We start from the raw sequence: 416,271 nt of genomic DNA on the forward strand, positions 1-416,271 counted from the left end.
AGGGGTAGGGATGTGGTTCAGTGGTTTAGCACCATTGGGTTCAATTCCCAGTACCAAAAAAACCCCAAAACAGTAAGGTCCTCTTCTCATGGGGCTTTTGACCTAGTTGGGGGGACACAGACATCAATTTTAAAACTCCATTAGTGAAGGGATGATTATTTATGTAGAGTGATACTTCAAAAATAATCAGATTATTTTTATAAGATAAAATTAAGAATTTATAAAGGAAACTAACCTTAGTTAGAGGGTCGACAAAGACTCCCCTCAAGAGAATTCTTTGTGCAGTAGCCTATGGCCAGTGTAATGTTTTTTTAGACATGAAGTGTCCCCCAAAAGCTCATGTGTGAGACAATGCAAGAATTGTCTGAGATGATTAAATTATGAGAGCCTTAACTTAATTAGTGGATTAATACACTGATAGGGATTACCCGGATAATAATCGTAGGCAGGTAAGGTATGGCTGGAGGAAGCAGGTGACTAGGGGCATGCCTTCGGGGTTTATATTTTACCCCTAGTGAGTGAAACTCTCTCTGCTACCTTTTGCCATGTCCTGAGCTGTGTTCCTCCTTCATGTCCTTTCATCATGATGTTCTGCCTCACTTTGGGTCCTGAACTATAGAGTCAGCTGTCTATGGATGGAGACCTCTGAAAAAAAAAAAAAGTTACACTAAAACAGCCAGTGTCACTGGAGAAGGGAGAAGAGAGCACACAGGGTGAGACACACAAAAAGGGGAGGGAAATGGTGTGGGAGGACAGGCCATGCCAGACCATGCCAGGCTTTGTAGGCTGTTTAGGATTTGAGTTCCTATCTTAACCCTCAGTACACCATTGTAGACCACTACATCTTATTTTAATTTCTTAGTTTCTTTACAGAGAAGTTCTAAATATTTGAAAAGATCGATATTTCAATGACTTTTAGACTGTATTAGAGACCTTACATTAAAAAAACAACAAAAAAAAGAAAACTTTTTTTTTTTGGTACCAGGAGCACTTAACCACTGAGCCACATCCTCAGCTATTTTTTATATTTTATTTAGAAACAGGGTCTCTCCAAGTTATTTAGGGCCTCACTAAGATGGCTAAGGCTGACTTTGAACTTGCGATCCTCCTGCCTCAGCCTCTCAAGCCACTGGGATTACATGTGTGCACTACCATGCCCAGCCCAAGAGAAATTTTTCTTTAAAAACAATAAAACTTATTTTATCCAGAAATTGCCATATTGGTCCATACATGCCCACTTGCCACTCTCAAACTCACAGAAACTATGAACATAATAATATGTTTGTTTTACTCTTTTAAATGTGAGGGTGGTTTGTTACATACCAATAGTAACTAAATTCAATGTGGAACCAAAAAATGAGGCAAAATAAGAACAGTCATTGGTCCTAAGTAGATAATTCATGGATGTTCATTGTATTATTATTTCAATTTTTCTTTGTTATTTTCATAATGAGTTGTGGGGTAAGAGAACTTCGAATTCTGGCAAAGATACAGAACACACAAATTTTTCAGGACAACAAGAAAATTCTGGATAAAATTAAGATTTTACTTTTAAAGGGACTTTTGAGAAATAATGGATACAGATGCCAGACTTGATAACCAAATTTTTAGAGAGAAGAGAGTCTTTTGCAGGTGAATAGAGAGCAATAGTGCTTCCAAAACTTATAAGGACACCTCACATAGTTCTGAGTGGATGGAGAGGTGGGCTGCCATTGGCAGAACTTGTAGGGATAACAGAAACCAATTGAGCCCACAGGTATCTTTCAAAATGAAGGTTAAGTGCAGGGCACAGTGATACACATCTGTAATCCCAGCAACTTGGAAGGCTGAGGCAGGAGGATTCAAGGCCAGCCTCAGCAAATTAGTGAGTCCCTAAGCCACTTAGCAAGGCCTTGTCTCAAAATAAAAATATTAAAGAAGGGCTGGAGATGTGGCTCAGTGGTAAAGCACCTCTGGGTTCAATCCCTGGCACCAAAAGAAAAAATGAAGGTTAAGACTTTTACAAACATACAAAAGTTGAAAGAATTTATCACCAATGGATCTCTACTGGGAGAAAAAATAAAAGAAATGCTTTAGGGAAATGAGAGTAGATGAAAATAAAGAGCTACTCAAAGGAATGAGGAATACCAAAAATAATAACCATGTACGCAAATATGTAAGATTTCGTTGTTTTCATTGTAACCTGGTCCATTAAATGCTTTGAACACAAGCCTTTCTGATTTGCTGCCCCAGCTTATTTTATTTTTTAAATTTTTAATCATTTATTTATTTAATTAGGTATATATGATGGCAGAATGCATTTTGATTCATTGTACACAATTGCAGCACAACTTTTCATTTCTCTGGTTGTACGGGATGCAGCGTCACATCATATGTGCAGTCTATACATGTACCTAGGGTAATGATGCCCATCTCATTCCACCATCTCTCCTGCCCCCATACCCCCTTCCCACCCCTCCCTCCCCTTTGCCCAACCAAAGTTCTTCCATTTTTCCCCTGCCCCTCCAACCCATTATGGATCAGCATCCACTTATCAGAGAGAACATTTGGCCTTTGGCAAAGCACTTAAAATCAGTATACTATAGTAAGGCAGCCACATCAAGGTTTATAGCAGCTCAATTCACAATAGCTAAATTGTGGAAGCAACCCAGATGCCCTTCAATAGATGCATGGATAAAGAAACTGTGGTATATATACACAATGGAATATTACTCAGCATCAAAAGAGAATAAAATTATGGCATTTGGAGGTAAATGGATGGAGTTGGAGAATATCATGCTAATCGAAGTAAGCTCCAGCTTATTTTAAAACTGACATTTTTTCCCCTTGTCTCTTCTCCATCTCCCCCTCCCTAACTGTGGGGGGAGCAAGATTACCTTTCTTCCCATTCTAGGCCAAATGATCTGTCCTTGAGCAAACACACACCACAGGAATGAAGTAATTCAGACTCCAAGGATGGCGCCAGGAGACCTAAGAGATCACTCTCTTTTAGAGCTACAAATGAATTATGACCCTGACAGGACACACTTGGAATGTAGCTTTTACATCACCTCTTTAAAAGCTCTCTACCCCTGACTTTCAGAATCACAGCCTCTGGGACAGGAGTTCTTTGTGTTTCTCCTTTGCTTGCAAAGCAATAAAATTTCTTTTTCCTTTTTCTCAAAACCGTGTCCTCATTATTGGGTTGGCATCAGGAACAAGGACTGAGCTTTCAGTAACATCATCATCATCATCATCATTATTACTGCTATAGATTTGCTCTTTGAGGATAAAAAAATCATGAGTTCTGTTTTAGCCATTTTTTTTTTTTTTTGATACCAGGGATTGAACCCAGGGGTGCTTAACCATGGATCCACATTCCCTAGCCCTTTTTAAAAATATTTTATTTAGAGACAGGGACTCACTGAGTTGCTTAGGGCCTCCCTAAGTTGCTGAGGCTGGCTTTGAACTCACCATCCTCCTGCCTCAGCCTCCAAACTGCTGGTATTGAAGGTGTGTGGCACTTCTCCCAGCTTTGGCCATTTCATTTGAAACATGCAAAACAGCCACTGTATAGATGCAGTTAGTGGTGTGAGGCTGGACCTCAGGAAAAGAGACCAGACTGTAGGAAACCTATTCTGGCTATTCCAAAGACAACAGGTGTTTGAGCCATTGTCAGTGTTTACATGGCCAGAGCTGGTCATTGCACCTTCTTTACACACATGTCACAAAAAATGCCCCCATATGCTCAGGGTATCTCCCCTGCATAGTTCTCATGGTTTTGGGATCTTGGGAGCCTTGCTTGTTAAAGCAACAAAATTAAGAATGACCTCATCTGACTTCACTTGGATAAAGGGCCCAACTAGGCTCATTTGACCCAATGCGCCAACCTCCTACTCCTAGGAAGTCTTTGGGGGAAGGGTGTTTCTTTCCCTTGTTCTCTAGTGACTGAGAAATGCTATCTGACTCCCTGGCAGTGGGAGGAGAGAGGATGAGTTTGGGTTTCAGGACCTTTCATTCAAGGGGTGATTCTGGCATCTTTGCAGATTTCCTTTGTTTTTGTTACAAGAATGGTCCAGAAGCCAGAATCTTCCTGTGGGCCGGAGGATCATAACTGTTCTGCCCTCTAATGAATCCAGCGTAGACAATTTGAAGAATGGAAGCAGAGGTGTCAACTCATTGCCAGCCGTCCTTGCAAAGCTCCCAAATGAACCACCTTCCCACTGTTGGCTGCTTGCACTGCCTTATATACATGTGTTCGTCAGAGCCACAGTCTCTGTATTTAATGTTAATTTATTTCTGGATGCTTTAATATTATTTTTCTGTTTAATACTGGTTCTGGATTTGTTCGATTTATTTATTTATTTGTTTGTTTGTTTGTTTGTTTGTTTGTAGTTGTAGATGGACAGAATGCCTTTATTTTGTTTGCTTATTTTTATGCAGTGCTAAGGATAGAACCCAGTGCCTCACACGTGCTAGGCAAGCACTCTGCCACTGAGCTACTGCCCCAGGCCCCTGGTTCTGGTTTTGACTCGTTTCATTCTGGATGTTCCTTGGCTTGGTGTGATTTTCTTATTCTTGTGGGGGGTTTTTTGTTTGTTTGTTTGTTTTGTTTTGTTTTGTTTTATGCTGGAGGTTTGTTGAGCCTCTTAGGTTTTGAGTTTTTGTAGTTTTCAGAAGACAGACCTTCAACCTTCATCTTCCCTGAAGAATAAGTGATTGAAGTCTCTGCGAGAGCAGGGAAATGACATAGGATAAGTAGAAAGGAGATATAAAGGACAAAACAAAAATGGCCATGATTTTAAAACCCACTTCTACAGCCAGTGGCTCAGGAGGCTGAGGCAGAAGGCTCACGAGTTCAAAGCCTGACTTAGCAACTTAGCGAGGCCCTAAGCAACTCAATGAGACCCTGTCTCTAAATAAAAAATAAAAAAGAGCTGGGGATGTGTCTCAGTGGTTAAGCACTCCTGGGTTCAATCCCAGGTACAAAAAAAAAATTCACTTCTACATACTTTGGTAACAACACTAGTAAATCAATTATCAGACCTTATCTACAGATCCATAAACCTTTCTCCTGACTAAACTAAAATAGACCAAAGAATCCTTTTGCTCAATAAATAGATTGTTTGTAATGTTTATTTTAGGACCTGATTACTTCATCCATAAGTCACACTCCAGATAAAACCCTCAATGTTACACAAAGGTAATACTGTGTAAATTCACTCAGCAGAACAATGAACCACCTCCCCAGGTAGGGAAATTATTAGAGGTTTTTCACCAAAAACAAAGAAAACAACCCCTAGTAAGTAATGATTAACAAGTCAAGTCACCAACACAAAGGAGAACTAAAAATACCTCTTAGATCATGTCTCCATTCTATAGATTTTAGATATATAAATAGGCCTTGCAAGGTGAAGCCAGCATGTTCCTTTATAAGCTCTGTGCTCTAGCCTGTCTCTCAAGAGTGTATACTCCTTGCTTTCTTTTAATAAAACCAACTTGTGTCTCACTTTGGTCCATCCTTAAATTTCTTTCTGCAATGACATCAAGGACCCTCACAGCCTGAGTTAAGATCTGTCTCCTTTTGGGGACCTCCTCTGGTAATGACTGTCCCACCATAGGCTGATGTTGCTGTAGCAACCCAAATGGGCACAGCAGCTTTGTAGACAGCTGTACTCAGAGTGAAAAGAGCTAGTCAGATACAGGGGCACAGGTCCTCTCCACAGGCAGAGGGGGTCCACAGCCTAACCCTAGGCCCAAGGAGGAGACAGACTGCACTACCAGGGCATCGGGGTCCCTTCAAAGAGCTGTAGCCACCATTACCTCCAATTGCCCTCGTGCGTCTGCTTTCCTCCGAAATGGTCCCTGAGTAACTATGGAAATGCTGACAAGAAAAACAAATGAGCCATGCACAGTGGCATACACCTGTAATCCCAGGGCTTGGGAGGCAGGGGATTTCTTGCTCAAAGCCAGCCATACCAACTTAGTGAGGCCCTAAGCAACTCAAAAACACCCCGTCTCTAAATAAAATGAAAAAAAAAAAAGAGGTGGGGATGTGGCTCAGTGGTTAAGCACCCCTGGATTCAATCCCTGGTATGGAAAAAAAGAAAGAAAAAAAAAAAGAAACCATGGTTTGGGCTCGGGAAAGTTTGCATCAACATCTGGTCTTACCGGGTGTGGTGGTCATTACCTGTAATCCTGGCTACTCTGGAGGCTGAGGCAGGAGGACTGCAAGTTTGAGGCCAGCCTGAGCAATATAGCAAGAACCTTTCTCAAAATTAAATAAAAAGCCATGTAGCTCAGTGCTAGAATGCTTACCTAGCATGCATTAGGCCCTGAGTTCAAGTTTAAGTACAAAAAAGAAAAAAAAATTCTGATTCCTATGAGTGAATAGGAGTTGGTGGAGTGAGAGATGCTGAAAAGGAAGAAGAATCCTGGGAAAAGGCCAGATCCCTGACTCCAGGCACAGTTTACAAACTACCTCTAGCTTCTTTCTAGCCTACTCTCTGACTCTTCCACTCACCAGATATTTTATGGTCAGGATAGGATCAGTTCAACTCTGGACCCCTAGTGCTCAGCACCAAGCCAGCACTACCAACATGTTGAATAAAATTACACATTTGCATAATGAGCATCAGGTTCTGCTACCTGCCCCAACACTAAACTATCTCACTGATTCTCGGCTTCCCCACCTATGATAAGGGGCCAATTCTGAGAAGGCTCTGGGCAGGAACTCTCAGGTTGAGGTGGGATGATTTTTTTTTTCTTTTGGTTTATAACTCACTGCTTTCCTACACACACACAAAAAAAAAAAAATGCAAAGACTAGAAGAGTGAACATCTATAACCTTCAGAGTTCCTAATTGTTAACACTGGGCCAGTTTTTCTTCCTCTCCTCTTTATATTTGTCTATATATAATTTTCACTCAACTATTTGAAAGGAAATCACAGAAGATATTCTGATGTTTCTCTTGCCACACTAAGGTAAGCACACTCTCCTATATAACATCAAAGATAACTAACAATAATTCAATATTTAGGACAGCAGAAAGATGAAAACCTGAGCCTAGGGGTTGGGGTGATGGCTCAGTAGTAGAGCTCTTGCCTAGCATGTATGAGGCACTGGATTCAATTTTCAGCACTGCATCTAAATAAATGAATAAAATAAAGGTCCATCAACATCTAAAAAATTTAAAAAACAAAAACCTGAGCCCATTCAAGGTCCCTGGAGCTAATGAGGGCACTGGGATGGGATGAGATCGGGGGAGAGATGCCTGAGACCAGGGAAAGCAGGACTAGGAGGGAGACAGGAGTGGCTGTAGGATGGGTGGGTAGGTATGGGGTGTGTGTTAAGACTTTGGAAAGCAGAAACTGACCCTTTTTGCACACAGTATCCTCACCGTCTGTCTTGTCCACAGCCAATTGTGCCAGGGAGGTTGCTTTTGGAGAGGCCAAAGCAAGTGACCGAAGATGTCAAGTGAGATGTGATTTATCGGGTAAAGCTTACAAGAGATCAACGACTGCTCCAAGAACAGTTCAGTGGCAACAGGCCAACAAAAAGTACTTCTGTCCCTCTTGGTGCTTTACCAAGAAGTACCTCCTTTCCTACCATGTGTTTTGTCCAGTGGTGGCCAGCTGGATGAGGGACATGTATCCTTTCCACAATATCCTCAATTCCACACTGTTTCTCTCTCTCTCTCTCTCTCTCTCTCTCTCTCTCTCTCTCTCTCTCTCTCTCATTTGTTTTAATTAGTTATACCTGACAGTAGAATGCACTTTGACACATCACATATAAATGGAGTATAACGTCTTATTCTTCTGGTTGCACATGATGTAGAATCACACCTGTCCTATAGTCATATATGCATATAGGGTGATAATGTCCAATTCATTCACTCCCCTCTACCTAACCCAAAATATCTCTATCCACCCCCACTGCCCTCTCCACCCCATTGTGAGTTAGCATCCGCATATCAGAGAAAACATTCAGCCTTTGTTTTTTGGAGATTGGCTTCTTTCACTTAGCATGATATTCTCCAGCTCCATCCATACACTGGCAAATGCCATAATTTCATTTTTCTTTAATACATATCACATTTTCTTTATCCATTCATCTGTTGAAGGGCACCTAGGTTCCATAGTTTAGCTATTGTGAGTTGAGCTGCTATAAACATTGATGTGGCTGCCAAGCTGTTACTTAACTTTTTTTTTTTTTTTGAGAGAGAGAATTGATGCGGCTGCCAAGCTGTTACTTCTTTACTACTTCTTCTTCTTCTTCTTCTTCTTCTTCTTTTTTTTTTTGAGAAAGAGAGAGAGAGAGAGAGAGAGAAAATTTTACTTATTTTTTAGTTTTTCAGCAGACACAACAACTTTGTTTGTATGTGGTGCTGAGGATCGAACCCAGGCCACACGCCTGCAAGCACGCTATCGCTTGAGCCACATCCCCAGCCCCAAGCTGTTACTTCTTGGAGTAGGTTTTATATGTTGGATGTAGAAACAGTAACATCAGCATTAACTTATTCAAGTTGCTTACATGATCAGCATCCCAAGGAGCAACTGTTCTGGTGTACATGCAAGAAAGTGGCTTTCTACAGATAGCCCTAATTTGCTCTAGTTCTTAGTGTGCCTAAGAGAGGGCTGGTGTCCTTCAAGATAATATGTATCTGGACTTTCTGACCCAGGCTTGCTCTCCTTATTCCCTTAACTTGGCTAGGTTTTTTGGGAACAGAAAGGGGAGCATTCAGGGACATAGTGTTTTACTGCCTCCGCTTTTCTTTAGGGATCATACACTATCTGTCTGCATCTGTGGCTTAAACACAAATTTCCAATTCATAATTTTCCTCAATTCTTCCTCCCCCCAACTCCCCAGTTATTTGCACTGCCTTAAAAAAATTCAATCAAAGTTCTCAGGTTGCATTTAGTTGTTTGGTTTCTTCCTCTAGAAGGGTCTGGGAGGGGAGAATCTGCAGGGATGACTGACCCTAACCCCGCCATCCTGGGAGGGTGTACCAGGAGCAACCAGCCCAGGTCAGAGTAGGGGAAAGCCTGAGAAACTAGGACCCTAGTCGGGGAGAGTGTAGATGGGAGGTTCACGAGGACGGAAGCTCCCGCCCAGCGGTGCCGAGGGTCCCGCCCCCTCGCAACCGTCCCGCGTCCCTCCCTAGAGACCCGCGGACTGACCGCAGCGCAGATCCGTGGAGAGGTAGGTCTGTAAGGTAGACGGATTGCAGGGGCAGGGAGACCTAGGTAAGGCGCAGAGGGCGAGTGGACATGGAAGAGGCTCTTTCCTGACCAGGATCCCCATTCCTGCCCATGACTTTGGATGCCCGACAGACCCTTGACCAGGGGGACAGAGGTGAGGGCGGAGGGCGCACTTCATTTAACCTTGCTTACCAGAACGGTTTTTGGGATCCCACCTCGGTGCATAGGATGTGGCCCCCTCCTCCTCTGGCAGGTTCCTCATCAGCCACCCAACCTCAGGGGGACCAGAGTTGTTACAGAGATCAACTTCCTTTCTTCCTTTACCTAACCCCATTCATTAATTCCTTGACTCACACAGCCTTCAGCAAATGCTTTCTGGACCTACTGTGTGCCAAGTCCATGCCAATCCCCTGCTAGGCACCCAGTTCCCAGAGAGCAGTGTTACTTGAAAATCCCTGCCAGTTGGCAGGGGAAACATATATGCATATGTAATTCTGGGCATCCTTGTTTGTAAACTGGGGCAAGGAGATTCAGTAGCCTGGGAATGCAGACCCAGATTGCATCAAGCGAAGGAAGTGCTTGACCCAACAAAGGCTGAGGCTTCCATAATTCCTTAGAGTCTGTTTGTCAAATGAGAGCTCACACAGAACACTATGGTGTGAAACATAAAGGTACAGCGTCCTTTTTGAATCAGGAGTGGGTGGCTTAGAAGCCCTCCTGCTTAGCTCCTGCTCCCCACAGGCACCCACTTTGCACAATCTCAGGGCTCCTTGGTATGCAATTTGAGAACCACTGCCATGGAGCTAGGAACATGAGCCTTTGGGCCAACCAAAGGTAAAGCCCTCAATCTCCATTCTAGTTCTGTCAGTTCTTTGAAGTTTCTTCTGGACTTCTCTGGACCTGAACATCTTTGTTTGTAAATTATAGATAATGTCAAATACCTTTGCTCATCTGTGTGCATCAGCTGATTGACAGGTGGTTGAATCACATAGTATTGAATGTTAGTGAATCCAACCTGAAGCCCTGTCTACCTCAAGACAGTAGGATTCCTGGGTCATCTGAGTAAGGAACAAGAAGAATCTGTGCCTCTTCTTGCTGGCTCTGTGACTTTGGGCAGATCACTTAACTCTTTTTTTTAAGGGCAGTTCTCACTAAGTTGCTGAGGCTGGCCTTAAACTTGTGATCTTCCTGCCTCAGCCTGCTGAGTTGCTGGGATTACAGGCATGAGCCACCATACTGGCTCATTTCCCCTTTTCCCTTCGTTCTGAGAAATGAGGATATTTCATTTTGAAATATTGACCTCAGAAGTTTAAATAAGATGATGTGTTAAATAATTCCAGGTCCTTAATAATATTAACCATTCCCAGGGCTGTACCTGTATGGGACACACTTGCCATCTCACAGGTTAGTTCCCTCACACAAATGGGGAGAACGTATCCAGAGTGACAAGCAGCAGAGGCCTTGGTAGGAACCATGTCCCTCTTCCTCCCACCAGCCATACTCATTCCCAGGCAGATGCTGTCACCCTTGAGACTATAACAGGAGGCACAGGTCTGTCTGTCTATTGCAGCTAGCTCCTGCACACTGACCAGGTCCAGGTGCCCAGAGTTGAAATAGGTTAGAAGGAAGCCATTGTGAAGGCGGATTGGGGTGCTGAGTCTGCAGCTCATTCTTCCCTACCCCCATTCCTTCTTGGAACATACCTCAATGCATGCCCCCACTGCCACCCTCACTCAGTGGGAAACTGCAGTTTGAGGGTGGCAAATCCACCCATCATGGACTCCTTTTTTCCCAGGTAACACTGCAGTTTCCTGGACATTTGTGCTCCTATTATCTCTAGGCACCAGCAAAGCAAGCCAAGCATGTTGAAGCAAGCTGGCAAGACCAGAAATGGAATGTTTCCTATGGAACCGGACTCTGGCCTCTCCTAGCTCTGCTCTGTCCGTTCAATGATTTTGTTCAAAGATGAAACAGACACCTGTGGGTTTATAACACAATTGAACTGAGCCTCAGGGGAGTCCTCTGCCCTTTAGGGTGTTCTGGATAGGGATGGTGACTCTCAGAAAGGTGGACCAGAATCAGCATTGTCTTTAGCACATGCCCTGGAAGATAGCTGGCTGCCAGAAAGTGGTTTCATGGAGCAGAGTTCCAGTGGGGAAGACCTGGCAAAGCTGGCTAGAGGCTGGTGGGCCTTCTGGCTGAGTGCCTGGAACTCTCTGCCTGAGCTTTATCTGTCCTTCTCCATCCTTCAAATGGTCTGCCAACTCACCATCCTCTTCTTGGAAATGGGCTCAGCTGATGCAGGCTGCTTTGGTGCTACTGGCTAGCTTTGTTCCACACAGGCCCAGCCACCCTCCATTCCTCAGGCCAGTGTAGATAAGAACCTCTGCCAGAGCACATCCCTCTGGGTGGCTAAGTCAGAGAATGGCAGAGCACAAAGCACTCAGCCAAAAAGTGGCTTTGCCAGGAATGGTGGAGCACACCTGTAATCTCAGCTACTCAGGAGGCTGAGGCAGGAGAATTGCAAGTTTGAGGCCAGCCTCATCAACTCAGCAAGTCCCAAAATAAAAAATAAAAAGGGATGGGGATAGGGATGGGGATGGGCCTGGGGTTGTGGCTCAGAGGAAGAGCGCTTTCCTAGCATGCATGGGGCACTGGGTTCAATCCTCAGCACCACATAAAAATAAAATAAAGGTATTGTGTCCATCTACAACTAGTAAATAAATATGAAAAAAGGGGGGCTGGGGATATAGCTTAGTGGTAAAGCATCCTTGAGTTCAATCCCTAGTACCACACACAAAAAAAAAAAAGGAAAAGAAAAGAAAGAAAGAAAAAGAAAAAAGAATAATCTGTTCTGCAAGCTCCTCACTGTCCTATCCCCGAGTACAGAGGGGTAGGAAAATGTGATGGGGTCCAGAAAGGAGGGCTTGTGGGTTAGGCCCCTATTTCCTTTTGTTAAGATGTTTTTGTTTCCTTTTATTAATTGACATTTTTATTGAACTAATTGAAGACTTCTTTTTGTGTTTGCTTGTTTCCACACCAGCCTTAGGTGAAAATCTCTTCCCTATACCCTTACCCCATTTCTTGTAATGTTCTCCTGCCCAAGGATTTCCCCTGGTGATGTAGACTGAGATAGCCAAAAGCAATAGCGGCTTGGCAAGGGCTTGCTAATAAAGCCCCACAAACCCTTGTCCACGAGGTGGTGGATGTGCGTGCAAGTTGGAGACATCTATTTCTCCCTCCATGAAGACAGAAGGGTATACATTCCCTGAGCTGGGCTGACCCCCAGAGCCTGGGTGAGTGAATGCTGTTTTGTTGCTGATACAGGGATCTGTGGGCCAACCGTCAGCATCAGGATCCTCCTGGGGACGCCATTTAGTCCTTTGGCTCCTGGGGGATGCTGGGAGGTAGGGTGAGCCTGGATGGGATGGACTGCAGAGTTTGGCCTGGGTCTTTCAAATGCTAGTGAGACCTTGTGCCCACTTGGGGAGAGGCAGGCTGGTTCCACAGGGTTGGGGGATGGGGGGCCTGGGGCTACTTGTGGCTGAAAGTCATTTGGGAAAATTCACTGAGTAAGCAAGTCTTGGCACTTCCCACCCCGCATCTCTCCCTGCTGAGAAGTGAAGCCTTCTCAAAAATGAAGGAGACATGGACAGATGCAGAGGCACCTGCAGATCTTCCCCTAGCTCAGCCCTTAATTCTGGGTGGGTGGGGGCTCATTTCTCACATGCAGTATCCAGAATGGGCCCAGGGTCTCCTGGTGAGACTCTCCTGGTGCTGTGTTTCTGTCCAAATTAGGAGGAGACCATTCCTTTTCTCCTCCCTCTTCTGCTGTCCGTGGATCAAGGGCTGGGGCTTGGTGAGAGGAGGCATGGTGTATCATGGTGCCTCTGGGGGCTGAGACAGAGGCTGTCAAGGACTGAGTGACACTGTATCTTCTCCTAGAAGCTCTGACTGGGCATCTCCCTGAGAAGCACCATGGAGCATCGGAACAGAGAAGCACCCAATCCAGGAAGGGCCCCTCAGGAACCAGGACCCAGCAGTATTCCTACGAACCAAGAGTGCAACCTGGGAGGGACTCTTGGAGGCCTAGAGTGTAACATGGAGAGGGCTCTTCAGGGACCAAGTACTGATGTGGGGATTCCTCCTCCAGGCCCTGAGCCCGAGCCCCCACCTGTAGTGGTACCCCTGGTCCCACCCCTGCCCTCAGACGTGGGGCTGCCCGGGAAGTTACCACTGGCCAGAACTGACAAGAAGTACCCAGTGATGAAGCAGCGTGGGTTCTACTCTGAAATCCTCAGCCCTGGAAGCTTGGATCAACTTGGGGTAAATATAGCAGCTATCCTCTACCATGCCTGAGCTTTCCCTGTAGCCTCCATTCCCTCATTCTTCTTCTCTTCATCAGTTCATCTGTTCATTTAGCCACCTGTCAACCCAAAAATCCATCCACCCATCCCCAGCCAGTTAGCCAGCCGTCTTTTTGGCCATCCATCTAGCTGTCCATTCATCCATCCATTCATCTGTCTATTCATTCACAACTCATTACTGAGCTCCCGCTGTGTCCAGGCCCTGGAAGGAGCTACAACATTGGTGGGGCAGTTGCCTTCCCCCTAACCCTGGTTAGAAAAGCATCCCTGGATGAGATGGCATGCTGCTGACATCTAAGAGATGGGTGTTTTAGAACAATTGTAGAGAAGGAAAATTTTATTTAAGGGCTCACGTCCATAAATAGCCAACTCCATCATGGCGGAAGAGTATGACAGAGGAAAGCAGCTCACATGATGATCAGGAAGCAAAGAGAGAGACTCCACTCTCTAGATAAATATATACCACTAAGCCATATTACCAATGTCCACCTCCTCCAGTCGCAGCATACATGCCTTCAGCCACCACTCAGTTAATCCCATCAGGGGATTAACTCACGGATTGGGTTAAGGCTCTTGTAACACAATCGTTTCTTCTCTGAACCTTCTTGCATTGTCTCACATGTGAACTTTTGGGGGACACCTCACATCCAAATCACAACAATGGGCATGCTTTTTTAGGTACTTGGGGTGTTCCAGGTACAGGGAACAGCAGGTACAAAGTTCTGAGGTCCCTGAGAGAGGGCATGGCCCATATGAAGTAGAAGGGAAGAGGTCAGGGATGAGGCTACAGCCAGAGGAAGATGGGAAGGGGATGACTAGGACAGAAACACAGAGTCCTGTGTATCCCAGGAAGCCTTAGGAAAGTTTGAGACAGAGGAGAGGCCAAGAGAGATAGGGCAAGGACCCACTGATACCCAGTCCACCAGTCATGCCAGAGTGATCCTTGGGAGAGGAGATGCACACAGAGACACTGGCTGGCCTTACAGTACCTGTCTCATGGCTCAGCCTCTTGATGCATGCTGGGAGTTCTCAGTAACGAGGGAAGCTATGTTGGACTAGAACAGAGTAGGCCCCGGATGTCCTAGCTTGTCACCCACTGTGACTTTTTGTTTTTTTAGTTGTATATGGACACAACACCTTTATTTTACTTATTTATTCTTATGTAGTGCTAAGGATCAAACCCAGTGCCTCACACGTGCTAGGCAAGCGCTCTACCACTGAGCCACAACCCCAGCCCTCCCCACTGTGACCTTTGAACAAAGTTTATGGAACTCATCAGTTCTGCCTTACCCCTGTGCTCCTGGAGTGCTCCCTGGTGGTCCTCAGGAAAGGCCCTGGCCTTGGAATCCTTCCCATGTCCCTGGGATGTGTAAGTACACTCAGGCCTCTGGGGTTTGGTTTCAGAACGTGTGCCGTGGGCCCTGCGTGAACCAGAACTTCCTACATCAAGCCGACCTCAGCGAGTTCACCCCAAAAGGTCAGTGCCCAGGGGAACAGGGTGGGTGGGTCCTGGTGTGCATTTAAAGGCAGGGTTTCTGGCCTCAGAAGGTAAAATGAGACCAGTAAGAGATAAAGTGTTTTGCGAGGGCCAGACTTACAGAGAGTGCTTCATCCTTATCCTCCCCAGAACTGCCATAAGGGCCTGGAGCTGCTAAGGGCAGGGCTGTAATTCTGTCTGCCTGGCTAGGGTCAATAGGGCATCTACCTCGGCTGGAACATGGGCTCAGAGGAAGCCAGGAGTATGTCTGAGTTGTGCTCTGCTGGAGCCCCAGCGTCTGGAAGAGCACATGGCACAGTTAGATACCCAGGAGATCTTTGCTGGAGAAAAGAAGGAGGAACATCCTCTCAGTCTCCAGGGCAAGTCTCGGAACACAACTGGGAGTAAAGACTAGGACAGGTCTGCAGTGTGTAGTGCTGCAACCAGCAGGGCTGTTAATTCAGAAACCAGCGAGGGGTGATGGGGGATTAGAAAAGAAAAACAGACACACACAGAGAGAAAGCTGAGCCCAGGTAGGACATTACAGACGCAGAATAATGACCCACTGCTAGCTTAGCACGTTTATTATATAGGATTTATCATCAAAAGGGTTTTTTGGTGTGAAAGTTTCTTCAAAGCATGCAGGATTGAAGGTCAAAGACTAGTGACCAATTATAATGATCAGTTTGCACTCATAATTCTCTATCCCTGGCAGCTGGTGTCTGGATTAAGGGTCAAGACTGATAGTCCTATGCCTAGCACAGAACCCCCTTTAAGCAGGGCATCACCATGGCAACTGGGCAGTCTTGACCTAAACCTTTGCACAGGAAGTGTTCAGCACAGGTGCAGTTCCTGCAGTAGGACAGGGAACATGGTTCAAATCACAGCTCCCTACATTGTGAGGCAGACATGTAGCAGAGAGAATAAGGTGGCTCTAGGATAGGCACCAGGTGGTGGTGAGGGAGTGGGGCAGAGACCCTCCCATCTGGGTGCATTTTCTTTCCTTCTCCATCAGACAGGACTCCACTTCCACTAGGCCCAGAGTCCCCATAGTCCCAGCTGTCTGCCTTCATGTCCACCCAAGGAAAGGCCTGGCTCCTTATTGGCACTGCCTACATTAGTGCCATCAGAGCCCATGAGCCTTATGGGGTCTGTGAACTCCTAAACTGGCCCTGAAAATGGCATCAATACGGACATTTTTGTACTTATCTGAGGATCTGGTTTGATGTTCTCAACAGTCTCACAAGCAACTGTGACCTGGAAAATGGCTATAAACCACAGATCTCAGGCCTTCAGGGCATTGGAATGATACTCCCACCATCTATGGCAGGGTTCAGCAGCTCAGCAGTCCCATCCACATGAGGAAAAGCAGCCCCAACAGTGTGGGACCAGTTGGCTCTTGGAAGCCTGTGACAGAAGTTCCCCCTTTGTTGCCTGAGAACTAAACAGAAGGCTTGAGCAGCCTGTCAGGGGCTCGGGGATGAAGCAGAGGCTAGAGGCCACCTCTTCACCCTGGCTCCTTCTTGGTTCCTTCCCGGAGTGGGTTCCAGGAGCAGAATGGTGTTGTGAATCCATAGGCACTAGAGCAGGAGATTAGGGGTTTGAAACTGCCCCCCCCCTTTTTTCCCCTGGTACCAAGGATTGAACCCAGGGGTGCTTAACCACTGAGCCACATCCCCAGCCCTTTTTTATATTTTATGTAGAGACAGGGTCTCGCTAAGTTTCCTAGGGCCTTGCTAAGTTGCTGAGGCCGGCTTTGAACTTGTGATCCGCCTGTCTCAGCCTCTGAACCACTGGGATTATAGGCGTGCACCACCACAAGCAGCTGAAGATTGTCCTTGTGTCTGAGCTGTTTGGTGCTGGCAGCTCTGCTAAGAGAATGGACTTCAGCTGAAGGCAGGAGGCCTCTGCCAAACCTCAGACAACATCCCAGGCCCAGAATCTGGAAGCTTCTGTGAGGCTCCAGAAGTTACCCCAAGATCTCTGTGTAATGTGACTACCTCTTGACCCCAAAGAAGTCATGAGTCTCAAGAAGGGGGGTCACTAAGGCTTCCCAGGACCCTTGGGACTCCTTGGAACCTTCCTCTGCCAGGAGAATACATGGGGGGCACCCACACCCCCTAGCCCCACCTATAGTGGTCTCCATTCCCCTGGGACTTTCCTCTCCACTGAGCACCCTATGTTCCAAGAAACCCTCAGTCTGGGCAACCTGGGATGATAGGATAACCCTATCTGTGATCTCATTCCACCAACTCCCTTCCCCCCATACCTAGAATAGAAGGCTCAGTCTGCCATTGTCCAAGTAGGGGCAGCCATTTGGTGGCTTCAGGGTCCCACAGGGACCATCCACCCCTACTCAGGGTGCCTCCAGTCTGGAAAGGGCCCCAGGCAGTGAATGGCATTCAAACTCTCATATGCCCACTTTACTTTCCTGTCCAGTCGTCACCCTCACCAGTACTTTAATTCAGCACCTGGCTTGAGCAATGGCTCCAGTGCTGGGGTCCTGGGTGTTTCATAAGGGAACAGCCCAGCATGCTGGCCCTGGACATGTATGGTAGGACTAAAACAGACGTTCCGGAGGCCCTGTTTCCTTCTGTTCTGCACCCGATTGGGCACCTGGTATGTTATCTATCTTCCTTCTGACACCAACTGGTCGCAGGCAAGCTCCAAGCTTCCCACACATCAGAGTGTGCCCACATGGTTCCTGCCTGGCGATTTGTCTTATTGGATGATCGGGGGAACTGGTGTCATGGGGCCCCAGCCTGATTCCCACAGTGCCTGCCTCTGCCTCTGCCTGCAGTCGAAACTTTCAAGGTTCCTGATGACTTTGAGGAGTGCATAGAGCAGCAGAGCATCGGGTCCACGACCAAGCTGCTCACCCAGACTGACTTCCCGCCGCAAGCCTATGAGCCCAAGGTGCAGGTGCCCTTCCAGGTGCTGCCCGGCCAGTGCCCCCGAAAGATTGAGATTGAGAGGTACGACTGGGTGGACTGTAGAGAGGACCTGTCCTCTGGGAGGTGGTATCTGCCTAATGAAAAGTTGAGGGTCTAAAGACCACTAAGTGACCATCTCCATCTCCATGGCAGATTCTATGAAAAAATATTTAAATTTTCTAGTTCTTTGGTTCTTTCAGAAGAACAAATGGATTTTCCTTGCTGTGGAATCAGAGAGGGTGGCATTTAGGTCAATGAAGTGGGCCTGCCAGGGCAGGATACAGGGGTAATTGGAGCCCAGGGACTCAAAGGGGTCCACACCACTATCATCACAAACCCTGGGCCTTCTCACAGTAGCCAGAATGTCACAGGAAAGCAGGGAGCTAAAACTCCAAACCTTGGTTCTAGTGTTCCGATGAAAGAAAATTTAAAGTCAGACACCAGACGTCATGCAAGAGAACTTTATTGTAAGTGAAAGTAAGGTGAAAATAAAGTAAAAGCAAAGTGAGGCTCAAGCAGAGAGCACGAGAGTGGAGAGAGAGGAGAGAGAGAGAGAGAGAGAGAGAGACGTCTCTGAGCAGAGAACAACAAAAGGAGACAATGCTATCTCCAAATTTATTAGTTTTATGGTTGACTTGAAAACTGGGGTCCTCCTTTGACAACCTTCACCAATCAGGTGTTCAACTCCTCCTTCTCTTCAGGTGATGGAGTTTTTGACCTTAGTTGGTCCTCTCCAGAACTGTCATGGTGGCCATCCTATTTAGGGGGGCTTCATCTATAAGTCAATCCCATGTTAATGTGGGCACTGGGGTCAGTAGCTGGTCAGAAGTTATCATAGTATGCCTGCGCTACTAAAGGAATCCTCCTTCCCAGACAACTGGAGACACTTATAGCCATAATTCCCAACTTCACATCAACCTCAGTGGACCCTTTCAAGAGTTAGTCCCATTCATCCTTTTCTCTTGACATGTTTTACAAATAGCCCTTTACTTTATTTTGTTTTCTACAGATGAACTGCCACCATTGATTTCGTAAGATAGTTTAAAGAAGGACCCTAAAGTAATTTAAGTAATTGTGACCTTACCATGTATTTCACTGCTCATTGCTAGCTACTACCTAACAAGAGCCCTGGGGCTCACTAGTGGAGCTCCTACACGAGCCCAGCCGTCCTGAGAATCCTACCTGCCCTTCCAGGAGAAAGCGGCAGTACCTGAGCCTGGACATCGAGCAATTGCTGGCTAATGAGGGCATCGACTCCAATGAGCTCATGCCAAGGCACCCAGACCCCCAAAACCCCCAAACCATTGAACAGGGCCATGACCCACTCTTCCCCATCTATCTCCCACTGAAGGTAAGCCAGGCTTCTGTGGATTGCCAATGGAGATGGGATGGGAGTGCGGGACCCTGGCTGAAGCTCAGGAGTCAGACCCCAAAGGAGAGCCCCACTCCAACCACAGATACTTACATGTCCAATCATAGCAACTGAATAACCATAACCCACCCCAGGTGCCTTAGTCATCCTAGGTTGGAGTAGGAAGGGCTCCCGTGATCCCTGGGAGGCAGATTCTCTGCTTCTTCCCAGGGAGCCTGGGCAGCCTGTGTGTCCCCCCACCCTGTGGAGACCAGAGATGGAGGAGGGTGTCAGTACTGCCCCTTGGGATACAAATGGGAAAACAGAGTCAGAGGAGGAAAAAGAGATTGCACAACCTGGCCCTGGCTTTGGCTCCTTCCCCTTCCTCTCTGTGTCCTGAGTGTCTCTGGAGACTCTGGATCTAGATGCACATGATCCTTCCAGTGATGGACAACCGCCTTCCTGTGGGGTGCTCAAGAAACCCAAGAGCTCTCTGTTCTCTTGGGCCTGAGCTGGATGTTCCAGGGGAGTGGGGGAGAGCGTCGACATCTTGCCCTGAGTCCCCAGAAGCCCTCTGCTTGAGCCTTAGGTGGCTTTTCTGGATAAGGATCCAGGGTTTCCCTCTCCTTCAGACCCTGTGTGCCCCTGGGAGAAGTAGAGGAAGGGCTCTGCCCTCCCAGACACCTGCAGCTCCTTCATCTGGGGAGCAGGCTACTGAGGCAGCCCTGTTCTCTGGCATGCTCAGTTCGCCCCGGCCTCTAGGGGAGCCACTTCCTCCCGACCTTTGCCTGCTTTCTCCCAGGTGTTTGACAATGAGGAATTTGACTGTCACACTCCCCAAGAGTGGATCAATATGGGCTTGGAGCCACGGTCAAACACCAGGAAACCAGTTCCTGGGAAAGCCCTCCTGCCCACTGACGACTTCCTGGGACATGGTGAGCAGGCCAGCCGGGGTGGGGTACCATCTTGTCCCAGCAGCAGTCCTGTCAAGAACTCCTGGGCTCCCCTGGCAGCCATGGGGGCTAAGGGGTCATCTGAGGCTGAGATACAGGCCAAGGAGCTGGCCACACCAAGGCAAGAAATGCAGGGATCAGGGTGGACATGGTCAGGAGGACTGGGAACAGGACAGTTTGGATATGTCTAGTGCTAAACAAATAAAGACGTTTTGATATGTTGGTAATAAAAATATACATGCTCATTGGAAATGTTAAAGGTAAATGCATAAGGTCCCCGGCTGGACCCTTCCATCCCACCATCCAGAAATCACCATCATTCCGCTCATAACAATGGCCTCTCAACTTTTACCTCTGTAAAAGCCTTCTCACAGTAGCCAGAGTGTCACAGGAAAGCAGGGAGCTGAAACTCTGAGCTGTAGCACACTTCACCACTACATTTATGATCACACTTGGACATATTCCACACCCTCATACACACACACTATGACACTCATATATACACTGGTAGTCACCCATTTATAACCACTATCACACCTACTCATTGGATGCGACACAGATTTGCGGTGCCTCGGCCTCACCTGTGTCTGCCCAGAGTGCCTCTGGCTCCTCCTTTGGCCTCAGTCTGTCCTGGTGGCCATGGAGGCTCTTCCTAGTTGCCTGCTGTCAGGAACAGGGTGAGTAGCCATGGCCGCCATCTAGGCCTGTAAGGCTGGGTCTCTGTGCAGGCTTCCTAGCAAGTCTGGTGTCCTAAATTTGGAGGTTGGAAGTGACCATTTCTCCATGCAGGGTAGAAGGTGGCTCTGCACCCTGCCTCTTGTAAGGACATGATTCCATGGAGTGGGAAGTGGGCTCAGGCAGGCAGGCTCTAGGTCAGGGGCAGGACTAAGAGCGTTAATTGGTTTTTTAAGACTGCACAGCCTCCAGGAGGCCTGCAGTGAGTCCACTGAGCAGGCTGCAAATTTGTTTCATTCAAAAACACTTCAATGCTGGAATCAATTTCTCTGAACCAGATAAGAGGCCCAGAGTATTCCCTTCACTTTGAACTTAATTACAAAAATATTTGAACTCAATGGTTCCCAGATCTCCAATTCCCGGTGATAAAACCAAGGCTGCATTAACCTCAAGGGCATGGAGTGCCAGCCTCCCCTCTTCTCAAGGTAGCCAGAGCATGGGGGCAAGGAGGGGCTGGCAGAGAACAGAACAGTTTTCTGTCAGAGCCTTCTCATTTTCCTCGGGGGGGCTGCTTGTGACATTTTTTCCTTTAAGTTGAGCCAAGACAAGGTCAGCATTTTCAAAAAGAAAACTTACTAGGAAGGGAGGGGAAAAGCAAAACCAAAGCAAAGCCAAGGAGGTATACAACAACGGCCTCCCGCACCCCTCTGGCATCAACAGGTGAGAACCACTTTCCTTGGAATTCCAGCCCCTCCTTCCTCAACAGTAGTCTGTAGAATGCATCAGTTTGTTTTATGCCACTATATGATAAAGCATCCTCTACTAAGTAGCAAGTGTGTGTGCATCTTCCTTCTTTCACAGTTTATTGAGCACCTACTATGCACCAGTTTCCATTCTAGATCCGGGTCCACTTCTGCCCTTAGGGAGCTGAAACTAGAGTGAGGAGGCTGACCACCATCCAGGACAGTGCTTGGGGCAGAGGTGTTATTTTAGGCAGAGATGCCTCTCCAAGGAGAAGCCAATGGGAACAAACCAGTAATGAGGCCACCAGGCAGATGACACAGTCAATGCAAAGGCCCTGAAGAAAGAACAAGCTGTAAAATCACAGGGACAGGCAGACATCAAGTGTGGCTAGAGTGAAGCGGGGGGTGGGCAGTGGCAGGAGGTGAGCTGGAGAAGAGGGCAAAGGAGCTTAGCCTGAGGAGTAGGTAGGAGGCCCCTCCTGACTAAACAGGCCCCAAGGACCACTTACAGCCCATTGCAGGGCAGTGGTCTCTTATCCTGTGGCTCAATAGCAAGGGCAGCCTCCGGGGAGGGCTTCACACTGGCCTTGGTCACTTTGAAGAGGTCCAGCTCATTTACGATGGCCTCCACAACAGGCCCTCAACAAGTTTCTTGTGTGCCTGGGGCTTTCCTGCCTCGTGGCCAGGCCCTTCGTCCTGTGTCTGTCTCTGCCCCGGTGGGGGTCATGCAGAGAGGCTTCATCCTTTCAGATCCTCCTGTGGCCCAGGGGTTCCAAAGAGGCCAACTCAGATGGAAGGAAGAGGGATCATAACTCTGCTGCAGCTAGACAGGATGTTCTGGTGGGAGAGAGGCCAGTCTAGTGACCTCTGAGACCCATTCCCCGCATTCCTGGCAGGAATCACTGGTGGGGTGTCCCTTCCTGTTTCAGAGGACCCCAAGAGTCTGGAACTGGTCTACAAATGGTGTGAGGTTGGTGTTCTGGACTATGACGAGGAGACGAAGCTGTACCTGGTGCACAAGACGGATCAGAGAGGCCTCGTGCGGGACGAGATGGGGAAGCCCATAGTGAATGGAGGGGTCACTTCCAGAGGTATGAGCTCAGCCTCTGCCCCAGGCTGACCCCCAGCTCAGGCCAAGCCCACGCTGTGACTGAGGCCAATCCTTCCAAGGGTACCACCAGCTCAGATCTGAATTCTGCCTTGCTCGATTTGATCTATGGCTGTCTGGACCCTGATCAGTAAGAACCAGCAGACCCGTGTCTCAGAGACTCCAGGAAGGCAAATGGCCATTATTTGGTATGTCAACTCTGAGCAGCTGACAATGCTTCATGTAGCACAATGTTGAAAGCCTGAGGCCATCAAATGAGTGATATTGGCCCTGGGTGTGGTGTTCAGCCCCAAATGGCCACCCTTGTACAACTCCTTGTCTGAGCATAGCTCTTTTTTCGGGAGGATGGGTACCAGGGTTGAACTCAGGGGCACTCAACCACTGAGCCCCTTCTCCAGCCCTATTTTGTATATTATTCAGAGACAGGGTCTCACTGAGTTGCTTAGCACCTGCCTATTGCTGAGGCTGGCTTTGAACTCACGATCCTCCTGCCTCAGCCTCCCAAGCCGCTGGGATTATGAGCACAGATCTTTGTAGTCTTCAAAGCACTTTCACGTTCATCCATGACACCATGTAGAATAGGCAGGGCAAGGAGTGTTATCATACTCATTTTGCATATTCAACAGGAGATCAGAGAAGGGAAACACTGTACTCAGGGCCACTGCAGGTCAGTGACACAGCTGTCTAGAACCCTGTGCCTGACCCAGAGGGCCTGACTATATGCCCCCTTCTCCCTCCTACCTAACCCCCCAGGCAGGCCACCCCTTCTGATCTGTCAATACTGGGTGCCACGGATCCAGCTTCTCTTCTGTGCTGAGGACCCTCACGTGTTCACGCAGCGTGTGGTCCAGGCCAATGCTCTGCGCAAGAACACAGAGGCGCTGCTGCTGTACAACCTGTATGTGGACTGCATGCCCACCGAGGGCGAGCGGCTCATCAATGAGCAGAGCCTGAATAAGATCAAGCAGTGGGCCATGAGCACACCCCGGATGCGCAAAGGTTCCGTGTGAGTCCCTGCACCGTCACCTCCTGGGGGTCTTTCCATGGGGAAGTAGCACTACCAGGCAGGTAGAGCTCCCTTGGGGTTCATCTGTGTGGGGCTGTCTTGCCCATTGTACTGTGGACTTGTTGGGCCCCCAGATGTTCATCTCCACATCCCTCATTATCAGGATGAACTCACCGAGCCAGGCATGATGGTGAACGCCTATAATCCCAGTGGCTCAGGCAGGAGGATAGCAATTTAGTGGGGCCCTAAGAAACTTAGTGAGATTCTGTCTCAAAATAAAAATAAAAAAAGGGCTGGGGATGTGGCTCCGTGGTTAAGCACTCTTGGGTTCAATCCCTGGTACCCACCCACCCCCCAAAAAAGAAGAGTCATGGATTCTTACTTTAGTGAAAAGGGTATGAAGCATTACTATCATTTTTTAAATTTCAGTGCTCAAAGTTGGCCAGGAGGAGCTTCTTCAAGTTACCTCTGTGTTTTTGACATCTTTCCATCATAATGTGTGCATGTCTTTACTTTCTGGTACATTGAGAAGTTCCAGGCTTATACTTTCCCAGATCCAGCCGTCAAATAAAATTTTTCTCCAAGGACTCTGATTCCTTTTAGTGGGGAATTTAGAGGCCAAGATTTGGGCATTAGATGTATTTGTTCCTTCTGGGAAATCATTGCTTCAAGGTTCTTAGAGCAGACAGATTTGGGAAATAATAGAGATATAAAATATTACTTCATTGCATTATATATAACCTCCACACATACCTTTTTCTGTATATATTGATCTATCTGTTAAATACCCACGAGTTCCTGCTGATACCTTCAAACTGACTCTAACACCACAGGGCTCATTCTCGCTTTTATGTATTTGTTAATTCCATCCTCTAGAAGAAAACTGGCTCCCATTACTTAATGTACATTGACCTATTTGTTTAGTCCTAGAATGCCACAGGCCGGCTGCAGCAAAATAGCCGGGGGGTGACGAATAACTTGTGTATGTTGATACAGCAGGAGTGGGAGCCATTTATTGCAGGACAGGAGCAGTATTTATACATTCCACACAGCTTATCTAATTAACATAAACTAGATACAGCAGTCAACCAATCAGGAATCTCCACACTTAATGGCTCGCTTTTGTTACTTCTCAAACCACTCCCTCTGGCATTTTGCCAGGCACCATCCAGACTTGTTTACGAACTCTAACATTCCCCTGGCAAAATGCCAGGTGTTATTTTGACTTGTTTACAGACTCTAACACTAGAATACACAGAATGTAGTGTCAAATCGCTAATCCATACCTTTTAGTAGACTTTTTGGTGTCTTTAGTTAGCATCCTTTTTCTCTTTAGTCTGGGGCTTATAGTCCAAATACTACATTTGGAAGTTACTTGATTTCTTTCTTCCTACATCTTTCAGTGAGGTGCCCACTTTATTTTTTGAACTGCATCTTGGTTCATTTATTACATATACACACATTTATAAACATATTAAATATATAATATGTGTTAAATATGTATACATATTTTATATGTACATTATATATATACACACTACTCTGTAATATTCTCTTTCTGTATATGTATACTACTCACAATATTTATTACTCAAAAAGACTTACTCAGCAATGGTGCATCCCTGTAATACCAGTGGCTCAGGAGGCTGAGACAGGAGGATCTCAAGTTCAAAGCCAGCCTCAACAACTTAGCGAGACCCTGAGCAACTCAGCAAGACACTGTCTCAAAATAAAATATCATAAAAAAAGGGCTGGGGATGTGGCTCAGTGGTTAAGTACCCCCATGTTCAATTCCCATTACCAAAAAAAAAAAAAAAAAAAGACTTATTCAGAGATCTGTCATTCTCCCATCATGCCTGTAGGTATACAGTATCACCAATTTCTGGTTTATCTTATTACATAAATAAAGTATCCTAGGTATATATACATGTAACACACTTTAGAAAGCTTTTGCATTTTGCTTTTTTCACTTACAGTGTACCTGAAATCAATCCATATCAGTTCATTGAGATTTTTTGCATCCCTTTTTATAACTGCATAGTAATCCATTGTGAGGATGTACCATAATATATTCAGCCATTCTCCCAGATATGGTATTATCTTGTAATTCCAAAAACTTGTACATTTTTATTTCAAAATGATGGAGGTATAGCTTTGGGGTAAATTTTTAGAAGTAGAATTGCTAGATAAGTACATATATCAGTTTTGTTCATTTATTGATTGGTGCCAGGGATTGAACCCAGGGGTGCTTAGCCACTGAGCCACATTTTATTTTTTATTTTATTTTGCTAAGTTGCTTAGGGCCTTGCTAAGTTGCTGAGGCTGCTTTGAACTTGAGATTTTCCTGCCTCAGCCTCCAGAGCTGTTGAGATTACAAGTGTGCACCACTGCACCCAGCCATATGTAGTTTTTTTAGGTATTCCAAATTTTCCTTTTACCATTTTGAACGTCCACCAGCAATGTATGAGCATGCCTGCTTCTCTGAAACCTTTCCCAGAGTATATTTAATACTATCTAATTTTTGGCCACTCTGGAAGGTAAGGAAGAAATGGTATCTCGGTCTGGCTTTTATTTTGTCTTATTATAAGTGAAACTGAATATCTTCTCCATCTTTTCATAATATTAAAGATAATCTTTTTGTGACTTACCTATTTATCTTTGCTTTTTGTTTGTTTGTTTGTTTTGTTTCTCAGTTTAGGATTTTTCTTTCCAGTTTTAAGAGTTGTTTGTATATTAGGGATATTGGCTCTTTATCTGTGATATATGTCATCAATATCTCCTGGTATTTCAGTTGTATTTTGACCTTTCTATGGTGATTTTTGCCACATAATAAAATAGTAAGGCAATTTTATTAATCTTATCTTTAACTTCATCTGAAATTTGAGTCAAGTCGGAAAGTCTTGCCTTATAGTAAGGTTTTCTTCTCGTACATGTATGGTTTCAGTTTTTTGCATAGATTTTCTTGATTCATCCTTATATATAATGTGGATCTAAGTTTTTATTTTTCCAAATGATTGACCAGTTGTCCCAGCAGCATTTTTAAAAATTTATTTATTTATTTATTTTGGGGTACCAGGTATTGAACCCAGAGGCACTGGATGATTACTGAGCCACATCCCCAGTCCTTTTAATTTTTTGAGACAGGGTCTAACCAAGTTGCTCAGGCCCTCACTAAGTTGCTGAGGCTGGTTTTGAACTCAAGACCCTCCTACCTCAGCCTCCCAAGCCACTGGGATCACAGGCATGCGCCACCACACCCAGCTTCATTCCTTTAATTCTTTGTATGTGTGTTCAACGTCTGTGTTCTGGGCGCCCTGTAAATAAATGCCAGGCCTTCTGCACAGCACAGCAGAAATGACCATGAGCTGGACCCTAGCCTCCCTGCACTGTCCCTCCCTACCTGGTACTCACTGGTCCAGAGGGGCACAGCCACTGAACATAGTGTGAGGAGTATTGGGATGATGGGGATGGGGAGCACTTTGGGATCATACCTAGGGCCTGCCTTCTTCCTCAGGAAATGAGATTGGCCCGGGACAGAAATCCCAGGCTAGTCAGGCTTAAGTAGGGGCTGAGTGGACAAGAGTGTGGCCACCAGCTGAAACAGTATATGCAAAGGCTCTGAGGTGAGCAAGGGCCTGGAGTCTCCACAGACTCAGAGGGGCTTCCTGTGGTGGGAACGGGATGAGATTGGGGAGCCTGGTCTAGGAGAGTAGAAAGGGGCCAATAGAAGGACCTCTTAGATCTTCATAAAGAGATTGGTCTGTACCTTAGGAGCTAAGAAAAGCATAGATGGGTTTTAAGCAGAAAGATGAGATCAGATTTGAGTTTTTCAGGGAGTGGATTGGAGTGGGTGGAGGTGGGAACAGGGGACCTGGCCCTGGGACAACATCGAGAAGCTGGAAGCCAAATGCACAGACTCAGGGACTGATATGAGGGGGGTTATAAAAGCAGCAGGGAACAAGGGGCAAGGAGGTTACTGGCTCAGGGACAGGTGGCAGTATGCCCATGTATCCGGAGAGGAAGCTTCAAGCTGATGTCCCAAGTCTATGCCAGAACAGAGCCCGCATGGCAGCTGGCCCACAGCGCGGGGTTGACTGGATGTGTGGAGGCCCTGATAACCCTCAACTCCCTCACTGTGGACAGGGTCCTCGAGCACCTCAGCAATCTCACCCGAGAAGTGAGCCTGGACTATGAACGCAGCATGAACAAGATCAACTTTGACCAAATTGTCTCCTCCAAACCTGACACGTTCTCCTATGTGACTCTGCCTGAGAAGGAGGAGGAGACGGTGCCAGAGCAAGGTGAGGGTTGTTAGACCCTGAGGCCATCCAGCTGGTCAGGGCCCCCTTCCGTCACTCCCTCTAGGATCACTTGTCCTGCTGCTGTGAGCCCCATGAGCCTGACCCTCCCTTGCACCACCTTGTCCCCAGCATTCATACCCTTGTGTCGGCTGTCTGAAGAGCTCTGGTCAGGGGAGAGGGAGGAGGACTCTTTTTTAAAATATATATGTCTGAGTAATGCAGAAGCCACAGGGTAAATGTGTACCAGGAAAGCCATCATTCAGAAGTCGATGCCCAGGGCTCTGATGGTCAGGCCTCGAGGTCACCAAGCCCTTTCTTCCTCCAGTAGCAAGGGTAAGCCTGGCATCACTGCAGCCCCATGAATGCATGGCACACTGAGTCTCAGAGAAAGATGTCAGGTCCCCTAAGAAATCTCTGCTTTGAGTGCCCTGCTAACTCCATTTCCTGGACCTGGCTTTCCTACACCCTGGGCCCAGGACGCAGGCTGGGGTGTAGACAGCAGGGTAGGCTCTGAGGGGCCCTGGTGCCCACATCATCCTTCCTTGGGGTTCTAGGGCAAGCTCTAGGCAGGCCTCAGGTTGTGTGTAGCATGGGTGGGAGAAGATAGGGAGAGAGACCACAGTTGCCGCCCAATTCTTAAAAGGGACTATGACTAGGGAGGCCTGGAGTTTATCTTTTTCCCAGCGCAGGCAACTCACTGAGGGTGTTGGGGCCACTCCAGCAAGCTCTGGGAAAAGAGGGGCTCTAGGAATGTGGCTCTCTGTTTTGGGGGAGGAGATAAGAGCCCTGTCTCTCCACCAAGCACCCCGTGGATGTGTCCTTATCCCTGGTATGTCCTAGGCAGGTCTAATGCTGACCTCAGGCTCCCACCCCTGCAGGCCTGGTGAGTGTCCCCAAGTACCCCTTCCGGGAGCAGAAGGAGGACTTCACCTTTGTGTCCCTGCTCACACGGTCCGAAGTCATCACAGCCCTGAGCAAGGTGCGGGCTGAGTGTAACAAGGTGACCGCCATGTCGCTGTTCCACTCCAACCTCTCCAAGTACAGCCGCCTGGAGGAGTTCGAGCAGATCCAGTCTCAGACTGTCTCCCAGGTGCCTGGGTAGCTGGGCATGGTGGGCGGGCACAGTCAGGCCCTGGGAGCCAACACATCAGAATCCCTGGGAAGCTCAGGCTTAGTAAGTCACTTGAGATAAGGCCATGGCCTCTTCCAAGGTCTTTTGGGGGCCTGCAGTGGGGCCAGGTGTGTGACTTGTCTTGAAAAGAAAAGGAGAGTCTGGCTCCCTTCCTAATCACTTTATGCCAGGCCTGGTTGCCATGGGGCAGGTCCCTTGTCTTGGAAAACCCCACTTCTGGGTCCACCTGAGGATCAGATGTGAGGGAGGCAGAAGGCAGCCTCCCTCCACTCCATTAAGGTCACTCTGCGTGTATGTAGGTATATATACCTACGTGTGTGCAAGATGCACTCCTCCCTTGTCTCTGTCTTCATGGCTGGAGGGAAAGCCCTGATCTGTATCTTTCCCTCTCTCCCTCCTTCCCCACTGAGCAGCCCTGGGCCCTGGGGGGCATGTGAAGAGATGGGTTGGCAGGGTTTGTGTTTTAGTCACTTTGGCAGTAAGTTGGGGGTGGGAGACATCCCTCAGATGAATCCTGAGGCCACCTCAAAATCCAAGTGTGTAAAGTCCTGTAGCACGGCAGCTGTGGACGGTGGGTCCCTGGGGTGGGCTTTGTAATGACTTCCGTGACCACTCCAGGTGCAGATGTTCCTCAAGGACAGCTGGGTCAGCACGCTGAAGGTAGCCATGCGCAGCAGCCTACGTGATATGAGCAAGGGCTGGTACAACCTCTATGAGACCAACTGGGAGGTGTACCTCATATCGAAGCTGCGCAAGCTGATGGAGTTGATCAAGTACATGCTTCAGGACACGCTGCGCTTCCTGGTGCAAGACTCACTGACCAGCTTCTCACAGTTCATCAGCGATGCCTGCTGCAGTGTGCTTGACTGCACCGATGACATGGTCTGGGGGGAGGACCTCATAAACAGCCCCTACAGGTGGGGCCCTGCTGGGCAGAGGCAGCTATTCCTTGCCAGGCCCTAGTGGCTTGGTCCATGCAGCCAGGACCAAGATGCTAAGCAGCATCCTGTGGATGGTGGGTCTCTGAGGAGGGCTGTGTCCCCTAAGCTACCAGGCAATGCCCCACAAGCCCTGGATTGCATTTGGGTGACCCTCATTCACTCCATCTTTGAGTTACTCAGTTGAGAAGTGTTCTTTGAGTGCTTTCCATGAAACCAGAGATACAGTTTCTATGGAAACCAGAGATACAGTTTCTTTTCTCTCTGGAAGACAAACAACAAAACCCTTAAATAGAAAATACAATGGGTGATTTTCTTAGGGGTTAGGATAGATAATTGGGGGTGGGCCTTTGCCAAGGGCTCCAGAGAGAAGATGGCATCTGAGCGTGAGAAGAACCAGGTTATGTTGGGGCTTACTAGGTGGAGGGACCAACCTGTGCAGAGGCACCCAGGGGATAGAGGACTTGGGACAGTGGAGGAAGGGTATGCCAATGCAGGCCTCAGAAGTGTGACTGGAGTGGGGAGGTGCAGAGAAGCCTGGTTCAGGATGAAGTGGGAGAGATTGTAGAGACCATTCCAGATCATGAAGGGTTCCCTGGGGTCACAATCAGGGGCTGGATTTCATTTAAGTGAGACAGAAGCTGTCAGAGGGGCTCCGGCTGGGATCCAGACGTGGGGCTTTCGGTGGGTCGTGGACATCTGAAGCCAAGAATGTGGGCTTCCAGGGAGAGCTTAGGCCAATCTTCCCTGAGGACCTCAGGACAGGGAGATGACTCTTCCTCTCTGTGGTGCCTGGGAATCTCTGGACACGAGGTAACTACAGAGGAACTTGACTGGCCGGGATCTTTCTCTCTGGTAACTTGGACGTTTCTGGAAGGAAAGAGAAAGCCAGTCACATGCATGGAGAATCTCGAGAGTCATAGAACTGGGTGGAGGGACCAAGGAAGGGCAAGGAGTGCTCCTCAGACCCTTGTGCATAATCAGCCTGACCATTGCCTCTCAGGCCCCGGAAGAATCCCCTGTTCATTGTGGACCTGGTGCTGGACAGCTCAGGGGTGCACTACAGCACAGCGCTGGAGCAGTTTGAGACATCTCTGCTCAATCTCTTTGACAAGGGAATCCTGGCCACCCACTCTGTGCCCCAGTTGGAGAAGGTACACATTGCAGCTTGGGCAGGTCCTGGGTACCTGCTTCCCTATCTGTTAGTGGCTCTCCAAGCTGCAGGGTGCTGCCACCAATATCAGAGCTGTTAAAGTTCTACAACAGGTCTCCCAATTGGCGGGCAGTATGCTTGGCCCTGAAGTTCTCAAATATCTTCTTTAATCCTCACCATAAACTGAATTGTGAGCTCTTCACATCTCCACTTTGTAAACCTGGAGAAGTTCCGTTTTTAGCCTCTGTCCCAGAGCTGCTAAGAGTGAAAACTGCAATTTGAATCCTGGACTTGCAGGACTAATACTGCCACAGCCCTGAGTCCTACTCCTTTGATCCCACCCAGCTTCTGGCCTCTCTCTCTCTCTCTCTCTCTTTTTGTACCTGAGGTGTGAAAAGAAACAGGTTATGTTGGGGCTACTTGGTGGAGGGACCAATCTTTGCAGAGGCACCCAGAGACAGAGGACTTGGACAGTGGGCACTTAACCACTGAGCCACATCCCCAGTCCTTTTTAAATGTTTATTTAGAGACAGGGTCTTGTCAAGTTGCTTAGGACCTCACTAAGTTGCTGAGGCTGGCTTTGAACTCATGAACTTCCTGCCTCAGCCTCCAGAGCCACTAGGACTGGCCTCTCTCTTCATCCTGAGAGTGAACAAGGGCCAACATCCACACAGGGGACTAGTGTACCCAGCTACACGTAGCCCACTCCCTAGACCCCCAAAACCCTGCAACTCAAGTCCCCTCTCATCTCCCCTGCCAGTCAGTCAGCAACATGGTCGCCCCTTCTGCTCTTTTCCTTGGAACTGGGCTAAGTGAGGCCAGGCAGAGGAGGATATTGTCCCTCAGTGGGCCTCATGGTGGCTTCTGGCCTCGAATTGGTCTTCAGCCCCCTGTAGGACTTGCCACTCCATGCTTTGAGCACTGTCACCCACTCAGTTTTGAGATCACACCCTGCCCCTGCTTGCCTAGCTCCCTGGGAGCACAGCTGAATTTCCAGTCCCTCTGCCCACCTACCCCACAGCTCATCCAGTTCTGCCCCTTCTGGCCCCTTTTCTCCTAGATGGTGATGGAGGACATCTTTATCAGCGGCGACCCTCTGCTAGAGTCCGTGGGGCTTCATGAGCCACTTGTGGAGGAACTCAGGTCCACCATCACCAATGCTCTGCACAAGGCCATGATCCCCCTGCAGGCCTACGCCAAGGAGTACAGAAAGTACCTGGAGCTGAACAACAACGACATCAGTGTCTTCCTCAAGTGCGTGCGTGCTTCTGCGTGTATGTGTTCAAGCCTGAGTGTGTCCGTGTGTATCCCCCCCCACCTTGCTCACTCTGCTCTGCCCCTCACCTGTGCACCCTGTCCTAAGGGCCTACCAGACCCAGTGTCCATCGGCAAATGAGGTGCGGGAGGTGGTGAAGACCCACCTGAAGGAGAAAGAGATCCTGGACAACTCGCTGCCCAGCAGCATCATCATCGGGCCCTTCTACATCAACGTGGACAATGTCAAGCAGAGCCTGTCCAAGAAGCGCAAAGCCCTGGCCACTTCCATGCTAGACATCCTGGCCAAGAACCTGCACAAGGAGGTGGACAGTGTAGGTGCCCACCGGCCTTGCCCCAGTGACCACAGCTTCAATACAAGCATCCTTGTGTAGCTGATATACTCCTGCTAGCAATATGTCCCCAAGCAGGGTCAGGGGTATCTGCAGAGGCCTAGGCCAAGAGAAGGAAATGGAAGTCCCCCTGTCTTGATCTTGAGCTGTCCGGTGTAGGAGGTAGCTTTCTCCTTTCCTGGACTCACAGAGACCTGGGAAGCCCTGACTTAGCATACCCTGGAATCGATGGTTCTGCAGAGCTAAGGATATGCCAATGCAGGCCTCAGAAGTCCTGAGTGTGTTGGTGGGACCAGAAAAATCTGGGAGGATAAAGCCTACTGAGAGATACCCTTGCCTCTCGAGAGACCTCAGCAACCCAGGGAGTGTCTTTCATAGAAAGCACTGTAGAGTGATGGGGGTGGAAGGGTTACCTGTTGGGAGCCACAAGGGGCCATAGAAGGAGAAGCAGGCCCCAAAGAAGGCAAACAAGGGTCACATAGTCTTCCCCGGCCTTCTTCCCACTGTCAGATCTGCGAGGAATTCCGCGCTATTAGCCGCAAGATCTACGAGAAGCCCAACAGCATTGAGGAGCTGGCCGAGCTGCGAGAGTGGATGAAGGGCATCCCCGAGAAACAAGTGGGGCTGGAGGTAAGGTGGGCACATGGGACTGGGGACCGGTGTTCAGGAGGAGCCTGGTAGGACTGGAAGTCTAGTGGGCACTTGGGGAACTCGATGCTGGAGGTACTGGGCTTAATATTCAGGGACTGGGGACAGGGGCAGGGCTGGGAGATTGGGAGTTGAGAGGCTGGAGGTGAGGTAGATACCAGGAGGACATGTGGACTTCAGGAGGTTGTGGGGGCATTGGCAGATACGAGGAGCTATACAGTGTGGGAGGTCACAAGGACTGAAGGCATGGGTCAGGGGCCTGGAAACTACAAATGAGGTGGTCATGGTTCTTGGAGCCCTGGCCCTGCTGCTGGTCTCTCCACCCTGTCCATCTCCTTCTACCCAGGCCTCTCCTCTCTGGAAGGGAACAGTCCCTCCCTAGTCCCCAGTCACTTCAGATAGCCCCGTCCCAATAGACCCTTTCCCTAGCACAGTTCTTATCACCCCCATTCATGTAGGAGCGGATTATCAAAGTCATGAGTGACTACGAGGTCATGGACGAATTCTTTTACAACCTCAGCACAGAGGACTTCAATGACAAGTGAGTGGGAACATTGTCTCCCACACTCGCAGGGAATGGGGAAGGAGGTGCTACAGGGTTTCTCATGTGTCCCAGCTGCTACAGGTTGTGAAATCATATCAAAATGCCTTGCCAAGCTGGGTGCAGTGGCCTGGAATAGCAGCCACTTGGGAGGCTGAGGGAGGAAGATCACAAGTTGAAGGCCAGTCTCCGCAGTTTAAGGAAACCTTGTCTCAAAATTAAAATTAAAAAGGGATGGGGACATAGCTCAGCGGTTAAATCCCCAGTCCGAAAGAAAGAAAGAAAGAGAGAGAGAGAGAGAGAGAAAGAAAGAAAGAAAGAAAGAAATGTCTTGCCAAGATGAAAGAGGTCATGGCTCCACACAGGGGCCAGGACCAGGCAGGGCCAGGTAATCAATGGAGCAGAAAGAAATCATTTGGGGCACAATCCTCTTGGTGGAGGGGCCCACCTGCTTCTTCAGTCTAGTCTCTGTCCCGTCAACAATGTGATACACATGGTTACCTGGACCTAGACCCCTGCTTTGTGGTTGAGGGGCACTGAGAGAAGGCAAGGCCCCACCTGGTGGGCAGTCTTTGGGCCACTAGAAACCCCTGCCCCAGCCCTGCCTCCCAGACAAGTTGGGGAGCTTCAAGAGCATCAGGGCCCTGCTCAGGAACTCCAAGACACCAGCCTGGCAGGTGCTCAAGAGGGGCCTCCCCTCAGGGTTGCCATCCATATGGCTATGGCAGGTGGAATTCCCAAGTTCCATGGATGGCCTACATTAGCTAAGCAGAGGGAATTGGTCTGATAGGAAGGAAGCTGGCCTGGTGGCCTTGGTTTGTCACCAATGTTGCTTTGCCTCATGTGAGGTGAGGCCCTACCGTCCCTGGGGCTTCAGAGGGAACTTAGCATTTCTCTTCTCATTTCTGCTTCCTCCTGGGCACATTGGGTATGCACCTCACTGCAAGCCGACCGCAGCTCCCAAAGGTTAGGGCAGAGGTGGCCTCCCTGTTGATGGAAGGTGGTATCTCTCCGCTCAGTTGGACTTCCCAGTTTCCCAGTCCCAGCTGACTCTAACTGCTACCTAGGTTCCCCCAATCCTGCTCTTACCGAGGCTCCAGGTTCCTGGAGGAGTATCCTTGTCTGGCCTCTCCACCCCATCATTTCAGCTGTGGCATTTCTCCCCATCCCAACTCCCATCCCGGCCAGGTGGGCTGCCAGCAACTGGCCCTCTAAGATCCTCGGGCAGTTAGAGATGGTGCGGCAGCAGCATATCGAGGAAGAAGAAAAGTTCCACAAAATCCAGGTCATGGATCAGAACAACTTCCAGGAGAAGCTGGAAGGGCTGCAGGTGGGGCTTGGTGGAGGGCTCTGTACTAAGATCCTCTACACACACACATACACACACACACACACACTGTGCTGCAGGCCTGGCCTCATTTCTTGCATTTAAGACATGTTTTGTCAATGCATGATGGATGCGTGGATAAGTGAATGGATACACGGCTGAAAAAATGAACAGAGAGGCCAAAGAGAAGCCTGAGCAGCAAGCTTCAGAAGAATTCAGAGGAGTGGGCCCTAAGTCTTCTCTTGTGTCCGTGCTGCCCCAGTGGGCAGTGGGCACAAGTGGTTAGGGCACTGAGTCTCCCCCTCCTTTCCCCGAGCATTGCCAGGTCACCATAGGGCAGTCAGCCTGCCTGTAATGGGCTACCAACCTGTCACTCCAAAGTCCCCTCAGAGCTGGGAGGAGTCAAAGCCCCAGGAACTCAGGTTTCTTGGGGTGGGAGTAGGCAGACACATGGGCATGGTGGTGCTTCAGGGGCATGTGACCCTTGCTTCTTGGCTTGCAGCTTGTGGTAGCTGGCTTCTCCATCCACGTGGAGATTGCAAGAGCACACGAAATTGCCAACGAGGTGCGGCGGGTCAAGAAGCAGCTGAAGGACTGCCAGCAGTTGGCTATGCTCTACAACAACCGCGAGCGCATCTTTGGCTTGCCCGTCACCAATGTAGGCCTCCCGCAGGCACTGTCCCCTCTTGATCCCCCGGGCTTCAGGAAGCAGCTTGCAGCTATAGTCACAAGCAGAATCCAGCTGCTGTGCCCAGGGCTCTGACATGTTGGGGCAGGACTCTGAGCATGCTGCAGAGGGGAGATAATCTGACCTTGACTTTCAGGAGGCTACTGGAAAGACGCAGGAGACCATAGCCTGGGAGGGACAGAAAGAAGGGAGGCCATGCCTGGGTCTCTGGCACAGGAACAGGGATAGCACTCAGGAACAAGGAGGGAGCAGAGTAGCTGGCCCAAGTAGGAGCAGGGTGGAGAGAGCCTGGGGAGCATCCCAACCCTGCCCTTGGTCCCTGCAGTACGACAAGCTTTCCAGGATGGTGAAGGACTTCCAGCCTTACCTGGACCTCTGGACCACAGCCTCCGACTGGCTGCGCTGGTCTGAAAGCTGGATAAATGACCCCCTGATAGCCATTGATGCCGAGCAGCTGGAGAAGAACGTAGTTGAGTCCTTCAAGACCATGCATAAGTGCGTAAAGCAGTTCAAGGACATCCAAGGTAGGTGGCCAAGCCAGCCTGTCCCCACCTTCCCCCTGCCGATGTTGGCTGCCTCTTATGCCTGCCTCCCTACCCAACAGCCTGCCAGGATGTGGCCTTAGATATTCGAGCCCGCATTGAGGAGTTCAAGCCATACATCCCGCTGATCCAGGGCCTGCGCAACCCTGGCATGCGGAACCGGCACTGGGATATACTGTCCAATGAGATCAACATCAATGTCAGGCCCAAGGCCAACCTGACCTTTTCCCGCTGCCTCGAGATGAACCTGCAGGACCATATTGAAAGTATCAGCAAGGTGGCTGAGGTGGCTGGCAAGGAGTATGCCATCGAGCAGGTAAGCAGCCAGCAGCAGACCCACCCCACCCCACCGGATTGGCCCTGTCAAACCTTAGCACTTGGCCTCCGGCCTTTGCAATGACAGCCACTTGGGAGACTGATAGTAATTGGCCCCATTCCTGGGGCCATCATGCCCAGTGGGTAAGGTGCATTCTATTAAGTGAGTTAATCATGTATGTAAAGTGATTGGCTATTATTCCTCAGTTACTCCTCTCAAGATTCCAGGAAAAAGTTGATAGCATTATCCTTATTTAGCAGATGAGTACATGAGCTCAGTGGTAGAGTACTTGCCTAGGGTGCACAAGGCCCTAGGTCTGATCCCCAGCACCACTAACTAAATAAACAATAGATGAGTACCTTAAGGCTCAGGGTGGTTCAGCAACTGGCCAAGGTGACACAGTCAGAACCAGGACCAGCACCCACACTGGTAACTTTGCTGCCTCCCAACACATGCGTGTAAGTGTGTCATATACATGTAGCACATGTAGGAGAGTGAGTCAGAAAAGGGCCCACTGAGGACTTGTGGACCAGGTAACCTAGTGTATCTTCCAGAGGGCCCTACGCAGAAGTCATTCACTAGGTCTGTTCTTCCCTGACCAGTGCTGGTCAGAGAGCATGATGGCCAGCCCCTTCCTGGGACCCAGCCTTGATTCATCCCCTACCCCAGGCACTGGACAAGATGGAGAAGGAGTGGTCAACCATCCTGTTCAACGTGCTGCCCTACAAGGAGACAGACACCTACATTCTCAAGAGCCCAGATGAGGCCTCACAGCTGCTGGACGACCACATCGTCATGACCCAGAGCATGTCCTTCTCACCCTACAAGAAGCCCTTCGAGCAACGCATCAACTCCTGGGAGAGCAAACTAAAGCTGACCCAGGTAGGCCCCCTTTCCCCTGTCTTTTCTCTCCCTCCCCACCCCCAGAGAACCCTGTCTCATAAGGGGATGGGGGCTTGAAGCAGTGGAGGGTCTTGCCCATATTCTCTGAGCTCCTGGCTCTCTGATAGGCCCTCCATTCAGAAGAGGGTGACCAGGATGGGTGGGCTGTCCATCTATGACATATGGCCACTGAAAAAAAGCAGTAGGGATGTGAAGAGGACAGGATTAGTCCAAAAAATATGGTTACTAACAGACCTTCAAAGGGCAAAACCATTGTAACAGTTGAAATTTGTGTGCTGGACACCATGAGGCCCCAAAGCTCTCATTATCCTTTCCCACACTGCCCTCAACCATATCTCATTTGGATCTACCTTGGGGAGAGGGAGCCAGGGCATTGGGACTGTTCTTGTCTCTGGCTTTCAAAACCAGAGGCAGAGGCAGCCCATAGAGCCCTGAAAAACAGGCCTGAAGGTATGTCTGACAGTCCCTTCTTGGGGCCTTTCTGAGAGGCCTCCAGTGAAGGCCAGAAACTGGATGAGAAGGGCTTATCTCTACGCCCCAGGACCACCTAGAGATTCCTGAGCTGATCAGCACTGCCCCTAGGTGTTCTTCCTTTGTTTATAATGTCTTGTTTGTTTTTGTTTTGGGTACTGGGGATTGAACCCAAGGTGCTTCACCACTGAGCCACATACCCAACCCTTTTTTATATTTTATTTTGAGATAGGGTCTCGCTGAGGTGCTTAGGGCCTTGCTAAGTTGCTGAGGCTGGCTTTGAACTCATGTTCCTCCTATCTCGGCCTCCCAAGTTGCTGGGATTACAGGCCTGCACTACTCAGCTCCACTGCAGTTTTATCCCCACTTTCCATTTTCTCTAAGGCTCAGTAAAAGCATTTTGCCAACTCTCCCAACATGTACCTGCAAAGTAATCTCACTGAGTCCCTTGGTCAGTGCCTCATATAGAGGCTATCATCATGCTGGGCCCTTGGTGATCCAGGGGCAGAACTGGCCCCTTAGTGGACTGAGGGCTTCCCAAAGGCAGTAGCCAGGCCCTGTTCCCCTACTCCTCCTGGTGCCCACATGGACCTGGCATGGCCCTGGCCAAAACTGACTGTGGCACACAGTTCACGAGGAGGAGATAAATGAATGAATTTGCAATGATGAGAGAAGATGAGAGGTGGTTCCTAAATGGGGAGTTGGGAGGCAGAAGGGGGAAATAGCTTTTTTTAAAGATGTCTCACCCTTGAACTGAGGTTTCAAAGACCATTTTAGGTATCTCAAGATCCCGAAAATGAACCTCAGAGAATGCTAGGGTCATGCACTCCAGAGAACTACCAGGACACTTTCTTCTGTCACCTTGAGGTTTGCTGGCTTGGGCATGGTCCCTCATAGGAAGAGCAGAAACCTTGGCTCTTCCAAGAGAAGAGGGCATGGACTTCCTATGGGTAATGGGATTTCTCTGGAGGGCAGGCATCCCTCTTCCTGGTTTTCTCATGGAGTTCCATGCTTACAGCACCATCTAGAAATTTCCCTGTGGACACTGGCTCTGGTGCCCAGCACTCTGATGAAACAAAATGACTTGATCATGAGGAACAGAACCCAACTCAGACCTCAGGCCCTGGCAGTTCATATCCTCACCTTACCCTGTCCCACTTGCCTAGGAGGTACTGGAGGAATGGCTGAACTGTCAGCGGGCCTGGCTCTACTTGGAGCCCATCTTCAGCTCTGAGGACATCACCCGGCAGCTGCCTGTAGAGAGTAAGCGCTATCAGACCATGGAGCGGATCTGGAGGAAGATCATGAAGAATGTCTACGAGAACCGCGAGGCAAGTGTGGCAGAGCTGGCGAGCAGTTAAGACCCCCAAGGGGCCTGGTCACATTGTTGGGAGTCTCCCAGTCTCTTCCCTCCTAAAACAAGGACTGGAGAACACATCTAAGGCTTTGATTGTAGCCCATGTCCTGGGTTCCCTAGTCCCAGAGGTGCTCCTCAGAAGCACCACAGTTGATGGTTTGGAGATTTGCCAACTACACTATCATTTTAGAGGCCCTGTCAAGTCCTGCAGCAAAGCAAACTTCTTACCTTCGTTTAACCCTCATTTTTTTTTTTTAATCATAGACTTTTTTTCTGTGGAGTTGGCAGGGCTGATGGAGGCAGCCCCTGACTCAGGGACAATTTTCCTGCCTCTTCCTTCCTTCTGGAGGTCTCTAGGTGGTGTGGGCGAACCTGCCTTGCAACCTCCCAGTTGGAGCATGCTCACATTCACTTGTTCTCATGCCTCCCTAACCCCTGCAGGTAATCAATGTGTGCGCTGACCAGAGATTGCTGGACAGCCTTCGGGACTGCAACAAGCTGCTGGACCTGGTGCAGAAGGGCCTCAGCGAGTACCTGGAAACCAAGCGGAGTGCCTTCCCCAGGTAGGCATCATGGCCCTTGTCCACTGTCAGTGTCAGCCCTTGAGGATGAACATCAAGGGCCCTGCCAGGCTAGGGGGCAAGAATGTTAAGTGGTGCCAAGGCTGCCAGGGCCCAGAAAGCCTGCCTGACCCATTCTTTCATCCCTGTTCCCATGGCAGATTCTACTTCCTATCTGATGACGAACTACTGGAGATCTTGTCCCAGACAAAGGACCCCACAGCCGTGCAACCCCACCTGCGCAAGTGCTTCGAGAACATTGCCCGGGTATGTAGCTGGGCTTGGGACTCAGGGCCAGGACCCCTGGGGCACATTCCAGGAAGAACATCCCTTGTGTCAAGCTCTCTTAGTGGGGATAAGGTGGAAATTTAGAGTCTGGTCTTCAGAGACACACCTGGGGCTAGAGGGAGGAAGGTCAGCTACAGAACTGTCCCCTGTCTTCTCAGGGTTGGGGGATCTTGGCTCCCAATTCATCTAAGGGCTCTCTGTCCCCCAGCACACTGAGGTGTTGGCTAGATCAAGACACCCATGAGGTCTGGGACTATAGCCTAATAGTAGAACATTTGCCTTGCACATGGGAGGCACTGGGTTCCATCCTCAGCACCACGTAAAATAAATAAAATAGAGGTATTGTCCACCTACAACTAAAAAAAAAAAAAAAAAGTTGTCTAGTTTAATGGTTGTAAAGTTGCATCCAGAGAGAGAGAGAGAGAGAGAGAGAGAGAGAGAGAGAGAGAGAGACCATGAGGCCAAAAGGCTCACAACCTTCCTCATCTCCTCCTGTTCCTCAAAGAAGATTATACAGACCTGAACAGAACACAGACACACAGGACAGACTGAGCCTCCTTCCCCAAGGGTCTGCATCAGGCCAGGGCTGGGGCACAGCTCGGGACCTGCAGTCAGAGAAGTCCCAGCCAAGAGAGACATTCAGGTTCCCTTCCAAAGCAGGAGGGCACCAGTGGGAGGGGTCAGCTTCTAGTTTACTCAGAGTAACCCTGTTCTCGCCCCCACCACCACCACCACCATGGCTGCAGCTGCTGTTCCAGGAGGACCTGGAGATCACACACATGTACTCTGCGGAGGGTGAAGAGGTGAAGCTGACCTTCTCCATCTACCCAACCAGCAACGTGGAGGACTGGTTGCGGGAGGTGGAGCAGAGCATGAAGGCCAGCGTGCGCAACTTCATTGAGAGGGCCATCCTGGCCTATCCCACAGTGAGCACGCCCTGCCATGGAGCCTTCCTGCCACCCTCCATGTTGCTCCCTTCCCAGGCCCTCTCTGTGCTCCCACCTGCTTCCTCCTTAGGCCACAGCCCTAATGCCAGTTGTTCTCATCTTTATGGGATCTCTGGGGACTCAGGCGGGAATCAGAAACCTTCCTTTCTACACACACTCCAGAAAGTGAAATTCCTCCTAATAATAATCATAATCACACTCACCCCAAGCCCTGGGCTGGAATAACACCTGCAGACTTCTCTAGGCCCTCCCATCAGCCACTGGGCTACAGGGCAAGGCACCTCACAGAGGAGGTTCAGAGGTGTTTTCTATTCTATTGTGATTTGCAAGAGCAGAGCCAGAATTTGAATCCGGGACTGTGTTCCCTGATCTGGGGCTCCCACCTGTCTGCTCCAAGGTCTCATCTGCTTAGGAAAAATGATTCTGCCTACCCAGGGCATAATGGCATCTCTCTTTAAGGGAAAGGTGCAATTGATCTCTCTCTCTTTTTTTTTTGGTACCAGGGATTAAACCCAGGGGCACTTAACCACTGAGCCATATCTGCAGCCCATTTTATATTTTATTTAGAGACAGGATCTCACTGAATTGCTTAGGACCTCTCTAAGCTGCTGAGGCTGGCTTTGAACTTGAGATCTTTTTGCCTCAGCCTCCAGAGCTACTTGGATTATCTGCGTGCACCATTGTGCCCGGCCTTCATGTCCACAATTGACCCTTTGAGCCCAGAGATTTTAAAGGCCAAAGCACAAACAACATTTAAAGGAAGAAGAGGGGAAGGGTCAGAGCTGGAAAGTGCCTAGATCAACCTGCCCCTGTTGTCTTTTCAGATGCCCAGGACCCAGTGGGTTCTGAATTGGCCTGGCCAGGTGACCATTGCTGGCTGCCAGACCTACTGGACCATGGAGGTGGCACAGGCTCTGGAGGTCAACAACCTCAGCACTGATCTGTTCCCCAAGCTCTCCGAGCAGGTGGGAATGAAGAGGATCACTACTCCTTGCACCCTTGATGCCCCCCGGAGAGCCCAGACCTCCAGGAACTTTTTCCTATATTGATCTGGAAGAGGCCTAGGGTTGGGTTCAAAAAGCAGGTCAGGAACCCCTGAAATGTGTCTCACAACAGCAACCAGCAGAAGGGACTGGGGGCCTGAGGAGGCTCTGAGGCCAGGCAGGTGCCCCTCTTCCAATGGTCAGTGAGGGAAGCACATGCCCATGTCTCTCCTGCACTGTCCCTTGGGCCTTTCTGGCTCCATACCAACACTCCAGCCTCCAGCCCCTCAGCAGGCTCCACCAGGCCCTGAAGGTTCAGATGCCATGCATATGTCTCCATTTTTATTTACTTCCCTCCCCCTGCCTGGTCCCTGCTCCCCTGCTCTCCTAGACTATCAGTCCTTGGAGAGAGGAACTCTGTGTGGCAGAACCCACCCTCGGTACCAGGGAGAAGTCTCCCTGCAGATAGCAGACAGCTGACAGTGTCCCCATTCCTGCAGCTCAGTGACCTGGTAGCCCTGGTACGAGGGAAACTGTCCCGTATGCAGCGGGCGGTGCTGTCAGCACTGATCGTCATCGAGGTCCATGCCAAGGACGTGGTGAAAAAGCTGATCGAGGAGCACGTGGTCAGTGTGAATGATTTTGAGTGGATCTCACAGCTCAGGTGAGGGCCAGAGTGGCTGTCAGGATGGGGCCCAGAGAGGGATGAACAGTCACTTAACAAGGAGCTGATCCTGGCCCTTGAGGCTCTGGGACAAGCTGGGCAGGGGGGTTTTAAAACCCTCATTCCTCAAAAGAACCCCCTCTGCTCAGCTACATGCCTGCCTGTGGCCTGTGGTCCCATGACCAGGTACCCATCTCCCTGTACTGCCAGGTACTACTGGACCAATAATGATCTGTACATCCGGGCTGTGAATGCTGAGTTCATCTATGGCTACGAGTACCTAGGCAACAGTGGGAGGCTGGTGATCACACCCCTCACTGACAGGTGCCGGTCCCCTCCCCAGTTGGGTTGGTTTTTTGTTTTGTTTTGTTTTTGGTATTAGGGAGTGAATCCAGGGGTGCTTAACTACTGAGCCATGTCCCCAGCCCTTTTTTGTATTCTATTTAGAGACAGGGTCTCACTGAGTTATGTAGGGCCCCACTAAGTTGCTGAGGTTGGCTTTGAATCCGCGATCCTCCTCCTCAGCCTCCTGAGCCGCTGGGATTACAGGCGTGTTCCACCATGCCAGGCCCCAGTTGGGACTGGAGTAAGGGAAGAGAATTGGCCACACGTCAGCCAGCTCTGTGGGTCCCTGAGCAAAGCTCTCCAGGCCTATGACGTGGGACAGGGAGAACACTGAGCAGGTAGTCATAGGCTCCAATCCTGACCCCAACAGCCAGGCTGGGCACATCTGGGACCCAAGAGGAGAGAGGACCCAAAAGAAAGAGCTGTGGAAAGCCCCAGGAAGGGGAAGTGCCCAGGACATAGGTGGCCTTCCTCTGTCCTACAGGTGCTATCTGACTCTGACTGGGGCCCTGCACCTCAAGTTTGGTGGTGCTCCAGCTGGTCCAGCTGGCACAGGGAAGACAGAGACCACCAAAGATCTGGGCAAGGCCTTGGCCATACAGACGGTTGTGTTCAACTGCTCTGACCAGCTCGACTTCATGGCCATGGGCAAGTTCTTCAAGGGCCTGGCCAGGTGAGGCTGGGGTGTGAGGTGGCACCAGAGAGGGCATAAAGACTGAGCCCTCTTCCTGGGGAGGGCCAGGTGAGGAGCATCATAGGACAGTGGGGGCCAGGAGGGCTCTGAATGCACCTCCTCCACTCTCACAGTGCTGGGGCCTGGGCCTGCTTTGACGAGTTCAATCGGATCGACATTGAGGTGCTGTCTGTGGTGGCACAGCAGATCACCACCATCCAGAAGGCACAGCAACAGCGGGTGAGCCACCCCCCACCATTGCCATCAGCTCTGTCACCAGGGGTTCCCATGCCGCAGGTGGAAAGCCAGGCCATCAGGCCTGCCTAGTGCCAGCCTCTCATCTCACAGGGGCATGGCACTGTCCACGAGCCACCACCATTGCAGAACTGTGTCTTGAGGGGCTTTGTAGCTTATCAGGAAGCCCCACATTTTTATCCTGGTCTGGTGGCAGATCCCAGGCCAAGCTGGGACAGATAAAGGGGTCCCTGCCTGTGTCCTGATGCTAATGCAAAGCCCTGGATATTGGTTCTCTCTCTAGCCTTGTTCAAGGTCCCCAGGGATCTTGTCCTGGAGATGAGAGATGAGAGCTGAGAGGCTGGTGGTTACTCCCTGCAAGGGAGAGCCCTGGCGCCTAGTCAGGGCTGAGTTTGTCTAAGTCTGGGAAGATCAGTATCAGGAATTGGAAGTAGAGAGAGTGGAAAGCAAAAAAGTATGTGGGACCTCAAAAGGACCAGAGCTGGGGCTAGGGTTGTAGCTCAGTGGTAGAGCACTTGCCTAGCATAGTCTGAGACCCACATACCATTGCCTGGGCTCGATCCTCAGCACCACATAAAGATAAATAAATAAAGGTATTGTATCCATCTACAACTACAAAAAAATGTTTTTTTAAAAAAGGACCAGAGCCAGGACCTGGGAGGCCATGGGTGCTCACTGGGACCTGAGGTCTTAAGCCAGATCCTGAAAGAAAGTCCATCCATGACCAGGGGTCCAGTACTAGCTGACACGCTGCCATCAGGACAGGGGAATGAGTAGCAGAAAGGAAGGCACATCCAGAGGAAGGGATAGGGCTGGGCAACCCCTGCCCCAAGTAAGTTCACCCCCTGACCCCTACCCAACACAGGTGGAGCGCTTCGTATTTGAGGGTGTCGAGATCCCACTTGTACCATCCTGCGCAGTGTTTATCACCATGAATCCAGGATACGCAGGCCGCACTGAACTGCCTGACAATCTGAAGGCAAGTTCAGGCCCCGGGTGCTCCGGGTGGACTCAACTTTGTCTGTGCCATGGGATCCCCGGGTGGAAGGCCTGGGTTTCAAGATAATAAATCATTTATTTAAGGACACACAGCTGCCTGGATAAAAGGAGCCGTGGTTCTCTATGATAGATCTCCTGCCCAAGGGTCCTGAGGCCCAGCCACAGAGGGATGCCCCACACTTGTCCTCGGGGCATGGGAGAAGTCAGGGATGCTCATGCATGTGAAGGCCATCTGATAGGAGCCATTAGGCTAGGCCTACAGAAGAAATGGGAAGCCAAGAGAGGCCACCTGTTTCAGACAAACACAGAGGACCTGTTGTTTCTAATGGCCAAAACTGTCCAGCCACAGAGCAAATGGAAGGCTCAGTCATGGCAGGCATGATGCAGAAAGGAATCCCAGCATTAGCCAGGGAGGAAGGTCAGGTGAAGCTGCCTTCTGAGGAGCAGATAGTTCAGAGAGTGGGTGGGTACCCTGTGGCTGGGTGAAGTCTGAGACCCACATACCATTGCCCAGGCACTCTTTCGGCCTGTCGCCATGATGGTCCCGGATTATGCCATGATTGCTGAGATCTCCCTCTACTCCTTTGGATTCAATGAGGCTAATGTGCTCGCTAAGAAGATCACAACCACCTTCAAGCTGTCCTCTGAGCAGCTCAGCTCCCAGGTGAGGCCTCAGCCAGTTTCCAAAGGCCCTCAGACTGCTCCCCCCACCCCAGCCTCTAGAGATGCTCCAAGTTCACTTTCTATGGAGCACCAGCCAAGGGCCAGGTTCTGTGCTATCTGCTTCACAGACATTACTTTAGACTCTTCCAAGCAACCCTGTGAGATAGGGGTTACATCCCTGTTTCTCAGGTGAGTATGCTGAGGTCCCGAGCAGCTAAGAGCCTGGCCAGGTTCATGCAGTGCACCGTGGAACAGCAGCAGGAGTCAGGGACTGCCTTCTAATCATCCTCTTTGAACAGTGCCCCTCCCCACCCCCTGTTGAAGCAAACTATCCTACATGGTTCTGGAAATGCCCTCAGCCCTTCCCAAGCCCAGTCTCTACGTGCAGCTTTGAGACCAAGATTTCTGGGATGGGTGCTGGTCTGTGGTCAGGTCTGAGGTAGCTCTCATGGGCTGGCACCATGGGGCAAAGTGAATCACTTAACTATTTTTAACACATCTGCTATATAATGTGGGAGAGACAGGACCAATGGGAAAAGCCACAGTGTTGCAGCCGAAAGGTTAAGCTGGGAAAGATGTTGCAAAGAATGTTAGAAGGAAACTCAAAAGCCATCGAGGCCAACCTATTTGTTGCACAGATGAATCCAAAAAAAAAAAAAAAATTGTTTCCTGTTTCACTCACTTTTTCAAAACAACTTGAGTATATCCCTGCCCTCGGCACTGTGCTGGGACTAGGTATTTAGCATTGACCAAGGCAGTGCAGAGCAGGGGATGTAGAATAGGCAGCCAAATAAAGTGAGATGGCTATTGGGATGGTGAAATGGGTGTGTGGGGGGGTGTCAGAAGAGCCCAAAGGAGGGGCACCCAGACCAGATTGGGGCATGCAGGGGAGTGGTCTCCAAAGAGCTGCAGGGGAACTGACATTTTGAGGGTGAGCTGGGTGAGGTGGCATGGCCAGGTACCAAGTGGGCAGCAGAGTGGCCCACCCATGCCTCCTCCTGAATGGTGACCACAGGATCACTATGACTTTGGGATGAGAGCTGTGAAGACTGTGATCTCAGCTGCTGGGAACCTCAAGCGAGAAAACCCCGATATGAATGAGGTGAGCTCCAGCCATCAGGGCTCCTGGGGCAGGAAATCAGGGCAGCTGGAGAGGAGCCTGACCCTGAAGCTGGTGCCCACACCTGCTTCAGGAGCTGATCTGCCTCCGGGCCATTCGGGACGTGAACGTGCCCAAGTTCCTACAGGAGGACCTCAAACTCTTCTCGGGGATTGTATCTGACCTGTTCCCCACTATCAGGGAAGAGGAGACTGATTACGGCATCCTGGACAAGGCCATCCGCAAGGCCTGTGAGAAGAGCAACCTCAAGGATGTGGAGGGTGAGCCACTGGCCCCTGCCTCCTGCAGTCCCATGCATGTCTGATCTGTGAGCTCATGCTGGCTCAGGCCGGCTTCAGCCATCTTGGAGCCCAGATGGGAGACAGAGGCAAGGCAAACCAAACCTCAGGGTCCCTTATACCTGGCCAAGTGTGCATGGGCAGGGTCTCTCAGTTTGGCATTTGGGGGCAGGGCAGATGTCTCTGACCCTTTCTCTACCCACTAGGTGATAGGAAGCAAGTACTGTTCCCTTCCTGGGACCTCATGATTCAGGCCCGCCTGTCCATGTGGTCCCTTCTTGGGATTTGCTCCATGGGATGCCAGCTGCTTGCTGACAGATTTTCCCTTCTCTGCTTGGATGCTGGTAGTGGGGGAGGGTCACAGCCTAGCCACTGCGAGTCCATCCTGACACAGCTGCTCCCTCCTCTCCTCTCAGTCTATTCCAGCTGGTCTTTTTGGGGGATAGGGGTGCTTCTCCAGGGAGGTGTGCCTGACCACCCTGGCCACACAGACCCCTCCTGTAGGACCTGAGCAATCGGTGAGCTCATGCTCAGCCCTTTAAGGCCTCTCTCCGCATTCTCCACTGCTCTTCAGTTCCATGTGTGGCTCTCATGCCTCTACCTCTAGCCCCCTCCTGCACCGGCCCCAGCAACCTTGTTGAATAAAGCCTTAGACTTTTTTTTTCCCCTCATAGCCTTAGATCATCTTTGCCATCTCTGGTTAATTGGATCCTCTCCCTTTGGCAGGGACCACCAGGCATGCAGTGCCAGAGCCACCACTACCCTTGTGTCAAAATAATACACTCCTTTCCTATCCACATGGGCCTGACCTTCTGCCTGCATCTGTCCTGATAGCTCCTCACTGTCCCTAGGATTCTGTTGCCAAGATTTTGCCTCATATTGTCCAGTACCTTAAGAGGTCTCAGCTTTGTGTAGAAGTTGATTGTGGGGCCTGTGACAGCCAACACTGAGCACGCCTGGGACAACGGACCACCCAAAGGATGTTAGGGAATGACCGTCCCAGTGGGAATACTGGTTGGCATCTAGAAGGTTCCTGAGCAATGCCAGGCTCTGTGCTTAGGGTTTTAGCTGCTTCATAGGCTGCTATGAGGTAGGTACTGCCTCCATTTTCATTTTCCAGATGAGGAAACTGAGGCTCAAGGAATGAAGTAATTAACTCCAGACCACACAAGCTAGGGGCAGAGTCATGGCCCAAGCCTATGCTCTGACCCCTAGGTTCCTCTGCCATGTCCCCGCAGGCTTCCTGACCAAGTGTATCCAGCTCTATGAGACCACGGTGGTGCGGCACGGCCTCATGCTTGTTGGGCCCACAGGCTCTGGCAAAAGTAACGTAAGTGGAGCCCAGCAGGGCAGCCCAGGGCCTGGTCAGAAGGCCTGAGGGGTGTTGCAACTTGGATAGGAGCGTGGGCCTCCTTTGTACCCCCTTGACCTCGAGACTGCTCCTCCCACTTCCTGTGGTCCTCCGTCCCCTCCAGCCCTGCTGTCTGAGGCAACAGGAGGTTCACTCTCAGGTGGCCATCTCCCCAGTGTTACAGAGTCCTAGCAGCCGCCATGACATCGCTGAAGGGGCAGCCGTCCATCAGTGGCGGCGTGTATGAGGCCGTCAATTACTATGTGCTCAACCCCAAGTCTATCACCATGGGCCAGCTGTATGGGGAGTTTGACCTGCTCACCCACGAGTGGTGAGTGCCCCCACCCCCGTTCCCTCTGGTGACTGCTGTACTCCCAGGCCTCTGGAGGCTGTGCGTGGGCCCACTTAGAACAGTGGCAGGTTAGGAGTCCAGGCTCTGCAGCCCGAAGCCTGGAATTCTGTCCACCATTCCACTCCCTCCCTATATGACTTGCCATTCCCCACCTGTGTCCCTGCATCAACACAATGAGGACAATGATGCCATTATTATGGTAAGGTGCGAATGAACTTAACACACGGAAAGTGCCTGGAATCATGTCTGACACACAGTAAATGCTCAGTAAATGGCCCTTGTCCTTGCCCCAAGAGAGTCTGGTGGTCCCTCTCGGGGCCTCTGCTCCCAGGTTAGGACATGCATTTTAGGAGAAGTGCATTGAGCTGGGAGAAGAGCAACTGGATGGAGACCCCTTGAAGATCAGCACCTGAGGATCTTTCATCTGGAGCTATGCTGTTTCTCCAAAGAGTCTCCCTTTTAGCCTGGCACAGTGGCACATGTCTGTGATCTTAGCATTGGGGAGCCTGAGGCAGGAGGATCAAAGTCAGCCTCAGCAACTTAGCAAGGCCCTAAGCAACTCAGCAAGACCCTGTCTCAAAATAAAATATAAAACAGGCTGGAGATGTGGCTTAGTGGTTAAGTGCCCCTGGATTCACTCCCTAGTACCAAAAAAAAAAAAAAAAAAAAAAAACCCTCCCTTTTCTTGGTGAGGCTGTCTGCATGGCTCCAGTATTCTACAACCTAATGGGGGTTGGGTATCAAGAAGGGAGAGTCAACTATTTTTCCCAATGTGAGTCTGTCCTGATTTCCCCATTTCTAGTGAAGGGTTTCACCCATACCTACTAGAGGGAGGCACTCTGCAGGGCAGAGAAAAATATCGCATTAAAGAAACAATTATTCGATACTATCTTTGGAAGCACGGTAAGGAAGACTACTCAGGATACACCATAAGTGTAGGGACAACTGCAACAGGGTCTGCCATGGAGCTCAGTTCTGAATGCAATAGGGACAAGTGGGAATTTATAGCCAAGAGGACACATTGAGGGGAAGAGGCGTTCTGGCTAAGCCAACTAACAGGATTCTGGGTGAAGACAGGTCAGGTGATCAGATCTTACCTGGGAGAGGTGAAAGAGGAGGGTCCTGATTAGATATCAAGGTTGATCAAGTATCCAGGGTGACCAGATATTCAGGGCGACAGTTTCTGGCTGAACTGACTTTGAAGCCTTCTTTGCTAAAACTGGATTCTACAAGGAACTGCACAGATGGGCTCAGGAGAAGCCTCAGGAGCCTGACTAAAATTTGGCCAAGCAGAGAATCTTTGTCACCCCTTCTAGCCTATTTCCTGGCCTGCAGAGCCTCTGAAGTGTGAGCCTCCCTGGGTTCTGTGGCAGGATCTGGCCCTTCTTCAGCTCTTCCCACTTTCCAGAACTGTGTGTGCCTCCATCTCTGTCTTTGCCTCCTCCCCTATTCCCTGGTTCCTGTCAGGATGCCACTGTTTATCTTCTTTCAATGTGACTTCTGTGGAGATTCAGCGGGGAGGGGATAGAGCAAGTTCTCATTACACCATGTTGCACCCAAAGGTCCCGTTTCTCCTAGTATAATTTTTAAATAAATGAAGGTACTGAAGGGAGGTGGGAAGCATATTGGGGCCATTCAGGCAGCCAGGTTTCCCAGGGAGCCAGTCACACCCACCGCCCTGCCTTCCTGGCACTTACAACCCTCTCCTTCCTGGTGACTGCAGGACAGATGGGATTTTCTCCTCTCTCATTCGGGTGGGGGCCATTGCCTCGGACACCAACAAGAAGTGGTACATGTTCGATGGGCCAGTGGATGCTGTCTGGATCGAGAACATGAACACGGTGCTGGATGATAACAAGAAGCTATGCCTCAGCTCCGGGGAGATCATCAAGCTCACAGAGGTGCACCTGCCCACTCCTCCACAGCTGGGTGGGCCTGGAGGCTGAACCACACAGGTCAGGCCTTATCCCCTCCATCCCTGCCTCTCAGGGCCACAGCTGTGTCTCAGACTATCACCGTGACCCACCCAGGAGCCTTCCAGCCAGTGGCGCTCAGGCTCAGCTCCCAGCCCTGCACACCATCACCTTGCCGTGTCTTATACAGCTAGCTGCTCTGGGCTACCATTTCAGTAGACCTACTTCCTGTGATTCCCCAAGCCCAGGGCCAGGAGGACTGTCCCGCCATTCCTTGGCTGATGTGGCCCAGTACCTCCTTGACCCACTTTTAGCCATATTGGCCCAGTCTGGGTTTAGTGTCCAGCCCATCCTAGAAACATACCCAGGGTCTGGTGGGCAGTTCCCAAGAAAGAGGGCTATGCTCTGGGCATAGAAGCATTTCAGTTTGCATGCTGATCTGAGCTCTTGAGTCATTCTGAGAACACCTGGCAGTCTGTGTGGACCTGTGTCCATGGCAGGGGATTCTTGAGCAGAGCACATAGTTCTTATCAGACTTTCTAGGCCTTCAGGGACCTCAGGCTGGCCAGAGAATCCCAGGAATCTCCCAATTTTGGCTTCTCCTCAGGGATCCCAGGAAGGCCACATTCTTGATCCCCACCACAGCCCTGTCCCACCCCATGGCCGGCCCACAGATCCTTCTAGCAGGATGGGTAGCCCCCCACCCCTGCCATGACCCTGCAGCCTCCTCTGGCTCTGGGGTCCGGCAGCTGGCACACTCACATGGATTATCTTGGCACCAGGCAATGACCATGATGTTCGAGGTGCAGGACCTGGCGGTGGCCTCACCAGCTACCGTGTCCCGCTGTGGTATGGTGTACCTGGAGCCCAGCATCCTGGGGCTCATGCCCTTCGTTGAGTGCTGGCTAAGCAAGCTCCCTGCATTGCTGAAGCCCCACGAGGAGCAATTCAAAAGTCTATTTGTCAGATTCCTGGAGGTTAGTGAGGGTATGGGTATACCCAGCTAAGTGGGGTGGCAGGGCATTGTGGCCACCAGCCGTGAGAGCTGGGTGCTCACTCCCTCCAGGAGTCCATCGACTTTGTTCGTTCCTCGGTGAAGGAGGTGATCGCCTCAACCAATAGCAACCTGACCATGAGCCTCCTCAAGTTGCTCGATTGCTTCTTCAAGCCCTTTTTACCTAGAGAGGTACAATCCTGAACAGCAGTGTTGAAAGCATGATCCTTCTTGCCCCCTGCTCTTCCTGCCCAGGGTTACCTGAGGGCCCTGAATCCCAAGTCCAGTTTCCTGGAAGAGAAACCAGATTGGCTCAGCATAGGTCATGGGACCTCCCCCTCACCCCCAACCCTCATCCAATGGGCTGTAGAGAGGCAAAACTATGACACATCCCTACCCGACTTCCTCAAGCTGCCCGGTACTATTCCTGTCTTAGCCTAACACTGTTCCTTCCATTCCCAGGGCCTCAAAAAAATTCCTCCTGAGAAACTGAGTCGCATCCAAGAACTGATCGAACCCTGGTTCATTTTCTCCCTGGTCTGGACTGTGGGTGCCACTGGAGACAGCAATAGCCGTGACAAGTTTAGCCAATGGCTAAAGACCAAGATGTCCGTAGAGAATGTGAGCGGTGGCAAGCCCCCAGGCCCCGCCCCCAGGGGCCAGCAGCTGGCAAACCTCCTGAGGCTCAAACCTGCTTTCTTCCTGGTCCTCGGCAGCTGACTCTGCTCTTCCCTGAGGAGGGGCTGGTGTACGACTACAGGCTGGAGGACGCTGGGATCAGCAGCACAGAGGATGATTACGAGGAAGACGAGGACAGCAAGCAGGTGCCGCAGGCCTGCCCAGGAGCCGGGGTGGGGAGGGCCGCACTGGGAAGTGACCATTCTCCCTGAGGAATAATAGCCACAGAGAGGAAGCCACAGGGACAGGCACCAGGTCTCAGGCTGGGGGTTATTTTCATCATCTCATGGGTCCTTACAGCCCCACTGGGTGGGTCATTATGTGCCCACTTTCCAGACCAGGACATTGACTCCTGGGCAGAGCTGGGCTTGAACCTGGAGCTGGGAGACCTCAGTGGGTCTCCCTTCCCAACCGTGTACATTTCCTGGTTTCAATTCTGAGCCCAAGGACTGGCTGCCCCAGTTCTACTTAAAAGTCCCATTTTGAAGTTACAGCTCAGCAGTAGAGCGCTTGCCTAACACGTGTGAGGCACTGGGTTCAATCCTCACATGTGCGCTTTCTCTCTCTCTCTCTCTCTCTCTCTCTCTCTCTCTCTCTCTCTCTCTATATATATATATATATATATATATATATATATATATATATAACTATTTTTTTAAAAACGTCCCATTTTCCAGGTTGAGGATGTGGCACAGTGGTTAAGTGCCCCTGAGTTCAATCCCTGAGACCAAAAAAAAAAAAAAGAAAGAAAAAGGAAAAAAATCCATTTTCCCAAGAACCAAACTCCCTAAAAGGCTCAAGGGAAAACTCTGTGGCCTGCCTCAGTGTCAGTAAGGTCTCCATGAGCCCACCCACATTCCAGAACCAGGACCCTAGTTCAAGACAAGCGGGATAGAGAGTCACTGTGCAGGGTTCTGCTGGGGGGTGGGGTACAGGGCATATTTGGGTCAGAATGGTCAGAACCTTTCCCAGTGGGACACGTTGGTTTGTCCACATTGAGACTCCCCATGGAGGGAGGTCGGCAAGCTAGGTCAAGGGCTGTGGGTGAAAGGATTCATGTAGGTGTGGTTGGTGGAGAGACTAGGCCAAGAGGCCTCTGACCATCCAGCTGATACCAGTGCCCTTGGTTCTGACCCCTACATTCCTTGGTTAGCCTAAAACTAAACAGTAAGCCCTTTTGCATTCTGGGTTGTCCAATTCCCAGAGCTTCTCCTTCTTGCAGAGACCTGGGGACTCGAAATCACTAGGGTGCCTCATGATCAGGGGCAGCTGTGTGTAGGGAAGCCCCCACCTAGACAGATGCATGCAAGGAGCCTCCACCTGCATAGCTATGTGCAGAGAGCCCCCATTCTGGTGGTTTTTGCTGGGAGTCCTCCGCCTTATACAGAAAGCAGGGCAGGGGAATTCCTGTTTCTTCTGTCAAAAGCGGCCCCTCTCCTGGACCCTCTTGCCAAGTCCAGCAGTGCCATTCTTTTCCTTAACCACAGCCAAAGGTGGGGTGGGAGGGGATCTGGGTCCAGCCTAAGCCAGATGTGGTTCCAGGTGGCCTGGGTGAAGTGGATGAACTCCTCAGCTCCATTTACCATGACACCAGACACCAACTACTGCAACATCATCGTGCCCACCACAGACACTATGCAGATGTCCTTCCTGCTGGACAAGCTGCTCACCAATCACAAGCCTGTGAGCACCCCCACCCTACCCTGCCTCAGCCTACCCCAAGTCCCAGTGTAGGCTAGCCCCCTACACTGATAAGGTAGCAGCTCCCCCTGTGTGCCCACCCTGTGTGTGCTCTGCCTGCCCCATCCCCGCTCTCCCAGGTGCTGTGTATTGGGCCAACGGGCACAGGGAAGACGCTTACCATCTCCGATAAGCTCCTCAAAAATCTGCCGTTGGAGTACATCAGCCACTTCCTCACCTTCTCAGCCCGCACTTCAGCCAACCAGACCCAGGACCTCATCGACAGCAAGCTGGACAAGAGGCAGGGCACCCACCACTTGTTCCTTCCTTGGCCCTAGTGTCCCTCAGCCTGGATGAACCATGTTCCTGGGTTTTCCAGAACCCTCCCAGGGGAAGCTGGAATATCCCCCACAAGAGGCGCTGGGTTCTTTTGCAGACTGCTCTAGAGATTTCTCTCCATCAAGATTCCTCTGGAGCCTTTTGGGGTGCTCATCCTGGGCTGGGCATCTAGGCAAGGCTATGGGTCTGTCTTAGAGATGCCTGTCATCCACCTGCCTAGGAGATAAGATTCCCTTAAAAGAGCTCACACAGAAGTCAGTCCTAGGACACTCAGAACAAAATAGGGCTGGTCATGAGGTCTAGCAATTTAGAGGAGGCTCAGATTTAGTGAGGTACCATCCTCTGCCCCTGGATACTCAGAGGACCTGGTGCCCATGAGTGTTGGGCTCACACAGTCCCTCCTGCAGGCGGAAGGGTGTGTTTGGGCCACCCCTTGGGCACAACTTCATCTTCTTCATTGACGACCTGAACATGCCAGCCCTGGAGACATATGGTGCACAGCCGCCCATTGAGCTATTGCGCCAGTGGATGGACCATGGAGGCTGGTATGACCGCAAGATCATCGGTATGTGCCAACCCAGGCCTGCAGGGCATAGGCTACATTCACTGGTCAGGATTATTGTAGGCATCAGGGCCCATGAAAATATTCTAAGTTCTCTAAAAATCAGGGGAAATGAACTTTTAGGTTCAAAGAAAAATTCTGATGGCCATTAATGCATCTATCCTTTATACCAATACAGTTGCAAATTCTAATTTTAATATATGTGCTTTTCACGGGAAAGCAGCCCCACAAAAATCATAATGCAGTTCTGGGCGGGGCCCCCTCCTGACTTCCTGCCCCCACTCAGGAGCCTTCAAGAACCTGGTGGACATCAATTTTGTCTGTGCCATGGGCCCACCCGGAGGAGGCAGGAATGCCATCACCCCAAGGCTTACACGTCACTTCAACTACCTGTCCTTTGTCGAGATGGATGAGACCAGCAAGAAATGCATCTTCTCTACCATTCTGGGCTGTTGGATCAGTGAGTATTAGGTGGGGACAGGAGAGGCTATGGACAAAGACAGAAGCCCAGCCCAGGTAAGCCACTCCAAGGACAGCTGGGCAGCCACTGAAAAGGACCAAGTGGCTGAGTCACTTAACTACAATCCCAGCTTTACTCCTTACCCAGCTGTTACCTTTGTTTAACAAGCTCATGGACCTCTCTGAACCTCAGTTTCTTCATCTTAAAATGGGTAATGATGATATTAGGACCTGTCACTCCAAGTCATGAATGTTAGTGAATCTGGCATGAAAACTGGCTCATGGTGATTGCTGAATATATAACAGATACATGAATACCTATATGTATCCACCCACATAAATACACATGTCCATATTAGCATTTGCCCAGAAACTCAGATGAAACGATGTTACTTTTGTAATTAAGAAAAGTCCCCAGGACATGAAGGAAGGAGGATCCTCCCTGGAGCTTGGGGAAAAGTCCCCGCAAGATGCTGTTTCCCTCCCACCCAGCACACACTCTGATGATTGAACTCCATTTGGCATGGCACCAGGTGGTTGACAATGGAAATCTGTCCTGGACTCCTGTGTCCCCAGGGGCAATGAGCTAGGACTTAACTGCATGTCCAGTTGGGGAATTGGGAATGGTCAGCAGCTACTTTAGGAGCTTCTCAGCTGGACACAGCTGGCTACAGTGGCTACACAGCAAGAAACCCACCTAACTCCAAGGCCTGTGTCTTTCCCTCAATCCTTTAGATGGGCTCCTTGGAGAAAGAAGTTACCGAGAGCCTGTGCGTAAGTGTGGGCTGGGTAGGAGCCTGGGAGGGCATGGATGGAATGGGGCTACTGGTTCCAGGATGATCCCGGGGTTCTGGTTAGGTGTGCTGAGGCCAGAGGCCACAATAGACCATCCTTAGGCTCAGATGGGGTCCAGAGTGAAGGTCAGCACCAGCAAAGGTCAACTGCCTTCATGGGTCATTCATCCCTTTTTATGACCAATCAATCCTTTAGGGCCTGGGTTAGTGTCCAACTGATAGTAGATATAAAGTAAATGCAAGATGAATGAATAAATAAAGAAACCCAACAACCTCCCTACACACTATGTTATCAGCCAGAGCACAAAAGAGAGAAGGCCTTCTCCAGGGAGCAGGCAGGAGCAGGAGAACTGGGAGTGTTTTGAACGGGGGGCAGGCATCCTTCAACCAGCAGCCTCGCACAACTCAGATCTGTTGGTCATCACTGCAGGGCAACTGGCCACTTCAGACTCTGTCTTCTCTGCATTTCCACCTCTTCTGTCCCCTCCTCTCAGCTGAAAGAGGTCATCAAGTTCTCTCTTTGGGCGTCCATACTTGCCTGCTTACCTGCATCCAGCCTCCCTCATGGTCCATCTTCTCCCTTTTAGGATGGACTTCCTGCTTTCATGCAAGCAAGCCCTTCTCTTGGGCTTGCTGGGGGATGGGATCCATCCCTCACCCAGCACCAGTGTGCCCTGCTCCCCTGGGCATTCCCTCAGCATGCAAACATGACCCAGTTCTCTCATCTGAACCAAACACAAAACGCCCTCTTTTGGCCAGCTACCTTTCTACCCACCTTGGTCCCTCGCCCCCACTTCTCTGCTCACCTTGATAGCAAAACTCTTCAACAACTTCTTCCCGCTGACACCAGCTGTCCACCCCCACATTCCACAAGCCACTGCTACTCCCCCAGAGAGTGTTCTTGTCACCAGTGCCCTGTGTTACCATACCAATGGTCAGCTATATGTCCTCATCTGCCCTGGGTGTCAGCAGTGTTGCCCCATTAGACAGACCCTCCTTCCTGCAGCTTCCCCCAGCCCTCCACCCTCTCTGGATTTCCCTTCTTGATGACCGGACTTTGCTGTCTAGTCTCTTCTCCCTCTATCTATGCTATCCTCAGACAGTCTCGTCCTGCCTCTAGTGATAAAAGCCAGCTTTGAGTTGATGACATCCAAGTTCAGGTCCTCAGCCCAGACCTCTCCTCTGAACGCCTGACTCCACATCTCTTGTCTATCCACTGGGCATTTCAGTGTGAACCTGTCCAAACCCAAACTCCTGGATGCCCCACTTCCCAGCCCCTTTCCCATCTCACCTTCCAGGTGTTTAAGACAAGAGCCATGACATCACCTCCAACCACTGTCTTCCCCTCTTCCTCTTTGCACCTCATCTCATGTATCGGGAAACCCTGCAGAATCTGCCCCATATCAGCCACCACTCATCACTCTGTCCTCGCTCACCCCATGAGTGCCACAGCCCCTCCCCTGGTCTCCTTGCTTCTGTCTTCACCTACCTACATTCTATCCCCAACTTACAGCCAGAGGGATGCATTCCTCATTTGCTCAACATCCATGCAAGAACCCAAGTTCCAACAGCAGCTGGAAAAGCTGTCTCCAGTCTGATCTCATCTCCTTCCACTAGGTCCCTCCTGGCTGGTCCTTAACACCCCAGGAATGCTCCTACCGCCAGTCTCTTGCCCTTGCTGTTGAGATAAACATATTCTTGCCTCTCGCATCTTTGGTCTCAGCTTGAATGTCCCCTTCAGTAAATCCTCCCCCAGCACTTCTGGAATGGGCCCTAAAGCCAAGCCCTGGCATGCCCCAAACCTCACTCCTGCAATAAATCTGTCCTTAGTACTTATCATGAGGTCACTGTGACCTGCTCATTGTCCATCTCCCTGATAAGAATGTCAGCTTGGTGAAGGAAAAGAGTACCCAGCACCTAGAATGGTGCCTTGCCGCAGTCTGGCTGGGCACACAATCACGAGTGAGCCCCTCTCCTGCCCCTTCCCTCCTTTTTTCCACTTCTGGGAACCTCCTCTACCCCAAGGTCTCACTGACAGAATTTTGATTCCCAGCAAAGAATTGGACAATTTTCAAAAAAACAGCAAAAGGATCTATTAGTGGTGACCTGCAGGTATAAGGAGCTCTGAGGGGGGCTGGTGAGACCTGAAGATCAGGATGGAGCTCCAGGTCTCTCCAAACTTACCATGCAGCATGCCTGAAATCTGTGTAGACCAAATGACCCCTTCCCATATGTCACCCAGGGCTGGTATGTCTATGTCCGGGCACAAGCTCATAAGGCAAGGCTGTAGGGCCCCAACCAGCATTGACCCCAGTAGGGCCAGCAATTGTGTGCATACACCTGAGTTCCAGGATGCACAGAGGGCTATGTCAGTAATGAGGGAAGCACAGAGCAAGAGATTTCTCACTCTGAGGTGGGGGCTGCAGGAAGTCCTTGCAGAGGAGGAAGCATCAAAGATGAGGCCGAGGGGTGAATGGAAACCAAACCTGCAGGCCAGGAGAGGGGCAGCTGAGGGGTGAACTCAGCATAAGCAAAGGCAGAGGGGTGAGGATCTGCAAAGGCTGCATGGGGAGCTTTCATCCATGTGACCCAGGCCAATCTCCATCCCCACAGCCGGGGCCCCCCACCTTGCTACCTTCAAGGATCCCCTGGTGGAAGCCACCATCTTGGTATATGCTACCATCACCTCGCAGCTGCTGCCCACTCCAGCCAAGTCCCACTATACCTTCAATCTAAGGGATCTCTCCAAGGTCTTCCAGGGCATGCTCATGGCTGACCCAGCCAAGGTTGAGGTAAGAATCTGGCAGGCTGTCTCCCCAGCACCCACAGCCCTTTCCACCCTCCTGGGCCCCCATACTGCCCAAAGGCTCCCGTGTTATGATCCAGCTTGGCCCACAGTGGGGCTGTGACATGCAGGTGCCAGGACCCCACTAGCCTGGCCTTTGTGCAGCTGAGCATATCCTATAGGTCGAACTCATACCTGGAATGGCCTGATGGAGGTCACACAGAAGAGGGAGCCAGAGCAAGTAGGAGAGGCCAGATGTGTGAGACTATCTGGGAGGACTACCAAGAACCAAAGACCCCCAGGTAGAAGGAGCAGGAAGTGCAGCAGTCAGTGGGGTGTCAGATGCTCTGGGCCAGACTCAAGGCTGTGGGGCTCCAGCGTAGAGCTCATATTTCACCCTGAGGGTGATGAGGAATCATGTGGAGCCACGGACTGGACAGCTAGTGTGTGTGGCCGGGAGGCTAGGGTGAACAGGACAGAAGCCAACCCGGGCCTTGCTGAGCATATAGTCAAAGGAGTCTCGAGAGGAGCCTGGGGACTTCCTGAGGGTGGTCCAGTTGTCCCGGGAGAGTCAGGGATGCTGGGATGGAGATGGCAGAAGAACCAGAGATGGAAAGAGGAAAAGATTCAAAGGAGATTTTTAGGGTTTGTTGAGTGGTGAGGTGTGGGGTGTCAGGAAGGTGAACCAGGCCTCTTTCCTGGGCTTGGGGTCTCGAAAGCTAAAAGAGGGGAAGTGATAATCTTGAGGCTGGCGGAGCTGGGTGCCCATCAGGAGCTTGGCCAACTGGGCCTGGAGCTGAGGGTGGAGAGGCCTGGGCAGCACTGTGTAGTTCCTCTGTCCTCCGTCGGTCCGCAGATAACACCTTCCAGCAGCCCCTGAGTGTGGCTCTGCTTGGGTTGTGGTAGGAGCTGGCCCCAGATCAGGGGCCTAGGAGCTGTGGCTCCTACTCCTCCCATTCCTGGTGCTTCAAGATGGCTAAGACCCCCTGGGGCCAAAGGCTGGCAACTGATGCTGGGGTGCCCACAGGACAAGGTGCAACTGCTGCGACTGTGGTACCACGAGAACTGTCGTGTGTTCCGCGACCGACTGGTGAACGAGGAGGATCGCAGCTGGTTTGACAAGCTTCTAAAAGGCCATATGGAGAAGTGGGAGGTGACCTTTGAAAAGGTCTGCCCCTTCCAGCCCATTCTTTACGGGGACTTCATGACACCAGGCTCAGATGTGAAATCCTATGAACTCATCACCAGCGAGCAAAAGGTGAGGGAGTCCAGGCTGGTACCTTACCCTTGGTGAATGCTCTTTAGTCTGCTCCCTGGGACCCAGGCCCTCTATGGTCACCACCAGGGAAGTCAGGCAGGCTCTTGGCTCCTCTGAGGCCATGTTTCCCAGCCCATCTCTGAGAATGAGCCTATGGTTCAACTGAGACAGGACTTGGGGGACAAGTCCTGTAATGGGGACATGCCAGGCCAACCTGAGTGTTATCATTCCCACCCCTAAAGGGGGAAGCAGGGGCTCTGGAGCCATAGTGTTTAGCTAGGACCCTAGGTAGACAGAGTTGGGGCCTCTATCAGTGGCCTGCATGGTTAGAGAGGGCCTCCTAAGGACTCTCTTCCACCTACATCTTCTCCTAGTTCCTATAGCTCCCACCAGGGTCCCAGGGCCAGTACCACCTGGTGACCCCCAGAGGAAGCAGGCAGGACTCTGATCCTCACCCTCAGTGCTGGATGATGCATCTTTTGGGTCTGGTCTCTTTCAGGACAGCATCCCTCCATGCACAGAAAGATCAGGGCCAGCTGCAAGAGCTGGTGAGCTCCTTGTTAGGGGAACACTTGGTGCACAGGGTTCTAACCAGTTGAACCCATGGCTGGAGTCACTGCCAAAGCAGTGGCAAAGGGATTCCCACAAGGAACTTCCTCAAACCATCCCAAGGCGGAGCTACCTGGGATTCCAAAAAAAAAAAAAAAAGATGGCACTGTATGCCAGGGCAATCCATCTGAAGCTTTTCTCAGGGGATCTTACATATAGAGGGGGCTGCTGCTTCCCCATAATTCACTGTGTGACAAGAAATGTTCTAGTATGTTCACAAGGGGGTGGGTAATGGAGTTTATATGGGGTTTAGGGAACTTGGCTGGAGGTGGAGCTAACTTCTACATGGAGCGACATGGAAGATCATTCAGCGTTTCAAGTAATGACCTAAATCAGTTTATCAGTGACTGGAAACATTCAAAGCATCAGTTTGGGTTCACGCCTGTAGAGGAATAGCTTTAGCTGGCCAGATCACAGAGTGGTTGGGATACTCTGTATTTCTTGGTTGAGACAGAGCAAAGTGGGAGGTGCCAAGGAAACTCTCCAATGGAGGAGAGCCAGCACCCCCATCTTTACCTCCATTGCCCCCAGATGATGCAGGTCATCGAGGAGTACATGGAGGACTACAATCAGATTAACACAGCCAAGCTGAAGCTGGTCCTCTTCATGGACGCCATGAGCCACATCTGCCGCATCAGCCGTACTCTGCGTCAGGCACTGGGCAACGCACTCCTGCTGGGCGTGGGTGGCAGTGGACGCAGTTCCCTCACGAGACTTGCCTCGCACATGTGAGGGCCCCTGGGCTTGGTGGGCAGTGGGCAACCAGTGGCAGACTCAGTTTGATTGGTGTTTTTTCATGATGGTGGAAGTTTGGGGTAGCCCCAAGATTGTCTTTCCATGGGCTCTGGAAGGACTGGGAATGGGACCTAAACCCCAACAAGAGGCAAAAGCAGTGCCCTGTAGAGCTGTGGGGAGGGAGGCATAGCTGCAGGCATCCTGGAGGGCTTCAAAGGGGAGACGTCCATGGGCCTTTTCTCAATATGAGAGTGGGGAGGGTATCAGAGATGGAAGGGTATTTCAGGCTGAGAACAACTTGAAGAAAAGTCTAGAGGCAAGAGAGCAGGTTCAGGGTCTGGAGAGTCTGCAAGTTCTCCCAGAATAGAAGCAAGACTCCAGATAGCTGGGCAGGGTGTGGGTGTCTACCACAAGTCCATGCCTGGTCCCAGGCCCCTGGCACATCTTGACCCAAACTCCTGCCTCTAGGGCTGAGTACGAGTGCTTCCAGATTGAGCTATCCAAGAACTATGGCATGTCTGAGTGGCGTGAAGATGTCAAGAAGGTCCTGCTCAAAGCCGGCCTGCAAAACCAGCCCATCACCTTCCTGTTCTCAGACACTCAGGTGCTACCAGCATGGCAGTGGGCAGGGTTCAGGGTGGGCTGGACACAATGCCATCCCAGTGTGGCATCCTGGGCCTAGCTCACTGTCAGTCGGGGCAGATGTGGGGAGGAACTGGCAGGACCAGATGGACTGGGCAGGAGTATAGGGCCAAACTAACCTTTTGGAACTAAGGGGAACATAGATCATTACTCATTCTCCAAGGGTGCCACGGCCAATGGCTTCCCACTTTAAGGACTTGTGCTGGAGACCAATGGCTTCCTTCTGAGGGGCTGCTCCCTCTGGAGCTCCTCGGGCGTGAGGCCTCTCCCAGGACTGAGGAGAGGTTGTTGCTCTGAAGCCACAAGACAAACTGGGCAGCACTTAAGCCTGGCTGGCAATTAAGATTGGACCTGGGACCTAAGCTGAATCTCCAGAATGTACCCCATTCTGGACAAGGGTCCCTATGCTCCCAACCCTGCCTCAGTCCCAGGGATCCTTTTAGTCAGTCACTGAATCAGTAAAGTGAAGATGCCTCTGACACAGACCAGGTGTCTCTGCCCAAAGATTCTGTGAGCAAACTGGGGTGTGGAGGCTGGGAAGTGAACAGGAAGATACCACCCACCCCCAGGACCCAGGGTCCTGTCAAAGCCCAGCAGTTCTGCTCAGAGCCTCTGCAGCAGGTCAGGGTGGGTGCAGGTCCATTGCTATGACTTACAAGACCACTGAGTGACCCCGGGCTTCCGAGAACCATAGTGGCACAGTCTATAGAAGGGGCTGTTGTAAAGGTCCAGCGAGACTGTGGTCATGGAGCTCACCACACAGCAGCCATCATAAAGACTTAGTACCCCGCCCCTCATCCTTCCACAGATCAAGAACGAGTCCTTTCTGGAGGACATCAACAATGTCCTGAACTCAGGCGACATTCCCAACATCTACAGCCTTGATGAGCAGGACCAGATTGTCAACACCATGAGGCCCTATATCCAGGAGCAGGGCCTGCAGCCCACCAAGGCTAATCTCATGGCTGCCTATACGGGGCGCGTACAAAGCAACATCCACTTGGTGCTGTGCATGAGGTAGAGGCAGCCATTGTCAGGCCACACTGGGGCCCCAAGTCTGGGGAGACAGGGATGCTGAAGGCCTGGGTGTGTAGGTCTGAGATAAAATGTGGCCCCAGGCCCGGCCATCATGCTGTTGGGACCAGGCCGCTATGTTAGTATGCCCTGGCTGCCATGCCACAGGGCTGTCCTGGGCTCCTGGGGGTGTAAGTCAGTGTCTCTGGGCCTCATTTTGATCCTGGGCCTGCAGCCCCATTGGAGAGATCTTCCGAGCTCGCCTGAGGCAGTTCCCCTCCCTCGTCAACTGCTGTACCATTGACTGGTTTAACGAGTGGCCAACAGAGGCCCTGGAATCTGTGGCCACCAAGTTCCTGCAAGAGATCCCAGAACTGGAATCTTCTGCCGAAATCATTGAAGGACTGGTAGGTGTCTTGGTGAGGAGCAAGCTCTCGGGGAGAACTGTTTCATTTTGGGAATGGACTTAGAGAGTCCCTGAGGCTTGGGTGAGAGGCCCATGCCCACTATCAACAGTAAGCCTTTGGTCGGACAGTTTTGCCTAAGTCTCAATTTCCTCATCTGTACTAGGGAGTGGCATGGGTCTAGGGTAATATAGGATGCTTGGCATATGGGTACGTGGTTCCTGTTTCCTTTCTTCCCTGAGGGTTTCATGGTAGGTTTTTTCTTCAAGAACCCCCCTAACAAGACTCCAGAGACCACAGATGGAGGTGGGCTGGTGTGTTCATCAGCTTTGCATTACTGTGACCAAATACCTGACAAGAGCAAATTAAAGGACAAAATATTAATTTGGGGCTTACATTTGTAGAGGTTCCGTCCATGGTCAATTGATTCCATTGCAGAACATCATGGCGGAAGGTCGTAGTGGAAGGAAGCTGTCAGCTCAGGGCAGCCAGGAAGCAGAGAGAAAGCTAGGCACCAGGGACAAAATGTAAACACACCTGCAGTGACCTACTTCCTGTAGCCATACCCTGCCATCTGTGGTTATTACCCAGTACAGTATTCTTTCAAATGATTGATCCATCAAATGGATTAATCCACCGATCAGATCATAGCTCTCATAATCTAATCATTTTACCTCTGAACATTCCTGCATTATCTAACATGAATTTTTTGGCAGGGGGTGTGTGTACCAGAGACTGAACCCTTAGGAGTGCTTAACCACTGAGCAACATCCCCATCCCTTTTTATTTTTTGTTTTGAGACAGGGTCTTTCTAAATTGCTTAGGGCCTTGCTAAGTTGCTGAAGCCGATCTCAATGTTGTGATCCTCCTGTTTCAGTCTCCCAAATCACTGGAATTATAGACATATGCCACCACACCTGGCTAATATGAGATTTTTTTTTTTTGAGGGACACCTCACATCCAAACCATAACAACCAAATCTGTTGGATAGAACCTCATAGAGTAATGGCCTCTGGCGATCAAGATTTAAGTCAAACACCACATTTTCCCCACCCAGCTATGGTCGGGCCTTGCACCTTCTTTTCCCATAGTTCCAGCCTTGGAGAGGACACACCATAGGTCTCTCAGTGAGAGGCAAGTCATGGGAGCTGTGGCAAGAGCACTGGGCCACAGTTAGGAGACACCTAGGTCCATATTAAAAGCCAACTCTGGGCCTAGGGGTTTCATCAGCATAAGATGTGACTTGAACTGGAGGTTGTAAGGATCTTGGGAAAGACTGAGGTATGGGGATGCCATGGCCCCCTCCTTGGGACCAGGCTGTAGTAACTTTGTGGGTACCCAGTGTACTGTCTTTGCAGGGGGACCATAAAACCTGCATCCGTTGTCTCCCCTATGCAGACTCAGGTTTGCGTGTATATCCACCAATCAGTGGCCAAGAAGTGCATCGAGTACCTGGCAGAGCTGGCCCGCCACAATTATGTGACCCCCAAGAGCTATTTGGAGTTGCTCCATATTTTCTCCATCCTCATTGGGCAGAAGAAGCTGGAGCTTAAAACTGCCAAAAACCGCATGAATAGTGGACTTGATAAGGTGGGTTTGGGGGAGGCTGGTGGACAGTAGCTGTAGTTCTGCCTGCTCGGTGTTTGCCAGGGTGACCCAGCATTTGAAACTGCAGCCCACAGTGTTTAAACAGGTGACTCCCTCCCTCCATGGAAGAATAAAAGTTATCAGCCAAAGATGAGGCTAAAGCAGGCTATCCCGCAAATTCTTGGGAGACTGGGCACCTTACTTTGGGGTCCACTGAGCAACGTGGGAGTCACTGAAATTGTTATGGCCCCCCTCTCAGGAGTGGGGGTGGCCCAACAGGGCCCTTTCCCCCAGGATTCTCCAGACCTGGCTCTCTCTCTCTCTCTCTCTCTCTCTCTCTCCCCTGCCACACCTGTTTTACTCTCTGTTTCCCCCACCCTCCAGTTACTGCGGACTTCTGAAGATGTAGCCAAGATGCAGGAAGAGCTGGAGGTTATGCGTCCCCTGCTGGAAGAGGCTGCCAGGGACACTGTGCTCACTATGGAGCAGATCAAGGTTAGGAGTGCTCCAGGACCCTCCCCCCGCAACCCCTGAGATGCCTGGCTCTGTCTGAAGATGCTCAGCATCTCCAAACAATCACCTGATCACTAGCTACCTGACTTTCTCAAGTTATTTAGTCTTCGTATGCTTCCATTTCCCTATCGGCAGTTACCCGTTTATTTGGCAAGTGGTTGGTCAGAACTTATCCTATGGTAGGCGCTCCCTGGGCTAGGGATAAAGAGTGGCCTTGACAAGGTGGGTTTGGGGGAGGCCTATGGACAGTAACTGCAGTTCTGCCTGCTGGGCAGAACAGAGCAAGGCAGATGAACCCAAACAACACCAATAACCCAACACAGACTGAGTGGCAGGGTTGCCACTGACAGACATGTAGATTCTGCACAACAGGAGGGCCTGCCTTTGAGGGCCCCAACTTCCCTCTAAACCTCATCAAACTTGTACATTCATTATGAAAGTTTTCAGGCAGTAGTCCAGAGCCCTGCTCTACCAAGTCAGGATATTGCAAAATTTTTCCTAGAAGAAAGGTAGGAGGAGTGCCTTTCTTTGTTGTACATGAAGGGACCCTGTCAGGGGTGGGTATGCTCAAAGCTGGACTGGAGCCCCAACCAGGCACATGGTGAGGATTCAGGATGCGGAAGGGGCAGCTGGCCTTCCCAGATCTCTATGACCTGTCACAACTGGGAGGGCCCTTGGAGAATAGGACATCCCAATTTTCATTTCCTTCCCCCTGGGAAGACCAAGATACAAAGGGGAGAAAAGGAAGGAGAGCACGCTCTGTCCCTGTCACTGGCCACCAGCTGAGTTCCCCGTCTCCCATTCCCAGGCGGATACAACCATTGCCGAGGAGACCCAGAAATCAGTGCAGGCGGAGGAGATAAAGGCCAACGAGAAGGCCAGAAAGGCACAAGCTATTGCTGATGATGCTCAGAAGGATCTGAATGAGGCACTCCCAGCCCTGGATGCGGCCCTGGCCAGCCTGCGCAACCTCAACAAGAGTGATGTGACTGAGGTGAGCAGCTGGGTGCCACCTGGCATGCACTCTTTTTTTTTGGGGGGGGGGGGGAACGGGTACCGGGAACTGAACTCAGGGGCACTCAACCACTGAGCCACATCCCCAGCCTTATTTTATATTTTTTTAAGAGACAGGGTCTCACTGAGTTGCTTAGTGCCTCACTTTTGATGAGGCTGGCTTTGAACTCAGGATCCTCCTGTCTCAGCCTCCTGAGCCACTGGGATTACAGGCGTAGGACACTGCGCCTGGCTGGTACTCACTCTTGTGTTCTTCTCTGGTATCCTCTTGGGTCCGGTGGTGTTTCTGAGCCCTCCCTCTGCACATCTCTTGGAGGCCATGGTCAGGAAGTGGGCAGAATGAAGGCTAGACCCCAGCTGCCTGGGCCTTCCCACCTTTTGCTAACCCCCAGGGAGCCACCAGCTTGAATCTGACCTCAGAGAATCTTTGGGCATGCATTTGGCCCTGTGACAATAAGGACTTGTTTGGCAGGGCCCATTCTGTCTGACAGAGTTCCTGTCTGGGGTAACCACTCAATAATGGACCTCCTCCTTCACCACCTCATGCTTTGGCCCACAGGTACGTGCCATGCAGCGGCCACCCCCAGGCGTGAAGTTGGTCATAGAAGCTATGTGCATCATGAAGGGTATCAAGCCCAAGAAGGTACCTGGAGAGAAGCCGGGCACCAAAGTGGATGACTACTGGGAGCCAGGCAAGGGGCTTCTGCAGGACCCGGGTCGCTTCCTAGAGAGTCTCTTCAAGTTTGACAAGGTGAACATGTCAGGCACCTGGGCCAGCCATGGGGTGAGGACAGGACCCAACAGAGCAGGAAAGCATGTGGGGAGCTGCATCTCTCTGCCTACTCCCTGTCCCCACCAGTAGCACCCTGTGGGCCACATGATGAGTGGGACCATGGGGCATGGAGCCTGCCCTGAGGAGCTCTCTGTCTGGTAGAGTGGCAGCAAATCCACCAACAGATGGACATTGAGGAAACAGGGACCAGGGTAGGCTCCTGGGGCCCATAGGATGTCACCCACAGTCACTCCAAGGCTCTACAGTCTAAAGATTCCCTTTCATGCTCTTTCCTTCCTGGATCCTCATGGCCTTGGCCAAGACCTTCACTGTGTGCTCTACAATCAGCTCTCTTCCTCAGCTTCAGCATCTGAGCTTCAACTTCCCTTATGTGTCTCTGGATTTCTCTGTCTGTCCATGCGGGGCTCTCAGTACCCAGGTGTAAGTGCTCTCTCAAGGATTATGCCATGGTTAGATCTGACTGGAGCCTGCAGCCCCCTTTAGAGGAACTCTCTCCAGCCCAGGAACTGGTCAAGGGCAGCTGCCTGTTGACCACCAGGTGCCAGGATCAAGGACTGGACATCCCTCACACTGAGCTCAGAGAATGGAGACAGTGGGCCATCTCAGCAGCCACTGGACCCCCTTTTGGCTACACCATTCCTCCTCCTCCTCCTCTTCCATCAGATGGAAAATCAGAGAGACCCAGAGGCCTATTTAAGCCTCTCTGAAAGAAGCATCCAGCCAGGAGTGCTCAGGGCCAGGGCTCAGGCTCACCTGGACCCGCCCCAAGCTCAAACCTGTGGGAGTTCCTTAGCAATGCAGTTTCCTAGGTGCATTGTGAACTACCAGGGTTCACCTCTCCCCAGGTGGGACAAGAGCCACAGGGTGTGGGAAGCTCTTGGGACCTGGTTGGGCATCAGAACCCCTCCCTCTTCTCCACACCTCCTGGTGCTCTTGTCCTCAAGAAAGAATGCTTGACTTTCATTTTGTTTTTAAATGGGGACTTGTATATGATCAGACCTTGAGGCTTCTGAAGAATTCATGTGAAATTCTGGGAACACTGACATTTCCTTTTCGCTCAGCCTTTCTGGGCTGTTTTCTCTTTAAGGAGAAGGGCACTGTACTGCACAGGGCATAGGAAATAGAAACAGGATCTGCGTGTCCCCGCAGAGCCCCTCCCCTGCCACCAAGCTGCTTTCTGAGGTCTTGATTCCCATCCCAGGACAACATTGGGGATGTGGTGATCAAGGCCATTCAGCCATATATTGACAATGAGGAGTTCCAGCCAGCTGCCATTGCCAAGGTGTCCAAGGCCTGTACCTCTATCTGCCAGTGGGTGCGCGCCATGCACAAGTACCACTTTGTGGCCAAGGCTGTGGAGCCCAAGCGGGTGAGAAGCAAGTACAGCGGGTGCGGAACTGGCTCCCCCTCACCCACCGCCCCAGGTGCTTGCTGGCAAATTGACCCCCCGCATCCTCTGCCTGCAGCAAGCCCTGCGGGAGGCCCAGGATGACCTGGAGGTGACACAGAAGATCCTGGAAGAGGCCAAGCAGCGCCTGCAGGAGGTGGAGGAGGGCATCGCCACCATGCAGGCAAAGTACCGAGAATGCATCGCCAAGAAGGAGGAGCTGGAAGTGAAGTGTGATCAGTGTGAGCAGCGGCTGAATCGGGCTGACAAGGTGTGTGCCTCCAGACAGGGGCCAGGGGGTTTTGGGTTGTCTTAGCAACCTCAGGAGCTGCAGTGGGCACAGCCAGTCCCAACCCCCATCCTAGCATCCCAGAGCCTCCCCGTGGTGCTACCTCTGCAGCTCATCAATGGACTGTCGGATGAGAGGGTGCGCTGGCAGGAGACGGTGGAGAACCTGGAGAACATGCTTGACAACATCTCTGGTGATGTGATAGCGGCTGCCGGCTTTGTGGCCTACCTGGGCCCCTTTACAGTAAGGAGCCTCCAGCTCTGCCTCTGACCAGCCTCACCTCCCAAAGAGACCCTCCTTTAAGGTCTCACCTCCCAGAGGGCAGCCTGCAGGGCTAGACCTCTGAGCCAAGTTCTGGAGACACAGCACTGCACAGAATAACCACCGTGTGGGGCTGGCCCTCGTGGGAACATGAGAGCTCACATAGGCGCAACTGTATGTGCCAGGCTCTGCCCTAAATGCTTCTTCCTGGATCCCATTTAGTCCACCCAGCTGCCTGTACAGGTGGGTGGTGTTAGTGTTACCCCTGTTTCAGAGATGAAGGATGAGGTTTGTGGAATCCCCAAGTTGCCTGAAGCAAGTCCCTGGCTCCCCAGACCTGGGTGCAGAACTGTGGTGTAGCAGGAGGTGAAGAGGGTACCAGGGCTGTCTAGTGCAGCGGTTCTGAGTCAGGCATCTTCCAGGGCCAGTACCGCACAGCGCTCTATGACCAGTGGATCCAGCAGCTCACAAAACATAAAGTCCCGCACTCCTCCGAGCCCTCGTTGATTGGAACACTGGGGAACCCTGTGAAGATCCGCTCATGGCAGGTACTGGCCCCAGGAGGCAGGAGTGACCTGACGGGGCTGCAGGGCAGGAACCTCCTGTCTCACTCGTTCAAACTCTCTTTTCTGGCATCTGGTTCAGAGGTGTCTCCCCAGATCCTTGCCAGGTCTGGCAAGAGGGTGGAGGACAGGAGAAGAGGAGAAAACTAGGCGATGCAACACAGATGCTAGCTAAATGGGAGGAGAGGGCTTAAGGGGGACTTTTAAGAGTAGAAGAGTGGTCAGACACAGTGGCACACACCTGTAATCCCAGCAACTCGGGAGGCTAAGGCAGGAGGATCATGAGTTCAAAACCAGCTTCAGCAACTTACAGAGGCTCTAAGCAACTTAGCAAGAGCCTATCTCTAATAAAACATTTTAGAAAAGGGCTGGGGATGTGGCTCAGTGGTTGAGTACCCTGGGTTCAATCCCAGGTGCAAAAAAAAAAAAAAAAGTTGAGATAGGGTGGAGGAGCAGTGTCCAGGGGGAGGTTTAAGAAAGTTTTCTAGAAAGAAGTCATGTCTCAATAGAATATTACTCAGCCTTAAACAAGAATGAAATTATGGTATTTGCTGGTAAATGAATGCAACTGGAGAATATTATGCTAAGCGAAATAAGCTGATCCCAAAGAACCAAAAGCCAAATGTTTTCTCTGATATGCTGATGCTAATTCACAAGGAGGTGGGGACAATAGAGGTATTTTGGACTAGACAGAGGGAAGTGAAGAGAGGGGAGGGGGTATGGGGATAGGAAGGATAGTGGAATGAATGGGACACTCTATGTGCATATATGATTACATGACCTGTGTAACTCTACATTATGTATAACCAGACGAATGAAAAGTTATATTCCATTTATGTCTGATGTATCAAAATGCATTCTACTGTTGTTTATAACTAATTAGAACAAATAGAAAAAAAATATGTAAAAAAAAGAAGAAGTCATGTCTAAAGTAAACCCTGAAGGGGAAGTTTAGTTGGCAAAAGGAGAGAACAGAAAGGCTATTGACAGAGGCAATCGCCAGGATGGCCAACGGGTGGGCTTTGTGAAGGTGGTATCAAGGACTCCGTAGACATGAGGACAGAGAGGCCCAGTGGAAGAAGGCATCAGGAGCCAGCCCAGGAGCAGGGGAGAGGCAGGCGCCCTGGAGACTGAGACCTTGCCCACGCTTCCCCTGCCCCACACATCTGAGGGCTGTAATAAGGAGAAAGAAGTCTACAGCCAAAGCATGAGTTAGGGAGCAGCAATGCCCCCAGGTGACCCTGCTTGTAAGACAGCCCTGGCTCAGTCTGGTACCCGGTCTCCCACAGATTGCCGGCCTCCCAAACGACACTTTATCAGTGGAGAATGGGGTCATCAACCAGTTCTCCCAGCGCTGGACCCACTTCATTGACCCCCAGAGCCAGGCCAACAAATGGATCAAGAACATGGTAAGCCCGCCAACCAAGACTGCCATCCCACCCCGGCTGGGCTGAGCACATGGAGGGGCAGCTGAGTCTCAAACTCAGTCCCAATCTGCCCCCTCCCCCTCCAGGAGAAAGACAGTGGGCTGGATGTGTTCAAGCTGAGTGACCGCGACTTCTTGCGCAGCATGGAGAATGCCATCCGCTTTGGCAAGCCGTGCCTTCTGGAGAACGTGGGCGAGGAACTAGACCCAGCCCTAGAGCCTGTGCTGCTCAAGCAGGTAGGCCAGTGTGGGGAGGATGCCCACGGGCTATAGGCCTGGACAAGGAGCTGACCGTGCCATGCTGGTGAACTCAGGCCCTATGCACCTGCCTGTCCACAGACGTACAAGCAACAGGGGAACACAGTGATGAAGCTGGGGGACACAGTGATCCCCTACCATGAGGACTTCAGGATGTATATCACCACCAAGCTGCCCAACCCACACTACACACCCGAGATCTCCACTAAACTCACCCTCATCAACTTCACCCTGTCACCCAGGTAAGCCCCCACTGGGGATCTCCAAGCATCAGCTCTGCCTCCTCCTACCCAGCTATTCCTTGGCTACCCCCAGGCTGGGACTTGGCCAGCAGGGGTGAGGGGAGTCTTTTCCCATTTTAGAGCCCCACCAGCTTCTTCCCAGTCCCTCTGGCATTCCAAGGTTTTTGGCCCTCGTACCTGTCAAAGTTTCTACCTATGAAGCATCTGTGCTAAGGCCTCCGTTTGGTGGCCACTGTGAACCTCTCCTCAAGCCAGTCTGACCATATGGGTCACCCACAGCCCCCTCCTGCTGAGGAAGAATTGTTCAGAGACCCCAACATGAACTGGTCAGCTCCTGCTGTGATTCCAGGCTGCCATCTGAGGTCTCACTGAGAACCATTTGCTCTAAAGGCAGGTTCTGCACCATCCTACAGCCTGAGATGGAGGCCAGGCCTCCCAGGCTGACACTGACAAGGACACTGGGCTCTTGGAGTCCTGGGAGCACAAGTCGATAAGTGAGCAGGCTCAAAGCTAGCTGTCTGGGGCTCACCAGGTATTACAAACAAGGTTTATCCTGCCCCTGGCAGTGGCCTAGAGGACCAGCTACTGGGACAAGTAGTGGCTGAGGAGCGACCCGACTTAGAGGACGCCAAGAACCAGCTGATTATTAGTAATGCCAAGATGCGTCAGGAGCTCAAGGACATTGAAGACCAGATCCTGTACCGGCTCAGCTCCTCTGAGGGCAACCCTGTGGATGACATGGAGCTCATCAAAGTGCTAGAGGCTTCCAAGATGAAGGCTGCTGAGATCCAGGTGGGCGAGTGCCTGCCCACCCACCTGCCCCTCCCCACCTGCCCCAGGCCTGGGGCCTACTCCCCATCCACCTCCGTTTTTGTTCTTTGCCAGCCTACCTGGGCTTGACACCCCTCCCACTGTACCCCCAGGCCAAGGTCAGGATTGCAGAGCAGACAGAGAAGGACATTGACCTCACGCGCATGGAATACATACCCGTGGCAGTCCGCACCCAGATCCTCTTCTTCTGTGTGTCCGACCTGGCCAATGTGGACCCCATGTACCAGTATTCCCTCGAGTGGTTCCTCAATATCTTCCTCTCAGGCATTGCCAACTCAGAGAGGGCAGGTAACCCTGGGACCACAAGCACAATGGGCCCCCCCATTCCCGACACAGACAGGACACATGTGCCATACATTTCCATTGTGGGGCACATACATACATAAACTCACACCTAGGTTCACGGACACATGTTTCCCATCAGCCTCACAGTACCTACGTACATACTCACTACTCCCTACCCTTTATTGCAAACACCAGCTGCCCAAGGAGATGCCCAGACAGTCCCTGTGGCTGCTGGGAGACTGGCTAGACTGAGTTGGACCCTGGGATCTTCCTTCCTCTCCCTTCTCCCTATACTCTGCCATCACCTCTCTGCCCTGCAGAAAACCTGAAGAAGCGCATCAGCAACATCAACCGCTACCTGACCTATAGCCTCTACAGCAACGTCTGCCGCAGCCTCTTTGAGAAGCACAAGCTGATGTTCGCTTTCCTCCTGTGCGTCCGCATCATGATGAACGAGGGCAAGATCAACCAGGTGCAGAAGCGGGGAGATGGCCTGGTGGGCTGATTGCCTGAGGGGCTGCCCTGTTGTGGGCTTGAGAGAACCCGGTTGATGGAAAGAGAAAGTCGGGTGCAGGAGCACAGAAAGAGCTGAGGGATAGAGGCCTAAGAAAACACAGTTCCTTGGTTAAAACAACAGGAGACCCTGGGTAAATTGTGGCCCAACCAACGTTGTGAACACAGGCCTTCTTAGAGCCAGTGAGCATAGAAACCATCCCCAGGGACAGACAGTCCTGAGCCTCCCACAACTGTTTGACCAAGAGGTCCCACAGAATACATAACCAGGAAAACAGCAGAGCAGGGACACTAACTTGGACCTGTTTGACTGAACATCCTGAAGGTTGACTCAGTTTTTCTAGGTTGGGGACCCAGAGGCAGGAAGGAGCCATCCACAGAGCCTAGGCATCAACATGCCCTGTCCCCTGCCAGGCTGAATGGCGCTACCTCCTGTCTGGGGGCTCTATCCAGAGCATGACTGAGAACCCTGCACCAGACTGGCTGTCAGACCGGGCCTGGCGAGATATCTTGGCACTCTCGAACCTGCCCACATTTTCTTCCTTCCCCTTCGATTTCACAAAGCACCTCTCAGAATTCCGAGTCATCTTTGACAGCCTTGAGCCCCACAGGTGAGCTGGGTTCCAGAGCATGGCAGGATGGGAACAGGGAGGAGGTGAGGCCTCTGGAAGCTGCCCAGGAAGCTTCTCCAAGGGACCAATCAGGGTGCTATGCAGCTGTGACCACATCTCTCCTGTGCCCCTCAACCCTGTGCTCTTGGGACACCATACTCTCCCCTGCTGTCCAGCTGGGAGAATCCTGGGGTCAGAGGCTTCCCACAGGCTGGTTTTCAGGAAGATGTGGGCACTATTGCAGACAGCCCTTGCCTGGCATCTGGGACCAATTCCTGAACCAGTTCCAGAAGCTGCTGGTCCTCCGCTGCCTGCGTGGGGACAAGGTTACCAATGCCATGCAGGACTTTGTGGCCACCAACCTGGAACCACGCTTCATTGAACCCCAGGCAAGTCTGGTACCCAGGCAGAGCTGGCACCCTGGGTCTCAAGGGCCTCATTGCACCTGGGTACACTACCTTGCAGACTTGGCCAGGTCAGGACTCCTATCCATCCCCAAAGAATCTGGAAGGTTCCAGGTCCCACCAGGAAGCCTGTCTGGGACCTCTCCAAGAACCCCAGGAACCCCCTTTCCTTGTCCTGGTCCCTGTCTCTCATCAGCCCCAGGTGGTCCAAGGATCTCTCCCTGTCATTGCAGACGGCCAACCTGTCATTGGTGTTCAAAGAGTCCAACTCCACCACACCTCTCATCTTTGTACTGTCACCTGGCACGGACCCTGCTGCTGACCTCTACAAGTTTGCTGAAGAGATGAAGTTCTCTAAGAAGCTTTCTGCCATCTCCTTGGGCCAGGGGCAGGTGAGGGCTAGGCAGAGAGAAGGAGAGTGGGCGGGGGGGCAGCTTTGCCCCACCACTCAGTGCTTCTGCCCCCCACAGGGCCCTCGGGCAGAAGCCATGATGCGCAGCTCCATAGAGAGGGGCAAGTGGGTCTTCTTCCAGAACTGCCACCTGGCGCCAAGCTGGATGCCAGCTTTGGAGCGCCTCATCGAGCACATCAACCCTGACAAGGTATGCCATGCTGCCTGTTACAGACTTGCTGAAGGGACTAATAATCTGTCCATCAAGTACTGATAAGGCTTAAATGAGATTATCCTGCACACTCAGTCCAGCCCAGGACACATAGCAAATGCTCAATAACTGTCATAGGCACCATGCACTGACTAAATTAACCAATTTATTGGGTCTCATAGCCTGGCGACTTACCCAGGGCTACCCATCACAGATAGGGTGACCCTAGGACTTGAAAAAGCTCATATTCTTAACTAGCTGTCAATGCAACCTTTCCTGGCCTGCTCCACAGATGGAATCAGGTGAAGGGTAAGCTCAGAGCCCCTTGGGTAGAAGGGAGCTTGGTGTTGGGTCTCAGTGTTCACGAGGAGCCATGCCCCCCAGGTGCACCGGGACTTCCGCCTATGGCTCACCAGCCTGCCCAGCAACAAGTTCCCAGTGTCCATCCTGCAGAATGGCTCCAAAATGACTATTGAGCCACCACGTGGTGTCAAGGCCAACCTGCTGAAGTCCTACAGCAGCCTCACCGATGACTTCCTCAATTCCTGTCGCAAGGTGAGACATGCTCTATGCGTGTCTGTCTGCCAGCCCTACCCCCATCTCTTTGCCTCATGCACCCCACCCCACCCCCACCTAACTCCCACAGGTGATGGAGTTCAAGTCCCTGCTGCTGTCTCTGTGCCTATTCCATGGGAATGCACTGGAGCGTCGTAAGTTTGGGCCTCTGGGTTTCAACATCCCCTACGAGTTCACAGATGGAGACCTGCGCATCTGCATCAGTCAGCTCAAGATGTTCCTAGATGAGTATGAGGACATCCCCTACAAGGTGGGCCAGGAACAGGTTGGGATCAGGAGCCAGGCACTTGTGTGGGGTCCTCACCAACCCACCCCACAGGTCCTCAAGTACACGGCAGGGGAGATCAATTATGGGGGTCGCGTCACAGACGACTGGGATCGCCGCTGTGTCATGAACATCCTGGAGGACTACTACAAGCCTGCCGTACTCTCCCCCGATCACGTCTACAGTAACTCGGGCATCTACCACCAGATCCAACCCACCTATGACCTCAATGTGAGGCCACCTGCAAGGATTGAGCAGGAGGGGGCTTGCCAGGCTGGGTTTCTGGGGTATCATGAACACCTCAGTGCTGGGTGAAAGGAGGCAGGGCCATCCAGGGGCTCGTTTTCACTGTTGAAACCATCTCAGGGTAAGGGAGGCAGAGTCAGTCCCCACCCACTGAAAAGCAGGTTCTGGGGAGAGATGGACCCCACTTGAGCCACTCTGTGTGTGATTACTCAGAGCAAGTTGGGGCAGCTCCTCCAAGATGGTAACCGAGTCATGCTATGCAGTCAGGAAAGGCTCCCTGAGGACATGATACCTCTACTGAGATGAGTGGACAGAAGTCATGAGCCAAGGCTGGGTTGCATGGGCACCAATGCACAAGGGAGCATTTGGGTTTGAGCAGCTGAATGAAGATCAGGAAGCTCTACGGCAGTGAGGCAGGCTGGGAGAAAAGCAAGGGTCACACCACACAAGGGCCATGCAGTCCCAAGAATAACAGGGAAATGCATATAGTTGCTACCAGGGGTGATAAGTGAGAGACAATTAGGATGTGCTCCTAAGGAGGATGACTCTGAAAGCTGGGATAGAGCAAGGCAGGGCCTTCAGTTCAGCCCTCCTGCCTCCTAGGGCTACCTGAACTACATCAAGAGCCTCCCACTCAACGATATGCCTGAGATTTTTGGCCTGCATGACAATGCCAATATCACCTTTGCCCAGAATGAGACTTTTGCCCTGCTGGGCTCCATCATCCAGCTACAGCCCAAATCATCCTCTGTGGGCGGCCAGGGCCGGGAAGAGGTGGGTGTTGGCTTTGGGGAGGGCCAACATTGGGCTCCACCATCCTTCCTGTCCCCTGTAAGGACGACTCTGCATGTGGAATCTTGCAGGAGTTAAAGGAGGCCAGCCCTGTCCCTCAGTGTCTCTTTGCCCTTGCAGATAGTAGAAGATACGGCCAAGAACATTCTGCTCCAGGTGCCTGATCCAATCAACTTGCAATCAGTGGTAGCCAAATATCCTGTGCTATATGAAGAATCAATGAATACAGTGCTAGTACAAGAGGTCATTAGGTAATTCTTCCCGCCCCACCCTCAGCCCTGAGTCAGTGGCTACTGGGTTATAGAGAAATGACAACAGGAGTCCTTATGGGCTCAGTGCCACACCAGTGCTATACATCTATCCTCTAACTCAGCCAATTGTTTATTATTCCCATGTTATAGATGAGTAAACTTGCCGCAGTCTGGCTGGGCACAAATAACCGAGCCGCCAAAAAGCCTTGTAGGTTCAAACAGCAACTCTTTATTCCCGAACTCTCACCGGCACTCTACACACACTTCCCGGGAACACACTCCCTCCACCGGGCTCTGTGCACCAATTCTCTCAGAACCCCGCGGGAACTCCAAAGTAGAGGGCGCCTGAGGCAGCAGGATCCGCCCTAATCCCAGAGCCAGGCGTCATTCCGACTAAACTGTGGCTCTCAGCATAAACTGAGGCTCTGAAAGGGTTAAGTGACAAGTGACTATCCCAGTCATACTTTGCTAAGGGCCAGAGCTAGGATTTGTTCCTAGGCCATCTGATCCAGCTCTGTACTCTTGTCTCTATGTACTGCCATTACTTTTCTGTGTCTGGCCCTGAATTAGGGAGCATAGATACTGCCATATGACCCTAGTCCACAGCCTGCTTCCTTGCTTCTGGCCCCATAGGTACAACCGGCTGCTGCAGGTGATCACACAGACACTACAAGACCTACTCAAGGCACTCAAAGGACTGGTGGTAATGTCCTCACAACTGGAGCTGATGGCTGCCAGCCTGTACAACAACAGTGTGCCTGAGTTCTGGAATGCCAAAGCCTATCCATCACTCAAGCCACTGGCCTCATGGGTCATGGACCTGTTACAGCGCCTGGACTTCCTGAAGTCCTGGATCCAAGGTGGCATCCCAGCTGTCTTCTGGATCAGTGGCTTCTTCTTTCCCCAGGCCTTCCTTACAGGAACTCTGCAGAACTTTGCCCGCAAGTTCGTCATCTCCATTGACACTATTTCCTTCGATTTCAAGGTCAGGGGACAGTCAGAGCCAGGTCAGGTAACAGGCTGGGGTACAGCTTAGGTAGGAGGGTCACTGAGGCCATAGTTGCTTGGCAGTTGGGGCAACCCTGAGCAGGAAAGTGGGAAGACCCAGGCCAGGAGAGACCATGCACCCTAAGAAAATTCACAGGGGCAGGGTGCAGAATGCAGACCACTGGCTACAACAGCAAGGACAGGCAGGCAGGTAGAGCTCTCAGAAAGGAGTTTGCGCCTCCTGATCAAAACCCTAAACCTAATTCTGTTGATAAGTTGTGGATATCTGTGTGTGCCCATCACAGGTGATGGACCTGTCACCATCAGAGCTCAAGGAAAGGCCCCAAGTGGGGTGTTATATCCATGGATTGTTCCTGGAAGGGGCCCGCTGGGACCCACTGGATTTCCAGCTAACTGAGTCTCGGCCCAAGGAGCTATACACAGAGATGGCTGTAATCTGGCTCTTGCCAACACCCAACCGCAAGGTCCAGAACCAGGACTTTTACCTGTGCCCAATCTACAAGACGCTGACTCGTGCTGGTATGAGGCCCAGGGAATGAATCCTACACTACAAGTAGGACTGTCCCAGCCCAAGGCAGTTAAACTGACCTAAGTTACCTGAACAGAAAGGCTGGCCAAGGTTTGGGCCAGTGCAGAGCCAGGCCAGCAACAGGTAAGGGGCTTAACTCATTGCCTGTTCACCTCCCTTGCAGATCCCTTTTGGGACCTGGAGCCTACAAGCTCTAGAACACCACAGAGTTCACAGGAATAATCAAGGCCCAGGACAGGAATGAGCCTGGGCTAGGTCTATCAGGGGATGAGCAATAAAGCATCAACTCTCCTCTATCTCCATCTTCAATCCTCAGTGCAGGCCTGATCCTTAGCCAGACCCATTCCTCAGGCAGGCTTCCTCTTGGGCCAGGACCCCTCCTCCCTCTCCCCAACTCAAAATGCCAAACATTGCCCTTGCTCTTGCCTTATCCCTGCTCTAGCAGTGACAAGGCATGACCTAACCCTCCCCCTCTCTTGCCTGCTCCAGGAACACTATCAACCACAGGCCACTCCACCAACTATGTCATTGCTGTGGAGATCCCCAGTGACCAACCTCAGCGACACTGGATAAAGCGTGGTGTGGCTCTCCTTTGTGCCCTGGACTACTAAACTTGGCCAAAAGAGCCAGAGCCATTAAAGTCACATTTTTCAGTCAGTCCAGCTTGTCTTGGCTGCTTGAATGAGGCTCCCTCTGTAGGCTCCACTGCTAGTGTTGGGGTGAGGGACTGCAGCAGCCTCAGCAGAGAATGGCAAAGGCAGTTTTGGCCTGCTGTACCTGTCCAGATGCCACAAAGAGAGATATATACCCTTCCAGGTCCCAGGGCCCTTCCAGGGAGAATCACATCAGGCAGAACTAGAGGCAGCGCTGCCTCCTCAACCCAGAATCCCCTACATCCCCAGGTCAGGTGACAGTCAAGTCCTCTGTCCTCAGTACAGCTTGTCTCAGAGACCATCTGAAGTCCCCCTCAGCTCAGGTCCTACATCCCAGGCCTAGCATCCCAAAGATCTCCGAACCAGAGCTTCCAATGCATACTTCACTTTACCCCTCTGGTCACAAGGCCTTGGGCCCAGAAAGTCCAGTAGTTCACTCATGCCTACCAGGGCCCAGCCTATAGACATACCTCAGGCCAGCAACCACAAGAGGAATAATTTCGTAGCAGTTTTATTCATTCACTGATCCAGTATTTACAGGAGCCAGAAGGGACAGGCCATGCTCAGCCCAGAGAGGCAGCTGCCACACTTGCCAGCCCCCCCAGTCATTATGTACAGATAAGGGACCTGTTTGGATCACCTTCAAAGCCATGTGGTGGAGGCCACATGGCTGTTTGGGGCCTGAGCTCCAGAGGCAGTGCTGAGCCCATTACCCCCTGGCATCAAGCCCTCTGGGAACACAGGGACTCCAACTGATTTGTCTTGATCCTGCCATCCCCCACCCTGAGTGCCTGGCAGAGGCCGAGGAAGCGGGTGCAGCAGTGAGAGCTGAGAGGCACCAGCTCCTGCAAGCAGCCCAATCTCTGCTGTCCCTAAGAGGAGGGAGATATGGTAATACTGAGGGGCTGGGCAGAGGCTCCTCTGAGCCCCAGGCTCCAGGGACAGAGACCAGGAATCCAAGGTAGGCCCATAGCCAGGGCCACAACACTGAAGGCAAAGAGCCCCAGAGCCTTGCTGTGGACAATAATCTTAACAAGCCCAGCTAGAACTAGGACAGTTTATAGGACACCAAACAGTTCAAACACTTCTCTCTCTGCTCAAGTCACTGGACCCCAGCAACTGCCCATTTCATCAATAGCCGCATCCCTGAGTTTGGCATTCTCCCAGGAGGAATGTAGAGAGTGGGCCTGGCTTCCTCACCACAGGGACAGGCTGGCAGCTGGGGCAGCAGGATCCAATGCCAGCTGGTACCCTACAGTTGTGACCCTGGTGTGATGCAGGGACTTGGGCCTACAAGGATGACAGCTGCTAAGAGAGAAAGCAGAGTCATGAAGGTGGCTATGTTAATACAGTGGCAAGATGGGTTGGGGCCCAGAAAAATAGACGTCTCTGATAGGTAAAATATATATTCTGCTGCCCAGGCAGAAGGGCCAGGTCCTGCTGCTCCACAGCCAGCTGTGGAGGAAGCCACAGCACCCTACTGTGACCCAACTCCAGCTACTGCTTCCTGAGCATTATGGGGCTGACTGCCCACTGCCAGGCCCTAGGATGTGATACAGGTAACACGGACTGGCTCCCACTCCCAAGGCCTGGGCTCTCTGGCTGGAACTATTCAGTAATACTGGGAAACGGGGAGTGAGGCAGGGAGGGGCCCTGGTGAGGGCCTCACGGCAAGAGCAGGCTGCAGAGTCAGAGCCGCAGTCCTCACTGGCGCTTGGCTTTATAGGGGCGAGAGCGTTTCCGCCTATCAGGCTTCCGCTGCTTGTGAAGCCGGCCAATGCTGACCCCTTGGCGCCGCCGTACTGAGATGTTCTGCTCCACCAGATTGGCCAGCATGCCTGTGGAAGGCAGAGACTCTTGAGCGGGTGGCTGGTTGTCCAGCAGCCACCAGCTCAACTGGCCACAGCATCAGGTACATCTCTGTGCCTCACAGTCTACTCAAGAGTTCTAAGGGAGGAGGATCTGAGAGACATGGCTCTCAGCAGGGTGTGCCAATTAAGACATAGAAGTAAGCCCCCTCACCTTCCTGAGCCAGCATGGAGATGAAGGTACAAATGAATTCATCATAGTTGTGCGTCCTTCTCTGGTCATCAATCTGCAGAAAAAAAGGGTCAGGGCATCACAAATCATCTCCTCAGAGCAGCTGCCCTCAGGAGGGGGCAGAGGACCAGACAGTAGAGACATTACCCACCTTGAACTTCTTTCTCTTCTCTACCTCCTCCTTGAGACAAGCCTCGTAGTTTGCGATCTCAGCCTCCACACATTTGAGCAGTGCTAGGAGCTCCTGCCAAAACCCAGGAGAGCACCTAAGGGGGACTGGCTAGCATCAAAGCTCACTGGGAGGCAGCTAAAGGCTGGGGTGAGCAAGCAGAATACATGGGACCTGACTCCCCAACCCAGTAAGGCTTCCCAGCACCTGGCTCCAGACCCCAACCTTCACACCAAAACTCCAATCAAGAACCCCCACCCAGGCCTATTGCAAAGGGAGGCTCACCTTGGGTGAGTACTTCTCCCCACTTAAGGGCTCGCCGGGTCTGACCAGCCCAGTCTTCTCCCTGCTGTCCGTGGCTTCCACCACCTCCTTCTCCTCTGGGCTGCTGGACCCCCGGTTGCCTTGGCTCGGTCTGATAGAGGGTGAGGAACCCTTCCCACTCTCTGGGAAGAAGGCATAAGATGTGTCAGAGTACAGGATACTTCATGGTCACCTGGCTACCTCCTACTTCCCTCCTGGCTGCACCAAGTAGCAGTGAGTCAGCCCAAGGCCCACCTGTCAGTGCCAAGGGACTCAGCACACCATCCTCAGCAAGGTGCAGCAGGCCCGTGCTGATGACAGGACCCAGGTCACGGACAGCTCGGTTGTAGCGTATGCAGTCAACACGCAGCAAACTGTCATCCTCCCCAAAAAGCACCTTGGAGATGTGGGAAGTGACAGGGCTAGAGGGCCGTGTCGGGTTGGCTGAGCGAATGGGCGAGCGCAGAGGTGAGTTGAAAGCACTACCGATCTCAGAGGCTGTGTCCGTGCTCTCATTGCTGGGTGTAGGTGAGGGCTGCGAGTGTGTGGGCACTGCCACGGCTGGACTCCCAGCCCCGCTGCTAGTCTTGATGGACAGAGGAATTGAGAGGTCTTTCTGGGACTCTTTGAGCTTCTCAGCTAAGACATTGATGGTGTTGGGCTGCAGCACCGATAGCTGCCCATCGGCAGAATTGCTCAATGACCCTGGCTTCCCTGTCCCTTTCCGCTTGTATCTGTGGACCCAAAGAAGAGGTGAGCAAAGGGAGTGGGCCAATGACTAAACCCAACATGGCTTGAACACACCCTGTCTCCCAAGGGCCAACCCTGAAGTGACTCACATTTGTTCCAAACAGCCTGACCCTGCCCCCAAGCATGGCACTCTAGGCTCTGTGAGCTGCAGCTAGATGTCCTCAATGGACACCTCCTCTATTCTTGTTACCTCACTTCTAGCCTTTTGCTATGCCATATCTTCCCCTCCCCATTTCCTATATCCCTCCCAACCTCTTCTCCTGCCTTAACCAATCCTTCAAGGCCCAGCAGAAAGACCATGCCGACAGGACCTGCTTTGATATATGCCTGTGTTCAGCTCTCCCTCAAGCCCACCAAAAACTTCTTGGAACCTAGTCAGCCCCTTCAGACCAGCTTCTCCCACAGCCCTGCATTCTGTAGGTGCTCAATGTTATATGCTGAATCAAGGCGTTCCCAGACATGGGTTGGAATATTCAGAATAGGCTCCAAGGCGCCTAGAGTCGGTGAACTTTAGAGAGCTAGGGCTGACCTGATGGCAGAGTTGGTGTTCTGCACATCCTCCTCCTCATCATCCTCATAGTCATCCTCATCATCAGAGTACTGCTGGGGAGGGCGAACTGGAACTCGACTGCGGCCCACACCTGCTGCCAGGTCCTCTTCCTCCTGGAGCAGAGACCAGGGCACTCATGAGCAAGGGCTGTTCACCTAAGGTGGGCATAGTACTCACAGGGGAGAAAAGCAACATAGCTCTGCAGGCCAAGTCCACTGAGCCCCTCCAGGTGCACCCCTTGGCTGCCATCCACTGACTGCACAGAGGCCTACAGAGGCTTCTAAAAAGAAGCAGAGTGCCCTTACATGCTTTTATTCTACCAGGAGAACCCAACCCACACAGATGTACCAAGGAGCATGCCCTAAATGTTTAGTGCCACAGCCATATAACTAGATTTAAAGATTAAAGGAGCTCTCCCTGTCTCCCTAAGCCCCACTGTGGGGCTTCTTAATATCCAAGGAACCTGGCAATCCAGGCCCAGGAGAGGGCAAACACCAAGAAACCACCATGGCCTCTCAGAGATTCCTGGATGAAATCCTCCAAGGGTGTACCCAGCTTACCTGCATGGGGGACTTGGCATAGTTGTGATTGTCTAGAAAGGCTGGCAGCCGCTGGACAATGGGGGTGGGGTTGGGGGGAACCCCATTGAGGCTGCTCCCTGGAGGCTTCACCACCAGCTTGGGTTTGCTGGGAGGACTGTGGGTCGGAGCTTGTGGGCATGAACCAGCCACCTCCTCTGCACCGTCTGAGACAGGGCAAGGAGTATAGGCAGGACCTTCAGTCAGATCCTCAAGAAAAGCCCACAGTGTCCCCAATCTTGTAACATAGCACTGCTCTCCTCCCTTCCCAGAGGAGAAGAGCTGAGCCAACTGGCAGAATAGGAGTCAGCAAGCTCTAAATCATGGTCCCACAGCAAGACTGAGAGAAGGAGGAGATGGAAAAAAAGAGGGAGTCAGGAAGAAGAGGCCTCTAGAGAAAAGAAGAAAGGAAGGGTACATTATAGAGGGTACAGGGGCCTGGGGTAATGGCAGCTCTTTACAGATAACTGTTAGGGAAGGACTACTCTCCTTCTATGTTCTGAGTGAAAAGAGCTTCAGGCATTGGGCCTTCAGGCCTCTGGTAGAAGACTCTGCATTGCCAATTGCCCAAGTGCTTCTACAGAGAAAGACTTGGTATGTATGGGCCTCCCAGGTCAAGTTATGAGGGATGACTCTTCTTCTCAGGAAAGAAGCCCCCAAACACTCCCCACCCAGTACCTGTGTGGATGCCCTCAGAGACTGCTGGGGCCCTGCCTGCCTCCAGCACGAGGGGGGACTTGCTGCTGGCTGGCTTGGATTCTTCAGGAAGCTGTGACTCTTGAGACTTGTGGGTCTGAATCAACTCTGGCTGTGTTACTCTAATCAACTGAAAACAGAATCCAAGGCTCAGAGGAGGGCAGAGCCAAGCCTCTACCCTAGTCAGCTAAAAGCTGAGAGAGCACAATGGCTTTGGTTCTACCCATTCACAGGAAAATAAAAGCCAAACCACAACCTCCTATAAGAAGCCATTCTCCCTTCCCTCCCAAGTTCCACAAAGAAAGCAAAGGAAAGGAGTGGTTAGCTCAAGCCCAGATTCACAATAGAGTGTGATTTGGGAATCAGAGACAGATCCTGCACTGCACCAAAGGCAAGGAGAATTAAGTTGGGCTGGGTCAGGGCCAGAGAAGAGGGGCATCTACCTGCTGCAGGGCCTCCAGTACTGTCTGACGGTTCACCTTCAGCACATGCAACCTGGCCTCATACTTGATCCTGCGGTCGGGCACCACTGCCATCAGGTTGAAGCGGATGTCGTGGTAGGGCTCCCTGCAGTCACAGCCGTAGCTGTGAGAGCAGCTCCCACCCCAGCTCCACCATCAGGTTGAGGCAGATATCCTGGCAGGGCTCCCTGCAGTCACACCTGCAGCCATAGGTATAGGCCCAACCCCAACAGGTGGGCAGTGGCTGACCATGCACCCCAGACACCTGAGTTGGTATCCTCCAATGACTTATCATCTGGACCAAATAGGGCTCTGCCAAGGCCTGCTTCTCCCCCAGCCCATCCTAGAGCGAGCCACAGGCAAGAAACAAGACTAGAAATTGGAATCCCAGAATCTAAAGTTGTTCTTGCCAGATTACTACATGACCTTGAGATTTACAATCTCAAAGAGGGCACAGTTCCAGAAGTATATAGCACATCAGGCTCCGGATCCTTACCCTGCAGTGGCGAGGCCAATACGCTCCATGATGACCCTCCGGGCCTTGTCTGTCCACTCCTCATCCTCTCCCCAGGGCCCTAGGGAGACCAAGACGAGGAATCAGCAGGTGGGAAATCCTGAGTTTGGGCAGGTCAAGGATGGAAAGGAAGATAGAGAAGTGTGATTGAGTCAGGGAGTCATGAGCTGGTCAGGCAATGCAGTGCAGGGTGAAATCTTGGCTAGAATTAGATATTCTCAGTATCTACCCCACCCCCTGCCACTTGACCCCAAGCACCTGAGGGTCCTAAGCCCCAGATACCCAGGAAATAAACAGAGATTCAACAGGCCCCTAGATGAGGGTGCCTACCATGGTCAATGGGGTAGACCTTCAGCCCATCCAGCTCAAAGAGCCGGCCTGTGATAGGCACATAGCTGACAAAGTGGAACGCCTCCATGGTACGCACTGCACTAAGGCCATTCTGCTTCTCAGGGAGGTGACGTGGCTCAGGCCTGGAGAAGGACAAAGTGTCAGGGCCCTAACAGATGACACTCTCTCCCACCCTCACCCTACATCAGCTACCACAGCTCCCACATACCTGGCATGGCTATTATGTGCTTTGGCCAATTCTGGGGCATTGCCAATTGCATATCCTTTGCTCTAGGAGGGATAAAATAAGGCCACATCAGAATAGCTTTTCAAATGGAGTCCTGGGTAGGGGCAATGCTCCAGAGACAGTCCAGAATCTGAAGCAACATAGATGAGCTTTCCTAAAGGGATAGTGGAGAGTTCTGGGTTCCCCAAAGAAATGGGTGTACTGGCCTTGCACAGTAATCAGAAGATACTGGAGAACAAAAGTACCAAAAGAGAAGGTTTTGGCATGGTGTCACTTATATTAAAAAAAAAAAAAAAAATCGGGCTGGAAATATAACTCAGTGGTAGGATGAAAAGGAAGATAGAGAAGTGTGATTGAGTCAGGGAGTCATGAGTTGGTCAGGCAATGCAGTGCAGGGTGAAATCCTGGCTAGAGTTAGATATTCTCAGTATCTATCCCACCCCCTGTCACTAGGCCCCAAGCACCTGAAGGTCCTAAGGGTTTGGGTTCAAATCCTAGTACTACAAAAAAAAACAAACCAACTGCCTTACACAATTAGTTGCAAGTCAAATATAATATTAACAACCATCTGAAAAAGAAATAGCTAAATAGTACCACATATACCAAGTGGTAGCAATATTAATGGCCCTGATGATCAAATCTGCCTAGCCAGCAATGGGCCAGATACAAGGCACTGCAGCCTACCTCAGGGCTGAAGCCTTTGGTGAAATCCTTCATGCGACTCAGGGTGGGCCCGAGGTCCACGTTGCTGCAGTTGAGGAGCACACTCAGCAAGGCATGAGTGGCACAAGAGTTGGGGATCAGCTGTGAAACCAAGAATATTCATACATAGCACCCTTCACCCCAAGCTCCCCCAAACCATATTCATTGGGAAGAGGGGGTAAGACAGGGAGTCATATCTGAACTACAATGCTTATCAATTCCCCTCATCTTTACCCAACACTTGTTCATTTAACATGCACTAACTCAATACCCCCCAAGTGTCTGGAAACATGGAGAATGGACTGAGATACTATCCTACTCTAAAAATATTCCCTTTAATGAATAAAAGCCAGATTCTTTTGCCAAGGGGGTTCTATAGCCACCACCCTTGGAATCTGACTATCTCCTCCTCCTGCCTTTCCTACTTCCCTTTTCCAAGTTAAAAAAAAAAAAAAAAATGTCAGCATCCCACCCTCCAAACAAGCACAGTCCAGCAGACCTGATGGGCAAAGAACATGTTATTCACAATTTCGTCATCAATCACGGACGTATCATCCACCAAGGTGGAGACCTTGCGACGGGACCTGCGCTCTTCGATCCATTTGAATAGGAAGATGAATCCATATACAGGGCTGGGGGAATAAAGAGCAGAAGGAAATCAGCATTCCCCTCTTTCTTCCCCTATTCTTTGCACCGTGTCAAACTTGAGTGCTCCTGTCATGAACCCACCTCTCCCTTGGCTTCTTCCCGATACTATATCTAACATGGCCCTGAGCTCTCACACTCCAAAGGCCTGCCACAAGTACAGTCAAACATAAGCTCTGACTGTGATGCTCCAAGAATCCTCCCAGTCTCCTTATGAAATCTATGGTTTTGAGTAGAAAAGCTGGAACCAAGAGGCCAGAAACAAGGTCAGAACACAAAGTAAGTCAAGAACAAATACTATGCCTGATGATGAATTTAAGCACTAATTTTTAAATGTGGACCCCAAGGCAAAGCCCCAATAAAGCCACCCACACTAGTATCTTCTTTTCCAGAAAATGATTCAGTCCCTATAGTAGTCTCTCTATTTACCTCTATTCTGTAGCATCAACAGGACAAGACCCTGAGTTTGGGCACCTAGGAAGGGCCTTGTTACATCAATCAATCAATACAGGAAGATCTTTGTGTAGAAATTACAGCCACAGTACAAATAAGAACATATTAATGAATTACACAGTTGCACAAAAGGCACTGTATGACCTGGGGATTCCTGCTGCAAGGGACTTCCTGTTGCAAGAACAGAAAAGGCAGCTGAACGTTACCCCAAGGATGGTTAAGGATGGGGGGAGGGCTACTACCTAAAGGGAAGCACTGAGGGAAGACAGAAAACAAATAGCTTGATTAGGGGAGCATCCAAGTATAAGGGAGTTTCCGTAGATTATATTTTACAATTTGAATTTCCTGATACTGCCTCTCTTGAGGCAAACTGTTCCCGCCTGTCCCCAGCCCTTTGGGTGCAAGGACCGGCCCAGCCACTCACCCCTGACATTTGCTTTGAAGGTCATAGATTTCCTCCACTTGCACCCCTTTGACTCCTGCAATCAGGAAAAGGAAAACGGTAGGAAAGGGCAGCCCCTGGCCCTGCGGCGAGGGCTCAGGGATGGGCCCCCACATCACGGGTAGCGCGGGCGGGGGAGGCACTTACCGAAATCTTCCACCAGGAGGGTGAAGAGGCCTGGGTAGGGCGACAAGAGGATGGGGTGGTGGTCAGGCAGCCGTGTCCAGACCCCCTCCGACCTCCCCAACCCCAGAGGCCCGCCCTGCCCTCTCCTCACCCGGGTCGCTCTCCAGCTCCAGCCAGCCCTTATTCATCTTCCCGCGGGGCGGCCCCTCAACTCCATGTCCAGGCCCTTCCGACCCACCGCCGCCCCCGCTGGGAGCCCCCACCGCCCCCGGGGCCCCTCAGCCCCACACACACACAACGGGCCCCGCCGCGTCACCAGCCCGCGCCGGCAACACAACGTCACCACTGCGCGACGGCCCCGCCTCTAGGCTCGACTTCCGCTGGCCCGACTGCCGGTGCGGGTGCGGGCGCGCGCTCGGAGACGGACGCGCACGCATGGAGGGGCGGGGCAGGCGCGTGGCCGTTAGCGCGCGGCCGTTAGCGGTCGCGCTCTGGCAACGGTCGGCGTTACGGCCTTCTGGGTGGGCTACAGTCCGCGTGACCCAACCCCTGTTTGCACGTTCGCCTCCTTCGCGGGGTGCAGTCACCGCGCGGGGCGGCCGCCCGTGAGGTAGCTATCACGGCTTGTGACAACGAATAAAGCTCCCGGACAGCGGCGCCCTCAGCGATAGCTGGGTGGGCAGCCCCGGCCGGGAGCAGCGGCCCTTGAGTTATCGTGAGGAGCGAGCAGCGGAGCCCACCTCCGGCCCGACCCCGCATCAGCCGCCCGGCAGGCGCGACATGAGCCTGGTCTGGCACCCGCGGGATGGTCTTTGAGCCTCTTCTCCGGCAGTTACCTCCGGGGACGGTTGTGGCCACACCGACACGTATTTTCCAAATAAATCAGTGCTTATCTTGCGACGGCGGCGGGGCCGAACACGTTAATTTATTTTTTCATTTTCTCAACAAGCATTTGCCCAGCATTTTTACAGTGAAACAACTTGGTAAGCGTTTGGAGGGAGCAACCGCCGGGTTAGGAAATCACGGACTGAGCAGCTTGTGGAAGCCCGCATTGGCCACGCCCCTCCTCTAATATTTTGAAGATTGTTGCGTCTTGTAACTACCGGTGTGCACAGAATCCTACCCAAGGAACGTCGTGGTCCAGCGATGCAAACAACTGAAGTTTCAAGGTTTATTTCTATTGCTAGATGATCGGGATAACCCCAGCAACTGAGAACCACTCAGTCATGTCAGCTACAGTGGGTCCCTTATGGGAACAGCAAATTTTAGCGCGTGCGCCCTTTTCTCTCCTCTTCCAGCCTGTCCAAGCGCTTTTGATGAGTAAGAAGGCGACAAATGTCAGCTTTTGCAACTGCAACTCATGGGTTAGAAGAGGAGATGGAGCAAGCACAAGGCGGGCAGGCTAGCCTTGGTCTTCTGAGCAGCTACTGTCTTAGAGTGGTATTCATGCAGAATAGTTGAAAGTCCCCGGAGGGATTCATGATCCCCTGCCTTGATCCGAGGCCATGACCTATTGGAGTGACTGGAGTGTGTCTCTGGAGTGACCTAATTCACCCTGCTCTACTTCTAAGAAATATTATCCTCCGACTAGACACAGTCCTTCCTTCATAGGGGTGAATTTGATTTCTTTTTGTCCCCCTTCACTTTCAGGGATTTACCCACCACCAATGAAAACCTCGAAACTTTCTAATCTGCTGACATTGGTGGCTAGAGGAGTGGCAAGGTGTCATCCACTTTAGGGTATTTTACACTGCTCATATCTAGACATAGGTTAGGAACAGGCCAAACCTCAGTGGCCATTTGATCCTGGTGAAAAGGAGTAATAGGAGCTAAGGGGCTGATTTTTCAGTGTTTTTTGTTTTATTTTGTTTTGTTTTGTACCAGGGGTTGAACCCAGGGGCGCTTATCCACTGAGCCACATCCAGAGCACTTTGTCCATATTTTATTTTGAGACAGGGTCTCACCAAGTTGCTTAGGGCCTCACTAAATAGCTGAGACTGACTTTGAACTCACGATCCTTCTCCCTCAGACTCCTGAGTCACTGTCAGTGTTATTTTTTGAGGGAATTGTTGCCTTTATGCAGCCAAAACCTTACATGCTCCTTTTTCTAGGAGAGAGCTACCTCACCTGGCTTTTACTGGGCAAATTGCACACTTGGGTGCAAAAGGTGACTTTTTTACTCATGCATTTGGTAGACACAAAGAAAACAATCACTTTTCTAGGTTAAGCGATGATTCCAAATTCTTACATTGCTATGTGATAGCAGTTCAACATGTTGGCCTCTGGAATCTGGCTATTTGGGTTGAAATCCCACCTCTATTTCTCACTAACTCTGACCTTGGACAAGATAATTACTTCTTCATGTCTTAGTCTTCTCATCTTGAAAGTGGTCATAATAATAGTAACTAATGCATGTGTGTGTGTGTGTGTGTGTGTGTGTTAACATATATGAAGTACCTAGAACAATTCTTGACACAGTTTTAATAATTATTAGCTATTATTATTGTTGATACTGGGTACATCCCTTTTATTCCATCACATGGGTTGAGAGGTGAAATGCACTATTGCTTTGATCCTGTGGAACTTGATAACCAAATGTAGGATTAAATTGCTGACCAAGCCCTATTTATATTTATAGCTGGAAGAGCCTGTATTGTCTTCATAATACTATAGAAGAATTCAAGATAGGAGAGAGAGGCAGCAACCAATGAAGACTATAAAAGAAAAGAAGAAGGAACGCCTAAGATTGAGGTAGAGTAGGTGATATAGGCGAGTTGTCCATTGACTTGTAGAGTTGCACTTTTTTGTTCCCTTTGGCCTGGCCTGGTCCCAAGGAGTAGGATTGGACAATGTGAAAGCACATATCAATGTCCCAGGAAGCTGCCCTTCTACCTAAATCATTCCCTAGTTGCAAAGTTCTGGCTCTAGAACTTTACTACCTAAATTAATGTCCTGGCCCTACCACTTGTTACTATATTACCTGAGACAAATCATTTCTTTTTTTTTAATTTTTTAAAATTTATTCTGATTTGTTATACATGATGGCAGAATGCAATTCATTTCATATTACACATATAGAGCACAATTTTTCAAGACATTGATTGTACACAAAGTATTTCACACTATTCGTGTCTTATACTTAGGGTAATGATGACTAATTCATTCCACCATCGTTATTACCCCCTTGCCCCCCTCCTTTTCCCCTCCCTCCCTTTTGCCCTATGTAAAGTTCCTCCATTCCTCCCATGCTTCCCCGCCAATCGTCATTATGAGCTAGCATCCTCATATCAAAGAAAACTTTTTGACCTTTTGTTTTTTGGGATTGGCTCGCTTCACTTAGCATTATATTCTCCAGCTTCATCCATTTACCTGTAAATGCCATGATTTTATTCTCTTTTAATGCTGAGTAATGTTCCATTTTGTGTATATACCAAAGTTTCCCTATCCATTTATCTCCTGAAGGGCATCTAGGTTGGTTCATAATTTCGCTATTGTGAATTGTGCTGCTATAAACATTGATATGGCTATGTCCCTGTAGTATGCTGTTTTTAAGTCCTTTGGTATAAACCGAGGACTGGGATAGTTGGGTCAAATGGTGATTTCATTCCAAGTTTTCCAAGGAATTTCCATACTGCTTCCAGATTGGCTGCACTAATTTGCAGTCCCACCAGCAATGTATGAGTTCACATCCTCGCCAACATTTATTGTTATTTGTATTCTTGATAGCTGCCATTCTGACTGGAGTGAGATGAGATCTTAGTGTAGTTTTGATTTGCATTTTTCTAATTGCTAGAGATGTTGAACATTTTTTCATATGTTTATTGATGGATTGTATATCCTCTTCCGAGAAGTGTCTGTTCAGTTCCTTAGACCATTTATTGATTGGGTTATTTGTTTTTGGTGTTTTGTTTGTTTGTTTGTTTGTTTGTTTGTTTTGGTGTTAAGTTTTTGAGTGCTTTGTATATTCTAGAGATTAGTGCTCTATCTGATGTGCTTGTGGTAAAGATTTGCTCCTATTCTGTAGGCTCTCTATTCACTTCACTGATTATTTCTTTTGCTGAAAAGAAGCTTTTTAGTTTGAATCCATCCCATTTATTGATTCTTGGTTTTAATTCTTGCACTACAGGAGTTTTATTAAGAAAGTTGGGACCTAATCCAACATGATGGAGATTTGGGCCTACTTTTTCTTCCATTAGGTGCAAAGTCTCTGGTTTAATTCCTAGGTCCTTGATCCACTTTGAGTTGAGTTTTGTGCATGGTGAGAGATAGAGGTTTAATTTCATTTTGTTACATGTGGATTTCCAGTTTTCCCAGCACCATTTGTTGAAGAGGCTATCTTTTCTCCAAAGTACGTTTTTAGCACCTGACGAATCATTTCTTTATGCCTCATCTATAAGATGTGCAAAATAATAGCAGCTACCTTCCCCACCCACCCACGCTGGGGATCAGACCCTAAGGTCTTGCACATGCTAGCAAGTGATGTACCACTGAGCACTTGAACCCCAACTCAAACCCACTTTTTAGAATGTTCTGTTCTGTAGTAAAGGGCAAGGTTAGTATCTAGCAATGGGTAATGCTTAGTTAACTTTGATATCACTTTAGTGTGCTTTGTGAAGGTGATACCCTTACAATTCAGTTTAGTATTGGCACAGTAAGCAATAAAAGAGTAAAAGGGGTTTTATCACCCTCAGATAATTTAGTGGGTATTTTATGCTTTTAAGAATTATCAAAATAAGGGGCTGGGGAGATAGCTCAGTTGGTAGAGTGCTTGCCTCGCATGTACAAGGCCCTGGGTTCAATCCCCAGCACCACAAAAAAAAAAAAAAAAAATTACGAAAATAAGTTGATACTTTAGTCTTTAAATATTTTGGTTCTTTATCAGACATGAATGGCATTTAAGGGAAATGTTATAAGGGTTATCAATCCTCAAAGGGCCTCTTGCACTTCTTTCTCTTGTATAGGAAATCTGCCAGGACTAGGAAGGTAACCCAGAGGAAGCCATCTTCAGGGCCTGGTAAGAAAGATGAGGCTGTGTTCAGCTGCTGCCTGCAGACCTCAGCAAAGAAGGCCACCTGTATAGGGCAGTAAACTTGGTTCTCTCACTATCAACCCTACTTCCTTCCCAGATTCTCTAAGGGCCTGAATAACTCACGCTCTGTAAATTTCATGTACAAAGTTGAAGAAACAAGTAAAGCCACTTAAAACCAAAAATTGTGGAGTAGTTGCAGCCAACTTTTTCAGTGTGACCAAAATTATATCAAATCCTAAATGATACTGAATAAGACCTCATTCTAACCTTCCTCCTTGCCAAAATGTCTGTCTTCCCAAAACAGATGATTCCTGACTTAACATGGTATCACTTACAATGTTTTGACTTCACAGTGGTGCAAAACTGATATGCATTCACAATAGAAACTGTACTTAAAATTTGAATTTTGATCGTTTCTCAAGCTAGGTATATATGGTATGATACTAAACACTGGACAGTGGCAGTGAGCCACTGTCAGCCACACACCATGATGGGCAACCACCAACACTCTACAGCATGCTTTGTTGTTAGGCTGAGATGTTTGGTAGGTTAGATGTATTAAATATATTTTTGATCAATGATATTTTCACCTTATGAAGGGTTTGTCTGTACATAAGCCCTTCATAAGTCAAAAAGCATCTGTATTCCTTCCTGTACTTATATGGTTAGCTCCCACTTCTCTTCCATTCTTGTGGATAAACTTGAGCCAAGCCTGTATAGTTAATTCTTAACATTCACTCTTCTAGTTTGCCGGCTATGCTTTCAAGAACCTGGGGATCCCGAAAAGTTAGGAGAATTCCTTCAGAAAGACAATCTCAGCGTGCATTATTTCTGTCTTGTGAGTACAAGCCTCCTTTACTTTGAATGTCATGGCATTTCCCACACAGACTATTTTGGCATCCAGTCTCAAATTTATAGTATTGTTTGTTTTCCTTAATAGGCTTTTTTTTTTAATCCAAAAAATATATGTACCTGGTATAAAATCCTGACACTGTAAAGTATGTGCAGTTAAAAGCTTCTTCCCAAAACAATATCCTCAATCTTTCTTGCCCTCCCCAAAGACAAATACTTCCCTTACTTTGGGATATCCTTCAAGTTATTTTTTTCCCAGTATTCTTTTTTGTTAGGTAAAATTTGCATACTATAAAATGCAACCAATTTTAAGTGTACAATTTGGTGAATATTGACAAAAGTATATCCTTGTATAACCACCACCCTAATCAAACAGCATTTCCATCATCCTGACCTTTTCTAGATAGTTCCACCAGAGATAATCACAGTTGTGATCTATAGATTATTTCTGCATAATCTGACTTTATATAAATGTTTTTAATACTTCTTAGTTGTAGATGGACACAATGCCTTTATTTTATTTTTATGTGGTGCTCAGACTCGAACCCAGTGCCCTCCACATGCAAGGTGAACACTCCACTGAGCTACAACCCCAGCGCAGACTTCATATAATTTGAACCATGATGTTTATACTTTTTCATATATGGCTTTTTTTCCTAACACAATGTTTTGGAGATCCATCCATGTTGTTGCCTAGTAGTATTCTGTCATATGAATGTGTTACAGTGTACACCTGCTAGTGTACATTTGAATTGTTTCCATTTGGGAACTATTGTGAATAAAGCTGCTATGAACATTCATGTCCAACTTTTTTTGTGAACATGTGTTTTCACTTCTCTTAGGCAGATGTCTAGGAGTGGAATTACCGGTTGTATGCTAAATAGATGTTTAACTTCATGTGAAGTTGCCAAGTCATTTTCCAAAGTGATTGTACCAGTTTGCACTCCCACAAGCAATTTATGAGAGTTCCAGTTGCATGATATCTTGCCAAAACTTGGTATTGTCAGTCTTTTTCATTTTAACCATTCTACTGGATATATATTGCTATCTCCTTATGGTTTTAATTTGCACTTCTCTGGTAACTAAAGATGTTGAGCTTCTTGATCATTCTCATATTTTCTGTGAAGAATCCATACCAATATTTTTGTCCATTTTTAAAATTCAGTTGTTTGATCCTATAATTGAGTTGTAAGAATTGTTTATCTATTCTGGATACAAATTGTTTTTCAGATATCTGTATTGTATTTTCTTCTGTGGCTTGCCTTTTCATTTTCTTAATGGCATGTTTTGAAGAACAAGTTTTTAATTTTGATGAATTCTTCTTTATTACTTTTTTCTTCTGTGATTAGTACTTTTTGTGTGTCCTAAGAAATCTTTGCCTACCCATTGAATTACCTAGGTGACTTTATAAAAGTCAATTGTGAATTTGGATGATGTTTATGTCATTTGATCTATGTGTGTCTATACTTAAACCCTACCCCACTGTCTTAATTATTATTGCTTTGTCTTGAAAGTAAGTATTATAAATGTTGTAGTCTTTTCCAATATTGTTTTGGTTATCAGGTCCTTTCCTTTTCTTTATGAAATTTTTATTAAGCTTATTAGTTTTCTTTTCCAAGAAACTTCTGGGATTGTAATTAGGGTTACTCCAAACTTTGATTATTTTGGGGAGAATTAACAAATTCTTCCATGGACACAGTATATTTCTCCATTTATTTGGGTCTTTTAAATTTTTATATCGGCAAAGTTTTATAGTTCTTTATTTTTTAGACTTTTTTCCCACCCAATGGCTGGGATTGAACCCAAGGCTTAAACAATGTAGGCAAACATTCTACCAATGAGCTACATCCCCAACATTTTATAGTTGTAGTGAAAAAGTCTTGCACATCTTTTGTTAAATGTATTCCTAAATATTTTATGGTTATTCTATTGTAAGTGACATTTTAAAATTTCATTTAAAGTTTGTGGCTTAATATAGAAATGCAGTCTATTTTTATATGTTGATTTTTGTATCCTGAAATCTTGTTAAATTCACTTAGTTCAGTAATTATTTTTCTTTATTTTGTTGTAAAATGCCTTAGAATTTACTGTGTACATAGTCATGTTTTGTGAATAAAGACAGTTCTGTATCTTCTTTTCAATCTTTGTCTTTTATTTATTCTTCTTATTATACTGGCTAGGACCTTCAACCTGATGTTCAATAGAGGTGCTGTGAATGGTTTTCCATGTCTTGTTCTCAACATTATGGAATAGCATCTAGTTTTTCATTATTAAAATATGTTCACTGTAGGTTTTTCGTAGGTGGTTTTTATCAACTTGAAGTTCCCGTTTATTCCTTGTTTTCAGAGAATATCATGAATATGTATTGAATTTTGTCAAATGCTTTTTCCGCATCTGTTAAGATGATCTTGATTTTTTTCTCATTTGTTAATGTGGTTTGTTACATCAACTGGATTCTTTAACATTTAATGTTGAACTAATTTTGCATTGCTGGTCTAAACTCTACTTGATCATGATATAGTCTTTATATAGTGCTGAACTCAATTTGCTAATATTTTGTTTGATTTTTACATTTATGCTCATGAGAAAGATAGATCTTATTTTCCTTTCTTATAAGTCCTGCCCAGGTATCAGGGCTTGGTTAATTTTTGTGCATTACAAGTATATACATTTTAACTTGTATCTTTTTTTTAATCTCAACACATAATGCTACCTAAGATGTCATTAAATAAATTGCCCTATAAATACATATATAATCCAACAAGTTCTATTCCTTAGAACATATAGAACACATAGACCTAATTTTTTCTTTATAGCTCTTTGGCGTTTCATGGTATGGGTGTGCCAAAATGTAATAAAACAAACCCCTGTTATTAAAGGATGTTTAGATTATGATATTTATTGATTTTTCTGTTTATAGCAATAACATGATGATTGTATAAAATGTGAATACTTTATAAATAAAACAGAAATCTCTCTTATTATTTTAAAACCCTGAGATAATAATACTCATAATATATAATATCATATATGTTTTAAGCATAATTGGGAACATGCAGCTGAAATCAAGTGACCTAGAGTCATCTAACATGGCAGGGTAAACTTTTCTATAATGCAGAAATAAGATAACCTGAACTCCCATTACACATTTCCTAAATACTTCAAGTCCAGCCCCCTCCCCAATACTTTTGGTAGATTCTTGGTGTGGAGGTGAGGTGCTGACATTCTCCCAATGCATGTAATAGATCAGTTTAGCTTCTTTTGCTTTGATTTCCTATTCCAGACACTGCTTTAGAAGTTTTTCAGAAACAAATGGCCCTTTGAAGGGTGTTTGTAAAAGAAAATACAATTCCTTTCCCTTCCCCTATAATGCAGAATGACTGTAGTCAAAAAAATTTTTAAATCCTGTTTATCTTCTTGTAATACTCGAAGAAGGGTATTTATTCTGTACTGAAGGGACAATACAGCAGGAGGGGTAAGAGTGTGGGCCCAGGTGTAAATGACATCTCTGTTCCTCCTTACCATGTGACTCCAGCCTGATCACTACACTGCACCACATTGACCTCCTCTGTAAGATAAGGGTCACAGAAACTATGGTGAACATAAAATGGGAGTGTTTCTCCAAAGTCCTCAGCACAAAATAGGAAAGATAAAAAGCAGTGTAGCATAAAGATACAAAGAGTACAGGTTCTAGACTGCTAGGGCTTTGAACAAGTCACTTATTCCTTATAGAAAAGAGGGCTTTTAGGGTACCCAATGGGTTAATATTTGAAAAGTGCTCAGAGTACCCAAACATAATGCTACCTAAGATGTCATTAAATAAATTGCAGTATAAATACATATATAATCCAACAAATTCTTTTCCTTAGCTCTCTTACCCTGGCATTCTAGCTCCATTGCACTATGTTATTCATCATCAATGTTGACAGCCTTGTTTTGCTGCTTCCCCAGATTCTATCTAGCAAGCTGCCTCAGAGGGGCCAATCCAACAGAGGTTTCCATGGATTCCTGCCTGAAGACATCAAAAAGGAGGCAGCCCGGGCTTCTAGGAAGGTTAGAACCCCCTGCAATAGGGACCTCGTGGTAGGCCTTTTCTCAGACCTCTCTCAGAATCCCTGTTTCTGTTCTTTCCCTAATTGCTAGGTCAGAAGTCAAAGGACTTTTGGATTTCCCAACTGATCTTTTTGTTTTTGCAGTGCTAGGGATCAAACCCAGGGCCTTGTACATGCTAAGGAAGTGCTCTGCCACTGAACTATCTCACCTCTCTCCCCAGCCCTAGTCCTTGAGCCCCATTTTCCTCTGGGATGTAGTATTCTAAGTGAAAAGAGGGAACAGCATCCTGAAGACAAACAAACAAAACAAAAAAGTGCCCCTTGAAACTCAGCTTTAGGGGCCCTGGACCTTTCACAACCACTAACGAAAGGAATGGTTATTCACAGATGTGCCACAGCATGTCTGTTGTCTTGGGGTACTGAGCACTGTCTGGGATCTCATTTGCAGATCTGCTTTGTGTGCAAGAAAAAGGGAGCCGCTATCAACTGCCAGAAGGATCACTGCATCCGAAACTTCCATCTGCCTTGTGGCCAAGAAAGGGGTTGCCTTTCACAATTTTTTGGAGAGTACAAGTGAGTGAGGAATTGGAAAACTCAGGCTGCTCTTTTGCAACTTGCTATTTAGGCACTAATGAAATCACAATCTGATTCTCATAGGCCTGTTTTGATTCACCAGTGAATCTGTTCCTCCTTTCAATAATGGGAAACAGAGTATTGACTTGAAGATTTCACAGGGGTTTCTTCTTGCTTCTCATCCCCTCCTTAAATTACAAACAGCTGGGGTTCTTAGACAGCTGCTCTGAAGTAAGGGGGGATTTCAGGAATGAGAAGCTGTGGAGACAATCCCGGGAGCTTTGCTCAGTGGGAAAGCAGCCATGAGAAGGCATGTGGCTGTTCTTCACCCTGCTCCTCCTCCTCCCTGTGAGTGTGGAGATTCACCAGGCACCAGGCGGGATGACTGATTGTCCTCCTAGGCCAGGCGGCTGGAATCTGCATCAGTGACAAGCCAGAAACCAAATCTATTTACCCTGCCACAGATCATTTTGTGGAAAACATCGGCCAACACAGAACATCCAACAGGTGAATGTGGAAGAGGAAAGCTGTGTCTTGTGTTGTGAAAACTTATCCCAAGCCATTGCTGAGAACATCCAGAGCCCGTGTTGTAGTCAAGCTATCTACCACCGCAAGTGCATCCAGGTGGGGCTTTCTCTGCCCTGGGGGAACCTTCCATAGTTGCCTTAGTTCTCTACATGGAACCAGAACACCCTGGGAATGCTCAGTCACATCTTAGCTTCAGTACACCATGCTGAAGGCCTCTGTGCAAAGTTGTTAGTAGTCAGAGAGCAGAAACTTAGCCCAGTCTCTGGTCATCCTTGGCCTATGGGACCTCATTCATGAAAAGATTTAGACTGAGCAAAATCCTTGGGATTGCTAGAGCAAATGGAGTCATCCCAGAACAATTCAAAGAACCTCAAAAATCACATTGGGATAAAAGAAAAGGAAATGTATCCCCTACCTAGTCGGCATGCCAAACTCTATAACCAGAGATGACAGCTGAGGCATGCATGCCTGGAAACTTTCTTGAAAGCATTTTGATCCCGGGCCTGGCACCTGGATTTGCAGCCCTCATCCTAACCTACCCAAACTCCTTTCCCATACCCCCATTGGGTGAGGGTGAGAGTGGAAAAGAAGGTGGTGAGTGTTTTTACCAACACAAAGCCCTTCTGTTTCTCTTATAGAAATATGCTCACACATCAGCAAAACATTTCTTCAAATGTCCTCAGTGTAACAATCGAGAAGAGTTTCCTCAAGAAATGCTAAGAATGGGAATTCATATACCAGACAGGTAGAGAAAACTATAAAGCAGGAATTGAGCCAGGGAATGGGTTGCCTGGATTTCTAGAGAAATCACACTAGGTGAATGTGAGGATAGTTCAGAGAATGAAAGCAGCTGGACACTGACATACAGTGAATACCAGAGGTGGGAGGAGCGCTTTTCAGTTATCAGAAGAAAAGGCAAGGAAAAAATGGATGGGAAGATGTTTCTGAAAAAAAAAAAAAAAAAGGGCATTTTGGGGATCAGGAGTCCCTGTGAGGTTGGTTCTTGAATTCCTGGGCAAAACTAAGGAACCCTCATGTTCCAGTCACCCTGCGTCAGCCCCCTCTCACAGCCAGGCCACTCACTTGTTGAAGGTGTTCAGGTAGCCTGTTGGACTCCTTTGCTGTGCCTCAAAATCACACTGGGATAAAAGAAATGAGAAGTTTGGGCTTCTTCTTAGTTCCTCTTTGATGGACAAAGGCTTCACCAGCTGATTTTGTGTCCCTTATTCACTATTTCTTCTCCCACTGCAGAGATGCTGCCTGGGAACTCGAGCCAGGGGCTTTCTCAGAACTGTATCAGCGCTATCAGCATTGTGATGCCCCCATCTGTCTGTACGAACAAGGCAGAGACAGCTTTCAGGACGAAGGGTAGGGAAAAGGCCCTGACTAGAAAGAGCTCTTGTCAGTGTCATCTTAGATCTTGGCACAGTTATTAGGAGCAAGAAGTTGTCGTTTATCTGCAGACCTCAGGTGAATGCAATTGCTAACCCCATTTTGACCAGCTCTGACTCATTTATGTGCAAGTGGTCCAGTCTCTCTGCATGGTCTGCTTCTTCCTGTGCCCAGTAGAGAGACACTCAGAGCCAATTCCTTTCCAAATCCACCTTATGAGTGGTTGTGCCTGCCTACAGGGTCCTGGGATCAGCACATGGTCTAATTCACACATCTGAGATGAGTAAAATGGATAGTGAAAGCCGTCAACATAACCAAGGCTGGTCCATAGCAAACATCCCCCAGAGAAGCAGTTAATGTCTGTTTGTCCCGACATCCCCCCTTGGCTCTCCCCATAGGAAGTGGAGCCTCATTCTGTGTGCTACGTGTGGATCCCACGGAACCCATAGGGACTGCTCCTCTCTTAGATCCAACAGCAAGAAATGGGAGTGTGATGAGTGTTCACCTTCTGCTTCAGCCATAGGTGGGCTGGAGGGATGGTCTGGTCTAAGAACTGGGTTGGGGCTGGGGAACTTGTGGTGCCTGGGGATGGAGGAAAGCAGGCCACCAGAGGGGGTTTTGGGAGCCTTAAGATTTGAAGGAGAGGCCAGGTGTTGTGGCACATGCCTGTAATCCCAGCAGCTCGGGAGGCTGAGGTAGGAGGATCATGAGTTCAAAACCAGCCTCAGCAACTGAGTGAGGCCCTAGGCAACTCAGCAAGACTCTGTCTCTAAATAAAATACACAGAAGGGCTAGGGTTGTGGCTCAATGGTTAATTGCTCCTGAATTCAATTCCTGGTACAAAAAAAAAAAAAGGATTTGGAAGGAAAGTGGCTAGGGAGGGGCCTAAGGACCTACTTGCACCTGGGAGAAACAAAGGGTTGCATTTTCCTTCCCTTCCTTTCTTTCACCACAGACTACAGACCTGAAAACTCAAATGATATTCCCTGCTGCAGCAGCACCTTCCACCCTCAGGAGCATTTCTGCAGACACCAGCCTGGAAGAGAATCCAGGCCCTTCTTGGACTGATTGGCCAGGACCTTCCTTAGTAGAAATTCCAGAGTCCTCTGGTGGCAGGAAGAACCACTCCTGGCAGTCCAAGGGTGTCAGAATCACTAAGAGGTGCAAAAAGTCCAAGTAAAAACTTCTGAGTAGTTGCTGCCAAGCACAATTGGGTATGAAGAAGCACTCCTCCATTGGATTTGGGGGAGGGAGCACTTTGGGACTGTGAGCCAAGGAAAGGGGGCCAGCCGTGAGACTAGAGCCAAGGAAAGAAGTCCCAAAGGAGCATAAGGAGCGCTCGGAGTCCAGATGCCAACAGTCAAGCGTATTTGTGGCTATGAGAATGCCTCTGCTCTTTTTTCCCCAATTCTCTTTCTTCTCTTCTTCCACCAAGATTCTTCCACCTTTATATGGTTTTCGTATGCCTCTTCTTACTTCACTCAAATTTGTTATTATGCAAATAAAGGTTTTTCTCTCCATTGACGTCTCCTTGTAAATTCACTCATGAATTTTTCCAGCATTTTTAAGGAATCTGGAGCGGGGCGTGGGGGGAAGTAAGGGAATAAGGAAAGTCACCCTTCTACTCCATAAAATTTAGTAAATTAATGTAGAACTTTTACCTTAGAACCTAGGTATGTTTCTTTGAGAAAGAATCAGTTTGCAGGGAATTTGACATCCTAGGGCAAGTGTTTTAGTCACATTTCTGCTTCTGTGACTAAAAGAAGAATAGTAGAGGAGGAAAAGTTTATTCAGAGACTCATGGTTTCAGAGGTCTGAGTCCATAGACAGTTGGCTGTATTCCTCCACTAGAAGTGAGGCAGAATATGATGGAAGGAAGCCACTTCCATGATGATCAGAAAGCAGAAACTCCACTTATCAGATACAAAATACATACCCCAAAGACATACCCCCAAAGCCCACCTCCTCCAGCTACACCCTACCCACCTTCAGTTACTACTCCATTAATCCCCAACAGGGAATTAATTCACTGATTGGGTTAAGGCTCTCATAACCCAATCATTTCTCCTCTAAACCTTCTTGTATTGCCTTACAGCTTTTGGGCGATACCACATCTAAACCATAACAGGCAAATAAGTACACAGGTTCTCATCAGAAAGGTCAGCCAGTATGAGTTCACAATGGACTGAATAGGTCCTTGTGCAAGGCTTGGGACCCCAGACTCAAAAAACATGCTAGGGACTCTTGTGCCCAGTGAGGCCAGAGACTGTACTCATTACTGGCCAGTGTGTTCTCTACAGCATGTGTGAACCACTCAATAAACTCTTGGTGCCTGGTGGTTTGAGCTTTAAAATCCCAACTGTAACTACAAATTTGCATGCCAGGACATTCACATTAGGCAAGGCAGCTAGGATGGGAATCTGGCAAAAGGCCTAGAGAGAAACTAAATAGAGCCTATCTTACATTTGTATGTTTTTATAATTTCATGGGATTTGGATGATTCGGGGAAAACTCAGAACCATTGCCAGATACCGAATTCTCAGGGTTTCACTGAGTCATTGTCACTGATGGTGGAGTGTTCTCATTACAAATGCTGCTGAGCCCTACAGACTTATATCCAAGGTGTGTGTAGACAGTGATTGCCTTCAGATTTGATCAGATTCACTTGGAATAGGATGGAAGATATGTTTTAGTCAGCTTTTTCCGCTGCTGTGATTAGAAGACTTGACCAGCACAATTGTAGAGGAGGAACAATATACTTGGGGGCTGGCTCACAGTTTCAGGGGTCTCAGTACATAGACAGCAGGCTCCATTCCCTTGGGCTTGAGGTGAGGCAGAACAACATGGTGAAAGATGTGGTGGAAGAATTGGCTCACATGAAGATCAGAAGCAGAGAGAGACTCTCCAGATACAAAATATATAACCCAAAGTTACACCCCCAATTACCCACCTCCTCCAGCCACACCTCACCTGCCTTCAGTCACCACTCAGTTAATCCCATCAATGGATTAATTCACTGATCAGGTGAAGGCTCTCATAACCCAATCATGTATTTTTCTCTTCTGAACCTTCTTGCATTGTCTCACACATGAACTTTTGGGAGACACCTCAAATCCAAACCATAACAAAGTATTATTATCTTTTGGCTATTATCAACGTATGTAGGCAATATAATATAAACTTGAAAAAGTCTAAATGGCTAGGGGTGTAGCTCAATGGTAGGACATATTCTTAACATGTGCAAGGCCCTGGATTCAATCCCCAGGACCCAGAAAAAAATAGTCTTAATAGCACTGAAGGATTATAATGAAAAACATTCTCAATTTACCCTTCTCTATTTTCAGTCCTATTCCCCAAAGGCAATATTTTCCTCTTTTTTTAGCTATTTCTTGATTTATTAATTTTAGACATTATTAGCTTTCTGTTAAGTTACATAAAGGTGTATCACCTTTAGAATCTTCCCATTTTATTTATATATATATATATATATATATATATACATATGAACATATGTATGTGTATTTTTTTTTCAGTTGTCAATGGACCTTTATTTTCTTTACTTATAGGTGGTGCTAAGAATCAAACCCAGTGTCTCACATGCTAGGCAAGTGCTCTACCACTGAGCCTCAACCCCAGCCCCTAGAATCTTCCCATTTTTACTCTCCCCATCTTAAAATAGTTGCATTACAATTTTTGTTAAATTAATTTTTAGTGTTTACATTATTATGACTATGTAAATATTGTTTACTACTGAGCCAGACAGTACATCATGATTACCTTTGTTTGCTCTTCTGTACAGTGTTTTGCTTTTTTTCTGAAATTAACAACTGCCTCTCTTTCTTTTGCTGTGAACCTATTACTGATTCCTCACAGGCCAGGCAACAGATCACTCTCAATTACACTTCTTTCCTGGAAGACCTGTCTCCTAAAGCCTCCTTCTTCTAAGGTGGCTGTCCTGGGCCTCCTGCATAGCTGTCATTCCTAGGGCTTCCCACAACTGTGCCCTTTCATTTTCTCTCTCATTGATTTGACAACCAATGTTATGCTTTCTAACCTGAGCATCCAAGGAGATTTTTGTCAAAGCTTTGCAAATGATAAGAGAACTTTTAAATTATGAATTTTCATTTCAAAAGCAATATCTTTCCTACCCCTATAAACTCAACTCCTGTAGTGATCATTTACAACTGAAAAATACTTCCTAGATTAAGACAGGCTTTAGTTTCTTAACCTATAGTTACTATAACTGAGCTCACCAGGAATATTCTTAGAGAAATATGGTAGTATCTGTCCCTTTATAGGAGATCATTTGTATACTGCTCATGTGAGGAGCACCATCTTAACAGAAGGTAATGGCCCCCTAACTGTGCCCTCTGGCCTCCAGCTTCAGTGGATGGAAGGCAAAGCTTGTTGCAGGAATGGAGGAGGGTTTTGTCACCCAGACATTTAGCTGCCCTACCTCTACGTGCAGCTGGCCTTAATAGGTACTGCTAGCTAGCATGCAGTACAGGTACATGCACACACACATACACGTACCTATTAACCATTTCTTTCTCTTTATACCTTTACCCTTCATTGAAATTAATAGCTACTCCCATTCTTGTAGGCTGGAAAGTCCAACTTTGAAGTGTTCTGTCCTTCCTGTGGGCCTAATCAATTGTTATCCATCAAACAAAAAAAAAAAAATTTTATTGGTACTAGGGATTGAACCCAGAGGTGCTTAACCACTGAGCCACATCCCCAGCCCTTTTATTTTTTTTAAATAATTTTTATTTTAGTTGTAGTTGGACACAATACATGTATTTTATTTATTTATTTTTATGTGGTGCTGAGGATTGAACCCAAGGCTTCGCCCATGCTAGGGGAGCATTTCTACCATTGAACCACAACCCCAGTCCCCTTTTTATTTTTTATTTTGAGGCAGGGTCTCACTAAGTTGCTTTGGGCCTCACTAAATTGCTGAAGCTGGCTTTGGAACTTGCAATCTTCTTGCCTCAGCTCCCAAGTTGCTGGAATCACAGGTGTGCACCACCAAGCCCAGCAAACAATTGGCATTTTTCTTAAACGTTTAATTTTAGAATAGCTTTACAGAAAAATTATGAAGATAGTTTAGCAAAGCCCCATATATTCCAAACCTAGTTTCCCCTATTATTAGTGTTTTCCATTACCATGGTAAATTTGTCACAACTAATGATCCAATATTGATACATAATTATTCATTAAAGCCCACACTCAGTTATTATCAAAACTTCAGATATTTTGTTTTTACCATTTTTTTTCTGTTCCAGGATCCAGTCTGGGTTATCCAATCATACTTTGAGTCATCCAATACTGTAGGTTCCTCTTGGCTGTGACAGTTTGTCAGACTTCCTTGTTTGTGATGACTTTTGACAATCTTGCAAGTGTACTGATCCAGTATTTTGGGGAGTGATCTTCAATTGGGATCCATCTGATGTTTTTGTCCTGATTAGACTGGGGTTCTGGGCTTGGGGAGGAGACCACAGCTGTGGGAGACCAGCCTTGCACATGACTGAATCACACTTCCTGGCTGGGTGCTGAGGCGCTCAGTCCCAGAAATGTGGCAGAGCTTTCCCCACCCTTCTTGGGTTCCAGGGACTGGTGTCTCATGCATGGGTGTGTCTTGCTACAGCCCCATGGGTGGAGCTACGCTCATCTGTTTCTTTGTAATATAACCCCTTGCCCTGTTTAGAATAGAATGTTCCATGGAAGTGCCTTGTGTGTGTCCCCTTCTCAGTGCCTTTGCGTGTGGTCTACCCAGGTGTCAGTGAACCTGCTGACAGTGGACATCATGAAGATAGACCCAGCCCCCTGACCCCTTGTGTGTGTGTGTGTGTGTGCTGTCTCTTGCTCTCTCTCTTTCTGCGGACCCTTAAAGTCAGAGGAGCCGTCACAGCGACCCCAAAGAAAAAGGTATTTGTGTCTCTTGTGTGGTTATTTTGTGCAGCCCAGTCAGCCCAGTTTCCCTGGAGTGACCCCTGAGCCTTTTAGTCACGAAAACGAAACCCGGCACACGGCTCCATTTTTATCACACCTTATCAGAGTTACACACTATCAACATGACCTGTCACTGTTGATGTTAACTTTGGTCACCTGGCTACAGCAGTGTTTGTCCACTTTGTAGTTCCTCTTTTGTACCTCTTTCCTTATTTTACCCTTTGGGAAAAAGTGTGTGCAGCCCACAATTAAGGAGTGAGGATTTATGTACCCTCTGCTTTGAAGATGGATTAGCTACATAAATTATTTTCAATTCTTCTGCTTGGGAGATTGATTTATTCTCTCAGTCATTTACTTATTCAGTCATTTGCTTATATCAGTATGGACTCAGTGGGTATATATTATATGTTGGGTTTCCATCCAATACTACTTTGTTTATTTTGTTGTTCAAATTGTTCTAGCTTTGGCCATTGGCTGCATTGGTCCTGTATCCTTTTCACATCCCATAGTGGTATGTTTGCTTTGTTTTTGAGCACTTCCTGACTTTCTGGCACTATGAGATGTTCCAAGCTCATCTTGTATTCTTTACATACCTGATTTTATAATTATTTTTTTCAAATTAATTACCATTTCATAACTTAGAACCCAGAAATAAATGTTAATCAAAAATTCTCCAAAGTATCTGCTCCCCCTTTTCTAACACCTTGCCTTTGTTGAAATATAAACCACTGCCAGAACCTCAAGAATTTCCTTCTGTTTCCCTCACTTCTCATCCACCTTGTTCCTTGTCAATTTGACTGGTTTTTGAATGTTTGCCTCTTTCTCCCTCCTATTACCATGCTCAGCTCAGACACTTGCGCCTCACAGGATTGCTATAAAATCCTTCTGTCTGCATGGCTTCCTATGTCCCCTTCACTGATACATCCACCCTTTTCCCTTCTGCCATTTGCCATAAAATATGTAGTAGCTTTTTTGCCATAAAACATGTGGTAGCTTTTTGGCCCTGCTCAGATTGGCATCTGTGGTCTTTTCAAATAGGGCCCTACACAGCTGTATTTCTAAGGATAGCCCCACCATGGGCGTTCTGCCCTGGCCACTCTGAAATCCTGGGACCTGGGCCTAGGATTCTTAGCCTGGAGAACTCTAACTTCTATCCTCAGCCTGTTGAAGGCAGCATAGGGCCACATCTTCAACCCTGCATGCTCTCTGGCCTCTACTTAAACCCCTGTATAGCCCTACAGTTGTGGATCTGTCTGTCCTGTTAGATGGGAAGCCTCTTACAGGCAGAGACCTATCTGTCTTATTAGCCTTTCTTCCCCTAGTGGTGCCAGGCCCAGAATCTTACATTCAGAGGCAGTTTCAAGACTGCTAATCTAATGGAAGTACTCATACCCTGTACTAATATGCCTGTTGTTCTGCTGCCAAACACCAGAGGGCACTGTTAACATGTTGACCAAGAAGATTCTAACCCTTTAGACCTGAAAAGATAAAAGCCTTATGAAAAGTTTGCTTCTGTTTTTGGAATTGCATGGCACTTATTGCTCCTCATTTTTTTTTTTTAGTTTTTTTGTAAACTATACTTCTGTTGGGTTTAGATATTAGTATAAATGTACTACTGATAAGGCAAAAGGATCACAGCCTCAGCAACTTAGTGAGACCCTGTTATAAAGTAAAAAATAAAAAGGGATGAGTGGGCTGGGGTTGTGACTCAGTGGTAAAGCGCTTGCCTCAAATATGTGAGGCATTGGGTTCAATTCTCAATACCGCATACAAATAAAAAATAGAGATCTGTCAACAAAAAAAGTGGGGAGGATGAGGATGTAGCTCAGTAGTAAAGTGCCTCTGAGTTCAATCTTCAGTAGCAGGGAAAAGAAAAAAAAAAAGGCTACTAATGATACTTCCACCACAGGTCAAATCCTCAAATAAGACTGCCCATGGGGCTGGAGTTGTGGCTCAGTGAAAGAGTGCTTGCCTCCTAAGGGTGAGGCACTGGGTTTGATTCTCAGCACCACATATAAATAAATAAAATAAAGGTCCAACAACTAAAAAATATTTAAAAAAAAAAAAAAAGACTGCCCTTATTGTTTCTCCAGACCCAAAGTAGACTTCCTAACCCCAGGAGCCCTCCCACACTAAAAATGGTGACTGCTAGTCTCAAGGGAAATATGTTTCTATGTTTCTATTCCTCTTCTGCCCTACCCTCTTACCACAGTCACACACACATACACAAAAGCACATGCACACAGAAACACATGCTCACTCACATCAGGACATCTGGGTAGGGGTTCAAAAGCCCAATCCACGTGGGCAGAGCAACAGGTTGCTATGAAAAAGAGTGCCTCCACTGGCCCTGACCCCAGGGGCACGTCAGTTCCCTGTATGCTCCCAGGCAGGCTGGAAGTGAATCACAGCATCATGGGGCCCCAGATGTGAGAAGGCTGCCTTGTGACCAAGCAAGTGAGCCCCATTCCAAAGGATCTAACTATTTTTCAAAGGTTTCAAGCTTTGTACATGTTTTTAAAAAATCAACATGCAATTGGAGGCCATAAAATAAAGAGTTGATGTTTACAAACACACACATACACACAAATATCATACTCATCACACACACACACACACAAAAAAAAAAACTTGCCCTTTTGTTTGTTGTTATTGCTGGGAATCGAACCCTTGATAAGCAAGTGCATTACCCACTACTGCTGAGCCACGTCCCCAGTCCTAATACCCTTGCCCTTTAATCTTCCTAGCAAACCCCCTCTAATTCTGGGGCCCTGAGCAGTGAGCCAGCATGAGGCCCGGATAGAAGGGGTGAGGCCCAGGAGCGCCGCACTTGTCTTTGGTGTAACTGGCTCCTTGACCCTGCTCTGCATGCTCATGATAAACAGGAAGGCATCTGCAGCCATCAGTGTCCATCCCTCTCAGAGCATCTGAGACCTGTCTGAGCCATCAAAGCCAGACAGGAGCATACTGAAGGGGACACCAACCTCTCCACAACAATTCCCCATTGTGTTCCAACCCTTGAAAATCATGGATTTGTAAACAGGCCCTTACATTTAGACAGATCCTGCCCTGGCTTTGTGCTGGGGTGTTGTTTTTTCTTCCCTGAACAATGTGCTTTCCAGTAGGTCTAGCCGTTCACACCATTGTCTGAGACCCTTGGACTACAGGAAACAGCTCCAGATTTTTATCAGCTGGGGCTGGTGGGTGAGATCATGTCCATAAAGCAAGCTGCTGGTTTGACACGTCATTCTTCTATACCTTTATCTGTGAGAGCAGAGCCTGCCTTGCCCTCCCAACAGGCCATTCTGGGCTTCAAGTGTCCCTCCATTTGATGTCAGACAGAGTCTGCTCTAGCCCCCTGTCCATTCACTTTGGTGTCCTATCAATAAGCCCTCAGCAATCTGCCTGCCCTGATTGTCCCTCTTTGCCTAGTGGAAGTGAAATATTCATGGCAGTGAAATAAGCACCATTGGTTGTATTAGGATGCACTTTGCAGGGCACACACCTGTAATCCCGGTGGAATGGAGGCTGAGACAGGAGGATCATGAGTTCAAAGCCAGCCTCAGCAACTTAGTGAGACCCCGTCTCAAAATAAAACATAAAAAGGGCTGGGGATGTGGTTCAGTGGTTAAGTGCCCCTGGATTCAATCGTTGAAACCAAAAAAGAAGGATACACTCTGGGCATCTTCCTCCATGGGATAAAGTTCAATATTGGTCACTTGAATCTCCACATCAGCATACTATTATCTGGAGGCCTGGTCAGAGGAGAGGAGAGCTCCACATCCCTTACAAGTTTCCCCTGGAGACTACAACAGTTCCTATCCCAAGTGGAGAACAAAAAAAAAATTTTTTAACTGCATTGAGGAACTGAAATTTCCTTAATGAAACTCCAGCAGGGAAAGTGAAAGGCTTCATTAGAATACCACCCCTAAGGGAGAGGGACCCAGCATAACAAATGTAGGTGGGGGCTGAGCAGTGAGAAGTGGGCACAGGACCAGAGCTGCCTTGCCTCACCCCACCCCATATACCAGAGGGGTGGGTAAGTCCGGAAGAGGAGCCAGGGTGGGGTCCCAACAATCCCCAAGTTCCTTATCAGATATTGTGTTCAAATCCAGCCCTGCCCAGTCCTTTCTCTCCAAGTTTGTAGTCTTGGAAAACCCTGGGGATTTGTTCTCGGTGTGTGTTAAACTTTCTCCTCATGGAATCCTCTGCAGCCCGGGACCTGGGTGAGGCTGGGGTGGGCCCTTAATCCAGATGGAAAGTGGACTATTTCTGGGCAATTTTCTCCTAGCACTGAGAATATGATGTGGCTGGCCAGAGAAGCCTCAGTTTGCTGACTGGGAGAGGTATATGAGCCCCTCCAGGCCTAGAGGGCAGCCTGGTGAGAGACAATTCAGGATCCTAGTGGCCTCTATGTGCCCCCCTTTCCAATTTTAGGAGTATCTAAGACTTGACCTCAAGCTTAGCTAAATGAAAGGGAAGCAAGACACCATTTGAGAAAACAAAAAGGATGTTTTTCTCCCTTATTCTGACCCTTCCCTTCCCCCAACTTTCCTGAGAAATTTCTCTGTTGAATTGCAGGACAACCACAGGCTTGGGATGAATCTTGGCCATGCCCTCAAAGGACCATGCCAAACACAGGAGGGGCTGGAAGTTAGGTTGGGAATGCAGGCTGGGTGTGGGAGGATGGGTGTAGGAGACAGAATCAATTATAAGTGTTGGCAGACTGGTAGCTTGGCAGCACTGTCCCTGAGGTGGCAGGTTCTACTCTGATGAAAACCATAGGAAACAAAAACATGATTGAAATCTGGGAGGTCTGCGCCTCTAGAGTTTACAGGCTTGGGGGGCAGAGATTAACAAATTAATCTCACATGTAAAGGGAAGGAATTAACTAATCAGCACTTTTCCAAAGTATGCTCTTCAGAACATTAGAAGTATGAGATGTTAGCTGCGAAAGAAAGAAAGAAAGAAAGAAAGAAAGAAAGAATCAAGTTTTGGAGAATCATAGAACATATAGTAGGTACACAATAATTGCAGACCGGCACAGGATTTCTCGGTGCTTTCATGAGGCAGGCAGTATACAGCTTTGTGGAGGCCAAGGAGGCAGAATTCCCTAATTTGACCTTGAAGACCATGAGATCATAGAGAATCTCCTGGGGTTACCCTTTCATAGGACACCATTTGGGAAATGTTTAACTAGTCTTTTTGTCTAAGTCTCTTCCCAGCTCTAAACCTGTTTGGGAAATCATGAAACAGAGGCCCACCAACCAGGGGAAGTACCAGACTTAGAGGAAAAATGTGCAAGAGGAAGATAGAGAGAGGGTAAAATTGCTGAAGCAGGAAATAAGAGTCAAGACAGAGGCAGAAGGGGGACTGAGAACCAGGGAGAAGTCTGGGCCGAGGGGTCTTCAGAGAATAGGTGGTAATGATGCCTGGGAGGAGAGGTACTCGGCTGCCCCAGGAAGAGCAGCGCTTGATGAGAGATGGGGCAGTGGGGGTCTCGTTTGCACATCCTTCCAGGCCAGCACCAAGTGGGTACTCTGATGATGCCTCTCAGTGTGTGGGCGATAGCTCAGGAGGGGAAACAAGACTTCAGGTCCTGTCAGGCCTCAGTATTTTGGAGGGATAGGAGGCCAGGCTCCAGGGCCCAACTGCAAGTTGGGACCCATGACTGAGTCTTCTGTTGAGCCTCCTAGACTATAGCAAAAATAGAGGGGCCCAGGGCCATCTCCCTAGCAAGATAGGGTGATATCTCTCTTATCTTTGAAGTGCTTCCGTGGTTTTTCACCTATTCCCAGCACTAGTGGAGTCGGATAAGGGGCATAATGTCACTGGGGGAACAGGGACCATGGTCAGAGAGTCTTCTGCAGTGTGCCCAATAGGTCAGACTCTTAGGGCCTCTCCTCCTCCCCAGGAGCTATGGCCCCCACAGCCCAGCCCAGCCCAGCCCAGGCATGAATTTGGTGGCCTTAATATACATTGGTATGTGACTTGGGATGAAGGCGGCACCAGGCCAAGTATAGCTATTACAAATGTCAAGTGTTGTGAAAAAGTAGCAGAACTGCCTACGTGCCTGGCTGACCTTTGCCAGCCTTTCTCCCCCCTCTCCCCCCCCAAGATCCTCCTGAAGTTCCAAGAAGGTCAAATTTTACAAGACCTCAGGTCAGGACTTTTCCTAATTTAATGAGCAATCCCAGCTTTATAGACAAAGTCCTCTGGCTCCTTCCTTCCCCTACTACCCATCTCCCTCTCTGCCAGAAAATACCACCCAAGGTTATGGGGACCTTTTCCCTAGAGGAAGAGGTAGAGTGGCAGATGCATCAATCAATTTAGTACAGAAATATACAGATATAATAACAATATAATTATGTGATATAAATATTAACTTCATCCCTTTCCTGGGAGGCTCTTGCTTTCCTCACTAGAACTCAGGGCTGCCACAACAATAAAAATAACAATACAAGAAGTATGCTCCAAAGACAGAGAAACCACAAGGCCCATCTCAACATAGGAACACAAAAATAGATTTCATACATAGAGGGCATTTCCAGGTATTAACAACACAGTACCATGGAAGGGGGGCAATTGGTAGAAGCTGTCCATATTTTCCCAAATACAGATATACAATGCTCCCTCCGTTTTCCAGAGTCACTTCCCCAGAGGACCTGGCTTGGAGCTTACCAAGCCTAAGCCCAGCCACTGAGAGCCTGTTTGTCTCTTTCTGGCTTCCCAGGGATAGAGGGCAGAGCCGGCTGCAGCTCTGACCCCCCTCCCCCCACCTCCCCGAGATCTGCACTCTCTCCTCCACCTCTTTCATCTCTGTCTCCTCTTCCTTCTTTCTTCCACCATCCCCTCCTCTGTTTTTACCTGCTCATATAGCAAGACAGCACCCCAGGCAGAAAGGATTCTCAAGGTGTTGTTAGATTAACCTCAGTGCTTCTAGTACACTTGCCATATAATCAAAGGGAAGGGGTGGGGGCTGTTTCAGATTCCCATACTCTGGTGGTGTGAGGGTGAGGGAGAGAAAACCCAATGCCCTTCAGGATTGAGTTGCAGTGGGGCAGGAAGCCTAATTTGCTGTTTCTTTTTCCTCCTTTGTTTCTTCATCTTGGTTTTTGGAAGGAAGGAATCTCAGAGTTGATGCCCTTGTCTCTTGTTAGTTTTGTGCGTCACTAACTTGTTCATGTGCAGGCTGGGAACAACTTTTCATTTAGTTATCCTCCTCCTCCTCCTTTGTGCTCCCCAGACTAAGAAACTGCTGATGGCAAAAACAACTCCCCTACATGCCCAAGCAAAATGTAACCTTGCCATCTGAGCCTCATCCCCAAGAACCAGCAGGACGTACAGTTCTTAGCAGCTATTCTCTCTTCTTAAAGGAAAAAAAAGAGGGCTGGGGATGTAGCTCAGTGGTAGAGCACTTGCCTAGCTCACTCACAAAGCCCTGTGTTCATCCCTAGCACCAAAAATAATTTTAAAAAAGACTTGTAAAATAACCCTTACTTAGCAGAAAATAGAGATTTTTAGGGAACATCTGACCTTCCCAATATGGCTCCTGAATTAATTGATGCCATCTTGAGTCCTTGAGGACACCTGGGCCTGGGTCCATAGCCCATCCTATGGTCTTTCTCTCTCCATCTTGATAACCTGTCAATTTTCTGTGGCTCTGGCCAAAGCCCTGACCCCAATCCTGACTTCAGGCTGTAGCTTGCAAAGACTCTACATTCCTACCCTTCTGTATTGCCCTGGGAAAGACAGCCCACTCCTCCCATCCCCAACTCCTCTTTCTCATCTCTAATCCAGAGATGAGGACTAACATTTCCTTCTCCCTGATCCTCATCATGGGACCCTGATGGCGAGGAAGGGGAATCCCATCAGGAGATGTGGCCATTCCAGCCAGAAACCTGGCATAACACTTCCGGGCCTGAAGAAAGAAGGTCATGCTGTGAGAACCCTCTCCCCAATTTATAAAGTGAGGCCTAAGACCTTGACCACCCCTAGGTCTCAGAAATCCACACCTCTATAATTCTGAGATACAGGAGAGGTCGTGGGCAGTGGCAGGGAAATACCAAGACATCAGGGCATGAAGAGGGTAAGGTACTGCTGCTCCAACTCCTCAACACCTCCACTTGCCCTCCCCAACCTGGTCAGGGTAGGCTCTTCCTAACAGATGCTAGGTCAAGCAAAGAAGAGGCCACTTCTATTCTCTTCTAGATGCCTGAGGGCCTCTGCCCAGATATCTCCTAGAGCCACCCACTTTGAGGGTCACTCAGAATAGCCATTGTTCTGAAGGCTGGGAAAGAACCACCCAACCCTCTTGCCTCTGGGCATACCCGGAAATGTATTCCGGAAGCCAGGCCATCTCTGAGAACAAATGGCAGGCCCCTTGGGGCTGCCAGGGGCCAAAGGGTGCCAGCTCCAGCCTGAGAATGAGCGCATAAAGAAGGGCAGGGAACAGGCCTCAGGCACGGGGCCCCTCCCTCAGGCCCCCAGTCCTTCCTATGGGTAGCAGAGATTCTCATCTCTAAGAGGCAGTCAGGCATCCTGGCGCCCCTTGCCCTAGCTGGGTAGGTAGGAGATTCTGGGGGTTGCTGCTGGGTTCCCTGGCCTAACCTGACCACCCCTTCCATGTCTACGTGGCTTCCACCTCCCGTGGCGTTCGGTTGCGCTCAACCTGCATCCGGCTCTTCACTTTCTTGCCCAACTCCAGACCTGCCCAGCTCTTGCCTTTGGCCTGCTTCCCCCGGCTCCGGAAGGAGCCTGAGCGCTCCCCAGTGCCTGGACACCACACACGCTCACAGTACTCATCCACCCGGGGCAGGTTAGCAAAGCCAGTGAGCTGCAGAATGTCCTTATACCAAGCCTTGGGTAGGGTAGAGGCCAGGCCTCCCCTGGCAGGGGGCTCCTCCAGTGTTGGCTTCCGAGGGAACAGACTGTCCAGCTGAGTAGCGGCAATCACCTCCAGAGTCAGACGGACCACAGTCTGGGAGAAGCCATGCTCTAGCGTTGTGCAGGTGTAGGTACCGGCATCGAGGCGACTGAGCCTGCGGAACAGCAGCCCCTGCTCCATTTGCAGGACCCGCTCATCTGTCTTTACCTGCCAGGCAAGTGGGAAGGCACAGGGGACATGAGCACAGTGTGGGGCAGGATGGGTACTGTCAGCTTCTTCGCCCCCTACTTCTCCATCTTGAGGGCCCAGTGTGTATGTCCTTCCCCTTGCCCATTATCTTCCCTGTCCAGAAGGGGACCGGCAGGTTGGCAGGTTGGCCTCTAGACTACAAGTTAATTGAGGGCAGGGCCTTACCTTCCTATGGTCCAGGAAAGAGCCTGCAAAGGGTTTTGTTTGTTTGTTTCAATAATATGAATGGCTGGTGTCTCCCCAAATCAGAGACCCAGGTATCAAACTTGGCCTTGAAGAGCCCTTGCACACATACACAGGAAGCAGACAGGCTAGAGAGATATTTTTCTTTTAAAAAAAATTTATTTATTTATTTATTTATTTATTTTGGTACCGGGAATTGAACCCAGGTGCACTTAACAACTAAGCCACATCCCCAGCCCTTTTTTGTATTTTATTTAGAGACAGGGTCTTACGGAGTTGCTTAGGACTTTACTAAGTTGCTGAGGCTGGCTTTGAACACACAATCCTCCTGCCTCAGCCTCCTGAGCTGCTGGGATTATAGGCATGGCCACTGTGCCAGCTTACAAGCGTACTTCTGAGCTTTTACTCTGGGGCAAGGAAAACTTCTTCCTCTCCACATGTACATACACACACACACACACACACACACACACAGAGCACACTGGGCCTTCCCTGTCTTAATTTTTCCTGTTTTCTCCTGCCACAGCACTAAGCTGACAGCCCCAGCCTGGGGTGCCCACTTCAGTGTAAGAGGTGGGAATGCAGCTCCGGTCCCAAACCATCTCTCTGAATCCTGTTCGGGCTTTAGTCTGTACATCTGGGCTGAGGATGCACTGCCTGGGTGGTTAGTGTTGTGTAACTTCATCTTGTTGACCCGCCCCCAACCCCAGGGAGTCTCCTCAGTGCCCAACCCAACAGCTGGCCCAAGGCTGGCCTCCCCCAGTTCCCAAGCTGGAGGGACAGTCCCTCCTATAACCAACCCCCTCTCCCCTCCTCTTTCCTGTGGGAGAATGGTTGGTTCCTCACCCTGCCCACCCCACTCAGCCTTAGGCCCCAGACTGAAGCCATCTCCAGGAGTTGACAGAGACCTTTCCCATGGGGGAGGAAAGGGCCTGGCCATATAGCTGGTCTCCCAGGAGGAAGTGTAGGACCAGAAATGGAGGGAGGTGGCAAGGTCCAGTAGTCAGGGAGGTACCCAAGCCTAAGGCAAAGGAGGACTGAGAACCCCTGGGGAAGAGATTTCTTCAAAGCTGAGCCATATGTGCAAACACAGGGGACTTCCAGACCACACCAGACCCCTCTTCCCTCTCTGCTACCCACCTCTTAGACTGGGGGAGTTCCAGCTATATATGTCCTAGATTCCCAGAGACAGAAATAGGGGTACTTCCTCCTAGGTACTGTAGGGGCCTAACAAACTTTTCTTAGTTGATCTTAGCAGATTACCACCAAAAACCCTTCCTAGGGCTCAGGGCTTGGGATTCAGGTAGGGAGGTAGGGTTTGGAGGCAGGGTCTTCACTCACCTGGTCAGGTCCCTCATCCTCTGGCCTCTGCAAGAACCAGCGCACAGCAGCCTGGGGAGACTTGGGCAGGCACTCCAGGAAGGTGCTATTGTGCTCTGTGCCATAGACCCTGGTGGTCACCAGTCCTGAAGCTTCCTCTGCATGGAGGACCAAGCTGGCTTAACATGGGAACTATGGAACCCAGGCCCCCAGGGCCACCAACTGATTCCTGCATCCCACCAGTATGATAAAGACCTAGGCATCCATTGAACCCCAAGCCAGTCACTGTACCCCGCACCCATGAGCTGACTAGAGCTGCATAAATAGGAAACTGAGGACTGTCACAACAGGACCAGTCTGAGGTCACACTTCACAGGAATAGAGCCCAGACCACAGGATGGGTAGGAGCCCTGTTAGGGCGCCCATACCCACTGCCGCTCACCATTCTGGCCGTGACCCAAGCATTGTAGGGCAGGGTTCCCGTGCCGGATGTCCTGTCGGCGGAACCGACGCTTGCCAGGGCTGGGGCGGTAGCGGGTACAGGAGGTACCATCCCAGGCACAGTATGGGTCTCGGGCCAGGCAGCACTCAGCACAAGCACTTCCATAGGTCTCACACTGGTGCAGTCGCAGCTGAGCCACGCCCAGCTGAGAGCCCACATACAGCATTTGCTGGGGAGAGACACAGGCAGAGCCCATGGTGAGCCTGGGCTTAACTAAGGAGCATCCAGACTCTCATTTCCCTTGGGTTTCCTGAGACCCCTACCATTTTCAGGAAGTCTTCCAGAACCTCTTGGATTTATTCACAGAAATAAAGATGTTTGTCATCTACCTGCTCTATATAGAGTGGATGGGGCAGGTCTGGGGTCTTTTCTCTAAGGGACTTCTCCAGGCCATCCCTGCTACTGACCTTTATCCTGTACCCCACTGGCCTTTTCTTACTGACCTCTGATTTCAGAGGTGCACCTTGCTGTAAGCAATCCCAGTATAAAAGTTGGGATTTAAGGCTCAGTGGTAGAGCATGCACAAGGCCCTGGGTACAATCCCCAGTACCACACACACAAAAGACAGTTGGGATTCACCAAGAGGTAAACTGGGGCATACATGGTATTTGCCACTTGCAAAAGGACATATATCAGGCCTCTAAAATATGGTTCCCTTGCCAGGTGTGGTGGTGTATGCCTGTAATCCCAGCAAGTCGGGTGGCTGAGGCCAGCCTGGGCAATTTAGCAAGACCTTATCTCAAAATAAAATTTTTAAAAAGGGGCCAAGCACAATGGCACATGCCTGTAATCCCAGCGATTGGAAGGCTAAGGCAGGAGTATCACAAGTCCAAAGACAACCTCAGCAACTTAGGTCTTAAGCAATTTAGCGAGACTCTGTCTCAAAAAAATAAAAAGGGCTGAGGGTAGGGCTCCGTGGTTGAATGCCTCTGGGTTTAATCTCCAGTACCAAAAAACTAAAAAATTTTAAAAATGAAAACAGGCCAGACATGGTGGTAAACACCTGTAATTTCAGTGACTCTGGAGGCTGAGGCAAAAGGATCACAAGTTTGAGGCCAATCTCAACAATTTAGCAAGACCCTAAGCAGCTTAGTGAGACCCTATCTCAAAATTTTTAAAAAAATAATAAAAAGGGCTGGGGATTTAGTCAGTGGTAAAGTACCCCTGGATTCAATCCCCAGTACCTAATAATAATAATAATAATGTAAAAAATAAAAAGGGGGTAGGGTGAGGGTGTAGCTCAGTGGTTAAAGAACTTTCCTAAGTGTGTGCAGGGCCCTGGGTTCAATCCCCAGATTGCAATAAATAAATATAAATAAATAAAATGGTCATTAGCCCCACCCACACTTTAAAAATAAATAAATAAATAAATAAATAAGGATAGGGTATAGCTCAGTGGTAAAGTGTTCAACCCCCACTACCAAAAAGAAAAAAAAATTCCAGATTTTGTTTCCGAGCAAGTATCAACTCCCTTAAGAACTGGCCTTTGTAGATCTCTCCCTATCTGAACATGACCTTGGCACCTGTCATTGTCCACAGCTTCATGCATGTGAAACCCAGCACCCAACTGGACACAGCCCTTGTTGCAGAGCCTAATCAGGCTTGCCTGGCACCATTCTCCAGCAGACTAGGGTAGTTCTCAAGGAGGCTGCAGCCAGGGCAGGGGACAGGGAACACATGAGGAGTCAGGCAGCTGCCCTTACCCTTTTGACAGAGATCTCCATTTCAGTGATGGGTGTTGGCACCTGGGGAAGGAATAGGCTGTCAGCATGGGCATAGCGTAACGAGAACTTCCCCCGCATTCCACATTTTAGTCTCCAACGCCAGCCCAATCGGTGCACCCCTTAGCAACTGAAGCTGGACAGTCTTTTCTAGACATTGGGTTACAAAAAGGCCCCTTATCCCAGCTGGCCTCCAAGTGGGAGGGTTGGCTAAAAGCTCAGAGTTCCAGTGTCCACTCCCATGGCCCTGTTACCCAGCAATAAGGCAGCTGTTACAAATCACACATCTCATGTCAGCAGGCACAATAGTTCCCCAAACACAGACGGTGCCCTGTCTGAATCTACAGAGGGGTTAACAGAACCCTTGGGGACTTGGAATCTCAGCCACTTCCTCACTGTGACTTGAGCCCAGTAGGGCTTTATCAAGGGTGCTCACTGTGGCCAAACCTCCCTGGGGAACCCTAGGTACTTTCAGTCCACAGACTGCAGCGGCAGGTCCCCCAGTCATTCTGAAGCATCAACCAGGCCTCTGTAGCAGTGTGCCAGTATGTTCTGCTCCTCCCCCAGGCTCCCTCTGGCTTCCCTATAGCCAGTCCCAGACCCAGGGATGGGAAATGCCCTCTGCTCACCTTAAACACCTGGAGCTCCTCCAGAACCACTTCCTCGGGCTCCTCTGAACCTCCTGTCTGGAGGACGATGAGTTTGAGCACAGAGCCTGAGTCTGGGGCAGCAGAAGAGTCATCAATAGGCAAGGAAAGAGCAGCTGGGCTGTCACACACCTCCCCAGCCTGGCCACCTGGATTCAGCCCTCCTACCCGTCCCTAGGAAGATGACATCATAGGTCCCATCTTCTGCCTCCACACGGTCCACCACGATCTGGCTCAGCCGCTGGGCCAGATTAGTCTTGATGAGGACAGGGCGGCCACGCCGAGGCCGTACAGGCCAGAACATGAGTGGGTGGGCACGGGCAAACTGCAGCACCTCATCTGGGTAGTCCTTGGTGCTGCCAAAGGGTCGTCCTGGCTGTGCAGTCATCTTGCTGGGGCACTGCAGGCAACAGCAAAAGGAGCCCTGAAGTACCCTGAGATGCACACCTCTCTTCCCAGCCTGCTCCCCCAACACCTAGGGGCTGCTCTTGGGTTGGAGAGGTTCTCCTATCCCACCACACCTTGCCCCTTCAGCCCAGGCCCTCTGGAGTGCCACCCCAGCCCTGCCATGGGATGCACGTGGCCTCAGCGCTGTTCCAAGAAGAGTCCCTCCTGGCAGCTGCTCAGGCCTCTTTTGCCAGTAGATACTCACCACACCAGGGCGGGGGAAGGGCACCTTTCCCCCATAGGGCCCCCATTGGTGCTGAGGACCATCACGGTGGGCAAAAGGCCCATTGAAGACCTCCCATATATCTGCCATGTGATACACACAGACGGCAAAGCCCTGGAACACGGCGCTGCCAAGGAGAGACAGGGACAGTCAGGCCAAGGTAGCTGTCATGGGTAGGAAGATAGGCTTGCTCCAACGGAAGGACAGAGGGCAACAGAGTTTGCTGAAAGTAGAAACTGAAACACAAGGACACTAAGGCAAAAGCAAAAAGAGGGAGACAGAATACAGAGTCACAGAATCAGGGACAAAGACAGGAACCCATAGCAAGACTGGGGTATGAAAGCAGAGATTCAGCAGAGGGGCTGAAGGGCAGGGGCCAGGGATGATGGGGTCCGGGGAGGCTGCCCACCTGACGGTGCTGAAGAGCGCGTACACCTCCAGGCTTTTCCCTGCCTTGGGCCACAGCAGGAACACGTCCTCTGGAACACAGAAGGGCACACAGGCATCATGGCCATTGCCAATGCCCTCACTCACCAGCTCTGAGCCCTCCCCGCTCCCAGAATAAAGGCCTGCCAGGCCACGCCCTTACCTAGCTGGTCAAAGTGGGTCTCAGCACCGCCAGGGCCGGGCACAGAGCAGACCAGCCTGGCTTTGAGGAAGGTGCTCCACTTGTTCACCAGCACCCTCTGGCCACCAGCATCATTCTGAGGGATGGGAGGCCAGAGTCAATCTTGTGTCCCATAAGGATGGGCCCCACCTCCTCCTGCTCTACCCTCATCTACTGGGAGAAGGTATGGATATCAGCTTTATGCTTGCCTCAGTTTCCCCATCTGTGGCAGGGGCAGGTCTGGGAAGGGGGGTGCAGCAGGAGTCTTGAACCTCACCACCCCGTCACAGCTCTTACCACACAGACCCGGCCCACACGGCTGACGGTGACACGCCCTGGGCCACCATCGGGTGAAGGGAGAGTCTCCGAAAAGAAGAAGTACACCTTATCATTATCCTGGTCAGAGTTGTCAGGGATCCGTGTGGCCATCACAAACCGGGGCTCTGAGAGGGTGACAGGGTAATGCTGGTGTGTGTGGGGGTGGCTCACAGGGTAGGATGGGGGAATGAACCCAAAGGACAAGAAGCCGCATGGGGACCCCCACTGGAGACTGGAGTTCCAGGGAATTCAGTGGCCTCTCCTCCCAGCTCCAGAGCCTCCTCTCCTCCCTGTTCCAGGAGCGGGTCCCGGTAGGCCTCACCGTGCAGAAGGTTCTGGTCAGAGTCAGAACGCAGTGCTGGCCGGGGACCCCCACTTCGGAAGATCATGGCCTCGCGTCCCAGGAAGTCAGCAGTGAGGCCTGTGTACAGCTCCCCACCTGGAGAGGGGGTGGGAACAGAATTAGGGGTGAAAGGCCAAGCCCAACAGCCAGGCCCCATCCCTTCCTGCTCCCACCATCCCTAACCCCACCCTGACCTGGGATCACCCACCTACAAAGGTGCTGGCAAAGGGGCGGCTGGGCTCATGTGGGCATCTCCCCCGTCCACTTTCCACACTGCTGGGCTCCAGGTGGAGCACATGCTATGGGTAGGGAAAATGGAGGGAAGGTTGTCATCTGGGAAAGAAGCATTGGTCTCCCACTCTGGCCATGGCCCTTGAGTGCGTGTGGCTGAAGAGTGGGGGGTGGGCAGAAGGCGCCTTCATTCAGGGCCTCTTGAATGGGGTCATCACCCGAGGACAAAGGCGCCTTTCAAGGGCCTACCCCCTCTGTCTCTACCCAGGCTCAATGGGAAGGGTTCAGGCAGCAAAAAGGAAATGTCACCACTTTCCAGTCTCTCATGGGGCCCGACACAGACTCACCTCCCCACGATGCCCAACTGTGATGAGGGCACAAGTGGGCTGGAAGGCCCCGGTGCCACATGCCAACAGGTGGGTCCGGTTGTGGGGCTGCAGCACCCGCACAAAGTTGGCACACTCCATCTAGCAGGGAGAAGAAAGGGTGAGGCAAAAGGGTCACCCTCTGTTTGGGCCCTGTGGCTCAGCCCTGCTGGGCTGAGCAGCTCTAAGGGAAATGGGGAGGGGTAACATTCTTCACAAACCTCGCAAAGCCCTCAGGATCTGCTCCTAAAACCACCCCCTTCCCAAGTAGAGGCACCCAGTATGACTGCAGGTTATCCTGGGGGTCAGGGTCTGGGACCAACGGGGTTAGGGAACAATCCCTTCCAATAGCACTCACCAGAGGATCTCTTCCCTTTCGAACACATTCCTCCCTCTGGCCTGGCTGGGGCGGCCACAGGACCTGAAACATAGCCTGGTGACCTCAGGTACTCCCCTAACTTCACAGCTTCAGTTCCCCCATCTGACCTTCTACCTGCAGATGCCCAGCTTCCCCCAACGCCCACATTAGTCCATCTCACCTCCCGAGGATCTGGCCATGCCTGGTCTAGGCGCAGAGAGTAAAGGGCATCACGTCCCCCCAGAAAGAGGCGGTCCCGGTACTCATCCAGGTACATGGACTGGAGGTCCAGAGAGCCTCGGGGGCCCAGAAAGATGGCAGAGCGGTTGGCAGACAGGAGGTCTAGGAGGGAACAGAGGGAGGGGAGTCAGGACCTGCTTCTCAGCCTACTGTTCCAGTCAAGGAATGGAGATGGAGGGTCCAGCTGTGCATTCAGCCACAAAAGCACTCATATCTGGAATATGCTCCCATCCACAGGGCTGCTGGAAGGTTTTGGGGACGTGGCTCCTGGGGGCAAGTGGGACAGGAGGCTCTGAGCCCCCATCCAGCCCAGCCCAGCTTTATAGTCCCTTGATCTTTCGGCTGACGCCTTCCCTCTATAACATGTGCACCCTGCCCAGTCCCCAGGGAAGATGGCCTCACTGGCAGAAATTAAAGCAGCAATCTGGGCAAAGTGCAAGAAGAGCTTGCAGGAAGGGCGGGTGAGTGTGAGCAGTGAGCGAGGCTGGCTGTTGGAGAGGTGGACAGACAGAGGGAACACCTGGCAAGGGCCTAGGTGCAGGCCAGGCCAGGCACGGCCAGGTGGAGTTCCAGCCGCCAGATCAGGGATGTGACCAAAGAGAATTTTCTCCCCTGTAGACTCTGCCCATCCAGGCTCTAGAGATGGAGTGGGGGCATCTGGAGACAGTGGTCCTAGGAATTTAGAATCCTGGTACAGATCCCTGGGGTCTGGAGGTGATGGGCTGTCAAGGGACTAGCAGAAGGATGGGGTAAGAAGGGGACATGGGCCACCCTGGGGAAGGCCCGGAACACGCAGGTTTTTCCTATAGGAGCTTCCTCAGCCCTGCCTCCATCCATCCCCAAACTCAACAGGCTCCTTCACAAAGCCCTCCTCAGCTGAGAGTACCTTGGGGAACTCTCCCTGTTGGGGCTTTTTCTGGTAGCCTGATCTCTCAAAACTACAGCCTCTAGAACAGGATCATTTCCACCCTCAGACTCTCCACGACAAACAATGTCTCCCCCTCAGTCTCCACAGCAGGCCTGTGTCTCCCCGACTCTGACTGGGATTCCCAGTGGAAGGTGATCATCCCCCTTTTTCCCAAGAAGAATCTGCCATGATCCTGGATCTTGGTGACGTTTCCCCCACAGGTCATCAGAGGAGGCTGTGCCAGCTAGGCTGGGATAGAAGAATGCACCCCAGGATGGCAGAGGGGAGGCTGAAATGTCCTCTGGGCTCCTGGATGGAGGGGTGATGATGAAGCCAACTTGTGAAATGGGCTGCTAGAGGCCAGGGAAGCCTGTAATCCCCAGTGGCTTGGGGAGACTGAGGCAGGAGGCTCACAAGTTCAAAGCCAGCCTCAGCAACTTAATGAGGCGCTAAGCAACTCAGCAAGACCCTGTAACTAGATAAAAAACAAAACAAACAAAAAAAAAGGGCTGTCATGTGGCTCAGTGGTTAAGTGCCCCCCCCCCCCCGCCCCCTTCAATCCCTGGTACAAAAACAAACAAACAAAAGAAAAGAGGTGGGGGAAGTTCTTCCCCTCCTGTGGCTTGAGGACCAAAGGGACAGGATGCTGCCCACTCCCCTACTGTCTGCTCAGACCCTCCAGACCTGCCCTGTGTCCCCTCTCCCCTGCCCAGTCCCTCTCTCCGCTTCCCCACCTGCCAGTATCCCTGTTGAGGAGTGTCAGGGTCTCCATACATCTGTTTCCCTTCTCAGCAGCCCTCACCTCCAAGGTTATGCCCATGCGTCTTTCTCCCACCTCCTCTCTGGTCATGGACCTCAGGACATGTCTCCCTCCTCTGCCCTGGGTCATCCCCAGGAAGCCTTTCCCAAAGGTTGTGGAGGGCCTGGGGCTCCATCCCCTCCATCCCCCCACCCCCTAGCTGGTGGAGGGAGAGGTATCCTGGAGCAGGGAGCACCCGCAGACATGCACAGGAACAGGGGAGCACTAGCCAGTACCTCGGTAGGAGAGTCGCAGGCGGGGCACACTGGGGCTGCCCCCACTGATCAGGAGGCCCCCCAGGAAGCAGCAGATAGCCCACGCCAAGGGGGCCATGCTGGGGAAACGGGGAAACGGGAGCCGCCCTCCGGTCCCGCTGCTGCTGGCTGTAGTTTGCTCTGTTGCCACCAGACCAGCCACTTATAAGGCAGCAGCTCCACCCAGTCATGGGCGGGAAGAGGGGCAAGGCAGAAGGGGAGGAGGCGGAGCCTGGCCATCCACCTGCAGCTTCTTCCTCCACCTCAGCTGGCCTGCTCCATGCCTTTATGTCAGATTGACCAGTTCCATGCCGGGAACACTCTTTCCCAGCTAAGGTATAGATAGTTTGTACAGAGAGATAGACGTTCACAAAATCAGGTCCCCAGGCTCCAGCAAAGTGACAAGGAGGGAGATATCCTGGAAGAGGTCAGGGATGAGAGACAGAGGTTGAGGGGCTGGGTGGGGGTCTAGCTGGGCTTTGCTTTGTTCCCTGCCTCCCCAGTGCCATAGCAGAGACTCCCACAAGCTGGCCCTAGTCCCAGGTCCCAAGTGTTATAATGGCCCAACCCCTGAAGCCTTGGCTAGGTACCCATTTCCCCTGGCAGGGCCCAAGTTGCCTGGGGTGGGGTCATTTCCGGTCCAAGGGGCTCCATGTCCTGGACAGGCAGTTGAGGTCTGGCCACACTTCACTGATCTAGGACTGGCAAGAGAAGAATGCTCAGGATCTCCTATCTAGGCCTGTCCCTATTTGGCCTCCAGGCCCCATACCTCCTCCCCATATCCACCAGGCCCCATCTCAACTCATTGGGCTTGCTTTGAGGTAGGAGCCAGGGAGAACCTCCATTGCCCTACTTCCCTCTGGCCTCCAGTCCTTTAGAGACCCAGGGCCCAGAGCCCAACGAATCAGCAGTGGTTCGTCCCAGATCCCCATAGGCCCCACATAATATGATCCTGCCAGAGTTCACTTGCTCTACCCTTCACTCTGATGAAGGGGGGCCATGGAAGAGGGCCAAGGGTAGATAAGACCAACAGGCTGAATCTGAGGCAAGTGAGGGAACTTCCCCATGTCCCCTGTTTCAGAGAAACTCCTGTCCCTGGCCCCCTCAGCTGCCACCTCAACCCCACTCCAGATCTCTAGGCCCCAGAATCCTAGACCCTGAGCACTAAGATTTCATCTTGAGTCATAGTTAGAGGATTCTAGAAATTCCTGCGGGTTGGGCCTCCCAATGGGCTGACCTGAGCCCTCAGGTGGTGGTCAGAAAACCTGGTGGTGGGTATAGGGGAGATGTATACTCAGAAGAGGGAAGGACCTGACCCAGGCCACACCGCAGGCTGAGAAATCCCTGCTCCTTCCTGGGACACTCTTGCTTCTGGAGTTACTAGGGATACTGCGACCCCCATCTTTCTTCCCACCACATCCCTGGGAAGGAAATAGGTTGGTCCTCAGGTCCACATGATAAGGACCCAGGAGTCTTCAACCCTGTCTTCCTGTCCCATTTTCCCCCAACATATATGTGCCTCCTCCCAGGATGGGGGATCTTATTTGGAAATGGGCCAGAGGCTGCTCAGAGAGACCAGTGACTGGACTCAGCCCACTCCTTCTCTGGCTTTGCTGGGGAACCTTAACCAAAGCACTCACTCTCTGGGTCTGCCTTTTCCTCCCAGAGCTGGGGCCCAGCCACCTTGGATGAAACAGGGCTACATAAATCCATGAGCATTTCTTGTGCAAGGGCTGCTGTGGTGGTGATTAGATCCTGGAACTTCTGTGAAAAGCCCTCTGCCTCTATTTCCCTGTGGAGACATTTTGGCATATATCCCAGGCTGGGGGCCAACATCTAGCTGGGGAACCATCCGGACAGCCCTCCAGCCAGCACGTGGCCGCCAGCTGGAAGCCCAATCACTCCTCAGTCTGCCAGCCCACCCTGGGGGTCTCTGCTCAGCCAGGCCCCCAGCTGGGGCTGCAGGGAAGCCTGTGTCTACTGGGGCAGGGTACAGGGGACAACCCACTCCATGCAGTAAGAACACATGGCAGGGGCTTAAAGACCAAACTCTGTTGACTTGTGAGGCCTTGCTCAGTTCCTCTCTCGCTATGGACCTCAGTTTCCCTAACTAGAAAGGGGTTAATAATCTCCTCTAAAAGTCCCCTGCTTGCTGCCTGCAGGTAGGAAACAGACCCCCAACAGCTCCAAAGTCTCATACCAGTGGGCCCAAACACATGCATTGTTTGCCATCTAGTGGGAAAACGGGAAACTGCTCGAGGCCCAAAAGCAGCTTGTTGATTCTGCCAAGCAGATTGTGCTGGGCAGCAGGGCCTCACCACCAGTAAAACATAGCTTCTTGGGGAGGCAGGCAGTAACCATGTAAGCACAGTACAAAGAGGCAGGGGCAGTGGGAGATGCTCCAGTAATTGCTTCTGATGTGAGAAATCAAGGGAGGCTTTATGGAAGAAGCACTATCCTTGGCTCAGAAGTGGACAGGACTAAACCCAGCAAAAATAAATAAATAAATAGATAGATAGATAAAAACCAGATGATGTTTATAGGAGGCAGTGTACCATGAGCTGGTGGGAGCTCAGGAGCTCTTGGCCACATATGTATGATGTGCACATTTATGCAGCAGGTGGTGAAGGGTTGCAGCCCAGCCACTCCCTGGTAGAATTTCTGGTGGGCCTGACTGGAAGGAATGGATGCTGCCAGACCCTTCCCTCATTGGTGGAAAAAAGAGATTAAGACAACCTCCATGGGGTACCCTCCCTCCCAATGGGTGAGTCCCCCATTTGGCCTTCCATACAACTCCAGCCCCCTCCCCAATCTCCCAGTGTCCTTTGGAACTTGGGAATGTCATCTCCTTCCCTCTCCCAGCACCTGTCTCCCTCTGTGACAGCTGATGAAGAGAGAGGCAATAAATGATGAGGGACCCTCCTTCCTGCTCCTGGCCCTTCCTGACAGTTCTGCAGTTGGCCTACCCATCCTCTTCTTTCCACCACAGGGGGCTTGACTCTTCCCCTCCCCAATCCCATCAGCATCCCATACCCCCTGGCCACCCCAGCCTCTTGAGTCCTTGTTCTACTCACAGCCAATTACCTCAGTCATTCACCCTTCAAGTGGCCACCAAGAAGGACACAGCCATCCAGGCATGGTGGAGCATGCCTGTAATCTCAGCAGCTTGGGAAGCTGACGCAGGAGAATTGCAAGTTCAAAGCCAGCCTCAGCAATTTAGCAAGGCCCTAAGCAACGTAGCAAGACCCTGTCTCTAAATAAAATATTAAAATTGTTGAAGATGTGGCTTAGTGGTTAAGTGCCCCTGGGTTCAATCTCCAATACCAAAAAAAAAAAGAGAGAGAGAGACATAGCCTTCCACATGTCCCTTGGTCCATCTCTTCCTCTGGACACCATGGTCTATACCTTAGTATACCCATTGCTATGGTCCTTCACTAAAGGAGACTGGTTGCCCTCATTGCCTCAAGCACCCCCATCTCCTTGCCCAGCACTGAACTGACTCTGACAAACAGCACCCAGAGTCCCCGCACTGCTGGCTTGTGGCAGCTTTGTTCTGTATCTGCACCACCCCTTTCCTGACTTTGCTGGGTTGTTCCTATCAGCATAGTAGCCATTCCCCAGCCCACCCCTTCCTTAAACATGCTTCCCTGGACCCGACACTTACCCTCAGCCCAGCCCATTCCTGTTTCCTGGGAGTTGTCCACACTGCCATCTTTCCTAGTCCTGGCTCACTCCCCTTTGTCTTCTCCAGCTGGGCTTTCGGCCTACTGCATGTGGCCAAAGTCTGGAGCCTCCAACTTCCCACCCCCGCCAGGGTCATCAGCTGAAGCCCGTGCCTTCTTCCATCCCTCCTGGTTCTTGAGCCTCTCATTCACTAAGGGTCTCTCTCACTCCACTGGCAATGTGTCCTCCCCATTTGACTCTGGGGTGCCAGGCACCCAATCCTCTACCACCTCTTTCTATGAACTCTCCCTGGGGTCCTCATTCATGACCAACTCTAGGAAAGGGCTTGCTACTTGGATGTCACCTGTAATCACAGCTCTTGCTCTACTCTCCCCCCCCCTCAACTCCCACCTGGCACTGGCCTTCCCATCAATTTGTTTTCGAGGCATCTCAACTCTGACTGAACAAACTCTCTACCTTTCCTGTGTCGAACCCACTAGAAATACCTCACCTGAACCTAACCCTGAGGAAACAGCAGATAAACTCAAAATGAGTAACATTCCACAAAATAACTGGCCTGGATCTTTCAAAAGTGTCAAGGTCTTAAGGGTGAGGAGGCAGAAAAGGCTGCAGGTTGGTGGAGAGTAAAGAGATAGAATGGCTGGGTCACACATCAATGTGATCTCTGAATGGTTGGTCCAGGAAAAGGACTTTGGTAAGTCAACTGACAAAATTTCAGTAAGATCCATAGGTGAATTAGTAGTGTTGGGTCCATGTTAATTCCTGGGTTTGATCATTATCCTGTGGTTATTGAAAATGTTAAAGTTTAGGGAAGCTGGCTGAAGTGTAAATGGGAGTTTTGTGTGCTATTTTTGCAATCAGTCTGGAATTTCAAAATGAAATATATTTTAAAAAGCCTAATGTAAATCTGGGCACAGTGGAGCCTGCCTGTAATCCCATCCAGCAGCTTGGGAGGTTGAGGCAGGAGGATCACGAGTTCAAAGCCAGCCTCAGCAACTTAGTGAGGCCCTAAGCAACTCAGTGAGACCCTGTCTCTAAATAAAATATATAAATTAAAAAAAAGGGTTGGGGATATGGCTCAGTAGTTGAGCACCCCTGGGTTCAATCCCCAGTATTTAAAAAAAAAACTAACACAAAGTAACCTCCATTTCCCGATATCCCTGAGCTGAACCTGTTCCCCCTTCTAGACACCCGTGTCAGGAAATGGCAATTAGACCCAAAATCTAAGGGTCACTATTGACTCTCTAGTTTCTCACTTATCACTTTCATTCCTTCAGTAAGTTCTGTCCATTCTAGTTCCAAAATGTGCCCTGAATCTACAAACCAACCTCCAATCTTCCATCCCAGCGTCCCACTGTACCAAGAGCCACCAGGCCTTCTCACCCAGAACTGCCCCAGCCTCAGGTTGGCCTCCTGGTTCCTTCTGCAGCCCGAAGAGCACCTCACTCCTCACATGGGCTGAGTTTCTCAGAGGACCTGGCACTGTCCACCTCTCCCAGAGGCTTCTGACACTTGGCTTCCAGCTCAACATGCGTTTCTGTTCCTCAGACTCTTGAGTCTTTCCATATGTTCTCCCATGGCTGGTTCTTCAGGCCTTGCTCAGTGTCACCTGCTCTAGAAAGCTTGCCTGCTGGCTCAATGTCACAGCCCACTGTGCCAGGCCAGCCTTGGTCTGGTTTCCTCGTTGCACTTGTCTCCTTTTGTTATCCGGGCTGACTAGAAATTCCGTGAGATAAGGGACTATGCCTTGCTCTGATGTGTCCCAGCATCCAGACTCGTGGCACACACAATGGTGTGTGAATAAACCATTAGATGATACACTGGCTGGCTGGTCCATCCACTGTGTCATCCCTCTCAACAACAGGCCTAAGGAGACCTCTCTTCATTCTTCCCAGGTCTCCCCAGGGACCAGCGGCTCCTGCCAGCTCTAGCCTCTCAGAGGCATCTCTAGAATTCCAAGACTGCCTCTGGAATGCCCAGCTTGTCTGGAAAATGCCTAGACTAGGGCACAGGTGCAGAGGCCACGGGGTAGCTGGGTGGAGCAAGGACAGCTGCTAGCATTCTGGCTGAAGCCTGGGTGCCGATGGCAGCTGTCCCTCCTGTAAGCACCACTGTGGACACCTCTACTTCCTTGCAACCCCCAACTCCCCTCCCTAAGGCCAGTGTCACTGTTCTGCTGCAGCTCTGGCCTGGGTGCCTCCACTAAGCTGAGAGCCATCAGGCTTCAGGCCTCCATTTCCTGTCAGAGAGGGAGATGGGAGCCTCTGAGGTTCATCAAAACTGGAATTAGGCCCAGTTGGACCTGGATAATCTGACAGAGGCCTGTTCTAGAAGTCATGTGGCTGGGTTCTCCTGCAGACTCACTAGATGACCTTGGCTCTCTGAGCCTTAGGGTCCTCACCTGTAAAATGGGTGAGAGGATAGAAAGCAGACAATATGTCCCTGAAGGCTGAGAGGTCACTGGGGTTGCTGTACCAAGGGACATCTAGGGCCTAATGCAGCTAACTGCTCTCTCCACATGGAGGACTTGTAGGCTGCTGAACTGGCTGATCAGGCAACACTCCATGAGCTTGTTAAAATTCAGACTCCAGGCTTGCCACAGCCTGCAGAGGCTGGATTGCTGCCCATGGGACCTGGGCACTAGCAACTACAGAAAGCAGTCAGTAAGACACAGAGCCTGGGTGGCTCTGATCTGCAGAAGGCAGATGGCACAGCAGTCAGAGCACAGGTTCTGCATCCACCCCGAATGCCTTGTGAGATAGGAAGGGACCCTGGGAAGAGTCCACAGCTCCAGTGAACATCAGAGCCAGACACCAGGCCCCCAGGCAGCAAGGCTTTATTTGCATTCCCCAGGACAGGGTGGAGGAGGGAGTCAGGGAGGGCCAGGGGTCAAGGACACACCCAGGTTCAGGGAATGGGGTCCCTATCCCCTGCCTCCACCCCAGGCCCCAGCTGCGGTGGGAAGGTGGGCACGGGCAGCTCCAGGTGAAGGTCAATGTCTACTCCACACCCTTCATGAACTCCAAGAATTCTGTGGAGAGAGAGGAAGGTGTGGGTTACAGGTAGGGGCCTGACAGGGCATGGACAGCAGGGGGATCTGGCCTACCCATCCAGCCACTCACCATCATAGTCTATGCGACCATCATTGTTCTTGTCGCCATCCTTCATGAGCTCCTCGATATCGTCCTCCGTGATAGTCTCACCTGTAGCTTGCAGCATCATCTTCAATTCCTCCAGGTCAATGTAGCCATCAGCATTTCTGTAGGGAGGATGAGGGGGACCTCAGAGCCCAGGGCAAGGCTAGACACAGCAGTGAGCCAGTCCCACCTCCAAACCCAGGAGGCAGGGCAAAGGGAACTAGCATACGGGGCATCCCTGTGCCCTATCACACAGAACGGGAGATGGAAGCCACTGAGTTCCCAGGCTTGGAATCTGAGACTGTCCCTCTTTCCCAGCTCTGTTTGGGTCAGGGCGAGAAGTCAAGTGCCAGTGCTCACTTGTCAAACATGCGGAAGAGGTCAGAAAGCTCCTCCTCAGACTTCCCTTTGCTGTCGTCCTTCATGCATCGAACCATCATGACCAAAAACTCATCGAAGTCCACTGTGCCGCTGCCTGGAGGTTGGCAGTGTGGCTGTTAGAGAGGCCTCAGTCGGCCTGCCCTCCACACAAACCCAGGCTTCTCTCCAACTCTGTGAGGCTCGAGTGGTTATTATGCCCACTTTATAGATGAGATGACTGAGGCTCAGAGAGGCAAAACAGCTCTTGTATTTAAACTCTCAAGTGAGCCAGAGAATTATGGGTCTGGAGGGCACAGGGGCTTACCATCCTCATCCACTTCATCAATCATCTCCTGCAGCTCCTCAGGTGTGGGGTTCTGGCCCAGCATCCTCATCACCTTGCCCAGCTCCTTGGTGCTGATACAGCCATCCTCAGCACCCAGCACAAAGATGTCAAAGGCAGCCTTGAACTCTGCATCCAATGGCAGGGGTTGGGGGAATAGAGCAATCAGGGCTCAATAGCCAGGACCCCAGAAAGCCAGATCCCTGGGGCCACCTGCCAATCTCCTTTCTGAGACTTTTCTGAGGTCACAGTGAAAAGGACCCCCAGCTTTTCATTTCCAATCTAGGGATCTCTCCTGATTCCCCCAGCCTGGCCTCGCTGTACCCCAATATGCAACACAGGGGTCACTTACCATTTTTCTGCTCTTCTGTCAGCTGCTCTACCTATAGAGGGAAAGGAGTCTCAGGACTCAGACTCAGTCCTTAGCTGCTGCCAAGGAAACCAACCCATTCCATAGGCAGGAAGACTGAAGCCAGAGGAGGCCACAGTCCTCCCTTCCTGCCCCCAAGGTCCTAAGGTGACCCAGCTGGCCTCAAAGGGGCTAGGCTCAGGGCCAGGGTGACAGGTGGACACCCCTTCCAGGACCAAGGTGACCCCTGAGTAACAATACCCAATGACCACTCCCCTGCCCTTTCAGCCACCCTAATGAAATCCAAGCTGCATGGCCTGAGGGACAGCTGTCCCTCAGGTTGAGACAATAAAACCAATGTGGGGTTGAGCAAAGCCACCCACTGTAACCTGACCAGGGTGGCCACTGGGCTATTTTTACCAGGGGACAAAGTTAAACCTGGTGATTGTTCTGGGACTTTGGCATGCAGGGGGTGGGGCAGCGTTATCTGGCCCCCTGGCCTGCTGGTGCTGCCTCGGGAGCCAAAATTAGTCCCCAGCCCCGCCAAGCCTTGTATGGGCACTGAGTGGAGGGCTGCTCCCTTCCCCAGCTCCATGGACTCCCAAGGATACGCAGGGGCACCCCTGGAGCCAGCTGTAACCCTTCCTTGTCTAGAAGTCAGACCATATTTTCGGGGGTGAGGGGGATCTCCTGGAAACAGCTATCTCTTGAATGTCCTTGTCTCTGGGGAAGGGGGAGGCTACCACCCACCCAGCATTTGAAGCCCCTCAATGAACCCTAGAAGGTTGCAGGGACTTGGGGTGTCCACTCACCAGCCCTTTCTCTCTCACCCAGTAAAGCCACTGAGCCCTTGGCCTTCCAGACCCTAAGACAGCTATGGACTTAGTTCTCTCTTCCTTCTTCCCTCACCTTCCCCAGGCCCAATCCTTCCCTATCTGGAACTTCAAAACCTCTTCTCCAGCCCAGGATTCAGATTACACAGCACCTCCTCACAATCCCCCTCCCACCCTCCAAAGCATCTTCAGTCAGCTAAGGGGCTGGAGGTGGGTGGCAGATTGTGAATGACTGAGAAGCAGAGTGTGAGGGGTAAAAATGGGGAGTGGGGACAGGGTGGCAGCAACAGGAACTCAGAGAAACAGCTCAAGAGAAACAAAGAAATGAAAAGAGACTGAGAAAGATGAAAAAAGATTCAGAGAACAGAGACAAATGTAGAGATGTGGCTGAAACAGAGTGACACAGACACTTGGAATCAGAGCAGGAGACTGGATGCTAACAGATGAGACCTCCTCATCTGCCCACCCTGACATCTCCTCTCCAGACCCTGAACCTCTCACCTCCTTTGCACACAGGAACACCGGCCTCCCCATCCCCTTGAGAGCCTAGGCTAAAGATCTGTGGGCTCTCTCAGGACCCCATCACTTCCCTGGGAAGACCCTGCCCTCCATTCTAAGCTAAATGAGCTCCCAGTGGGTCTCAGCCCTGCCCAAACCTGTCTCTCACCGCAGCCTTGTAGATGTCATCCATGCTGGCAACTCACAGGACAGGCTCCTGGGTTCCCAGCCAGCCCTCCAGCATCGGCTTAAATAGCCCTGCCCCGTTGCATTCCCAGCCCAGCCCACCACTGAGTATTCTCCACCCCCTCCCCTGGTCCTGGTGATCTCAGGCTGGCTTGAGTCCCTGTATCCTCTGCCCAGGGCAGGGAGGGATGAAGGGTTACAAGGACCAAGAAGGGGGTACAAGGACCAAATTTCTTGCCCTCTGTCCACCATACCCCACAGGAGGTTCTCAGGAAATGTTTCTTGAATGAATGAAAACCTGAGCCCAGACTCAGGCAAGAACTGCCGAGTAGTGGGCCCCAGGCCAGGCCCTTAAGCACAGAATTGCAACTTTCTATCCATCAGGGAGGTGGATGCTATCACCCTCACTTTCCAGATAAGGAAACAGGCTCCTGGAGCAGTGGCGATTTACCCAAGATCTGGTTGACTTGGCACCCTGCCCCCTTATGCTATACCTCTGGTGGAACGGTGGGAGGGGGGTCAACGTGCAAAGAGTTGCAGTGACTATAAGGCCTTACCAAGAGAAGCTTTTCAAATGCCAAGTTCAGCGCATGGTGATACGGATCTAATGACAAAGAAGTTGACGACCCACCTTAGTACAGGGTGGTCTGGAGCCCTTTAATCAGAGGTGCCCTGCTCCAGACATTTCATCTCCTGGAGGATAGCAGTGCTCACTTTGGGCTTGAATCAGCTACATTCAGTCACTCAACAAATACCCCTACAGAGCCCATCTACGCCCAGTTGTCTCCCTCCTCATCCTCCAGTTGGGTTACCACCTCCTTCTTCAAGGTCTTCCCCTGGAGGGCTGCTTCCTGACTGGAGCACTATCGTTCCTGGGCCCAGGGCCATCATCTGTGGGACATATGCCCAATGGCGAGCACACACCCCTTCACTCCACCTACACCCCTGCTTCATACAGATCCCACCTTGATACGAGCTTCCTGCTTGTGAGCACTGCATGAATTAACCCACTCAATTCTCCGCAAGCTGTATGTGACGGAGGAGATCTCCGAGTGTCAGAGGTTAAGAACTGGCGCAGTCACTTTGGCCCTCCCCGGGGGCCCTCAGCACAGCTCCTTCAACACTCTCCTGCCCCACGGGGAATGAACCCAACAGCCAGGCGAGGCGCAATGACTGCCCTCCTCTTCCAGGGGTAAAACTGAGACCAGGCGGAGCAGGGACTTGCTTCGAGTAGCTCGGGAAGCCCAGAACCTTCTTGAGGACCAAGGAACGACCATCACAGCGGCCTGAGCACAGGGTCTCAAGCTTATTGCTAGCGGAGCGCCGCAGGGAGCGACCACACAAGCGAGCCGGCCCGCAAGAGCTGCGCACGCGCGCCGTTGGAGGTCCTGTCAATTACGTGCGAGAGGAGGGACGAGGGCGCGAGAAAGCAGTGGAGCCAAGATGGCGGCGCGGCGTGCGGCGCGGGCGGGGGGCGGCGGGGGCCGGGGGGCGGTGGGACGCTGACCCCGCCCCCTGCTGCTGCCAGTCTGCGCCGAGCGGCTGCTGTGGTGGCGGAGCCCGGAACATGGCGGCGACGGCAGCGCGTAGCTTCGGGCCGGAGCGCGAGGCCGAGCCGGCCAAAGAGGCGCGCGTCGTGGGTTCCGAGCTCGTGGACACTTACACGGTGTGGTGGGGACGCGGGTACCTAAAGAGGGGATGGCGATGGGAACCTGGAATCCGAGTCCATGGGTTTGGGGAGGGGTCTGTGATTCTGACTACGGGACCTGTGGTAGGGGAGTCGAGGGAAAGCGCTGGGTCCCCGCAGGGCCAGGAGGGTTCTAGGGCGGGCCCGGGGAGGGGGTTTGGAAGGGTACGCGGTCAGAAAACGAGACTTGGGTTGGAGGGGATCTGGGGATAAAGGAGGCCTGGGGAGGAGGGATGTGTAGATGAGGCGGAGCCCATCGAGATCCTCCTGGTCTGGAGGTGTGCTCGCTGCGAGGCCTTGACAGGGGGTCTGGGAGGAAGGGATTGGGGAAGGGGGTCCTGATGGATGGAATCCGGGGAAGGGGTCAAGGCCCAGGGGGAGCGTGGTGAAGGAGAGGGGGCGGGGTCCCGATCTGAGGGCGCGGGTCGGGATCTGCTGGGTGAAGTGAGGGAAAGAGCTGGGGCCCCCCGACCCTATGGGTCGGGCGGAGACCAGATCCTGGGAGGAGTGGAACCCAGCCAAGGGAAATGGGGGGAGGGGGGAGGATCTCTGAGCTGAAGTGCAAGACCTACAAATCCTTAGGGGCCTTCTTGGCTTTGGGCTGTGGAGGCGAGATGAGGCAGCAAGCCGCCTCCCCACACACTTCTAGGGATGAGGGAGAGGGTACAGAAGGCGGGCGTAGTTTCCGACTGCAGTGGGGCTGAAGACTCTCAACGAATCTGGGTGGAGTTGGATGCCAGGCCTTTGAGCCTAATGGGCTGCCTGGCAAAAATTTGCTCTGGGGTGGGGGCTCTTTGAGCATCTCCCAAACTCCTGTCCTTTGTTCCCTGGATGTTGGGGAGGGGGCCCCTCCCTTGGCCCTCATCCTAACCCCCCACCCTAGGGTCTTCCCTCTGGCTCTTTTTCTTTTCCTGGGAGTAAGGGTAGGAAGCTGCCAGAATGGAATACAGGTTGGGGGTGGATCTGTAGCAACAGGCTGGTCCTGGAGAAATGGCTGCTGCTCAGGGCTAGAGGTTTCAGCAGAGTTGACTCTTTCCTCCTCCTCCTCCTTGCGGTAAAGAGGGTCTGAAAACTAGTAGGGGTGGGAGATGGGGTTTGAGGGATGAGGTCTCTGAGCTGATGGCTGGCTATCACCCATTGGCTACAATCAGCTGGATCTTCAAAAAGCTCTCCATATTCAGGGCTTTGCCCCTCTGACTCTGAAAGGGGAGGTCTGTAATCCAGTCTTACCCTACCATCATCTGTCCCTGAGTGTGCCCAGTTGGATGTTATTAACACCCATCTTTTGTTAGGTGTCAAACCCTGCACAAAGCATTTTATATGTATTGCTTTACTTGAACCTTAATCCTAGCAGATTTTAAGATGGAGGAACTGAGGCTCTGAAAGAGCTTTGGCTCCAATCACTTACATAAGTGATGTATAAGGCACAGCCCAGAAATGGCAGAAACAGGTTTTGAATCCAGGTTTTTTTGTTTGTTTGCTTTGTTTTTTGGTATTGGGGATTGAACTCAGGGGCGCTTTACCTCTGAGTTGTTATATCCTTAGTCCTTTTTATTTTTTGAGACAGTGTTTTACAAATTAGTTGAAGGTCTTGCTGAGTTGCTGAGGCTGGTCTTGAACTTGAATCTTCTTTTTTTTTTTTTTTTAAATGGATGATAATATTTCCAAGCTGTTTCCTGATGAAAGAGTATGAAGTTGGGAGAAGTAACCCAAAGTTCTTGTTTAATATTTATTTTTTAATATTTATTTTTTAGTTGTAGTTGGACACAGTATCTTTAATTTATTTATTTTTATGAACCCAGGGCCTTGCACATGCTAGACGAGTGCTCTACCGCTGAGCCACAACCCCAAAGCATCTTGAATCTTCTTGCAAGCCTCCCAAGGCACTGGGATTACAGGCATGAACCACAGCCCCAACTTAAACCCAGGCCTTTTTCAAACGGTTAAACTGTATTGCCTGCCTCCTGTTTGGGCTAATTGTCCACCACTGCTTCCGATAGTAGCTTCATGGTGTCTAAACTCCTGGTGGAGCAACAGAAGTCATAGCTATGATCAAATTGAAAGGGTTGGAAAAGGATTTGCTTCCAGGATACAGCCAGGGCCCCTGGAAAAGAGATACAGCAGAGAAGCTGGTCCTGTTAGACCTGCCCCTACTCTGCCTCCCTTGAAAAGGTAATTCAAGTTGGGTTTTGAATTACCTGGAAACAAGAAGAAAAGACCTAAAGAGGTGCCTTGTAGTGGTAGAGTCACCTTTTTCTTTCTGATGATTGAAGCCGGAGACTTGTCCCATATGCTTCCCAGACCTAATGCTAGGGCTGTGGAGGAGGCCAAGAGGGATTCCTGCTGCTCAACAAAGGTCAGAGCAGAGACTGGTGGGTGAAGACAGTCATTTGGAGAGGGCCTACAGCTATTGCTGTGGGGACAGGGGACTCCTTGTTGTTGGTTGGCTTCTCTTGCCACAAGGACAATGATCTTCTCTCTTTAGGTTTATATCATACAGGTCACCGATGGCAACCATGAGTGGACAGTCAAGCACCGCTACAGTGACTTCCATGACCTGCATGAAAAGGTAACCCTTATGAAGTAGGAGCCTGTGTCTCAGGGCTTGGGGGTTTGGAGGCCAAGTTCCCATTGTGTCACATGTAAGTTTCAGGGCAAAACCAGCTCTTCTAAAAAATCAGTTTATTAATGTAACTGACAAAAGAGCTTGTGGATCCTAGGAGTTTGGCTCCAATATGAGATAATCTATAAGGAGATATTTGAATTTTGATTTTAAAATTGCCAGTCCTAGCTCGGATATGAGACAATTTCCTGGAAAGGGGACAAGTTTGAACTTTTTCCACCTAATATAGCTATTCCAGAGCCTTTACTTTAATATCAGGCTGTGATTCCATTTTTTGCTTTTAGAGAGAGCTGCTTTTCCCTGGGTCATTTGCAGTGAGAATGTTTTAAAAACACATCACTGCCTCAATTGGTTTTCATCTTGGTTTGAAAAAGATGGCAATTTTAGGGGCCCGGAAGTGTTGCTTTTCTGAATATCTGCAAAGTCTCCAGATGGAATTCCTCATCTGGAATTGTATTGATATCTCTAATACTAAATTCCAAGTGCATTAGTTGGGTCACCAACCCTGGTACTGCTGCCAGGAGGGGCTGTGGAAGTTAACGACAAGTGCCTGCCCTCTGCTCCTCACCTTGGTCTTTTATAGGCACAGAGCTACTTGGTATGTGGTTGATATGCTTGTCTTTTCTTACAGCTTGTTGCAGAGAGAAAGATTGATAAGAATCTACTTCCTCCCAAAAAGATAATTGGGAAAAATTCCAGAAGCTTGGTGGAAAAAAGGGAGAAGGATCTGGAGGTGTACCTCCAGACTCTGCTGGCTGCCTTCCCTGGCGTGGCCCCTAGAGTGCTGGCCCACTTCTTACATTTTCACTTCTATGTAAGTTCCTCTTAGGGTTCTCGCCTTTGCCTGCAAACCCACACCCATCAAAACTCAAGGCAACAAACCAATGTAGACCTAGACTTTGAGAAGAGGGTAGTCTAGGGTCTGACCCTGAGATTAGGATGGAGAACATCACTCTGCTTAGGGATGGATTGTAAGCAGAAACACACTCATTGGCTGATTTGCCTAAGCTTGAATGACTGTGGTCACAGAGGTTTTCCTCTACAAGATTTTGTGTGTGCATAGTACTAGGGATTAAATCCAGGGCCTCATATATGCTGGGCAAATGCTCTACTATGAGCTATATCTCCTTTTCTTTTTTTACTTTATTTTGAGACAGGTTCTCACCAAGTTTCCCAGGCTGGCCTTGAACTTGTGAACCTCCTGCCTCAACTTCCTGAGTAGTTGGCATTGTTGGGCCACCACACCCAGCTACCACAAGACATTTCATTTTACAAAAATGGCCTGTAGGTATTTAAGCCAGATTTCCATCCAAATGGGTTGAGCATGGATTAGACAGGTGATATCTGGCATAGACTGTTGTTGAGTTGTTAATTTATAGCCCAAGATAGTTTGTGATCAGTCTGTGATGGCAGAGTATTGCCATCTTGGCATATTGTCAGGGTTTGCATTGCCAGGTTGCTGACACCTTCCTTTAAAGGGAGGGTATGCCGTAGAGCAGCACTGCTCTTCCTTCTGAGCAGAGGAACAATCGTGGACCACTGGGAACAGAATAAGTTATCAAACCCGAAGAAGGACAGTTTGACAGTGTGAGACTGAAAATGTTAAAAACTCCAGTAGTTCCATTTTGGAGAATTTATTCTAATGAGAAATCCAGGAACTGCAAAAAAGAATATATGAATAAAGGTGATCATTCCAGGTTTTGTAACAAGATACCAAAGAATCCAAAAGTCCAAAGAGAAGAGGTTTAAAAAAAAAAAGAAAGAAAGGGTACAGCCTTATGATTAGATAGTATGCTGCTAGAAAATGATGGTGTAGCTCTGGATTTGTTGATGTGAGAAAATAAGTATATTATATGAAAAGAACAGGTCATAAAGCAAGATATAGACTAGGATTTCTTTTTGTTTTTGTTTTTGTTTTCAGTACTGAGGATTGAACCCAGAGCTTTGCGTGTGCCATGAAAGCACTATACCACCTAGCTACATCCCCAGCCCTTCTTATTTTAATGAGACCGGGTCTTACTAAATTTTAGAGGCCTGCCTCAGCCTCAAATCCTTCTGCCTCAGTCTGCTGAGTAGCTGGTATTATATGTGTGCCACTGCACTTGGCTCTAGGGTTCTTTTAAAAGAAAAAAGTTTACGTATAAGAAGTTCTGGGGGCTGGGATTGTGGCTCAGCGGTAGAGCACTCGCCTAGCACGGGCGGGACCTGGGTTCAATCCTCAGCACCACATAAAAATAAAGGCATTATGTTGTGTCCATCTACATCTAAAAAATAAATTAAAAAGAAAAGAAAAAGAAATTCTGGGAGGTTATACATTAAAATACTAGGAGCAGTTTTCTCTAGATGGTAAATTTTCAGGCAATTTGTATTTAATTACTTTTCCCCTTATGTGATGAAGATAGGAAAAAACCCACTTCCTATTCATTCTCCCCTCATGGGAAGGAATGTCTGGGTCACAGTCAGGCCCAGCCCACCCCTTTAAAATACAGCTTCCTTGAAATCATTGAAAGGAAGACATCTGAACCTTTTGGGAAGTACTAAATAGAGCCTGGAGATTTGGCATATGATGGTGGTTCTAATCTTGAGCCACTAAGCTGGAAGGAGCATGTGGGAAAAGGATGGCAATTACTGCTAGTGTATGTCTCTGTGCTTTGGATTTTATTTAGCATATACCAGCAGTTTATGTGGTTAACACTTTCCTTTTGTAAGATTTTTTAAAATTTTCTTTTTGAACATATTTTTAGTTGTCAGTGGACCTTTATTTTATTTTTTATATGTGGTGCTGAGAGTCAAACCCAGTGTCACACATGATAGGCAAGCACTCTGCCACTGAGCCATAACCCCAGCCCCTTACTTTTTTTTTTCCTTATGTGAGAAAAATTTACATTCCTTATGTGAGCCTTTGAGATAAACTTTATTGGTTAGTGTTTTAGTATTTTACAAAGTACTGAAATTAAAAAAAAAAAAGAAAAATTTGATTTCCCATTTAAGGATGAAACTGTATAAGCATTTGTCGAAGTACAACTTGTTTAAGATCTATGCATCAAGCTGGGTGCCATGGTGCACGCCTATAATCCCAGCAGCTTGGGAGGCTAAGGCAGGAGGATCATGAGTTCAAAGCCAGCCTCAGTAATGGTGAGGTGCTAAGCAACTCAGTGAGACCCTGTCTGTAAATAAAAAGGGCTGGGTATGTGGCTCAGTGGTTGAGTGTCCCCAAGTTCAATCCCCAGTATTCCCCTCCCTCCAAAAAAAAAAAGATCTGTGCATCAAGACTTTAAAAAAAAAAGGGGGGGGCACTTAACCACTGAACCACAGCCCCAGCCCTTTTTATATTTTATTTTGAGACAGGGTCTTTCTAAATTGCTGAGGTTGCCCTTGAACTCACAATCCTTCTGCCTCAGCCTCCGGAGCTTCTGGGATTACAGGTGTGCTCCTCTGTGCCCAGCTCATTAAGACCTCTTGATGGCTACTGGAGGCATATCCAGCTCTGAGCATGGAAAAGCCTAGAATGCTTTTTTGTTACATCTGGGGTTCTGGTTTGAGGCATGTTCTTGGAGCAGTTTTGACATATTTGAAATACTATTATCAAATAGGTCTATAGGCTATATAAATCCAAGGATTTAGAGTGATTGACCCTTCATTAGATTAAGCCAGGGTCTCTCAACTATGACACTATTGATATTTTGGACTGGTAATTCTTTGCTGTGAGGAGCTGTCCTATGCATTGTTTGGCAGCATTCCTGTCCTCTCCCAACTGGGTGCAAGTAGAATTCCTCCATCCAGTTGTGGCAATTAAAAATCTCTCTAGGTATTGCCCAGTGTCCTCCAGGGGAGCAAAATCACACCTAGTTGAGAACCACTGGATTAAATCTTCATTTGAGCTTGAACAGATTCTAATAGCATTGTCAGCCTTTTCTCCAGGTGGGGGTCTCTCTAGAAAATATTTCTCTTAACCTTTGTACCATTAGTGTTCACTCTGGAATTGTTCCAGTTGTGTTCTACCTCTTGTGTTGCTAGCATTGGACAGGGTAGGCCCAGAGAACCCTGTTTGGCTACAGTGTGGATTGCTTCTTAATTGAGACATAATTCACATACCATAAAATTCACTCCTTTAACAAGTGCACAATTTAGTTGTTTTTAGACTATTCACAAAGTTGTACAACCATCACCACTGTCTAATTCCAGAATATTTCATCATCCCCAAAGACAACCCTATTCTCCTTAGCAGTAACTTTCTATCCCTCCTTTCTCCTAGCCATTGGCAGTCACTAATCTGCTTTCTATCTCTGAGTTTGCCTATTCTGGACATTTCATATAAATGGATTCATATCAACATGGCTTTTTGTAACTGATTTCTTTTCATTTAGCATTATGTTTTCAAGGTCTGTTCCTATTATAACATGAATCCTTAAGTCTTTACGACGGAGTAATATATATATTATTGGATAATAACATATTGCCATATATAATAATGTGGTATTATGATCATACATATAATATGTATTATATATAATATGATATATAGTATACTATTGGATGATAATATGATATTACTATCATATCCTATGGATAAAGGGGGAATGCCTTGTCCATGGTATTGCTTTGCATCATTGTACCCACAGGCATCCATAGTCCAAAAATATTAAATGGAAAATTCCAGAAATCAACAGTTTACGAGTTTTAAATTGTGAATCCGTCTAAGTGGTGTGATGAAATCTCATACTATTCCTCCTGGGACATGAATCATGCTTTGTCCACACTATATAGGCATCACTTAGTAGCCCATTAGTCGCTTAGTAGCCATCCCAGTTTTCAGATCAGTCTTCAGTTTCATAATGCTTGTGTTCAAGTAAGTTTTATTTTACTTAATAATGGCCCCAAGGTACCTGAGTAGTGATGCTGATGATTCAGATATGCTAATAAAAAGCTGTGAAATACTTCCTTAAATGAAAACTTTTATCACATTATGTTGTTAAAATTGTTGGGTTTTATACTGGGAATCGAACACAGTGGGTCTCTACTACTAAGCTACATCCTGAGCCCTTTTTATTTTCAGACAGGGTCTTGCTAAATTGCCCAGGCTGGCCTCAAACTTAAAACTTCCTACCTCAGCCTCCTGAGTCACCTTTTCCATCTTAACTAAGTACTTATTAAGCACTGTGCTATAACTTTTGCTGTTTGAGATGCAGCAGCAAAACTACCAGGGATTTCATTTTACTTCTTCATGGTTTCCTGATTGGAGAATTTATTCTTACTGTAGATGTTAGCAAACTCAGCATATGACCCCCCCCCCTTTTATTAAGTTTAAAACTTTTATCCTTTTATTTATGGAAGCACTTTAAGACTTAAACTGGTATCATGACACACTCCTATAATCCCAGCTACTCAGGAAGCTAAGGCAGGAGGATGGCAAATTCAAGGCCAACTCTGGCAATTTAGCAAGTTCCTATCTCAAAATAAAAAACGAAAATGACTGGGCATGTAGATCAGTGGTAGAGTGCACACTTAGGTTCAATTGTCAGTTCCAAAAAAAGATTTCTCAGGCTGGGGTTGTGGCTCAGTGGTAGAACACTTGCCTAGCACATGTGAGGTCCTGGGTTCCATCCTCAGCACCACATAAAAATAAATAAATAAAATAGAGGTATTGTGTCGAACTACGACTAAAAAATAAATATTTTTTAAAAAGACTTCTCTTTGACATATTCGAATTACTAGCATCACTAGTCTCACACTTTGAGAGACTAACTTTCTATCTAAGAGACTAACTTTTCTAAGTAAAATAAGGGTTGCTTGAACATAAGCACTTCAATATTATGATATCCAAGATGGCTGCTAGGTGATACATTTTATAGTGGGGATGCTGGGCAAAGGGCTGATTCATGTCCCAGGAGGGACAGAGACCTACAGCATAAGATTTCATCACCATCATTTCAGTACCACAATATTCCAAATGGTGTGCAATTGAAAACTTCCAAACTTATTTCTGGAATTTTCTTTTTAAAAATTTTAGATTGTAATTGACCATGGGTGACTGAAACCACAGAAAATGAAACTGTGGATAAGAAGGATCTACTGTATAAATTTTTGTGTGAACTTATGTATCCATATTTGTACGATATATGCCCAGAAATGGGAGGCTGGGTCATAGAGTAACTCTATGCTTTGATTTTTGAGGAACTGTCAAATTATTTTCCAGGGTTGATGCATTTTTATTCCTTCCAACAATGTATACATTCTGATTTCTCCATATTCCTGATAACATTTTTTCCTTTTTATTTTTATTTTTTGGTGCTAAAGATTTAACCTAGGAGTGCTTAACCACTGAGCCATATCCCATTCCCCCTTTTTTTTAATTTTTTTTTTTTTTTTAATTAGTTATAGGTGGACACAGTGTCTTTATTTTACTTTACGTGGTGCTGAGGATTGAACCCAGTGCCTCACACAGGCTAGGCCAGCACTCTACCTCTGAGCCACAACCCCAGCCCGCCCATCCCTTTTTGTTTTTTATTTTGAGACAGGGTCTCATGAAATTGCTTAGGACCTTGCTAAATTGCTGAGGCTGGCCTTGAACTTGCAATCCTCTCACCTCAACCTCCCAAGTCCTGGGATTATAAGTTTGCACCACTGTGCCTGGCTAACACTTGTTCTTGTCCTTTTTTTCAACCTAGACAGTCAAGTGGATTTGAAGTGGTATCTCATTGTGGTTTTGGTTTGTGTTTCCACAGTGATTGATGATGTTGGGCCTCTTCATGTGCTTATTGGTCATTTACATACCTTCTTTGGAAAAGTGTATTCAAATCCCTTGTCCTTATAAACATTATGTTACCTTTTTATATAGCCTGGAGTTTTTTGTTTGTTTTTGTTTTTCAGTACTGGGGATTGAACCTGGGGTGCTCTACCACTTGTCTCCCCAGCGCTTTTTATTTTTTATTTTGAGATTGGGGTGTTATTAAGTTATTGAGGCTGGTCTTGAACTTGAGATTTTCCTGCCTCAGCCTCCTGCAGACATGCTCAAGTCAGAATATGCTCAAGTCACAGAGCTACAGCCTTAATAGTCTGTGGTTGTTTATGTGAAACTCAAACCTTTGTTCAGTGGTATAGTGCTTGCCTAGCATTTACAAGGTCCGGGGTTCAATTCCTAGCACCACAGAAAAAGAAAAAACACCTCTGCACACCAACAAATGATCTTGGTTGGCAGTGTCATGGCTGATGAGTAGATCTGTAATGCTTTTAGGTGGATGAGTGTTTTGATTTTTTAATATAGCTAATATTATTAGTTGGCATTTTTATTGGGGTTCAATGAATGTCTATTTAATTATTTATTTGTTGTTCTGGGGATTGAACTCAGGGGCACTTAACTACTAAGCTACATTCCCAGCCCTTTTTTGTATTTTATTTAGATACAGGGTCTCACCGAGTTGCTTAGGGCCTCACTAAGTTGCTATGGCTGGCTTTGAACTTATGATCCTCCTGCCTCAACCTCCCATGCTGCTGGAATTACAGATGTGTGCCTCTGTGCTCAGCCTAATGAATGTCTTTTTTAAAGATGCACTTCACTTGAGACATTTGTGTCACCCTAAAGTGCTTCAGGTCTCTTTAGCACAAACGAAGTAGTAGGGCATGTGAACAGCCTCTCATCCCCACAGGTGACTTACCTAGGAGTACTGGCAGCAGCTAGGCCTCAGTGGCCACCAAAGTCCCCTTTCTCCTTCTCCCTGTAGAGGCCTGGCTAACCACAGCTTTGTCTACAACTTGACCAGAGGTGGCTGGTGCTCTAGGTTTTTTCCTGTTCCTCTGGTTCAGGCTGCCCCCCACAGTGAAGGTTGGCCCAGGAAATCAAGTAGAAAGTGTTGTAATAGTGTGAGCTTCCTGTACCCCAAAGAGCAGGGAGAGAAGTTATTGCACTGTTTGCTGTTGAGATGGCTCAGAAAAAGAAGGTTGCTCCCTTCTTGCACAAGCCCTTGAACCTCACCGTCTCTCAGCTTTGTGTACCTTCTGGAGGTTCTAGCCTTATCCTCTTAGCAGAGTTGGCTTCCAGGGTATTTCTTTCTCCAGGTTCTTTCTGAGCTGATGGCAGTTATCTGAAGAAATGTGCAATGAAAGGTGAAGATTGTTTAGTACTGTTGATAGAAGAGGGAGGTCTCTTCCTGTGAGAGACCTCTAGGAGCCTCTCACATGTACAGAGTCTGAAGGCTTTTGAAGCTGCTGTTGGGGAACTGAGGAGGGCACAGATTGACAGCCCCTGTGACAACTTAGAGCCAGGTGATATGACTGCAGAGATTTGTAGATAAGGTTTGGTTCTCAGAACTGTTCATGGAGGTGCAGGCTTCTGGATCATTCTGTGTTCTGCTTAATTTTAAGGTCTTCACAGCTGCCAAGGAAAATGTAATGAGTTGCAAGAGATTGTCAGGCATGGTGGTCTGTGTGTATAATTCCAGCGGCTTGGAAGATTGAGGCAGGAGAATCACGCATTTGAGTTCAGGCTCAGCAGCTTAGCTATACTCTTGTCTCAATATAAAAATTAAAAAGGTCTGGGGATATAGCTCAGTGGTAAAGTGCCCTTGGATTCAATCCCCAGTACCCAAGAAAAAAGATGTTACAAAAGACTGAAGTTGAACTTGAGTTACCCTATAGTCTCTCCTGTCACTCCTAACTGGAACCCCTACCTTTTGCCGGCCCTTTCACATTTGTCTCCTTACCCTACCAGACTCAAAAAGTCCCTTAAAGCTGGGCTCATTTGCTCTCTCTGGTCTCTTGTCCACTGGGGATTGGAATGGGAGAGGAGTGATTCTTACATTATGTATAAATTGAATTTTAAGCAAATTAAATAAATAAATCACTTTTTTAAAGATATCTTAAATGGCTGAAAGAAAGACTATTTTTATAATTTTGGGGTGGGGAAAGAGGCCTCATAAGTCCCAGAGGAAAAGTATTATAGGTTAAGTGACATAAAAATAAAAAATCTTGCTGTATCAAAACCACCTGAATAAAAGTAAAAGGCGTACACAGGCTGGGAGGAAATGTTTATAGCATATAAACAACTATTCAGGTAGCCATGATGTATAAAAGATAATAAGAAAGAGACAAACAACCAAAGAGAAAAACAGGAAAGGGACACTCTGTCTCCTGCAGTCTGGTGCCTCTTACGTCCTAGAAACGTGAATTGCATATCCTGGTGGCAGCAATGTTCCCATGAGTTATAAAGGTGATTATGTAGCCTCCATCTGGATCTGTTTACAAGAAGCCCTATTAGCTGCCATCTGTCAGTTAAAATTCTGACCTGTGGGATGTAAGGGTTTGGGGCTGAGCGATTTGGGAGTCTATGCCAACCCCACAGTTACCCACTGAAGTGTGGGGTAATTGGTTGTATACAAGGAGAGCCCCAGGGCAAGTGTTTGAGTGTAGCTTTACTAGTTTCGAACCATATAAAATTAAAGAGTCACAGTACCTCCCCTACCTGTTTGTTCATGTATTTAACAGGGCTCAAGATAGAAACTTCCACCCGGCCTACCAGCACACACCTGTAATCCCAGTGGCTTGGGAGGCTGAGGCAGGAGGATCATGAGTTCAAAGCCAGCCCCACAACTTAGTAGACCCTAAAGCAACTCAAATAAAATATTTCAAAAAGGTCTGGGAATGTGACTAACTGGTTAAGCGCCCCCTGGTCTTAATCCCTGGTATCCCCCCCAAAAAAACTTCCTCTGTAGGGTCTTGGGAGGATTCAGTGAGCCAGAACCAAACAACTACTCAGCATTACCCAGTTGAAATTAGAGCACAACTTGTTAGCTTTAATTTGTCTGAAGGCTTGTCCTTGTCATGCTTCCTTCATCACATCATTCAAAAAGAAAATCTTTCTCACCTCTAACCCTGAGACTAAGTGACACTGTTGTGAGTCTGGAAAGGATGAGTCCAGGAAGAGAACAGTGTCTACTCTTCATCCAGACACATGTAAAACATGGGAAAAAATAGAAATGGTCATTTCCAGGGAGGTTGGCCCTGGGAGATCCTAGATCGCTAGGATGATAGGAAATCCTATTTCTTTTGGAAGAAAGGAATCTTTTTATTATGCCCTCTCTTAAGTACTCCAGACCCAGTTTTGGGAGCTGTTGGCTTCCTGCAGCCACGTTCTGTGGGCCTCTTGGGCCATATTACACCCCACATTGCCCTTGTGAACCTGGACTTTCAGCATTAGTTTGGTTTCCTGGCTTTTGAGCAGCCCTTTTAGGTATCCACTTAACTGAAAATACTTAGTTTCCCTTCCTAAGCTTCTTTGTTCATTATAGGTTTAATTTGTTCACTCTAGAGACTTGGTACTACAACAGCAGAGAGGGTAGATTGGGGTCATATGCAAATCCCATGGCTGTGGGCAGGTGGAATCTGTAACCACAGGTTTTGTTTTCTTTGCAGGAAATAAATGGCATTACCGCAGCACTGGCTGAAGATCTCTTTGAAAAAGGTATGTGGCCATTGGTCCTTAAAGTGCTAGGTACAACTTACATACTCTTACTAGGTGGCTTGGAGGCCCAGGGTGGCACAAAAATCAATCTGTTGCGTCCTAGCCAGGGCCACTTCTTTGGGGGTGCCTAAATTCTGGCCCTGGCCCACAGCCAAGCCTGCCCACTTACCTGCCCTGCAGGTGAGGAGTGATGCTTCACCTTAGGATTCTCAAGCCCCTGTGGTGGGGTGCTAGAAGGTGGGTTGTAGGCGACCCTCTTTTCCTGATTTGTCTTTGCCAGAGAACATGGTGACAGTAGATAATATGTAAGGAGCATGCCCTGTATCATCCAGCCCTGTGTTTATCATCCTTCTGCCTTCCCCCTAGAGGTTGAGGTGTGAACACCGGTGGTTAGAGGCTTGTGACTTGCTTGAAGTTACATGACTAGAAGGAAGAGCAGAACAAGAACCAAAGGCCAGTTAGTCTGGCTCAGTAGCCATCTTGCTTTCAGACTCTGTGCTGCTGGCATGTTAGGCCTGCACCTAACCCAAACATCTGCCTTTTGTAGATAACAGTGTAGGTCTGTTGCCCAGAACCACTGCCTCTTATCAGCCTTATCCTGGCTCAGTTACTTAGATCTTGACTTAACCTCACTCTGCAGGGTGACTGCCCAGTTGGGTTGTCCCCATGGCTCTTCCCTGTTCACATGTCCAGGGTTGCCCTGTGGCAGTATGAGCTCAGGAGGGCGACTATTTCTTCATGCTTAGTCCCAACACCGTGGGCACACACACACATGCTTGTGCAGTGCTTGACTATTGTTGGCCTGATGGGCAGACTCCCTGGCTATACTGTGTGCTAGGGTTGCTGCCGGACACTCATCCCTCAGGGCATGGCTGTTGCAGGAGAACAGCTCCTGGGGGCCGGTGAGGTCTTTGCCATCAGGCCCCTGCAGCTCTATGCAGTCACCGAGCAGCTACAGCAAGGAAAACCCACGTGCGCCAGTGGAGATGCCAAGACTGACCTTGGGCATATTCTGGACTTCACCTGTCGCCTTAAATACCTTAAGGTAAAGCTGCAGCACATCTCAGTCATGGAAAGCCATTCAGTCATCTGTGGGGCCTGACAGCTAACTGGCATAGTTGTGTGGAGGAGTTGTGGATGGGGCCCTTTCCAAAGAAGGCACATTGCCTGGTATTCTTGGCACTGTTCTTCTGACTGAGAGCACTAGGGGGCGTCATCATCCAATGTCTAGTTTAAACCTCAGCCCTAGCCTGCCTTGCTGAAGGTAGAGGTGGTCAAAGTTTCTGGCTTGGCAGCTGCTAACACAGAAATGTGGCTGGAGATTGGTGGCAACAGCATCCCTAATTTAAGCCACATCTTTTGGCCTCAGGTTTCTGGCACAGAAGGACCTTTTGGGAACAGCAACATTCAGGAACAACTCCTGCCATTTGACTTGTCCATATTCAAGTCTCTTCACCAGGTGGAGGTAAGGCCCAGACCTGTGGCGAGTGTAGGCAGGGCCAAGCCCAGAGTGGGCATTGTCTGGCTCTCATATATCTGTGGCTAGGGAACAGTGTTGGTGTCAGGTGTCCAGATTTAATTGTAAAGTACTGTTGGTTTGGGTTTTGGTTTTGGTATTGGGGATTGAACCACTGAGCCACATTCCCAGACCTTTTTTATATTTTATTTAGAGATAGGATCTCACTAAGTTGCTTAGGGTCTTACTGAGTTGCTGAGGCTGGCTTTGAACTTGCTGTCCTCCTGCCTCAGCCTCCTGAGCTACTGGGATTATAGACACGTGCCATCATATCCGGGAGTACTGTTGCTTTGGGGTTTGGCATTTTGTTGCAGGAGAATCAGGTTCGTCTAAAGGCAGACAAAAAGGGGGACTTCTCCTGTCCTTGGCCAGTCTGCATGTTTCCATTCTTAGCATGGACAGCAGCAGGCATTTAGAGGAGTAAAGCACTATGGTCTGCTGCTTCTGGGCCTCTCATGGCGTCAGGGAATATGCAGCGTTCAAATAGAAGTCCTGGGAAGTCATCCTAAAGGTCAGACAGAGCCAATTCCAAATCTTTATTTGCCAAGACAAAGGACTTTGAAGGTTCTCAATTCTTGAGTCACCCACACTAGTGAGAAATGATTTACACTCCTTGCTACTGGGCTCCTTAGTTCTCAAAACTTAACTTTTATTACTTTTTTTAAAAGAAAATGGAGCCAGGCACCATGGCATACACCTATAAACCCAATGACTTGGAAGGTTAAGGCAAAAGGCTTGTAAATTCGAGGCCAGCCTAAGCAACTTAGCAAGGCCTTGTCCCAAAATAAAAAAATGAAGATGTAGCTCAGAAGTAAAGCACCCTTGTGTTCAATCCCCAGTACCAAAATAAGTAGAGAAATATATAAAAATGAAAGAAAATGGAATTAGTAATGAATAGTAAAAGCTGTTTGAAATGTTTTCAAGCATAAGTGTCCTAAACTTGGCTTTTGCATTCAATCTGAGTCCTATGCCTGGTGAATACTCCTTGATTGAATCTTCCCAATAGCCCTGTGAAGGGGGCACTTTCATTTCCAGTTTACAATTGAGGAAACTGAAGTTTAGGAGGATGAGGGACTTTGGCCAGGATCACACAATTAAGAAGAGGAAACTGGAGTTTGAATTTAGCTGAGTCTGGCTTTAGAGCCTGTGCTACCCATTGACCTATTCTGCCTATAACTATCTAGGTTTGCTACAGACCTTGAAGGCCATTCCTCTTTAAGGAAACTTAGATATGAACCTCAACCACTGTAGGCTGAGTGAGTAGGAAAGCCTACCCAGCCCCATTCAGCAACTTGGGGCTCTGCTGGTCTGATTGTGGGTATGAAGCCCTCAGGGGCAATGTGCTTGGTATTAATTTCTCTCCTCACTACAGAACAGTTAAGGCAGTAGGGTGGGACTGGGTAAAAATGAGGATTCTGAGGGCCCCTTGTTCCCTAGCACTGGTTTCCATGATCCACCCTTTCTGACCACCTGCTAATCCCCAAACAGCCCTTACAGATAAAATGGAATTTGTGGTTCACTGTGAGTCTTAGACTCTAGACGCCTTTCTTGTAGATACTTCAGAGAATGTTTAGTCAGCTCTAAATAGCATTAGGAAAAGGAAGGCGTAGATTTTGAGTCACCTCCTGCCTCTTAAGAATTTGGGCTGCCCATTGTTGGGCTTCCTTTGTGTATGCATGATGAACACCCCCTTCCTGGGACTTCTGATAGAGCCAGGATTTATTGCTGAGACACAGATTTTTTTGTTGTTGTTGTTCCAGATAAGTCACTGTGATGCAAAGCACATACAAGGGCTGGTTGCCTCAAAGCCCACCTTAGCCACGATGAGTGTCCGCTTCTCAGCAACCTCAATGAAGGTAAGCTTAACCTATTTCCTACCTGGGCACTGTCTACAGGGCAAGGTCTTGGCTGTGGTCCCCACCACTGAAGACAGGTACCAACAAGGCCACATCCATTAGAACCCAGAGGTTAGACTTTCCCCAGCACCTCCCAGCACTTGATAACCCCTGAGACCCTAGCCTACATCTTCATCAAAGATCAATATTGTTAACAAGGGGGGCTGGGGTTGTAGCTCAGCAGTAGAGTGCTCGCCTAGCACTTGTGAGGCCCTGGGTTCGATCCTCAGCACCACATAAAAATAAATAAATAAAATAAAGGGATTGTGTCCAAAAACACCTAAGAAATAAATATTAAAATATATATATATATATATTGTTAACAAGGGCTGGGGTTGTGTTGGTGGCAGAGTGCTTGCCTTGCACAGATGAGGCACTGGATTTGGTCCTCAGCACCACATGAAAATAAATAAATAAAATAAAGGTATTGTGTCCATCTACAACTAAAAAAAAATATTTAAAAAAAATATTGTTAACAAGACATTTTAAGGAACTTGGTTTTTTCCTCCAAAAAAGAATTTTAAAAGGCCACTGTTTTCTAATGAACAAACTGTGAAGCTGTATACAGGTGACAGGACCTTTGTTAGTTAGATTAATATAACTGTTCCTCAAAGCCTAATGAGGCCTGGCTTAGCATTTATTTGTGTCTTGTCCTCCATGGACTTGAAGTAGAAGGTGAGGTTGCGGAAGTGCTGGAACCAATTGAGAATGTAGGAGGTTTCTTTTACCTTTTCATGGCTTGCATCTTAGTAATGTTAAAATCTTTCCCTGAGTATAAAAAAAGCATAAAGTGGCTAATTTTATGACTAAGGGCATCTGATTAAGATTTGGGTTTGGTAAAAATTCTTTCTCTTAAGGCTGCTGACTGCAAAGAGGAAACTGGAGAGAACAAGAGCATTGGGCCACCTTGTCCCTCTTCAAGGCATTCCTTGCTGCCTGGATGAAGGAACCTGGGGTGATCCTTACAAGAGGAGAGGTCTTTATAAACCTCAAAAATCAAGCCAAGAGCCAGGCCCAGTAGCACATGCCTGAGATCCCAGTTACTCTAAAGGCTGAGGCAGGAGGATTCCGAGTTTGTGAGGCCAACCTGGGAAACTTAGTGAGATCCTGTCTTAAAAAATATCTCAGTAGTGGAGCACGTTCCTAGCATGCATAAGAGCCTGAGTTCTCAGGTACCGTGGTAAAAATATTTTTAAAAGGTCAAACCAAGGAGGTCTGCCTCTCTCCCCTGGTGGTCCCAATGCTCTCTGCTGCTACTCTTGACTTAGCACTGATTTTGTCCCTGTGAAGTAATGGTTAAAAAGACCTGTTCGCCACAGTGGAGACCACTCTGAAAGCACAGTTGCCTAGCAACACTGTGAGTTTGGACCTTCAGCCTCTGAGAGTTAGCCAGAAAAGGCATCACCGAGTGGCAGAGGCCCCTGGGGGCTTGAGCAACCTTTGCTCCCGCGGCAGAGGAACATATTTCAATCTGCCGTTAGTTGCTAAACCTTTCAGTTATTTCACAATCGCTTAAAGACACATGCATCAAAGCCCTATTTAAATGCAAGCTCACTTCCACATGCTAAATATTCTCCAGTCCTTCCTTTAATTTTGCAGCGATAGTGTTCTAGTTAGTGTTGCGTGAGGGCCTGAGCATAGTGCTCAACAGATGTTCTTATTCAGGAAGTCCTCGTTCCCGAAGCCTCAGAATTTGATGAGTGGGAGCCAGAAGGCACAACACTTGAAGGCCCTGTGACTGCTGTCATCCCCACATGGCAGGCGTTGACCACTCTCGACCTGAGCCACAACAGCATCTCTGAGATCGACGAGTCTGTGGTATGCTTGCAGCAGTCAGTGTCATGGGCCTCTCTGGCCTAACCAAAGCCTCAGGTTGGGTTGACTTTTCTGGAAAGACCACAGAAAACCTGTAACCAGGTCCCTATGCCTTCCCCATAATTTTTATGTTAAATTTCAAAATAAGAATCTTTATAATTGGTAAGGTAATACTTAGAACCAAACAAAGCATATTAATTGCATGTACATTTGTTATTTCTAGAACCACAGTAAGTGATGACACACTTCTGAGTAGGCACAAAAATCACTCCCTGTGTTACAGATGTGCCCATGTAAAGACGACATCCAGATGGTGTTAGGGCAATGGGCGTATGATTCTGTCTACACTTCTCAGTGGGGAGGAGGGCGGGGTTAGAAGAAATGTAGGCTCCTTCCTCTGTCTGGGACATTACAATTTGTCGTTTTTCTAAACCAAATGTTCTGTAAAGCATTGGCTATTGTTCAGCTCTGGAGTCCCTGTATGTCTTGGATGTGCTACTGTGTGGCCCTGCAGGGACAGTCTGCTGGAAGTCTGTGGTCAGAAGGAAGAGCCCCAGGTTGCCCAGCCACCATGTGCAGGGTCTGTAGGATCCAGCCTCCTCCTAGAATAACATTGGTTCTTCTTTTGTTTCGTAAGAAACTGATCCCAAAGATTGAGTTCTTGGACCTGAGTCACAATGGAGTGCTGGTCGTGGACAACCTGCAGGTAATGTCTGTGGAGATAATTGCTACCTATACAGCTTCCCCCAAGGTCCTGACCTCCTGGGAGGTCAGGGGGTGGGGATTGCCACCTTCCCTTGAAGGATCCTATGATAATGCTGGAATGATTGTTGTCCTTTTTCCAAAGAATTATAAATGATGAATAAATACAAGCCAAGTGTGATAGAGATGGTGAACCTCCATCCTGAAGACAGGCAGGCTTGTTTTCAGTTCTCATCCCTAACCTGCCTGCTAGGGCTGTTTCTGGGCTGTGGCACATGTATAGGAGAAAAGAGGCTTCCCTTCCTAAAAATTGTCAGAGCAGACAGATGGAACTGCCTTGTATAACTAGTTCTGATGGAAGGGCATCTATCTGTCGTGTCTCTGTGGAGGCCTGAACTCAGCCACTGCCCTGTTCTCAATGCCACTGCAGCACCTGTACAACCTCGTGCACCTTGACCTGTCCTACAACAAGCTGTCCTCCTTGGAAGGCGTCCACACCAAGCTGGGGAATATCAAGACCCTGAACCTGGCAGGCAACCTCCTAGAGAGTCTGAGTGGCCTGCACAAGCTGTACTCCCTGGTCAACCTGGACCTCAGTGACAACAGGATTGAGCAGGTGAGCCACATCCCAAGGAGCTCTCTCTGGGCTCTGGGATTGCCAGGCTTTGGTGTTGATCACTTAAAGAAAATCATTAAAATTCCTTTCATTTAAAAGAGGCCATCCAATGTGTTGTCCTGTTGCTGAAGTGTTAGAAGGGACCAAAGGGAATGGCCAAAGGGAAATGCACTCATGCCTTGCAGATGGAAGAGGTCAGGAGCATAGGCAGCCTCCCATGTCTGGAGCACGTGGCCCTGCTGAATAATCCTCTGAGCATCATCCCTGACTACCGGACCAAGGTGCTCGCTCAGTTCGGAGAGCGGGCTTCTGAGGTAAGCCCCACCACCACCACCCGCCTGTGCCACCAGTGGATCCCAAAGAGATGGGTAGGATGGAGTCCAGGTTCACATGGGCAGACTGAGGCAGGGTTGTCCATTCTTCTGCCCTCACTTCCTTCAGAAGCTCACCTGAGAGCCTCTCATTTGGGAAATCTGCTGCACCCCTCTCCCACGGGGCATGTCAGGGAGCTTCTTGCCACATCTGTCTAGAGCTTCAGGCCAGGAGGGCTCACCGAGAACACATAGGCTCAGACTCAAAGTATGGAGAAACTGTTTTCAGCTTTTTTTAAAAAAAAAATAGCATTGCTAGCTGAGCATGGAGGCACATTCCTGTAATCCCAGCAGTTCAGGAGGCTGAGGCAGAAGGATCACAAGTTGAAGCAGTTTAGTGAAGCCTTAAGCAACTTAGCAAGACCCTGTCTCTAAATAAAATGTGAAAAAGAGCTGGGGATGTGGCTTAGTGGTTAAGAGCCCCCTGGGTTAAATCCCTAGTACCAAATAATAATAATAATAATAATTTGTTAATTCTAGACAAGGAGTAGAAAAAAGATACTTAAAATAATCATGTTTCCTGGAAAACTTCTGGCCACGCTGCCTGACTGTTAAGTCCAAGGGTTTGTCCATTTTTGCTAGTATAGCCCAACCCAATGCCTGCTGCCTGCTGGCTCTGGTTCTCCAACTACCACCATCACCACCACCACCACCACCACCACCACCATACTGACCAAATAGGTCCTTCATCAGGCTCATTCCTCTCCCTCAGCCTCAAGCAACCCTGCCCCCATTCTCTCACCAGTCCTTGGAACCTCTGTCTTCCCCAAACCCCAAGTCAGAAAGTACTTGGGAGGCTATTTACATCCCACTCTGCCCCTTTTCTGCCCCAAGTGCTGCCTTTCCACGCTATCATCAAGATAGTCTTCACAAGATGCCATCTCCTCCCCAGAGGAGTCCAGAGTCCAGACCTGGAGTCATAGTGTCTGCTCCTGTCCAGGCCCTTGGGACCTTCCCTCATTTGGCCACACTGCGTGCCTGCATGCTCGCTCCTTCTGCTCTCATGCCTTTAGCCTCCCCATTCCCCTAACCAGAAGGTGCTCCCCTTGCTCTTTGACAAGCTCAGCTCCATCTGTAAATGAGGGCTTAGTGCATGTTACCTCCTTGCTCCCAATACCAGCCACCCAAGAGGCTACTGCCTCTCCTTGGAGAGGGACACCCAGAGACAGATGAGGCAGTGTGGGACCTCCACAGGCCCCTCCAAATTGCTCCCATGTCATTTCTGTGGGTGGTGAAGAGCCCACTTCCCAGAAGGCTGAGCCTCCCTCAGCCTCCTGTGTCCTCATAGGGCCTGGCCTACAATGGATGCTCATGCCCACTCCCAAGCAGGGGCTTACCATTGTCTTCCAACCACACATGCCTATCTGCATGCTGAGAACCACTTTGTGGACTCTAGGTCTGTCTGGATGACACGGCAACCACAGAGAAGGAGCTGGACACTGTGGAAGTACTAAAAGCAATTCAGAAAGCCAAGGATGTCAAGTCCAAACTGAGCAACCCAGAGAAGAAGGTGGGCATTTATATGGAAGGTGGAGGGGTAGTGGTGAAGAACCAATCAAGGAGGAGCTGATTTCTGGGATCGCTCAGGGCCACCAAGTCCTGGCTGCACTGCTCCCAGGCTGCATGACTTCGGGAAGGCCACACCCTCTAGGTCCTTGTGTGTGAGACAGGATGGTGATGAAGCCTGCCCCTCAAGTTACTGTGAGGCTACTTTCATCACCTTATTGTGAGAACCATTGAGCTCCTCCTTCCTCAACTCTGACCTTGTCAGTCTGTTCTTCCTGTGCTTTATCATCTCTCCCCGGCTGACTCAAGCGCTTCTTCCCAGGTTAGTGAGGATTCTCGGCTCTTAGCTGCCCCCTGCATTGGACCCAGTGGCTCTCCTCCCACCACGGCTCCCACCTCTGCCTCCCTGCCCCAGCCCATCCTCTCCAACCAAGGTAATCACATATGGATCTTGCTCCTAGCAGAGCTGCACAGCCCCTGCCTGGGCCCTCTGGCTGGGCTGGGGTTGGGGGAGAGATGCTGGCACCTGCTTCCTTCAGGATTGGGCACAGGGAGGGTGGTGCCGTCCGCAGGCTGGCTCCTCAGGTGGCACGCAGCAGGTGCACCCGGCTTAATTTCAGTTCTGTCGTTTGCTTAGTGAGGATCCCTGATGCTCTGACACCTGCTTCCATTTCCTCTAGGAGACCACAGGGTGTCTAATAGAGCAGACTCGGGGCTATTGGCTCACGAGGACTCGTTCCCCTTGGCAGCATGGGCAGGTCAGCTGCTCATTATGGGAAGCCAAGCCTTGTTACGTTACTGAGTCTGGAGCCCTGATCCCCATTTGGGGAACTTCCTTTTATCCTTACCTCATGTCTGTGGCTCTCAGGGCGTGGCTCAGCCCCAAAACACTGCTTTTGTGGGATCAAGATGGGCTGTCTGTGTCCCTGTGGACCCATGGAAGACCCATCCCTTTCATCTGCCCACTGTCTTAGCGTTTTCAAAGGGCTTTCACCTCTGAACCCAGGCATCCTCGGAGATGAGTGAGTGAAGCAGGTCCCATGAGCGTGTCTGCTGGCCCGGCCCCAACAGAAGAGGGGCGGGTGTGCCGTCCCAAGTGGAGCTGAGGCTTGGGACACGCAGGAAAGAACGCCGCCCACCCGGGCTCCTGGAGACGCAGAACTTGGTGTGAGGCCTTGGGAAACCAGTTTGACCCTATTTCAAGAGCCAGAAACACATTCCCACCCCTTGACCTGGCAACCCCGCTGGAGGGGATCTTCTCTTAGAGAGGGATCAGATGCTGGGGAGGGGTGTGAAGTGCTCCCTGCTGGCAACACATGGGCTGTGACATGCACACCAAAGAGGGGTGGGGAGAGGCATCTGTGGCACAGAACCCTCTGCAGCAGTCCCGTCAGGGAGAGAAGACTGGCAGCAAGAAGGGAGACACTTACTAACATTAAGGCAAAAGCCCGACGCAGAGCAGCACACTGAGGTTACCACCATGCCATGCGGAAGAGAATTGATAAAAATGGAGCCGTGGGGCTAGGTGCCAGAGCATTTGCCTGTTTGCTTTGGTCAATCTCTTGACAAATTTTTTGGTTGTATTTTTTTATGTAAAAAGGAAAGAGGGTATGGATCCCTGTGAGGAAGCTTCCCTATCACTGCCATCTGCATGGAAGTCAAGCTCCTCTTTGGGGTCCCACAGCACTGGCGACCCTATAGAGGAAGCACGTAACTGTAGGCTTCTCAGGGACAGGGAGATGCGTCTGGTCCCAAGGCCAAGGACATGGCTGGCCAGTCTTAGTCAGCAACTGTTGAATCAGTGAATCAATAAGCGATTATGGAGAACAGCAAGTAGAGAATAAGCTGGTAAAGAGCAGGCCCCGGGCGGGCAGTGGGGAGGGGTGTCTCCCCCAAGGCTGCAACTACAGGCAGCGCCCCATTCCCACCCTGCAGTGATGAGCCTCTGCAGCAGCCTAGGTCCAGCCTTATTTCCCCCTTTCTCTCACCCTGGGGCACTCTGCAGAGTGGCTTCTGTAGTCTGTCCCCACTTCCCAGTCACTGGACGTTGAGACATTGTCTCAGATTGCACCTCTCATAAATAAAACTGCAGTGGATGTCTTTGTGTGCACATCTCTTTCCTTTGGGTGAGAAATGACAAGGTCAAACCCCTGCCTGAGGTCTCTCCTGATGTCCCCTATCCCATCTGCTGAGTGGCCCTTTCTCACCACTTGTTTGTACAGGCCACAGTCCAGGAAGGAAGTGGACAGACTGTCCCTGTCCACGTTTCCTCATGTCCAAACAGGGATTGGGGAGTTAGTGGCAAGAAAATGTTGCTTTTTTCCTCACAAATGTAGAGGCATCCACATTTGTGTGTGTTCAGCCATGTGTTACTGGAGCTAGCCCGGATGGGCAGGGATTTCTCCTATGTGAGAGCAGCTTTGCTAAGTGGCACCTAATGCTCCCAGCCTGTCCTGTAGTGGAAGCATACTTGCAAATTAACTGGGCATTCCCAGGCCAGTGTGAACGGGGCACTGTCCAGAAAACACAGGCCTCTGGTTATTGCAGGAGCTATAGATGGCTGTTGGAGCCACAGAGGATTGTGACTGATAAGGGCCGATGTGCAAAATGTCGGAGTTGATTCTCCAGCTAGGTCCAGGGCTGAGAGAAGCTGTGTAGAGAGGTGGTTAGGAGCAGGCAGCTGAGTTCAGGCTCCAACATCCTGGCTGTGTGATCTCAAGCTACCTGTGTAGCCTCTCTGAAGCTGTTTTCTCGACCATAAACTGGATACACCTTACTTCATCGATTCTAAGATGCACACGTTTCCACCCTGCGACTTCTCTGAAATTGAGATGCGTCTTTCAGTCAGTGGCGTCCCCTAGTTGCTGTCAGCCAGCTGGTGTTCGTGATGGAGTCATGGGAAAACCTTCCGTGGACACCTGCTAAGACCAAGATGGCACCGTTTCCACGCATCTTAGATTTGATGAAATGTGGTAAATAATGAGAGGCACGCATGAGCTGATGCTGGGGAAGCGCTTAGCACTGCTTTTGGCTCAACAAAAGTGGTCAGTAAACACTCTCCCCTTTCTACATCCTTAGTTGGGGATTTAGGCCACCGCCCTTGAGGAACAAGGAGCCACTTGGGGAGATGAACTCTATGCCCAGGGTAGAATGGTTCAGGGACATTTGTAGGTTTGAGCAGAGGTAGCATCTGAGGTGACTCGAAGGATGAATAGGATTTGAATGGATCAGCAGGAGAGGGTGGACTCTAAGGGAGGGTGACAGCATAGGCAAAGCCTAGGGGAGATCCTGGGGAGGGGGTTGCTTCATGCATGGCTGTGTGCTTGCTGTCCTCCTGCCTTGCAGAGCCCCTGCTGCTTCGCTTTATGAGGGTGTCTGGGCTTGGGTTGTCTTCCTGCCCGGCCCTGGGACAAAGGACCTGGGCCATGTGAGTTGTCCTATCGGACAGCAGCCAAGCCAGACAGATCTCATGCCCTGTGGGGCTCAGAATCATTTCCTTGGGCTGTGGTGACTAGTGGCAAAGCTGGAGTGTGGAGGCAGGCCCAGGCTCCTCTAGACTCTAGCTATAGTTCAGAACATGTTGAAACACCAGTCTGCAAACTGGAAGTAATGGGTCCAAATATTCCTAAAACAGCCTCAGTAGGATTTGAAAACCCCATGCCTTACCAGGGTGCATGAGGTCATGCTGCTGTGTCCCTGGGAGGTGGCCCTGGGGTATTCAGTGGGGCCTGTGGGTGCAGGCTCAAATTGTTCTCAGCAGCCCAGGGGGAATCTGGAGCCTCCCAGTGAGGCATCCTGTGCTTTGAGGATTTGCTAGCCTGCAGATGTCAGATCAGGAGCTGGGGTCGTGGCTAGTCATTTCCTGGGACGGTGCTTTAGGAGTGAACACATTTAAGGCTCTTGATGGACGTAGTACCAAACTGCTCTCCTGACGGAGGGGTCAGCTCCAACTCCAGTGCCTGTCTGTACCCAGTTAGGCCAGGGCCAGGCTGTACAGTGAGTCTGACCTTTGCCAAAGATACAAACCGGTCTACTTCAACTTGCCTTTCTTTGTGTGCCAGAAAGGATCAGCATCTTTTTTCACATGTTATATCTGTTGTCAATTCTATGGAATGTCACTCTGTGTTCTTTGTAGTCTCTTAATGGGATTTCTACCCTCTACCACTTTTGTGATCTGTAAGAACTCTTATAGATTAAAGATATCAAGCTTTGTTATATATTGCAAGTACTTTTTCTCTTTGCATTTGATTTTGTTTTCTTGGTTTTTAAGATTCATCCACAGAGGTTTGATTTTTTTTTTTTTTAATGTAGTCTCAGTTTCTTCCTCTGCATGTGTGCTCAGAAAACTTCTCCCTGCCTGAGATTAGAGAAGCAGTCATTGGTTCTTTCTTGAGCTGTTTGAGGATTTTAGCTTTGCCATTTTCTTCTATTACCCATACGATGGTTTGGGGGTCTGGCTAGCCCCCGGCTATGCTGGTAGCCCAAGGCCCAGCCCCTTTGTTGAACAGCTGCTCTCCCTGCCCACCCGTCCGCCCACCCCATCTCTGCAGGGATCATGTTCGTGCAGGAGGAGGCCCTGGCCAGCAGCCTCTCATCTACTGACAGTCTGACTCCCGAGGACCGGCCCATTGCTGGGGGCTGCTCTGATTCCTTGGAGTCCATCCCTGCAGGACAGGTAATGCCCTCTGCCTACTCCTGAAGACTGTTCCGTCTGCGAGCCAACTCTATTGCTTGAGGTAGTCCAGTTGGCAGTGGCCTGGCTGGAGCACAGCCCTTGCTGCCAAGCTTCATGCTCTGTGCCTGGCCCTGTACAGTCTTTCTCTTGAACATATCTCTAGTTGAGTCCTCTTAATTAACACAATGGTTAAGCCTGTGTTCAACTTCTCCCTCCCCTCCTCTCCATCCTACGTGTGTGTGTGTGTGTGTGTGTGTGTGTGATGCCCCTCCCTACCATCTCTCTGGGAACAGGGAGTGCTCTGTCATTGGGCCAAGGGGCGGGGGTGAGCCCTGAGCCTGCATGCAGACTGCCTTGAAGAAGACAGTGTAGAGGCAGAACTTCTCCCCAGCTACCTAGTACCCTGGGGCCATTCTGTCCCTTCTCAACATTGTCATTCTGGTAGTCTGAGACGGTGTGACTGTAGTATCTCCTCTGTGGCTACCGGTCAAGCTTTGGAGGCCCATCCCTGTATCCCAGGAAAAGAAAGGAGGCAAGTAAGAGGGGCTTACACTGCTGTGTCTTGGTGCCTGGGCCTCTCTCCAGTCCCATCTCTCTGCACAGCACAGGGTAATGGCCCTACAATGCCAGGATGGTTTGCAGAGTGTTTGTCTAGCCCCAGAACTCCCTGCTCAGGGTCACACAGCAGTAGGTTCCAAAGCCCTAGATCTTGAACACTATGCAGAAAGTTTTGGGAGCCCTTTCTAGGACCTGCCTCAGCCCTACTCATGGTGTGCATTGCTGGTCACAGACTGGATTGGTAGACTGTGCAGCTGGGTTCTTGGGTGACATGAGGAGCCCTTGGATATCAGAACCCCTGAGAGTGTGACTCAGACTATGGCCCTGGGCTGGGAATGTGGGCTGGGTTCAGACCGACAGGGGTGGGAATCCCAACCCTGCCATGTACTGGCAGGATTACCTAGTGAATGTGGGTGGATTGGGGATGGTGAGGTGCACAGACAGCAGAGTGTCCATCTCAGTGTCCAGCACCCAGGACATGTCAGGGAATAGCTGAAGCTGGGGGCTGATTGTATTTCCTTCTCTATTAGGCAGCTCCGGATGACCCAAGGGACGTGCCAGGAGCTGTTGGTGGTGCAAGGTAAGGAAGAAGTCAAGAAGGCATCTGGGCTTGTCTATGCCCTTCTGCCCACTCTCAGCTGTAGGCCAGAGGTCACCAGTTAGATTCTGTTACCAATCTGTTCACAGAAGTCCTACAGAACTATTTATTTCTTTAAATAAACAGGTGAGATGGACTTGGGTCTGTTTTCCCTAAACTTCACCTGATTCACGTTATCCTGTACCAGGTGGTGGCACATCAAGGCCAGTTCAGTGAATGGCCTTTTTTGTATAGTCCAGGAACTAAGAATGATAATTATATTCTTTTTTTTTTGGGGGGGGGCGTACCAGGGATTGAACCCAAGGAGTGCATTACTACTGAGCTACATTCCCATTCGTTTTTATATTTAGAGACAGGGTTGCTGAGACTGGCTTTGAACTTGTGATCCTCCTTCCTCAGCCTCCCAAGCCGCAGGGATTACAGGCACCCACCACTTTCCCTGGCTGTTAGTTACATTCTTAAAGAGCTGTTTAAACAAGAAGATGAGTTGGTAGGGGTAGCCTACAAAACCTAAAACATTAACTCTCTGACTCTTCATAGTAGAGTGCCAATTCTAGTTATACATGCAAGGTCTGAATGATCTGGAAGAGCTAGCATTTAAACTGCCCTAAGACTGCCTCAACCCACCTTCCCCACCTCTGGAGGCCACTGGGCGTCACTGAAGCGAGCCAGTTATCAACAAGTGAAGTACTCATTGCCTCAGGGCTCACAGAAGCAAGCCTTGGAATGACTGAGAAATCTGTGTAGCACTTCTCTTGTGGGAACCAGTGTGATCTGAACAAAGCTGTCCTGGATGGTGTGGTCTGAGTCTTTGGAAGCCTGTACTCATCAGCTGTGTCCCCAGCCTTGCAGCGTTAGCACCTCAGCTCCTCCCCATGCCCTTGTTCTAGGAACAGCTCAGATGTGTAGAAGACTCAGGAGACCCATGGGTGGGTTCCCCAGGGCCAAGGGTACGCAACAGGCTCTGAGATGGGGGGGAGTATCCCAGACCCTCATGTCACTGATCCAGCCTCTCCCCACACAGCCCAGAGCACGCAGAGCCAGAGGTGCAGGTGGTACCTGGGTCTGGCCAGATCATCTTCTTGCCCTTCACTTGCATCGGCTACACGGCTACTAACCAGGACTTCATCCAGCGCCTGAGCACGCTGATCCGCCAGGCCATCGAGCGGCAGCTGCCTGCCTGGATTGAGGCTGCCAACCAGCGTGAGGAGGCCCAGGGCGACCAGGGGGATGAGGACGAGGATGAGGACGAGGAAGATGTTGCCGAGAACCGCTACTTTGAAATGGGACCCCCAGACGCAGAGGAAGAGGAGGAGGGAGGCCAGGCGGAAGAGGAGGAGGAGGAGGAAGATGAAGAAGATGAGGAAGCTGAGGAGGAGCGCCTGGCCCTGGAGTGGGCCCTGGGCGCAGATGAGGACTTCCTACTGGAGCACATCCGCATCCTCAAGGTGCTGTGGTGCTTCCTGATCCACGTGCAGGGTAGCATCCGCCAGTTCGCTGCCTGCCTTGTGCTCACTGACTTTGGCATCGCCGTCTTTGAGATCCCACACCAGGAGTCGCGGGGCAGCAGCCAGCACATCCTTTCATCCCTGCGCTTCGTCTTCTGCTTTCCACATGGAGACCTCACCGAGTTTGGCTTCCTCATGCCGGAGCTGTGTCTGGTGCTCAAGGTGCGGCACAGCGAGAACACGCTCTTCATCATCTCGGATGCCGCGAACCTGCATGAGTTCCACGCCGACCTGCGTTCCTGCTTCGCCCCACAGCACATGGCCATGCTGTGCAGCCCTGTCCTCTATGGCAGCCACACTAGCCTGCAGGAGTTCCTGCGCCAGTTACTCACCTTCTACAAGGTGGCTGGTGGCTGCCAGGAGCGCAGTCAGGGCTGCTTCCCAGTCTACCTGGTCTACAGTGACAAGCGCATGGTACAGACGGCCGCGGGGGACTACTCCGGCAACATCGAGTGGGCCAGCTGCACACTCTGCTCGGCTGTTCGCCGCTCTTGCTGTGCACCCTCCGAGGCTGTCAAATCTGCTGCCATTCCTTATTGGCTGCTACTCACACCCCAGCACCTCAACGTCATCAAAGCTGACTTCAATCCCATGCCCAACCGTGGCACCCACAATTGCCGCAACCGCAACAGCTTCAAGCTCAGCCGCGTGCCGCTCTCTACAGTGCTGCTGGACCCCACCCGCAGCTGCACCCAGCCACGGGGCGCCTTTGCTGACGGCCATGTGCTTGAGCTACTTGTTGGCTACCGCTTTGTCACTGCCATCTTTGTGCTACCCCATGAGAAATTCCACTTCTTGCGTATCTACAACCAGCTGCGGGCCTCCCTGCAGGACCTGAAAACTGTGGTCATCGCCAAGACTCCTGCAACTGGGGCCAAGTCTCAGGGCCCCCTTGTGGATGGCCAGCCTGCTGAGGGTAAGGCCAGGTAAGACCATGGGGCCCAAGGGCATGGGACTGGCATGTGTGATCTCTGGGCATCTGCGTTTTGTGAGCAGGCCATTGTCCTGCCCCTTGGCTTCTCCCCAGCTCCTGGCCACCCTAGCCTTAACCTTAACTCCCTCTGGCTTGGCACCTAGCTCCTCCTTATCTTCAGAGCTTTAGAAGATGCTTAGGAAAGCTGTTTGTGAAAATGTGTGGATCCAGGCACCTGCCACCCTTGTAGGGGAGGTTGAGGGAGCTGCCCCCCACCTTACTTGCCCAGTGGGAGTTGTCACTTTGACCTGGCCCTGTCCACTCTGTTCCCATGAGCCAAAGCATGGCCTCTAGGCATGACTTGCTTCCCCACCCCTAGGGATCACATCTCGTGGCTGACTCTGGATCTGGGACTGCTTCAGGCCCCTCCCATCCCTGAACTAGCTCCTAGGCTCTCCCTGTTGGTGACCAAAAAGCCCCTCTTGGGAAGGACTGGGTTGCCTGTGACTCTGGGAGTTCCTCTGAAAAGAATCTCAGGTGCAAAAGTAACAGGTCAAGTATCAGAGCTGCCTATGTCATCTCTGTCAAGGCCCCTTTGAAAACCAAAGTACTGACTGGGAAGTCTGAGGTTGGCAGTCTGTCCTTCTATCCTTGCTCTCCTCCGCCTTCCCCTGCTCCTGTCCCACAGAGCAATGGGGATTTTGCGCCTCATGTTGCTGGCTTTCCTAGGCTTCCCCTACCTGGGGAAGAAAGCCCTTCATTTGATGGCCCTCCTGTCCCCTAACCTCCCTTTTCTTCCCTCCTGATAGCAGAGACCCACTTCTGCATGGGATTTCCCTTCTCTCTCCAACCCAAACCCCAGATGACACTCCTAAAGGGCTTTCCGCCTCTTCCAGACTGGATCTGGTGTTCCTATCATGCCAGCTGAAGACAGCATCCTGTGCTATATGGCCATCTTCTCCTTTCCCCTCCCCTGGGTGTAGCTTCAATGGTGGACACCATGTCTTTACTTCCCTGTCATCCCCAAGCCTGCTGGCACTGGCCCATAGGGGACCACTTGCAGAAACCATACCCTTTAGCAGATGCATCTTTGCTCCAGGACAGCAGGAGGGCAGCCCCAAGGCTTCCTGGGGTATTTCCTGGCTAAATGCAGGATCATAGCCCCAAGGGTCTCAGCAGTTGGACTGGGTCAAGTGGAGAGGTTAACCTCTAAAACATTTTCCTTCCAAAGGGGTGTGACTTCCCAGCCTCTGTGAGCTCTAAGGTTCTGTGCATTATTTGGTCCTGTGTCTGGACCAGACCAGTTGACAGCCCAGCATGGCCAAGTGCAATGGTGGCTGGGTGGGCTAAGAGCATGGGCCACCAAAGCACACCCCAGAGGCAAACTGAGGAGCAGTTTGAGCCTTTGGTTCTCACTTCTAAATGCACCCACTCAACCCAGGTCCCAGCCCTGGGCAGGCACTCTGGACCCTAGAGTGGCATTTCTGAAACCTTTGATACTTTCTCAAAGTGAGATTTCACCTGGGGTGACTTGTTCTGCTCCCATCTGCCACTCAAAAGAAAGGGCCTGGGTATTTTCCCTCTGTTGTTTTGTCCTCCCATAAGGAATCTGGTAATAAAATCTCCTAAGTGACCCCAGTGGTGATATATGGTATACAAGTGGCCCTCACACATTTGAAGTTGTGCATAGATGTCAATTTCCCTGGTTCCACATGTTAATATGGCATTTCTGGGGGGGTATTGGGAGATGCAGTGATGACCAGCATCCCCAGGAGGGACCAGCAGAGGCTCCAGCTCCAGCCCCAGCTCCGATGGAGGTCCCAGCTCCAGTCCCAGCAGCAGCCTCAGCTCCAGGCCTACCAGAGGCTCCAGCTCCAGCTCCAGCCCCAGCCCCAGTGGAATCTCCTCCAACTCTGCCTCCGGCTCCGGCTCCGGCTTCAGCTCCGGCTTCAGCTCCAGCTCCAGCTCCAGCTCCAGCAGAGGCCTCGGCTCTATCTTTGGTGCCAGAAAAGGGCCCAGTGGAGACCCCGGCTCCAGCTCCAGCCCCAGCAGAGGCCCTGGCACAAGCTGAGGTCCCTGCCCAGTATCCAACCGAGCACCTGATCCAATCCACTTCAGAGGAGAATCAGATTCCCTCACACTTGCCTGTCTGCCCGTCACTCCGGCACATTGCCAGCCTACAGGGGAGCGCCATCATTGAGCTCTTCCACAGCAGCATCGCTGAGGTAGTGGCCCATGCACGGGTCCTCCAGCTGATGATTGTGCAGAGAGGTGTGGGCTCCACTGTGGTACCAGTCAGTCCTAAGGGTGAGGCAGGGGTCGCCTTTGGCCCTCAGATTTCTCTGGTATCATGTAGTCCTCGGCTTCAGCTGCTCACAGGTTCCAGGGGTCAGGAGGTCCCGAGCTACCTTCCTCTGGCCAACTGCCCTTTGTGCTACCTCCCCTCTGCAGTCCCTGGCCCAGCAAACCCTCTTCCCATCTTGTACTCCTGACTCCTCTGCTCTGAGTTATAGACACATTGATGAGATAAGCTTCCTGCCTTTTTCTGTCTGAAGCCATGGGCATGTCCCCGGGGTATGCAGGCCACCTCGGTAGTGGGGATGACAAAAATAGCAGTGGGGTGTCCTGCCAGGGATCTGTGGTCTAGGAGGTAGAAAGGTGCGTGCTCCCACCCCACCCTGCTCTCCTCCAGACCCACACCGCTCTGTGTCCAGGTTGAAAACGAGGAGCTGAGACACCTCCTGTGGTCATCAGTGGTGTTCTACCAGACCCCAGGGCTGGAAGTGACTGCCTGTGTGCTGCTGTCCACCAAGGCTGTGTACTTCGTGCTACATGATGGCCTCCGTCGTTACTTCTCAGAGCCACTGCAAGGTAGGTACCCAGACCTGCTGGTTGTCAGGAGTTCGAAGCATATGTTCGGAGCAGGCTGAGAGGCCAGCTGTGTGGCCTTAGGCAGCAGCACCTTGACTGATCTGGGCTTAGTTTCTCATTTGAGGAAGCGATGACAGCAGCACTTTCCTCCTAAGCCATCACGAGGACCTAAGACCAGATGTGGATATGCCATGCCAGGGCCCAGCAAGTGCTTGGGAACTGGCTGAGAGAGGCAGGAAGTGGGGATTGGGCAGCCTCTGCCCCTTGGGACCTCAGTGGGAACCTTGGCCAGCGAGCCAGCAAGGTGAGGCTCAGACCCCAGACCTAGCTGCAAATGAGGATTTGCATGCCAGAGGTGGTGTAGACCCTTGCCAGGCAATCCATTCCTGCTGGACGTGCTGCCCATGTGCCCCCTGTACTTGCTGCCACAGCCACCAACCCTCTCCATACCTTCCTCTCCATAGATTTCTGGCATCAGAAAAACACTGACTACAACAACAGCCCCTTCCACATCTCCCAGTGCTTTGTGCTTAAACTCAGCGACCTGCAGTCAGTCAACGTTGGCCTTTTTGACCAGTACTTCCGTCTGACCGGTAAGCGACCCACTGTGCTTTTGTCCCATTTTAGATGAAGGATAGTGTCACCATTGGGCTTACACCTTCCATCTGTGGGTGCATTATTGTAGACAGCGTTATCTCTCTGCTTACAAGCCAGCTAACCAGTCGGGAGGAAGCAGCTCCAGGAACTGCTGAGATTGCAGGACTCATGCCCCAGGGAGGTGGGAGGTGGGGTGTGCAGTGAGCGCCAGCCCGGACACAAGCAGAGCGGGCCCTGGGCTCAGGCAGGATGTGTCTGACTCATACTTCCTGAAGAGAGAAAACTAAGCTCTTTCCCTCATGCCTCTCTGTATCCCCTTCCAGAAAAATGTCTCAGCCCTTCCTGCCTGATAAATGGCTGCCTCCCCAGGTCCCATGATGCTTTCCTTAGGTTCCCCACAGCCTTGGCTTTCTGGGACAGAGACCTGGCAGGTGAAGTGGCTTGTGGCCCTGACCAGCCCCATCTTGTGTAGGCTCCTCCCCGACACAGGTGGTCACGTGTTTGACGCGGGACAGCTACCTGACGCACTGCTTCCTGCAGCACCTCATGTTGGTGCTCTCCTCTCTGGAGCGCACACCTTCACCAGAGCCTGTTGACAAGGACTTCTACTCGGAGTTTGGGAACAAGACTACAGGTACCCTGTCCAGCGCAGCTTGTAGACCTGTCCCAGGGTGGACATCAAAAACCCCAGAGTGCCTCCCAGTACCCCAGAGTCCTCCCTGCCTCTCTCATTTTTCTCGTCCCTCTTAGCTGGCCAGGTTTTTCTGTGGGGCATTGCCACTGCAGAGCTTCCATCCCGGATATCCCTCAATCCCTTTGGTGTCAGCCCTGGGCTGCTGGCTTGGGGCACCCTTGCCTGCCTGTCTCACACAGGGTCTCTGGCTGGCTTGGGGCCCCTGGTGCTTTTAGCTCCTCCACAGGTCAGTTCAGGCCATAGCCTTGGTGACATATTTCTCTACAGGGAAGATGGAGAACTACGAGCTGATCCACTCAAGCCGCGTCAAGTTTACCTACCCCAGTGAGGAGGAGGTTGGGGACCTCACATACACTGTGGCCCAGAAGACGGCTGACCCAGAGAAGGCCCCAGGCCTCAGCATCCTGCTGTATATACAGGCCTTCCAGGTGGGCGCGCCACCACCTGGGCGCTGCAGGGGCCCGCTGCGCCCCAAGACACTTCTGCTTACCAGTGCCGAGATCTTTCTCCTAGATGAAGACTATGTCCACTACCCACTGCCTGAGTTTGCCAAAGAGCCACCCCAGAGGGACAGGTACCGGCTAGACGATGGCCGTCGTGTCCGGGACCTGGACCGTGTGCTCATGGGTTACCAGCCCTACCCGCAGGCCCTCACTCTCGTCTTTGATGATGTGCAAGGCCATGACCTTATGGGCAGCGTCACCCTGGACCATTTTGGGGAGATTCCAGGTAGCCCTGCCAGGGCTGGCCAGGGTCGTGAGGTCCAGTGGCAGGTGTTTGTCCCCAGTGCCGAGAGCAGAGAGAAGCTCATCTCATTGTTGGCCCGCCAATGGGAAGCCCTGTGTGGCCGGGAGCTTCCCGTTGAGCTCACTGGCTAGCCCAGGCTGCACCCAGCCTTGCACCTGCCCTGTCCAGCCTGGTGCCTGCTCCAGGCAGGGAAGCAGGCTTTCTTTGTTCTTTTAAAAATGTTCTTTCCCCTCCCTTTTGGTACCTTAATTTGACTGTCCCCACAGAGAATGTGGACAGGTGTTCAGTCAGTTCTTTCTGATGCTGGGAGCAAGAAAGCCAGGCCCCTCAAGGTGTCTGTGTACCTTCAGCCTCCCATGGCGCCTCGCCTGCCCTGGAGTGGTGTGGTCGGGCGCCTCAGCGTCGTGTCTGTTACTGTGGTGCCGTTGCTAACCTGTGGCGCTGTGGATCTGATTGGCCCTCCGCGTCCTTCCCCAAAGTGTCAAGTCCAGTCCTATGTTGTTGCTGCTGCTGTCGTTGTGGGCATTTTGCTGCTAATTGTGAAGCTGGCAGCAGAGTGCACATGAGAAGCCCCCTCCCCAGGCAGTTTTTCAAAGTAGAGGCCTCCCCTGGTCCAGACAAGTAGGGGAGCCTTCTGGGGGAAGGAGTCCCCCAGGCCTTGGGGCTGAGAGGGGTGGGGGCAAGGGACCTAAAGCTGCCGGCACCAAGTGTGATTCCTGTTGCCTATTTTCTCTATTCCAATAAAGCAGAGTTTGACACAGTCTGGGTCTTTTGGGTTAAGTATCACCGGGGCCCCAATGAGGTCACCCAGAGCGCGGTCGGCATGGGAAAGGGTGCTCTGGAGATTTGGGTGGACAAGATCTGGGGGAAGGAGAATAGAGTAGGCCTCCAGGGGCCAGATATGTGTTAGAGACAGGAGAGCTATGAGGGGGACCTCTCGGGACATAGCCATGTTGGACTGTGGCTAAACCAGAATCCCAGAGCAAATGAGAAGAGTCCACAACATTCCCCAGGGCACCCGAATCACAGCAGCCCAATGTGAAGGTAAGACCCAGAGTCCATGATTACTGGTATGTGTGGGTCTGTATTCTCACCAAGATGGCCCTTGGAGGTGAACTCAGGTGATGGCAGTGGAGAGCAAGGTCACCTGCCTGTCACTGTGTTCCTGTCAGAGAGTTGGAGGTTGCCTTAGGGAGCCCTGCTAGGTAGGACCTGAAGTTTTTTGAGAGCTAAACCCTGTGCCCTACCCTTCCTCTGCCCCAATCCTGCCACCAGTGATGGTCCCTTGCTCCTCACTAACCTCTTACCTAGCCCAGTCAGGAGCCTCAAGCCCTGGGACCACTGGGATTATGGAGAGGTAGGGTGTGGCCCATCTGGCTACAAGGCCTGCTCTTATCCCCCTTTTCCCCTTGACGCCAACAGAGTAGGGATCCTGGCCTGGGTTTGTGGGGGTAGGTAAAGGGTGGAAGTAGTCACCCAGGGAAGGATCTCCCCACCCTCAGTGCACCCCAAGCCAAACTCAAAGGCTAGCCTCGTGGCCCTCCAAGCTAGGAGGAGGAGGGCAAGTCACCAGCTCCCCATCCAGGTCTTTACCAAAGGCATTTAAAAATGGCAACCTGGTTCTGTGGTCATCTCTTGCCTCTTCATCTCCATAACACCCTCTAAAATTGGAGTAGTGACAACCCAAAGCAGAGATTACGACATCCAGTGCTGAATAGGGGTCCCCACCATGGGTCACTAAAGATAAATCTGAAAGAGATAAACTGAGCTACCCTGGATGAGCTAGCTACCTGGCCCCTCTTAGCTTCAGTTTCCCTACCAGTGACGGGGCAAATAACAATAACCACCCACATTCGTTGATTCATGCCGCACACCTGTCCGCAGGAGGCATGGTTTATTTACACCCTCCCATCGCCCTCCCTAATCTCCCAAAGCCGACATTCTGGGAGGGTGATAAATAAGCCATGCCAGCTGGGGACCATTTCGAGAGGAGGTGGAATCAGGTGTAAGGCCACCCCATCAGCAGGCTCGAGGAAGCCCTCCAAGCCATGTTAAAAGGAAAAACCTGGGCCAAGTGTAGCTCAGCGGTACACACAAGGTCCTGGGTTCAATCCCAGCAACACACACGTGGAAAAAACCTTAGGTAAATTAAATTTAGCCGTTTATTTGAACAAATAAAACAATTCTTGAATTGGACAGCTTTCAGAACCACAACAGATTCTAACTCCTGCCAACTCTGAGGCAGCATTTACAGAAAACAGAAGTGAGGTATAGAGCCAGGAGCGGTGGCACACGCCTATAACCCCAGTGGCTCGGGAGGCTGAGGCAATTCAATGAGACCCTGTCTCTAAATAAAATATTAAAAAGGGCTGGGGATGTGGTTCAGTGGTTAGGCACCCTTGGGTTCAATCCCCAGTACAAAAAAAAAAAAAGGTATAGAGACAATTATTTTTTAATTTATTTTTTAGTTGTAGGTGGACACAATACCTTTATTTTATTTTTATGTGGTGCTGAGGATCAAACACAGTGCCTCACACATGCTACGTGAGCGTTCTACCTCTGAGCCACGACCCCAGCTCCTAGAGACTATTTAAATAGTTACAGCTAAACTGGGTAATTAAACTGGGTAACTAAAGCCATCTGAACTCCATCTTGATCTGGTCTGGTCTGGTGGGTCTCAAGCAGGAGCTCCACCCAAACCAGTGGCTATCTACACATTTTAGCACCTTTGACCTGAGACTGCACCTATGGTAAAGGACCAGCATGTGACCGTCAGCGTGGTAACTGGAGCAGAGTGAATGGGGGACGGTAGATGCAGCAGGAAGCAGGAAAGGCCCGACGGGCACTGAGTGGGGGTCAGTTGTCAGTGTGGTAAGGGGAGAGCGTGGAGGGTTTAGGGTCAGGAGTGGTGCAGGCTGGACCGTCAGGACTGGCTGGTGGAGTGGCTGAGACTGTTGGGATGAGGATTTGCGAGGCCACCCCATGGCATCTGTGCCACCCGTGGGATGGTGCCTGGCAGGGAGTCCCAGTCTGGCAGTTGGAAGGGTCAAGGCAGGGGCAGACGCAGTTCCCTACCCCTCAGCAACCAGAATCCCAGAGACTAAATAAAAAGTGCTGGGCTAGCCAGATGAGTGGGTGTCGTTACATTTGCATTTGAATTTGCTTCAGAATCTGATAGAGCCTAAGCCCATGGTTAAAGGTGGGTTTGGGCTTCCAGGCCAAGAGGGTCTTGGGCCCGGAATCTGTGAACAGGTTCCAGGCTGTTCATGCCGGGGTCAGTGGCCTGCGCCTTCCCTTCCGCCTGCTGGCTGCTGATACACAAGAGGAAATCCTGGAGGGTTCCTGTGGGGGACTGCATTTAAGAACACGGCCCGCCCCATCCCGCCTGCCCGCCCCTTGGAGCTCATTCCCTTGCTGTGACTTCTGTCCTGGACGGTGTGCTTGCCAGCCACCGCCAGTCATGGCGGAGCCCCGGGGTCTCCTCTTGCTCTGTGTCCTGGTCTCCTGCCTGGCAAACTCCAGCTTCATCAGGGGCCAGAAGGTGAGTGTGAGCCAGTTTGCAGGGGCTCATGGTATCCAGACCCTGCCAGCCAGCTGTGGGATGGTGGGGCATGGGCTGGGGTATAGACACAACCCGTTCTTGGCTGGCCTGTGTAAGCCCAGGTAGCCAGGCCCATATGCCTACTTAGTGTCACCTGGGCTGCAGGGGTACATTAGCCTGCCCTCTGTGCCTGACCAGCCAGCCATTTGTGGGCAGCTGTCCTAGCCTGTGAGTGAGGGGAGGCAGAGCCAACCCATCTGCCTTCCCTCCCCACCCATACTGAGGCCCGAATTTCTGTGTGGCCATCACCTGGGGATGGGAGATGTGATCATTGCTGACCCCTGTGGGACCTGCAGACTGAGAGACCCATGGAACATGTGTGCATATGTGTGTGACTGTCCAGCTCTAAGACTGCCCAGGGAGAGAAGCTCTGGGTAAATGCAGCCAATGAGAATGTTTTCAAGCTTCCAAGTTGCCACCAGTCCGTCCTGGGCATAACCCCTCATGTCCTCACAACCTCTGGGCAGAGCGTCCTTTTGTGCTCCTAGATGGATATTGGACACCAAGGCCCGTGGATGATAGAGATGTACCATTCCCACTCTGGAGTCCTGCTCCACACCATACCTGCTGTTTGCTGTCTGGGCATGCTGGTGTGAGCTCTAGCATGGCTCCTCTGGTCCATGAGGCCAATCACAGCCCCAATGTCTATCCACAGATCCCCCCAGGGTCCATGCTAGGGACATGGCTCCTGCTCAGGCTTCAGGAGGAGCCTCACACCCTGGGTATGGAGATAGAGTCCCCTGCCTGGTATCTGCTGCCAGGTGAGGGGACTTCCCTTATGAAGCCAACTCCCACCTGTTTCTTGGAGTAGCTGTCACTGTCCCTCTGGCATCAAGAGGCAGGCTGAGGTTGAGAGAGGAGAAGGCTTGCCCATGACCCACCTTCAGGTAGCCCAGCACAGGGACCCACGTGAGATGGTGACAGAAGTCAGTGAGAGGTCTTAGATTGGAGTTTATTCCTTGTTGGAGACCTGTAGCTCTGAGAACCTCTAAATCTGCTATTTGGGGACTGGGACTTAGCCAGACTGGGCCAGGAAACAGGGGTCAGGGTCCCCTGTCACCAGGAGGTTCTGTCTCTTTTTTTTTTTTAATACCAGGGATTGAACCCAGGGGCTTAACCACTGAGTAACACGTTCTCCCAAATTTGCATAGGCCCTTGCTAAATTGTTGAGTTTGGCTTTGAACTTGCAATTCTTCTTCCTCAGCCTCCCAAGCTGATGGGATTACAAGCGTGCACCACTATGCCTGGTCTTGTGTTCAGAGCCAGGCCAGGGATAGTACAGGTGATGCAAGGCTAAGAAAGTAAGAGTGATAGTGGAAAAGCCAAGGGTTTCAGGACTGTGCTGAGTTCTGCTGGCAAGTTCCTGCCCGTCCCCTGCCTCAGTTTCCCCATGTGTACCATGCAAAGGAATCTCATAGGTTGCCATCTCCTCATATTCCAGGAGATGGTGACCAAAGTCAGTGAGAGGTCTTGGATTGGAGTTTGTTCCTTGTCAGAGACCTATAGCTCTGAGCATCCCTAAGTCTGCAATTTGGGGATAGGGACTCAGCCAGCCTGTGCCGGCAAAGAGGGCTCAGGGCTCTTGCAAATAGAGATGTGGCAATGGGGGCCTTATTTCATAGCCACTCAGGCTGCCTGGCTCCTTATAGTAGCATGAGACCCACTATAACTATTAGAAACGGAGGGTCTGAGGGGAATGGACATCCCCTGGGTCACATGGCCAGTAAGAGGTAGCAGCATGACAAGTTCCAACAGCAGCAGAAACAGGGAAGGCTTCCTGCGGAAGCAGTCTTAGCAACCTAGCAGTCTTCTGCCTCCTTGGTGTTGGGCATGAGCCTGTGGCCTTAAGCCAGGGTTCACAGGGAGAGGAGCATTGGCCAGGACCCAGCTCTGTCCCTCCCTGCTTGGATCTAGGGTTGGGGGAAGCAGTGTGGGGGCCCCTCCCTCTCTGAAGGGATTTGAGTTCTGGGATGTCAGCCCCAGCCCAGTCCCAGCTTGGGAAATTTCTTCCACCTTTTCACCACGGGGCTTAAAATGTCCTGTCTCCTGAGCTTCCCCCAAAAGTGTCTCTGTGGGAAGCAGACATTGCCAACTCAGCTCCAGCTGGGCATGCGGCAGGGGGGGAGGGGGGAGGCAGCGCTCTGGCTATGTTGGGTCCCCAAAGTGCCCCAGAAAGAAGGGAATCTGATTCAGCACCCAGGCTGTGATCCAGCCTCACTCCACCAGTGGCAGATTGTGAGGCTCCAGCTGTTGATGCTGTTTACAGGCGACTGGGCAGACACTTGGCCCTGAGCGCTGGCCTTGGGTGTGGTCCCTGGAGAGGAGCTCATCTGGCAGCTGGCTTATCTAGCCATCACCACTTCACACACACTAACAAAGCTCCTGCTTCCTCCCAAGTCCCTCGCCCACCGCTTCCCCCAGCTCTGACTTTGCAACATCAAGACCAAGTTGGTAGAACACACACCCAGGAGAATGAGGACGGCACTCTTGGTCACCCGGGCCTGCCTAATGTGCCTCCCAGTGCTGGTCCCCCAGCCACAGTGGTGATCAGGCTGGCAGGTCTGGCCAGGTGGCTTTGAGGGGTGCCTTATGCCAAGCCAGCAGCTGTCCAGTCCTTGAATTACCCAATTTCCTAGGCATTCCTTGGCTCAGCAAAGATGAGCGTCAGGTTGGGAGATGAGACCACAACATCCCAACCCTGTGGCCGGACACTGAGGCTGCTCTGAGTAACTTCCCTCTTTGTAGACCACAGAGGCATGAGCGGAAAAGGCCAAATCACAGTGTCAAAGAGGCCTTGGACCCCCACTCCCCAGTCTCTCTAGAAAAAAGTGTGAGCACTATTTCTCCTTTTCTCTTAGGTCATACTTCTCTAATGTGGGTTTGGGGTTTTTGTTGTTGTTTTGTTTTGTTGGCACCAGGGAATTGAACTCAGAGGCACTCAACCACTGAGCCACATCCTCAGCCCTATTTTGTATTTTATTTAGAGACACGGTATCGCTGAGTTGCTTAGTACCTCACCATTGCTTAAGCTGGCTTTGAACTCAAGATCCTCCTGCCTCAGCCTCCCAAGCTGATAGGAATACAGGTGTGGGCCACAGTGCCTATCTGTAATGTGTTTTAAGAAAGGAGTATTCTGAGCTCTTCTCTTTTAGATCACAGTGTGCTCAGATCTAATTTTTCTTTTTTTTTCTTTATGTCTGTATTTATTTTTTGGTACTGGGAACTGAACCCAGAGGTGCTCTACCACTGAGCTACACCTCTAGCCCTTTTTATTTTTCATTTTGAGACAGGGTCTTACCAAGTTGCTGAGGCTGGCCTCCAACTTGTGACTCTCCTGCCTTAGCCTCCTGAGTCCCAGGTATTATCACGCCCAATGAGCTCAGTGGTTTTCAAAATGAACACATCTCGGTTTTTCCAGGCAGTGCCCCAAGCCCTCAATCCCACCCCCATCAAAACACACCTTCCCTCTGCCCCTTTCTCTCACTGAGAACCATGAGCTTAGCTGCTGCCTTCCTGGGCACAACACTGTCGCTTACTGGCATTTTGTCCTTGTAAAGGTAGCCACCCTGGTGATGGACTTGGAAGAGTTGCAGCAGGTGAATGGGGCTTCAGGGCAGGACCCTTCCGGCTCCCTATCCCACTGTCCCCACCTCAGGTGATTTTGGAGTGACCTCTCTGCCCCACCCTCCCTCGCTCTCTTCTCCATGCAGTCCTGATTCTCACCCTGTCCCCGGTTGACTCTGGGCAAGAGCTGAAACCACGGCCTCCCGTTTCCTCCCTTGAAATGGACTGAGGTAGAACAAAATAGAAAATATTCTTGTTCTGGAAGGTGCAGACTCAGAGGCTTCCAGGCTGTGGACGCAGGGACATGCTATGACCTTAACAACTCACGTCAAGGTTTCCTAGGAATTTCCCTGTCCTCACTGCATTCCTGCTAAACCAATGGGAAACTTAGTCGTGGAGGAGCATCCAGCCTTGCCACCATCAGGACTAGGTACAAGATCCAGGCCCCTAACTCCATACTCTGCCCACGGCCCAGGTGCAGTTCAAACGCTGCGACATCAAGACCAAGTTGGTAGAGCACACACCCTGCACCACATGTACTGCCATCCAGAAGCAGGTGTGTCCCTCGGGCTGGCCTCGGCGTTCCCCAGAGAAGATCTCTCAGGACTGCCGGTAAACACCTCCCCTGTCTGTTCCCACTTCGACAGCAGCCTGTGGGGTAGCACAGGGCCAGGCCTGCAGGATAAGAGCAAGGACTGGCTTATCCATGCATCTCTTGTGCCCTGGAGAAGGGTGGGGAGGAAGAGAGGGGGCAAGAGGTGTTTATTGAGCATCTACTGTGTGCCCAGCCCTGTGCTCAGCTCTGCTCTAGGCAGAGGCAGGAAAGGCAGGGCGAGAGCCCTGGTAACAGTCTGGGGTGGCTGGGGCTGCAGGCAGGAGCCCCCTCCCAACACCCTGCCCGCCCTGTCTGCAGCTACGAGATAAAGCTAGGGGACACTCTGATGTCCAAGAGCGGCTGCAGCCTGGAATGCTGGAAAGAAGTGGAGCAGAAAGCCTGCTGCCCTGGTTACTGGGGGTCCCAGTGCTATGGTACGGGCAAGAGTGGGGGGCTGCTTTCTGTCCCCAACCTAGCCCCAGTCCTGTGCTCCCTTACAACTTGACCATTTAGTGACTGCTTACCTAAAGCTCCCCGGGGGACCCCCAGCCCTGGCTGTCCTGGGGGAGGGAAGGAGTCTGAGGCTGGCATTAGGAGTAAATGAAGAGTTCCTGGTGTGGAACTGAGTCTGGGGGGTCCACAGAGTGCCCTGGGGGAGCTGAGACACCATGCAATGGCCACGGGACCTGCCTGGATGGCATGGCCAGGAATGGGACCTGTGTGTGTCAGGTAAGAGCTGGCCAGGGTTGGGCTGGAGCCTTGGAGGGGCCACTCTGACTTGGCGCGTCCCCCAGGAAAACTTCAGTGGCTCAGCCTGCCAGGAGTGCCGAGATCCCCACCGGTTCGGGCCAGACTGCCAATCAGGTGAGGCTTGCAGGACCAGATTCTATCTGAGGGCCCACAGAGAGCCGTTCCGACAGCCAGCCCCCACCTGTCTGTCCAGCCTCCCTCCTAGCCCCTCAGCCCCATCATAACCCACCAGGGATGCATATCTTGCTCACTCCCCCAGGTCCTTGCACACGCTGGTCTCTTTAGACACCTCCTCCAGGAAGCCCTCCCTGAATCCCCAGGCTGGGCCAAGTGCCTTCTCTGGGCTCCCACCAACTCTGTGGCTCTGCATACAGCTCCATACTCTTGAGGTTATACCTACCAGAGCCCAGTTCTTTTTCTTTTTTTTGGGGGGGTGGGAACCAGGGATTGAACCCAGGGGCATTTAACCATTGAGCCCCATCCCCCACCCTTTTTATATTTTATTTAGAGACAAGGTCTCGCTGAGTTGCTTAGCGCCTCACTAAGTTGCTGAGGCTGGCTTTGAACTTGTGGTCCTCCTGCCTCAGCCTCCTGAGTCGCTTACAAGGGTGCACCACCACACCTGGCTCAGAGCCCAGTTCTAAGCATAGAGAGGGCAGGAACCCCATGTCCTTGGTGAGGCTGAGGTCTCACCTGTCCCTGTGGGTCCCACAGTGTGCAGCTGTGTGCACGGCGTGTGCAAAAGTGGGCCGCTAGGGGATGGGAGCTGCCTGTGCTTTGCTGGATACACCGGCCCCCGCTGTGACCAAGGTAAGCAGCGCTGCCCGAGCAGCCTGGGACAGTGGCTCTCCATGGGTACAGCACAGGAATTGGCTGGCTGTGAGAGGAAGTCTGAGCCTCAGCCTGAATGGGACAGGACTTGTCCCCCAGGACCTCTGCTGCTGGAGGCCCAGAGAGGGCAGAGTCCTGCTCAGAGTCACACAGCAAGTTAGGCAGAGTGCCTTGGTTCCTATGTTCCTCCTCAACCCAGGATCTCAGGGCCATCACAGTGCTCTCTCCTCTCTGCTCAGAGCTACGCATCTGCCAAGCCCTGAGCTGCCCCCAGCATACCCAGTGCTCTACAGAGGACCCCACCTGCAAGTGCCTGCCCGGCTACACCCAGCAAGGCAGTGTATGCCTAGGTGAGCAACTGACTTGGGGTTAAGGACTCTGGCTCAGGGAGGGCAGGGCCAGGAAGAGCATCCTTTTCTTATCCAGTACAATCTGGATAATGGGCTAGGGGTGTGGCTCAGTGGCAGAGCACTTGCCTAGCATGTGTGAGGCGTTGAGTTCGATCCTCAGCACTATATAGAAATGAATAAAGGTACATCAACAACTAAAAACAATATTAAAAAAATAGCTAAAAGAAAAAAAATCTGGCCAATTACAGGGAGGGAGAACTGTCCCCAGGGTGGGCAGGGGGCTTATCCTCAAGACCTAGACAGGGCTCCTGGGTGCTCAAATCACTTGGCCTCTTTCTGCCCTGGCAGCTCCCAACCCCTGCCAGCCATCACCCTGTTCCCCGCTGGCCCGATGCTCAGTAAGTCCCAACGGGAAGGCTCAGTGTCACTGCCCTGAGAACTACCATGGCGACGGGAAGGTGTGTCTGCCCCAGGACCCTTGCACCATTGACTATGGTGGCTGCCCCAGCAACTCTACTTTGTGTCTGTATCAGAGGCCAGGCAAGGTGAGCCGGAGGCAAGGTGAGCCGGAGCCCAGGCTGAGCCTGCCCCACAATCCACCTACCCACTCTGGATCCAGGACCCTGGGCAAATCACAGGCCCTCTGAAAACCCAAGTGACTCATTTGTAAAGTAGAGAGAGGAGGACAGCCCTATCTATTCTCAGAGGGTGGATACGGGCCCGTGGATACGGACTGTCCAAGGGAGGCACAGGCTAGCACTTCTCCCAGATTCTCGCCCGTGAATGTAACGCTCCCCTCCTGCCTCTGCCATTGGCCAGGCCACCTGCTCATGTCAACCAGGCCTGATCAGCATCAACAACAATGCCTCTATGGGCTGCTTTGCTGTCTGCTACCCCTACTCCTGTGACCTGTCAGCCACCTGCCAGTTGACCCCTGAAGGGAAGACCAGGTGGGCACAGGAGCCTCAGGGGGGCATGGGAGCAGAGCAGAGAGGGCCGGCTGGACAGGACCACCCTCAACTCAGGGGCCTTGAAAGAGGGGTGCATGAGGACCAGGAGGGGGAACTAGCCCAGCCCCACCCTGACTGGCTGTCCTTGGGCTTCCAGATGTGTGTGCAAGGAAGATGAGGTGGGGGACGGGCATGCCTGCTATGGACACTTGCTCTCCGAGGTGCAGAAGGCCAGGCAGATAGGCCTGTTGGTCGTGCAGCTAAGAGTTGCCATCAGCATGTTTGGTGCGTGTCCCCAAGACCTGTCCATGACCCTGCCCCTCCTGCCAACAGAACCGGCAGGGAGGACATGCTGGTCTCTACATAGGTTTTATTTATTTATTTATTTATTTTTGGTACCAGGGATTGAACCCAGGGGTGCTTAACCACTGAGCCATATCCCCAGCCGTTTTTATATTTTATTTAGAGACAGGGTCTCACTGAGTTGTTAAGGCTGGCTTTGAACCTGCGATCCTCCTGCCTTAGCTTCCTGAGCCACTGGATGACAGGCGTACGCCACCGTGCCCGGCTCTACATCGATTTTAGTTTCTCGGCCCAAGAGCTGTAGAAGCCAAGAATGGGCTCTTGGGTGCCCGATGGGGCTGGGGGAGCTGGCCCCCAGTCCTGATGGCCCATCTACCCCACGCCTAGACCCAATGCCCACCCCAACTCTCCAACCTGAGATGCCTGAGGTCTTCCCACTCCCAGATCTATTCTGATGTTCTCTTTCCTGATCTGCCAGAGCAAGGGTGCCAGGAGATCCTTACCTCATCAGGACCCTTCACTGTGCTCGTGCCATCCATCATCTTCTCCAGATTCTTCACCACCAAGACCATGAGCGTGAGTCCTCTCTACTGCAGAGCTAGCCACGGGCCCTTGCCTGCCCCCCCCCACCTGAAGCTGCCCCCATTTCAGGCCCCTGAGAGAGTCCTGTGTGCACACACTGGGGAACTGAGGCATCTCTCCTCCTCCACTGCTTGGGCAGGGAGTGGTGTGAAGAGGGTTGGCCTTCTCTGGGGTCACTGGACGCCCCACCCCTTTGTACCTGCAGCCATTGCTGGCCCAGAAGCTCTGCAGACAGTACATTATCCCCGGGCAGCACATGCTAGAGGACTTGGGTCTCCAGAGCACACACACGTGGTGGACACTGGCCGGGAAGGAGATAACTGTTACTAACAACCGCCGGGTAAGCGTAAGACCTATGCCAGGGGACCAGAGGAGTCCCAGATAAAAGATTCAGCCCAGGAAAAAGTTGTTCAGGTGAGCTGGGCACAGTAGCATATACCTGTAATCCCAGCAGCTCAAGAGGCTAAGGCAGGAGGATCTCAAGTTTGAGGCCAGCTGGCCCTGAACAATTTAGCGAGACCCTGTCTCTAAATAAAAAATAAAAAGGGGTACTGGGGTGGTGGCTCAGTGGTACAGTGCTTGTCTAGCATGTGTGAGGCACTGGGTTTGATTCTGAGCACCACATACAAATAAATAAAAATAAAGGTCCATCAACAACTAAAAAATATTTTAAAAAATAAAAATAAAAAAGGCAGGTGATGTGGCTCTGTGGTTAAGTACCCCCTGGGTTCTATCCCAAGTACCTAAAAACTAAAAATGGAAAATAAAAATAAAAAGGTGTTGGGGTGGGACAGAGGGCTGCATGTGGGGTCTAGCAGGTATCTGGCGTCTCATCAGAGATATAGCTTCGTATACAAAGACCAGCCCCAGAAGACGTTCAACATCCAAAAGCCCAACTACCTAGCAGCCAACGGTATCTTCCATGTAGTCAGTTACCTGCGGTGGGAGCTCCCACCTGGGATGTCCAGGGACCCCAAGGTAAGCCAACACCCTCTCTTCCCCACCCCATGCTGCTATGTGATCTCCAAGCCCTGCAGGGTTAGGGGCAGCTCTGGGCAGGTGGGATGCACTTCCCCCTCCCTTGGGCTGAAGCAGCCTCACCCTTCTCTAGGGTCCTCATGAAGATTCCTCCCAGCAGAAAACCATTGGCCAGATCCTGGCCTCCACTGAGGTCTTCAGCCGGTTTGAAATCATCCTGGAGGTGAGCTGGGGGAAGGTGTCCTAGCCCATCTAGGTTTCTGGGCCAGGAGAACCTGCCCCATAGTGCTCTGGGGTTTCACACTAGCACGGCCTTTGCCGCCATCCCCTCTGCATCCTGGAGCCTGTCCACTGCCCTCCTGGGGTTCCGTGGCAGCTTGGACCCATCGTCCACATCTTCCATGGACGTGGCCGGAGCACCTTGCAGGCTGAGGGCCGCAGGTCTCCTGAGGCAGAGACTGGCCCTTGGACCCCCTGAGCTTCCCTCCCCCTTCTGCAGAACTGTGGGCTGCCCTCCATCCTGGATGGGCCCGGGCCCTTCACAGTCTTCGCTCCAAGCAACGAGGCGGTGGATAGCCTGCGCGATGGCCGTCTCATCTACCTCTTCACGGCAGTAAGCTTGGCAGTAAACAGGGGCTGTGGCTATGGGGCCTCCACCCTTCCCACGGGGCCTCCACGAGCCAAATTCCTTCTTCCCTGCCAGGGTCTCTCCAAACTGCAGGAGCTGGTGAGGTACCACATCTACAACCATGGCCAGGTGAGTGGTCCTCCCCTGGAGGACCTTGGCTGGGCCTCCAGGTGGGGAAGGTTGGCTGTCCCTGGGTCATGGTGCCCCTGTCCTCCTGCTCTCCTTCCATCTGGACATCATAGCGCAGAGGAGAGTCTGGAGGCAAAGGGGTAGCTGTGTGTCACCTGGGCAAGTGTGGCCAGGGCTCAGTCTAAAGCCACCTTCTCCTTGTCCTAGATGACAGTAGAAAAACTCATCTCCAAGGGGCGGGTCCTCACCATGGCAAACCAGGTCCTGAATGTGAATATCTCTGAGGAGGTGAGAGCCCCCACGGTCTGGAGAAGTGGTCTGGTGGAGGGCTGGTGGTGATTGTCAGGTCAGCCAGCCCCTAAGACTATGCTGGTGGGGGGTCTGGAGGGAGCAGGAGCCGATTTCTCTCCAGGAGCAGCACTACAGGGCTGGAGGGCTTCCAGGAGGGGTAAGCACGAGGCAGGAATGCTCCATGTGCAGAATGGTGAGGGCTGGGCTGAGGGTGGCACGATGGGTCTGTGCTGCAGGGGCGCATCCTGCTGGGACCTAAGGGAGTCCCTCTGCGGAGAGTGGATGTGCTGGCTTCCAATGGTGTGATCCACATGCTGGAGGGCATCCTGCTGCCCCCAACCATCCTGCCCATTCTGCCCAAGCACTGTGGCGAGGACCAGTACAATATCGTGGCGGTGAGTCCCATACCATAAGCCCAGGCACTAAGACACCTCCCACCCATTCTGCTGCAGTGCATGGCCCAGGGACCATCTTCTGAGGCAGGGGCACTGGCCAGGTGCAGTGACATGTGCCTGTAATACCAGTAGCTCAGGAGGCTGAGGCAGGGGGATCCCAAGTTCAAAGCCAGACTCAGCAATTCAGCAAAGCCCTAAGCAACTCAGACCCTGTCTTAAAAAAAAAAAAAAAAATTTAAAGTGTGGGGGGCGGGGTATGTGGCTCAGTAGTTAAGTCCCCCTGGGTTCAATCCCTGATACAAAAAAGAAAAGAAAGAAATAAAAAACATGAGCTTCGGTGGAGACCAATCATGTCCAAACCATAGCGGGTGCCTGGCATTGCTGGTGCAGCCTGTAGTCCCAGCTGCTTGGGAGGCTGAGGCATGAGGCATGAGAACAGAAGCTGAAGACCAGCCTCTTCAACTTGGTCAGACTGTCTCAAAATATAATTAAAAAGGCCTGGGGATGTGGATCAATGGCAGAGCAGCCCTGGGTTCAACCCCCCAGTACTAAAAATGAAAAGACAAAACAAAATAGCAGGCACTAAGGCCAAGGGCAGCTCTGAGGCCCAGCTATAGACTCCAAGGGACCCCCCTGTCCTCCCCATATCCAGCCCCCAACAGTCCTACTGCTTCTGCCTTTAAGATGAACATTCTCCGCACCCTCCGTCCCCAGCTTCCCACCATGGAGGCCTGCAGTGGTCTCGGGCTCTATCCCCCTGACTGCCCATTCCTCATTTCCCCCAGCCTCCTGCTCTCCCCAGGATGCTGGACTCTTCCCACCTCGGACTCGTGCCCTCCTCCCGCTGATTGGAGTCCCACCTGACCTCCCGGTGGTTGGCTCTTTCTCATCCCTTGGGTCTCAGCTCAGTGTCATTTTCTCAGGGTATGTTGAATAAATAGATGACACCTGACTCTCTCCCTGCCTTGCCCAGGGCTCCTGTGTGGACTGCCAAGCCCTGAACACCAGCACGTGTCCCCCCAACAGTGTGAAGCTGGTGAGCGTCCCTTGGTCCACCCCTCAGGGATCCCTGACTCTGGATTACCCACCAGGTTCTGCCCCAGGTCACAGTGGAGAGAAGGGATTGGGAGACCAGGGAATACTTAGAGGCCCAGGGCTTCCTAGCCTCCCTACCAAGGGATGGGAGTGCTGGGCCCAGAGCTGCCTGGCAGAAGGGGTGGCCCAGGCCCCTCCCTGCTGACTGGCCTTGCCTGGCCCACCCCAGAACATCTTCCCCAAGGAGTGTATCTACATCCACGACCCTATGGGGCTCAATGTGCTCAAGAAGGGCTGTGCCCGGTACTGCAACCAGACTGTCACGGTGAGCCTGGGGTGTGGGTGCTCACCATGGGGACGTGGGGGACGTGGGGGACGTGGGGGACGTGGGACCCATGAGACCCATGAGCTGGACCAAGTAGATCACCTTCCTCAGGGAGCTGCACCACAGCTCAGTGGTGGCACAGGCGCCACCAAGTCCCCATATTTCTTGCTCTGGAGATGGGACCAGGGACCTGGGCAACAGGGAGGAATGGCTGGGACCTTTTGGGCACTCTCTGTCTCTTACAGAAACTTGGCTGCTGCAAAGGGTTTTTTGGGCCTGACTGCACTCAGTGTCCTGGAGGCTTCTCCAACCCCTGCTATGGCAAAGGCAATGTGAGTCCCTCCCCCGGCCCCAGGCAAGACCAGGGAATGTGTACCCTCCTAAGCTGGCCGTAGCATGCTGGAGCCAAGCCTGCCTCTCTTGAGTTCCCTATATTGGGGCAATGAAAATTATTTGAAGTTTTTTAGAAATCGTTCAGTAAATTTTTCCATCTATTTTCCAAAAGGCTCTTTGTTAGTAGTCTTCAGTGTTCTGTCTTTGCCACTTTGTGACATCAGGGCTTCTTCAGCCCCTGGCGATGGAGAATCACAGGAGTTGAGTGTTTCAAGGTTGAGCATAAAACCTCCAGGGCCAGGTGCCTTTTAAGGGCTACTTGTTTGGCAGCATTGCAGACTTTGAAGGTCCCTCCCAGAGGGAGGTCTTGGGGGCAGAAGGGGCTCAGAGCCAGTCCCAGGAAGTGGGGTGTTAGGCGAGGACAGGTGGAAGTCCCTCTCCCACAGCTGATCCTTGGTGTACCTACCCTCCAGTGCAGTGACGGGATCCAGGGCAATGGGGCCTGCCTCTGTTTCCCTGACTACAAGGGCCTCGCCTGCCACATCTGCTCTAACCCAAACAAGCATGGAGACCAGTGCCAGGAAGGTGAGTGGCCCTGGCCCAGGCCGCCTCCCAGGGAGAAAGAAGATCTGCTCAGAAAGGGGGCTGGGTGACCTCCAGAAGGGAAACGGGGCCCTGAGAGGTGCAATGAAGGTCCAAAGGAATAGAAGAAGATTTGGGAACAGAAATAGATGTCCTCATCTTCACCCATGCCAGGAAGAGCACTGTGGTTTAATGTAAGCAAGCAGGATTTAGGTCAGACACACTGGAGAACTTCCTTATGGTAATATTGGGGCAGAGCAGCTAGAATGGGGTGATTGAAAGGTCAGAATTCCATTCTGCCTGCCCGTGGAGTCAGGAATGATCTCTGGGTTAGTAATACTGAAGTCAACTCCTACTGGTGGCCCAGTCCTCTACCCGCTGCAGAACCGACCCTGGCTCCCAACCAGTGCTGATTCCTGTCTTGGTTCTCTGTTCCCTTCTCCTTCCTGCAGACTGTGGCTGTGTTCATGGTCTTTGTGACAATCGTCCAGGCAGTGGGGGTGTGTGCCAGCATGGCACATGTGCCCCGGGCTTCAGAGGTCGCTTCTGCAATGAGTCGGTGGAGGACTGTGGGCCCACGGGGCTGGCCCAGCACTGCCACCCCAATGCCCGCTGTGTTAGCCAGGAGGGTGTGGCCCGGTGAGGACTCCTGCTTCCTCTCTTCCCCATCTGGAATCTCGTGCATTGGTTTGCTCAGCCTCTAGCCTCTTCTCGAGGCTCAAGGAGGCCCCTCCTTCACCCACCTCTAGGTGTGTCTGTCTTGATGGCTTCGAGGGGGACGGCTACTCCTGCACGCGCAGCCACCCCTGCTCCCGCCCTGACCGTGGTGGCTGCTCAGAGAATGTCAGTTTCTATGCACGTGCCTTGAAGTTCTGACCCAGGGGCAAGAGGGGACTCCCTGGACCTCCACCTGTGGCCTCACACCCCTGAGTCACTTATCCATGCCTCTTGCAGGCTGAGTGTGTGCCTGGTGACAAGGGCACCCACCATTGCACGTGCCACAGGGGCTGGAGTGGGGACGGCCGCGTCTGTGTAGCCATTGATGAGTGTGGGCTGGACACTCGAGGTGGCTGCCATGCTGATGCCCTCTGCAGCTACGTGGGCCCTGGGCAGGTGAGGCACAGCAGGGTGGCTGGGGGGACTGGGCTGTCCCCATTGGACTGCAGGGACATCCATTCCAAATTCAAGTTCAAGGTCTGGAACCTCAGGTGCAGAGTGAGATTCTATCTCGAGATAAAAAAGCCTGGGGATATAGCTCAGTGGTAGGGTGCCCCTGGGTTCAATCCCCAGTACTGGGGATGGGGGGAACTGGATGTGCCACTTTGGAAGCCAGGCCTGGCTGGTCAATCTTGTGTAAGAACGCATGGTATTCCCTGTCCTCCCTATTCCACAGTGGCTTTTGGGCCACCAGTCTATTGGGCCTTGGCGGTGGAACACAGATAAGTATAAATAAGGCCTGAAGAAGAAAAGATTAACATTAAACAGATCCATGAGGTGGGATGGAAAGGGAGAGAAAAGGGAAATTGCATGGTAATGGAGGGAGACCCTCATTGTTATACAAAATTACATATAAGAGGTTGTGAGGGGAATGGGAAAATAAACAAGGAGAGATATGAATTACAGTGGATGGGGTAGAGAGAGAAGATGGGAGGGGAGGGAGGGGGGATGGTAGAGGATAGGAAAGATAGCAGAATACAACAGTTACTAATAGGGCATTATGTAAAAATGTGGATGTGTAACCGATGTGATTCTGCAATCTCTATTTGGGGTAAAATTGGGAGTTCATAACCAACTTGAATCTAATGTATGAAATATGATATGTCAAGAGCTTTATAATGTTCTGAACAACCAATAAAAAAAATTAAAAAAAAAAAATAAGGCCTGAAACACTGAATCCCCTCAGGAGCCTTAAAATACAGAACTGAGCTGGGCGCAGTGGTGCATGCCTATAATCCCAGCAGCTTGGGAGGCTGAGACAGGAGGATTGTGAGTTCAGAGCCAGCCTAAGCAAAAGTGAGGTACCAAGCAACTCAGTGAGACCCTGACTCTAAATAAAATTCAAAATAGGGCTGGGGATGTGGCCTAGTGGTCGAGTGTCCCTGAGTTCAATCCCCGGTACTCCCTACCCCGTAGAAAAGGAGCAGGTTTAGATACTTCCAATTTGCCTCTAAAGACAGTTGAGATCTGGGGTGTCCTACCTGTCACTCACCTGCAGTGTGGATGAGTCCAAGGGACTTGGTATTTAGTGGGAGGGACCAGAACAGCTAATCAGGGTGGCAAGGGATGGCTGGAGATGGGGTTCAAGCTGCCATCCTTGGGGCTGGCCTTGGTAGACACCTACCTGCCTGCCCTCTTACCACAAGCTACCGACCTCAATGACCCTGGCAGGACTCTGAACGCAGAGGGACACTGAATCTCTCCAGATGCTTCCCTCCTGATGCCATCCTGAGAGACAGTCTGGAGTACGAAGCTCCAAACAGGGCTGTGGTCTGGGTGGGCCTCCCTGGGGAGCAGCACCTTGCAAGAGCCAGGGAGTTGAGGAGGAAAGAGTTGGGGGGCTCATGACCAGACAAAGCCTTTGCTCCCTGATCTCCCCAGAGCCGATGCACCTGCAAGCTGGGCTTCGCCGGGGATGGCTATGAGTGCAGCCCCATCGACCCCTGTCGGGCAGGCAACGGTGGCTGTCATGGCCTGGTGAGAGGGTCAAGGGCTCAGAGCCCTGGGGAGGCTCTCTGGGTTGGGTCTGGCTGCAACTCACCTCCTCTCAGTATCTCTGCCTACTGTCAGGATCAGGTTTTTTCTAAACCTCAAATCCCCCTTTTTGCCCAGTCACAGGATAAAACCTTCGTATTTCCCTATCAAGCCACAGGCCCCGCCCTGCCTCCTCTTTCTGCGCCATCTTGTTCCCTGTTCCTCGGACCATCCAAGCTCCTCACTGTTCCCTGACCTTGTTCTGCCCCACACTACGACGATCCTGTGGCTTGGCTAGCTCCTCCTGCTCTCAGCCAGGGCACTCCCTAGCCCTGGTCTCCCCACCCGCCCCACCCACAGTCATCACAGGCAGGGTCATTCTTATGTCAAATGCTCAGTAATCTTGAGAATAGGGCTAGATCCACTCCTGGTGCTCCATGTGCTCAGACAGGATGGCTGGAGAAGGAGATGGTGGTGCCAGGTGGCTAGACAGGCAGAGAGGAGATGGATGATAAGGACAAACAGAGAATCCAGTGCAGTGGCACACGCCTGTAATCCCAGTGGCTCAGGAGGCTGGCGAGTTCAAAGGCAGCCTTGGCAATTTAGGAAGGCCTTAAGCAACTCGGTGAGACCTTAAATAAAAAATAAAAAGGACTACAAATGTGACTCAGTGGTTAAGTGCCCCTGGGTTCAATCCCTGGTACCAAAAAAAAAAAAAAAAGGGCAGGGGTTGGGTGGTGTCCAGCCTGCCTTCTGAGTACTAAATGGAGGGTTTGTCTCTCTGTCCCCCATCCCCACCAGGCCACCTGCCAGGCAGTGGGGGGAGGTCAGCGGATCTGCAAATGCCCCCCTGGGTTTGGAGGTGATGGTCTTAGTTGTTATGGAGACATCATCCGGGTAGGTGATGCACAGATTCATTTTTCTCTTCCCGCTGGACCTGGGGTGGGAAAGGGGTGGTGCTCAGGGCCCTTTGTTGGGGGGAGACTTGGATTTGCCCTCAGGTGCATAACCTGGGCCCTTTCCCTTCCCTTAGGAACTCCAGGCCAACGCCCACTTCTCCGCCTTCTCCCAGTGGTTCCAGGTAGTATGCTGGGTTGGGGCTCAAATCCAGTAGGCTTCCTAGATGTCACCCAACATCACCAAGTGGCAGGTGGTGCAGGTAAGTCTCTAGATGCTGCTGCTTCCATCACCCCCATCCCCTCACTGTGTGCAGAATGCCAGCATCACTCTTCCTGCCAACGGCCAAGTCACAGCCCTGGTGCCCTCTGAGTCCGCCATCCGTAGGCTGAACCCTGAGGACCGGGCCTTCTGGCTGCAGCCGAAGATGCTACCACACCTAGTCAGGTAGGGCAGCCACAGCTGGGCCAGGCCACAGGAGGGTCCTTCTGTGTGGGTCTCCCAGGAGAGGTGGAGGAGAACTGGGTTTTTGGCCTGGCATGTGTCCACCTGTTGGGAGGGACCCCGTTCCAAGGATCTCTATATGTCATACTAATCAAGCTTTATGTCCCTCCTAACTATGCCTTCCTCAGGGCCCATTTTCTCCAGGGTGCTCTCTCTGAGGAGGAGCTAGCCCGGCTGGACAGACAAAATGTGACCACCTTGGACCCTACCACACGCTGGGAGATTCGCAACATCAGTGGGGTATGAGACGAACCCTGGCAGAAGAGGTGACAAGGCAGGCCATGGGAGGGAGCTTGAGTGGTCACAGGCTCCCCCAGACCAGCACACTCGGGGAATGAGACTGAGATTGGGTCCCCTTCCCCTTCTCAGAGCTGGGCTCAGAGGATGTGCTCAGGACACCTTGCAGTGTGTTTGGGGGCCAGCAGTGATTACCCTGTGAGGGGCTGCCTGTCTGTGCCTGTGCCATATTCCTGTCCCTCTCATCATGGGCCGTAGTGGGGGGTCTGTGCACCCACTGCTAGAGCTTGCATTGAGGGTCGCAGGCCAGACGGGGGTGCTTGGCACTGAGCTCTGCCTGCTGCCTTCTAGAGGGTCTGGGTGCAGAACGCCAGCGTGGATGTAGCTGACCTCCTCGCCACCAATGGTGTCCTACACATCCTCAGCCAGGTATAGCAGGAGGAGCATGTGCGCGGAAGGCCTCCCAGGCAAGCCACAGAGCAACAACACTAACCAGCCCCTCGTGCTCTACCCCAGGTCTTGTTGCCTTCCCGAGCTGATGTGCAAGGTGGGCAGGGGTTGCTTCAGCAGTTGGACCTAGTACCTGCCTTCCGCCTCTTTCGGGAGCTTCTGCAGGTAGGGGAGGCCAGCATTGGGGCTGCCTGCTCAGGGGCACCTTACCCAGGTCTGGAGGGGGTGGGCTGGCTCCCAGCATCAGGACTGAAGACTAATGTGCCTATCCCTGTCCCCTGGCCCTAGCGCCATGGCTTGGTGCCCCAGATCGAGGCTGCCACTGCCTACACCATCTTTGTGCCCACAAATGGCTCCCTGGAGGCCCAGAGCAATGGCAGCAGCTTGGTGAGGCGTGGGGATGGGGTGACTGAAGGCGGAGGGTGAGGGCACAGAGGGCAAGCTTCCCATGCCACAGCAGAGGGACACAGTGGGAACAGCATGATGTCCAGGAGGCTCCAGAGTCCCAACCCCCCTGAGCTCATGCCTTCTCCCACCCCAGAATGCAGACACAGTGCGACACCATGTGATCCTGGGGGAAGCACTCTCTGTGGAAGCCCTGCGGAAGGGGGGACACCGCAACTCCCTCCTGGGCCCTGCCCACTGGCTTGTCTTCTACAACCACAGTGGCCAGGTTTGAGGGGCAATGGGCAAGGAGACCCTTCTTGGGGACTCTACTCTTGAAGACTGCTTCTCTCTGGAGTTGCTCCTACTAGGAGCCCCCTTCCTCTGCTCCAGGGAGATTTCCCCCATCCTTGGAGGTGCTCCCCTCTCCTTGGAATGTGTCATGGCTTTATAAGCCCCCAGCATGAGGATGGTGGGGTGGGTGGATTCAAATTCTTGTCCCACTTCTCAGCCTGAGGTGAACCACGTGCCGCTGGAAGGCCCTTTGCTGGAGGCCCCTGGCAGTTCGCTGTTTGGCCTGTCTGGCGTCCTGACAGTGGGCTCAAGCCGCTGTCTACACAGCCATGCAGAGGCCCTGAGGGTGAGAGGCTGGGGCCAGAGGAGGGCAGTGGGAGGACATTAAGAGTAGGGGGTGAATGGGTACAGTGGCTCACACCTGTAATCCCAGTTACTTGGGAGGCTGAGGCAGGAGGATCCCAAGTTGGAGTCCAACTTGGGAAACATAGTGAGACTTGCTGTAGCTCAGGGGTAGAGCATCCCTGGATTTAGTCCCTGGTACTGCAAGAAATGAAAAATTGGCCTGGCTGACAGGGAGGGACACTTGGTCAGCTGGCCCTGGAGGAAAGGTGGTACATTTGGGGGTCCCACTCTGGACCAACTGACACCCCACTCTTCCTCCCTGCAGGAGAAATGCATAAACTGTACCGGGAAGTTCCGCTGTACTCGGGGCTTCCAGCTGCAGGTGGGATGGGCTTGGCGCAGCTCTGCCCCTGCTTTGTTGTCCTCAGCCCATGTGTGGGGACCTGGATTGACAGCAGCCAGCCTTCCTGGTGGAAGCCCTGTGGCCCAGCCTGGCCTGCTGGGCAGCCTTGTGCAGTCCTGCTTCTTGAGGCCTCAATCCTGTGGCCCCACCCCTCCCCACCCCATATCTATCTCCTTGGTCCCTTTTGCTTCTTCTACGCCCCTGCTGGGCTGTCTGTCTCACCTACTCAGATCCCTGAAATCCAATTATCTGTCTCCTCATTCACTGTCCTCACCCCTCCTGCCTGTCCCCACTTTCAGGACACACCCAGGAAGAGCTGTGTCTACAGATCAGGCTTCTCCTTCTCCCGGGGCTGTTCTTACACATGTGTCAAGAAGATTCAGGTTTGTCCTGAAGTTCCCCCCACCCCAAGCCTTTGGACAGTGGGAACGGGGACCCAGGGGAGAAACCAGGGACTGGATTTCAAGAGCAGAGGCAGAAGCCAGGCATGGTGGTGCTGCTCAGGAGGCCGAGGCAGGAGGATGGCAAGTTCAAAGCCAGCCTCAGCAAGTTAATGAGACCCTGTCTCTAAATAAAATATAAAAAGGGCTGGGGATGTGGCTCAGTAGTTAAAAGCCACGGGTTCAATCTCTGGTACCACAAAAAGAAAAGAAAAAAAAAAGGGCTGGGTCTAGGATGAGGCCCTTGAAGCAAGAGTGACTTGAGGAAAGGAAAGGGAGAGATGTCCAAAGTCAGAGGCTAGTGTTTATTACTGCGTCCATCTTTCTGAGGTATGGAGATGGGGAGAGGGAGAAAGAGGCTCAACCCTGAGCTGCCCCTGCCAACCCCACCCTAGCAGAGGCAGGGCTTCGCTTCTCATTGTGGGACCCAGGTGCAGTCCTCCCCTGCTTGAATCTCCATCCTGCCCCTGCCAGGGGGTGCTGTAGAAGAAGCTCTCATGCCCCTTTCAGCTCTGATCTGCCCACAACCCAGTCTTTGGTCCCAGTTGCTGTACTTTGTGGGCCTGTGGCCCCAACATGCCCCCCCACCTTTCCCTTCCCCATGACATCTGGCCTGTACTCGCCATCTCCCTCCCTCCCTCCTACCTCCCTCCCCATTTCCTTCCTGTTCCCTGACCCTTGCAGGTACCTGACTGCTGCCCCGGCTTCTTTGGGACACTGTGCGAGCCATGCCCAGGGGGTCTGGGTGGTGTGTGCTCAGGCCACGGGCAGTGCCAGGACAGGCTCCTGGGCAATGGGGAGTGCCGCTGTCACGAGGGCTTCCACGGAACCGCCTGCGAGATGTGCGAGCTGGGCCGCTACGGGCCCTCCTGCACTGGAGGTGAGGATGGGAGGGGCAGGGTGCTGGGTACCTGGGAGAGGAGAGTGGGTTGGGGACCCTGGCAGGAGCAGGATGGAGACACCGGATAACTCCTGTCCTCTCTCATCCCTCTCCTAGTGTGTGACTGTGCCCACGGGATGTGCCAGGAGGGGCTGCAAGGGGACGGAAGCTGTGTCTGTAATGTGGGCTGGCAAGGCCTCCGCTGCGACCAAAGTGAGTGGGTCCCCAAGGGGTGTAGGGACATTGGAGAGGCAGTTCCTGTCTGAATGACCAGAACCTTCCTCCTGCCCCCAGAAATTGTTGGCCCTCAGTGCCCCAAGAAGTGTGATCCCAACGCCAAGTGAGTTACCTAACCTGGGACAGGGGGTGAGGGGGTGGGAATTGGGTTGGAGCAGGGGCTGGGCAGAGGCTGAGCCATGGCCACCTCTCCCAGCTGCATACAGAACTCCACTGGATCCCCGACCTGCGTCTGCGCTGCGGGCTACTCGGGCAATGGCAGCTATTGCTCAGGTCCAGCCACATGTGTGCCCTGGGCCCCTCTCTGAAATGCTGGGGGTGGTGGTCCCCACAGAGCCCCCTGCTATCACTGTCCCATCTCAGATCTTACCTGTCTCTGACATTTTTCTTTTCTCCTGCTCCACCCCTGTCCCATGCCTGCTCCTCTCAACCTTCTGGAACCATCTACCCCTAGAGGTGGACCCCTGTGCCAATGGCCATGGGGGCTGCTCCCCCCACGCCAACTGCACCAAGGTGGCACCTGGGCAGCGGACGTGCACCTGCCAGGATGGCTACACAGGCGACGGGGAGCTGTGTCAGGGTGAGGCTGAGACTCCCAACCTGCATGCTTGTGGGGCCAGGGCTCTGAAGTCAGCAGTTTGAGGCCAACTAGGAAAAATTGAAGGGCATCACTGTGTGGGACCCAGAGAGGCAAGGAGCTGAGCACCTGATGGACAGATGAAGGAGGGGTCAGCACCACCCCTCATTCCAGTGTCTTTTCCCCTAGAAATTAACAGCTGTCTTATCCGCAATGGGGGCTGTCACATTCATGCCGAATGCATCCCCACAGGTCCCCAGCAGGTCAGCATGCTGGGCGGGGCCTGGGCTGTGCATTCCCCCATAAGGCCTGGGGAGGGGGTGACCCTTTCATCCAGGGCACAGGCCAGCTCTTGCCCCCAGGCAGCCTCACTGATCAGGCTTTGGGACAGGTCTCCTGCAGCTGTCGCGAGGGTTACAGTGGAGATGGCATCCGGACCTGTGATCTTCTGGACCCCTGCTCCCAGGTCAGGCTCCATGTTAACACATTTCACAGGGAGAAGAGGGGTCTGAGACAGAAAGCAGTCCTTCTCACACCCAGAAGGGTCCCCCGAGTCTCTGTAGGGTGGATCACCTTTCCCCAAGCTCCAATTTGGCTCATTGGTTGGAAATAGGGCTTTGGGAATTGGACAGGGAACTTCATGGCCTCTTCTCTAGAGCTGTGGGTGACCGAGGAGTCTAGGAAGACACTGATGCCTCCCTTTCCTATTCCTGCCACAGAACAATGGAGGCTGCAGCCCTTATGCCACATGCAAAAGCACAGGCGATGGCCAGAGGACATGCACCTGTAACAGAATCCACACTGTGGGAGATGGCTTCACCTGCCGTGCCCGCCTCGGCCTGGTAATGATGCTCAAATCTGACCTTGACCTCATCTTGACATGCCCCATGGACCTGAAATACAATCTTGGCTTAGACCCTGGATTGGATCCTAATCATGGCCTTGACCAGACCCTGTCCCTGCCCCTGTCTCCTCTTGGGTCTCATCTCAGCTATGACACATGAAACTGATTCTGACCCCAGCTCAGATCCCACTCCCCTGGCTTTCCTTTCATTTCTGCCTTGGCCAGACCTTGGGCTGCAGGTGCTGGGGCAGGCACCAGGCCCTGAATGGGGGCCACCCCAAATCTGAACTGATCCTCGCTCCCTCAGGAGCTCTTTCGGGACAAGCATGCCTCATTCTTCAGCCGCCATCTCCTGGTGAGTAACCAGCTTGGGCCTCTGTGACCTGCAGGTACCACCTGTCTCTGGGCTTCAATGTTCCCATGTGGTCAGGGATTTAGTTGGTCTGGCCTCTCAGAGGTCAAGTCTCCCACGAGATTTGTGGAAGCCCCAGATTGGTCCCAAGTTGCTACTCTTCCATTCAAGCTGCCCTCCCCCACCACCTCCCCAGGAATACACGGAGCTCAAGGGAAACGGGCCTTTCACAGTCTTCGTTCCACAAGCAGATCTAATGACCAACCTGTCGCAAGTATGCTGTCCCAGGAGTGAGTCCAGGGAGGGATGAGTACTACGTGGGCAGAGGTGGGAATACGGCTCCTCCCACCCTCCCGACTCTATTCTAGAATGAGCTGGCTCGGATTCGTGCAAATCGCCAGCTTGTGTTCCGCTACCACGTGGTTGGCTGCCAGCAGCTTCACACCCAGGAGCTGCTGGACCAGGGATACGCCACAGCACTCTCTGGGCACACCCTGCGCTTCAGCGAGAGGGAGGTGAGCCCCATTTCATCCCTCCCCCTACAGGGTTAACCCCTAGGCTCAAGATTGGCCCCTTTCAAGCCAGGGCCTATGCCCTGATGCCCTTTGCTTAACACCCAGCCAGTGGGCACTTCAAAGAGAGGGAGATTAGCCCAGCCCAGTTCTTGCCCACACTCTCCCATGAGCCTGTTTTCAGCCCCAGTACTTTGGATCCTAACAGGGCTTAGTGCTGCTCTTCCACTCCAAATGTCTCTGGCATTTGCCTCTAAGGCTCTGGTGCCCAGCACCCGGCCTTGACTCCACCCCTAGCCCCGCCCACCTTCGGCCTCAGTCCCAAACCCAAGGCTCAGCGGGGGACTTGCCCCACCCCCAGCTCCAGAGCACCCTGTCAGCGGCTCGTTTAGCCCCAGGCCCGCCCCCATGCAATCTGCCCCACCCCCAGGGCAGCATATACCTCAACGACTTCGCGCGTGTAGTAAGCAGCGACCACGAAGCAGTGAACGGCATCCTGCACTTCATCGACCGCGTGCTGCTTCCGCCAGAAGTACTACACTGGGAGCCTGATGCCACCCCGATCCCGAGCCCTCTGGTAGGCCTGAGCGCCAGGCTGGGACCTGGAAGACGCAGAGGCGGGGGTGGGGGGCTGGGATCCTTGCATCCTCCTGACCAGCTGCTCATGAGCGCCTTTCTGCAGAGAAATGTCACCGACGCTGCTGAGAGCTTTGGTTACAAGATCTTCAGCCACCTTATGACGGTACTTCGTGTGTGTGCGTGCCTGTCAATGTGTGTATGTGTGCAACAGTGTGTGCGCTTCCCTTCCCCTAAGAAGGACAAGGGCTGCTAGAAGTGCCTTGTGCACAGAACACACCTGTGTGCAGGGGCTTTCCAGTACGGACCCATCTGTGCTTGTGAGCCTGCAGACTTGAGAAGTGTGCACACTCAGGGTGCCTGCAAGTGTGACTACATGTAGTAGTGTCCCCGTTTGTGGTTTCACTTTGGGCATTTTCAGTTGACTATGGGCAAATGCAGTCTAAAAATATTAAATGGAAAAATCTCAGAAATAAAAATTCAAGTTTTTTGATTGTTTGGTACTAGGGTTTGAACCTAGGGGCATTTAGCCACTGATCCACATCCCCAGTCCTTTGTTGTATTTTATTTAGAGACGGGGGTCTCACAGAGTTGCTTAGCACCTCGCTGAGTTGCTGAGACTGGCTTTGAACTCAAGATCCTCCTGCCTCAGCCTCCTGAGCCGCCAGGATTACAGGGGTGCACCACCACACCCAGAACAACTCACAAATTTTAAAGAACTTATTACAGTGTAACAATTATTCTATTGCTAATGTCTTACTGAGGCTAGTTTACAAATTAAACTATCTCATATGTTTAGGAAAAAGCAGTGTACATAGGACTCTGTACAATCCCCGATTTCAGGCATCGACTGGGGTCTTGGACTCTCAACCTGGGATGGCTGCAGCCTAGGGTGGCTAGTGGGAAGGCTACCTGGCCTGGGTCTCTGGAACCCATTCCTAGTCTTTGTGATCTAGCCCCCTGTCTCTACCTCTACCAGTCTGTGGCAGCCACACTTCTGCTCTGACTCACCAGGTAGCCGGCCTCCTGCCCATGCTTCGAGATGTGTCCCACAGGCCCCTCACAATGCTGTGGCCCACAGATTCTGCCCTGCAAGCCCTGCCTCCTGATCGGCAGGCCTGGTTATACCATGAGGACCACCGTGATAAGTTGGCAGCTATTCTGCGGGGCCATGTGATCCGCAATGTTGAGGTGGGTACAGCTTCAGAGCTCAGTTCCCACTGCTGCAGCTCATCCTGCCTGCCCAGCTTCAACTGTGGCTCCACTTGTCCAGGCCTTGGCATCTGACATGCCCAACCTTGGTTCACTCCGAACCATGCATGGGACCCCCATCTCCTTCTCCTGCAGTCGTGCTCGGCCTGTGAGTCTGGGAAGGGGGTTTGGATGGGGGAAGCAGGAGGGACCGAGGGGCTGCAGTACCCCTGTGATGTCCATGTGCTCCACATCCTCCCCCTGCAGGGTGAGCTCATGGTGGGTGAGGATGATGCCCGCATTGTGCAGCGGCATATGCCCTTTGAAGGTGGCCTGGCCTATGGCATTGACCAGCTACTAGAGCCACCTGGTCTTGGTGCCCGCTGTGATCGCTTTGAAACCCGGCCACTACGACTGGTGAGGGATGCCACAGACCAGAGGTGGATGGGCAGGGGCTCAGGCCTACCTGTTTTGTGTATCCACCTCACCTGTGGTATTGGCCTTCATCCCTTCCAGAAGACTTGCAGCATCTGTGGCCTGGAGCCACCCTGTCCTGAGGGCTCGAGGGAGCAGGTAAGGGGCTAAGGGCCAATTGGGGAATGGGCAGGGAACAGGGACCACTAAGTTCAGACTGTCTGTGGCCCGACTCTTCTTGGCCCAGGGCAGCCCTGAGACCTGCTGGCGCTACTACGCAAAATTATGGTCGAGCCCTTCCCTGCATTCCCTGGCACTTGGCAACATCTGGGTGCGGCCCAGCTTCTGGAGCCATCCCCAAGGCAAGAGCAGGGGCTGCCACCGCAACTGTGTCACCACCACGTGGGTACCCAGCTGTTGCCCTGGTCACTATGGCAGCGAGTGCCAAGGTATGTGCCTTGAGCTTATAGACACTGGTCTGGCTCCTCCAGCCCTTGAGAGAGCCAAGGGCAAGACTCTGGTCACTATCCCTGGGAAGGTTATTGCTGTGCTCCAGGGTAGGGGAGGTCTGGATCCCAAGAGATTTCACTAGAGGGAATGCTCAAAGAGGTGGCATGAGCAGGGCCTGGTGGCCCACACCCATAATCCTAGCAGCTCAGGAGGCTGAGGCAGGAAGATTGGGAGTTCAAAGCCAGCTTCAGCAAGACCCTGTCTCAAAATATAAAAAGGGCTGTGGATGTGGCTCAGTGGTTAAGTGCCCTGAGTCCAATCCTGAGTACCAAAAAAACAAACAAACAAAAAAAAGTGGGGGTGGTGTGTAGAGGGCACAGGACCTGGTGGGGAGTGTTAAAGGGTCTGGATGTTCTCCAGGCACCTAGAAGGTTTGCAGCAGTGTGGGGATGTGAGTGGATTGGTGTTGATGAGTCTTGGTTGCTACAGGGTGGGGGACAGATGGTAGGGCTGGGCTGCATGGGTGAGTGCTCTGATGAGAGCCCTTGGACTCACCACTCTTCTCCCACCCCTTCCTCTAGCTTGTCCCGGCAACCCCAGAAGCCCCTGTAATGGTCATGGCGTGTGCCTAGACGGCATGAGTGGCAGTGGGCGGTGTAGATGCCATTCAGGTTTTACAGGGACAGCCTGTGAACTGTGCACCCCGGGTTTTTTTGGACCCCAATGCCAAGGTGGGCCATCCCTGCCCTGCCCTGCCCTGATCCCTTGGCCAGTGTGCCAACCTTCATCATCCTGCTTGTTCCTCTCTCCAGCCTGCAGCTGCACCTCCCATGGCCGCTGTGATGAGGGCCTGGGAGGCTCTGGCTCCTGCTTCTGTGATGAAGGCTGGACTGGGCCACACTGTGAGGTTCAGCTGGGTGAGTGGCCCTCATGCTTGTGTCTCCCTGCACTTGTACCCACCTGCACACACAGGTGCATATGGCAACTGCACACTCAGGTGGAGGCACTGAAGATGGGTGGGACAGGTGGAGGCCAAGAGGGCAGCTACTGACCTGGTCATATGGGGATGGGCCCTGGGGGACAGAGCTGCAGCCTGTGTGTACTCCACCCTGTGCATCCCAGGCCATGTGCCGTGCGGGCAACAGCTGTGAGTGCAGTCTAGGCTATGAAGGCGACGGCCGTGTGTGCACAGGTAAGCAGCTGGCTGAGGAGGTGCAGGGGGGATGTCCCCATTACCCCCAGGCACCTGGTTCAACTCCTTTCTCCCTGCCTCCCAGTGGCAGACCTGTGCCAGGATGGGCATGGTGGCTGCAGCGAACATGCCAACTGCAGCCAGGTGGGCACAGTGGTCACCTGTGTCTGCCTGCCCGACTATGAGGGTGATGGTTGGAGCTGTCGGGCCCGCAATCCCTGTGCAGATGGCCACCGTGGAGGCTGCAGTGAGCATGCCAACTGTCTCAACACTGGCCCAGTAAGCAGGGGTGGGAGCCAAGAAACCGGGGGCAGAGGCCCCACTGTTCACTCCCACCGTCTCTGAAGGACATCTATGTTGTCTAACCCCAGAACACACGTCGCTGTGAGTGCCATGCAGGCTATGTGGGAGACGGACTGCAGTGTCTGGAGGAAGCTGCGCCGCCTGTGGACCGCTGTTTGGGTCACCCGTCACCCTGCCACACGGATGCTGTGTGCACTGACCTACATTTTCAGGGTGTGTCCCACTGCCCTCCTCCTAGCACCCTGCTTTATCCCTGAGCTGGAGCCAGCTGACCATGCACCTTCCCTCTTGCAGAAAAGCGGGCAGGTGTCTTCCACCTCCAGGCCACCAGCGGCCCTTATGGCCTGAACTTCTCAGAGGCTGAGGCAGCCTGTGGGGACCAGGGAGCTGTCCTTGCTTCTGTCTCTCAACTCTCTGCTGCCCAGCAGGTATGTGGGGCTCAGGGGTTGGAGCTAAGCCTGAGGGCCCAAGTTGGGCCTTGGGTCTTAGCGTCCCCTCCTGCCGCTACAGTTGGGCTTCCACCTGTGTCTTATGGGCTGGCTGGCCAATGGCTCTGCTGCCCACCCTGTCGTCTTCCCTGCCGCCGACTGTGGTGATGGTCGGGTGGGTGTAGTCAGCCTAGGCGTCCGCAAGAACCTCTCAGAGCGCTGGGATGCCTACTGCTACCGTGAGCAAGGTACACCCACCCCAAGCCCCGCGCCCTGCTCTGCCCCTTCCTGCCCATCCGCGGAGCCACTGACCTGCCTTTCTTGCAGATGTGTCTTGCCAATGTAAGGCCGGCTTTGTAGGTGATGGGATTAGCATATGCAATGGGAAGCTGCTTGATGTCCTGGCTGCCACTGCCAACTTCTCCACCTTCTATGGGGTGTGCAGGGGGCCAGCCTCAGGGGTGTGGGCAGTTGGGATCCCTGTGGAAGCAGCCTGCCTATAGCCAACTTCCCACCCTCCCAGATGCTACTGAGCTATGCCAATGCCACCCAGAAGGGTTTTGACTTCCTGCGCTTCCTGGATGATGAGCTCACCTATAAGACACTCTTCGTCCCTGTCAACGAAGGTTTTGTGGACAACATGGTAAGAGCAGGTCCCTGTGCACAGCACAGGCTGTTTGCTCCCTGTGGCTGGCACAGCCCAATAGGTCTTGCTCTGTCTACAGACACTGAGTGGTCCAGACCTGGAGCTGCATGCTTCCAATGCCACCTTCCTGAGCACCAATGCCAGCCAGAGGACCCTGCTCCCTGCCCACTCGGGCGTCAGCCTCGTCATTAGTGACACAGGCCCTGGCAACAATTCCTGGGCCCCTGTGGTGAGTCTGGCCCCTACCCTGCTGGATCCAACCCTCACTCACCTGCGAGGCTTGACTCTGGTCTCCCTGCAGGCCCCAGGGGCAGTTTTGGTTGGCCGTGTCATCATATGGGACATCATGGCCTTCAATGGCATCATCCATGCTCTGGCCAGCCCCCTTCTAGCACCCCCTCAGCCTGTGAGTACCAGGAAGGGGAGGGCGGAGCTGCAAGGATGGCACAGCTTTGGCCCAGTCCTTGATGCTCTCCTTGGTTGCAGGGAGCAGTGCTGGCACCAGAGGCCCCACCGGTGGCAGCGGGTGTCGGGGCAGTGGTTGCTGCTGGAACACTGATCAGCCTGGTGGCAGCGGTGCTCTACCTCCGTGCTCGGGGCAAGCCCACAGGCTTTGGCTTCTCTGCTTTCCAGGTAAGGCTGGGGGCTGCCGCGGCAGTGTCCTTTGGTCTTGCTCCATCACTTACCTCTCATCTCCCAGGCAGAAGATGATGCTGCTGACGACTTCTCCCCATGGCAAGAAGTGAACAGCCCCACCCTGGTGTCTGTCCCCAACCCTGTGTTTGGCAATCATGATGCCTTTTGTGAGCCCTTTGATGTGAGTGGAGGGAGGGGGCCATGGAAGTGGGCTTGGGGCCTAGTCTTGGCAGCCACCAGACAGCCTCCCTCTCTCAGGATTCGCTCCTGGAAGATGACTTCCCCGACACCCAGAGGATCCTGGCAGTCAAGTGAAAGGCCGAGATGGGCACGCGGAGGCAGGAGGCACCTTTATTGCTTGTCTGGCTGGATGCCCAGAGTGGATGGGACTGGGAGGATTAGGGGTCTGTCCTGCAATAAAAATGCCCTCAGCGGATGTGGGCCATGTCACCTAGGAAGGGTGTTTTCATGCATCCAGTGCAAAGCTGGTCCATCCAGAGCGGTGCCTCGTGCTGCAGAGGTGTGCGGCGGGGGTAGAAGGTGAAGTCCACACGGTAGTTGAGCAGGCAGCTCAGGGAGGCCATGTAGAGGTCGGAGAAGCGCACAAGGCGCCTGGAGAAGTAGGTGGGGTTGTGGAAGGTGCGGAAGATGCTCCCAAACTGAGCATTGAATAGGGCCTTGGTAATGCACCTGGGGGGGAGGGGAGAACTTGACGGGTGGGCATCAGCTATGCCAGGCCAGCCAGCCCCAGCCCTGGCCCCGCCCTGCTCACCTTAGCTCTTGCCGCTCCTTCATCCAGGCGGCCAGCACCTGCCGAGACTCTGCATCCTGGTAGGTCTGGGACAGACAATATGATGTGGGTGCCCAGGAAGCTGCAACCTGGCCCTCCCAGGGGCCACCTGGGCTGCCCATGCACCTGCATGCGCTCTAGCAGCCCCGTGAGCGCCTGCTGCCAGGTCAGCGAGTGCATGTACTGCTCGGTGTTGATGATGCGGATCTCGCGCTCCAGCTCAGGGATGATGGCGCCCGTGCGCCAGCCGTGCCGCAGCATGAGATCCTGGGGTTGGGCAGTGGGACTGGCCTCAGTGCTAGCTAGGAGGACTCCCCCGCCCCCTGGGACGCAGCCCTGCCCCCCTCACCGCTAGGTCACTGTAGAGGTGGTCTCCAAAGTAGAGCACGCGGGGGCCACGCCATTCCGTCAGGCGCAGGAAGTCAAACAGGTTTCCCTGGGCGGGGTGCAGAGGGACGCTGCTGAGCCAGCGTTGCTCCCCTGGGCTGCCAGCACCAGGTCTTGTCCCCCAGCAGCCCTCTCAAATCCCCAGAGGCAGCCAAGTCCAGCCGGATACAGGGCTGCCCTTTCCCGCGGCCTCGCAGTACTGCAGGAGGGTCGGCCTGCCCCAGGAAGGGCTCCCATAGGCCTGGCACAGTGCCCCAGGCCGCAAGGGCCTCCCTCTCTGTGGCCTCTCACCCACCGCGGCTAAGGATCAAGCCCTTGTTTGTGAGAAAAGAACCACAGGGAAGGACCCACGCCCTAAAGCAAAGGATTCTAGAGTCTTTGCTGGCGGCCTCAGCCCAGAGGGACCCAGTGGACCAATGGCAGAGCTCACTGGCAGGCCATCTGCTTTGCCTGCTCCAAAGCTGGGGAAAGTTGGAAACAGCCAGGCCCCAAACTAGGGAAGAAGCTCCAGGGGAGGCAGAAACAGAGGGGCCAGAGTTGGTGCCACCTGGGGCAGAAGCTCACACCCAGGAGGTCTGCATCCATGGACCTCAGAGGGGTGGGCAGTGGGGGGGACAGGTGGTCATGGAGGAACTTAATTGGACCTACTGAAGAAGACACACGAGCAGGAGATCACTGAGGACGTGCCTCTGGACCAAGAGAGAATCTTGAGGGGCAGGAGATGAAGAGGAGGCAGAGAAAAGGGGCTGAGGGCGAGGACCAAGCATCCAATGTACACAGCATTAGGAAACCTCAGAATGTCAGGCACAAAGAAATGCCTTGGCCCGGTGCAGTGGCGCAGACCTGTAATCGCAGCAGCTTAGGAGGATCGAGAGTTCAAAGCCAGCCTTAGCAAAAGCGAGGTGCTAAGCAACTTAGTGAGACCCTGACTCCAAGTAAAATACAAAATAGGGCTGGAGAGTGGCTCAGTGGTCAAGTGCCCCTGAATTCAATCCCCAGTAACCCTCTCTTGCCTCTGAAAAAAGATATGTCTGGTAGCCACACAGGTGCTTGTCCTCCTAGGTCACAGCCAGATGCAGGACATGGTACAGCCTCACCCTTAAAGCTGAGGGGATAAGCCGGATGGGTGAGGGAGAGCTGGGGTGGAGGAGGGCAGGAAGCTGAACAGAACACAAGGGTGCAAGTCCAGCCTATAGGCCAGGCCCCAGCAACTCAACACTGCTCCCCTGGCCGACTGCCGGCTTCGTCACAGCCCTTGGAACCCCCACTCCTAAGAGGACCAGCTCAGCCAGGATTTCCACATTCCAGCCAGGGCCAAATGCCTTAATCACCTCCTGCTCAGGCATCCAATACCCCATCCTGGCTGCTCTTTTCTTTCTGTTCAGATAAGAAGGGGGTCTCCCCAGATTTCTTATGAGCTGCCTCCACTGGCCAGGCTCAGGGGCTCCCACCAGGCTGGTTCTGCCTGCAGCAGACAGCTCAGTCTCAACTAGTCACAGTGCCACTCATGGGGTACTTGGTGATCACAGGGCTTTGTGCCACATTCAAATACAGCATTACAATCTTTTAGGAATGAGGAAAGTAAGGCACAGAGGTGATGAGGCAAGTCTCCCTCGTGGCCGAGTGGAGCTGGAACTCAAACCCGGGCACCAGGACCCAGAGGCCAAGAGCTCCTTCCACACTGCCCAGCCCTGGCAGCCGCTGGCCACACCGAAGTGGCTGAGCTGCTCGGGGCTGTGTGCGTCTTCAGAGTCGGCCTCTGAACAGCTTGTGTCCTTGGTTAGAACCTGTCCCCTGCTCTCACACCAGCTGCTGCTCCGACCCCAGATGGTCCTCACCTGCCGGTAGATCTTTCCCTTTTCCAGGCGGGTGATCCGGTCCCAGTGGAGCGAGCCTGTCTCATCAAGTTTTCGGAAAGGCCTGGGGTGAGGGTGAAGGGCTTGATTTCCATCTGTGGTAGGGCCGGGGCTGGGTACCTCCCACTCTCCTCTCTGTACACCCATCCACTCAGGTAGGCCACATGCAGGTAAGGAGGCATCCTCACCCCAAGGGCACTGAGTAAAGGCCAATCTAGCTTCGGGCCTCAGTCCCCTCATTGCGATGGGATCCCCCCACCTCTTCCCCTACTCTACTGCCCCCTGCTAGGCCCATACTTGCGCCGGTCAGTGAAAAAGCTGGGTTTGTCCGCCTGGACGATCACCACGTCGAAGAGCTGGCGCCAGTCGGGACCCACCATGTGCCGCATCCCCTTGTCCCTGTGCAGAGGTGGTGCGGCTGCAGGAGGTCTGAGGGTGGCACTGTGTCTGCCCCCCAACACCCCCACAGCGGGGCTGGACTCACACAAAGCTGAAAGGACTGTTGGTGATGAGGAACAGCTGTTTCCCATGGGCCACCAGGCGGCTCAGCACTGCGAACGTTTCGTCCCCTCTCAGGATGTACTTCTCTGAGGGGGAAGAAGGGTCTGTGAGGGCCTGGCCACCCTGCTCAAGCAGGCCAGCCAGGTTACCATTCACCCTTACCCATGTCTCGCTCAATCCACTGGTACATGAGGCCCTTCACGTGCACATCTCGAATAGCATCCTGGGGGGAGGGGGGGACAGTGAGGGCACAGCGGGGGGGCTGGGGAGAGCCTGCCCTGTTACTGCTGGACTTCACCTTCCTGCCACCTGAGGGGCAGGCCAGCATGCTCACCGTCACGTCCTTGTAGAGGTGTGTTTGGTCAAACTCCAGGCCATGGCTCAGGAAGTGGTCCACCACACAGGACAGCAGTGCCATCTCTGGCAGTGAGAAGATGTCCATGAACTGCTTGATGGAGGGGCCCTGGGGAGGGGACCACATCTCAGCTATTCCTCTGGCCCCCCACCTCCAGCATTGGAGACTAAGGCCTCCAAATCTGCCTCAGGTCTCTGGGAAAGGGCATGGTCTGTGGATGAAAGCTGGCCACTGGAGCTGGTATCTATAGCAAGCTCACCGACCTGGGCTGCTTTGGGTCACAGAAGGTGGAGGGAATACCTTGCCGTAGAAACCGCTCATCTGGTACAGTGGGATGTGCTGGGTGCCTCCATATAGGTCGATCACCTCCTCATCTGGCACAGGCTGGAGGCCCCTGAACCAGGGTACAGATACCATCACTCCAGGCCCAGGTGGCAGCACAGGGTAGGGGTGGGAAGAGGGCAGAGTCAGAACTAACCTGTAGGCTGTTCCCAACTGGACGTAATGGAAGGCATCAATCTTCATCAGAAGGCTCTGAGGGCACCCAGTGTGGGCAGGGGTGGGACCAGTGGTAAGAAGGTGGTTTTGCCATTGGACTTGGCCAGCCTCTTCTAAACCCCATGTCCAAGCCTCCATTGGATGGTACCAAGGAGATCAGGTACATTACCAAAAGGAAGTTGTAGCTTTGAGGTCAAGGGGGTGGACAGATACGGAGACCCTTCACTAAGAGCATGGCCAAGGAAGCAGGCTCAGGGCCCATTTACTCAGGAGGAACCAAGAGGTCAGCATCCAGCCACTCACCTTCTGAATGTCATAGTGGAGGCCACGGATGGCAAAGCTGGGGTTGTAGTCATACTTCCGAATCCCCTCTGGGTACTGGTGGGCAAACAAACATAGACCAGGCCTAAGCCCGTAGCACTGCCAGCCCTGTTGGCTGAGTGGCCACTTGGGGATCCATCCATCCATCCACCTGCCCAGGGAACCCAGGGAGCCCCATGATCCACCCTGGGGCTTAGGTCAAGGTGGGCTGTGCTGGCCTCCAGGGCCTGAGCAGGGGCTCCTGCCTGGCTAGTCTCACCTTGTAGTGCTCAATCAGGATGTCCCGAGCAGCATTGAAGATTTCAGGGTGCAGTGCGTCTGCATACTGGGCCAGTGTGTAGTCATAGTCAAAGCCATAGACCTCGACATCACGCAGGCTGATCTCATTGTTGGCATAAATGGCTGCTGGGTTCAGGAGGCTGCAGACCTCAGGAGGCAGGAGGTCTAGAGGAAGGAGACACAGGGAAATGACGATTGTGGCAGTGGCAAAAGGCTTCTGGGTACTTTTTGAGCACTCAGCCCCTTAAGCTTCATGAAACATTCCAGAGATGCCCAGTGATCCAGATGGTCAGACTGAGGCTCAGAGAGAAAGCAATTGCCCAGATCCTGTACTTGGGGTAAGGCAGCGTTCAGGTTTGGAGATGAGGTGTGCTCTATTAATGCAGCAATATTCAGAAGTGAAATGATCAGATTATGAGAGCTGTAACCTAATCAGTCCATGGTAACCGCAGACAGGCGGGGCGTGGCTGGAGGAGGTGTTACCCTGGAAGAGTGCGCCTTCCTGCGGCCCCCTCCCCTCCCCCTGCTTCCTGACCACCATGCCCTGAGCAGCTTCCCTCCACCATGCCCTTCTGCCATGATGCTCTGCTTCACCTCTGAAATGGTGAGCCCCCAATAAACTTTTCCTCCTCTAAGTTTTGATACTAGGGATTTTTTGATACTAGGGATTGAACTCAAGGGTGCTTAACCACTGGGCCACAACCCCAGCCCTTTCTATATTTTATTCTGAGACAGGGACGCCTAAATCTTTTAGGGCCTCGCTAAATTGCTGAGGCCGGCTTTGAACTCACGATCCTCTTGCCTCATTACTCTCTGGGATTACAGGTGTGCACCACCATGCCCAGCACCTAAATTGTTCTCATCAGGTATTTTGGCCACAGAGAAGCAAAAGCTAACTAAAACAGGTAGAGCTGGCAGTGGGCTGAGCTCACAGTTGGAGCTCCTTCCCTGTGGTTACACCATCACCTGCAGCCCACCAGGTATACTGAGCCTGTTCCTCTTCCTGGCTCTCACCACTAAGCCCCCGCCAGACATGCTGTAAGCTGGGTAGCACCCAGCAGGCAGGCATTGACTCCACCCCTCAGTCTGGCCCCAGAAGAGCTCTCAGAATGGTCTCCAGTGCCAATTCTGCCACTGTCTAAAACCTGATCATGAACACCACTGTCAGTCCCTCTGCCCTTCTCAGCTATCTGCTGGTCGCATCTCCCACGTCCTAAGAGGTATCAGCGAGGGGCGGCATGTGGGGACTGAAGACTCCACCCAAGTGGGCATGACCCAGCTGTCTTGGCATGAGGAGGGGGCTGAAGTCATGGATGCTCTTTCCACCTTGCCCAGAACATTAATGGGTGGGGAGCCCTTCTGCTGCTCCTACTACCCACTCCTGAGCACCTGTCACAGCCCAGGGAACAAGGCCCCTCTAATCGGATTTCAGCTGCCTGCCAGCTCACATAATGACATTCCCTGGCTCTAGCCCTCTAGCCAGGGAACATTGCTAATTACGACAGGCGGGACGTGCAATGTTGGGTTCTGGGCCATTATCCAGGCTGCTCCTTTCTGGGGATGTGGCCATGGTCACCCCAAGCCTCTGGCTGCTCTCAAGGAACTGAAGATGGCTTTCAGGCCCACATCAGGGGTGACGCCGTGTGGGGTAGGCTCCAGGGTCCCAAGCTCACATGCCTTGGCCTCCCCATCTGTACAATGGGAACGTTGGCTGGAGAAAAGGCATATGATGGAAAGGGCATGGGCTCTGAGGTCAGCTGGACCAGATCAGCACCCCCACCCTGGCTGTGACTTCAGGAATGTCACCTCAGCCCTTGGGCCTGTTGTCTCTAAAGGGGAAATAAAAACTGTATCAACTGTGCGGCATTCTTGCTCTATACCTATGCACAGGCAGGATTCAGTGCACCCTGAGGCCCCGAGCTTCATGTCTTCAATTTCCCTACATCTCTCTAAGAGGAGGAGTTGTAGGGAAAGGGGAGCATCACCCAGATGCACAGGGTAATGCCTCCCAGAAAATGCCTCAGGTCCAAGGCCCCAGAAAAACTGTCTCAGCCACAATCAGTCCTAATTATAAAACAGAAACCCCTGGTCCCACAGTAGCCCAGCAGGTAGCTGGTGCACTAAAGAGGCAGACATCTCACTGTACTCGGATGCCCAGAGCATTTGCCTTGGAGGCCCCTTTGGAACACAGAGCTCCACTCCCCAACCCTTCTTTTGCAGTCAAGTGCAGGGTGTGGGTGTGGAAACAGGTGTGGCTGGTTCCTCTGGAGGCCCCAGGCCAGCACAGAGCAGTTGCTCCGAAGATCCAAGTGTGGACAGGACACTCCACTTGGATATGCATGAGACACAGTTGACTGTAGCCCTTGAGAGCTGCTGCTGAGACGCCCCTCACCTGGTATCACTGGGATTCTGGTTTTCACCTCTGCCCTTGGGGATGTTTCCAGGGGCAGAAAATTCTCCCAGGGACAAAGCAGGATGGGGAAGCAGCTCATAGAGCCTGACCCCTCACCTCATCTCTGGTCTGAGAAAACCCTCTTCCACAGGGCTGCAGTGACAGGTAGGGCCAGGAGAGGATCTAACCCACTAGCACTAGCCTGCCAAGTTTATGGTTTCACTCTTCAGTCTTTACCCTCCTTTCTCTTCCTTCGACCCCAGCTCCCTCACCTGCCCAAGGTACCAGATTCTGAAGCCAATTCCCCCCTGGTAGCCCTGGGACAGGCTTGTGGCTACCTTAGGGGCCCATCTTGTTCAATCCTCACTCCAACTCTATGAAGCAGTTGGTCTGGAGGAAAAAACTGAGCTTCAAGGAGGTGAAGTCACTTGCTTCAACCACCCAGCAGCAGGCAACAGAGTTGAGATGTGCACTCAGGCTGCACCACCTGCCTTAATCACTCTTCCCCTTAGCCTAGCCTTCCAGGGTCAACACATTGAGGACGGGTGGGGAGGAGGTGATGGTCTCTGCTTTCAGGGTAGGGGCTAGTCTTCGGCCTGGATCCCTGGCAGAGATTTTTGTTTGTTTGTGGTGCACTCTACAAACTGAGCTACATCCCCAGCCCCTCCTGGCAAAGTCTGCCCACAGGTGTTATGTCCAAGGTATACTGAATGCCCAGAGACTGCCCCAGAAGACCCAGTCAGAATGGGTTAGGATCAGGACCCCGAGGAACGAACTTGGCTTATTCTGGTGTTCACCATGACGTGAGTAGCAGTGACCTTGAACAAGAGGAACTTAGGGGGACATAAGGATAGGAAAATACAGGTGGGTCCTGGAGGGCAATGCCCAGGAGATCCCCTTCTTTCCTCCTCTGTCTTGGAGGCCACTCAGAGGGTCTTCTCTAGGTACAGGACAAAGACTTCTTAAACAACACTCTGGCATGCCAGTCCACAGAGATAGAGTCAGTCTTAGACCACCAGGGCTTCAGAACCACCACTCCACAGAGGGCCTAACCATTCTGTCTTCAGCTTGTCAAGAGAATAAGTTTGGATCACTCTCCAGGTATCCACAAGGCTGGACTAGAAATCCCTGTCCAGACAGTTGGAACACTCCAGACAGGGCCACTTTGTCTCACCAGACAATGAAAGCCATCTCACCCTTGGGGGTTCCTCCGGAAGCTCCCCTGCCCCTTCTTGGCTTGGTTCTTTCCAAGTCACCACAACACTATGTCAGAGACCCAGGGTTGTTTGTATCTGAGAAAACTGAAGGTCTTAGAGGTTGAGGCTTACTGAAGGCCACCCAGCTGGACAGTGATAGAGCCACTAGCCTGAACCACATCTGTTTGCTGCAGAGGCTGGATAGTGACCCACCCAGAGCAGTGGACATATGTCCTGCATTCTCACTGGTGGCCCCAGCCTGCCCTGAGAGGGGCCCTCCAGTCTCATCAGTCCATTTCACAGAGGGAGAGGGAAAGTGCCTGTGCAGCTTGGCCAACTGTAGCAACTCCTCAGGATTCCAGGCGACTGTGGGGACTTGAACTGTTTCCCCAATACCTTCCCGGCCCTTGCTGAGAGCGGGCCTGACCTCCAGCACCAAACCAAAAGGTGCCTGGAAAGTCCAGCCCGTATCAGCTTAGGTCGGGAGGTCGCCAGGAGCTTATTGGGCGAGCGCTACTTGCAGGCTTTGTCCTCAATACTCCCACCCCAACTAAGGGTCGACGGAGAACAAGGGATTGGGAGCACTCCCGGTAGCGGTTCCCTGCAGCAAGACCCGGGGACCGCACTTGCGGGCGGCCGCTCCAGGTGCTCCAAGCCCCTGCAGATAGAGCTGGGGAATAAACCCCCCACCCTCCCCCGGGCCATCTGGCCGAAGCCTCTATTGAAAAGCCCATTAGGTCTGGGTCCCCGCCAAACCCCACCGGGCGTAGAAGCAAGGAGCTGTGCCCGGGAAGGCTCGAGGGCTGCGCCCCGGCGCCCCGACAGTCCACAGCGCTGGAGGCGACCCCAGCACTCGGTTCACCCGGGCTCACCCACCGTGCACCAGTCTCCGCATGTCCTGGTAACGAGCCCACAGGTGCTCGCTGAGCTCGGTGCCGCCGGCCGGCGCCGGAGAGGGCGCAGAGCGTGGGGCTCCCGGGCAGTGAGGGCCAGGACCCGGCGGGCCGCAGCCAGGGCAGGAGGGTGAGGAGGAGGCGGCTCGCCGCCCGCCGTGGCTTCCGCACAGCAGCCCGCACCGAGCGACCGCCCGCAGCCCCACACCCGCCATGCCCCCTGCGCGCCGGCCGGGCTGCCCTCCGCCCGTCGGCCAGCCAGCCGCCCTCCGACTGCGCGCCCGCCACGGTGGCCGCGTGCTCCTCACGGCTGCGGGCCAATGGGCGCGGCGCGCGGAGCCCGACTGGCCAATGGGCGCGCCACTGGGCACAGGGGGCGGGAGGCGACGGGACGGGGCGGGGCGGGCCCGCGACCCCCTCCCCCAACTCTCCCGCGCGGCCGAGGGCTTTGCGCCCCCCTTCGGTCGCCACCGCGGCGATGGCGGCTCCTTCTCCTGTCCCCTGCCTGGGAAGTCCAAGAGCCTAAGACCCGCCATCCCCTCGAGGCTCCGGACCGCCGAGGCGCGGAGGGGAAAAGGCAGGCGCGCGCGAGTTTACGCTTGCTCCCGGGTTCTCCGTTCCTTTCCCCCGGCCTCTGGGTCCTTCTGACCCCAGCGCCTCCTCTACTTTCCCGAAGTCCCTGAGTCCTCCTGCCCCATGGCCTTGTTCCCCTGCTCCGATCCCAGACTGTCCGCTGACCGGAGCCCGGGCCACTTCACTCACTTATCTAGCGGATAAAGAGCCCTGCCCGCGCTCTCCCTGCTGCAGCCCCACGCTGGGTGAGACCGCTGGACCTACATGGCAGCCTCTTTGTGCCGCCGGTGCTCAACCCAGGTGACCCCTTTTAATTCGGAACCGGACTCCTGGGCGTGAGCTTCAGGACTGGGGCCAAGGATCACTGCACCCACCTGGTTCTGACCTTAGCTTGGTGTCACTGGCCCGCCCCACTCACCTTTGCCTGGAGAGGCCTCCTGTTGAGATGCCTGGTTGCTGGAGACTTTACAAAGAATTTCCTCCTTTTTCTTGCAAATACGCTCTTCTTGCATTTTTTCTACTCGTCTGTTTTCTGGGCCTGCAGGTGTACCTCATGGAGACCCACCCAGCACGCTGATGAGCCTGCCAGCTGGATACATATTGTTTCCCGGGGTGGCTTGCTGAGTTTAAGGTTGTGTTTATGTTATGACATTACTGCACTTGGGCTGAGGACCTAGTGTACCAGGTCCTGGGTTGGGTGCTGAAAGATATTGAGGCCTAAAGGTGAGCTTGGGGGCGGGAGAGGTGTCTGCACACGCCCCAGTGACCTAGGCAGGTGCTGGGAATCTACCCTCACGTGAACCTCTTCCATGCTGGTGGAGGTCCTGGGTGGTCCACCCCCACAGAACCGCTAAGAGAAACGTGAGCAGGTTCTGGGGATGTAGCTCGGTAGTAGAAAGCTTACCTAAGAATCAGGACCTTGAAAGAAAGGTGGGGGCAGGGGGGGAGAGAAGGAAGAGAGAGATAAAGAAAAGGAACAGGAGCAAGTGCTAAGCTTTTGTGCCCACTTTCTGGGTGGCCATCCAGGGTGCGTTGTACTATAGGCAGCTAGAGACCTTACTGCTGTCCTATAACCCTCTCTTGGGGCCCTGCTTGCACTTTCTCTTCTCATCACCAAGCTACCTTTTGGGATCTAAGTTTTCATTTGATTCTTTTAGATTGCCTAATATTTGACTGCCTTGTCAAAGCTGTTCCTCCAGTTTTATCCCTAGGTAACAGAGTGACAGCCTCTTAGGGTATTTTCAGAAAACAGTGATAAAGTGAGAGGATATAATGAGTGAAGGCTCTGGAGTCAGAGCTCTGCTTTTTTTGGCTTAATCTCTTAATTTCTCAGTTCAGGGAATACATGTGAAGTGGATCAGTAAATCATCATCATATTAATGTTAGCTAGAGCTAATGTTAGTTGATCAGTTACCGTGTTCCAGGCACTACATTCAGTGCTTATCATCTCACTAAATCTTCACAGCAGCAGAAAAAGTCCCCTGTTTCATGGGTTGGGGAACTGAAGTACAGCCCCAGCTAAGGGAATTCCTCAGACACGCTCATTAACCATCATGCTGAGCTGCGCTTATTGTGGATAAAGAGGTGATACAAGCACGTTTTCCCAGCTACTGGGAGGCTGAGACCAGCCAGGGCAACATAGCAGGACCCCTCCCTTTCTCCTTAATCCCAGCCCTCATCCTCCCCGCCCCAACCCTGTCAAAAGGTGATGCATAAAAACTTTCTATAAATGCCTGTATTATTGTAAGTGCCCATTCAGGACAGTTTTATTTTAGGGTTGTCACAGATGCTCAAACTTTTGTTGTGTAAAGTTCAGCTTTCAACAGTGCATATCAAATTCAGATATTTTAGAAGTTTGGTCACCAATCATGTCCCTGAAATAAAAGCAAGGCGTTTCGTAATTGCATTTTAGAGAATGGTGCAGCACACTATTAGTCCCTCATAGACTATCACTCTGTCAGGGTATTAGAAAAAAAAGATGGCGGTGCAGAGTAGGGGGCGCGGCGGGCTGCTCAGAGCTCTGGCCAACACTAGGGAGGCCGTAGGGCGGGGCCGAGTCCAAGCCACGTCGAAGGCTCCGCCCCATAGGGGCCGCCCCGCTTCCAGTGCCGAGGCGCATGCGCCGGATTTTTCAGGCTCCTTCTCAAGGAGCAAGCGCGTCTCAACAGCAGCAGTTTGATTGGCTGAGCTGCACAGGGATCTAGGCCTGGAGGTCAGCTTTAGCTCCCAAATTTTTGCAGCTGCCGGGCAGTGACTCGGCTGCGGTCACTCATCGCCTAGGTCGCCGAGCCCAGCGAGGACGGGCAGGGCGGCTTCAGCTTCAGTCGCACCTGGTTCCATCGCACCCAGAGCCACAACCTCAATCGAGCATGTTCTCCAGGGCCCAGGTGAGGCGAGTTCTGCAGTGGGTGCCCGGGAAGGAGCGACTCGGCCTCTACAGGTTCCTGCCCTTCTTTTTTATCCTGGGAGGAACAATGGAGTGGATCATGATTAACGTGCGCGTGGGCCAGGAGACCTTCTGTAAGTGGGGGGTGTAGTAGCCTCCCTTTCCCTTCAGGGAGGCATGAGATGGCAGGGATCCGTTTCCCGGGGGTATTAGATTGCAGACCGCTTTTTCTCCTTAGCGCGAGCTGCTTTTTATTCTTGTCGGGAGGGCTAGCACTGTTCCATTCACTTGGCAGTTGACCCCGCCTATGGCGCCGGCTCTTCTGTACGTCTTGCACATTGACGTCCAGCCTTGCGATCTTTCCTACACTTTTCAAGCTTGCCCTTCACCCTTGACTTTGAGCCGAGCCTAAGGAACAGGATAGCTCACAAACAACAGAAGAGGGGGTGGATCCTGAGGATTCATGGAAATCCCTATTAACTGTCCTCTCAGAACTCTTCAGCCCACACCCTAGAGGGAGCCGACCTGCCTGCCTAATCACCATTGTCTTAAGAGGGCAGTCACTGGCACCAGGTCTTTGGCCTGGGAGCAGATGCTCAGCACAGTGAAAAGAATGCCTGACATTGCTTAGCTGAGCACTATCTCTGGGCAGACTAGTTCCTTTCAGGAAGACTTCCCCAACCCCTAGGCCCTTTCTGCTTTGTCCCTCTTCTGAAATAATATATCACTTGTGAACTTTTTTTTTTTTTTTTTTTTTTTTTTTTGGTGGTGTGGGGGATGGAACACAGGGACTCACACTAGCTAGGTCATTGCTCTATTATTGAGCTATATGCTCCCAGCCCTACCGACTCTCATTTTTTAATTGGAACTTTAGTGCTTCCTTCTGTTCTACCATTCTATTTATTGAACATCCATGAGAGGATCTAATTAACAAGGCAGAGGTTTTTTACTGCCAGAGAGCTAATGGGAAAGAAAGACCAGAGTTGGCTGGGTGTGGTGGCTGAGATAGCAGAGTTCAAAGGCAGCCTCAGCAAAAGTGAGGTGCTAAGCAACTCAGACCCTGTCTCTAAATAAAATACAAAATAAGGCTGGGGATGTGGCTCAGTGGGCCAGTGTCCCTGAGTTCAATCCCTGGTACCAAACAGACAAAAAACCCAGTTACCATCAGGTCTGAGGATGTAGCTCTCAGTGGTACAGCACTTATCTAGCATGAAAGTTTAATCCCCAGTACCGGGGACTAGGGAAGGAAAAAAGGGAGATGGTTTACTATTGTGATCAGTGCTTAGAGGAGCACAGGAGTGTTGGGTGGGCACCTCCCTGGACTAGATGGTGCAGGGAAGGCTTCTGGAAGCAGTTACCAGGTATAGCAGGCTCTGAAGACTGTCAGCCAGATGCAAGTTCTGTAGAATTGAGTCTTCATGGGCAGTGCTGAGAACTGGAGGCCTTGTGTGTATTCTGTGTTTGAAAAATTGAAGCAGCAAGCAGAGGGAGGTGTAAAGTGGCTAGAGAGGTGTCTAGCAGAGCCACATAGGGACTGCAGAACCAAGAATATATCCCAAGGACTGAAGGGTTTGAAGCAGCTCCTTGTGGAGAGATTGGTAAGAACACCTAGGCTGTGTGGTTGTCCGGAGTTCAGATGGTAGCCAGGTCTACTTTGAGGCAGAAGGGATGCCAAGAAGTAGGTGGAGTTGAGACAGCCCAAAGGGTGACAAAGCCAGGTGATTAAGTGGGCTTAAGACATGAGACCTGGATGCTGGGGCAGGGGTAACTCTCCTGAAGGTGCTGAACACAGGCAGTGTGATCCCTGGGCCCCATTTGGAATGTGCTAAGGAGATGGTTATAAAAACCTGAAGGTCAGGAAGCAGATGTGGGCCAGAAACCTGTGAATGGCTTTGTGAACCATTCACAGGCAAATTGTGATGAAAAAGTCAAATAACCAACATGTTTAGGGTGACTGAGAGGCAAGGATGGACACCAGGAAGGTTTGTTATCACAGAAGAAAGGAGGTTAAGGAATTTTGACCCTGTAAAGGGAAGGTAACCCCCTGCTCTCAGAAAGACTAGAGGCTAGGCAAATGTTGATCAGAAAGGAGTGAGAGGATGGGATCAGTGCTTGGTGGGGCGAATAGCCCCTTGGAAGTTAGCTGCAAGAGTGTCTTATGATGAGTGGCTAGGTGGGGGTGAGGAAAGAATGGTGAGGGTCATGGCTGAGGACACTGGATTGTCACACATCTCAGTATACCCAGTCAAGAGGCACTGGCTGGCTTTGTAATACACTGCAAGAAGGGTGAAGCATGGAAAAGAGAGGAATTTGGATTAATGGCTGCTTGGGGCTTTGAGGGTGTGTGAAGCAGCTGATATTGAATCTGTCATCTCAGCTACTCTGGAAGCCAAGGCAGAAGGATCCATGTTCAAGGCCAACCTAGGCAACTGAGTGAGATCTTGTCTCAAACAAAAACCCCAAAGGGCTGGAGGTGTAGCTTAGTGGTAGAGTTTTTGCCTAGCATGCAGGGCCCCAGGTTCAATTTGCCGCAGTCCAGCTGCAGCAAAATAACCAGGGGGGTGATGAACAACTTGTGTAGATTGATACAGCAGGAGTAGGAGCCGTTTATTGCAGGACAGGAGCAGTATTTATACATTCCACACAGCTTATCTAATTAGCATAAACTAGATACATCAGTCAACCAATAAGGAATCTCCACACTTAATGGCTCGCTGGTGTTACTTCACAAACCACTCCCTCTGGCATTTTGCCAGGCACCATCCAGACTTGTTTACGAACCCTAACATTCCCCTGGCAAAATGCCAGGTGTTATTTTGACTTGTTTACAGACTCTAACATCAATTCCCATCACTTCCCCCCCCCCCCCCCAAAAAAAAAAAAAAGGTATTAATCATGATGCGGGTGGAGAAGGCACAAGATGAGGCAAGGAGCCTAAACCAGGGTTTTCAGATTGAAGGGACATGTGCAGGTGCCAGTGCAGAGAAGATGGTGGCTGTCAAATGGCATAAGCCTTACAGGAAGAGGATTTAAAACAGAACAAAAAAAAACATGGCACTAGAGATTGAACCTAGGGCCACTTTGCTACTGAGTTACATCCCGTTTTTTTTTTTTTTTTAAAGACAACAAAACTCAACAGCTGAACAACTGTTGAGGATCTTGCTGAGTTGCTGAGGCTGACCTCAAACTTGTGATCAACCTCCAGCTACCTGAGTAGCTGGGATGACAGGTGTGTGCCACCCACAGGAAGATTTTTTACTTGAAGAAGGATAATCAATAGTCTGGAGACATAGAGGCTGAGAACAAGGAAACTGACCTCCCTATCCCATCCTGAGGTCTGGAGTGTGGGAGAAGCAGCAGCCAAGAGCCTTTGAGGAGCTAGGTTTTAGTTAAGAATGATGTCAGAGAGCAGAACAGAAACCACAGGAGAGGGTTGGGGATGTAGCTCAGTAGTAGAACAAGTACTTGCTTAACATGCATGAGGCTTCAAGTTCAATCCCCAATACCACAGCAGAAAAACAAACAAATAAATAAAAAAAGGTGGGAGGGATGGGAATAAAGAAATGAGGAAACTCCTAAAACACTACTTAGAGATGGGCCAGGACATGACCCTATCTTTGAAGATACTGATATTTAGCTTGTTATTTTAAGTCTAGGACTCTTACATAGTAAAACAGTGGTCATTTAACTTATTTTGTTTTAAATTATATTTTGGCACTGGATTAAACATTAATGTTGAAATTCAGAAACAGGCAACAGACTTGAGACTACTGATTGAATTCTGAATATCTTTAATTCCTCGGTTTCTTAAAAATCTAAGCACAGTTTTTGTTTGATACAGATGATGTCTACCGAAGAAAAGCCTCAGAGAGACAGTATCAGAAAGGCCTGGATGACACATCTGAGACTGAACTTCAACAATCAATAAAATGAATATGAATTTTCACTAGTTTTTTTCCTCAAGAATGTACTCTTACAGGCCTGGGGTTGTGTCTCAGTGGTAGAGCACTTGCCTAGCATGTGTGAGGCACTGGGTCTGATTCACAGCACTGTATATAATAAAATAAAGGTCCATCAACAACTTAAAAAAAAAAAATGTACCCTTCCAAAGTCTTGTTCTCACAGCTGCACATTATCCTAAGAATTGCCTTTTTAAAGAATTTTCATAGTTTTGCAGTCTCTGCTTGAGTACTTCCCAAATTACTGTTGGATAGTACTTATATAAAGAATATTCCTCCTAAAACACCTACTTATCTATCCAATGAACCTAGTTCCTTTTTTTTTTTTGTACTGGGGATTGAACCCAGGGGTGCTTTGCCACTGAGCCACATTTACCCAAGCCCTTTTTATTTTGAGACAGGGTCTTGCTAAATTGCTGAGGCTGGCTTTGAACTTGTGATCTTCCTGCTTTAGCCTCCCCAAGTCACTGAGATCACATGCTTCTGTCACTGCCTCTGGCAACCCGGCCCTTTTTGAGACTGGGTCTTGCTAAATTGTTGAGGCTTGTGATCTGCCTGCTTCAGCCTCCTGAATAGGTGGGATTATTGGCATGTACCATAAAATATTTTTCTACTTTCTTTTTTTGCAGTGCTGAGGATCAAACCCAGGGCCTTACACATGCTAGAGGAAAGTATTATCACTGAGCTACATCCCCTGACCCTGTGAAATATTTCTTGAATACAGCAACCAGGATGCTTTTCAGTACAGTTTGAATTGTTTGTTTTTTAAACAAAACAAAACAAACAAAAAACCCCCCAATTCCCCACCTCCAGGGGTGCTACTGATCTACATCCCTAGCCCTTTTCATTTTTTATTTTGAGATAGGGTCTCATGGAGTTGCTGAGACTGGCCTTGAACTGTTGATCCTCCTGCCTCAGCTTCTGGAGTTGCTGATATTAGAGACCATGTTTGGTGGTAACCTTTCGTTGCAGAATTAAAATTAAGTCATGAACATAAAAGATCTTCATTGTTATGGTCACCTAAACTAGGAAAATTGTGCAGATTACATTTCTGTCTGCTACCAGCTTATAAACTCTTCAGGAGGGTAGTGGGAATTCCTGACACACTAATTCCTATTAGTGCTCTTGTGAACTCCCTTGCATAGGAGAGCAGGACTCCATGATTCATGCCCCTTGATGATCAAAGTGCTGTTCTTTCATTCAGCTGCTAAAGATAGAGAACTGCTCCCTCCCATAAGACAGGGAAACTACAGAGTTGAGCCAGATCAGAGGTGCAGTCTACTGAGTGAGAATATGGCAATGCCATCTAGCACAAGTTTGGGTCACTGGTGGAAAAAGCAAAGGCATATTTACATGCCTGGATAACTACATCCAATATCTCATCTTTGCAAATGAGAAAATACCTACATTCTAAAGAAGACTGAGTTTCAAAAGTTTCTAACTTTTGTGACAGAATAAAGAAGCTGACGCCAAGGGCCACAGGGAATAAAGTTAATTATCTCTGGCACAAATGTCTCCTGCATTTTTTTTTTTAAAGAGATTTTTTTCCTAGTCATGCTTGTCATCTTATATTGGAACAAATGTTGGGTAAATAAAGAATCACTACTCAGATCTCATCACAGATTACCTACGAGTTCAGCATTTCCACTGGGAGTTGGCTTAAGTGTGAAGGCCAGTAATGACCAACACTACCAGGTAGAGTATTGCATACAATCCCCTACCCAGTTGTGTCACCCAGAGTGTGATGAACCTGACACTAGTGATTGAACTGCATAAACTGTATGATTCTCAGCGACACAGCCACATTCTGTATTCCCTCTCACACACTCCCAGTTTTAGAAGTATATTTGATACATATAGAGAATATGTAACACTCAGTCTTTTACAAAGACCAATAAATGCCAATAAAACCATTCCTTAGCTTCTGTCTATAGTGATCCTTAACTGGCTTAACCCCTACTTTTCCCCCAATCATTAATTCTGTGCTATTCTTCTCAAGGGTTTTCCTAGAGAAGTGACTTCCTGTTGGAGTAATTTATTTTATTGTGGTGTTGGGATTGAATCCAGGGGTGTTTTACCAGAAGCTACATCCCCACTTTTACTTATTTTGAGACAGGTCCTTTATAAGTTACTTCAGATCTTGCTAAGTGGCCATGCCTGGCTTTGAACTTGCAGTCCTCCTGCCTCTAACTCCCAAGTCACTGACATCTGTGTGCCACCACACCCAACAGAATGCTGATTTATTAGAGGAAAATAAACTTTGAAAATGCCAGGATAATGACCAATTTCAAGGCAGGTAGACTAGTAAAGTAATGACTGCATTTAAGACCCATTTTCAGAGCACATTAGTTTGGATGCTATAAGAACTCACCTTTGTTGATCAAGATGCAAGCTTTTTACTCTTCAGCATTAGGGTGCTGGGGAGCAAACCCAGGGCCTTGTGCATAGGAAGCAAGCACTCACCTGAGCTACACCCCCAGTCACCCCAAAAAATCTTTTTAATACTCTTCCTAGGAATATTGACTCTACCCGACTTAAAGACATGTAAAACGAAAAGAAACCCAGTGTTCCTACATGCTGATTGTACAATGGTAGTACCCCCTAGTGTGTGAACTAGAAGGCCAAAAATTTTAAAAACTTATGTTTCAAACATTAAGAACTATAGTACTTTTTCTAGAATGATGAAAACCTAATAAGCATTTATTGCTAGAAATCTATCTCCATTGTTCCACTATGTTAAGGGGAAAAGATCATGAGCTTTAAAGCTTCACTTTATCATCTGAATTGATAAGGTGAATGGGTAAATAAAAAACGAGGGTTATTTTTGTCCATCTGGCAGTTCTATTTTGGAAGCCTTACCTAAATCTTTGATGTTTTGACTTAATCATCTTGGTCCTCTTTTTTTTTGTACAAATTCTTCACACTTAGTTACCTCTCTTTTTTTCTATTTTGGTGGTACTGGGGATTGAACCCTGGGGCACTTTACCACTGAGTTACATCCCTAGTCCTTTTTATTTTTTTGAGACAGGGCTTTGCTTTGTTGCTGAGGCTGGCCTCAAACTTGCAATGCCCTTGCCTCAGCATCATCAGTTGCTGAGAATATAGGTGTGTGCCACTGTGTCCAGCTGAGCTACCCATCTTGAGAAAAATTTAACTCTTTTACTATGGTGTTTTCTAAATCAATTTCTCTCCCAGTCAAGCAGTACCAGTACTTAGACTACATATATATTTTAAATTTGGAGTTTCTTGCCACATTTATGTGCAACCCCCAAGACACGAATACTACAAATACCCAAAATGGGAAAAAAGAACAGTCTTCGTTTGTTTAGTATTGAGTTTTCTTGCATTTAGCTGACCTGGCATACTTCTAAGCAAAAAAAAGGAAGAGTAATGTTTGAAACTTTTTGCTCACAGTGCTCAGCTGGGGTGTTTATACATCAGTGATCTTTCAAAATATGCTCATGGTCACAGACGGCAGTCCATTCTATACTCAGAACAGAAGGGATTTGCAAAGTGATACTGAGAGAATAGTTGATTTTTTTAACCAACATTTTCTATTAAAAGCACAGTCATATTTTTAGAACTTACAAACATTTTAAAGATATACCTGGGCCACTTTTCTCTGCTGACCACAAACAAGCTGCTAATAGTGGACAGGCTTCCCTCACCTTCTTGCTCTCAGAAACGTGCTCTTCAATTTCAATCTGCATTTCTGCCCATCCTGAGGAGTGCTAGGAATTCCTTGACTGCCAGCCAAAGGGTATGACATGGTATGGGGCACTTCATGCTGCAGTCTGAATACATCTGGCATCTGTGGAAATGCAGCCTGAACCCTGAACCAGGGGGTTGCATAATGACTTGCACTTCCACTTGGGGAGTTTTCTTCCCTTCAATTGGCAGTCATATCCTCATCAGCATGAAATTGGGGCTTGCAGGATTGCTTTTTCTTCAATCTGCTCAAAACTAACATGTGACACAGCTTTAACAGAACAACCAAACTTGGTTAATCCAAATCACTTTGCAAACTCCATTTTTATTTGGATTAAAAAGCTTTAAATGAACAAACATATGATACATACATGTTATAAGACTAGTAACCACTTAAACCTCAGATGATGATATGATACAGAAATTAGAATAAACCAAATTTTAATCAGGTCTGGAAAGGTTCAAGCTGAGAAGTTAATACCATCAATTTGGGGATTTTACACAAGTAACTGTCCTCCCCTCAATTCTTCCTCATCGGAAGAGGAGGGTGAGTTAAAAAACAAATCAATTAAAGGCCTTTTAAATCAGCTGACAAACATTCTATTTTAAATCTATAGGCCCCTCCCTCCAAATGAACAAAGTTCTTCTCCACAGGAACTTACATTTTAAAAACATTTAGGTCATTATGCTTTCTAAGCCACATTACTACAGTTCCTAAAACTCATGGGAGAAAAGATGTACTGTTTACCTGTACTTTCTTATGTCAGGACTTTTTTATTTTTCTTTTCTGGAAGATGGTTCACCTCAAATCTTATATTCTAAATATTAACTGATATTCTCCAAGTTAGTACATAGAAAGACATGATTCTAAAATAAATAGTTTATTTTATTTTTAAACTTAATTAGGGCCTGCCTATTGGCACCCTGGGCTGGCTCTGCACTGCCTTAAGGAGCTCCTAAGGTACTGGGAAGGAGCCTGGAGGAGGAGCGCTCTGCTTCTAAGTGCCCCTGTGGCCCACAGTGAAGAGTTTTTAGAAGTTCCCCCAAAAAGTCTCATCCAGACCTTAAAAAGGGAAATAAAATGAATGTATGAAATAAATAAATAATTTAACCAAAATTAAGTTTCAGGTTCTTTGGTGTAATTCAAGGATGTCTAAAAAGAAAAGAATCTGATTGCATTACACAGTCCATGATGATTCAATGGTCGAAATAACCAGGAATTGGAGATTTCTTTATCTGATTTAGTTTAACAATAAGGTACTGAAATACTACTGCAATACATTTTTTAAAATTCAAAATTACTTAAAATACTTGATGCAAACTGAGATCCAGTGGTTGACTAATGGCAATTAAATTACAAGGGCCTCCTTGTAATTATCTAGATACAACAGACTTTTTTCCATTCTATACTCTTTTGCCCTCATGATTTATTAAGTATGGTAATTAAACATCTGGGTATTGATTCAGAGCAGATTAAAAGGAAAAAAGTACCCTCTGCAAGTCACTCTCTCAACTTACAAACAGCAGTGTGGAAGCTTCACCTTGACAATGCAACCATCCTGTTACAATAAAGCAGGTTTCAGAAACACACCACCAAGTGAAGTAATGTTCCATGTTTGCAGTTTCCTACCATCTAAGCAGCATATGCTGCCTCCAAATGTTTATTCTAGGGCCATATAAGAAAGACAAGGTCACCAAACCCAAGTGTTTGGGATCCATAATGGTCTCTTTAGTGAGCATTTTTCTTAAATTATGATTCCCTTCTCCTATAATTCAAAAGCACAAGCTAAATTGAAAAACATATTTTAGGAAGAAATAAATTTCTGATTGAGAATTACAACCCTGAAACTTAGAAGAAAAAAAAAAATGCCACAACTGATAATAAAGAAATAATGACTATGAAACATTTGCAAGTGCAGGTAATCTACCGTATGTCACAATTATGCTCATGACACAGCTCAGATCCAATTACACACTTCCTTCCTTATGTTAAGTGTTATGCGTAAAAATAAATCACCTCCATGCATACCTCTATGCTTTCCTCAAGATGAACTTTGAAGTTTTCAATGTAATAGATTTGAAATTTCAAACTCATCTAACATATATAGGCATAAGTTGTGAATTCATTAGAAACAGATCAAAAGTACCCTTAAACTTACCTGCCAAGACTAGATATAATTCAGGGCTATGAACATGTTCTGCAAAACCACTTGACACCATAGATGTCTAACTCGGCACAAGAAAAACTGCATTCCCTCCAGGAATTTGGGAGGCACACAGGCTGTGGGTGGACACACAACATTGACCACAGATTTCTATAGTGAGCCTCTGAGTTAACAGAGCAAATGTGCCATGTCTCTCAAACACCCATAATCTAAACAACCTTTCAAAGAAAGCACTTCACTTTACCTGTAAGAAACAGCTTTTTGGGAAAGTGGCTTAAGATATTCAGGCACATGAAACATATACAAACACGCTACCCTCTCTAAGATGTAAACTAGGACCAACTTCACATTTCATTGTCAACTTAAACTAATCTGTAAACTCTTGTGTTTTTTTTTTTTCATTTTTTTCTTTTGTAAAAAAACAAAACAAAAAACCCCAAACGAAACAAAACAAAAACCCCCCAAAACCCCAAGCCAAGACAAAACCTTGGATGGTTTCAGTCCCATCGCAACAAGTAAAAAGATAAAACTCCAAGTCTACATATATAACCAATTATGAAACTGGTTTTAAACAAAGGAAACATATGCCAAAAAATCTTTGTGTATTTGATAAAGTCAACTTAATATAACAAAACCAAATTGAAATAGCTTATTAAAAGTGTCCTTATATAAAAATGGCCTTGTGATGTACAGTAAAATGCAATAAAAATCATCATCCTTTGTTCCTTCCCCCCACCCCCAGTAACTAAAATGGCTACTGTTCCACAACTCTTTATGCTTCTATAAAAAGAAAAACAAAAAACAAAACATAATGATGTTACTAAACGTTTTCTAGGTTGTACGCTTGGCGAATGTTGAGGGTGTCTCGAAGCATCAAATCCCGTAGACGCCAGAGGGCATCTGCCATGGTGGTGTGGGCCCCTTTACTTTTGAGCCAGTGAGAGGGGAGGCGGCTCTCCTGTTCTTTTGACAAATGGACATCACGTCTTCGAGCTGAAAATTAAAGTGTAAAGAAAACAGAAATTGGAATTTTAAGGTAACAAAAAGTCTCTTGGTTCTAAAGGCTAAAAGGCTGATGGTTTATTAAGCCACAAAACAAAAAATGTTTTTTATTTTTTTGTACAAGGGAATGAACCCAGGGCATTTAACCACTGAGCCATCTCACCAGCCCCCCTTTCTCTTTAATTTTGAGACAGGGTCTCGCCAAGTTGCTTAGGGCCTTGCTGAGTTATTGAGGCTGGCTTTGTAATCCTCCTGTCTCAGCTTCCTGAGCCACTGGGATTATAGGCATGTGCCACCATGCCTGGCCCACAAAACATTTAATATAAAAGTGCCTAAGAAGGTAAATATGTGAAGGGGAAATCATACCTTCTACTCTTAAATTATCAAATTTGGTTTAAAATAAAGAATAAGTAGAAACTGTATGTACTGAAAATACATTAAGTCTATTGAAGTAACTTACAGACTAATGGGAACATGTTTTTGATGTTTTTCTTTTAAAAAATCTGCCATCTACACTAATGCCTGAAAGATAATATACTTTAAAAGATAGTTGGGATGCTTATAAACAAAACTAAGCTTTGAAATTAGTTTAAAAACCCATTTTTAGAGTGTGATGTCAATGTGTAAAAAGAAGTTCTAGGCCATTCTAAGACATATAATTTATTGTACAGGTGTAAGAAAAAGGGATGTCTGCTAGCTGGGCACAGTGGCAGACACCTGTAATCCCAGTGGCTTGAGAATCTAAGGCAGGAGACTTGCAAGTTCAACGCCAGCCTCAGCAACTTGGTGAGGCCCTGTCTCAAAGGGCTGGGGATGTGGTTCAGAAGCTAAGCGCCCTTGAGTTGAATCCTTGGTACTCCCCTATGCCCCCCCAAAAAGGTGGAGGGTGTTTGTTAAGAGCTAACAGTATCATGAGGAGGAAGAACACACTTTGCAAAGGCTTATTTAGAAGGACTCTCCTTACCTGCTAGAGTTTGGTCCCATTTGCTAATGCTATTGGACTCAGCACTGAGTCCTTCAATGTATTTCAGGTAGGCCTCGGAGTGAAGAAGTCGCTGGGTCTTCGGTGGGGGAGCCACAAACATGGGTGTTGTTGGCTGCTGTATAACAGGAGGTCCAGTTGGATGTGGGCCAGGATATGGAGGTGGTGCCTGCTGTCCTGGAGGCCCCAAAACTCCCACCTGAAAGAATATGTGACCACATGGTGAGACAAAAAAATACTCTGCATTGTTGACAAGGAAGATGTCTAGAAATCTCTTGAGTCCTAGGAAAATCAAACTGGGGGCTCACCTGTTGTCCATATGGACTTCCACCTGGTGCTGGAGTCCCTACCATAGGGGCCACTCCTTGGTTCATCACACCTATAATTCAGAATGCAATGATACAATTAGAGGCTCTGGGTTGAGATGATGAAAAAAACTATTGTTTGATAAGAAATGATGTCATTTGATAATGCCAACCTATGCACCTCTGCCCTTGAGTGTGGATAGGAAACCTAAGTATCCAGAACAGGAGTCAAATAGAAAATCTGCATTCCTTGGTTTCTAGGTACCTAATGCACAATGCTAGTAGATCTTGTCAGATGTACATCCATTACTCATAGTTTAGAATTGATTTGAACACTGCATAAATTCTAGTATTTCAGTAAGTGAGTTATAGTCAGAATACACCTCTATTTTTAAGGTACATTTCTTGCGACAACTCATTATTCTCCAACTGCAGCCTGTGGAAATGGTATTGAAATCAGGCTCGGCAGTAAGCAAAGTGCTAACATAGGAGGGACATGATAGAAGAGGTTGTGGAAGTAGTTAACTGGGCTTTGTAGAGGTTGGAGGTGCTGCCTTGCTGTCTCCTTGCAGACCAGACCATCAGCATCTAGTTCTAACTGGAGTCACTAATGCTGGCAGATGAAACTTCCATGTGATAGAACAGTACTCTGAAAATGGAGATGTATTAGTGGAGTAGTCTTGCTGCTATTGCTTCAGATGCAAAATGACAAAAGAACAAAGACTTCATGACCCTACTATATTTGTTCTGTCTCTGGTAATAATTAAACTTCCCTTGCTGAATGTTCACTAGTAATTGTTTGCTGACAATTGTTAACAATGAGATATCCTAAATTTAGTGTCTGAGGCTATTTTTATCTCAGGGTCATCTATTTACTATTCAGGTAAAATATAAAAATTGGCAAGGGACCCAGTTCATTAAAAACTAACAAACCACAACTAAAACCTTGTTAAGCTGTTTTTTAAGTCCTGCTGGCTATGTAGAAGGAACTAACTTCAAAATCTATAGTTCCTCTGGATTAAAAATGCTGGCACTTGATCAGGCAGAATCAACCCATTATTCTAAGGTTCCGAGTTGTTAAATGCCACTTCCAGGAAGTATAGGCATCCTCTTATATGTTAAGAGAAAAAAAAAAATCAAGTAAAATCAAACTTCCATTTAAAAAGCAGGGATTTTTTATATTTCAAGTACTTAGAAGTGTACCTGGATCACCACAGTAGGATCCTGATGGTTATCTGTGAATGAATGAAGAGGTGGTGTTGGGTGAACTGCTGCTTCAGCAATATATTACTAGACCCAGCCCCTTCCCCAGGATACTCACCTACCTTAGACTCCACACATAAAGGGGCTCCCTAAGATGCCTACATCATTGCTTTGCAGGGCAGCACAAACAAATTAGCAAACCCCTCTTCTCCCTCTGTTTACAACTGCCATGCCAGGGGCAGCCAGTGACAATGTGAGCTGAGTGACCACAGGAATTTCCCTGAATCCTGGGTTCCTAAAAGCCTGATTAGACATGTGCATGTACATACCAAGGGGGTTCTTTCCTGTCTCCCTCACTATAACCAGGGGTGTTGTGCTTCCTTCAAATGTGATTTAGAATCTGAAAGAGGGGATGGGAGAACAGGTATGCCCCACACCCACCAAAAGACAGCTCCTACCCAGGGCCTTAGACATGGCTTCCCATTGAGTACATACATCTAGAAGGGACCAACTCCAACATGGTCTCACTGACTCAGATACCCTGTGCCAAGGTGAGAGGGCAGAGAATTAAGGCCAAGTCCACCCACCACACGGGTATACCTATTTTATGACTGACTCCTGCTGCCATAGCAATTCACGCAATAGGTCACCATTTCCAGAGAGAAACACCTACCTCCAAAAACATTTCCTCCTCTAGGAACATGTGGAAAAATACTTCAGTGGAGTTATAGCTGTTATCTAAGCAGTACTCACAAAGAGTGTGGCTGGAGGCTCCAGGTCAGGCCACCAGGTTTGTTAACCCAACACACTGCTGTATCTAACCTCTTCAGCATTGTTTGGACCCTGCAAAACTCTATGGTCTCTAGGTCCAAGACTGGTATAAGCAAACCTGATAAGTTTCCAACCACATTTTATCTGGGTTGGGCTCTTACCCGATTATCTTAGATAATGGAGCAAATACTATTCCAAGTTATCTAAAGGCCACATTCCTTCTAATAGATTATAGCCAAGAGTCAGTTCTTTTGCATATGATGGCAATTAATATGAGAAGCTACAATTTTCCTTTTTCTTTAAAATAATCAGCTTGCTAATTCATTATAAAGTGAAACTAAATGTAGCTACTTCTGGGCTCCATTTATATACTATACATGTAAGAACTTCTGCTGACAGACAAATCAGTGTTTACTAGGGTGGGCTAGGCTGTTCTTTAGTAGCAGGGTTGTTTGATGAGGAGATGAACTCTACACAGAAGACCATGTGAGGTAAGAATTGCACTAGATGAAAAAAATGCATTCAGATGAAAAAAGCATTTTAATATGATCCTGAGCTAGCAATCTGGGAAACTTCATTCCCTGATCAGAGGGTGCAAGATTTCTAGGCTGGCTGGCTTGCTTTTTGGCATATGTTGTATTATTTGAGTATTTGTCCTGCCTCTTGGTCTGCTGAGTCTGGCTTTTGCCTTCTTGCACCCTGTGCTACTGTCAGGCAGCCAGGTCCACAAGGGCACAGGTGCTGTGCCACCTGCTTAACACGTTCTAGGCCCTGTTGCTGACAGCTCTGGGGTACTCAGTGAGGGAACCCTGGCCATAGTGGGCAGCAGGTGTCTCCTGGAAGAACTGGCTGAGGGAGGAAAAAGAGAATACGAAGATGAGATTAATGAGTGAATGAGGATGAAGTTCTTACCCGGTGGTGGGATGCCCGGGAGGCCGGGCACACCTGGCGGAAGATGGTGGGGTGGAGGCCCCCCAGGGTGAAGTGGCTGCATGCTGCCCATGCTAACAAGGCCATCAACTGGGCCCTGCAAAGGTGGAAGGCCTGGCGGATAGCCACCCATCATGCCTTGAAGGACACAACAAATTTCAGACATGCATCATTAACATGCAACATGAGCTAAGTAATAACAACCCCCCACATGCACTATCAACGAATAAAGCACCCTTAGTACTGCATGATATAACAGTAATTAGTGCAATTATTTTGTTGCAATAATGAACAAAATAAAAAGCTACACATATGAAACCCCACATTTCTAGATGAATTAGTACTTAGTACATTATTGTTTGTAGTTATTTTCACTGGAATAAATATGCTATGTTTTCACTTAAATAATAATGAAGAGGAGTTCCAGTAACAGCCTTCCCAAAGTCCAAATTACTGCAAGCTGTTCAAGGAGAGTGACCAGTTCTGCTGACTGCAACTCTAATTGAACAGTACATACCCCATCATTCCACTCTGCCCACACTCATATGCCTATCATGGGTACCCATGAGGAGAAATCAGAATGGAGGGAAATGAAGTGCAGAGTCCTGATCAGAAAGCATGGTTCTCCAGCTTGGGGGCAAGAATTTTTCAAGGCTTTTACATCTACTCCTTCTCCCTTCTAGCCCCACCACTGCAGGTAAGAATGAATTGTGCTAGGGTTTGAGCTGGGGAACAGCTTCTAAGAGCCATCACAATGAATAATATTTCATCTTTAGATCTCAAAACTTGTTTAAAAAAAAAAATCTAAATCCTCCCAAGCCAACCAAAGCTCGGGGGCACTCAGAAACCTACATGCAGAGGTACAGCTGGAGAATCAGGCTCTGCTGACATGAGAAAATGCCAATTGTCATCACTGTCTCCAAGCTCACAAATGTCGTCATATAAACCTTCAGTTAACAGGGAGCATTTTAATCAAGGTATAGAATTTCTGTTCACAGAGGCTTTTATTTCTTTATTTTCAGAGCATACCTTCACAGAACAAATATCTTCTGCTGGCTAGGGAAGAGTTGCAGCAAACAAGTATTTTTGGCAAAAAGGGTGAAAATAAAATATTTTCAAATGTCAAGGACTCCCTATCAAAAGACCCTTTAAGATCACATAGCATTTTTTTTAAACAAGAAAAACAACTTGACTTTTCTGGGATTTGTAATGATCATGATGAACAGAATTTTGAAAAGCTTCCCATGAAGTGCAGTCACTTGATCATATCTTCTTGCAAAGGGAGAGTTAAGGGACTAGTGCCAAGCCTAGTTTTTATTCAATACTCTTTGTAGAGGCACTCTGGGAAACAGTGGAAAACTCCAGATTCTGAGAATTTCTTTCTGACTTTTCCTTAGGAATTATTCTAAAGTATTTATTTATAAAAAGTTTAGTCTTTTAAAGCTATGACATTACTGAAAATCCTGAGATTGACTACCTTGTTTCCTTAGTCATATATAAAACTGAAAAACTTACAATTATACAAACCAATAAAACAAACTTAAAATAATATTTCTATACATGAAACAGGACGAGTTTCATTTGTTAAAGAGTTCAGAGAGTAAAAAGTACTTCTGAATAGACGCCATCATCTAAACATGAGGAGATCCAATGCTACCAAACTGCCTTTTAACCACACCACAAGGTATAGCTTTTAGGGATAAGTAGGTGAGAAATTTAAGAATGTTAGGAGGCTTTGCTTTCAATTACAAAAGCCCATCTGAACGCAGCCTTCACAGGCTGTGATTGAAGATTAAGAACTGAACGACATGACAATTGTCTTCATTAAACTGTACTTTGGCATTTATTATCCCAGTCACATGTGTTCAAATGAGCTTCAATGCTTGTAAGCAAAGCTGGTTTCAGACACTGACAAGGCTAAGTCTCAGGCCCTAAGCAACCTGTAAACCCGTGAAAAATCACCCTCTTAGCTTCAAAGTTCCCACTGTGGACCAAAGACTGCTTACCATCCAGAATGCTTGCCCTTCACTCCCAACACCCAGAAATCTGGGCAGCACACCCTTAATAATGGAGTCGGGGCTTTCTAGAGGGACCAAGGTTCTCACCCACAGAGCTCTATGATGTTATTCCCTAACAGGGAGCTAAAATGCTGCAGCTGCTGTTTTTTTAAATGTTTTGAGCTGTTTGTATTCATTTTGTAAATATGTCCCTGGGTTTTGTAGTCAAGGGCACAGTGCCACAATATCACATCAAATAGAACAAAACAGGATGTCAATGAGGGAATTCTAACTTCCAAAGTCCCCATGTTCAAGGTCTGATTTATAAAAACTTCTGGAACCCCATTAACCAAAATGGGCCATGGAATAGAGCAGGCGATTATGAGATTTGTTAGATCAACATCAGTTACACTGAAAGTACTGACAGCCATGATTCAGATGTGCTTTGGCGAGTGCAACTGCTGATTTCAGCGACAGCGCATTTGAGAACTTGCCATCACAAAAGTTAGGAGCAACAATGGAAAAGTTATCCTATGCTACTCTTCCTTAAAAAGCAAAAACAAAAACAAAAACAACAAAAAAAAATAAAGCAAAACAAAAACAGCATCTCAATGAACCTGCCTTGAACAACACTGTCTTGGGCTCCCTAAGAGTTCAGACTACTTGAGAAGAAACACAGGTGGCACATACAGATCTCATCAGACTTGGAGAGATCACAAAGGAGGGGCCCGAGAGGTGGTCTACAGGCTTCTCATTGGAGACATGTCAGACAAAGATATTCAATCAAGAATAGTCAGATTTGCTAAGGCTACCAGAACCAAAGACAACACACACAAGCAAACCACATTCATCATTTTCTTTTTGCTTTTGGTTTAAATATGTGACTGGGATACTAACAGAAAATGCAGTTTAATGTAATTAAATAGAAAAGCATTACAGAGTGGGCACAATGAATTGAATAAGGACTTTGTATTCTATTTAGCAGTCATGCACATTGGTGACCAAGAAAGGATTTACAATTCATTGTCAAAAATCCTTTTAAATGGTCAGCCTTTAAAGGATGGCTGCAGCAGAACAACTCGAACTGAATACTGGCATGAGACAGAATATCAACACAACCTAAAGACTGGCTTTGTGTTTTCTCTTGGGAGTTCTCTAGAATATAACTTAGGGTCTATTTATATTTTCTACTGTAGTGTTCTATCAAGAACAGTCTAGGGTGAGAATATCACCAGACCATGCCCACAGCCAGGGAAGAGCTGCTCCCTACTAGGTCCCAGGGGTGGGCCCAGGGCCCATTTCTGGGGCAAAGGGAAAGCATTGCCCATATGGGAAAGGCAATACAGGACAACATGGATGATTTCAAACTTTGAATCTGTCATGAGAAAAGGCTACAGACTGCGGCCTACTCCTCTTGGAGAAAAAAAAAAAAAAAATGAAGGAATTTCTTAAAGTGGAAAAAAAAATGGTCTTAGCTCCTGTTTTTACCTGCAACAGGTGTCAACTGCTGATTGAGCATCCCCATTGGTGTTGGTGGTGGCACCACCCCCATGAGAGCCCCCACAGGGGTGCCTGCTCGGGGAGAAGCACTCGGCTGTTGTTGCTGTGCTGCTCGCTCTCTCTCCTGCTGCTCAGCAACTTTAGCTGCCCGCTCTGTAAAGGCATTTCAGATTTTCAATTCTGTTTTTAACCCAGGAATTCAAAATACCATCCATTGCATTCAACAGGACTAGTAAAAACACAGGCAACAGTTCTGTCTCAATGGAAGGAACAGTAGATGACTAGTCTCAACACAGGAGGAGTCGGGCCGATTTCACTTGGTAACCTAGAATCCAGCTTTCCTATCCCATCTTGAGAACTGGTCTGCAAAGATTTCAAGAATGTTAAGACTGCAACACACATTCAGAAAGCACAGATTTTATTTAAACACATCACCAGCGTAACCACCGTGGTTAATCTCACGAGGCACCCTGAAGATGAGAAGCGCTACCATTATTCTAGTATTAATAGCATTACAGATTATTTATAATTTCAACATGAAGCAATTCCATGGCCCATTATAATTTTTGGCACAATTGTTACTTACTATATTTTCCTGATTCCATTTTACTCAATTTTACTGAGATTGAGGACTCTTTATCATTAGTATCATAGGTTTAGCAGCTGAAGAAAATTAACTCTGTAAGGGAAAAGTAGCTTACTGCCTGTTTTAGGGAAAGTAAACAGCTAATTTCTATATTCTAATGAACCAAAGAGGTCACACTTAATAAATCCCAGGGAGAAAAAAATGTATGATACTCCAGGCTACAATAATCAGAAGCAGGTAATTAATATATAAATGTACATAGCAATGGACGATGTTCTAAAAGAATCAGGTTTCCTGAAGCTGAGTAGTTCAAAGCTGACCATAAATCATCCTAAATCAGCAAGAATTACAGAATCCACAATGCAAGAGAAGTATTTGCCTGTGGTATTTCTGGGCTGGACTGTTACCTGTCCCCCTATCCCCCACTTCTCTGCATCTCCAGAGCCAGCAAACCCAACAGTCATGTTCCTAGCCTAACAGGCTGGATCCTTCCTGGAGAAGTAGTCCCAAAGTTCCCACCACACTCAGTTTATTCTGTTTCACCATTCATAAATAGCAAATGCTCCCCACTCTTCAGATGGGCAAATGGAGGATGGGAGACAGGTAGTCACTTGTTCAAGGATACAGAGAACCAACAAACCATGACCCCCACTCCTGATAATCACAGTCAACTGCCACACACTAATACTCCAAAACATGGAATTCAAAAGGATACCACTGATCTGAGAAGGGGAAAAGAGCTCAAGGTCATATGGCTTTAAAGAGAAATTGAGAAGCAACAGCTCCAGTTTTCCTTTAGGGTAAAGAATGGGAAAGTCAAGCAAGTCAAAGGCTGCTGGCTGAGACAAGAGTTGCCTACAGAGACTTATTACCACTCACTGACACTCCCAATTTCACACACCCTCCACAAACTGAGAACACCAGCATGAGGTTGAGAACACCAGCATGAGGTTGATAAAGGCCATTCGAACAACCTATTTCCTTGAACTAGCAATAAAAAAAACCATTGATGATCTACACCTCCATGTTAAATTCTAGTATTTTCATTATACAAAGGACATGGTAAAATGGGAGAGCAAAATAAATAAACAACCAAACAAGCAAATAAATAAATAAATAAAAATTTAAAAAGTTTGAAAAACAAATCCAGGCCTGTGCATCAAATATTGTGACTATCTGTTGGATCTCTGTGGGAGAAGTTCATTTGGGCTGTCCTGGAAAAAAAAGAATCATTACAACTAAGCCAGTCAAACTCCTAACTCTGGGTTTTGAGTTCATTGGGTGGGGAGACCAAAAGTTCAGAGTCTTAGGTAAGACTCATAGTCACATAACTCACCTGCACTAGGTTCTTCCTAAACTTGAGATCCCTATTTGAGTGTAAGAGAACTTTCTAAAATCCATCAATCTCTCCCTCCCTGCACCAGTGTTTCTACCTTTACATTATCTCCACATCTTATTCACACCTAAGTAACCAGTCACTCAGTCCTGGCTTTATTTGCCTTGGAACTGGTTTTACATCCATATTAGCTTAATTTCCAACACTCCTTCATCTTAGTGATGTATTTGGTCTTGATTTGTACTAAGGCAGAAATATCAAAGTTCTAGATTCTTACAGAACTCACTAGGATTTAAAGAATAGTTCTTCAGGATATTAATAGGTAGGTACACAAATTCCTGGTCAAATTTCAGAAAATGCCAGATAATAAAAAACACGATCTTTAGAGACTAACTTAGGAAAATGGTCTTAGAGACTAACTAGGAAAATGCACTTTAAGTTTCGAAGATAAAGAGCTTGGAATGTTGCTCAAATTGGTTTTGCCACAAAATGCTTTCTGATTATCTTGCAGGATTAGGCTTCTGCAGAAGATCCTTAAAGAAGCCTGCCAGTTAATTTTATAATAATCAATTGTCACAAACGAAAGGAACAAAACTTTTTTAAAGAGTTTCTTTGAAGATTCATAAACTTCAATAAAGAGGGCAGCCTTAACAATTAATTTATATTTGCTGGAGTTAGCCAAAAAGACTAATGTTTGATCATTACAAGAGGATGGCTCTAAACTATCAAAATTCTATATAAAATTCTAAATGGAAAAAAATATAGCTCAAAGGTACAAAGTCCTGCCTAACCGAATGTTTAGTATTAATTTCTTTATCAAAGCCATGCCTAATATTAAAAACAATAATAATAACAAAACATCCAAAACACCAAAAATCTCTCAAATATTTGTTCCTAATGACTAAGAACCACCAAATCCTTGAATGATACATAGCTCATGGCTCAAAGTGATATAATTATAGAGTAAAAAGAAAATAAAGGCAGTGGAACTCAAAGAGATCCCAAATGCCTTAACGATAGCTATGAATACAGCACAGGTCACAAGTTGCCTAGCAAATTAAGTGCTTCAGTCAAGCCTTAGCAGAGAGTTTAAACATATCAAGAAACAGAAGATCACTTATTTCAAAAGTCCCCTTTCGGATAAATTTTAATCAAAATTATATTTAACATCATCATACAGTCATTCCCCAGCTCAACATATGTTGGGTGCTTACAGAGCTCAATGAAAGAAAATCATGCAATTTTTAACAGTAAAAATATTTTTTTTTGAGAAATTTGGGGAGGGGTCAATACTAGGATCAGAGGCCAAGTCAGGGGCAGCAATCTGCCTAGTCAGAACAAGACTGGCATCTATTCTGCTGGTTATCATCAGGAACAGTCCCCAATACAAGGTTCATGTGTGTGTGGCAAGAACAAGAGAGTAAAACCTGTCTATGCACGTGCATTCCTGAAAACACCCCCTTGCTTCAAAGGCTGAGACAGTTGTGCCTAGTCCCTATTTACCTTCATATTCTGCTTTCTTGGCTGTCTCAAGGTTTCTCCACTCTGTCCCCACCAGTCGGCTGAGCTCCCCAAAAGAGTAGTCTGGGTGCTGGGCCTTAATCACAGCTCTCATCTCACTGCTGAACAGGATGTAGCCACTCATGTTGATTTTCCGTTTGGAGCCTTCCTTCTTTGCACTGCCTTTGGCAGACTTTGGGGTAGACTGTAAGACAGAAAACTCTTATAGTGCATCAGAACATTGCATTTAATTAACCGCTCAGAGTTTCTGGAAGCCAGGAACATGTGATCCAAAAGTTACTGTTTTATAGCACAGTTTGTAGCTGGCCATTTTCTTGGTCAAAACATACCTCTTTCTTGCCTCTTACCGTGTAAGAAATAAATCAAAGTTTCACTGAATTCCATGACTGCAATCTCTAATGATGACCTCATAATTAAGCTTGAGAAAATTCTGAATGAGAAAAAAATACCAACAGGAATCACCTCAGCCAAAGATGAGGTTCTAAGGAGGGAGAGATTTAAAAGATTTGGGCAGTGGGCTAGGCACAGTGGCATATGCCTGTAATCCCAGCTCCTCCAGAGGCCAAGGCAGGAAGATCAAGGGTTCCAGGCCAGTCTGGGCAACGCAGTGAGACCCTATATTAAATAAAACTGAAAAAGGGCTGAGCATGCATCACAGTGGTAGCATCTTTGCCTAGTGCATGAGTCTCTGAGTTCAATTCCCAGAACTGTAAACAAACAAAACCCAAAAGAATAAGAACAATGAAAGCTTAAGAGTAACAGGATGATACCATTCCTTTACTGCTTTTCTTTAATAGAAAGCAAGGAGAGCCTTCTAATTAAACTTGCCATTAAACAAGTTAAATAAAACTCAAGAAGATTTAAATTATTAACAGCTTAATCACATGATAAATACAAATGTTCTGTCAATTAAAAATAAAATATATAAACAATTAAATACAAGGCATTGATAAAGAAAAAAATCTGGGGCTGGGGTTGTGGCTCAGCGGTAGAGTGCTCGCCTAGCACATGTGAGGCCCTGGGTTCGGTCCTCAGCACCACATAAAAATAAATAAAATAAAGGTATTGTGTTTGACTACTTCTAATAAACAAAACAAACAAATAAATAAATAAATAAAAGAAAAAAAATCTCTCCCCCCCCGCCCCCGTAGAATTCTAGGTAGAGGTTCATATATGGAAGGGCTGGATGTCTCCTTAATTTGGTTTGTGCCAGCTGCAAACCAAACTTGAGAACAAGACAAGTAAAAGGAATGTGTCACCTTTACCTGTGGGGGTGTGTAGGGCATGAGGTCCAGTTCACTGGACAGGGGAGTCTGAAGCTGAGGTAGAGAAGGAGGTTCAATGACCTCACTATCTTCTTCTCCCATCTCTTCAACATCCTCATCTCCACCTTCTAACTCAGCAAATTTAGCTTCTAGCAATTGGATCTTCTTTTCCAACAAAGGTGAGGGCTCTTTCTGAGGAACAATTGGTTTTCTGAAAGAAGTGACATTAAAAAAAATAAAACAGTCAGGTGGGCACAGTGATGCTCACCTATAATCACAGCTACTCAGGAGGCCAGGCAGGAAGATTTTAAGTTTGAGGCCAGCCTGGGCAAGACTCTGACTCAAAGTAAAAAATAAAACAGGCTAAGTATATGGTTCAGTATAGGGTGTCCCTGAGTTTGATCTCTAGTACTTCAATCAATCAATTTTTAATAAGTAAGTCACTTATTGTGACTTGTGCAATCTGCAGTGTATACTTTAAAGGCAGTAAAGGAATTTAATAGGCATTTATGAAGTCACTTCTACTTAGAAAAGCTTGTTTTTGAAAGATCCCATGGAACACCCACAGAAGCATTTTGCTCAAAGTCAGAACCAGTTTTCTATACATGGCAGAAAAAGTTCTCATAATCTGTGGAATGGAGCACTCTCCTCAGAGAGCATATGAAGCAACTACTTCTGTCTTCATTTTATAAATACTGGCAGCTACAAGGACACTGTTAGAGCAGTTAATGGGTCCTAGCAGATTATAAAGCTTTTCTTTTCATATTTAACTGAATTAATATTTTCTATTTGAAATGTATACTGCTCTAGTTTAAGACCAAATTTTAAGAAACTCAAAACACTGGGCTATACTATTTTGATATGAATTAAGTTTTTTCTTTTTTTTTTTTTAGTTGTAGTTGGACACAATACCTTTGTTTTTATTTATTTATTTTTATGTGGTGCTGAGGATCAAACCCAGCACCTCACACTTGCTAGGCAAGTGCTCTACTGCTTAGCCACAATCCCAGCCCCTGAAATATTCTTTTTCCCTTAGTTTTTTAAGATCTACCAGGCTGGGAATGGTGGCAGATTCCTGTAATCCCACCGGCTCAGGAGGCTGAGGCAGGAGGATCGAAAGTTCAAAGCCAGCCTCAGCAACTTAGCAAGACCCCATCTCAAAATAATAAAAAGGGCTGGGGATGTGGCTCAGTGGTTATGCACCCCTGAGCCATTAGGTTTAATCCCTAGTACCAAAAAAAAAAAAAAAAAAAAAAAAATCACCTGAAGTAGTAAATTTCATCATCTACCACTTTAGCAGAGAGCGAAAACCTCTTCAGTCCCTTGAATTTCTTCATCTGCTTGTCACTCTCATTGTAGCGACTCTCACAAAGCAGAATGTCATTTTCTGGTATTTCAGTTGGCCTGCAGGAGAGGAAGTCCTTGAATGACAACACAGCACACTTTCCTGAAAGAACAAGTTGGAAAGAAATTAAAGGAATAAATTGTAGACATAGTTTACAATTTTTAAAAAATTTTATTAATTGTTTTTTTTTTTTGGATACTAGAAATTGAACTCAAGGGCACTCAATCCTTGAGCCACATCCCCAGCCCTATTTTGTATTTTATTTAGAGACAGGGTCTAAATAAATTAGTACCTTGCTTTTGCTGAGGCTGGCTTTGAACTTGTGATCCTCCTACCTCAGGCTTCCAAGCTGTAATTTTTTAAAAATGTAGCTGGACACAACACATGGTATTTATTTTTATGTGGTGCTGAGGATCGGACCCAGTGCCTCACCCATGCTAGGCAAGCACTCTATCACTGAGCCACAACCCCAGCCCCTAAGCTGTAATTTTTAATTAATATATTCATACTGAGATATGTGTAGGTGGGCTTTTGGGAAAAGAAAAAGAACAAGAACGCCTTAGTATGGAGACTTGGATCTATGAGTATGACCAGTCATACTTGTCCCTTCAGTCAGATGAACGAACCCTCCAGTTTATGCTTAGGCCAACAAGAACAAATACAAAATTAATTTAAATGTCATGAGATTCAAAGACTTATACAATATGCCTATAAATTATTTATGGCTTGATTACATAATAACAGAGAAACATTCTGATCTCCAAATAGCAAATGATTGTCATAGGCCTTAATTTTCAAAAGAGTTTTGTCTGAGAACCTCCATGCTTGTTCCCAGAAAAATTTTATATATATATATATTATTGGAGAGCTTGACTCAGGATGTAGCATTCATCTCTGAGAAGTGAGGGGCACCCTACTCTGGAATGTGTACACCTCTGATGTTCTTATATAAATTTCTGTGCCTTGCTTTTAGTGCATCCTGGAATGTTTTTCAGTAACAAAATTAAGAACCACCCAGACTGAGCTGAGGTCTCTTTCCAATGACAACATGACACAAAATTATTAATTGTTTTCTTGGGGTACTACACACAGACAGTAGAACTGACAGTCTACAAATAAACCCATACAATTGGGTTTTTTTGGCAACTCATTTTCAACAAAGATGCCAAAGACAATTCAATGGGGCGGAAAGAATAATTTCTTCAATAGATGGTTCTGAGACAACTGGATTTCCACATGCTAAAAATGAAGTTGGAGTCTTATATCAAGCCACATACAAAAATTAATTCAGAATCAAAGACATGAATGTGAGACCTACAACTACAAAACTCTTAGAAGAAAACCTAGATGTACATCTTTATGACATTTGATTAGGCAATAATTTCTCAGATGTGACACTGAAATAGCACCAGAAACTATAGAAAATGAAGGATAAACTAGACTTCACAAAATTAAAAACTTTTGTTTTCTATAGGATACTATTAAGAAAGTGAAAAGACAACCTATACAACAAAATATATGTGAATCATATATCTAGTAAAAGGCTACCGACTGGGGTTGTGCCTCAGCACTTGCCTAGCACACGTGAGGCCCTGGGTTCGATCCTCAGTATCACACAAAAATAAATAAAATAAAGGTATTGTGTCTAACGACAACTAAAAAGTAAATATTAAAAGAAAAGGCTAGCACCAGAATATAAAGAACTCCTACAACTTAACAATTAGAAGACCAATAACCCAATTAAAAAATGAGCAAAGGATCTCAACAGACATTTCTCCAAAAAAGATATACTGAGTGGTAGACAAGTACATTAAGTAATGTTCAACATCATTAATCATTAGGGAAATGCAAATCAAAACCACAGTGAGCTGGGCACAAGAGCTCATGCCTATAATTCCAGCAACTGAGGAGGCTAGGGAAGGAGGATTATAAGTTTGAAGTCAGCTTGAGCAACTTAGGAAGATCCAAGCAACTTAGCAAGACCTTATCTCAAAAAGACTTGGGGATGTAGCCCATTGGTAAAAGCAACTCTGGGTTTAATCCCTAGTACCAAAAAAAAAAAAAAAAAAGACAACGGTAAAATAAATAAATGTGTCAGGAAGGATAATGCAGAAAAAATGGAACCCTTGTACATTGGTGGAGGGAATGTAAATGATGTAGCTGCTGTGTAAAATAGTTTGGCAGTCCTCAAAAAATTAAACATAGGGGGCTGGGCTGTAGCTCAGTGGTAGTGCACTTGCCTAGAATGTATGAGGCACTGGGTTCGATCCTGAGCAACACATAAAATAAATAAATACAGAATTACTGTATTACCCAGTAATTATGCTTCTAGGTATATATCAAAAATAATTGAGGGGCTGGGGTTATGGCTCAGTAGTAATGCACTCGCCTAGCATGTAGGAGGTGCTGAGTTTGATTCTCAGCACCACATAAAAATAAATAAAATAAAGGTATTGTGTCCAACTACAACTAGAAAGAAAATAATAATTGAAATCAGAAGCTCAAACAGAGACTTGTACACCAATAATCACAGCAACATTACTCAGGACAGAAAAAACTCACACGTCCATCAACAGATAAATGGATAAATAAAAAGGTGGTTTATATCTACTATGGAATATTACTCAGACTTAAAATGGAATAGAATTCTGATACCTGCTACAGTATGAATGAAAATTTTATGCAAAGTGAAATAAGCCAGACACAAAAAGACAAACATTGCATGATTTCACTTATACAAGTACTGCAAATATGCAATATTTACAGAGAGTAGAATAGAGACCACTAGGGGTAGAGGGGTAGTGGGATATAGAGAATTGTTGTTTAATGGACAGAGTTTCTATTTGGCATGCTGAAATTCTAGAAATAGACAGTGGCATTGAGGATACAACTGTTCAACTTCTCAGAACAACAATTACTTTTTTTTTTTTTTTTTTAATAAACAATCACTGGATGCCAAAAAACATGGCCTTACAAACTACTGCCACAGAAGTTTACAAAGCAAGAGGTCAGAGAATGAGAATGGATGCTAAAGGCAGATTTCCAGGTAAGGTCCACTCTGGCCCCTCTCTGTTCCACTCCTAAGGAGGTTGCTGTGGCCAGTCAAATGGGGCAGTGCAGCCTAGGAGCAGTTCAGCAACTGAGAGATTCTAGAGATCTGTAGCACAGATTGGCTCTATTTCTAGATTGTTTATTCACTTGGGGACCTTTAGAGGGTCTATAGCATGTCTTCAATTAGGGTTGGTCATACTCAGCTGTACCACTAGGTTGTTCAGGTCAACTGGTCTGGAGCAGGGCCTGGTGGCGCACACCTGCAATCCCAGCAATCTGGGAGGCTGAGGCAGGAGCATCAGAAGCTTGAGGCCAGCCTCAACAACTTAGCAAGGTCCTCAGCAACTTAACAAGATCCTGTCTCAAAATAAAAAAATAGAAAGGATTGGTAATGTGGCTCAGTGGGTGGCAAAACTCCCTTGGGTTTAATCTACAGAACAGGTGTTAGGGGGAAGACTAGAGGAGATACTGGTCTCTCAGCCACTTTGCTGGCTGTTGTTCATTCTGAGGGTATCTATCACTTCCTTTTCATTGAATTTCATCTCCATCAGGGAAATGAAAACCTGAGCATCAGCTCCAAATTCTCTTTCCTCTGAATCTTCTTGAAGATTTTTGTTGGCTTATCTCTGGCCTCTTTGTTTACTGTATTAGTCTCAGTAGCAGTCTTGGAGGGTTCCCTGTCTTGTCTAGTGGGCCTTTGCTTGATTAGAGATGTCTACAGTTGGGCCTTCTGAAAGCTCAATTAACTACTCCATGGTACAGAGTAATTCAGTCAAAGGGATCTTGTGGCTCTGCTCTCAGGAAAGTCCATCACCATGAGATGCTACCATGGAGCTTCATCCACTTGTTCATCTTCCTCTTTGTTCAATATAACATCTTCCTTCCTTCTATTTTTTCCCCCTTTTCCAGTAGTGGGGATTAAACCCAAGGGCACTTTACCACTAAGTTACATATCCAGCCCATTTTATTTTTATTTAATACTTTTTTTTAGTTGTTAATGGACCTTTTTATTTTATTCATTTATATGTGGTGCTGAGAATCGAACCCAGTGCCTCACACATGCTAGGCAAGTGCTCTATCTGAGCCACAACCCAGCCCCATCCAGACCATTTTATTTTGAGATAGGGTCTTGCTATGTTGCTGAGGCTAGTCTCAAAATTGAAATCCTCCTGCCTCAGCCTCCTGAGTACCTGGGATTAAAGATGTGTACCACCATGCCTGGCTACATTTTTTTCCCCGTTTTTAAATTTTTCATTTTGCGAAAGGGTCTTGCTAAATTGCTAAGGTTGGCCCTGAATTTATGATCCTCCTGCCTCAGCCTCTGAAGTTGCTGGGATTACATGGCTCTTCTATTATTTTTGAGAAAAGGTCTCATTATGTTGCTCAGACTAGTTTCAAACTCCTAGGCTCAAGTGATCCTCTGGACTGGGTAGACTTGGGACTATAGGAATAAGTCACCATGCCTGGCTCAACATTTGCCTTCTAAACATAATTCAAACATGCCAGAGTTCATTGTTAATAACATTTGTTCCACCTTCAATAAGTTCACACCAAGATTTTCCAGAATTCTGTCTATAAGTCTTTCATGTTGGTCTAGACCACAATCCACTCCATACAGTAGGAGAGCAAGATGGCTACTGCTGGGAATATTGCATCTCTATGTTTTAGAATAACTGGGACATCTTTATCTTGGCTATTCTCTCCAGAGATTGTTTCAGTATCATTCTTGGAATAAGCAGATATTAATTTGTGATGGGTTACTAACACTTTGGGGATCTTCTTATTCTTTTCTTTCTTTTTTTTTTTTGGTGTGTGTATGTGTGTGTGTGGTGTGCTGGGGATCCAACCCAGGACCTCACACAGGCCAGGCAAGCGCACTACCACTGAGCCACACCTCAAGCCCACTTTTAGGGTCTTTTAAACTCCTATAAACACAGTGCTAGAAGCAGCACAGTCCTTTGAGCTCTATGGAGGGATTGGTAGTTGCTTTCTCCATCACTTGACATCACTGGCTACGTTGGTGGGCAGCTGCAGTACTTTGCCTACAAAGATCTTTTCTTCCTGTGGCAATACCATAATGCCTCCACTGGGCCCTGCACCTGTCACCTTGGCTCTTAAGGTCCCCAGGAAGGTGGGTAGAGTGTCACCTTCTGCCCACATGTGCCATTGTTGGGACACTTCTACCCCTGTCACTTGCAGCAGTGTAGGCAGTTTCCTTGCTTCTGCCACTTGGAAATAAGGATTCTGAGTTTCTATAGTTATCTAGGAACCTAGAAGGCCATGCATATGCAAACGGTAGGGTTCATGATCAGAAAAGACCTGAGAAGTCCCTAAACTCTCACCTGTGGCTGACCTTCGAGCTTTGTGCAAGCAGGAAATAAAGGCAGAGATGTAAACTGCATGGCTAAATGCTGAATGTTGGTGTGCTCCAACACACAGAGGGAATCCAGCTGCAAATACTGGGAGTTTTTGGCTCTAGGCATTTAAGAAAACCTTTGTCAAATCACTATCTGATCACTAAGCTGAGAGAACAGAGACTTCAGTGACCACACACAATAAAGACACAATTTAGGGCTGGGGATGTGGCTCAAGTGGTAGCGCGCTCGTCTGGCATGCGTGCGGCCCAGGTTCGATCCTCAGCACCACATTCCAACAAAAGATGTTGTGTCTGCCGATAACTTAAAAAAATAAATATTAAAAAAAAAAAGACACAATTTAAAAAATGTTACTGAACAAAGAATTACAATCCATAAAAAGCAATAACAACAAAGCCTAAGAAGAAAGGAGAATTTGATTTTCAGAGTTACCACACTGTATATTCAAAATGTCCAGTTTCTTTCTTTCTTTCTTCTTCTTCTTTTTTTTTTTTTTGTACCAGGGATTGAACTCAGGGGCACTTGACTACTGAGTCACATCCCCATCCTTATTTTGTATTTTATTTAGAGACAGGATCTCACTGAGTTGCTTAGTACCTTGCTTTTGCTGAGGCTGGCTTTGAACTCGCCATCCTCCTGCCTCAGCCTCCTGAGCTGCTGGGATTACATCTTCTCTTTACCCTCTGCCAGTAGTAGGGAATGAACCCAGGACCTCATCATGCATACTATGCAAAGTATTCTACAACTTAGCTATATCCCCAGCCCTTTTTATTTTTTAATTTTGAGACACAGTTTCTCTAAATTGCCTAGATTGGCCTCAAACTTGCAACCCTCCTGCCTCAGCCTCTTGAGTAGTTGGCATTAGAGGTATGGGTCTTTGTGCTGACATAATATACTTCCCAACTACTCAGGAGGCTAAAGCAAATGGACTCAAAGTTTGAGGCCAGCTTAGTCAACTGAATGAAAGCCTGTCTCAAATAAACATAAAACAGGACGGGGAAGTAGCTCAGTGGTAGAGTACTTGCCTAGCATGCACAAGTCCCTGGGTTCAATCCTGCAAAAACAAAACAAACAAACAAAAATCAAAACAACCAAACTATGAGCAATCAGAGGTTGGGGGTACAGCTCACTATAAGAATATATGCTTAGCTTTCATGAGGTCCTGGGTCAGTTTCCAGAACAAGAAAACAAAAAGCACAAGTCATCAATATAAAACTTGTGAGACTAATAATCTTTTAGGAAACCATTACAAAAGATGTAAAAACTCGTGTAAGTAAGCTCTAGAGGTGACTCAGGGTCAAGAGAACACAATAACTGAAAACAAAATATGATGATGGATACAACCAGATGTAGGAAACAGAATATAACTGTGAACACTCAGTAGATGATAGAACAAAAACCAAAACATGCAACAGCTACAATAAGATTACCAGGATTTAGAGTCCAACACAGACCATGAGTTTCTTTTCTTTCTTTCTTTCTTTTTTTTTTAAGAGATACACAGGAGAGTTTATTTGTCAGAGCTGACAAATAAGAGCCATCTCTCCATAGACAGAGAGGCCCCATGAGGTTTTTTTGGTACTGGGTATTGAACTTGGGACGCTTTACCACTGAGCTGCATCCCCAGCTCTTTTTATTTTGAGAGTCTTGCTAAATTGTTTAGGACCTCACTGAGCTGCTGAGGCTGGCCTCAAACTTGCGATTCTTCTACTGCTTTAGCCTCCCAAGTCACTGGGCTTATAGGCAGGCATGCACCACTGTGCCCAGCGGACTATGCCTTTTTTTGTTTGTTTTGTTTTTTTGGTGACACTGGATATTGAACCCGGGGCACTCTAACACTGAGCTACATATCCTCAACCCTGTTATTTTGCAGTACTGGGGAGGGAACCCAGGATCTTGCGCATGCTAGTGAAGCACTCTACTATTGAGCTACATCCCTATCCCCATTTTTATTTTGAGACAGAGTCTTGCTAGTTGCCCAGGTTGGCTTGAACTTGTGATCCTCCTGCCTCAGCCTCCCAAGAGGCTAGGAACACAGACATGTACACTGTGTCAAGCTCCTGCTTTATTCTTACAAGAGCCACAGTGATTCCTCCTTCTAATGTTCGTACCAGCTTATACCACCACTGTGCTCAAACCCCTCCCAGGACTTCCTATCCACTCCAAGCTCAACCACTCCATTGTTTACAAAGCCTACTATGACTGGATGCCCAGCTTCCTCAGAGGGCTCATTCCCTTATATACCACTGCTCTGTTCCAGTCACCCAATTTTCATACTATATGTCTGGAACATGCTCAGATACTCTACTTTAAGGCTTTTAGCTGTGCCTATAAGAGAGCAAAACCTGATATTCAAATGGGCTTTTTCCTTACTTCTCTAGGGTTCTGTTCACATGTCACCTAGCAGCAAGGCATTTACTGAACAAAGGACCTTGTCTCAACACTACCCTCAATCCTTTTACTTTATTTTCATTTATAGCTCTAACCATGGCTTGATATTCTACACATCTGTTCTTCAATTTATTTATGGACTCACCAATCTTTGCCCCAATGTAAGTCTTTTAGAGGGCACAGACTTTGTTTTGCTTATTGCTATATACCTAACATCTAGAATAGTACCTAGCACAAAAGTAGTATTCAATCGAATTTTAAGCAGTTAATGGATTAAATGAAAAAATATAAATACCTACCCAGAATACATGTCATGGGACAGGTTTCTTCCAGATTACTCAGAAACACTTCTTTTTTGTAGAACATTTTTGTGGGCTCATGCTCTGTTTCTTCTGGGTGAATGAAAATGGGGCCATAAAAATATGCAGCTCCATCTCGGACCCACACTTTTTCAATTCTTGGGGGGAAAATGGAGAAATTACATGATAATTCCATTCTTGAAGGATTAATCTAGTAAAAATTCTATTAGCCAAAACTTAAAGAGTATGTGCCATTCAACAGTATTTGTCTTACTGAAATTTATATAACTTCATTAATTGCCCTCCTCCTTTAAGCATACAAGATACTTAAAAAGAAAAGAACACAGGGTCCCACTTATTTGAAAAAAAATAACCATAATATCAAGAAATGTAATTTAATAGTTTTATCTGACTCTCAGATTTTCTTCCTGAAATATGCATATAAAACTAGAACTAAGCATCTTTTATTGGGCCTGTAAGTCCAATGAAGACTCACAATTTCAATATTTGGAGTTGAATCACATGCATGGCAGACATTCCTTCAACACAATGGTTCATAACCTTTTTGAAAGTCAAGATCCAGTCGGGTTCACCCCTTGAGAAACTGATGAATGCCAATTAACACCTCCTTAGGAACAACAACAAAACATTAACATTGGCTACTATGTACCAGATACTGTACTATTTCTCACAACCAATAAAGTTGATATTATTGTCCCATATTCTGTGGTTCCTGGCATGAAGCAGCATCTTCTCTTCAGCTAATAGTAACTCTAACCTTCCAGTTCCTCAGGCCCAACACACAAGTCACCCTGCCTCTCAGACCTCACATTCCATTTATTAAGTAAATTATTAATTTGACCTTCAAGGTAGTACACTTTGCAACACTCTGGTCTGAGACACCATTATTCTTGCTTGGATTATTTCAACGGCCTGAAAGATCTCCTTGTCCCTACTCTTGATAGTCTATTCTTAAAAACCAGCAGGCAGAATAATCCTCTTACAACCTAAGTCAAATGTCACTCTGTGCTTGAAACAATACAATGTTACTCCATTTAACTCCATAAAAGTATAAGTCCCTACAATGGTTTTTGAAGCCCTACATGATTTGCTCACTACCACTGGCCCTTACTTCCCAACTAACTCTTCCCTGGCTCACTCTGCTAGTTGTAACTTCTGCTGGTTTGAACAGGCCTGGCATACTTCTCTCTCAGGCCTTTACACAATCTGTTCAACTTCTCCCTGGAATGCTTTTCCCCTGTACTTTCAGAATTCTTACCCTTCTGTTTCTTCAAGCATTGGCTCAAATGCCAGCTTCTTACTGAAGCCTGTGCTCTAGACCATCCTCCCTGCTCTCACTGTACACATCTCTCTTCACCCAGCTCTATTTTTTCAACAGCATATATCATGATCCACTGCACTACAATTCTACTTATTAAAGATGTTTATTGTTTATCTTCTCACCAGAACAAAGTTCCATGGGACTAAGAACATCTGTTTTATAAACTAATGTATTCTCAGAGCCTGGCAAATAATATAGTAAATGGTTACTGATTGATGTACAATGAGGAAGAAACAGAAATAGAGGCAACTCATGTACTTAAGAACATGCAACTAGCAGAGCTTAACCAAGATCTCCTAGAACCAACTACTGGGTTTTTTGTTTTGTTTTCCTGTTTGTACACTAGGAATCAAAGCCAGGGCCTCTAGCATGCTAGGGAAGTACTCTACTACTGAGTTTCATCTCTAGCCTTCAAATACCATTGTTCTTAACCATTATCATAATGATCAACTGAGTACCTGACTCCTTGAACTTTTGCCATCTAACATTCCTTACATTAATTTACTTGTTCATAAATATATGAGCCCCTACTATGTTTCATGCACTGATTTCAGCAGAGAATACAAAGTTGAGCAAAAACAGAGAGTTCCTATTTGCAGGGTATTTGGAAATTCAAGGTATGGAAACTAGACAATATAAATATCCATGTGTGATACTCTTCTTTCTTTTTTTTAATATTTATTTTTAATTTTGGGTAGACACAATATCTTTATTGTACACTTCTGTGGTGCTAAGGATCGAACCCAGTGCCTCATGCATGCTAGGTGAGTGCTCTGCCACTGAGCCACTAAACCCCAGCCCCATGACACTCTTATTTCTAACAAGGAAAAACATAGTGCCTGGGGGAATGGGAAACAGGGAGACAAGCCAGTATACAGGTAAAGGAAAGGGTTCTTTAAGGAAGTACTATTTCAAATTTAAGCTTAGAATTACCATACAAAATGGGCAGGGAGATTTTTGAGCTGAGAGTTAAGTAAATGGTGGGAAGAATGTAAAAAATGTGTTTTTAGAGGTGAAAGCAGGGGAAGCACGGTGTGAAAAGCAGCTAGACAAATTGCCAGGGGAGGGACTTATGTCTTAATTATTCATGTCTACTAGCCCCAAACCTCAGAGTCAACTTTATCTTCCCTATTTCAAGGACATTCACCTGCCCACGCGGGGGCGCACCAGACCATGGGACTTGATGAAGACACAGTCGCCAACCTTCAGCCACATGTCATTGTAACGAAGCTGCTCAAAGTAGTGGCAACCTGGTTCACCGTTGGACATTTCCACAGGGACATCTTCTTTTTCCTGTGGTAAAGGAAACTGGCTAAAGAAAAGCAGCTAACCATGAAGGACAGGACAGAGAAGAAAAGAAAGCAGGACTTTCCTTCACATCAATGTAAGGAAAAAAAAAAACAACTTAAGTAGAAGTTTTGATGAAGGTTAAGAAACCAAAAAATTAGGTGGTTGAAATTAAACTGCTGTAATCACTAAAATTTCTAGATAATTTTCATAAAATAACGTTAGCCTAAAATGCTTTTATCCCCTCTCCCTCTTTCCAATTTCTGTATCTTTGAGTCTGGCAAGGACTTATTAGCATTCAGAATTGGAAAATTTCACATACTTTTATAGATAGAGTGTATAAGAAGCAAACTTCATATAAGCTCCCCATTTATTGTACTTACTTGAGCTCCCTCAATTCCTTTTATTGGTTTTTAAACTTTTTTTTAAAAATATAAATTCAGCCATTCAATTTTTAGGGTGGCAAAGTTCATTTACTGTCCATTCTGAAAAGTAATACTTCCTTTTTGTCACCTCCAAGAACGAGAAATCAAGTAAGTTGGTAGTTGCCCAGCCTTTGTGACTTATTTGTGTACAGAAAGAGTCTGTCTCCCTCTACATCTTTTCAGTTTTAACCACTGATTAAGTCTTTGAAGAAACAAGACAACTGGGAACTCCTTTGACCAGGGGATTCACTCATCAGGACAACAGGAGGACTCCCTCCTCACACCACAGAAGTGCCCAGCAAACTCATCCCAGACAAAGTAGGAAAGAGGAGAACAGACTAATTTTAGGAGATGCACCAGAGTGACAGGGTAAGATTGGCTTTGAAAAACTTGATACAACCCTCTCTTCTCGAGGCTAGTTAAACATCCCTGGAAAGGTAGGTAAGAACAGACCAGGAACGTGGAAGGTGCAGAAGCCACAGGAACCCACACCACCCAGAGTGGAAAGGAAGAGAGGCCACGTTAGAAGCCTTCCTTCCCTGTCAGGACTCCTCCTTTTGCCACTCTGCCCTTAAGGGCCCATTAATCCTCCCAATCTGGTCTCTTATCACCCAACCCAAGGAGTACACTTCTACTATAGGAAAAAAATACAGAAGAAAGAAGAGAGCTAAAGCTAGAAGCCTGGCACTCTCTGCTGCCACTTAGTTTCTTCACATTAACAACTGACAGACTATTTTACTATTTATGCCAACATGGAAAGGAATAGTAGAACCTGTGTCATAAACACTCATAATGTTTTTGAATAAACTGCTGGATCTGTTATCTACTAGCTGCTGTGAGGGTGGGCAAGTTACTTGACCTCTTGTGCCTTAGTTTCCCCATCTATAATATAAAGATCACCGACAGTGTGCCCACCAAACAGAATTGTTCAGAAGCTTAAATGATATAATTCATGCTTACCTACACAGAATTATTAACATAATGACATGTAAAGACTTTTGTAATTTGAACAATGCTTGCATTCCTAGAATGTACTCCTCTTTCTTTGGTCAAATTTTCTAAAAAAATAATTTGATTTCACTTAAAAAATAATTTCCCCTAAGAAATTTTTGTCCTGGTATTCATAAATGAGACTGAGCAGTAATTTTTATTTTCAAATTGTGGAATCCAGATTGTTTTGGTTTTATAACACAACTGGGGAGTTTTCTTTTTCTCCATGCTCTGAAACAGTTCAAATAGCATTTAAATTATAGGCCCCTCAATTAAATAAAGGAAAGCTCAGTACTATTTGGGATTAGCTTTTTGACATTTTCAGTTTCTTCATGTTGTTCACTTGTGCTGTATCTCTTCCTGATTCCACTTTGACAATTCATATCCTTGAAAATTATTCATTTTATTTTCCAAATTTATTTAAAATGTACTGACTAAATTTCTTCCACCTTTTGTCTGTCTGAGCTTACTACCCTCCCTACCTTCTTTTACCTTTTTTGTACTTTTTGGGGATTGAACCCAGGGTGCTTTACCACTGAGCCACATCCCCAGTCCTTTTTATTTTTAGACAGGGTCTTGCTAAATTGCTGAGGCTGGTCTCAAACTTGCAATCCTCCTGCCTTAGCCTCCTAAGTTGTTGGGATTACAAGTGTACACCAACATACTCGGCCTCTTTTACCTTTATTAAGAGAGTTGATAGTTTATTTCATTGGACTTGTCAAAGAATTAGCTCTTAAATTTACTTTTATTTATTTAAAGATTATTGGTCTTATGGTACTGGGAAATGAATCCAGGGCCTCAAGAATTCTACACAAGTACTCTACCAGTGACTACATCTCCAGTCTCTGGATTTACTTTTTAAACTCTATTTTTTGCTTCTACTCTTTTGTTTAAATTTTTAAGTACTAAGTCCCCCCCCCCCCCCCCGAGTTTCCTCCTCTCTGTTCGGCTAAGGTTTCATACTGTCAATCATTTTCTGAGTTTGAATACTTTAATCACTTGTCTTCTGGAACAGATATTTGGAGGTGTAAAATTCTTTTTTGTGTGTTTGCTATCTACATACCTTTTCCAAGTTAAAATTATCTTCAACTCGACTGTCCTCTGAGTTATCTGTATTCTTCTCATCATCCCCTTTATCTGCATTTGCAAATACAGAGGCAACTCGAACCACAGGCAGAGGTACATCTCGAGGGACAAATCTAACTGAACTGATGGGCATAGTCCACAATTTAATTTTCTTAAAAGATTTGGTTTTAGCAGAATACCGTGATTCACAGACAAAAACATCCTCATCTCGAAAGCTTTCTGGGCATAATTTAAAGTATTCCTATGGGACATAAAACGAGACAAGTCAGGTAAATTTTCTGAACAAAAACAAAAAAGTAATAATAATCAACCAAATAAAGGTTAAACTATGAAGACTTTCTAGCAACAAACAGTAAATGACTAGAGATCTAGGAATATTTCCTTGCCTACTGAAATGATTAAACATATACCCTTTAACTTATAATGTGAACAATTCCATTTAGCTTATCGATTATCCTTTGAGAATATATTAATATTTCATAGAGTTAGAAGTCAACAGCTTTGGACAGGACTCATGTACCTCTATCAGACAGATATACAAAAAGTACATCTTATTACCTAAAAACCAAACTAATAATGTATAGTGATTATTTTCAGAAAATATCACTCTTAAAATTAGCCTGGCAATAAGTTAACTTCACACAGTTAACAAGTGTAGGCAGGAAATGGTCTTTTGCAACCATATTCTGGTTAATTTCTCCCCAAATCTCCACATAGAGCTATACAGATACAGCTTAAAAACAGTTTAAATTTTATCCCGAGCAAATGATTGATATTTTTAGAACTAATTGATTTTCTTACCTTGACAAACATGACCACACATTTGCCTAGAATTTTACTAACAGGAACTTTATTGTAATAGTCACTCTTAAAAACTTCTTTTTCTAGAAATTTTCGCGTAGCCAGATGGAATGTTTCATTTGGCCGATAAAACCAACAGCCATACAACCATTTTTCACCTCAAAAACAGAGAGAGAATCATCATTAACAGAAACCACACATTCTTGTCAAAATGAGGAAACAGGGGCTGGCTAAGTGGTAGATTGTTTGCCTAGCACGTGTGGGGCACTGAGTTCAATCCTCAGCATCACATAAAATAAATAAATAAATAAAGGTATTGTGCCATCTACAACTAAAAAAAAAAAAAAATCTAAAAAATATATTTTAAGGGCTAGGGATGTAGCTCAGTGGCAGAGTGCTTGTCTAGCACGTGAGGCGCACTGCATTCGATCCTCAGCACCACATAAAAATAAACAAAATTAAGCCATGATGTCCATCTACAACTACAAAAAAAACTGTTTAAAAAAATAAATAAAAATAAAAAATATATTTTTAAAAAATGAGGAAATAATCCATCAAGTCATTATGCCATGGTCTAAACATATAGCACTGGGCTTTTTCAGAAGACAATTTCCTAATTTCTTAATATAATTACCTTATAAGGAATTATACTTTAAAATTGTGAAGTAGAAGGAGGACTAAAAAAAAAAAATGCTACTTTTCCACTTACATTCAAAGACATGCATTATGTAGAAAAAGAAAGGTAATGAGATCTGTTGGGGTCAACACACACTTAAGTTCTGTGGTTTAGTAAGGATATATACAGATATACCAAAGGACATAGCATACAGCTGAAGGAATTAAAAAATATCTCAGGATGGGCAGTTGACAAAACTAGATTGCCTGGATTACATTTTCCCCTGTTTTTGGTTCCATTAACTTTTTTTTTTTTCTTTTTTTGGTACCAGGGATTGAATCTAGGGTGCTTGACCATTGAACCATATCCCCAGCCCTTTTTATTTTGAGAGAGGGTCTCATTAAATTGCATAGGGCCTTGCTAGTTTGTTGAGACTGGCTTTGAACTTGTGATTCTCCTGCCTCAGCCTCTTGAGTTGCACTTGGCTGGTTTAATTAACTTCTCTTCATTCTCCATGTCTCAAAGGCCATTTTTCTAGAAAGACTTATCAATGACAAATTCTAAGTCACAGCACAGTGTCTTTCTATAATAATTTATTTTTCTTATCTCCAGCCCAAACCTTTCTGTTCTGAATCTCTGCCATCCTACATAGAGTTTGGTTCAAAATGTGTTTTTAATAGGTTATCAGTTGAATGAATAAATTTCAACTAAATTTTAAAAAACTTATTTTTCTCATTCAACTATGACACTGATGCTGCCCAACAGTGTTATACTCTGGGTTTATAAGGAGGGTATGTATTCACATTTACTGATATGATTACATTTATTGAGACAAGAGAAAAACTATAATTGGAAGGCATAAAATATCTGAATTAAAATTTCTTTCTTGAGGAGCAAGAAGAAATAAAAGAGCCACATCTTCCCAATGTACCTTTGATTTAAAATAAACTTACCAGCTGAATCTTCCCACAGTCTCTCAATACAGACTATATGTGGTTGTAGGTTGGCTTCTGCAGGTTCCACATAGACATAATCTCCAACATGGTACATGCTGTTCTTAAAGCTGCAGTCCTGGCTGTATGTGCGATGTAAGCCTGACAGGCCAGTAGCACCTGACGAATCTTCACTCTTTTCAGCTTCTTGTGTTAAAAAAAAAAAAAAAAAAAAAAGGTACTTACTAAAAGAATGCTGCAATCAGATGCAGGATTCAAACAACATACAATAATACATTTAAATCTGTTTGTCACATTCAAAGGGAATAGTCAGAAAAAACAGTATGATCTTTACATTTTCAATATTGCCTTATTGGGGGTGTGGGGGGGTGTAGGGGTCCTGCAATGTTGCTCAAGCTTTTTTTTTGTTTTTTTAATTGGTCTCAAGCTGGTCTTAAATTCATGGGCTCCAATGATCCTCCTGCCTTCCAAGTAGCTAGGACTACATGTGTGCACCACCACACACAACCTCAAAATTGCATTTTTGAATTATAATCAACTGCCATTAATTTCAATAAACCCATGAGATTCTATACATTAAAAATAATCACCTTAGTAATATATGCCATAGTCATTTTCAGTAATTCTGAAAGGTATAAGGAAGAAAATAAGTCACTTTTAGATCATGGAATCCTAGAGAAAACATCTGATGTACTTCTACTCTATCCTAATGTTCCTGAAAAAGTTTTTCCTAACAATTACTATATGGTTATGTCACAAATAATGGAGTTTTAGAATTGAGAAAATATGGAATATGTGTATTCTGTAAACCATGTATATGTGTGTGTGTGTGTGTATGGACGTACATATACACAATATATCATTAATATTTTCTGAAATAAAATGCTTTTGTTCAATAAAGACTTTTATTTTTGTTAAATAAAACCTTTTCATAGTTCCAGTATAAGCTATCATTTGCAAATACCACAGAGTTTTTTGTTGTTGTTGTTGGTGGTGAGGATAATGCTTCGCCTACCTAATTGATAACTTCCTTAGGATAATTTTACATAAATAAAAGAACTGGGAATAAGCATTTAAAATGATTTTTAATGCACATTCCAAATTAATCTCCAAAAAGAGTACATCAATTTAAGTTCCTTACTGATTGGCTACAAGGGGCCTCTGTCTCCATTCTCTAATACTGGCATTACAATAAAAAAAAATAGTTTTGCCATTTTTTTTTTAAAGAGAGAGAGAGAGAGAGAGAGAGAGAATTTTTAAATATTTATTTTTCAGTTTTCGGTGGACACAACATCTTTATTTTATTTTATGTGGTGCTGAGGATCAACCCAGTGCCCTGTGCATGCTAGATGAGAGTGTTACCGCTTGAGCCACATTCCCAGCTCCAGTTTTGTCAATTTTGATGAAACGTTATTTACCAGCAGAATAAGCAAATCCCTTGACATACAAAGTAGACCAAAAGGTTCTTGAGAATTTTACACCAGCAAAAACAATATATGGACAGACAGGGGCACAGAGTACAAAAAGTCTGAACAACCCCCAAATTCTAGATACAGGAAACAGGCTGATAAAACTAGTTGCAAGCATTTTTCATGAAAAAGGAGGATTTCAAGGGCTGAGTACTAAGCCAGAGGATGTTCTCAGTCCTAGAAACCCACTGGGATTTGTTTAGATGCATTTAAAAATTCCTTGAAATCAGTAATACTTTTTTCCATCTCCCTGTTTTTGAACAGAAATATCTATACATGTCTCACTGCCTTCAAGAGCAGAGAAACTGGCTCCCTCCCAGAGTTGTATAGGTCTACAGATAGAAAGGAACTGTGTACCATGATGTTTTATATCTACAGCCTCATTTGGGACTTCTGAGCTGAGGATATTTAGATGAGGTTTTGGTACCTCTTAGAAGGGCACTACTAGTAACAAGTACCTAAAAATATGTTAGTGGTTTTGAAATTGTGCAACAAACAGACTGGAAAATTTCTCAGAAGTATGCATGGTGGCTCACAAATTTGAGGCCAGCCCCAGCAAGTTAGTGAGACTGTATCAAAATTAAAACAGTAAAAAATAAAAAAGAGAGATGTAGCTCACTGGAAATGCTGGGGAGCTAGCTCAGTAGAGAATAGCCCTGGGTTCAATCCCAAACAAACAAAACCCAAAAAACAAAACAACAACAAAGAATTCTCTTTTTCGGGGAAGCATGATGACAAAAGTCTAAATTGCCTTGGATAGACTGTTAATAGAAAAATGGCAACTTTTTTTTTTTTTTAATTGCTGGGTATGATAGCACAAGCCTGTAATCTCAGGTACAGTTACTTGGGAAAATGGAGCAGCAGGAGAACAAGTTCCATTCCAGCCTAGGCATCTCTCTAGACCTTGACTCAAAAAGAGCTAAGGATGTAACGCAGTGGTAGAGAGTCCCTGGGTTCAATTTCCAGTACTACACACACACACCAAAAAAAAAAAAAAGAAAGAAAGGAAAAAGAGATGGACAGCATGCTAAGAGCTAAACAGCTAGAAGGGCCAAAGGGGTTCCCTATTTAGTATAAATCCTTTTACTCCTTTTACTCTTCACCCTTACCCTCAGATTTGTCTGGAATCTGAAGTCTTGGGAAGGGCTGAGGTGGGGAACTGAAGGCTCAACTGCTTTTAGACTTTCAACCAGTCCTCCTGTTTTCAGACCCACATGTATTTCCACTTTTAGAAGTACCTAGTGTTCTACTCCCTGTGCAATTCTGAGACAGGAACTGGCCTGTTTGAAGGACTTATCTACTATAGACACTGAAACCAGTATTGCAACTTACACATCAATTTTCCAGCCTCCAAATTTTAATTACCACCATCTCCTTGTCCATTAATTTCTTTTTTAAAGGGATGGAAATACTTGTGTTTGTCTTTTTTATGCTTTTTAAAAATTCCTTTTCCATCCTTTTAGAGGTGTTTTAAGAAGGAAGAGCAGTAGGCATTTGTGAATAATCTGCCGTACTTAACCATAAGTTCTGTTTCTTTTTCTTTGCTTACTTACCCTTGTATGAGACATTCTGGGAGTTAACACAAAACAGGGTAAAATCTTCTAGATTCCCTTGTTTTTTAATCTGGTTGTTGCTAACAATCCTCCTCTCATGGCTTAAAGACAAAGAGGGCTGATATACATGACCATTATTCAACTTTCTGGTGTGCTGCATCTTCTAATGTTCATAAAGTAACCACAGATAATCTGAAGCAGACTGTAGTTCTTTTATGGCAAGAAATAAGTTGTTAAAATAGCTCTCAGAGTATACTGCTTTTATAGCCTTTCCTAGTCAGTTCTTCTTACTATTGACTCTGCATACTGTTTCTTACCTACTTCTACCACCCAATCACACTGCTGGGAAATATAGTCTTTGAGTTAGTACAAGAAAAAAGGTAAAGTGGCCACACTTCGAGAAATGTCTTAGAGTAACTCCAGAAGAAGCTGTTTCTGATTTTATATTGCTGGGAAAAGAGTCAGCTAAACTTAAAAACACACAAAAAAATTCCAAGTATTCAAAACTTGGCAGGTAGAAATAACTCAGATCGTCCAAATATCTTCCCAGCATTAGCACTGGCATTTCCTGTTTTCTCTTTATGGCTTTCTGCTGTTTTTTATTATTTCTTCTCCTCCTACCTACATTGTGGCATGCTTGTGTCTCTTTTAATAATTTTATATCTTTCTTCCTTTCTAATATAAGTATTTAAAGCTATAAAGTTCCTTCTAAGAAAAGTGTTAGCTTTATTCCATAAATTTTAAAACATTGTTTTCATTTCAAGATTGTTCTGACTGCACCTGTAATGTCTTCTTTAATCATGGGTTATTTACAATTTCTAAGCACTGCCTCCCCATTTCTTTCTGTTGCTAAATTACAATCTAATTCCATTGCATTTGGAGAACAAACTTGGTATGATTTCAATCTTTTGGTTTTAAAACTTGTTTTATGACCTAGTATATGGCCTATTCTAGATAATATTCCACATGTAATTGAAAAGAATATGTATTCTATAGTAATTTGGTGTAGTGTTTGACAGGTCAAGGTGGTTCACACTGCTATTCGAGTCTTCCATATGTTTACTGATTTTTGACCTAGTAGTTCTATCAATCACTATATTCTTGTTAAATTCTGTTTCTTCTTTCAATTCTGATACTTTTTTCTTCATGTATTTTGGAGCTCCATTGTTAGGTGTATATACATTTAAGAATATTCTGTTCCTAATATGTTAAGCCCCATCCCTCCCTTTTTTGGTGGTACTGGGGATTGAAGACAGGGACACTCTACCACTGAGCTATGGCCCCAGCCCTTTTTATTTCTGAGACAGGCTAAGTTGCTGAGGCTGGCCTCCAACCTGGCAATCCTTCTGTCTCAGCCTCATGAGTAGCTGGAATTACAGGAGGGAAACACTATGCTTGACATATACGTTGACTCTTTTATATGTATTAAATATCCTTCTTTGTCTTTAGTATTATTTCTTTTCTTAAAATCTACTTTTTCCGCTAACAGCTATTCCAACTCTGGTTACAGTCTGCATTTTTCTCTCCTTTTCAACTTATTTGTGTTTCTGAATATAAGGGAATCTCTTGCAAAAAGTATATAGTTGAATCTTACATTTTAAATTCCGTTTGATTGGAAAGCTTAGTTTATTTACATTTAATGGAATTACTGCTGCTACTATGTTTGTCATTTTGCTTTGTTATCTGTGAGTCTTATGTTTTTTTTGTTCTTCTTTTCCTCCTTTTATTACCTTGTTTTATAACTGTTAAGATTTTTTTTTTTTGCAATTCATTTTAATTCCTATAGTTGGTTTCATGGATATTGAGGCATTTCCATATGCCTAAATGTAGCACCATCTCCTTAATTTTATAAACACTGAATTTTCAAATTATATGGCTTAATTATATTTTTTCTTTTGGCACCTGAGATTGAACCCAGGGGCACTTAACCACTGAGTCACATCCCCAGACCTTTTCATTTTTTTTTTACTTTGAGACAGGGCCTCACTAAGTTGCTGAGGCTAGTTTTGAACTTGCAATCCTCCTGCCTCAGCCTCTAGAGTTGCTGGAATTGCAGTCTTGCACCAGTGTGTGCAGCTTATGACTTAATTTCATTAAATGTTACAACTTTGCTCCAACATAGTTACATTTCTCTTCCTTTGTGCCTTTTATTTATTTTTGGGTGAGGCTGGGGAGGGAAGCCAGGACATTCCACATACAAAGTAAGTGTTCTACCACTGATCTATATCCCCAGCCCCCTTCCTTTGTGCTTCCTGTCATACATATGACTTCTATAAATGTTATAATAATAACCTTATAGTGTTGTAATTACTGCTTTAGACAATCCAATGTTTTAGACAGAAATTTTAAAAAATGATACACAGAGTCTTTTACATTTATCCTCATATTTTCCATTTCCATTGCTCTTCAGTTTTTGCGGTTTTGAGTTATCATCTGGTATCACTTTTCTGGGATTGAAGCTCTTTTTTTATGTCTCATAGTATAGGTCTGCCAGCAGCAAAGTCTCTTAGTTTTTATTTATCTGGGAACATCTTTATTGCAACTTCATTTTCAAAAAATATACAAATCTTGATTTAGTTTTATCTTTCTTCTCTGTATTTTTTGAATATCATACCATCGCCTTCTGGCCTCCATTATTTTATATGAGAAGGCAGCCATTAATCAGATTATTCTTTTCTTGTATGTAATGAGTCATTTTGTTGCTTTCAAGATTTTCTCCCAGCAGTTTGACTATGATGTTCTAAATGTCGTTCTTTTTGTGTTTAGTTTACTTGGGGTCTTTGGAGCTTGTGAACTTGTGATGTTCTTCATCAAAAAACATCATTATGTCTTCAAATATTTCTTCTTCCCCCTTTTTTCTCTTCTTTCCTCTGAGATTACTATTTAGGCATACCAAGGGACTTGACACTAGGGGTTGCTGCTATGTCTCGATAGTTAGGGGTCAGCTAATGATTTAGATGAAGGCTGTGCTCAAATACTTCAAACCCATAAGGTTTTACCCTTTGCTGATTATGGGGCAGGGGTGGGGGTATGCATCTAAAGTTGCAGTGATTTTCAAGCATCCCATGGATTTTGCTCTTAACCAACCAGGTTCTTGCATCTCCCTCACACATACATAGTTTTTTAGTTAGTCACAAATGTGTGACAGCTTATCTCAGCTCTTCTGTGGGTTTCAAACTTCTAGGACATTCCTTAATATGGATCATAACCTCAGGCAGCAAAGCTGCAAAGACTCCTTTCATTTCTGTATCATCCATTTTTAGCTGGCAAAGATAAAGATTCTACCTCTACCCTCATTTTATCATCCTGAGTGAGTATATCCTTCTGGAAGCAAAACTGCCCTAAACTAGCAAAATTACTATTCTCAACAATCAGGTTCTTTTCTTTTCTGGATATGCCATCGCTTACTAGAGTTTGCTTCAAATCAATTCGTTTTGTTTTCTTGCCTAAGGGGTGGGGGGTATCTAAGGAGGAGGAGTAATGCTGATAGCTAACTAAACGTTTAGAAAATCTAAATATCTATATGAATGGAAATATTAAAAATGACGAAATTTCTAATCAAACGGCCGAGGCAGGAGAATTACAAGTTTGATGCCAGCTCTGGCAACTTAATAAGTTTGATGCCAGCTCTAGCAACTTAATGAGACCCTGCCTCAAAATAAAAAACAAAAAGGGATGGAGGTGTAGGTGGGGTGTCCCTGGGTGGTTCAATTCTCAGTACCAGAAAAAAAATTATAATTAAAAACTCCTCATTATCAAAATATTTGTTAATTCTGGCAACCAACTCAAAGTAACATTTTAGGTTGATATAATTATAATTAAAATAAAACTTTCAACAAAAATACCATCTAGCTGTCTGGCCCAAAGGACTTACCAGGAAAGCCACACTACTGAATGATGTTGAGAATGCATTTGAGTTCCAGCCATACCCCTTGGGTTTTATCTTCCAGTAGTATGAAGAGACATTAGGCTCTCACACTTGTAAACCAACTGCTCCTGGATACACAGGTAACTTTCAATCTGATTAATCTGAATACCCAAACTGATAAAAACATTTTCATCTCATGCTTAATGTGAAATAGTCAATACTAATTCACACAGACAGGACTCTTCTCAACAGCTAATTATGAGGACAGCTAAAATAGAGTATAATATTTCTTCATATTTAATATAACGAAAAGAAACCAACCTCTTTTTTCTTCTTCTCGTTTTAGTTTATCTTCCTCTATTTCTTTTGGTAATTTTTCCTTTTTTTCTTTCTCCACATCATTATGCAAATGCTTTGTGGTATAGCTGAGTGCTGGAGAAAGAAGGATCTCTCCATTTTTGCAGAGTTCATCACGAATTCTAATAAAAAACTGCTGAAGTTCTACTGCATCCTCATATATTTCGGAATCTGTCCTATAACGGCATCAAGAGCATTCATTAACATATAAGCTGTTTCTTTCAAACACCTCACTTGAATGTGAGAGTCTACTAAATGCTTCCTTACTTTGTTCACTATTATAATGGTATATTCTTGAGGTTTGTTAGAACAGAATCTAAGGTGTCACTTTACGGGAAGCCTCATGCTGTTCCCTGTTCAGCTTACATAAAAAGAAAGGCCTCAGCATTTTTCCTTGAAGATACATGGCATATGCATCAATCAGTTGTAGTAGAAGATAGCTGCAAGGATTATACCAAGGCTCCAGACCAAGTCTAACACTTATATTTAATCTCTGAAACATATATTTAATCTCTGGATTAGCTTTTTCATTCCCTTAATTGCGAATAACGTATTATAGAAAGTATTAACAAAAGATTTAGGTTATGTGTCTACTTCTTTTTGGTCCTCCATCTTGGCTGCCTAGGCTAGTAGGGTTTGGTATATAAGTGAACCTAAACTGAAAAGCCATGAGGGCATTCTTTAACAGTTATAGGCCTGAGAGTTAGTGTAATTTTAGTTTCTCGGAAACAGTAATTCTGGGGATTCAGGAAAGGCAACATAGTGAAAGATGAAAAAAAAAATCTGTCATATGCAGAATTTTTCTAAGCATCTTTCCTCATTTATAAAGTAAATGGAATGGGCAAAACAAATTTTAGAATTTAGACTAGAAGAAATTATATTATTATCTCTAATTCACTGGGCTCTGAGGAAGGCAGTTACTGTGCCTACTAAGAACATCAAGGACTGAAAAATTATTCACCAAACTAATCATAGATGAATGTCTCGTCAGCAGTCACAGAGATATTCTGGTTGGGGGTGTATGAGAGGTGAAGTAAACATAGTCACCCATCTGCTGACATATGCCACTAGACTATGAGACTCCATTGAGGTTTCCTGATGCCTCACCCCAACAGCAAAGGGAGTAGTAAACAATTAAAAACATAGTCAAGCTGGGAAAGTATATTTCTGGATAGGTTTTTAGATGATGATATAGAAATGCTAATACCTGTAGAAAAGAAATAAAAACAAAACTTACCAAAGGAAGAAAACCCTAACATGCTATTTTGACATCACACCTGTTTTTTTGACTAGATATATATGTGAAGCTTGTTTTTCTGAAATTAAATTCACTTTATAATAGTTTACGATTTTAAGCGTAAAATTATAAGAGGCCAAGTGTTCAGTAAATGTGCAAGAACAAAAAACTCAAGATGAAAAAAGAACTCTAATTGTCCTCAACGATAAATAATCTTTTAACATAAGGCAGATATTCAGCAAAATGAAAGAATTAAGTGTGTAAGAGGCTTGTGATGTTTCCCTGGGTTCTTCTTATACCTGTAAGGAACTCAGAGCACTTAATCCAGGAATACTGCCAGCAGATTAGAAAAGCCAGGGTCAACTAGCATGAGACAGCACTATGGTATTACTGAATGTGCTAATAGACAAACCACTGTCAAGTCACCTGAGTGAACTTTTCTGTTCTGTCACACCATTCAGATTCTACTACAAATAGACTTCATTGAATTAATGAATGCCTACATTATCTGGGATGCCCATCTTTGTTACTAGCTGACACATTTCCACCGATCTTTTTCTTTTTTTGCAACGAGTCTCACTGTGTTGCCTAGGTGGGGCTCAAACTAGCCATCCTGCCTCCTCAGCCCTGCCCCAGTAGCTGGTATTCCAGGTGTGCCATGGCACCTGACTCTATCAATTCTCATTAGGTTATTCTTAATTTTTATTAAGTACTATAAGCAGTCACAATATTATCTTCATTCACAAATATAAAAATGGCATCCCTTAGGTTTTTCCACAAGCTTTGGGTATGACAGAAACTGTATTACCATCTCATATAAATAAGAACCAGGTGTGGTGCTGCATGCCTTTGATCCCAGTTACTCAGAAGACTGAGGTAGGGGGATGGGCAAGTTTGAGGCCAGGCTGGGCAACTTATCAAAACTCTATCTCAAAATAAAAAATAAAAAGGGCTGGGGATGCAGCTCAGAAGATAAGTGCCCCTGGATTCAATCCTCAAGGGGGCAGGAAGTAGGGGATGCACCTTGGGATCTATCTTCTAGTCCTTAAAAACAAAAGCTAATCATGTCAACAACTAGAGAAAGAAAAGAGCTCAATTCCTAGAGATAGAAGTCCACTTAATTCTTAAAACAAACATGTCATCTATACAATTTAAACAGAATTCCTAATAATTTAGGAGAAAAATGCTCTTTAGAAGACTCACAGAACTACTCCCATGATATAAATGAGTTTAGGGAAAAAGGGATGGAGCAGAGTGGTTTTAGACTTAATGACTCCTTAAAATAAACCGAGAGCAGAAATGGAAGTCTATATTCCATGAAAGCAGGGTTTATCTGTTTGGTCCACTAATATACCCAAAACATTTAAACATGTTTATTAACTGGTAATTACTCAACAAAAATTTGTTGAGTTAAAAACGACTTCAGATTTTAAATGTGAATGTCCCCCTTTCATGTCTCTCCCTATTGTCAAAAGAATGAGGACCACTCCTAAACACATCACTCAAGGGCCCCTCCAATCTAGTCCTAACTCCTGTCTCTCAAATGTAACATATTCATTTCCTAACCCTTCTTTACCTTTGTTCAAACCACTCACTGTATCTGAAAATCCACTTCTCTTTTCACTTGAATTCCAGCCATCTTTACACTCCCAGATGCCTTATTCCTTCTTTGGAGAACTTTAGCCCACAGTTCCTTATCCCATCATCTTTTCTAAATCAGTTGTTATATGCTGTCTCAGTCTGGATATTTTTTCCTTAAGCAAAAGTCGTGTCTCATCCATCAGACTTCAAGGTTTTAGAACACAGAGCTCAAGGCTTATCATCCATGGCTCACTCCACTGACTATTCATGACTGGTAACCATCACTAGCAGCCCTCTGCAGTGAGAAACAAGATAAGCCACACCACCTACTAGTGTACAACTCTGGGCAATTTTTCTGCCCATGCCTCTAAATCTTCACATGTGAACTAGGAAGATGATCCCTTACCTAGAAAGACTACTAGAAATTAGAGTTAGAGATTATCCACAGGGAATGCTTTATATGGTGTTTCCCAAAGAGTAGGTGCTCAACAGGAAGAGTGAACGTTACTTTTTTTCTTTTTTAAAGTTCAGAGCAAATGCTGGCTTCACAAATTTCCCAGTTGTAAAGACACTGACTGCTAAAAGCTCTAGCTAAAGGTCTGTAAACTCCAAGAAGACAGAGTTTATATCTTTAACATTTTATATTCTCCCAAGTGCTTTAAAGACTACAGGGAAGATACACTAATTACTGATTGAATTGAACAGCTGCTGGAACAGAAAAAACACAGACTAAAATTGGAATGAAATTTAAAATTGACTGTTTTTCTTACGAGCATTTAATGTCTATAGCAGGCTCTCTAAGAAATCTTGAAGATTAGTTTTTTAAAAAAGCCATTTTTTGGGGTACTTAAATGGTAACCAAATTTATATATGTTTAACCTCAAAACAATAATTTGGTGCTGTTTAATTCTTTGTTAAAAGAAAAATCCTATTACTATTTCTAATTCTTATTTCAACTCCTAAGCACTTGTCCTTTAAGAAATGTGTTCTGTGAAAGGCCATATGCTTTTCACAAGATCTTCAATTCTGTCTTCTATCCTCTCATTGACTCTCTAATCTAGATAACTCAGTAGGGTATCCTCTCCTCCTCAAAGAATATACTTACTCTTTTGAAGTTTTGGCTTACTTAGAATTCAGAATAGCATGCTATTAACTATAACCATGTATCTAAGCTGAAATAGTACAGTATTCCTTTATCTGTCTTGCATTAAATACCACACATCTTCAAAAGAAATGGCTTTGAAAACATACCGATTCATCCTTCTTGCCCTTTCCAATACTTCAAACATATGCTCTTGAAATAAATCAAGCCGCCGGTAGCGATTATTTTCAACATTCTTCCTAATAATGTCAAAAGTAAGGGGAGGTTTGTTAGGAAAAGTGGGATCCACACCAGGAATTTCTGCTAAGGAATCACTGTAGCATCGTCCCTCATCATCCTGATGACTCATGACCGACACAAAAAGATTATGGATAAGCTCTTGAATCAGCAAGGTCACATTTGGGACATGAGAATCCTCATCTCCCTCCAGGTCTCTCCGAGTTTCAAGCAGGACTTTATGTAGGACAAGGGCATCTTTATAGATCAAAGACTCAGGCTCATTGTATGTACAGGCATTATTAAACATCATGACGAAGTCCTCAACCATAGAGTCTATATCTTGGTACTTGTTGGCCATCATATGACTTCGAATTTTTTCCATGTCCATGGGCTTTTTAATGGTCAGATAGTAGTCAGGCAACTCAGATCTGGAAGGAAGCCTCAGAAATATGGCACTGAGGCGGCGACCTCTTTTATCAGTATAGTTCTTTACAGCTTCATAGACTTCATTTAGTTTCTGCTGCATTGGAGTCATGTATTTTGATTTTTTAGGAGAAACACCACTCTTTCTACCTGAAGAGAGATAATATAAATACATAAAATAAAAATAAATGCATATTTGTATGGAGTTGTTAGTATAACCCTAAGAAAGAAACTATTCCAAATTACTTATAAAACAACAACAAAAAACCTTGAAGAAAATCTTATCTATATTCAGTAATCATATTTTTAAAAAAATGTTTTATATATATGTATATATTTTGGTTGTAGGTAGACATAATAATACCTTATTTTATTTATTTATATGTGGTGCTGAGGATCGAACCCAGGGCCTCACACATGCTAGGCAAGCGCTCTACTGCTGAGCCACAACCCCAGTCCAATAATCATATTTTTGATGAGAAAATAAAACTGTTGTGTTGAGGTAACTGGGTAAGGTGGAATGAGGCAAATAAGTAGCTATTTAATCTAACTGTGACTTCATCACCTCTAGAATCCCTGAGAACTGAGATTTTCATCATAGGAAAAAGAGATAGATGTTAAAATAGGGAACACATTGATAAAAACTTTATAGCCTGAATCTCAACTGAAAATATCAATTGAGTTTATAATATATTTTATCTTTAAATATCCAAACACTGAAAATCCTACAAACAATAACCAACTTAGTAGCACTAATCTCAAACTATAGTTTTAAAATGCTAATATCAAAATAGCCCTGACCTTTAAGTAGAAACACAGAAAAGATTAGAATTTGAAAAATGGCTGATTCTCAGTCTGGAACATCTTCAAATCACAGAAGTAAAGAATTTATCAATAACTTCTAGCCATGGTCATGTTAAAAGAACACAGGCACCACCCTGATAGAAGCTAAGCATAAATAAGGGCAATTACAATGGGTTAAAACTCAACATTGTTTTAACCTAGTAATTCTTAATGATACACACAAACAAAAAACTGGTAAATATTGGAGGATGTTTATAAACTAATGTATTATTTTGAAAACTTGTTTAAAAAAATCAAGCTTTTACCATTTCAAAAACAAACAAAAATCTGTATCAATGGATAGCCAAATACTAGATAAAGCAAGTTTCTCTATGCAAAAGTAGTCCACCTATTAAATGAGCAAGGAAGGATAAAATTAAGCTGAGTATGGTGGTGTACATCTGTAATCCCAGTGACTCAGGATGCTGAGGCAGGAGGATCACAATTCCAGGCCAGTCTCTGCAACTCAGAGGGACCCTGAATCAGGAAGGGATAGGGATGTAGTTCAGTAGTACAGTGCTCCTGGTTTTAATCCCTAGTACCACAAAAACAGAAAAGAAAGTTAAAACTGTCAATATTTTATACCTCTTTAATGAGTTAAAGAAGCAAGCATCAAGATTTGTTAATAGAAAGACTCAACCAGATATCATGTGCCACCTGACACATATCACCTATGAAGTTGGTTTTTGTATCAAAGGGAGAGGACAGGAGAGCCTGAATATGTTCAAGCTCTAATGACTAAAGTATAGAAAATAGAAAGTGATGCAACTAACAAAATACAGACTGTGAGAAACTATAATACAAATCCCATTTCTTTGACAGATAAAAAGGAAAGGTGAAAGTTTATAGATAAAAAGAAATATTAGTCAAATGCAATGTGGGCCTTATTTGGTTTCTACTTCAAATAGACATGATGCAAAAGTAAATGTGGAAAGCCTTTTATAAAGTGTTCTTGTCAAGCTGTAACTAAATAGAATCAGGGCTTTAAAGTTAACCTTTGTTTATAACAAATAGAGGGGGGATAAAGGAAAATGTTAAATGATATCACAGAAACAAAATGATGTGGGACACTGTACAAGGCGACCTGGTTTCTTCAGTGCATGAGAAAAGAAAAGAGGAGACTGTTCTAAACTATGAGGTTAAGGGCATAGCAATCAAACATAGGGGGCTTAGGCAGAATCTTGGTGGTAGAGCACTTGCCTAGCATGTGTGAGGCCCTGGTTTCAAATCCCAGCATTGCAAAACAAAACAAAAACCCCTGAATGATCAAATCTAACACAGTTAACTGAATTAGATGATGATTTGAGGAAACCAACTGTAAAAATACATTTGAGACAATCAGTAAAACTTAAAAATTTGTGAAGTATTAAGTGAAACCAAGAAACTATTGCTAATTTTGTTCGGTGTGATAAAGTCTTCATGATTAAGAAAACTGTCTGCATGTTTTAGAGATATGCTGAAGCGTACAGAAGTAAAAACAACACCTGGTTTGATTTGCTTGAAAATAATTCAGGAAAAAAAGACATAAGGGATTGGGGAAATAAGTGTGGTACAATCTTGTTAAATGATGAGTAACAGGTATATATACAAGGGTTCATTATGCTAGTCTTTACATTTGTGTATGTTTAAAATTTTCACAACGGAAAAAGAATTAACACTCTACATTAAAATTCCCTTTCCCTTTGATATGCATACGTCTTTTTTTATATTTAGACATATTAAACTATTATAAATCAGGGGCTGGGGTTGTGGCTCAGTAGTAGAGCACTTGCCTAGCACGTGTGAGGCCCTGGGTTCGATTCTCAGTACCGCATATAAATAAAACAAAGGTCTGTTGACAACTAAAATAATATATATACAAAAAAGATCATTAATCAGCCTTCCAACTCAATTTATGAAATCAATTCTAGTTTTTTTGTTTTTATTTTTGTGGTTCTGGGTATCAAACCCAGGGTCCTATACAGGTCAGGCAAATGTACTACCACTGAGCTACATTTTCAGCCAAATTCTAGTTTTAAAACATATTTTGGTCCTACGAAGTAAAATAAGTTTTAAATTTCTGCACATTTTCTGTATGCTTTTACAATTCCAAGAAAAGATGAATGCCTTAACAAAAGAAATCACTGCCCAGCATGGTGGTGCACGCCTATAATTCCAGAGGCCTGGGAGGCAGAGACAGGAGGATTGCCAGCCTCAGCAACTTAGTGAGACCCTGTCTCAAAAAATAAAAAGGGATGGAGATGTAGATTCATGATAAATTGCCCATGGGTTAAATCCCCAGTACCAAAAATAAAAAAATTTAAAAAAGAACCATCACTTAGCAGTAAATAATTCCCAAAGCAATTGTGAAATTCAGTTTGTAGTCATTTCACATAAAAAAAAGAAAAAAAAAAAAAAAAAAAAACAGATTCTTGCTTTCTTCTTTTTCAGTAAACATGGCTCTAAAGAATATCTGATAACATCACTATTATTTGTTTGGTATTTTATTTATTATTTTTAAGTAAGGCAAAAATCTTTTTAATGGCATTAATTACTTTTGCTGTCTCTTCTTTTCCCTTACAACTTTCAAATAAAACCACCAGGCATAGAGTGCAGTTAACTGAGAGCTGAGTAGTACATCTCTAATTTCAATTTCTGTCCAGTAGGAACTGCTGGAATTCATTGCTAATTCTAGGAATCACAAACAAACAAAAAACCTGCCACCATATTCTTCCAGGCATTAGAAACAGAAAAAAATATTTATCTTTACTTAAAACATGGTAAAATAAGACTACTTGAGAAGAGGGAAGAAACTTCATGCTGGAGTGCCACTGAGTTAAAATATATTCACCATTTAATTAAATATTATTTCAGAAAACCATCAATTTCCTGTTGAAAGGCTACACTAAATAACAAAGAGTGAGGATGCCTTACTCAGTTTGAGTTTGGGAGATGTGATGTCATCATCATCAGGCAGCGGCCCCAGCTCTTTCCTTTTATCCTTGAGTAACTTCTCCAGGATATGGGCATCATTGTATACCTAGGGTTCAAAAATATATTTATTTTCTAAAAAAAGTTTTATCAAGGTATAATATACAGCTGTAAGGAAATTTTAAAAATATGGTTTAGGACAGGTGGGAGTTAAGGGCCTACACAATAATTTGTATGTTTTTAAGCTTCCTAAGTGATTGTAATGTGTAGACACACATGCTAATGATTGAGAGCCACTGTAGTAGAAACCCTGCAGTGTTTTACAGAAGTTCCAAACACATTTACATGTATGTTTTCTTCAAAAATCTCTTTTCTACTAGATTTTCAAGGTAATGGACTTAGTCCAATGGAAACTAAAGATTAAAAATATTTCATGGGATCTGGGTATGGTGGCACACACTTGTAATCCCAGTTACTTGGGAGGCTGAGGCAGAAGGATCCCAATTTCAAGGCCAGCCTTGGCAATTTATCGAGACCCTGTCTCACAATAAAATAAAAAGGATTGGGAATGTAGCTCAGTTGTATAGAACTCCTGGGTTCAATCCCCAACAGTGCATAACAAAATTTTTAAAAAAAATTAAAAGAACCTGATGTTTGGAGAAAAGTGTCTAAACTATTGTTAAATCCCAAATCTGAATTCAACATCCGGAATCTAATATTTAAAAAAACAAACAAACTTCTGCTTAGAGATTTCTCTTTAAAGACTGAGCTAAGGTTTGTAATATGTACTGAAGAACAACAAGGGTATTTACCTAATGGCCTTGCCCCATAGCTGCCGCCTTCTTTCTCAGGAGAGGCTATGTCCTCCCTTAACTACCCACCAGAGCAGAGCAGCTGAGCAATTAAGTAACCTCTCTTCTTTGGCTACCTCACTAAGGGATAGCTTTTATTCCCATCAGTGATACATGGTATAACAGTCAGTGATATAGTATAAACCCCTACTATAGAAGGAACTACTTCTTTCATCTATCAGTATCCCCAGCACATATTTTATTTTATATTCAAATGTAACAGAAGAAGGAAAAAAATGGTTTGAAAATATTATTTTGTTTCTGGGAGATTTAAAGTGTATAAAAGACATGAAACAGAAAAAATACCAGAGAGGGAAGATTGTGCCTTACCTATACTGATAAAGAACTGAAAATCATGGGCTGCGGATATAGCTTGGTGGTAGAGCACATGCCTAGGTAGCATGCACAGAGACCAGCAACAAAACAAAACACCAAGATGTTTTGTATCCAAATCAATTATTTAGAGGCGCTTTTATGGAAGCATCACACTGACTCTCACATAACTGTGTAATTCCATGGGGTGTCTTTACAGAAGTATGGCTGTTGAGGATAGTAATAATAATGATGCACCTAGGGATGCAGTTTGGTAGTGGAGCATGTGCTCAAGGCCCTGGGTTCAATCTCTAGCACCCCCCACACCCCCCAAAAAATGATGAAAAATTATTCAGATTCAAGCAGTCTTCTAAATGCTCAATATACATTATCTCTTATAAATCCTATAATAACCCTGGTGCAAGTATTATGATCATTCCAAAATTACAGATAAGAAATCGGAGGCCCAGGAGGATAAGTTTCTCACACAGGGACTGGCAAAGCAGGATTCAAATCTAGGATGCCAGCTTACAAAGTATGAAGTTTTAATCTTTGTATTGTACTGTCTCTCATTTTAAACAATTATGAGAAGACAAAGTATTTATTTAGCCACTAAGAATAAACTAGGTTAAGCCTAGAGCTGGTCTCTCAAAATGCATTATTCTACCAGCACCCAAAAGAAAATGTGTCTACTTCAGAACCCCACCTGTTCTCACCTGGGAGCCCTCTTCATTGTAGTGCCTCGCATTCCTGAACATCAGCTTCATGTCTTCTATCATTCCCTCTTCACCTGCATATTTGTCATTGCGGATATTATGCTCAATTATTTTCAAATCCATTGGCTCTAAGATGATTTTATAATAATCAGGATAGTCCTTCTTGGACGGTTTAACCATAAATAGATCACAAAGTCTTCTGCCTGAACCTGGCTCTCGAGCTTCAAGAACAACATTGAATAAGATTTTCATTCGCTGTTTTCTTATGTTCTTTTTACTGTTGAGTGGGGAGGTAGAAGAAGGGAAAAATGACAACAGGTTCAGTTTTCTTTATACAAGAGATGAACATGAAATAAAACAAATTAATCTTGTGGGCAGGTGCTTTTTAATGATTACAATTTATTTATTACATATGCCACAAACACAGTAAACATGCTGGAAGCTATAAGCAAATAGAGGAAAAATTTCCAAAACAGTTAAAACATAGTAACCCTGGCTGGATCAACCAATGAACACCAGACAAATCTGTTTAGAATATCTCATGAAATGCAATGTTTGAAAAACAAACAAACAAACTTGACTAACACCAAAATAAATATAATTCTAAAATCAATCAAAATACATTTTAAAAACAAAACAGAGCCGAAGTGAAATAAAGCTAGTTATTTCCTATTATTATTAACAGCTTCACTTCCAAGCACAATAAACAAAAACAAAACAAAAAACTAATAAAGAGAAGTGTTCTTTCTTTCAGGATAACCACTCTGAACAATAGTATATTCTGGTTGCCAGAAAAAAAGAAGACTGTCTGCCTGGTTAGTATCTATAGTGGGTTCAAGGCTTTCTTAGATTGATCATGCCAGGGTCAGTCTCCTCTCTTTCTCTGATCAGCACTGCTGTACAATCCCAGCTTAGCTTAAGAAAGAAAGTCTAGACACTGGTTCATCTAAACCCTCTATAGAGTAAATTTTCATCTTTGAGCATGAATTCCCATTTGGTTCTCCAAATTCCCTAAGTGAAGTACAATACTGAGAAATTGATATATGGAACACAAGGGCCCCAGATTCAAAAGGGGTCCAGGATGGCAAATGGTCTCATGTCCTATGGAAAACTGGCTCAGAGAGGCTAAATGACTTGTGCAAGGTGAGGGGCTCAGTAAATTATTAGAAGAGATGATCTTTCACTATCACTTTTGCTCAACGTTCTTGTCTTCAGGACAGTGGTAAAGAACTTCTAGCCAGACTCTAACCAGTAGTTTCCAAGAGAACAGTTGGATAGGTAAAAGCAAGAAATGACTTCTGACTTAGTTCCTATTCAGCAAACACTCCTAAGCTCCTATAACATAGCACTTAGATGTAACAATGTTTTATCTGTTTCCTATCCTGCAAGGGAAAAATAGTTCATTCCTGAAACAAACTATATGGCTGCATGGGCCTCTTAGTCCAGCCCTATAACTTTGTTTTTAATTTGCTTGTTAATGAACAAGCCAAAGATATTTTCTCTCCAAGATATGTTTTTCAAACACAGAAACAGAATTCGAATAAAGAACAAAAGTTAAGAAAATAGATATCCTAAATCAGCCTATTTTCTTAGTATCATGGAGCTTAAGGCAAATAGAAAGTGATCTAAAAAAAGAAAAGAGCCTGTTTCCTAGGGTTGGGATCATTCTCATCACTTGCTTAATCTTTTATATATATATATATATATATATATATATATATATATATATATACCTTTATTTTTATGTGCTGAGGATTGAACCCAACACCCGGCACATGCTAGACATGCACTCTACCGCTGAGCCACTATCTCAGCCCACAACTTGCTTAATCTTAACTCTGATAGTCAGCTTTCCTTTGTGGACCTGGGATCATTCCTGCCAATGTGTCCCACCCCCCATTCTTTTTTCTCTGTGTACAGTGAGTATTTATTAGATAATCTAGAAGATTTTTCATCTGGTGGGTATTATTTCTCCAAAGAGACATCCTGGAGTGATGATATGAGAGGAAGAATTCTCTAATTCTAGGTCTTTGGCATGTGGATATTGGGACAGAATTGGAACAAAGCTTCAATAGGGCACAGTTCCACATCTGGGCACAGATTACAATGCAGATGACTTTAACCTTCAGGAAGTCTTTGAAGAAAAATCTCAGAACTTGAGTTTGATATCACAGAAATTCATATCTAAACCATTCAGATCAGATATGGTTTATTTAGGTTTCACATGTGTGGGTTAATTTTTTGGTACTAGTTATGGAACCCAGAGGCGCTTTACCACTGAGTTCCAGCCCTTTTTATTTTTATTTTTAGTTTGAGACAGGGTTTCACTAAATTGCTGGGGTTGGCTTTGAACTTGCGATCCTTCTACTTCAGTCTCCCAAGCTGCTGGGATTACAGGCATGTGCCCCCATGCTTGGCTGTATGGGCTAATTTTAAAAGGAAGACACAAAGGGCTTTGGGCTAAGGCTCAGTGGTAGAGCCCTTGCCTAGCATATTGCAAGACCTGAGTATGATCCCTAGCATCAAAAAACCAAAACTAAAACCAAAACCAAACCAAACCAAACCAAAGACACAAGAACTCAATTTGAAGCCATGAGCTTAAAAAAATCTCAATTGACCCAGAATGAAAACAGTCCTCATTACCAGAATTCTAGGCAGCCTAACAGTCAAGGCCCTGACCCTTATCTAGGAGGAAATCAGCCCTACTGCCTCAGCACATCACTCCCAATAAACCATTAGAATTTTTCTGTATGAAGCTACAAATACTCTGGTGTGGGACTGAATCTAGGGCAGATTTTTAAAGAGAAGGAAAGTTTTTACTTGAAATTTGCCAGCAAAGTAAAAGAAGGGCAAGTCCATTTTTCCAATGCCAGTAACTCTTGACACCACCAGACAGTTCTGAATGAAATATACCCAGGATGTAAAATCTAGTTGTATATGAGAAATTTTTCTGATAACTATAATTTATTATTTTAGTAGTCATAGTACAAACAGTATCCTTTCTCCATTTGTATCATTTACTCTAGAGAGTGATATCTAATTGTTTCCATCCTCAAAGGCAAACAAAACTTCTGTATTACTAGGGTCTTTATAATCTTCTTTGAACAAATTCAGGTTTTTATTTTCTTTACCTTTTCCCAGATCCTTATATCGAGACTGAGAACCATGGTCCACTAATTTTAATTTGGCTGCCAGAAAAAACTAAGAGATAAACTTCATACTGTTTATAACAGTTGTATTAGCCTGGCCGGCTGATATGTTTGTTTATCTCTTTCTAATAAGGACACTGAAACTTATCATATCCATGAATTCTGAAATCTTCAAATACTTTTTTTTTTTTTTTAATTAACCAGAGATTGAATCCAGGGGCACTTAACCACTGAGCAACATCCCCAGCACACGCGCGCGCACACACACACACAGACACACACACACTGCCCTCACTTTTCAATTTTGCAACAGGGTCTTGCTAAGCTGTGTAGGGCGTCACTAAATTGCTGGACCTAGCTTTGAACTTGTGATCCTCTTGCCTAAGCCTCCTTACAGGTGTGCACCATTGCATTGGCTCTTACTTTTTGAATAAGAAAAACTCTACATTATAAAAAGCTATCATAGTCCACTATTTGATACTTTCTAGCTACTGTTTTCAATGTCACTTGGCTTTTCAGATTCTTCTTAGAACCCCTTTACACATCCTACTTCACTGCCTTCAATTCCTTAACTATGACTGCTTCTCCATTTTGGGAAAAGTACATAAAACTAAATGCCACACCCTGTAACTTGCACAATCATTTTTAAAAAAAATATATATCAGCATCTTTGAACATAGAAAGTAAAAATTTATCTCAAGGGAATCCAAAACCAAGGCTGTTAATTACTGTGCACTCAAGGAAGGGGCCATATTTAAGTAGATACTAAGTTAGAGATAACAGATACTGTTGTAATATATATACAATTTTAGAATTTTACAGATGGGCAATAAAGAGTCCTATCCTAACAAAACCAGTGTATTATAGCAAATTTCAAATATATGAAAGAAAAGTGTCTTATGAAATTGGTGCGTTTTCTAATTTGTACAAAGATTATGTGCTAGTAGGGGCTCTGTTCTGAATTCCTTATTTTCTAGGATCAACACTATCCTCCTGAACCCAATCCAATCTGAAACATCAGAATCATAACCATTTTTGCTCTTCTCGGCTTATCAACAATTTCCAGAAGACTTCACAGACCTTCTAGATCTGATATTCTTTCAACTGTTCATACATGTTTTAGTCTCAACTCAATCTTTGTAACTGACCACTTTCTCAAATTTCCTTACCATTATTCTTTCTCTGAAGCTATTATTTTTATATGTACTCAATTTATAGTTAAAACAATTATCACTTCTATCATGCTAAATACTATGTACTGTAATTTAAGCCTCAAACTCTGAGATTCAGGTACAATTAATTATTAACTATGTAGAAGTAAAAACTGAAACCTAGAGACCAAATGAATAAGGCCACATAGTGAATAATCAGAACACTTCAATCAGATAATATGTGGCTTTCATCATGTCCCTCACTTTCCCAAAAGCTGGCTGGCACTAAAAGCCTCATTAATCACATTTAACCAACAGGCTTCAAAGTCTCCTGGCACTTAGCTCCCTGGCTTGAGAGTGTCAGTGGTGCTTGTTAAACTAAGTAAATCAAAGGTTCTTTTTTGCAATATTTGGAATTGAATGCAGGGGTTCATGCATGGTAGGCAAGCAATCTACAATTGAGCTACATCCTCAGACATTTTTGTTTTTGGAGAAAGGGTCTTGCTAAGTTGTCAAGGCTGGCTTTGAACTTATGATACTTTTGCCTCAGCCTCCCAAGTAGCTGGAATGTACCATCATGCCTGGCTACAGGTTAGTTCTTTTATAAAGCATACAGAAATTCATTCTAAAGTAGTCAAGGCTTTAGAACAAAACGTTTCATTCACATTTTCCAATGAGATTTGGAAAAGAACAAAATGAAATCTACCGTGTCCTAATATCAACAGGCACAACTTCCAAAAACAAACCTATATTTACTAAGAACTCACTTCATATAGGCCCAGTTGTAAGTTTTACACATATTAACTCAGCTTTACAACTGAGTCCTCACAGCAATCCTATGTTGGGATTGTCACAACTCCTTTTTCAAGTAAGGAAGTTGAAATGAGGCTTACATTCCAGAGCTAATAAGAACAGCTGGTATTTGAATTTAGGCACTTGGTCTCTAGAGCTTAATTCATAACACCATCCCATGAGGTCCCCTATTTCTACTTCCAATAACTCCTAGAGCTTGGTGCCACATATTATGAATGATACAAAAGAATAGAGCCTCTGGTATTTTTAAAAATTTATCATCTCATAAAAAAAGTTTCTTAGGGAAAATCCTGGGTGGTATATGCATGTGTAGACATGTAAAATGGATTACATATGGCAGTAACATGTAGGCAACTTTAGAATAGTTAGCTTTCAAGGAAAAACAAGGTGGGGAAATAACTTTCCTAAAACTATCTAGGCAATCAGGACATTTTAAAAAGTATACCTACATAGTTGTATGCACTATACATAGTTGTATGCACTATACAGTTCTTTTACTATGCTGATTCCACTCAGTTGTTTTCAACCTGTCTCCTTCCCTGGCCACTAAGTCCCTGGCAAGTAAAATAAATGACTAAATGTTCTCCTTTATGATCTGTAACAGCAGGGTCTGGTGTTCTGTAAGCAAATGACACTGAATATCAGATGGCAAACATGAAAACAAAAGCACTACACGATTATCATTAGCAATGTGACATGGCAATTCATAGACTTTAAAATCATAAGTATCATGCAAAGGAATGGAGAGTTTTAAAGAAATAAGACATGGACAGATCAGAGACTGAGAAAATGTATCCATGCTCAAGAAGCATTAGCCCAATGCACAAGTGCCCACATGCTCTGACTTCATCTGGATTATCATTGTTAATTTTGTAATTTTGATTCCTCCACCACTCCCAATCACTAAAAAATGTCCCTGAAAGGGAATCAGCACTAGTCAGTCCCTGTTACAAATAATGCCACCTTACGTATTAGCAATTTCTACCTTTTACTGTAGCACAATGGTTGGTGAGGAGGCTTTTTGGCCCTGGCAAAGCCAGCAACAAATTAAGGCTAGTATTGAACATATCTAGGTTAGCCAATTCTCATCTTATTTATTAGACTTCTAGACAGTGTTTCTGTATTTGTAAAATAAACTAGCACCCCAAACACTTTTGTTACATGCTTAAGGCTTCACTTTTCACCTTTAGTACTGACCATGACACAGAAGAATTATACTTTTAAAAATATTTTTACACATAAAAAAGGACTGCACACCTGGATAGCCTCCTGAGACCCAACATCTCACTGTCATGAGTGTTCCTGGGAAAGCAGAAATAAACATTACATGTGTAGAGAAATAAAACAAGCAACATTGGAGGGTCATGCACAAACCAAATATGGTTGAGAAAAAGAGGATTATTCAGTCCAAAGCATAAAAGATCTTAATACTTGGAACATTTTAACATGGAAGACAGAAAATAGATTTTTAGGAAGAGGAATGGGGAGGTGGGGGGGAAGAATGCACTCCCAGAATAAAGAGAACACACCCATAATCATTTTTTCTCACTCTTTGGTATTAAAAAAGAAAAAAAAAAAAAAAAAAAAGGCAAAGATAGAATCATACACAATACTTAGGAGTCAAGTTGCAAAAGTTGGCCCTGAGTTCTCTGGCCAAGCTTTACTCAACCTTCGAGGCTACAGTTTGCCTGACTTCTGGAGAAGTCTATTTCTTATTACCAAAGCCTCTCAACATAACTACATTCTGAAAGACTCATCACTTTATTTCCTTTGTTACAGACCAAAGTATAGGACTTAATTCTCTCAATCTTTTAAGGTACATTCATGCTTTCATCTTAAACCCAAGTTTGTTCTTTCACTGCTTTGGTAGATGAATTATAGTTGTTCTCTTATTTCTGTCTTTCACTTTGTCATACAAAATACTTCCTAGAAAACCTGTTCATATAGAGACTTTTTGTCTGAAATGGAATGGAATCTTTTTTTTTTTTTTTTTGGTGATGGTACTGAGGATTGAACCCAGGGTGCTTCGCTGCTGAGCTATATCCCCAGCCCTTTTTTTATTTTTTAATTTTAAGACAGGGTCTTGATAAATTGCTGAGGCTAGCCTCAAACGTGCAACACCTCCTGCCTCAGCCTCCCAAGAAGTTGGGATTTTAGGTGTGTTCCACCACACCCTGCCAAGGGAGTTCATAATTGTAATAACATAATGCTTAAGTTTGTATTTTACAGGAGGTTTTAGGATAATAACTTTCATTTCATCTACTTGGGTGTCCCACAAACTACAAGCCACAGAGATGTAATTTTTAAAGACTGGCTTGGATTTATGCTTCCTTGGAACTCTTCTTCTCTTAACACTCAACTACTTAAGAGCTCTCTTTTCATCCAGTGCTGGCACTAACTGTATCATCACTTTTGCCTCCATTACCTTCTTTTGCCTGAGAAGTTTTTATCTTTGATTGGTGACTGATCTGGAAAACACAGGTGATGCTGAAGTAGAGTTATATAATTACACTCAAAGATGTTCTTGATTTGATGTCTCTGATCTGGTTTCACATTTTTCCTCCGTAGTCCCTGGTATAACAAGGAATTAAGAACTTGGAAGGATGAAATTCATAGGCTAGTGACGGAGGAGACTCACATCTCAGGGCACACCACTCAATTTAGTTACCATGGCATAGCATTGCAAAGTCATTTTCAGAGCTAAAAAAATTTTCCCAAATGTCCTTTAAAAGAGGGAAAGACAGGATAGCTTCTATTTTCTAAACCACTTTTAAAAATCTTCTGATCTTAGCAGATCTTTTAATGTATGTATGGAACTGTGTCTACAGCTACTAATGACTTCTTCATTCAGTTTTGACTCTGTCAAGCCCTGCTATCAGAGTAGCTTATTCCTTGTTTAAGGTACCCTCCCTAGACTCACTGCTGCTGCAAAGACTGTAAGGCAGTAGGGTTTAAAGAAGACTACAGTGTTCCACAATGATCAGGCCACAGAAACTCCATGTGCATGATTCCTTATAGGAGCCCAGTTTCAGAATCTCACAATAAGATCCCCTTCCACAAAACCCATGAGAGGAAGAAAGGGTTAGGGAAGTTGAAAGAAAGATTAAGAAGAAAACCAAAAAAACATCCAAATATCTAGCTTAACATTTTATGAACTATAAGAAGTTATGATGGTATTACACAATCTGACATTCTTAAAATCACAAATAAAGATCAAACTAAAAAGGAAAAATAAAAGGTAAGGAGCAATGACTTACTTCACTGTAGCAGTAGAACTGAATTCTCCTTACCTTTCCTAATTCATATTACATCTTTGTAATTCACTATGTAGAAATTACCTAAATTAGATTTAAGTGGCAATCTTAAAAAGCCATCTTTCTATCTTTATCTGGATAGTAAAAATTACATGTTTGCCAAGGTGCATATGTAGGTATCTTTTTTTTCCCCTGTGTCATCTAAAAGCAATGTGGTACTTAAAGAAAAATAATAACAACTAATTATCCAATTTATAAATGAATTCCAAAAGATGTTATCAAATATTTCAAACTTATAATCAATACTTCACCACTTAAAAAAATATTTTTTCTGTACTTATCTAAAATAAACAGGAACTGAGATAGTTCCAGCTATGAGAAGATCATATACCTTTTTCTTTTGGCACTACCAGTATCAGAGGTGGCTGAAGAGATCATGCTGTCTCCATCCTCTATGTCATCTCTTCTGGCAAGCTCTTTCTTCTTTGCCTATAACAAAGCAGGTTTCAGGAGTCAGACTTACTCCGTTGAACACATGTATGAATATATGAATGTTAAAGAGCTAGACATGTCAGATTCATTCAGAAAACACCACGTAGCATGCACAAAATTAAAGATTCATTAAATATTTTTAATAACCCAGTTTAACAAAAGCCTGCATGACAGAAAAGTAGGTTAAAAAAATGGATCCAGAGAGTTAAAGAATCAATGTTAGCTACAGCATTTAAGACTACAAAAGGATTTAACTGGTTAAAAGCACTAAGGCAAGTTGTAGGACACCTTGTTTTGGTGGCCAACTCGAAGGTGATCTCTGGCACCCATGACTTCTAAAGAGACAGTGAAGTTAAGAAAAAAGTTGAATCTTTGAAAGGTGAAAAGAGATCTACTTTTCAACACATGCATTTTTAAAGATTTTCTGCCAAAGAGAGATGAAAGTCCAACCACAACAGGCATGGGAAATATACACATATACACACACACAGTACTGCGGAACAAACGCCTGACATTCACAACACTAAGAAGTGCAATATTGATTATACAAAATGAAGAGAACCTATGAGTGCTTTAGTTGCTTCCTTGTGTTAAGACTATCTTTCTAAAAAAGATTCTACCAAAAACTGTGAGATAAATTCAGTTTCTTATCTACTATTTTGTCTTAAAACCCCTAGATGGCCAGTGACTTCAGATGCCCCCAAAGGTGTACTTTCAGGGAGGATCTGTTAAAACTTTTGGGACATTATACAATGAATAATTACCTTTCAGATGCCTTTTCTTCTAGACTAGTCCCATCTTAACAGAGACAAAGTCTAGAACCAAAAAAATAAAACCTAAATGACAGAATATCATCTAGGATTAAAGGGTAATTTTCCTACAATCCTAAAATTACTCAGGAGATTCCTCTATTCATGAAGCTTACTCCTTTCTAAATTATTACTTCTCCTCAAAATGGTCCTAACAATTCTAAAATAATAGTTAGCAGTACTGTGGTTGAAATGAATAACTTGATAATGTTGGGGGAAATCATTCATCTCAAAAGAACACACTCAATAAACATAATACTATTTTGATGATACATACAACAAATTTAGCAAAACTAAGAAATCATACCTGCATGACTTGCTGCAATTTTAGAACTCGTTTATAGATGGCTGAATTGGGAACATTATAGCGCTTGGCATTTTCAAACATTAAATTCAGATCACACTCCAAATGATCTAAAGTTTCATATTCTTGGTTCTTTAATTTTGTTCTGTGAAAGACAAATAAATGGCTAGTACGATCCACTTTGAAAATGATGAAACACTTTTTCTTCCTGAAAGTACAATGCAAAAATCCTTACAAGCACTCCACGGTATCTTCACTAGTGATAGTGGTTAGAAGCCTTGCAAGTGACTGTGTTAAGATAAAAAGGAGGGGGCTGGAGATATAGCTCAGTTGGTAGAATGCTTGCCTCACATGCCTAGGGCCTTGGGTTCAATCCCCAGTACCACCACCAAAAAAAAAAAAAAAAAAAGATAAAAAAGGAGGCATGCCAGGCCTGGTGGCACATGCCTGAACCCCAGTGACTTGGGAAGCTGAACCAGGAGGATTTCAAGTTTGATGCCAGCTCTGGCAACTTCGTTAGGCCATCTCAAAACAAAAATAAAAGAGCTGGGGATGTAGTTCATTGGCAGAGCATCACTGGGTTCAATCCCTAATGGAAAAACCCTGATCATGGATAACAAGTAACTTTAAGAAGAAATAAAATTAGAGTGATTTTAAACTACCTCAATGAAGAATCATGGAGAACTACCCATTTCTGAAAATAAGAGGACATTTCAACCCGATATAGTGGTGCATGCCTATAATCCTGCTGCTGAGGAAAAGGATCACAAGCTCTAGGCCAGCCTTAGCAACTCAGTAAGAACCTGCCTCAAAATATAAAATAAAAAAGCTGGGGGTGTAGGAGGTGTAGTTCAGTGGTAGAGTGCCCTGGGTTAAATCCCCAGCATTGGGGTTAGGAAAGAGGCTGAATATTTTAGTTCATGCAGATTAAAATAACAATAATAATAATGGCAATGCCATGAAGAAACATCTGGAAAGATATTTACTCAAGGAAGATATAAAAGGATAGCTTAATTGATTTTCCAATGGTAAATGAGAGGTAAATTTGTCAGAATCCATTTATTGCTATCCTCCAATATAATTTATTACAAACTATGATGGCCTAAGCTGAGGTTTTTGCTTATTTTACTTAAAAGTCCTAAGTAAAAAGATAGGTTAGACACTACTGCTATTAATAATACCAGTTCTTTGAAAGGCCTTATGTACTTTGTGCTAAATGAAGAATCACTATTTGCTCTAACTCTATATGGACAGAATAAACTTTTTTTTCTTTTTTTTTAAGGATAAACTCTTAAATCTTGATTGAGGCACCTGCATTTTAGTCATCAAAATCACAAAAATATTATTAAAGAACCAAAATGTGTGAAAACAGTTTCACTGAATGGAGATTCCAAACTTTCTCTTAGAACAGAATTGTCTGTTATGCATATAAAGTTTTACTTAAAATTTAACAAAATACTATTCAGATTCTGTGTAGCACTTAAGGAATACGAATATTAGAAAACATATCTGAAAGGGGGAAAAAAAGCCAAAAACTAAGCATATATTCAGTCCTCACTACCAGCTAGCACCAGAGTTTATTAATCTTATTCCTGCCAAATCAAAGGATGCTAAGTGTTCTCAACACCTAAAAGAATCCAAATTTGCAAACAACAACTTAACAGATCTTCAGAGATTTATCAAACTAAAGCTAATCAATTGAGACTTGGAGTGAAGAAAGAGAGAAAATGGAAATAAACATGGGGAAAACAAATCCCAGCACAGTGAAAAATGGCATGAGGTACCACACTAGCTCCTATTCACTTCTGTGTGTGGGCCTGGGGATCAAAGCCAGGTACATGTTAAGCAAGTACTCTACTTTTGAGCTATCTCTCAGCTCTAGTTTTCCATTCTCAAACTTTTTTTTTTTTTTTTTTTGGTACTGAGGATTGAACCCAGGGGTGTTGTACCACTGAGCCACATCCATAGCCCTTTTTAAAAATTTACTTCTATTTTTTTATCTTTATTTATTTGCTTATTTATTTTTATGTGGTGTTGAGGATCGAACCCAGGATCTCACACCTGCGAGGCAAGTGCTCTACCACTTAGCTACAGCCCCAGGCCCCTTTTTTAAATTTTTGAGATAGGGTCTTGCTAAATTGCTTAGGGCCTTTCTAAACTGCTTAGGCGGTCTTGAGCTTGCAATCCTCCTGTCTCAGCCTCAAGAGTAGGTGGGATTATAGGAATGTGCCACTACATCTGGCTATCCATCCATTCTTTATTGCTTTTGGGGACACTCAACTATCTTCCTTCTGCCAATTAATCTTCCTAGGACTATTCTGCACCATATTGTAGACATTAGATGCATGTGGCTACTGAGATTAAATTTAAATACAATTTAAAATCAACTTCCTCAGTGGCACTAGCCTCATTTCAAATGCTCAACAGCCACACATGACTAGTGACTATCATATTGGATAACATAGGCAATAAAACATTTCCATGTTTGCAGAAAGTTCTATTGGATAGCACTGCCCTACACTCCACTGCTGCTCTACATAGCATACATAGAAGGGAGTCCAGGCACAGCAAGTTTCTTATTAGGCACCATGGGTTCTGTGACCCAAGAAGGGATTAGACATCCTACATATTGACCCTTCAAAATGTTAGTGTACTAACATCTAGGCCCAAATCACTTCCCTATTTCTCACCCACTCCTACTGGAGTGTCCACAAAACTGACATGGCGGGCGGCGTTGGGGCGGGGGGATGTGTGTGCTGAAATAGTGACTTAACAAAGCAAAGTTTACACCAGAAAATTCCAACTTGGAAGAAGGCTATTTTCCATTGCCCATTCATGTTGGTGCTGAGTACCTACAAAATGTGCTGCAACTTCTCAGGGATCACTACAGACACAGTGGCAACAGCAGTAGCAGTGTCTAAACCTCCTATGGAAGCCCTCTATTCTCTCTCACTTTTTGTGAACCAGGGATTCAACCCAAGGCCCCTTAACCACCAAGCCACATCCCCAACCCTTTTTATTTTTTATCTTGAGACAGGGTCTCATTAAATTGCTCAAGGCCTCACACTAAGTTGCTAAGGCTGGCTTTGAACTTACGATCCTCCTGCCTCAGCATCTCAAGCTGGGATTACAGGCATGTACCACTGAGCCTGGCCCTCTGCCTATTTTTTAAATTGGGATTTTTTTTTTTTTTTAACTGTTGTTATGATTTCTTACCATTGTTAATGATACTATAGTGGTTTAAGTATTCTGTCTGGCTGAATTGCCAAATGATCATTTTCTAACTGTATGCATGAGTTCAAGATCTGCCTGGGTAACAGAGTAAAATCCCATCTCAAAAAAAAAAAAAGAACAAAACAAACATTTTCTAAACAGGAAAAGGAATCCAAGATGGAACCATCTTTCAAGTACGGTTTCAGCTAATAAGTTCTTCCAGAATTGACTATGCTTATTCTGATGATTCAACTATCAATATAAAATTTAAATATGGTTTAACTACCATAATTAAAGTATCAATGAAAGGTGTAAGCAGGAAAGTTTTTGTACTTTGTTCTTAATCAAAAGACAAACAAATGGTTAGGTAAAAAGTTTAATTTTAAAATCCTTATCCATTTTAGGAAACAATAATATATATGCAGGCTAGACCATAAGAAAACAGATTTACACAGAAGTAATACAGAAAAGATCTTACCTAATCTGTTGTAGTGATATGGGCATTTTAATTTGCTGGTAATAATCAGGATATTTCTTCTTTGAAGGCAAATGGAAAAAAGGTTCAGCTATTAGTTGCCCTTGGTTATTCCGACAGCTCCTAACTGTGTCATACAGCTGATAAAAGGGATTTGAAACATCCATGAAGGAAGTGATGCTCTCAGCTTCTGACTCTCCTTCTTCATAACGTGCAGCTAGAAAGACAAAAAAACAAGTATTCACAGGGGAAGAAAGTAATAAAGCATGAAATAACCATATTTTATAGCTCCTTCAACAGACAGACATATATATTTGAAATTTTTTAAAAATAGTCTATAATCTCCATTAAAGATGATGCTAAGGATGCATGCTTAGAGAAATGTTTCATAGAACTATATGTTTAGAGAAACATTTCACAGAAATAAAATGCTAAATAGTAAAAGTTATACTGGTTATAAAAGGTTGCAAAATAGTTTTTCTTTCTGGGCTCTCCTCAGAGACTCCTTGGCATGTATGGCCAAAAGAAGGAAGAAATCTTTCAGAGACTTCAGAACTAAAATAATACCATGAAGTTCAGGGCTACAGTTTGGATTTGAAATGTCCCTCAAAGCCCTATGTGTTAAAGGCTTATCCCCCAGAGTGGTGCTATTGAGAGGTAGTGGAAACTTTTAACAGGTGGAGCCTAGTGAAGTGCTACCTCACCACGGGTCTGATCATAGACTAGAACATCCAGAACTGTGAGCCAAAATAAAGTATTTTCATAAGTTGATTATCTCAGATATTTGTTACAATAATAGAAAGCTGCTAACACATTTAGAATAGTATAAATTTACATTAGGCCGATAATGTCAGACATGATTTAACCTTAAGTCTCTGTGACTTTGCCCTATTGATTTATACCATCCCTGATGAATGATGTATTCCTTATAAAGGGAATTTTTAAATAGATGCTAAATCATAAAAACACCACAAAAAGTAAAACACAGAATCATCTTCAGATTTTGCTCAGTTCCCTGATTTCTTATTTAGTGCATAAAGATCACAGTTTAAATTGTTTTGGCTGGATCACCATAATTGCTATGTACTCCTCCCAGGTAAGACCAACAATCATTTATTAAGTACTTAAGTTGGGCTAAAAACTTGATAAGCATAAGCCTTAGGCAGTCCTAATACCACCACATGAAACAGATATTGTTATTATTTTTTCAAATGAGAAAACTGGGCAAAAGAGATTAACAACTTATACAATGTCATTCATCCTATAAAGCTGTCAGATGAGATTTTAATACAGTCATAGAGCTAGCTAGAAGCAAACAAGGATTTGAAACTAGTCATCATCTCTGATATTTCCTATAAAGAGTTTACACATCTTTTGTTGGATATATACCTAATTTTCTTTTTGTGCCTTATTCCAGAGAAGGATTTTTGTGTAATGATCTTATATCTGCAACTTATGATTTTTTATTCATTTTAGTAATTTATTTGAAGAGTTTGAGTAGAAAAAAAATCTGTCAACTACAATATGTATGTATCTTTCTTCTTTTCTGATCCTCATACATTAACTGTTGTAACTGTAGGCTGTGTAGTACTTTTTCACTAAAAAATGTAACAGAATTCTTACCCTATTTCTACACGGCTAACATTTCTCCCTTAAAAAGAGAAATGCCTTTTATCAGCTTAGGAAAAATCTCCTTAGTTTGCTAAGAATTTTCATCATGAATGAGAATTGTAGTATTTATCAAAAATATGTGATGAGCCAATTGTATTTTATTTAATGTTAATGCAGTAAATGGTACTTTATCTTTTCTAATGTTGAACAAACCTAGTATTTCTGGAATAAATCCAATTGTGTCATCATGTATTATATACACTGACAGATACAGTATGCTTCTAATTGGTTTTGATATCTAGGTTATATTAGATTCACAGAATGAACTGGAAGCTCATTTCATCTACTGTGCAGATGTTTTAATAAAATTCTGTTGTCTAAGAGAGTGAAATGCAGTGGTAGAGTGTGAGGCCCTGGGTTCAATCTCCAGCACTGAGGTAAAAATTATAACTCTTCTTTCTTAAATGTTTGGCTTGGTGTTTTCTATGTGGGAAGGTTTTTAACTGATAATTTAATTCTTTACTGGTTCTATGAATAATCTCAGCCTTTAAATTTTTTTTTTTTTTTTTTTTTTTTGGTACCAGGGATTGAACCCAGAGGGCACCTAACCACTGAGCCACATCCCCAGTCCTTTTTATTTTTCATTTTGAGATAGGGTGTCCCTAGGTTGTTTACAGCCTCACTAAGTTGCTGAGGCTGGCTTTAAATCTGTGATCCTTGGGCCTCAGCCTTGGGAGCAATGTGGAATACAGGCATGTGCCACCAAGCCTGGCTTAATTTTTGAATCAGTTTTATACATTTAACATTTTCTAGGAATTTTTTCATTTAAATTTTTAAATGTATATGCTGTAAATACATTTTCATTTAATCTCTATATGTCTCTCTCCTCCCTAATATTATTTACTTACCTTTTATGTTTTTCTCTTGATAATTTCAACATAAACTTATTTTATTAATAGTCTTAACAAAATAACTTTTCACCCCATTAATTTTTTCCATTATAAGTTTCTTTTTTAATGAATTAAATTTCTGCTATTAGCTTTATTACTCATTTTTCTAACTTATCTTATTAAAAATTATCTTATTATTTACTAATGTTGGATGCCTAGCTCATTCCTTCAGGTGCTTTTCTAAAGAGAAGCATTCAGACTTATGAGATTCCTTCTGAATTATCACTTCAGCTACACCCAATTAGTTCTGATGCATTATTTCATTGTTGCAATTGTTCAGTTTTAAGTATTTTAAATTTCTGAGATAATTCTTCTTTTAGCCTATGTGTTTATTTTAAAATTTCTGATGTTTAGACTTTTAAATTCTATTCATTGTTAGTTGATGTCTTAGCTGCACTTATCAGAAATGGGGACTATATAACACCTAATCTTTACTGAAATTTGTTTTGAGTAGATGGTCAGTTTTTATAAATATGAACCTAGGAAGAATGTGTGTTCTCTAAATGTAGAATACATATGATAAGCTGAATAATAACTACCAATATATACTCATGTCTTTGTCAATAGAACCTCTGAACGTTACCTTATATGCCAACAGGGACTTTGTGAATGTGATTAATAATCTTGACATGAGAAGATTAACCTGAATTAATCTGTGAATTATGTGGGTGTGCCCTTAAATGTAATCAAGAGGATCCTAACAAGAGGGAAGCAACAAGGTCAAAGCAGCAAGAAGAAGGGACAACAGATGCAGAAGTTGGAAAGATGCAGTTTGAAGATAGAGAAAAGGGGCCACAAGCCAAGTACAGATAGTCTTCAGAAGCAGAAAAAGCAAGAAAATACATTCTCCCCTAAAATATCTGGAAAACTGGCTTGCTGACCCCTAGATTTTAGACTTCTGATCTCCAGAACTGTAAGAAAAAATTTATTTTACACCACTAAGCTTGTGGTAACTCATTTCAATATCATCATACTTATGAGGAAGTAGATTCAATTTTTCTACTTATCTAGCAAACGAGAGAAGAGGAATTCTGTTGGACGCGTATTGTTTTCAAATTCTCCATAAAGTTCCATCTTCTTGATTTACATATTTGGAGCTCCTTTGTAATTCATCTTCCCAATGAAACAAATGTTTTACTATTGTAGGCTGAATCTTTTTTTAATCTTTTCACTTATCTCCGAAAGTTCTTATCTGATGTTAATATGGCTACCTTTTGACTATTATCCGTTCTACATCATTTTCTCTCTTTCATGTTTTTATATTTACCCAGATATGAATTTTAACCAATATCAAGCAATAAGCTTTTGATAAATCAGCTGCCAACTAAGGGGTGCAATCAAATGGAACCAAATAGCACATTTTCCAAAAACCAACAAACTTCAGGCTAGACCAACCAAAAGGATCCACTTTAGAAGGCATTTAATTTAGCCAAAAGCTAATGCCTACCAGCTAATGCAGCATCCTCTTCACTTTCTGAGCCATACTGAAGTGCCATGGTAATTGCTGACAAACGGCCCCCTTGGACTGCTCTTTTATTACTACAAAGAAAAACAAGACATTGGAAGACATTAGGAGCTGTTAACAAAGTACTTCATAACAAAGAAAAATAATTTCTTTTGCTTTTAAAATTTTTTTTTTTAGTTGTTGATGGACCTTTATTTTATTTATTTATATGCGGTGCTGAGAATTGAACTTAGTGCCTCACACGTGCTAGGCAAGCGCTGTACCACTGAGCCACAGCCCCAGCCCCAGAAAAATAATTTATATTAACTGCCTCTTTATCTTTTTACTACTTAATATTCCTCATCAATGTTATCCAAGAAAAACTAATTTTTCCTCTAAGAAAGTGGCAGTGGTAGTAGAAAGCCTGGAGTGGGCAACTTGTAATCTGCTTTTTACTTAAATGTAGATCTACTCCTTATTTTATAGAAAGTAAAGACTCAATCACCATCACCGGTTATTCTCTTCTAAGATGCTCATACTTTAAAATAACAAAAAAATTCTATTCTAAACACAAAACTTATTTATTGCAAATAAGTATTTAAATCTCACATTTTATTTATAACTAATACTAAACACTAACTGGTTAAAGAATCCTTAATCATTATTTGAGAGGTGAGGTAAAACCTACTACAAGTATCTCAACCTTTTAAATAAAGCACTTGATAAATAACTCTCATAATCCAGAAGTATGCTGGGATCAGTGGCACATGCCTATTAATTCCAGCAACTTGGGAGGCTGAGGCAGGAGGACTGCAAGTTCAAGGTCAACCTCAGCAACTTAGTGAGACCTTGTCTCAAAAAAGAAAAAAAAAAAATCATCCCAAAATATTATTTCAAAATAGCCATCAGACAAATATTAATATGCCTACTGTCATAAGTATGGGCCAACTCTCAGACTAAACCCTCTTTTTCTTACCGATAATACTTGCTAGTGGTATTTCTCTCTTCACCAAGGCTGCCTTTACTGTGCGAAGGGCCTGTCAGCCTGGTCGCTGACAAATTTGATGGAGTCCTAGTCAAAGATAAAAAAACCTCAGAAACTTGATAGCTAATCAGAATTCTGGATTTAAAAAAAAAAAAAAAAAAAAGACATTTTCTATTTTTTTCCTAATAGAAATGTTGAATTTTTCTGAGCCTCTACTATGCAGCAGGCTCTTCTCCAGGACCATGGGAGTCTGCAGAGGACAGCAGACCACAGCCGGTCCTTGAGAGATTATGGTCATTGTAGAGCCAGAGGAAATGATAACAAAATAAATGTGAGAACCAGGAGAGAGCTTTGAAAATAATCACCCAACCTTTTCATTTCAGGAAAGAGGAAGCAGAATTCCAGAATTAAGATTTGTTCAAACTTAAAGTTCTAGGAAAGGAAAAACCAACTAGAATGGTACTTCAGATCTTCGTATATTGCAAATAAATGCTACTGCACATTATATCCAAGTACCATAATATTGTATTACACCAATATGTATTTATAAAGGTAAGAGGAGGATATAGTGGTGTTACCTTAAGTGTTTCTTATTAAATAAAGCCCTTCAGCTACAATGAAGAGGCTAGATAAGCTACTCTACTCTTTTCAGAATCACATTATTAACTAAATATAATCTTGAAATGTAACATAAATCTTGTTTTCTACTGTATTGATTTTATTAGAAAATTCAGCAAACACAAAAACACAAAGATCTTGGAAATTTTTTGAGTAGTATGTGGTGGCACACATCTATAATCCCAATAATTTGGGAGGCTGAGACAGGAGGATTGCAAGTTTGAGGTCAGCCTCAGCAATTCAGTGAGACCCTGTCTCAAAAGAAAAAAAAAAAGGCTGGGAATGTGGCTCAGTGGTAAAGCCACCCTAGGTTCAATCCCCAGTACCACACCAAAAAAAAAAAAAAAAAAGAAAGAAAGAAAATTAATAAAGATCTTAAATATTTCTTAACCTACCTCATTCGAAGACTTGACTTAGCCATTTCATGATGTTCAATTTCTGCCTTTTTCATATAAAATATTTTTTTAATTGAATTTGCATCCTGTCAAAATAAAGTTACTCAGCTTAAAAAAGGAATAGAAAAAAAATTCCCTTGTTCACACACTGGGCACCTTTCATGGTACTCTTTCCATTTGGAGCTGACATCTATTCAACATTCACAAAGCTGCATCCTTTAACTTTTCTGTAAGCTTCTCAAACATCTTCATGAAGTTGTCACTAATTAAATGCAAAAAGCTTCTAGTTCTTTCACAGTTAGTGAAGTAATATGCAAAGATCTGATGGTAAAATACAACAAATCCTAGTTGTATACAACCTAAAAGTCAAATCCAAGGTTTTCTTTCTCTTGAAAAGGTTTAGAAAAATAATTAGATTGAAAAGTAAAATTTTTAACTGTATCAACTAACAATCAGTAATATACTACCAAAATGTCTTATCCAAGGACTAAGAACACAGGACTTCAGAATTCGTTTCCGATTTTCACTCAAACTTTCTCAAAAGATGAAAGATAGAGTTAACATTAACTAGCAATAGCAATAGTATCTGGGTCAGGGTTCAGGAAAATCTAATGATTTTACTACTAAAAGATTTTCTGAGCATTCTTTCCTAAATTCCCAATGATATGTGATTAATTCAAGGAATTTCTACAAGCAGGACTACAAAATTTCTAAGAGGGAATTACAGAGCAACGGAAAAGCTATTTTACATTGTATTTACACTATAAATGTTGCTTTTTATTATTTATGAAATTTAAATGTAGGGAATAAATCAATATTTAGCTGAAAAAAAAAAGGATTAAAAAAACCTTACTTTGACATAAGAACAAACACTTAAATGAACTGAACAGAACCAAGAATACAGAATTAAACTCCTACATCTTGGTTAAATGATTTTCAACAAGGGTTCCAAGATGATCAATGGGGAAAGAAATCTTTTCAATATGTAGTGCCAGGATAATACCCCATATAAAAGAATGAATTTGAACTATTACCTATTAATTACAAAAATCAATTCAAAGTGAATCAAAAATTTAAATGTAAGAGCTAAAACTATAAAATTCCTAGAAGAAAATATAGGTGTAAATCTTTATGAACTTGGACTGGGCAGTAATAACCTAAAACAAAAGCAACCAAAGAAAAAAATACATAAACTGGACTTCATCAAAATTAAAAACTTTTGTGCATTAAAGGACACTATCACAAAAGTGAAAAGACAAGAGAATGAGAGAAAATATTAAAAAACCATATATCTCTTAAGGGCATGATATCCAGAATATATAAAGAACGCCTACAACTCAAAAATAAAGAGAGAAGTAACCCAATTAAAAAAAGGGCAAAGGATATGGATAGAAATTTCTCCAAAGACATACAAAGGGCCAATACACACATGTAAAAATGAATTATTATTCATTACATAAAGGCAAATGAAACCATAATAACATACTACTTTACACCCATTAGGATGAAAATGGAAAACAAGTGTTGGTAAGAATGTAGAAAATTTCAACACTTGTACATCGCTAATGGGAATGTAAAATGGTACATCTACTTTGGAAAAGAGTTTGCTGGTTCTTTAGAAAGTTAAGTATATAGTTACCATGTACAAAGACAAAAAGATGGTGGTTCCCTAGGGCTGGGGATGGTGGGGGGGGGGGAAAGAGTGACTGCTAACTCTGTGAATATACTAAAATCCATCAAATTGGGTCTTTTAATTTAAATGGGTGAAATTTGAGCCAGGTAAAGTGGCGTATGCCTGCAATCCCAGTGGCTCAGGAGGCTGAGGCAAGAGGATCTCAAGTTCAAAGCCAACCTCGGCAACTCAGTGAGACTCTATCTCAAAAATTAAAAAGGGCTGGGGATGTGGCTCAATGGTTAAGCACCCCTGGGATCAATCCCTAAGTAAATAAATAAACAAATGGGCAAAATTTATGGCACGTGACATACCTCAATATGATTGTTATAAAAATTATTGAACCTAAATTAAAGTATTTACTATTATCAATGAAAATAACAACAACAAAAAACTAACCTTGAATACTTGAGAACCAGGCTCATTATAAGTTTTGGCATTTTTTGCTAGGAGATCTATATCTTTGGCCATTGCATGAATACTTTTGTAGCTTCCATTCTACAGTAAACAACAAAACATAACAGTTCCTCTTAATAAATGTTAAAAAATATCAGTAAAACCTTCAATTAAAAAAGAACTCCACATATTTTAAAATTGTCACCATAAGTCTAAGACTTTATTGGAAAGTATATATGTGAACAATATGTAATTTTCTTTCATAAATTATTCCTACTACCCATTTACAAATAAGTTTTTATAATAGGTAACAAAACCAGAACTACATTATTTTCATTAAAAAACTTAATTTAAAAAAATAAGTAAGATAAATGTTTTAGTTAGCCAACACATGCTTACAATGATCCAAGCTCTGTTCTGGGTGCTTCATGAATACTAATTCACTAAAGTGGCCTTAACAGTGTGAAGGAAAACTCCCTTGAGTTATTAGGACCACCTCAGGTAAATTATAAAATCAGTCCAGCATAGAGGTTAACATTTTCTATGTACTATTTTTGTGCCAGAGCTGTCACATCTTAAAGCTCACTTGTTCCAAAATAACCTAGAAATACTCACATAGTTGCCTCAATTTACAAAGGAAAGGAGGGAGGAATGCATGCTAGGTAAAAGACACACATATAATGTGTATACATGTACTTAATGATATAAGTACACAGGAAGAAGAAGTTCTAGAGAAACTGAAAGAAACCAATTTAAGTGGGGAGGGTGGGGAAGGGTACAACTGTAGCACAAAAGTGTATGGACAGGCAAAGGCAAAATAAGGCAGAATCCAAAAAAAGCAGGCAATGTAGATTGGATGGTTATCTGTTATGTGGAACTAACACTTTTGAATGCCTGTCTTATTTGGAAGGAATCCTAGAACAGGTGACAGGGAGGGCCCTACTTCCCACCATGAGGGTGAAAGTGGGCAAAAGTTTGCTTTACCCACAACCTATCAGCAAGGCAAAGGGAAATAATCACGGACAAGCTAATTTGTGCTTGGGTCTTCAGTGACTAAAGCAATGGCCAGGGAATGGCAGGAATTCTTACTGACTCCTGCAGAGGAAGAGAATCTAAGCAGGGCCCACAGTGGCAAATGACAGTAGTAATAACAACTGTACTACAAGGAGGTTGTGTGTAATCTTGGCAGTACCATGACATCCCTGAGTTCTATTTATTTTCCCAAAAGTAGTTCCCCAGTGTTTCATTCCAACAATTTCATAAGCGATCCTTTTTCATAAATTCCTTTTCTGCTTATGGTAGCCAGAGTTGATTATTATTATGGAACTGGTACAAGTTGTTGTGACAAGTGACATTAAGTTTCTGAGCTGTGGAATAGTGGGAAGAAAGCCAGGGTTAGGAAGCAAGATATAGAAAGTGACTAGAGAGCTTTTTGATCAGAGAGGTAGGAAAGATTATTCCAATAATTTGGAAATAAGATGACAAGGATCTTGATCAGGATGATGGCAAAAGAATATTATTTTGGGAACTTCAGAAGAAAGAACAAGATGAGGCAAAAAGGCAAAGAGAGAAGACTGGGACTGACTTAGAGGTGTTTAAAATCTGATTTGATTTTCAGTATTACGAAAACATCATTCCCCCTAGATAGATGAAGACCAAGGGAATCAGAAAGTGAGCATTCTGTGCACTTATTGGGCTGCCTCAAAACCAGATGATAATTTGGTTAGTCCCAATTTTAACATTCTGTGAAAATGTATCTATGGAATCAATAATTACTACATTGTTACTCTTTAATTTGTTGCTGTCTTAAAATTTAGAGCCAAGGAAATTTCTCTCTCTTAGCAAACCACCGTGCCACACTCTCATTACTCAATAAGACTAAGTAACACATTGTTCTCCTTTTTGCTTTGTCTCCCAGGAGTAGTGTAATCTTCTTACCCTGGGAAGATGAGTGATTCCTAGTGATTATGGGCTCATCTAATAGTTGCTACATGAGACAGTTTACATATATCATCACAGCCAAGTGGTTATACTATACCCAATATACAGCAGAGGAAGAAGACAGTCACATGACCCAAGTGATACAGCTAGTTAAGATGAAGAGCTAGGAAAAGAAGCAAGATCCACTCTAGAAACTAGATTTCTGGAAGAATGTATATCTTTCTGCATTCACCTACCTTAACATATAATCATCAAACCGCAAATCCTAATCATACATTCACAATTAGGTAATACTTATTTAGTACCTATTTGGCTACGAATCTCCATACTTTAGTGTTATAATATTTAAAATGGGAATAACAGGATCTACATCATATAGTCATTGTAAGAATGACTTAGCCAATATACCTAGCACTGAGCTAGGTATATAGCAAGTCCATATGGGTGTGAACTACATCTATCATTTCTAGGGAAACTGAGTGGGAAAGAGGTGAAGAAGGTTAAAGAAAGCATAGTATTTATTTGCACTTGAAATTCTGTTGTTTATTTTAAGATACCCTAAAGCAATTTTGTTCTGTTTTGTTTGATGCTGGGGATTCAACCCATAGCCTCCCCAAAACATGCAAGCACTCTACCACTTAGTTATACCCCTAGCCCTAATTTTTGTCCTTAATCCAAAACTGCAAGTTGTACTACTTTGTTTATATTATTTGATAATACTAATAACCCTTAAAGAGATATCCACTTCCCTGCTTTCTAAAATTCTCTAAGTCCATAGGCCAATCTGCTCCAAACCATATATGATTACATATGGCCACCTTCATACCTGTATCCTCTGTGCAATGGTCTTGAGATCTATAGGCTCCTTAATTATTGCATAATAGTCTGGATATTGCTGGAAGACAAAAACCCAGGTTTGCTCAATGAGTGAAAGCAGCTAGCTAATGAAAAAACAAGAAGCATACTGACAATATGTTGTCAACCAAGAAACTGAGCAGCTTTGTGACATTCACAGATATAAAGACATACAGTATATTTTTATATCTGAAACAAAATACAATGTTATTTTAAGAAGCTTCATGAGCCATGTGCAGTGGCACACACCTGTAATCCCAGAGACAGGAGACTGAGGAAGAAAGATCTCAAGTTCAAGATCAGCCTCAGCATCTTAGTGAGACCCTGCCTCAAAATAAATAAAAAGGGTTGGGATACAGCTTAGTGGCAAAGCATCTCTAGGTTCAATCCCCAGTACTGGGGGGGTGGGGGTTGGGAAGCTTAATGAAATATTCAACAGATATACAACAGCAAGTTGTAGGGTTTACTCTTATTGACAGTTACACATTCTACACAATTAATACACTACAATTTAACATAAAATTCTAAATTCACAGAATCATAAATGTCTAAATTTAAGGTCCCCAGATAGCAATCAAAAAAGTTATTTTTTGTGTATGTGTGGTACTGGGGATTGAACCCAGGGCCTTGTGCATGCAAGGCAAGCACTCTACCAACTGAGCTATATCCCCAGCCAGAAAAAAGTTCTTAACGGGCCTCTTTATAAGCTTTTTAAATTTTACAATATAAATAACAATTATATAATATTTCATATAAACTTCCACAAGGAACTATAAGAAATCATAAAAATTTGTTGCTTCATGTTTAACTTAATGCTTTTATTAATGCTTTAATCAAAGTAAGGCTTTTCAAAATAAAATATTTTTAAATGAAATTATATGAAAGAAATGAAGCAAAATTATAAGTAATTTCTAATTTATCAAATACTAGTTTATCTCCAGGGGTTGGACATGTTGGGGGATACCACTGAGGCTTTCACAATGCCTAGAATCATTCACTACCCTCAGGCTCTCGTGCAAGTTTTGTGCCTTGAAGGAAATAACTGCAGTTGCAAGAGGTTCAGAGGAAGTCGGACTGTGCTTCTCCCCTCCCCTACCCTCATAGCAATCACCATTCTACTTTTTGTCTCTTTCACTATTCCAAGAACCTAATACAAGAGGAGTCATACATTATTCATCCTTTTGATTTGTTTATTTCATTGGCTTATGTTCAAGATTCATCCATGTTGTAGGATGTTTCAGAATCTCCTCCCTTTTTAAGGTTGAATAATATTCTATTGTTTGAATAAACAATTTCTTTGCTTATTCATTTGTCTATTAATGAGCATTTGGGTTGTTTCCAAGATTATTCTTTAATGATAAAATAAACACCTAAACTTTTTTATTTGTAAAAAAGGAAATTTTCTCTTTCCTCAGAAGGCAAGGTGAGAGGAAGTTCTTCCTCCCTTAGCGCTCCTTGATTTCCTAGAGAGCTGATTACATATTTTGCCTCGCATACTTTCTCACTCTACAAAGAAGATTTTCTAGAAAGTGAAAGCTTTTAAAGGATCAGAAAGAACCCTTTATAGTTTCACATACAAGAGACAATTAACACGGTTACAGATGTAACTCATATCATTGCCTGTGAAACCACAAAAACTTTCATGGTCCCAGAATTCTAATATTTCTAAGTAAGAGTATATTTTCAGAAGGTCTCCACTATAGATTTAACCCCCACTGTGATCATTTCTTCTTTTATCCACCTCCACTACCTGATTTTCTAGAGAACAGGGACCATGCCATATTTACCTTTGTGTTACTGCCATGTAGACACCCAACATGTCATAGATACGCAAGAAGTACTTGCTGACTGATGAGAGAATACATCAGTCACTGATAAAATTGGTTATTTAAAGATGCATCTTCAATGGCCGTAGGACAGTTATGACAGAAAGCAAGCGTATGATCACTGCTATTCTAGGTGTGGATTTGATTAGAAAGATATAATGATTACTTTCATTGTATGATTTAAAATTTTAAGAAAATAATATGGTGATTCCTCAAAAAAGTAAAAAATTACAATATGCTACAGAAAATTTTCCTATGGGTAAATATCCCAAAGTGAAAGCAGGGTCCTGAAGAGATATTAGTACACCCATCTTCATAGCAACATGATTCACAATAGCTAAAACATGGAAGCAACTCGTGTGTCCATTCACAGATGAATGCATGAACAAGATGTGGTATACCATTATAATGGACTTACTCATCATTAAAAAAGAAGGAAATCCTAACACATGCTACAATGTGGATGAACCCTGAAGACATTGTGGTAAGTGAAACAAGCCAGTCAACAAAGGGACAAACACTGTATGGTTCCTCTTATATAAGATCCCCTCAATAGTAAAATCATAAAAGACAGAAAGTAGAATGGTGGTTGCCAGGGGCTGAAAGAGTAGGGAAGTGGATTTGTTACTTAATGGGTAGGAAGTTTCAGTTTTGGAAGATGAAAAGTTCTGCAGATGGGCGGGCAGTAGTGATGATTACACAACAATGTAAATGAACTTAATGCCAAAGAACTGTACATTTAAAAATGGCTAAAATGGTAAGTTTTATGTTACATATATTTTATCACAATAAATATAACAAATAATAACAAAAAAGAATGGCAATCAAAAATAGCCCATGAGTTTGAGACCAGCTTGGGCAACACAGCAAGATCTGGCCCTCCACCCCCAGCGACAGACAGACTGACAAAATCATTACCTTTTAAAAAACAACACTGTGTTCAAGTAAAATGACAGACCATGTTCTCTGCTTGCTGCTGAGGTCACGAGGAGGATATCCTGGACACTTCCAACATGTTCCTTTTAATCTTACTCTATTCACTAATAATAAAATTCTTGAAATACTTAAAAAAAATTTATCACCTTAATTCATCTGTGTTTAATCATATCACTTACCACTTTAGAAGGCAGTTTCTGAAAAAGTTCACTAATGAGCCGTCCTGATGGATTTGTGGCTACAACAATGGCTTCAAGAAGCTGTTCCAGGATCTCTTTAAGGTAACTTGGAGAAGACTAGGAGACGCAGGGAGAGAGAAAAATACTTTGTAACAGAATCAATAAATACATGCCAAAAATTAAACTGCTTCTAAGATTACAAAGTAAATTCAAAAGATCAACTTTTAAGTTCAAGTTTCTAGAATACCACAGAAATGCTCTGATTGATGGACATGGGTTGTATCTCCAGAATGGCCTGTAAGAAACTAATGAGAATAAATTTCTTAAGTCATACGATCTGCCCAGATTGAGTCAGGAGGATATAGACAACCTAAACAGACCAATATCAATTGAGGAAATAGAAGAAACCATCAAAAGACTACCAACTAAGAAAAGCCCAGGACCGGATGGGTATACAGCAGAGTTTTACAAAACCTTTAAAGAGGAACTAATACCAATACTTTTCAAGCTACTTCGGAAAATAGAAAAAGAGGGAGAACTTCCAAATTCATTCTACGAGGCCAACATCACCCTGATACCTAAACCAGACAAAGACACTTCAAAGAAAGAAAACTACAGACCAATATCTCTAATGAACCTAGATGCAAAAATCCTCAATAAAATTCTGGCCACTCGGATACAAAAACTTATCAAAAAAATTGTGCACCATGATCAAGTAGGATTCATCCCTGGGATGCAAGGCTGGTTCAATATACGGAAATCAATAAATGTTATTCACCACATCAATAGACTTAAAAATAAGAATCATATGATCATCTCGATAGATGCGGAAAAAGCATTCGACAAAGTACAGCATCCCTTTATGTTCAAAACTCTAGAAAAACTAGGGATAACAGGAACATACCTCAATATTGTAAAAGCAATCTATGCTAAGCCTCAGGCTAGCATCATTCTGAATGGAGAAAAATTGAAGGCATTCCCTCTAAAATCTGGAACAAGACAGGGATGCCCTCTCTCACCACTTCTGTTCAACATAGTTCTCGAAACACTGGCCAGAGCAATTAGACAGACGAAAGAAATTAAAGGCATCAAAATAGGAAAAGAAGAACTTAAATTATCACTATTTGCAGATGACATGATTCTATACCTAGCAGACCCAAAAGGGTCTACAAAGAAACTATTAGAGCTAATAAATGAATTCAGCAAAGTGGCAGGATATAAAATCAACACGCATAAATCAAAGGCATTCCTGTATATCAGCGACAAATCCTCTGAAATGGAAATGAGGACAACCACTCCATTCACAATATCTTCAAAAAAAATAAAATATTTGGGAATCAACCTAACAAAAGAGGTGAAAGACTTATACAATGAAAACTACAGAACCCTAAAGAGAGAAATAGAAGAAGATCTTAGAAGATGGAAAAATATACCCTGTTCATGGATAGGCAGAACTAACATCATCAAAATGGCGATATTACCAAAAGTTCTCTATAGGTTTAATGCAATGCCAATCAAAACCCCAACGGCATTTCTTGTAGAAATAGAGAAAGCAATCATGAAATTCATATGGAAAAACAAAAGACCCAGAATAGCAAAAACAATGCTAAGCAGGAAGTGTGAATCAGGCGGTATAGCGATACCAGACTTCAAACTATACTACAGAGCAATAGTAACAAAAACAGCATGGTACTGGTACCAAAACAGGCGGGTGGACCAATGGTACAGAATAGAGGACACAGAAACCAATCCACAAAACTACAACTACCTTATATTTGATAAAGGGGCTAAAAGCATGCAATGGAGGAAGGATAGCATCTTCAACAAATGGTGCTGGGAAAACTGGAAATCCATATGCAACAAAATGAAACTGAATCCCTTTCTCTCGCCATGCACAAAAGTTAATTCAAAATGGATCAAGGAGCTTGATATCAAATCAGAGACACGCCGTCTGATAGAAGAAAAAGTTGGCTACGATCTACATACTGTGGGGTCGGGCTCCAAATTCCTCAATAGGACACCCATAGCACAGAAGTTAATAACTAGAATCAACAAATGGGACTTACTCAAACTAAAAAGTTTTTTCTCAGCAAAAGATACAATAAGAGAGGTAAATAGAGAGCCTACATCCTGGGAACAAATCTTTACTCCTCACACTTCAGATAGAGCCCTAATATCCAGAGTATACAAAGAACTCCAAAAATTAGACAATAAGAGAACAAACAACCCAATCAACAAATGGGCCAAGGACCTGAACAGACACTTCTCAGAGGAGGACATACAATCAATCAACAAGTACATGAAAAAATGCTCACCATCTCTAGCAGTCAGAGAAATGCAAATCAAAACCACCCTAAGATACCATCTCACTCCAGTTAGATTGGCAGCCATTATGAAGTCAAACAACAACAAGTGCTGGCGAGGATGTGGGGAAAAGGGTACACTTGTACATTGCTGGTGGGACTGCAAATTGGTGCAGCCAATTTGGAAAGCAGTATGGAGATTTCTTGGAAAGCTGGGAATGGAGCCACCATTTGACCCAGCTATTCCCCTTCTCGGTCTATTCCCTAAAGACCTAAAACAGAGCATGCTACAGGGACACTGCTACATCGATGTTCATAGCAGCACAATTCACAATAGCTAGACTGTGGAACCAACCTAGATGCCCTTCAATGGATGAATGGATAAAAAAAATGTGGCATTTATACACAATGGAGTATTACTCTGCATTAAAAAATGACAAAATCATAAAATTTACAGGGAAATGGATGGCATTAGAATAGATTATGCTAAGTGAAGCTAGCCAATCCCTAAAAAACAAATGCCAAATGTCTTCTTTGATATAAGGAGAGTAACTAAGAACAGAGTAGGGTCGAAGAGCATGAGAAGAAGATTAACATTAAACAGGGATGAGAGGTGGGAGGGAAAGGGAGAGAGAAGGGAAAATGCATGGAAATGGAAGGAGACCCTCAGAGTTATACAAAAGTACATACAAGAGGAAGTGAGGGGAAGGGGAAAAATAATATAAGGGGGACAAACGATTGTCAGTAGAGGGAGCAGAGAGAGAAGAGGGGAGGGGAGGGGAGGGGAGGGGAGGGGGGATAGTAGAGGATAGGAAAGGCAGCAGAATACAACAGACACTAGTATGGCAATATGTAAATCAATGGATGTGTAACTGATGTGATTCTGCAATCTGTATATGGGGTAAAAATGGGAGCTCATAACCCACTTGAATCAAATTGTGAAATATGATATATCAAGAACTATGTAATGTTTTGAACAGCCAACAATAAAAAATTTAAAAAAAAAAAGAAAACACCAAGGAAAAAAAAAAAGAAAGAAACTAATGAGATTTCTACATTATTTCTGAAACTAAATCTCTTGGATCAGTTCCTTTCTGACTCTTCCACAGTAACACTTTCTTCTTCTTCTTCTTTTTTTTTTTTTTTGTGTGTGTGTATTATTGGGGATCGAACATGGTGCTCTAATACTGAGCTACACCTCCAGTCCTTTTTCTATGAGAAGAGAAGGTCTGAGTTGCTAAGGCTGGCCTCAAACTTGCAATCTTCCTGCCTCAGACTCCCAAGTAGCTAGGATTACAGTCGTGCCGACTCCACAGTAACATAATGAAAGCAAATTTCAAGTACCATAGGTATGAATTGATCAAAATGCATCTTTTTATGGTCTGAGCAACTGAACTTGGGAAAATATGCCCCACAATACTTAGCCATTTATACATCTACTGTTCACATCCACTAGAGTCATGGTATTCCAGTAGCACAATGACTACATATTATATAAAATTATGATTACATGCTATTAACCACTGGGTTCTCCACCAGGACTAACAATTGAATTCAAGTTATATCAAAAGTGAATGGAGCTAGGCATGATGGTGCATGCCTGTAATCTCAGCAGCTTGGGAGGCTGAGACAGGAGGATAATGGGTCATAGCCAGCCTCAGCAACAGCAAGGCACTAAGCAACACAGTGAAACCCTGACTATAAATAAAATACAAAACAGGGCTGGGGACGTGGCTCAGGGATTGAGTGTCCCCAAGTTCAATCCCCAATACCCATCCCTCCAAAAAAAAAGTGAATGGAGGCTGGGTGTGGTGGCACACACCTGAAATCTCAGTGCCTCAGGAGGTCAAAGCAGCCTCAGCAACTTAGCAAGGCCCTTAGCAACTTAGTGAGACCCTATCTCAAAATAAAACATTAGGGGGAAAAAAAAAAAAGGGTGACGATATGGCTTAGTGGTTAAGAGCCTCAGGGTTTAATCTCTGGTACCCCTCACCAAAAAAAAAAAAAAAAAAAAAAGTGAATGGAGATTAAACTGATTCATACCATTTCAGCTCTTAAACAGATTGGTTTATACCTAGCTTAGTTACTGTTTCAACACAGGCAAGTATACATCCCAAAGAGTAATTGGCCAGGTAAAGTCCAAGTTTGAAGTAAGTTTCTACAGTCCAGGTTTATATTAAATAGTACTACAAGTCCAAACCATATTTTGTGCAGATGAAATATTAATGGTTATTATGGTTTAAATTATAAAAACATTTGGTATTTTTGTCCAAAACCAACAGAAACCTTTTTTATTCGGTGTGGTCTCAATTTGACAGAGAGGGCTCTAAGTCACTCAGGCCTGGCAATAACAAACACCTGGAAAATATTTAACATGTAAGATGTATGATTTGGTCAAAACTTCCAAGTATATAAGCTCAGAGAACCATCATGATCCTGCTGAAAGTAAACTGAAATTCCCGTGTTTAAGCCATTTGTGTTGTGGCTGAACCATGGTATCAGAGTTTGCTTCTAACAGGAATGTTTTGTTCTGTAGTTAAGAGACTCTTTTCCTCCCATACAACCTGCTACTCTGGATATTGCTGATGACAAATGAAACGAGGTATGTGAATATATTCATATGATCTTTCCAACAATCAGGAAAACTCCAAGGAAATCACTGATTGAAAAATTAGAAGCTTGAAGATTCCTTCCCTGTTCATAAAACCCTTAGGCTAAAAAAGTTTGGAAAGCATAAATATAAATGTGCAAGATCCTCCAATTTTTCATCTATTATACAAATAAAATAAATAAGTAACTATAGGCACTTTTGTTTTCTGACTAGAGCTGTGGATGCTGAAGTAAGGCTGGGCTTTAGAAATCAAATCAAATGTTCAGCCCAAGAAAGCCTGGGTTAAGTTGCTTACCCTGTACACACTGCAGAAAGTAAAATTCCAGGGAATCCCTATTATTAACTGTCTTCTATATAATTCCAATCACTTAATTTCTTCAAAGAACTTAATGTGGTACCTTGCAACTTATTTTGAGACTCTAAGTAGTAGTTTTGAGAACTTCGGCCACCACTGCTTATTTCTGTATTGGAGTTTCAACAAAAGGTCTATCTAGGTGACTTATAGAAAAAGTGGAATGCTCTGTGTTGTGCATTTTTTTTTTAATTTTTTTTTTATTGGTTGTTCAAAACATTATAAAGCTATTGACATATCATATTTCATACATTAGATTGAAGTTGGTTATGAACTCCCAATTTGTGCATTTTTTTTTTACAATACAGTTGCAGAAGAGAGTTCTAATTCCCCCCACTATTTTTTCCCCCTTTTTGAATGTTTTCATTAAGCAAATATTTACCAGTATCTACATGTCAGGCATAGTTTTGATGCCAGGAATAGGTGAACAAGATGCTACCCTTTGTGGGGCATGGTGGTACACACCTGTAATTCTAGTGGCTCGGGAGGCTGAGGTGGGAGGCTGAGGTAGGAAGAGCAAGTTCAAACCCAGCCTCAGTAAAAGCAAGGTGCTGAGCAACTCAGTGAGACCCTGTCAAGTGCCCCTGAATTTAATCCCTAGTACCCGCCCCCCCCCAAAAAAAACCCAAATGCTACTCTTTGATAAGTTATCATTGTACTTAGGGGAAGACAGAAAATAGACACGTTAACTAATAAGTTATTTCACATATAGTAATAAAAAGGGAAGAACACAGGAAATAACAATGAAACATTGGGGCAGGTGAGGGTGAAAAGAGAGAATGTACAGCGATTTGGATGGGGGATCAGGAAAGTTCTCTCTTGGTTGACACTATTTTTAACTAACATTAGAATAATAAAAAAGAGCCAGTCACAGGGAAAACCAAATGAAGCACAGATCAATTACGGAATTCATGAAGCAGAAGCACTCCTGGCAAGTCCTAAGAACAGTAACCACTCTAACCCATAAAAGTATTCCTAAGGTGATTCTATTGATTTTTATAATCAAAACAATGACTACCCTACATAATGTCTTATGTCCAGCAATGTTGGATTGGTCCTCAATAACACCAAGATTCTCTTTAAAACTGTGCATAAAACATGCATTAATATAAAAGCAATTCATAAAAACAACCATGCATGAAACACACTGTCCAGAACATCCAGGATCATTTGAAATTGGAGCTGGGCTCTCCACCTGAGAGAATTGTCCATTTACCCAGTTAACTAATACAACAAAACAGCACAGGAAGTCAGTCCAGCTTCCCACAATGGCCCAGAGGGAATCACAGGTAAGTGCCCCATCCACCTTCCCACAGCCCATCCATGACTGGTTCCAGCTATACACTTACTCCTTCAGTCACTGCGCCTTGATTGTCTTGTCCATCTTCATCATCATCTTCATCATCTGCTTCTCCTTTCTGAACAAACTCATTTCTTGTTCGAAGATACAAATCCCAGAGTTTGCAAGCAGCTTTATATTCAGGAGAATCCGGCTGTACATTAGCAAAGAGGGAAAAAACAAAATCACTTTAGTATTTTACTATAAATCAATTGCTACCTTTAAAACATCTTGTACCAGCAGAGGCTAGTATTTTAAGGCACAACTTTGAAAACTCTATAATCACACATTTTAAAATTCTTATGATTAGAAAATATGAGAGGGCTGGGGATGTGGCTCAAGCGGTAGTGCTCTCGCCTGGCATGTGTGCGGCCCGGGGTTCTATCCTCAGCACCACATACAAAGATATCGTGTCCGCCGAAAAACTAAAAAATAAATAATAAAAAATTCTCTCTCTCTCTCTCTCAAAAAAAAAAAAAAAAAAAAGAACTGTATGAGCTTCCTTTAAAAAAAAAAAAGAAAAGAAAATATGAGGGCCTCAATCCCTCTTCTGAGAAATTAAGTGTATGGCTATATGGGTTTGTGAATAACTAAAAATTCTTGAATTCTACGGTTTAAAGAGAATGTATAAATTACATCTCATTCAAAAATATAGACTGATAAATTTGATTACATTAAAATAAAAAAACTTCTGTTCACCAGAAGATACTATGAAAATTAGGACCTGGGGGTGTAGCTCAGTGGGAAATTGCATAGGGTTCAATCCCCTACAACCCAAGAGAAAAATGGGCAAAAGACTTGAGCAGATACTTTTAAAAGGAACAAGAATGCCTCATAATCATTAGTGTTCAGTCTCTACTAATAAGAGAAGTATGAATTCAACCATAAAGAGAAAGCACTACTCAACGCCAGACTGGTAATATTAAAAAGCTAGGGAATTACCAAACTGAATAGTTTCCAAATTTGATGCTTTCTTACCTTATAATAGGCCTTTGCGTTGTTAAAAAGCAGTTGGAAGTCAGCAGTCAGCAGATTAACATCATCATACTCTTCCATTTTTAGTTTCTGTTGGATTTTCATCAAGTCAATGGGTTGAGAAACCACTTCATAATAGTCTGGTTGATTTCTGTTATAATTTAAATTTTTTTAATACTATTAATCCAAAAGTATACAAAAAATATATTTCAAAACTATCTGTAGTAACTTCCAACATTCTAAATGACAGACCAAATTAGAATCTGACATCAATCTCATTCCCATTATTAGAATAAAAGGGGAATAACAAAAGCAAGATGCAGGTATGCTCCTTTTTAAATATATTATTAATATAAAAACCTACAGTAATGTCCATGATGAATTTTTATACAATATTCATTATAAATGAAATATCTAAGGTTTAGGGTTCCAGCCCTAAACCCATGTAAATGGTATTTTCTTATAACCTTTCATGGTGTTTCAAAGTAGCTGGGAAAAGACACATTTCAAAACTCTCTACACTTAAAAAAAGGCTTATTTTTCTCTGGTTAGTGACCACAAAATTTTTTCTTGTCAATAACTAACAAGTATCTGATACCTATGTTGCTTTAATATCAACCACTTAAGTTACAAAGGAGAAAGTTGGCTTAAGGATAAAAGGATAGTAAGATCCATCTAAACATGACCAGAATGTTTTTTTAAAAAAAAGGTATGAGAATAATAACCCCAAAATTCAGGATTATGTATATACTGGACAGCAGGGATAGTGAGGGACACAAAGGAATTTCAAAAGCAATTATGATGGTAAATCCCAAGGTAATTTCTCAGATTTAGATTCATGGATGTTTATTATTACTTCTTGATTTTTTCCATAATGTGTTTCATAAAACAAGTAAACTTTCTGAAAAATAATTTGGTTTTCTCAATTTTTCCCACAGGGCTAGGATGTAACTCAGGGATAGAGCATTTGTCTAGCATATATAAGGCCCTGGGTTTAATCCCCAGTGCTGGTTAAAAAAAATTCTTCCACAGGGGTATTTAGCTCCTTTCTAGAAATGTTAAGAGATGAGCTGTAACATACAAAGAATTTCATGATCATTGAAGCTTTAATCTCTCATGGGACCTTGTTTAACATGTTATAATCCTTTTTGAAAAAATATTTTTAGTTATAGATGGATACAATACCATTTTTCTATTTATTTCATTTATTTTTTTAATATTTATTTTAGTTTTAGGTGGATACAATATCTTTATTTTATTTTTATGTGGTGCTGAGGAGTGAACCCAGTGCCTCATGCATGCTAGGCAAGCACTCTACCACTGAGCCACAACCCCAGCCCCCTATTTATTTTCTCACTAAGTTGATGAGGCTGTTCTGAACTTGCAATCATCTTGTCTCAGCCTTCCAAGTCACTGAGATTACGGTGTGCGCCACCATACCTGGCTTAGGCTTCTATTTTCTATGTCCTTCTGACAAGTTCTCATCACCCTATGAGCACTTGCGTATTTCCTGGCACAATATAATGTTCCAGGTTCATTTTGCACTTCCTCTGCCCCATCCCCTGGAAATCAACTGTTTTCCCCAGGGAACTCTGATTCCTATCAATGATACATAGCATTTAAAAAACAAATCTGAGGACTAGGTTGTACTAACTTGTTCATTGCTATTGGGGTGTTGCTGCTTCCAAGTTGTCTCATGACACGGAGCTTGGGAAAACACACACACTTATTTACATATTTTGGAACCCATGAATTCATACCAATAGGAACAATTCCAATCCAACTCAGAATTCATTCCAACTACAATTAATGTTTAAACCAGAATACTGAGAAACAGTGGCCCTGATGTGCAGAGCCTGCTCAAGTCCATTTTCCCTTCTAGGATGATACTGCATTCTTAGCTGCTGTATGGCTACTAAAGACAATAGCCTTCAGCTTCACTACAGCTAGGTTCTGACAAATATAAGAACTGAAGTCTGCCAGATTTGGTAGTACACACCTGTAATCCCAGCAACCTGGGAGGCTGAGGCAGGAGGATTACAAGTGTGAAGCCAGCCTCAGCAACTCAGCAAGGTCCTGTCTCAAAAACTAAAAAGGAATGGGGATATGACTCAGTGGTAAAGCATCCCTGGATTCAATCCCAGTACTAAAAACAAACAAACAACAACAAAACCCCAAAGTATGCCACATTCTTATTAGACCACACAGAAAAGGGAGATACCCCAGAACAGCAGAACAAAGAAATAGTACTTGAGACCTTAAGACTTCAGAGAAGACTTGTACACAAGAAATTCCTTTTGTTTCAACTTTGTTAAATTGAATGTACAAGTAACCTAATATGCTAACCAACACTAAGTCTCAAAAAGAGAGTCACAAATTATGTACCCTTAAACAATTAATTAATTAATTATTTAATCTCCCATTAATGTCCGAGAGAGCATGCATTCCAGAGACACCCAAAGCACTAGCCTGCTGGTTGAGAGCAGGCAGCAGCCAGGAGTGGTGATGCACGCCTATAATCCCAGCGACTAGGAGGCTGAGGCAGGAGGATTACAAGTTCAAGACCAGTCTCAGCAACTTAGCAAGGCCCTGAATTACTTAGCAAGAACCTAAGTAGCAACTCGAGAGCCCATTGACACAAGAATAAACAAAATGTGATATTCATACACAATGGACTATTAGTAGGTCTTAAAAAGAAAGGAAACCTATTACATGCTACAGTGTAGATGAATAGTCTTGAAGGCCTTATGCTAAATGAAATAAGCTAATTATAAAAAATACAAACACTGTATGATTCTACTCATAGAAGTATCTAAAGTAGTTAAAATCACACAAACAGAAAGCAGAATGGCGGTTGTCAAGGAGCTGAAAGGTAGGAGAAATGGGAAATTGTTTAACTGGTATAACGTTTTAGTTTGGGAATATGAAACAATTTTTGGAGGCTGTTGCAGAATAATGTTAATATACTTGACCCTTAGTATGTACTTAAAAATAGTGAAGACTATAAATTTTATATTATGTTTTTTACTAAAATTGAAAAGCCTTACTATATCCTGACAACTAGGACTAAGAATGGACTCCCATATCTTTTAAGCCATTCCTTCCAAAGGAAAACTCAATCATCAAACAACTTTAAACATGGACCCTCCAACAAATCCTCCCAGTGTACTGATGTACTTCCAACTCACCTTCGCTTTGGTGCCCTAATGAAGAGCTCACAGAGGAGTCTGCCCTGATCATCCTTATAGTCTCGGATGGTGTTGTAGAGTTCATGGCAAACAGCAATCTACATGTACAAAGAGGAAACAAATTACCAAAAAATAAATCAATTACTCTTCAACAAAAACACACCCACAAAGGCAAATAGAGAAGAGGAAGGATAAATCCCCAAATTATCAGATGAGAACCCAAAGGTCTTATATGCCACGGTTGAGTGAAGCTCACCAGTCTCCTCCTACCTGACCATTTTCATTTTTTCTCTTCCTTTCTTCATGTACTAGGGATTGAACCCAGGGACTTGTTGCATGTTAGGCAAGCACTCTACCATTGAAGTACATGTGCAGCCCTTTTTAAAATGTTTATTTTGAGATAGGGTCTCACCAAGTTGCCCAGGATGGCCTCAAACATGCAATCTTCCTGCCTCAGCCTCCAAAGTAGCTGGAATTATAGGTGTGTGCCACTGCACACAGCACTCCTTTCCATCTCTCTGTAATGACAACATATCAAACCTATCCCTGGTCCTGCCACTCTGCAGGATTGGTACCTGCTCATCATAGAGAATCCTCCAGAAGATTCGGGCCAAAACAACTCCAACCACCCAAACATTTCTTCTTAGTATTTATCACTACTATGGGCATTTACTTGTTTACTTGCAGAACAATGTTAATATGTAAATTCTGCTTCTCCTATATTGAAAGCTAACTAAGCTCTACATGAAAAATGGGCTTGCCTCACACAAAAAAGCTATAGCCCAATTACCAGAACAGTACCCATCACATAGCAAGCATTCATTTTATTAAATGACATAATGATACTCAATGTTTCACAATACTAAATAATATAATTACCAATGAACTTGTGGCTAAACAAATACTTTTCATAAGAGAAAAGTTAAAAGATGAAGCCAGAGGAAAGAAGCAGAGAGGAATCTGAACTATTTCACCATAAAAGAAAGAGTAAGGAAATCAGGTAGAAACTGTGTGACCCAAGTTACTCACAGGATCTACAGTTGGAAGATTAGAAAGTCTCCTCCTTTTCCTGCTTGGGCCTGGTGTAGACACAGAATGATGCCCGTCATCAAAGTCCCCGCTGACACTGCTGGAAGGGGAAGTAGCTCTTCGTCTCTTGGAACCCATGGAATCCAACTTCTTCTGTAAGAAATAATTTCCATGTTCTTACATTTAAATTTTGACTCTGCCGACAAGCCCCTCAACAGGCTGCCTACTATCAAATTACTGCTTCATCTAAAAGGATATTTTAACTGAGGCAAAGGAGTTTAATTAGCTATAAGCTCTTTTTCATTTTTTTTAATTCAAGTCCTGGACTTCACCGTTTCAGCCTCTTTACTTACCAGAATGCTACACTTTAAACTTTGATGAAAAAATTCAACAGAAGTATACTCATTTGTATATCACCCATTCTGAATGACTCAACCACTTCTGGCCCCAGATTTACTCTGGACTGGAGTTTTCCAATCCACCACATAGAGGTACAACAGTGTACTAGAGGTACTGATCCCTGAGCCTCTGAGGCAGCTGGGTAGATCTGGGGTACAGAGGCCCCAATGTCATCCCTGCTGGAGGCTACTTATGATTATTCTCCAAATGGGCCACAATGTGGAGAAGACTAGAAAGTAGTGCCTAAGGCAAATGAATAGTATAAAAAAGGCGGGGGGAGAAAGTAAGGGAGAGAAGACAATTATCTTTCAAGCATTGCAGATGTATTCAGAAATTAATAACCCAGAAAATGAATTTTTCCCATTTGTTACAGCAGGACCCACAAGATATACCCCTGCTAATGCTGTTAACGTTACTTGTCATTCCTGAAGTAGCAAAACTGTGCTGTGAAACCCTTCTAGTAATCCAGACTAACCTCCCTTTCAATTATATGACATATTCTAAGCCTCAAAATTTGAAATCAAAGCTTTATTCTCATTAAATTATCTGGAAAAGCACCTCATACATGAGCTTTTAAATCCTGCTTGAAGGTTCAGAAACACATAAATATTTACTCTCAGTTTCTGACCAGCTGCTAAGAAACTAATCTTAACACAACCTTACAAATATGTTAATTTGACTATAACATAAGAAATACAACCATTAAAATGATCTGATATTGATACACGGAAAGGTTATCCATCCAAGAAAGTTCTACAATGCTTATACAATTTAGCAACAGTATCTAACAGCACATTATGATTTCAAAAGTCTTTTACTAAAGCTAAAAGAAAAAAAGATCCCAGTTTTACTCATTAACCTTCCATTTCAGGAAACCATGAATGAATAGGAACCACAGAGCACTGGCTGCCAGTAGTATGGAGAGAGAAGCCTGGGATCTTCCAGAAATAGAAAATAGAGTAAAACAAAAAATCCTGGTAAGCAACAGAGACAAATAGAGTCTCATTTCTTCCTCTAAAGAAGTTCTCCTGGTATTTAAAACAGAACCTACTGTGATGATATTCCTTCCTCTAGGCTTTTGTCTATTATATGGGATATCAGAGTTTGAAGTTGGCTAAAAGTGGCTAAAACCTCCCAAAAGCTTAGGCCAAGAAAAATCAAGTTGTGTTTGATTTTTGTTCATTTTATAAAAGGCTGATAAACTGGCCTCAGTTCTTTTAAGTAGAAAAAATTAAGAACCAATCCTTTGTAAATAAGCTATGACAAGGACACAGGTGAATTTCATGAACACAGGAGGGACTCTTTTTGGAAAGGATTTAAGAAAGGTGGAAGGGAAAAGGCAAGGAACAAAAGGAAAAGGGTTTAGATGATCAGTAATTTACCAGCTTTACCAGAGCACAACCAGCGCCTCGAAAAGCCAGTCTCCTCATTATGTCTGAAGGCCAACTGAAGCCAGTGAGAGAAGGCAGGGCTTTAGAAGTGCTGATTCAGTGTTAGTATATTCAAAACTGAAAAAGAATAAGGCAGAGAAAGGGGAAATAGAAAAGAAGGGTCAGAAAAAGTAAAAATGAGTACATAGAAAACATTCAAATAGAACTGCTATAGAAAGATAGAGAAAACAGGCATATCAGTTGTCTGACACCTATCAAACTGCTGCAAAGGCTCAGGCACCAACAGTACCTGACATATCTTCCATCTTAAAACCAAATGCTTTCATATACTGAAAGATGTCTCACTGAGACTCCCCTTTACTCACATGGAACGACTGTCAATTCCAGGAATGAAGCATGTCTGCCCAACTGCCCCCTAGTCAATAAGAGCAGAGTTCAATCACAGAGCTGGAATGGAGAGTGAACACATGTGGGAGGCTCACATGTGACACCAAGTGTTGGTAAGCTGGAACAAACCCAGAATGGCTCATGTGAGCAGAATCTAGAAAAATGCCCCACTGTCCCAAAATTCAGAGAAAGACAAATTTTTCCTGAAAGTCCTATCTGTATTGGAAAGACATCACATGAATTTAGTCTTCAACTATTTTGATAGTTCACAATTACTTTTATAAATTATCCATTGAGATCAAATGACCAAAAAAAAAAAAAAAAAAGTAATTACCAATGTATGTAGTTTAGATAATGCAATATCCAAAAATCCTTGAATCATTATTTGGTAAGATACGAAAATGGCAACTGAAAGATAATTTAAAAACTTCTTTTAATCCAAAGAGTAATTTGGAAGTTTGGTAACAAAGGCAATGTTCTAAGGTGGAAAAAGTAACAGGACCTATGCTGAAAGATTAGGTGTCTCAGATCTTCCACCTCTAATTATGTTTGATATTGCCTGAGTCACAACCTTTCAGATCTGTTTCTTCACTCCTAATGTGAGAACAGTAAAATATATATGTGTGTGTATATATATATGTACATATATGAATTATTAAGACCATATATACATGAAATCACCTTGACACTTCAAAGCTTAACTCTAGGATTACGGAGTCTGCAGGCACAAGAGCAGGGTCTCCTTTATTTTTGTAATCCTGTCCTGGAGAATAGCATTGGGTACAGGCTGGACGCTCAATGTACCTTTTTAATAAAAGTATTTAAAGTGGAGCTTAAGCAGGACCTTTAAAATTAAAGTTTATTTGAATAGTTTCAAAAGGTCTGTAAGCATTCCTTCAGAAATTCTTTTTTCATGAACAGGAAAGAAAGAGATTCTGAAGTTAATTCCAGGTTTTAAGATGGCCTTGTTTAAGTTACAAGTCCAAAAGTTTTACTACCAATGATAATTTATAGTGGGCAGTAAAGACTATAATGTACACCTGGGAAAATATTAACTCAGTATAATCAAAAAGTATATTTGATAGTTTATAAGACTCTCAGTATTCTTCTGTGCTTCTAGTGATATTTAGGACTGTAATACATGCCTAAAACAAAATCTTGAAAAACAAAATACTCAGGTAAAAACCCAAAACACCTTCAATTCTTCTACTCAGAGAAAAACCACCCTTCTATTGGCATTCAGAGCTTTTTGTATTTATCTATGACTTAGTAACCTTTAAAAAAAAAAAGTGTTAACAAACCATATAAATTATTTTGTAGCCTGTGTTTTAACTTAGAATAGATTCTTCAAAGTCAACATTCTTCTTTGTGATATTTGATGGCTTGATCACAGCTATTGTATAAACAAACTACAATTTGTTTACCTTGCAGACTTTGGTAAAGTATTCTTATTTGTGGTATACTCCTAAAGCCAAACAAAGTGGTGAAGGCCCTTCCATTCACCCACACATATTTGTAACTGTTTTAAGAAGTTCTAAAACACTTCTTAAAAAGATACTTTCCAATCTTCCATTTTCTCTTAAATTCAAAATATGGTCGATGTGTAAACAATTCCTAAAGCAAAAATTATACTCCTCTGTCCAATTTACTTCCAAATCATATTTCAGAAAAAGATTACAACTAAATAAAAAAAAATATCTAGAAACTTTTTTTGTGGAGTCTGGATTAAAATGTTTTGCCCCAACATATGCTTTTATAGTTGAGAATTTCTACATCCACTCTAGTATGTATTATTCCTCATTTGTAAAGCCAATGTTATTTTTTATAATAAAAGACTATGCTTCCCTTTCAGAAAGTAATGAAAACTCTGAGATGAAAAAATATTTTAAAACCAGCAAATAGTTTACAAAACCTCGATTCTTTCTGGTGTTGCAGATGAGAAGCTCAAATATCTGGCCTTACTATAAAAATAAGTCCCACTAATAAAAGTACACGGTTTTGAACAATTATACGACAAGAAAAGTCATTAGAAGAGTTTGTGTCGAACAGTCAAGACACAACAAAAAAAAGAAGGCCCTGAAAGGCGGAGAAAATGAAGGACTTTCCCGACCTGTCACTCGTACCGGGGACTAAGGGAAACGTTGACAGCTTTGAAGCTGCCTGGCGACGAGCGGGAAAGAGGGGCGCGGGGAATTTCCGGGCAGTGGCGCGCCTTTGTCCCGGCCGGCAGGTGCGGCAAGGCTCCGGGGCCCTTCCCGAGGCCCGCCGCCGCGCCGCGCCCCGCCCCGCCCCGCCCGCGCCCGGGTCGACCGGCGCGTCTCTACGGCCGGGGCGGGGCCTCCACCGCGGCTCCCGCCCGCCCGGGCCCACACAAAGGCCCGGCGGCTGGCCGAGGGGAAACGGCCCCGCCCGTCCCAGGCCCGGCCTTACCCAGCCGCTCCGCCGCCTGCAGCCCCGGCCGCGGTCGCCGACCGCCGCGCCCCGCCCCGTGGCCGCCACGGCTGCTGCTATTGCTCCTTCGGCCGCGGCCGCTGCCGTCTCCGGCACCCGCCGCCCTCACTGCCCTCACCCCTCCCAGCGCTGCCGTAAAAGTAGCCCGCGGCCGCCAGACGAACCCAATTCTGCGCGACACTGCGTGCGCGCGCACGCGAAAGAACGGCGTCGCACTTTACGGCAGTAGCATGAGTGCGTGACGTTCGGCCGTGGCCTCAGTTAGCACGTGGCACTCGCGGAGTTACGTCGTTTTCTCGTGTCTCTGCGGCGGCTGCTGTTTTGACCGGCTACACTATGAAGCGGCCGAGTGAGTGGGGTCTCCAGAAGTGGGTGAAGAGGCCCCTACCTCTGGTGATCGCCGAACTCTCCAGGGCGTTCTTTTATGACTTGGTCTCTGGGGAGGTGGGGGGGGTGGACTATGGAGGCCCTGTTCCCGCGTTCCCTCGTAGAATGAGGGTTGCAAGGCCCCAGTCGATCCTGTTAACCGTGAACCCACTGTCCACAAGGAAGGCTTGGCCCGAAGGGTGGAGAAGACCAGACAAGTGTTTTCCCTTCTGCGGCTAAGAGTGGAGAGCCGCCTTCCAAACGTGCTGTTCCTCCTGCCTGTGATTGGTGGTGCTTGATCCGAAGTGGCTGTCTTTCGGGGTCTCACGTTCCTGTGTGTGACCTCATTCTAATGTCGGAAGAGTAGGTGCGGGGAATGGCTCCATTTTTTATCTATTGAATCCATTCAGTGGGATTTGAAAATGGCATGTACGCTTGTATTGATTCCCCACATAATTATTAAATGTAGGTATAACTAACGTCTTAACAGAAAAAAAGACATGCCAGCATAGTCTATTCAACAAAAACTAAATATACTGATCATTTGTGGCTATTTCATTTTAAATTTTTTGTTGTTTTTTGTAGAGTTGAAGAAAGCAAGTAAACGCATGACTTGTCATAAGCGGTATAAAATCCAAAAAAAGGTAAGAAGTGTTTTTCTTGGGACAGGTGTACTAAATGTATTGTAAATCTGATTTTTGCCCCATCTTCAGTTAGGAAGACTGGATTAAATATTTAGAAATTCAGATATTCTATAGATACAAACTCTTATGTATAAGGAGTATAGCTATGGAAAGTACAATAATTTGGTAATAAGATCTGTAAACATGATAATAATCCTTACAAACAACCTCCTTGTGACATTTTCTTGCTGTTTTAAACATATATTTGTTGTTTATATGATTCCAATTAAACCATTTCTTTAGGACATTTTTAAACTGAGCTGCAGCCAGGCTGGTTTTTCACTTAAATTCTGTTCAAGTAGAAAGATTTTTTTTTATTAAATGGAATTTTTTTTTCTTAATAGGTTCGGGAGCATCATCGGAAATTGAGAAGGGAGGCTAAAAAACGGGGTCACAAAAAGCCTAGGAAAGACCCAGGAATTCCAAATAGTGCTCCTTTTAAGGAAGCTCTTCTTAGGGAAGCTGAGCTAAGGAAACAGCAGGTAAGTTATGTTAACCAAAACACTTCCAAAATAAAGAAGTGTTCCAAAATAAGTTAACAACATTAATCATCACTGTCTCACTCATTTCTCATTTCTCTTGGACACAGCTGGAAGAACTAAAACAACAGCAGAAACTTGATAGGCAGAAGGAACAAGAAAAGAAAAGAAAACTTGAAACTAATCCTGTTGGTGAGCCATCTGATGTGGAACCTGTGGAGGTAGGATTACATCTTTTTAAAAAGTAAGAAATGACAGGCTGGGGTCATAGCTCAGTGGTAGAGCACTTGCCTAGCATGTGTGAGGTACTGGGTTCTATCCTCAGCACCACATTAAAAAATAAAATAAAGGTATTGTGTTCACTCTACAATGGAAAAAAAAAAAGAAATGAGTTGCATATATACAGGTTGGTGGACCTTTTGGGAGGAAGATAACTTGAGTTCAGACAGTTTTCAGTATTTTAAAAAATTGGGGCTCGGGTTGTACCTCAGAGGAGGAGTGCTTGCCTAGCATGCGTGAGGTTCAATCCTCAGCACCACATGAATATAAAAAATAAAGGTATTGTGTTCACTTTCAACTAAAAAATAAATATTTTTGAAAATCAGGGGTTGTGGCTCAGCAGTAGAGCGCTCGCCTAGCATGTGCGAGGCCCTGGGTTTGATCCTCAGTACCACATAAAAAATAAATAAACAAAATAAAGGTATTGTGTACAATCAAAAATAAATACTGAAAAAAAAGTCAACTACACTGATCATAATCGTGGAAAATACAGGTTACAATTGCCATATATCTAATTTTGTGTCCTTTCATCCTTATTATATTCTCTAGGAATTGGAACAATGCAAAACTAAGAAAGCCAAGTTGAGCAAACAGCACCCAAAGAAGTTATATTGTCAGGAACTTAAAAAGGTACCTTAGTCTAGGTCAGTGTCAAAAAATGGTATTGATTCAAAAAATTAGACTCCTGGCACCAGCCTTATAAAGGTAACTCCAAGATCAACAGGGTGGTATATTCTAGGTGTAGTTGTTCCCAAGGCTAAAAGGGCCTATCAGACTACATAATTCAGTGTGGGTGGTGACATATTCAGAAGATGGGGGTATTTACACTTTAAAACCCATGCTGTTCAGAGGTTGCTGAGCAAGCTATATGAGAAATGATGAATGTTCTCCATTCTAAAATGAAGACATGAGCTCCAACTCTAAGCTTACCTTGTTGCCAAGTAGATAATCCCAGTAGACTCGTGATAAGGATATTCCCAAAACAAGGAGTGCATTATGATTATTTATTCCTTGACAGGTGATTGAAGCCTCAGATGTTTTGCTAGAAGTGTTGGATGCTAGAGATCCTCTTGGTTGTAGGTGTCCTCAGGTAGAAGATGCTATTGTCCAGAGTGGACATAAAAAGCTGGTACTTGTATTAAATAAATCAGGTGAGGAAAAGGGATGTCTTTGATCCTTTTTTTTTTTTTTTAACCTGCACGAGTGAGGTATGAGGAAAACATCTGAACAGTCTTGATTGTCACTGAAGACTGATAAGATCCAACTCTGACCTCAACAAAGCCAGAGCACGTGCACTCTAGTTGCCAAAGATAGCGCTCGGTGGTGGGAAGTAGGTTGTTTCTACAAGTGATAGGACTGTTTTTTCCTATTCTTTTGCTATTTGGTACTTTCATGTAAAGAACTGTTGAGATTTGGGTGCAGTGGTGCATGCCTTAATCCCAGTGACTTGGGAGGCTATGGCAGGAGGATCATGAGTTCAAAGCCAGACTTAGCAACTCAGTGAGACCCTGTCTCTAAATAAAATACAAAAAAGGGTTGGGGATGTGGCCCAGTGGTTAAGCGCCCCTTAATCCCTGGTTTTCCCCTTCAAAATGTAATGACAGTGTTCAAAATTCCTGCCACCTGCACAATGTTGAGTATTAGCTCAAAGCAAGTGAAATTTATGTGACAGATATTTAAATGAAATAATTGTCTAGGTTTGAGCAGTAGAAGGGTGAAACCAGAAAGTAGAAACCAGAACAGAGACTCTTTGAAACATAAAGAATAGGATAAAAAAAAAATCACTGTTAAGGTTAGAAACCCAGGTTGTTGTTAATTAATTGAGGGTAAATCCTGGAAATAACTGTAGGGTATAATGCAGAGGTTGACTTCAGTTCTGGAAGGTTGAGCTATACAGGAGAAACTGAAATACAGAAGTGTAGATATTAGGATGAGGGCAGCTTGCCCTTCCCTCATTTTCCATTTAAATCCTTTTGAAAAAAGGCAAACAATAGTGAAATCTATGGTTTACCCATTTAATAAATTCACCTCAACAGAATGACTAAATTGAAGTATATGTCATATTTGTAATTCCTATCAGATCTAATACCAAGGGACAATTTGGAGAGCTGGCTAAATTATTTGAAGAAAGAATTGCCAACAGTGGTGTTTAAAGCCTCAACATACCTGAAGGACAAAGGGAAGATAACCAAGGTACACTTTACTATTAGTGGTGAGAAGTGTGGTTCTTTCAGATTTTCAATGGTTGAAATATGATGAGTATGCAAAATGTTGATTTTAAAAAATGAAAGATAATAAGATCCAACTCTGACTTCATCCAGAGATATCTGAAAGGCAATTGTCTAGTGATGCCAGATTTCTTGGGTTTTATCTATTGTCAGAATAATTAAACTAATGTGTTTTTAATTTTAACATGTCAAGATGAAGAAGAAAGTTGTTCCACTCAAACGTAAAGTGTGCTTTGGCAAAGAATGCCTCTTGAAACTTCTTGGAGGTTTTCAGGAGACTTATGGCAGAGCTATTCACGTTGGAGTAATTGGTGAGTTTCAATTCACCACATTCTACCTTTTTTCTTGAGTCAAGAACTACTTAGCAGGTCAATATGCTTGTAATCCTCAGCAGCTCAGGAAGATAGGAGAGTTCAAAGCCAGTCTCAGGAATTTAGCAAGGTGCTAAGCAACTCAGTGAAACTCTGTCTCTAAGTAAAATACAAAATAGGGCAGGGGGTGTGGCTCAGTGGTCTAGTGCCCCTGAGTTCAATCAAATTTCAAGATCTACTTAGCTGATATTGTTAGAACAGGGTTATGAAATAGTTTGCTCAAAAATTAGCTCTTGCCCCATTTACCTCCACACAAAAGAAAAACTTACATAATTGCTCCTAAGTTCAGTTCACTGTAGTAAGTTGGTTCATGGTAGATATGGATGTAGCTCAGTGGTAAGAGCACTTGTTTTTCATGTGCAAGGCCTTGTGTTCTATACTTAGCACTGCAAATGAATACATACATACAGGCATACTCCTTCTTTATTTGCATTAATAGTATTTTCCTGCCCTCTTATTACTTCTGTAAGGAATGAAGGAGCTAATTATTGGTCCTAGTGTTGCGAAGACACTGAGATCCAACTCTTGCTCTAAACATCAGGCAAACATAAAATTGTGCAGAGGAAATTTCATAATGATCAGTCCATACTGTGTTTTATATTTGTGAATTATTTATTTATAGGTTTCCCAAATGTAGGGAAGAGCAGCATCATTAACAGCTTAAAAAAAGAGCGGATATGTAATGTTGGTGTTTCCATGGGTCTTACAAGGTAAATTATGGTATTCTATAACAAAGAATTTTTCTTATAGATGAGTAAATATGATTTTATTTTATTATCCCGAGGATGGTAATTTCCTGTTCTTTAAAACTTTCAGTAAAAAGAAGAGGGTGGAACCAGCGGTGTGCTTGGGGAAGAATTGATTGGAGTGGGGTGGCTGCCTGCAATATAGTTTTAAAGACAAATTAAGCAACTAATTTGAGAGAGAAAAGAGCCGCCTCGGAGAAAGTGATGTTTGCACCTGGCTTTGGGAAATGAGAGACAGGTTGCCAGGTAGAAAAAAATAACAGTATTTAGGGTAGAGGAAATACTTATGTGTTTAGGTAGGTATATGAACTACAACATGTAGTTCTTTTCTCTAAAAAGAAATGAATATACTGTTAGGCTTTCAGGTAAACATGAAGCAAATGATGATAAATTGGATCTGACTCACTGTGTTGAGTTTGTTCAATCCAACCCTGAGCTTCGTGTTCTCTGTTGCCCTCCAGATATAACCTGTGCCCCTGGTGATTCTATTTCTTTTCTTTCAGGAACATGCAGATTGTTCCCTTGGACAAACAGATCACAATCATAGATAGTCCAAGTTTGATTGTGTCACCACTTAACTCCTTAACTGCACTTGCTCTGCGGAGTCCAGCAAGTATTGAAACAGTAAAACCAATGGAGGCTGCCAGTGCCATCCTGTCCCAGGCTGATGCTCGACAGGTAAAGAACTCCTTCCCTTTCTGTTGAGCTCCTCATCACCATTTTGTAGTATAAGCATTTTAAATAGATTTTTTTTTTCATTTACTCAGTCAAATGAAATTTCCTATTTTGCTTTAAGGTTGTACTGCATTATACTGTCCCAGACTATAAGAATTCTCTGGAATTGTTTACTAAACTTGCTCAGAGGAGAGGTCTGCACCAAAAAGGTGGAAGCCCAAATGTTGAACGTGCTGCCAGACTACTGTGGTCTGAGTGGACAGGGTAAGGATTCTATTGGCATTGTTTGTTTGGGTACTAGGGATCGAACCCAGGAGCTCTCCACTGCTGAGCCACATCCATCCCCAACACATTTGTGTGGGTATGTGTGTGTGTGCCAGTAATTGAACCCAAGAACACTTAGCCACATCCCCAGCCCTTTTGTTCTGGGTTTTGTTTTTGTTTTGTTTTTTTGAGGCAGAGTCTTGCCAAAGTTGTTTAGGGCTTTGCTAAGTTGCTGAAGCTGACTTTGAACTTGGAGTCTTCCTGCCTCAGCCTCCTAAGCCACTGGATTCACCTGGCAGTAACTGTTTTTTTGATAGATCTTATTTTTAATTTCAGTGCCTTGTTAAGTTACTATTGTCATCCCCCAACTTCCTGGACTCCTCCTCCACATTTTAATGAAAGTATTGTGGCGGGCATGAAAAGGGGCTTAAATCTTGAGGAACTGGAAAAGAGCAATGCACATAGCATAGAAGGTGAGAGAGACTTTTGTTTCACTGCTTATTTTCATCTGCTTAAAGACCTTTATTAGGTCATATCTGTTTATATGGTCTTTTTTTTCCTTTACTAGCCATCAAGGGCCCTCGTTTAGCCAAGAGCATACTTTTCCAGTCTTCGGGTCTGACAAATGGAATAATAGAGGAAAAGGACATACCTGAAGAATTACCAAGACAGAGAGAAAGAAAACAGGAGGAGGGGAAGGACAATGAAGACATGGTCAGTGAGGAAGAGATTGTTGACTATGAAGAAGCTGATGTAAGTGTATTCTCTCTATGAGTCAAAGTGAGTTTTCTGGTTTGTAACAAGTGTACATTCAAAGACTACTAAATTACCTGCATCATTTCTTTATCCCATAGGAAAAGATCTCAGACATGCCTCCTATAGAAGAGAAAAGAGAGCCACCACCACCTGAGGAATCTACAGCAGGTGAGCTTGAGGCTAAGGACTTCTAACAAAGCAGCTCAAGCATAGAATTGCTTTGTAAACCTCACTTTATTTTTCTCTTTCAGGTGAATCTGCAAGCTCTTTAAACTTGGATAAAATGACTCAAGAAGATGATGCTTATGATTTTAGCACAGATTATGTGTAACAGAAACTTGTCCTTTTATAAGGATTTCCTTAACATCTTAAGCAAACTATCAAAATGTTCTGTGTATAATGTGCCAGTTTTGCCATGACAAAGTGTAAATTTTGTGAATATGTGTTATGATGTATACATTAATACAAATACAATTTTAAAAATATATAAAAAAGTCTACATTGAACTCCTCTCTTAAACAGTGAATGGATAGAAGTATTTATCTGAAAGCAAAGAAGTCTACTGAAAAATGTAGGTTTATTTACAGATTGGGCCACAGGTTTACAAAATTAAAACCAAGCAGCAGTTTTGAGCTAGCCATACCAGCTAGCTGAACTGGTTATATCAGTCTTATCAGTTCTTTCTTCTGGCCAGTCAGCACTGTAGTAAGCAAACAGTTGGTAAGACAGATGGAGACATATTTTTAGTCTATCTGGGAAGCTGACTGCCAGACAGGGCAATTTGTCATCTTTACTCAGCTGAAACATATCTTTTTCCATGGGTTGCAACAAATAGGAATTGAGGCCTACCAACTGTTACTTCCCACACTGTTACTTTCAAGGATTTCCTGAGAAATGCTTATAGTTTTAAATTCTAGTTTACTTTATGTTTGCGATCTCCATATGTCTTCGGATTAGGCTGAATTTGCCTGTTGGATCTGGAATATACCATTTTTCCCAAATATCAGTATATGAAGCAGTTCTTCCCCATGGTTTAAAGTGTCCATTCCAATGGAGTAACTTGGCAGCCTTTACAAACTGAGGTGAATACCGTTTTCCAGCACTGGAACCTTAATATTAAGAGAAAGCCAAATGATTATACCTGTCAAACGCAAGGCAATGCCATGCCAAACAACTTGAAAGAGTGTTAAGTCCAATTCTTAAAGGTGGTTCCTTCCTTGGACACTTAATCCTTTATTAGCTTAGGAGTTGGTTAATTAATTACTTACCAAGATGACGGACATTCCACATAGGATCAATGGTGGAATGCTGCTGGTAGAATACAATAAGCAAAGGTGGTGTTGTGATGCTGCCAGCCAGTGTTCTGCTGTACAATCCCTCTCTTGGTGGGAAAAATAACAAATGTCAGTGAAATACTGACCAACTTCTGTTACTCAAAATTCTCAGGGTTGAAATAAGTTTTTGACTAGGTCAGTTATATACTTACTCAACATTGAGTTTCATCCATTTTTCCAACTGGTTGGTTATATTCTGTCGTTTCCATTCTGTCAGGTTTGCAACGAAAACTCCGGGATTAAATGAGCAGGTACTGGCTTTCATGGAAAGTTTACGGATTCTTTCCTTTTTATAGTCAAGATAGCCAATGTAATTGTACTAAAAACAAATGGAATACATACTCTTGCTGCTTCAAACAGAAAAAGATTAATAATTTTATAGCCAGTTAAGAAAACAGCTTGTTAAACTAAGACTTCTAAGATAATTAGCCAATAAAAGTGAGGTTGAGGTTCTAAGGCAATGGGATCTAGATACTGATATTTCACCAGATATTCAAAGAGAATTGTGTTGTCAGGTCTATAAATCTAGAAAAGAACGCTTGAGTTGGGGTTGAAATAATTGGGGAATGTAAACAATGGAAAAGGATGAGCTCCTTCCTTTTTAAACCTTTATGGAGGGGGGGGGATTTACTTGGTTCCCTGCTCCACGGATGACAACTTTAGTAGAGGTTGAATCACAATCTTCTGAGAATGCAGCTGCATGTCCTGGTTTCAGTGGTGTATTGTACAGGGCAAGAATATCACCTGAAATGGATATGGTGTTAAGATTAACATTTCTGGTTGCCTTGGGATTCCCTGTTCCACTTCCCCCTATGGTGACCTTTTATTAAAAATAATAATAATAATATACATTGTTTAATTGTAGATGGACACAATACCTTTATTGATGTAGTGCTGAGTATCAAACCCAGTACCTCACACATCCTAGGCAAGTGCTTTACTACTGAGTCCCAGCCCTAGCCCCAAAAGACCATAAATAAGACAAACACTACAGCCCACAATCTGGAGAAAAGCTCTCATGGTAACATTATTTGGTACCTTGCACAATTACATCATCATCCATGTAAATGGCCTTCTTTGCACTGGGAATGAAAATTGGCAAGTAGAACCTTGCAAAGGTTAGCTGAAAAAGGAAAGAAGTGTTGGCATAGGGTAGTGCCTATGCTTTGCTTCTTTTTTGGGGGGGGGAGTACTATAGATGGAAACCAGGGGCATTCTACCACTGAGCTACATCCTCAGCCCTTTTGAGACAGGGCTGCCTTGGCCTCCCAAATCGCTGGGATTACAGGTACCTGCCATCACACCTGGCTTCTGCTTTTATTATAAAAGGTTCTTAGAACCCTTGGCAGAAGATAGCCAAAGGACTCTTAGAACTGTCCAAATTTGGTCCCCTGGGCAAAACTTGCACTAAACCCATAGTTATCCAGGAATTCTAATGATTTCCTGATCCTCCCAAGTATAAACAAGGATGCATGGAACTCACTGGTTTCATGGACTCCCCCTGGTCAGGATCCTCCTTTACTTTCCCTTCCAAAAGTTTAGTGTCAAAATTCACAATTTTGTACCTGATGTTTTTCAGGGAACCACTTTTCAGCCAGGACCTGATTTAAAAACAAGAAACCATTTAAGTTAAATATTGATGTTTCCAAACAATAGCCTTACCTTTGCTTTCCTGATGAGAACATAACGTTTTTTAAAATATTTATTTATGTATCTTTAGGTAGACACATTTTGTTTTTATGTGGTGCTGAGGATCGAACCCAGTGTCTCATTCATGCTAGGCGAGCTCTCTACCACTGAGCCACAACCGTAGCCCGAGAACATAATATTATTGAGAGAGATCCTAAGGACTAAATGGGTGTTTCCAAGCTCCTTTAATACTTGGTTTCATCATCTGAAATAAGGTCTATTCCCACTAAAATCCCTCCCTGAACCAAGACATGGAAATTCTCTTGCAACAAAAACTACTATAGAAAAATGATAGAATTGAGAAAATCCTATCACCACATGAACCATTTAATTCTTAAACTTCCAAACACACTGAAGAAAATAAGCCAAAGTGTAATGGAGTGAAAGCTAATTATATAGAAAGCTAGTAGTCTTTACCTATAGAATGACTATTAATTCACTGTCATGATCCTAAGTAATATATCTACCCAAGTCAAGTAATTTAAGAAAAGCCAGTGTTTCCTGAAGTAATGCACATTGTTTTCTAGTCCACTCCTAATCAACATTCTGAAGACACTGTTATTTCTGTAGTCTATTTTAATGCAGTATTCTATATCTTAGTTGGATTCTGAGTTTTTCAAATATGAGAAAATCATAACTTTTCATTAAATATGAACCATGAAGAAAGCCACAAGGACAGAAATGTCTTAGAACTTTGACAAACGTTAATCTGTTAAGCTGTTTCTTGGAATAAACTTGACAAGTCTTCATTTATTTTCATGGATGAGACGCCATCAAATCGTGTTTCTTTTAATCACAGCAATGAAAATAGTTAATGACCATTTACTGAGCAATTACTATGTGCTAGGTGCTTGACATACCATATGCTGAGTTTGATGTTTTCATTCCAAAATTACAGATGAGAAAATAGCCACCCTGGACTAAGATTTAGGTCAGAGTCTGCTCACACCTTCATCCTACCATCCTGCCATTGTTCCCAAGTGTCTTCCCACTCTAAAAATACTCAGAGCATATCTATGAGATACGGAATTTATGATTAAGAAGCAGTAAATAACACTGCTTCTTTCTTTGAGAAAGCTGTGTTACCAAAAAAAATAGTAACTGGAGCTAACAGTATGCATGGTTCATTTACTTCCTGGCATAGCTCTATATCATTTCTGCTATCAGGGACATGATGCTTTTGATACAATCACATGGAAAAATGTACCATAGTTTATATGTGTATAATCCAAACTGTATAAATATACACACACATATGTATACATACATGTGTGTATATACATGTTTATATATTAAAACAGTCCTGGATTGGCACCTGGTCTACTCTAGAGCACCACTAGAGGCAGAATCATTAGGTAAGCAGAGCTCACCGGAGATGGTCTGCTGTATCATTGAGGGTAACAATGTAGAAAATCACACTGGAGCGAGTATTGTGCTGAATACTGTTCATAGCTGCAATGGCTCCCCCGAGCCTGTCTTCAGATGCTGCAATGACCACAGGAATCTCCTCTTGTCTCCTCTCAACTGCTTGTCGGGGAGCATTTGGAACAAAATCTATGGGCTGAAGCCCCAGAATTCCTGAATCTGAAAAAAACATACAGGAAGGCACTGTGATACAAACACAATCTTATAAACTTCTGATACAGAGTCCAAGACAAGGAAAGAAGTAAGGTGATATTATGGTACCAATTTACCTTATTCTCTCTCTCCCATTAAACTTGGAAGTATACAACCCAGAAATTGTTTTCCTGTATATAACCAAGCTTTTGCAAAAGTGGAAGATTTTAAAAATCAGGCTGACAACACTGATAGACTATTAGTAAGAAAGTAGCAGCACCTTTCTAGAATGTATTGTAGTGATTTGGCTCAAGAGCCATAAAGAGGTACATGGCCTTTGACCTAATCATTTCCCTTGCCACCCCTCTTAAGGACAAAATCTGAAAAGTAATCAAAAGTCACAATTTTAGTTGGGATATAGGTTGGTGCCTAGCATACACAAGGCTCTAGGTTTGATTCCCCAGCACCACACACACACACACACACACGAAAGTCACAATTTTATTCATAGTTGTGAAAGACCTAGAAATAAACCATAAATGTTTTTCAAACTACAAATCATTTAAGTAGGCATGAAATCAGAATTTAATGAGACAGGATCCGAATGTTTTCTGTGATGCTGGGGATAGAGTGCAAGGCCTTGCCCATGATAGGAAAGTGTTTTACCACTGACTTACATCTGCAACCCCCTGATTAGAATTTTAATAGAAAAAGCTTCTAGATTGGAGTAGAAAATTGAATTAGAAAACAGAACGCATTACACCCAGTAACTAAAAGTATGATGTAAACCTTTCTTCTTGCCTTTTTGTACTAGTCCCTTATATCTAGTTGGTTCCATATCAGTGAATTCAACCAACCACATATCAAAAATGTGAGGAAAAAATTACTATACTGAAGAAGAGCCTTGTTTTTGTTGTTACTACATAAATATACAGTATAACAACTATTTATATACCATTTACACTGTAGAAAGTTAAATCTAAAGATGCTTTAAAGTATACAATAGGATGTGTGTACATTATATGCAAGTACTATGCCCTTATATGAACATCCAAAGGTTTTGATGTCCTGGGAAGTCCTAGAACCAGTCCCCCATGGATACAGAGGGATGACTGTATATTCCCTCATTTATTCCATCATATACTGGGTATCTATTATGTGATTGGCAATACATAGGCACTGGGGATACAGCCATGAATAAAACATACAAATCCCTACCATTGTGGAGAATGAGTAACAGATAATAAGTATATGTGTGTGTTGCATGTAATGCATTTGGTCATCATCTGGAAGTAACTATAAGAAGACGATTTCCTGTGGAAACAAGTAAACTATGCAAGTGAAATATTAAAGAGTTTCTGCCACCACGGTGAAATGCTTATGATAAAATCACATGGAAAAACATGTCATATATACAATTTAGTATAATCTCAACTCTGCAGGAAAAAATATACACAGAAAAAGATGGGAAGTTTATAGTAATTATCTCTAGGCAATGAAATCACTCATTCAACTAATATTTATTGGACACTTCCTTTGATCATCATTCTTAAGTATGGGAAATAAAGAAATGAACAAATTGCCTTCATGAAGCTTTTTTTATAAAATTTTTCCACCAGAAGCATGTATTACTTTTTATTTGTATATGCTATACATAAATATATACATACATATTACAAAACATGCTTACCAGGACAGTGGTAGGTCATGTGCTTAGTTTGAATAAGGCCATGGGTTCAATCCCAAGCACCAAAAAAAAAAAACAAAACCCACCAAAACAACATATACAAAAAAACTATATGCTATAAGTACTCAGTGAAAGGGGAAAGTTAGTATAGTCTTCCTCTGAATCAACTATAGTGGGTAGCAAGCAATACAAAAATGATTTTTGACTAATACCCTGAAGCCTTAAACATCCCTCAATACCAAGGTAGAAAAGTGCAAGCAATTTAAAATAACTTGTAATTATGCAATGATTTTTTTAAAATTAGCTGATAAGCTTTTATGATTTCTATTTTATAACTAGAGTTCTACTAATGTGGTTGCTCAAGTTAAAGTAACAGGTGAAGGAAAGTAACCAGAATGACACTCCTGGTGACCAAATCATGCATCAAATATCAGGGTCATGTGCCTGCTCACATCTTCTGAAGCCCTGACCTGCTGAAATGTCAGCAGATGGCAGTCCACAGAGGCCCCTCTAAGGCCTCTGTTTTAATGAAAAGGAATATTCTTGTCAGATAAAATTCTTAGCTAACAATTTGCTCTACAAGGAGAAGAAAAGTATGGGAGGACACCATAAGAGCACAATGAGTACTCACCATGCCTATTCCCAAAGTCTTTCCTAGTTTTTGTTAAAGCCAAGAAGCAAGCTCTCATTTCCTTATCTAAATTAGGATGTGAGATACAGGAAACTCCAGGTCCTCAACAAATTCCATGATATTAGTAAGGTTTCCCATACCTGAAACCTCATTCCTTAGTAAACTGCTCAGTCCAAGGAAGTTATGGTGCAAAACCAGTAAGAAGAGAACAACAGCCAGGACCAAAATGACGATGTTTACTGAAACAGATGGAAAAAACCTGTATTAAGATCTTTTTTACCTTTGACTAAGTTATAAAAAACAACATAACTTGCAGAGAGAGCATACCTTTACGGAATGACATCTTTTTCTTCTGTCTTATATAAATACTAGTTATTAGCCCTACAAAACAAAATCAAGCCCCCAAAGTCAGTAAGTACATGAAAATGGCCATCAAAATGCCAACACTTACTCAGGTAGAAAGAAGAGGTTTATAAGATATTCTGCCAGTAACTCATTTTGAATCCACAGTCTCCAAGAAACAAATTTGGGATCTGAAATCTTTATGGTAGTCTTAACACTTAAAAATAACTTAGAAATATGTAGCCTTAGCCTTGTACATTGTATGCCACCACAAGATGGAAAGCAAAAGAAGTTCTATCAAGAATTCCTAATGTGGGCTGGGGATGTGGCTCAAGCGGTAGTGCGCTCGCCTGGCATGCGTGCGGCCCGGGTTCGATCCTCAGCACCACATACAGACAAAGATGTTGTGTCCGCCGATAACTAAAAAATAAATATTAAAATTAAAAAAAAAATGTTTAAAAAAAAAAAAAAAAAGAATTCCTAATGTTGGGCTGGGGATGTGGCTCAAGCAGTAGCACGCTCGCCTGGCATACGTGCTGCCCAAGTTCGATCCTCAGCACCACATTCAAAGATGTTGTGTCTGCCGAAAACTAAAAAATAAATATTTTTTTAAAAATTCTCTTTCTCTCAAAAAAAAAAAAAAAAGAATTCCTAGTGTCTAGCTGGGTGTGGTGGTGTATGCCTGTAATCCCAGCAGCCCAGGAGGCTGAGACAGGAGGACTGAGGTGCTAAGCAACTCAGTGAGACCCAGTCTCTAAATAAAATGCAAAAATAGGGCTAAGGATGTGGCTCAGTGGTTGAGTGGCCCTGAGTTCAATTCCTGGTACCAAAAAAAAAAAAAAAAAAAAAAAGAATTCCTAGTGTCTAACCACTATAGAAACATTTCAGAATGAATTTACACTTAAAACTCCTTCTTAAATGACATGGGCTGCTGGGCATGGTGGTGCACACCTGTAATCCCAGCAATTTGGGAGGCTGAGGGAAGAGGGTCACAAATTCAAGTCCAGCCTTGGTAACTTAACAAGACCTTCAGCAATTTAATGAGATCCTGTCTCAAAATGAAGAATAAAAAGTGCTAGGGAAGTAGCTCAATGGTAAAGTGTTCCTAGTGCCAAAAAAGAAAAAAAAAATTAGATATGGACTCGGTTCTCTGTGCCATAGTGACCTGAGAGTTTACAGTGTTGTTCTCAAATATTAAAAATATGAGGGGGAAGGGGAGAGGGAGAGGGGGTGGGGAGAAAGAGATGGAGGGGAAGTGGGGGAGGGAGGGGCTGTATTCCCAGTGACTAGAGAGGCTGAGACAGGATGACCAATCAAGGATTGGTCTCAAAATGGAAAAAAATAATAAGGGCTAGGATGTAGCTCATTGGTAAAGGTCCCTGGTTAGATCCCCAGTACCAAAAAGAAAGAAAGAAAGAAAAGACAAAAAAATGAGAGAGCTTCTTTCTGGGCATATGTTGATTTTCCCCCTATTGTGTGAGGCATGGGTTCGATTCTCAGCATCACATACAAATAAATAAAATAAAGGTCCATCAACAACTAAAAAATATTTTTAAAAAAGAAAAAAAAAGGGTATCCAATATTGTCATTCTCACCTGGCTAGTCCTTCCCAGCTCATATCACCTTTAATTTTTCAAAACAAATAATTCCATGGAAACAAGATTGTAGGTGAAACTAAATTTATTAAACAATTATATTTTTACAACAATCTCTGTGAAATGTTTCATTAAGACAGACTTTATGTATCCAGGATAATGTGATTCTACATTTGAGACCTTTAACTCTTTTTTAACTTCATCTTCACCAATAATATGGTACCTTGTGTTTACATAAGGCAATTTATTTTTTCAAAGCACTTTGAAACATATTTCTAAGTATCAAAGTCTGAATTAATTTCATCATAGGTAAACTGTGTTGACTTCTCAAAGCCTTTCAAAAATGGAGAAATATATTGAAGTATTTAAAAACTGGAATCATAAGCCAGATTACAAATTTGGGGGAAAGTAGTTCAGACTCCTAAAGAACAATCTAGAACAAAAACACATGCTCACACACACCCATTTCTTTCTAGGGCAATATACATGAAGTATATTAATGAACATCTTCTCTAAAGAATACACCTTATATACCCTAAGCTATGTCTCTTATCACATTGTGGGCTAAGCCTTACTTACAGAAGCTGACAGATTGGGAGCTGTTCAGATAAAGACCTAACATCTGCCTACTTCAAGCCAACTTCTACCTTGACTGGATAAAACAATCTCACTCTAATAAATCTCTGATACTTACTGGTACAAAGGACAATATGTTACCATGTCAACTTTTATAACAGTAACTTATAAGGGAGCACAGTATTCGGACTGAGAGGCACATGTACTTGTGCTATTTCAGTTATCTGGACACAAGAAAAACAATTTCAGAAAGTATTTAATTACTTAAATAGATCAGAATGGCAGAAAACACTTGCTCCTAAAACTCTTCAACATGCAAAATGCCAGTTATCATAAGAATATGTCTGATCCCTATTTCTTTTCCTGGTAATAAACCTTCCTTGATTTGTTTAAAAGGACTTCTCACAAACTTGTATTTGTAATCTGGATGTATGATAGTAGCTATATTTTTGAAAGAGTACACAATTGTGTACAATTTGATCTATAATATTCCATTGTTTATAACAAAAATTAATGTTTCTTTTAGAAATTTCAATTAGAAATTAATAAACCTTCAAATTTCAAAAATCAGTCATAAAAATAAAACAACCTAAGAGGATGATGGGGGAGCATGGGAGGAATAGACAAACTCTAGATAGGGTAAAGGGGAGGGAGAGAGGAAGGGAGGGGGGTTTGGAGGTAGAAAAGGCAGTGGAATAAGATGGACATCATTACCCTAAGTACATGTATGAAGACATGAATGGTGTGACTCTACATTGTATACAATCAGAGATATGAAAAATTGTGCTATATATGTGTAATATGAACTGAAATGCATTCTGCTGTCATATTAGAATAAATTAAAAATAAATAAATAAATAAAACAACACCCCTATTCCCACACAAATCCCAGGGTAGGTGTCATTAATATGAAAGAAACCTTAAAAGAATACTTTGCCAGTTTACTTGCCGGCAACCTGCATTTATATGCACACTTCCAATGCTGTTCCTGTTTTTCGTTCTCTCCTGTCACTATAGCCTAAGCATTTCCATTAAAGTCCATTCCACTGGTGTTGTCTATCGTCTATCCTATAACTGTTTTCTTGGTGTAGTTTCATCAACTTCTTTCCCTCTCTGGTGGATCACTCTTCTCAGCATTCTAGTATGTTCAAGTATCTTCCAGATAATTAAAAAAAAAAAAAAAAAAAGACACCATTCTTTCCACCCCCCAGCCCCCAGTTGACCTACAGGCCCATTTTTCTGCCTCTCTTCACTTTAAACACCTGAAAAGGATTTAGTCTCTAGCTCCATCCCCACCCCCTTTTTTTTTGTCTCTTAAAATTTTTAATTAGTACATTATTATAATTATACATAATAGTGGGAATCATTCTTGCACACAATACTCTCCTTTTCAGCCTCCAAATCACACTTTTGTCCCTACATTCAAAATGCTTTGAGCTGGACATGTGGCACACACTTGTAATTTCAGCTACTTTGAAGCTGAGGCTGACAGAACAATCACAGGTTGGAGGCCAGCCTCAGCAACTTATTGAGATCCCGTCTCAAAATAAAAAAGTGCTGGGGATATAGCTCAGTGGTAAAGTGCCCCCTGGATTCAATCCCCAGTATGGCAAAAACAAAACAAAAACAAAAACTCTGGTACAGGCCATCAAAGATTAGTCATCTTTCTGACCGCCTCACCCCTTACTAATCCCTTAAGAGGCCATCAGGAAAGTTCACACCATTCTTCCTCCTTAATTATCAAATTGTCTTGTTTGTTTGATTATTCAGTCTTTCCTGACTAGAATGTAAGCTCTATGAAAACAGGGACCACAATGAAAATATTTACTGATATATCCTTGCTACCTAAAAAACTATGCCAGGCAAATGGTAGTCAGTATGTGATGTCTGTTTAAGTATCCTGCTAATCTGGGAGCAAGAATAGTTCTCTGCTCAAGAAAGAAACAGCATTTTTGGGTAAAAATCATGAAAAAAAAATTCCAACATAAGGAAAAACATGGGATTCCAATGGCGCTCTCTCTCAAAAGGAATCTAATAGGCAATTTCTTTTTCCTTTAATCTTTATAGTTCAAATACTTTAAGATCTCTATATGGCCATCCTACAACAGGCACTTTAAGAGACACAATGCAAAGGGATATTTCTATTTAAACGTAGAACAAGAAATTGTTCAAATACACTGAGAAATAGAGAGATCTATTTAACTCTTAAAAAGACCTGTTTAACTCTTGCCCTTCTCTGCATCTATCGGCTACAGGCGCCGGCTCCTTCTGAGCTTGGGAAAGTGTCAAAAGAGACCATTTACTGAAGGGTAGAAAGAAAGGGCAGAAAGTGAGTATATAGAGCCACTTTCTCCTAACCCTTCACTGGGGAGCTGGAATTTGACTTTGAGCAGTTATGGAACCTCCCAGGCCCCACGCTGATCTGCACCTCCCTGGGCTGCCACATGTCCTCCACCTCTTTCCCCCATTGCTAAGCCATCTGTCATATATTTCTGGGATGATGTGGCAGTATACCGTGACATATTTGGGGATCTAGGAAGGCAAGAGCTTGGGCTTCGTCGCAGTCGTGTGCTCAATGACGGGGGAGGGTCCAAGCTTTTGAAATACCAAGCAGCCTTGGAGGAGCCCGGGAACCCTTGGTCGGTCTCTACAGGGCGGGCCCAGCTTGGGTCTGCGAGGGCAGATGAAGCCCGCAAGCAGGTCAGTGGGCCGAATTTAGGTCCCCTTGGGCGCAGGCTCTTTCCATGCTATTTGAGGGGCGGCCCACAACCTGGTACCACTCCCAAGGAATTTCCTTTCTCTGGAGGACATGGCTCGGGCTACCTCCACTAAATTCTAGGGGTCAACAGGGGCCCCTTACGGTTAGGAGTGACGGAGAGGTGGTGTGAAGCTCCAGGGTTCCCGCCAGGCCGCTTTAAGACGGTCCGACCAGTCGTGCCCCTCAGCCGCTCTAGGCTAGGCTTACCTGCTGGAGGAGGAGGAGGAGCAGGAGGAGGAAAAGGAGGAGGAGGAGCCGACGCCCGCGCCCCGGCCCGCCCCGCCAGCTCAGCGCCCGCACCGCAGGCCCCGGGACCTAGCCCGCCGTCCGGCCGCCCGCGTGTTCTGCACTCCGGGTCAAGTCCACCTGCCCGCTGGCCCACGACTTCGATGGCAGCCACGCCGTCTAACAACCCCAAGCTGGTCAGCGGCCCTGACCACCAGAGCGCCACGCTCAGCAGGCGCCGTGGGACAGCCCCGCTGCCGGGGTCCTTGCCGAAAAAAGGCCGTCGCCATGGAGACCCAGAGCGTTCCGGCAGCAGTTAAGCCGAGGAGGCGCGGCGGACAGTTTGCCGCGCCCGAGCCGCGATTCCCGGGACTCAGCAGCACTGACGGCGAACCCCTCGCGGGTGCGTAATGCCTCAGCCCGGTCGTTGCCTCAGTCCTCGCGGACGGTGCGCCGGGCTGCGGCCAATTTGGAAGGCACCAGTCACCTAGCGATGCCGCGGGGCGGGGCCACGGTCTATCCTGGCTCGGCGGACACATCCGTTTCCGGGGCCGCAGCCATCACACAGCGCGGCTCTGTTCGCCCTCCGGGCGACACACGTCCTCAGACTCTGAAAGCTGCGCTTCAGTGTCCGTCGCTCTCGCTCTGCTCTCCGCCTACTGAGTCGACCATGCTGGAACATCTGAGCTCGCTGCCCACACAGATGGTGAGATGCTGCCACAGGATCCCAGCCCGCTACGCTAAAGCCGGTGTTGAGCGGCTCACAGCCTAAGGGGTTACTCTCCAACCTCTTTCGCGAATTGTGCCTCTCGGGTCCTCTTCCCTTCCCCAAAAAGGATTTCCCTTGTCGGTGTTCCGTTAGGACGCGCAAGCTCCCCCAGGAAACTCAAAATTTAAACCCCTGATCTTAGTGTTTGCCTTGCCGAAGTGGTGAGTTCCGGGCGCCAAGTGTACCTCCTCGGTGGTGGAACCAATTCCTTTTTTTTCCTCTCCATTACCTCTAGGATTATAAGGGCCAGAAGCTAGCTGAACAGATGTTTCAGGGAATTATTCTTTTTTCTGCAGTAAGTATTGGTTTTACATTTAATCTTTTTTAATCTCCCCCTCCCAAGCTTGTCTGTATTTAATATACTTTGTTTGTCTCTAGATAGTTGGATTTATCTACGGGTACGTGGCTGAACAGTTCGGATGGACGGTCTATATAGTTATGGCCGGATTTGCTTTTTCCTGTTTGGTAAGAAATTTGTGGATATTTGAGTGTTAGTAGCAACATAAGTTTTCTGAGTTGGGTTGCTTTGATTGCCCCTGAGAACCACAACCAACTCTTTTTCCATGTTTCCCATCAGTGTTTCTCCTATCACTGAAAAAGTGGAATGTCAAGTAGTGTCTGATTGTGTAAGCTGCATACAAAGGTACATCTTCCTTTGGCAGCTACTTCAGGCAAGAGTCAAAGCTAGCAAGAATTTTGCACAGTGCTCACATTGCCTCCTTAAAGTGTCTTGTCTGGACAATGTGACTCAAAACTTTTACAGGAATATCAGTTGTTGCCTTGGTTAGAATAGGCATTATTTTGGAACCAGGCATTATACATAAAAATAGTCTTTTAAACTTTTAATACATATAATTTATCCATTTTTCTCTGTTCTGGCCTAGCTGACACTTCCTCCATGGCCCATCTATCGCCGACATCCCCTCAAGTGGTTACCTGTTCAAGACTCATGCACAGAAGACAAGAAACCAGGGGACAGAAAAATTAAGAGGCATGCTAAAAATAACTGATTTGGGTTCTCATGACTTACCGCCTGCTTTTGTTCCAGTTGCTTTCATATGCAAACATGAGCTGAAATCACCTATGCTCTTACAGCACAGATGGGTGTAAATTTAGTTGTCATTTATATTTCACTTCTAACCCAGTTGTGTTTTGGTTTATAAATATTTTAGACCTTATCTTATTCTGAAATGGAGAACAGAAAACAAAAGTATGCAGTGTTTCTTTCAGGTATGCATAAATAATGAATAAATGCCTCATAAAAGTACAGTTTGTCGAAGTTTTATAATACATTGGGTCAAACTTTTTAAAACTCACCCATGTCTAAAGGGCCATTGGTTGTTTGTTCTGCAAGTTTATTAGTAAAACCTAAAGTTATGGTTCTAAAAATATAAGCACCATATTCTGTAGTTGGAAGTTCTTAGTTTACTATTCTTAACAATAGTAAACCCTTCTGAAGATTTACTAATGTAAATCTGTGGCAAAATGAATATTTTAGTAGCCCTAAAATAAGAGCTGTTGTTAAGCAGAAAACATTTAATCTCTGTTTTACTTAAAGGTGGACCAAAGTGAAAACCTACAAAGCTATAAATTCCTTCTAATGTGGGAATGGCAGTAGGAAGATTATTTAAAGTAATGTTATATTTCTCAGTACCAGGGCATAGGACTTCAAATTATGAGTTTAAGAAAATATCAAAGATAATACAGTAAAAATGAGTTAAATATTTTTTTTAAGGTAAGAAAAAAATCACTGGACACAGTTATGTACCCTACAAACTACTTCAAGCTACTGAGGAGGCTGAGATAGGAGGATCACAGGTTCGAGGCCAACCTGAGTCACTGAGACCCTGTCTTAAAAAGGGATAGGGATGCAGCTAAGTGGTAAAGCCCCTGGGTTCAGTCCTACTACCATAAAAAAAATGGGGGGGGGGATTAAGACAGAAATAAGAACAAACACATCATTAAGTATAATAAATGTGATTAGTTAGAAGCTCCCAGTTACCTCATGGTCTCAAAATGAATTCCAAAGTTTGAAAACAGGACAAAGGATATATTGGGCAGATATAAGCAGAAAGCAAGGTTAACAGTGAAAGAGTCTGAAATCCATAATTGGAGCAAAATAATAATAATCAATATACATTGAATACGATGTAAAGTATATAAACCACACTTAAATATACAAGAGTTTGGCAAAACTGCAGACCAATACTTTATCTTTCAGAATATGGCAGATCAAATAGGCTATATGGGAAGACTTTTCCACTTGTTCCCTGTTCCTGGAATGCCTTCCTTCAAATGCATAACTTACTTTCATCCTTTCACTGAGGTCTCTAACCAGATGTCACTATCTAAAAGAGCTTTCCCTACTGTCCACCTGAAACACAGTAGTTTGCCATACCTACTTAGTTTGCTGGATTGCGTGACATTTAATATATCTCACAACATATATTTGTTAATTGTTATCACTAGAACATTGGCTCCATGGTAACAAAGACCCGGAATTAACAAATCGGTTCCTTGATCAAACTAGCCTCAATTCAAGAGCTTAATAGCTATATATATATATATATATATATATATATTTATAAGACTAGTGGCTACCATATTTTGAACCATGCAAAATTTTGCTGAAATATTTGATAAGTGATTTTGCATATAACAATTTACCTTTATTGAATGCCAATAGGACCATTCCAATAATGGAAAAAAAATCCAAGAAATAGAGGTTAGGCTAGTACATGTGAGGCTTGCCTAGCATTGGGTTCGATCCTCAGCACCATATTAACAAAATAAATAAAGGTATTGTGTCCATTTACAAATAAAAAGAAATTTTTTTTAAAAGAGGTTAATGTAAAAAAGAGTATCTTATCAGTCTCTGAAATTCAGTCAAAGGTATAATCAAAAAAACTGATAGACTTAAAGATTGTTTTAAAAATTAATTAAGGATACCCAGTAGCTCAGGAAGCTGTGGCAGGAGGATCCCAAATTCAAAGCCTCAGCAACTTAGCAAGGTGCTAAACAATTCAGTGAGACTGAAATACTAAAAAGGGCTGGGGATGTGGCTCAGTGGTTAAGTGCCCCTGACTTAAATATCTGGTACCAAAAAAAAAAAAGATGATAAAAAGTGAATTAAATATTCAAGAAAAAAAAACAAAATAACCAAGACAGTAGGATGAAAATATTTTGATAAAAATAAACAACATGAGAATAAGAAAGTATGTATAGATGAGATTCTTTTGATTCTAAAAACAATTAGTACTACTTTATACCAATGACTATGGAGAAAAATGTGGATCTCTAAAACATGCAAGAAGAGGTAAGCAGGAAGACCAATAGTTTGCCAAAAATTGGCTCCCACCCAGGCACTGAGAGTAGATGGTCTTACAAGTTCTCTAGCAAACCCTGATAGTAAAAATAAGAGCTCTCAGAAACTCAACTGTGAGAATTGTAAAGGCAGGGAGTATTGTTTTATTCACCACGGTATCTCTAGCTCCTGGCATAACACTAGGCACATAGGTAAAATTAAATAAAAACTTAAGAACTAAAAGAGAACATTTTTATTGTGTAATTTTCAAAGAAAATAAGGCACATTTTTATAGAAATTGAAAACATCTGGAACAGTATTTATTTTTAGAGTCCCTTGAATGCAGAAGGAAAAATTTACTAATCAGAACATATTTGATGAAAACTATTTAATAGAAGAAGAGTATGACTTCTTATTAAACAATAAAATGTGATATAAAATCCTACATTTAAAACACGGAAAGACAACCAATACCTTGATATACACGAAGACAAACTTCCAGAGACAAATATTATATATATCCTTATGTATATCCAATTTAACAAAAAACTTTTGACTAGAAAAGTGATTAAGAGATTTTTTCACTGATGGAGAAATAAATCTAACAAAACTAGTATGTGAAAACATAATGATTTACAAAACCAAAATACTTTAGATTCACTTGTATACCCTAAGTGAGGCTCATGTTACATGAAAACATTAAACATCCATCAAAGTGTAAAAACAGGATCTAGCTGCTCAAATACCACATAGAACTTCGTTTTCTTTAAATCTACCCCCAGAATAGTGAATTGATTTTTTTTTCTTTTAAATAATGGCAACTATTCCCTAAAGTTATTAAAAATAGCAGATGTTATCACTGGACATATTATTTCATTTGTTTCTCTGTTGTTTTTATCACTATAGTACAATATAAAACTTCTAATCCAATGTTTTATGGTCCTGTGTTCAAGCTAATTAACACCTCAAAAAAAAAGTTATAGATATAAACTTTAAATGGTTTAAGGCTCAGTAAACAGTAACCAAAAAAGCAACATTTTCCCTCAGGAATATGAAAGTCAAAGATTTTTTTTCTTTTGTGAACTTGCTTCATATTACTCTGTTCCATCCAATTTTTTTCTAGTAAGAAAACCCCAGAGATATAAAAGGGTGGTGAATGGCTTTATGACAACTGTTACAGTTTGTTTTTAAAGCCCAAAACTTTGAAAATAGGTCTTTAGAGCTGGAAGATTAGAACAAGTTCTCAAAATTTCACATTTTCTTCAAAAAATTTCAACTGGCGAGCTTTCACACTATAAGTTGTATATTTTTCACCCATGTGCTCTTGTAAACGTACCTATTTTGGGAAACAAAAAGAAAATCAGTATGTAATAGTAAAAATAATTTCTAGAATCTTAGTAGGACTTTTATGAGCATGATACCCAAGGTGGAAACCATATAGGAAAATATTAATGGCTCTATTTACATAAAAATTTAAAAGTTCAAGATTTTTTAAAAAGTCATAATAAAAGAGCAAAGTATGGAAAATATTTGCAATGTTCATGCCAAAGGGTTAGTAACATTAACATAGAAGGAGGTCTGGGGCTGGGGTTGTAGCTCAGTGGTAGAGCGCTTGCCTAGCACACATGAAGCACTGGGTTCAATCCTCAGCACCACATAAAAATAAATAAAGGTATAAAAAAAGGAGGGGTTCTTAGAATCAACAAACCCCAATAATTCTAGAATACCAGAATTGATAAAAACTCAATTCATTTATATATGTATATAAATATAAATCCCATACATTTGTAGAACAGTCATACAGGTAACAAATTAGCCAATACATAAAGTTCAACCTATTGGGTGCAGTGGCACACGCCTCTAATCTCAGTGGCTCGGGAGGCTGAGACAGGAGGATCAATTCAAAGCTAGCCTCAGCAACTTAGCGAGATCCTGCCACTAAATAAAATATAAAAAAGGGCTGGGGATGTGATTCAGTGGTTAAGGACCCCTGGGTTTAATCCCTGGTAACAAAAACAACAACAAAAAAGTCAACCTGATTAATAATCAAAAAAGTATTGTTGGGGCTGGAGCTTAGTGGCAGGGTGCTTGCCTAGCACACGTGAGGTATTGGGTTTGATTCTTAGTACCGCATACAAAAATAAGCAAATAAAATAAAGGCATGCTGTCCATTTACAACTTCAAAAAAAAAAAATAGTACTGTGTGTGGACTGGGGGTGTGACTCGGTGGTACAGTACCTGCTTGAGGCCCTGGGTTCAATTCCACACACACAAATAAAAGTATGATATGACTTTTAATGTATATCTATTCAAAGAAATGCTTGAAATTAAAAGAACAGTAATGTTAAGCAGGTATCATGTACCTCTGATTCAGTGTACAGAGGACACATGATTTTTGTGATGCTCCTGACAAAAATATATAACTTCAATGCATTCATGAGAAACCAGAAAAATCCAAACAAATTGACATCTCATAAAGCACATGGGCTATATTCTTCAGCAATGTCAAAATCAAAAAACAGACACAAGAAATCTTCCAAATTAAAAGACATAACTAAACACAAATGAAATCCTGATTGGCTCCACAATTCACATGAGAGCATAAGGAACTCTGCAGATACTCAGTGAAAGTGATTAAAATTATTTTAAATAAGTCATTTAAGGTCTAGAAATGGTTCTAGGGCATACAGCATATGAAGAAACGTTTATTCAAGAAAATCTTAAGTCTGTAAGAATAGTGAGTCAGTGGTATGTGAATTGAGACCAACCACCATTCTTCCCTTCCCAAAACTATTATAGACTGATGAAGCCAAGAACACAGGCCTCTTTCCCATCAGCTCCCAGTTGAAAGGCTCTATCTTCCTGGGCTGGGCAGGAGGACATTGGTCTATCTCATGCTTCTGCCTGTTGTTGAGGCTAAAATTCATGAAAGTGCAGCCAAGAAGTAGGAGCTCTTCCGCCCAGCCCAGACCTGTAGGAGGGAGGCTAAGAAAACCAGAGACTACTGCTTCATCCCCTACCCCTTCCCAGGTGTGCATCCAAGAAAACAGAATCCACACCAAAATGTCTACATGAGTGTTCATAGCACCATTATTCATAAAGTATTCCACAAAAAGTAGAAACCACTCAAATGTCTATAATGAACATATAATGAAATATTATTTGGCCATAAAAAGCACTGATACATACTATAACATGGATGAATCTTGAAAACATTATGCTAAATGAAACAAAACATAAAAGACCACATATTTTCTTATGTCCCCATTTATATGAATTTTCCAGAATAGGCAAATCTGTATATAGAGAAATATTCATGGTTGCTTAGAGTTTTGGAGATTTAGGAGACAATGGGGAATGACTGCTAACAGGTACAAGGGTTCTTTGGGGTAATATTCTAACAAAGATTGTATGATTGTACAACTCTGTGACATTAAAAACTATTGAAATGAATACTTTAAATAGGTAAATTGTATGGAAATGAATTATAGTTCAGAAAGTCGCTAAGCAAATTTTACAACATAAGCAGCTCGAAAAAGCTAATAAGACACTCACCTCTCTCTCCAATTCATTCTCCTCTTCTAAAAGATCATATACCTGCTCTAAAAGCTGGACTCCCAAGCCCCTGATGACATCCGCTCTCAAGACTTCAACTATTCTTCTGATCTTTTCAGAACCTGGCATTATAGCTAAAAATCAATAACAAAACCAGGAAATAATAAACATTTCAACACTACAACAAGAAAAACACAATATCACAATGGTTTTTTAAAAAATCTTATTAGGCATGGTGATACACGCCTGTAATCCCAGCAACTCAGGAGGCTGAGGTAGGATTGCAAGTTTGAAGTCAGCCTTTATAGGGATTAAAGGCATATGCCAACAGTGCAATCGGGAAACTGAGGCAGGGGGATTGTGAATTCAAGGCCAGCTGGGCAACTTAGTGAGACCTTGTCTTAAAATTTAAATAAGGGATGGGTATGTAGTTCAGTGGTACAGCACCTCTGGATTCAACCCCTAATATTGAAAAAACAATAACAAAAACAAAAACTTTATATATGAACTTAAGCTTCACGTCTCACTACTATCTCCCAACCTAAAAAAAAAAAAAGAGTTATTGGGTTATTTACATTTACTTTTGTTTTTTTAAATAACTTTATTTATTTATGTGGTGCTGAGGTTCGATCCCAGTGCCTCTCACGTGCTAGGCAAGCACTCTACCACTGAGCCTACATTTACTTTTTTTTTTAATAGTTTTTTAATATCTTTATTTTGTTTATTTTTATGTGGTGCTGAGGATCGAACCCAGGGCCTCGCACGTGCTAGATGAGTGCTCTACTACTGAGCCACAATCCCAGCCCCCCTATATTACTTTTAAAAATTAATTTTCATGCAACTTTTCAAGTATATCTATTGCATAAAATGAGAGATACCTTTTATGGAGATATTCAAATGAAATTAAAAACAAATTTATAAATATTAGCTCTTTGGTTTGACACATTATTCTAACAAACACATTTTCTAGTTTGGTGTAAAAGAATAAACTGATCACCTGAAGGCAGCTCTTTAAATTGGAGTTCCTCTGTCTCTTGGGCCACTTTTCCATGAAGCACGAGCGTGTCCCGATATTTTCGATGAAGTTTAAATTCTGACACTGGATTTGGTAATGCAAGATCTTCACAGCTCTCTTTAGAATCCAGCTTAAGGGTCTCAGTCATCAGTTGTACCAAGTCACTCATTTCATTTGTATGACTTTTCCTATTAAAAAAGAAAATCTCCTTGTTATTTACTTGGCTTTGTGAGAATTTTTCACTAAAAGTTAGATACAGCTAGGCACAGTGGTACACACTTGTAATCCCAGTGACTAGGAAGGCTAAAGCAGAAAAAGGTTAGGCTGGGCAACTTGGTGAGACCTTGACTCAGTGGTAGAGTACCACTGGGTTCAATCCCCAGTACAACACACACACACACACACATACACACACACACAAAATTAGATGCAATGACATTTAAAGAGTTCTGCTTCTGGGCTGGAGTTGTGGCTCAGTGGTAGGGCGCTCGCCTAGCAAGCACAAGGCCCTGGGTTCGATCCTCAGCACCACATACAAACAAATAAAGGTATTGTGTCCAACTACAACTAAAATAAATAAATAAATATTAAAAAAAGAGTTCTGCTTCCTAATACCCACATAAGCTCATACAGACTGACCCTTCCACAAAAATAACTATAAACTCTTAGTAATATTAAAAAATTAACTATAACAAAAACAAAATTTACATACCAGATGGAGAATGAACAAAATTTGCAGGCAGAGTCTAGAAAACAGTCAACCCTTTTTAATATAAGGGCAGTCATAAGCAGCTCAGAGCACAAAAGAAAACCCACAATCTTTCTGGCCTGAAGAACGAAAGGACAGAGTTCAAGACAACCATGCCAGGAAATTTTCCAAGAAAATCAGGAATCTTGGAAAGTAGAAGATATGAAAGAAGCAACCCTCGATTTTGTGTGCAAATTCTGCCCAGCCATTCTTCTCCATTTCCAAGTAACTTAACTACATCCAAATACAAAGAACATTTAAAGAGGGCTGGTGTTATAGCTCAGTGGTGGAGCATTTGCCTCACCTTGTGAGGCACTGGGTTCGATCCTCAGCACCAAATAAAAATAAAAGATATATTGTGTCCACCTACCGCTTAAAAAGAAAAAAAAAAAAAAGAAAAGGAAAAAAAGAGCTGGGTACAATGGCACACATCTATAATCCCAGCAGCTTGAGAGGCTGAGATAGAAGGATGGTGAGTTCAAAGCCAGCCTCAACAAAAGGGAGGCCCTAAATAGCTCAGTGAGACCCCCATCTCTAAACAAAATACAAAATAGGGCTGGGGATGGGCTCAGTGATTGAGTGCCCCTTAGTTCAATCCCCAGTACCCCACCTCCTGCAAAAAAAAAAAAAAAAGAATATTTAAAGAAACACAGGAATACTAGTCCTCAATGGTATAAATTCACTGGATCTGGCATCTAGTCCAAAATTCCATAAATGCAGAGAAGCAGGAAAACATCACCTATTTGTGAAAAGAAAAAAACTGGTTAATAGAAACAGACCCAGAAGTGACACAGGTGATAGTATTAGTAGTGAGGACATTCAAGTGGTTATTATAAATATATTCCAAATAGCCAAGGTAGACAAAAACAAACATTAAGGAGAGCCACAGAAGATATTAAAAAACACCCAAAACAAACTTTTTTTTTTTTTTTTTGGCTGTACTGGGATTGAACCCAGAGTACTCTACCATTGAGCTACATCCTCAGTGCTTTTTATTTTGAAACAGGTTCTCCCTATGATGCCCAGGCTGGCCTAAAATTTGCAATCCTCCTGCCTCAGCCTCCCCAGTCACTTGGATTACAGGTGTGTGTCATGGCATCTAGCCCAAACTGAACTTCTAGAGATGAAAAATCTAATGTGCTAATGGGATAGGATTAACAGATTATAAAGTGCAGAAGAAAAAAGATTAGTGGACTCAAAGATACAACAATAGGATCTATGAAAAAGAAACAAAAAAAGAAAAAAGAATGGACAGTACATCAGTGAGCTGTTGGACAACTTAAATAATCCAATATACATGTAATTAGAATCCCCAAGAGAATGAGAGGAGGTCCAAAAAAATTGAGAAGAAATAATGTCTAAAATTTTTCCAAATGTGATGAAAACTACAAAACCTAGATCCAAAAAGATATCCTACAAGAATTCTGAATGAAAATTAGATGTGTTCTTAGAAGAAATATTTTTTGCTCTAGCATGTATCACAAACCATTTATAATGTTATCAGTGAGAGTACTATAGGTCAAAATACTACTATAAATATACATTTAGGATAGTTCAACCAGAAATAGTTTCTGAAGGGAGACAGAAAAGTTAAGAACTTACCCTTCTCTGGAATCCCCATCTGACTTATCAGTTGAACTTGTAGAAGAACTTAACTCATCCTCAGACAGGCAATGAATCATTTTTCTTTCCTATTAATATTTGGGAAAAAAACAAAATTCCACATAAAAATACAATTAGAATGTTAATACATTAAATAGTGTTAGATGCAATGACTCGACCCAAAATATTCCTACATGCAATAGAACAGGAGAAACAGATATCAAAATTGAATTAACTTTGATGCCCCAGTTCACTCATGAAGTTCACAAGTGAAGCCTAAGGACTATCAATAGGAGAAGTTTTACAAAACCTCGAGGAGTCTCAGCTGTGAAAAAATTTCCTCTACAGAGGAAAGTGAAGGACTGATGCTAGTGTCTCAACTCCCAGGCAGAAGGCCTGTCCCATAAGAAATGTTGGCATTTTAAACTAGATAGAATGCCACCTAAATCAAGGCAACTTCAGCTTGATCATATATGAGATCATTACAGTGCTTTAAAGGGTTACCTCATATAGTTAACAAAAACCATACAACTTTGGGAAATGGATATGGAAGCCTCAATTAATGAAATAAAAAATAATATCATTAAAGTAACAACACCTTCATTATATTCAAAGGGCAAAGCAAATTAATCCCCAGGGTATTATACAGAAAGATAAACCTGGGTTAACCACTATTTGCCCATTTAGCCTCCAATGGTGTCCCTACCTCATCCATAAGCAAGAAGTCAACTAAATTGGAACAAACAGGACACCGAGGAATAATGATTAGCAAATGAAATTAAAATCTAACCACATGGTTGGGTATTATATTAGTAACACTACAGACAGAATAAGCAAAGTATTGAGTAGTGGAAGCTTTTAGGAAGTCTGTGTTAAAGATTACCTAAGAAATACTTTTAACTAGACAGCCAATTGTTTGGAAGAATGCCTGAAAACTTTATACTCTTAATGGGTCAAAGAATGTCCTTCTAATTATCGTTTACCAGTTCCTCTCTTTATCCAGAGTGAAAAGGTATAACTTAACCAGCCCAGTCCCTGAAATAAATGGAGCTGACACTTATAAGGTTTACTGCATTGGGATTCCCACATGTAGACATGTCCACTTTTCCCCTTAGGAGGGTGTAAGGCACCTGAGTGATGCTGCAGTCAGAAGAGAACCGTCGGGCAGGGATGCGCTGGCTTTCCTGCTGCAGTTTCCCTGGCCCCACTGCACTCAGAGATGTTCTCACTGAAGGGCCTGAAAAAATGAACACCCCCCACCCCAGCAGTTGTTTGTGGTGGGCTGATATCAACTGAAGAGGGCTTTGCACTGGGTATAGAAGATAACCCAGCAACAGCCAGCCAGAAATAACTGAAACAGAATATTTGTCATCGCTCTTGTATCTGGCACCTCAGTTCAAACCTTAGTTCCAGGTCTACCAGCTTTGTGATCTTGGGCAAATTACTTAACCCCTCAGAACTTCAGTTTTTTTCCCCTGGCAAAAAGGGGATAATGCTGCCTATCTTTGGCAGTTACTATAAATATAAAATGAGATAATGCCCTAAAGATGCTTACCATAATTGCTAGACACATAATTAGCTTCTAGAGACATATTAGCATTCAATAAATGGAAACTGCTAATACTGTTTAGCCTAGAGCAGCACCATTCTCCTGGCTTCCTCTCTGTTCCTGAGAGGACTTCTCTGAGCATCACACTTTGGACATGGAAACAATTTGACCATTCATTTGATTTCCAGTCTGAAATCTCCCAGAAGTGACTGCCACTCACAGCCCTCTTGCTTTTTTTTTTTTGTGTGTGTGTGTGTGGTGCTGGGGATTGAATCCAGGGCCTTGTGCCTGCAAGGCAAGCACTCTACCAACTCAGCTGTATCTCCAACCCTTCCGCAATTTTTATTGGTGCATTATAGTTGTAAATAATGATGGAATTTATTGTTACATATTTGTACAAGCACACAATATAGCAATATAATTTGGCCAATATCATTCCCCAGCACTTCCCCCTTCCTTCCCCACCTCTTACTTTCCTATGATTTTTTAAAATTTTTTAATTTATTTTTATTTGTAGATGAACATAATACCTTTATTTTTTATTTTTTTGTGGTTCTGGGAATCAAAACCAGTGCCTCACGCATGCTAGGCAAGTGCCTTACCACTGAACCACAACCCCAGCCTTTTTTTTAAAAAAGGTTAAGAAATTTCACAAACTCTTCAATTTTCCCAATGGATTACTGCTGCTTAAAAGTCTTAACACCTCACAATCAGAACCTGTGCAATACCCATAAGCCAAGGCATCAACTGCCATGTAGATCAAGAAAAGAGGTCACATTCACCTGAGGGGAACGTCTCTTCCTGGGACTGCTTTAATCGCCTCCTCTCTCTGGCTGATAATGGTCGGTCCTTTAAAGAAAGTCAGAGTCATTTCCATTCCTATTCATTATTTTTATAAAACCTATACTACAATGCATGACTGGCCTTAAGAAAAAGGGCCTGCAGTGGACTTTAAAGGAGTATCCCCTGGAAACCCACCCTTCTCAAAGTTACACCTTTCCTCAAGGAATGATCACAGACCTCATTTCTGGGACATGATCATTTTTGGAAAGGCAAAATGGACTTTTTATATTCGGAATCTTAAATTCAGAATCTACACAGTCTCCTTAATTAACTGGAAGTGACTATTTCTGAAACCACAGAATCTGTCCATTTCAATCAAAGCTTTTCTGAGAATCACAAATCTGTCCCAAGGTTTGGCAAAAAGCAGGGCTAAGATGCTTTACTGCAAAACTTCAAAATATGTGCTGGAGCTGGGCATGGTGGTGCATGCCTGTAATCCAAGTAACTCAGGAAGCTGAGGTAGGAGGATCACAAGTTCAAAGCCAATCTCAGCAACTTAGAGAGGTCCTAATCAACTTAGTGAGACCGTGTCTCTAAATAAAAAACAAAAAGGGGCTGGGGATGTGGCGCAGTGGTTAAGCACCCCTCAGTTCAATCCGTGGTATCAAAAACAAACAAACAAACAAAATAGGTGCAGGATTTTATAACCAAAAAGCTTTATAAGAGGGCTTTAAAATATCCAATATATACTCCCACAAACCTTTTTTTTTTCCATGAGTGTTTGTTGCTGGGAATTTCCACAAACTTTTGATGACATTTCACTGCTCCTTGAACTGCTCACAGACTCAATGACCATTCTGCTTGGGTTTTCAGCATTTTGTTGTGTTGATATAATAGCCACTTCTCCAACAGAGGGATGAGAAGGCAAAAGTTGAGGCGGTACCTGTTGGAACTAAATTAATTTAAAGGAAGAGAGTACCAGTTTTATATATACCACCTCCAAAGTTACCCTATTGGAAAGTTCCCTATGTATTTGTCAGTAATTTGCCCTTAATAATTTTAAAACATTGCATTGTTTATTTTTGTTGTTGTTTTGTTTTTTTTTTAAAGAGATTCTGTCAAAAGTGAATGACTATCTAAGAAGTTTATAGAAGTTACTTTAAGTAAGGAAGTGTCAATATGATATTGTGCAGAGAATGAAGGAAGAACTGTTCATCAATATAATAAGAAGAGCTCAAAGATTTACCCTCATTGGCCTGTTCCTTTAGCTCTCAAGATGACCTACCCATTTTTGCTGAGGAAGACAAACATCCTCACCATATTTCCAACTTGCCGATATTTGAAAACTCATATTAAGCATCTTGTCCTTGCTCCCCACTGGGGATTGAACTCAGAGAGGATCTACCACTAAGCTACATTCCCAGCCCTTTTTTATTTTATTTTGACACAGAGCCTCACTAAATTGCCAGGCTGACTTGGAACTTCCAATCCTCTGCCTCAGCCTCCCAAGTACTGGGATTACGGGCATGCACCACTGCACCCAGCTACTCCTTGTATTTCTTATGTGTCTTTTTGGCAACTGTTAACTGTTCTAAATGGAAATCAAGCTTCTCAGAGTCTGTCTCCTAAATAGTAGCACCATAACTTACTGCAAAGAGATCTCTACTGACCTGGCTCTTTCCTCCACTGTGCTCAGTCTGTTCTCTTTTCTTCTGCCGTCGTTGTCGAGACAGGGAAGGTTCAGAACCAGAGCTGTGTGGCTGTAAACCTGGGTGGATTGTGCCTTGTTTCTCCATAATACATTCACTATCAACTTGATCCTTAAAAACAATGAAATTACAAGAGTATACACAAAAGAACCTTACAGAATCATGAAACAGTCTTCTGAACTTCAAATGGCCAAAATACCTACTGTTAAAATTGCAAAATGAAAATGAAAGGGGCTCTCTTTCTCAAAATGAATGCATATTTACAGTGTTCACAGGCAAAGACAAAATGCTGACACCATCTAAATGTTCTGGATTCTTTTTAATTTTGCCCAAATAAAAATTATTTTTTTAATTAAATTACTGAAATTATGATTAACCTGACACTACTTACATTTGATTCAGTTAAAAAAAAAAAACAAACTCATGTAACTTTTAATAGGTTTTCTATTCCAAAAATGAACAAATGTTCTGAATGGAATCCAATTTGATTTAATACACATTTGGTCCCCAAGTAAACATTAGTTATTTGGATGCATAAAAAAATGCACAACAAAAAGAGTAGTAAGCTTGGAGTCAGATGGAATTATATGTGAGAAACCTAATCTCCCTGAGCTTGGTTTCCTCATCTAAAAATGGTTCTAATACCACCCTCCCCCATACATTGTACAATTGTGTCTTGATATTTTTGGGAGATCAACTCCAGGATCCCCTGCAGATCCAAACTCCTCAGATATTCAAGTCCCTTATATAAAATGGTATTGTATTTGCACATAACCTATGCACATCCTCTCAAATACTTTGTCATCCCTAGATTACTTATACAGCCTAATACAATCTAAATGTTGTATAAATAATTGTTGTACTGTATTGCTTAGGGAGTAATAAGAAAGATAAAAGGTCTGTCTATATGTGTTCAGTAAGGATGCAATTTGTCTTTTTCCAAATATTTTCAATCTGTGGTTGGTTGAATCCATAGATGTTCAACCTATGGATACAGAGGGATGACTATATTATTATTATTATTATTTTAGTACTGGGGATTGAACTCAGAGGTACTCAACCACTGAGCCACATTCCCAGCCCTATTTTGTATTTTATTTAGAGACAGGGTCTCACTGAGTTGTTTAGTGCCTTGCCATTGCTGAGGCAATCGAACTCGAAATTCTCCTGTCTCAGCCTCCCCAGCCAATGGGATTACAGGCATGCACTACCGCACCTGGCTCTAACTATATTATTGTTTAAGGTTAGCTGAAATGGTATACTAAAAGCAATTAGAACGATGTCTAGCACACAGATGCTCAAAAAATGGGAGCTACCAGTGGCACATAATGATAAATTATAACTTAAATAAATTTAAGTTATAATGATCACCAAATGACTTAATATTTGATCTAGATAGCTGATTTTAGACTCTACTATATATTTAAATAAAACAGTTCTTATATTTATTTAAAATTTTTTAAACTATCAGAATATCTTTGTTTTCAAGACGGACACTAGTAATTGAATATAATTCAACTGACATATTTTTACCAAAAGCCTACTCTGGTAATACATTTTAGACCATTATAATAATTTAGACCATTATTATTTTAGGCCATTGTCATTAAAACAACATTTTTAGACCCCTGGCAAACACAAAATTATGGGTAATTTATAAATTCTTTCAAGAGTATACCAATATTAGACATAAAATACATGTAGTTAATTTTACATTACTATATAATAATTAGTTGAACAAAGAGACCAGGGTGATAAGCAAAAAATGAACCAATTTTGAAGAAAGAAAAAGATTGATTTCTTTATTGGTGATTAAGTATAGAGTATTCTAAATAAAACTCATATATGTCCAAGAATAAAAGGAATAAATGACTCAGTGTGCTTCTCCATCAAATCCATGAAAAATTATCCCACTTTTATGAAGAAGAAAAAACAACAAAACAATAGGGGAAATACTGGACATGAAATTTTATCAAAGCAATAAAAAAAAATCTGCTCTAAAAGCTTGGTGTAAGAAACAGATTTGATCAGGAACAAGAAAAGAATACTGACTTTCACCACTTCTAATCCACACGCATTAGAAGTTTTAGGCAGGGCAGTTAAGCAAGAAAATAAAATAAAAGGAATTCCAATTGTCAAGAAGTGAAACTATATCTCTATTTGCAGATCACAAGATATTATATTCAAAAAACCCTAAGGAGTCCAATTAAAAAAAATTATTAGAACCAATAAACAAGCTGGGTTGGTGGCACAAGCAAGTAACCCTAGCAGCTCAGAAGGCTAAGGCAGGAAGACTGCAAGTCCGAGGCCAGCCTCAGCAACTTAATGAGATTCTGTCTGAAAAAATAAAAATAAAAAGGACTGGATGTAGCTCAGTGGTAAAGCACCCCTGGTTTCAATTTCCAGTACGAATTTGCGGATGACATGATAATATATTTAACAGACCCAAAAGGGTCTACAAAGAAACTGCTAGAGTTAATAAATGAATTCAGCAAAGTGGCAGGATATAAAATCAACACGCATAAATCAAAGGCATTCCTGTATATCAGCAACAAAACTTCTGAAATGGAAATGAGGAAAACCACTCCATTCACAATATCCTCAAAGAAAATAAGATACTTGGGAATCAACCTAACAAAAGAGGTGAAAGATTTATACAATGAAAACTACAGAACCCTAAAGAGAGAGAGAGAAGAAGATCTTAGAAGATGGAAAAATGTACCCTGTTCATGGATAGGCAGAACTAACATCATCAAAATGGCGATATTACCCAAAGTTCTCTACAGGTTTAATGCGATGCCAATCAAAATCCCAATGGCATTTCTTGTAGAAATAGATAAAGCAATCATGAAATTCATATGGAAAAACAAAAGACCCAGAATAGCAAAAGCAATTCTAAGCAGGAAGTGTGAATCTGGAGGTATAGCGATACCAGAGTTCAAACTGTACTACAAAGCAATAGTAACAAAAACAGCGTGGTACTGGTACCAAAACAGGCAGGTGGACCAATGGTACAGAATAGAGGACACAGAAACCAATCCACAAAATTACAACTTTCTTATATTTGATAAAGGGGCTAAAAGCATGCAATGGAGGAAGGATAGCATCTTCAACAAATGGTGCTGGGAAAATTGGAAATCCATATGCAACAAAATGAAACTGAATCCCTTTCTCTCGCCATGCACAAAAGTTAACTCAAAATGGATCAAGGAGCTAGATATCAAATCAGAGACACTGCGTCTGACAGAAGAAAAAGTTGGCTCCGATCTACATACTGTGGGGTCGGGCTCCAAATTCCTTAATAGGACGCCCATAGCCCAAGAGTTAATAACAAGAATAAACAAATGGGACTTACTTAAACTAAAAAGTTTTTTCTCAGCAAGAGAAACAATAAGAGAGGTAAATAGAAAGCCTACATCCTGGGAACAAATTTTTACCCCTCACACTTCAGATAGAGCCCTAATATCCAGAATATACAAAGAACTCAAAAAATTAAACAATAAGATAACAAATAACCCAATCAACAAATGGGCCAAGGACCTGAACAGACACTTCACAGAGGAGGACATACAATCAATCAACAAGTACATGAAAAAATGCTCACCATCTCTAGCAGTCAGAGAAATACAAATCAAAACCACCCTAAGATACCATCTCACTCCAGTAAGATTGGCAGCCATTATGAAGTCAAACAACAATAAGTGTTGGCAAGGATGTGGGGGAAAGGGTACACTTGTACACTGCTGGTGCGACTGCAAATTGGTGAGGCCAATTTGGAAAGCAGTATGGAGATTCCTGGGAAAGCTGGGAATGGATTCACCATTTGACCCAGTTATCGCCCTTCTCGGACTATTCCCTGAGGATCTTAAAAGAGCTTACTATAGGGATACTGCCACATCAATGATCATAGCGGCACAATTCACAATAGCTAGACTATGGAACCAACCTAGATGCCCTTCAATAGATGAATGGATAAAAAAAAAGTGTCATCTATACACAATGGAGTATTATGCAGAACTAAAAAATGACAAAATCATAGAATTTGCAGGGAAATGGATGGCATTAGAGCAGATTATGCTAATCGAAGCTAGCCAATCCTTAAAAAACAAATGCCAAATGTCTTCTTTGATATAAAGAGAGCAACTAAGAACAGAACAGGGAGGAGGAGCATGAGGAAAAGATTAACATTAAACAAAGACGAGTGAGGGGAGAGAAAGGGAGAGAGAAGGGAAAGCATATGGAAATGGTAGGAGACCCTCAATGTTACACAAAATTACATATAAGAGGTTGTGAGGGGAAAGGGCGGGGGGAAACAAGGGAGAGAATTGAACAACAGCAGATGAGGTAGAGAGGGAAGATGGGAGGGGAGGGGAGGGGGGATAGTAGGGGATAGGAAAGGTAGCAGAATACAACAGTCACTAATATGCCATTATGTAAAAATGTGAGTGTGTAACCGATGTCATTCTGCAATTTGTATTTGGGGTAAAAATGGGAGTTCATAACCCAATTGAGTCAAATGTATGAAAGATGATATATCATGAGCTTTGTAATGTTTTGAACAACCAATAAAAAAAAAAAGAAAAAAAAATTTCTAGTACCAAAATAAAACCAATCAACAAGTTAAGCAAGATTGTAGAATATGTAGATAAATTCTACATACTAGCAATGAACAATCCAAAAACTAAAGTATGAAAATAATTCATCTTACAATAGCATCACAAAGGATAAAATACTTAGAAATAAATGTAACAAAATAAGTTCAAGATACTGAAAACAAGAAACATCACTGAAAAATAATTACAGAAGCCCTAAATAAATGGAACGATATACCATATTCATGGAGTGAAAGGCACATTAAAATAGCAATGCTCTACAAATGATCTTCAGATTCAAAGTACCAAAAACCCAGCATGTTTTGCAGAATTTGTCAAGATGGTCTTAAAATTCATAAGGAAATGCAGAGAATCCAAAATAGCCAAAACCATTTTTAAAAATAAGATGGAAGACACCCACTTTGCAATTTCAATACTTACTACAAAGCTACAATAATTATGATATATTATATAGATAGACAGATCAATGAAACAGAATTGAGGTCTAGAAATAAACCCTTCCAATTTATAATCTATTGATTTTCAACAAGGGTGCCAAGACAATTCAATGGGGAAAGAATAATCTTATCATCAAATGGTGCTGGGACAATTGAATGTCTGCAAATAAAAAAAATGAAGTTGAATCCCTTCCTCATTTTATACACATGAATAAACTCCATATGGATCACAGACCTAAATTAAGAGTTAAAAGTATACTTTCTGGGGCTAGGGTTGTAGCTCAGTGGTAGAGTGCTTGCCTCGCATGCATGAGGCCCTGGGTTCGATCCCCAGCACCACATAAAAATAAACAAATAAAAATAAAGATATTTCGTCCATCTACAACTAAAAAAATATTTTTTTAAAAAAGCATACTTTTTGTAGAAAACATAAGAGTACATCTTTATGACACCAAAAGCACAAATAACATAGGAAATCATGGACAAAATTGAATGCCATGAAAATTAAAAACTTCTGTGCTTCAAAGAATGCCATCAAGAAAGCGAAAAGACAATCCAAAGAATGGGAAACAGTATTTTTAAGTCTTTTATCTGATAAGGATTGGTATCTAGAAGATAAAGAACTCTTCCAAATAAACCAATTAAAAATTGGCAGAGGGGGCTGGGGATGTGGCTCAAGTGGTAGCGCACTCGCATGGCATGCACAGGGCGCTGGGTTCGAGCCTCAGCACCACATAAAAATAAAATAAAGATGTTGTGTCCACCAAAAACTAAAAAAAAATAAATATTAAAAAATTCTCTCTCTCTCTTAAAAAAAAATTGGCAGGGGATCTCAATAGATTATTTCTCCAAAGGAAGTACATAAATGGCCAATAAACATAGGAAAAGATATTCAACATCATCAATCATTAAGGAGATGCAAATCAAAACCACAGTAAGACACTGCTACACACCCAGAAGAATGGTTGGAATCAAAATGGACAAGAAGCGTGGAAAGGATGTAGAGAAAATGGAACTCCCACACACTGCTGCTGAGAAGTAAAATTATAAAATTGCTTTGGAAATCAATTTTATAATTCCTCAAGAAGTTAGAGTCAGTATATGACCCAGCAGTAATTCCATTCCTAGGTTTACATCCAACAGAACTGAAAACACATACATAAAACGTACATCAATGTTCACACCAGCATTATCCATAATAGCCAAAATGTTGGTTGTAAACAACCCAAACATTCATCAACTGATGAACAGTCACATAAAATATCATAGATACATACAGGGGAATTTATTTGGCAATAAAAAGAAGACTGGTACATGCTACAAGCTTTTCATGGATAAACCTTGAAAACATTGTGCTAAAGTAAAAGCAGCCAGACATGAAAGGCTATAAATGTATATAATTCTTTTTTTTTTTTTTAAGAGAATTTTTTAATATTTACTTTTTAGTTTTCAGCGGATACAACATCTTTGTTTGTATGTGGTGCTGAGGATCGAACCCAGGCCGCACGCATGCCAGGCGAGCGCGCTACCGCTTGAGCCACATCCCCAGCCCCAAATGTATATAATTCTAAGAAATGCCCAGAATAGGCAAATTCATAGGGACAAATGTTGCCAGAGGATGGAGACAAGGAAGAATGGAGAGTGACTGCTGCTTGGGTATTGGTATTGGGATTAGTGGTTTGTTTTTTTTTTTTTGTGTGTGTGTGTGTGTGGTTTTGGCAGGTGATGAAGATATCCCTCTAAGTTTAAACTGGAATACAAAATAACTGATTTTCCTGACAATTAGAGTATACCCAACTATTGTAACCACACTTCCCAGTCTTCTTTCTGAAAGGGACTCCTAGTGTATATTACTCACATGGTCCTTTGGCTTTGGGTCTTTGTTTAGAGGCTGCAACAGCTTCACTGCTCCACTCCTATCCGCACTGCCACTATCAGAGGACAATGTGAGAATCAGGCTTTCAGGATGAGCACTAGACTTAGAATTATCCTGCAGACTCTCCTCCTTCACTTGAGAAATACTGCATTTATCTTTGTGCTCACTAGAGGCATCTAAGTGTCTTTGTTGATTCTTCTGAATTAGGCCATCATTCATGGAGTCTCTTCTTTCTGCAGGTAAGATGTCAATATTTACCCTACTGATTGTGGCTTGTGACTCTGCAGTACTGCTCATATCCAATTTGTCAGTGTGGACTTTCAGACTAGCAGGTGGTTTCAAGGGACCAATAACAATTGGTTTCTCCTGGGACAAACATTTATCTTCACTCTGAGCAAAAAGATGTTTTCAAATTATTAAAGAACTCCTGGACACACCAAATATAAAAATTAACTCAAAATTGAACAACACATTCCTCAAAAAGTTAAACATAGAAATACCTTTGAATTGCCATAGAATTACCATACTAGCAATTTCATTCCTATATACATACTCCAAAGAACCAAAAGCAGGGATTCAATAGGTATGTGTGAACCAATGTTTCTAGCAGCACTATTCAAAATAGCCAAAAGATGGAAACAACCCAAATGTCAATCAGTGGATGAATGGATGACCATAATGTGGATATACATACAATGGAATATTATTTAGTATTTAAAAGGGCGGGAATTCTAACACAGATGAACCGGAAAATACACCAAATGAAAAAGCCAGACACAAAAAGACAAATATTATATGCTGGTTCTATTTATATAAAATATCTAAAATAGGCAAATTCAATAAAGACAGAGTAGATGAGAGGTCACCAGGGCCTGGGGATGGAAGAACAGGGAGTTACTGCTTAACTGGTGAATTTTCTGTTTGGAATGATAAAAAGGTTTTGGAGATAATGGCAGTGGCTATAAGACATTGTGAATGTAATTGAAGGCACTGAACTGCATGATTTAAAATGGTTGAAATACTGCTGTGACCCCCCCCCCCAAAAAAAAAAAAGGTACAATGTACTCAAGTGGGACTTATTCCTGGAATGCAAAGATTATTCATATCGAAATCATCAATATAATACACCACATGAACAGAATGAAGGGGGAAAAACTACATGACCATCAATAATTGATGCAGAAAATGCATTTGACAAAATTCAACACTCTTTCATGGAAAAAAAATGGCACACTTGGAACAGAAGAAAACAATCTTAACATAATAAAAGCCATATGTAGAAAGCCTATACTGAACATTATAGTTAATGACGAAACTCTGAAAGCTTTTCCTGTAAGATTAGGAACACGGCAAACATGCCCACTCTCTCCACTTCTATTTACCACAATACTGGAAATTGTAGCTAGAGCAATTGAGAAGGAAGGAAGGAAGGAAGGAAGGAGGGAGGGAGGGAGGGAGGGAAGGAAGGAAGGAAGGAGAGGCATTGGAATTGAAAAGCAAGAAGTAAAATTATTCCTCTTCACAGATGAGATGATTTTTTAAAAATTTTGTTATTGTTGTTGTAGGTAAACAGTATGCCTTTATTTTATTTGTCTTATTTTTATGTGGTGCTAAGGATAGAACCCAATGCTTCACATGTGCTAGGCAAGTGTTCTGTCACTGAGCTACAGCCCCAGCCCAAGATGACATAATCTTAAATGTAGAAAACCCTAAAGACTCCACAAAAAAACTGTTGGAACTAACAAATGAATTTAGTAAAGTAGCAGGAGACAAAAATCAACAAATAAAAATCAGTTGTATTTCTATACACTAATAATGAACAATCTGAAAAGAAAATTATAAAAATAATTTCATTTATAATAGCATCAAAAAGAATTAAATAGTCAAGCTTGGTGATGTACTCCTATAATCCCAGCTACTCAGGAAGCTAAGGCTGGAAGATTCCAAGTTCAAGGTCAGCCTGAGCAACTTAGAACCTGAGTCAAAATAAAAAATAAAAAGGGCTGGGGATGTAGCTCAGTGGTTCAGTACCCATGGTTTCAATATTCAGTTCCATACACACCAAAAAAATGATAAAATAGAGGAATTAACATAACCAAGGATGTGAAAGACTTGTACAAAGAAAATTATAAAACACTGCTGTAAGAAATATGAAAAAAAAACTGCTACAGAATTCATCGGGAATCCTAAGGGATCCTAAATAACCAAAACAATCCTGAAAAAGAAGAACATAGCTAGATGACCCACATTTCCTAATTTAGAAACTTATTACAAAGCTATAATAATCAATGCTGTAAAACTGAAACTGACAGACATATAAACCAATATAAATGCCATGTGAATGAACTATAAAAACACACTAAGTCAAAGAAGCCAGACATGAAAGGTCACACATTGTATGATTCCATTTATATGAAATAATTAGGCTAGGTAAATCCATAGAGACAGAAACACATTGATGTGGGTCTGCAGTTGTAGCTCAGTGATAGAGTACTTGCCTAGCACATATGAGACACTAGGTTCGATCCTCAGAACCATATAAAAATAAATAAATAAAATAAAGAAATTAAAAAATACAGTAACATAAAAAAAAAGAAAACACTGGTGATTGCCAGGAGCTGGATGGGAGAGAGAAATGGGAGTGACTGCTGTAAAGGATTTCCTTTACGCTAATGAAAATGTTCTGGAACCAGATAAGAGGTGATGGTTGCACAACATTGTGAATGTACTAAATTCACATAATTGTTCACTTTAAAATGATTGATTTTAGGGCTGGGGTTGTGGCTCAGCAGTAGAGCATCTGCTCTACTAGCACATGCGAGGCCCTGGGTTCGATTCTCACAACCACATAAAAATAAATAAAATAAAAAGGTATTATGTCCAACTACAACTAAAAAATTAATATTTAAAATAAAATGGTTGATTTTATCTTATGCAAACTTCATCTCAAAGAAATCTAAAAAATTTTTACAGCCCTGACTTCATGAACAGTTCAATAGCCCACTGTGAATAAAGTGAGCTAAAATAATCACCTCACCAGTATTTTTTCTTTATAATACAGGCTTAATTAAAGCTCAACAGAATCTCTAGTAAAGCATAATCATTTCCCAACAAAATAATTTGTTTTTTTTTTTTTTTCCTTTCAGTACTGAGGATTGAACCCGGAAGCACTCTACGTCTAAGCTACCACCCCAGTCCATTTTATTTTTTCTCTTTTGAAACAGGGTCTCACTGAGTTCTCCAGGTTAGCCTCAAATTTGTGATCTTCCTTCCTCAGCCTCCTAAGTCTCTGGGATTTTACAAATGTGTGTTACTATGCCCAGAAGATAACCTATTTTTAAAATAGTTTCTAAAACATTATTCTTTAAAAAGAAACATACCATTATATATGTCTTAGAATCCTCAGCAGAATATTGTTGGTGATTGATTGCTTCAAGATTTGATCCTGCCTTTCTGGAAACAACAGTAGCAACAGGCTTGGATTTAGAATCACCATTTTTGATGTTATTTTTGGAGGTTTTTCTTTATAAAGAAAAAAAGAAGGGTTATTATCAATATGGTGAAGATTGAGAGTTTTTATGTATATATGAAGACGTATATACGTTATACTTCCTTAAGCACCATTTATAGAAAACAGTCTTCTAAAAATCTAGAAGGCATTTTACAAAACACCTGACCAGTAGTCTTCAAAACATTCAAGATTGTTAAAAAAAAAAAAAAAAGTGAAAAGCTATCACTGACCCAAGAAGACTAAGGAGAATGAGTATTAAATATACATTAGTAGGACTGGGGTTATGGCTCAGTGGTAGAACACTCGCCTAGCATGCGTGAATTACTGGGTTACATCCTCAGAACCACATAAAAATAAATAAATAAATAAAGGTATTGTGTTCATCTACTACTAAAAAAAAGGTTTTTTAAGGGCTGAGGTTATGGCTTAATGGTAGAATGCTCGCCTAGCACATGTGAGGCACTGGGTTTGATCCTTAGCACCACAAAAAAATAAATAAATAAATAAAACTTATATTTTTAACTATATCCCATGGTATCCTGGACTGAATTCTGGAACAGAAAAAGGGACATTAGAGAAAAAACTAGCAAAAGCAAAAGCAAATCTGGAGATTAATCAAGAGTAATGTACCTTGGCTGGTTTCTTAGTTTTGATAAATATACTATGGAAACATAAGGTGTAAACAATAGAAGAAACCAGGTGAAGGGTATACAGGAACTCTTTATACTATCTTTGCAACTTCTCAGTAAATACAAAGTTATTCTATGATAAAAATTCTACTAGAAAGTTCCTCACATTCAGAAGAAACAAGGTAAGTTTCATCTTCCAAGTTTCATATTAGCAATAATACCATAACTGCTTTGCTAAATTTGAGAGTAGAAATGAATGGTATACATTTCCTGACTTGCAGAAAAATGTTATACAGCAAAGTCATGCCCTGGCTGTTTTAGTGTGTTGTTTCTACATCTGGGGTAAACCTCTGGAGAATTCAAGGAAACTACGGATGTAAGGACATGATCTCCATGATCAGAACATGGAGATCACAGCAGAGGACAGAGATCAAAAACATTATTTTGAGCTAATGGCACTTAAAGAACAGCAGATATGAGAAAGGTGCTCTGACCCTCCTTTGTCTTCGTGAAAGTAAAAGATAAAACCCCATCTGAAAGACGTCCTCCCTCTATCAGAAGAAGAGGCCAAAGGTCTGTCTGGTTGGAAATTATACACAATATGAATAAAAAGATGGTCCTTCTTTATTCCCTGGCCTCTCTAGTATTGCCTTTCTCCTTCCAAATTTAATTTGCCACCACAAAAAGAGAAGCCAAAAGAGTGACAAGTTTGTTCAGCCCTAAACACCTGTTTGGTGAAGGTAGAACCTGTAAGTCAAAAATAGAAACTCTTGGGCTGGGGTTGTAGTTCAGTGGTTGAGCGCCTGCCTTGCATGCATGAGGCACTAGGTTCCATCCTCAGCACCTTATAAAATAAATAAATAAATAAAATAAAGATATTGTATCCATCTACAACTAAAAATATATATACATATATATTTTAAAAAAAGAAATTATTTTCTACAAAAGTTTTATGAATAAAAAAAGAAACCCTATGAACCAGGCACATTTGTGCATGCTTATAATCCCAGCAACTCAGGAGAATGTAGGCAAGAGGACAGCAAGTTCAAGGTCAGCCTTAGCAACTTAGTAAAGCCTTATACAATTTAACAAGAATTTGTCTCAAAATAAAAATAAAAAGAGCTGGGGATTGTAGCTCGGTGGTAAAACAGCCCTGGGTTCAATCCCCAGTACCACAAAAAAAGGGAGAAATCTCACAAATGCTCAGGAATTTGAACACTATTTTTATATGTATACAACTATCCTCTTACATAATAACTAATATAATAGTAGTACTCTAAATAGTTCCCTAGATTTCTGATTTTAGCAATTAGGCAAATTTCCACATGTATTTCAAAGGTGCCAGAATATGCCATCCCAAAATATGCCACTTTGGCAGAAGGATTACTTTGACCTAACAGCACTTAAACTGCAAATGTAAGAAGGATGTGCTGATCTTTCTTTTTCTTCCTGAAAGCAAGAGAAAAAAACCCTAATGGAAGTTGTCTTCTCAGTATCAGAAGGAGAGTTAAGGGCTGTGGATATAACTCAGTTGGTAGAGTGCTTGCTTTACATACGCAAGGCCCTAGGTTCAATCCCCAGTACCACCAAAAAAAAAAAAAGAAGAAGAAGAAGGAAAGTTAAGTTCTTATCCTGAATGGAAAGTTGAGATTGAGAATTCTATACAAATATAACTCGTTAAAGTAATTCTTAGCCTCCTTTGGCCTCTCCAGTTCGATTATTTTTCCACAATTGTCTCTCCTGTTCAACCCAGAATTTTGCATTTAGGTTTCACCACTCTTTGAGGTCTTCATTTCTTTTTGAGAGCTCCAGTGTCACGTAAGTTTTATTAAATAAGTGTGTACTTTTTTCTTGTTAATTTGTCTTACATCAGTTTCTTGGGCCTAAGCCAAAAAATCCAAAAAGGGGAAAATTTTGCCTCTCTACATATTCTAATAATGCAATTTTACTTCATGTTTAAAAAACACTCACCATAAATTATTGCATATGAAAATTATAGAAGCTACCATCTATTTATTCCATCTATCTAGCCCAGCTATTTACAAAGGAAGTATCTTACGCCTTCGTGGCCTCCAAAAACACAGAGATTTGGCGTTTTATATAAGGCTGCCTCAGGATGCTCCTCACAGAGGGTCTTTCTTCAGGTCTTTTGCTCAGCATTGTTCTTATCAGTTCTGCCAGCTCTGGGCTATAAACGCTTGGCATTGGTGGCAGCTACAAAGAAAAATAATAATGCAATTATAACTAGTGATCTTATGAATTAAATAAAAGATAATAAAAGTTTCCCAATATTTACTTAAATTCTTACATCCATACATTCACTGAAGTAGAAAATAAACCAGCCTAGAGCTGGGAATGTGGCTCAGTGGTAGAGTGCTCTCCTGGCATGCATGAAGCTCTGGGTTCAATCCCCAGCACCAAAAAAAAAAAAAAAGAAAAGAAAGAAAGATTTATACACCAGGGTGTTCAATGCAGTATTGTTCAACAAATAAAAACAAATTCCCCTCCATAATGAACCTGTGGAATAAAGTATGGTACATTCTTCCTATAGACTACTAGGCAGCTGCTTAAAAAATATAAGTATTGACCAGAAAAGATGTCTCTTATGCATTAACCCAATAAAAGGAAGTTGTGTACCATGGAATACAGCCTGATTCCATTTCAGTTTCTTTTTTTAAGTGTCTGTATGTGTATATATACTGAGTCATGTCTGTTTTAAGGCAGAGAAAAGCTAGGAGGCCTAGCTTGTTAGCAGTGGTTATCTCTAGGGGAAACAAAAGAGAAGGAATTTCGCTCCTTTCTTTTGGATTTTTTAAGTAATAGAATATAGAAAAATTTTAATTTTTGTTTGTGTTTTTTTAATATTTTTCAAATTTAAAAATTAAATGAGTTTTGGGATAATACTAAAATTAGTAGGTGATCTGGAATCTTAAAATTTAATGGTGCGTGGACTCTTGACACTACAAAGGGCAACACCCTCATAACATACAAAGTTAGTGCAATGGTACATGTCTGTAATCCCAACAACTGAAGAGGCTAAAGCAGGAGGATCACAAGCTCAAGGCCAGCCTCAGCAACTTAGTGAGACCCTATCTCAAAATAAAAAATCAAAAGGACTAGGGATGTAGCTCAATAGTAAAGCATCCCTGGGTTCAACTCCTAGTACTAAAATGCTTTCTGCAGTTTCTAACCACTTATTAGTGATCGTGATGATTTTGAATGGAACAAGTTCAAACAGAGTAGACTCATTGTAAATAGACTCACTCAACCATCAGCTGCTCAGGAGATGATGCCAACAGCCTCTCAGAGCACCAGCACATCCTGTGGCTACAGAGAAAGATTTTCAAAAAGTAGATTCTTTTGAGCCATTAAGCCACCTCTTTTTTTTTTTTTTGGCATCATGTTGGGGATTGAACCCAGGGCCTTGTGCATGCAAGGCAAGCACTCTACCAACTGAGCTATATCCCTAGCCCCCATTAAGCTACCTCTACAAATTAATATAAGAAATTATCAAAACCAGGCACAGCGGTATACACCTGTAATTTCAGTTTCTTAGGAGGCTATGACAATAAGACAAGTTCAAGGCCAGTTTGGGCAACTTGGTGAAACCCTATCTCAAAATGAAAAGCAAAAAGGGACTGGGATATAGCTCAATGGTAGAGCGTCCCTGGCTTCAAGCCCCTGGACCACACAGATACCCAAAAAAAAAAAAAAAATCAATTCTTTCTTTTTAAGTTCAGTCTTACATAGAAGGAACCCACCTTCCCTCTATCCCAGCCAATAGTGGGGACTGAATCCAAGGGTGCTTTATCACTAGACTACACGCGCGCCCCCCCCCCCCACGACTTCTTTTGAAACAAGATCTTGCCAAGTTGCTGAGGCTGGCTTTGAACTTGACCCAGTTTCAATGACTACTCATTAACTAACCAAAATCATCCAAGATTTAACAGTAGTTATTTACAAATCTGCATTACATAAACCTTGCTTAATTAATTCTAGATTAGCTTTTTACCTTTCCTTCAATAATCCGATAAACTAAAGAATTCATGTCTTTTGCATTGAAAGCATGTTTCAGGGTGGCCATTTCATAGACACAGCATCCCAAAGCCCAAACATCAGACTAGGAAAAAAAAAAAAAAGTGAGTGATTAAATGCTAGAAGACCTTATTTTCACTTTTCCCTGTTTAAAAAAAAAAGATATTGTCCTTTAATCAACACACAGATAATTCTGATTTAACTGTTCTGATGGGTTCTAAAATGAATACTCTCCCAGAGACAAGGTGAAAACATGCATAGCCAATCCTACCTTATAGTTGTAGGGTCTGTTTGAGAACAATTCAGGGCTCATGTAATAGGGTGTGCCAATGAGGGTGCTTGCCATGTCACAGTGGTTTTCTAACACTCGAGCAATTCCTAGGTCACCCACTTTGATGATGTTTGTTCTTGTGAGAAAGACATTTTGAGTTTTCAGATCTCGATGAAGGATGTGTTTTTCATGTAAATACTGAGAAGAGAAATCGAATCTCATTTTATATAAACACGCTGATTTATTTATTTATTCCTTTTTAAATATCATCAGTAATTGCAGGAATTAAAGAGCCTTCATTACCTATCTACCAAAACATTATTGTTTTATAATCTCTAAATAAAATACAAACTTCAAAGTAAAAATATTATAAGTTCTACACTTTAACTGGCCCTTAACCTTCCAAAATTGTTTCCTGGTATCTTGACAATCACACCATTTTAGTATTACCTGGATCCAGTTTTAAAATATGCCTATAAACTCCCGCTGAAGGTAGGAAACTTACACAAAGTCAGGTGTGCATTCCTCTCAGACTCATGAAATCCTGGGCATAATGTTTTCAAATATTACAAGATCATCTGTATTTAGAGAATATCTTAGAACTTAAACAACAAAGGCAAGTAATTCTGGATAATTCTGCCCAGTTTCAGATTGGCAGTTCACAAACAGTCTCACTCTGAGGTATGTGTATATTAAACAGAAATTTGTGCACTTCTACCTCCACTGCCACAGCAGGATAAAAGCCCAAACTCCCACTGTTTAGGAATATTAATTAGAAAAGCCACCTTTCAGCATGACACAGCTCACCAGCTACTGACAAACATGATCATTCTTTGCTCTTTGTTGATTCAGGGTCTTTGTTTTTTGTTTTTTTTTTTTTGTATTAGGGATTGAACCCAGGGACACTTAACCACTGAGCCACATCCCAGCCCTTTTTTTTTTTTTTTAATTAATTAGAGACAGGGTTGTTTAGGGCAACCTCACAGAGTTGCTTAGGGCCTTGCTAAGTTGCTGAGGTTGGCTTTGAACTTACAATCCTCCTTCCTCAGTCTCCAGAGTCACTGGGATTACAGATGTGCACCACCATGCCCAGCTGACTTAGGCTCCTTAAAATTAACCTTGTTATGAATATTAAATGAAAAAAGAATTAGCTCCCTGCCCCCTGAAATTAGACATGGAATCTGTGTCTACTATAATATAGATATCACTCACTCAGAAACATTCCAATGTTATAGTAAGAGGGACAGGGTCCACTTTATACATTCATTCTCCAAAAAACGTTTTGTTCATGTAAGCATTGGGGAAATTTTTTCTTAAAATACACATCATCTTCCTGCCACCTTGGAGCAAGTGGGATGTTATGAGTATAAACAGTACCTGCAAAGCCATGGCAATCTGTACAAACCATTCTACCACCTGACTTTCAGGCAGAAGTTGCCCTTTTTGCTCCTTGAGCTTCCGGTACAGATCACCTCCTTCACAGAAGCCCATGACAATGTAGAGCAGGCCATCTCCTCCCTCCCACGACTCTTTGTAGGTGACAATGTTGGGGTGCTTCAGCTGAGACAAGAGCTGAGCTTCCTGTTCAGCAGCTCGCCGTTCTCGGCTGGAGGCATTTCGGAGGTTCAGTTTTTTGATGACATACTAACAATGAAAACACATATTTTTACAATATGCATGTAAACATACAGTTTTGTAGGTTCTAAACTGTCTAAGAGCTTTCATAAATGTCCTCAAAACCAACCTTCTGGAACCAGTCAGATAACCCACTAATTTTGTATTTTACAAAGCATAAAATTGCTAGAGATGTAACTCAGTTGATAGAGCACTTTCCCAGCATGCACAAAGCCCCTGATTCAATCCACAGCGCCACAAAGAGAAAAGGGAAGCATGAAACCAGGGAAAATTTTTGCTGTTACTAATGATACTTTTTATAAGTTGGGCCATGTAGGGTCACAAAAAAGAAATTATCCTTTCCATCTGCAGTTTACAATTTCATTGAGCCAAACCAGCAGTCCCATCTACTTTAGGAGACTGAGACAGGATTGTTTGAGTCCAGGAATTCAAAGCCAGCTGGGAATAGTGAGATCCCCATCTCAGAAAAAATGGTATGCATGGTGAAGCACACCTGGAATCCCAGTGACTCAAGAGGCTGAGGAAGAAGGATTGCAAGTCCAAGGCCAGCTTCAGCAACTTTACGAGCCCTAAACAATTCAATAAGGCCCTGTCTGAAAATATTAAAAAAAAAAGTAGCTCAGTGGTAAAGTACCCCTGGGTTCAATTCCCAGAACAAAAAAAGGAAAAAAAAGAGGAAGAAGAAGATGACAACAAAACAAAAAATATACAAATTAATTAATGGCTAAAAAGTGAATCAAAAATAACATACCATTGGATCAGTCATAAAATCTGGGTTAGAGAGTCCTTAATTCCTTAACCTCTAAGTTCCCCCTACAAAGAGGCATAAAAATATATCTTGAATATACATCTCCAGACAGAATGGGTTTATGGATACTCCATGAGTTATTAGATAATCCATGGTCCAGGAAGGTTGAAAATCACTGATCCTCAACCTACAAAATTATTCTTACTTTTAAAAAAATCAACATGCTTTAACATCTACTATACTTCCCTCACTCAAAAGACCATACAATTCATTTCTTCAAAAAACACATACAAAAAGGTGCTTTGTGAAATGTAAACTACTACTCAAACATGAAGGGCTATTATTATAACTAATCTCCTGTCCTCAGCTCAAAAATCTAAGGAAAATCCCCCTGTGCCTATTGAATAAACCTCTTATGCCTGAGCTTGTGTTCCAAGCACAGCAACCAGCACCCGGGACAAGGAGGAATAGGTAAGTGGGCCTGTGCTTAGGGTGAACATCTCTTAGTTTGCTTGATGCAACTGGGTTGTCAGTGATCTGTTAATAGTACTTCCTTTCAGTTTCAAAATTGTCCCAGCTTGTACAATACACTATGTAATCACTCTTCTTAATAAACCATATTGAAGAACTTGTTCATTATCCTTTGGGTGACAGGATAAAGTGTTTTAAGCAAAGGTGTGATAACATCGCTTTGAAGTTTTAGAAAGAGCATGGAAGCTGAAGCAAAGTAAGTGATGGGTCACAGAGCATCAAGTAGGTGTGGGGGAAAAAAGTGGTATCCTGGATTGGGCTCCTAACATTGGAGACGGAGAACCCTGTTGCCTTAGTGATGTATAAAAATAATCAGAGTTGGGGGGCATTAAAGATAACCCATGTACCCAGCGTGGGAAACTGCATGGCTGATGATACTGCTCAATTGAAATAGGGGCTGGGAATGAAGGTTTGGCAGGAAGGTGATGAGCTGAGTTTTAAATGAGTCCAGCAATCTGCAGTTAGAGAAGTTTGGGATTCTTTGTTCACGAAGTAAGGCTTGAGAGGTGCTGGGTTAGAATGCATGATACTTGCCTGCTCACATGGAATTGTTAGGGGTGGGAAAAAGGTGTGTACATCAAGCACACCACTCACTACCACCTATGAGAAGTAGAGGAAGAATGTGCGCATATGATAACGGGCCTGGCCTCGTCTTGATAGTTTGGGACAATTTCCCTGAAGAAGTGCCATCCTAGATGAAACCTTTCACCCCGCCCCGGGCCTCGTCCTCTGGAATCGGTTCATGCAGCCCTGCCCACCCTTTGCTGGGCCCGACCCCCGCGGACCTGCCTGCCGTCCCGCCGGTGTTTCACGAGCGTCACCTCCCCGTAGCTGCCTTTGCCCACGACCCGCACGTAGCAATAGGCGGCCAGGGGCATATTCCTGACGCAGACCCACAGTCGAGATGCTGCGGCAGCAGGTAGGGCGGCGGGCCGCAGCAGGAGGTCCCGCTCATGCCCGAGAGGCTGCGGTAGGGTAGGCTGTGGAGACGGCCTGGAAGGGGTAGAAGCACCTAAAGCCGGCCCGCCGCGACGCCGCTGCCATAGCGATCCCAGTCGGCGCAGTCCTGCGCATGCTCTGACTTTCCCACAGGACCCGCCATAGAGCTGACGCGGGAGAGGCCAGAGTGGTTTCGCCGTCCTGGGAGAACCTGCCATAGAGCCGCGACGCTGGCCGGCCAGAGCGACTCCGCCGGGTCCTGCGCAAGCTCCGTGAGCCTCGGCTCAACTGCACAATTGCCATTTACTGTGGAAGCTTTTGCTGGTTTTGCAGTTGATGATTCTAAGAGATTTATGCGTATGGTTCATTCATTCTGTGAATATTTACTGATCGCCTGTGTGCTTGTCTGTCAAAGTCCTTGCCTTCCTGGAGCTCACATTCTAATGTGTGTGTCTGCGTGTGACATACGCTCGCTTTATCTCATGCATAACGGTCTGTGCACCCAAGGTCCATCTTACTTTTTGATACTTTACAAAGTTGAAGATATCAGTACTTTTCCAACCGTTTGGTCCAGCCAACATCTCCCTTTCCTAGAAGCATTTACTTTAAAACAACAACAACAAAAAAAAGTGTACAATTAAAAATCTTTTCCCCTGCCCCTGATAAATAGATTTAGATAGACGAGAGATGATCTAGATATATCGTGCAACACCGGAGTATCTTTCTCAAGGACTGAAATCCCTTCTTTTGAGATTTAATCATCAGCAAGGGTTAGGTCTCTGTCTCCAGTCTATGTGGGAGGATAGAATCCTAATTTCCACATTGCCAGCTAGCAAAAACAGCTGGTTTAATTATGTTTACATTGACCAACCCATTGTAATTTTTCATTTCCCTTTATCTATGTGAGCCCCCTGCTCACTCCTCTTTACTCTCTCATTCTCCCTTTATAACGCGCAGTCACCTCTACATAAATTGGAATGAAGCTCAGCTTTTCTTCCTACTGTCAGTAGTTACTGAATAAAAATCTGTTTTCTCTGCTTTTTACTAAAGCCTGGCTTTATCTTTACCAACATCATTAACTTAAGTTCAATATTTGTTTATGATTCTTTTTTTCTTTTGGTTTTCTTGTGGAAACGAAATTTGCATTGTGGATGAAATATGTTTGTTTGTTTTGGGTACTGGGGATTGAACTCAGGGGCACTCGACCACTGAGCCACATCCCCAGCCCTATTTTGTACTTTATTTAGAGACAGGGTCTCACTGAGTTGCTCAGCACCTCGCCTTTGCTGAGGCTGGCTTTGAACTTGCGATCCTCCTGCCTCAACCTCCTGAGCTGCTGGGATTACAGGCAGGCGCCACCATGCCCAGCGAAATATGCAAATCTTAAACGTATAATTAGATAATGTTGACAAATCCCTTCACCAAACTCTATCAAGATATAAACCAAAAGAAGCCGGGAGCGCTAGCGCACTGACAAAACTGACAGTAGGGACTCAAATAAATAAATGAACACCCATGTTCATAGCGACATTATTCACAACAGCCAAAAACTGGAAGCAATCTAAGTACTCATATTTGGATGTTGGATAAGCAATATCTGTATACAGATATTGGAATATTATTAAGCCTAATTAAAGGAAGGAAACTGACATGCTGCAACATGGCTGGACCTTGAGGACATTATGCTAAGGGAAACAAGGTAGCGACCAATGTGACTTGTGTGAGGTATCTAGAGTAGGCAAATTCATAGAGACACAGGAAGTAGAATGGTGTCAGTGGTTGGGGAGGGGCGAATTGGGAGTTAGTGTTTAATGGATACAAAACTTCATTTGAGGAGAATGAAAAACATCCAGAGATGGACGGTGGTGATGGTCCCACAACAATGTGAATATAATAGGTCACTAAGTTGTGCACTTAAAAATGGTGAAAATGTTAAATTTTTTTTAAGTTTCAAGAAAGAGCTACAGCAGTGTTTTCAACCTTTACTTCATTATCACATTCCTGAAGAGCCTTTTCAGACTGCGTTTTCTAATCACTCCCCTGCCATGAATTTTTTTAAATATTTATTTTTTAGTTATAGGTGGGCACAATATTTTATTTTTATGTGGTGCTGAGGATCGAACCCAGTGCCTCACGCATGGTAGGTAAGCGACCTACCCTCTGGGCCACAACCCAGCCCCAAATTAATACTTTTTAAAAAATAATTTAGTTGCAGATGAACACAATACCTTTATTTTATTTTTTTTAATTAAAAAAATTTTTTTATAGTTGAGCACAATACCTTTATAATTTATTTTTATGTGATGCTGAGGATCGAACCCAGGGGTGCTAGGCGAACGCTCTACAGCTGGCCACAACCCCAGCCCTATTTTTTAAAATTTTTATGTGGTGCTGAGTATTGAACCAAGTGCCTCACACATGCTAGACAAACGTTCTATTACTGAGCCACCACACCAGCCCTAAATTATACTTTACATACTCTTTTGCATCTGGTTGTTCATTCAGTACAATATCTATGAAATTCATTTCTGTCATTTCTATCAATAACTTGTTCCTTTTTAAAAAATATTTATTTTTTAGTTGTAGATGGACACAATACATTTATTTTATTTTATTTTTTATTTTTATATGGTGCTGAGGATTGAACCCAGGGCCTCACATGTGCTAGGCAAGTTGTGGCTCTACCACTGAGCCACAACTCTAGCCCCAATAATTTGTTCCTTTTTATTGCCAAAGAATATTGTAATTACACAAGTACCTTGCAATTTGTTTATCTACTTACTTGTTAATGGGTATTTGTGTTCTTTCCCCTTTGGATTATCATAAATAAAGATTTTATGAACATTGGTGTCTTTTTGAGAATACACTGGGTAAATATGTGGGAATGGAGTTGCTGGGTCATAGGATGAGCAAATAATTAGCTTTGTAGGGAGGGGTTTATTTTGACATCAAGTGAATTAGCTCATATATCTTTCCATCAACACCATGAAGCTGGTACTATTATCATCCCTATTTTAACTGAGTTTCTAAGGAGTTAAGAAGCTCAAAACATCTGAATGCATTGTCCATGCCAGGCGCGGTATGCATGCCTGTAATCCTAGCTGCTCAGGAGACTGAGGTGGAGAAGCGCAAGTTCAAAGCCGGCCTCAGCAACTTAGTGATGCCTTAGCAACTCAAAAAGACCCTGTCTCTAAATAAAATATATATTTTTTAAAAGGGCTAAGGTTGTGACTCAGTGGTTAAGCATCCTCAGGTTCAATCCCCAATATGAGAAAAATTTTAAAAATGAGAGAGAGAGGGAGACTGAGTAGCACACTAGACACCAGTCACCGTTAGCTCTCCTCATCCCCTTCTTCGCACTGCTCCCACCGTGGCCACATAATCATGCTTCTAGCACCTTTCATCCATGGACCAGGTTTGTACTAGCCATCTTTCAACAATCCACACTCTTCCTTTTTTTTTTTTTTGAGTGGAATCTCCCTGTGTGGCCAGGCCCAGCATCCAACTCCTGGGCCCAAATGATCCCCACCTCCCATCCCTCCAGCTGCTTGTAGAAGCCTGGTCTACAGGCACTTACACTACAGCTCTCACCCATCAACAGTCCAGTCTTGAACTTGTCATACCCCTCCTCAAAATATCTTTTTTTTTTTTTATGTCAAAATTTAGGGGCTGGGGTTGTGGCTCAGTGGCAAAGCACTCGCCTAGCACATGCAAGGCCCTGGGTTTGATTCTCAGCACCACATAAAAAGAAAATAAAGGTTTTGTGTCCAACTACAACTCAAAAAAATAAAAATTAAAAAACAATTATTCCATGTTGTATTACTTTTTTCTTTTTCTTTTTTTTTTTTTTTTTTGGTACCAGGGATTGAACCCAAGGGTGCTTAACCATTGACCCACATCCCCGGCTTTTTTTTTTAATAACTTTATTTTATTTATTTACATGTGGTGCTGAGGATCGAACCCAGGGCCTTGCACATGCGAGGTGAGTGCTCTACAGCTAAGCACTAACCCCAGCGCTTTTTTATATTTTATTTAGAGACAGGGTCTCGTTAAGTTGCTTAGGGCCTCACTAAGTTGCTGAGGCTGGCCTTGAACTTGCATTTCTCCTGCCTCAGGCTCCTGAGCCACTGGGATTATAGGTATGCGCCACCGCAACCGGCTCATGTCAGTATTTCTTTCTTTTTTTTTTATATACCTTTATTTTGTTTATTTATTTTTATGTGGTTCTGAGGATCGAACCCAGGGCCTCACACATGCTAGGCGAGCGCTCTACTGCTGAGCCACAACCCCAACCTCCTCATGTCAATATTTCTATAATCAAAATAGCTTTAGTGTTTTCTACCCGAAAGCCATCAGACCCTTATACCAGTTGTTCCTGGTTCACTTTTTCCTGCCTGCACCTTCCCAAGTGCTACTCATTTTCCGAGCCACCTCCTCTGGGAGCCTTCTCCTAACCACTGTGGAGATGAGGTCCACTCCTTCAAATTTCTACAGTTTTTCCTATATGTGCCTCTCTAGCCTCCAGCTACTCCCTGGGATCCACTGGGTTTCCTTTGGTTTGACCCACTCCATTTTCCCAAGGCACCAGCTCACTGAACACAGGGACCCAGCCCAGTTTCATCATGGTGAAACTAACTAGCATGGTACCAACCCACCACCTCCAGCTCAGTTCATACTGGTACAGAAAATAAACAGACACTCAAATATACCATATCATGTTGATTCATCTAATCTTCCACAGAGGCCAGAAAACAGGTCAGAAGGTCACCTGGCCTAAGGACAATAAACTCTTTCCCAGAAGCTGCTCTTTGAGACAAAGTCCAGGATGAGCAAACAGAGATCAGAGAGGCCTCTGGGCCCCCTGTTTTCATCAGGGTCGTGACAGCCAGAACACCCCACCCTGGGTCACAGAGTAGACTAACCAGGGGCCCTGTCTACCTGGTGAGCTGTGGCTTGTGGCCGGCAGGAAAGGTCTGGGTATAAAAATCAAGAAACTGCCTGTGCATAAGGAGTGTCTGGGGACTCTTCCCTCTGAGGGATCTCTGACTCTGCCTCTCTCTTTTTTTTTTTCTGCCTCTCTTTTCTTCCTCATAACACACAGGGCCTTTCAGTGATAGCTTTGGAGTCAGAGAGACCTGAGTTTGAATCCTTGTTCTGTCGCTTGCAGTGAAATCAATGTTCCAGAAGCACCTTGAGGAGAAAAATTAGGCAATAAAGGGCTAAGAGCAACATGGGGTACCTAATCAGCTCTTGAATATAAAAATGCTTCATTTGTCTTTATTCCCTGTCACCTGCTGAGCATCCTTGTCTAGGTGGAGCACAATGAAGCTGACTTATGTCCTTCCTTCCAAATCTAGACCAGAAGGTCCCAACAGATGAGGGAACGGGCTTAAAGCATAGGTCACCTATCACTCCTCCTGCCAGACTGTCCAGAAGGCCTCTGGCAGGTCTATTGTCAGGGCTGGCACCATTAGAACTGTGGATGTGCTTAGGTGTCACAGCACTTTCTAAGCCACCATATCTGCCTCCCTGACCAAAGCATGACTGAAAGGTTTGCTGATGCTTCAAGAATTCTGAAACTAAAGCTTAATGAGATTTGGCCTGGCGGTGGCACACACCTGTAGTCCCAGCAGCTCAGGGCGCTGAGGCAGGAGGATCACAAGTTCAAAGCCAGCCTCAGCAAAAGGGAGGCACTAAGCAACTCAGTGAGACCCTGTCTCTAAATAAAATACAAATTGGGGCTGGGGATGTGGCTTAGTGGTCAAGTGCCCCTGAGTTCAATCCCTGAAACCCACCCCACCTCACAAAAAAAGCCTAATGAGGTTTGGAAATCCATTTTTAACATTGACTTCCTGCCAGATGTTTGTCACTGATGCTACCTCATGCCAGAGCCAGGATAAGATGAACCACTGAGGGGTCTTGGCAGTTGCCTTTGGCTTAGTGCTGTTCTGTACACAAGGGCACAGTCTGGAGTCTGGTCAGGAGTTGACATAAGCCCAGAACTGGGAACCCCTGGTTTCCTTGCCAATTATTGGTTCCCCAAATTGGGACATTTGCCTTCACTGTGTTTAATGTTTAATCCGTGTTTATCCAGCATGGTATTGATTGATGGTCTGAGTGAAGTATCAGGGCAACAGGAACTTGGAGACCATGGACGGTGCCATGGCGCTTCGGGTGCTGCTGTGTGTGTACCTGGTGTCCCTCCTCACCCTACAGGCCATGTCTGCTCCAGGCTTGGCCAGAGGCAGGTCCAAGGGCAGCGAGGTATGTGGCTAAGCCTTTGGGACAGAGGAGGGACACAAGAACCCCCACTCTAGGTACCAGAGCCATCCCCACTGCCTGCATACCTCTGACTACAGAGGTTACTTCCTAGCAGTAGGAGGCAAGACTGAGAGAGGACCCAGGCTTTGTCCCCTCCCACCCCTGAACAGAGGGGCCATGGTCCCCGAGCATTCCCACTCATACTTGGCCTTGGCTTTGTTTTGCAGAAGCGACAGGCTGTGGACACAGTGAGTGAGAGTCTTGGCAAAGGGGTCTGTGATGGGGCCCTTATTACAGGTTTGCTTTCTCCTGCCCCTTGCGGGTGGACTCCTTCTGTGGGTGCCATATGCTCCCGTGTCCCAGGAATTGGGGGATTGTTCCCACCTCACCTCACGCCCCACTGTACAGTCTCAGGCAGAAAAAAGGATCTTCCTGGGAGGGTTGATCTATTCTTCTGGGCACCTTTCAAGCATCAAAGCTGGGGGCTAGGACACAGAATGACAAGGAGGTCTCTCACTGGCCTGTCCCAGGCCAAAGGTCCCTCTTGTCTCACTTTAGACAGTTGATGGCGTGTTCATCCGGAGTTTGAAAGTCAACTGCAAAGTCACCTCTCGTTTCGCCCACTATGTCATCACCAGCCAAGTGATCAACACTGCCGATGAAGCCAGGGAAGTGGCCTTCGATGTGGAAATCCCCAAGACAGCCTTCATCAGTGACTTTGCCATGTGTGTGGCTGCCTTGACTCCCACACCCTGTCCCAAAGGTGTCTGTTCACCTGTCCCAGCCTAGGCCACAGTAGCCAGATGTGTAGATCATCTGCTCCCTTTCAAAAGGCCCACAGCTGGCCTCTGTGACCATGGCTGCCCACTGCACTGCCCTGGGTCCCCAGAGCATTGCAAGGCCAGTCAGGAGATACTCTCCTATGAGGGCTCATAGGAGAACAGAGGCTTCTCCGTGTCTAGGCTCATCATATCTCTATTAGGAAGAATCCATGTGATCAAGGAGGGGTGCTTCCCCCACTGAGGGCCTTCTTCTCCCCCCGCAGCACAGCAGATGGGAAGGCATTCATTGGGGACATAAAGGACAAAGTGACAGCATGGAAGCAGTACCGGAAAGCAGCCATCTCAGGAGAGAATGCTGGCCTCGTCAGGTGAGTTCTGAGCCCTCCCGGCCTAGCCTCTAGAGCTGAAGGCTGCAGAGGTGGCCTTGGGTGGAGAAGAGCCCCAGGATAGTAGAAAGGGAAGCAAACTGCCCAGCTCTGGTGCCAACACAGATGCACTGGGCCAGGTTGATGCCCACTTGCCCTTTTCCCAGATCTGCTTCAGGGAGAAGTGGGTCCCCCCATCCCTGAGCCCTAATCCTGACCAGCCATCTGAGACAAGGGTAAGGGTCAAGGAAATCTGGGAACAAGCATGAAAATAAGAAATTGATTCTGAGGGCCATGCTTTAGGTGACAAGGATCTACATGTCATTTACTATTTGTTTGATGATTGTTGCCTCTGGTGGCATATCCAGGGCCTCAGGGAGGAATATGGAGCAGTTCACTATCCACATCAACATTGGTCCCCAGAGCAAGGCCACATTTCGGCTGACCTACGAGGAGGTGCTGAAGAGAAGACTTACACAGTATGACATTGTCATCAAAGTCAAGCCCAAGCAACTGGTGCGCCATTTTGAGGTAGATTGAAAGTCCCGGGGCAGGGCTTCTGTCTCTCACTCTCACTATGGTTCCCAGCACTGGCTCAGCATGAATCACATGCCACCCTAGGCCTGGGAACACAGGGAGGGAATTGATCCTCCAGGTGGGTTGCAATGGGCTGTTCTTGGGCAGAAAACTCTCTGAATCTTCCAACTCCCTCCTCATCTCTGAGCCTCGGTTTGCCCATCTGCTAAATGGGGAATTCCTGCATTCCCCAGGAATACCACAAGGATCACAAGAGACACTGAATTTCCAGGTAATTTGTAAACCAGAAAGTCCTGGGAAGCCCAATGGGCTGAGTTGAGGGGTTTCAGACATGCACATCTTCATTGAATAAACATTTTTGGAGTGCCTACTATGTGCCAGGCCCTGTGCTGAGAACTGCATGGGCACTATACACAGTAGGTATCCAGGTCACATTTAGGCTCTTGGCTGAGACATTTAGGCTCTTTGCTGTCCCAAACGGGGCCTTGGTACAGAATTTCCTTCAATGGTGCAGATTGACGTGGACATCTTTGAGCCTCAGGGGATCAGTAAGCTGGATGCTCAGGCCACCTTCCTCACCAAGGAACTGGCAGCCCAAACTATCAAGAAGTCCTTCTCAGGGAAAAAGGTACATGGAATGACAGGGGATGGTGGTGGGTCCCCAAGGACTTGGCAGCCTGACCCATCCATGAGGCAGGTCTAGGTTTAGCACAGGAAGCAGGTAGGGATTCAGGCTTCCCTCGGGGTGAGAGGAGCAGATGCCATGTGGTTGGAATCCCAGGGAAACTCATCACTCCCGATCCTTAGAACAATTTAGCAAAACCGGCACCCTGAGGTGAGGCAGGTACCAAGTCCAGCTCTACCACTTGCTGGCTGCATGGTCTGGGCAGGGGGAGTTGCTTGAACCTCAGTTTCCTCTTTGCCTGCCTCACACACAGCATTTAGAGAGATGTTCCACACAGAAGCCAATCTCAGGTCAGGTACGGTTGTGGTTAGGACTCAAGGCTTCAGTTTTCCTCCCTCTCTCTCTCTCTCTCACCAGAAGTTGAACTCAGGGGTGCTCAACCACTGAGCCATATCCCCAGCCCTTTTTATATTTTCTTTAGAGACAGGGTCTCACTAAGTTGCTTAGGGCCTCGCTAAGTTGCTGAAGTTGGCAAGATCCTCCAGCCTCAGCCTCCTGAGTCACCGAGATTATAGACACATGTCACCGCACCCTTCTTCAAGTTTGTTTTTTTGTCTTTGTTTTGTTTTGTTTTGTTTGTTTGTTTTGATTTTGTTTGTGATGAGCATATCTTACTTTTAAAACAAGCAAGCAAGAAGAAAACAATAAAATTTCTTTAAAGAGAATGAGGAAAATACACAAATATAGAAAGTAGTGAATAAAAACCATCCCTAGTGTCCTCGAGGACCAGCACCACTCAAACCTGACCTCAGCTCTGTTTCTGGGCCTTTCCTTCTGTTTCCTGCTCTTTGTTGACCAGGCGGATTTTATTTGTGAGCAATGTGCTGTAGCCTTGCTTTTTTACTTGATAGTTGAAGTTGACTGAGGTTTTCTCATTCCTTCCTACTGCTATTATTTGGTTCTTGCTTATGTACCCCAAATGGTGATGCTTACCGTAGAAAATTCCAGTGACTGAGAAGCACAGAGGACTGAGTCTTCTCTCCTATCACATACAGATGTGCACTTTCAGCAGCTACGTGAATGGCCCACTGAATTAGTTTCTGTGACCAGGCAAACACACACACACACACACACACACACGCACATACATACACACGCAGAGAGGTGCACATCTTCCTACTTGTGTGCACAGACTAGTAATGTCTCAAACCCTCAATGATTCCAGGGTCATGTGCTCTTCCGCCCCACCGTGGGCCAACAGCAATCCTGCCCTACATGCTCTACATCCTTGCTGAATGGGGATTTCAAGGTCACCTACGATGTCAATCGAGACAAGCTCTGTGACCTATTGGTGAGCCTGAAACTTCTGGCCCCAGCCCCAGAGGGTGGGCAAGGGATGCTTATGAGAGAGGATTCAGTCACTTTCCTCTATTTCAGGTGGCCAATAACTACTTTGCCCACTTCTTTGCCCCCAAAAACCTGACGAACATGAGCAAGAACATCGTTTTTGTGATTGACATCAGTGGCTCTATGGAAGGTCAGAAAATGAAGCAGGTAAAGTGGCTCGAAGCAGTTCATTCAATGGAAATTTCTTCGGCCCTGTTACTTACCCCATTGCAGTTTGGCTGAGAGATTCTGGTTTGGGTGATTGAACTGGAAATCCCAGTTGTTAGGGACTGTAGCATTAGCTACTGCTTCCTTGCTGGGCAACCTTGGTCAGGCACTTCTCAATGGCTACAAGGAGGATAATATGGTGTCGCATTATGGCACTTCCCCATGGAGATGAGCATGGAAGAGCAAACCTGTTTGCTACAAGTTCTGGCAATAACTAAGGTGGTCTGCAAGAGGGCATCTTTTTTTTTTTTTTTTGGTACCGGGAATTGAACTTGGAGGCACTCTTCCACTCAGCCTCATCCCCAGCCCTATTTTGTATTTTAGAGACAGGGTCTCACTGAGTTGCTTAGGGTCTCCCTTTTGCTAAGGCTAGCTTTGAATTCTTGATCCTTCTGCATCAGCCTTCTGAGCCACTGGAATTATAGATGTGGGCCACCACACTTGGTCTGCAAGAGGGCATCTTGCAGCAGGGCACAGCCCACAGCCCTCGGTGCTCTGAGTGTCCCACCCGTGACACAGTGAAGCTGTGGCTGGACAAACTGAGTTTTAGAAATACAGCCAAAACACAGGGGGACCTTTCTTAATCCTGCCCCATCCAAACTCCTGATCATTCCTTGACTCTGTGCTGGGTCTTTTGACTTCTCCATGCCCTTTATGCTCTTCTCTTAGGATGACCTGGCTGTCCTGTTCATCCCCTCCTACCCATCCACTGTGTGTCTCCATCCTGTGGATCTCTGACATGGCTATCTGGAGTTGATGGAAGGTGCTATCCTGAGGCCACCCTGGGGCTGTGTTCCTCAATGGAATGTCCTGTCCTTGCAGACCAAGGAGGCACTCCTGAAAATCCTGGGAGATATGCGGCCACAGGATTACTTTGACCTGGTCCTCTTTGGGTCTCAAGTGCAATCATGGCGGGGCTCACTGGTGCAAGCGTCAGAGGCCAATCTTCAAGCTGCTCGAGACTTCGTGAAGCACTTCTCCGTGGAGGGGGGTAAGGATGGGAATCCCAGGCCACCTGGGCATTACTTCTGTTTCTTTGGGATATGAGTGTACACTGGTCTGATTTCTCTCCTTTTATAGCCACAAACCTGAATGGAGGTTTGCTCCGGGGAATTGAGATCCTGAATGCAGTTCAGGGAAACCGCCCTGAAGTCAGTAATCAGGCTTCGATTCTCATCATGTTGACAGATGGGGAGCCCACTGAGGGTAAGCTTACTGGAGGTATTCAAGCTGATATTGGAAACACAAACACTGGATGGGCCATTGGGGACACAAAGTTTCGGGGTAAAGGCAAGGATCATCCTGAAAATATAATTAAGACCACAAAGTCTATGAGAACTTCAAGGTGTACCTCTGTCCTGTGAGTTGGGGGTATTTCTGCATGACATGGGCCCTGGGGGATAGGCAGAATTCCTAGATCGAGCTTAATGGAATATATATATATATATATATATATATATATATACATACATACAGATATGTGCATGTGTGTGTATACATACATATATGTATATACCAGGGATTGAACCCAGGGGTGCTTTTACCACTGAGCTACATCCTCAGCCCTTTTTATTTTTATTTTTTTATTTTGATTTAGGGTCTCTCTAAGTTACTAAATTGCTGAGTTGACCTCAAACTTGTGATCCTCCTACCTTAGCTTCCCCAGTTGCTGGGATTACTGGCATGCACCATCATGCCTGGGCTGGAATTAATAATTTAATATATTTAATATATTCAGCATCTATTGTATGACAAGCCCAAGATGAGGGAGTAAGGCCTACCAAGAGAACAAAAAAAATGACTCTTGTTCCACTACTGGGGGCAGATCCAAGGGCAGAGGTTCTGCTAAGGGCCCTTAGCAGAAAGACAGGGTGACAGGGGTCTGTGAAAACACAGACAAAGGAGTACCTGGGCTAAGTGAGGCGTGGAAAGGCCTCCTAGAAGAGGTGAATCCTGAGCTCAGTATGGAAGGAAGAGAGAGAGGGAAGTAGGAAGGGATCCCTGGCAGAGTGGGCAACCTGAGGTGGGGGGGAAGGTGTATGCACTGGCAGGGCCTGCCCCCAAACTGTGCAGAACAGGTGACACATAGTGGAAAGTTGTCAGGGCCTCAGAGGCCACACCAGGAGACCTGGGAAGGTTTCAAGCAGCATGAGATCTGCTTGGATGGATCCATGTGGTTGGCAAGGGTCTGTGAGGAGCGCCATTACTAGTTATTGCAGTTGCCATGAGAGCCGGGAGGAGGTGATATCTCTAGATGCCCATGGAGATTGGAGGTGACCTAAGATGAAGCTGTGGACCCCTGGGAGTGTTCCCCAAAGCCTCCTAGCACCCCACATGCTGTGGGCCAGCAATCTCATAACAGCCTGGATGTGTGGTTACAGGAGTGACGGACCGTCCCCAAATCCTCAAGAACGTCCGTGAAGCCATCCGGGACAAGTTCCCACTCTATAACCTGGGCTTTGGCCACAACCTGGACTTTAACTTCCTGGAGGTCATGTCCAAGGAGAACAATGGATGGGCCAAGAGAATCTATGAGGACCATGATGCCACTCAGCAGCTACAGGTCTCCCCTGCACCCGCCATATACCACCACCAGCATGCCACAAAGAGCCCTGCCTTTGTGGCCATTTGCCCATCAGCCTAGAGGAAAAGATACAGCTCTGATACAGAGTTCAAATTAGCTGTGTGACAGCAAGCCAGTTGCTTAACCTCTTTGAGCCTCAGATTCCTCCTCTGAAGAGGGGATCCTGACACCCTACTTGGTGATTAGATTTCCCATCAGGTACCCATGGTGCTCAGCTCTTAGGTTGCACCCCCTGTCCCTGCAGAACTTCTACGACCAGGTGGCCAGTCCCCTGCTGGTGGATGTGGAGTTGCAGTACCCCCGGGATACCATCTCTGCCCTGACCCAGCACCGACATAAACAGTACTACGATGGCTCGGAGATCATGGTGGCTGGGCGCATCGCTGACCAAAAACTGAGCAGCTTCAAGGCCGAAGTGCAAGCCCGTGGGGTAAATGATGGGTCATGGAGGACAGAGAGGACAGATAGCAAACAAGCCCCCAACCCACTTTTCTCAATCCCTGCCTGCTCCTGGGGGCGTCTCTTTCCTCAGAGAAAAGAGGCATGCACCCTCTGCATGCCACATACACCCCAGGCCTGGGGGCTAGACAGGCTGGAATGGGGTCAATGTGGCCTAGATTAGCTATAACTCTTAGGCCCCAAATGGAGCACCTGTGACTGCTCACCTCATTCCTGCAAGGCTATGAGAGAGCAAGAGGCCAGCTTCTCTCTTCTTACTTGAGAACAATTTCCCAAATACCTACTGTGTTCCAGGTTTTGTGCCATGGTGTAGTATAGACATACATGTGCCCAGGTATGTTAGAAGAAGTCACAGGTGTTTGAGTCCTGGACCCTGCCTTCCAGGGCATGGACTCCAGCCCACAGTGCAGTTAAGGGTTCAGAATTCAGGCTTTGAGAAAGGAGAGCCAAACTGGTCCCTGGCTCTGCCCTGACCAGTTGGGTGACCTTGGGCAAGTGAATCCAGCCCTCTAGGCCTCAGTTTCCTTTTTGGTACCATGGTGGTAACATTGCCACAGAGTATTGTAGGGGACAAATGGAACAGTCCATGGGATATCCTTATGCAGTGCCTGGTCTATAGGAGACCCTTGGAGGGTGGACCCCATAATTGTACCCAGGAAGAGAAGACCTACTTGTGTGCTATGGCATGTTGCACGGGCAGCCCACCTTGAACTTGGAGAAGAAGATCTTAGTAGAAACAGCTGGGTGTTTGCTGGCTTGGTTCTCCCATCCTATGGGATCCCAGAGCCTAGGCCCAGCCTGGTTCCCAGATGGTGGTTGAATGAATGAATGGATGAAGACAAGAATAGGCTCGGGAAAGAGGAGGATGTTGACAGTGAAACTCCAGAGGTGACCGTGGGGCGCTCAGAGCCTTGGACACCAGTGAAGTGTCGTGCTCATCATGGCTCATGGCCTCTCTCCCTATTCCAACCCTCAGGAGGGACAAGAATTCAAGACAACCTGCCTAGTGGATGAGGAAGAGATGAAGAAACTGCTCCAAGAACGTGGCCACATGTTGGAGAACCACGTTGAGCGCCTCTGGGCCTATCTCACCATCCAGGAGCTGCTGGCCAAGAGGTAGGACCCTTGCAGCTGCCAGGAGTGGGAACTGTTCACCCTAGGGCCCCCCATGTCTTACAAACAGAGAAGGGGAAGTTCTGGGCCTTCAGGGTACAAGCGGTCACATTTACTTTCCTCTTGCTTTGCTTAATGAGTTAATATCAACCAGTTGGTCAATAGTGTGGGTGGGCCCTCTGGGGGACAGGCGGCCTGCTGTTTACCTCATTGAGCTGCCTTGGCGGAGGCTGCTGTTGACTGTGGGGCTGTGCAGTGTCTAAACACACTCATTTAGTCTTCAAAACCTTTGGGGGAACCTGGCGCGGTGGTGCACGCCTGTAATCCCAGCAGCTTGGGAGGCTGAGGTAGGAGGATCATGAGTTCAAAGCCAGCCTCAGCAATTTAGTGAAGCCCTAAGCAACTCAGTGAGACCCTGTCGCTAAATAAAATATTAAAAAGGGCTGGGATGTGGCTCAGTGGTCAAGCGCCCCTGTGTTCAATTCCTGGTTCAAAAACAAAAAGACAAAAATAAAAAAAACATGAGAGAATTCCCTTATTATCCTCATTTAAAAAGATGAGCAATCAGAGGCTCAAAGAAATTAAACTAGCTGCTAAATTCTCTATGTATCTCCAAGACATACCTCTCAACATTGTCAATCTCCAGAGTTCCCCCCTCTGGCTGTTCATGAAACCCGGAAGTCCCCAGTGCCACAACCACTGAACAGGGAACGACAGATTTTTGATGTTTGTCGAATGAATGAATGAATGAGCGAACCACTGATGGAAGGAAGAGGGAATGCAGCTCTGTTATGGCCTGTACTGGGGTCTTGGAGCCAACCTCTGTCTTGCCCTACAGGATGATGGTGGAAGGGGAGGAGAAGAACAAGCTGTCATCCGAGATCCTGAAGATGTCACTGGACTATCAGTTTGTGACCCCACTGACCTCCATGACCATGCGAGGCATGAAGGACCAGGAAGGGCTGGAGCCCATCATTGACAAGGCCGAGGAGGGTATGAGCAGTGTCCGGGGAGGGGGAGTCTCTGGGCCGAAAAACTCCCGGGTTTTAATTAATTCTCTTCTTTTTTCCCTCCCTTCCAGATTCTCAGCCCTTGGGTGAGTTGAAATCGTGTTGGTTTTAGTGCAGGACTTCCCATGGCTGGGCAGGTGGCACGTGCTCCAGCCCCAAGCCCGCAGCTGCCCATACCCACCCCTTCCCTGACCCCACCCCTTTCCAAGCTCCTTCCTTCCCCTGAGACACCACTTCACTGCAACTCATGGCTGCACCCTGGGAGCCCCTGCATCCACCTCCAGTGAGGTCCCCCACCCCCCTGCACAAGCATGCATCTCTGAGGAGGTGGGGGACACCTGGGGAGGAGTAAGACCCCCAGTAGGACTGGTCCCTGGCCTGAATCATCTCTGGGCCCAGGGTGCACTTGTGGACTGAGCCTGGTGCCCGTGCATGTGGAGCTCCATGGTGACACTGTCCTCTTTGTCCTTGTCTTCCTCAGAGATGCTGGGACCCAGAAGGAGTAAGTGGCAGCCATCCTGGAGACACGTCTCTACCTCTTCCTCACACTGCTGGCCCTCTGGCTGAGAAAAGCCTCTGGAGTATCACCCGTTCCACTCTCTTCAATGCCTAGAACAGTCCCTGTAACAGTCCCCCTGACGAGGGCCTGGCTTCCCCAACCTGTGGGAGGAGACCCAGGGGGCTAGCCCACCATCCCGGGCCAAACCTCTGTCCCTATAACCCAAGAGGCAAATGAGGGCACTTGATGCTCTGAGGTCACCCTACTCCTGTGGCCTCAGGCCAGCCCGCCTTAGGGGAGGTCATTAGCAAAGTGACTGGCAGCTCCAGGAAGGCCCGGTCACCTCCCTCCACAGTGCCGACACTCTCTCGCCCACAGTGTTCGTGCTGTCCGCTGCCCAGCCTTCCCCGACTCGCTCAAGCCCCAACTTCCAGGAGTTGCCAAACCAAGTGACGGGTGGTGAGTCCTTGGGAGTGTTGGAGGGGTGACCCCGACTGGCCCATCTGTCTCTGGGACTTGCCTAGTTGAACACTTCCTGCCTGATCCCCAATCTAATGCCTCCATGCTGTGTTCCCAGTGGACACTGACCCACACTTCATCATCCACGTGCCCCAGAAAGAGGATGCCTTGTGCTTCAACATCAATGAGGAACCTGGCGTGATCCTGAGCCTGGTACAGGACCCGGACACAGGTGACTCTCATGCCATCTGCCAGAGAGGGCAGGGTCAGGCTCCTCCACACTCCACATTCGACCACGGTTAGGACTGCTGCCATAGACCCCACTGCCCTGTGCACCTTCTTCCACTTTTCTGGGCTCTGCCTGCTTTCTTCTCCACCCCCTGGCAGGACCCCACATAGGACCAGCTTCATAGATCTGTGACCCACCCAGGAGCATAGGACATAGACTTAGAAGGGTCTCATACTTGGTTTAATGCTCTTACTGTCTTGAAATCCTTAACCATTTTTAAATGAGAAGCCCTTTTCTTTCTTTCTTTCTTTCTTTCTCTCTCTCTCTCTCTCTCTCTCTCTCTCTCTCTCTCTCTCTTTTTCTTTTTGATACTGGGGACTGAATATAGGTGCTCAACCACTGAGCCACATTCCTATCACCTTCCCCCATTTTTTATTTTTGAGATACGGTCCTGCTGAGTTGGTTAGGGCCTCACTAAGTTTCTGAGGCTGGCTTTGAACTTGCAATCCTCCTGCCTCAGTCTCCCAAGCCATTGGGATGATAGGCGTGCACCACCGTGCCCAGCAAAAAGCCCCTCATTTTTATCTCATATGAGGTTCTGCAAATTACATGGGGGTCCAGCCCCAACTCCCCCAGCATGGCTATATGGGGCCCCCAAAGTGCATCTCTCCAGCCCTGCTGGGTGATGGGGATAGCCTCCCTCTCCATGTTTTGGCTCTTTTTTTTTTTTTTTGTACCAGGGATTAAACCCAGAGGCATTTAACCAGTGACCCACATCCCTAGCCCTTTTTATATTTTAGTTAGAAACAGGGTCTCACTAAATTGCTGAGGCTGACTTTGAACTTGTGGTCCTCCTGCCTCAGCCTCCTGAGCTGCTGGGATTACAGGAGTGCGCCACTACGCCCGGCATCTCTCAGCCCTTACCACCCCCCCCTAGTCTGGTCAATCCAGTTGCCGTGTTTGTTGAGCACTTACAAGGGATGAGGATGCAGAACCAAGACTGTCCCTGGCCTCATAGAGGTTTGGGGAGGGAGAAAGAGAATAGGTCTCCAAATTCCTAGATGATAATTTCAGAGTGTTGGAATGGTGAGGATGGAGAGCTGGGCCTCTGTGAAGAGGCTCTACAAATATATTTTTAGCACCTGCTGGGAGCTTGGGAGGTCCTGAGACCAAGGAAGGAGCAGGCCCACAATCTGCCCTCAGGAAGGCAGGCTTCCTTCAGAGCCAGAGCCCAGAGCTAAGTCTGGGCTATCTAGTGCAGCTGGAGGGGCAGGGAGCAAAGTGGGAAGGAAAAAGGTGGGACTGTGAGCAGGACCAGTCCCAAAGCCCCCACTGGAGGGGAGGCCCTCAGACAGTGAAGGGTGTGTGGAGTGGGGGGCCTCCAAGATGGAGGCACAGCATGAGTGAAGGCTGACAGCCCCCACCCTGCTACAGGCTTCTCAGTGAACGGGCAGCTCATCGGTGACAAGGCCAGGAGCCCTGGGCAGCACGAGGCCACATACTTTGGGAGACTGGGCATCGCAAACCCTGCCACAGGATTTCAGCTAGAAGTGACCCCTCAGAACATTACGCTGAACGCCGGTGAGGGTGGGCCCGTGTTCTCCTGGAGGGACCAGGCTGTGCTTCGTCAGGATGGGTAACTAGACTGGAAGGGGAGGCGGGGGAGGTGACATGGGTCAAAGCCCAAAATGCCCAGCACCAGCTGTGTTGTCTGAGCCCACAGATGCCACATCCACCAAGCAGTGTCAGGGAGTGTGATGTCCGTGGGGCCTAAGCAGGCAGGTCACACTCCATGCACCTTCCAATGACTCTGGCCCAGGCTGCCCGGCCACCCGTGCTCCCAAGGAGTCCTCACACTCAATTCCACTCTGGTCTCCACCAAGCGAAGCCAGATCACCTCCCAGCTCAGAAGCCACTTCTTCCCTGAAGCCCTCACACTCTCTTGTTCTCCTGAATCCCAGCACTGTCTTGGGCTTCCCATCTGGTACCTGTCCCAATCTGCCTGGTCACATGACTGTCCCTTTCATCACGCATTCATTTATTCAGCAAATTCTTCAGGGCACCAGAGCCTGATTCTGAGTAGCAGAGCTATAGAAAAAAGTGGAGTGAGTCTGGGGTGGAAGACACAGGTGATGAGTCAGAGGACACAGACTCGGATATTAGACTGGCTGGTGTCTGAGTCCTGGTTCCACTGCTAACCAGCACTGTGATCTTGGGCACGTTACTTAACCTCTCTGAGCCTTGGTCCTCAGGAGATCAGAGTGAGAAATGAATGATGCAGTTTGCATAGAGGGGTTGGCACAGCCTTGGAAGCCTTGAGCAAGAGCAACACAAAACACGGAGCAAGTAACACCCAAACATCTGGGGGTGAAGGCCTTGGGGGGTGGTCATAAGAGCTGGGTCCCAGAGGGCAAGGGCAGCTGAATGGAGGGGGATGCAGTGCAGCTGCTCTTGCCCTGACGGACACCTGGCCCTGCAGGATAGTGGTGACCATCAACAAGAAGAGAAGCCTGGTGGTGTCCATGGATGACAGGGCCACCTTTGAAGTTGTCCTGCACCGAGTGTGGAGGGGGAGTACAGTCCAACGGGACTTCCTGGGCTTCTATGTGTTGGATAGTCACCGGATGCCGGCTCGGACACATGGGCTGCTGGGTACGCCTGGCAGGCGGGCAGAGCCGGGGGGGGGGTGCTGGGTGTTGAAGCCAGAGTGCTTCTAGGTCCTGGGCCAACAAGACAGGCCAATCTCCAACATGGCATCCAGGTCTCAGCTTGAGTTCAGGCGGGCTATCCTGATGAGGCTGGGGAGGTGGCTCAGTGGTTGAGTGCCCCTGAGTTCAATCCCCAGTACCAAAAGAAAATGATGTCTGGGGTTTAATAACAGCAAATTCTCTCCCTCCTTCCTTCCTTCCTTCCTCCCTTCCTGGTGAGGGTCTTGTCCCACAAACAGGCTGTGATCCAACCCACAATGAAACAACACCTACGTGAGCCTGGGGGCAAGGATAGGAGAGAGCTCCAGTTAGCAAACAGAAAGACCCAGAGAGCTCCCAGGGACCTTGTGAGTGGGGTGGACACATAGCCACACTGCCATCTGTGTGGCCAACTGTTGATCCTGCCTTCTATGGGCACCTGCCCCTCAAACCTCTCTCCCCAGGCAGATGGGTTAGATTGGAATTGGTTAAAAAGACAGGAGGCAAGTTGGGTGAGGTGGCGCGCCTGTAATCCTGGCAGCTTGGGAGGCTGAGGCAGGAGGATCTTGAGTTCAAAGCCAGCCTCAGCAACTTAGCGAGGCCCTAAACAACTGAGTGAGAACCTGTCTCTAAATAAAATATTTTAAAAAGGGCTGGGGATGTGGCTCAGTGGTTAAGTGCCCTGGATTTAATCCCCAGTTACCCCTCCACCAGTAAGACCACCTGAAGATAGATAGATCTGCATCTCTACAAGTCAGCTAAGATGGCTTTAAAAAATATATATATATATATATATATATATATATATATATATATATATATATATATATATATATATATAAAGTTGTTGATGGACATAATATCTTTATTTTTATTTACTTTTGTGTGGTGCTGAGGATCGAACTTAGTGCCTCACATGCTAGGCAAGCGCCCTATCAGTGAGCCACTACCCCAGTCCCTAAGATGGCTTTCGATGCCAAGATTTATCAGCAACAATCGATCAAAGCAGGATCCACTCCTCCTGATAGTAACTGCTGCCTCCACTGTGTCTTTCCAGGACAATTCTTCCACCCCCTTGATTTTGAAGTGTCTGACATCCACCCAGGTTCTGACCCCACAAGGTCAGATGCTACAATGATGGTGAAGAACCGCCGGCTGACAGTCACCAGGTGGGTGGGCTGCTCCCCAGCACTCCTGCCCTTGGCTGCTTTTCATTTGTTCTTATTGATCAGGGCCTTCCTCTAGGTGTCACATGGGTTGGAGAGCTTTCTGGGGGAGGTACAACCTTACCAGTTTCTAAGAGTGACCCCAGTTGACTTGTTCGTCCTCAGAGGCTTGCAGAAAGACTACAGCAAGGACCCCCGACACGGGGCAGAGGTATCCTGCTGGTTCGTCCATGACAACGGAGCTGGACTTATCGATGGAGCTCACACTGACTATATCGTCCCTGACATCTTCTGAGCCCTCCCACCAGCACACCAGTCCTCCCTTGGAACCACGGCAGAGGAGGAAGACAGCATCCTGATCTGCCACACCTCCTAGAGCAAGCTCATCCCTTGTGTCAAACCACCCTAAGACTTCCATTAAAGAGAAGCTGTGTCCAACCCAGAGCTGGTTGCTTTTGGGGAAGGAGGACAACGAGGGAACAACCTGACATGCTTCCTCCCTGGGAGGGCTCAGGGATCACAGCAAATCCCGGGGTAGGAAAAGCAGGTCTGAGCCTGGGAGGGGAGCCCCATCCACTCTGCCTCCACCCACCACAGCCTGTTCTCTGCAGCCGCCTGATTCTATGCTCTGCCCTCTGGGTGCTCCCCCATACTCTTGCACACAGCTCCCTCTGCACACTCAGGGACCCAAGGATGATCTGGCAGCATGGATGTCCCAGCTGATCGAGAGCTTCCTGTAGCCAAGCACTGTCTGAATGATTTACTTGAATTCTTTAAGTACATTTCACCATGCCCATTTATAGCTGAGGAAACTGAGGATTAAGTAATCTGTCCAGAGTCACTCAGCTTACCAGAGGCAGGTCTAGGACTTGAAATAGTGCTATCTTACGTCAGCCATCTCTCACACATGAATACTCCCATCAGCTGGGAGGCAGATGGCCAAAGCCTGTCGGGACTTGGTTCCAGATAACTTAAAATGAACATCTGGAAGAACTGATTCCAGGTAGTGTTGGGGTCCCGAAGAAGTCTACCAAGAACAGGAAGCTGCACCATTGGGGTCATGGCTTCCACCTCACCCCCATTTCCCTGCTGAGGATTGGCAACCTCTGACAGACAGCTTGGTATTTCCCAGAGGCAGAGAAAAGCACTGGCCAAAGGTGGGAATTCAGGGGCCTGAGGTCTGTGGCCCACATTCTGTTTCCTCATACTGGTGACTAGAATTACCTCACCAGGCTTCCTTCCCTTGGCTCAGCCTGGCGACCCAGTCAAAATGCAATGTCTCAGAGTGCTAGGAGACGAACCCACATACTAACCCTTCACATGAAGGTGGGTGGGCCTCCACCAACTCCATTCCAAACAGCTTCTTCTTCTTTTTTCTCTGCTGCTTCTGTCCAGTTCCTGCTACAAATGAGGGCTGCAAGGGCCCAGCTAGGACAAGGATGAGTTTTGAGGGCCCAGATGAATAGCACACACACACAAAAAAAAAATTGAGTCCCATAGCACAAGTCCAAGGCTGCCCTAGTCCAGGTGCGGTGGCTCTCACCTGTAATCCTAGCTGCTCAGGGGGCTGAGGCAGAAGGATTGCAATTCAAAGCCAGCCTCAGCAACATAGCGAGGCCCTAAACAATTTAGCAAGACCCTGTCTCCAAATAAAAAATAAAAAGGGCTGGGGATGTGGCTCAGTGTTAAGTGGCCCTGGGTTCAGTCTCTGGTGCCAAAAAAAAAAAAAAAAAAAAAAAAGGCTGCCCCAGGTCTGGGGACTCAGAGCCCTTTAGGAGCAGGCGGTGGGCAAGCCCACACAGGCTCAGAGAGCAGCTCACCTTCCACAGCGCCCTGGGTTTCTCAAGGGCTGCTGAAAGGCAGACGGCCAAAGCCTGTTGGAACTTGGTTCTTACTGGGGCAAAGGTGGCTCTGTCATCATCCTGCCCAACTTGGGCCTCCTCTTCCCCTCATGTAGAATGAAGATGAGGTGAGCCTAAAGAGCTCTTAGAATCTGTATAACCCTAAATTTTGCATGATGGGTCTGGTTCCCTCCAAGACCCCCGTCATTCCTTGGGGCCTCTCTTTCTTTCTTTCTTTTCTTTTCTTTTTTCTTTTTCTTTTTTTTTTTTTTGTACTGGGGATGAACCCAGGGCTGCTGTATCACTGAGCCACATCCCCAGCTTTCTTCATGTTTTTGAGATAGGATCTCATTAAGTTGCTGAGGACAGCCTTGAATTTAAGATCCTCCTGCCTTGGCCTCCTGAGTGCCTGGGATTACAGACATGCACCACCAGGCCAGGCTTCTCAGGGCCTCTTAAACAACCGCAGAATCCCTATTTTGAATTGTCCCTCTCTTAAAACTCCAGTGGTTTAGATGAGGGAGGCTAAGAGTAACTCTGTGATCAGCTGTGGAGCCATTGAGAAGGAACCATTGGGTAATGTGAGCAAGACAACAGTCCTGCCCCAATCCCGCCCCACAGTGATCTGTGACCACAGCTGCTAAAAATGACCACACAAACAGAAGGTTTAATTGCAGCTCTTGGGCTCTCCTCTGCATCTCCAGGTGTTGATTGCCGGCTGGGTTTGGGCTCCCAGCCTGCACTTGATGCCCACTGCCAGTGGGGGTCAGCGTCAAGATTTAGGAGACCGGAGGAGAGCAGACGCTGCCCAGCCAGGCCTCAGCATGAACAGTAACCTCTCGGCAGCTACATCTGTCACTCTACCATCATTTTGCTGACTTGCCAACTCTTTGTCATTGTTCCATGGCTCCTGCCACTTCCAGTCATTAGTCTATGGCCTCCTTGTGTCATCCCCTGCCACATAATTTCTGCTTCCTGCCTTCTTCCTTGCTCCCAGCAACCAACTGTCTCTGTACATCTCACAGTCAGTCCCAGAACTTTTGGCCAAGGCCATGGGAACATCCATAAGTTAGCTGTCCTCTGTGCAAGTGTCCCTGTCTATTCCATTCAGCAATGGGCCAAGGGGGAGAGTCATGGGGTCAGCTTCACTCAGAGAAGCCATGAGGATGCTGGACTTGGGGCAGCTGCCCCTAAGGGACTGGGGACCAGCATGGCCCTAGTGTAGCTCAGGAGGTCCCAGCCCCCATTGGGAGAGTCCAAGTCCTGCCTCTGAAGCTCCCATTGTCCTGGATGCCAGAGCCCCAGCCTCACTGGTGGCCTTTGGAGGAATGACTCCCCAAGAGGCCAAGGGAAATCCAGTCTCTCTGGCTGAGCCCTGGGAGCGCCAAGTGGATCATGATGACATGGGTCCAAAGAGATCGTCAGACCTGAGCACATAAACCTTGCCATAATACAAGGTGGGCCTTCAAGGAGCTTGGAGCTTGGGACATGGCTGTCCTGTAGCCCATTAGGAGAAGAGGGAGGAAGGTTCCTGAAGGAGAAGTCCTGAGGCTGGCAGGAAGATGAGGGATGCCATATGCAGCGAAAGAGAGGGCATTCCAGTGGAAGAAGAGTAAGTTCAGAAAAGCAAATTAGAGACAAATCCCAGGGAGAACTGGGCCACAGGACTTGGGATTTGCTCTTTTCCTGGTGTCCTTGCTATAGGAAAGCAGGGAGCTAAAACTCCAAAACTCAGCTCTGTGTTCCCACGAAAGAAAATTTAAAAGTCAGCCACCAAAATCCATGCAAGAGAACTTTATTACAGGTGAAAGTAAAAGCCAAGTGAGGCTCAAACAGAGAGCACTCTCAAGAGAGAGAGTGGCCATCTCCAAGCACAGAATGACAAAGGAGACAATGCCGTCCCCAAATTTATTACTGTTTGATGTCTACCAGGAGAACATTTAGTACTTTTTGCCACCTTTTGCACTCTTTGCCAATCAGGCATTCAACTCCTCCTTCCCATTGGGTGATAGAGGTTTTGACCTTAATTGGTCCTCTGCGGAACTGTCATGGTGGCCATCCTATTTAGGGGGGCTTCATCCACAAGTCAATCCCAAGTTAATGCAGGCACTGGGGTCAAGTAGCTGGTCAGAAGTTACCTTAGTGTCCCTGTGCTACTAAAGGAATCCTCCTTCCCAGACAATTGGAGACACTTATAGCCATAATTCCTAACTTCACACCAACCTCAGGGGGCCCTGTCAAGAGTTAGTCCCATTCATCCTATTCTCTTGATGTGATTTTCAACTAGCTCCCTTGCTTCTGTTTATTTTCTCCAAATTAACTACCACCCTTTGCTTTCTCGTTTACTTTGGAAGTAATTTAAAGCAGACCCTAAGTCATTTAATGAACACGTGACCTAGATGCATTTCACTGCTCATTGCTAGCTCCTACCTAACACCCTGAGAACCACAGTAGGATAATGAGCAAGGGGTTCAGCCACGGAGGTCTGAGCTTAAAGGTGATGGTCTGGTTTTATGCCCCTGCTGCCTTGCAAAGAGCAGGGCTATGATCCAGGCATCAGACCAGAGTTCCTGCAAGTGGTGAGGACAAGGGGCTGCGATGCTGAGATAGATGCCTTTTGCTCTCAATGGAATTCCACACCCTGTCTCCCATCACCCCCATGGTGAAGGCCCAGGGCCTGTTTGTCAACACGATTTCTGCTTTTCTGGGGGCCTCTATGTCCCTGGCCTGTCAGGAGTGAAGTCCCAACCCTGTCAGTGCCCACGGGGCCCTCTTCATACAGACACATCCACCCACACCATTTGCCAGAGGAGCTTCCGGCCTTCTCTGCTCCAGCCCCAAGGTGCAGGTCACTGACCCTGCTCGGAAAACACCGGACTGGCTAATATAAGGAGGGCGGGCCAGGCCTGCCTGCTCAGCAATGGCGTCTACCTGGTGGCCCTGCCTTGTCCTGGCTCTGCTCTTCAGCGAGGCAGCCTCTGGCTTCTCAAGAAGCCCCCTCCGGCTGCTGGGGGTGAGTCTGCCCTCTCTTTACCACCAGGACCTTGGGGATCAAATGGGTAGAAGGCCCTTCTCTGGGCATGTCTTCTGGGCGTAATGAAAAGGGGCAGAGGGCTGGTACTGAACTGCTGGAACAGTGCCGGACCTTGGGGAGACCAGGCTCCAGCCAGGGCTTATGCTAGCCTGCTGGCCAGCCCTGAGCAAGGTTCTTAAAACTGCCTATGCCTTGGATTCCCCATGTGTCAAGTGGGTGATACACCATGAACTTCTTGCTCACTGAATGCCCACCTTAGAAAGGTGCAGAAGTCTCTACAAAATGCTGAGCTGAGCCCTACGGGCTGTGGTGGGTGTGGGATGTTCTGGAAAGAGACCTAAGAGTCCTGGAAGCTAGGGAAAACAGAACGAGAGGCAGGACAGGTTGGGATTTATGGGGCATGGGGAGAGTTCTGGGTCTCCTCCTTGATCTGCTCCTTGGGTGACCTGGAGAACTGTTCCTCTCAGTGTCCCCCGTTTATTCAGAGTTTGTCCTACTCTGACATGTGGCGTGGGAGGGTCCTGTGTCTGGAAGGATGTGTGTGGTGGCAGCGCTTATCCCTGCACCCAAGCCACAGTGGCCTTGCCCTTGGCTTGATTTGTTTGTCTTTGTCTTTTTTTTTGCAGAAACGGAGCCTCCCAGGAGGGGTGAGGACTTTCACCAGGGCAGGGGCTAGGTGGGGCAGGGCGGGCTGGATCTGGTTGCCCAACTGCTGAAGGTATACGTCATAGTAGCAGGTCCCACACAGCTAGCAAACAGCACATGGCTCCCTGCTCTGGCAGAGCCCCATGTGATGCAAGAGAAAGGGCACTCTGGGTGTATGTCCTGGGTGGGGCACCCTCAGAACCACAGCTCTCTAACCTTGCAGGAGGCAGCTCAAGAGAGTCCCATCAGTCATCCCTTCCTCCCACACATGCTTCGTGTGCTGGGCTGGGATCACACAATGCCCCTTCCCAAAGCATATTTATATTCTGTTTACCCCAGACATCTTTTTTGGCCTATCACCCCTGCTGGAAAGAGGGTGTCTGGGAACTCCCCTTGGCATGGGAAGGAAGTACCAAAGAACACAGGATGTGACCTGGGGGCTGGGGATGGTAGGAGGGAAAGTGAAGTGAGAAAGACATGTAGAAAGATCCAGAAAGTAGAACAGAACCCTGGGTGGGAACAAGAACAAGCCCTGGTGTGGCTGGGGCTCAGGATGAGCAGAGGAGGGGCAGCACCATGGTGGCCAGCTGAATGCAGGGACCAGGAACACTGCCCAATCTTCCAATGTGAGTGACTGGGAAGATCAAGGGGCTGCTTACCAGGCAGGGGACTCAATCTGCAAAGGAGCATTTGGAAGGGAAGTAGCCAGGTTAAAGACCTGCTTCCCCAGAGCCACGGTCTGGCAGGTCACCATCTTCTTATCTCTGCCCACCTCTTCCACAGGCTGCGGATGGCATCGAGGTCTACAGCACCAAGATCAGCTGCAAGGTGACCTCCCGCTTTGCTCACAATGTCGTCACCACAAAAGCAGTCAACAATGCAGACAAGGCCAAGGAAGTTTCTTTTGATGTGGAGCTGCCCAAGACGGCCTTCATCACCAACTTCACCTTGTGGGTGCCACCATGGCTGCTGGCTCTGAGCTCCACAGGGGGTTCTAGCCCAGGGTGACATCTCCTCCCCCAAACTGTCTGTCTCTGCAGGACCATTGATGGTGTCACCTACCCTGGGATTGTCAAGGAGAAGGAAGTTGCTAAGAAACAGTATGAAAAGGCCGTGTCCCAGGGCAAGACAGCTGGCTTGGTCAAGTAAGTGTGGATGCCCAGGCTTTGGGGAGACCTCTGCACTGCAAAGGCCTTCAGAAATACAGACAGCACCTATTATTATTGTTATAGTAAAATGTGCTCATGTTGGGCACAGTGGCACACTCCTATAATCCCAGTGACTCCGGCTGAGGAAGGAGGATCACAGGTTCAAAGCCAGCCTCAGCGACTTAGCAAGGCCCTAAGCAACTTAGCAAGGCCCTGTCTCTAAATAAAAATATCAGAAAAAGGGCTGGGGTAAAAAATAATTAAAAAAAAAAAGGCTGGGGGTGTAGCTCAGTGGTTAAGTGCCCCTGGGTTCGATCCCTGGTGCTTAAAAAAAAAAAAAAGTGCCCATAATGTTTCATTTTGAAGTTGAGATAATTGAGGCTCATAATGGTTAAGGGACTCCCTAACCAAAGGCTGAGACTTGAACCCAGAGCCAAGGAAGGATGGGCTCATGCAGTCTTTGAGGTAAGCATTGTCTCCCACCCCATCCAGGGCCTCCGGGAGGAAGCTGGAGAAATTCACAGTCTCAGTCAATGTGGCTGCAGGCAGCAATGTCATCTTTGAGCTGACCTACGAGGAGCTGCTGAAGAGGCACCAGGGCAAATATGAGATGTACCTTAAAGTCCAGCCCAAGCAACTGGTCAAGCACTTTGAGGTAATCAACCGCTCCTGCAGCTCCTGATGGAACTTCAGGGGGAAACAGGGAAGGGCCCACAGGGCAGAGCTCAGGGCAGGGTTAAGAAGGCAAAAGCTGGAACTGGAGATGCTCATGCTAAGTGAATAAGCCCATCCCCCAAAATCAAAGGCCAAATCTTCTCTAATATGTGGATGATGACGCATAATAAGGGGGTGGGGAGAATAGAGGGTCATTGGATTAGACAAAGGGGAATGAAGGGAAGGGAGTGGGATGGGAATAGGAAAGACAGTGGAATGAATGGGACATGACTTTCCTATGTTCATCATATGTGAATAAAGGACCAGTGAAACTCCACATCCTGTATAACCACAAGAATGGGATCCTAATTAGAATAAGTTATACTCCATGTGTGTAGAATATGTCAAAATACACTGTACTGTCATGTATATCTAAAAAGAACAAAGAGAGAAAAAGAAGAAAAAAGTTCTGGCCCACCATTTGGCTATAGAGCATTAAAATTGCCTCAACCACAGCATCTGGGCCACGGGGAAGAGGCTGAGCTGGACTCTCAGGGACACCACAGGGTGCCTCTGCAATGCTTGCAACTGGGGACAAGTGCATTTTACCTGCAGCAAATCTAAACGCCAAAGGAAATACATTAGTGGTGGAACTTGAGGACCCACATGACAGATGATAGAAACATTCATGGGTCAGAGTTCCTGCCACAAACCCCTATGGTCACATTCCAAATGGGGGACACAAGGCTTGGCCCTCAGTACTGCCCTGGAGGGTCCCTGCACCATCATAGACCCATCTCATTATCCTCGCCCTTGCCCCATAGTCCAGCCTCTCTGCACTATCACTGAGTGATGTCTTTTTACTTTGGCCGTTTCAGATCGAGGCACACATCTTCGAGCCCCAGGGCATCAGCACACTGGATGCTGAGGCCTCATTCATCACCAATGACCTCCTGGGCAGCGCCCTGACCAAGTCCTTCTCAGGAAAAAAGGTGGTATAGATGCCTCTCAGACCTGGGGGACAGGGGACAGGTATGCTGGTCCCAGCAGGACAGGCCTGCAGCCCAGAGCTTGATTATGCTAACATGTGTTGGGGTTGGGAGCGGCCATCAAGCTTCCTCCTTGGCCACCTGGGTCAGGTGTGAGCCTGCTGGAGGTCAGAAGCTGTTCGGAAATTACCTTCCAAAGGAATTGGAGTCTCAGCTACTCTGGGGACTAGCAGAGAGAGGAACCGTTTATAAAGTCCAGCCCTACTCTACCTTGGAAAGTGAACAGGGAAGGCGTTACTGTCCCTGTTTTACAGATAAGGAGGCTGAAGCTAGATCTGCCGACTCCACATCAATGGGTGAAAGATTAATGAGAACCTCATTCTTGGTCCCCAAGGTCCCCAGTTACTTCAGGGACATTATTGACAGTGGGAAGTGAATAAATAAACATTTAGCTAGTTGCAGTGGCACATCCCTGTGATCCCAGTAACTCAGGAGTTTAAGGCCGGAAGATCATGAGTTCAAGGCCAGCCTCAGCAACTTAACAAGGCTCTAAGCAATTTAGTGAAAGCCTGCTTCAAAAAAAAAAAAAAAGTAAAGCCTGGGGATGTGGCTTAGTGGTAAAGCATCCCTGGGTTCAATCCTCACTACTAAAATGAATAAACAAATATTTATATAAGGAACCTCATTTAGGACGGCCAGGGTGAGTTGCAAAGAGCTCACACTCAGACAGTTGCAAGCTTCCTCAAGGCAGCATTCCTGCTCTGGTGGTGGAAGGCACCTCCACTCCCATTCTCCCCCCTTTGCTCTCCCCTTCCTCTTGCAACATGCAAAACCACTCAATGTGAAGTTCCCCTACATAGTGCAAAACTCTCTTCCTTAAGTGGCTCTGGGCGCTGAGTTTCAAGGTAGGCTGAGCTTAGGGATATGGGGTGCCCATTCCAAAGTAATATAAAAAGTCAAATGAGAAAGAAAGGTGCCTTCCTAGGAGGCCCTGATCTCCTAGGAGGAGGGAGATGTTCAGAGAGGCAGAGCATGGTGAGCAGCTGTATCCATTGGGACCTCAGGGCTCTTCCCTGTGACGGCTCTACTGGGCTATTTACCAGTGGGCAGCTCTGGCCAAGCTGAGCAAGCATGACTCTGGCTCCATCTCTGTTCCTCAGGGCCATGTGTCCTTTAAGCCCAGCTTAGACCAACAGCGCTCATGCCCAACCTGTTCGGATTCCCTCCTCAACGGGGACTTCACCATCACCTACGATGTGAACAGAGAGTCTCCGGCCAATGTGCAGGTATGTGCCGATGGCTCCCTTGGGTTGACTGGCTTACCATGATGGCAGGGAGAGAGATGGCTGCATCTAGTGCCATCTCTCTCTCCATCTTCAGCCCCAGGCTGTTTCTCTATTTGACATGGGACAGCTGATGATCCAGGGACACATTCTCCCTGGGTGGCAAATATCTTCTCCCTGTAAGAGGAGCTGATGTGCTGTTACTAAGCCTCTGCCTCTCTCTCCCTTTTCCAGGTTGTCAATGGCTACTTCGTGCATTTCTTTGCACCTCAAGGTCTCCCAGTGGTACCTAAGAATGTGGTCTTTGTGATTGACGTCAGCGGCTCCATGGCGGGTCGGAAAATACAACAGGTCTGTTCCACAGTGCTAGGGGCAGAGTGTGGGGTGGGGTATTGTGGGGAGAGAGAGGTTATTTTTGTAAAGTGGAAAAATGCTAGTATTTCTGGTGAAAGAGGAGGAAGTGGACAGGATATAAGAAGGTTCAAAGCCTCTGCCCACTTCTGGAGGGAGCCTCCGTCAATGCCCCCTGGTGAGGACAGCAGGGCTTTTGTTACCATTTGGGTAGGGAGAGACCTCACCCATTTCTTGTCTATTTGTCTCTCTCTTCCCCAGACAAGGGATGCCCTTCTCAAAATCTTGGATGATGTGAAGGAGACTGACTACCTGAATTTCATCCTGTTCAGTGGAGGTGTGACCACGTGGAAAGACCAATTAGTCCAAGCCACTCCAGAGAACCTCCAAGAGGCCAGGACCTTCGTAAAAAACATTAGAGATGATGGAAGTAAGAGCAGAGGGGAGAATAAACTTACTCCTCTCTTTGCTGAGTAGCATGTCCTTCCTGCCTTGGGGCAGAGTGTCTGCAGCTTTGTATGGGGCAGAGGTGGGATAGATGGTCCGTGCGCATGGTCAAGGGAAAATCATTTTTTTTCTGTCTCAAAACCCATGATCCTGTTGTTCTACAAGTCCCAGCAAGAGGAGGTCACAAAGCACCCTTTTTCTTGGTCCTGTTGCCTGTGGAAAATCATAAATGATATCTACACTGCTCCCCTCTCTTCCTGGTGAGAGGGGCAAGGAGTTCATTTGATTGTTTTGCAAACTGACTTTGCAATCACCATATGCTTCTGTCCTTCTGTCAGTCCTTTTATTCCCATGTGAAAGCATAAGTTTTTGCCAGGCGTGATGGAGCACACCTGTAATCCCAGTGCCCAGTGGCTAGGGAGGCTGAGGCAGGAGGATCACAAGTTTAAAACCAGCCTCGGTGATTTAGTGAGGCCTTAAGCAACTCAGTGAGACCTTGTCTCTAAATAAAATACAAAAAAAAAAAAAAAAAAGGTCTGGGGATGTGGCTCAGTGGTTAAGTGCCCCTGGGTCCAGTCCCCAGTACCAAACAAACAAAAAATCCTAAGTCATTTGTTCGTTCACACACTGATTGATTCAGAAAGTGTTATTGAGTACCTCCATGTATGGGCAAGTGGGATTCTTGGCACTTGAGCAGGGCCTTCTGTCCTGGCATCCTCTCACCCTGGCACCCTGAGAACACTCTCCCACGGTGCTCTCTGTCTGTGTCACAGTGACCAACCTCAATGATGGGCTGCTGAGAGGCATCCATATGCTGAACAAGGCCCGGGAGGAAAACCTGGTCCCTGAGAGGAGCACCTCCATCGTCATCATGTTGACAGACGGGGATGCCAATGCTGGTGAGGGGCTCGGGTGGCTCTGAGCCAGGGTGAGTACCTGGTTACCCTCCTGGCTCTGAAGCTGGCTCAGTGTATGACCTCTGTCAGCTCTTCTCAGGGTTCTCCACAGACTGAGAGGCCCTTCATGAGTAGGACCCTGCCTCCCTCTACCAGGGTTTCCCAACATCTGTCCTGGCCACAGATCATGGCCGTGACTCCACCAGCTCTGCAAGTGTGGGTATCAGACCTCTCCAGACAGAGCTGGTGCAGAAGGTCCCCAGGGTGCTGGCTGGAATGTGAACACCCCTCCCTGCAGGTGAGAGCAGACCTGAAAGGATCCAAGAGAACGTGCGCAATGCCATCAAGGGCAAGTTCCCCTTGTATAACCTGGGCTTTGGCAACAATCTGAATTTTAATTTCCTGGAGACCATGGGCCTGGAGAACCACGGGTTTGCCCGACGTATTTATGAAGACTCGGATGCTGACCTGCAGTTGCAGGTACGTCTTGTCTCTCACACCTCCAGGAATGAGGGCTCATTACTTCCTTAGCTGCTCCTCTGGGGGACAATTTCAGGTATCAGAAAGAACTTCCTGGGGCTGGGGTTGTGGCTCAAGGGGGTGGAGCACTTGTCTTGCACATGTGAGGCACTGGGTTTGATCTTCAGCACCACACAAAAATAAAAAAATAAAAATAAAGGCATTGTGTCCATCTACAACTAATATATATATATATATATATATATATATATATATATATATATATATATATATATATATATATATATACACACACACACACACACACACACACATACATAATGTGTATATATATATATATATATATATATATATATATATATATAGAGAGAGAGAGAGAGAGAGAGAGAGAGAGAGCTTCTTCTTGGCTTGAAATATACCTCTAGTTGCCTCTTACCCATCAATAATCGTTCTGCTTTTATCCTCATGCTACATGAAACAGACCTGCTCCTTCTACAGGACTGACAGATCAAATACAGGATCAATATAAACTTCTGATATGTAATGGAGAGTTTTGATACACATATATGTCCCAATATTGCATAGGACATGATGTTAGTTTATTGGGGCAGCCTTACAAAGTACGTGGCCACAGATGAGGAAGCTCAACAAACAGAAACTCCTCATCTCACAGCTCTGGAGGCTGCGAGTCCAAGATCAAGGTGGTGGTGGTGGGCTGGTTCCCCTCCCAGGGCTGGGCGGGAGGGATCTGCTCTAGGCCACCCTTCCTGGCTTGTCAGTGGTCATCTTCTCCCTGGACCCTCGTGTGGATCTGTATTCCATTTCCCCTTTTTATAAAGACACGAGTCATATTGGATTAGAGCCCACTCAGATGACCTCACTGGATTATGTGTATAAAGTCTACCTCCAAATATGGTCACATTCTGAGGAACTGAGGGTTGTGAATTTGGGGAATGCAGTACCCAATTCAACCCCTAAAAGGCATACTTATTTAAAAAAAATTTTTTTAAATTTGACTTTCAAATTTCACTGTGAGTTGGATGCTGTATTTCTTTCTCTTTATTTGCTGAACCTGGTCATCTCCGCTGGCATCTCTAGCTCTGTATGTGCACCCGGTGCCTCCCTCCCATCTGTCAGGCTCATATCGCCTCTCCTAGCTAGGCAGCCTTTCTACCCTTCCTTTATTCCTGGCTTTCATCCCAACAAACGTTTCTTGAATACTTTCTTTTTTTTTTTTGGTACTGGGGTACTGGGGATTGAACCCAGGGGCATTTAATCACTGAGCTACATCCCCAGCCCTTTTTTGCATTTTATTTAGAGACAGAGTCTCACTGAGTTAGCTGCTTAGGGCCTCGCCAAATTTCCGAGGATGGCTTTGAATTCACAAGCCTTTTGCCTCAGCCTCCCGAGCTGCTAGGATTACAGGCGTGTGACACCATGCCCAGCTCATTTCTTGAATACTTTCCATATGCCAAGAACTCTGTCCCTTCTTTCTATTCTTCTAATCTCCATGGGGGAGTGGAGGGAGGGCTCCCATACACTGAAGGGCCCAACCAAGGCCACACAGAAATGAAAACGATGAGGCAGGACTGACTCAGCCCCAGGGGGTTAGATGCCATGTCACGGCATGGGTGAGAGCCAGCCCCTGGGGGCCTGAGATGACCAGCTCTCTGATCTGGACTCCAGGGCTTCTACGATGAGGTGGCTAACCCGCTGTTGACAGGCGTAGAGATGGAGTACCCCCAGAATGCAATCCTGGACCTCACCCAGAACAGTTATCAGCACTTCTATGATGGCTCTGAGATAGTGGTGGCCGGGCGCTTGGCGGACGAGAACATAAACAGCTTCAAGGCAGATGTGAAGGGCCAAGGGGTGAGTGGGGACCTGGGGCTGAGAAGTGCTATCATTGATGGACCCCAGACCTCAAAACCCTCACCTCCTCTCACCCCCACCCAGGCTTTCAACGACCTGACCTTCACAGAGGAGGTGGATGTGAAGGAGATGGAGGAGGCCCTGAAGGAACAAGACTATATTTTTGGGAACTACCTTGAGCGGCTCTGGGCCTACCTCACCATTGAGCAGCTACTGGAGAAAAGGTGACCTTGGCCCACCCTTCACATAACCAGGCCTCACCTTGGGTACCTGGCACTCCTCGGTACCTACCTGGGCCTGCCCCTGTGCCTCGCACTGAGGAAGCAAACCTGTCCCTGCTATTTTGCCCTCTTCTTGGCACAGTCAAGGAAATGTTCACCTTTCATCCTGAGGTTCAAGCAAGCAAGCTCTGGTGAGGCCAGCAACCTGGCAAGGCCTGGAGGGTGGGAAGGGCCTTTATAGCTGGCTCCCTGCTTCCAGCATGACCCAGTGACAGTGAACAAAACTGAAGGCCGAGCCAGGGGCGGTGGTTCACACCTGTAATCACAGGAGCTTGGGAGGCTGAGGCAAGTTCAAAGCCAGCCTCAGCAACTCAGTAAGACTCTAAGCAACTCAGCAAGACCCTGTCTCTAAATAAAATATAAAAAAGGGCTGGGGATGTGGCTCAGAGGTTAAGTGCCCCTGGGTTCAATCCCTGGTATAAACAAAAACAAAACAAAACAAAATTAAACAAAACCCAAGCCTAGGTTCCAGGCTCTAGTGCCCAGAGGGCAGAGCCGGGCCCACTCAAGAGGGCAGTATCAGCATCCATTCAGATGGGGTCTGGCCCATTCTAAGGGCTTGGCACATGGACACTGTCATGTGGGATTGTCATAGCTCCATATATTTTATAAGTGGGGAAACTGAGGCCCAGAGAGGATACAGAGTTTGTCCATATGCTCCAGGGGGCTGGTGAATCGGTCTCTTCTGAGCCCCAGTGGGCTCCACTATGGGCACCAATTGTGGGATGGGTATCCAATCCTGGTCTGGTTATGGGAGTTGGTGCAGGGGAAGGCAGGCAAGGGCTGTTCTCTGGGCTGAACTGTGTGGCCCCCACTCCACAGAAAGAACGCCCAAGGGGAGGAGAAGGAAAACCTCACAGCCCAGGCCCTGGACCTATCCCTCAAGTACCACTTTGTGACTCCGCTGACCTCCATGGTGGTGACCAAGCCTGAGGACAATGAGGACCAGACAGCCATTGCCGACAAGCCTGGGGAAGGTGGGCACGGAGAGAAGAGGCCAGAATTCAGAGGCTGCCCTCTAGAACCCTGGGCCCTAGGAACTCAGAGGAGGAGTTGGCCGGGCCAGGGAGACCAGACTTCCTGAAGAGGGGCAGGTCTGGAGGCACCAGAAGAGAAACTGATCAAGGGGTCAGAAAGGTGGTGTGGCAAGAGTGAAGGAGTCAGCCAGGCATGGTGGTGTATACTGGTAATCTAGGCACTTGGGAGGCTGAGGCAAGAGAATCACAAGTTCAAGGCCAGCCTTGGCAACCTGATGAGGCCATGTCTCAAAACAAAAATATGAATATGTACACACACACACACACACACACGCGCGCGCGCGCGCGCGCGCGAGAGAGAGAGAGAGAGAGAGAGAGAGAGAGAGAGAGAGAGAGAAGCAGTTAAAGCAGGTAGCAGGAACAATGGAGTGTGGGGTAAGTAGGAATCTCTAAGTCTCTCAAGGGATGTGAGTCAAGAAGATACATGGTCTATGCGTTATTTCAAAGAAGGGACTCAGGGCTCAGTTAGACAAGAAGAAACACTTCCAGTCTGAGAGTTAGGCCTGGAGCAGGCTACTAGGCATCTGGGGATTGTGAGGAAAAAGAGGCTTCGAGAACTAGAGTCTAGGACCAAGCCTCCTCAACCAGACCCACTCAACAGGGGTCCCCAATGCCCACTGCAGCTGGGTGCAGGGCAGGGGGCTTGGCATTGAAAGGCAAAACTGGCAAATAGTTGGGCCGGGCCAGGCCAAGCCCCTGTCTTCCAGGAGGTCTTGGTTCTAGGGGACACTCTGGGGACAAAGCTTGCTGTCAACCTGATGGCAAGCTCTGGCTCCTGCTCAGGCCACTCTCATTGGTGGCACTGGACCTGACCAGTAGTCTATGGCTTCTAACACGTTTTTCCTCTTCCTTCCTGGCTGAACCTGGTGATGCAGAAGGTAAGCTGCCTCCAGTTGCTGGGTGGGCATTGTGAGTGGGGGAGGAGGCAGAGCCCAAGATGTCATTCCCAGCCAGTGGGGACATTCAGCCCGGAGTCTGGGGAGGCTCAGCACATCTGGGCTCAGGTCCGGCTCATTATTGTCAACTCATGAGTGATCATGGACCAAGCTCTGTTCCCCTCTGAGCCTCGGCCTTCCCATCAGTGGTTTAGGGTGGCTTTCCTTGCCCAAGAAGAGATAATCAGCATGAGAGTATTCTGTGATCTGCAAAAATTAGCAATGTAGCACATCAGGCACTCCTACTCTATCTCACACAGCCCTCCAAGGGAATCATAATGTCACATTTCATAGTGAGGAAAGAGGCACCGAGAGGTTAAGTCTATTTGCTCAAGGATTCAGTAGGTAGCTGATCTAGGACTTTGGCCTGGGCAGCTTGGGCCCAGTACCCACGCTGGAAATTGCTAGAAATAACTCTGCACCTGTCTCACCATAAAAATGGAAACTTACCCCACACCAGCCCATCACCTCCAGGGAGGACATCTTCCACACCTGCCAGCCTGTCCCCCTGTATCAATAAGGATCATGTTAGGACGGGCCACCACTTTCCCCTGAGAGCAGCCCTGTCATACCTAGTCACTGGGATAAAATGTTCATGTGTGCATTTGTGTGTATATGCATGCATGTGTGTACCTGAGAGAGGCAGGTGTTTTACTACCAAGGAGCAACAGACAACTGTCTGTGGGCTTCAACCTACTCTAACTAAGGCTTGGAAAGTCCAAGGCTAGGGACAGATGTCTGCTCTGAGTATTACTCAGGAGAGAAAAGCTGGTGACTTGATGGTTTGCATTTTAGCCACATAAAAATGCGATGCTCCTAGCATTCAAATGACATCTCTGTCACCTCTAGCCCTGTAAAGGAGTTCCCTGGACATGTGCCCACTTATAAAGCCTCAACTTTAGGGTCACATGCCTATTTTTCTATATGCATGTGTCAGGACCCCACTAGGGACCAGTAACCCCAAGACAGACATCAGGCACATGGCTGAGCAGAAGTGAACCCCTAGACTCTGCTCATGACTGCCTTTTGTCTTCTTTTTAGCCATATCCGCGACCCCCTCCAAGGCCTACTTGGGTGAGTATTTGCTGCCTGCTGTAGCCATCTCTGCTGCCCCATTCCTGTTTGTGATCTTTCCTGAGTCAGTTAAGACAGGCAGATGATCAGATGTCCTGCAGGGATTGGAGGGTGGCAGGGTAGGGGAAAGAATGAGAGTATTCCTGGCCCTCCCCAGGACTGCTCACTTACTCTGTCCTGCCTGTGCTCCACAGTTGGCTACCAGCCTCCTCAAAACCCCTACTACTATGGTGAGTTCCCTGGGTCCTCCTGGGACAATGCTCGGGGTCTTGGGTACAGCATTCCTGCCTACCTGGAAGTCCAGCCCGCTGGGGCCAGGAGACCAGGGGAGGCCCCTGGTACAGTGAGAGGCCCTGGGCGCCAGACCCTTCTCTAATGTGCCCTCAGTCGATGGAGACCCTCACTTCATCATCCAAGTCCCAGAAAAGAATGATGCCCTCTGCTTCAACATTGATGAAGACCCGGGCACGGTGCTGCGCCTCATCCAGGACCCAGACACAGGTGGGGGCTGCAGGCCAGGGTGCTTCCTGGGAGGGTCTGGAGCCATCAGGATGAGGGAGGACAGATGAGGCTGGACACTTTAGGAATTTTCAGGAAGCAGGTTCATTTTATGCTACAGCGGTCCAGAGGGGGCTCGTGCTTAAAAATCTCTGGACCCTAAATCTGGAATTTTTTTTAGATTTATACTCAGGGGTCATACTCATTGTCTCATATTCTTAGGCTAGCCACTAGATAGAGGTTTTATAATTTTTTTCCTGCAAAACTGGCATTTACAAGAAGGAGAAAGCTACAAACCACATGCCCTCTGCAGAAGTTTTTGCTGATATCCTGTTGACACCCTTTGTAAAAATCTTTCTGACAAGAAGAGAAACTTAATTATGGCAAAGATCTTTTTGGGGGGGTACCTGGTCTGCTTCAAGGAGGACTCAGGAACCAGGTCTCTTTCCTCCGCCCCAGTAGCATATCCATCTTCATATGCTGAGAACTCTGGGAGTGGAAGTGGGGGAGGGAGGACTGAGAGCCAGACTAAGTCCCTGGCGCTAGGAGACAGAGGGCTAGAGGTAACCAGTAGCCTGGTGCTGGTGGGCAGGACCCTGCCTGACTCTGGAGAACACTTTTATTTTTCTCTGAAGAACATTCCCAGGCCCAGGCAAGAGGCTATCCCCAGTGTCCCAGCACAACCTAGATCTGAAGTATCCAGGAGCAGACAGGGCTGGGCTCTGATGTCCTGGTTTTTCCTTGGGGCTCTGCCCTGCCACCCTTCAGCAGGTCTCGTTGAAGGGGAAGGCACATCCCTAAAGGCCAGTCTGGACTCAGAGGGCCTCACTGGTCTCTCTCCCTTCCCTATCCCTATCTCTCTGGCAGGTCTCACTGTTAATGGGCAGATCATTGGCGACAAGAGAGACAGCACTGCCGCCAACAACAGAAAGACTTTCTTTGGGAAACTGGGCATTACCAACAGTCAGATGGACTTCCGGATGGAGGTGACGACAGAGAAGATCACTCTATGGAATGGGGATGAGCCAAGCACTTTCAGCTGGCTAGACACAGTCACCGTCACACAGGATGGGTAAGGTCCTCCAGCTAGGACTCTAAGGGTCAAATATCCAGAGGTCTCCAGAGAGACTGGTGGCCTTGGAGTTCAGTCCCTAGGGAAAGGTAACCACAGTGCCCCCCAACCAACTCCTGGGGCCCATATCAGAGGCAGAATTAGCAGCTGGACAGTTTGTAGAACTGTGTGAGGGACAGGCTGGTTGGATGAAATCATTAGAAATCAATAGCTGGTGGTACACATCAATATTCCAAGCTACTTAGGAGGCTGAGGGAAGAGGACCCCTTGAGCCCAGGAGTTCAAGACCAGCCTTAGTAGCATAGTGAGACTCTGTCTCAAAAAAATAAAAATAAGCCGGGCACAGTGGCACATGCCTGTAATCCCAGAGGCTTGGGAGGCTGAGGTATGAGGATCATGAGTTCAAAGCCAGACCCAGCCAAATTAGCAAGGCCCTAAGCAACTTAGCAAGACCCTGTATCTAAATAATATATATATATATATATATATATATATATATATATTTTTTTTTTTTTTAAAAAGGGCTGAGGATGTGGCTCAGTGGTTAGGTGTCCTTGAGTTCAATCTCTAGTATCAGATAAATTAATTAATTTAATTTAATAAATAAAAATAAAGCAATAGCATCTACCGCCACTTGCATCTTCTCTGGCTGAAGCTGTTAATTTTCAAGTCCCTTAGACTTTTCTATGTCTTTAGATCCCTCAGAGCCTGGTGGGCAGGGCAGGAATGCTACTCCCACTGAGACTCAGAGATGGGGTGCAACCTACCCAAAGTCACACAGGAAGTCTGTGGCTGAGCTGAGCCCCAGGCCTCTGAATCCCAGGGTGGCCCTCTCTCCTGCTTAAGGAGGAGCCACGCTGCCCTCTGTGGAGGGTGTAGAGGGCAGGCACAAGGCACCCTCTTTCCAGTACTCCTGAAGCAGTGCCTGGAGTCTGTGCTCTCAGTTGCCATGTACTCTGAAGTCCTTGCTGAGATGTCCTTGATTCAGATGACCTGTGTTGTGGTCAAGGCCCCACAGCTACCTCTTCTTCTCTCTAGGCTATCCATGACAATCAATAGGAAGAAGAACATGGTGATCTCCTTTGGTGATGGGGTCACATTTGTGGTTGTCCTGCACCAGGTGTGGAAGAAACTTCCAGGTCACTATGACTTTCTAGGCTTCTACGTGGTGGACAGTCACCGGATGTCAGCACAGACTCATGGGCTGCTAGGTATGGAGTGTTCAGATGGCAGGCTGCTCAAGCCAACGTGACAGCATGGGAAATGCATGCACAAGGCCGTTCTGGTCATGCTGGACCCAGCTCACGATCCCCCAATTCAGCTGTTCAGCTTCTGCATCAACCCTGAAAGGCCAGAGGCCACATTACCCATGGTCATGGCCAGGGACTGACAGGGTGAATGTTTTCATTTCCAGGACAATTCTTCCATCCCTTTGACTTTAAAGTGTCTGACATCCACCCAGGCTCCGATCCCACAAAGCCAGATGCCACAATGGTAGTAAAGAACCATCGGTTGACCGTCACAAGGTGAGGGGACAACTTGGGCCCCTTCCTCCTGCCCAGCAACAAGACGGGAAGAAAGAGTGCTCTCTGTCCAGGTGTATTTACCTGGTGGGCTCTTGTTCTCTATGGGGGACCCTTGTTTCTCTTGGAGGTCTTGACTCCCTTTAGGCCCCTCCCAATCAAGGCAAAGCCCAATCTCTGCTCTCTAGAAAGAATAATCACGTGACCTCATTCTTGACCAAAAAATTATAGACTCTTAGAATTTCCAAACTCTTGACTCATGGGTAGAGCACTTGCCTGGCATGTGTGAGATCCTCGGTTCAATCCCTCACCCCACCTACACATACCTACACGCACCCACATACCTACAAATAATTTCTAAATTCACACCTTTTTCCAATCGTAGGCCCATGCCACTGCCATCTTGCCTACCTATGCACCTCTCTCTTTTCTCCCAGGGGCTCCCAGAAAGACTACAGAAAGGATGCCAGTGTTGGCATGAAGGTCGCGTGCTGGTTTGTCCACAACAATGGGGAAGGGCTGATTGATGGCGTCCACACTGACTATATCGTCCCCAACCTGTTCTGAGGAAACATGGCAACGCTTATTGAGATTGTTCGTTGGAACAGGGGTGTAGAATGGGTCCTGTAGAAGGGCCTGGAACAATAAAGCGCAACATGGAAATCAGACAGCTGCCTCTGCGTGCCTTCATGAGCTCCTGATCCAAGGAACCCAAAGTTGGACCCAAAGTAGTCCAAAGGAGGGGATGGATGGTAGGCAGGGAATTGATACAGCTGAGAAACCATGTCTGGGGAATGAAATGTATGATTTGGGAAGGAAAAAAATAAATAATTGACTCTTGGAGCCAAGGGATTCAGGAAGGGTGGAGTGCATTTCAGAATCTAGCGACACCAAAAGAAAGGTTAGGGGTCACGGCTCAGGAGCTCCTATCAGGACCTTCAGAGGTAGAAAGTGCTACAGGGCAGACATAGCTCACATCTAAGTGGTGCTGTCACCCACCCCTCAGTCTATCCACCTGTGTTAGTCAGTTTTCTGTTGCTGTGACAGATATCTGAGGTAATCAACTTAAAGGAGCAAAGATTTGTTTTAGTTCACAGTTTCAGAGGTTTCAGTCCGTGGACACTTGGCCCCATCACTTCGGGCTTGTGGTGGCATAGTACATCATGATGGGAGTGCATGGCAGAGGAGGTCTAGTCACCTTATGGAGTCCAGCAAGCAGAGAGAGAAGGAGAAGGAGAAGAAGGAGCCAGCATCTCTATATCCCCTTCAAGGGCATGCCTTCCAGAGATCCAACCTCCTCCTAGATGCTAGAATCACCTCCTAAACATTCCACTACCTCTCAAGAGTGCCACTGACTGGCATATAAGCCTTTAACATATGGGCCTTGGGGGAACACATCAGGTCCAAACTATCTTACCACCCCTCCACCCACCATCCATCCATCTATCCATCTATTCACTCATTCATTCTACCATCCTTCCATCCCTATGACCATCTTTTCATCCATCCACTCACCAACCCATTGGTCCTGCCATCTATCCATCCCTTCAACCTTCTGTCCAGCCATGTACCCAATGACCCATCCTTTGATTCAGCAGATACAATACCCTGGGCTGGGATCTGGGGCACATGGTTTAGTAATCCTGTTCCTATTTTCATGTCTGCTCAAGTTTGCCTTAATCTGGGCCCAGACTTTCTAGGATCCTCCAGCCAGCTCATGTGACCACTTTCTCTCCATCTCAATCAGTCTAGGGTTGGGTGGGAAGGCAGAGAGAAGTTCCTGGAGATGGGGCTGTAAGAGATCTGCAGTCTGAACAATTGCTCTTCCTGGGCCTCCGTCACTGCCTCCCAGAGAGAGGTTTTTTTTTTTTTTTATTTTTTGCAGAGAAGAATTGATCATTTCTCCCTGCCTAAATCCCACAGGTGACATCTCTCCTCCATTGCTCTTGGGACAAAAGTCCTTCCTCTGGCCTCTCTAGCTTTCCCTTACATACCAGCTACTTCCCCGTACTTTCTGGATTCCAGATATACAGGCTCCTTCAAATTGTGCAAAGGTGACCTGTCCTGCCCCAAATCCTTTGCCTGTACAGTTTTCTCAGCCTGGGGTCTAAGGGCGTGCTGGGCAGAGGGGACCCTGGTGAAGGAAGCAGTGAGTGATTTGATAGGTGGAAGAGCAGGAGACACAATAAGACTGGAGGAGGTTGGAATCAAACTGGGGAAATCCCTGAATGTTGGTGGGGGATGGCATGTGGCTATGGTCATAGGAGTTGTCCTACCTCCACTTCAGGGGACCCACAGCTGCTCCTCACTCCTCGAGCCAGAAGCAATGTTATCTAGAGATCATACTGCTCTAGGACTGTGGAGAGGGGGCTGGAAGGAAGGAAAGGCGACTCCCAGATGGCTGTGGGACTCTACTGGCAGTCCAGTGGCTCATGAGATACAGCCACCAAACTGAAAGCCTAGGGTGAATGTGAGAGAGGCCTGGGCTGGACCAGCTGAAAGGTCCAAACCTGTGTGAAGGGACCCTCTAGAGTGTGCAGGCCCTGCTATCCCACTCCATCCTGAATGGGTTAAGGAGCCACATGCTGAGCCTATATCATGAGCTCAGTTTTCACATCTGTGATGGGGAGGAAGATCCTGCTGGATGCAGGGTGGGGAAAGACATCCTCACATCATTTCTGGTCCTTCTGAGGCACCACCTCTACCCTGCTGGTCCAGGTAGCAACCAAGGCACAATGCTGGGAGGTGGGCAAGGGGAGGGGCGAGCCCAGACCCCACCCCTCTCCAAACACTAGGGCAGAGGGATGCTCTCAGGCAAAATCCAGGCAGACATCCTCTCCCCGTCCACATTGTCCTTGTTCTGCCGGACCCTGCTTCCAGCCCGGCCTTCAGGACCAAGGCCATGCTCCGTGGTGAGGCATATGCAGACTGAGCAGTTCTGGTCCTCTCTGCACGGCTGCTTTTCCTCCCCCTTCCCTGAACTCAGTGCACAGGGCTCTGGCTCTGGGCCTAGGAACATGCCGGTGTCCCTGCCCTCCTGTTTCCCACTGGGCTAACTACTTTTTATCCTTCAAATTTCAACCCAACACCTCCACCTCCAGGAAGGCTTCCCTGGCATCCCCAGGCTGGCCGAGATGTCTCCCCTTAGGCTCCTGAAGCACTTGATCATGTGCTGGGTGACGGCTGTCACAAAGGGTGCTGTGTGTGTCAACATGCCCAGTGTATCCACGGGACCAGCCCAGGGCCTGGCCCAAGTAGGTGTTGGAGAGAAGCTTGTGAATGAAAGGGAGGATATAGACCTGCTTTCAACTGCACACGGGATACCCATCCTACAGGTGCTGGCAGGGCCAGAAAGTCAACCGGGATAGTCTGGGTCTGCTATTGCCCAGCCCAGGCAGTTGTGCCATGGGTCAGTGTCCCATGAGCTTGAGTTGGGCAGTCCTTTCATCCCTGTATGTCCCTTGCTAGCCCCACAAGCTGCTCTCTCATCTTGCTGACTTCTGGCCTGAGCCCTTCCAAGAGACCCTCACAAAGAAACAGCCCGAGACCCCCCACCTTCCCTGGGAGTGGGGGCAGAAGTGCAAGGAAGAATGTTTGTTTGTGTGGGGCAAACCTGTGCTGAAGATCCCTCCCACTGGCCTTGTTGAGAGCCACAGCCGAAGGGGCCACAGCCGAAGGGGCCCCAGCAAACTTCCAGCTGCCGGCTGATGATTGGCTCACAGCGGCCCCAGCAACATCTAGCTGATTGGCTCCTCTGCGGTGATGCTCATTGGGCTGTTTCCCTGGCCTTTCAGACCACGGAGCTGCTCATTGGGGGACTTTTTTGGCTCCCCCCACGTGACCCAGCCAATCAGCCTCAAGAGCAGGAGGATTGTGGGAGGTGGAGAGAGAGGCTTGTGTTGGAGAGAGAGGCTTGTGGAAAGCCGGTGGTGGCAGTTGGGGCTCTGAGGGTTTTTCCTGAGAGGCTGTTTTGTTTGGCGTGTGTGGTTCTAAAAATAAAGTTAGTTTCTTTTGACAAGTGGCTCCTGATTGTGCCCAGCCAGACTGCAGCAGGCCTGATCTCTGACCTTCCTAGAAAGTTTCTATAGCTCAAGGGCTAGAAAAGAATGTTTCCCTGATGATCTGTCCTTCCCTCTTAGCAAGCAAATGAATTTACTTTCTGCTTCACCCTGATTGCCAGGAAGCTCAGAGCAAAGCTTTGTGGTCTATTTGCAGGTCCCCTACCCTGGTGATTTGTCTCTTTTATTCTTTTTTGTTTGTTTGTTTTATTCTCTTTGTGCTATTTATTTGTAAACCATAGATCATGTCTTTTTTTTTTCTTTTAAGACATGCCTCAGTAACCACAGAAGATTGGTTCTAGGACCTTCTAAGGATACAAATCTGTGGATGCTCAAGTCCTTCATAAAAAATGGCAATGTGTTTGCGTAAAACCTGCTCACATCCTCCAATATGCTTCAGATCATCTCCAGGTTCCTTGCAATGTCTAATACAATGCAAATACTATTTATTTGTATGTATTACACTGAATTGTTTAGGGAATAATGACTTTTTAAAAGTTTCTATCTATTCAATGCTGTTGCTT

At 46.0% G+C, this 416,271-nt stretch overlaps 16 protein-coding genes and 5 non-coding genes across 78 annotated transcripts; 13 read left to right on the plus strand and 8 right to left on the minus strand.

The window, feature by feature from the left end:
• The first annotated feature begins 9,130 nt into the window (after positions 1 to 9,130).
• Positions 9,131 to 79,963, plus strand: Dnah1 (dynein axonemal heavy chain 1). 5 transcript variants are annotated; one of them, XM_046452902.1, is made up of 79 exons: positions 9,131 to 9,180; positions 12,223 to 12,475; positions 13,125 to 13,505; positions 14,951 to 15,023; positions 17,824 to 17,998; positions 19,151 to 19,307; positions 20,110 to 20,242; positions 22,608 to 22,769; positions 23,540 to 23,792; positions 27,936 to 28,093; positions 28,972 to 29,183; positions 29,844 to 30,142; positions 31,167 to 31,317; positions 32,377 to 32,570; positions 32,680 to 32,905; positions 33,434 to 33,553; positions 34,030 to 34,112; positions 35,301 to 35,442; positions 35,942 to 36,097; positions 36,453 to 36,651; positions 36,732 to 36,985; positions 37,655 to 37,867; positions 39,526 to 39,690; positions 40,158 to 40,279; positions 40,438 to 40,543; positions 41,311 to 41,490; positions 42,336 to 42,476; positions 42,995 to 43,158; positions 43,369 to 43,482; positions 43,988 to 44,176; positions 44,311 to 44,416; positions 45,297 to 45,410; positions 45,945 to 46,094; positions 47,109 to 47,195; positions 47,287 to 47,473; positions 48,730 to 48,821; positions 49,019 to 49,173; positions 50,918 to 51,095; positions 51,890 to 52,084; positions 52,174 to 52,293; positions 52,564 to 52,722; positions 52,818 to 52,925; positions 54,322 to 54,462; positions 54,600 to 54,760; positions 55,206 to 55,363; positions 55,647 to 55,820; positions 56,555 to 56,593; positions 59,227 to 59,405; positions 60,426 to 60,656; positions 61,797 to 61,993; positions 62,469 to 62,604; positions 63,451 to 63,659; positions 63,892 to 64,063; positions 65,459 to 65,650; positions 66,032 to 66,142; positions 66,969 to 67,154; positions 67,734 to 67,925; positions 69,169 to 69,336; positions 69,434 to 69,625; positions 69,755 to 69,886; positions 70,327 to 70,452; positions 71,757 to 71,876; positions 71,981 to 72,130; positions 72,233 to 72,393; positions 72,960 to 73,185; positions 73,317 to 73,512; positions 73,830 to 73,981; positions 74,437 to 74,633; positions 74,878 to 75,022; positions 75,271 to 75,429; positions 75,508 to 75,639; positions 76,024 to 76,194; positions 76,286 to 76,465; positions 76,535 to 76,711; positions 77,330 to 77,500; positions 77,639 to 77,769; positions 78,403 to 78,754; positions 79,062 to 79,296; positions 79,796 to 79,963. In XM_046452902.1, the coding sequence occupies exons 3-79, from the start codon at positions 13,158 to 13,160 to the stop codon at positions 79,915 to 79,917; spliced, it is 12,813 nt and encodes a 4,270-aa protein (XP_046308858.1). In that variant the 5' UTR covers positions 9,131 to 9,180; positions 12,223 to 12,475; positions 13,125 to 13,157; the 3' UTR covers positions 79,918 to 79,963. The 5 variants fall into 5 exon arrangements, with proteins under 5 accessions (XP_046308858.1, XP_046308856.1, XP_046308859.1 ...); XM_046452900.1 differs by having other exon boundaries at positions 76,286 to 76,711; XM_046452903.1 differs by lacking the exon at positions 77,330 to 77,500 and having other exon boundaries at positions 76,286 to 76,711.
• Positions 79,964 to 80,454: 491 nt separating this feature from the next.
• Bap1 (BRCA1 associated protein 1) lies at positions 80,455 to 89,252 on the minus strand. The gene is made up of 17 exons (XM_046452905.2): positions 89,117 to 89,252; positions 88,987 to 89,016; positions 88,822 to 88,876; positions 87,799 to 87,931; positions 87,282 to 87,401; positions 86,580 to 86,641; positions 86,351 to 86,493; positions 86,003 to 86,081; positions 85,489 to 85,612; positions 85,028 to 85,175; positions 84,332 to 84,516; positions 83,751 to 83,884; positions 82,727 to 83,205; positions 82,454 to 82,614; positions 82,151 to 82,243; positions 81,982 to 82,054; positions 80,455 to 81,797 (listed from the first exon to the last, which is right to left on the minus strand). The coding sequence occupies exons 1-17, from the start codon at positions 89,151 to 89,153 to the stop codon at positions 81,664 to 81,666; spliced, it is 2,190 nt and encodes a 729-aa protein (XP_046308861.1). The 5' UTR covers positions 89,154 to 89,252; the 3' UTR covers positions 80,455 to 81,663.
• Positions 89,253 to 89,418: 166 nt separating this feature from the next.
• Positions 89,419 to 102,911, plus strand: Phf7 (PHD finger protein 7). Its single transcript, XM_058582109.1, is given in 11 exon segments — positions 89,419 to 91,716; positions 93,927 to 93,979; positions 94,741 to 94,832; positions 98,798 to 98,899; positions 99,347 to 99,471; positions 99,936 to 100,095; positions 100,638 to 100,744; positions 101,251 to 101,367; positions 101,790 to 101,914; positions 102,347 to 102,416; positions 102,418 to 102,911. Coding segments are annotated over 11 exon segments (1,149 nt in total). The 5' UTR covers positions 89,419 to 91,672; the 3' UTR covers positions 102,572 to 102,911.
• Positions 102,912 to 113,501: 10,590 nt separating this feature from the next.
• Sema3g (semaphorin 3G) lies at positions 113,502 to 213,521 on the minus strand. Of its 2 annotated transcripts, XM_058582110.1 has the most exons (17): positions 213,516 to 213,521; positions 125,927 to 126,037; positions 123,926 to 124,086; positions 123,745 to 123,807; positions 123,369 to 123,488; positions 122,999 to 123,089; positions 122,770 to 122,886; positions 122,427 to 122,572; positions 122,112 to 122,226; positions 121,932 to 122,001; positions 121,505 to 121,649; positions 121,021 to 121,252; positions 120,835 to 120,926; positions 120,188 to 120,229; positions 118,425 to 118,653; positions 118,004 to 118,140; positions 113,502 to 116,437 (listed from the first exon to the last, which is right to left on the minus strand). In XM_058582110.1, the coding sequence occupies exons 2-17, from the start codon at positions 126,021 to 126,023 to the stop codon at positions 115,973 to 115,975; spliced, it is 2,322 nt and encodes a 773-aa protein (XP_058438093.1). In that variant the 5' UTR covers positions 126,024 to 126,037; positions 213,516 to 213,521; the 3' UTR covers positions 113,502 to 115,972. The 2 variants fall into 2 exon arrangements, with proteins under 2 accessions (XP_058438093.1, XP_046308891.1); XM_046452935.2 differs by lacking the exon at positions 213,516 to 213,521 and having other exon boundaries at positions 125,927 to 126,074.
• Tnnc1 (troponin C1, slow skeletal and cardiac type) lies at positions 132,448 to 135,433 on the minus strand. The gene is made up of 6 exons (XM_046452877.2): positions 135,318 to 135,433; positions 133,821 to 133,851; positions 133,451 to 133,597; positions 133,126 to 133,240; positions 132,751 to 132,887; positions 132,448 to 132,659 (listed from the first exon to the last, which is right to left on the minus strand). Exons 1-6 carry the CDS (start codon positions 135,339 to 135,341, stop codon positions 132,628 to 132,630), a joined length of 486 nt encoding a protein of 161 aa, XP_046308833.1. The 5' UTR covers positions 135,342 to 135,433; the 3' UTR covers positions 132,448 to 132,627.
• Nisch (nischarin) lies at positions 136,834 to 172,443 on the plus strand. Of its 3 annotated transcripts, none has more exons than XM_046452873.2 (21): positions 136,834 to 137,000; positions 139,507 to 139,590; positions 140,276 to 140,458; positions 150,052 to 150,100; positions 150,982 to 151,145; positions 151,470 to 151,565; positions 153,377 to 153,472; positions 155,177 to 155,329; positions 155,964 to 156,032; positions 156,459 to 156,644; positions 156,830 to 156,958; positions 158,412 to 158,525; positions 158,844 to 158,955; positions 163,072 to 163,196; positions 164,285 to 164,334; positions 165,377 to 166,786; positions 168,521 to 168,998; positions 169,488 to 169,644; positions 170,109 to 170,237; positions 170,714 to 170,875; positions 171,203 to 172,443. In XM_046452873.2, exons 1-21 carry the CDS (start codon positions 136,902 to 136,904, stop codon positions 171,811 to 171,813), a joined length of 4,656 nt encoding a protein of 1,551 aa, XP_046308829.1. In that variant the 5' UTR covers positions 136,834 to 136,901; the 3' UTR covers positions 171,814 to 172,443. The 3 variants fall into 3 exon arrangements, with proteins under 3 accessions (XP_046308829.1, XP_046308830.1, XP_046308831.1); XM_046452874.2 differs by having other exon boundaries at positions 136,835 to 137,000; positions 168,527 to 168,998; XM_046452875.2 differs by lacking the exons at positions 163,072 to 163,196; positions 164,285 to 164,334; positions 165,377 to 166,786; ... (3 more) ...; positions 170,714 to 170,875; positions 171,203 to 172,443 and adding an exon at positions 159,528 to 160,621 and having other exon boundaries at positions 136,838 to 137,000.
• Stab1 (stabilin 1) lies at positions 175,051 to 204,241 on the plus strand. 5 transcript variants are annotated; one of them, XM_046452878.2, is made up of 69 exons: positions 175,054 to 175,223; positions 179,323 to 179,459; positions 179,761 to 179,876; positions 180,086 to 180,171; positions 180,237 to 180,306; positions 180,907 to 181,002; positions 181,263 to 181,373; positions 181,722 to 181,918; positions 182,193 to 182,323; positions 182,481 to 182,608; positions 183,105 to 183,202; positions 183,414 to 183,548; positions 184,046 to 184,186; positions 184,320 to 184,409; positions 184,686 to 184,799; positions 184,890 to 184,943; positions 185,151 to 185,231; positions 185,471 to 185,629; positions 186,603 to 186,665; positions 186,894 to 186,989; positions 187,235 to 187,321; positions 187,796 to 187,907; positions 188,357 to 188,543; positions 188,654 to 188,747; positions 188,859 to 189,017; positions 190,503 to 190,598; positions 191,397 to 191,492; positions 191,629 to 191,676; positions 191,809 to 191,939; positions 192,125 to 192,236; positions 192,585 to 192,662; positions 192,750 to 192,848; positions 192,972 to 193,070; positions 193,225 to 193,356; positions 193,579 to 193,707; positions 194,032 to 194,088; positions 194,409 to 194,492; positions 195,234 to 195,429; positions 195,547 to 195,642; positions 195,724 to 195,769; positions 195,863 to 195,939; positions 196,121 to 196,246; positions 196,433 to 196,506; positions 196,635 to 196,709; positions 196,963 to 197,085; positions 197,395 to 197,442; positions 197,636 to 197,713; positions 197,808 to 197,954; positions 198,382 to 198,528; positions 198,634 to 198,693; positions 199,542 to 199,718; positions 199,801 to 199,887; positions 199,986 to 200,135; positions 200,235 to 200,291; positions 200,380 to 200,581; positions 201,164 to 201,313; positions 201,395 to 201,499; positions 201,667 to 201,774; positions 201,860 to 202,053; positions 202,146 to 202,290; positions 202,372 to 202,505; positions 202,588 to 202,753; positions 202,833 to 202,942; positions 203,029 to 203,148; positions 203,231 to 203,380; positions 203,453 to 203,557; positions 203,638 to 203,784; positions 203,852 to 203,968; positions 204,046 to 204,241. In XM_046452878.2, the coding sequence occupies exons 1-69, from the start codon at positions 175,143 to 175,145 to the stop codon at positions 204,100 to 204,102; spliced, it is 7,758 nt and encodes a 2,585-aa protein (XP_046308834.1). In that variant the 5' UTR covers positions 175,054 to 175,142; the 3' UTR covers positions 204,103 to 204,241. The 5 variants fall into 5 exon arrangements, 4 of the variants coding, with proteins under 4 accessions (XP_046308837.1, XP_046308834.1, XP_046308835.1 ...); XM_046452879.2 differs by lacking the exons at positions 175,054 to 175,223; positions 179,761 to 179,876 and having other exon boundaries at positions 179,328 to 179,459; XM_046452880.2 differs by lacking the exons at positions 175,054 to 175,223; positions 179,323 to 179,459; positions 179,761 to 179,876 and having other exon boundaries at positions 180,102 to 180,171; positions 181,223 to 181,373.
• Positions 204,123 to 213,509, minus strand: Nt5dc2 (5'-nucleotidase domain containing 2). The gene is made up of 14 exons (XM_046452882.1): positions 213,239 to 213,509; positions 208,755 to 208,939; positions 208,478 to 208,552; positions 208,155 to 208,210; positions 207,977 to 208,070; positions 207,656 to 207,784; positions 207,484 to 207,544; positions 207,305 to 207,407; positions 207,118 to 207,219; positions 206,803 to 206,884; positions 204,927 to 205,013; positions 204,704 to 204,844; positions 204,560 to 204,624; positions 204,123 to 204,477 (listed from the first exon to the last, which is right to left on the minus strand). The coding sequence occupies exons 1-14, from the start codon at positions 213,468 to 213,470 to the stop codon at positions 204,216 to 204,218; spliced, it is 1,674 nt and encodes a 557-aa protein (XP_046308838.1). The 5' UTR covers positions 213,471 to 213,509; the 3' UTR covers positions 204,123 to 204,215.
• A 2,429-nt stretch (positions 213,522 to 215,950) lies between the features above and the next one.
• On the plus strand, positions 215,951 to 220,160 carry LOC124098239 (ubiquinol-cytochrome-c reductase complex assembly factor 5). Its single transcript, XM_046453009.2, has 2 exons — positions 215,951 to 216,348; positions 220,056 to 220,160. Exons 1-2 carry the CDS (start codon positions 216,198 to 216,200, stop codon positions 220,145 to 220,147), a joined length of 243 nt encoding a protein of 80 aa, XP_046308965.1. The 5' UTR covers positions 215,951 to 216,197; the 3' UTR covers positions 220,148 to 220,160.
• A 4,026-nt stretch (positions 220,161 to 224,186) lies between these two features.
• Pbrm1 (polybromo 1) lies at positions 224,187 to 317,847 on the minus strand. 40 transcript variants are annotated; one of them, XM_046452808.2, is made up of 33 exons: positions 317,719 to 317,831; positions 314,902 to 315,018; positions 313,112 to 313,264; positions 312,083 to 312,180; positions 308,898 to 309,045; positions 307,930 to 308,073; positions 301,315 to 301,431; positions 298,345 to 298,413; positions 295,581 to 295,679; positions 293,510 to 293,595; positions 292,488 to 292,583; positions 291,515 to 291,606; positions 287,510 to 287,723; positions 283,822 to 283,963; positions 282,605 to 282,702; positions 280,217 to 280,261; positions 273,847 to 274,123; positions 271,971 to 272,076; positions 267,722 to 268,364; positions 263,617 to 263,828; positions 256,406 to 256,591; positions 254,837 to 254,994; positions 254,013 to 254,276; positions 251,395 to 251,540; positions 248,906 to 249,063; positions 240,708 to 240,891; positions 239,445 to 239,655; positions 238,162 to 238,363; positions 234,725 to 234,889; positions 231,222 to 231,377; positions 228,339 to 228,409; positions 228,013 to 228,229; positions 224,187 to 227,039 (listed from the first exon to the last, which is right to left on the minus strand). In XM_046452808.2, the coding sequence occupies exons 2-33, from the start codon at positions 314,938 to 314,940 to the stop codon at positions 226,867 to 226,869; spliced, it is 5,169 nt and encodes a 1,722-aa protein (XP_046308764.1). In that variant the 5' UTR covers positions 314,941 to 315,018; positions 317,719 to 317,831; the 3' UTR covers positions 224,187 to 226,866. The 40 variants fall into 40 exon arrangements, with proteins under 40 accessions (XP_046308764.1, XP_046308761.1, XP_058438096.1 ...); XM_046452805.2 differs by having other exon boundaries at positions 314,893 to 315,018; XM_058582113.1 differs by lacking the exon at positions 317,719 to 317,831 and adding an exon at positions 317,399 to 317,552 and having other exon boundaries at positions 313,112 to 313,261.
• On the minus strand, positions 298,971 to 299,044 carry Trnaa-ugc (transfer RNA alanine (anticodon UGC)). Its single transcript has one exon. It is a non-coding gene; the product is annotated as a tRNA-Ala (tRNA).
• Positions 317,848 to 317,931: 84 nt separating the features above from the next.
• Positions 317,932 to 325,105, plus strand: Gnl3 (G protein nucleolar 3). Of its 3 annotated transcripts, none has more exons than XM_046452833.2 (15): positions 317,932 to 318,088; positions 318,691 to 318,749; positions 319,133 to 319,270; positions 319,378 to 319,488; positions 320,096 to 320,176; positions 320,565 to 320,697; positions 321,627 to 321,739; positions 321,968 to 322,085; positions 322,768 to 322,855; positions 323,395 to 323,569; positions 323,688 to 323,830; positions 324,167 to 324,303; positions 324,399 to 324,583; positions 324,685 to 324,754; positions 324,838 to 325,105. In XM_046452833.2, exons 1-15 carry the CDS (start codon positions 318,076 to 318,078, stop codon positions 324,915 to 324,917), a joined length of 1,644 nt encoding a protein of 547 aa, XP_046308789.1. In that variant the 5' UTR covers positions 317,932 to 318,075; the 3' UTR covers positions 324,918 to 325,105. The 3 variants fall into 3 exon arrangements, with proteins under 3 accessions (XP_046308789.1, XP_046308790.1, XP_046308791.1); XM_046452834.2 differs by lacking the exon at positions 317,932 to 318,088 and adding an exon at positions 318,133 to 318,472; XM_046452835.2 differs by lacking the exon at positions 317,932 to 318,088 and adding an exon at positions 318,133 to 318,468.
• On the plus strand, positions 320,752 to 320,829 carry LOC124098246 (small nucleolar RNA SNORD19). Its single transcript, XR_006853518.1, has one exon. It is a non-coding gene; the product is annotated as a small nucleolar RNA SNORD19 (small nucleolar RNA).
• Positions 321,786 to 321,869, plus strand: LOC124098249 (small nucleolar RNA SNORD19B). Its single transcript, XR_006853520.1, has one exon. It is a non-coding gene; the product is annotated as a small nucleolar RNA SNORD19B (small nucleolar RNA).
• Positions 323,260 to 323,336, plus strand: LOC124098247 (small nucleolar RNA SNORD69). The gene has a single exon (XR_006853519.1). It is a non-coding gene; the product is annotated as a small nucleolar RNA SNORD69 (small nucleolar RNA).
• Positions 325,106 to 325,144: 39 nt separating the features above from the next.
• On the minus strand, positions 325,145 to 337,045 carry Glt8d1 (glycosyltransferase 8 domain containing 1). Of its 3 annotated transcripts, none has more exons than XM_046452837.2 (10): positions 336,963 to 337,045; positions 331,812 to 331,865; positions 331,625 to 331,723; positions 328,980 to 329,193; positions 327,404 to 327,521; positions 326,959 to 327,043; positions 326,552 to 326,664; positions 326,073 to 326,239; positions 325,855 to 325,967; positions 325,145 to 325,695 (listed from the first exon to the last, which is right to left on the minus strand). In XM_046452837.2, the coding sequence occupies exons 2-10, from the start codon at positions 331,825 to 331,827 to the stop codon at positions 325,505 to 325,507; spliced, it is 1,116 nt and encodes a 371-aa protein (XP_046308793.1). In that variant the 5' UTR covers positions 331,828 to 331,865; positions 336,963 to 337,045; the 3' UTR covers positions 325,145 to 325,504. The 3 variants fall into 3 exon arrangements, with proteins under 3 accessions (XP_046308793.1, XP_046308794.1, XP_046308792.1); XM_046452838.1 differs by lacking the exon at positions 336,963 to 337,045 and adding an exon at positions 336,858 to 336,961 and having other exon boundaries at positions 326,073 to 326,206; XM_046452836.1 differs by lacking the exon at positions 336,963 to 337,045 and adding an exon at positions 336,858 to 336,961.
• A 297-nt stretch (positions 337,046 to 337,342) lies between these two features.
• On the plus strand, positions 337,343 to 339,016 carry Spcs1 (signal peptidase complex subunit 1). Its single transcript, XM_046452839.2, has 4 exons — positions 337,343 to 337,686; positions 337,985 to 338,044; positions 338,128 to 338,214; positions 338,634 to 339,016. Exons 1-4 carry the CDS (start codon positions 337,474 to 337,476, stop codon positions 338,757 to 338,759), a joined length of 486 nt encoding a protein of 161 aa, XP_046308795.1. The 5' UTR covers positions 337,343 to 337,473; the 3' UTR covers positions 338,760 to 339,016.
• Positions 339,017 to 341,291: 2,275 nt separating this feature from the next.
• On the minus strand, positions 341,292 to 371,417 carry Nek4 (NIMA related kinase 4). 3 transcript variants are annotated; one of them, XM_046452840.2, is made up of 15 exons: positions 371,086 to 371,417; positions 368,764 to 369,030; positions 367,387 to 367,584; positions 367,093 to 367,200; positions 365,140 to 365,294; positions 362,321 to 362,462; positions 358,923 to 359,330; positions 351,976 to 352,125; positions 351,066 to 351,257; positions 350,305 to 350,371; positions 349,104 to 349,210; positions 347,974 to 348,062; positions 345,606 to 345,811; positions 344,609 to 344,742; positions 341,292 to 342,389 (listed from the first exon to the last, which is right to left on the minus strand). In XM_046452840.2, the coding sequence occupies exons 1-15, from the start codon at positions 371,176 to 371,178 to the stop codon at positions 342,297 to 342,299; spliced, it is 2,409 nt and encodes an 802-aa protein (XP_046308796.1). In that variant the 5' UTR covers positions 371,179 to 371,417; the 3' UTR covers positions 341,292 to 342,296. The 3 variants fall into 3 exon arrangements, with proteins under 3 accessions (XP_046308796.1, XP_046308798.1, XP_046308797.1); XM_046452842.2 differs by having other exon boundaries at positions 371,090 to 371,244; XM_046452841.2 differs by lacking the exon at positions 371,086 to 371,417 and adding an exon at positions 369,773 to 369,845.
• Trnaa-cgc (transfer RNA alanine (anticodon CGC)) lies at positions 357,336 to 357,403 on the plus strand. The gene has a single exon. It is a non-coding gene; the product is annotated as a tRNA-Ala (tRNA).
• A 5,939-nt stretch (positions 371,418 to 377,356) lies between the features above and the next one.
• Itih1 (inter-alpha-trypsin inhibitor heavy chain 1) lies at positions 377,357 to 392,067 on the plus strand. Of its 2 annotated transcripts, XM_046452888.2 has the most exons (22): positions 377,357 to 377,503; positions 377,728 to 377,748; positions 378,059 to 378,225; positions 378,546 to 378,650; positions 379,016 to 379,178; positions 379,699 to 379,812; positions 381,035 to 381,160; positions 381,247 to 381,363; positions 382,246 to 382,414; positions 382,504 to 382,629; positions 383,805 to 383,986; positions 384,252 to 384,437; positions 385,443 to 385,582; positions 386,418 to 386,572; positions 386,661 to 386,675; positions 387,071 to 387,091; positions 387,467 to 387,547; positions 387,666 to 387,779; positions 389,211 to 389,412; positions 390,256 to 390,428; positions 391,521 to 391,632; positions 391,795 to 392,067. In XM_046452888.2, exons 1-22 carry the CDS (start codon positions 377,390 to 377,392, stop codon positions 391,922 to 391,924), a joined length of 2,733 nt encoding a protein of 910 aa, XP_046308844.1. In that variant the 5' UTR covers positions 377,357 to 377,389; the 3' UTR covers positions 391,925 to 392,067. The 2 variants fall into 2 exon arrangements, with proteins under 2 accessions (XP_046308844.1, XP_046308845.1); XM_046452889.2 differs by lacking the exon at positions 377,728 to 377,748.
• Positions 392,068 to 396,345: 4,278 nt separating this feature from the next.
• Itih3 (inter-alpha-trypsin inhibitor heavy chain 3) lies at positions 396,346 to 412,357 on the plus strand. The gene is made up of 21 exons (XM_046452891.2): positions 396,346 to 396,483; positions 397,131 to 397,151; positions 397,933 to 398,099; positions 398,190 to 398,294; positions 398,790 to 398,952; positions 399,830 to 399,943; positions 401,101 to 401,226; positions 401,458 to 401,574; positions 401,836 to 402,004; positions 402,795 to 402,920; positions 403,216 to 403,397; positions 405,084 to 405,269; positions 405,354 to 405,493; positions 406,373 to 406,527; positions 408,564 to 408,596; positions 408,791 to 408,826; positions 408,984 to 409,097; positions 409,962 to 410,166; positions 411,205 to 411,377; positions 411,581 to 411,692; positions 412,127 to 412,357. The coding sequence occupies exons 1-21, from the start codon at positions 396,391 to 396,393 to the stop codon at positions 412,254 to 412,256; spliced, it is 2,667 nt and encodes an 888-aa protein (XP_046308847.1). The 5' UTR covers positions 396,346 to 396,390; the 3' UTR covers positions 412,257 to 412,357.
• Positions 412,358 to 416,271: the final 3,914 nt, after the last annotated feature.

This window comes from Marmota monax, unplaced genomic scaffold, assembly GCF_021218885.2.
Source record: "Marmota monax isolate L192 unplaced genomic scaffold, Marmota_monax_Labrador192_F-V1.1 WCK01_AAM20220418_F8-fsc00042, whole genome shotgun sequence".
Lineage (NCBI taxonomy): Eukaryota > Metazoa > Chordata > Mammalia > Rodentia > Sciuridae > Marmota > Marmota monax.

Excerpts from the sequence above, each read along its gene's own strand:
- Dnah1 (XM_046452900.1), top strand. The coding sequence starts at position 13,158 with ATGGAGCATCGGAACAGAGAAGCACCCAATCCAGGAAGGGCCCCTCAG. Across the intron at positions 51,096-51,889 it reads AGATCATCAAGCTCACAGAG|GCAATGACCATGATGTTCGA; the intron begins GTGCACCTGCCC and ends TCTTGGCACCAG. Across the intron at positions 75,023-75,270 it reads CACGCTTCATTGAACCCCAG|ACGGCCAACCTGTCATTGGT; the intron begins GCAAGTCTGGTA and ends CTGTCATTGCAG.
- Bap1 (XM_046452905.2), bottom strand. The coding sequence starts at position 89,153 with ATGAATAAGGGCTGGCTGGAGCTGGAGAGCGACCCGG. Across the intron at positions 89,017-89,116 it reads GGAGCTGGAGAGCGACCCGG|GCCTCTTCACCCTCCTGGTG; the intron begins GTGAGGAGAGGG and ends CGCCCTACCCAG. Across the intron at positions 82,055-82,150 it reads AGAAGAGAAAGAAGTTCAAG|ATTGATGACCAGAGAAGGAC; the intron begins GTGGGTAATGTC and ends TTTTTTCTGCAG.
- Sema3g (XM_058582110.1), bottom strand. The coding sequence starts at position 126,023 with ATGGCCCCCTTGGCGTGGGCTATCTGCTGCTTCCTGGGGGGCCTCCTG. Across the intron at positions 123,489-123,744 it reads GAAAGGGAAGAGATCCTCTG|ATGGAGTGTGCCAACTTTGT; the intron begins GTGAGTGCTATT and ends TCTCCCTGCTAG. Across the intron at positions 120,927-121,020 it reads TGTCATCTTCCTAGGGACGG|ACTCAGGCTCTGTGCTCAAA; the intron begins GTAGGAGGGCTG and ends CTGCTGCCCCAG.
- Tnnc1 (XM_046452877.2), bottom strand. The coding sequence starts at position 135,341 with ATGGATGACATCTACAAGGCTGCG. Across the intron at positions 133,598-133,820 it reads GACAGAAGAGCAGAAAAATG|AGTTCAAGGCTGCCTTTGAC; the intron begins GTAAGTGACCCC and ends CATTGGATGCAG. Across the intron at positions 132,888-133,125 it reads CTCTTCCGCATGTTTGACAA|AAATGCTGATGGCTACATTG; the intron begins GTGAGCACTGGC and ends TCCTCCCTACAG.
- Nisch (XM_046452873.2), top strand. The coding sequence starts at position 136,902 with ATGGCGGCGACGGCAGCGCGTAGCTTCGGGCCGGAGCGCGAGGCCGAG. Across the intron at positions 153,473-155,176 it reads TCTCAGCAACCTCAATGAAG|GAAGTCCTCGTTCCCGAAGC; the intron begins GTAAGCTTAACC and ends GTTCTTATTCAG. Across the intron at positions 163,197-164,284 it reads AGTCCATCCCTGCAGGACAG|GCAGCTCCGGATGACCCAAG; the intron begins GTAATGCCCTCT and ends CTTCTCTATTAG.
- Stab1 (XM_046452878.2), top strand. The coding sequence starts at position 175,143 with ATGGCGGAGCCCCGGGGTCTCCTCTTGCTCTGTGTCCTGGTCTCCTGC. Across the intron at positions 184,800-184,889 it reads TCATCTACCTCTTCACGGCA|GGTCTCTCCAAACTGCAGGA; the intron begins GTAAGCTTGGCA and ends CTTCCCTGCCAG. Across the intron at positions 187,322-187,795 it reads CCTGCTATGGCAAAGGCAAT|TGCAGTGACGGGATCCAGGG; the intron begins GTGAGTCCCTCC and ends CCTACCCTCCAG.
- Nt5dc2 (XM_046452882.1), bottom strand. The coding sequence starts at position 213,470 with ATGGCGGGTGTGGGGCTGCGGGCGGTCGCTCGGTGCGGGCTGCTGTGC. Across the intron at positions 206,885-207,117 it reads TTTTTCACTGACCGGCGCAA|GCCTTTCCGAAAACTTGATG; the intron begins GTATGGGCCTAG and ends CCCTCACCCCAG. Across the intron at positions 204,845-204,926 it reads ACCTCTACAGTGACCTAGCG|GATCTCATGCTGCGGCACGG; the intron begins GTGAGGGGGGCA and ends GCCCAACCCCAG.
- LOC124098239 (XM_046453009.2), top strand. The coding sequence starts at position 216,198 with ATGTTCTCCAGGGCCCAGGTGAGGCGAGTTCTGCAGTGGGTGCCCGGG. Across the intron at positions 216,349-220,055 it reads CGTGGGCCAGGAGACCTTCT|ATGATGTCTACCGAAGAAAA; the intron begins GTAAGTGGGGGG and ends TGTTTGATACAG.
- Pbrm1 (XM_046452805.2), bottom strand. The coding sequence starts at position 314,940 with ATGAGGAGACTGGCTTTTCGAGGCGCTGGTTGTGCTCTGGTAAAGCTG. Across the intron at positions 287,724-291,514 it reads AGAGGATGCTGCATTAGCTG|CTGCACGTTATGAAGAAGGA; the intron begins GTAGGCATTAGC and ends TTGTCTTTCTAG. Across the intron at positions 240,892-248,905 it reads TCCCATGACATGTATTCTGG|GAAAGTGTGCTGTGTTGTCA; the intron begins GTAGGTATTTAT and ends TTGTTCTTTCAG.
- Gnl3 (XM_046452833.2), top strand. Across the intron at positions 321,740-321,967 it reads ACAAAGGGAAGATAACCAAG|ATGAAGAAGAAAGTTGTTCC; the intron begins GTACACTTTACT and ends TAACATGTCAAG. Across the intron at positions 323,831-324,166 it reads CTGTGGTCTGAGTGGACAGG|TGCCTTGTTAAGTTACTATT; the intron begins GTAAGGATTCTA and ends TTTTAATTTCAG.
- Glt8d1 (XM_046452837.2), bottom strand. Across the intron at positions 327,044-327,403 it reads AGGGGGAGTCCATGAAACCA|CTAACCTTTGCAAGGTTCTA; the intron begins GTGAGTTCCATG and ends TTCCTTTTTCAG. Across the intron at positions 325,968-326,072 it reads TGGATGAAACTCAATGTTGA|AGAGGGATTGTACAGCAGAA; the intron begins GTAAGTATATAA and ends TTTCCCACCAAG.
- Spcs1 (XM_046452839.2), top strand. The coding sequence starts at position 337,474 with ATGCCGCGGGGCGGGGCCACGGTCTATCCTGGCTCGGCGGACACATCC. Across the intron at positions 337,687-337,984 it reads GCTCGCTGCCCACACAGATG|GATTATAAGGGCCAGAAGCT; the intron begins GTGAGATGCTGC and ends CATTACCTCTAG. Across the intron at positions 338,215-338,633 it reads GATTTGCTTTTTCCTGTTTG|CTGACACTTCCTCCATGGCC; the intron begins GTAAGAAATTTG and ends GTTCTGGCCTAG.
- Nek4 (XM_046452840.2), bottom strand. The coding sequence starts at position 371,178 with ATGCCCCTGGCCGCCTATTGCTACGTGCGGGTCGTGGGCAAAGGCAGC. Across the intron at positions 369,031-371,085 it reads ACCGGCGGGACGGCAGGCAG|TATGTCATCAAAAAACTGAA; the intron begins GTCCGCGGGGGT and ends TTTCATTGTTAG. Across the intron at positions 349,211-350,304 it reads GGAAGAGACGTTCCCCTCAG|GCCCTTCAGTGAGAACATCT; the intron begins GTGAATGTGACC and ends TCATTTTTTCAG.
- Itih1 (XM_046452888.2), top strand. The coding sequence starts at position 377,390 with ATGGACGGTGCCATGGCGCTTCGGGTGCTGCTGTGTGTGTACCTGGTG. Across the intron at positions 377,749-378,058 it reads AGCGACAGGCTGTGGACACA|ACAGTTGATGGCGTGTTCAT; the intron begins GTGAGTGAGAGT and ends GTCTCACTTTAG. Across the intron at positions 385,583-386,417 it reads CAGGAGCTGCTGGCCAAGAG|GATGATGGTGGAAGGGGAGG; the intron begins GTAGGACCCTTG and ends CTTGCCCTACAG.
- Itih3 (XM_046452891.2), top strand. The coding sequence starts at position 396,391 with ATGGCGTCTACCTGGTGGCCCTGCCTTGTCCTGGCTCTGCTCTTCAGC. Across the intron at positions 397,152-397,932 it reads AACGGAGCCTCCCAGGAGGG|GCTGCGGATGGCATCGAGGT; the intron begins GTGAGGACTTTC and ends CCTCTTCCACAG. Across the intron at positions 398,953-399,829 it reads AACTGGTCAAGCACTTTGAG|ATCGAGGCACACATCTTCGA; the intron begins GTAATCAACCGC and ends TGGCCGTTTCAG.